This window comes from Thunnus thynnus, chromosome 6 (assembly GCF_963924715.1).
Source record: "Thunnus thynnus chromosome 6, fThuThy2.1, whole genome shotgun sequence".
In the NCBI taxonomy this organism is placed as follows: Eukaryota; Metazoa; Chordata; class Actinopteri; order Scombriformes; family Scombridae; genus Thunnus; species Thunnus thynnus.
In genome coordinates, this window is record NC_089522.1 from 21813707 (window position 1) to 22332700 (window position 518994).

The following is a 518994-nucleotide window of genomic DNA, read 5'->3' on the forward strand; positions in this document are numbered from 1 at the left end:
TAGTTCTTGAATTAGTTGAAAATTCTAATAATTGTCCCCATGTTCATTTGGCAGTTGATTGGGAAATAACCTATATATTTCAGTTTAATTAGGTTCCTGGTAATGACATAACTTGAAAACATTTCTTTAATTATAAAAATGCACATCATACAATGAGTGTAAGGGACAAAGAGGAATGTAATTTCTTCCAGAGTCAAAAGAACATAAAAAGTAAAATTAGTAACCATGACATTACCAGGGTCTTAACAACAATCAGCATATCAACCAAAATGTTACACAGTACCTTCTGGTTGCTTTTTTACTATTATGTTTATATACAGCAGTGCTGTAAAACTGTACAGTATATACTCACCAAGCACTGTATTAGACAAGAGAAAAAGAGAGATTGATATTGAATATGATGTTTGGTTTAGTTTTATAATATTGCTGCTTATAGCACCTTTCCTGTCAACAAGTTATGTAAATCAGTCCAAAAGGGAGCAAGTATACTGAAATAAGTGGTGGACATGCTTTCCTTGTCCAGTATAGAAAAATCACACCTTATAAATGTTAAATCTGGTATTTTCCACAGGATAAATTGGTATGATATTTAGTATCTCACTGAAGAGAGCAGACATGAAACACACTGATGGAGAATCAAAGCTTCTTAGTCCGTCTCTCATAGTCTGTCATTAAATTGTTTTCTTTTACAATGCTAATTATTTATAATAACACACAACTTGACAACAAAAGTCCCTCGACAGTCAGACATAATGACGTCAGCCCTGTCTGGCTCGCGCCGAGGGTGGGGGGGTGTTGGAGGCGCGCGGGGACGCGAGAGAGGAAGGAGACGGAAAAAAAAAAAAAAAAAAAAAAAACCTTCAACCATCATCATCAACGCGCTGGCGGTGCGGGGTCACGAACTATGACCTTTAACAGAAGAAAACCAAAACAAATATTTTATAAAATAGCAGAGACCCCCAAATGTGTGATGACCGTTGCTCGGAGGTAAGTCTCAGCCGCGGATTGAAAACCGTTGAAAGCTGTCTGACATACTGGATGATAAAACAGCACAGCTAATCTCCCGGCTAGCTTGTTAGCCGGTCGGCCGACTCCGGCAGCTCGAGATCCGGGCACAGACGGCGAAACGCTGAGCGCTGTTTTGTCTACCCTGATATGATTCACAGACAGTTAAACTAATTATTAATATGTGACACTACTGTTCACTTAACCCGAAACAATCCTTGCATGCTGAAGGAGGGGGAGTGAGAGACGGTTAACAGTCGGCTCGCTGCAGCTCTGGTTGCGTTTACTTGTGTCAAGCTAACATTTGAAAGCTATAGTTAGTACAGATGAACTCGACCCTTTTACCTTTGCCATCCCGGGGACAGGAGTGGCTGGAAATGACTTTTACTGTGACGTTATTTACCAAAGCTGCATTTTTACATTTACTACCAGCACGCCGACAGTAGTGCACCGCACTGTCTGGAAAGAAAAATGCTCAAATATATTTATCATAAGGATTCGTCTCCTGTGTTATTGGCTGATTGCCAGAGTCTCCATTTTGTTCTGTGTTGTGATCGGTGATGCGTTTTTGGGGGGGAAGTATTGATCGACATTCAGTTCGACCAATCAGTATATAATATGAAGCAGCATGCTCCTCCCTTTGGTCAGTGTGGCTATGGAGCTGCTGCTGCAGAGTGCTGTTGAAATGCAGTTTTTATTATAATCCCAAATCAACAAAGAGTCAAAACAAGTTAAGTGAAAGGAGGTAATTGATGGTAGGAGTAGGTGCTATCACTTAATTCTGCCAAGAAAGATGCTCAAATGTATTATGGTAACTCACAATTGATAATTGATGTAAAGTGCTGTGCAAATGTTTTAGGAACTATTGATGTTTAGATTCTTATCCAACACGCAGTACCATCAGGGAGGCATCTGATCAGTCCCAAATTTATTCTGCAGAATGAAAATAACCCCAAACATACAGCCAGAGTCATAACTAACTATCTTCATCGACAAGACGAACAAGGAGCTCTGCAACAGATTATATGCCATCATTGAGTCAGTCTGGGATTACATGAAGAGATGGAAGCCTAAATCCACAGAAGAACTGTGACAAGTCCTCCAAGACGCTTAAAACAACCTACCTGCCAAGTACCTTGAAAACTGTGTGGAGGTGTACAGAGAAGAACTGGTGCTGTTTTAAAGGCAAAGTGTGCTCACACCGAATATTAATTTAATTTCTTTGGTTAATGGACCTTTGTTTGAATTTAAAAAAAAGAATAAAAACTATTTATAGCATGTTTTTTGAAAGCATCTAGTGATTAGTTGAGTAGTCAATTGACAGAAAATTAGGCCTAATCAAGATGGAACAGCTTTTATTGTCACATGCACAGCAACACAGCAGATGGCAATAATGAAGGCAGTGAAATTTGGCTTCTTCAAGCTCTAATTTGATTTAGAGTGTGTAATAAAATAATATATACAAATATACATTATGTTGCACATTGGGGTACATAAGTGATAAATAGATTAATAATGTATTGCACATAAGTGGTGGCTGATAAATACTATAAATAGTGATATAAAAATATAAATATTGTAGGAGCAATATAGGGAAGAGAGTGTGTGTGTTTGGTGGGGGGGTGACTAAGTGTAGGAGAGCAAGAGGGAGAGAGAGACTCTGTAAGTGTGTGTGTGTGTGTGTGCGCGTGAGTGTGTGTGCATGTGTTACATATGTTCACAAAGTCCCAGAGTTCAACAATCTGGGGGTAGAAGCTGTCTCTGAGCCTGCTAGATCTGGCTCTGATGCTTCTATACCACTTACCTGATGGTAGCAGTGAAAAGAGTGTGTAGCTGGGGTGTTCGGAGTCCTCGTCCTCTTCTGGATGCAGAGGTCCTGCATGGATGGCAGTTCAGACCTGGTGATGCACTAACTATTGCCAACTATTTTGACAATCAATTAATCGTTTTGTGTAAGTTTTTAAGAAAGTAAAAACATAGTTAACAGCTTCTTAAGCAGCTGTTTACTATGGTAGTAAATTGAATATCTTTGGGTTTTTTACAGGACATTTGAGGTTGCATCTTGGGCTTTGGGAAACACTAATAAATATTTTTCACCATTTTCTGACATTTTATAGACCAAAAGACTAATCAATTAATTGAGAAAGTAATTGATTAATAGATAATGAAAACAATTGTTGCAGTTGCAGTCCTACTTTCTTACAGTTTTTCATGATGCAAATACACTGATGCAGTAATCACTATTTGTAAAATACTGATTCTTTTCATGCACTTCTCATTACTTTTCACACAACTATCACATACAATAGAAAACATGGTTTGCAGAACATTTCACAAAAGTGCAGACACTTGAGATATCTGCTCACAATAGTCTCAGTCTTGTTCTTTTTTTCTGTGGTGTCGGTTCATTCTGTGTGTGAATAAGCAGAAGTACAACACTTTTGACTTGATAATATGTATGAAGTCTCATATAAGGGGACAGAACATGTTAGTTACCCGTCATAAAGTGTAACTTTTTATTTCAGTGTCATAATAAATTTTCTCTGATGCACCAACAAATATTTATAAAAATGTTATTCTCTTTTGTGACAGTGTGCATCTTTTGTGGTTGATTAATAATGTCTGTGGCATTCTTCCACACAGACCTCACTAATGACCTTACATCATCATGACGGCCAACCTGAATCTGCTCTCTCAGCAGAAAGTGGACTCTGAGCACGAGGCAGAGGTGAGTGTGCATGATGTGCAGTTCTGTGTAATCTTTTTTTTTTTTTTTTTTAATACTGTGTAGCTGCTCTCTCTGGCTGGATGCTGCCTTTATTGTTGCCATAGTGACATAACTTCCTTCATGTGACATTCTTAAGACTGTCACCTCCTGCATTTATGTGAAAGTGTTTTATAATAACATTTTTATGCTTTGCACATGTGTTGCAGGCTTATTGATTAAGATCCTTAGCATAAGCGTGTTAAAATGTGTTTCATGTTTTAGGCGTCATCCTCTCCATCAGACTCAGTGATGAGTGAGTCACCACAGCGCTTTCAGGTCATTTCCACTGAGCCTGCCACAACACCACAGCGAATACAGGTAACTGTTATACTCTCAACATCAGTTGGCTTCAGAGAACATGGCACTGCTGCTACCTGTTGTTGCTGTTGTCCTCTTTTGATGCGTTAGCAGCAGCAAGGAACAGGTTGATGTTACAACACGTGACTTAGATCTTCCACCCTCAAAGTCAGTCTCTCTTCTTTTTGTTCAACTCCTTCGGTGCCTGTGCATTTATGTCCCCCTCTCTCTCTCTCTTTCTATCCATCCCTTCTATCTCTAACACCTCCAGATTGTAACTGACCAGCAGACAGGTCAGAAGATCCAGATAGTGACAGCGATGAACCCGTCCAGTGTGCCCAAACAGCAGTTCATTCTGACTACAGCTGACAGCTCAGGGGCAGGCAAGGTTATTCTGGCCTCTCCAGATAGCCACAACACTAAGCAGCTCATCTTTACCGCTGCAGACAATTTGATGCCAGGAAGGATACAGGTATAGTTTTCCCCATGATATCACCCCCTTGTACACAATATAATGATATTATTGGCAAAATCTTGGTCTTGATATTTGATATTGTTTTAACCATGATATTGGCATTATATTAAGGTGAAACACAAGATTAATAGCCTGTATTGTTTTTCAGATTGTCACAGATCCAGTATCAATGGAGCGGTTGCTAGGGCAGTCAGGGGATTTGAGCCGACCACAGCCGGTGGAGTACTGTTTGGTGTGTGGCGACAAGGCTTCAGGTACTTAAGTTTGTGATGCTTTATATGTGATATGACCGATGCATCCTAAAACCAAATCCGACAGTATGTTGTGCTGATGAATCTCACATACACCCACACACACAGTGACTCACGCTGATTGGCTCTCTCTGCGTTCAGGACGTCACTATGGAGCGGTCAGTTGTGAGGGATGTAAAGGCTTCTTCAAGCGGAGCGTGAGGAAGAACCTGACCTACAGTTGCCGCAGTAAACAGGACTGTGTCATCAACAAACACCACCGCAATCGCTGCCAGTTCTGCCGGTTGAGGAAATGCCTTAAGATGGGGATGAAGACTGAGTGTGAGTTTGCATCCCGATTCAGGACACCATTTGTAAACATGTAGACAAAAAACACAGTTCCACTCAGAAATAGAGCTGCAACAATTACACCGTGTCTACACAGAAAGCGTTTCGGCCATGTTTTTGAGTCGTCCGTCTCATGCGTGTCTGATGGAACAGTACGCTTCTATGTTAATCACTACAGCTGTTTACACGCATAACTACAGTTATTGTGTATTGGGCTCTGAGTGCTTCCAAAACCAGGTGACCTACACTCAACACTGTACCTGAACGCCTCCTGTGTAAACATACAGACAAAGCACTCACTGCTGCTGTTGCTCTACTTAACATGCTGCGCACTGTACTCTTTCTTTGTAGACACGGCGTTAGTCGATTAATTGACAATTGATTAATTGCTTGTTATCTTTCAAGTAAAAATGCAGGTTTTTAATATAAGAATTTGCTGCCTTTCTTGGTCTTACATTATAGTAAATAAAATATTTTGGGGTTTTGGACTATTTATTAGACAAAACAACACATTTAATGACATAACTTTTTGCTCTAGGATATTGTTATGGGCATTTTTCAAGGTTTTCTGATGTTTTAAAGAACGAGCGATTTATTGATCAATTTAAAACATAATCAATAATGAAAATAAGGTAGGAAAATGGGTTTGCATACTTCAACAAGGTGGAGAGTGGGGAGGTTTTCCTTTAACCAAAAAATGCAGGTTTAAACCCAGGGGTTCATCGTATTTCCTAAACAATCTGAAGAATTCTAACTTCACCCTAAAGCAACACTGAGGTTTTACTTCAGTAAGACACTGATTTTCTACTGAATACTATTCTGCGTTTGAGGGGGCAAGAAAAAAAGGACATTCCTCTGGGATCACTGTTTGGATCATAGTTTGTCTGCTGTTTGTCCTCAGCTGTACAGAGTGAGAGAAAGCCCATCGATGTAGTGCCCAGAGAGAAGCACGCCAACTGCGCTGCCTCCACCCAAAAGATCTACATTCGCAAGGACCTTAACAGCCCGCTCATCGCCACGCCAACCTTTATCTCTGATACAGAGACAGATGGCTCCAGGTTAGTGGAAATCTGACCTGCAGACAATCCTCAGGGCTGTCCCATCTCTAAACTGCCGATGTTGTGTTATGTGAACCGGTTTTTAATGATGCTCTGTGTCATGTGCAGATCCAGCCTGCTGGACCAGGGGATGCTGGTTAATATCCAGCAGCCTGTCATGCAGAGTGATGGAACTTTGCTGCTGGCTACTGACTCAAAGGTACAGCTGCTACTGCAGTTTTAGCAAACATAACATCTGCCTGCTCTGCTGCTGTCTGTCTCCTTCTGCTATTTGTAATAGAAGTACAATCATTCAGGCAGATGTCATTTTTGGTGCTTTGCTCCAGACCAAATTATGGAAAATAATCTGCATTGTTTCATTTTTTCCTCAGATGGAGTCTGGGCAGGGAGACTTGGGGACATTAGCCAATGTGGTGACATCACTGGCCAACCTGAGTGACTCACTGAAAGAGAACTTGAACAATGGCGATACCTCAGACAGCCAACATGAGGAGCAATCTGCCAGCGAGATAACACGGTCAGTCAGCAGGAATTCTCATATTGATTCGGTCAGACCATGTGTCACATTAGTGGCCTCCTTGGCAGGGTGCAATGACCAAAAAGATGGCCATTTTTGTTTTGAAATATAATATATTGTATATTCTCTAACTTAAATAAACCCCATTTTGCCTCAACTCCATAACATTAAATATTTTTTTTGTGTTTAATTGCAGAAGATGAAGTTGCTCAAAGAATGCTTGTAATTTAAAACACAAGGTTACACTTATCCAAACTCTAATTGGCTAATAATTCACTTTTCTTTTTTTCTATCTAGCAAATGTTTTGGATTGTAATATCTGCAATGACGTTACCTCAGTTATTTCCCACTCTAGGTACTTACATTGCTATTTTTTTTTGCTATATAAATAGTTATTATTTCAAGATAATGATTAGCTACGGCTAGGGCCGGGCAATATATCGATATATCAATATTGTGAAATGAGACTAGATATCATCTCACATTTTGTATATTGTAATATTGTGATATGGCATCAGTGTTGTCTTTTCCTGGTTTTAAAGGCTGCATTACAGTAAATTGATGTAATTTTCTGAACTTACCAGAATATTCTAACTGTTTTATTATTTGCCTTTACCCACTTAATTATATAAAAGTATATATCCACATTACTGATGATTATTTATCAAAAATCTCATAGTGTAAATATTAATCGAACTAACTATTAATCACCCAACTCTAGTTACAGCTTCATTCTTCTTGCCTACTCAGGTATACATAAAATGATATGTCTAAAAGGAGCTGTATTCCTATTCATGTTTTAAAGAGTTTTCTGTCAAATTAATGAATTTAAACGTGTGTGTGTGTGTGTGTGTGTGTGTGTGTGTTTTACTCACAGTGCCTTTGACACCCTGGCCAAAGTTTTCAACCCACCTGAAGTCGGGGTCGGGCAGAGTCTGGCCGATAAGTTGCAGTGTGTCAGTGGAACAACCATCCAGTTGATTGGTCGAGACCAGGAGACTCCAATCATCGAGGTGGAAGGACCACTGCTCACAGACAGCCATGTCAGCTTTAAGGTGAGCCGGGTCAACTCATACAGCTAACGACCCCAACAACAGACACACTTGACAAACATTATTAATAAGTGCTGTAAAATTAAAAAAAAAAGAAAAATGCCATATAAAACACTTCTTTGTCATAATATACTGAAAGTGTTTGTTCCACAAACCTAACAAACAAAAGCACACGAAACTTAGACATGCAGAAACACAAACACACATGACAATGACAAAGATTGTTGTGTGCCTGCTACGTTACTGACTGAAATTGTGACATGCAGACATAGTAGATACTTATTATACAAGTTGTACATTTTTACTAACATACTAAATACATTCACCAAATTCTCTTCTTTTTCCATTTTTATTAAATAAAAAGTTTTTACACCCTGTTTTTAAATATTTTTAATAGATTCAGAGGTTGTTCCAAATTTTAGCTCCCACACACTGAAAGGATTTAGATCCAAAAGTGCCATATATTTATATTTTGACTGAATTTTGACAATGTCTTGTACTACACCTACGCTGGTATCTAGTACACTCAAACACATGACATGAGTTGCTTGCTGTAATTCATGATCCTAAACCTTTCTCTGTCTCTGCCTCTTTGCTCTAGCTGACCATGCCCAGCCCCATGCCTGAGTATCTGAATGTACACTACATCTGTGAGTCAGCATCCAGACTTCTCTTCCTCTCCATGCACTGGGCACGCTCCATCCCTGCCTTCTCAGCTCTTGGGTGAGAATACTTTTGACAACAAAGACCGCTTAAAATACACTCTAATACTGGAGGCTCAGATCTACTTGTGTAACATTTCCAGGCTCACGCTTATTATCTTCCTCTCTCTTTATTTTTCGTCTCTGTCTTGTGTCTTCAGTCAGGAGGCTAACACCAGTTTGGTGCGAGCCTGCTGGAACGAGCTGTTCACTCTGGGTCTCGCTCAGTGTGCTCATGTGATGAACCTGTCGACCATCCTCGCTGCCATCATCAACCACCTTCAAAGCAGCATCCAGGATGGTATGGACCACAGACCTCGTCATCATTTCACAGTAGGACACACAGATATAAAAAGGAGTGAAAAAAATGTGATTTTTTAAAAACAGTTGTTACCATAAAAAACGTGAGAAGGGGAGGATTGAATGAACGTCCTCTCCCTTTGCTTCATTAATTTGTTAAGCACTTGTGGCATCTTATGCATTGTTAATTAGATTGTGATGAAAACAAATTATGAAAATTCTGGATTTTTCCACCCTATAGTTACATTTTCGGTATCACACACTGATCAGCTCAATGTGGTGCTAAATCATTTGTTTATTTGTCTATGTCATACATGACAAATCAAATTTTGACATTAATTTGAGAATTGATGCATCTCACCACTACAATCTTGTTGGCTTAATGAGGATAACTGCATGGGGGCAATTTTCCATCAACAGTGATGGGAATGACATGTTTGTTGTTGTTTCTGAAGAATTTACCCAGTTAGATAAAGCTGAAATAATTACTTTTGTAATATTTATGTTTTAAACTAGAAATTGGGCTTTTTCTTCTGTCTCAGACAAGCTGTCAGGGGAGCGGGTGAAGCAGGTGATGGAGCATATCTGGAAGTTTCAGGAGTTCTGCAACAGCATGACAAAGTTGGAGACTGACAGCTACGAATATGCCTACCTGAAGGCTATAGTGTTGTTTAGTCCTGGTGAGTCTGCTTTAATATAGAATATTATAGCTATTATTAGTCCAATTGAATTATCGATAAATCTGTTGATTATTATCTTGATTCATTGAGTAGTCGTTTATTCTTTAAAATACAGAAAATGGTATAAAATGTAGACGACCATTTCCCAAAACCCGCAATGCAACCTAAAATGTTTTTTATTTTGTCCCGACCAACAGTCCACAACCCAAAGTTTACTATCATAGAAGACTAAAGAAACCAAATAATATTCAATTTAAGAATCTAGAACCAGAGAATTTTAGCATTTTTTTCTTTAAAAATGATTCAAAACAATTAATTGATTATCAAAATAGTTAGAATTAATTTTCTGTTGATCGACTTGCAGCTCTAGATTATATAAATGTCCGGTATTTGCATTTTGGAGAATGACCGTTGTGTGTTTGACTCTTCAGATCATCCAGGTGTGGACAGCAGCGGGCAGATTGAGAAGTTTCAGGGGAAAGCGCTGATGGAGCTACAGGACTACGTGCAGAAAACATATCCGGATGACACCTACAGGTACATAAAAAAAAGAGATTTCATCTTCATAATAATATCTTTTACTTCAGTTTATTACTTAAATACTTCCTACTTTGCCAACAACTCCTCTGCTTAAGGAATAGAGGATTTAAATTTGCTCTAGAAGACTGTGGCACTGTGAACGGACAGTAAAAAAACATAAAATATCAAGATGACATCGCTGTAACCGTCGCATGTTTACTTCCCTAGGTTGACCCGCATCCTGACTCGTCTCCCAGCCCTGCGCCTCATGAACTCCAACATCACAGAGGAGCTCTTCTTCACCGGCTTAATAGGTAACGTGTCTATCGACAGCATCATTCCCTACATCCTCAAGATGGAGACGGCTGAGTATAACAGCCAGGACTCCGACCCTACAGAATGACACCCCGTCACTCCAGCACCCCCAGTACTGTCGATTTAAAGATTCTTGAGTCTCCCCAGAGGTACTCTCTTTTGTCTCTCGAATCGTTGAACCCAAATCCAGAATCCTGCAGCGTCTCCTTGTTTTCTAACGTTGCACGGTGCAGAGTCATTCAGGAATCCGTGGCAGATCAATCTGGCATCGGAAAGCCAGGATGACACTTGGAATGTTTTCTGGAGGTGAAGCAGAGGTCAACAGTTTCTGGCCTGAATTCAGCGGCTCTGAACTGAATAAAAAAGGTCTCCTTCTCTGTCTTTTATAGCATTACAAGCTAATTATACATGAACTTTACCTTTTGACCTAAGCCTTTCAAATAGTTTTAGTCTTATTAAAACTTTATCGTGCTTTCATCTTGATTACATACATAATTTAATGCTAGTTTTTGTTGCCAATATCAGATGGGATGAATTAAGAAACAGTCTGTAATCTAAAAATCACATAAACAGAAATATTACATCTAGAAGGGGAATTTCAGAAGTCTAATTTTAAGACTAAACAAAATCTATGTACTTAAATGTACGTAAATGTCCTTTAAAGCTGTAGCGTATTTGTTTATATTGTTATGTATAAACTGAAATGTTTAATGACTGTGCTGTTCATTTGAAAATTCAGACTAAGTATACTTTTCTGAATTTTACATAACAAAGAATTAAAACATGCTTTGTAATGCTTTTCTCTCTTTCCTAATATACATTTCTTTACTTTAAATAAATCTAAAATAATAGCGGGAAGGAGAACTTCAGTCAGGTACAAGAATGAACTCAGTTTAATGGCAACAAACCTCAATCCTTAATCTATAAAGTATTCACGGTGCATTTATAGATCATTACAACATGATCAGTGTCTGAATCCAATCTGTCTTTCAGTTTCACCTTTAACTTGCATTCACCGAATCAAGTAAGCCAAATTAGCCGGTTAGATTATCCATATGTTTTTTGTTTTTTTTTTTTTATACTGAATGACATCTCAGAGATTTTAGGTTTTGGTGTGTTTTTATGTTAAGGTACACTTATTTCTGTCTTATCTTGAATAAGTTGCTAATACAACCTGTGCAATCACCTCATCACTTTTCCCTTTATGACAATCAATTATATGTTATTTCCTTCTGTCCCATCAGTGTCATGACTGTTCTCAATCTGCATTTTGTACATGTATTTATCGATGGCAATTATTTCTTTTAAGGAGTTAGCTCTTAAACATTTTGGGTTGAGAAATATTACATATGTGTAGCTATGCTACTTTTTGTACTTGTGTTTGCATTTGTATTCTGCTAAGTGCACATCAATCAGCTTTTGTGGCGTTCCACTGCGTTCATGCTGACTAAAACTTTGTGTTTTGTATGTTTTCTAAAAACTTTTATTTGTTGTGAACAAATTTGCTTGTCACATACTAAGTGTACTTAAAGTACTTTTGGGCAGGTTTCCCTGATTTTAAAAAAAAAGAGACATTTTTTAGGAAGCCAGTCTCGAGTGCATTGATGTCTTTAAGACCATATGAAGATATGCATCGCTTACCCACTTATAAGGTATGAAGGTTGAGAAGAAGCATCTGCAGCAACATGAATGATAATGGGGATGTAAAGAAGTCAACAATGATTATGTATTGTGAAATAAATGTCAATTGTAATATTTGGGTTTAAAACCCATACAGACTGTTTGTAAAGACACTGGTGTGAAATGACCTTTGTACGTGAAATTTCATTAAAAATGAGTGCATGTTGTTTTTAAGCGGGGTTTTAAAATCCTGTCGCTGTCTGCCCTAAAAAGGAGCATTGTTCTAATTTTTATAGTGCATTGCAGTGCATGTTGCTTAAGTGCATTTTATGAAATGCTGTATGAAAAATATTGATTTAAATGTTGTGGCTTTAAAATATTTACCATGAGCAGCTCCAACATTAGAGGATATTAGATCAGAAAATATTTTATTTCATCTTTTTGGTTTGAGTATCCTATGGTTAAAATTTTGTACTATGTAAATGTTCTCTGTTTTTTTTTTGCCCATGTGAAATGTATTTCTTCAGACATTGAGATTGAGTAATTCAACAACAGTCATGTTTTTCTCAAGTTTGTCATCAACCTTACATTTCTACCTCACACCGATGAAGATGTAAAACAAATGTATTAACGACTGAGCTCCTGTATCAGCATTCCAGTCTCCGAGGCTGGCTTCTCTGAAGCCACACATTATAAAAGAAATAAACAATTATTCATCAAAGTTGAGTCTGAGTCTGTCGCACCACTTTTTACTCATTGAGTGAGTGAAAGAGGTTTTGTTTTACTGTTAGACGGAGATGCTGCCCCTGTAATGAAATCGTCTCCAAATACTATCCTGATGTCAGCAAAAATGTGGCTTTTGTAACGTATTTACTGAGGCTGTAAAGCATTTATTCATCAGCTGTTAGGATAGTGAGAAAGTTTGGAAAGATGTGGAAAATGACATGTCAGAGAAACTCAAATTCAATATATACTGTATATCGAAGATGTCAATATTTTATTCTACTGCTCTGAAAACTAATCCAACTTCTTTACATTACTGACAAATTCTGAATAGATGCCTCAAAAAAAAAAAAGAAGCCAGTCTTAAGATTCTTTTTCATGGATGTGGGCACTTTATCCTACCTCTAAATCAAGTCAAAAATCAGGAAAAAAATATAAAATTTATGAAAAAGTTATCTGAATGAGGTATTTAATTTAACATCGACATTATTAATTTAACATTGTCAAATAGAATGTTCCTCTAAACTGTATTTGATGTAAAAAAAAAAAAAAAAAAAACAAACAAACCCTACAATTTATTTATTTTGCCTATTGCTGCCTTGTTTTTTTCCTTGTTCAAAAATTAAATTTTCACTATTCATCATTTGTCTTTCTTCAACATACTTTGACAATGTTAGTGTTTAAATAATGTTTCTACATATAGAAGCACAATATACATACATATTATCACACATGATTATATGTTCTTGTTCCTGCACTAAATGCTAAAAAAGTAAATCTTCCATTAAAACTACAAGTACCACGCCGCTCAGGTGATAACGACTGCTAACGTCATCAAAAGCCGCCGTCCGTGTGCTGCTTGAGCGACTTCAGGCACAGGCAGGTTTCAAATGGTATTTTGTGGATAATAAAGGACTTTAAAATGCCTATGAAAGGAAGGTTTCCGATCAGGAGGACACTGGAATACCTCCAGAAAGGAGATATCATCTTTAAAAACAGAGTGAAGATCATGACGGTGAATTACAACACACACGGAGAGCTCAGCGACGGAGCAAGGTCAGAGCTAACGGAAGCTAACAGTGTATCTCCTCTTGGAAGATGTCAACTTTTAACACATCTGTCTTAATTGCTAAGACGCAGTTTTCAGCACCGACTTCATTATTTCAAGATAATTTCACACAGCTCTTTTTGCCCCAGTTTTACAGCTCATCTCATGCAGTAAGACACTGAAAACATGTCTCTTAAAGCACGTTGAGTACCACAGTTTTACCTCGGTGACATCATGTATCAGCAGTGCACATAATAATTCTGGTAATATCAGCATTACATTGTAATATGTCATAGACAGTATGGCCATGGCTAAAAGTGTCAGTCACTGTGATTATGCGCCTGCAATTTATTCCATTGTCAGCTGGCTAACTTTCTTGATTACTAAATTAAGCAAATAATTCTATAAAATGTAGGTTACAGTTTTCAGAATTCAAAGATGCTCAGGTTTCTATCATAGAAGATAAAAAAGCAGCAAAATATGTTACGTACATTATTTAAAAATGAATGGCCAATTACATTTCAGTCAATTAACTAATCGATTAATTATGTCTGTGTTTTTATCTTGTTGTATTTCTTAGTCTCAGTAAATCACTTTGGTCAACATGCGTTGTTTTAAAATGTGTTCTATAAATCAGTTGACCTGACTAATCATTTCAGTTTAGATTTGTCAGTGGGGTTTTACTCCAAGATTAAGACTATCACACAGTGCACAAAAACAACCAAAATACTGTAAACATTTCTCACATCTCACAGCACTTGTTTTTCCCAAGATAACAATTAATAAGCTTAAATGATACTTCAAGCTCTAACACATGAATCTAAAGATACTTAAAACAGGTAGCAGTAATGTGCAAGCATATTTCCGTGCATCTTTAAAGTATTAAATTAGTGTTTCACACTATAATAACTGTAAAATAGAATTTATGTATATAGCTTTAAATAAGAGATAAGGTTCAAAGATCATGACTCATGCGGATATATTTTTACAGTTTCATTGGTCATATCAAATAATTGCAGAAAATTGTATCACTAAATTTATTGCAGGCTTTAGGACCACAGCTATTACAATGATATATTTAACAATTAGAAAATAGTATGAATTGCTGTAGGCATGGTAAACTAAACCATATAAAGTAAGAACACCTGTTATGTGAAGCTGTTCTTAAACTGTCTTCTCTCCCTGCTTTGCAGAAAGTTCGTGTTCTTCAATATTCCTCAAATTCAGTACAAAAACCCGTGGGTCCAAATAATGATGTTCAAAAACATGACGCCATCACCGTTCTTGAAGTTCTACCTGGGTGCGTAGTCCTGCCTTGTTGTTTTACATGTAATATTATTACTAGTGTACTTTTATAAATACTGCACCAGGCCTGGGCTGATCTCCTGTGTCTCTTCTGCAGATGATGGGGAGCAAGTACTGGTTGATGTGGAGGGAAAAGACTACAAACAAATTTCACAACATGTGAAGAAGATTTTGGGCAAATCACAGTAAGACATTTCCAGACTTTTCTAAACATACACCATGCATCATTACATCTACAGGACTGTATTTGTTTGTGATATGGGTTTGGTGATTTTAACAAAATGAAATATTAGAGACTTTTAACTGTTTATGTTGATATTGATATGATAACAATGGCCACTGGTTCTTATTGAAGATATTGACACGAAACAGTGTTTAAAGAAGGTCAACTACCTTTAGAAAACTGTATCACATAACTGCTTTCAGCCTTTAAGACCAGCTAAAGATTACATGTAAACCATATCCCAATGATTGATTGAAGCAAAATGTCTTTGATGCATCTATTCTCTAATATATCTACAATATTCAGATGTTGGGAAACAGCACTTAAGTACTGCCAACCTTTACTGTACATTACCTTGAGCTTGTACTGTATGTGTTTAGTGGACTATTCCTGCAGTGACTGGACAATATGTTCATGCATTTATTCTGCTCTCTCTCTCTCTCTGCCCGCAGAGAAGTGTTACAGGCAGAAGCTCAAGCCAAGATGCAGGCCTCCAATCCTGCCAACTTTGGGCCAAAGAAGTACTGTCTGAGGGAGTGTATCTGTGAAGTGGAGGGACAGATGCCCTGTCCTGGCACCACGCCGCTGCCCAAAGAGATGACGGGCAAATATCGCACCCAGATGGCAGCGTCACAGGAGTGAGAGGCTTAGAAAGCGGACTGTTGTAGATTCACTGGACAATAATATTGCATTGTGACATCATGTTTGGTTTTGTATGACTATATGAAAGAAGCGGCACTCTACTCCATCCTAAAGCGGCAGAAACCTACCGACACATGATGTTGATGTTTGGGCAGTCGATACTACGGCCCCGGTTTGTGTTTGTACATGATATGAGCTGGTTGAAGAACCCAAACATTTGGATGTGATTTACATCTAACACAGTGTTGACCCTGGGCTGAACACTGCTACTAATTTAAATAAAAAAAACAACAACTTTGCATATCTGGTTGCAGTAACTTGCCTCCTCTATTCCATGTTTTTAAACAGTAGATAAACCACAATCCTAAACAATAACCACAATATTTTCATGAGAGGTGCAGAGGTGCAGGATCAAGTTTAGATGTATTAGACACATTTATGAAACAAAAAGAAGAGAGATACAAACATTTTACTGTAGACAACTTTTTTTTTTTATTGGTGCTGAGAAGAAATTTTCTAAAGTTAATAAACTGATGTATGTGTCCAAATTGTTTTGATGATTATTTTAAATGCAGCGATGTTACCCTAATGACTTCCAAAGCTAAAATCAACTGCTAACACATTAAGAAACTCCTCGAGTTATTCACACTGTCACAAAACGTTTAGTGTGTCACATGTTTTGCTTTGCCTGTGGACGTCACAGGTAAGCAGTAGAAGAGAGAAAGAGAGAGAAATATGGACATTCTGACAGAAAAGCACATTGACAAATTCATGTAAGGACAGACGTAGCAGCACTGAGTGATAATACTTGCTGGCATTCATGTAGTGTAATATATGTCTGACAGAAAATGTTTTGTGTTTAAAATGTTTTGACCTAAAGATCATTTCTGCATACATAGGGATTTCAGTGAATTCTTATTTGTTGAGTTAGAGTTGCCTACAAAGTGCCTGGGCAAGTAGTATTTAGTATGTACAAGGTGCGTAGTGGGTGAGCCGGCTGGATGGACGTCTTGGATGATAACATTGCACAGATTACATGCTTTACATACAGATCTTGGCTGACAGCATGAGAGATGTTATCAGTATGTTCAAATATATGAAAAAAAAAAAAGGGAAGACAAGCTTGATCACTAGCTTGACAACCAGCATCAGACAGATGCCAAAAACCAAAACAAAATGCAGACACATAAATCATGCAACCCAAGTGCTCAGTTGGATCAGTAGTGTCACTGTAAACGATAAGATCACAACCTGTAGGAGCTGCACAGAAAGATGTGGAAAACATTTTTGTTCTCTTGGCTCGCTGTCACATTTCAAAATGCAGTTTTGTTTTGTTTTTTTACAATAAAGATCTAAAATGCAACCATGCCAAGACCAACCATGATGCAGACAAGATGCAAAAAAAAAAAAAAAAAAAAGATAAATGCACTGATTCTGCTAAATCATCCAAACAATGATGTTCATTGAATTTACAGAAAAAGCTATCTTCATTGAAGCACAAAATAAACCACTGTTAGAACAAATATTCAATTTATATCACGGATATTTCAAATTTATCTGTAGTTATTAACAGTTCGATTAAAGATAAATGTTTTTCCTTATGATCATGCCATCATGGAGATACAGTCCATATGAGTGACGGTCACACGTCAGGAGCAAACAGCAATGACTTAATTCTGTGTATTGTGCCTTTAAGTAATTTCCCTCATAAATCAGTGTTACAAAGGGTCACAGGCTCTGCAACGACAAGAATAGCAAGCGGTGTGACTGAAACGGTAAGCTGAGCCTGTGATTAAAAATTAATATCTATCAATTAATTTAATGATTAGTTTCCTTCAAACAGTAAGCAGCCCAAATATGGTCAAAAAAGTACAATTTCACTTCTCATTAAGCGTCATGGTCCAGTTCAAACAGTTCTTTGGTAAGAAATTTTCAATCAAAAGGATTTGACTGGCGATGTTCTATATTTTTCAAATTGTGAAGAAATCTCATGCAGAGCCAAATCAACAATGAATTCATCCTACTTACAAATATTGTGTGTGTATCCAAAGCATGATATATAATATTCCTCTGTGCCGTAGACCTCCATTGTTGTCCAGAAATTATTAAAACACCTCAATGAGCCACACTGCTGCACTGGGTGACATGTTCCTTTGCCACGAAGAGTTCTGGCACGTTAGTTTCTTTAGAAACAGCTCCAAAGACTAATTACAGTGATCACGTCTTTGGTCTCCAGAGAGTAGTTCCGTGTAAGGCAGATGCCACTGTGCATGTTCAGTTTACAGAGCTTTGCTATCTTGTTGTGCTACATATCACAACCTCTTGACTTTGTTCTAAAGATATTTACAATGTAGAATGAAGTATAAAGTCAAGAGGTTGTGATGTGTAGCACAACAAGCTAATGAAGCTCTGTTAACAGAACATGTGCAGTGGTGTCTGCCTTACATGGAACAACTCTCCAGAGACTGAAAACATGATCGCTGGTAAACAAACTAACGTGCCCATACTCTTTGGGGTGAGGAAACATCACCATGTGCAGCAGTGTGACTCATTAACACATTTTATAATAGTTTTTGGACAACAACAGAGGTCTACTGCACAGACGAATAAAATGTATTCGGAGACATGTCCAATACTTGTAAATAAATCAATTTGTTGTTGGTTTGAATCTGCACATGAGATTCATTGACAGTAAGAAAGATTTTGAAAATTGGAGAGCCTTATCCTTTAACACAAATGTACTAAAGATCTGGCAACAAGAAGAGCCCTAGATTTTTAAACATGCATCAGTTGTTCCGTGGCTCCCATTTGTACCTAAGCTATGGTTACATTTTGACACTGTTTATAGCTTCTGCCAGAAATCAAATAATCTGATTTCCACAAGACGACACTCAATTGAAAAAAACATCTTTCTTATAAATGGCATTCTTCAGTCTTCCATCGTATAAATACACAACAGGGTCAGTACTGTACATGCCCTGTAAAAATGAATTTTTACTTGCAGTGCTTAAAAATTAACCTGTCCGGGCTGTATGCCGCCTTTCATCCAGTGTATGCTGGGATTAGCCCCAGCCCCTGCGACCCTGTACAACACAAGTGGTTAGAAAGATGTTAGGAAATTAAGGGAGTTACTCCAGATTACTGAGGTCTAGTACATGTTTAATTTTGGAAATAACCTAATCTTTCTGTGGTACCTCACCCAAACTAAAATGAGTGAGCTCAGAGTTAGTCTTCAATAACTTGGTAAGTAGCAGGTGATGAGAGGGATTTTGAGGGAAAGGTATCAGTGTTTCTTTTTCTTCTGTTCCTGCAGGGTGTGCTGTAGCTCTCTCAGGTTCTCTGACAGGAGCTCCATTTCATCGAGACGGCCGTTGAGCTTGGCGTCAAAAATGTAGGCCCTAATGTTGTCAATCTGCTGTAGCAGCAGTTCCTCCTCTATCATGTCCACATCTGGCAAAACCTCATCATCATCCTCCCCGTCAAAGGGATTGGTCGAGGCTCCGGGAGAATTCCCAGAGGCCTCCATGAAAGGGTTACCTGCGTCAGTATCGTCCTCCTCAAAGGGGTTGCCAGGTGCAGTCTCAGCCTGCTTGTCTTCCTCAACTTCCTCTTCATTATCGTCATCAAAGGGGTTGTATTCTTTCTTTCCATTGGTTACTTCTTTGTGTTCCTTTTTGATGTCCTCAGAGAAGGGATTAGATGGATCCTCCTCAACGGGAGTAGAGTCTTCTTCATCGAAAGGGTTAAGGGAGCTGCTGTTCTGTCCTTCGCCACCAGGAGGGGTTACATGCCCCCCTAAGCTCCTCAACCTGGGAGGTGACTCCTCTTGGCTTGTGAGAGCAGGGAACGCTCTTACAGATGAGGGGCTCCTCTCAGCTTTAGGAGTCAAGTCCTCTGCTGCTGTGTCTTCCTCTCCCTGAAAGCCCCCTGCTGGGCTGATATCCAGAGACTTCTCCCAGGTGAAAGAAGGTTGGATGGAGCCCACAGCAGGGCCCCTGTGCTCCCTCTCTTCCCTTTCCCAGGCCTCCAGGCGATTGAGCTCCCCCTGCTGCAGGCTCTCCTCCTCAGCCAGCTTCTGAGAGAGAGCGATGGCCAGGCTGGTCTGCTGCTGGTCATATTCGTCCTGCAGCTGACGCAAGTTCTCCTCAAGCATCGCTACCTCATCTGCCCTCTGGGCCTCCTGCGCCTGACGAAGGAATGATTGAATGTTCTTGATCTGCTGCAGGAGGGGGTCATCCAGCTCACTACGTGCATTGGCAGAGTCTGAGGAGGGCAACCAACCACCAGCTTTGGTCATGCGTGGCGCTCTAGGGGCCTGCGACAGCTCTCCATTGGTGCTGGCAGGTGGACGGTTTCTCTCAGACTCCTGCCTCCTCTTCAGGGCCTCCTGTGCTGCCTGTTGAGCAGGGAAACATAAAAAGTATACAAATTGTGTTCCCCCAACGAAAAAAATCAACAGAGAAGTATCTGTAAACCATCTCACCAGTCTCTCTTGTTGGAGTCGCTTCTCTTGTTCCTGTTTCCTCTTTTCTTTCAGCTCTTCATATTTCTCCTTAGTTGGTAAAGACATGAGACCTAACAGCTTCTCCTATGATGGAGACAAGATGTAGAGGTGAATTCAGGGACAGGAATAAAGAATTTATGTGGTAGAAATACAAATGACAGAGTAGGGATGGGTGTCATTAGGATTTTATCAACTGATATATATATACTTATCGATACTGATAATTACCAGTCCTCTTATTGATACTACTTTCCATAATTTGGTGCAAAAAATAAAGAAATGACATGAAAAGATTCAACAGTTATTTATTTATAAAGATAACAGTTAAACTAGAAGTGCTTAAAACCAATGCTGTGTCCAGAGTTAATAACTACAGACTTATTTTTATAACGATTAGAGCTGTAGTCAACCAAAGAAAATCTTGGTTGTCTGAAATTCTACCTACTCTTCAACCAATCAATGGTCGATGGGGGAAAAAGCAACCTTCACGTAATATAAACAAGCCAATTTAGCCCTCCAAGCTAATGCATGCTAACAACTTAGGGTGATATCATGGTGATATCTAGGGTCAGCAATAGTTTTTGCTGACACTGGATAACAAACAAAAGCTACTAAGCTACTAAGACTATATCGCATTAAGTTATTGTGAGCTGTAAATTCACCATTTCTAAAGAGGGAAAAGATAATGGTATCTTGAAGCTTGACAAGCCCAATTTAATACCGGTTCTCCGGTTTAGTACAGGTACCGGTTTAGTACAGGTACCAATTTAGTACCGGTTCTAAATACCTATGGAAGAGTGATGGAAAGATATATCTTTTTTCAGTCTGAACTTGGTCTCACCTGGACAAACAGCGTGGCTGTATAGCGGATCATCTTCTGAAGCTGGAGTGTCTTTGGATGCGGAGGTGGATCATCTTTCACTCCCAGTGTTAAAATCTTCTTACTGAGAAGAAAATAAAAACAACACAGAATTCAATTTGATATTTAAAAAACTATATATTAAAATATTTGACAAACATGACAGAGGCTCAATTCTGAAACAGTAATTTAGGACTGAGGGCCTACCTTAGGGCATCGATTAGCTCGTAGTATTTCTGTACTTCCAGTCTCAGTCCACCAGCCTTGTCAAGACTGTATGTGGTTTCTCCGGCACTGTGAAAAGCATAAGGCCATGACAGTAAGCAATAAAACTCTAATTAAACTCTAATTAAAAATGAAAAGTACAGCTGAAAGAACAGCTGAAACATTTTTTTTAATGATTCATTAATGGTTTATGTCATCTTTCAAGCAAAAATGGAAAAACAAATCTGGTTCTCAAATGTGAAAATTTGCTGCTTTTCTTGGTCTTACATGATAGAAAATGTAATATTTTGTTCAGACAAAAGAAGAAATTAGATGATTTCACTTGGTTTGTTTTTTAATGTTTTCTGAAGTTTTAGAGACGTAATGCTTAATCATGAAAATAACTGACAGATTAATCTACAGTATGATTAAAATAGTCAGTAGAAAATAATAAAAACATCATTTCTAACAATAGTAATGCTTTCTAAATGATTCTTTTAAATGTGGCTTACTTGAGAGACTCCGCCATTCTGATGTATTCTGGAGCCTTTTCATCCACTTTCTCCATGCACATCCTCAGCCTCTGACAGGAAGACAAGTTATGAGCAAGTGAACAACAGGAAGCCCCAAAAGAAAAACAGAATGACGGGAAGGATACAAAAGAGTAAACTCAAGACAGCATGAAAGGAAAACCAAGGACTGCACTACAACTGGGAACAGAACAGTGCAATGATCCTTTTCATGTTGTTTCAACACCAACCTCGTAAAGTTTCACTATGTCAGGCATGTGGTCTTTCTCTTCCAGTTTCTGTTGTCTCTTTAGCAGTGTGTCCATACAGTGGTGACAGCAGCGAATCTTCTCGTCGTCCTTTTCTTCTAGCATGGAGGTGACGCTGCTCAGGCTGCTGATGCTGCCTCTCCTAGAGCCCATCCCACTGCCACCGCCACCCCCTGTTGGGGGAGACTGGGACTGACTGGGGCTTCCAGGTACACACAGGGCCTCTCGTGTCCCACTAATGAGCTTTTCTGTGAATGCATAAAAGAATGAAAATTCACAGCACTGGGATACATGTTCACAAGTCTTATTTCAACTTGATATGTAATGATTTTTTTACAGTTTGCAAGATTTTTTTCATACGTACGGGCCAGAGGTAAGGGGACAAACTCCATGCACTTCCTACACATGATGGACCCACAGAGACGGCAGTGGTGCCGTCTGTTCCGGATGTTGAACTTGTTTCCGCAGTCAGGACAGAACGGGACATCTGAGTCGTTCACCCATGACACTACTGACTTCTCAATGGCTGTAAAGGAGGACGGAGCACTCGTTAATTTTCTTGATAAATCATACGTACAAACACTGAGAGGATTCAGAGTATACATGAAAACATGTGGACGAACCTCTGATTTTGGCGGCGTCCGAGTTCACCCTGTCAAAAGACGTCAACTGAAAGGAGAGTTTTCATTGTAAATGAGTTGGCACCTTTAAGACCATCTTAAGTCTCATTATAACAACAGCAGGAAGAAAATTATTGTTTGAATGAGTTGATGCAACCACACCTTTTCCAGTCTGATGATAAGTTTGTTGACCTCAATGACGTAGTGATCTATCCTGGCTGCCCGGTGTTTTTTAAAGAAGTCCAGGTGGCTTTTAGTTGCCCCTACAAAAGAGAAAAGCAACTTTAAGAGTTCTTGGTCATTCCTAGCGATAATTAGTTAATTTTATGCAAATGCTTTGAAAAGGAAGCCAACTGTATAAAGAAAAATGTGGAGAGTGGAGATTTATTTTCATGCAATTTACAGCTCAGTATTCCAGTCTCACCCAGCTCCTGAGGCTCCCACATGTAGGGGTCCACTCCACCATAGTAGAAGGACTCATAGCTGCCAGTGTCCGGTCTGTCTTCTCCATCCCTCTTCAACAGCTTATCTTTAGCTTTCTTTGCCTTCTGAACCAAACCTGAGCACAAAGAAATTGGGACACAATTTAACTCCTTGTGTGAAAAATGCAGAGAGGATATTATATAGACAAAAGCTGATGTATCTTCTATCATTTATGTATGCGTAGTCTTAGCCAATGTGAAAAAACAAAATGCTAATCAGAGAGCTAACCCCTGTCCAAAAGCAGTTTCCATCCACATTTCATTATTTTCCTATTTCATCTACTATCCCTCCCTGAGAAGCTGCAGCAACATGTGCTGCCAAGTCATCCTGGCGACAATTCCCCTTGGTCCAACACTGCAGAGTCATTTTGTCTATAGCAGAGTATACAATTAGACTACATGGGACTCACTTTTCAGCTGTCCTCTAACATGGCGGTCATCCCCAGAGTGCTCCTCTTCGTAGTGGTCTTGGAGCTGGTAGAATGACTGCAGGTCCTTGAGGCACAATGGGCAAAGAAAGCCCTCCTTCACTTCACCTGTGCCTTCAAAAGGGGGCGGGTAGCTGGAGGCCATGACAGCGATCGGCTGTGCTCTTGGAGAAGAGGTGCAAGGCGGCGGGATCCTGCGTCAGTCCTCATGTCACGGGGAGTGCAAACCACTCCATACTAGCTCCATCACGCCAGAGATAATCCTGGGACACAGATTGAAGCAACATGTAAAAACACAAAATCCATACATAAATCCCAATTGTTATATTACAACTTCTTGAAAACTAAAAGCAGATTTGTTTCATGCAGTCTGGTTGGAAGGTGAATTTCAACCACTCTTGGACATTTATGCAAACCTAATGAGTCAGTGTGACTTTTATGATTTTGAGCATGACAGGCAGGAGGAGTGTCACAGTAATAAACAGCTTCAGTGATAGACACACAGAGTTTGAGAGGTTATGGTTTCATAAAAAATGTGTTAAATTTCTTATTTCATTTGGTAGAATATCATTATTCGGGTTATTAAATCTGCACAATGTAGCTAATTACTGTATAATATTATTTCAAAGTGAGTTAAGTAAGTCTGAATGAAGTAACAAAGGTTCATGGGTGCAACCACAGTAGTCCACGTTGACATAAACTTACATTTTAAATGAAGTACCAGCTAACATTATCATTAGCTAAGAGTTTGCATTCAGTCAATCGTATAACCCACACGCAGTCACTAACATCAAGTATTTAACTGATTGCAAGCAGCCAGTATTTTATTTAGTGGGTCTGCGTATTAACTATCTGCCGTTATCTTGGTTAATATCTGGGTGAAGCTGACTGCCGTTAAACTGAACAGAGGATGTATCATAACGTTAGCTTGAGGTTGCTAACAGCAGGTCTCGCTTTCTTCAGCCATCGTTTTCCCACCCATGTTGTTCAAAAAACACGGGGATAAATGACTTCTAACATCCACAAAAACAAAAACCTGGAGGCTAATCATCTAGCGACGGATGACTTATACTTACAAATGAGTGCAACAGTAACTGTGTTGTTGACAGTTTGGATTGTCTTTGACAGCTCGACAGTAGCGACAGCGGCGGCAGCAGCCTGATCATGTGATTAGTGTTCGGTATGTAAGGGAAGAGAGGAGGGACAAACGGCACCAAACACACACGACGCTGTAGGAGCCAAAATCAAAACAGCAGGACTACAATGAAGGTTACTCATGTCATTATGTTTCATCTACTTCTTATTCGTTTGTTTCTCTTTTTTGGTTTCTGTATATGTTTATAAGTGTTGCTGCTTTTATGTAAATGATCCAAGATTTTTCACACAGACTCTTTGAAGCCTAAACATGAGCAGTTCATGCTGCATGTAAGTTTGTCGTGACTAACAGAGTGTACTTGCTACAGGCTTAAAGGAGGGGTTCACAAATATCAAGTCTGTCTTAAAACAACTGTCAGGTGCCAAAATGAACATTGAAATAGGTTTTTCTTGCCGTAATCATTCCTCCTGTTCATTCCTTCATAGTGCACTGACAATGTAAGTGATGGGGGGCAAAACCCATAAGCTTCCCTCTGTGCAAAAATGTATTTAAAAGTTTATTTGAAGTTTCAGCCATCCAAACTGGGCTTTTGTGACTTTTGTGTCAGGACAGACTTGAAAAATTGTGACCCTATCCTTTAATTACTGTCTATTTTTAAATAGAAGGCTGGATATGAGGAAGGCAGAAGGGCCCAGATCTTGAGGGGCCTGAAGGCCGCAGTGTCAGTTTGAGACAATTTATTCATATTTGTTTAGGAATATGCACTACAACATCACCTGAAATAATAGGAACCTTATGGTGGGTCCTACTTCCTTACTCAGGTCATCAACAGTAGTTTTTTTCAGATTCAGTTACACTCATTGTGCAGATTTCTACACAAACTTGTGCTTAGTCAAATTACTACAAAGTAATCAGTAAACCAGCCCACTTTTTGGGGCTCAAGGTAAAACATGATTAAGATGCCATGTGTGGAGGGCCTTGTGCACGGCAAGGCAAGTTTATTTGTATAGCACATTTCAACAACAAGGCAATTCAAAGTGCTTTACATAAAATTAAATAAAAGTATTTGAGGAACTATCTCAGTGGTTCCCCATCAAGGGTTCAGTACCATTAATCTGAGATGTCACAAAATGATTTAAGGTATGAGAAAGAAAAAAACATTTCTATAATGCAAAAATATGTTTTATGTGATTTTTTTTTTTTTTTTTTAATGAGTTTCTTGTTAAATCCAGGATACTTTTTAAGTCCCCCAAAACTCCTTCAAATGAAACAGTCTGAAAAGGAAAAACCAATCTTTGGTTGAACTGCTTATAGCTCATAACTCACCTGTGTTGAGTGAAAACAAGAAGACTTTGCTTCATTCATATTTTGTGAGCCATTTCACTGTCATACTGTCCACAGATGGGCTTGTGTATTTCTGACACAGATTTTCAATACAGTATCTAAACATAAAAAAAAAATAACCACAAACAATTTATCCAAATTATATATTGCTTTTTTCCCCCCTTCAGGTGTTTCAGGTAGCCTAAAATAACTCATGCATGAAATATAATTCATATGTTCATCCTTCATACTGGATAATCTCACATTTGCACTTTTTCCTGGTCTGTCAATCCACTGAGCCCTGAGCATTACTGCTGGAGCTGAAAGTTGTGTGTGTGTTTGAGCATCTCTACCATTAGGTCTCTATCTTCAACTCACATGTTTGATGAATAATTTGCATATTGATCAGACCTGTGGACAGCTGCTCCCAAGGCTCTGATGGAATGAGCCCAATTAGAGAGGAGGATACCTGACACTCTGTGCCTGCTATTGAATTGCATTAATCTAGACGAGGCTGAAGCAGGATTACAGCTTTTCGTTGGACCACACACTAATTAGACCTACTTGTGTTGAATCGACACCTTGATAGACACTAAGCTGACATGCATTTACCACAACTGATGCAAACCATACCATTTTACCAATGCTTTTATTTTCCAACAAAACACTGGTGGTTGGCTTTAAGGCAAAGGCAGCTTTCAATTTACAACATGAGGTTACATAAACTTAATCCATGCAATAATGTGTAGAAAAATAATCAATGACACATTATATTTGCTGTGGTATTCATTATATTTTACATAAGTAGAAAAGAATAAAACACAAATCAGTTAATGAAGGGATTTCCTATGCATAACTGTAAACGTAGTTTCACTTGTCATCATCTCCAGCACTGACAAGCGTGTGTTGCCTCAGAGGCAACATCGCTGAAGCCAGTGTTGTAATACTTTCATCTTTGGACACCATGTCAGCATAAGTAGCCTCATTAACTAAATAAATAATGATTACTGGAATAAGAATTCTTTAATGATAATAATAATAATATATCAGCACAGGGTACCCACTCTTATGAAAACCGTATTTACAGTCCAAATAAGTTTAGAGGACAATTACACACAAGCTCTCCAAAGAAACAAACAGCTGATATATATTTTTTTGTCAGTATGATACAGTGACTGTCTGCCAAAGAAAAACTGTGGCACAAAAGGTTAAATGATGTACATTATTTTTTCCATTTTTAATAATTCATTATGGTCAGTTAATTTACACATTTATTTGTTTACAATACAGCAGTACACGCACACCAGAGCTTCTTTTGTTTAATCTACTCTCCTTCCACTAAATCATCTTCAGATGCAAACCTTTTACCCGGGTGTTGTCTCTTCTCCTCGGCATGACTCTTGTTAATGTTGTCTAAAAAGTCGAGTAGCAGATTGGTCTTGCTGCAGCTCGTAGGGTCCAATACATCACACGGACTGGTAGTGCCTAAATCCGGACTCGAGTTATCCCAAAAACGTTTACCGGGGTGCTGGCGCTTTTCCAACTCTGAGAGGTCTTCTTCTTCATCCGCATCCCAGTCCCCATCGCCATCCTCATCCTCTTGATAGCGCTTACCTGGGTGCTGACGTTTGCTGTGCAGCACCAGGTAGCGCTTGCCTGGGTGCTGTCGTTTTGAAAGTTCACTCAGCAGTACTACAGGGTTTTCAGAAATGTGTCCCGTCGTGGTGCGCTTTCCCGGGTGCTGCCTTTTCTGGAGCTCCATGAACGAGTCCATTTCATCTTCGCGTTTGCCTGGGTGCTGTCTCCTTTGAACATCCAAGTACTGTTCATCCTCGTCCTCTTCTCTCCTCCCCGGATGCTGCCGCTTCTCCAAATCCTCGCTGTACCTCTTACCGGGATGCTGTCGTTTTGTCACCCATTCTGGCTGAGAAGAAAATCCATCTGGAAGGAAAAAATATTATTTAGATCACTTTAACAAGCTCGAACTCTCTGTACTGCATAAACGTGTTTCCCTTGTTCGCCTATGCCGTGCGTAAATTACGCACGAATTGGTGGTCCCAATCCCTTGACTCATTTTAAACTGGAGAAACATTTCTTGCCATTTACAAAAATACTTCCAAACACGATTTGTAAATCATCATTTATAATCATCTAACCAGAAACCATCTAAAAGTAGACGTGAAGTTGCTTAGAGCATCGATGTAACTTGTAAACATTTTTAGATAAAAACACGAGTTGTCGATATCAGGGAAGTAGAAAATATAATTTAATGACATGTTTAAAACTGAAAGTAAAACATTTTAAGAACTTTATGGCACTATACTGATAATACCGTTGTAATAGTTCCCGGGGTGCCTGTAAAAAATGATCCCAGACATATTTTACGCACCATTTCTGCCGTCTTCATCCTGAATCTTTTTGAGAATGGACCGTAACAGGAGACTCTCTGCTCTCTGTAGTATGATGTCGTCTATGGTCCTTCGGTCCGTCTCATCCTCAGCAGGGATACCCTGTCCTCTGGACACCGTCAAGATGCAGACCATGACAGAAGCCAAGATGAGCAGACATGTCGACTTCATGGTAGTTTAGTTGTTAGTCTGTTGAAGAAATAGATTATGGTCGGTGGGACACATATTACAGAAATAAAACTGATGTGGGGGCAAAGTGAACTATCTATAATCATATGGCTACACTTCAGTCTGTATTATTGATGTCGATAATTTTCGTCCAGTGCAAAATGCAACTTTTTATGCGCAATTTGATCTTTAAAAAATCTTAAAACAAGTGAAACTGCATCGGAAACAAATGGAATCACTTCACCGCACTGCCAGCATTAAAAATGTATTTTACGTAAAGAAAGCATGTACACTAAATGTCATAATAACTAAAATGTCATAAAAAAAAATCTCCGAAATAAATTAGAATAATGAATAATGATTTTGATTCATCCAGAAAGGATGAAGCAGGGCCACCAAAACAAAAAATAGACATATTCACATGCTATAAAGGTTTATTCTGAAGTGCGTCTCACTCACCTGAGAAGTATCCAAATTCTCTCTTCCCCGTTGAGCGCACAGCCGACAGTGATGATAGTTGCTCTCAGCCTCTCGCAGCGGTTGGTGACCCGTAAAGGCCAAGTCTAGAGGTATGAGCAGATAACTTGCCGTCTCAGCATTTATACTTGCCGTCACTGTCGTCACACCAACGCTGTAGTCATTTTTCAGGATCCCTCGTCCCCATTGATGTCACCAAGTCGTGCGCAACTGGATGGCAGTGAATGATCGCCCTATAGGGGCCGCTGCCCAATTTGTCATTTGAAAAAAACAAATAAGCGACAGCCTGAGATGGACAGCAGGCACTACGATGACTGGATAAGATAAATTCATTCATAAAAGTTGTGATTTTTACCCTGCGTAATGCGTGTACTGGTTTTTAGTAAGCTATAATCCTCCTTACAACTGGCTTCTATGTTTTGATTGCTGTTTACGAACAGTGTGCTCAGATTATGTTATAAATGGGCTGAGTATCTTAAAAAAAATCTGCCAGTCTCCTATGGGGCGCCAGTAAGGGCTGGTAAGAAAGATGCATTCATATTTTCTTAAATTCCCTGAGGTCACAGGACTCAAGAGGGAGAGCTGAACCCCATCTGTTTCTTCTGAGCATAAATAAATGCACTTTCTCCTCACGATGCAACACAGCTGAATGTATCAGAGGCGGATCAAGCAAGTTTTGCTTGGAGTGGGAGCAAAGGGATTTGGACTTGATATTTTATTAAGCAACCGGAAAAATCGAAATGCGGTGACTTTTGAAGCCCGCCGTAATGTTTATTAATGTAATTTGTAAGATTTACTTCCATTGGGTTGATGATCCGTGCAGCTATCTCTGCAGGTGAAGAAAGATGGTGCGATAACTGATTTTCTTTTTTACAAAAAATGTTTACTCTGACATTTGCTGAAGTTTTCCAATATCTGCAGTCTAAAAAAGATCTGTCTATTTCTGTAGAGAAGGAAGTTGATCAGCATGAGACCTCCACAAGAACACATGACGACATGGATGTAAACACACAGCCTTCTTCTCAGCTGGGCGTCAGGTCAGTGGTGCTTAGTGAGCCTGCGGTACCAGATGCTCATCTCCACTAGATGTGGTCCGAAACACATTCACTTGAGTGAGTGAGCTTATCTTGTTCATGAGTACTGGTGTACACTTCTCTTTGCAGACGGTTTGCAGGCAACTTACAAAGGAGCTCTATAGTAAATTGGTAACAATGACTGTCTAAATTCCTGGAGGGAGAGGAGCAAAACTACCTGTATGAAGTAGAGCTCTCCTTATCCATTATGCAGAGTCAAATCACTCCATTGTCTCGATGAAGTCCTGCATAGTCACGCTCAGTCAGTGGTGAATGTCTGGTGTGAATTGAATTGGCCGTGTAATGCTATAATTACTTGCTTTCAACGTGCTGTCACGTCCAATACTTCAAGCCGGTTTAGACTCCCACCGAGCATGCGGTTAAAAACATCAATATCATGGTGGAAATCATTAAATATGCTTTATGATTAAGTTCTATTGAAAAGTGTCACAGATCTGCAGCTCATCTATAGCTGATATGTCTTATTTTCTTTGACAGGAAGCTGCAGCAATCTCTGTTTGACATGATCTCTGTAGTGTTGAAGTGGGAATAAAACGAGATCAATATCCACTCAAAGGGTGACGTTAGTGAGAGTGTCACCACATCCATACATGTTCTGTGTATACTGCAGGAACATCTTAGTTACACCCTGCCAGCCAAACTAATGTGTCTCTTTTTAGTTAAACGTAGTTACAGTGTGACGAACAGAAGAGCGACAAAAGCACATTCTCAGTCTGGTAGAGTCTCTTCTTTGCACTGCATTGCCTGAGATGAACACATTAAGGACAGTGGGGAATGTATGGGAATCCACCTCCTTATGTCTGTCATGTATCACCCCCCTACCCCACCTCCCTCCCCCCACAAGTGTGCAATGACATGCCCAAAGGAACCAATTAATTGCCCAAGAGAATCTGTAAGTTGGATTTTAAGCAGTTCAAAAGGCCAGAAGGTGCTTCAACAAGTGAAAATCTTGTGAATCTGCTCGGAGAACGTGGTGCACAGATGCTGAAGATGTAGAACAATTAAAGCAGATTGCTGCAGGTGTTGCAGCATTTAGGTTGTCATTTTTTCCCCCTTTATCACTATAAGGCTGTGATTAAAATACATCCTCCTCTCTCTTGATTCACTCTCACTCATCCCACACAAAAAAATAAAAATAAAAAAGTTTGCTATTAGAGTCTTTCAGACTTGGGAAATCATAACAATTAGTATTCTGGTCAGCGTCATGTACCTCATGTACTGAGGAAGAGGACAGGTTTGGTATACACCCAGTGTGATGGGTGAAAATACGACTCATTAGCCTCTATCCTCTGTTTACTCTTGCTGTCGTTAATTATATATATATTTTTAAGTCGTGGTAAACTTCTTCAGTGTGTAACAGAAGTTTCTGCAAAGCAAGGCCGCACATAAATCCAAATTAAGGCTGCACAGATCAGATCCGGTTGTCTGTTTCTCCAGTGTGCAGCTCATATCCTTAGTGTTTAATGATCCCTGCATCCTTCAGTGTGATCCTCACTCTTTCAGCACTAGGAAGTCTTACCTGTGATGATTAAATGCTGATAAAGAAAAAAACAACACCACACACACACACACACACACACACACACACGCACACACACACACACACACACACACACACACACACACACACACACACCCAACAACTTTACTAGAGAAACAGACATTTGATTCTCATAATCTCAGCAAGGAAACTGGTTCTATGCAACACAAAAACTAGGATAGCGATAAAAAGATTTAAACATACAGAATATTAAACATAGCATCTTAGTAAATTCACTCTAAATTGCGTAAAATGCTATCTCTTGAGAAACTCAGGATTGTCACTGAGTCAAATATTACGTCGAAAGAAAGATCTCTAATCATCTCCAGTGACATCATTCACAGTCATTCCCAATAACAGACCATTATTAGTTTGGATTCATTCAGCAGCGTGTTTCATCGAATGTCAAATTGATCTGGATAGTATCTTGTCGGATGTGATCTGAATTTAGCTTATGATATGTATTTTTGTGACTCACTGAACAAGTATATGAGTAAAAATAATCTGCTATAGATGAGCTAAAACTTATAAAACAGATATGTTTGAAGCTGTTGAAACAGAGTAGCTATATGAGTGGTGATCTTCAGATACTGCAGTAATATTTAAACTGGTACGAATAGATTTTTTGGCCACTTGGGGGCAGTGCAACAAGTTGTAAACACAGCACTGACATATTATCATTATATGATATTGATAGCAAGCAGTCACCTATTTACACATCCAACCAATATTTAGTTACATTAATATTCATTAGGAGTTGTGGTTCCACCAACTCCTGAGGGAAATATCTGGCTCTTTAGCTGCTAAACACTCCACTATTTTCACCAACTACTTACTAACTTTGTCTGTCTACTGTTTGGTGCTGAACAGGTAGTGTACAGTGAGTTTTTAGAGCTTTTTCATTGAAAACAGTTGGAAATAACTCTGATGAGAGCTGTGAGAGTGAACCAAAACAGGAAGGAATCAAAACAATGAGCTTAAAGATGCAGAATCTGCAGAATCAGGTAATAATTATCAGTGGATCCATCACTAATAGTGACACCTTTTACATATACATAGCCGTTTGATCCATTGTTAATCAAAAAACAATGATGATAGCATCTTTAAAGCAGCTGAAATTGATATTTTTATAATAACAATGTGTCAAATGACAATGTGTAATGAGAGAGGCATCGTTCATAGTTTTGAACCTACAGAGAATTATCACCCGACTCTGCAGCTCCCCTCGGCTTCACAGAGCTTTATAGAAAATTTTAGCTCATTGTTTAGCTGTCCAGTTCGCAACTTTACTGTTTTGGTTCACTCTCACTGCTCTCATAGCGTCGTTTCTGGCTGCAGCAGGCAGCTGTTTTCAGAGAAAAAGCTCTAAAACTGACTTTCAACTACCTGCTCAGCACCAAAATGGCGAACATACACAGTTAGCAACTAGCTGGTGAACATAGTGGAGCATAATCAGCTAAAGAGCCAGATATTTCCTTCTGGAGTTGATAGAAACCAAAAACAGAGTTAAAGGGACAGTGAGTATTAGACTAACATTTGGCGGTGCAACATAGCGGGCTCCGTGGAGGATGACATGCTCTCTATGTAGATATAAAGTTCTCATTCTAAGGCAACGAAAACTCAACCATTCTTATTTTCAGGTGACTATACACTAATTAAAACATACTTATGAATATTATATTCCATTTCTGCCAAGTCCGTTGCACTAGATGCCACTAAATTCTACACACTGGTCCTTTAAAAGGTGAGGCTTTGTCAATGTTGTGTTCACAACTTGTTTCCACTGCCCCCAAGTGGTCGAAAAATCAGTTAATGCACGTTTAAGCTAACAGCAGGTGGGTTAAGCAACCATTAATTTTTTCTCATTGTTCGAGTAAGCTGCCATAAGCCAATATAAGTTCAACAATAACTCTTAGCAGTTCTAAAATCACATTGAGGCACAACCTCTCATAACTCACTGCTTAATATTTCTCCTGCATTTCCTTTCTTTGCTGAGAATGAAGGATGTTTCGGTTGTACAAAAACAGATGAGTTCAGAAAAGGAGAGTCAACCAAAAAATCTCCACAAAGTTCAGTGCAGGGTTAAGGGTGGATCTGTAGACAGGTGAAATTCAACACCTTCTGAGCAAAGCAGTCAGAGGTGGCAAGTTAAAAGACATCTGACTGTGACAGCAGAGGTGTGTAAGGAGCAGAGAGATGGACAGCGTGAAGGCAGACCAGAAAACAAAGCGACACAAACGAATAAATAAACAAATGGAAAAGGGAATGTGTGTGGTTGGCGTGATAGCCCTGTCCCCCAAAAGTGACACTGGCCTGACAGAGGTCACTGAAGTGGGGAATGACTGACGGCTTGCAGGGTGCGCTGGTGGAGAAGGCTGGCTGGTAGTGTGAGTGTATTTGTGGAAAGGGAGGGTGTCAGAGGTCAGCTTTAGTGGCCAGCTTGTTGTCTTTGTCTTGCATGTTAATATCATGCAGAAATTCAAAGGAAAGCTGCACAATAGTGATTTTCTCCAGTTGAAAACTTTTGGCATGCTCACTCAAATATATCAGTTCATGGTTGCACATGATATGTTTTGTATGAATGTTTCTTACTACTGTTTACTCTTCAATAGACATATTTTTGGACTCTTCTAAAGACGAATTGTACAGTGTTTCAAATTTAAACCCCTGAATATCAGTTTATAAATTCCTACACAAAAGAGTGTGAGCTCTCACCTGAGGTTATTGTTTACCTTTTATGCTCCATTAGAGAGCTGTGCCAGGTGCTTAGTGGGAGTCCAGATTCAAATCATGACAAAAGACGGAAGGAGGCACAGGGGCAATTTGCGTCAGAGAGTGTATGTTCACAGGCAATATACTAAACATATAAATATCAAATTGGTTCTTAAGGGGCTCACACAGTGGGTGATTTTACAGCAGCCCCCTGCAGCTGTTTATGAAATAAAAACATTGTCACGAGACCTTGATGATGCATCACAGTGAAGACAACCTTGCACACTGGAGCAGCAAAATGGCTGTAGAGGGGGCTGTGACGTCAAGTGAAACCATGTTTATCACACATAGGTAACGCTGTCATTTATGGCAGGGTGTCAACAATGTGATAAATCTAAAAATGAAAAGATTAAAGAAGACAACTTTTAATTAAGGATGCATTTGAGTATTCAAACAAAAGTGAAGCAAAGATTTTCCCACACTGGATATTCATGTTTAGACTTCATATGCATATTTACCAAAGTTATATTTTTTTATCTGGCAGTCCAGCAGTCACTAGTGTCAATGACTATGAGAAAATTCATTCTTTTACACACTTATTTCCTCTCATAGTGGTTTCTTCAAAATCTAAAATCAGCTCTCAAACTGTGAGAGCTAGGTTTCTTTCTTTTCCCATATTGACTAATGCCTTATTTCCTCATTTTTCATCACACTGAGCGGTTAGTTGGAGCCACAATCTACACAAACATAGGCACTAACACACACAGGCACTAACGCAGCAGGCGAGAAAGAGGATTTTGCATTATTTATTTTCAAATTTCATCTCTGTCTTTAGCTGTGTGTCTGTTGCCCTGAGAATCCCATTATCTCTCAATAACCTGTGAGGCGCCTGTGTGTTCCTTCAGCCGGAGACCATGATTAGTGCACTACTACCACATGCTACAGCTCACTTATCATCGCACTCTCTCTCTTTCCCTTCGTGTCTGTCCCCCCTCGACTTTGCACCCTTCCATCACAGTCAGGTAGTGTCTGGGACCAGCTGTAATCGTGGTAGATTGAGCTGATCTTTCAGTCTCACGGCCGCCTGAAATGGCAGATGTGAGGTTTTAAATATTTCATTCTTCAGGCATGATGAAAATGAAAATATTTCATGGGGGAAAAAAAATTCATAAAGAGTCCCTAATCAGAACTCTGCAGAAAAAAAATCTCCATCTTATCTGATCATTTTTGTCTATAATTACAGTAAGTCCAAACATAATGATGTGCCAGACAGGTGATAAAAAAACACCAGTTTGGTAAGATTATTTCAACCTGTCAGCCTGATAATCAGACTGCATTGTCATTTCATTTCACTTAATTATTCATTTGAATCACTATTTGAGTTTCTGAAAAAAAAAAATATCAGCGATGTGGACAATCAGAGGTGTGGAACCAGTCTATCAACCTGTTGCCAATACAGATCATCTTGCTTCAAGAATGTTCAACAATCGAGTCTCAATTTTCATGATACCAGCGCAGCGATTTATCAGTCTTGTTTCAAGATACTCATATTCTTGTTGAAACCAGTTGATTTGTATGGAAACAGGCCAAAACGCTGTTGTGACAATGACAGAGATTGTCACTTGTTTTAAAACTATGACTCAATAACAGACAAATGGCTTGTTAAGATTGGGGGTCTATTGTGCCGTAAGTTGTGGAAACAGTGGTTAAGTTCGGTTGAGCTTGATGACAAACATGATTTGTGTTGTGTATTTGAAGGGTGTACAATATATTCTGCATTTGCTTGGGGCTCTGTTGAATAAACAGACAAGATTTTTAAGACTCTAGATTATCTAAGAAAATGAAAACTAATATCAATAATGTTTAGTTTCTTGCTATTATAGCCTGACCAATAGATGGGCCGATATATCGGCCGATATTTACTTATTACAGATATATCAGTTCCGGTTTATACAACCCTGTGTCCTTGAAATTTTGTTTACATCCTACTAAATTGTTTTTCCATTTCCATTTGATGAGAAAGTCCTGTACATAGCAGCCCTTTGACACCAAAGTGCAGGGTTTGCATCCTGAGTCCTGCATGTGTGATGTAGGCTACAAAAGCACTTTTTTTAAATGAACAATGTTTCCTCATTATTTTAACAGAAAACATATACCAGGCATCATTACATTTTCATACAAAATGTATTTGCTGTTGAAAAACGGTAGTAGATAAATGTAAATTCAAGGAGGCTAGGTTGGCATATACAGTGCAGTATGTCGGCTGATAACTAACAAGACACTGTAGTCTTGAAATGACATTTCTGATTTATTTAGAAACAGTGTTGTCATTACATAGTTTGTCCACTTAAATGCACTGGAGTTAAAATTAATAATAATGTTGCTCTGTAACTGATGAATGTGTAAATAGGCAACTGTTTGCTAACAAGTTTGCTTTATCATCTTATGTCAGTGTTGTCTTCACAACTTGTTACTGCTGCCCCTAAGTGGCCAAAAAAATCAGTTACTATAGGCTTAAAAAACAAATTCAAGGGATCCTTATAAAAGTGTTATTGTTACAGGACATTCAGCTCCCAAATATTGATATCAGTATCATCCTGAAAACTCCAGTATTGGTGAGACTCTACTTGCAATCTTTTTTGTTTCTGTCATTTAAGTTTTAACAGCACTTTGTTAGTCCAGGTTTCCGTGCCTTCAGTCACTCTTCACACATTCTCTCAGTATCTAACTTCAGATACTCAGAATATTTCACATGCTTCTCAGAGAGATCTTGGGTCCTCAGTGGCTGTGTGGGAATGTGTAAGGATGTAATGGGATAGTGATGTGCTACTGGTGAATCACTCTCGGCACGTGTAGAAAGCTGTAGCTGCAAAGTGTTTCGCCTTCACATGCAAACCATCCATCTTGTGTAGGTAACCAGGGGGGATCACACACACACACAGAGTCCTTCTCCGGTATCCCACCCTGAATCCTTCAGCTTTGTTAATCTAATCGGAGGAAATGGTAGGCAGCTGCAAAGCATATTAAAAGTATATTTATCACCAAATGTAAATGCCACAACATGCAAATGCTGTTATCTTCCTTACTGTCCTCTTCCTCTGCATAGGCTTGAGCAGTTATGTCACATTTATTGCACAAACTCTGAGAAAAATACTTCCACTGTGTTTTCAGGATTGGCTCATCAGAAACACAATGGACCTTTTAAAAAAATCTGTTTGGAGAAATATAAGAAAGTATAATTGTCCAGGAACCACAGCTGTTAGTTGAAAGAGATTTTCCTCTTTCACTCTGTTTTCTATACATTGGTAAAAATGGGCTGGATGTTCAGGTAAATGGGACAATAAAATGGAAAGCAAAATAAAATCAATCTAGTAGACAAAAAAAATCAAATTTCCTTCAAAGTTAACAATCAGTTCACAGCTTCTGTGATGAAAGTGTTTTAGTAATGTAATTATTTAGATTTACAGCAACTGGCTGTCTTAAAAGTATTACCACTACATCTGGTACTTCTACTCCCACTATTGATGTTATTACTAGTAAGACTTCTACTTTCCACCCATTTTTCCATTTTCTGCCACTTATCCAGGTAAGTTTGCTGTGGTAAAAGGGTAAAAGGGCATAAGCAAGGTAACCCAGACATCCCTCTCTCCAGCCACACCCTCCCAGCTCTTCCTGTGAGATCCTAATGTGACATTTATAATCCCTCAAGTGTGTTCTGGGTCTACCCCAGCTTTTCCTCTTGTCCCTCGGAATTACATCCATATCGGATGATGTGCCCCCATTACCTCCACAGGGAGACATCCTAATCAAATGCACAAACCTAATAAGGCATTAGACAACAAAGTCTTCCAAATTAAATGATGAAATACGTTGTTTGGCATTGCTCACCAGAGCAGCACATATAAGCTTTTTCTTTTAATCTGATGCCCCTACCTGATGGACGACATCGTTTATCAGTGCCTTCAAAAACACTCCACCATTGAAAAATTAAAACCATTTTCTGATTTGACAGAGCTATGGTTAATGTTTGGTTAGATTTAGGCACAAAAATCACTTAGTTGGGGTTTGGGAGAGTTCATGGTTTGAGTTAAAAAACAAACATTGGCCGTCAGTAGGAAACGGGAGACAAACAGATCCCCCCCCAACTCCCAACCATGTGTCAAAGTCTGACGTTTTGTTGACCCATCCAACCAATCCGAGCTCCTACTTCTGTGGCTCTATAACAACTATTTCCTCTTTTGCTCCCAATGGACTAAGGTCATAACACCTTCATAGAAGTCTTTGTTGATTGAACATAAACATTTCATTTTGGGGCATTTTCTGAAAGCAAAACAAACAAAACACCACATCACAGATCTATTTTCTTCTTATTTATTGTGGACAAAAATCTTTGAGATCTGTGAGTGTTTTGTTTATTTTGATCCTTGCCACAACCATGCACTTGATACTTTGTTTAATATTTGGAGACGTGCACGCCGCTACTTTTTACTATGGCATTTTCTGAAAGAACTGATGCTGTCTTTTTTCTTGGGCTGACATGTCTTGACACACCCTCAATGGGTTCCTTTCAACCCAAAGAAGCAATTCGACCCTAGGCTCCTTCCCTCATTTTAGCCATTACATAATGCTGTTTGTCACTATAGAGCACATGACAATATGTGAGAGTTCAAATGCAAATTGACTGGTAAATCGAGAGGTTTGCCTTCAGATCCAGCTGTTGATCTCGCTGTTATATCACGTAGAGGTTCTGACTCTCATTCCAACCTCTTGACAATCGCGGCAAACCCTTCTAGTGTACAATGGAGCCCCTGGAAGTCAGTTTACCTCATATTATGGCACTATGACTTACAGTATTCTCAAATACTTTGACCCATCAGTCGCCAGCTATTATAGGTTTCTTATAAAACCCTTCATAGAGGCACTTTGCAAGACACTATTTTATGTAGCACTTCAGTTTTTCACCCCACGGCCTTAAAGGGAGAATTAAAGTTCTGGAGGGAGAGGGCTTATTGGTTTGGAAAAGAGGGCCAGTGTAATTCAAATCCAAACAATATGATATACTGGTGAGCAGAGGTGTGTTTGAGTTCATGGACAGCACAGTTTTGGGCATGCTGGAGCTTCCTGGCAGACTTTGCAGGGAGCTAGAGGAGAGAATTACACCAATCACTTTGTGTGTGTGTTATAAGAATAGATAGCAGTGTATAGTGCACAAGTCTGTGCTAGTTCTAACTGCAATAACAATAACGAAACAATATCACTCAGTACACTGAAATGTCTGACTGAATGAAATGGTACAAAGATTAATCCTCTTTTCAGGGAGCAAAGTTAAATGCTCGAGGTGACAAAAATAATGCTTTATAACAGCATTATAACAGCAGAGTTGTAGACTTTAGATCTATATATGGGGCAGACGTCATTTGGACTCGACTGCTGTAAGACTGGAATTACATGAGACCTCAAAGAAAAATCAGTTAAGTTTCAAATTTAGACCTGGTAAAATCCCAGCCTGTGTCCCTCAGAATAACATCCATTTTGGATGACATTTGCCCATTACAATTTATATCCAATGCCAACCTTCAGTGCCCATGCAGGAAGCAGTGTGCCCTTTATGTAGTGAGGTGTAATGCAAGTGTGTGGAGGTTGGGATGGTGAGCGGGTGTATAATGAGTCTGACTTTCATACAGTAGACCAGGGTTCACCTCTTGTCACAGACCCACAACAAACTGTTTGTTTTATTCACTGTAACCACGATCTTTCCCCAACCTTAAAGGATAGGTTCACAATTTTTCAAGTTTGCCTTAAAACAATAGTCAGGTGTCCACGTGAAAGAGGTTTTGCTCGCTGTAATCATTCCTCTTGTTCATACTGGCTATTAAAAAATCCCTTTGTAATGCATTTTTAGTGTAAGTGAGAGGGGACAAAATCCACAGTTCTTCCACTATGAAAAAATGTAAAGTTTATCTGAAGCTAATATGAGGCTTCACCGGTCTGAGTTAGTGACATCAGGTGGATATTTTCATATTTAAGCTGCAGGCTTTTTAGAATAAAATTCCCTCTTTTTGTTTCCCTGTTCAGCTGCAGTGGAAGGAGGAGGATAGTAACAAAAAGAGGGAAACTTGTACTAAAAGGTTGTAACTCTAACATTTTTTCACTAAACAAGGCCTGTGGATTTTGTCACCCATCACTTTCAACACTTTAGGAAAGGATCTTTCAATGGTCAGTATGAACAGACAGAATGATTACAGCAAACTTAATATGTTTCAATGACTCTTGACACCTGACTTGAAAAATTGTGAACCTATCCTTTAACCAATTGTGTTTGTTCCCTTAACAAAACCATAACCAAAACCAAAACCATACCGTAACCATATTTCATTGCCATAACCATTACCTTTCCCTTACCTTAACCATAGTTGCCATGTGCAGTCATTGTAGAAACGAGAATTGGCGCTGGATGTAAAAATGCATTGTCACTGAATGTAAACTGGGGTTGTGCAAGATCATCCAATATCGACATTCTTCTATTCTATTCTAGAATTGTAAAATTCTGGAACAGTAAAATATAAATAAGACAGCAACAGGCAGGTCTTGTTTAGCTGCATACCTTGAATATTTCAGAACCTTGTCAAAATGCTGTGTCATATTAATGGTTAGAATTCAGCAAACTCGAAGATTTACAACAGACTTGCAATTTGCTTATAAAGCCTTCTGACTTCTGCCCTCAAAGAGTTGTGACTCGACTTTGCTTTGACTTCACTTGTCTCAACTGACTTGACATTTGACTTGGACGTAACCCAAAAGACAAAGTGCAAAATTAAACAAAAACTTGACTGTCAGGGAAAGGAGCAAAGCAAGCACAAGATGCAAGAACTAATCAGACCTCTTCTACATAGTCCTCCAGGATGAAGCCCTTTTTTTGTCATGCTAAGGACTGCTTGATTGTGTCCTTGTAGAGCAGAGTGCAAGCAGCTATTTATGTCTGGCACAGTGATCAATGGGAGAAGCAGTGCGATTGATGAGCAACACATAGATCCAAGATCTGGTATCAGATCAGCAGCAACCTTTTCCAGCCCCTCACCTTGACAGGAATAGGTAAAAGATGTATCCCCAATTAATGTCACACATAGAGGACAAAGATAGCTTGGGCTGGGTGAGCTGAAGAACGACAGAAAGAGTAAGAGATAAGGACCTCTTGGGCTGGAAAGGCTCCCATGTGAAACCAATCCAAGTGGCAAAAATGAACCTGAAATAAGTTCTTCTTTGTCTCACGTGTCTTGGAGTCTTATTTCCCTTGATGAAAAAACACTGGGCCGCTGTTGTAGGGAAGCATTAATGAAGTCTTACTTTTTAGCATATACACATACAGAGGAAAATTTGCATCATCCTACTATCTTTTTTAGGGTGTCTCATGCTTGGAAAGACCACCTGGGTAGTCAATTGAATCACGTAGGAACCCCCCTTAGATATGTGACTGCAGCAGCAGGTGGTGATTCTCCCTATTGACCTATTCCCAGGAGACAGCAGAAGGGATGGTCCTGTCTGCTCGTCAGTTGTGGTGAAGCTGTGGCCGGAAAACAATACCCCACATCTTCATTTGCTGTCACTACCAAGAGAGATGCACCTGTATCAGTACTAATAACGTTGTTTTCATTACGTTAGGGTCAAATGAAAGCACAATCCATTAGGTCACAACTATTGTTCTCTAGCTCTATCTTTTCTAATGAGGTTGTATTCAGTTGAGGCTTGCTGCCATTTCCTGTAGCTATTGTAATTTCATCTGAATTTGGGCCATATTGTATCACTCCGACATCAGACAAGTCTGTGGTCTCCTGGGATGACAACACAACCGCTGTTTGCAGTACAGAGCAGCACTGACATGGTCGTCTATTCCACCAACCTAATTGTCCGCAGGAATGGATGAAGATACACTGTCTCTCTACGTTGCTTGGGGAGGTTGTAAAGGTCAGACTGCAAAGAGTTGATCGAAGGGGCAGACAGTCATGTTTTTTATGACCGAACTCTTGTCACAGCTCCGTAACATGCAGACACAGTTGTACAGCTTTGGAAGTCAGATGCAGGGCAGGCAAGTATTCATCACTGGTACCACGGTGCTTTAGCTGAAGCATTGTATTTTAAGTCTGAAGATATTAAATGTGTTGTTTTCCTGCCTATAGCAGCTTCATGGGGAGCCGTGATGCAGGAAAAATGTATTTATGCTCAAGCTTTTTATTGTCATTAGTGAGCAAGTCATTAGCTACAATTTCTTGAAACCTGATGCTAGACAAATGGAGTAAGATAATGGTCTTGAGGAGAGGCAATGTATATTGTTTGACTCATGTAATGGACAAGTGTTTGCAATAAGGACCACCACTCTCTACACCCTGATTTACAGTGTTTAAGGATGTTATATTCTTCTGATTGTCTACATACCATGAAAATACCAAAATCAGCAGTAGCCTACTTTACTGTTTCCCTACATCTCTGTGACACTGCCCCAAGCCCACAGGTTCCTACTAAAGACGTAAAACTTTAAACTTTAAACTTTAACAGCTGATGAATTATGTAGTTAAAGTTGGAATTTGGTACATATTCATGGTGCCCACATGAATCCTAACTTTGGTGATCCCCTGACATTTCATCCAGCAGCCCCCACCAGGTCAAAGTTTTCACTCATGCAGTGAAAATCTCAAAATCTATCAAATGGATTGGTACAAATTTTGGGGGGGCGTTTATGTTTCCCAAATGATGTATCCAAATGACTTTGGTGATTCTTGGATTTTTCCTCATGTGACATGACATTCACATCTGTGGTTTTGAGTGAAATGCACATTTGTTGGATGGATTGCCATGAAATTTGTCAAAGAAATTAATGTTCTCTTCAGGATGTATTGAACTGCTAACTTTTCACCGAGTGCCATCATCAGGTTAAATATGTAATTTGTCCTATACTTTGATTTATGACCAAATACCTGCAACACTCATGACATTCCCATCAGCTCAGCTGAACTTTGTGTTTAGTACTAATTAGCAAATGTTTGCATGCTTACATGCTAAACTAACACGGTGAATAAACTTGCTCAATATCTTAGCAATGTCATTGTGAGCTTGTTAGCATGCTGACATTAACATTTAGCTCAAAGCATTGCTGTGCCTAAGTAGGCTAACTTACTCATACAGTACCTGTCTGTTAAATATGAAGCTAGCCATGAGCCAATTAGCTTAGCTCATGAATTAACACATATCTCATTTGTTTTAATCCGTACAAAAACTAATGTGTAAAAATAATGAGTTGTTGTTTTCCAGGTTGACTGCCACTGGTTGCCTGGCAACTTTGCAGTGATAACAAGACTACAGGAAGGCACTGTGAAAGGCCAAGCAGACGAGTCCTGCACATAAACCCAAGTTGTCGTTTTTACACTTCAGTTTTGCGCAGACAAAACAGAAAACATTCAGTAGGTTAATTAGTGAGCTTTAGAGGCGCAAGTAAGTGAATTTTGTTACCTTTGGACTGGGCAATCTCTGTTCCTAGTCTTTATGCTAAGCTAAGCTAACTGTCTGCTAGCTGTAGTCTATATTTAACTGGCAGATATGAGTCCTCTCTCTCTCACTCTCAGCAAGAATGCCAATAAGTATTTCCCAAAATGATGAACCATTACTGTTGGATGGACTTTTCATGGGATTTTTCAACAATAAGAGAAGAACAGTATATGGCCAGCCTTACCCTTAAAGAACTGCTGCTTACTGCTTCCAGCTCTTTGAATTTTAACCAAACAGAACAATAGCAAATCACTCATTGAGTCTATTCACGTCTTAAGATAGCACTTTAATGTCTGAAAAAACATTATTTGAAGACGACTGCTCATAATAAAGACAGATTAATTCAGAGTCCTTGTATAGTTGAATGAGATGAGTATGTTTTTGTTAGGGACAGGAAGTTAAGACGGGGAAGACAAACAAAGGTGGGACAGATGGGATTTCATCACATGTGAGTCAACTGAATTACTAAATCACTTTACTTAGACCCTTTGTTGCTGCTGAAAAACCATTGAGAAGCACAGAAAGTAATCTGATTTCAGTAAAAAGGCCACTAAAGAAAACACAATGGCATGGTGATTGTGGTGTAGGTGGCTTCCTTTTTGTCCGTATCATGTGTTCATACGGTTTACTACTGCAGCAGCACACAGTTTTCTACAGCTTTTTACAAATAACCCTCACACACATGCGCATACACTTTCATAAGATTGATGCTATGAACGAGGTAGGATTTATTTTCTTTTTGTTCGCAATGCAGATTCTAAATAACACAGGAATCAATTTGTTGGCGCAAACTGATGCTCAAAATGAATTATGTCTGTGGTTTCTTGTTTGCTTGTAGCTGACCTATTCCCCTGTCTATGCGTGATGCAGTTATTCCCATGTGGAAAAAGTTCAAATGTCATGTTAAAAATAAATCCTGATTCTGTCAAAAAAGACCTCCATTAGTATTCCTACGCTGTTTTGCCTCCTTCACCATTTTTTCTTCCTACTTCCAAACTTTGGGATCTCAATTTATGTTGTTTAAATCAGTCAGTTTGATGCACTGAGGTGAATAAGGCCTTCAGCTGTATACTTAAGGACACACAGGGCAGGACAGTTGATTCCCTGCAGTTTATGTGACTTAACTTTCACAGATAATAGCTTTGTGATCAGGTCCAGTGCTCAAAGAGCAGAGACTTCCAGTCTTTCTTCAAGGCCACGCTCCGCACACGCCCACTGAGATTGATTCTCACTCTGCTGTCAAAACTCTGATAGACTTTTGTTAAGAGCTATCGGAGTGCAGAGTTAAGATGATAGTTTTTAAAAACCCACTAGGTCTGTTTCACTGTAATTGGTTTCTCAGAATGAGTGAAATGGAAAAATCACTCAAATAGAAATTGAACCTGCAATTATCTTGATACTTGACTCACTTACAGTCACTTTAAGAGTAAGTTGGGCTTAATTACATGACCATTTTACAATATGTGTATTGAAACATTGATATCTTACCCAGTTGTGCCCCTGACATACAATACACACAGTATCATCTCTTGTTTTCTGGATTAACAGAGACGAAAGGTCTAGATTTCATGCTGTTGTGTGACCAGTATCATGCCCCCCTGCTCCATCTTCTGCCTCCCCAACCTCCTGTCTGTGTTCCCTGTCAGATGCCCCTGTCACTGTCCTGCTGCCAGACGCCTGCCTACTGCCACACTGATGGAGCTGAGACACAGCGAGGCTGACAATCAGGGTGACTCACCAGCCCCAAATGGGAGCTTTAAAGACACCCTTAACCTCTAAAAGTACAGTATGTACACAACAACATCTCCCTTTATTTTATTACCAAAAATAGGAAAAATACCAAATTTAGAGACTAATGCTGCAGAAAGTTTGTCTTTTATACTCCTACTATGTGGTTATTTGTAAGATTTTATTTTAATTACATACACTTCAGATAAATAAAATAAGAAGAACAGAAACATAACAAAAAAGCCATATATTAACACCCAAAACAAACAAACTCAACCTAATTGTCTTGATATCTTGTTATCTCACTTGATATCCATAAAATAAAACATTTGTTTTCAAATTGTTTAGTTTATTCTTTTCTATAGCTATTATCTTTTCGTTATTCAAATCATTTCCCTTTTCCACTGTTAGTGTTGGAGGGCATGTAGAATTCCAAATCTTAAGTATAAGTTTCTTAAATAGAAAATATGAAAAAAAAAATTCAAGTTCTCCTGTGTCCCATAATATATACTGAAATATGCAAACTGAAGGATTAAGTTTCACGCCCAATATTTCAGATAATCAGTGTTAAAGGTCAGTCCAGTCTTCTGAATTTTACAACAATGCCAGACAGCATGGATCAGTGAATCCATAATTCCACTTTTTAGTCAGTTCCCTGATATAATGTGATATCTATGAATTTTATCTCTGGTAGAATATCTTCTCTACATTATCTTATATTGTAATAACCAAGTTTTGTTAAATTCCAACTTTCACATTTTGACTCCAGTTATTTATTCTAGAGTTTAACGATGTCTATATAAAGCAAGACTTTACCAGTTCAACCTACAATGACTGATTTTTTGGCCACCTTTTAATTTGATATGGCCAACTTATTAGCAAACAGTTGCCCTTTTACACATCCAACAGATGTATCAAAAACAGAGCAACATTAACATTAACTTGGAGTTTCTGGTTTACTAATAAATGAGTTCAATATTAACTCTCCTTTTAGCCCAGTTTTTGGTCTCCACCAACTCCTGAAGGAAATATTTGGCTCTTTAGCTGCTAAATGCTCCACTAATATGTCCATAAGGCAGTCATTAACTTTGTCTTTTTTTCACTAAAAAAGCTCCCTGCTACGTCTGGAAACAACAGAAGTCAGACTGAACCAAATAGTAAAGTTACAGGCCGAAAAAGCCTCAAAAATGAGTTAAAGGTCTATAAGGGGAACTACAGACACGGGTGAAAATTCTGTCTGGGTTTGTCACTATACGAGCAGCCACTTTTGCATACAATTACTCATGTGATCCATTGTCAATATAAAAATATTCATTATAGCTGCTTTAAGTCAATTTCTGAGTCATAAAAAAGTCATCCAGTTTGTTCTATTTTTTTATTGTCCGAATGAATGTAAATCAAAAGTTTGCATTACCCTTCTGAGTAACATACAGTATACTTGAAACATGTAGTGTGTTTTCATGGCCGCAGGGGAGCGTGTCAGGGACATCTGAGGTCGGCTTGATCAAACATACACAGGCAGGTCTGTCCACAGATCTCACAGCAGGCGCAGGTGTAACTGAGTGTTTTTATATGAGTACATGCGCATGTGTACAGCTGCCCTCAGCACAGATATGGCTCTAGATTCTTGTCATGAGAAACATAGGCTGAATAAAGAGATTTTGATTGTGTTGTATGCTGAAATATTTCATATAGATTCCCATAATAGATATTTGAAAGTGTTGATGCAAAGCAAACTTTTGAATCCACAGACCTGCTGGTCAGACGAATACTGCAGCCAGCAGAGGTTAAGCCTGTTTCATGCAATAAATTATCATCAATTGGAGATATTTAATCCTCTTGATGGTTTCAAGGATTAGTTTGATTCATTTTACATGTTTGTAAATAAAAATCCCAAGAATTTACATCAAATTAAAAGAATATATGATTATGAATTCTTATATATTGTGTATTTATGTATTTGTGCACATGTAGTGTGTGTGTTGCTGCTCTTCTGTATGTGTATATGTACATCAGTGATCTCTGATCTTCACTGTGGATGGAAATGTGCCTTTAATTAACTTTCTACCCTTTTGGTTTTATACAGGCTATGGGAGCAACTTGCATTTTGAAGCAGATGTAACATACTTTACACTCACACACAGCAATTAAGGGTCTTCACTGTTGGTGTTAATGTAAGATAGATTTACATGTAACTAATAATTAGCAAGGTTTCCTGACAGCAACTGCCACCCACGTATTGCTTTACATTAACTACAGAGAGAAAGAGAAAGGCCAAGCAGGATCTCGTATTGTTTGGAGGCAACAGTATGACATCTGCAGGAGAGAATTAAAGAGATAAAGATAGCAAGGGCTTGTTGTTCTCTCTCCCTCTCTCCCTCTCTCTCTCCCTCTCTCTCTCTGTGTGTGTTTGTGTGTGTGTGTGTGTGTGATGACCACAGTGCTGTGGGCTGTAATAGAGAAGAGAGAGCATTAGGCACACTCAACAGTGAGGCAGCAGGAACTTGCAGCAGAACTCCACAGAGCCCTCTCCATCTGTAATCAGCAGAGTGAGAGGGGAGTCACACCTTCTTTTTCCTCCACACAAACAATTGCTGATTCTCTCCAGCCTGCTTCCTTCTTTATCACCACTTTCCTTTCCTTTTTTTTCTCCTTTCACTTTATATTTTAATTTATTCATAACTTGTTATTCATATATAGTTTGGTACCCTTCTGTGATATTGTTGTTTGGAACAACATACTGCATTCAAGACCTTTTTATATAGCACAATGCATCACAATGCTGTGCTTTACATTAAAATACATACAACAACAGAATATATGAAAAAGCAGCAATAACTATCAGGAATGTGCAAGTAAATTCTTTATCGTAAGGCCAATTTAGGCAGAAAAAACACTTTGTCAAAGAAATAAACACCTGTTATCTAATTACAAACTGTCGCCTCTCCAGATGCACACACCTGCCTGTCACCTCATTCAAAAGTGACTCATGTGAGAAGCATCTCACTCCAACACGACGCCTCCCAAACTGTATACTTCACATTTAACAAAAAGCCTGCCACTTTAAACTCCTCTCTGTGCTTCCCATCCCACCTCTTCTTCTCATAACTGATCCCCACTCGCTGAGTCTTATATAACTAGAAATGGCCCTCAGTAATATTACCTGCTGTCTGTCCTCCTCTTCTCCCCCCATCTCTCTGCCCGTCTGCTGGTCTCAGCAGGGTTTTCTGTATTAGAGGATTCATCTCTGTGCCGATGGTCGTCCCCCAGCGCCCTTAAGGAGCCAATTCATGAATAAATGAATAGAACTGGCAAATGATAACAAGATTGCTCATTTCATTGCACTGCATTTCGTGAGTGTGTGTGTGTGTGTGTGTGTGTGTGTGTGTGTGTGTGTGTGTGTGTGTGTGTGTGTATGTGTGAGGGAGAGAGAAAGAGAGACTCCAATTTACTGACTCCAATTACCTGAACTCCACTTAACTACAACTACCTTCAAATTATGTTATCACAATTTCATGTCAAAGGAACATCTCAAACCTGCACTTTAATCAACTGATCAAACTGCTGATTTTCAAATAAGATGAGATGTGTAAATCCATATGTAATTATTTATTTGTGAGAATATTCTTTCCACTCTAACTGAATCTTATAAGCACTGCCAACAAATGGTTTGTGTCCCAGTGGCATACTACCCTTAATCTAGACCAGCTACCCCGGTCTCTAAAGGCAAACTAGGTGAATTTTTTAGTTTTGTTTATCTTTTACTAATCACCGCCCACTGTCTTTGGAGGACAATTGTTTTTGCGTTTATTACCCACGCAAAGCTGAGAGAGAGTTGCATGGCCAGTGTCTTAAAACCTAAGGCCACAAGGACACCTTACAACAACTTTATTTTATTACCCTTTGTAGTTTTCACTAATGCCTCATGGATGCATAAAATTAATATTAATTAATTAATGTTAATTAATGTAAAATTAAACAAGACTAAGAGGCTACAGCCACACAGCAGCACTGTGAAGCTCTACTTGGTTCTTTGAGCTAAATGCTAACATCATCATGCTAATATGCTGACACTGACAATGCTAACATGCTAAGATTAAGTAGGTATGATGTTTACTAGGTTCACTCACCAGTTCATTCAGGTATGATTGTCTGTACAATTTTTCATGGCAATCCATCCAAAAATACCTTAAAATGACCAGTTGTGTGCCAGTAAGGACTTTTATCTGTACCAGGAGAGGAAGATGGCTGAGGAAAGGCACCTAGAAGAGGAAACAGCTCTTCAATTCAATATCCATCCATCCAGCCATCAATCCACCTCTCAAAGATGTGGCCAAGCTAAGACAGGAGGAGAGGTGAGGCCTTAGGCAGAGAGCCAACTCCACACTGTGGTGATGGATGTATTCAGACTGATGTTCCCTAAAGTCCTCGACAAGATTCACAAAGTACACTAAGACTGCTAACTATGAGCAAAGTTCTGCATTTTCAGTTTCATGGGTGAATATACATTTTGAATGTAGTTTTAGTTAACGTAGTTATGTGCTCCTCTGGATTTGTTTATGTTGCCTGTTAGACATGTTGTCCACTTCTGGCAAACTCTCCTCTTTTATATGAATCCTAGGATTACAAGAGCAAACACATAACCATCTGCATTAGACATCTTAGCCAGGACTGTCAATGTTACTTCTGTGTAGGCAGATATTACAGAGACACTATGACTTTGTATATAAAAAAAAGGCCTTTTGGCGGTTCTGGAAATGTGTCTCAAGCAACTTTACAACTGTGAACTGTGTACTGTTGGAAGGTGCTATAGATCTGAATGCCATTAAACATACAAACACACGCACTACTTCAGACACAACACACACATGTAAACACACAATTGCTGATTGGTAGAGCGGGCTATTTTCTTCCCCTTTAATTGACCGGGTAATAAGCTGGGCTGTCGTCATTGGGAAGGTCAGAGCTGTCACATGCTAGCAGTGGTTTGTGTGTGAACAGACACATATAGGACTGCATGGATTTTTTTGTGATGTCTCTGAATCGCTGAGATTGATTAAGACTTTGCATATAAAGACCTGCATTTCAGAATGAACAATATTCTTAGAGAGGATCACTTCCCGTTAAGCTTCTTCCATTGAGACTGAGAGTGAATTAACACAAGCTATCTCATGCGGCAAGCCAGTTCAGATTTTTACTTTATTATTTTCTAGGTAAGAAATGATTAGTAACTGCGGATCACCTGTTTTTACACATAGACTGGTTGTTCTCTTAGCTAGCTAGCTAATAATATTAACTTACTAATTAGCTTACAAAACACAAACTTAACTTACTGAAAAAACTGCAAAGCTCCCTCGGATCCCTCAGAATATCAGTTAGTACCGCTTACTGCGGAATAACTTCTTTGGTCACTTTGAAACTGAAATTTATAGCTACCATCCCCTCGACGTACCTACGTACAATACTTTATTCAGAGCAACTGTAATTCAGACTCACACACACTCTTTTTATAGCATCAAATAACTAAAACAAACTTATCAGAAAAATGAACATTTGAATATACAATACATCAATGTGATAACAACAACTTAATATGAAAGAAACCATCTTTGGGAAAAAATGTTTTGATGTGTCATGTCGTCCATCTTTATATACAATCTGTATAAGTCACATTATACCATAATAATCTCTGTTTAAACGTATGAATTTCACATTTCTTAATGCTTTATCTGCAGACAACTTTGTATCATATTGTCGGTTCATTTACTCAGCTTGAAATAGTAGTAGTAGTAGAAGTACTAGTAGTTGTGGTAATCATCATGGTGAGTATCAGAAGATGCTAAAATACTGTCCCAGATGGCAAAATTGCTGTGGCCCAGATCAGGCCCACACCTGACACTTTCGGCACTTTCATCCAGCCCACATACGGCGTGGAATGATGGCACTTGGGTGGTCCACTCCTGTTTCCCAGATCTGGACCACAAGCAAGCCGTATGTCAACCAAGAACAAACCAGATAAACCAGAACTGGCCCACATCCAGAATACACATACCTGACAGCACCGCATCTTTACCAAAAAAGGCCCACATTTGATTTGGGCCATATTTGCTATTTTACATGTGGGCCAGTTCAGGCTCACATCCATTTTGTCCAGGCCAGAAGAAGGCCAGCAGTATCAATTCACTGTATGAAGTGGCCCACTTCTATATGCTATCTGGGGTTGGTATATCCACAGAAAGGCCTTCTCCTCCAACCGACTGTGAATGTGGCTTTTAATTGCTCTCACTATTATGTCCTGGAAGGACTTGCAAGACTTCTGCCGATAACTTTAATAAGCCAGAACCCAAAGTGGCATGTCCTATTAGCGCCACGTAAGGAGAAAGAGGAATCTCAGTGTGTCATTGGCAGAGACTTCTATTAGGTAACTCAGCCTGTCACCTGGGAAATCACTGAAAACTGTAAAGGGGACGTAGAAAAGATATTATCCTCCTTCTTGCTCATTTCCGCAGTGTTTGACTGATACATTTACATTTCATTTTATCAGTGGATTATTTAAATCAGCTTAATGACTAACAAGTTCACGCTAGCTTGACTTTACTTACTGAAAATGTTCGCCTGCTGGCAGGTTTTTGGGACATAAAAACAGAACAATGAAAAATTGGAAAGCTGAAATTAAGATGTAAAAGAGGATGGCGGTTTGTTTTTCTAGGAAGTTGAACCGTTTTTACAGGAATAGTTTAACATTTTGGGAAATAAGCTTATTCACTTTCTTGACAAGATTTAGATGAGAAGATTGATGCCACTGTTAGTTGTCCATTAAGTTAAATATGAAGCTAGCATATTAGCTTATCTTAACATAAAGACTGGAAATGGGGAAACAGCTAGCCTGGTTCAAAGGCAACAAATCTGCCTGCTCTTGCACTTGGTTTTTGTATGGCTTAAACAAACGAGATACAACGTGCTTATTCATGAGCTTTAGAAATGTTTGTAGGTTTAACAACTTTTAGACAGAGCCAGGCTAGCTGTTTCCCCCAGTTTCCACTCTTTATGCTAAGCTAAGATAATCAGCAACTGGCTATGGCTTCTGCAAAGAGAATCTCAGTTTCTTGTTTTAGCTATTATCAGCTATTATTATTTTTATTCATTATTATTAAGCCATGCTGGCATTCATATGTTCTAGTATATATGGCTAAATGTGTGTTCATAGGTGATCTGGTTGGAAATCTGTGCTCTATTACATCTTTGCTTCACATCACGCATTCAATAAAATCAGGTTATTCAAACAGGTATATCACATAGTTTAGAGAGAGGTGATATATCACAGAGAATTGAAAAATATGTGTTAAACTCAGTTTTACTGCAAAATTCTACCAATATAGATCCAGGCTGTAGATCCAGGCTATCATTATTTAAGTACTTGATCTTTTCAGCAGACTTTCAGATTACGCACATTTACTGCAGAAATCTAATGACAAAACTTCAGTTTTGTGTCTGTCCCCCCATGATACATTTAAATGTATAATCCCAGTGTGATCTGTGTTTTGATATGTGGTAATGAGGAACTCACACTGTGTTTGCTGTCAGATTAAACCATCAGGTGAAGTTTCAGCTTCAGCTGTCACTACCAACCCTCACTTTATTAAAAATAGAAGTTAAATCACCAACTGTGGTGTTCATCCATCGTCTATATTCATCTTTCTTTTTCTCTTTCTGCCTGCAACCCATCATCCCATCTTTCTTAGTTGAATACATTTTGTAACTAAGGAGTCAGATTACAAATAGTTCTAATCTAATATATACATTTATTTGCCTGTTGATTTTTTTCTGTCCACTTCTTTAGTTCTCTCCATTGATCAATTAATTGATACTAGTTGAATTTAGCTCTTCAATCCGATGTAGTGAGTGCACCGTGGTAACAAATAGGATTTGACTCAGCTTGGAATTGTCCATTTGCATTGACACAGAAGTTCATTATATTGGTTTTATGCCATATGGATTACTTCTGTTCTTCTACATTCTTTCTCATTAATTTATCTCAGATCAATAAGTCACGCTGCCACTCATTGTAACCCACACCAGTAACTTAAGTACTTGCTTTGCACTTAGGGGTTAAAGCCAGAAATTATCAATGAATATGTTTTTGTCATACAAAAAGAACAAATGAACATGTGCTGCCATTCAGAGATAAAACTCTCTAATCTCCACCTCAGGGTCAATCTCTTAACATCGGGGGACTATAGGAGTCTTATTAACGGAACTCCCTCTTGTCTAACCTGAAGTATTATATAACTCATAGCATGACTCACACTGTATCTTCAAGTATTTGTATCACAGCCCACCACTATTCCCTGATGAAGGACGCCCATAAGAGCCCGTGGCTGTAAACCAGGTTCAAAGGAAAGCAATTAGGCCTCATCTTCACAATATTTTTCAAAATATCTCACCAGTCTTCTCTTTTATTCTATGACTATCAATGACTTTACATCTACCCAGAGAATTTTTGGTGTCTTGTCAGAAACCTGGAATTGAAATTCACCATTTAGAAAATCTCCTGATGTCTCAGATGCCTGTCTAAAGCACTGCCCAGATAATTAATTTCATATCATTGAAATTTAAAGTTTTGTGTTGAATACTTACTTACTTTTCTCCAAATCTCAAGCACAGTCAGAAAGTTCCACAAGTGCAGACATACTCATTGCAATCTATCCAATAATGTTGGAGACATGTCACTCAAAACCACAAATGTCAACTTCATTGAGGCACTATAGGAAAAATCAGGGGATCGCCAAAGTCATTGGAATTCATACTCTGTACCAAATTTTGTGGCAATCCATCCAATAGTTGTTGATATTTTTCAATCAGGTCCAAAGTGGTGGACTAACCAACAGACAGAGAGACATTACCATCCATACAGCCACAGCGTGAACATGACAAATGAACATGCCAACGAAAATTACTTTGAAACAATTCACTTCAGAGTGATGAACCCAAGGTGTCCCGGGCAAAACTAGTAGCTGTTAAAATGTGACTGAAAGTCAGTCTGAATAGTTCTCTAATATCCACAGTGACAGGTCTTTCTGGAGGTAAATTTGGCTATAACCAAGCCCCAGCATTTAATATCTGGTGAAATGGGTCTGGCAGTGGCCATTATGGCCTGCTGTAGTTGGACGTGATGGTATCTAACGGAAATATTTGGAAGGTCTTCTCCAGCTTTAGCGTTAGCTGCAACAGCTGTTGGCACTGCTGGCTAGCCCTGCCCTCTGAATGCTAATCCAAAACTAGAAATGGCAGTTAGCCCTATTAGCATGCTGATCACCGTGGAGATGCAGAAACACTGAGGAGGAGGCAGAGGGTTCCTGACCTTATCAAAGACTGAGTGACAGTGGACATGTTCAGAATATAAAGTGTGTTTGTGTTTATTTTTTTTACAAAAAGTGAAAATTGTGCTCAGAAATGCAGATTTTTTTTTGCATTTAACAGTACCTGGTTTCCAGGTGCCTATAGACAGGTGCTAACAATGGATGCACTTACAGGATACGGCTTGTGTTTGCCCCCTGAGGCAAATTTGTCATTTGTGATATTGGGCTATACAAGTAAAAATGGACTATTCTAACTTTTTATTATTATCAACAAATCCCATGAAAACCAAACCCATTTTTTTCTCCTACAAACAAGTAGTGTTAGAACTCCATTGTCATCCTAGAACTGTCAAAAACATTAAAAAGTCACACTGTTGCAGTTTGGTGACATATTTTTTGCATTACTATGAACATAGCCACTCTACACTTGACTTTACTTGAGTTTATTTGTATAGCACCTTTCAACAACAACACAATTCAAAGTGCTTTACATAGAACATAAATAAGACAAAATGTAAAAGAAACACAGGACACTATAAAAAAGACACTTATAAAAGTTACATATAAAAGAAAAAAAGGGTGAAAATGCAGTTGCAAAGTCATTTCAGAGTAAACTACACTGACCATGTTTATTTTAATGAAGAAATATAGCACCCAAAGCAACAGTATAGCTCTTTAATGTGTATATGGATGACACCAGAGTGGTATGGGGACATAAGCAATATCAAGCTGTGTGATTTATTGCCAGTTGTGATCTCTTCGGGCGGATTGTTTTTAAAAATAAAAAGGATAAATAACACCAGCTTTATCCTTTAAGCTGCCCCCTGATACCACAGCCTCCCATGTACATGTATATGCTTAAAACTGACTCTGTTTACAGGATATGGAGAACCTGTCATTCACAGAATAGAGCTTATTAAGTTTCACAGTGAAAGGAGACGCATCTAAATCTGGATGAACAATTAGTGTTCTGGCAGGATTATTCTACAAAACATGAAGCTTGAAAAACTCACTTTCTCTGAAGCTTAGTTTGACATAAAAAAAAAAAGCTGGAGGCACACAAGACTTATAAAGAAACACACGAGCATCCTCCTCAGACTTTTCACTATTGATGCACATCAGACACAGGAGTTTGGACATCAAGAGGAGAACAATTTATAACACGTGAGAAGGAGTGAGTATAATGATGCTGAGAGGTCAAACAGGGGAACACAGACAAAGTTGGAGCCATATCTCCCTTAGGGCGACATCTGTATGATAGAGGAAGAAGATGCGGTCCCTCAGTCCCCAGGCTTTCCCATGCCGGCCCCCCAGCTGTGCCCTCACCAGGCTGGGGATCGATCCCTGCCTGCCCGCCTCCACTCCCATGCTCCGGACTCTTCATTAGGCCCGGCCCGCTAGTGTAGATGCTCTAATTGGCGAGGGCCACTGAGAGCCAGCATCCTCGTCTGCCGCACTCTCAGAGAAAGGGTCACCAGGCATCAGCCGCTCACACTAATCTTTCCCATTATCCTCTGCTCTACTGTGGGAGCAAGAAAAACAGCCTGCCTGCGGTTTGTGTGCGTAGTGTATGTTATATTTAAGCATGTTTCTGTTTGTGTGTGACTGTGTGTGAGCTTTATTTGAGTCCTTTGGCTAATAGGAGCACAGGATCATGTGAAAAACAGAACATCATAATGTACGACACTTGTTGACAGCTTACTCACTGAGAACATGGTTGTGAGAAAATACTCGAGCTATTTTTTTCTGTTCTGTGGGATGTTTTTCATGTGAACTTGCTTTGCTGCTTAGCACCACACTTCCTGTTGTGTGAACAACAAGTCTGACACGGTCATTAAGAGCTTTTAAAGCAGGGTGGCACACAAATACTACACATTCGATATATATATCCGCTATATCTGTCTCCCAATTGAACTTTCAATGGTGAAAGTAGACTCATTCATTTTCATTCAGTTCCTCTGGTGACTCATACTTCTCAGAGGTCTAATTTCATTCCTTAATCATTATGATTGAACATATTAATTTAGAAATTAAACCCATTTATACTGTGGCAATAATAATTTGCAGGGCCAGTTACAATCTTTGACGGCCTAATGAGAAATTATATTAAACTATTTTTACTTGCTCTGTCCAACAGTAGCAGGGCACAAGGGTCAGAGAGGGTCCAGACAGCACTCAAAGGAAGCAACGGGAGAGAGGGAGGGGGTATAAACAGTGTAAACAGTGACTAAAGTCGTTAACCTAACCTTTTTCATGTCTTGCAGATTTGGATTATCCATGACTGAGTCATTTAATTCCTCTTGGTCAGATCGGATAGCCATACGATCTCAAAAAGCTATGTGCAAATGCATCCAAAAAAATATTCACGACAGATTGAAATCCAAGAATTCTAAGCAGATGTTGAAAAGGTATAAATGCATCTGTCTCTCGACGCATATATTATCTTTACTCCTCTCAAGTGTAACCAAACGTCAATTTAATCAGCAGTCAAGCAAGAAGATCTCAATATATCCTCCACTATGATCAGCACACATTTGGCTCTTCCACTAAAACTGTATCCTTTATCATTATAATGTTTGTTTTTTTATGACTAAATGCTAAGTCACTCAGGTCAAAGACAGAGCTGTGCAGATGGCAGTTAGTTTCTTTCAATATAATACAGCTAGCATGGTCATGTTTCTCAAAGCCAGGATGAGTTTCTGTAACATGATTGTTTACATAGGCAAACACATAGATGAGATATTCCAAAACACCATCATAATTGTGATATGAATGTGCAAAAGTGTAAAAATTGTCATTGTAACAAAAGACATTCTCTTTAAAGTTAGATGGTCCTGATTTACCATTTACCATTTGACACTTAACAACCAAGATGATGATGATAATGATGATAATGATGATAAACCTTCTCTGCCTTTCACAACTGCATCTGTTCTGTGTGTTTCTATCATGACCTGTAAAAGAACCTCACAGATCCTCATGAAGGAAGTGAAGCATGAGTGTGTGAAATTTTTAGATGAATAAATTATTGCTCCGGACACAGTTTAATTTAAAGTGGAAGTACAGCTCATTTGTTAGTGAAATATGCTTCCAACACCAAAGACTAGAGTATAACTATACTGATATTTTTGTCATATAAGTAAATGTTGTCCTATTTTTTAAAGGTTATTTTCGGCTTCATTTAACAGTCAGTACAGAGAGAGAAAGGAAACACAGGGAGAGAGATGGATGACAGATACCACCAGGGCGCCCCAAATGTTGTCCTTTAGTTGGCAGATAACTGAACCCAAACGTATTGATTGGCCATGGCCATGAATACTTAATCATATACAATAGATGTAAATATATATTATGATAATATAAGCACAAAGAACTAGCTTCATTCTTTTTTTTTGGGGGGGGGGGGGGCATCTCATTAAGTGACTCATACACACACCTTTTCTAAATCTTTCTATTTATCATATATATGTAAACTTTATAAAATGACCATAAGAATAAAAGCCATGAAATGCAGAGCAGAGTCAGTATAGTTGATACATTGTTAAAAAGAAGTAGAATGAGTAATGTGTAAGAAATATATTTCCTCCTTCAGTGTGTCATCAATTTTACCTACAAAATGAATTAGTGAATAAAATCAAAACTCTACTTCTTCCCTTTTGTTCTCACTGGGTTTGAACCAATCAGTCACCAATCAGCAACAGGAATCCCGCAATGTGTTTAATCACACCAATAACACTGCAGCCAAGTCCAGTTGTTTAGCAACAGGTACAAAGAAATGTATGAACTTCTGGTACTGTGATGTGGGATTAAAATGGCTTATTAGATGTAGAGAATCCTTGACAACGATTTGTGGGAACAATGTATAAATTATTACAATGAAAAAACAAAACAAAAAAAATATGGAAAGAGTTCAAGTCAGAAGTAATATTTGTATCTTCATTCAGCTAAAAGTTCTTTTATATTTTAGGAACAAATGATAAATCTTGACAAATACCATCTCAGATATTAAAGCACTCTAAAAACAAAAGGAACTTTAAAATAGGAACATAAAACCACCACAGAGACAGAATAGTGGTGTATGGAAAACGTCTAGTAACCTACATGCAGTCACATACAGTATAGCTTTCTGACTCTCACATTCAGCTGCCACACAGTATATACGTACAAGTCAGACAGGTGTAAAATCACCTGCATCCATTCACAAGTCAGGACTATACAGTTTGATTACAGAGCACTCGGTGAAGTTTAAATTTTGTCTGAAAGAGCTGCACAGCCAGGAAATGTAGTGTCAATACACATAACTGCTCTCAACAGCGTGTCTTTGTCAATGTTGCCATCTAGTGGATAAAGATTAGTACAACAACAAATACCATCACACAGCAATATACGCAATTAATAGATGTGTTCCTTCATAAATTAACATTGTCTCATGTCTCCAACAACAGGAAAGATCTGTTGGATCACATTAATCTAGATGAATGGAACATGCAGGTGTACTTAATGCAGCTTCTGGATTTGAGGACTAACAAATCCATGGCCGAGATTTTAGAGTAGTTGTGTCAAACTTTTTATATAGCATACATTTTTACTGTTGGATCAAAAGAAGACTGAGGCAGAAAGGTAGACTTTGTCTGATGACTGTAAATCTAAAAAATAGACATTAAACATGATGAAAAGACAGAGTATATATCTTTAGATGTTAAAGAATAGGTTCACAATCTTTCAAGTCTGTCTGAAAACAACGGTCAGGTGTCCCCATGAACACTGAAAGAGGATTTCCTTGCTGTAATCATTCCTCCTGTTCATACTGGTTATTAAAAGATCCCCTTCAATGTGTTTTCAATGTAAGTGATGGGGGCCCAAATCCACAGTGTGTCCACACAATCATTGTGTGCAAAAATGCATTTAAAAGTTTATCTTAGGCTTATATGAGGCTTCAGCAGCCTGAGTTAGTCATGTCAAGTGGATACCTGCCACATTTACAGTCTTTTTAGCATCAAATTCCCTCTTTGTGTTTCCGTGTTGAGCTGTGGTGGAAGTATAGTAACAAAAAGAGGAACTTTGGCACCAAAAACACTGTCATGTTGAAAGATATCTACTAGATTTGACTAATCTGGATGGCTTAAGCTTCATATTAGCTTCAGATAAACTTTTAAATACATTTTTGCACAGAAGGAGGACTGTGGATTTTGCCCCCCATCACTTACATTGTAAGTGCATTATTGAGGGATCTTCTAATGGTCAGTATGAACAGGAGGAATGATTTATGGCAAGAGAAACCCATTTCAATGTTCATTTGGGCACCTGATTATTGTTTTAAGACAGACTTGAAAAATTGTGATCCCGCCCTTTAAACTTGAATCAGCATCAGCTCCAATATCACTGCTGTACCAATTACTGCTTCTCACTCTGTATGAGATCAGTTGTCTTTCAATATGATTTTCTTTTTGATGATCCAGCTACTGGATATCAGACTGTTGCAATGTTGCCACAGCCTGTTGATACTCAGAAAATATTTCATCTTCATATCATCAAAAAATGCATGCATTGCAAGCTGTGGTCTTTAATTCACTGTGTGTGCAGGTTTCACTTTACTAAACACAGAGTCAGCTTTCTGTTGGTTTATGTTTGAAAGATCTATTAAGCCTTAAGTCACAAAGGCACAAAGGAAAAGAATGATTCTCAGCACCGATACTGGAGGTACATTGTATGTTGCCATAGCTACCGAGGCGTAAGAAGGGGACCTTGCACTTATTATCCAGAAATGAAACGCTTCTACCAGCACATCATGCTATCCTCCGAGCAGGTGAGAAAATCGAAAGACTGAAGTCGTGTTAAAATAGGATTGATGTGGAATTGGTGGCTCTCTGGAATAAGACATGATGACATTTCATTTGTCAGATTTCAAGCATCAGTCTGCTTGCATACAGTTTATATAAATCCATGAATAAAGAGACCTATTGACCACTGTGTGAGAGGTATACTGAAGAAGAGATGCATGAATGATTAGAGAGGTCTTTGACAGATAATAGTCTGTATGAACATCCTCTGTGCTGCTTTACCTCATCTTTCTCTTTCATAAATAATCAGCCTGTACCTGAAGACTTTATTGGAGATTTTAAAAATATGAATCAATGAAGATGCATAATAGGTTTTGTTAACCAGAGCTTAAACTTGAGTGTTCTATACGAGAATTACAGAGAGAATATTACATGAATTTTTGATGGGATAAACCAATGATACGTGTAACAAAAATGTTTGTGTTACTATTTTCTTACTGGGTAGACAGCAGCAGGTTATATAATCATATCATCTGTTATGTTTTTTTATGCTCCTCTGTAGAGATGACCAAAAATATCTCGCTGAAGAGAGTGGTTTCACTCATTCTCCAATTTCACAGAAGCTCACTGAATTTAGAAAAACAGCACAATGTTTAAATATGTATTTATTTTACTCAAGAGTTTTTTAAAAAGTTGGCTTTCATCACTGGTGACCACGCATGGCACAATCTTACTGCCATACTAACCACAATGCTGCAGTGTGTCACCGACTTAAACACAATTCAAAGAGACCATTGTTTAGGCATTCAAAATCTTATTTTCAAAAATAAAATTACTTCAGCCATGTCATTATGTCTGACCAAATAAACAATCACAAATTTTGCTCTGAGTCAAGTTTTTATTAAAGGTATTCTACAATTTCTGTGCTGGATTAGCCAAGAGTAATAAAGTCAATAAAACCTACAGAAAGCATATTTTATGGCCTTCTTATTATCCCGACAAACCCTAAGAACATTTCAAAAGCCAAAAAGGCTGAAGAGAACATACTGTGCCTTCCCTCCTTTCAGTACAAAATATTTAAGGTATCAGATATCCAAGAAGGGTTGAATCGAGGGCAACTGGACTTGGTTGTAGATACTTGAAAGTGACTTCAAGTATCTACAGCTAAGTCCAGTTCCCTTTTATTTAACCCTCCTTGGATAACCATGAGCTTGATGACCTGGACCTGGATGTCCTCACAGACAAGATCAGATAGTCACTGCCTATTGAAAATTCTATGTCCATACCACACTAATGCCAAGATACTAGTTATCATACATGACTCAGTTTTATACCTTCTTTTTAAAGTTGCAAATAATGCTAATAATTTTCAGTTAACCTCTTTCACTGAAATACATTATATACATTTGTTTATTTACTGACATGTTTCCTACCTGCTTTTTTTGAACACTTTTTTTCAAGTCACAATGGCTCTTTCTCATCTCAGGTGCTTTATTTTTTAACTTTAAACTTGACTTATTAGTTTGTTGTATTACTGTACTATGACATGTCTGAATCTACTGAAAACTTCCAGGATTTTGCCAATTAGCTTTTTCCATTGTAAGTGTAATTGTACTTACTGTAAAGGACTTGCAGCAGCATAGCAAGTTTTTCAAAACTAAAGTTATTGATATAGTCCAAAATCACAAATCATAAATTTACTTTACAATTTGTACAACAGACGACATCCTCGTGCTATTTGCGTTATTGTGGTGTGCATAATTTTAAATGATGAGATTGGGTGACATTAAAGTCTGAATTGAAAAACAGTCAATTATCCTAAATAAACATAGATGTTAATTTAACAGATGAGTTCCTGACATATTTTTCCGTGCGGCCAACTGGACAACTCTATGTTGCATATAAACATTTTAAGAAAAATAGTTAGTTGTGATATTAATAGTTATATAATTATACACTGACTTTAATTTAGCTTGATGCTGAGCTAAAACACGTGTGTGGTTAGAAGTTACTAACAGGACTTTTTTTTCAGGCCTACACCAGAAATGCAGCGGAGTGGAACTTCTCCTTAATAGACAATCTTTGTTTCCTCCTCTCCGGTTACGTCGTACGTCTTGACGTCAGAGCGGGGTGGGAGGGCGGATCGCGGAGCGGACGGCACACGGAGGAGGGGTGCAGTTCACTGAACGTCTGTGTCAGCTCCAACAGTTTGCCATCCAGCCGTGTAAGTGTGAAATATGTTTTTAGTTTAGTTTTTTTGCGCAGATTTAGCGTAACATTGTGCGTGTGTGTGATGTGTGTTGCGTCTCTGTGCCGCGAGAAAGAGCTGTTAGAGAGTGTCGATGTTGATATTTCATCGTATTAGCAGTAACGGGACTGTCAACCTGAGTCCGTTAACACACTGCTGTTACTGATAACACTGACTGGTGCTGAAGTAACATTTAAACGATTTTAATGTGATTCCACAGCAAATACGAAGGCTTATCTGTTGAAATTACTTTACCTGTATAGAGGGCCACAAGTACGTTATACGTTACTCCACAGTGAATTTTTTTGGACTTATCTTTTCCTAACGGTCGCTATATGTCATCTCATGTGGTGTCATCGTACTGTGTCATTCATAGGCGGCTGTGTTGCTGACGGACCGTACTTCATTAACGTTTCATGACATTTTGTATGATAGCGTAGTTATATGTGCAACAGAGTTGTCTCATTTTCTACTTTGCTTGAAATAAACAGCAAAAAGACAAATAAACTTAGTAAATATGACAGTTTAGCTCTTACACTCTCTTTTAGCTTTATGATTTGCTAGCTTATTATGGACTCTGCAGCAAAACAAAAGTTGCATACAGGGGTTTATTTCCAGGTAATTCGTTTTATTATCTAAATGCTGTCACTGTCTGTGGCCAATGCAATAAGCCAGGATCCTGTTAGTTGCTTTCAACCTACACAAGTTTTAATAAACCTTCAGCAGGGTTTATTTTAGTCTCAACTTGCTAATGCAATCTGATGGGCTAAAGACATTTCATGGCCTAGAAAGGATGGACATCCGCAGCCTCATTCCATCTGATGCTTAGTATTCTTCACTGTTCATGCAGAGGAGCTTTTTTTTCTCCCCCTGCAGCCTATTATTATCAGTGTCTGGGAGACAGACAGAGATATACAGCACACACTCTCACACACTCAAACAAGCTGGCAAATGCAGAGTACAGTGTGCCAAGGAAGCATTTAAAGGATTACAGTTTCCATCTCACTTTCTTTCTCTTCTTTGTTGAAGACCTGTGGGCCTGATGTAGCAGGTTGTCATCTCCTCTACAATGAAGGAATGCCTCTCCAGCGTCTTGATCATGGATTGAAGGTTTGTTTTCGTCCACTTTCTTTACACATCCATTCATATAACTGCTCCCATCTTTCTTTTCTGATCATATTTATATCCTGATGGTTTTGGCACTGCACTGCATGGATAATAGATGCACATTTAGCGGATTGGAAGGATCTGGAGTGACATGATAAATACTGTATCGCACTATCTGTCCAGCATACTCTGCTAAGTGGCTGAGAGCTTGACTGCCCCTTCAGGGCACTGCTAACGCAGCCATTCTTGTCTCACTCCGACGGTCAGACCACCACGATGACGCTGCCCTCCTCCTCCTCCTCCTCCTCCTCCTCCTCCTCCTCCTCCTCCTCCTCCTGTTCACGCTGCACTCATGTTGTGCCTTCCCTTTTGGGAGCTGAGCTTAGAATTGAGTCTTTGTATGAAGGTAATGTGTTTGCATACATGCAGGTATGCGTGTTTGTGTGCGTGTTGCTTACAAAATAGATCTCAGTAATTTGTAAAGATGGAGTGGCCTCCTCCTCTGATTTGTGCTCAGCTGCATGTGGCGCTTCAGCTTCTGATGTGGCGAAGATGTACTTATTCTTGATCAGATCACAAGATTAACACAGCTTTCTGTATGCTTGGATGGCTGTCACAGGGGTGGCTGATTAATTGGCTGTGTGTACAGGAAGACTGCATTTCTCTCAACAGAGCTGCAGGCACTGGATTAGAGAGAGAAAGTTATACATTTGATGGTTTTATTTGTTTACCATATTGGTAAAAACTGCTGTAGTGAAGACTTTTCATGAAGATGGCAGATACGATATTGTTTTACTTTGGTGTGTCTCTCCTCTAGATTGGCTCTAATCTTTTGGTTGTTTACATGAACATAAAAAGTGGAGTATGTGTTCCTAATCTAATCTATGTACAATTTACTGTTGGGTCTTATTGATAACAGCGAAATCAATAAGTGGAATAACTTCATGTCATGTTCTGCATGCCAGTTATATAGACAAAAACATTGCTTTTGCTGATATTTGTTTGTAATACCAGCGTGAAACTCTCACGTAAATAAAGTTATGTATGATGTAGTAGTGTCTGTTTGAATAAATTACACTTACTCTGACTGCTCTAATTTCTTCCACTAGTCCAGAGACATGCAGGTTAGGTAAATCGGTCATTAATTGGCCTCTAAATCGCTCATAGGTCTGACCGTGAGTGTGACCGTGTTTGTCCATAGACAAACATTAAATGGATGCTTTATAAGGTGTTATGTTTTGCCCTAATTAATAACTTGATAATACTTTGTTGCTTTTGTTGCTCCCCACTGCTGCAGATGAAAACAGGATTTGTTGTATACTGTAGAGAACACAGAGACCTTGGTTCAATTCTCGGGAGTGGTACATTGTGCTTGGTTGTGTGTTCCAACTATTATACTGGTAATTGGCAGTGCGTGCCAGTGGGAAGCTGGTGAGGGAGTCTATGTCGTCCCACTTGTGATTCCTTCTGATTGGTGAGGGCACCTTGAAAGGAGACGGCCAAAGGAGACACATGACTGTGTAGCTAGTTAGTTAGTTTACTCACTTAAATATCATGATATAAAAATATATAAAATAAATTGTGTGTGCCTTTACACACTTGGCGAATATCAAATGAGAGATGGCCAGATTTTACTCGCACATTCTCTCTGTGTCAACAGTGGAGTTACCAGTGATGTGGACCACAGAACAGGACAACAGGCCATATGGGGCAGAAAAAGAGGAAAAAACTTGATCACCTCTAGAAATCTGGGTTACATTAAAGTAATAATGTAATCCACCCAATCTGTTTAATGTCTGATGTGACTCTGGAGGAGCTTTGTCAGAAAAGATTGCCTGATGATGTCATAGTGATGTCATCAGGTCACGTCAGCTTGAGTTGCTTGAGTCCGCAAATTCAAAACAGAAAGTCTGTGTTAAAAGGTAAGGGCGTGGAGGGTCTGGTTAAAGACACTATTTAGTTGCATTATGGGAAGTGTAGGATCCAGTGTTTTTGGAGCTGAACATAAAATCACTAGAGCTGCAATGATTAGTTAATTTGTTAATTAGTTGATGATATATGTGCTGAGTTTGACACTAGAAGACTGTTTTCACATTCATCACGCTGAAGGGGAAAGTTTCAATCTCAGTTTAACACGTCTACCTGCGAGCATAATTTGTGACATCACAACTAGTTTGGAGCCAGTCGTAGTCCAGTATACAACTTATACTAGCACGATGTGGAAACCTGAAGCCTCCAGTGCACAAACACTGAAAATTGACTTTTCAGTGAAGTAGGAGACATCTTGAAAGGAAACATATTTGCATGTCCATAGATTCTGGATTTGAGGGAGGAGTAGATGTAAATTTAAGAATCTTTAAGAAATGTAACTTTTTTGTGGAAAAAAACATTAGTCGCAAATTGTTATTCCAAGCGGAGAGTTTTTAGATGTCATAAAACACATCTGGAGGGGATCTTTAAGTCTTTTCTCACACACAAATGGTTTAAGGTTCTTAAATGTGAGAAGTATACTGGTTTTTGGCTTTAGCATTTCTCCAGTAAATTGAATATTTTGGGGTTTTGGGCTGTTGGTCGGACAACACAAACCATCTGTTGACATCACTTTGTGCTCCAGGATATTGTGAGGGGGATTTTTTTTTTCAGTTTTCTGATGTTTTATAGACCAAGCGATTAATGGATCAATCAATAATGAAGCAATTGTTAGTTCCCCAGCTTTATGAAAGTGTAATTGTAAATCACTGGAGTATCCCTTTAAATCACCATGATATGTATGGTGAAGTGTACTGAAGCATTAAAAATGTATCATTATTTATCAATATTGAAGATGCTCTGTGCTCTATTACTGAGGAATATTAATTGGGTTCATGTTACCTTGACCGGTGTAATTTTTACTGCATACCAACAACACTGAGGTGAATTAACTCAACATCATGACACAGTTATGTAGTGTTTTGTGAAGCGGTTTTAATTTTATGCATTCAATATTTAATTTCTTTGTCCCCCCCCCCCCCAAGCAAATAATATACTTCAGTAAGGGATTCAGATCATCCTTTTTGAGCTCAGTAGAGTCTAAAAAAATCTCAGCATCATTCAGGCAGGGATTTGGCTCCGTTCTCTCGACCAAAGATCCAGCCATGATTAAAGAGGAAGCATTGTATCTCAGAAAGGAAACACTCTTTTTCCTCTCTCTCTCTCTCTCTCTCTCTCTCTCTCTCTCTCTCTCTCTCTCTCTCTCTCTCACCCACCTTCATCCTATTCCAGCAGGGGTTTGCCCACAGGGTAGGAGAGGTGTCATAGTGCAGCTTAATTTAAATGCCACAGACTGAAAACATTCTTTATCTCTGCTGCAATCAGAGATTCATCAAAAAACCACATACACGTAAACAGATTGGCTGTACTGTGCTGCCTAAAAAAAAACTTTATTTCTCAGAATCGGAGGAGAAATGATTAAAGCTGATGACCTTAACATTGACCTTAACATTAACCATATTAATCATATTGTTGCGTTATCAAGAACGCTTTCATGTTTTTGTTTTAAGAAATGTTGAAGATGTCATTAAAAGAACATTAACACGTCCTCTGTTCCACCCACCAGACTGATGCAGACTGATAAAATTACAGTAAAGAAATAAAAACAAGGATAAAATCTTGTGATTAAATGTTGTATAATGTGGCGGTTACAGTTAAAAAAAACAACAAATAAGAAAAAAGCAATTCAGCTTCTGTGCTCCTGAGTCCCAACTGACAGAAAAAAAACATGGTGCAGGCCTTAAAAGATACACCAATTCAAATACATGAGTTTTAAAGTCGTGCTGAGTGTCATGAAAAAAAAAAGGAAAATTCGTGTCCATGTATACGAATCTATAGATTAAGTTTGGTGACTATTTCTCAAACTGCGCGAGACTGGGTTGGCCTTTACTGTAGCTGTATACAGACTGGGTTTATAGTCTCCAGTAGGACTGACTCCCACACTTTCAGAATGAAGGTGAAATTCCTTTATAAAGGCTGTGGTTTCTAGTGGCAACGAGCTGCCTGCTTCCCTCTGATCCCTTCCTGTTTGAAGACAGAGGCAGAAAGAAGAAGGGGTCACACGGCAAGAGCTTGCACTTTAAAACTGTCCACGGTCTGTGTTTTAGTATTAGAATCACTACCATGAAATGATATGAGATATAAATATTTAAGCCACTAGTGAGTAAGTAAGAAAACTTTATTTATATAGCACCTTTCACAGACACTAGACACAAAGTGCTTCACAGGCACACACACACACACACACAAAAACAATAAATACATCAAAGATGAACAACAAATAAAACACACAGGAGAGAAAAACAAGCATAAAACACAAGTTTAAACATAAAATACCACATGCTACCTAAATGCCTGTCTGAACAGATGGGTATTTAACTGCTTTTAAAAGATTCTGCAGAATCCAGACATCTCAGACTTTTAGGGAGACTATTACAAAGCTTAGGTGCTGCTGACTGCAATACACGATCTCCCCAAGTCTTCAAATGTGTCTGAGGGACACTTAGAAGACCCTGGCTGGAGGGCCTAAGAGCTCGGCTCATGGCGCGAGGGTGCAGAAGGTCCACGATATAATGTGGAGCCTGGTCATGTAGGGCTCTATAAGTGAGCACCAAGATTTTGAAATGAATTCTAAAATTAACAGGAAGCAAATGTAAAGAGGTTAAAATAGGTATAATGTGTGAACATCTGCTGGATCGTGTTAAAAGCCTCACAGCAGCAGCATTTTATCTAAGGAGGATTTATTTAGGTAGGTAAAAAGAAAATTGCAGTAGTGTAGCTTATATTCATCACAGCAGGTAGGATTTCATTCTTGAGTATCCATATCAGGCTCACTCAGCTATCAGGACAAGTATGATATTACAGTATATATGTATATGTATGTATATATGACATGCTCTCTGCACAGCACCGCAGCATTTTATCATCACTTTTCTTCAGTTTGTTCGTGTCTTCTGTTGAATATTCTTTGAATTGACTTATGAAGAGTGGATATCAAGGTTTGGAGGTCAGGAGGAATATCTTATTTAAATTTAAATTTAAATCTTCTCTCGATATTGCTGACCAGGCTACATGTTGAACCCGGTATCACACTTGTAATGAAACCTTCAAGGCCAGAGCTCAGATGTGCTGAGCCCCACTAACCCGGTGTCTGATTACCTGAGCTCCAAGATCAGACTGAAGAGTTATTTAAATAGGTGACGATGAAGATGATTTATATCTGACTGCGTAAAGTTGTTCTCACCTGCTGGCGATACAAAGAACCAGACGCCCTTTGGCCTGATAACCTGGCAGGTTGCTCTCTTTGGTCGCACAGTTGTGTGCTTTGACCCTGACACACATTCCCTTTCACATTACATATCGCCGTGCGCCTTTAACACAATCTGTGGTTTAAGATTTCAGCTGGTGTGTAGGTGGTTTCCCGCCTGTTGACAGTTGATGATGTCCTGCCAGCGCTAGTGGAATATGAGCTATGCTGGCCAAGTTGGAGGCCTGGCTACTGTTAAACACCTATCAGGTTAGTAAGTGAAGCCACTTTGCAGAGCTTGACATGTATTACGTGCTCTTCTAATTTCTTCTCTTGTCCACTGGAAAACCCCCTTTTAAGAACATCTGTCTTACTAAGTAAATAGCAACAGAATTAGGTGCCAACACCATCAGTCTTCATTGGGTCAGCCACATTAGGTCTGCACTGAGTGTTGTTGTAGTCGTTGTCAACGTGGACCAGTGTCAGTTCTATGCACGTGGTAAATTATTCATCAAGGCACTTACTGTGGTGTTGAGCACAGATGCAGAATGGTGACTTAAACAAGGCTTTACCAGTATATGCACAGCTCCTTCCTGCATAATGTTCAACATGCAGTCTGATGACTCAAAGCCAGTCATCAATTATGTTTCACATCAATGCACTGCTGTGCATTTGTTCACTGTTGGACACCTCTGCAAAATCTATACCACAGAAGGGAACGCTCATGAGATACATGTGACACTGCTCTGCACAACCATGACATCTCTTCTGTGGAAATTAAATTTAAATAATTTGTTTCTTTGTCACTTTGGCTTTGCAGCTTCCCACTCGCGATCTCTGTTAGGTAGTCTTTAATAACTCAGACTTGCTTCACACCCAATATACCACCTGTTGTTCCCTTTGTGTGAGTGTGTGTGTGAGTATATGTGTGCATATGAACATTTTAGGGGATTTTTTGTGATCTAGATTTTTGTTTCTTTTCATATTCAAAAATATTGGCAATGCAAAAACATTGTCACAGCAGTATGAGTGTGGGTGGTGATGGAAGATGGAAGTTACAGATAGTCTCCTGTTGCCCAAGAGATAAAAATGAATCAATATTAGGTAAGACAAACTTCCACATCCGCATTTTAAGGTTTTGCCCTCCATATTCAACCTCAAGATTTAACATATTTTGGAGTGTATACAGGTCAGTTTCCTACACATACCAGGTGTCAATCAGTTTTGGATATTAGCATTTGTGGCAGCTGTACAAGCAGACAACATTTTTAATTGTTTCACTTTTTTAAGTCTGTAGTGTTTATAAGCAAACACAATGTTTTTTAATTGTCTTCATGTGTAGGTGTAAGTGATTGTGTGTCTTCTGGTTTGTCCTTTCCCTGAAAAGCTGAGCATAACTTTGGCAACCGGTCCTCCCTGTGGGTTACATCTTGCACAATAGGGCGTTGTGCCTGCCTCTGTCAGTGAACTACCTGCCATTCACCTCTTCATTCAGACACACTCAGTGCTGAAGGCCCGGGCTGAACCCGACACGGCCAGGCGAAACACCCTGTGGACCGTCGGGTACCTTTGATCCACTCTAGCCTTTCTCACTCCCTCTGTAACCCTCTGTGTCTCTTCTCTCACTTACCCATTCTCCACGTCTGATATAAACAGTTGTGTCTCTTATCACACTTATTGCAGTATGCTGAAGTCATCTCCTGCACTGTCAGAACTGACACAACCATGCTATTATCTGCCTCCAAGCCACACACACACACACACACAAATACAATAACGATTGTTCCTGTTTCCTGCCTATGCTGTCATTATTCAGCTGCTGAATGAGATATGGTCCAGTTTCCATCGGTCAAAGACAACACACACTCATAAACACACATACGTTAGTACACATATGCACATTTCCACACAATATAATTCCCGCTATCTCTCTCTTTCTCTATCCTTTTCTATCTCTGTCTGATTCAAACACACACACACATGCGCGCACACACACAAGTTTGCGCATGCACTCACACACAAACATCACTGCCAGAACTCTCTGGCCTAATTCCCCTCTTATTGATGTGTGTCTGTCAGTGAAAGAGGCACAGCACAAAGAGCAGCGATGGGCCTGTGTGTGGCTCAGAGGGAACAAAGAGCGGTCTATTCCACGCCAGCTCTCAGACTCTTCTGGAACACTGCATGGGCTTGTTTAAGCTATGGCCATATTTTGAGTTAACTGAATGTATGTTCAGCAATGAACAACAACATGGCTGCTTCAGTGTCAAAGTCCATGGGCCAGATTGACCTTCACTTTGTGTTTATCATGCCCAGTTTGCAACTTTTTTATGTTAAAAAAAAAAAGTAGAATTTAAAAATGATTGTGTAGGTATTTGGTTTACAGTTACTGTATGGCAAAATTTTACATGCAGAGACTGTAATACATTGCACAGCGCTGATACATAATTTATCTCACAATCTGCTAAATTGCAGATTGTCGGCTTTATCACTTAGCTATTTGCTGACATCCTGACCACTGTAACTCTGAGGGCTTAACCTCTCTTTAAGTAATCATATTTGATAGTCCTCTTTGTTCAATAATGATAATGGATGTGATTATAACACTTGAGTGCTACATCTTCGTCAATATGACCTTCCTGGCAGAATGAGGCTGCAGCTGTTTTCTATCAGAGAGCCAAAGTGAATATTTACCGGAGGCTGTGATACTGTAATTCATTGTTAAACAAGCACTTGACAGAGCTTGATTAAATATAGCAAAGAAACTAGAAAGTTTAAGAAAGAAGATAATTGTTGTTAAGTATTTATCACGATTCATCTTTGATTCATTAAGCTGAATCTTAGATCATCATCGTTAACTCACACATGCATTTTTACTGTCTGCAAAATGATGAATTGTGAGTGTGATTTGGTTTTTTTCCAGTCTGCCAGTGCCAAAGCTCTGCTGCGCTTTCACCGTCTCTCCAGTATGGCTGGCCAAAGACAATGGCGGCAGGACTGGACGACTGGCAGCTCAGCTGAATGGAATGAGCTACAGAGTTAGGGACAAGGACGTGTGTGTGTGTGTGTGTGTTGGTGTGTGTATGTGAATTTATACCAGGCTATGAGTGAGGGTGACGCGGTTCCAGAGAGGCCATTGTCCATATGGTTGTTTGTCATTCACCTTTGACAGTATTGTGGTATTTCTGAGAAACATGCTGACTCACTGAGGCTGCTGACCCCGGCTGTCACTGACACCTGTTCATCACTGATAATCAGTGAACTGTTTCTGTGGTGGACAGGGTTCACATAGAGCAAAATACATCCATCAACTAGCATGTTTTTATGGTTGATCCGAGGAGCAAATGAAGCCTTTTAATCAGATACAGCTGCAGAAGTTTTTCCAAACTATTATAAATATTTTCTCTCATTACTAGATATTGTTCTAGGTGTGCATTCTTTTGCAGTAGTCTGTTCTCTGTCAAAATAGTATATTGCTGCAGTGAAAAGAAGTATTTGGGTCAGTCGTCATTCGGAGATTCATCTGGTGTTTTTGTTCTTTTTGCGTTATCACTTCATCAAGGTGGAGTGACAAGCCTTGCTCACATCGAACCTCTCACACATACACAAGTATGCACATCAAGTCTGACAATAAAGCTTTCTCCTCTAAAGGCTCCTGAAAGAGGATTTAGTTTGAATATAAAACTGTAGGCAATCAAGAAAACATCCAATCCAGCGTTGGGATCAGCCTGGGGATGAAGGAGGGGATTTACGGACACAGTGGGAGGGATGTGCACCGGTGTCGGGACGGGGCTTCAGGTTCAGCTTCAGGACAGGATTAACTTAGGTTTACCCCTCCACTCACTCGCTCTGAAACAGCAGCGAAACCCTCCTTCCTTCTAATCACCACACGGAACTGTGACTGCCAGAAAATGCCACTTGTCTCAGTGTGAAGATGCATGGATAATCTGGTATGCATTTAAATTTAAGTATGTTACGTATGTGTACATGACTGTTCACCTTGTATGAGGAACTGATCAATTGACGTGCTAGGTCACATTGGAAGTTCATGTAATGATTATTATATGAAATTATACAGAAACATCTTTGAGTCTAAGAGATTTTATTTATTTCGACAGGTAAAAAAAAAAAATCACATAGAACATGAATGATAAAAAAAAAAGGATTGTGCTGGTGAGATTACAAAATCCATATGGAGTTTTAAAAAAAGGACAGTCTGCTTTCTAAAGTCTTTATATAAATATTCAGAGACTGTAATATGGTATAATACTCTAATATAGATTTTCTTGCCCTGAGCCTGGATACAGCAAACTCATAAAAGAAAAAATGTGTTACAAATTTGGTGTGTGGAGTATGAAAGACCAGTCAGAGAGGATCAAATGAAAGTTGCTATTAAACGGCATGATGAGAAGTGCAGGATCCAGTGTTGTTGCAGTTTGACTCATTATGGACTAAAATTCAGGATATTTTGGCCTCTGTTTCATTGATTATAACCATTGTTTCTTTAATGGTTACTTGCAAGTAGCCCAACTTTATAGAAGTGCAATACTAAATCAATGGAGTACCCCCTTAAAGGGACCCCACAAAAAAGTGAAAATTAGTTTAAATTAATTAAGAAACATGTTGAACAATTAAATTCATTTTTGCATCACATTACATTGAACATATACTTTCAAATGATATTTACTTGACTTTTTTATTTTCAGTTACTATAAACGAGCTGAGTAACTTGAGTGCTACAAAAGTTTGTGTCACAGTATAATAGCTTGCTTATCTGTAATCAGTAAAAATACCAAGTTGGAGGTGTGTTATAATTAGTATGAAAGGCACTGCTTAATGCTTCACAGCACAATATACTAACAGCTACAGGCAGCAGCCTGCTAGCAGGTGACTATAGTGAACCTGTTCAACACCTGCTCTCTCTCTCTCTCTGGCAGGCAACAGTTACAGTTAACTGTTTGGCATTGCATATTAATACACAGCCTCTGAATTAAACACATCAGTAGAGAGCAGACGAAAGCAGAGTGAAGATCAGCTTGTGGAGAAAGTAAAAGCTGCTGTTAATGTGTTTATGTGCATGAACACGCTTGTTCTTGGCAGTGACAGTGTTGCGAGTGTGTATGCTACCTGCAATTAGCGTCATTCTCATGCCCCGTCTGTCTCTGGACCCAATATAAAACTGAACAGCTGATGATCCTCACAGCAACGTGACTCAAGCCTGTCACATCTTCATTTGCATAGATTACATTCTTGCGGTAGTGAGAAGTGTGTGAGTGTTTGCGCCGGTCTGTCCGACTTTGTGTTATTCTTCATGACCTGACAGTACAGCTGAAAGGAATATAGTTTGTAACTGTCCCTCCCCAGGGCTCTGAATGTTCCTGGCTCGCTTGTTTTGCTCCCCCGGCGGGAGCAGTTATTGATGCTGCAGGGAGGGTTGGGCTGACTTGACTGCCTCTCTGTGGCTCTATCTGTGAGGTGATCACTGCTCCACCAATAAGGTTCCTTCTCGAGGAAGACGGCTTGTATTTTATCAGGAATCTATCCTCTTGGTTTTGTCACTGACTTAGATGCAGCTTGGCGGTGTGCAAGGCTGCAGAAGGCGATCACACACACTGCGCACGCTTGTGTTTGTGACACTGCACTGTTGGTTGTTTCTAGTGCGGAAACCCTTGTCTCTTGACACCGCCACAGGATAAGGAAGGGATGCCTTTGGGTATACTAAATGAGCTCCTGAAGGCACACAAACACACATACTAAGCTGTGTCACACAGTGTCGCACATGTTCTGTATGCCTGGCTAATTCACAGCTCACAGGGAAAGTGATTATTGATTGCAGGCAGAAAGAGACGTCTGATTGTCTGACTATGAGGTCAGTGAGTGCATGGAAAATTAAATTTTGAATCTTAAAAATTATTCTCTGTTTTTCTTTCTTTGGTTTCCCTCCATCTATCCACCTCCCTCTCAGGTAATCCAGAAGACTGAGTCATACTAGGCTGACGGTTGGGCTGATGGTAGGTTGTTTTTTTTTCCTTCTGATGTGAGTCTTTATCTCTCTCCGTCTCTCTCGCCTTCCTTTTCTTCATTCCACCTGCCTCTTGTGCCTTTCTGACTATATCCCCCTCCAGGTGGTTGTTTATTTTCTTAGCCTGCATGTCCCTGCTTACATTTGAATTCATTTATGCTTTACTGTGTGATCTTTGTATCTTGCTAGCCTACTTGGATCCACCTTGTTATCCTTTATTACTTGTATTTGCTCTTGAAACATTGGCCCGTTTGAATGTTGAATGATTCAGAAGACCGGCACAGCTGTCACCGGTGCAGCTTTTCTGATAGCATCTTCAACCAAAGATACTGTATTCATCCTTGATTATTTTTAAATTATGGTTGCATAGTTGATTCTTCATATTGGTACTTGAATGCTGTCTGCCAACAGACTGTAAAACTACAGTCTGATTACTGTGCGTTCACACGTTCAGCCATTTGAATGAAATTTCAAACATGCAAATGGTTTTAAGTTAAAGTGAAAATGAGTAATTGCATTGTCTCTGGATCTAGGCAACATTGAAGCCTCTCATAATCCATCTCCTCTCTCTCTGTGCTAGACCAGCATGGCTACTCGTTCCTGAATCAAAGATGCATGCTCCCTTTTTGGACCCGTCCCTCTGACCACCACTGAGCTGATCCAACCCTCCATCAAACAGTCCCATCTCCACTTCTACTGTTCTCTACTATACTCTGCTGTATTCTAGTCTCTCCTTCATCCATTGTCATGTTCCAACTTCTGCATGTTTGACAGATAGAGAGAGAAGTCATATCAGACTGTTAATTACTCCTTAATATTCATGAGAGGTCAGCAGAAGCAAATGCAGCAGGGGGACAACAGTCAAAGGGAGCAAGAGGGGGTGGGCCCGAGTTCAGGTCCTGAAGCTAGAGGAGTGGCAGGGGGGTCACAGGGCCCAGTGTTGAAGAGGGCCTCATCCCAGTCAGAGCACCCCTCCTTCAGTAAGATGAGCCAAAACGCCAGGGAGAGTATGGGGGTTCTTGGCCAGGGACTGAAACAGCTGTTCCAGCAGCAGCGTAAACGCCTCATCCTCTCTCGCCCCACCATCACCTCTTCGTCTTCCTCCTCATCTTCCTCTGTAGTGTCAGCAGGTGGCACCTCCCCCTCTGCCTCTGAGGACGCCTCGGGGTCCTGCTGTCCTGACTCTGACCGCCTCTCTGCTCCTGTGGTTCCCTCCGCAGCTGGCCAGGGCTCAGCCGCTGCGGGCATGATGAGGCGTGGGACCAGCCTGCAGAGTCGGCGCAGTAAAGGGTCCGGGTCGGGATCTGGGAGCGGAGACCGTGATCCTCTCCTGAGAGGTAGCCCCCAGGCCCCGCACCGTCGCTATACCCACGATCCGCAGCAGCATACCAGCCGCCCACGCTCCTCTTCCACCACCGACACCACACCCAGCAGCCCCGCCCCTGGATACGCTGGCGGTGATGTGGTGCTGTCATCAGGGTACCAGTCCACGGAGGAGACAGACAGGGTAAGTGACAGTAGCCGTGAATTATATTATCACTGCACAGGCCGATTGATGTGTCTCCTCTCCCCTTTTACTGATGTCAGGCCTTGTTTATCAGTGAGCTGTCAATCAAAAGCTGTGGTTCAACTTGCTGCTGTGGAAACACTCTCTGCTGTCTCAGTTGTGACCACAGAGAAAGAGTCTTTACTGCCGTCTGATTTTGCTCAGTGCTGACTATTGATCGAGTGCAAAGATATTTTTTTATGGCCTTTTCTATAACAGCATTAATCCAAGCACAGTAAACACAGGACAGCTTTATGACAATTAAAACACTCACATGCACACACACATACAGTTGATACACACTGGTATATTACACAGCAGCCGGTGATAAAAGCAAATGACTTAATTTTTTTTTTTCCTACAGTAGCAACAGTAAATCCTGTAATAAACATCAAACGTGTTTATCCTTCCTTTTGTATTCTGCCTGGATAATCATCTATTAATGTCTATTTGAAATACATTTGTTTGCCAGCCAGTGTACTATTGTGTATAGTGTACTCCTGTGTTAAAACCCTGCAGCACTTTACAATTTCATCTTAATCTCAACCTCAAATCATGATTTTTAACCACTTCAAGTATTCCAGATTACAGTTTATTTCATCCACCACCAGAGGTCGCCGTCAGACCAGTTAACCTGCTGTGAGCAGCACTGGGCTTGGTTCATGTAAAGGTTGTGTTGGCATTATGAGCATGGTTTGTGGTAGAGTAGACTGATCCTTGGGTTAATGAAATCAGTTGTGCCAAGGACACAGTATCAGTGTGTCAGAGATAGAGTGAATCTATACAGCGATGGGCAGCAAGTCTAGACCAGCGGGCGTTGATGTCCACGTTAACTGACAGCTTTAATCTGTGAGCCGAACTTAATATAAATCTTCCCCCCTCTCTTCATCCGTAAAATCAAGCATCCTTCAGTTATCTGTGTGAATGACTTCACCTGGGATATTGGAGCAGGGATGAGAGCCAGGTCTGTTGCTCGCCCTTGGCAGAGATGATAACCTGTCTTACTCATCTCAAACCATCATTACAGCCACCCCCCCCCCCCCCAGCTACACAGCAATGTCATTCAGGTCATCCAAGCAGTAGCTGTGCTTACCCTGAAAAAGCTGCTGAGAACTACGCCCTGCTTGGGTTGCCATAGTAACAGCGTGGCCGACCTTGGAGGTGTGTGACATCCCGCTGTTAGTGGAGGTCGAGGGTTTCTTAGCTCGTCTGAATTTGTGGATTGATAAACGTTATGATAAATTCTTCTCTCATTGCTCTTTTTTCCTGACTTTTTTTTTCTGTTTTTCTTTCTTTTTCTCAACAATGTCCCCCATGCGCTCCCCTAGCCTTTTCCCCCTCTTTCTCTCTCTTTCCCTCCCTGTTCCCCTCCCTCTGTCCCTGGAGAGAGTTCGTATAGACAGTCAGCTGGTCCCTCCTCCTCCTCCTTCTCTTCTCCCATCTCCCCCCCCCCCTCCTCCCTCCCTCCCTCCCTCCTTCCTCCTCTCCCCACCCTTCGGGCTCACTGACAGGAAGCAGGAGGCAACCTTGCCTCGTCCTAGATGAGTGAGAGCTGAGCACTGGCTGTGTGTGTTTGTGTGTGTGTGTGTGTGTGTTGATGTGGTCTTGTTATCAGTTCTCTCTTAGTGTTTCACAAGAGGATGTGGCAGGGTGTGTACATGTGTGACTATAAGACCTCGTTTTTTTTTCCTGTCTTTCATATACTCTGCATGAGTGTGTGTACTGGAAATCATTTGTGTATTGACAACCATGTGGTGTGCGCATCTTGTGCGAGTGACTGTGTCTGTGAGAGGAGGAGACAGAGCTCAGGGGATCACTGTGAATATGAGTAGAGGGCAACACAACTGAGCTGTCTTTATCTCTGCTTGCTCTCCCTCTCCCTTTTTTTTCCATCTCCCTCTCCCTCTTTTTCTCACTCTCTCTCTCTCTCTCTCTTTCTCTCCTCACTTGTGTTTGCATAGTAGACGAAAGCAGTGTGGACTAGAAATGTGTGTGCACATGGATGTTTGGAGAGGAGGGTAGCCTGTGTGCCTTCAGTATGTGTGTGTGTATTGGTGTGTGTGACTGTGGAGTGTACTATGTGAGGCGGTGTGTACTTAGGAGGGATATCAGTGGAGAGGAGTAGAACAGGGGGTCCGGCTTTGGGTCCACCAGTCAGTCAGTGAGTCAGGATGGTGCAGCGCTTCAGTCTTCGTAGACAGTACTCCAAGGTAAGCTTAAAACACACAAGCTTGTTTAGTCATCAAAACAACCATTTCCATGCTGCTCCTTCAGTCATGGCTGAAGGCACATTTGTCTCTAATTTCTGCTTCCAGTGAAGCCTTTTGTTGTCTGAATAATGGTTGTGTGATGCTTTTGCACATCTTTTTCCACCTCTTTGTCTATCCTTTCTTTCTCTCTTCCAGCTATTTGTTCCATGTTTATGTTTTTTGGCTGCTTAGTCAATGCTTTCGTGCGGGACAGCGATCAAAATGGTAAACATGGATTCATGTGGGGAAACAGTGTATGGATCAGCCAGTTGAATCATATATTGCGAATCAGCTTTTTTTTGTTATACACATATTTATTCAACTTTTAGGTTGTTCGATCCGTACAGTAACTGAGTGGTCTGTCTTTGCACTTTATCTCAACTCTTGTTAAACAGTAACTCAAGCTACAGTAGTAAGAGTGGCAGCCTATGAGGTCGAGTCACCAAGGGATTTGATTATTGGTAAACATTACATTTAATTATTGCTGATTCGGGCAGTATTTATGACTCATCTGCACTCATAGGCCGGTCTGCTCTACAACTGTCCATGAGTTTAATATATCTATTCCCAGGTGGCAGTGCTGTTAAAGAGGGAAGAAGTGCTGTATTAAAACTCAGCATTAGGTCTGTTAAGAGCCTGCTGTTCTGCAGCTGGTGCTCAGCCTGTGGGATTAATTACAATTAGCTGCTGATTAATTGATTGACTACACCCTCCCCAGTCATGTTAAGCTCTCTGTAATGGTGCTAGTGGATGTTCATACTGTATGCCTGGGAGCATCAAAATGTACATGCAGCAATACGCACATGAGCAAACAGAATCAATCTCAGACTGTTTGACCTGCACCCAGACTGGTGGAGTCTTATCTAGTCTGATCTTTCTCTCTTCTCAGAGGAATGGAGTAAAAACAGATGAAGGAAGTGAAGGGCTGGAAGGTATAAATGTGTAGTGTCAGGATGGAAGACTTGTTTAGGACAGAGGATGGGGAGGAACAGGGGAGTAGGCACCAGTGGGATATTAGCTACTGAGTTGAGATGAAACAGAAGCCAAGCCTTGAGGCTAGCCCTCTCACAACATAGGATTGTTGTGTATGAATGTGAGAGAGACTGAGGCTGTGTTTGTCTTTGGAGAACATAACCTCCTCCAGGGCCTGTCTGCAAATGTTCACTAACCTTGTCCCCTCCAAAAATGGGATGTTGGGAAATATTGGAAGGGTGAGGCGGGTTGGGTGGATGACCCCGTCTCTTTCCCTCAGGCCACATCTCTTCATGCCTACCTGACTTACTGCTCATCCTTTGTCTTCTATTGTCTATCACCATACTTTGATTTTCATGTCAGATAACGTGCTATGTTCTCCTGCAGTATCCTCAACCACCACAAAACAAAATGCCTCAGATTTAAACTATTCAGAGGAGCAACCTCCAGCTGAGCTGGAATCTTGCAGCTGGATGCAGCCTAAAAATGAAAATACTCTCAGCAATGTGGTTTGACGAATGCCTTTGTTTTTTAAACTTGTATTTTATTTATTTGTGCTCAGTGTCTTACACATTGCATTACATTTTACTTTTAACATGTGAATGTTTCCTTAACTAGTATTCAGCTGCCCTCACATACAGTAAATGATAAATTCCTTAGTCACACATTTAAAAAAAACAAGGAACTGGAAACATTGAGTGACAATGATAAAGAAAAAAAATTAAGAAAACAAATCTCAGGATGAGGTTAGTCTATACATATTTCAGTTATCAGTACTAGAACTGAAAACTAATCAAATGTAAGATGGACTAAATAAACTCACTGCATTAATAGGACCATGAGAGGTTTTTTTGAGCCTTAACACATTTTTGGTTGTACGAGATTTGTTTTGTACCATCAGATGTAAACCACATCTTTGTATAAACCGCCACTAATCGGATTTGTAACAAACAGGGTTAATTTTTGTATTTTCTGACAAGCTTCACTTATAAAGGATTTGGTCCCCTTTCGTAATGCCACCAGTGCTGTCCTGTAAGAGAGCAGTAAGGAGAAGTGTCAGCGGGGAGGCGCCAAACATCACCTGGTATCCCGAGGCTTGTTCCGTCCCTGCTAGTTTAACATCCTCATCACTGCACTCCTATCGTCTCTCACCTCCCCAGGCTACTGGCTGTGTGCTGATGAAAGCGTTTGTGCCCTTTCCAGCAGGACACAACAGCTCGTCCTGGAACCGTTTTAGTGATATTGAGTTATTTGAAAAGCTGCAAAAAACAAACACGGGGTATTGCTCGGTCAAATTTACTTATATACAACTAAGGCTGCAGATGCATATGATATCTATCAAGTCTTGTTAAAGCACTGCTATAGTGGATTGCCCTCTAGTCACTGTAAACACAGTCACAGAAGCACGCAGTCAAACCTGTGTGTAATCAAACAACTGAGTTTCGATTGACTTTCAGAAGAGAGAGAGAGAGAGAGAGAGAGAGAGCCATGGGGATGATGAAGCATGTGCTTAGTCCACACTGGAGGTGATGTCATCCCAGTGCTGTGTTTGCCAACTACCAGCCCGTGGCAAATTGTTTTTTCAGGCAGCGTGTGTGTGGATGTGTGTGTGTGTGTTGCTGCTGTCAGTGCACCATCTTGCATCTCTGTGGTTCAAAGTTGTTGACATCAACTCTGAGACCTTATTACAGTGATACAGTCAGATGAGGAAGTAGCGTGAAGCCACTAAAGGGACAGGTCTGTGGCTTGTGGTTGCTACTGACTTTCAGAAAAAGACCAAAAAATTGTTCCTCTCAAATGTGTTAATCTCCCTTTTTTGCTCTCTAATATTTCCCCCTCTCTTGTTCTTGTCTTCTGATCTACCCTCTAGTCAATTTCCCTTCCCTTTTCTCACTGATCTATCTTCTATCTCTTCATCTTGGACAAACAAACACAGAGTGCTTTGTGTCTTTTTGTCTGACAACTGTGAATATGGCCTTGCCTACTTTTCTCGTACGGGGCAGTCAGTCCATCAAGTCTATAGTGGTGTGCTTGTTTGGTAGTCATGTGTATGCTATAACATACGTGGTGTATGTGTGGCAGGGTGACAGCTATTGATCAGCAAAGCAAACAGCAGCATTGATTGTGAATTAAACACAATGGTTCTCCTGTTCTTGCCCTTTATCCTGCCCTGCTCTGTGGTCTGTGTGTGTGTGTGCTTTACATGTTTGTTGGTATTCAAATGGGTGTCTTATCAAAGGAAAAACATGAAATATGTTTTTAAGGTGTTGAGCCACAAGCCTCTGGAACAACTTCAGTGCTCCTTGGCATAGATTCTTCAAGTCGCTGGAACTATACTGGGGGAATAACCATCATTCCTCCAAAATGATGTTAGTGGAGAGTAATGTCTAAAGGCCTTCAGTTGCCAAATCTTAAAATTGGCAATCGTTAAACATGTCTCTCCACCGTTTGTTTTTTTTAATATATTTTCTTTTTAGTTATTATACACATTTTTTTGAATATGCAATCATTAACAAAAGAGATACCTCAAACTAGATGCAATGAGAAAAGAAAAGTAGACAAAACGGTCAAGAGTCTGTACTTTGTGCCTTACAGATCCTTTATCCAACTTATTAGACTCGTTATAGTCAATTATGGTCACTCATAACTGATTATAGGGTCACCATTTTGACCAAAGATTTCACCACGACCAACACATCTGTTCAAAATCTAATGTAGGTGCTCGGTTGGGTTGAGATTTTGTGTCTGTGAAGGCCACAGTATATGATTGACAAAATGTAAATACTCATCAAACCATCCAGTGACCTTCATGTTCAATATGTAGAATCCTTATTTCCTCTACGCTCATTTATTTTGGTTTTTCCTTCAATTTGTCACCCAACTGTATGTATCAGTGTTTATACCATTGTGCATTTGTGAGAGAGCTCATACAGCTTTGTCCAGGGTCTATAATTAAACAAGAGTTTTCCTCAGTCAACAAGAAGCTAAATCTTCTACACTACTTGTTTTTCCCTTTAGCAGCTTCACTGCTTTGACCATCTTTTCTCCTTCTTTTTCTGTATCTCTACACCCTTTACCTCCTCACTCTTTATCCTTCTTCATGTCTTTGAGATTGTCTTTCTTCAGCTCTCAATCTCTCTTCATCTCTCTCCCTCTCATCTGCGTCCAGTGCTCAGACAGTGGAGCCGGTTGCCCATCTCCATGGTAACAGGGTGATGTTCAAAGAGGGCCGAAGCGGCTTTACCCAGCCGAATGCTCACAGGTTCATTGTCTGATCCCACAGCTACCTCGTCAGCTTGTCTGGTGGAATAACGGCTAAAATTAGGCTCCTACGCTGTTTTCCATATACGTCGACTTTGTGTTAAATACTGTTTGTTCTAAACCTCGTAATTAAGCTTTCTTTTTTGTCAAGTATTTAAAATGACAGAGCTATACAGAATACGCATTGGAATGGCACGCTATCGCTTAGATCTCAATGCTAGAGAGACACCGCTGTTTCCTGTTCCTGTGCTGACGTATATTTAAATGAAATTATCTGAATGATGTACAAAGAGGGTTGTGAAATGTGCGGAGGTGTCAGTAAAGAAAAGTTTGTGTTTGACAGTCAACCGACCGCAATGGGACTCCTGTATTCTACTTCAAAGAGAATGAACAATATGAAGTGATGAGAAGGACTGTAAATGATTTGTTGTACCATGTAAAATCCTTGAATTTGATATTCATCATTTGTGTGCAGTTGTGCATGTGTGTGCAACGTGTGTGTGTGTGTGTGTGTCTTTGTGTGTGCATGAACTCTCCACCCAACTGTTTGTGTTCCCTTTGAAGCGTACACCCAGCCTGTTTAATTAGGCTGTTGAATATTCATATGTGATAATACATATAGGCCAACGCCCTTATCCTGTGCTGGTTGCTATTAGCATTCACAACAGTGGGGACACATTAGGCTACTCCACACATATTATACAATACACATCACAGCTTCGTAGTTGATGCACAACAAGCAATTTTGTGTGTGAAACCATTGAGGCGGATGTGATGATGTGAAAGGAAGAAAATGACTCAAGGAGTGTTAAACAGATAAGTGTAGGTGTATGTACGTATGTGTGTGTAAGGGGTTGACCGAGCAGTAGGATGGATGTCATGGGGAAAGAGAGAGGAAGATGAAGCTGTGAGGTTGACGCTTTGCTCCCTTTTGAGACAGTTTTATAGGTTTCTAATCTGGGTCTGGATGAGGAAGGAGTCTGCTGCAGCTCTGCCTGTTTTTCTGCTGCTATTAATAGACAGATTTCTGAACCAGTGCTGGTTCAAGTTCACTTTTCAAGGACATTAAAATGTATTAATATATCCCGAGCAATGAAAAAGTCATGGGTTTCAGTCATCTAGACTAATATTCCACCACTTATTTTTACACATTTTCCTCTCTGCAGATGAATGGCAGTCATGTTTATGCTGGAACAATACAAGCTGATTGATTTTTATCAGGAAATAACTCATCTTTAACTGCTTGTTATCATTTTTGAAGGCAGCGTTTGTAATCTGAATTTATGCTTTAAAGCTTGTCGTCTGTGCATGAGGTCATGCGCATTTAAGTGTACATGTCAGCAGTGAGTCACTATGGGTCATCCTTTGTGTATTTATTTTTGGCCTGCAGCTGGTCCTTCCTCTTACGGCTGGTGTTTTTGTGTGAGTGTGAGAGAGAGCACAATAGTGTGGGCATGCACGTGTATCTATGATGTTTTCTCAGCCGTCGCAAGATTGCCACATATTTGGTCAGTCAGTCAGTTAGGATGTTTTAGTCAACCTTGACCCACATGTCTGCTCCTCGGACACAGTTTCATCATTTCTCGTTGGATTCATTTCTAGCTGTCTAGAATCCACATTGTTCTCTATGACTGAGCGAGCTGTCAGTATTATGTCTGAAAATTACTTCCTTGACCTGTGTTGTCACAATATACAACTGTGCACCTTTTTGAAAATATTTTCTTTTCCTTGCTCAGAGTGAGCGATGATTGTTTTCAAAGGGAAATTGCTCATTTGAGAGAAAGAGACTGGAAGAAACAGGCAGACAGACTCAGAGAGGGCAAGCTCTGCATCCCTGCCACTCCCTGCTCAGTCTATATCGTTTGAGTGACTCTGATGAATTATGGATGAGGCTATAGATCGCTGAGCTCAGCTCTGCTCCACTGACCCACTTAGAACACACATGCACACACAATTCAAATCTGATCACAACCTCCTGGGAAATATTGTCATATTTTCTCTCCACTAATAACTAGAACCATTCCTCTCATACTTATATATGTCAGTCAGTAGGAATCCTAGGAATCCTTCACTGATTCCATCTATCAGAAAGTCTCCTCTTCTCTCGGGGAGATTACCTCCACACCACTGAAACAATATTACAGCAGGCAAATAATGCAGTTGTTTGAAAATGTCCCATCGGAAATTAAATAGCATCACAGATAGGCTTAACACAGATAAAAACACACATCTTTCATTGTATGATATTATCTACCCTTAACTCCCACTTTTTCTAATCTCTTCTCATAATCTCTCGACATATCATATAACCATAAGGGTTACAACATTTGCCGCCCTCACTTGTGCCATTTCTGCTGTTCATCTTTGACACATCCTCCCTTCCTCCCTGTGTCAGCCCACGAGGCACCTGCGTGCCTTGCTTTGAGTTCCACATCAGGTCTGAATAAAGTTACATAAGGGGCTGCATGTCTGTCAGTGAAAGGAGTGATAATAGAAGAATGTAATAAAAAAAGAAGAGAGGTATTGACAGGAAACCTGTCAGGAAATGGTTGCAGACCAGTACCAGTCAATTGTCCATACAGCAGATGACAGACTGTGTGGCACCTTTTGTGCTTTAGCTCCCCCTAGTGGATTGAGACTGTAGTTGGTTATAATACTCCAGTAGACTTTAAGAGTTGTTGCAATATTGTTTCCTGTTTTTTTGTTTTGATGTGTTTACCCGCTGTATTCAATATGGCGGTTGATATTGCGCATTAGAAATGGAGCAGAATGAGAAAAGCACTCAACTTTCAAACAAAGCAGAGCAGAGTTTGATCATGTCTCAACTCTAACTTTCACTAGGGTCATAGGCCTTTCCCACAGCATGCATACAGGCATCTACTGGACACTTAAATTGAGCTGGGCCATCATTTATGCTATTTATTACACCTGTGCTTTTCATACTGTGACAGTAGAGTCAAAATGTACGCTGTCATAAAGGCCAGAGTGAACTCTAACCCATGTATTTCCTGAGTCACCATTTCAAAATGAAATGGAAATAACGGTATGATTGTGAGCATAGTTTTGGAGCCTCGGTGCACGAGATAGCCACCATTGTTTTGTTAGATAATCTGGACGGCCAGTGAGAGAATGCCCTCTAAGATTCTCATTAGATAATAGCTGTTGAGCGCTGATGAGAACTTCATATTAGCCAAATGCCATTCTTCATTATCTGTCCTCCTGTTATGAAATGTACTGCTTCCTACTGGCCTAATTCACACAATGGTGTCTCGCTAAATCTTCCCTAACTTTGCCCAGACTTCAGTAAGTCTGTTTTTAAAGTGGGCAGTGAGGTCAGTGTGGGGCTGTAATGTATGCTATGGGATTTGAGTGGAGAGGACAAGAAAAACTGAGAAGGGGCCAGACCGAAAAATCTGTCATGGCCAAAAAGCTTGGACTGATTGTTCTAGATCCATCATCTTCCTGCTTATGAATACGCTGGCAGTGTGTTTGGACCAGCATGCTGTCCCATGGTACTCTGGGTATTGTGTAGCATCCAGCCAGACGAACTCTGCATTTTGGGCTAGTGCCCTTTCTCTTTCCATGTTGCATAACCAGGATGGGTTGAGTATAAACAGACACAGAGCCAACAAATACCAACCACCACTAAACATTGTCTGTCTCCACGTACCCTCTCTGTTCTCTTTCATGTACACAGTCTGTTTTCCTTTACATTCCCATTCTGTTTCCCTTTATGTACACACTCACTGCTTCACTGTACATACACACTTTGTCTCACTCCATGGACCCACACTGTCTCTCACACATATCATATCATCACCTGCACATTGCCTCTCATACCTATAATGGAAAAAACAGAAGAGCAGCATAGTTGAGAGGTTGAAAAAATGTGATGATGACATATTGGCTGATTTTAACATAAACAAATAACATAAGTAAACAGAAATTTTTATTGAAAGAATTGTGACTACAATCATTTGTACGGAGCTGGACAGAAATTACTTCAGAATACCTCAAACCTATGTTTGGCATTTCTGCACCGCAATTCTTGTTACTTACTGGCCAACATATTTGCCAATATGGATATATTTGATATATGCTGAACAGCCCTGATGATTTTATCAGTCTAACTAGGTCAGTTGGTATGCTGTGTACATGTATTTTCCAATGTCTTCTCCCTACACTTTCAACATGCATAAACAATACACCAAACAGATGTGCTACATTCACTGTCAAAGGTTCAAATATTATACTGTACCTTAGCGAAGCCTTATATTGTACAAGTGCACCATATATTCATGAACACTTACTTGTATCTGGCTGTCCTAACCTTAGATCAGCTATAACAATTTGATGCTTCTTCTTTTATAGAAAGTAATTCCAATGGAAACAGTTGACAGTGAGGTCCGTGGATTGTCCAGAGTAACCGGGATTTTTTTTCTGGAAAGACATGTCACTGTTTAAGTTGTTCATATGTCATTCTGCAATGTCTTGAGGCCCAAAAACGAAATCCCAAGTCAAATATCTCAAAATTAAGTGATAAAATTAGGATCTTTTTTGTGTGATTTGGATGAATCAACATTTTAAACATACAGAGTACTGATCTAGATACTGCCTGAGGAAGAGCCCCAAGCTAGAAACACATTGCAATCCAGAGTAGCTGCAGATCCAAGCCTCCTCTGTGCTCTTTATGTCACTTAGTGCCTGCATTTGTGCACATATTGAGCATATTAAATTCTCTCACCTTTTTTGCATTTCACAGCTCCCCTCTGTTTTTCCTGTGCGAACATACAGTGTACCCAAATGCTACTAACATGACACCAACATGCTTGAACAGAGGTCTGATGTTATCACTGTTATCTGTTTCTAGACAGGGGACTGACAAACATGAGACTGAGAACACTTAATTGTTTGGGTTGTTGTTATTATTGTTTGTTTGTTTTCCTTCCTGCCTGCCTGTTGTAGATGCCAATATTGGAGTTGGCTACTAAGATTCTTCACGCCCTCTGACCTCACTAGTCATAATGGCCCCTGTGTTTAAAGTGCCCAGTGGTTTATGTAACTGCTAATAGAGCCATTGATTATACAGCAGCTTAGACTAGGGAGGAGGACTGGACAGCCAGGGTTGGACAGGGGGCTTCTTTTTATGGGGAAGGTATTGTTCAGAAAGGCCTGAGCCCCGAGTCACGGTTGTCTCTTCTCTCAGGCTTGAATTACCCCCAGTCCGTGCAGACAAAGCTCTCGCTCTTCTGCCTTTACGTAACCTCGCACACCCCTAAAACCATGCCACAGCACACCCCATCACAATTTACAATCACATAGAGTGGACTGTGGTGTTGTCACTGTAAAACAATGGTTAGGTTAGTTGGTTGGTCAGTTGGTTGTATTCTCCACCTTAAATCTGTGTATATTCTCACTCTCTTTCATTTTGTAACATTGCTTTCATGGATATAGTGGTTTGACTGGGTCCATATAAGGGATCAAGAGTGTGTTTGTACATTGTATATGAACTACCACCTAACACTACGCTAAATTTGACCACAAGTTTTGTTAAATCTAAACATAGATATAAATTTTTGGGGGAAAAAAAACAAAACAAAATAAGTCTTATAAAATCATATGGTGAATAGCTTTCACTTCTAATTTAATGCAGGTTTTATGTTTTACTCTCACTCTATATGTGGTCCAGTTACATCAGAGCCAGTCTCTTTGCTGTCTCTTCTGGATTCTCCCAGAACATTTTGGCTGTGTGGGCCGGCTGTGGTTCAGAGGTAGAGCGGGTCATCCATTAATTGGAAGATTGGCGGTTTGGTCCCCGGCTTCTCCAGTCCACATGTCAAAGTGTGCTTGGGCAAGATACTGAACCCCAAATTGCTCCAGAAGGCTGTGCCATCAGTGTGTGAATGAATAAGCATCTGAAACTCGTCTTGATGAGCAGGTTAGCACCTTGCATGGCATCTGTGTATGAATATGTGTTTGAATGGGTGAATGTTGGCATATAGTGTAAAGCACTTTAAGTGGTCGGAAGACTAGAAAGGCGCTATATAAATGCAGTCCATTTACCATCTGTGTGGCACTCGCCTGGCCTCAGTTCAGCACCAGGCTCTGTCCTCAGAATGACAATGAGTATTATGTATCATGAGAGTCCTGTTGCCTCTGTCCACTGGCTTAGGAAACATCTCCACACAAGTTGTTCTCTACGCCTTCGTGTATGAGCTCATCGGCCAGAGCATTGTCCATTCAAAATGTACAGTACCTCTGCTGTCAAACCAGAAAACCAGAAAAGTCATTTGAAGCCATAGTTTTATGTAAAACATGAGATTTTTCATACATTTTACTGGAGTAGTTTGATACAAAACGTTGGCAATACTGAGAGCTTCAAAACAGTCACATTTCACCTAAAACATTACAAAGGTAGAATTAGCAATAAATGACAAATGGCTCTCATTTGCATCCTAATCAAGTACAAAATGTTCTCTAAAATATGTAATTGCTGTATCTTAATTTCAACTGCTTGTCTCCTCATAATACTTGATTTCAACAATAATACCAGTGTTTGTCTTTCTTTTTGTTTTGCATGCAGCCCAGCCCACACATGAAATACATAGATACAGGTTACTACTGTATAATAGACACAATAGATCAGTACAATCACAAACTAAGATTGACAGTTTAGATCTGTCAATCTTAATTTATTTACTGGTTACTGTAACAACATCATTTACATAGGTCAATTATTTTTAGTGCTTGCAGTGTAAGAAAATATTCATGTTTAAAGTAAAACTCCAAAATGTGTAAAGTCAAATGCAGGCTAACAAGGCCTTAGAACTACTTTTTATTGAGAGAATGACTGAATAGTTCTCTAAAGCCATTTATCATAATATTCTTTGTCTTATAGTCCATATAGTTTGTTATTTATGTTTTATAGAAAAATTCAGTAAGATTGTAACAATTTCAAATCATTTAAATAAAATGCACTGAACAGTCATCAGCCTCAATGTATGCCCATAACATTTTTTGAATGCAATATTGCGCTACTGGTGCTTTTTAGACAATGAATTTTGGATAAATATCATTCTGTGTTCTTGTTCATTGTAATAGAAGTTCCTAAACTATGGATCATATGATACTATTGTAGCTTTAAGTGCAACTGTCATTGTGTCATATAATGAGATAAGCATGCCTGCTCTGGATTGGCTGTGTACATCGCCAGCTCAGCAGGTCATGTCCTCTTAACAAATGCATGAAATGCATGCGTGTATAAGTGAGTGAGAGAGAGAGAGAGATCTTGTAAATGTGATGTATTCATCAAATTGGGTCATTGTTTTGTCTGCAAGGAACATCTGTCTCAAACCCATTAAATGAGACTGAGACTGGAATTATAGCCATTTTTTTGCTGACCTTGTTTTCACATATATTCTTGATAGTCTTACACACTCACATATAGATTGATCCACTGTAAGCGCCATAAATAAATTTAATGCAACTTGTCTTGGCAGGTTGTAAAACTCAGATCCTACATGTGTCTCTGTAGCCTTGTCACCATTCAACTCTATATTTCAATGGAGAATAAAACAATAAAAAATGACATCTAATGAATGATATCTTTGGGCAGTCAGTAACAAGATGTGTAATTATTCTAAATCTTACCTGACAAATTGTACCAGTGTGTCTGAGATTTCATATTTAAGTTGAATATTTAATCCTAATTCATTTTATTTAATTATAGTGCCCCATTAGGCCTATTATTTTGTATTTTTCAAACTCTGAAGTGTATTGCAAAGATTTATCATCCTTCCAAGAATTCTATTACCATCTCAGTTAACACATAGCTACCATTCATTTCTGTCAATGTAAGTAATACCTAAGGCAAGTCACAGCTGTTCTCTCTATCCCTTAATTTTGACCAGCTAATGTGCCACGAATATGGTAAAACTGCCCTTGAGGCTTACATCTCCATTTTCTTTTTCTTTTTGGGCATCAGTCACTTGTCAGGACACGAGTATACACCCCTCTGTGAATTAGTCATTATGGAGCCACTCTGCTATTTGGGGTATGCTATTAAGGCATGCGACCAGAGAGTGTTTAAAGAAGTCCTGAGTCACCCTGAAAGATTGAGTATTCCTGGACTGACAGAAGCTGCTGGGGGGCCACATAGCTGACATAGGAGACTGTGACCTCAGGCTGGAATGACACTTAGATGTATGTCACACACTTATCTATGTAATGCATTCATCTCTGAAGGGAAGCTGTTAGTCAGAAGATCCGGTGTGGGATTCCCCTATTTGACTATTGATTGATAGTTAAGTCATCAGTAAAAAGAACACCTTATGATGTGTGTCTTCAAAAGGCTGAAAAAATATACAGTACCAGTCAAAAGTTTGGACACAATAAAGACCATTTCCAGTGAAGGGAAATAAAGGGAATATAGCTTTGGTGACGTGCAGCTTCAGAATAACTGACACTGTTTTGCAATGCTCTGGGCTCAGACTTAAAACCACTGACGCTGCCATGTGCCCCTTTCATTCAATACCGGGGTCAAACCTACACATCACACACTCACACTGCCCTCTGAGCAAGTTGGGTTTGTTCTTACATAAGCAGCCTTTTCCCTAAATCCTACCCTCTCTCTCTCTCCTGGTCCCCTAACTCCTCCCGCTTTCTCATTAAAGCCTGTATTCATGCCCCCCCCCCCCCCCCCCCCCCCCCCCCCCTCCCCGCCTCCTCTCGGCTCCTGCACAGAAGTCTTTAGCAGCCCTTGTCCTGCCTTACCCCCTACGCTCCCCGCTTTGCTTTTTCTCCCTAATTGGTTTGTACACTTTTGGAAGTGATGGCCTCACAAACACCAAGATTTTGTCATTAAAACCAATGAGGCTGAGCTCGTGAAATGGTGCTTGTGGCAGCATTTGAATGTGAATTTGCTTGTGTTTAAATGCAGCGAGGGTGACCACTGAAACTTTTTTATGATGACCCCAGTTCGAAATGAGAATAACCACAGGGTTGTAGCCGAAGTGTATAGTTTCATATTGAAGTGACATTTTACTAATGAACTGTTACATAATTTAGCGCTCACAAACGTGATAACCATGCTGTCGCTGTGAAATTGCAGTAGAATATTACAAAAGCTACGTCCAAGCGCTTTTTTCCACAGTGGATAAGTAACAGTGACGCGGTCATACTGTAGGCCGTTGTCATGTGTGCACACATGCAAAGTTTTGAATAGCAGCTTTGTGGTCATCATATGACTGCATAATCTGTGTAATCTGGGTTTTTTTCTTGGGTGCATGTTTTTTTTTTTCTTCCACCTTAAACTAAAAGTGTCCACTCCTTTTCATCTACGTGTTTCATGTTATACAACCCATGTGTGAAAAACACTCGAGACATTTCTGAATGCCACCTTAAGCACAGTTCAAGCGTTCAAGATGTGTTAATGGTCAGGAAGAACACTCGGTCCAGCCCTGTTTGTTAGCAGGCTCCAGAGGGTGATTCATTATAGCATGATCACTCAGGAAACTGATTGGCTGTGACAATCAAACTGTGTTATAATTGAAGCGAGGGAGTGGAAGATTTTTTTTCTCCTTTCTTTCTGCCTCAGCTAGCCACTGTTTTGGGGCTGAGCTGGCCCAGAAACTCCAACAGAAGAAAAGCCCCCCTTCTCCCCTCGTGAAGCTTTCTCACAACCCCTCTCTCCTTTGCTCCCTCTCTCGCTCCGTCTCCCTCTCACTGACAGCTCCTGGTGGGCTCTTTTTTCCCTGTCTGCTCCCTCGCTCCCCTCACATCCGTCCTCTGGGTCTCTGCCTCTCTTTTCTCCCTCTGAGGATTTTATGCCCGACGAACTCTTTGAACAGTTAACTTCACAGTAAACTCTTCCTTCTTTTAACCCTGCCTTCATCCAGCCCTGGAAGTTTTCATCCGATTAACTGCCTCAGCTCTGCCACCCCAAACTCGCATCAGACTGACCCTTTGCTCCAGAGGAGTCCTTGTTCTCCCGCTAATGCAAGCTGTCTGCGGGAGTCGTGCTCGTTGAAGCGCATGTGTGCGTGTTCCATAGGTTCTCTGGCGGGTGCTGTGTATTGCAGAGCGTGTGTTAGCACTGAAGCGTGGTCATGGGCTTTGAGGAGCGGCTGCTCTGTGAACCGGCAGCACAACACTCTGTAGACTCTGCGACTATCAATAGTCATGGTTCATTGCTGGAGGGACTGAGTGCTCTATGGATTCTGGATATCCAATCAAGCCAACAGTAATTCCTAAGAGTCTCTACTTTCTTGTTGTCAAGTGGAGTCTTTGTTCAGTGGACTTTGAGTCAAGTGGACTTTGTTTGGGAGAAATGTCCTGAGTGATGAGTGGTCTCCCAGGGCCACACTCTTCCCCACTCCCTCGGCTGTGTGGTTATCTCCCAAGGGACACACAAACAGAGCGACAGACCAAACAGAATTACAGTCCAAGCCGTTCACATGCGTCTCCCCACCATGGAGGTCATCCTCAACCTGGTAACTGCTGACACCCCCACCACCGTGAGTCTCTGCCTGTATATAGATTGTTTGCTCATTGCTGTCATTTTACATCATTTATGTTTTGGGGTTTTGACTCATTTTAATCACTTCCTCAATGATTCAACCCTATGCCGTCAATCCAGTACATTTGTGTGCATTGATATGATGTTAGATATCTCCTCACCTGTTGAAACGGTGTGTTACATAAAAACCTGTGTTTCGTAACTAAATATGGCAGCGTGTCAAACCCATAAAAGGCGTTTCAAAAATGTAGAAACCACAAAATCTGGTATGAGACCATTCTCTTAGTTTAAATAAGGTTTTGTTTTGAAATCTTTGGTATTGAAAGTCTTTGTTGTGATAGTGGGGGCCTAGAAAAGCGGCCTCAGTGTTTTTTTTTCTCTTTCTCCCCAGACCTGTACCCTCAGCGGCTGGTGTATGTTGCTTTCTTTTGGATGTGAAGACGAAGGGCTTTTCTCACACCCTCATTCTTTAGCAAATGTACTGGCAGGCTGTGTGTCTGTCTGTCTGTCTGTTTTGCATAATTATTAGTGCAACTTTGTGTTGTGTGCCAGTTCATGAGCGCATGTGTTGAGTAAACTGCCCCTTGTCCAGCATTACATGCAGTTATGTAATTTTCCATATCTGGTGAATGGGCTTCATTGTTGCCACATTGGATCCCCTTAAAGAAAACAAAAAGCGGATTTCCATTAAAAACATTGCTTTTGTGTCAATTTCAGCACTACGTAATTTGGCATGCCTGGATGGGAACTGAAACCATGTGGAAATGAGAAGGGGGGTAGCAGGAAAAAGATTTATGGTTAGATATGGCACAGATTTCTCACATACACTGATTTTTTAAAAAAACTAACTAAATAACAATAAACTAAGTGCAGCTGCACACTCCATGGACCCATACACACTGCGCTGCCTACCAACGTCATGTCTGCTCGACCACCAAAACCGCACACCATCAAGCACAAACTGATAGATAGATCTGTTTAATAAAAGACCTCGGGATCACTCAGTACTGTCATGTTGTTGCTATGACAACCATGTTCACTTTCTGATACCCAGACTGCAGGTCTAAAGATCAAACCAACTAATCAGGAGTGTGAAGTTCAGTCAGTCAGAGCTGATTGGCTTCGAAGGCCAGCAGAGGGTGAGTGATGAAGTCAGACTGATACAACCGGTATAAATGCAGAGGAGACATCCATAATGCAGAACAACTCTTCAAAAGGTGGACGGATCACGGACTTAGGCACAGCTCCGAGCGTTCACTTTAAAACCCTGTTTCCTATGTCCACCGTGGATCCGAGGTCTCGTTTCTCATGGATATTGGACTCTGTAGATAAGCAGGGTTGGAGAGCCAGCTAGCTCAGCCTACAGCTGCTAAAACCGTGATGTACCGTGACATATCAGCTCTGCACCTGAAGTTACAGTGTCCCTGTAGCATCATACTTGCATCTTGGTACGTTAGACCGCTGCTTTACCGTAAATGCAAGCTGACATCACAGGAAGCTCACAACCTTTCAGCAGGAATGCGAGGCATAACAACCAACAAGGTACTGTGCTTTTGCACTCACACGTAGAAATAGAGAAAACTTAACCTCGACCGTAGAAGACATAAAGGTTTTCTGTGTAAAAGATAATAGAAAGAGGGTGACAAAGCTTAGGCGTTTCAGACCAAAATGTTTATATCCAAAACAATCATAATCCACAGCTCAGTGCTGTGGTTTATGGTTGCCATGTTTACACTAAATACTCTTATTTAAAAAGTATAAAAGCTGTCATTTATTACAAATATTATTCATTTTTAATCATGCTGTAAAACTCCATACATCTTTAAACAATATGCAGCAGTCAGAGGGGAGGAAGCGGGGTTCAAATTCCACTCACCCTGACCTGGTCAGGGTGTAGATATCCATCAGTGTGTGACAAGAGGTTTAAGTCTGTTAGTCTGTTTCCACTCTTTGTCCATCAGAACATCTCGACATTAACTGAACCTTAATTCACCTGAGTCATCTGACAAAACAACAAACAAGACTTAGAGGAGAATAAAAGGCAGGGAATGCGTGTCTGAATCTAGAAAGCTGAGAGACCCACCCCCCCCCCCCTCTCTCCAAAAAAAGGAAATGTCTTATGACAGCATCAGTCCATTTTCTGTTCTATGACCTACATTGAATAGACAGACAGGAATTTGGGGCATATGTGTATTCAGTGTGGCTGAGAGGGATTGATATGGGGCAGTACAAGATGTCCTTGTTGCGTGTATCTAATTATGAGTGATGCATATCTAACAACATTAGCCTGGTAATGCTTTCTAAATGCCTTTTTGTGTGAGACGTATGGCCGTAGGTCTGAGTGTTTAGGTTTGGCTTGGCTTTTCTCAGGCCTCTTGTGGATCCAAGGTAAGTCAGGGTTGCCCTTTCATGGCTCTAACCAGCTTTGCTTGGATCAGGGGCTGTTGCACAACCAGGCCCACCAGCAGGCGGACCCAGTTTGGGACATAGGTGGGGAGCAAGAAAAGTGTCCTTCAAGAATGTATGTGTCTGTGTGTGTGCGTGCATGCAAGGAGCCATGGGGCAGGTGACAGGTCCAAGCAGGGCCTTTGTCTTTCCATCTAACTGATAAAGTCTAATCAAAGAGAGAGATTAAGCAGCCCCCCCCACCCTCGTTTACAAACACACACACAGATTCCCTCATTAGACTACACATTCTCCAGTGATGCAGTGCCTGTCGCTCCTTGCTTCAGTGGCTCAGCACATCAACATGTTTGGCTCTGTTAACCCTGGGAAATTAGCCTAATCCTTCAGCTCACCATCTTTAATTACATGCATGATTAGTCACAGAAAAACTGGGCCATTTGGGGATGACACTGATCGTACAGACAATTCCAATTTGTTCACTGTCGGTAACCGGAACTCTGTATCTGCATCAGAAAGCCAGAGATGAAAACATTGCTTTGCTATGTGTGGTATGAAAACGGTATCTATGGTGAGCCAGTATGAAAATGAGATCATAACTGAGCAGGGACCAGTCATAGAGAATATATGAGCTGTAAAAAAAGAGTCTTCCATGGTCATGGAAATCACCTGATCGACCAGCTGTGTGTGGTTCATTTACATAATTGAAGAACTCTGCTGACAGTGGATTTTAAGTGATCAATGAAAGGGTGTTGATTTGGTGCCAGTGTGTGCAAGTCACCAGGCCTTCTTATCACAGTTTATAAAACCTCTATCTGCTCTACATTACAGGGCACTTTAGTTCGTAAGGTTGAGTTGACTTGTCCTTTGCCCTCTTTATCTATAACTTTTAGTCACATATTTGATTATGCAGGTAACTTACTAATCTGTGAGACGAGAGCACAACTGGAAAGTCTTCAAGTTTACTCCAGGGAGTTCACATTTGAGTGTCATGAGCCCCTCATTCATTCTTGCCCACATGAAGCTATTAATAGTGTTTTGTTTATAACCGAGAGCAGACCAGGTGCTGCTCTGAAACGTCATCTTCTTAGTTCTCTACTGTGCCAGCCCAGCAGGCTATTCTAGTTCTCTTGATTCATTCGATCTCCTTGGCTGCCCATCAAGAGGATTTAATAATGATTCGACTTACTGTACATAACGTTTGTCAGCTAAATTGACCCAAGCAGTTGTGGGCCGTCTTCTGTTTAATGCTGTCAGTAGTCAACACACACACACACACCGCTTCGTTTTAAAGCTAAATTACCAATTTTTTTAGGTTTCCAAGTATTCAGAGGAACATGCCCTAGGTTAAGCGTGTATGTCTGGCAAAAGGATGTCAGACTGGTTTTTCTTGCCCTCCAGTATGCCTCGCTATTGGCTGGCACAAACACAGACTGGGAGTTGATGTAGTCTCACATTGCATCCCAGACTCCCAGTCTGCCCTTTTAGCCTCTTGTTCAACTTGATTATAGGATTTCGCTTCACACATTTAACTGTCTGATCGCAAATATTTGTTAGCCTCACCCCTGTAATCATTTTATTTTCCAACACATTGCGAAATATATCGGAAAGCGAGCGTTTGGGATGTTTGTTTTTGTGGTTTGCTGTGGGAGTTTGTGTTGTGTTCCTCCATGTAGTTCATTCAATTTTTATTTAGTTAAAAATGGCATAGATAAGATCGGTCATTATTAGTCATATGCACTTATGCATATATGCACAGGGAGTTGCACTACCTGTATCCAGAACATAGTAACAGTCTGACCAGTATAAGGATAGTTTGTCGTCCAACTCTTTCCTGTAATAACTATATGTTTGAGTTTGCTTGATACATTTGTTTACCTGTGTATTTGTATCTCCTTTGTGAGTATATTGAGGGCTACCTAGAACCAAAAACATTTCCTTGTATATGTCATTTTACTTGAACAATAAAGTTAATTATTAGCTTTATTATAGTGGTAGTATCAGTTATAAAGTGTTGCCACAGTATTATTATTTGTTTGTGAATTTTACTGGTCTCTCAGTGAACCTAATGCAGTAAAAAAAAAAAAAAAAAAAGTCCCTGACTGAGCAGCTATTTGTGCTCTCAGTGGGGATGATTGACGGCTGCCTGCCGTGCAGCTTAGAGGATGATGTCATTTTTTTAGCTGTGAGGGGAGGGAGGTGAAGGGGGCGGGGCTTCCCGCTCTGCCCAGTTGACTGAGTTTCAGGTGCGCTTCAACTTTCACAACAAGACCGGCGAGTTGTCCGGCGAAACTTGAAGGGATCGGCACGGAGATTACACAGACCAGGATTGAGCTGTTTAACTTCACCAGAGTGTCAGGACAGATGAAAATACACAGCTCGTCTTTACTTTGTGGAAAATGCACTGGGAACAATTTCTCCGTTTGACTAATGGAAAGGTGAGCGCCGCTTTTTGCGCACGTTGCGGTATAAAAACGCTTTTGTGGCAGAAAATGACTTATCAAAGAAAGCTGGTTTTAAGTAGTTTGTCTATACTTAAAATCACCTGGGAGAAATAAACTCTTAACAGGATTTGTGGTTTTGTCCCGGATGCGTTGTGGTCTGTGTTGTTGACTGTGGTACCTGTCATCAATTAGTCATGCCGTTGCTCACGCAAATGAACCTCTAGTGCTTTTTGTTTTTACCTGTCATGGTGTGGTAATACCGACAAGCCTAGTGCATAGGAAGTGATTATGTGTTGCCAGTAGATCTCAAGGTGAAAAACTGTAACTCTCTCCCTGGTCCCCTGCCTTTCTGTGTCCTGGCTTTGCTTCTGAGCCCCCATGGTGCGCTGTCAGGTTCAGCTGCTTATTTTGTGTGCATGCTCAGTGATGAGAAGAATATTTTGATCACAATCCCCCTTGAAGCATGATTAGCTCCAGCAGTAACACAGTGTTCTGTGTGTTCTTCCCTGAGGTGTTTGAGGAAATGAATCACATCTTCTGTCTGTGATTGCAGGTGCTAGGTTCATCATCCCCGCAGGGTGGGTTTATCTAGTTTTTATGAAAATACAGGAAAAACACAATTTAGATAGTGTCTTTGATTTGTACACAAATGCTTTGTGGCCTGTTGACAAAATCAGGTCACTATCTGAAAAGGAAACACAGACAAATAGTCGTAATCTGTGAAACTGATGTAAACAAAAATCTAATATCCTGTCAGTCTTGTCCTATACTACCTGAAAAGAAAAAGACAGAGATTTAACCAAAGAAAAAGAGACTTGTGATAGATGGATTTACATCTGGCTGTATTAAGTTTTGTATGGATGTGCTGTAGATTATGAAAGTCATTGTTTTCGTGTACTTTCTTTTCTTTGTAAATCCCGTATTGCAGAAATATTACTGCGCGTCTTCCTCTTCAGAGAAACTGACCGCAAGTGGCCTTGTCAACTGACTCAATTTGCCCTCTTTCCAGGCGACTGGCTGCAGAAATGCAGAAGCCTTAGTTTTCAGTGTGTGTCAGCAAAATGACTAAGAAACCTCAATATGCAACTCACACTTTTTCTTCCCTGTTTTTCCCCCCCTTTTATTTTCCTCCCGAATCCCTCATTTCCTCCTCTGACCCTTTACCTACTCCAATCTCCCTCTCTTTTCTTTTCCTGTCTCCTCTCTTCAGATCGACCGGCTGGAGGTGAGCGGATTGGGCCAAACACCCCTGGCTGTGTCATGTGGGGCAGACAGTTCATACTCGACGGGTGAGGATGGCACCCCAGACCCTCAGCGTACCAAGCAGGCAATCGCCCAGCTGCAACAGAAAATCCTCAAGCTCACAGAGCAGATTAAAATCGAGCAGACGGCCAGAGATGACAACGTCGCCGAGTACCTCAAACTGGCTAACAATGCCGACAAACAACAAAGCACACGCATCAAGCAGGTAAAATTAAGAGTTGTTGCACTGTTGATTTGGATATTTTGTTTACAAGAGTTATATAACCCGGGTAACTAATTAGCTCATATTTCCAGCAGGCTGTTAACATTATGTGGCAATCAGTGCATTAACATTAACCTGTTTGTTCAGTTTGTTTGTCCCTAGAGGAAGGGAGGGAGCTTGCTATCTATATTTAAGTGTTGTAGTCTAATGTTAATTTCCCCGACTTAATGAAAACCTGTTCTGTGACCATCAGGTTTTTGAGAAAAAGAACCAGAAGTCGGCACAGACCATCCAGCAACTACAAAGAAAACTTGAACACTACCACCGGAAGCTGCGGGAGGTGGAGCACAACGGTATCCCTCGGCAGCCCAAGGATGTTTTACGGGACATGCAGCAAGGCCTGAAGGATGTCGGAGCCAAAGTCACGGGCTTCAGTGAGGGTGTGGTGGACAGCGTCAAGGGAGGCCTCTCCAGCTTCTCCCAGGCCACCCACTCCGCTGCCGGGGCTGTCGTCTCCAAACCCAGGGAGATTGCCTCACTGATTCGCAACAAATTTGGCAGCGCTGACAACATCCCCTCACTCAAAGACTCTCTAGACGACCCCTCGGTGGAAGAAGGTGTGACAGGGACTGGCGGACGTTCACTGGGCAGTGCTGGGCATCACCTCCAGTCCAGTCCCAAGTACGGTAGTGAGGACGACTGCTCTAGTGCTACGTCGGGCTCAGCGGGGGCCAACAGCACTACTGGGGCTCCTGGAGGCCCCCCCAGTTCTAAGGGGAACACACTAGAGAGAAGTCAAAGCTCCAGCCTAGACATGCTGCTTCAGGAGGTGCAGGAGCTGAGGGAGGGCCAGGCAAGACTTGAGGAGAGCCTAGACGGCTTGAAGACCCACTATCAGAGAGACTACACAGTTGTTATGCAGGCACTACAAGAAGAACGCTTCAGGTACTGATCTCTTAAAGTAGAAATATGAGAATGTGTTTGTGGACTGAAATCATTCCAGTTTAGTAGAGGAAATCCCCTAAAAGTCCAACACTGTGTAATCAGGAAGCGCTTCTAAATTTAGAAAGATATTCCTGAACACATACTGATCGTTTATATTGTTATCTGGTTATGCATCACCATAGGCAACACTCGTTCTACATGCTCTAGAGAGATTTTTTATCAAAGCTAGCACACAAAAATTAAAAGCGAAACTTTGACCATGACCTTATCTACATGAACATGTACAGCTTACATACAGATAACTGCTAAATGCTCAGTCTCGGCAGTCTTTTTATTATTTTCCCTCATAAACAATGACTAATTTTGTTGCTTTAACAATTTTCTTAAGAATTTAGACTGAACTGTATATTAAAATGTTACTATCCTCAGCACTGCATGTAGCAGAATGTTAGTTCTGTTGTTTTGAGACAGCAGTTTACATTTAAACTGAGCTCTCCACAAAAGTGACAGACACACCTGCACAACTCACAAGTGTCCTCTAAGTACAAAGATCTTCAGTGTTATTTCAAACCTTTGCCCCGGCTCTGCGTATCTGGTTTTAAGTCTCAGACGTCTTTGTGAGGCTTCTATTTTTGTTTTGGTCTGTCTGTGGGCAGTTGGCCTTAAAAACACGCTGACATTCCTCCACAATGTTCTGACAAGAGGGTGCAAAGATTAAGGGGGGCATTTAAGAGGCCGGACAGTGGAAAGGCAGGGAGATAAAGTGAGCAGTAACACAGTAAAAGAAACATGAGCATTTTTCTCCCTAAAATGTCCAGAGCCCTCAGTGTTTGTCCTCTAAGACTAAAATAATAGCCAACAGAATGACCGCTTAGGAGCTCTTATCAGCCTGCCCACTGGGAATAATCATATAAACTGATCATGTTGCTAAATTGCTCCTCAGGGACTGAATTCAATTTTAACATAACCCAGAAATGCATGAAACATGACTGTCTTAAATAGGGCTGCGATAATTATTTTCACTGTTGAAGAATGTAGAGCTGAAATGATCAAGAAAAAAACTTATTTTGATAGTCGATTAATCGTAATTTAAGCAAAAATGCCAAAAATTAATTGATTCGAGCTCCTCACATGTGAATACTTGCTGATTTTTTTTTTTTTTTTTTTATCCTCTATGACAGTAAATTGAATATCTTGGTGTTTTGAAGATGTCACCTTGGGCTCTGGGAAATCCTCATTTTCTAGATATGTAGATTAATCAATAATGATCATAATAGGTAAATGCAGCCCTAGAAAATGTGTTTGTTGAGTTTAGTTTAATGTATAAAATGTAAAAAATAATGATAAATTACGTGATGTCTTCAAATTGTTCATTTTGACCAACAATTGTAAAACCCAAATATTAGATTTCTAAAGATCTAAGTTGTTAAAAAAAAAAAAAAAAAAACCCAAAGCAAAGCTTTTTAAATCAGCCCTCATCACATACTGTCTGTTGTTATTATCTACCTGAAATATTCTGTTAAATTCTGCGAAAGAGGAAACAAACTCAGACAAACATACACAGGTGTTCACTCCGGCTCTCGTCCTATGTTTTCCATCCAATTGTATCTGCCTGCCAAAATAAACAGCAGTATAGATCCGTCTTGTTCCTGCAGGATACATCCCATTGGTCAGTCTCATACTGCTGACTCTCCGTGATTGGCCAGTGAGATCAGCAGATGAGTAAGCATGTCCTAATCTTGTCAGGGCAAGTCATCAGTTCAGTCAGATGCCATGTGGTCAGATGCCTTTAGGGTCTGTTTCTACTAATGCCTGCGTATGTTTCTTTGTCTAAGCTAATTATGTCCCAGACCCTCACGTGTGTGTTTGTATGTTTTCTGTGTGTGTTCAGGTGTGAACGGCTGGAGGAGCAGTTGAACGACTTGACAGAACTCCACCAGAATGAAATCTTGAACCTCAAACAGGAGCTGGCCAGCATGGAGGAGAAGATCGCCTATCAGTCTTACGAAAGAGCCAGAGACATCCAGGTTTGTCTGTCAGGTCCACAAGCACCCTGTCCGAAAGAAATAAACTGAATAATATTATATTAGGATTATACTTTATAATTCTCCTTGTATTTAAACTTGTTTCCAAAATAGATACAAAAATTGCAGCTTTTTTTTTTTTTACAAATGGATTCATGAATAAGGATGATAAAAGAAGCTTAGAGTACCAAGTATTAAAATGACCTCTAACCAGTTGAGTCATGTTGAAGGCCATTGTGATGATGATGATAATCACACCTCATGACACATTACATTTCATATGGACACTGTAATACACAATCTTGAGTTTAGGATTCACTAATATAGATACTGAAAGCAATAAGCCGCTAAATGCAGAATTCTATGGTGATTTTCTAACTTAAGTCAACTTTTTTGCATATATAGCAATTTTTTGCATGCTTAGCAACTGCTAGTGAATTTAGCCAGGTAGATCCTGTTAGCTACAGCAACAACATCAAGATAATTCTGACTCACTGTAAGAACAATGGTGATAAAATTGAGTTTCTATCATTCGTATTATACACACAATTTACTGGTTTATTCAGACAGTTTTCTGGAATTATTATTATCATCATATCGTCATGTCTTACTTATTTACTGCTTTAAGTAGTAGTGAAGCTAATGTGGGCTGCTCAAACAATGTCAAGTTAAACTAAAAGTCTGAGGTGAAAGTCTGACCCACCATCTGTTAAAGACATTATGTCATTGTCCATGTTGACACTGTAAACAAGAGGATGAGACCAAGAATCCTGTCTGTCCATTGGCTGTTTGTTAATAACACAAGCATTTCCTTGTAGGTGACTCGCATTACACCTGCCAGTCCTATCCTGTTATCTATGAGGGCTTAGGTTTATGTGTGTGTGCGCCTGCATGAACTGTATTTACAGGCCAAGTTGCCCCTGACTGCATTTCCTTTCCCCAGCAGCAGGGGGTGGTAAAGGTCTATGAAATTTACAGTATGTTTGGGGCTTAGTTTATACTTGACAAAGGTGACTTTGCTGACTGATTTTTTTATTTATTTTTTTTTAATTTCTGTGTGTCCTCTGCAGGAGGCGTTGGAGGCATGTCAGACCAGGATCTCTAAGATGGAGCTCCAGCAGCAGCAACAGCAGGTCGTCCAGTTGGAGGGGCTGGAAAATGCCACGGCCAGAACCCTCCTGGGAAAACTTATCAATGTGCTGCTGGCCCTTATGGCTGTCCTTCTGGTCTTTGTTTCAACTGTGGCCAACTGTGTGGTCCCCCTGATGAAGACACGCTCACGCTCTCTGTCCACCCTCCTCCTCATCCTCCTGCTGGCCTTCTTGTGGAGAAACTGGGACGCTCTCTCGGGGTACACACATCGCGCCCTGCAGCCCCCAGGATGACTAGACTGAAGCCAGCACATGTTGCTTTTGGTGACACCAGGCGATTAAACTGTAGCTGCAGTCATGCAGGAAGGTTGAAGAACGTGATTGCCGTTAGGATGGCTGTGTGGCCGGCGCTGAAAATCCGGTTGAGCACATTCGGACACGGCTCGGAATCAAGATAAAGAGGAAGAAATCGAGTAAAGTTGAGAACACATGATTTTCACTTAGGAAGGAACGAGACTGTTTACATTTTGAAAATGAACTCTTGTGCTGATATCCCTCACAGAATGCAGCGTTGTACTGTTTTTATCCTTAGAGTTTAATCAATTATAATGTTATTATTTCTAATAATATTATTTTTATTTTCAACGTTATTTTATTCAATACCATGTAGCATTACCCTCCTCTCACTCTACATGTGAAGGGGAGATTAGTCAGGAAACCTGGGCTGGCGATTCACCCCAAAGGCCCAGTCCATTTGTAGAGACATGCAAATGTGATCATGTGGTTGATTGCCTTTAGGAAGATAACTCTTACCTAGCTGTGATTGGTAGATTTGAACCATGGCTGAAAACCTTCCTGGGAGTTGCTCCTTACTTGCTGTGATGACATTTGTTCAAGATGGAACATTTCAAAGGACTGACCGTGACCATTGAGGGTCATGATGACTAGAGACTTTTTGTGCTTCCTTACCATTTTCTAATAGCAAAGATCACATGCTTTTACTTATTTCCTTTTTAAGTAAAATAAGAAAAACGGTTTAATACGGGAGAGTATAAATGAAACCTAAAGTCAGAATGGGCCAGCTGTAGAAGGAGAAGATGCTCACCACAGAAACTGCACATAGACATACAGAGAACATCTGGTTATTCTCAAGTAACATGTATGTATACAAAACTGCATGTTTTCATGAAGAAAAAAATACATGGGAACCAGAATAGCTTTTAAAAGCAATGACAAAAGGCCGTTGTCCAAGTAAAACCAATTTGCTTGGATAATTGCCTCCCCCCCTCACCATATTTGATCTGATCAGGTTAGGAAAGAGAGACCACTGGTGCTTATCCAGCTCCATCTCAGTTGGAACACGAATGCTGCTGCTTCATATCTCTCCACTGCCATGCCAGTCAAATGCACACTGCCTGTATGTGACACTCTCCCTGTGTATTATTACTGTGGCCGTCCTTGTTTTTCTACAAGTACACTATCTTATAGTGTAATCACCCAGTGCCAAACCTTAGTCTACCCAGGGATGCCGGAGCACCAAAAGGGTCCACGCTAAGAGAAAAGAAAGGTCTTGTTTCTGTTCAGATCTGTCATGAATGTTTTTCCTGGATGTCAAAGATTTATCTTTTTGGGAGACACAACTTTTGCAAGGTACATTTTATTAGAAATTTCACAATCTGAACATGAACTTGACTCCTGATTCTTCAGCTGTATGTTTCTACACCTTGCTTCCTCGAGTACAGTTCCTTGGCTTGGCGTCCAGTCTTTCCAATACTCGTTCTCTCTCTCTCTTTCTCATCTAGTCAAGGACATGACCAGATGACCGAGCACATTAAATAGTCCACCCTGCATTACATGCTGAGAAGCTGATGAATTGTACAGCTGCACTTTAGCACACTGCTAGATAACACATAGGTCAGGCTGAGGCTTGAGAAATCTTTTGATAGACACTTCAAAGGTTGTCACTCTTATTACAGTCGTCTTCAGTGGGATAAGGAGTTGACTCAGGTCAGGATCACTGTCGTCCTTGTCTAAAGATAAAAAAACCCTCAGAGAGGACTTTAGCTCATTGCTTGTCTAAATGTTCATAAACTTGATTGCTCTGAAGTTGAGCATGCAGTTAAAATGGCCGTAGACTTATCGAGCTATTTCAATTTTGCCATCTTGATTGCGGCAGACAAGTAGAGAGTGAGCTGACCTTTGACCTTAGCTTGACCTTGCAGTAACTCCTATGATATAGGGTTGTGTGCTAAACCACTCCAGTGCCTTCTGATGTCCTTTTCTAAGTGTGGAATAAATAAAGTGCATTCCTGACTAACTTGTATGCTTTTCTACCTTTTTTTAAAAGTGACTGTTTGTTTGAGTGAATGGGCTGCCTCGTATGATCTGAATCACCTTTGAAAGAGTCACTCCCTGCAGGTTCGTCATATGACCACTAGATGGAGATCTTATGCCTTGTTTGTCATTAATGGGTTTTTTTCTGGCTGTGAAAGGCTGTGTGTAGTTTGTGTGAATGTGAGTGGTCTGTTAGGAGGAAGGTAGGGGTCCTTATCAGGAAGGAAACAGGTTGGGTGGAAGGCCCCTTTAACTGCAGTCTTACTGCCAAAAGTCAGATTGAACCACAAGGGACAATATTTTTATTATAAACACAGGGGAGACCACGTTTCCCCAACTTAATTCTAGCATTCTCCTGCTCTCTCTTTCTCTCCCTTTGTCCATCTCTCTCACTCACTCTCCTCTCTCACTCTCTCTCTCTCTCTCTCTCTCTCTCTCTCTCTCTCACACACACACACACACACACACACACACACACAGCTTCATTCCCCTGAATGTAGTGTTTGATTGAGCAGCACCAAACCGCAGCACTCAGTCACACCTCGCCAGTGATATCTGATGCTGACAGCTCTGACCCACACCGAGCCTTATCCCTGCAGGACCTCATACACTCCCCCACAAGGCCCACTGAGGCTCACGCTCACACACACATGCACGCGCGCGCACGCTGTTGAGGTTGTCCATGACTCAGTCATTGTGCTGTGCAGTTAGGGAGGTCAATATGTTGCACTTTATCAGAGCTCTTTCCTCCTTTTATACACTGCCAGATTTGATGCGCATGGCTGTGCGCCAAGGTAAACACGGGACGCACTTATCTGCCCTACTGAAAGCTTCAAGTGGTGGCGAGGGGGAGCCGGGAGAGTAAGTTTGTCCCCAGAGCAGTCCACAGTAAATAGGCACAAGCGATTGCGCACGATTTAGCATCAACTTTAATTATTGCATGTATTCATAGATAATACTTCTGGGCTCGCCTGCAAACTGATTTATGCAGTGTCTGACACATTCCTGGTCGTTCCCCTACTAGAGATCATTCATTTCTATTCAGAGATGTGAGCATATGCGCACTCCATCCATAGACAAAAAATGCTAACCATATTCGTGCATTTTAGAGTGGGGGCGCATGTGTTGTGTTTGAATATTTATGAGGTAAAGCGCGCAAGAAAGCTATGTTGAATGTCAAAAACCGGAAAGGTGTGCTGATGTGACCATCTGGTAGCACTTTCACGGTGCTTACCGTGCCGTATGTGCCCAAAACGGAACCCTCTGGATCTGCAGAACTAATCTGAGAGCAGAGGGACTGGGGTGCACAGGAGGTGGGACGGTGACCCGTCATTAACCCCGAGATGAGCGGAACCACGCAGGGCCGGAGATTCATCAAGTGGTCCGTCTTGAAAGGAAAAGTCGAGGGTCATTACAACTTCATATGGCAAGATGAGCTCACTATATATAGCTTAAATAAGTTAATATTTCAGGTTAAGTTAATATTTGACCTTGCTAAATTTTAAATCTGCTAGTCTATAGTCACTCAGAGAAAATGGGTTTCAAATGTACCTGGGTAAAATGGAAAAAAGGCATTTAGAAGCTCTAATAGTCACCTACATCTAATAACAGTGATCAATCACAGCAGAGTGGTCTGACATGGAGCGCTTTGATGGGACGTGACATTACAGGAAGGCAGTGCCCACGGACCCTTCAGGGTTAATGAGGTGACAAATGTGTTCCCTGTGAGATCAGCAGTTTACTTAAATGTGTCATTTATTCGTGATTTATTTATGAATAAATTCTTAAAGAAGCGGAACTAAAACATGACTCCAAATAAGTTTTTTTTTTTTTAAATCACCATTGTGTTTGACAATGTCCAGAAATTACGCATCAATAAATCCACTTTAATTATTATTTTTTGTTGTAGATAATTGTTTGAAGATCGTAAAAATCTCAACGAGGCATTGTGGCTCAGTATGACTCGGGAGAAAGGCTGCTGAGCTGCACAGTGGGCAGAGAGGGACAGAGGAGGCAGCCTGAAAAGGAAACACGACTCGCTTATCGCGTCATTCTGGGTTTAGGCGTTGAGCAGGAAACAGCCTTTCCTCTCGGATTGTCGCAGTAGGAACAAACACACAATTTTGTCTTTGCTCAATGCACCCCTCGGCACAGAACACGCGGAAGCCGGTCAGAAGGAAAAATGCCTCCTTCGATAGAGATAGCTGTTCTGCTCCTCGGCGTCCTGGCTTTGGAGACGCGCCGGTGTGCCAGCGCGCTGCACATCCAACAGGCATTCGCGTCTCCAAATCAGACCAATAACTTCGTGGTGGACCCGGTATCCAGAAAGATCTACCTGGCCACCGTCAACACAGTCTACCAGCTGAATGGGACCTTGAGCATCGAGGTGGAGAAGAGGACCGGTCCGGTGGAGGACAACCTGTTGTGCCATGCGCCACAGCTGCCCCAGGCTCCGTGTGAGCATCCCAAATCCCTCACTGATAACTACAATAAGCTCCTGGAGCTGGATCGAGAGCAAGGGGTCGTGGTGGTGTGTGGATCTGTGTACCAAGGCTTCTGTGAGCTCAGAAAAATGGAGAATATTTCGGAGATAGCGGTGGAGTTCCCACCTCAGGGCGAGAAGACCGTTTTCCCCAGCATGCTCAACATCGCCGCCAATCACCCGAACGCATCCACTGTCGGGCTCATCTTCAGGAGCCACGGGGGAAACACCCGGCTTCTCGTCGGGGCGACCTACACAGGGGCTGGTACCCAGTTTTTCCCCAAGAATCACAGCAAGGAGGATCTGCGCTTTGAAAACACCCCGGAGATCGCCATCCGCTCCTTGAACGTGAAGGATTTATCCCGACTTTTCACCTATGACATTAACCCTTCAGAGGATAATGTGTTCAAGATCAAACAAGAGGTGAAAACCAAAAACAAGCTGAACTTCGTCCACGCTTTCATCCAGAAGACTTACTCCTACATCGCCTTCAACAATGACGCGAAAATGGGCCACAAGGAGAGCCAGCCAAACAGCATCCTCGCCAGGATATGTCTGGATACCGAGAGCCCCCGCAAATCCACGGGCCCGGAGAGCAGGAAGCTCACGGAGTCCTACATCCAGATGCCCCTACAGTGTGGATTTAACGGGAACATTTACAACCGGCTGATGTCCGTGTACCCAGCGGAGATCCACACAGACGACGGGAAGAGCTCAGTGCCGTACCTGTTTGGAGTGTTCTCCAAGGCGGACAGAAAGTCTGCTCTGTGCGCCTTCAAGTTTGGAGACATCGAGGAGGAGATCCGACAAGGCCGCAGGAACTGCTCCAACTCTCCCAGCAGCGATGTTCAGGTGCTGGATAGCGTTATCCAGGGCTCCGGGGCAGCCTGTATTATGAAGGGAAACTTGGTGGTAAGGACTAACAGATCTCTTATTTTAGCCAAGACAACTATTAATTTAATTATCTTCATTTTATCTAATTTGATTTCATGACATGGTTAGACATGTTATGCAAAAAAAAAAGTAATTTAATTAGAACAGGTCATAATCAGTCCAAAAGTCTTATTTAACACAAAAATGGTTCAAGATAGTTCCAGTTTTCTAGAAACACGTGTCAGTATCTTGATGGGGCAGAATAAATGAGAATATCTGTGATAAGGGCACAATAGAGAAATTATCAACCTCACCATCAGATATTGCCAGCTTTTGACTAAAACGAAATGCTTTTTCATTTTTTTCTTTTTATTTACGTCTTTATTTCTTATTTATGTGTTATTTTGTAGACATTCATGAATATTTTCCCATGATAAAATGAAAATGGGTGCTTTGGTTATTATTATTATGACTGTAATACAGTGTATTCCTTGTGTGCCTAACCATACTTGGCCAATAAAGCTGCTTCCGATTCAGATTTATTAAACCTGACGTTCCCTAAAGTTGTTCTGGCTTTACAAAAAAAAAGACAAACTCACTCATGACTAGCTATATCTCTCTGACAGTTTCCATTCATTCTTGCAAGCAGTTATCCTCTTTAGCCCTGAGGCTCATGACTCGGAGAGAGGATCTCCCATGTCACGAGTAGAGGTCATGATAGCTGGAAAGATGCTCTAGAGCTACGCTGGAGGTTATGGGAAGGGTGAGACTCCCCTCACATCCAGCAGCTCCCTCTCTTATCAAATATGAAGACGGAAAGGGTTCAATAGTTGAGTGTTTCTCCGTAAAACCTCAGACATGTCCTTTTTTTTAATCAAGTGTCTGCTGCTAACTATAACCCAACCACAAATTTAGCAATGTCAGTGAATAAATAGCTGCTTTGTCATAAACACATGCTCAGATATGATCTTGTGTTTTTAACTACATGCTTTCCACTCGCATACCAAACTAAATATTTGCCCTTAAGGAAATTTAAACATTGCACACTACTGTATATTTACTCCCATTGTTTTCCCTCCATATTGATGGTGTGGAATAATACAAGCAGAGAAAGCGCTGCACAGTTTCATAGGAACGCAGTGAAATTCCAGCTTTTCATTGTGGTGGTTTTGACTGACAGAGAAGAGGTCGAAGGAGGATGTCCCGCAACCGCTGTGCTGTCAGGTCAGAAAGCTTGCCCTCCTCGCTGGCACTGTCTTGTCGGCTGTGGCCCCGGACACCCCCTCCCATGACCAGCTGTCTGAATACTATCTCAATTGGCCCACAGGCCTTCCTGAGATAGACAACTGCTCAGTTCAAAGTGGATTTTTTTTTCCTGCTGTAATACCACCTACTTTTCCCTCATATAGTAAAGTTAGTCTTTCTTTAGTTTAGCATTTATGCCGCCTGCTGAAATGTGATCTTTCTTGTTGTCGACAGTCTGAAGGCCAGCACTGAGGGAAAGCCAGACACAATTTATGATAAGAGAGATGAAGCCGGGAGCAGAAGGGCCCGTGGGAAACGACTCTACAAATATCCACTGTGCTTAATTCTTTTTTTTTTTTTTTTTTTTGCCTCTGCGTGCTCTAAAATATTCAGAGAATTCCCAATAGATCCTGGTGCTCATCCAAGCGTGGCACTAATGTTTTATCATTGCCCGCCGAGGATTTGACAAAAGCAGAGTCTTATGAGTGTTGAAGACCCTTGTAAGCCCTTTTCAAGTATTCACTGAGATGTCTAAAAAGTGATTTAGAAGAATGAGCAGCACCGTTGTGATAGCTACTATCAGCTCTTGTTTTCCATTTCACTTTCATCATTCGGAGCACTGTTCTCTCCTGTTTTCTAATCTGTACACTGCGCTTCCGTATGAAAGCTGATGGGAATTGATCTCTTTCATTTTGTCTGTCTTCCAGCTGCAACCCGAACAGCTGGACTGCGGTGCGGCCCACCTGCAGCACCCCCTGGCCCTACGGCGGCCCCTGAAGGCCATTCCTCTGTTTGAATACTCGGGTCTTAGTTCAGTCTCTGTGGACAATGTACACAATCACACTGTGGTTTTTCTGGGAACCAGTAATGGACGCCTTCGTAAGGTGAGACACACACACACACACACACACACACATACAAGCAGTGCTTTTAAGTGATCAAGCGAAGAACTAACATAACCTCAGGTCAAAGGACATGATGGTCACCACTAAATGGAGTTAATATTTTTAATGTGACCGAGCCCTCAAGCTTGGAAAAACTATAACAGTAACAGAGTTATGTAGTGTGGCTCTGATGTGGCTGCTGAGTCTTTCAATAAACCAAATGTAGGTGTGTAATGAAACACTCCGAGCCACGGCAGAACAAGCAGCAACGTCTGCTTTCATCTTGCAGGTTCTCAGCACTGTCACCACCCAGCCCCCTCATTCCATTCATCCATGACCCATCCTGGCCTATTAAGTAGTCCTAACCATGTGCACTAATGTTCCTCAGACCTGGTTATTGTCTGAGAGATCGCCAGAAAGCCGTTTAACAAGACTGTGTGACGACGTATGACTCAGCCCTGCCGTGAGTTGGCGATTTCAGTCGGCGGCCTGCGACCTCAGCTTTGGAACATCTGCAGCGGGTCCAGCTTGTGAAAACCTTTCCCGTCCAATTAATGGCATTCCTTAATTCTGTCTCAGCCACATTCCTAGTCACCCCTGACTGAGCTTGCTAAACAGCAGCCTGCCTGCGAGCGCCACAAGCTGCTTCTCAGCTGTCTGCGGAAAACAACATAAACTGGCTCTGAAAGCTTTCTGACCTTATTGTTTTGCATTAGGCTGGTACCTTTTACAACATTAAAACCATCCTGCTGTGGGCTGTTTCGTTTTGGGCCTTCTAAAAGAGCTCCTTGTTTTCCTCCCCAGATGAAGGCACTGTTTTAGCCTCGGCTGAGCATGCAGTAATTAGTTTTTGGATGGTTTATACCGGATGCACAACATCGGTTGGGATGTTGTAAGCAACCGCGTGTATGAGAGCGTTTGTGTACGTCTGTTTGCTTGATTGCAGGTTTGACTGCGTTTTTAGGTGTTTGACTTTGTCTGCAGGCCAGCGCGAGTGGTTTAGTGATTTCATGTGTTTACTCAGATGAATGCATTCCCTGTGATTACATGCTATATATGAGTTCTGCCAGGATGTGTGTCAACCTTGTTATACAGGGAGCATAGTATTTCTGCGACCTTGGGCAACAGGCTCTGTGCTTTTTAGCTTTATGTGTCTTTCATTGTTTGTAAATGTATCTCTGTGTGTGTGGCACTGTCTGTGTGTGTGTGTGTGTGTGTGTGCCCCCAGGATAGAGCTGTTACAGAGGTTAATGGTGCTGTTAGTGTGTGTAATATGATTCTGACTGTGAGTTTGGCTCAGACTAAACACAGGGGAGCAGTGGTTGAGATTAAGTTAGGCCTCTTTTACTGTCTTTGAGAGAGCCCTCAGTGAAGTAATTTGTAATTACATGCATGTTTTAATGAAGTCTCTCCCTCCCCATTACAGCTGACTTCCATTTTCTGCCTCACGCCGTGTCCACCTTTATCTCACTCACTCTCTTCCAATTTTACTCTCTCAGTCAGTCAGTCAGTTCAGTTCAGCCCTTCACTTCTCAGTTCATCGCTTCATTGTCCCCCCTCTCTCTCTGTTCCTCTTTTATTCCATCTCAAATATAAAAGGCCCTTTGATTCATTTTGCAAACAGACTTTATCTCCTTCTCTTTCTTGTTTTCTCTCTCCTGCCCCACCTCCATCTGTCTTTATTCTCTCTCCTTTACACTCAGGTATACACAGCCACACACACCTAGAGAGAGAGAGCACCCAGCAGCTGAGCACTCCTTAGTTGAATAGGGTCTTTCATCTGCAGGCAGATAGACAGAGAATAGAGTCAGAGCGACCTGCCAGAACAGCATGTGTTTTGTTAGTTGACCTGGTGGCACACTGTGCCACAGCTCTCCTCACCACTGCTCTCTCTGCTCCTATTCTGCTCCCTGTCCAGGTGTGTGGGCTGCTGTTTACTCACTCCTCGCCGTGTCACTCTGCGTATGTGTTTGTAGTCACTGGGGTGCGGGGTGAAGACATAGCACAGCTGCTTAGAATCTCCAAGCCAGAGGATCGTGTGTGTGTGTGTGTGAGTGTGTGTGTAGATGGGTGGGTGGTGTTATAAAAACGAAAGTGCTATTTGGAGGCTGAGATAATGCCTCTCATCACAGGTTAAGCCAATGGTTTACTAAGCTTCTGTCTGCTGCGGTTTAACATTAACCAGCAGTAGGTGGTAATGGTTTTGTCGAGTGTGTTTGTGTGTGTGTGTGTGTGGTCTGTCATAGGCTACCTGCGGACAAAAGCTGTGTCCCCAATTGCGAAAAAACTGATTTTTGGGTCAGTGGTTAAGGTTAGGGATATGCAAGTAGTGGTTGTGGTTAGGGTTAGGGTAAGTCTCAAGGAAATGATGTAAATCTATGTAATGTCCCCAAAAGTGACCATGATCTGATATGTGTGTGTGCATGTGAGAGGCTGTTTGTGTGTTCTGCAGATGGAGAAGTGACATGGCCCGTGCTTGTCACCAGATGTCGGTCACTTTGCCAGTTCCTCAGGATGGCAGGATGTCTCCAGTGAAGGGAAACCCGACAAATAGCAGAAATAAGAGCTTTCACTGTCTGCATGACAGGAAGTCTCACTCAGCACTGTTTGTTTTTCTACGCAGCTCTGTGCGTGTGTGCCAGTGTGTGCGTATGTTTGTGCATACGTGAGAACATGTCACCCGTTTTATTATCTCGAGCTGTAGGAAGGCCATCGTGTAGATAAATCGCCGCTCAGTGGAGCAAGATTAGGCACACCACTTGAACAAAGGGCCTCCTAAAATATATTTGAAAAGTTTGAACATATAAGAAATATTTTAGAAAAGGGACACGAACGTTCATGATAAGAAAAAGACACTTACACAAACTTGGAAGCTATTGTATATACATTCGTATGATAATGTCGTATGGTTTTTCGGGGAATGTTTTGTGCATTTCGGGTTTCCAGGTAAAAAGAATCTATGAATCTTGCTAAAACCTCACAGTGACCTCACAGTCAGAGGCAAGAGGTGTTGAAAAACAGGAAGTAAATACATATCTGCTACATGAGGTGTTGCTGAGTAAGACACTTGGCCTTTATTTTGCTCTAACTTTGTTGCTGGTAGAATGACATTACATTGAGCAACTCTGAATATTTGAGGAGTTCTTCTATGTGAATGTGAAGCAAGAAGTTGGCAAAACTGTTGCTCACTTTTCCTTGTGGGAAAGTATTTATTGCACCATTCTGCACTTGTTCCAACACTGTGATCCAACATGTGTCCTCTACTCTTTCTCCACCTTGATATCTCTTTTCACAGCTGACCCTCCAGGCGAACATGACCTTGGCTAACCAGTGGACACTGAAGCTGCCAGCCAGTGAACCCGTCCATCACATCATGACCTTTGACCCCAACGACAGGAACTTCCTTTATCTCATGACCTCTCACCATGTAAGAATGAGGCTGCAGGGGAAGCTTCAGTCTCAAGATGTCTGTTAAATCTCTCTACCTCTGTCAGTGCTTTATTCACGTCGGCATAAAGAGTCATATTAGCCGCAATCAGACCTCATCTCACATCCAGTGAATCCTCCTCACCTCAATTTAGCTGAACAGTCACATAATTGTGTTGAAGATAGCTATATTTACAGACCTCCAACAGGTTTCGGTGCTGCATCTCCAAACCAATATGTTTCATGTATATGACAGGATGTGGCTGCACCTACAGCAGTTCTGTCGTGCAGTGCAAATGCACCTAATGGTTAGTCAAGTGTGGTGAGATGAAATCACTGTACTTCCTGTCTTAGAAGTAAACAACTTATGATTTCAGATGCACACAGATAAGAAAAAGCTCTTATGAGAAAACTAAACTTGCATACATGATGAACTTTCTCTGTAAGGTTGCTTTTCCAATATCGAATAGTCATTTGACTATCTTTCATTCAATTAATTTTATATCAAAAGCCCAAGTTGACATATTTATGTTGCTTGTTTTCTCTAACCCACAATCCAAAACACAAATATATTCAATTCACAATAATAAAAAACAGAGACAAACAGCAAATTCTCATATGTGAGAAGCTGGAACCAGTGAATGTTTGACATTTTTGCTTGATAAATTACTCAAACCATCAGTCAGTTATAAAAATTGTTGTTCACTAATTCTCTGTTGCTTGTTTCTGCACTAGTTCTCTATTAAAGGCCTGCACTGATCTTGAAAAGTTGTTTTTATCTGACATATGTTTTGAAATGTGTTTGATTTATCCTCATGCTGTGTTGTGCAGATGCTGAGGGTGAAAGTGGCTGAATGTGACCAGTGGAGGAGCTGCAGTGACTGTTTGGGAGCAGGTGACGCCCACTGTGGCTGGTGTACTCTGGAGAATCGGTAAGAAACACTTGTTTTTGTTTTTCTGTGTCTCGCTCTGTCTCCATCCAGTTTAACATCCCCCCCCCCCCCCTTAGACTTGTTCTCTGTCTCTCTCAGCCTCTTTTCTCCTGCCAAGAAAAAAAAAAAAAAATTCAATCAAATTATCATATGCATTAGTGTCACGCACATGCCACATGCTTTTTGACGTAATCTGTTGAGAAAATGTGGAAATGTCTGTTGTCTCTTCAGTCTCACTGCTGCAGCTGTTTAAATGAGTTAAAATTGACTCATTTTCAAGCTATAAAAGATCAGATTGATGACATAATGAAATGATTTCTGCTTGTCATTTTGATACTTGTAGCGTTTAAATCAATAAAACCGCTGAGGCTCATTTGCTGGTTTTCATCATCTTCACTCTCCATTTCAAAATGTCGCCCAGCTGAATGGGTCTTGGCAGTGACAGAGTGTGTTTTTGGGCTAGAAGGCTGTTGTTGGATAGAGCAGAATTGATTTGCTTATTATTAGGCCTCAGACCGGGGAGCAACATCATTGTTTCGAGCGCTCCCCTGGTTCTTTGGTAGTTTGGGGAGGGGAGTGACAGGCTGGGAGCGCCCAGCGAGGACTGACTTGGCTGAAGTGTTTCTGTGAGCGAGTGAGAGTACACTGTGATTAATGTGGCTCTGTCAGGGCCGGCTTTCTGGCTGTGTGTTCATTGGCTTTCATGGAGAATATGTGTGGTGTCGAGCTGTGTTTGTTTGTGTGTTGTTTGACTGTCTGTCTGTCTGTGTGTGTGTGCGTGCGTGCGTGTGAGTCGGTTGGTTGCTTGGTGATTAAAGCAGATCAGACGAGATAGTGAATTTTGTGATGAGTTGTGCTGCAGCTCTGGAGGCTCTGGCATTGCCAGGGGCCATTCAGAGCTGGAAGAGTGGAACTGATGAGAGTTGCGTGTTTGTGTGTCTGCGTGTGTGTGTGTGTGTCTGTGTGTGTGTGTGTATGTGTGGTCAGGCTGTCTCGCTGTCATCTTCCTGTCTCCTCTCCTTATTTATCTATCTCTCGTCTCTTTATCCCAGTCCCTCTCTCGCTTCACTGCATTTTTCTTACCCTTGTGATTCTCTCTCTGTCTTCGGCTTCCTTTTTTTTTTTTTTTTTTTTTCCTCTCTTGCCCTCGTATTTTCCAGTAGCTTTGAGAATTTAGTTATACTCTCTCAACCTGCCTCTCTGTCCCCGTATTCCTCATCTCCTCCTCCACCCAGTGCCCTTGTCCTCCTCTCTATCCCTCTACAAAGGAGCGTTGATTGTGATGATGGTAGTGGGAGGGAGAGTGCACACTGGTTCTTTTGACAAGGAAATGTCAAAGTGTGTAATGCTGTGTGTAAGTGTCAGCGAGAGTGTGTGTCGCTGTCTGGCTCTTGGAGGCCAGGGAGCTGATGTCATGAGTGTGTGTGTGTGTGTGTGCGTTTGATGCACTGTTTGGCCAGTCATGCCGGCCGCAGGGCTGGCGCTGTGGCCTCAGAGCCCATGGGATCAGGGGGTTGATGTGTGGGGGTGGATGGTCTCCTCCATCACCTCGCTGTCTGATACAACTACAGACGCTGAATACAGAAAAAAAGGCCCACCAGAGAACTATCTCACAATCTGTGAAGCCACCACTGTGTCTGTGGGTGTCTATTTGATTTTATGCATGGTTCTGACGTCTTTCAGCACGTCGGCATGTAGAGCAAGCATGAAAACATGTCTGTTCACTCGCTGGAGTTGGCATTGTTGTCTGAGAAGAGAGAGCTAGTTTCTCCGCCAGAGATAAAGCTTAGTCCTTGATCACTCTTTTCATGCTGGATCTGGTTTAATCTGCCACATGTCACAAGAAGGCACTTTAATATCTTTATTTGAATCAAATTATGCATCATGTGCAGTCTTTGCTATTCACAAATTATCATGCTTATCTGCATGTGCTTGTCTCACAGCGGCTTTTTGTGTATCTGCGTGCGTTTCCGGGCCTGTGTGTGTGGTTAGAAGCTCATATGTTCTCCTGCTGTTTAACAGTCTTGCTGGCTTACCACCTTATCTGACATACAGACACTTAGGAGGTGATGAGTTTTCTCAGGTCATATTTTAGCTGCATATGGACCTTGTTTATTTTAAGGAGCTGTTTGAAAAGCTTTTAAAGTCAGCATTCTGTTGTGAGGCAGATGATGAGTATGTTTCTGTGTGTGTGTGTGTGTGTGTGTCTGCTGTATGTTTATTGTATGTTTATTAGTTGCTCCAGCCTTTTAGAGCGGAGAAAAGTGCCTTGAATTAATTTCTCCTCACTGCTGCACTTGATCAAATTGTTGTTTGAATGAATTAGCCGAAATGCATTCTAAGAAAACAAAGAAAAATAGAGAAAGGAAATATGTTATGATGTCTCAAATTCACCTCACTGGTTAGTAAGCGACTTAATTTGCTGTCCAGTTGTTACGAAAATCACGTGCCATTTGTTGATGTCCATCTGAGACAGCATGTCTTTTTCTTTTGAGATTGTAAGATGACGTTTCCTGGATTCCCGCTTCAGTTTATACCAAGCGGCATCTATGAGGTATTTAGAACTTAAAGATAAAATCTGGAGTTTACTTGATAATCTAAATATATTCTTCTAGATGGAAAACAAGGAGGGCACTTTTAACCCATTATAACCCGTAAAGTTGAAGTTTTACTTTAATCTTAGAACACATGCATAATTCATAGTTATTTGTCATAAACATTTATAATTATAATCTCAAAGATAGGGCTGGGTGTTGGATACTTTTTGAGGGCTGACTGAAATGTATAGCAGAGTATCAAAAACAAGGAGGTACAGAAAGTTAGCATCAAATGTTTTGTCAGGTCTTATTTCCTTGTTTGGTAACACTTTATAATAAGAGAATGAAACACAAGTAATGTTTAACTGATGATGATTTATTGCAAGAATTAATGAAGAATGTATAATGAATTCCTGTTGCTCACCCTTAGATAGTTAACATGTAACAGATGATCAAATTAATGAATGTTTATTTACATGTACTTCATACATTAATTGATATGCAACCTAATTAGCTGGATTCCAGATACACATTGTAATAAAGGGCATTTCAGAGCCATGCATTTGATCAGCCTCTGCAAAAACTGAAGCAGAACGGTATCTATTGTCATAGAAAATTGAATTTACATAGAAGCTTTTTTTTTTGTATGTGTGTGAGCGGGCTTTTATGATTATGATTATTTTGTTATATTTGTTTGTTATTATTGAAAAATAGTGGAGTGTAGCACGGAAGAGAACAGCGAAGCATAAAACCAAAAACAGTTGACTAATCAGGGCAGAATGGACAAATAGTTCAAGTAGTTGTCATGTTGAGTTATTCGTTTGCAAATGATTGCAACATTCAATAAAAGCAAATATTTTTTTAATTCTGAGTTCATTTCTTAAGAGCTCAAAAAAATATGTCCCTTCGTTTCATTTCAATTCAATTTCAAGCAATTCAAGCAAGTATTTCAAATGAAAATGCAGTGAACATCACCAACTAAACAAAATCTGTGTGAGCTGATGTTGCCTTTACATTTTCAGTGTTTATTTTTGAATCCGTTCTAGTGTGACAGTTGAGTTTGCTGAGACTGTGTTCAGAGTTTATGAGTTTTTGTCTGGGGGATTTTTGTGTTGCTTGCAGAGCCACTCAATTCTATTTTTAGTTCAGCAGCTGACCTCATGGCCCCTCTCAGTCCCTCAGTGCCAATGGGACAAAGAATCTGGACGTTCACTTTCCTCGGACACAAATACAGACACTCGCAGACACACGGACACACACTTTTAAAACAACTGTGAGAAGGAAGTGGGATGTGCCAAACTCATTATGTTGCATGTTAGGATGTAGCTAAATGGGGCTTCTTTGGTTTCTCTTTACTCTGAGGTCACTTTGTCCTACAATTCTGCACTGCAGATGAACTTAACTCTCTGCCAACTGCCAGCGAAGTTCATTAGTGAAGCAGAAGTCTGAATATGAGGCCACCTTGCTTGTTGAATGCCCTCTCACAATTCTTCTGTCCTAGAGATTCATTATACTCACAGATAGGAACACACGCAGACAGTGTATGCTCTATCTGTACCCACACAAACACACACATTCATGGATGCACAGGCTGTTGATCTACACGGATTCAGAATGAGTAGTTTTCTTTTATTCAACTATCGGTAACTGGCCCCTGGTCTTAGTGCCTGCGGGATGGGTTGCCATAGCAATGTGCGTGACCTAGAGTCAAGTAGTCTCTTGTGTTGAGCCAGACAAACTGACAGGCGAGGTCTGAATGTGACATTAGGAGACCAGAGCACCTCATAAATCTGTGGGAAGCAGACCATGAAACCCAATGGTGAGAATTCGTCAAGTCCTGGAATGAAATAGAAACATGAAACTTGGTCCTTTTCTTTACAAGGGATAAAATATTAATCTTAAAGTTCTGCATTCACGCACCAGTGTGTTAGTCCAGTAGCTGACTGGGTCTCGATTACCAGCTGCAGCAGTGACACGCAATTACTATATATGAGATGATCATTTTCTAAGATGGGACATGCTGATGGAAAAACTCTCCACAAATCCTACATCAACTTTTCAGTTGCAGCCAAGTTTTCTGTGCAGGCTAAAAAGGAAATGTGTTGATTAATTTCTGGATGTCAGTTTCTTGACTTTTTGGTGACATACTGACATATGACATATGACATATTGAGTACAGGAAACTCTCTAACCTAAAATATCCCCAACATAATCTAGATATGAAATGATAAACATGATTCACACTGCGCCCAAATTTAACTCAACAAGACTGTAAACTGTCAACCTGTCTCTCTCTTTCCAGATGCACCATCCAGAAGGAGTGCACTCAGGGGCTGTCAGCACGCTCCTGGATCAGCATGAGTGAAGGCCCCCAGCAGTGTCCGTCCATGACCCTGACACCCCCAGAGATCAGCATCTCTGCAGACATCAAGGTACCTAATTTAACTCCCTGCACGTTGCCCATCACACCGTATTCATAAATCAAACGAGACGTGACTGTTGTCACTCATCAAGTTATGCTTGTAACCGGAGCAGTGCATGTAAAGCTGATGAAACGGTATGTCCCAGGTCTCTTTTATAACCTGACACCTCTCGCTATTATTATACTTTCTTTTATTATTACTCTGCTTAGATGTTAATGCCAACAATGTTTGCTACAGCTGCTCCCCCCCCACTGCCCCATTAATTCACTGCTCATGTGCTAAATTTTAGTCATTGTTGACTTTACTAGCATTTAATGTTCAAGTAAGTTTATCAAAGGACAGAAATGTGATGCACATTATTATGCACAGTTATGGTATCTGGAATAGTAAGTCAATAGCAACATTAAAACCATGAAAAACCTTAATGAACCATCACCCTGGCTTAGTTTACAATTATGCTAGATTAGTGTGTTAGCAAAATTAGTGCAATTATTAAGGAGGAATAGGTTCTCCCTGCAAAGGTTCTGAACCTTTTCAGACAAATTTTCTATTAGTGGTAATAAAAGCAATGTCTCTGACTCAAACTCATGCATTGACCTGATAAAGTGGAATACTGCTCTCTCCTAAATTAATTCTACTTAGCAATTCTAACTTTGTTTTGTTTTGAGTATGTGACAGAAGTATTGTCAAGCATGTGACTATGCATACTAAATTTGCTTGATTTTTTTTTAAGGGTTTTTAGGCCTTTTTCACGGAAGACGTTCTGACATGTCGCAGTAGGACAAGCACAGGTGTAAATAATAAATGATTGATGGCTGAATTCCATTTAGCTGCTCCAGTTTCAGGGTTGTGGTGTTGTGCACGCTGCTTCACTGTCACACTGCAGTTATATCTATGGTCACACTGTCATGACTTACTGGGACGCTTGAACATAACGGAGCCATTGCTCATGTTATTAGTAACACCTGTGCTTTTCCTATTATGACTATTAAAAATGTTTCCTATGATGTGAAAAAGGCCCATTGTTCCACGGTTATGCGCAATAAAAAAGGAGGAGCTACTCACACTTGGAAAAAATTACAACGAATTGTTGACAATGGCAAGACAACTCCAAGAGCTCAATTTTTAAAAAAAAAAGAATTGAATCTTAAGAAAAACATTTTTTTGTTTTTTTTGTTTGTTTTTTTAATGTAATTGGCGGTGCGTTTCCAAAGTCGCAATTTGACTGATGTGTGTTGGTGCACATCTTCTATCATTTCCTATTGTGCAAAATGTTAAAGTGCAGATGTATGATCTAAAGATTAGTTTTTGGTGCATGATGTATTGCTCAACCCTCAACCACTAACAACACTCCGGAAATATATGGTAACAAAAAAATGAATATTATCAAGACATGAACTGCATGATACCATCACCTTAACATGAGTTTCTGCTGTGAGAATGTAACAGTCGTCCAAGCTGGAAACATATCTAGACACAAAAACACACAAGGCTCTCTTGCTACACTGAAAATGAGCCTGAGAGCAAAATAATCCTCATTGTAGTTTCTTGACTTTGATCATGAGCATCACCTGTCAAAATCTGTCTTATATACTCTTCACTTATATCCTGTGTCATATGGATTTGGGACACAGGGAGACTGTTAATATTGAGTGCTACATAACACCACCAGTCTGACTTTAATTAAACCCAGCAGGATGATACATCCTTTCAAAAAGAGCTTGCGTCATACGTTGGTTTATGACATGTATTCTGTTGTTTTCAATAACGTCTCGCAGTCAGTGTATCATGTAACAGAAGCATACTAAAAATGTGATAATTAGGTCACTGAATTTTGACACTTGGAATATATTTGACCTTTAATTACAGCTCATAATTAGACGAGGCTGAGAGACGACAGGTCATTAATTGGTTCATTAATTGCGGATATTTGCTTTTTATGTAGGTCAGTTTGGCTGGGCTGTAAGAGATCCACCAGCTGCCCGATTCAAAGAGAGAAAGGAAGCACAGCTCAAGGTTGTCTCCCCAAACAGGAAGCAGCAGGCAGGAAGTCAGGGCCGTAGCCAGGAAATGATCAGTTCCACTGAACAATAGAACAGATTTTTAAGACATGTTAGCACATGTTGCTGGCCACTTAAGTTGTATCTGCTGAACCACAGGATTTGTCATCATGCTCTTCCTCTCTGCTTAACAGTCTTCGCCTGCCTGCCCTACTCTGATTTTTTCTCACATTGAAATCATTTAGCTGAAATTCAGTCATGTCAGCGAGGTGTTATGTTTCTCATTATACGTCTGTCATACTTTATCACATAGCCAAATTTAGATGTGAATATAACGCTGTGCCATCTGTTTCTTCATTGCACATTAGTTTCTCTATTTCCTGAAGTCCTGAACAAACTTGAAGTAATCTGAGCACCGTTTGCCCTCTTTCCAAGACATACTGTACATACGCTAGGTTTGACTACACGTGTGTGGGCATGCAGAATTGAATTTCTAATTAATTTCTGTTAGGATGAGCAGTGTATATTTATAGTCTCGTGCCTGTTTCTGTCGTAGGATGTCGGCATTCTGATAAACGGCAGTGTTCCTGATCTGGTCGGCTCCCAGGTGGAGTGTGAATATGGGTCGGGGTTTTCTACAGCTGCCACAGTGCACCTGGACTCCGGTCCCGCTCAGATCCAGACCTGTCCCCTGCTCCCTCGGGACAACTACCAACCAATCCCACCTGGCACAGGTGAGACTGCAAACAGGCATCTATTTGGCTTCACGCCAGCCATATCTCTCCACACAATACAAGTACAGTATGTGATTCATTTTTCTTATGTACAAGATGTTGAGCTGCTTTAGAACAAATGTAATTTCCCCTTTCATCGTTCGAAAGGCAGCAAAGTCAGTGTGGCTGTAGGGAGAGGACGTCTCGCTGTCTAGTTTGGTGTTATGACTGCGATACCATCTCGAATACTTGGAACATGCAGCATTGTGTTTATGCCTTTGTTTTCTGCAGATCATGTGACTGTTTCTGTGGCGATAAAAGTGAATGGCACATCTGTGGTATCTGGGAGCTTCATCATCTATGACTGCGAGAGGACCGGAGAAATACACCCAAAGATGTCGTGAGTCACACATCTACTGTCACAGCTGTTTATCTCAAATTATTCAGGGTCAGTGAAGCTTTGATAATTTACAGCGTCATTCTGATCCCGTGCGTCCAAATTCACTTTTAGACAACAAAAGCAAAGATTAGGAAAAAAAAGTCAAAAAATTAATATAAGCTTATGTAGCAGAAATTTAGCAGTTTTTTTCTTCCTTCCTTTTTTCTTCCTTCCTTTTTTCTTCCTTCCCCTATCAATCATTTCACAACCCCACCAATTTATCTTGTGACCCTTTTCCACTGGTGTAAACTACACAACTGTATATAAAGTAGGTAAAAATAGCTCCACCTCGACCAGCTACAACAGTAAAATGCTGCTTACACATTGTTGCATCAGTATAAATAATCAACCTCTATTATATATAATGATATATTAGTCACAGGGGTAATTTTTTGCATAGTGAGTACTTTTGATGCTTGAAACACATTTTGCTGATAATACCTCTTGATTTTGAATGCAGGACTTGTAATTGAGCAATTTTACATTGCTGTATTGGTACTTCTACTTACACCACTGCACATATGCTTACATTCATCCACCGGGTATTTGATTCGCAGGTGATCCTTCAAAACAAACCTTCCTAAATGAGACCTAAATACCAATAAACTACAATTACAGTCACCCCTTAACAGAAGGGCTCTGTTGAGCTGCATCACTCAAATGTCGGCCAAATGTCAGCTTGAGTCTCTGTGGCATTGTAGTGCACATTTAGCTGGAAGCTGAAAGAACAGCAAAGCTTCTCTACTCTGTTTGTCTCTAAGGCCTTTCCGCTTTGTCCCTAGCTTCCTCTCATGTTTTTTTCCCCTGCTTACTATTTAGGCCTCAGCGGGTAAATATTGCCGACACATCCTCTTGGAGAGCTTATTGTATATTTGGCTTGCTCAAGGTTTCTCAGTGCAGGATCAAATGTGGGATTAATATGCTGTAAACGTTAAGCCAAAGGAAATTGGAGATGTATGTCTGGCTGCTCATGTTGATGTTTGTTTTTGGGAAGGACTGCGACTTGTATGGCCTGGTCACAAAGAGGGTTTTCTCATATCTGGAGGCAATCCATCTGGCTTCCTCCTGCATGTTGGACCATGTGAGAGGATCCACTTTATCTGATGGGCAGATCTTAAGCTCAGAGGGGCATCAGTCTCTGTGTGTGCGTATGCGTGTGTGACCGATTCTCTCGGATTGGAAGCGTTTGGGTGTGTCCCTTTTGTTCACTTTTTGCAAACGGTCTTAAGGTGTGAACACAGCAGTTGCGGGTACATTAGTGCAAGACTGCACCCAATATGTGCACACGGCCTTGGTGCGTGGCGAGGTCCAGGAGTGTGAAATTAGACGATGGTTTGTTGAAGGTGATAATGAGCAAAGTGCCACTCTCACAGGATGAGCATTGGGCTGCAAACTGCGGAGCTGCTATACTCTATCTGATTTTAATCACTTCAAGCTGTTTTTTTTAATAATCCCTAAAGAGAGTCTTATGAACCACTTCTCCTTAATGAAACCCGACAGTGCAGACTCTTTGTTTAATGCTTTATGGAAAAAAAGCCTTCTCTCAGGTTTTTACGTATGCTATAGCAACGACTTCCAAAAATTCCACAATTTTTTCATGTCATCTGTTTTTACATATTAATGCCAATAATGTTGGCACAAAGTTTTCACACAAGAAGTAGCATAAAAGTATCTGCAAACCTATTGTTACATTGCAAAATGTGTCATCCCAAGTTACTTTAGTGTGTGATTTAATTATTTAAGCAAAACCATATTTCTTTTTTTTTTTTTTAAGATGTCAGTTGAGGACATCTTCATTCAGCTACTTAGCTGTTAACAGTAAACACGACAGGGTGAGACAATGTGAGCAGTTCTGGATGTTCAGCTGAAACCGTATTTAAGGAATTATTGACAGTACAAATCTCTTTTCCAAGATAGATTTATTCAGATTGCAATTTGCAATAACATAATTGACAAAATCCAATATTATTAAACTGAGAATAGCTACAGCAGTCTATGCCAGTCAAGAGTAGTAGACCAGATGTGCAGGAACTTTAAAGGGGCATTCCACCAATTTTACATATGAATATCAATTGTTTTGTCATGAAGAATACTACTCAGCGTGTGAAAACAGTTGTGTGATGTCTCCTGTGACTCTGAAGGGAGCCTTTTAAAGTCTGAGAAAGTAATCCGGATGATATCATCGGGGTTATGTCAAACTGAGCTTGTGAATTAAATTCTTTTAACAGAAAGTATGTCTTGTGAACTTGGGGGAGGAGTGAGATGTGAGTAAGATGTGAGTGTTCACCAGTCAGTGAATGGCTAACGAAAGACGCTATTAAGTTGCATAATGGAAAATGTAGGATTCAATTTTGACCTTCATCGTTGTGTCTCTCAGGACCCTTCAGGATTAATCAGGATAAACATATTCAAAATGAGCCAACAAAAGAAAAGCAATATCATCCAAGGGTGTAAAAATAAAGATAATGCTATCTTTATCTTTATCAAGGTAAATATGGCAATTTATCATTATTTTTTTGTTGGCGTTTGAACATAACCTCACCACAGTGGAGGAAGGTTGCAGATTTTCAGCTTTAAGAGCTCTTCATTTATATTTTATGATGTGACAGTTGTGTGTTGCGTGTTTGTTAGGGAGCATGTGCACCTGTGTTTGCGTGCGTTTAGATAGTTCTTCCATGATGGTCTATTCAAAGTGGTCACTAGGCAAAGTATTAATGACAGCCAGAGGATAGCATTCCACTCTCACCAAACAGCCCAGTAGGACAACCACCTAACCTGCCCTCTTGCTCTGTTTCTCTTTATGTCTCTTAACCACACATACAAACACTCTCTCTCTCTCTCTCTCACGCACACACACACTCTCTCTGTTTTATTTGGTTTCTATTTCTCTCTCTGTGTCTCAGGTTTTGGCACCTCTTCTTTCTTTTTCCACCTTCCCTCGTATGTCTCTGTCGGTTTGCTCCTCTCTCTCTGTCCCTCTCTGTCGCTCCCCCTGAAACTGATCTTTTCTTCTGAACGTATTTCTCTTTGACAGAGACGTGATTGAGGATGTGTGTTTAACCGCTGTGTCCACTGAGAGGCCCTGAGAGTGTGAGCCCAACTGTGTATTTAGTGTGTGTGTGTGTGTTTGTATGTGTGTACGTGTGGTCATTATGACTAGGGGAGGGCAGTGTCACAGGGTATTTACTGTCGGTGTTAGCTCAAGCATAGAGAGTGAGTTTGTGAACAATCTGTATGTGTGTGTGTGTGTGTGTGTGTGTGTGTGCCTATGTGCGGGAACATGTGTGTGTGGGTGGTAGTGTATAGGTGTTTTAGTAGGACAAAAAGGGAGTCAGGGAAAACAGAAAAGCTGCAGCTGATAAGAGCCTTGAGGGGGCCGTCTGCTTCTAATCAGTGCACACACACACACGCACACACGCACTAACACACACACACGCACACACACACATACACACTCCATTCCTTCCTCAGAGTGCTGCTATCACTGGAGGCGCTATCATTCCTAGTGTGGGACATCTGTCTCTTCCCGTAGGCAATACAGTGACACACTCCACTCACACACACACACACACACACACATATACACATATTGTACAGTGGAGGTGCTCCACTTTAGATAGTTTATCTTGAAGACACACACAGGACTAATACAACCCATATCCCCAAACACTACCCTTAATCTTCTCAAGTCTGCCCTTAACAGCTACCCGATCTTAAAGGATAGATCCCAGAAATAACAAAAAAGCTAATTTTCATATATGTTCAAATTGAGGTGATGACAGAAATTTCAGAGATTAACATCTCAAAACATCTGGAAACAAACTAAAACTGTATGGCTATATACCACCAGGGATAAGTGATACAACCCTTTAGCCTAAACTTGGTTGTAAGCTTAAAGTATAAGGCTGGTAATAGTCTCTGTTTCTGTTATTTCTCAATACTGTCCAACTTCCCTACCCTATGTGTGGCACTGCGCCTCAGGTCCATCAGTGCCTACTGAAGACATAAATCTTTCAAACTGGTCACAGATGTTTCACTTTTTGGCTAAAAAATGTCTTAAATCAGCTGGATGATGTAGTTTTAAGCAAACATGACTCAAACAGGAGTATATAGTATTTATGTTGAGGACTGTTTTCAGCTGTAGATTTGGTGCTCTAGCAAGTATTCACATATCGGATCGACTCAAAATAAACTACAGTGGTCATGTTCTTAGTGATATTGGTAATAAATTTTTCTTCACTACAAAGAATTTGTGCACGTCAGTTTGTTTAGAAACGGCTCCAAAGAATCACGTTTTCAGTCTCAGGAGAGTAGTTCTGTTTAAGGCAGACACCATTGTGTGGGAATGCGGAAAATGTAAGCCAGTACAACCATGTGGCTCATTTTTAATAGTTTTTGGAAAACAGTGGAGTTCTACAGCACAGAGGAATAAGATATGTCAGCCCTTGGATGCTCACATAATACTTACTAAGTAGGATCAATTCATTGTTTGGCTCTGCACATAAGATTTTTTTTAGCAATAAGAAAAATATAGAAAATCACCAGCCATATCCCTCAAGCTATTTCAGGCTTTGACTACACAGACAATACTTGTTAGGTTCTCATAGAAGCTGTAGACAACAATGAACATATAGACTATCATCAGACTATCCTTTAACCTACAAACACCCCTTTGAGGAACTTAACGACTGTCGAGAAAGTCCTCACTTCACAAAAACACCGAACTGCAGCTCTCAGATTCATCACAAGTTACTCCCACCCACCAGTTTGTGAAGGGGGAATATTTTGGACAGATGAACATGAACTCTAGGGAGTCTACAAGCTATGTGCCAAAATTTCCCCACCAAGGCAATGTAAAACTAACAGAAAGATAGAAGTACATGAGACTCATACAAGCGTATCATCATTTACTCTGAATGTTTATAGAGAAGTGCTTTGTTTCATCTGGCCCGGTTTGACCTCCTGGCTGGCTGTGCTGTTGAATGAATGTGTCAGCTACTGTGACTAATCATTACTTCATTTTATTAAAGTTAAAGTTTTATGCCTGTAATCAGTTTGGCTTCTCAGTTTGTGTTGCGCTCCAAATGAATCAGCGTAAAAGACCGTATTTAATGCATGGGAACAGCAAAAAACAGAGCACATTGGGCAAGCTTTCATCCCTGTTTCTCAACTCTTTCCATATATGTGTTTCTCCATCTGTGTCAGATGTGTGAGCTGCCTGAGCACCAGGTGGAAGTGTTACTGGGACCAAGAGAAACACCTGTGTGTCTCCAGTAAAGATGAGCCAACGCACAACCTGCTAGAGGTGAGTAATTCTCTATTTTATAATTCATCAACAAAACAGACGCCCAGAGGATCTCATAATATTAACATCCCACCACTCACAGCCTGAGACGTAATCCAGACATTGCTGTCCAACATCTCCGTGTGTGCTGTAATGATCTGAGTCCAGACAGGTTAGGCAAGAGCAATCATGTGGTAATTCAGTTTGAGCTTGCAAGTGTTTCAACTACAGTATGTAGAAATGTTGAAACCTCAGGAGGTTCTGGTTTAACAGACTCATAACAAAATAATGTACCATTTTTATACTCCTCTGCCCTCCTGTAAAGTTTCTCTTTTTGGCAGTTTAGTTTGACATCTCAGCATGTGGAAGAGTGGATTCACTGTGTCCTTATTTCACCTTTAGATTTAAGCCTCCACTTTGAAACAGCCAGAAGGGCCCCGCCTGAGGATCTAAGGCTGCGAGCTGGCTCATACGGGGGCAACTTTTCTGTTATGTAGCTTGGGGCCAAAACTAGATGTTCTTTAAAAGTGATCAGAAAAACCTTAAAATCAATATCCCTTCATTTTAAGTGCAGTAGGTGACTGTACAAATGGATTATGCAGATATGTTTGTAGTATGTTTGGCAATGTAAAACCCTGTGAAGGTGTAAACTACTCTGAAAAACAAACAGTGTACAAGTGTTGGCACAAGCTCTTGAAAAAGCTGTGAAACGTGGAAATTTATCCAAAACTAGTGTAGCCTCAATGAAACCAATTAAAGTTCCCCAGACACCGCCTTCCTTTGTGCGTGTTTCTGACAACATCAAGACTTAATCAGCCATCTTATTATTCCTGTCCCCTCTGGAGTTTTATTGCCCTGCCAGGTCCCATGACCTGTGTGAGGAGGCATCTTCCATGCAGACTTTGACCTGAAGCCGCAGGGGTCTGACTGTGTCCCACTCACACTACTGGTCCCAGATAGAGGGGAGAGGATGTGACTCATAGTCGTCTGGTCAGCTGCTTTTCAATCGGTCTCAGTGTTTAAAATGCTTTATTACTATGTTTAACGCTAATCTTTATATCACAAGACCCTGTGAAAAGGGAAACAGCTCTTTTAGTTAAACAGTGGCATTTTTTTTCTAAGCAAACACAATAAATCCTCGTCAGGCGTGCTGTTTTAGATCCCAAGATACTGAAAAACAAACACATTAAAGAAAGCACAAGAGGCTTCTGCTTTTTAAATCACTTTCTATTTAAATTTTAGGTTCTTTTTCATCATTAAAAAAAACACTATTAGGTCTTTGTAATTTAGGTCATGAGCAGATGAGGAGGTAGGTTTTTCCTGCTCTGCTGAGCCCATCACAGTGTCCGGTGGGTCTGTTTTTCTAATCCCTCATCATCTCTCTATTTGAAGCTATTGTTGTTTCCCTCAGACCGAGACTTCACCCTCTCATTTCCTCCTTCTCCAGATAAACAGGACAGGTATTTTGGGTTGCGGATGTGTGCTGGGGAGCCATTGTTTTCTTTAACTCCTATATGTCACTTCCTGCCCCTACACCCTTCTTCACTGCAGAAGGCAGCTTCCTGTCCCAGCTTGGTTGCTTCAGAGGTTTCTCCATGGCCATCAGGGATGACCCAGGACTTCACCTTAGCCCTGAGCAACATCCAGGAGGTACGGCAGACAACTTCCGGCTAAGGAGCTGGACTTGGAATTTGTCCAAAATGCGTGTTGTGAAAATGATTGGAATAAAAGAGAAGCATATGGTGTGTTTGCTTCAAGCTGAGTTAAACACAGATGGATATTTGTGTGCTGTGATTTGGGTCAATGAATGAGCAAAAAACGTGATGTAGGGTGATCTCCATTTTGTGAGACGGAGATGAGAGTGAAGAGTGAGCGAGTATCTTTATGCTTATGTTGCTCACTGCTCAGCTGTCTGGGCCCACCATGGCTCTGGTATCTAACTGTGACTGGCTGAGTAGTGTCTTTGTCAGCACAGTGTACAATGAGCTAGTCGGTCTGAGGCAGCACACCCAGCAGGAGCTTTATTTTGCTTGTGTTCATTTTAAATACTGATAGTCCTTCCAGATCAGTTTTTTAAACGCCTATTCTCATCCTTAATCCACGCTGAGCGAGTCAGACGCTGATCCTGCATCACTGATAAGGATTTTTCCTCTAAAAATTCCAGTGCTGACTAGTTGCCAGGCGTGGACAGTCACACGCCTAACCCTGGCTGGCCTTTCGAGCCCTCTCCTGGTGTGTTGCTATGGTGACAGACATTGAGTCACATACGAACGCTCACGTACACACACGTCCTCAGGGCAGCCAGGATATGATTGGCCATTCATAAAACTCTTCGGTGTAGTTAGAAGTTTATACAAACGGACACTGTTTGAGTAATGTCTTCATCTTGTCAACAAGTCAGTTCAGCAGGAAATATGTGTCAGTCATTCGCTCTCTCTCTAAAAAAAAAAAAAAGCATTGCCATCACTCATCCTTTTGGAATTTGTGGTTAGTTTTGGTTTGGTTCCCACACTTTTACCAGCCGTGACCCTAAAAATAAATGATTAAGATTAAACTGTGATAAACAGTCTTACTTAAAGTTTGTCCTCCAGCATTTATTAGTTCTCAGACTGCTCACTAGTGAAGGGAACATTTCAAAATGTGGTATGTTGGAGTTCTTCTGGGGGGAAAAGTACATGCCAGATGCCAGAAAAATCAAACGTCTCTGGTGTCAAAAAGCACAGAAAAATAGCAACGTTCTAAGGAGGACCATCAAAGTAGACCAATTTAAGCTGGCTGGATTCACACACAAATGATTTCATCCACTTTAAGTACTTTACTGGCGTTACCTATCTCAGCTTCTTCGTGTTCTTACCTTTATATAGTTTGGCTCAGTTAGACTCAGGGCACTCATTTTATGAAGAATGAATTCATATTCATTACTCTGGCTCCCAGATGACTCGCCGAGGTGTGGGAGTCCAGATGTTTATGAATATGAATTTTGAATGGATTGCATCTTTTCCTGGCAGGGACAATTACTGTGGGTTATTTCAGTTTCCTGGTACTCTAAATCTTTCGGAGTTGTCAATTGTTACCAGACATGTTTGAAGGAGCATTTCTTTGCAGAAGCTTGCTCATTCTCTCCATTGGTGTGGCTCTGCGTGTTATAGAAGTGGTGATATCAATCTGAAAACAACATAATATCACAGTTTGCTTGCTTTTAAGTGTTTAAATACAGCATTTTGTTTAAATAAGTGTTTTGCATAACAGGGGGAAATGCTGGAGTGTGACTTTGGGACAGAGCAGCGATATGAGGCAACATGGCTGAACAGCTCTACTGTCAAGTGCAGTGGAGTGACAGTAAGTATAGACAATGACCTACCAGAAATAACGAGTCAGTCAATTTGCCTAAGAATCACTTAAGCTCTACCTCAATTACTGTGTATTTGCTAGTTCTGTGTGTGCATTATTATTAGGTTTAAGCCCAGTTTGTAAGTTGTTTTGATACACTTATTTTAAACCCTTGTTTATAAGTTGACTAAGAACCTATTATTATCTAGAGCAACAGCAAGAGGGATGTAAATGATATACAGTCACACCGAGAGGATGTCCATCATCCAATATTTTATTGTTTCTGTCCATGTAGCTGTCCACTAATCAGAGGAGTCAAGTTTACCACCTCAACCTGAGGAGGAAAGGATACTTTAATAGACCGGGGGCCATTTTCGTGGACAGCCCTCAACCCATGAAAGGTAAGACATTGCACTCATGGTTATGTAGACATGTAAAAAAAAAAATAAAAAAAAACTGATGAAAAACACAAAATTGCCATCTGCTTCACTTCAGCTGTTTGCTCAGTTCTCCTCTATTTGCAATATAATTATACAGTCGCAAAAACAAGACAGAATCTGACATCGCTGCCACTGTTGCTCCCAGAATGCATTTCACCTGTGCACAAATGTTTTCTGATGAGATTGTTGGATTTGATTAAACCTGGAGAAAAATAAAGACTCACTCGCAGGGACAAACAGTGTTAGACTGCCTGTCACTTGCGATAATAGTAGTTTGTGCATTAGAACACATAATTTGCCAACAACCAGTAATTTACCATAATATCATATTCTGCTACCGTCTAATTACACATAATGAGCATAGAACATAGCTGCAATTTAAGGTGTTATCAATGCCTCTTACAAGCGATGTCCGCATGTATTGTTGCAAATACAATTTGAGCTCCATGACAACAGTGAGATGATGAAAGGTGGCGTGTGTGTTGTTGAACTTGGCGCGTTGTCTATAGTGTAGCTACAAGCCAGACCTTGCCTTGCCCAGTCCCAGATGTGCTGTTCACAGAGCATGTGTCTACCATGTGAGCAACAGCACTGGGCCGCTGCCAGGCACTCCGCACTGTGAACGGACATGACGGTCGCATCATAACATGCAGACTCATCAAAATTTAAAAAGACACATACTTTAATCGCATACGTGCAGGCACATACACACTGTGGTGTGCCCACAAATGCATGCACAGATGCACATGCAGCGATACAAATGGGACTTCTCACTTGGAGGTACATTGGAACATGAACATAATCATCTGTTTCTCGCTGGCTTTGTTCTCCGCCACTCCACTAGCTCTCTGTTTTTTTTTTTGAGGGGGGGGTATTTTTATAGCTATGAATATATCACCCAGCAAATGCTTATGCTGTTTATTTAGAGCATGCAGCCCATATGGTTCATATACGCTATAAATAGACTTATGAGAACACAGTACCTTAAGTTACCCAGACACGGAAAATACTGTTCAGTAATGTTGTGTTACAATAATAATTGCCTCTCTGTCTCTCTCTTACCTCACATCTGCTTCTAGTGGAGGTGTACAACTGTGGAGTGGATAGTTCAGACTGTTCCCAGTGCTGGGGCCGGGAGGATCAGGGACACCTCTGTGGCTGGTGTGAAAACAGCTGTAGGCCAAGGGATGACTGCCAGCCAATCAGAGATCAATGTCCGGCTCCTGAGATCCACAAGGTAAGATCACACGTTAAACATGCATGAATGTGGATTATGAATGCTTGCATTCATCCTCCTTCAGCCTCCAGCTCCTTTCTGTTGCTTCCGAGCTGTATTTTCAAGCCATAAAATGGTGAATCATGGGGTCATCCGCATGATGCGGTGCCCCCATGGCCTGTCTGTCCAGTGTCAGCTGCTGAGGGAATGTTTGAATAGAGTCTCATTAAAGCAGTCCAGTCTGTAATAACACTAACACTCACTTAGCCACAGCCGTCAGGGGACAAAACCGAGTCGATCTGCAATCACTCAGGAGGGCATGGGAACACCTTCTGCCCTGTGTAACTACAGTATGTGTTTAAACTGTGTGGATAGGGTATGCGAGCTATATATGTAGGGCTCTTTGTGTAAAAAGCCACAGAGACTAAAAGAAAGCAAATAAGAAACATGAGGGATTTGGGATTTGTGACCACAATAAGAGCAAAACCACACTGGTAAAAGGAATTAAGCAGTGTTTATCTTACATAAGATCTGACTGTGGTCACGTCAAAACGGTCATCCCGATTACCGGCAGGGCTTTTCTCGAAACTGTTTATGGAGCTCATTTGCATGGTCATATTCATTTGTTTGTCCAACTGTAATGGGAGTATGTTTAGAGCTAACCTCCAAGCCTTTTCTGCCTCTACCGAACGTTGTATCAGCACAGCTACGATAGGCGGTCATGGGAAGCACGGCTCACATGAGACCCAGTCGGCCTGAACTTCCTGTAGATAAAACCTGGTCGGCCCAGGAGAATAAGCAAGCAGAACAAAGCAGGCAGACACACACACACACACACACTCTCTCTCACACGCACACACACAGACACACACACACGCAGAGGCCCGCAATCTGTCACACAAATAGGCCATATTGAAGCATTCGCGATTATCCCTCATTCTTTGTAGCTGTCAGCATACTGTGACTAACAGGATGCTCTGTGAGAGTCTAACTTATATGGACTTCTTACGTGACTGAAGTTAGCTGGGCTGGGATTCTTTATGCGTGGGTAGACTTTTGTTGCAATACTCTCCCTCTCTCTCTCTCTTTCTCTCTCCCTCTCTCTCTCACACACACACATACACTCTCCCACTGGCTCTCTCAGGAGAGCGGCGGGGTGCAGAAAGGATACTTGGGCTGTGGTTCTGTGGGGTGTGTGATGCAATGCTTTGGCAGCCACGTTTTCCCAGAGAATCCACAGGGGTTAGAACCCGAGTACTCCGGCTTACGGAGGAAAAAATCAGCTCTCCTTAAACATTCACACAGACATACAAAGGCAGCTCTTTATTATATAGTCCTGGTGACTATGTGTACAGCCTAGATAATGAAGCGTGTTTTTCTTGGTCTGCTTTGTCACATACAATCTCTGTCACAAGTTACTATCACTGAAATATCAATAATATGTAGGAGGATTTTATTATCCCTTAAACTTTGCCACATACCAGCTAATTGTGAAAAATGCTCCCTATTCAACGCATTGATGTAAGACAATGGAGACATTTGTTATCTCTGCAGGCCCTTTATTCTCATGTTATGTGTGGGCTTGTCCACTGTTTAAAAAAAACACTGATTAGAGGTACTTCGGCATCCAAAACAGGAACTACCAAACATAGTTTATCCACGGCATGAAAAGAAAAAGAGAACAGAGACATAAATGGAAGGGAGAGAGGATGGAGAGCTAGCTGGACAGAAAAAGGGCTGAGAAGGGTACAGTATAGTGAGAAGCTTTTTCCTGTTTTTGTCCTCACGTCCTCCTTGATTAGTGTGATGCAGAGGAACTGGAGTGAGGCAAGGAAGATGAAAGCTCTGACCTCAAAGCAATCTACTCAGAACAAAAAAAAAAATAGCAAAAAGCAAACATATGGATTATATCAGTTAGGTGCTTCATCTGGTACAGGTTGTATATAACTGTATGCGATATATGTTTGATTTGAACACAAGTATGTGGAATAATTTAGTCCTCAAATGCATCTAATAGCTTCACCGTTCTTAGTGGAGGTTTTCTCGCAGAGACACATTCACACCCTGTGATCTCCCCGGAGGCCTGGCAGAGTTTGTGCTGTAAATCAAGACTCACAGACTTGTAAGAGGTGTAAATGAACAGCATGCCAGCTGATGTTGATGTCAATGCTCAATGGCACCGCAGAGACACCCTAGGTGCTATAAGACGCATGATAATAAATAACTCTGCTTACTGCTGAGCTCTGTTGAAAGGGTGGGTGCTTTAGTGTGTCTGTCTGCCATGCTTTGTGTGTATACGTGTTCACACACGCATTTATGTGCTGTTTGTGCATTTCATGTGTATGAAAGAATGTGGATTTGTGTTTTTGTCTAAGGAAATGTATGCACTTACGTAGGCGCAGGGTGGTCACACTTAATATCCACAAGCTTAATATAACCACCACAAAAACATTTGCATCATTTCCTGTGGTGTAGCTCTCACAGAAATACTGTAAGTAATGGGTTGATTTCCAGCTGTTTGTTTTAACACGATATTAAAAGTAATACACTCTTTCTTTACTTAACCGCCTCCCCTCTTTTAGCTGGGAAATACATGGTTTATTTATCTGCGCTGTCACTCTTGCGGGCATCATATTATCAGAAGGCAGAGCCAAAACTTGTCCTCTCACCTAGACCAAACAGAAGTGCTGTTTTCATTCTTAAGCTAAGTTTCTGATAGAGCCGGAGCCAGGCTAATAACACAGAGGGGTCACAGCGACCTCAGCTCAGCTAGGGGTCATTCAGAAAAGCCTGCGCGCTGCTGGGCTAGCTATGCTACAGTGGCAAGATGATGGTAGATTGCTTCTGTCTGGGCGTCGCAGATGCTATCTCTAAAGCTGTGTTTCCGTGGTGATTGGAGAGGTGACGGTCATCTCCTTTCTTTCTGCGGCTCCTCAATGGAAAGTTAAGAGACCAAAGGCGAGTGCTGAAATGATGCGTGAGAGTATGCCTCTGAACAGCAGCAGAAATGGGACTAAGGAATTTGACATAGCAGACAGAGGAAAACAGATGAAAGAGAACAGCACTGTGTATTAATTCCCCTGTTGAGGCTTTGCTCTCTCACTACCACCATCAGCATTCACTCACCTCTCGACACTCGGTTCCCTAAATTGCCTCCCCACTCATCCACCTTTCTGCTGTGCTCTCCACCTCGCCTCTCCAGCCCTCACTCTCTCACTCTGTCTGTCTCTTGTGGGATGTGAAGGGGGCTCTTAGGCTGCTCTTTATTTGCATGTGCTGTAGAGGATTAGAGGCTGAAGAGTCTCAGACTGGCACAGTTAAGTGTCTGCTTTGTGTGTGTGTATATACCTAAACCACATGTCTATTCAATTAGATCTCAGTCTTCAGCAGAAGAACACTTACACGGGCCACTTGTCCTTATCTCTCTCTGTGCCACACTCCATGTCGGCATCAGAGACAACATCTCTATTCTCTTAATTCCCTGTTCATTATCGTACGTTATTAGCAGAACATTTTTAAGGAAGTAATCGACTTATATGCGCTAATTTATTGTACATATTACATGGTTTTCACAGGCTTTTATTTCCCCATGTTCATTACCTCACTCTGTCTTTTTCAGATCTTCCCCCTGAGGGGTCCGGTGGAAGGAGGCACCCTGCTGACAGTACAGGGCAGGAACCTGGGCCGCAGGGCTACAGCAGTAAAAGTCTCCATCGGAGATGTTCCATGTGTTCTCCTGCCTGAGCTCTACAATGTCTCTGTAGAGTAAGTATTACAACATACGGTTGAATTATGATTCACATATTTGCACATGTATTTGTCAGCTGTTGCCTAAGTGTTCAAGATAGTAGTGCAAACATGTTTTTCTTTTTTTGATTTCCATTTTTCCCTTGTACTCATTTAATCACATTGTAGAAATAAGAGATTGTCCTATACATTTATATAATTAAACAGTTCAGTGAGCCAATTTATTTAAATGTAGAATACAAACAGCATTAGTGTTTGGCGTCGCTCCCCACAAGGAAATATTGATCTTGCCCGGCTTGGAGCAGGGAGCGACTATGCTAACTTCCTCCCTAGGGGAAGATAGATTCAGAGCCTACAGGTGGATTCTGGGGTTGAGGTGGGGCTTTTGAAATGCTACATGAACAGCAGTGGCAGCCGTAGGAGCAAGCAAAGGCATAGCTTGTGTGAGCGTGGCAGCAGGGATGCAGCAGAAGTGTGAGCAGAGCACTGACGACTTAAGAATGCCGCCATGATTAAAAGGGCATGTTGGATATATGTTACAGTGAGGGGAGTATGATATGTGAGTGGAGCAGCAACTTGAGTTGGGCTGCCTGAACTAGCTTGCAGGCATCAATTCATTTAAAAAGCCTGCTAAAATGTGCAGTAATGCTGCAGGTGGGATTGGTGAGATGATACCTAACAATTACCTGTTGTCATGGTAACCTGAAATGCTTTCAGGCAAGTGAGTGGTCAGGCGGATGGAAGCAATGGAAGGATTTGTCACAGTTAATAAACCTAAAAGAAATCCTGGCATGTACATCTTATCCCCTGAACATTGTGTGAGACCAGACCTGAACCAGCCAAAAAAAAAAACTCAAGTCATGCAGTACGGTGAGAGCTTATTACTTTTAATGAATAGAGGAAGCTAGCTGTCCCACACTGGTACACCTTATCGGCTGGGTAAAGCATGAAAAATTAAAGGATGCCCTGCGATAAAAAAAAAAATCTGCAAAATCTAGAATACATGTAGTACAGTATTTACATATAACTGAGCATATGAAAATCTGAGATTTGCCGTTGGCATGTTATTATCCTGGCAATAAATAAATAAATGAGACACATTTGCAAACTTTACATTCTTGATCCTGGATCTGATCAACCTCAAACAAACACCCAGAAGTTAGACTGATAAACAAGCTGTTATAACCAGAAGGGGAAGGAAACAGAATAAGCAACTGAAAGCAGATCACATGAAATACATAAAATTTCCCCCATGATACATATCAGTTTCTAAATGACAATCTTTTATTTAAGAAAAGTCCAGAAGTTCCCGAAATTTCCGTCACAGGTCACCATCGTGACTTATGAGTAGAATCCGCCTCTTTCACGTCCACCAGCCTTGAAAACAGAATGTCAACCATCCCGGCGTGGTTTAGTTTTCATGTATTCATGAGGCTAATTTTCAGAAATATTATTATGCAGCACACTTCTCATTTTAAACGACTCCATCGCCATCCCTCCGTAACTCAGGGACCATCACATTGTCACCATGGAGACAGCAGGACCCTGTTTTGACACCGACATAACAGAGCTCGGTGGAAGTCAGTAACTCTACAATTACATCCAAACTCCCATTCAGTATCTGTAATGTTCCTTGAATGGAACTGTTTATCTGGTCTTGCTCCAGTGAAGCTAATCATTGTATTAAGACCAGTTCGAGGGTGACCCGCGGGTCTTACCTGTCACTCCAGCTGCCTGACACATTCCCCCGAACTGCACATGTCGAAAACAACGAATCACATTTCACTCCAGGGGTGAGCTCATCTTGTGTCGTCATTCCTCATTGGCTCCTGAAACTGGTTATGACAGCCGAGCATATCCTCTTTACTGGAAGTGGCACTGACAAATCATAACACGTCTGACAATGTCAGCACATTTGACTCACACACACGCAAACATATCATACTATTTCTATCCTTGTGTGGACCTCCTTTTGATGTAATTAGATTTGATCCTATTGCATCCCCTTAAATTAACCGTTTATTTTCAACCATAACATTTAACCTCACCTTAATATAATTTAGAGAAAAATATCCAAACCTAATTCTAACCTTAAAGACTAAGGAGTGGACAAAATAACCCTACTTCACAAATCACTTGGATGTTCTGAAATTCAAGCTGGCATTCACAGAAACACACACACTCACCAGCACACACACACACCTGCACATGGGAGCTCATTTACCAGCGCTGTTGAGACAGGTGTCTGCTCGTGTGCTGAGAGGTGAAAGTTCACATCTGTGTGCCAAAAAGGAAAATGTGCAGCTCGGGTGAGAGGGTGCTCCACTCACTCGCTGTCAACATTTTAATGAATGGCGCAGTCAGTCTAGGCACACCTCATTTACTGGAGTGCTTCTCTGGATATTTAGCTCTGGTTCTTCATGCTGCCCCCTCTTGTCATTTTCACATGAGCCTTGAGTGGCCTTCGCCCCGTCCATTCAGCGAGACCCAGACAACACTCACATCCAAACACACACATCACTTGATTGTTGATGATACTCATCATCCACTCGAGGGAAATGATTAGAGACATCTTCAAAACTAGCCAAAATATCACCCTCTGAAACCCATAATATCTCAGCAGTGGGGCGGTGCTGGAATGTGGAGCAGGGGGCAGTTCAGGCACTCTCTGCTCCTACAGGGAGCCTGCCTGTCCTTTGACTAGGATCACAGTGCATCAACATCACGCTCACACACACACACACACATCCACACACACATACAGAGTTTAAATGCTTCAGGCTGGCTTCGTCACAGCTTCTATCTGCTGCCTGTTTCTGTCCTCTTCAAGAAATATTGGTCTTATGTTTTCACACAGAATAATCCTTAACATGATGGCTCAAAAGCAGATATCAAATGTTTCAATACACCGTTTTGATAACAGTTTGATTCACAGCCTGAATCCAGTTAGGCCTGAAGCAGGTTTAGACAGATTCAGGCTCCAAATTCTCTTGTTGCCCTCAGGATTGAATCTGCGAATAGTTATGTTTCATTTTGTTTGGCCTATTTCTTCTTTCTTCCTAAATCAGAGCGTGTGAAATGATGCATTTTCTTCAAACAGGTGTGCGCCTGCCCTCATGGCACCTAACTGACAGGAGTGTAATTTGAGTGCAACGACATTCTTTACCTGATGCTCCTGTAATTAATGAGCAGAAATCTAGATCCGGCTATCAACAGATGGCGGTTACTGCAGGTTGTTTTAGAACATTTTTAACAGGCGTTCAAGCTTATAAAGAACATCCATATTTTAATTGCGCTCATTAAATGCTGCAGTGATTCAATTGATGCAGTTTTGGTTCAGTTAAAACAGAGTGCATATTGATTTGAGTAGGATAAGGCCTGACATTTAAGAACAGACTCAGACATAGCTTTTTTCCTGCTCTCAGCCCCGATAGCCTGACCCCAGCCAATCCCGAATCTGTCCGGCCAAGCCTCATCTTACCGCATATCCTGCCAGGTCCTCCTACATAAAACACAGCTCCTCCACATATGTAAATTCCCTGCAATTCCCCTGTCAATCATCCAATCACTAGTGGAGAATTTATAACCCGCCGTAGCACCAGACACCTGACTAAATAAACCGACAGGGTGTCAAGCTGGGTGGGGATCCTGTGAGGTGATAAAGGTTGTGTTGCCCCCCCAGTACATCTATCCCAGTGAGGCCCCAGAACAGTAGATCCCTGCGCCTCGGTACACCACAGTGTCATTAATATGAGACGTCCCTGTAGAGCATGCACTGATGACACAAGACTTAATCACAGCCAGGAGGCGAGAGAACAAGCTTCAGCAGCCCCCTTAATCTCCTCTGTGGTTAGACACATCTGGTCTGAGGAGCTTTGAACTTTACATCTCTTAATATCTGATATCTGAAGGCTTTATTGGATTCCATATGTAAATGCAATACAGTTTGATAAATTAGTTAATAACCACCATTCTCCAAGATTAATTATGTGTCTTTGTTGAGCAGTGATGATCAAGATCTCTTTCTACCTCTTTCTTTATTGGTTCCTCTCCCTCGCTGTAATTTGAGGCAGGCAACTCCCTTTTCAAAATTAGTTTACGAAATTAAAATTAGCTCCATTTTTGAGTGTTGTCCATGTTGTTTACTTTATTAGCTGATCTCTGATTGTGGTGTTTGAACAACCAAACAAAGAGATAACACTCTTTTTAAATTCCCCAGGCTGGTGTGTGTCACTGGGAGGTCTACGCACGATAGGACGGATATTGTCCGAGTGGATGTGGATCAGAGTGGCAGAGGGGAGTCAAAGGAGAGCTTCTCATACTTAGTGAGTATTCTCCCTATATCTACCCTCCTGCTGATCTTTGCGTTCTGCTCTGTCTGTCTGTCTCTCCCTCCACATTCTTCTTCTTCTTCTACTCTCTCTTGTTTCTTGTTTCCCACTGGGAAAGCCTTCCCAAGTGTGTCAGTTGAGTGTTAACAGATGCGTTTTATGATTCTGAGGAATGTGAGTGTGTGGGAATCTTCAAACATTTATCTGAGCTGCAACTAAGCACCATTGTCATTCTGCACTCTGCTGCCAGCAAAAACAAATATGGCGATTGTTGGAATGTCCCCTTGCTCCGAATTCATCACTGGTCGAAGTGAGCCAGCCAGCATTGTGTTAATTGACCTCGACCCACACAGTCTCCCATTGGATTAAGAACATTTAGCCTGTGGAAATACCCATGTAAGCCCTTTGTTTCTTTTTGTTTATGGACAAAGAGGTTTTCGTAATTCAGTGCTGGAACAGACCATCATTTCAGTGGCTTCTAAGAGCAGCTCTGCCTGTGAGTCATCCCTGGGAGAAATCACCCTGATCTTGAAGCCTTTCTTGATACATAAGGATGAAGGAAATCCAGAACAACAAACATAACGCAGAGCTGTTGTGGGAACCCCTCTCAGGCTTCCTTATCCAACTCTGAGATGCTCAGTGTGAGAGGGGTTTTTTACTGCAGGGTGTTGAGGGGAAGATGTGGGAGAAAGGGAAAACTGTTTTGGAGACAGGATATGTGCCTCTACTGCATCTCCTTCCTCGAACCTTGGGACGGAAACATCTGCCTCCTTACGCCCACTCTGACACAGAAACGCACAATAGGTCTCCTCCATCCATGCACACTGAGGAAGTGAATCCTGTCAGTGAGGATAAGAGGTTTCCCTGGAGGTGAGGTTCATAGAGGGGATAGTGGGTTCGGAAAGAGCAGGAATGCTGATGCTGGTAGCTGCAGAGCTCGATAGGGATATTCATCTTCGCCTGAGGAGCTTGTGTGTGTGTGTGTGTATGTGCTGTATATGAGTGTGTGTATATGTGTTAACACGTGCATATATATATGATGTGTGTGCATGCAGCTTTTCATGTGTATGCATGAAGATCAGTGCTTCTTTCCCGCGGTTGCTGTCCTGCAAGCTTGGGCCCAAAGGCCTGTTGGCTTCAGCAGCACTTTAACATACTGCAGCGTGGGCTGTCTTCACAGCTTTCTTCACTAATTTACTGTTATCATCAGCAGCTGTCTCGGCCAATCTGTAGAGACAAGATATTTGAACCTCAAAGGATGAGGAAAATTTTTATTTGGTGTCAAGAAAAGCATCATAGAGAGCAAAATACAGTCTGAGTAAGTCTGTCTTCTCCAGTGACAGAAGCTGTCAGATGTCTTGGGATAAATATGATGTTTTGTTAGTCATGTTTTGTGTCTTTCTTGTGTATCCAGTTCCCAAAGCTGACGTCCATTATGCCGAGGAAGGGCTCTCGTGCTGGAGGAACCAGAGTGACCATCGGAGGGGAACACCTGGACATTGGCTCTCAGGTCAGAGTCAAGGTCAACAACACGGAGGAATGCATCATCACTGAGTGAGTACAGCATATTTTAAATTGCATGTAGAGTCACTTTGAGATGAGTCAAGTCTCAAGACATTCAGAGCAAAGTGGCGCAAGTCTTCATGAACATATTGCAGGTCAAGATACAAGTCTTCATGTCTCCGAATGCTGACCATTAAAGGACAGAACATTTCCCCCCTTATTTACATAGCAGACACCAAGTGCTGCACAGAACTATTATAAAACATTCAGCTATGTGGCTATACAAAGCCTACTTGGACCCTTTTTTCGGGATTTTACCAGGTCAAAACTTGAGAGTTCACCTTAGTTGAACCTAAATCAAATCTCAAGTCCTCATTTTTGTAACTTAAGTCGGGTCCAAGTGTCACTTATAATGTCAGCAGCTCTACTTGTAACTACAGTGAAATCTATTCCAAAATAGTGTTTGTATGAAGCATTCTGCCAAGCTTCAATAAACATAACTCAGATTCTAAGTGGAAACATTTATGGGATTGATTGAAGATGTGGAGTTACGATGTTTTCCTCATTTTCTAGGAAAACAGATGAAACCATTGAGTGCACCATGCCTCCAGCCTTGCAGGCAAACACTGACTCAGTAACAGTGTGTGTGGAGTTTGAAAATCTTCCCTGTCAGAGTGCTGAACTTAGCACCACATACACTTATGAGAAGAACCCCACTATCAGCTTAATCCACCCCCAAAAGAGCTACCTCAGGTAAGTAGACTGGCACACACACCGCAAGCATTAAAACCAAAATGTCTTAAACATCTCAAGCTGAATGACTCTGCGGTTCCCCTCCCAGAGTCACTGACATAAGTCATTACTGTAATGTCGTCCTGATATGCTGCATCTTCTGCCTATTGTGTTCTAAATAGCACAGCATGTGTGTGACAGGGCAGCGGCATGTCTTTGATGACATGTACGCGGATTTTCACTGCAGTCGAGCTGTTTTGCATTACTATCTGTTTCCCTGTTTCACTCTCATATTGGTGCAGTCACTGCAGTGTCCCAAAGTATTTGCATTCCAGTGTGAATATGTCACATTTTTGTCATGGCTGAGATGTGACTCACTGTCTGTATGTGTTTGTGTGTGTCTGTGTGTGGGTATGTGTTTCACAGTGGTGGCAGGACCATCACAGTGACAGGCCATGGTTTTGATCTGGTGCAGAGTGTCACCATGCAGGTGCTGGGAATTGGGCAAACAGTGAGTAATCAGCTGAATTGTTCTCCTTTTTTGATGAGAAGGCTCTTTCAACCATATAATCAGACTCGTGGGAATTTTGAAAGTAAAACATAATAAAAATATGTGAAAAGTGTGTCATGTAGTCATAAATATAGATAACCTTCTTGTCTTCTCCGGTCCTTCTTCAGCATTGTTCAGTGCTCTCCCCCTCCATGATCACCTGCCCGTCCCCGTCGTCTAGCCAGTCCCAGCAGACCTCGGTGCAGTTCTTCCTGAACGGAGTCCTCTACACAGGAGACAGCCCCTCGTCCTCTGAAAATGAGGCAGAGGAAGAAGAGGTGGAGCCTCATAAAGGTCATTTCCCCTTGGAGTATGTGGAGGACCCTCAGTTCTTCACAGCCAACAAGGAGAAGCTGATTAAACACCACCCTGGAGAGCCACTGACACTCATCATCAACGTGAGTGAGACTGCTGAGACAGGAAGTGCAGATTAGTGCTTCACTGATATGTTGATAAGACAAGCAAACATTCACCTTCCTTTAGAAAACCGATGTTTTTCCGCAAGTGCCCAAAGTGATGAGTGCTGCTGTTTTACTGATATTTTTGTATTACTGATAAAAGCATCATTTATAGGAGGCCTTCAAACTATTTTAAACAACAAGGACCAAATTCAAAACACAAATAAGCAGCAATAGTTTAGCACTAAAGTTGGATTTTGAGAGCATTCTAAGAATAAAAAATTAATATTATAACTATAATATTTAAGAAGAAAACTGAAAAACTAACATTGTATATGATAGGCAGATATGTAGCAACCAGTTTGAACTAGGTTTTTCTACTGTCAAATTGTAACTACGACAGCATGAAATGTTTGCTGCATCCTGTTTACATGATGGTATAAAGACAGACACTGAACGTCTGTGCCAGAGAACAACCCGCAAAGCTGTTGTGTCCTTCTCTCTATGCTCCATGAAGTGAAAGAGATTCATCACGAGTCTTTGATTCTTTAGAGAACTAGCGGCTCTCAAACATAAAAGGAGAATTTCCGTAACATTACACATTTGCTGCTCATCTAAATGACTACCTCAGTATTTTGTGGATTGTGCTTTACTAAAAGAGAGAGAGAGAGAGAGAGAGAAAGAGAGAGAGAGAGAGAACATAAAGGATTTAGTAAGAGATTTGTTAAGAAACTGAGCTTAATAAACCAGATATTTGAAAATCTTGGAACCAGTTCTAAATAGCACAAATTAACAGCACTACCTTTTCCATCTTTACAAGAAAACAAATCTGCAGCCATCCTTTGTGCGAAATGCTGAGATGCTCACAATAACAATGCTAACATGCTGATGTTTAGGATATATTATTTATCATTTTAACCATCTCAGCTTTCTTCATGTGTTTAGCACACAAACACAAAGTAAACACAAAGTACAGTGGAGACTGATGGGAATGTCATTAGTTTTGCAAGTATTTGGCCATAAAGTCATACAGTATTGAAAGAATTTTAATTTTTTACCTGATGGTGATGCTAGATGAAAAGTTATTAAATTCTGAGAGAGAAATGTCAGACACTTTACTTTTGAACCAACTTTTACTCAGGCTCGACCTGAGCAGACATAACAACAATTAGCCAACATGAACCGGAAAAGAAAACCTCCAACTGGCGAGAGAAAACAAAGAACTGTGAAACTTAATCAGTGAGATATTTTCAAGTGGTTTGCGCAGACACATTTTAACATTTGGTTTATAACCTTCATAACATCTTTAACATACAGTTCAGTATGAATGTCTGTACCAAATTTCACGGCAATCCATCTAATAGTTTGTCACTGCGTGTTTCATTAAAAACCATAAAGGTCATCGTCACGGTGGCACAAAAGGAAAAGTCAGAGAATCACCAAAGTCATTAGGATTCATTCTCCGGGGACCAAGAACGCCTGTACAAAATTTCATTGTGATCTATCCAACAGTTGTTGAGATATGTCACTCTGGACCAACAGACCGACAGACCAACATTACCATCCATAGAGCCATGCCACTAGCATGACGAAAAATTTGCCTACATTTTTTTGTCAGACACTGACAAAGGCTATTGACAATCTTGACTTAAACAAACCACATCAGTCAAACCTCAGAACAAGTGATGGTGTTTTCTAAGGGTTGCTTGCACCACTGCTGTAAACATGACTGCCCCCACTGTGAGCAGCAGACAGGACTGAATGTTCCTTTATTCATATTCACATAAAACCAGAGGCACATAAAACACATCAAAGGCCCTGTCCTCTGAAACGTGTTGATATCTGTTGGGGGTCTGCGGGGGGGGAAGAGTGCAGTGGCAGCTCAGTGGGAGGTCTCATGTTCCTGCGCTCTGACTGATCCGAGCACCTGTCTGTATGGATTCATCACCCTAAAGAGCTGCCGGCTGTGACACCGTACGACATGCACATGCTAACGGCATAGACAGGGAAGTTTGAATGATGCAGCTTCCTCTTTATGTGTTTGTGTGTATGTCAGGATGAGGCCCCTGCAGGAATCGCTGCCTCAGCCTGTCTACATGGGTGACTCTTCTGTTGTTTCCTGTTTTCTTAAGGAAGGTGGATTCCACTGGTGGCGGACCTAAAGGGGGGAGAGAGGCTGGAGAGAGAATGTGTGTGTTTGTTTAATAGGAGCTTGTTAGTCAGCCAGATCCTATATTAAGGACCTGAGCTGGAATGTGGGTGGGTTTTGTTTGCTTTCATCCTGTTTTGGCCTTTAGATTTCATTGTTTTGGTCTGAAGACGGAGAGTGTGAAAATCCGTTACATGGGGATTATACAGTAAATTTTTCCAATATGCTCCAACCAATTTTGTATGAGAGTATGTGTATGTGTATGTGTATGTGTGTGCGTGTGTGTGTGCGTGTGTGTGCTTGTGTGCGTGTGTGTGTGTGTTAGGAAACATTTGTTGACAGAGACCCGGGGGGTGGCATCCTGCAGTAGGGACAGGACAGGGCCCTGAGGGTGTAATCAAAGCAAGGAAGCACACTGGGGGATAAACACACACACATACTTCCTCACTTGTCATTCTTATATTAAAGGAAAATTCAAATTGGTTCTTATTTTCGTAGTTTTGGCTGACATTCCTATTGGTAATGATAACATTGTACTCACCAAATTAATGGCAGAGATCAAGTAGTCAGGTGATCAGACAGGTTTTAAACAAACCCTCAGGTTAGCCACTTATTTGGAAGAGAAAACAAAGGCCAACAGTAAAATTATTACTTAAACTGTCTGTTGTAAACATCAGTCACAGTTTACTTCCTGATTTAGTTTTAGTTAGGGTTGCAACTAACAATTATTATTATTATTATTGTTATTATTATTATTATTCTATCAGTCATTTGGGCTTTCAGAAAATGGTGAAAATGTTTCCCAAACCCCAAGATACAACCTCAAATGTCTTGTTTTTGGTCCACAATCCAAATATATTCAATTTACTGTAATAGAGGACTAAAGAAACCTATTTACATTTAATAAGCTGTAACCAAAACATTTTAGCATTTTTTCTTTAAAAAGACTTAAAACGATTAAAGGGTTATCAAAGTAGTTGTCAATTATATAGTGCTTTATGTTTATACCCAAAGTGATTCACGGTGAAGGGGGAAAACTCACCTCAACCACCACCAATATGTAGCACCCACCTGGGTGATGCACGGCAGCCATTTTGCACCAGAACGCTAACAGATCAGCTCGAGGTGGAGAGGCAGGGAATCATTGAGCCAATTACACTGAGGGATGATTAGATGGCCAGATGGAGAGAGCCAGGTCGGGAATTTTGCCAGGACACCGGGGAACCCCCTACTCTTGGCGATAAGTGCCATGGGATTGTTAATGACCACAGTGAGTCAGGACCTCAGTTTAATGTCTCATCCAAAGGACGGCATCTCTTAACAGCACAGTGTCCCCGTTACTGCGCTGGGGCATTGGGATTTATTAGGACAAGAGGGAAGACTGCCCCCTACTGGTTCACCAAAACCACTTCCAGCAGCAACGTAGTTTTTCCCAGGTGGTCTCCCATCCAAGTACTAACCAAGCTAATGCCCGCTTAGCTTGAATCATTCAGCAGAAACAGGGAACATGTTGGTATGGCTGCTGATCAGCTAATTGATTAATGGACTAATGGTTGCGGCTCTAGTTTTACCTACAATAAAGTTTTATGCAGCAATCACTTTCAGGAGTACAATGTTATTATAGCTGATAGAAAACTATAAAAATAAGTTGTAATAAACCAAAATTAACCACAACAAAATGTTCCTATAAGACTAATGACAGGCTATTCCACTGATTTAGTATTGCACTTCCAGAAGGTTGCAAAAGACACCACATTAAAATCAAACAAACTCCAAAACTCTGGTTCCTACATTTCCCATAATGCAACTTTCACTAAACCCTCCCTGCTTGGTTAACACCCACGTCTTTTAAACTCCATGCTCTCCGTTTGTAACGCAGGCTTTCTGTTATAAATCTATACTTTCCAAGCCTGAGTTGAGATGACCTTGATGACATCAATATGACATCATCAGGGTCATTTTTTTGTAGTACCCCTTTAATTAAACTAGAATTTAGCAGTGAGAGGCAGGTCCTGGATAGACACAGGACAGAGGTTGAGTGATTGAGTGAAACGACCGTGCAGCTTATTCCAGAAGGCTCTTGTAAAGGCCCTGAGAAAGTTATTTTGGGCAGACGTATGGATGGCTGTCAGAGGGTTTGTTTGTAGAAACTTCTCTGGCCATGTGAGAGAGGCAGCGGGAATGTTTGCTGCTTTAAGCTGAACTCTAGCCCAAACTGATGAGTTTTCTACTGGCTTCCTCTGTGTGACAACTGTATGATGGTCCTGCCCCAGCTCGGTTTCTATGTGTCTGCTTGTGTGTGTGGGTAAAGCTTCTGTGGCCTTTATGAATGTTATCTGTGCCTGGTCGAAGCAGACCCCTCTGGTCTCTTACCACTGACTGACCAACGGCTGTTTTTGTTCATTTCTGGCACAGAAAGGGCCGAGCGATCTGGAACTGGTGCCGGAGGAATACTCGGTGATGATTGGCTCCTATCCCTGTAACATCAGCTTCCATAACGACCAGCTGTTTCACTGCACCATCAACGGACTGCTGAGCTCCAGCGAGGGAGAGCTGCCTGTCACTGTAAGTGTGGAAGCATGTAAAACATTACAATAAAATGCAAATACACTCACGGCCCCGTGTTAAAAATATTGCTCGATAGACCCTGATAATTTAAGGATATCACCCATCTGTCAAACCATCTGTGAGGTTCGTTGATCTGCATAGGTCCATGAACAGTCAATGATATGTGTGTGTCTCTCTCTATGCAATATGAATGGTTTGTAGTCTCTGAGCTTGTCACTATGAATCAGCAGTCAGTGGGGGTGGTGAGCTGTCACTTGGTGCCACAATGCCAAAGTAGAACAGTGAAATGTTTACCCCTTTATCTCCTAAATCCTTTATCAGCCTGTATGTCATCATCGACACAATCACCTATCACACAGATGCTGTCGGCTCACATGATCTCACTCCTCGCTTGTGTTTTTGTTTTGTCTCCAAGCTCTTTCAATTACAATTAAAGGTCTTAATCAAGACGTGCTGTAGTCGCGCCCTGTGCAGTCTTGATAAAACCAGACACTCTCATTCTTATGCCCATGTTTCCCATCTGTTGTTGTCCATTCTGGTCTGTTTTGATAGGGATTTATTAGGGGGGAAAGGCATTCATCTATATTTAAATATGGGCCAGACTGTGAGTGGTTTGCTGAAATAGCTCAGAAACATATGTTAGTCTCTCTGTCTGTCGGTTGAGTTGTACTGTAAGAACAGTTTCCCCACTTTGACACAGAAATAGAGGGAAAGATTACATTTCTCACTCTCCGTCTCTCTCTCTCTATCTCTTCTTGCGTACCTGTGGCTCACTCTAGCACCCACCGCTAACTGTCTCTCAGGATGTCTGAGAATAAACACAGGCAATTAGCAAAGACATAAAGGCAGAGCAAGGGTCAAATGAAATGTCATAACACAAATGGGTGGGCTGCCTGCATCTCCTTCCTGCACGTGAGCAGTGAGGATGATTTGTGTGCACGTTCGACAGGAGCATAAATACAGAGCGCACGTATATTTTCCTTTGTGTCGGCACATTTGAATAAATGCATACATGTCTGGCTGATGCATAGCTTATGGCCATTTGTTTCTTCACTTACTTTCGGTGGCAGATCTATTTTTACATGCCTGTGTTTTGCTTGGCTCTGACGTGGAGCTGAGCTGCAGAAGTGGATGTAGGGAAGCAGTGTTTTTGTGCCCCAAGCGAAACAGGAACATAGAACAATGGCTTTTTCCCCTCCATTACACCAGGCCTGGATGTTGAAGTCTCTAGAAGAAGGCCTTCTCTTGCTGGTCTGGGTAAATAAATGCCTGGACCTGAAAAAGAAAGATGGAAGGAGCCCAGTGAGCCAGTTTCCCTCTCAGAGTAACACCAGTGTAAGAGGGATTTGGTGGGAGGATTGGAGGCTTTTTATCTAAGGCTCTTTTTTATGAAATATGTTCGGATTGGGTGAGGAGAGGAAAGGATGTGAGGAGGGACCACAGAGACCCTGCTGACTAATCAGAACGCAGAAGTGAAAGTCCTTTTCTTGTCACATCTGGGTTACTCTGAACCGGGTGACTCCTCCAGCTCATTGCAGCGAGAGACCATTTTTCAAAATCTGCAGTGTGTAATTTTTTTTCTGTGTCTGCACCTGCGTCTGTAAAAATGCATGTGTGTGTGCATGTGTGTGGGCATCACGCAATTTTGTTCCTATTAATAATTGCCTATGTTGTAGTGCATGCATTTTTACATGATATTACAAGGAATACTTAATGCACTTAGTGTCTATCCTCATTACTGCTCTGTCCGTCTCTGTCTCAGCCTCTGTCTTTGTCTATCTCTCTCTCAAATTCAAATGTACTTAATTGGCACAATCATTATTAAGCACAGTGTTGACATAGCCATTGTACAAGGTTTACAGAAGATTTTTTAAGAAAAAGATACAACAAAGGGTCATATTTGACACCACCCTATCATTTATCATCCAAGTGTCCAGGGTGGTACAATCATGCTTCCTTTAGCTGAAGACTATTGCTAAAATTAAATAATTTATATCTTGAGAAGGAAGTCCGTGCCTTTATTTCCCCTCTGTCGGACTCCTATAATTCTTGCTTCAGCCTTAAGTCAGCTGCTCGCCATGAGCCCATCAAAAAATGCTGCCTCTCAGCTTTTAACAAACCCTAAGAAAACAAACATCACTCCCATTTCTGCAACTTTGCACAAACTCAGAGTAAACTTGTAACTTGCAGCTCACGAGAAAAATCTCATGACTAGTAAGATGACATCTTTGTTTTGTAATATTCACGAAAACACAAATAGCTCCTTATGTATAAGGAAACATCATCTGTTGGCATCTGGTACAAATCTAAATTACAAACATATAGAAAAATATAGTGTTTAGTTATATGAATGTACACAGTTCTGTTAGCTACAGGTAGGGTGCGTTCTATGGTCTCCCTGAAGAAGATAGGCCTTGTTATGTGATTTAGGAGAATTTTATTGCTCATTATGATGATTTGAGGGCTATATTAAGATGTCCTTAATTTCTTATGACTTCTTCTGGTTGGATGATTATACACATGAGTTGTGTTTCACAAGGGCACCATATTTGTGGCAAATTATATTTGTAGTGCTTAGAAGGAGAGACAAAGTTCTTTGTTAACAATGTAACATTTTATGTAAGAAATTATGTTTTTTTTCCTGACAAATGTTGTTTTCACAAAACGTTTATGTCGATAAATAAACTACTACTACTATGAAAAAAAGAAAAACAAATAATTGATAAAGAAACTGATTAAAAGAATATACATGAAAGGATGAGATATATTGTAGTTTAGTAGCTATAGGTAAATATAAATATATAGTATAAATATAAAGGAAAATAAAGAAAAAAGAGGAAGCAGATTTTAAAGGAGATCTGGACAGTTTCACATCTTTCTCTTGTCTTTCTCTTTCTAGGTACAAGTGGGGAACTTCCGTCACACCATTGCCAAAGTGCAGCTTGGCGGCAGCGAGCTGGCCATCGTGGTATCCATTGTAGTGTGCTGCGTACTGCTGCTGCTGTGTACTGTGGGTAGGTTGTGTACACATGCTTACCAGCAAATGATGGATGTGTGCCTGCTGTAGCGATGGATACTCCAGATGTGGAACAGATAAAAGGAATTTGGAGATCATAGTTTCCTGCACTTGCTTCATCCCTCTTCAGTACCCGGACCACAAAGACTCCACTGTTCCCTTCACTCTCTTCTCTGTCTGTGTACTTACAGCATGTGTGTCTCTGTGTGTGTGTGTGTACTGTACTCTTTAATCTTTGTGTGTGTGTGCAGGAGCAGGTGTACGGGTGAAAATTGGTGGAAGTGTGGATTTTCCACACACTTTCCTGCTTTGAATCTGTTCTCAGATATTCACAAATCTTATTTGACTTGTGTTTGACATAACTGTTGAAATGATCTGTGCACAGATTTTATTTACCCGTTCACAAACTTACATTACATTTTATCACATATACATGATATACAACAATTTCTGAACAGCATTTCATAACTTCATAATCTTTTAGACACATTTTTGATCTCATTGACGATGCTCTAATTTACTAGAAGATGTCAGTGTGTAATAACTGTTTTGGCTTTTAAACATACAATATATAAACATTTTGTCTCTTTCTCAGCTCTTGTGGTGTACTGCACGAAGAGCCGAAGGGCGGAACGCTACTGGCAGAAAACTCTACTCCAAATGGAGGAGATGGAGTCTCAGATCAGAGAAGAGATCCGTAAAGGTATGTTTGCACAAGAACGCACGCATGCACACACACACACACCCTCTACCATTGTACAAGCTCTGCAATCAAAGTTCTTCAGACCTCAAATGATGTTTTGTGTCGATTGACATGAAAAAGGAGCTTGTGGGAAGACAGAAATATCGACCACATATATTTGTGTGTTTGTGCATATCTGTGTGTGTGTGTTAGTTTGAGATTTTTTTCTAGATTGAAGTAGGAGGGAGATACAACTGTTGACAGATTTGTGCCTAGTAAGTGTGACTCATAAAACACAGTGTCTGACAAATGATCAGTCACACGCAGACACACTGAGCGGCCACATCGCCTCTGCTGTGTCTACCTTATAGGACTGTATGTGTATGTGTGTGTGTGTGTGCTCTGTGTCTGCCTGTGCATGTGTGTGCATGTGTGTCTAGGGCATTAGAGTAAAGCCGTGTGAAGGCCACTCCGCGTCTGAGCGCCCAGATTTATGGAGTAGAGATGGGGGGGATGGATAGAGAAAGAGAAATGGAGGGAGGAAGCGATAGGAGCGGGAGTCAGGGCCATGAGTCCGAGGAGCAGCAGAGGCGTGGGAGGGAGAGAAGGAGAGGAGAGGTTATTTAGTCAAAGGACGAGGATAGATTTGTGGCTGAGTTCAGGGTGAGTGTACACAAAGCAAGGGATAGTTCTGCTGAGACGAAAGACGTGATAAAAGCAGAGGAGAAGGGGGAGTCAAGGAAGATTGGGAATTGACATATTCCAGGTTACAGAAACAAGAGGGTTTTGGAATTTGTCTGAAAAGCGAGGTAGAGGGGAGGTTTGGTATTCAAGCCTCCTAATCAGGAGTTGACGGTGTGAACTGACTGGTGGTTTAAAGGACACTTTAGTGAGCAGGAAGATAAATAACCCGGAGGAGTGATGAAATATGTTTTATGCCTTACATCCCTCAGGTGTAGTATTCCCTCCGTTCAACACAAACACAGTCTGAAGAAACGGGCATTGTAACCCAAATATGTCTCTCATCCTGCGACAGGAAGAGCTTTTCCATAAAGGGATCTCCAGCGTCTTATTAGAGGAGAACATTATCCTTTCTTAGAACATGCTATCCAGTAAAGTGGCTACAATAAGCTCAATATTAGCATGCCGATTCAACTCCGTGTCTGGACACGCTGATACTGTTTCTGCAGCATGTAAACCTCAGCCTGCACACATGTTTTGGATGAGGGCCTCAGACTGGATTTGGCTGCTCTGATTGTCACTTGGTAAATATTTGCCTGCATGCCATGCTGGACTGCACAGTCTGGCAAAGGGAGAAAGAGAGAGGGAGGAAAACGATCAGAGGATCAGTTTTTGCTTGTAGCATTTGGAATATTTAGTATTTAACCAAAACATGGAACTAAATTTAGGGAAATAAATGATACAATTCTTTGTCCAATCTAAAATCTCCCCCCTTGAAATCAGGCAAGTTCTTGCGGATCCCACAGCAGCCAAGTGAATTTCATGGTTATTGCATTAGCCTGCGAATAGATTTCTGACTCATTTTGCACAGCAACAAATGAAGCTTGAGGAACCAGAGACTGAAAACAAATGTGGTTTTAAAGCAGTCCCAGTATTTAAGACCTTTTGGGTCTTTCTATTTGTTTTTTTTGTTCTTTCAGGCTTTGCAGAGCTGCAGACGGACATGACAGACCTGACCAAGGAGCTGAATCGCAGCCAGGGCATCCCCTTTTTGGAGTACAAACAGTTTGTCACACGCACGTTCTTCCCCAAGGTGAGAAACCCTATTTCTCTGCGCCGATCTGATCTCGACTGGCAGACTAACAATACCATTTTTCTCAATGGGGTTTTAATATATTTTCTTTCACATTTCCCACTGCTTGTAATATGCAGGATAAAAATTCACCTTGGAACTTTTAAACATACAGTAGACATCTAATGTAAAGCGTAGCACAGTGTGGGCACGCTGGAGGAGAGTTAATGTGTTTTCTATAGGTAAGCATTTTTCTGATGTATGATCCACCCTGAAGGTAGACTGTGGGTCTATCTGTGGGTGGGTGTTTTTCCACCAATACAGACAGACACAACTCAGCAGGCTTTGTCTTCCAACCACAGGCATGGTCTTTCAAGGAGACAGAACAATGACGGGCACTGAGACAGGGAAACTTTCCCCCTGATTTCTCAAAACACACTCTTCCCTCAGATCACACACCCGCGCAGTTTTGCAAGTATACAGGGTCTTGCGCAACGGCAGCCGTGTTGGTTTGTTGCAGTGGATACTGGACACTGTTTTCGGTTGTGAAGGAAGTGAGTGGGGAGTGTGTTGAAAAGCTGCATGGAGAGAAACATAAATTAAAGTGTTGCTGTTTCGGTAGCGTCTCTCTGTAGTTTTCTTAGACAGCAAATGGACAACTTGCAACCCTTCATGCTCTTGTTTTTTCACAAGAGCGTCTGGTTCTGTTAGATTACGCACACACACACAAAGCAGTTTTAAACACAGACTAAAACACAGTCAACACACAAGCCAAATGTAGCTGTCCTGACTTGACAGAATGAGTTGAAAGGCTGCCTCTTGGCTCTGGGTCAGTTTGTCTCTACAGCCATTAAGGCTCGTGATGATTCGTGTCATGGTGTCATGTTCCCTTTTCATGGTCAGTCAGGGCCTATTCAGGGCCTCAATAAGAAATTCTGCCCTTTGGTTCCAGTCTGCAAAGTCTCAAGGCCAGCTCTTTTTGTTTTCCCTGTCTATCTATTTTCCTGTGTTTATGACTAGAACTGACTTTGTATTACAGTTTCCTGTGTGTGTTTATGTCGGTTTCAGATGTGTTCGGATTATGAGAAGAGTCTGGTCCAGCCTGTCTACGAGAATGATGCTCTGGGCCCTCGAGCGCTGCCAGAGACCCACCCGCTACTGCAGGACTGGCAGGTGAGGGGTTAAGCCATTAGGATGTTTTCTTCTGCCAGAGTGCCTTGATTTAGGTTCTTTTTCACTTCCTTGCTTCCCAAATGGGTCACACTGAAGCTTATTAAGGTTCCACTGTGAGGTTGTTGTTGAGGAGTAAAGAAAAGCATACTGTGAATTTTTACCTTTGTGTGCTTGTTAGTATGTGTGTGTGGAACATGTTCGTATACTGTATGCTCTTGTGCATACACATGAATACTAATGCATGTCATTCATTGGTTTCCAGTGAGTGAGACACAAAAAAGGCTCAGCTTGCAATGCACTGCCCACCAAGTTGATGGCAGGTTGTTGACACACTTCCCACTGTCTCTTGGACAACCGAACAGTGTGCTTTTCATGGAAATCCATTTCTGCTTGTGTATGTGTGTGTGTGTGTCTGTATTGGAGGGGCGGGCGGTAGTGAGAGATTCAAAGGTAGTGAGAGAGAGAGCATGCACTTTCAAACACCTCCGTGCAAATGCGTGCTGGAAGTGAAAGGACGTGTACGTGTGTGTGTGCGCGCACGTTAGAAAGGGAGAAAGTAACGATTCCAGTGCTAGTTTTGGGTCGGCAGCCGGGGGAGTCTGTCTAACGGTGATGAAGTGCCTTGGATCCACATCGTCTTCCCAGGAAGTGTTTTCCAGGTCACAGCAAATAAATCTCACAGGCGGGCATTTATCTTAATGGACACCCCTGTTCTCCTTCTGTCAGGCTGCAAACCACACCATATGGCTGCAGTCCAGAGGGAAGACTTCATCACACTGCTGCTTAGTCGCACCCATAGATAGGCCATACTCATTAAGTCGACGCTGCACATTTAGAGACAATCACACGCAGTCAGGGACCGGAGCGGGAGATACAGATACTGTAGAGGAAACCAGAGAGGGAGGTGCCTGAAGAAGAAACAGAAGGAAGAGATGCGATAGAAAGATGAAGTGTTCACTAGATGGGTCACTCGAGACAAGAGGTGGTGAAATAGATTTGGGAGAGCACAGCAGGTGTGTAATGCAGTTTAGGTGAAGAGACCTAGAGAAATAATTGTTTCATTCCCTCGTCTGTCATCAGGCCACCAACACCACGAGGCCTAATGTAGAGGAGGGCATCACTCTGTTCTCCACTCTGCTCAATAACAAGCACTTCCTGATCACGTTCGTCCATGCCTTGGAACAGCAGAAGGACTTTGCTGTACGAGACAGGTAACTATTTCAAGTGATACATGTTTGGCAGTTAAAGGAGAAACAGAGAACACATCCATCCTGATTGAGTTAAGGCCAATAAATTGATAGAATTTAGAGATTTACAAGATTTAGTTTCACCATTTTACCATTACTGACAAGATGATGATGATGAAGATGTTGATTCAGCTCTGCGGCCATTTTTGAGGCTGTAGTCAGCAGTAGTGTTGTTGTATTTGACAGTCTTATTTTGCATGGAAATATTCCATTCATGCATATATGTAAATGAGGTGGACAAAATATCGGAAACACCTTTCAATACAACAGCAACACTCACAACCAAAGCAGTAGTTTCAACCAAAAGTAAAGTGAGGTTTTGTAAGCATGTTAATAATTATTTTACAGCTGTTGTATTGCACTGCATTGTGTATTTTTTCAGTGTTTACAACAGGAGATTCTTTACTCATCACGCTATCGCCTGTAGCTGCTGCGCACCGCACAACAACAGCTTAACTGTTCAGGAAAATGGTTGCTCCAGCCTTGTAAATACTTGGTCATCTCTCAGTGAAGCTGTTTTGGTCCCAGTGTCCTAAAACTAGCTATTCATTGTGGAGAATCAGAGAGAAATTCCAGAGGCAAGACCACATCCCTGGTACTGACTGATGTAGCCTCTTTCTCGTGGATTAAAGGGGCTTTGTTAGGGAAATCCCCAGCACTTCTGGACTTACTCACCCAGACACTCCCTGTATTAGATCAGGCCTTTATTTGACTCTGCAGTCTCAGGTGCTGTGGGGAGGAATACGCTTTGTTGTTGTCTCTGTAATGTTGTTATTTTTAAATCTCCACTGACCACACTCACACTGACAGGGCATGTTTGTAAGACCATGTTTTTGCTCATCTGTCTCCTCTGCTAATCTGTTTTCTCACCATCAAGATGCAGCCTGGCGTCCCTGCTCACCATTGCCCTCCATGGTAAACTTGAGTACTACACCAGTATCATGAAAGATCTGCTTGTGGACCTGATCGATGCTTCGGCTTCCAAGAATCCCAAACTGATGCTGCGTCGCACTGAGTCTGTTGTGGAGAAAATGCTGACCAACTGGATGTCCATTTGCATGTACAGCTACCTCAAGGTGATGATGGAAAAGAAGGAAGCTGACTAAAGTTATGAGATTGTTTTTCAGAAACTACTTATGATATCTCTTGGTTTGCTAATGTTTGACTCCACCACTCTTCCACATTCTTCAGGAAACAGTGGGTGAGCCTTTCTTTCTGCTGCTGTGTGCAATCAAGCAGCAGATCAACAAGGGCTCCATAGACGCCATCACAGGAAAGGCCCGCTACACCCTCAATGAGGAGTGGCTGCTCCGCGAGAATATTGAGGCCAAGCCACAGGTCTGATCTTTAACATCCTTAGTGTTGATTTTTAAAGCTCAGAGGGCCAGAAGATCTATGAATACAAAACTCATGCTGAAATTTAAAACTTTATGAGTCAAGCTGATATTTTCAAGTTTAAAATGTATTGATCTGTGTTTGTTTTCGCAGAACATCAACGTATCCTTCCAGGGCTGTGGCATGGACTCACTGTCTGTCAGGGTCATGAATACGGACACAATCTGCCAGGTGAAGGAAAAAATCATAGAAGCCTTTTATAAAAACCTGCCATTCTCCCAGTGGCCCCGAGCAGAGGATGTAGACCTGGGTAAGAGCACATTTTCTCTGATTATTTTCATCCTTTCCCCCCTCCCCAACCCCTCTGAGATATAGTAATCTCCTTTGCAAAAGGTCAGTTCCCCTCATGAAGCTCAACTAACCTGAGGCTGCAATATAATAAACGACAGAATACATTGAGGAGAGTGTACAGTAATAATCACAAAGAGTTATTGCTTTCAAAAGCTGTGGAGCCTGCAGAGCTGATTTGATTAATGGCCCAAGAATATTTCCACAGGTCGTGACACGGAGAGTTAGAGCACGGCTGCCCTATGTCTCACATATTCTTTTCCAAATTTAGGATGAAATTCTCTAATATCTCTTCTCCTCTCCTCTCTCCCACGTTTCTCTCTTTCAGAGTGGTTCGACTCTGGCAGCAATAGTAAGCTTCTGCAGGACCTGGATAACTCTTCAGTGATGGAGGATGGCCGAAAGAAACTCAACACAGTCTTCCATTATCAGGTAGGTGTGTGTGTGTTTGTGTGAGACCACTGTGGTGGGTGTTGTCCCACTGTACCTGTATATCCCTGATATTGTAACAGCAACAGCGGGGGTGTTGAAGGTGAGAACTCCATGTAAATGGTGTCACTGGCTATCCATGGGTGGGGGGATACTTTCCATACTCAGGGTAGCTGTACGTTGTAGGTGCATCCGTGTGTGTCTGTTGCTCTACCTCGTTTCTCTTTATGTACAGGTGATTTAATGCAGTATAGCTATAACAGAGCTTCTGCATTCACACTGTTGTTATGCAGATTCTGCATTTAGACATGCAATATGAATACAGTGTGCTTGTGTAATTATTGCAGTAGTTAGGTAAGATTTCATAAGAAATGATAATCAGTAAATATGTGATGTTTATCAACTGTGTTGATAAACATCAAATGTGGAAATGTTAATTGTGAATGATCACAACATGTTAATACTTCCAGACATTTTTAAGACATATGAAATATACTCTGCTTTGAATAACAACTTGGGACTGAAATTATTTGTCCATAAAAGGTTCTTTTATCTTTTATCTTGTCCAGAATCTATGAATATGCAAATATTGTTAATTTGAAGTTAGCTTGAAGTTTCCACATCACACACGTATAGGTTGCATACTGGACCATGACCGGCTCCAAACTAGTGATGTCACAAATCATGCTCGTACTATAGGTGCACAACTTCCCGCCTTCACCAGATTGATGTGAAAACAGCCTTCTAGTGTCAAACTCTGCACATCCATCAGTCCACACAGTGACACTCAAATATCCAAGTGAAGTAACAACAAGAAAAACATATTTTTTTGAATGGAAGAGGACTTTAATGACTTCATATGTTGCATTCATTGTTAAACACTAAGTTTTTGATAATGGTTTGATGGTATTTTAGATAATTAAGTAATGGATTTTATGTTATTTAAGAAGCAACTCTTTATGGCAGTAATTGCAAATTAATTGCGCAATAAATGATTAAAAATAATAACTAACATTATATGAGTCCTTTAAAAGTTGTATCTGATATTTACAATACTTGATTAATCATTAATTAATGCACACTGCAATAATTTATCATTGTGTACCACAGTTAACAAATAATCCCTTACATAACTAATAGATGTAGTTTAATAAACATTGCATTATAATAATATGCATACACACACATTCATTATTAGATATACATTAATTAAAGTACTCCACATGATTTACTTTTAATTACTCGACTCAATGATGCAATAAATTATACAACCATTAATTTCATATGCAATAAATATACCGTAAATATTTAGGAAATAGGAATATGTTATTTCTAATGCTCATTATGAAGTTTTATAGAAACAGAAACAAGTTTGTTTTTGCTTTTTACTTACTTACCTTAATGCTGTTATCCCATTAAGGGTGTCTTGGCGTGTATGTTTGCTTATGTCTACGTTCATTTGTGCGTAAGTAAACAGACATTCAGTGACCCTCGACCTTTGACCTGTTACCTGTACTTGTTAAGTGCTCTGTTTAGTTTTTGCTGAGCCATGGGGACAGAGCTGTGAAAGCAGTGAGCTGCAGCGTGTACTAACAGTCCGGGTTCACCGGCAAGGCTGTTCAATCCATTTCACTGCGGGTTGACTTTAATGAGCCCAGCCAGGCTCCCGCAGACTTGCCACCACTCTAGATGCACGCAAGACCAACACACACGCACACACACACACACACACACACAAACATACGCACCTCTCAACACCACACTCCCCTGGAGGGCATGCTTAATGACGCTGTTCTGGTGCACCCCCACTCACCTCTGACCCCGTGCCCTCTGTCCTCTCTCGTCTTTCCTCCATCCCTCCCCTCCTTCTTCTTCTCTCCCTTCCCAGATCCCAGAGGGGGCATCACTGGCCATGAGCATGAAAGACAAGAAAGAGAACACCCTGGGGAGAGGTACGTCACCTTCAAACACACCCACACCCCTGTCGCTTTGTCACACACACTTGGATAAATACATGCACTCACTCCGTCACAGGAAACAGCACATGCTTAGTAAATCACGGGAACACGATACGCTCATGTAAACACGCAAGAAACACACACACCCTCCTGTCCTCAAAAGACACAGCTGACATCTAAACACACTCGCACCTAATAAATCTCAACACATACTCTACCGCCTCTCGTAGAAGTTATGCTACTGCTTCATTCAGCGCTCTTTCTTCATATAATACACGTATTCCATTAACAAATGTCAGCTTGTGGGAAGAAATGCGGCATAAGTCGGCCCCCAACCCAGAATATAATGCCTGCTCTGCCTGTTGACAGACAAGTTTACATACAGTATTTAATGGGTTTGTCCATTCGTTGTCTGGGGTCTACCTTATATAATCAGTACCAGACCAGAGCTCAGTTCTGCTCAGTCTCTGTCCATCAAAGCCGCTCCTCTCATTCATACTTGGCCAAAAATAGGCTTATGGGGGCCAAACCTGGCTCAGGCTTCAAAGCATCAAGGGGGTGTTATGAGCCTGTAGTGCTCCCTGGCTAATATAAAACACTGTCCGGCCTGCCTGTGATCAGTGTTGAGGGTCTGGACTGAGGCCCGCTGGGTAGGAGCATCTCTGGCAGAGCTGAGTGTAATGAGAACACACTCACCAATACAGTTGTGTGTGTGTGTGTTTGTGTGTGAGTGTGTGTGTGGGTGCGTATCAGCACAAATGGCTATCTTTGTTTGTTTTTTTTTCTGTTGTGTGTGTACAATAATTTACTGTATTTGTTTGTCTTTGTGTCTGCACTCATGTTTGTGTTTGGATGTGCGACTACATGTATTCGTGTACGTGTTCATGCATGTGCATGAGTGTGTTTTGTTTATATCTATATATAAACCAGTAAGGTTTTTAATGCTCTTTCCCAGCGTTGGCCGAGCATTACCATCTCATTACGCCGGCTCCAGAACCAATCACAGACTCTGTGTGTCTGTCTCCCCTAATCTCTCTCTTTTCTTTCTCCTTTCACTCGTAATCTTTCTCTTTCATTCTCTCAGACAGCTCCCCTCCCCTTCCGGCCCACAGTCCACCTTAATCACTTTCTCCTCTCACATGTACTCTATCTCCCTTGCTCTCCTGTCAATCTCCTTCTTGTTTTTTCTCTCCTTCCTATCTGTCATACTCCTCTGTGCTCCCTCCTCCTGTCTCCTCTCATCCTCTCAGGTCTCCACCTTGCTGATTACACATTGTTTCACAGTGTATGTTTCTTTTTTTGTCTCTTTCTCTCTAGTCAAAGATCTGGATACCGAGAAGTATGTACACTTGGTGAGTTTCTCCTCATAGGTAATCAGAATGTTTCTATAAGTGGTCTCCGAGTTTATTACCAAAGCTTTTCCTGTGTGTGCCAGAGTTAGTCAGCACGGGGCAGGCCTGACGACAGAGAGAACGGGGGTGAATGGAGGTGAAAAGGAAAGCTGCTGAGAGGACATGACAGCACTAATGCCGCTTAAGCTCTTTTATAAACGTCAGCCAAGATATGGGCCCTTTGACTTTAGAATAATGAGTTCCTTGGAACACAATTTGCCGGGTGAATAGTTAGTTTTACAGACAGAGTTTTGTAGTCCTTTTTTTGACACAAGTAGGTGAATTTGAATTTAGACGTGTGTCAGCAAGTCAGATACATGATCCTGTACACAGCAACCAGAGACAATCTCGAGAATTTCCTAACTCCTGTCACTTCCCCAATTCTGCATGTTATTCACCGCTTCAAAATACCCTGATGTGGTTTCTGGATCATGTGTCTAATGCATGAAACAGAAAAATTCCCCTTTGCCAACTGAGACAGCAGAGACAGTAGAGCATTCATTTAGCTACTCATGAGGGGGTTTATTGCTTCAACCTGTGTGCAGCATGGTGACCTTTCACCTCTTGTGTTCCAGGTCCTACCTCATGACGAGCTGATGGAGACCAGGAAGTCGCACAGGCAGAGCCACCGAAAGAAGGTCCTACCTGAAATCTACCTGACACGCCTGCTGTCTACCAAGGTGAGCGGAAAGAAGAGACTGCTTCCGTTGTCAACGTCACAAACAGACACAGCTCGATATCTATGTCATCTTTCAATTTCATGCTTTTATGGCCTATATAAGCCTCTGGAGTCATCTAAAAATGTCCACATGCCATGAAACCATGTCTCTGTGTATGTAAGAGCTGCCTTTACGCTTTTCCTCCACAGGGAACTCTTCAGAAGTTCTTGGATGACCTCTTTCAGGCTATCCTCAGCATCCCTCCGGACCGCCCCCCTCTGGCTATCAAATACTTCTTTGACTTCCTGGAGGAGCAGGCTGACAAACGGGGCATCACGGACCCAGACACCCTGCACATCTGGAAAACCAACAGGTAGATGACTGAACTCTATGATTTAAGTCACTTTGCAGTGCAAGTACACGGCTGTAAAAGCTTATCTTCCCTTCCGTGTAGTTTACCTCTGCGTTTCTGGGTGAACATCCTGAAGAATCCTCAGTTTGTGTTTGACATCGATAAGACGGATCACATGGACGCCTGTCTGTCTGTCATCGCCCAGGCCTTCATAGATGCCTGCTCCATTTCTGACCTGCAGCTAGGAAAGGTGAGACTGTCTATCTATCTATCTATCTATCTATCTATCTATCTATCTATCTAGCACACACACACAAACACACATACCTCCAGAGCCCCCCTGTGAACCCTCATCCCTAAGCCTCTAGACTGTCAGCTCCATCTACCTCTCCTCATGTTATTTCAGCCCGGTCGACTGATCCAAGGTCATGAGCACCAGGGATCTCTTTTTGTGCTGTGCGTATGTGTGCGTGTGTGTGTGTGTGTGTGTGTGTGTGTGTGTGTGTTCAGGCATGCATATGTCTGTCTGTCTGTCTGTCTGTCTGTGTGTGTCTCTGTGTGTGTGCTTGCATGTCAATGTCCTCACTGCTCACAAATCCGTCTCATCCCTCAGACACCGTGACCCTGAGCATGCTCTGCTTCCTGTCTCTCTCTGACTGGCTTCCTCCCTGGAGGGAACCAAGGACTCATCAAATAATGCTCCTTTTTCACTGAGTAACAGTCTGATTTATATACTTCCAGTTCGGTTCCAAAGAGCCAATGCACTCATGGTAGCGATACTCACATTTACATGCAGGCAGATACATAAAAGCCCCAGCATAAAGTGCGTCTGCAGCTTCCTCATTAACATGTTGCATCTGGCTTCGCTTGTATTGTGGAGTCATGGGGTTCAAGGATGTGGCCATTTTTTCTCTTGTATGTCAAGGAGACTGGCATGACACACCTCTCCATTTTCCTCGAGTGTTTACAGTGGCTTATTTGTGCATGCGTATGAGTGTGTGTGATGGCCTCGGGACAGGGCAATGAAGGGTACGGGGTCTGGATTAGCAGGAGCGCAGCAGGGGTGAGAAAGAGAGGGGTAGGAAACTAAGCAACGCTCGCTGTTTCCACGGAAACCCTCTTATCTGGCGAGATGCAGACATGGCGGGCCACGGGGTCACAGGGGGGTTACCAGGCAGATGGGCGAACAGTAGGAAGTGACCTTGTGGACAGGAAGAGAGAGGGTTCCCTATCAGAAGGAGTGACTGTGACCATAGCGTTTTTGTCCCTCATCACCTTTAACACACACTCACACACACACGCAAACAAACACACATTAGGTGACACAAATAACTCATGACATATAGAAATATTAAGGTGCGCTGTAAGCACATTCACTGATGCTGAAAACTGAGGCTGCCCGTCTCTTTCTCCCTGTCCTACTTTCTCTCTTACACACACACACATACACACACACACACAAAGACCTACACACAGTTGCTCACAACAGTAGTCACCACTAAAACCTGAATATGCACACAACCTCTTAGCCCCGCTACTTTTCTTTCTGCTTGAATAAGCACCAGTGCGAGAGCTTGAAGTGACTGCGGAGACAGTGGCCGAGGTATGAAGGAGTATTGTTTAGACTGGAATGTTCCTTCTCCGGCTCTGACTTTTTGAGCCTCCTGTTGTGTCGAAAGGAAACCGTTCCCTCCCTCTATTGTCTAAGCTCAGGCTGGTTTAGATTTTAGATTTTAAATAATATCCAGTTTAAATGAACAGCTCCATATTAGGACATTAGCACCTCATTGCAGACTGCACAATAATGCACAAATCTCTTCATCAAACATGGTGGTCCGGTGCAAAATAATTAATTTTGCTTCGAAATCTACCCTCAGGATTTCAGTAAAGGTTGATGTTGTGCCATATATGGACCTTCGTGTGAAGCTGTTTTATAGTCACATGCTGCATACACACAACAGTGTATGCTGCATGTATGCTCACAACAAATCACAAAAGGCAGTCCATATAAAAATGTGGCGTTCATTTAGTCCGCATTCAACAACACTGATCTCATCCTCACTGTTCCACTGCCTATCAGAAATGTGACTCCCTTTACCTCCGCAGCCTCCTCTTGTATCAGGATTTAGCTGTAATTTTGAATGTTTCTTTTACTATGTGTCCAAGTTCATTAAATGTTGTGTGTCTCAGACTTTTTCCAGGAAGGTTTATGAGCTCAGGGGGTGTTAAAGCATGCTCAGATTTAAATGGTTAAAACATTTATGTGAATGTCCTGACTGAAATGTGTTATTTTATTTTATTTCAGGACTCCCCTACCAACAAGCTGCTGTATGCCAAGGAGATTCCTGAGTATAAGAAGAGAGTGCAGTGCTACTACCAGCAGATACAGGAAATGGCCCCTCTCAGCGAGCAGGAGATGAACGCTCACCTGGCTGAGGAGTCACGAGTGAGTAAAGCGTTCAGAAAGCCCTCCCTTGTCATCATCTGACTCCATAAAAGTCTGCAATTAGATGCACGTTTAGGTTTGGAATTTTAATCTAATACAACTCTCTGTTGTCTATCGTGTAGAAATACAGAAACGAATTCAACACCAACCTGGCCTTGACAGAAATCTACAAATATGCCAAGAGATACAGAAACCAGGTAAGAATCTCTTCGTGCTTTCATTTTTTGATTAGATATGTTATTCATGTTCAAACTGGCCCTTTCCAGCAGCTACAACGCTTCAGTCAACCCTGTGTGCTGTATTATATTTCACAGATGTGTATCAGAGCGTGACGTATCAGTGTAGGAGATCGTATGATTATCGTTGAGCGATGTGACACACTGTAAACAGCCTTACAATGTGTCACTCAACCAAACGTACTCAGATATCTGCATTAAATAGCTGTTTTCTTTAGTTTTCAAAAGAGAACCAATCATATGTGGACTATCTTCCCAGCTGCAGCCACTATATTCTACATGTCCAACCCTCCCTCTTCAGCCCACACATACCTTTCACTTCAAACAAATAACACAGTGTTTACCTTCTCCTCTTGCAACACTTTATCCACCACCCCTATCTGCTTAATGACAGTTTTAAGTTGTTGCTTCATATCCCACTTTTTCGCTTTGAACTAGCCGTCTTCATGCCCCTGCTTTATAAATAAAATTGACTTGACTTGACTTGACTTGCTGTCCTCCCCCATGTTTCCTAACTGCTGTGACTATTCTCAGGAGAGGCTTAGTCAGTGGTGACTGTGCCTTAATGGAGAGCACCCTCATGATAATACCATTTAGCTGCTTTCCTCTGATATTCTACTGTACTGACGTGGGCCAGGGGCTTAGATTTTGATTCACAGAGCTCTGTGAATGGCCTCTGATTGCCTATTCTCTCGCCCCAGCTCAGTTCGCTGTGCCTGGTAGCACACTGCCGCTAAGAGCCCATAAATCCCACTGACACGGTGACAACTATTGGGCATGAAAAACAGAGCAGATGTGGGTTTTGTAAATATGTGAAGAGCAAAAGGCTTTTGTGGTGTGGAGGCATGCGTGAAGGCAGGAGAAGAGGCTGAAGCACTTCACTTGTTCCTCTGCGCTCCCTTTCTCTCACTCAGCGTTCTGTGTCCAGGCAGGTGGCTGATTTCCTCCCTCTCCTTAGATGCATGAACGCTCAACAGCCGCTGAAAGTCATCTTTGTTGTGTTTTCTTTTCTATCTCCTTCGGTCAGGTGGTGAACGCGCTGGAGTCTAACCCCACCGCACGTCGCACTCAGCTGCACCACAAGTTCGAGCAGGTCATTGCCCTCGTGGAGGACAACATCTACGAGTGCTGCAGCGAAGCCTGAACCTGCCATCGTCTCGTCTACTAGCCATCTCTTTTTCTCCTGCTGCCAGCTGCCTTTCTCCTACCTACTTGGTTATGTGGGAATGTCGGCCACTGAGGAATTAGCCTTCATAAAAGTGTCATTATTATTCCCATTCTTCAAAGCAACAGACTGTAACAAGTGTGAAAAGTGGCAGAGCAAAGGACTCAAAAACTTGCCTTCCATGTTCCTCCTCTCATCTGGGAATATAATTGATTTTCCCAAATCTTTATCCATGATACGGACAGAATTCCAGTCTGGCTCAGCTACGCTTTAAAGGGAAAGTGTAGGAGCATGGAGATGAGGCTTACTCTGGATGTCTTTACAGTTACTGGGACCTAAAGCCCTGGTGGCAATCTTAACGCACTGAACCCTTTTCTTAAGGGAACGAGCCAATGATGCACTGTACTGTATTATAATGTCCATAGCAATATTTATAGATGTGTTATAATGCTTTCAAGTGGCCTGTTCATCAGGATGAGTAGAAAGGACCTTCGTGACAAACTCCTCCCATCTCCTAAAGCCTGCAACGTTCTCAGGTGTGACTGGTGAAGATGAGTGACTCATCCCCATTGGTGCTTTGAACAATACGTCCCAGTGTGCTTTGCAGGTTGATGATGGGTTGAGGAGGAGTGGAGGGAGGAGAGAGGAGTATAAATGACTGAAAATTTATGAAATCAAGTGTAATGTAGTTCACTGGGAAGAGCTGCATCAGTATAGAAGTGTTGATCAGTGTGCTTGTAAACGAATGAATATCATGTTGGAGTCTGACCAAACTACAAGAGGGAAATTTACATTTATGAAAAAAAAGTGAGCTCAATATAATCTGAAGACATGTGTCTGACATGACTGTATTTGTGATGCCAAATGACTTGTCAGAGTTTGTGAAATAAATTACAGTATTTAGGATTTTAATGTGTCTAATGATGACAACGTTCGTTGTACTAAGTGTCAGAGTGCTTCATTTCTAAATGCATTACAGCGTAGCGAATTTTAACAACATTTGAAAACCATTAAGATTTGGCCCGTCACCCACAAGCCCGCAAACTAGCATCTGGAACTTCTCATAATGCCTCGTAAATGTTCTCATGAAAAAGCGAGTAAGGGAAAAGCCAGGCAGACATTTAGCTTTGTTTTTTTTTTTTATTGCAGGACACAGAACAACTTCCACGAGATCCTAGCCTCTACGCAATGAACAAAATAATATCCCCGTATCTCTTTAAGACACACGCTGACATTCTGACATCCATTCAAACACATAAACATCCACCACACATGCATTCAGTCTCTTGCAGGAGGCGCCTTCTCCCTGCAGAGGCTCTTTTCAGGTCCATCTGTTTACACTCATGTCTCAGTTGATGCCAAGAGCAAACTCACCACTTCAGCATTGTCACCATAAAGACAGGAGGAAAGACAGAGAGACCAGAGGACAGCCCCATCTGATGCCTTAAAAACTCATCTGAGATATCTAAACAAATTCATGACTAATTTGCCATAAGTATTCATAAAATTGATTGTTCAAAGCGCATTTTGGGGGATATGTAGCTGCAACAATTACTTGAACAAGACATGATGTGGATGAAATCATGTTTTGTGGTTTTCTGAATAAAATTTTCACCTGTTATGTGTTTCTGTGGGTAGTGGGGAGCTTGGAATATATTCAGTTGGATCGTTGATGCTGGGTTAAACTCTGTGATGCCAGCTGAACACTTTCCATGATTAAATGGATTGAAAATACACATGCTGGCTCTTAAGTATGTCAGTCCCACCAAAGGTGCGGTTGTGCCGCTGCAGTGAAGACACATGGAGAGGTAAGTCAAGAGGATTGGCCAAAAGAACGTGGTGCTGCTTGGCGGTGGTGGGTCCCTAGGTGTGCAGGGACAGATGGGACGTTGAGGAAGGAGCGGGGTGGTGTGGGGTAAGGGGGGCACAGGTCAAGCGGGGGCCACCTGGCTGGAAGAGACAGATGAAGTCTGGGTTTTGGAGACAGCAGCGGCTCCGACCTCATCATCTCCAAATGGGTTCTTTCCACAGCACACTGTGGTGATCATGCAGTTTCTAAACTGAGGGCGATAATAATAAGAAGATTAAAAAAAACACACACTCATGATACACTTTCTCTAAAGCTCTCTCAAACCAGGATATTTGCTTCACATACCTGTCTGTTTAGCAGAATGTAGATAGCCGGGTTGTACAGAGCGGCACTCTTGGCGAAGAAGGCTGGTACGGTCATGAAAACCGGTCCAAACTCAGTTCCCTGATTGGCAAAGATGTACCAGGCCACGCTGGCGTAGGGCACCCAGCACACCAAGAAGGAGATCACCATGACGATGACAATACGTGTTACCTCTTTCTCGGCTCTCTGGGTGGTTTCAGACTCCTGCTGCTGGGCCGCAGCCTGAGCACAGACAGATACAGCTTAGTAACTTATTACTAATGTGTGATCCAAATGTCAACAAGGGGTCTGCCTATCACCAGAATGAATAAAACAACAATACAGGATTAGACTAAACTGATTTACAGGTCTTTAAATCAATTGACTAATTCAAGAGAACAGCTGAACCTACAGTAAGTCAGTCATGTTTTCTTTTTTTAAAGCCGTTGAAGGTTTGTTTACACCTGGTTTAAGATACAGCAGTAATTATTTTTCATCATTAAGTCAAACTCTCCAAATATATATGCAATTATTGTTGTAACTCGTGTGTAAAAAATTACAACTTGGGCCTTCAAGAAAAAAGAATAGAAAGGCCAGTAAAGAATCTACCTACTTTATCTAATTGAAACAATTTTGGCCTTTTTTTTTTTTTTTTTACTATTTATGATTGTTGATACATTTTTAATGTTGTTATACTATTATTAATGAGGGCATAAGGGTGACACAGCGAGAAAGCAGACTGTCCTTCAGCTGGAGGACGGGGGTATAAGCTGCCATATTGGCAAGGATCCGCCCTCCTGAAGTGTCCTTGAGCCATTAAATCCCTCACATCTCCAGAGACTGTGCTCTGTGATGCTCCCAACCTCCCTGTGGAGGGGGTGCAAGTTACAAAAAAAGAAAAGAAATTCCTCTGCAGGGATAAACAAGGTATCACATCCTTATTATTAATATTGCATCTGGCAGTGGTGATCCTACCGCTCGCACAGTGCAGAGCAGGCGACTGTAGCAGAAGAAAATGATGAAGAGCGGGATAGAGAAATGGAGGACAAACATATAGATGACAAATGAGGTGTTGTTGATCTCGGGCTTGGGAGTGTAGTAGTCAATGCCACAGGAACACTGCATTCCCTCTGGGATGTACCTGCATCCACACACATAATAATAATAATGTAAGAATTTCCATCAACACATAGTATGTGATATTAAATATCTGCTGCAAGTAAATAAAGAATCAATAAGGTGCTTTTTATAAAATTATATCATTTCATTTTCAGCAGCAGAATTTTAGTATGGTTTTAAAGCACAGTCAAGGCACTGAAACACACTGAGTACCTGGACCAGCCAAACAGAGGGGGTATAGCACAGGTCAGGGCCATGATCCATGTGAATCCCAGCCCAGCAATGGCATGTTTCTCCCCAAAGCGGAAGTTTGTCACTGGCTTACAGACCACAATGTAGCGCTCAATAGCCAAAACCACCAGAGACCAGAGAGCAATTTCTCCTGAGATATAAAATAAAGCATGTGTAAATTTAAATACTGAATACTTTTTACTTGATATTAAACACATGTAATTATAAAGACACAATATTTCAGATTTCAGGTATTCACACTAATGTTCTCAATTACGAAGGTGACACAGGAAGGAGAAACTTTAAGTGTAATTTGTTTTGATCAGAATCACAATTAAACTCATATGACACATGGACAATTTCACATATTCTCTGTGTCTTACCTCCTAAGGTGGCAAAGAATCCTTCAATGTTGCAGCCGGTGACCCCTAAGCTGAAGTATCCATGCAGGGCTGTGAAGAGAGTAACTGTGAAGCCACCGACAACCATGAAGAGGTCGGCCACAGCTAGGTTGAGCAAGACGTAGTTCAGAGGGGTCCTCAGTTTTTTGTGTTTGACGGTAACATAGAGGGTGAGGAAGTTGATGGGGAAGGCAGTTATGATGAGGAACAGCATGTACGCAGCCAAAAGAGAGTACTTCCAGGGCTCAGCCAGGTAGTACTGAGGGTACTCAAATGGGCTGCGGACCAACCCAGTCTTGTTAGACATGGGGATATAAAAGTTGGGTCCTTCTGTGCCATTCATGGCTGCTGTTAAAGGTGGTACTTCTTCCTCTAAGACCTTGACAGTGTGTAAAAATATGCCTCTTCTCAGAATAAAACACTGTGAGGGAGTCTTGTCATGTAGCTGACGTGGAAAAAGGGAAGAAAGGATGGATGGAGGGGTAGATCTTGTGGAAGTAAAATGTGCTCTGCAGCCCCCTGAGGAGGCGCGGCACCTTTTAACAGGCCGGTCGGATTAGGGCTCGTGCATGGAGCAAAGTGTTAGCAGAGATGGAATTAAGACACTCAATCTCAAATTTCTCTCTCTCTCTCTCTCACACACACACACACACACACCCTCACACATATAAAGCATTACAAGAGAGAACTCCAGAAATAGCTATGTTATGTCAAGCATTTTCAAGGTCAGAGGTTACAGCAATGGATGTCTGAAACCCATAATTACTGTCATGCGCATCAATGCATCATCAGCAAGAGATGAGAGAAGAGTAGGAGGGAAAGCAAAGAGGGAACCAGCCTAACTGTGATTCAAAGTGGACAAACTACAAATTAAATTTCTTGAGCAATTTCACTTATTTGCATCCGTGAAGCTTAATCCCTCACCACTGCATAATGCAGAGCTCAACTCATACCCTTAAGTGTAATCAGAATCACTGGGGCATGCCGCTCATAGCACGCACTCTCCCTCCAGCTCTCTCTTTCAAAGACACAAATCCCAAAGTTCAATCGTAAAGAGTAAGAAGTTATTACTCAAGTTGTTGTAACACCATTAAAAAAAACCCACACATAGTAATAAAAAATACCAAAATATTTTATTGAGTGAGACTTTTTTTCCCATTTGTAGCAATATAAAAAATACATTCTGACTACATGACTAAACAGATGACATCCTATACTGATATAAAACATACAGTACAGCTTCAATATATAAGCCTGTAGAATGCAAAACTCGTTGGCAGACAAACATGGTCTTTGTGAATAATAACATTCTCTACATAACATATAAATGTTTTCTATTAGGTCAAAATAGTGTTGTTTTTTTTAAATAAATTTGTTTTTATAGCAATATTTTTTTACACTCTACACTAATGTTCCCTTTAAAGTGATGATGTTGGGGCGCCCTGGTGGCCTAACGGTTAAGGCGAATACCACATAACTGCAACTTCCACGGTTCAACCGTCGGCCAGGAGACCCGCACTGCATGTCACACCTCTCTCTCTGGCTCCCTAGTTTCCTGTCTCTACACTGTCTGTCAAATAAAGGCAAAAAGCCAGAAAAAAAATAATCTTTAAAGTGATGATGTTATCAGTGAGCCCTAATAAGGTAATCTGATCTCAATAATCCAGCCGGGTGCATTGGCTGACGGTGCACTTTTCTTTCAGTCTATAATGACAAACACTACAGGTATTACTTCAGTCATTCATCCTTGGAGAACAAAGGGCTACTCTTGAGAGTAAGTAAGGAGTAAATTCACATGACAACAAACAGATGTCTATGTATGTTACAATGACAACTATAGTACAATACAAATAAAAGTATAGTGACAAAAAAAGGATTAAAATCAGTTTGGTTCATCGATGGGTCTGCGACAGTAAGGACAGCAGTTGTGCTGAAGCACCAGAAGCTCATAATCCTCACTGTGGAACATCTACGAAGAAATACAAGCACAGAAACGTTAGAACAGATAGGAAAAGACATGTTATTTATAGAAGAAAAGCAACACTACAGGAAAGAAAATCAACAACAAAGCAGGTTAGTGAAAGAAAGAAGAAAGACAGAGAGAAACTTTATCTGTGGTTCACATCAGGTTATACTGGCCGTGTGACTTATAAATGCTGTACCTTGAAGCAGGTGGGGCACATGGTGATGCTCACATCAGGCAGCAGGGAGCGGAAGTATTCCCATTTGAGCGGCCTGGGCCAGCGTTTGATCAGGACGTCCCTCCTGCTCATGGAGCGCAGCACCGAGCGACTCACCTTGACCGGGACAAAGTTCGAGCCCCCCTGCTGTTTGGACACACAGATGAACAAATCCACATTCTATTATGGACCTCGTACCTTTCACCTTCCCCAGCTGGTTTGCCCAGTTGGTGGTATATTAATTGCCTCTTTTCTTCTGTCCTTTCCCTCCTTACCTCAAAGCTCATTTTGGCTGTGAATGGGTCTTCCTCTGCATCATCAAAACCATCATCCACCCTTAAAGCCTGCAGCTCTGATTGGTGTTAGTTGAGAACAAACAGCCCAAACAATGCATACATTTCATACCTCTATACATTTCAATGCCGTATTTATTATTTGTCATAATTTTTCTCTAATTCTATATGTTCAAGACAGGAAAAACCCTGACAAAATTATCCCCAGAGTCTATTTCAAGAGCAGAGAGTGTTCAAAATGCCAATCAGTCGTGCCTGTCAGTCACAGCGTGGCTCTGCAAGAACAGAGCAGACCTCAGTGCCCTTGAGTGTCTGTCGGCTAATGCAGGTTAATCCCCGCACTAGGGCTGTGGCTACGGCTCTCGGAGGGTTAGTGTCATTAAGATGAGACAGGAGAGCCTCGCTAACCCTATTAGCTCAAGAGCTAAGATGACTTAGGTCTGACAGCTTACCCACCAACACAGAATCGAGGCCAACGCAGACTAAACAGCTTCTTAGAACTGTCACAAGGCGCAGGAGGGTCACGTGCTTAATTTCGAAGAGATGTGCGTTGTTGTTAGGGCAGGGATACAACCTCGCAAGACCAGCAGAGTGAGGAGTTAATAATTTCTACAAAGCATGTGAATTATTTTGTTACCGTGCAGTTACATAGATGATCAAAGGATACCACCATTGTCCATATCCTGCCAGCGTGCATCCCTCTGATCTGTGTGAGGAACTTCTAGGTCAATAAGAGACACGGCCTCCTCATCACCGATGCCCTCCTCCAGGTAGAACTGCACCAGAGGCAGCACCTCTGTACAGAAAGATATACGTTACATTAAAAATAGAAATGGAACAATTTGGGGCAGTGTGCACTTCATAATGTGTTTATGTGTCACTCACCGTATGATGAAGCTGAGTAGATGAAAGGCTGCCTGCAGTTGATGCACACACTGCCCTGGTTGTTCAGCAGGGGGTTGTTGGTGGAACAGCGGTAGCACATCATGCCCTCAATCAGGTCCTGCAGTAAACACATGAAAGTTTAACTCAAGAGCACAGGAAGGAGATGCTCTAATATATGCATCCCAGATACTATTACCAAGTCTTTAACACACCTCGCTGTCGTGGAAGGGTTTGGAGCGAATGGTGAGGCTGCCCAGTTCTATGGACTCCTGGAAGCGAGAAGGAATGTGCAGCTCCTGGAGCTTCTCGTAGGAATACCTGGCAAGCTTATATGCACCCAGTTTTCCACTCTGCTTAGCCAACGCATACAAGGTGTTACTTATCATCAGGTCAAGGAAAAGAAATGTACAGTAAGAGGAAAGAGTTGGCAGTCTAAACAGAGCTTCACTGGAGTATTGATTTCTAGATGTCTTACTCAAAATTTGGTATTTTTTATGTGGAAATGTGAACACTTGTGCACATTTATAGAGGTATAATGGTATATTCTCTCATTTCTCTTAACATGTAGAACAACAGTAGAGCCAGGAATATTTATCAAATGCCTTGAAAGTAATACCATCATTAGGTTGTTTGTGGTCTTGTGTGTGTACTCATACAAACTTGTGAGCCTGTTTGTGTTTGAGTTGAGGATATGGTTGCTTATTTGTATTGTTAAGTGAGCAGCTCTGAGAGCGGCAATGACATGTCAATGACTTGCAGCTGCAATAGCTCTCCATTGGCACTCCTCCATCAACTAAAACTTAACACTACTCCTCTCCTTTTCTCTCCACTCAGCCACTCTCCAGCTCCTCCTACACACCCAGTTCTGCTCCACGGCTGGAGCTGCTGATAAATGCGTGTCCTCCTATTGTGGAACTTGTTTAGTGCAGCTTTTCTGTGACATTGTGTGCAGTTGTTCAAACCAAGTCCAACGCAGCCCGGCTAAGTCTATAAATCTAAGTTCAAAGTTTTTGGAATGGCTCAGTTTGGCCACAGAGGATCCCAGCTGCTCAGCCTGATTTCCTCCTCAAAGGCCAGGCTTTCCTTCCTCATATCATGCCTCTGCTGTGTGTGACTACACGGGTTTGTCTGTGTGGCTGTGGGTGTGGGTGGCTTCATGTGTATTCAAATTAAAGCATATTGTTTAGTGTTTATGTATGTAAGCCTATGCCCAAAGTTCAGTAATCAAAGTGTTTGTTTACATAACAGAGAATGTGCCTATTTCTGGCATCCTCTCCTCCTCCCCATCATCACCACTTTTCTTTCTCTCAGCAGCAGCATGATTTCCGCAGTGGCGCCAACTCTTCCGTTTTCCCCCTACTTATATCTCTTTTCCACCACCCTATCGCCACTGTCTCTGGCAGTCTTGATTTCAGATAGGCATGTCTGTTCTTAAGAGATTTCCAGAGAGAGAAGACTCTACAAAGCTTTCTTCTCAAAAATATTTGTTTGATTTATTATGCCAATGTTAGGACTACTTTCTCATGTGGAAGGATACACTTTAGAAATGCCTGGAGGTATGTCTTTGGTGAGGTTGTTCAGTAGGAACCTGCAGATGTTGAACAGCGTCTCTGGCATGTGGGAACTGAAGGGTTCATCCTATGGACAAAAACAGTTAAAAAAATAAAGGATGTAAGTGGAAGGATATTAAGAAATTAGAGAAACCTCTGATAAGAATTCAGCGATTTTCATTTAAAGCTCTTTCTTAATTTTTCTATCTTTTAACCTGGTCCTTCCCTCATCCCTCCTCACAGTGGCCTAGCCTCCTTGCTGGGGTGAAAGGGAAGGGAGAATTTGCTACAGCACTCACTAGCAGCACTTTATCACAAAAGTTGATAGTTCAAATCTATAGTGGCTGTCCGGGAGAGTTAAAATGAGATATCGAGGTTTCCTGCTCTGGTCTGGATCACAAAGATGATTCTCTATTGCAGGGGTGTGACCACAGCAGAGCAGAAAGCTGTAACAACAAACTAAGGACACTGACACAGGCCAGATCACCCATAAAGTGCTCATAACCAGAAATTGCTTGTTTGTAAGTAGGTTAGGGCTAGGGGCTTGGGGAAGACCACTGATGAAGCAGTCATCATGACCAATCAAGCAGCTGGTTACCATGGTGATAGGGTTCAGAGATGTTGTAGGAAGTGAGCCTTTTTGACTCTGGTATAAAGGGTATATCTACCACTGCAAGCAGTGATGTGAAATATATCCATCTGATTTTTTTCTGTCAATCAACTTTTTTTTCCTGAGTAATTCAAGCTGATTAAATTTCCCTTGTGTGCCTTGAGTGCCTGAGCCTAACACCCTCAACTCTCTATTGTTCCTTTAACTAACAACCTCTACACATATCTTAATTTCTCCTTTACCCACAGTCTCTTTTTGTATTGACATAATCTTGCAGAAGCAGACCTCTGTCTTGTCAAACTCACAGAGTTCTGGAGAAATTTGACTGCAAAAGTTGATTGGAAAAGGACAGAAACGCAGTAGGCTGTCAGTAAACTTCAAGTTTAAAAAAAAAAAATGTAAAGGAAAAAAAAAAAATGTAAGGAAAATGAACTTGTTTGCACCCAAACAGACATCTAACCACACTGTAGGTACTGTTTCCAGGGCTAAGCAATTTCAATCTGACAGCCAATCAAACGGCTGCCTAGCGATTTCAAAGTGCCCCCCCAGTTTTGTCTGGTCTGGCTTTGCAAGATTAGGGTTGACAAAGTATCATGTTCTCACCGTGTAACGCTGAATGGAGCGATAGACGTGGTAGAGCTCAGCAAGATGCTGAAAACGTTCAAACTTCTTCAGCATTTCATCCCTCTGTTCTTCACTTTCTGGTTCGGACAAACACAGACACATCAAAGAGATTAGTAAAAAATAGTAAGTGCATTAAGCTTTATGGTAAAAACAAATCTTTGCAGTAGGTGCAGATTCTGCGTAAATGCAGCAAAGAAATGCCTCACCTCTAGCAATGTCCAGACACTGCATAGATAGCATCCAGTAATAGTACCCTGCATCGTTGAATCTGTTCTCCACCACTGCATTGTGGGTAAGCTGTTCCAGGACTTTCACAGCTTCGTTCTGTCGCCCGGCCTTGTGAAATGCTAAAGAGTGAAAGAAAGAAAGCAGACAGGTGGATTGTTTTTATGGTGCTCTAGAAAAACTGTCTCGTGGTACTGCTGGATTTAAAGTGGTAATCTAGAATATTGTGGTTTATTTCTTAATTTCTGGGTGACGTCTTTGGTGGGAAGTTGTCATTGTTGTGGTGTTTTTGCACGGTACTTGCCACAAATTCTTTCACAATCGAACAGTGGGCAAGTATTATGAGACGTATTATAACTTTTCTTTCTTTTAATGAAGCTTCAGTTTGAGTAAGTGTTCTTTGTTTTAGCTGTTCGGCAAAGGTGCCTCTTGTGTCCTGTTTAGCAAAGATGGAAAAGCTTTTTATGAAGTGGTTGAACTTCAGAGAGAGAACAGGAAGGAAAAAAAACATATGTCTGAAGCATTTAATTAACATATTATGTCACAGTCACGTGCATCTGTAAAGAATCACTGGGATTAGCAGGCTTTTCTGATAAAACTGCATTCTCAAACTACAGAGTTTTATTGTACTTAAAAAATTCATGTAAAAAAGACACACACACACACTCTCTCTCTCTAGCTAAATGCCAAGACCAATTTGTACATTAGACTTCCTAATTTTTCATGTTAAATAACTAACATAAGTCTTTTCTAAACAGGGAGACTGCTCTTGAATATCAAACACCAAAGTCCTAATAAACATAAGCGCTATTCTTCATGTTCCTATCAGAGGGTAATTAGAAGCAGCTTTAGGGAGTCGACCCCACCGGCGACCCTGGCCCCTGCAACCACAGTGGGGGTCAGGACATATTAGTGGCAAATATTTATCAGAATACCTAACTGGATAAAAACCACATTCAGCTGCTGTTGGTTAATGTTAGGAAGGAGCACAAATGCCTTCCCCTTCAGGGACCCATACAGAAACACAAAACACAAGCTAACAAACATGTGGAGTGTAGAAATGGTTCACAACATCTCCTGGTCAAAGCTCACAACCAACACACTTTTCCATGTGTTATAATGGTAAATAAATATTATAACGGCATACTTAATGTAAATGGTTATGTCAGCACCCAATATGTTTTTATATGTGTATAACAGAAATTAATTCAATCAAGTTTATAGCATGACATTGATGCAACTTAACTATCATTACATTTTATTTACAGTGGTGAATTGTCTTTATCAACCGTGAGACATTAGAAATGTCTACTATGCAGATTTGAATGAATGAAGCTGAGAAATATATTGTCAAAGTAAAGACATACTGTAAGAAATGTAAAAACTGAGTTGCACTCAAACTAATTCAGTGAAGTGACAACTACTTCTGTTATGGAGCAGTTCCAGCACAGGGGACAGGAGACAGGCCTGAAGCAATCACTAGTAACACAATACTGCATCACCGCCTGACTAAAATACACACAATCAGCAAAATGCATGACCATAAGCAAGCTCCAATACAATCAGGCCCGTTCAGTTATGTATTCCATCTCGAGACAGGCAGAGGAAGATTATGTAGAAGAGGAAATATGCCTGCTGAGATCATAATTATAAATCTATGAGCTGATTATAACTATGGTTACAGTTGGTAATCATCATCAGAGCTGCTTGTAGTACTGGTGATTAGAGGCATGCATGCATGTCATTCGGTTAACAGGCAGCGCAGCTCAGTACTGCTCTGCTCCAGCAAAGAGGATCATGTTTTACAGTGGATACAGAGAATCTTAAGGAAGTAGTGAAAAATGCCTAGAGCTGGCCAAGCTTTATCACTTCCATATGTAAACATTGGCAGTTGCTGTAGACTTTAATGTTCACTGCAACAGTCATGGAAACATAAATTTTAAAAGAAAATGTGAGTGTCTACGCAGGAACATTCGATATAAGCTGACTAAAAGTGAAGGTGCGGTGCCTGTTGGTGATGTAAACTCACCTTTTTGCGCCTCCTCGAAGCGGTCGTTCTCAGCCAACCACTGGGCATAAGGCACAAAGACGTCATTTTTGAACTGGGAATGCTTCTCCACCAGTGAGAAGGCCTGAGAAAATGACAGGTGAGAGGAAAGAAGAGATGTTAATACATTAATGTGACCAGTTGACATGAGAACTTATGTGTCCCATTGATTGTAATACATAGAGAACTGCGTCAGACTGCCCTGGATAATTACAGCTACACTGCAGCTGATTAAGGACTCAGGAGTTACCACATACTATTCAGAGAAACACACATTACTTCCAGTCAAAACATTGCTACAACATTATTAATTAGTTCAGAACAAAGAGAAGTATATGAGCTGAGTTGATTTCACACTCAATTAGAACTACAACTGCAGCTCTTGCGCTGTTTGAATGACAGGGTATAAAGAGCCGTTGTAGTGCCCTGCGGACACATATTTGCCTGTCATAGTGACTGATTAATCTCAATGTCCTGTAACAAAACCTTAGCCAAGAAACACACACTACTCATAGCATACGGTAAAAGGGAGAGTGTGTGTGTGTGTGTGTCCCAAGTTTATGAGGCCTAAGTCATTTAAAGAAATACTTTGTTTTAAAAAAGCGAGGGTGCAGTGAATAGCATCCATATGGCCCACGCTGTAACTCAGTCTGTACTCTGTCCTGTCTTGGTGTCCACCTCCCTCAGTGAAGCACATAAAGCCCAACAGTTCTCTCAGCCTCCGCCTCCGCCCCCCCCAACCCCCCCCCCCCCTCTTTTTCTTTTCTCTCAGAGGATCAAATAAATATCCGAGAAGACTTCCGCAGACACAACAGCATAAGCATGTGATCATGATTCGATGTTCTGTTTTTGGCTCTTGTGTTTCAGCATGCAAATCGCCAACGTGCGTCTCTGTAACGCCTTTAACTCGATTAAAGACTGTAGATGGATTAAAGAAATGCGATATTTTCTTCTTGTCTGAGCAGCATGATCTGCCCTGATGGAGGAATTTGATTGGAAGCAGAATAGAGCTTTAAGCCGATACTCTTTCAGTGCGGTAGAGTGTTTTGTGCTTCTCACTCTCTAATCATCATGTGGGCATGGATTCAGAGAAATCCAAAGCTGGATGATTAGCTCTGGAGTGTGTGCATGGTTTCAGTTTGTCAGTGTATAAGGAATTCAGGCAGATGTATTGTCTTATTGTTTGCATTCAGTTGTTGGTACTTTAACAAATACAATATACTTTTTGAGAAATCCCTGCAAAAAGTGACCAAGCCATGAACATAAAGTGGCTGATTTTGTGATTTATGTTTTTTATATGGGTTTCTGAATACCACAGAAGTTTATTTAGCACAGTCCTATGTGGTTCATATTATATTTATGTGATTGTCAAAGGACATTCTATATATAAGTCATGATGAGCTGAGCAGGTGTGCCTCCTGTGTGCATAAGTGTGTCAGACCTCGTCCCAGTGCCGTGTTTCCACATGCAGCTGCACCAGAGCCTGCAAGTCTCCCATCTTGGAATAGGTCTCTGAGGCGTAACCATGGTGCTTCAGCTTCTTGAAGTAGAACGCACACTTTGCCAGCGGTTCGCGTTCAGCCTTGTCCAGCTTACGAGCTATGTCAATCAGCCTGGATGAGAGAAGAGAGAAATTAGCTCGCACAGAGAGGGTAAGTGCAGATAAACCCTCGCATGGGGGACCGCTGTATCAAACTATGACTGCAAAAAGAATGTGAACCCATCAGGGTCACTAGCTGAATCTGATTCAGGTTAAAGAGCTCTGACTCTGTTCAGCTGCTGCCTTTGTAGTGCTGACCCACTGGTAGCACCACAGGAGGCTTACAGCATGCAGACAAAGGGTCAGCAGGGAGGTCTGATATGACCACCAGACACAGGCTTATCAAGTTGCCTGGTTTCCAATAACACACACTCACACCCCTCTTTCCTATGGCTATGCATGTATGAGTGAAAGCTTATGGACTTCATCAGCTATCATAGCTTTCACTCAGCATGTAAAAGCCACCTTTTAATACTGATCTTCTATGTGAGAGACACATGTTCGGGATGTTTACTATCGATGCCTTTGTGCAACCAAGTATGCAACACATACCACAGCTTGAACTTAAACGAGCCAAATTTGGAGACTTCGATAGTTGAAGCATGTTGAGGACTCAGTTGGACACAGTATGTATTTGCACCAGAGTGAACCTTGGATCAGGGTTTGAATCTACATCAGGGTTTAAATCTTTTCTCATATTTTTCCTCCCTCTCTATTCCAACTAGCTTGCCTCTTGTTCTGAAATAAAAATGAAAAATTATCATCATTCTTCCAATAGTATTCGGTCCATGTCTGTGAGCATACAGTACATCTGTCAAACCAAGAATGCCAAAGAACTGGGAGTTCCACCACTGACAGTAAAATTGAGACTGAGAGTGTAAAGTGTGAACAATTCTAACTATATCCAGGTGATAATACTCTCTTTTGTTCAGTTATCAACAGGAAATTGTGCCTATTATTAACTACTAGTAGATAATGGGGAAAATCATTTGGGGAAAATCGTGCACAAAAATCTGAGATCTGGGGTGTTTCATACAGTGACACCTACATGTCTGCCCAGCCATGCTCGCCTATAATATCTATGGCTTTGAGATGTTCTCCTGCAGACAGGTACATCTCCGCTGCTGCCCGGGGCTCCTTGCTGCTCTTAGCCCAGTCCGCCTGCTTGGTCATCAGGATCCGAGTGCTCTTAGGATCCGTCGCTCCGACAAACTCCTGCAAAGAGAAAGACACACCCATTCACAAACTTACTAACATATCAACAGATGAGCGAAAAATCCCCACTAACACTGATGACAAACGAGAGGAGTATGTAACATGGTTAATGTTACAAGTAGAATCCTGATGCAAAGTCATGTTCAGACAGACAGAACCATGAGGGTCAAGGCCGAGACAGCAGGAAGAGAGTCACACAAACAGCGGGCGGCTAGAAGGCCTTTCCCTCCGGTGTCCATCCTACCTAAAACAAACAGCCTGTGGGACCAGATGGCCACACAGCCACATAAATATACAGCAGCCACATCAAAACACATACAATCTGATACACACACACACACAAATACACATGAACGAGTCATGGCTGTGTCATCTGCTCCAGTAATGTGAATGTAATGCTGATGATCAAAGTGTCCCCCCACATGTAAACATAATAAAGCCTGAATTTGTCTCAACTCCAACTGACCTCCTCATCAAAGTATGCATGTAAGAGCAGACACTCGCCTTATTTCTCTCCGTTTGTGCTCCATTTCCAACTTTAACTGTGTGTGTAAGTTAGCTTTGTTTTACACACGGATACATGTGTAAAAGCCCGGTGCGTGTGTGTGTGTGTACTGATCAGATGATATATGTGGAGATTCCAGTGATATATGAGGAGATGAAAGACAGACGGTAAAGGGGGGCCGTTTGAATGCAGTGCAGGGCCCCAACTTGGCATAACTGCACATGATGAAGAAAAACATATGTTCTACACCCTTAAAACATGCAACGCTTCCCAGGTCTTTCTGTCTGTATCGATACAAAGGTATGTTGTACGTGTATGCCTGTGCTTTTGTCAATTGATGATTTAATCACCTTGGCGTACTCGAACATGCGCAGGTCAGTGTACATGCTCAGGGCTCTGGATTCTTGGCCTGTTCGTTTGTAGAGCTTGGCTGCCTCATGGAATTTCCCCTGGTAGGCATAGACGTCTGCCAGGAACAACTCATTGTCGTTCTCACCCCGCTTCTTCCTCTCCTGCAAATCAGTCAACACAAACAGTGGTATGTGTGCAGAGATAAACACTCACATGCATGTACACACACTCATACAAAACAGCTATGCACGTGTGTTCACACACACAAAAGGCACCAAAAAATTGGGTTGCTTGATGAAATCAACATTACTGTTAAACCTTTATTAAACTCTTATACCATCAGTCATAATAAATTTAGAGAACAAATACTGTTCTTTATGGAAACTATATCAACTCATACCAAAAGCATACTTTAAAAGATGGACATTTCCCCTTTTCAAAGGGGAATACTTCAGAAACATTTTCCTGGCACTAGCCATGTGAAAACCAGACTTTCCTCTGCTCTGCATACATGTTATCAAAGAATGTGCGTGAGCTTCGCTATGTCTATATGTTTTCTTGCATGTGCAGGTGGACAGGACCCAAGAAGGTCATCCAGGATACAGGTTCCTCTCTTGTTCAGGGCTTTGAAGTATAGTCCAAAGAAACGTCTAGCAATTAAATGTATGATAACAATAATAATTGTGATTGGCTCCCCTGAGCCTTGTCTAATTGTGATGTCAGCTCTGACCAGAGCAGAAACAGAAAATTGTGAACTTAGCTTTACACAATATTGCAGAATTTTCTTTTTTCTCTTTCTACAGAGTAGGTTTTACCTCGATGCTATTGATGAGCTCCAGGTAGCGCAGGTCTCTTATCCTAATAAAGGCCTGAAAATGGGAAAAGAAAACAAATAATTTAGAGGATGGACTCTCAGAATTTTGCAGTAAAATATGTAGGTTGGTGACACTGGTCTTTATCAGATTTGTGTGTGTCTGACTGGCCTTCTTGGCGGTGTCAAAGTCAAGTCCCTCCAGGGCCTCTGTTCCTAAATCCCTCCAGTCACTGTCTGTCACACCCAGACAGGCGATGTGGTAGGCCTCCTTAAACATCTTCCTCTCCAGGTACTGGTACATTGGCGCTGACTAGGCAGAGCAACAACATCATTGTCAAAAACTATTAGGAATTTATATTGCAAAAACAGCTGCAATAAATAAGAAGGGGACCACCAACAAAATTATGTCTTCACCATGTAATTTGCTGAATAGACAAAAAAGTAGCCTGTAAAAGTAATGTTTTATGTGGTATAACCAAATATCACAATATTTAAGATGCCCACCTGAGGCACTTCCACAGCAGACATGGAATAGACGTGGAGACAGAAGATCTTAGAGCCATTGTAGCCCACCATAAAGCCTTGCATCTTCTGCTGGTGTACAGGAAAGTTGCTAGCCTTGATATTAAGGTAGCCGTTGCCAGAAAAGCACAGCATGTCCTCACACTGGGTGTTCCAGGCCACGCTGTTAGCATTAGGCTCCTACAGGGAAAGCAAAAAAGAGGAGGCGGGTAAAAGAAGGTAGATGGGAAATAAAATCTAAAGGTGACTGTGGAACACAGACCAGCCAGGAGTACATGAGTAAGATATGTAACAGTATCTAATACAAATAATCATACATACCGTACATGCATTCCTTAGCCATAGCCTTCACGTGCTCCACTGCCTGCCTACCTGAAAGAGCAGTTCTTTACTGTTGATGTCATAGACCAGGAGAGTATTGTGCTCATCCACCACAGCCAGTTTATTGCGGGAGGCACTCATGTCCAGGCACCGCACTGATGTTGACAGCTTCAGCAGTGTGATGGGAAACGGGTTGTCAACAAATATCTTCAGGATCTACATCACAAAAACAATGGCCAGCAGGACAAAAATCAGAAAAGAACAATACTAATACAAATTGAATACAACTGTAATAAATAAAAACACTATCAGGAATGCCTTCTGTGACCACTAATAGAATCTCTTCTTCTTCAAGGAGCAAGCTGTTTCTTTTCTGGACCACTGGCTTACCCCTCAGTGAGCAGGAGTGCCTTTTCTAAGGTTACTTAATGAGGGAATGCATTTTCTCACAATACTCACAGCTCCATTCTTTAACCCCACTAGTAGGCCCTCTCTGCCTGGCGGGCCACCAATCACTTTGATGTAGCGAATTAGAGACTCCATCACCCATTCTTTTTCCCTGACACTGGTGAAGGACAGGCACTGGAGTCTCTTCTCCTGCACAAGAGCAGAGTGGGAAAGGGGAGACCACAATCACATGTAACACAGAGGCACTGACTGGTTCAGTATGAGCAAATAATTCTGCTTCTATAATTTCACAGTATGTTTACTTTTTTAAAACATACTCGTAAATGGCCGACAAATCTTAACACGTTGTTCTCTTTTCCTTTAAAACACAGCAAAAGGGTGGTTCAGCATAAGACAGCAACGCCATAAAGATAAACAATGATTTGATTTGACACAGACATACACAGCCCATATGTGCACAGCCCATTTATAAGGTCTAAAAGCTGTCTGAGGCATGAAACACAAGCATGCCTGTTAGAGAGAGATCTGAAGCACCTATGTCACACACAGACAGATTTAAAAGGAAATAACCTCTAGGTTATGGCTGCTCCTCCTCCCTACCAGCCTCTGTCAAACACAGAGACAAGAAGCAGAGAGAAACTCACAGAGACACCCACTGGTTCCTCACTCTGTGGTCCTTCCCCTTCATTCAACTGTCTTACTTTATCCAGTTTGAGGAGGGTTGAGAGAGGGAGAGAGACAGAGCCTGCAGAGCACATGCACAGCTGGAGCCTTTTGCAAACTAGGCAGAAACATCTGGTAAACCAGCAATTCCATGATATTATCTTTTTTTTTTTTTCTCTGGCCTGTTTGGGCTAGTAGTGAATGGCTAAACACTGATTCTCTCTGCTTCCATCATGTTAATAGCGCTCAAATGTTTCTACAGCCTCTTGCACAATCTGTCAAGCATGCATTAGTGTAATTTACAAGGAACAAGAATGTCACTGCAGGTCAGTAGAATTTTTGTCTACGAAGCATAACTGAAGGAAAACTGTTTGTCTCGGTATGGGAAGAAAGACGCCAAACACCAACAAGAAATTTTAAGTTAGCAAATTTAAGTGTTTTGTGTGCCTTGTGTTCGTGTAACTCTATCTCCTCTCCGCCTAACCTGGCATAGGATGATATGCTGGGAGCAGACCACTAGCAAGTTGCATTCAAACTTCCTGCAAATTTTCTCCTTGATGCGGTAGTGCATGTCCGAGGAGTCGTCCGAGTAAAGCTCATAGATGAGGATCTTCTCAGGCAGCTGGATAGCGAGGCGATTTCTGTAGATGGCAATCTTCTTCACCAGCTCACGACACTTGATCCTCACTGCGGTGAGAGAGGAAATCGGAGGGAGAGAGTGGACATTTGAGGACGGCAAGGAAAGTTTAAATATCTTCAAATAGCCAACACATCCTGTTGAGTGAGTCCTCTGAGGCCTGATGGTTACAAAAATGAAATACTTCATAAAATAGGCTGTCACCATTCCTTTTCATTCATTTGTGAGGTTCCCTCGAAATGAGATATATGCCATTTGAAAAACATCAGACTGCCAACCCTTACAAAAGAGTAATTGGATGACTGATATGGGTGACATCATGTTCCTGCTAAGTTTATTATTCATTTTTATAGTTTAGTTCACAAAACACACAGCCTCTGTATCCTCGCCCATGTCACTAACTGTGGTGTTTTAAGACACACACACAACCTATTATTTAGAGTGTCATCACAATAGGTATTCTATCATAAACTCAATATTTTGTTGTCAAAGCAAAAGTGCACCTTTTTGCTCAGTGATGAGGTGCTGGACAATGACATCAGTCATGCTGTCTCTATAAGCATAGCGATCCTTGTACAGGCCGTGAACTGTGCTGAAGATAAGTTGGTAGCAGGCGATGGTCCCATCCTGGCAGCCCAACACCTAGATAAGAGATAACAATGTAGCAGTGCATCCTATTAACACCTCTAAGAAAAGACTGTGAGAGTGGGAAAATGTTCCTGTTGTTAAAGCATCTACACAGTAGAACTGAGAGAATCTGCCAGCAACCAATTCTCCCTTGTATGCCTCATCACTTTCAGTTAAATATAGTGAAAGGAAAACTGCAAAGGTGTTACTGTAAAATAAAATGACTTGTGTATCTGTGTAGCATAAGAGGCACAGTGTTATTAGATTGAGAAAATGTATGAAATGCACTCTGCAGCTTTATCAGTGTTTTGCATTATATTCTTTAGCCTCTTCGCTCACTCTGACACACACTATTAATCAATGTTAGGATAAGTTCTTTGGACATATGGCTTCACAAGCTGTAGACCCACCACAAAGTTGGAGTCAGGCTTAACCCGGCACGTCCACACCCAGGAATTCTGCTCTCCAATGGTGCCTAGCCGCACACCATCTTTAGTGTATAGGGAGGCCTGTTTATCAGACCCACCCATGACTATATACTCGCCCTTGGAAAAGTAGCTGACGCAACATGGGTCATAGGTGAGAGTCCTGTCTTTTCCAATCTGAGTGAGACAAAGAGAGAAGTGGACATTAAACTAAGATTAAAACAAGTACTGCTCATATTTATTGCCCAGGGGCCGGGGCCAACACTTCCCACTGTCTGGGCCAACACACATCAAAGTCCACACTACATTCATTCAACTATCCCTTTGAGTGTTTGATGAAAAGATGGACAAAAAAGAGAGCGCTTCTCTGTTCAAAATAGCTCCTATTGTATTAGTGTTCAAAGTCCATTTGCGCAACATCATATCAGTCCTCCAACTCTGTGCATCTGTTTCTCCTCACTCTGGAAAAAAGCTGTCTGACAATCCATTGTTATTTTTCTTTCATTGCGAACAATTCCTGGTGTTGTAATCACAACAGAATGTTCACTTAAATAGATAAATAGGCCGATGACAATATATGAGCCTAAGGCATAATGGCAGAGTAATGAACAGTACATATTTGTCTATAATTACGGTATTGCCCACAGGGAATTTAGGAGGAAGGAGGGACAGTGAGGAGGCCATTAAAGCATAGCAGGATCACTTCCAATGTACTGTAATGGTTTCAATAGACCTTGACATTCTGATTACAACAGGAAACACAGGTCTTAAAGTCAGTAAAATGTTTCCAATACCGTTTATTTTGGACAGAGAGACAGACTCAAGTAGTGTTGTTTCCTATTGCTACATGTATAACAAACAACAGCACACAGAGTGGGCGGATAGTACTTCAAATTGCTATTATTCTTGTGGTGCTTTCCATGCAAGGTAATGAAACAGTCTATAATCAGTCACCTAAATGCCATTTTAAAGAGCTTGAAGTGAAAGGTTTGTTTTATTGGAACATATTACATTTTCTATGCACCAATGAGACTCACTACATATGCACACTGCCAAGTCACCATGTTGTCTGTACGTGGGCATACCATATCCAGAATGGAGTTCAGGATTTTTATGACATAGACTTGTGATATTCACCTGTTTTCCACTCAGCTGGTAGAAGGTCAGCTTCTGACCCCAGTCTGCCACAGCCAGAATGTCATTGTGCTCATCCCTGAGAAAATACAACAAAAATGACTTTAGGCGTGCTGTACTGTACTGTAAACATACTATAGTGTACTGATAGGGATTTGGCTGTTTTGGTGATGGTAAGAGTTAATGAAAGCAGAATAGAGACAACACTGAAGTGTAGTAAATAGAGAGGCCACTCTTCACAACCATGTCCTGTACTGTACTTTTTAACCTCAACCTCCCCAAAAATAAGTATCTGGTGCATATTGTCATTGTTTCTCATCACTGCAGTCTTCACGCTTCCCTCTGCAATTTTTCATCTTCATCTTCCTTTTCTCTCATATAACCTGTTCGGTAGTCCTCCGTTGTGGATAAAGCTGACATCCTGGCAAGGGGAATCAGAGAGCAGGGACCGCTGTTCCAAGCCATCATAATCCTCTCCCTTACAGTAACAGTTCCACCAGTCTCCAGTTAACTGCTGCCACCTGCTGTCCCTACGAGAGCTAGTCACTTACAAAGCAGTGTACTCTAGCACATTGTTACTTTTAAATCTAGGTGACATGGATGGATAGTGTAAATGTGTGCGTGGCAGTATGAGTCATTAAATAAAAAAAATAGTAAAGATAAGATATAAATCTATTTTTATGCAATCCTATTCTGTAATAAATAGGTTGGACTAACTTAGAGGGGTTCCAGGCTATGGACCAGATAGGAGAGGAGGAGCCCCCTGGACGTTCTATCTTGACCTTCTCCTCTCCGTTCTTGTTCCGAATGCTCACCACTCCATTCATCATGCCCAGGGCAAGGTACTGGCCATCGTTTGTCCACCTGCAATTAATCAAACCCTTCAAAGTAAACGTGTCACATGAAAGTGTACCAGTGTTGCAGACGGTGACAGCTATAGATTTCACTTACCCACAACATGTTATTTTGCTGCTCACTTTATGTTTGTTCACAGATTTTTGCTCTGGCGACCACAGACCTAAAAAAGTAAGAAGTACTCTGATGTTCAGTGCTCCACCGCGGCTTTCTCTTTTTTAAAATAGGTTTATTGTACATTATGTGCATGATTTAAAAGTCCTGTATAGTATCTTAAACTCATGGTGCACTCACCAAAGTCACCAGAAGAACAGGAGGCAAGTTGGTGGGTGACAGGGTTGTAGGCAACGCACTGGATGGAGTCATTGTGACTACAGAAAAACACATGAAAAAATAAAGAGCGATACAGGTACATAAACTGCAGGACATAATGTAATACTAAAGTGATGATTAAACGTGACACTTACGTGTATTTTAAAATACCCTCCAATTTAGATGTCCAGATGATGATGCTTTTGTCTGCTGACCCTGAGGCAAACCTTTTGCCTGCAGAAGAACACTGTAGTTAGTAAGATAAGATAAGACTGATGCAGGAGAGTGCAGCGTACAAATAGAAAGTAAATCCGTACCATCTTTGGCGTAGGCCACACAGTACACTATGTCTTTGTGTCCCTTTAAAAGCTGAACAACGGCTCCATCTGCTGTGTCAAAAACCTGCAACAAACATATAATAAATTGAATATAATAATAATAATAATAATAACGCTTGTGTTCTTCAGATGTGTGCCGTGGCAAAAGAAAAACACACAAGCCTTACCAGGACGCGAAGCCCTGCAGCAATAATGACTTGGCTGCCATCTGGCTTGAAGGCAAGGTCATAAACACTGCAAAAGATAATTATTGTCATGTGTTGAGATCATTATCTGTTTGATGAATCAATTTGTTAATAGACAGAGTTTTAATCAACAATTTTGATGATCCATTCACTGTTTAAGCAATTTATTAAGAAAAAGTAGCTAACATTATGGTTTCCAGCTTCTAAAATGGGAGACATTGCTGCATTTTACTTTTTTCTTTAAATGACTGTACATTGAATATCTTTGGGTTTTGGGCAGGTGATCGGAAAAAAAAAGACATTTGATGATGCTGAACTGGGGAATTTTTCAATATCATATGACAATTTGCAGACTAAATGGTTTATAGATTTGTTGGAATAAATAATTGACAGAATAATTAACAATGACAATGGGCTTGAAGGCTCGTTTTTGGCATGGAAATAGCAGTATGACAAAGGGGGGGAAAGACCAAGATGACCTTAATTCATAATAAAACCATTTTTGTCAAATAATGAAACGTTACAATAATCCTGAATATAAACAATTCATTAATAAAGCAAACATTGTATGGCTGTTCATTTAAAGGTCTGTTATCTTGATAGAGTTGATAGAGGTATACCGTTACTTTAGTACTTCTTAAATCAAAATGTACATTATGTAGTGTTAACGCCAGTTCACAGCAAACAATGTTGTGCAGCAATAACGAAAGCTAACGAGAGCTAGCTTAACATTAACGTTAGCCTCGACCTAACTTTATACCTTGACACACAAGGAAGCTGATATTCTACACTATTGAGAGGCCACATTTTTGCATGACAGCTTAGATACAAGACATATAAACCAGCGTTATATATTTGTCATTTGTGAACGACAATCGCATTGCCGTGGGGGCTAACGCGAGCTAGCTGGCTAACACTAGTTTACATAGCAACCGCCGTTGCTAACCACCCAGCATCAGGCCACGGTTGACAGCGTAAACATAAACCTCTAGACTCTCACCATTGATCACGAAATGCTTCTTTCCATGCTAGGACGGCTCTCATTTCCACGTTTTAACAGCAAATATGAGTGATGGATTTTTTATCAACAGGTTGTTGTGGCTTGTTCACTCGTTTTTTCATACTAAGCTCAGTTTTCATGATTCGCTCTTACTGCGCAGACTCAAATCTGCACGCTACTTCCTGGTCGCAAGGGAAACCTGAGTGTGTGTGTTTGAGAAAGAGAGGGAGATGTTGACAACAGAAAATAACCGGTAAAACAGTGCACGCATCAGTCTTCACTTTTGTCCTATAGTGTAAGAAAGGGAGGACGTCGAGGCTGACAGATATTCAGGTATGTCCACGTTCCAGACAGTCTGTTTTATTAACATTTATGTCGCTACTTTGCTGCTTATCGTCTAATTATCTAACTTACTGCACAGTTAGATCCATAATATGGTGCTTGCCTGCATTATGTGATATGGAGCAATTGGGTGATGTCATACATATGGTGTTGTAATATTGTTGTAATTATATAAATTCCAGGTAAAAGATGATATAGACCTCGAAAGGCTGCTGATGTGGAAGTGAGAAGTCAGCTGCTGGACAATGAGCTGAACACATCAGTCAGCTTCAACACAGACTTCACCGCCTCAGAATCCACAGCTGTCTCAACCAGACTCAGTATCAAAAACAACACACTTCTCAAAATGCATCCCACTAGCTGTGATATCCAGCTGGAGACCAGTGGAGACGCAAATAACCAAAGTCAAAGGGATATGGATGATTCGTGCCTCACTTCCAAAATGCCCCCTGGTTGGATCAGAGAGGTGAGGCAGCGGAAAGCAGGCAAGACAGCAGGCAAACTGGACGTGTACATTACAAGGTGACTCAATTTTCTTCTTAATCCTCTGTATGTACCGTAAATCACGATTAAGTGCTTTGCAGATGCTCTAATTAATCTTTCTGTTGTTTTAGTCCCGAAGGACAGAAGTTCCGGTCAAGAACATCCCTGCAAGCTTTCCTCCTAAAAAATGGAGATGGAAACATAGACATAAACCTCTTTGATTTCACTACAGTCAAAGGTGATGTCATCACCTCTCCACATTTTCTCCCCTCCCGAGAGAAAAAGAGAGGAAAGAAAAAACATGCAGATGGACAGCAGGACACAACAGAAAAAATACAAACAGAAATACTGGATTCACCTCCAAATAAATCTAAAAGAGCCTCTTCCCCCCTCAGAAATCAAGAAGAAAAAGTAAAGAATGCAGAAGATCCTAACTCTACTAATGGTGATATAGTAAAAGAAGAGTTCACACATGTACTAGAAGTGTGTAGTGACAAAAATGATGAGACTGTCGAGTATTTTGTGCAAGCTGCACCTTCAGCCACAGCGGATGATGTCAAACTGCGGAGCAGCCCTCAGAGGGTGGGGCTGCTGAGAGAGAAGCTTCTCAGACTGGCTCCTTCCAGTAAACAACAAAACACTTCCAACGTTGATGTGGACGCACAGGCAGACTCACAGCCTACTGTCCCGACTCTGAATGTTGAATCTGCCACTGAGAGCGAGAATGAAGATGTAAACGAGGATGAACAAGACAAAGATGAGATACAGCATCACAGCAAAGGTGACACCAAGCCTAATTCTGAACTGAAGATTGATGCTGACAGCCACCGGGATGTGGAAGATGAGGTGTTATTACCAGACATCACTGGTGGGAACTGTGCACCAGTAAGAGATTCCCAGAATAGTAAGTATAATTGTTGACTGTCTGACACCTTGACAAAGCAGCAGTTCAAGTTAGTTTTCTCTGGATCTACCCTTTTAGTTTTGTATTTTGTTTTGTTTTTAGCATGTGCAGCTGAAATCAGTGCAGTACAATTTCAATATTAAATTTTGACATTTTTATTATCCAGTTATCAATTTTTTCAGCTACAAATACATATAAACCACAATGAAACCAACTACTTTAAGCAACACAAAAAACCCATAAAAGAAAAAGAGTGGTTATATATCCATGTTATGTATGTATGTAGGTGTCTCATGAGGAAGGAGTGCCAGTTATTACAGAATATAGGCATGTAAAGGGGAGTATGGAATAGATTGAATAGCTTTATTGCATTAAAGGATAGGTTCACAGTTTCTCAAATCTGTCTTTTTAGTTTAAAACAAATCCCTTCTTTGTGTTACTGTCCCTATTCTGCAGCTCAGCACTTTAACTCTGCCCAGAGAAACACAAAGAAGTAATTCTGCATTAAAAAGACTGTCACCTCAGAAGACACTCACTTGATTTGGTGAACTCAGGCTCATATTAACTTAAGACAAACTTGGTAATATATTTTCATGTGTAAGGAAGTCTGTGGGTTTTATCCCCCATTTTTCTCCATTGGAAGTATGTTAGGAAGGGATCTTTTAATTTAAAGGTCACTGTGAACAAGAGGAATCATTACAGCAAACTGTTTCAGTCACAAGTTTGGACACACCTTCCCATTCCCCTGAATGAGAAACTGTGTCCAAACTTTTGACTGGTACTGTAAATGTAGGGCATGTGACTATTGTTAAAGACAGACTTGGAAAAAATGTGTGAAGCTGTCCTTTGACAGGGCCATTTTCAGACTCCATCTCTTTATAGGCTTTTAGAGCCTTAGTGCATATGTGATTTGCTCCATCTTGTAGAAATCCCATACTTTTTTAATCCATAATTTGTATGAGGCAGGATTAAGTTTTAACCACCTAATTGTAACACACTTGGTGGCAGCCGCTATTAGGATTTGTTAAAGCCATGTGGAATTACACCTTGAAGGACTACCTTGAGATCTTAGGGAAATTTAATAATTGAGCACTTCTTTAAGGGCATTGGACACATATGTCCAATAGTCACTTGACTTCAGACATGGAGAAGAAAATTGAGTATGATTTATCTATAGTGTCTGGTATTACTTTGTTATTACTTTCCATTTGAAGTCTCACCAACTATTCAGATTAGTCACCAACTGCACCTACCTACATTTCACCTTTATTTATACTGTAAGTTATTATTTGGTTTCATAGACAGAGATACTCAATGTAGAAGATTATTTTTTAGTCATAATTTACTGATCTACACTTTCTATATAAATGTTTCTTGTCTGTCTAGAGTCCAAAAGCTCAGAAGACAAACGGAAAACAAGCCCTTATTTCAGCAGGAAACCTCTCACAGATGGTAACGTTTCAACGGTTAATTTAATACAAGAATCAAAAAGAAAGCTTGTGTCGAAATGTAAAATATATACCTCAGCATTTATGAAATAAAGTCATGTGTACATAGGTCTTAGTCCACCCAGGAGAAAGGCCTTCAAGAAGTGGACACCGCCTCGTTCTCCCTTCAACCTCGTACAGGAAACCCTTTTCCATGACCCCTGGAAGCTCCTGGTTGCTACCATTTTTCTTAACAAGACAAGTGGTGAGATCCAATATACACACCTTGCAACACCAACCAGTACCAACCAGTTCTCAGATCGAGAATTTCATTTATATTTTCTTCAATACTCCAGGCAAGGTGGCCATTCCAGTTCTTTGGCAATTCTTTGAGCGTTACCCATCTGCAGAGGTGACCCGGGAGGTCGACTGGAAGCCCATGTCTGAACTCATGAAGCCACTGGGCCTGTATGAGCTCAGAGCCAAAATACTCATCCGCTTCTCAGGTGAATGTGCTTGTCCACTGTTGGTGATGGGCTATTTCTGTGCACAGTATTTACAATGTTAGTGCTGATTTGCATGATTTTAGTCAGCATAGTCTTCAACAGTGGCCAGAAAAACCTAAAAATCCCCTTTCTCCTGTGTAGATGAGTATCTAACTAAACAATGGCGCTACCCCATTGAGTTGCATGGTATTGGGAAGTACGGCAATGACTCCTATAGGATCTTCTGTGTGGGAGAATGGAGACAGGTGAGACTAATCCTAACTTTCTATCACTTCCAGTGGATTACTTATGTTATGTTCATTAATGCCAAATCTATTTTTATTTTATTGGGGTCTTTATGTCAAAGGTGACACCTGAAGATCACAAGTTAAACAAATACCACGCCTGGCTTTGGGAGAATCATGAGACACTTGGAATCTGAAACAACACAAAGTATGAAGAACTGCAAGGAAGATTTGTTGCAGCGCAGACAAGAGAATCAGATGTCACAGAAACTTTCAGTCTAACAATATTAGCATTATGTTAAACTTGCAATGTTAAACGTAAATCGTGTTAAAATTATATTTAGAACATATCAATGTTAACCTTCCTTAAAAAGTTATACTCAAGGTTTAATAAAATGTTTTAAGTAGTTTAAAAGATTAAATGATTCATGTGTGCATTATTTAGACATTCTTTTCTCTTGTCTTATCCCTGTGTCCAAATCCGGAGACATCTTCCCATAGTATCTGGTTGGTTCTTTGTCATAGGCTAATAATATTTCTTTGTGAGTGCACTGATGCATTGCTTTACACTCCACACTGCAGCTTTCTTTTGGTGGGAGGTAACCTGATTCCCAAGGCAACTGTTGCCACCGCAAAACACTCAGTGAATGCACAGGCATGTCACGGTTTAATCTCTAACTAGTACTAGTACAGTCATTTTCTATATTTACATTTGGAGTTGTGTAATGATTTACTACTAATAGAATTGCAACTTTAAGTAGAAAAATCAATTGTGCAGTAGTTGACATTTACATTCTGGAGAGTTTCATCCCACAAAGACTGGACTTTTCTGGTGGGAGAACAGAGGGAAAGAGCCTGAACTACAAAATGAAACTGCGTAAGAGAACAGCTTTTGTTTTTTTTTTTCTTTAACATTTGTTGTCTATTATTGTGTTTATGAGTAAATGTGTTAAACACGTGCTGTGATTCTTTTTATTTCAATCTTCATTACCACAGCAGCCATTTCTTTTGCTGCCACACCAGTGTGCATTCCTCACAACACACCTCCTGTCCGACAGAGTCCCTGCCTGGTGGTCACTCCCATGACGTTTCCCCTCATCTCAGAGTCTGCCCAGCTGTGGACAAGCAATCAGGTGAGCAGAGATTTACTGATAGTCCTGAATGACTGTTTGCTTTGAAGTAAACAAAAAGAGAAAAAAAACCTCCATAAATATGATTCCTAGAGCATTCCAAGACTGAACCCTTTACATCCACCAATGGTCCATAAGCGTACCATTAGTCTGGAGACGCCAGCTGTTCACCACCACAACCACCAGAGGACACTAATCATGCAGAGGAGAGAGCATTACAGGTTGGAGCAATCTACCAATTCCACATTTTAATAGATTTTTACTGAGAATTACTCAAGCCATTGACAGATTTGCTTTAAAAGTCAGTGACATGTTGGTTGATGCGTCAGGTATCATCAGGTGTGGCGAAAACCGTTTTATGGAACCAGCAGTGAGAGAGAAGAGTACAGGTACTGATGAGTCTTTTGCTTTTGTCCTCTAAATCCTGATTACATCACACACTGCATGAATACTTAAAGTTTATTGGTGACAAAAACGTCCCTCTCTTTGCTGTAGGAAGGAGTTACGTGAGCAGTTGAAGAGGCAAATAGAGGATAAATGTGTTGCACTGAAGCTGCAGCTGGCCAGTAAAGTGAAGGAAGCAGAGTATGCGTGTGAAGTGGACCGCCTCGCCCTGTCCAGTGAAAGAGAGCAAAGGATCCAACACAGCAAGGCAATGTTAGCGTACAGAGATGAAAACAAGAAGGTACAGTCCCACACATACATTATATATCCACTGCTATTGTAATGCTTTTGTGTTTATGGCCCTTTACAATAGTGCCTTGAAATTGTTCTCAGGTTACAACAATAGATACTGTAGGGAGTGTTTTAGGTTTTTCTCCATCTCTGCTGTGTGTAGCTAATGGAGCAGAGCTGGAGGGACAGAGCACTAACACGCTCCCAGGAGGCCATGAAGGAGAGAGAGCTGCTGCGCCTCAACCCCATCAACTGGAGTGGAACACTGAAATAGGTTGAACACCCAGAGTCAAGCCTCGCTGTAACTCATGGACATGCATGAGTGTCAGATGAAAATGGGATGCAACATGTGTAGTATATTTATTTAGTGCTGTGATAACTACTGAAGGAATTTTAGAGATATTTCTAGTGTTTTCTGAAGCTCTTCAGCATTTTGATGTATTTTCATTTTAATTGTACAAAAGTTCATTTATTCACAGCTGTGGATTCAAATTCGGTAGTGTTTCTCCCAGTCACTGACTTCCTGCGGGTCCTATAAATTATGATGCGACAAAATAATTATACACAAGCTAGAATCTTTTTCTGTTTCTGTAAAAAGCAGAGAAATCTTGAGAAAACTAAATGAAAAACTTTTTTAAAACAAAACATGGAGTGTCAGACATTTTTATTGTAAAGCAAACATCTATAATGAATGAGTCTGTGGACAACGTTCCACACTAGTAAAACCAAAGATAAATTAGATGGACGGGTAAGAAATGATGCTACTATATCTGCTAGAATTACAATTGAACAGATAAAAAAAAAATTTGCATTGAAAATGCACACCAAAATACACAGAGGAAATGTCAAGAGCAAATGTATGATGTATGATAACATTTTCCCAATAAATATTGCTGTAAAAATAAATTAAAGGCAACAGAAAATGGCTTGCATCATATAAATTGGAGCTGGTATTTACCGAAGCGCATTCCCTCGCACACTCAAAAGTGATTGATAGTGATGTTGGTGATCCAACAGCTCTTAAAAGTCAGTCTTCCATGCCAAAGTAAGACAATAAATAAATACATACAGTGTAGTACCTTTCATTTCAAATTCTATTCTCATGCATTATTACTAAAAAGAATCATTCAGTATGTAAGGAGGTAAAAAGTCATTCAGTGAACATAAATAACCAGTGGTTCATAATGGAAATATCCCAGAGTTTTAATGAGCTTTCTTTTTAGGGTGATTTGGGAAATTCTTAAAATTGCCTTATCTAACCCCATAACAGGAAGCTTAAGTGTTGCATCTTATGGGCAAACCGCTGCTTCACAGCATTGAGATAATGAAAAAACGATGGACATGATGACAAGAGGTTCTGATTGTGTGAAAGAAAATAACATAATTTCTTGAGCAACATCGAGGCCAGGTGAAACATACAAATGCATAATAGATTTTAACAATCAGTAGTGGTCTTCCTGTCACCCTTGTTCCCAACAGAGTTGAGGTAGGGGATTCAGTTCCTTTAAGTCAGTGCAGTGTAGCTTTGTCATTTCCTCTTCCAAGATTCATGGCTTCATAGCCTTCAAGTTCTCACTTTTTTCTTGCGTTATCCTTTTCATAAACATAAAATGAACCAAAGCCCTTTCAAGCAACTCCCCAATCCTAAATAAATCCCTGAAAGGCTAGCATTGTAGGGATGGTTTCCTGCCCCAGTTGAGTCTTATTCACCCTTACTGGCTGGTATCCCAAGGTCCTTCCTCAAATCGTGGCCCCAAACAGCCTAGCGTCCCTTCAGGAATCCATCCAGCATGTAGTCTCCCTTTTCTGTCAGCCAGTATCCAGCCATAGCAGCCACACCTCCAATAAAAATGGCAGTAAAAACCATGTCCCCTTTAGCGGCGAGCGTAGCTAGGGCACAGATTACAACGCCAAAGAACATCTGCTGCAGTACAAGGACTTCATCATCTGTCATATCATCAAACAGTCCCTTCTCTGGACCAGCTGAGGAGGTAAAGAAAACAAACTTAGCCAACAGATCTGAGGAGCAGTCAATATGTGAGTTTGCATATTTATTGCCACTGTTACTTACTAGGAGGCTTATTCTCAACACAAATACTGTCTCTTCTGATGAAGCCATCAGCACAGTCACAGTGGAAGGAGCCCACCTCATTGATACAGGCCTCATTGAGTCCTGGGCATGCTATTGCACGCTCACTACATTCATCTACATCTGTGGGAGCAAGGAAAGCAAAGCAGTTTCAGATACAGAGTTAATATGGTATAGAAATTTAGCAGATAGATTTTCCAGATAAGTATAATATCCTCACCAAGACACTTGGATCCTTTCAATCTGTAGCCACGTGCACATTTCTTACAGCGGGCAGGACCACTACCCATGCAGCCCACACATGCCTGGTCACAGCCTGCATACAACAAGAGCAGAGTGGTTAATATGACTTACTAAATTGCATTTAGTGCTATTCAGCATCATATAATGGAAAACCTAATATAATCATTCCCACAAAAACAATTACACAATTTACAAGAACCACCCAACCAACAACACACACAACCATTCATATTTAATGATGAGATACAGTTGATTTTTAGATGTCACCAATGTTGCAACTGTATTACAACCTTACTGAAAATAGATGGTAGTTTAAATGAAGTCAGATTAAATAAATGTATCTAAAAACCTGTCACTAAAAGAAGTTTTGATTTTTTTCTTCTTTTTTTTCTTTACACTTGCAGAAAAAACAAAACATGCATGCTTTCATTAGGTACAGTACAGTAAGCCGAAACCAGGAACTTAAACAGCAACCACATTAGAGAGCATACCTCTGCATTCATAGGATCCATCTGTGTTGTGACAGTAGGTGTTAGAGGGACAACGAGCCAGCTCTGTACCACATTCATCGATGTCTAAGAGACACACAAGGGCAGTCAAATAAAACACACATCCAGGAAATTGGCACAGAATCACTACAATGTTACCACATGACCTCTAAAGCCACACTCACCCACGCACTTGTCATGATGAAGGATCCAGCCAGGTTTGCAGTCAAGACATTTGTAATCCTGCGGCCCTGAGCATTTCTTACATGAGTGGTAGCAAGCTACAGAGAATGAGAGATGGGGACACAGACAGAAGGTCAATTTTAGATGACCTCAAACACAATTTAGCACATGTAGCCAGTTGAAACAGTTGTCTGAATCTGAAGGTACCTGCACAGGCTCCTGTGCTGTCATTGGAGCTTTTCTCTCTGTAGTAGCCATCAGCACAGCTCTGGCACAGATGGCCTGAGTATCCCGGATCACAGACACACTCTCCATCACCCAGGCGAGTCCCCTCCCCCTCACAACGGCCCAGACCTCCACACACACCACTGGGGCTGGATGGACACTCTGTATTGGATGAAGATGCAATTAATGATCGCCAGCAAAACTAAAGCTTTACAATTACAATCACTTGATTTTTATATCTTTATTAAATCTAAATCATTCTTCACATGAGACAATGAAATATAAATGTTGGAATGGTAAGGATTTCTAAACTAATAACAGGCAGCTTGTGTTTACGGCTTTATGTTTTCCACACCTTTACAGTCAGGTCCAAAGCGTCCAGGTGGACAGCAAAGTCTCAGCTCTTCTATGCACAACCACTCAAACAGGTCAGGTGCCTCCTGCTGCCTACAGGACACATACATCATGTCAGTGATGCAGTTAAAACAGGGCTGTGTTAATACATCTTGACAAAGGATGATTACACACACAAACGAGGCCAATACTGTCTGAATAACAAAAAATAAATGTGGGATTAAATCTAGTTTAATTACAGTTTATCCAAAGTTAAGACAGGCTACTAAAAAGATTAAAACACTAGGGACACTCTCTTACTTAAATGTCGAATGAGGATATTCCTATTTTTTGTTTCCCCATGAAAATACAGCTGATGTAGAATTAGCTTGTTTTTTCTGCTACATAATGCTATTTACCTGTGGAACCACCATGTCTCCACTTGGTCCTCTATCTGCTCCAGCAGCTGGTTACAATCAAAATCTGTTTTCTCACAAGCAGCTTCTACTATCTCAAGGAGCCGAGTCTCACTGAAACAATAAGCCAGCAAGAGAGAGATCGGAGATGTAAGACAAAAGTTGAATAACAGTGCAGATGCTTCCCAACACCCACCCTTCCAAAATGGTGTAACCCTTCCACTGGGATTTACTCCCCTCAGTGCACTGTAACATTTAAAATAGACTGTCTTGTGTAATCATTCACATATTGCAAAATATCACACAAATGTGCAGAGAAGACAAAACTGAATCAAAGTATTCAGAAGGGTTCCAGTGATACAAAGAAAAATGAAAGTTGGTTGGTTAGTTCTGTAACAATATGATACATAATTTGAGATAATTTGCGTTAGTTTTTTCTTTGTGGCATTAGTGATTTTAAGATTATTAGTGGCATTAAGATTTTTTTGGGGCATTTTATTAAATAGGAGATTGTGAAATGGCAGCCAGGAAACAAGATGATAGAGACAGGTACGAACATGCAACACAGGTCCTGGCTGGAATCAAACTGGGGGTGTTGCTGTTATGTGACATGCGCAGTAACCATTTGGCTGCCAGGGCACTCTGCATTCTTCTTAAATTAAGTAAATAAATAAAGTCTTGATTTTCAAGAAATTCAAAAAGTGCAGGTGTGATTAAAACTTGCTCTTACCTGCGTGCATACTTAGCCAGCTTCTCTTCCTCCCAGGCAGTGTTACCTCCTCCAAAGTTCTTGTTGGCTGTTTTCTCCAAGCCCTTAAAAAAAGGAGAAAAAAAAAGAGGGAATATTTTAGGGCCCAGGATATTACTACTACAAAAAAAAAAAAATCAGCTCAAAAATCACAAGCATGAACTGATGGTTCATAAAGTTGACTACTGTACCTTAATGAAACTCTCAGTGAGTTTTTGGCAGGTCTGGCATGGTGCCGTCTGGACTTTCACCACAGAGAGCTCTGAGAGAAGCACTAGAGCGGGCAGGAACGGCCAGGCCCACCACATGATCCTTCAGGGAGCATTCACATACACACACACACACACACAATCATCAAAGCAAGTGTCATCAAATAGACCTAGATATACTGTCAGAAAAGCTTGACTTATCATGTTCCTCTAGAGACCATGACCTACTTATTACTTACAGGGGATGGACTAAACAGCAACATCTGTACAATGCAGTGCAATCCAGCCAAAAGCTGTAACAGTTACAATGTACACTAGCTTTTGTTAAGCTTAAAATGTTGAGATTATGTTGAGGCTGTGTCATATTGACGACGATTTAAGTTTATGGCATTTCACTAACTTGTACAGGATTGTATTATATTGCTGTCCTGTTATTTAGGTCACTCTCTAACGCTAAAAAGGGACATCATTTACATAAAAATGTTATCAGCAAAATTTGGGTGAAATTTAAACTGCATTACTGCACAACTAAAAGCAGCCCTCAACTAGTCCTCACTCAGTGACGTCTAATTCAGTAAAAATATGATAAATTCAACCTGGTTTGAAACTCTAAATGTACACATTAGCTTCGCTTGGTTGGGATGCTCTTTCAGCGTTAGCTAGCTCAGCATCAGCTAGCTCAGCATCAGCACCATGCTAAATTAGCCAAGTAGCAGCTAAGGTCAATAGTTAGCTTGTAGCCGAGGCTAACGATGTCTATCTTCGCTCATTTGTTACGTGTGTCTATAAAGTCTAATGAACTCAGCGACAACGTCTCTCTAACGACACTGAAATGTGTGCCAAGTCATCTTTATTGCAGTTAAGTTACTCTGAAATTAGCTAGCTCAGCTGAACTGCTTTTCTTGGTTGTTCTGCTCTTTACCTTGTTGCAAAGCCACCACGTCCACTGCACCACTGATGGTTGTCTGATGATTTACCTCCTGGTTCACACAGCGCAGGCAGAGTTTCACATGTTGGACAGCCGGTTTTAATGCTTCAAGTGTGCCATTTTAGTTGGCAACTCACAGCAATGCCACAGCCAGCTGAATGACTAGCTAGCTAAACGCTGGTAGCGCTCATGTAGAGTATGCTGCGCCGGGAGGGTGAATGAATGAATGAACAGCTTCCAGTTGGTTCTGTTTTTCTCGCAGCTGAGCCACACAGGATAATATGGCACCGCCCAAACCCGCTGGGATTTAATTCATCAGCCAATCACACCCAGTTTCACACAGATTGACGCTGTGTGTCAGATAATACAGCCGGATCATGTTTACCAGGCAGTTAAACTCTCATCCTACCTACATATTTAAGAAACAAGGACCACTGAGGACCCCAAAAATAAAGTACTGTAAGAAATAACCATCATAGCAAAACATTAACTAATTTCTTCTCAAAACATTATCTATCTATCTATCTATCTATCTATCTATCTATCTATATGTATGAATGTGTGTGTGTATATGTGTGTGTATATATATATACATATACATGTGTTTTATACAACATGCAAATTTACTTAAATTTCCTAAAGTAATGTTTTTCACACATGTTTATCACATAACATATTATATATATATATATATATATATATATATATATATATATATATAGCATCTATTAAAACTGCATAGGTGGAATTGGGTAGTTTTGGATGCTTTTTTTTAACACATTGGTATTTTCAAAAAGCTCTATAAAGTTATTAGGAACAAATTGATTGACAAAGTCATGAAAAATTGGAATGATAGAATAAAGCACCTGTGAGATATGACAAAAAAGTATACCTCTGGGGTCTGTGAGTACCCCAGTCGGTAGGATTAAGGTTAAACAGACAAATGATGTTGCCACTCTTGCTTGACTACAAGTATTCAAAATATACTTTAACGAGTCACATATAGTCAGAGTGATATTTATTGGTAAAAACGTTGCTAGGCAAACATGCATCCTCTAATGCATACAGTAAGAAACACGTTTTACAGTCAGATGAGCAAATCATGACACATTCTTTATTCAATCCCACTTTAAAGACAAAATACGGTATAAAACAGACTCACTATCCATGACTGGGCAAATATACTCATGTAGTTGTACATATCAGAAAAGTAAAGAGTTTATTTTTGTCTTGTTTTTTCTCATGTGTAGTAGTGCAAATACTTGTGAATATGTAAAGTACACACACAATGGCTTGGTTTGAAACTGAAAAGTAGCTTTCATAAATAATGTAGTGTCAGGACCAGCACAATGGAGCGATTCACTTCATTAAGATTCTATTATTGCATTTTAGTGTAATGTCAGTAGCATATTAAGCCATGCTGTTTTTGAAATGTTCACACTTTGTGTACCCACCACTGACGTCATCTATTTCCTTGAATTTTCTTTTTTGAAGTAGTGTGAGGTTTTAATGTTGGGTGCTTTTATTTCTCTGGAGCCATGCTGGCTGTTGCTGTTCAAGCTATAACACACTACTGTTAACGCTGCCAGAAAAATAAAACACTTCACCTTCTAAAACACTTCAACAGCTACTAGACCCCAGATGAGCAATCACAAAAACCTGCAAACTGATTTATCTGAGCATCTTGAGTATCATTTCAGGTTGAAGCTCATGACGGCATCCCAAAATTAAAGCTTTGTCGTCTGTTATCCTGTCTTGCTGTCAGACCCACTCCATTTCACTGACCTTGGAGCTTGTATCAGGGCTGGAGGGTGGCGTAATAAGAAATGGTTGCAAGGGCATTGTCTCCCCAGAGTCTTCAACTCCTACCCCAACACAAGTCTGGGACATCCCTGCAAGGCGTAACACAGTTGTCCCTGCTGTGAACCCTGACAGCCCTTGTGCCAGAGCTCGGGATGCCATCCTGAGCCCCCCTGCCTTCTTCCGTCTAGCTGATGCAGTAGCCATTTGTCGAGCCCCAGCCAGTTCAGTCAGAAAACCCAGACTCTGGGAAGGCAGGCTGTAGACATGAAGGCCACGGAAAAGTTCTGGCAGCGGCCGGCAGCCACCTGGAGGCTCAGGTGGAAGTGATTCAAACTGCACCAACAAAAACCGCTCACCAGCGCGGCCCTGTAAATAGTCTGCTAGAATGCAGCTCAACGAAGCACTAAAAACATCTACACAAGGAGAAGATGCAGTGTTGCTTCTTCCTGCCTCCTCTTCCTCCATGTCTCTGTTTTTCTCCCTGTGTGTGTTTCTTTCCCAGCTGCCAGCTCCCCATTCTTCAGCCCTTATCCAGGCAGCCTGGGTTAGGACTAGCACTACTTTGCCCCCCTGCCTTTGCAGTTGGTCCAGTCTTGAGTGGAGCCAAGGCACAGGGCCCAGTGCGCTGAGCTCAGCCTGGCTCCATAGGTCCAGAGACACACTGAAGCCCAGAGCCTGCAGGGATGAGCCCAGGTGGCATATGAGCCCTGGCAAAGCTGGGTCATCATCAGGCGGGTACAGCAACACCACATGACAACCACCCACAGCACCTGAGAGAGTGAAGATGAGAAATTTTAGAAACTTGAGGAATATTAAAATATGAGATAGGATAGGAGTAGTTTAATTTTTTGGATCCCTGCATAGAAGAACGAGCCACAATAGCAGAAGATACAGAATATGAATGAAAATTAAGGAAGAAAGGGTAATGCATGCACATGAACATTTAAACACAAAAACATGACTATTCCTACATCTCTACAAATGTATGAATTACATTATGAAAATGTTATATTCAGAGGGATGTGGAAAATAACGGTTGCCCAGTATGATAACGGATATTTGGCTTTAACAAACCTTTAACATCATCTTCTTTCAGCCATCTCCACACGTAACCTGGATAGAAAACAGAATATATGTTCAGGTATTTTGACAAGGTGTAAAATTAATATTTGATGACCCATAAATTGAAAATAGACCTTTTAAAACCCCTTGAACAAAATAGGCTCCAAGAATGGCCAGAAACATCAGCAGTAATCCGATGAAGAGTGGCAGGCTCCATCTCCATCGAGAGGCTGGAAAAATACATTAATTATGAGCCACAGAAGTCTTTATAAAGCAAGTTAAAGAAGTTCCACAGATACTGCCACTGTTATAAAACAAAGGCAAAGTGTACAGTAAACTTACACTGTTTAATTTCTTATCAGACACATTCTAATGAAAGAATGTAGCTTGTGTTCACTGATAACATTTAAATATTAAACCCACTTAACCTAGGTCTGGACAATAATTAATAGTCTTACTTTCAAATGGACACTGGGGTTCCAGGGATGATTTCATCCCCTTTATCTTCATCTAATAAATGATCGAGGGAGAAAAGGTTGGTACAGTGTGTACTGCAGGATAGTTGTGATTAAAAAAACATTCGAGCTAAATAATTATGTGTAAGATTATATTTAATATTTTAGGAACTAAAACAAGAATCACCTGGACACAAAGCAGAGGGTGTGATGACACATTGAACTCTCCAATTTTCTGAAAAATCCATGAAGAAGAATATCAATTAATAAAAAAAATTGCAACAAAGAAAAAGAACATTAATTGTTAGTGATGCTGTGTCACAATTACGCTGGACAATTACAACAAGATCATATACTTCTTTTGGCTGAATTCATCAATTTGGAGCAAATTAACATGACGTGAACAAACTCAGAGCTTGTTAAATGTAATTGGTTTTTGTTACTTTCACTATGGTAAGAAAATCAACTTGTAAAACTTGCTTAAGTTAGATGACTCACCCCATATAATTTATTCTGCTTTATTTTGTTTTGTTTTTTTTCAAAGTTATGTTATACACTAGTTGCATAAAAAGCCAGTTATGGGCATTGTTTTACATTTTTCTCTGTTGGTACATTAAAAGATAATCCAACATCCAAGATTTCCAAGTTTTTTAATGCAAGAAACCAAATTTACGTCCTTTTCATAACATCTTTGTTCACCTCTTTGTCTCCTGGGTTTGATATTCTGAGAACTAAAAAACTAAAAAAAAAATTTCTGAATAAATAAAATATGAAAATGTTAAATAATTTGAAAAATCTAGAATCTAAAATTATCTAAAATAATATGGTCAAAATTGTCCTGGCAGATGATGGAGGGACTCATGACCTCAGTATTTCTAAAATCATAGTTACGACCCTGGATATGACACCATGCACAGGACGCAGGGTAGCCTGAGAGGAGGTGCTGCCTAAGACACTCAGCTCAGGAAACAAAAGTACAAAATTCAACCTTAGTTTTTTCCCCTTTTTTTTTTTTTTTTACCCAGTGTCCATTGCGTGTTGCAATCCAGCCTGCATCCACATTGTTGTGCAGGCTCTGTCTGGAGCCGGTAACCTCCTCACACTGGCCTCCGGCCACGTCTTTCTTGCATAGCCACACCTCTGCCTCCAGTCTGCAGGGGGCAGTCACATTCCAGCTCAGCCCTGTGCCACCCTCCAACAACGGGAACTCAACCACAGACACAGACACATTGCGCTGCATTCTTTCCAGTGCATCTGAAAAAACAAAACAAAACAAACACTGTTACTTTGTGTATTTATGAAATTATTTACTAAACAAATTTATCTGGGCCTGAGGTTGAACATAGTGAACTCCCTTTACCTTGTTGGTTTTTGAAAGGGCAGAATTCGCTTCGAAGTGACTTCCCCTTCTGCCATACCTGTAAGCAAACATTTAATTTATTCATTTTATTGGAGTTGGTTAGTTATACAGTTTGTAGCTTTTTATTCCTTGTCAATTACAATAAACATATCAGCTACCTGAAAGCACAGGCATGGTGCAACAAAGTTTGACGAGATGACCATTTTTCCCTCGCCTTTGGGCTGCAAAGGTTCAAAGAAAAGTTACACATATATACACATAATATTGACCTTGGTCTGACATAGCAGTCAGGGTAGTCTGGATAGTTTATCGTTGACTGACCCATGCAAGGACTTCTCCAGGCATTTCATTCCAAAACATCTGGCACATCAGCTCCTCTTGTCTGTTATCAGTGTTTTCCAGTTGCAGGACCACGTTTCTCTGCTCGTCAGTCTCAGCTCGAAGTCTGGGAGCTGAGGCAGAAACACGTCAATCAGCTATAATTGAGTTGTGTCACTCTTCCAAATAGGTGAAACTATTTTTGCTGACACTGACTTGTGCATGTTAACTAGCACATACAGTACACAATGCGTGCTACAGTAGATAAATAAGAGGCGGGACTAGAACACGCCTATTTTGTCACGTCTAATCTGAAAACATTTCCAAAGAAATATCATTTTTATAACATCTCTCACCATCACATGCCTTAACAGTCCATTTACGTTTCATGGAGCATACTGAAAGAAAAAGGGAGGAGTAGATGTTCAGTGATGGTGACAGTAAACAAATAAGCATGCCTTTGCTTACAATGGAGCAATTAATCTCACCGTCTTCTAAAGAAGGGATTGTGATATTTTGGTGATCATGTGAGTAGACGTGGACTACAACGGGACTGCCAAACATCACTTTCTCTGTCAACAGCAGCTGCATTTGTAGATACATATTGTAAAATAAGTAACAACAAAAACTAACACAAGACATTTTGCAAAATAGTCACCAAGCGATTCAATGAATAGGGGTGCAGGACTGTTGTTAAAGAGAGGCAAGTAAATCAAAGAGGAAATTCTTCCACATCTGCTCAGTGAAGTAGAAATATTAGCTACCTCATGTGTGGAATCTGGAGAGTAGCTTGGTTTAAACTGGAGTGTCTTGCAATAATCTACGGAGCCCGGGGAGCTGAGACACACTTTGACTGAAGTTGTAACACAGAGAGTAGAGAAGAAGAAGAAGGGTAAATTGTGTAATTAGTATTTAAAAAGTTGTCCTTAGAATTTGTGTGAATCATTTGTGTGACTCATTTGTTGTATATATGATTCCATACCTCTGGGCTCAGGAAGCACAAACCGACCACTTCCTTCTGCCACTGAATCATCATCATTGCGGTCACCAGACTCCTCAGAAACGTAATTTGCATAATCCACTTCTGCAACAAGATGTGTCCCACGCTCACAGTCAGTATATAAAACAACTGAGAACACTGTTTTAAGTCCACAACGGCTGACTGATTGACAAATCGAACAGCTACGATAAGAAAGCAGGGAACAGCTTTCTTATTACTCTAATTATTTTATTATTATATCTATTATTTTATCTAAATTATTTTAATAGCAGTAACATCAACGGGAACAAAAACATTTCATGCATAATATGTATGATGTGCTTTGGAGGAATTATGATTCATAAGATATTCAAGGCGTGTCACCCAATCATCTGACAGTATCAAAGACATAAGATGTAGGACAAAATTACCTTTGATTGTGATGATGATTCTCAGGCAAGGTTCACAGTCTTGTCTGGCTGAACAGCACAGAATAACTTTAAGCTCCACACGTGTCACATTTGGAGAAGGCAGGGCATCATCGTACTGAGAGGCTGTGGAAAGAGGAATATTCCTGCTTCAGACAAACTTCAACGTTAGTCTAATGCTGTGATATAAGACGTACTTGTGTTGATTGCGTTCATACCTTTGCTCACTTGGCAGTCAGTCAAATTCTGAAGAAAGAAAAGATTTGGATGAGAACTTAATCAACAAATCTACCCACCTATACCTTTTGCATACCATAGATGTTAACAGTGGTGACAGGCATTCAGATTATTTGCCTAAGTAGTACTACCACAAGTAAAAGTCTAAACTATTAAAAGTTTAAGTGCACAGTATGCAGGGTAAGGACTAATATAAATTTCAGTTAAAAGGAGTGACTTTATGAAACGGTTGCAGCACCCACCAGAAGTTTAGAAAATGTAGGTCACCCTGGCGGCCCAATGGTTAAGGTGCATACCACATAACTGCAATGGCCACAGTTTGACTCCAGCACCCCAACCCCCCACCCCAACACCGCCTGCCAAACAAAGGCAAAAGCCTGAAAAAAATGTAAAAAAAAAATAAAAATAATAATAATAATAATAATGAAATGAACATGGGTTAGGGTTAGGGATAAATATAATAGGGATATGGTACATTTTTGCCTAATTGCTTGCGTAATTATTTATGGGCCTTAAAAAAATCTATTTTAATTCACAAATCAATGCCCCTTTTATACATAGTTTTACACATGCAATAGCAATGGAAACTATAAACAAGTGACAAATTAAAGGAAGAATAACAAATGCAGATGTTTCCGTACGGGTGTACTGCATGATACAGTTAAGCAGTAAACATCCAATCATGTTCTTTGATATATTACAAGGCAATATGTGGTGTCAGAATAATCAGAAAATTAGTTCCCGACTGGGAAAATTCATGTAAATGCCCCCTCAAGACAGAAAAACTCGGAAAGTTGGTAAAAATTTAGTACTTGACTTGCGAAAAGTTGATGCCATATACACAGAAACACGGCGGATGAAAGTAAATGTTTGGTTGATGGCAAGAAACTTTTTACTTATTCACTTATTGCATATTAATTTTTTGCTCACATGTAATTTGAAATGTGTTATTAGGTTGTAACTGTTAGTTGGTGTCCACGTAGAGTGACCTTGATTAGTTAGAAAAGTTATTTATTAGCACCCTGATTAAAAGTTAGACAAAGCAGCAATATTTTAGTGGTTTTATGGAATGTACTGGTGCAGCAACAAGTCTGGGACAAAATACAACACATCCTCTTTGTAGCATCCATGTTGTTTCTACATTACGACTTAAAAGCTCATGAACACACCGGAGTCGGAAGAACGACTTCCCAACTTGAGAAATGGGACCGTTCGAGGAGTATGTGAATGCAGCATTATATAAAATACTGGCCAGTATTTCAAAAGACACAATGACTAATTTTTAGATATACTGCATGGGAGCAACATCAGTTTTGGACTGATGTGTTAGACAATGCTAAATAATAGGCCTTTTCCAAGGCAGGCATTTAGGAAAAGTGTTACTAATAACATTAACAATGGCTCTGTTCGATTCAAGCGTCCCAGTAAACCATGACAGTGTACCAGAATGCACAATACCAGGACGCTGAAACTGAAGCAGCTAAATGGAATTCAGCCATCATTTATTTCTTATTTACCCCTGTGAAAATGTCTTCTGTGAAGGTATATCATAACACTTGAGTGTTTAAGTTTTATGCTAGTTCATACTTATATCTCATCACATTTGAGAGTGAGATATTGTACTTTTTATGCCTATAGATTTGTTGCAGTTACGAGTTACTTTGTACATTAATATTTTACATACAAAACACACAATTATCGTAGAAAATATGATACATTGTTATACATTAAACTATCCAGCATGAAGTACAGTAGTTTTGTTCCTTGATCCACTATGACAAATGCTACTAACACAATGCATCAGTGATAATATCCCATAATGTAATATGATACTATAACACTTACTATACTAAAAGATATGTTTTTAATATTTTGCCCAATCCAGTTATATCAATAAGGGTAGACTACATTTAAGCAACATCTCTCTGAATACCAGAATAAACCATCCAACAGCATCACAAACTACAGCCTCTTCAGTTTTCCTTCAGTTAGGCTGTATCCTTCATCCTCTTTATCATGACATCAGCCTGCCAAGGGACTGCAGATGAAAATGATCTTTTTCAAGCTGAAATCTGACACATTTGCATCATATTAATGTAAATTGACATGTGTTGTCCCTAAAAAATAAATGAATAAAGTAAAATAAAGCAACCTTGATGAAAGTTTATTATAGGATTCTTTATGTACTACTGTCTACCAACTCTGTACTTTCTGAAGAAGTGATGAAGAAATGTAGTTTATGTATGACAGAATGATGAACTAATGAACTACAGTATAAACTTTTTTTTTTTATTTCTGCTTGTTTTTTATTTAGTCTTCTCTTTTCTTTAGGTTTTTGTGTCTTCATTTACTGTAGGAAAATATGAAAACCATACATATATTTACTGTTGTATTTGCCATCTTTAATCAATTATTTCTCTGGTTGATTTACTTATCTGATATAACATGTAGAGAAAATAAAATGCAACCGCCTTCCTTGGAAATGGAGGAGTGGAGTAAGATGTCACGCTCAGGCACAAGAGTAAATAAATAATGGGCATTAAACTCTGATCTACCTCTCTCTTTGTCTTGTGATACACAAATTTAGCAGAGCACCTACAGTTATAACAAATAAAACAATAAAGTCAGTAGATCATAAGCTATGATTAGTGAATTTGTATTCCCCCCCCCAAAAAAGGCACCTTTACGACATGAGAGAAGGTAGTTTGACAAATTATATATATACATATAAAACACAACAAGGCCTGAGCATGATCCAGTTTTACCTCGCTGCAGATGAGTTCAGGTGGGTCATCAATCATTTCCAGTGCGGTTGCCGGCATGAGCAGCCAGCAGCTCAGCACTGATAGAAGTAGGAGGGAAAAATGTGGCACCTCACGGACCGTGAGAGCCATTTCTTGGAGAACGCCTCTGCGCTTGGCACAGGAAGTTTCTCTCCGGCGCACGACTCCTGCTCCGCCGCTAGATCCCCTCATCCGGCACACAAATAGTACAGCCAGCGACCCTGGGATTCACCCAGCAGCGCAGCATGACAGTGGTATATTTTCTTCAGGAAAAAAAAGACGGTGAGTACGGTTTATCTCACAACAGCAAACTGTCAAGTGAAGCTCCGACAGGCTGGGATTTTGTTTCAGGTGATTGACAGTGCGGTAAATGGGTGTGTCCACAGCGTTTTACCTGCTCCGGTGTTAAGGTGAGACTTGTTTCTCATATGAACAACACGTTTCTGTTTGGTTGGTGAGTCATTCAACATAGGATCGTCCCAATAATACACGAGATATGGAGGCTGGAATGTTTTCAGTTGGAGTCCCACAGTTTAATCATTAACCTTTATCCAAGCGGATAGGAACATTAAGTTGACTGTTGTATATCATAATAAAGTAATCATGCCTATTTCCTGTACAGTACAGAGTCCTAACACCTGTGCTAACGGTGTGTCTGTGTTGCAATCAGAAAAAAATGCAAATTCATTGTGAATCTTAAATGCTGTATTTCCATGATAACCAGGTGCCTCTGTACGAACAAGTACTCATATGGTTCAATTCTATATTTTATGACATAAAGCTATTCTCCTGGGAGTAGACTAACCTACAGACAATGATCTTCATAGGTGATCACATATAATTCTGTATTTGCAAGGAAAAAAAACTATTCCCTTCCATTTCATGATGTTTTCTTGTTTATGTTAACCCAGTTTTATGACTAAGTATGATTTATTTATACCTTGACAGATGACATTATGATGTCTGTCTGGGTTCAGTGAAAATGTCATGTTAAGTTACTCTATAGACACGAGACTAATCCTTGAGTGCTAAACTTCATGTTTTGGCAGAAGTTCATTATTCCAGTGCTCCAGTGTAAGTTACGACGTACTTCCTGATTAATCCTCCCAAGCAGGTCTATCAATCATCAGAATAAATTAGTCTTGTCAATGTTGTGGTCATATGGCATACCGCAGTTTTAGAGACAGGTTTAAGAAAAAGCACAACGGTTTTATAAAATAGGGACCCTGAATTCAGAGAAACCAGACTTGTTAGAAAAGCACTTTTACCTCGGTTAGTTTCTTGTCAACACAATCAGTCATCAGGAATAATTTTCTTTATCAAAATTCATTCATTTATTATTTGCTTTAAGCACATATATCATAATGCCAACAGTGTTCTGCCAGTATTGCAATACTGTTCATTAACTAAAACATGAAACATCAAGTCTGGAGACAGTTCAGACACTTAACATATTCTTCAAAGTCGTCAAATTTGTGTCCGGCTCCAGTTTAAAGTTGCTTTGCATAACATCAACCGTTACATGGGATTCGTGCAATATAATAAGATAAGGGAAAGTACCCAATCATCATTTTCTTGCTTTTCGGCTCTGAGATTTTGAACCTCCATATTTGCCGTTGACAATATTTGAATAATACTGGCTCTCTTGTTCTCTGTCTTGTAAATACCTTCAGCTAAGACATATTTTTACTATGATACAGCTACCGCTCAGGTACATTTGCTAAATTAAGATGTGCAGTATGCCTGAGGGGGGAAAAAAATAACACTGATTGATTTATAAATTGCTTTTGAATATAAGAGGTAGTATATTTACTGATGGATGAACATGTGAAAAGCTGAGGTGAAATTATCATTCATAAATTAAACATTTCATTCATCAGTCATTTCATCATTTCACTTTAACACTGGAAATCCTTGGATGGCCTCAACTTTTGGCTCAACATCAAAATCCTATGCAAATTTGTGAGTTCCTGTAAACAACAGTCAGACAGCTTGTCCCCTGTGCTGTTACAACACTTTCCAACATTAAATGCTCTCATGAAGAAAGTGAGGCATCATTTGCAACTATATTTTCATGGCAGTTAGCATATTTACAGAGATAAGGCAGGTGTTCGCTGTGGCTTCAGTCACGAAAGCAGCATAAAGAGCCTCTGTTGGCAGATAAATGCAGCAGACAGGACGGAGTATTTACTTTATTAATATGCAAAATGAGCAGCGGCATTTTTGACGTGATCGTGTCAAGTAATGAATAGTTCTTACTGAGCTATTGGCTCTGAGGTGCTCACAGTAGAATACCAGTTCTCATGTCTCATGTATCGTGTTTCCAGGAGAACAAAAGTCTGTCCTCGTCAGACACGTGAAATTTGAGATTAAAGTTGTTCTTCTCTCCCTGGTGACCCGTGGAGAGGCTCATGCTCTTGTATAGTTTCTGGCTTTGCCAGTTTGGCTGCCAGAGGAAACTTGAGCCTGCACTGTGTGTTTTCTGACATCATTTTCTGTGACTGTATGACACTCAGCCCTTGCATTTTCTTTCCTTGCACCTGAGGCAGCAATGCCTGGAGTCTGTGGGCTAGCTGCCGTGCCAGCAATACTGACAGCACTTTCGACAGGAGTCTAGGCCAACAGTGCCACCTTAATTCACCAGTTTTTGTCTGTCTTCTCACCCCTCCCAGCTCTTGTAATAAACCCCTGAAATCCTGAGGTAAGCAGTACCGAGGGACACCTCTGAAGGCCTTCGGGATGTCCCTGCTGTGACCAAGGCCATGGAAGTAGACAAGGGCAACTCCTTGATCTTTGCACTCCTGAAGCGCCCCCTCCAGGCAGGCCAGAGCCGCTATAAACACTGGCGTTATCACTGTAGAGGGTTTGTTATGAGTGTACTGGTCTTCATCATCATCACATAATTGAACACAATCTTTTTTTCCTTTTTTGCATTTTCCCAGTCTTCTTCCATTCAGTTTCGAATCCTCTTCCACTTCTTCTCTTATTTTTGTTTTGCTGTCATCTTCCATCGTTCTCTCATTCTTATCCATGTTTGCCCTCTCCTCCCTCCACTTCTCATAGGTCTTCTTGGCTTCAGGACTCCAGATAATCAACACTTTTCCTTGTGCTTTACGCATGGCCTCCCACTGCCCATAAAGCCAGGGAAGTGGGCCCAGATCTGCCACTCCAGTCCTGGCTCCAGCCTGCCTTTGTGAGCTTTGGGCACAAAGCGCCATGTGCACTGTGGCACTGAGCTCTCCCTGCAGGATAGAGGCCAGTGCGCACACAGCAGAGACATGTTCCGACTGCTCTGATGAGCCCACCAGCAACACAGGCTTCTGGATATACAGCCAACCTAGAGATATGGGGGAGAGGGTTGCCATCAGGCTAACACCAATCAAAGAAGCTAATTGAGGCAATACAATAGTGGGATTAAAGTGAATTGAAAGCTGAAGATGGAATATATGCAGGCACTCAAAGAGACAAACAATGATTATTCAAAGAAAATGAAACAGTGCCTTGAACAAGAATTTAATGAGTCAACTGAACTAACCTGCAGTTCCATTCTTAGTAAGACGGTGGATGAAAATTCCAAGTAATGCAACAAAAACCACAAAGGTCAAAGCTGCAACTGCATATATGCCATATCTGTTGTGCTTGTCTGTGAAAACAAATAAAAGGCGGTGGCTCTGTTTACTTTGGAGGAGACATGTGTGCACTGATGCATGCCTGCATGAACTGATAAACAAAAGTGCATGTGTTGGTATAATTGTACTCGTGTGTGTATCGTGACTATACTCACAATCTGGGCACAGAATTCTTGCTCCATGACGTGCAGGATCTGACTGCCACACCTGCAGAAATTGTACAAATAAGAAGAGAGTAAAAACTAATGCACAGTGTCCAAAATACTTTCTCAACCTTGTATGATGTTATATTATGACATGAACCTTACCTGCACACATGGATTCTCTGGAGTAGAGTGAAGAGCTACATTTAGTCTTGTCTTGTCAGTAGTATTCCCTTCCTGTAAAAATGTACAAGAGTAACAAACTGTTGTAACATTCAAATTTAACAAATGACCAGTTCTTTCTGTCTCTCCAATTCATTGTGTCTCATATACTTACCATTCTTACTGAGTGGACCTGAGCTGTGGGTGTACATCCCCTGTCATTAAGAACACAGAGTTGAGCTGAGAATGTTGCTGGGACAGAAGATGTGAGATACACAAACACGCTCCACTGACCCAGTTTAATGTAAACCTCCCATGAAGACATATCTGTGAGGGAGAATGAGGGAGGGAAAGAGAGTGAGAGGTTCAGACTTATCACACCCGTAAGAAAAATAAACACAAAACCTGAAATTCTGTTTGACTCACCAGCCTCGAAGGGGCACTCGATGTGATGACTGCCTTTTAGAGAAAACTGTAAAGATGAAACAATGTAAGTCTCAGACTAAATGGTAGGCAATTGGACATATACATATTTCCATGCAGACACATCTGGCTTACTCTCACCTGCACGCACATCTGAGGGTGTTTGTCCACTGCAGATGTGTCATATGTCTGTTGGGGAGACACAAGGGATGTTTGATTATTTGTTCAAATTAGGAATCATATCACCAATACCACCAAAAGTCCTGCCAAACTTACCATGGTTGATACACCATTGTCCTTCCCCTCCAGTGTGGAGTTGAGTACAGGTGTGCAGAGGTGTTCGTATTGTTTCCAGCAGAGGGAGGCAGAGATATCCAGGTCGCTGGCTAGACACTTTGTGTCCCAAGTAAAACTTGACTCGTACTGTGTGATGGAAGAGGAGTTCCAAACATCTTGGACATCTGTTGAGGCATGGCAATGCAGATATTTACAATACTATGACTATAACATGCCTGACTTTGGTTTATCCAGGGATGCAGTTGCAGAAAACCTACCAAATATTAATATACCGACATAAATAATAGTATATTAATCTATCATAGCAAACAGTATAAAACTGATACACAATGCTACATGAAGATAAAGGTTTTTAAAATGTCATTTCCCTAAAAGTAGATGCAGATAGTTTTGGTTTATTTTGTTTATGTGTTTTGGGATATAAATCTCTGACACTTCACCCTACATTGCAGTACAATGAAGGTGAATGGAATTTAAAATTTGCACTTCAAAGCACTACAAAATACCCTGTGTTTGTTTGGTAGTAGTTCCAGTAAAAGGGAAAGGAAGTAGATCAATTGAGAACCATACACAATGAGGTCTGTGGATTATCCTAAGTAGCCATGATATGATTCTGACATGTTTCTGGAAAGACAAGTTGCTGTTGAATTTTTATTTTATTTTTTTTTACTGTTGTAAGCACCACAAAGTTCCCTTCACCTGTATATCTCACAACTTAGGGATGCATTAAAACCAAAACTATCTGTATTGTTAGATGCCACTGGCTGTGGATAAATATGCATTTTTGTAATTTGTGTGAACTGACCTTTTATGCAAATAAGAAGTGATTTTTAAAATGAAAGATTGTCGCAGAGAAATTGTCTCAAAAAAACTGATGGTGGCGTATTATTTAAATATTGGTGCTTTTTACCAATTCCACTATGCACTCTGTGGAGCTGTGTTCCTTATGCCTTTCTGGAAATGTAGCAATGTGAAAAGAGACTATAGTTTGTACACAATGTTATAGATTTTGTACAGTGTAAAACCTATAAGATTGTGCACTTCTACAAAAGCTGTTTATGTATAGTGAGCCCTGTGATCAGCAGAGCAGCTTTGAGGCATTACAATGTACCTCATTTTGGGGAAATTTCCTCCCAAAGTTGTTAAACCAGCTTAATGAGTCGCATCTAAAAAGCTCTTGATTCAAGGTTTGGGTCACTGCTAACTTACAAAGCCCTTAATGGTCAGGCACCATCATATCTTGAAGAGCTCATAGTACCGTATTATCCCACTAGAACACTGCGCTCCCAGTATGCAGGCTTACTGGTGGTTCCTACAGTCTTTAAAAGTAGATTGGGAGGCAGAGCCTTCAGCTTTCAGGCTCCTCTCTTGTGGAACCATCTTCCAGATTCGGTCCGGGGTGCAGACACCCTCTCTATGTTTAAGAGTAGGCTTAAAACTTCCCTTTTTGATAAAGCTTATAGTTAGGGCCGACCAGGCTCGCCTTGGATCAGCCCTTAGTTATGCTGCTATAGGCCCAGACTGCTGGGGGACTTCCCATGATGCACTGAGCTCCTCTCTCCTCCTCCTCCTCTCCATCTGTATGCATTCATGTAACATCAATGCATGTCACTAACTTTGCTTCTTCCCCTTTTTTTGTGCTTTCTCATCTCGCATGAAACCCTGGGTTCCAGGCCGAGCCTTCACGGTCCTTCGCAGTCCTGTTGGCATCCTTCCCTGGCAATTGCTACATATTGTTATCATTATGATTGTTGTTATTCTGTCTCCCACCCCCTCCTCCTCCTTTCCCTCTTTCTTTCTCTCTCTCAACCCAACCGGTCAAAGCAGATGGCCACCCGCCAAGAGCTGGGTTCTGCTTGACGTTTCTACCCTGCTCTATGTGAAAAGTGCCCTGAGATAACTTTTGTTGTGATTTGGCACTTTATAAATAAAAATTGATTGACTGCAATAAAAAGGTCAAAAATGTTTCCTGTAACGCCTCAAACACAACATCAGAGGATGTGGCCAGAATCGTCATCAGGCCTGTTGGGAGGATTGGAATAACATCCCTCACTGCCAAATCCTACATTAGATTAGATATACAAATACCTCTAGGTCACAGACTGCGACTGTATTTTGTGTTAGAAATGAAAACAGAAAGAAATTACATAGTATGATAACACCCAAGATGTACAATGTGATTTTTTAGTTTTCTGCTCTTGTCAGAGACTGTAAGATGCCACTCAGATGAAGGGGAACACCCCTGATTTGTATTTCTGAGTCATAACACAGATAAACTCAGTTGCCAATTACAAAGTGGCAAAATAACAAAAATTCCCTCTAAAATGAGCTGTTCCCCCAGAACATGTGTTCAATCTGACTCTGACATAAATCATCCGTCACGCTCACCTGTGAAGCTTCCATTTGTAAATGGGCACTTTGTACGTCGCCGGGCATCTGTGTGAGTGTAATATGACTGTGAATACAAAATAAGACATGTACAGGCATGAAAAATAGTCTGCTGCAACAAAATAAGCGATTTTATATCCAGTGTCTTTGGAACTGAATGTACCTGCACGCACAGACAGGGCAGAAGATGAGGGATGTTAAGAAGAGCTGATCGAGATTGAGTCGGATCAATCTGAAAAGAAATATACAAATACATCACAGAAAAATCTTACGTACTTTCTTTTTTTGCGTACAAACAAAAGCGGATATATGCAGATAAATAAATGTGCCATTGATACTTACAGTAATAAGTGCGCCATGCCCGATACATATATGTGTTTTGTAACACCATCTGGTGTACACTTTTTTGTCTCCAGGTTCCACAGTTACATTGATGGATTTAGACAACTGATTCACAGACAGTTGAAAGTCTGGCATGGGATCTAAGTCACAAACACAAAAAATATACATGATACATGATATGAGCACTGATGCTGACAAGCCCAATATACATACAGGTGACACATTTACGTAAAAACCTGAATGAGTGGGTTCAGAAACATTAAATGCAGATGCTTCCATACAGGTGGGAGGTGTTTTCCTGGCAAAGTTTGGGTCCACTTGTCTCCCTTAAAAGTCACTATAAATCTATATAAAGTTCATCTGAGGGATCGCATTTCTATCCATGTGGAAGTGGTTTATTCTAGGATAACAATGCCCATATTCACAGGGCACAAGAAGTCAGTGAATGTGAAAAATAATTTGATATGCTAGGGCCTTCACAGTCACCAAATCTGACCCTAAAAAGGACACATATGGAATATTTTGGACCGATTTGTTAGACGGGAATACCTTTTGGAAAAGCAGTGTTTGCTCCCTCCAGTAGAGTTCGGATACTTGTAGAATCTATGCAAAGGTGTATTACATTACTAAGTTACTATTCTTTTAATGTGTCACCCATTGAAGAACAGGATATATCACAGAGGACTCTTGCATAGAATGAGGGAGAATGTATGAAAAAGACAAAGGGCCAGCAGACAAAAGGAGGATCACATGTGACAGAAAGGAAAGATGAAACCAAAGAGGTAAGACATGAGGCCTGGTGCCAGAAATCCTAAATACACTACAGTACCTGGCACTGTGTAATTGACACTGTAGCTCTCGGATGTTGTGTTGTAAGACACAGTGACTGTACTTCTTGCAGAAGTGCTGATACAGTCGTGTACCAGCTCCCACTGAAAGAAGACAAAAAATACAGCATCATCATCATATTTATTTACATAAACCCATCAATCTTAAGAGTCTAAAAAAGGGAAATTAATCTTACCAGGGCAAAAGTAGTATTGCTATGTTGCAACAGCTTTGAGGCGTTCCCCTTACATCTGACTTGATTTTTGTTAGACTAAAAAAAGAGAGAGGATACCATTGTGTTAACATTATGAACTGTGACATTTTAAACATATATACAGTTTTAGAAAGGCGCAAAGAGAACAAGTCCAACCTTTTTTTCTCTTTTCCTTGTAGGCATTATAATCTCAATACTTTGTGACTGAATTTCAATCTTCGGGGTCTTATTGAAGTCTGGAAGAATATAAGACAGAAATGCAAAAATGACAGCTTCAGAAATGATGAAATGTATGAAAGACAGTGTTTACAAGACAGTGGTGGAAAGTAACTATAATGAGGTTATTGTATTCTGCAGTTTTATACCTCTGCTTCACTACATTTCAAAGGGAAATATACTTTTTACTCCATTAAATTTATTTAACATCTATAGTTACTAGTTACTTTTCAGATTAGGAATGTGCATTAAAAACATATGATAAAATACACTATATTGTTGAAGATTAAAACAGTGGTTTCCAACCTTTTTGGGTTGTGATCCTGTACAAAAAAACAAACAGTGTCTATTTGGGCCCCTTGTCACATCTCAGATGTTAGCAGTTCCACTAAAGAGACATTTTCCCTTTAATCTACACAAATCACAGAAAAGTCCAAATAATGAATACAAGTTTGTGTTGTAGAACTTTGTTTTTACTTTTTTCCTACTCCATCAATCATCTCACAACACCCCAGTTTTATTCTGTGACACTTTGAGGGGGGGCCGAGCCATAGGTTGAGAACCACTGGATAGAACCACCTAACTGTTCACAAACTGCTTATGGTAACTGTGTATAAAAACTAGCTCAACCTCAACCAACTACAGTAGTAAAATGATGCTCAAGCATTGATGCAGCATTAAAGATCCCATCTTCCAAACATGTTTGAAGGCATATAAAAACACTCTGCTTTGACTAAAAATTTGTGTCTGATATGTTTGTTTTTTTTCACACAAAAACATTCTCTTACTTCCTTAAAATGACTTCTCTCTCAATGAAACATCCAGAGTTTATGGATATGTAAATATTGTTCATTTCAGAAGTGTAACTGCTGGATACAAGATGTCTCCTTCTTCACTGAAAAGTCCATTTTCAGTGTCTGGAGGCTTCAAGTTTCCATTTCACACATATGAGTTTCATATTAAACCACAACTGATCCAAAAATTGTTATGAAGTCATAAATCGTGCCTGTAAGCACACGCCTTAAAGTCTGATTTTAGGTGAGCACAGAGAAACTTTCCACTTTCAGCAGATGAATGTGAAAACAGCCTTCTGTACAGTGAAACTCAAACATTAAACTACAGACACAAGAAGAATTTTTAGACATTAGCTTAAGGGTATAGGCACTTTTATTCAGGTAAAGGATCTGAATAATTCTTAACCACTGGTACAAGATGGCAAAAAAACACCTTGCAGGATATGGTTTGACTCCGTACCTTCAGCCTTTATCCAGACATGGACAGTGACACACTCAGAGTAAAACTCTCCTTGAAGCACCTTTGTGGTCAGTTTCACAGGGCTCTTCCCCTCTACATAATCTGTCCAGACAGAGATAGTCATTAGTAAAGCAAGGGGATACCACATGTAGTCACTGAAATGATGCAAGGACATTCAATTAGATACAGACACCTTGAGAAAACTTGAATCAATTAAAAACTTACCACTTTGATTTCTTATCTAAAGTGAGGTCAAGAGAAATAATAATAATGTCACCACAAATGTACACAAAAGCATTTGTAAAACAGCCTATGAATTAACCACCATATTTAAAAAGAAAAAAAAAATCAGTGTTTTTATTTTGGATATAATTTATCTAATCCCCCTCCCTCAACGCCAGTTAATACAACCGGACACCTCCCTCTATGCTCATACTTGTAGTAACAGCTGTCCTAAACTCACCTGACATGTTGTGTTAACGTCCAGCAGCTTTGGAGACACCACGACGGCAATAAATGCTAGTGCGGTGCCAAGACGCATCATAGCCATGAAAAACGTATTGAAATTAGGAAATGTTCGCATAATTAAAAAAAAAAACAACAACACATTTGTGTCCTCACGAAGACTTATTTCTTTCGCTGGTCCCCCGTGTTAAGATGCCGAGGTGCGGCGTCGGAGTACCGTGCAGTCCACGCTCCGCATGAAGACTGCTTGGGGGGGCCAGGGAGTGGGTTGCCATCACCTCAAGCAGCTTTCTTGCGTAAGTTCCCAAAGGTGTGGCTTAATGACCAAATATGAGGGCGTTTAAAAGAAAGACACTTGAATATGAATAATCTCTGCCACCTCAGCACCGCCTCTTAGCAGGCGGGAGAGACAAGACAAGATCGGCAGCTCTGATATCAAGATTATCTTTACATTAAGGTCACATTCGTTTCAAAGTCCATCCTAACAGGAAATAATACTCATAATACGCCCACTGGGAAGTGTGGAGTTCGTGTGCCATACTTATAAATAGGATTTACTCTAAATGGCATCTCTTCACCCACCTCTGTTTACATCAAACACACTGCTGCCAGGAAGTGATTGCAGGGCTCTAAAGGTCTTGGTCACACACACACATACACACACACACACACACACACACACACACCGTTGCAATTCCTGTAAAGTTGTAAAGTTATAAAAAGTGTTTCTGTTTTCATCTTTTATTGTTTGTAACATACAAAGTGGATTTTATGTGGCTTTTTTAGCACCAGTCAACAGACCTTTCAAATAAACGTGAAATCAGATCACTACAAAGTGATTTAAATTAGTTACAAATAAAAAAAATATGTTTGCATAAGTAGCCTATTACCCCCCCCCCCCCCCCCCCTTAACCATTACATACTGTACATATCAATTTGATCTGTTTTGACATTTTAAAGCAATACACCAATACCCTAAATGACATCATTTCATCCCTCATTTCCCCTAATTACCTACACAGGGTCACAAAGTGCTGACAGTGTCGCAGCATCTGCACCTGCACTCTCCCTGCTCTCCGAAAGATAAATGAAGGATTAATCACACGTTTGTTAACAACTGATAATGTATTTATGAATGCCAAATACATTTGTGGTTCAAAATTTGGTATAGAGACTAATTATGAGGGGGATACTTGACCTGGTCCATACTGTGAAGTGTCAGAATATGAACAGTATGTAAGACACAACTAAATCATCAGTCACATAATTAGCTAAAGGGAGATCATCTGTATGTAGACGAGAGGTTTCAGTGGCTTACAGTGTTTCTGTTTCCGGGACAGGTTCCAGCTTTGGTGAATATCATATCAAAACCTGTACCATATGGACAAAAGAACACTACAAGCAACTCTGAAGAAGGTAATTGAAAAGCACCATTCAGGGGATGGATCCAAGAAAATTTCCAAGAAAAGAAAATGTCCTGAATATCCCTTTAAGAAGAGTTAAATCAATTAGAGACTGTGAATACAACAGCAGTTGCCCAGATTACAGTTTTATGGGAGAGTAGTAAAGAGGGTCACATAGGAGGAACAGGAAACATATGGGAGACTCTGAAATTAGTTGGAAAAAGGTTTTCTGATCTGATGAGCCAGACATCAACATACAATCCCCATTGTGAAGCATGGCGGCGGCAGCATCGTGTTGTGGGGATACTTCTGTCCAGCAAAATACAAGGAAATCCTGGGGTAAAAATCGGATGCAGTCAGCAAGAAAATTAAGACTTAGCAGTAGTTTTGTTTTCCAACAAGGCCAACACGCCCAAGGAAAAAGCCATTGCTACCCAGGCATTGCTTAAAAATAGCAATATTAATGTCCTGGGGTGGTAATTCCAATAAAAACTGGCAGAGCTTGAGCTGTTTTCCAAAGAAGAATGAAGATATCACAATATCCAGATGCACAGAGCTGATAAGAGACCTGTGACATACTCAAGGCTGTAAGTGCTTCCAAAGGTGGATTTAGTAATATTTTGTATTCTATATTTTGAGTAACTTAGATTACTTTGTAGAGATCTGCTTTCTTTTTGACATTTGACACAGATAAAAATTATCTTTTTATCTGTTAGCCAGTGTCAAAAAGCCATAGTTAAGCTATTTTGATTTAAATGTTGTAAAAGAATAAAACATGAAAACTTCTAAGGGAAGTGAACACTTTATTATAGGCGCTCTACACTGAATTTACATTTCTTAATGTTATGAGTAAGTTGGGTAGTTCAAGTTTCAACTTTATACTCTGCTATGCATCTAAGGAACCTACTTTTGACTCTGTTACACTTATCTGACACAGATACATACTGAGTGAATACAAAAAGTACAACTCCTGCACATTTTTTAATCACACACATGCTTTTAGTCATAGACCTTCATAGACACCTAAATGTCTTTTTTATTTTGTTTGCCTTGAATGCTTTCATGTGTTTTTCATTATTGTTGTGTGTTACCACAATTTTCTGGTTTGTGGGTTATTTCATCCATTAAATAACAAGTTTATTGTAACTGCACTAAACTCACACTGATAGCCCTTGTGTTTGTTTGTGTAAGTGTATTTACAGATGTAGGTTACAGCAGATGCGGTTGTTAAAGTTACACCGGAAAGCTAATTGAAGTCTTCTGCAGAAAAAAACAGGTCTCCAAAACACCATAAAGTCACCCCATGTGTTAAATGTGTTCTGTCGAAACCGCTGGCTGATGCTTATCATATTTTTCCACTCACATTTCTGAGCACATCTCATGGCAGGAAACTAGGCGCCATTTGCTCAGAAGGGTGTGATTATGCTTGCAAATTTGAGGACACAGATGCTGTGGTAAGTGGGAGTTCCACTTGGGTGGGGAATCTTTACCATGTGTAGAAAGATTTATCAAAAAAACTCTAGTTTCTGGGGAGGAAATTCAAATGAGGTGTTAATTGATATCATCGTCATCATAGCCAAATGAGCTCAAATTATGACTGATCTTTTAAACAGTCAGTCAATTTATGGTAAATGTAGCTTTAAAGGAGTGTAAAATGTGATACAATGTAAGGTATTAAACTTGAAAAAGCACTGACATGGTTGGTGCCCTTTTTTTTAGGCCCTTGACCCTGTTTTGTATGACTTCTTTTATTTTACAAGGTTTTCAAATGAATTTCAAAATCAGTAGCAATCCATGGCCACATCTGGGCATTTAGAATCTGGACAAGGTATATTAATGAGACCTGGTACTCATGGTGTTTTTGAAAATGTTGACCAACCAGTGGAACCGGTGTACAGCGAGTATGCACTTTATGTACCTTAAAAAACTGCTCAGGGCGGAAAACCCGCAGGACCAGTGTAAGGAACTTGTGGTAAAGCCCCGACTGTAACTGTACATTAACTGCACCACCTTCACAGAGAAGTGATCCACTAACACAGGATAGTCTGTCTTAAAACAATAGTCAGATGCCCATATGGACATTCAAACATTTTTTTCTTGCTGTAATCATTCCTCCTGTTCATACTGACCATTAGACAATTTCCTCCAATGTTAGTTATGGAGGACAAAATCTACAGTCCTCGTTTTGATCACAAATGTATTTTAACGTTTATCTGAGTGGATATCTTTCACAGTTAGTCTCTAGACAGTGTTTTCATCTTCAGCTCCAAGTGGGAATTTAGTGTTAAAAAGACAATAACTTTAGAAGATATTAAATTTATTTGACTATTTTGGACGGCTTGGGCTTCATATTAGCTTCAAGTAAACTCACACAGAAGGAATCTATGGGGTTTGTCCCTCATCACATTAAATGTGCATTAGGAATGGACAGGAGGAATGAAGGCAGCAAGAAAAATGCGTCAATGTTAATTTGGACACCTGACTATTGTTTTAGGTCAGACTTGGAAATGAATGAGTGTTTTCAGCTTGGTAAACATCAGAACTGAGCACAAGCCAAGATATGATCAGTGTTCAAGCTGTCAGATGTTGGGTAACAGTGCTTGCTATGTTGTAAGAGGAAGTTTACTTAAGGATTTATGCAAATTTGGACCCTAAAGCCTAAACTTGTTTTTGCAGCATAGATAATCCTTCTAAGGAAACATGAAACCTGATTGGTTATGTTCATCGATGGCAATCTTGCACCTGAACTCAAGTGCTGTGATACCAGTCTAATCTGTTCCCGAAACACACAGCGTCATAAATCTTAAGAAGCACTTACTGTATGACTCTTTCCTTGGAAAGAGGTAATGGGAGGAGTACGGAATTTTTCAAATATTTTACACAATAGTCTCTAGCAAGCAATTGGGATGTCAGAAAGAACACTCAAAAGGGTGAACAAACACAATTCACTCTCACATGTAGATACACAAAGACCACAAACCACAAGTTTAAAAAACTCAATTCTTTTTATTAAACTTCTATCTTTATGCAATCTGTATATATAAAAGTTCTAAAGCCATCAGCCTGAGACTAAGACAGACAGTGAGGCGATCATGTGTTTCAGTTTAGTCCTCATTATTCATTGACCAGCGGCCTGTTTGACACAGACATACGTTAACAAAACCGTATAAAACAGGAGACATGATGAACACAGAGTGACAGACGAAAAGGACCACACAACGATTTCTTGTGCGGCCGGAGTGATAAGAAGTAGTCCGTGTTGAGACGAGCTTGTGGACCTTGTTGAGAAGGAGTAAGCAGAATAAATAACATTAAGTTGGTTTGCCCACAGTTTAGGCTGCAACAGTCTCTCTTTTTTTGTGCTCCACTGACAAATGACTGAACTTTAGCACCAGGCCTGTTGTTTTTTTTTTTTCTCTTTCTCTCTTTTTTTTTTGAGAGGTGGATGTGAAGAAGACGTGCTGGGGCAATGGCATTTGCAGCTGTTCCCACAGTGTGTGCATTTATTGTACACTGCATGCATTTCCCCGTTCAAGTGTAAAACTACATGTGTGAATGTGTGTGTAATACTATGTTCATTTTTTTTTTTTTTGAGTATGTAAACCATCATCTCATTTGTTAATAAACATTTATCAACCACATACGAGGAATATTTTGATTCATGATTCTGAACATAGAATCTTTTTCCATTATTATTATTATTATTATTACCTTTTTTTTTCAATTCTCTTAAATACAATATTTTACATGTCAGATTAAATACGGCTTAGTGTGCATGAGTGTGTGTGTGTGTGTGTGTGTGTGTCCTGGGGCCAATATAGTGGATCTTTTTTTCCACTCTGTGCTACTGGCACTGTTTTCTGTGTTCTGCGATGTAGGGCTGGGCTCTCTGCTGAGAAACGTATACTCCACAACACCTGCGAAGACCCACAGATAAGGTCTGTGCGCACGTGTGTGTTCAGTCACTGTCACTGGTCTCGCTGCTGGGGTCGCCTTGCACCTTGCTGCGGTGCTGCATGGCACGGTGGTATGCCACTTGCACTGACTTGCGTATGTTCGATTTCCTGCCCTCCAGCATCTTCTCCTTGTCCAGCTCCTGGTCCACCCCGAGTGGCACCAGCTTAGAGCGCGGCAGCCACTGCCTGCATGTGTACAAACACACATACACTGAAGTGTTAGTTCGGCTCCAATCAAACTTTGTTTTTCTGTGAGGTACAGTGAATTTAACCAAGTAAAACAACATGCATTAAAAGCAAAAATAAATGCACAGTGAAACTTAACATACACACACACCAGTCCTGATATAGATGATAGCTTTTTGAAGTGTATTGAAATTATTCTAAAAGGCATAGCAGGCCTTTGAAAGATAAACAGGAGGATTAAGTTCCTGGTTCTTCAAAAGACAGATCACCCATACTTCAGCAGGTATCAACTGAAAGCAGTTGAACTCTGTGTTTGTGTTTGACATGCTGCTGTCATTAAGTTTCTTAGAGATTTTTTTTCTTTGAAATTTGAATGCATGTGATTACACACAGTGACCTAAAATACAATGTGTTTTTTCCCCTCTTCTCTAAAACCACTCTTGCCCTATTTCTGCTTAACGTTCTGTCATCTGGCACTGCAGCACAAGGAGCGCAGCTTCCTTTGCACAATTGACACAGAGCTGTTTGTGTGCACGTATTCAGTAAAATGAGGCTTTCGCTTTGTCAAGCGTTTTGCATTGCTTCATAATTTTTGAAGAACACATTAGAGAGAGAACAATCAAAGACGATTATTGACAATATGATACAGTAGAACGATGCATGAACACAAAAAGATGAGACGAGATGAACCAGAGCACTGACCAGGTTCTCTTGTTGTCAAAGAAGAGGACCAGGAACAGGTGCTCCCTGGCCTCCTGGGTCATTTGCTCCCCTAGTTTTAGTACATCCAAAGGTGGGACAGGGATTGGGACACCCCGGTGGAACACCCCCTCCCTGGGCATCTTCGGGTCAATTATCTGCAGGCAAACAATGGCAAAAAGAGGGTTACACATACAGCTATGAACCTACACAATGTCCTTATGTGAACTTTGGTCTACGCCATTTGCAGCGTGCACTTGTGTCTCACCAGAGCAGGATATGAAGGATAGCCCCTGCACTTGGCCCAAACCAGGTCCAGAGCCTCCAGGGAAGAATAGTCATCAGAGGTCATCCAACACCCTGACCTGGCCCGACCACGCACCACTTAACGGTAAGACCACAGAAAAAGGAACATTCATCATTATGCAACCTCTTTTGTAGCTCAGAGGTTATGGCCATAATCACATTGAGATGTGTTTATATAAGGAACATCCCTTTTCGCTGAAACTTGCAAGAAACATTTCAACATTTTGTGAAATGACTTGATGAGAGATGGGTTGGGTGTCATGATTTAAGCATGGGAGTTCACATGATGAATACGGATCTTGGCATTTTGTTTTATGAGGCGTCATTTTCACTCCTTACAACAGGCAACAAGTCATGTTAAAGCAATGACAAGTAAGCAAAATTGTGAAATGTGACATTTATGTTTTATTTTCAGCTTTTTCCTTTGTTCTTTGTTTTACTGCAAACTATTGCAATATCAACCACAGACTCAAAAATAAGTGTCATGTCATCACGCTATTTTGATCTTAAAGGCCAATTTCCTGTTTATTAGTACTTATTAGTACTATCCATGGTGACAATGTTGAGATTGTTGACACATATAAGTATTTAGGAACTGTGTTCGACTCCAAACTGAAGTTTGATGTTAACACTGAGAGAGATTCACCTGCTAAGGAAGTTAAATTCTTTGAATGTGTGTAAGGACATCTTATGTATTTTCTATCAGTCTTTTATTGAAAGTATCTTAATATTTTCTTTTATTTGTTGGTTTGGGGGTCTCTCTGTCAAGGACAAGAACTGCCTCTACAATATTGTGAAAGTCTGTTCTAGGATAAGTGGTATCCGGCAAAGAGACTTGCGTTCTCTGTGGGAGAGGCATTGGGTCAAAAAAACATAGATAAGAAGAAAAAGAGAGTTTCCCAACCCGACCACATCCTGTCCTCTGACTTCATTTTAATGCCCTCAGGCCGTCGTTTTACAGCGCCACTTGTGAAGACAAATCGTCTCTCAAAATCCTTCATTCCTTCTGCCATCAGGCTGTTAAACCTTGATAGCAGTGTGTGGAAAGAATAATATTTCCATACTCGTTGAGTTTTATTGTCTTAACTAATCATTCTGGGGCTTGTTATTGCTGGGACTAGGATTTTACTTATTTCTTATGTATCTATTTATTGTTCATTTATTTACATGTCTGTGAGTACCTGTGTACTGACGGTCTCCGGCATAGATCTGTCTGTTATTTGTTTGTTTGTTTTTTGTTTCTTATGCATGGTCTGGGTACACTGCCAAACTGAATTAATTGCCCTTTCAGGATAAATAAAGTTGTCTGAGTCTGAGTCATGGTCAAATAAAAGGAGTTTTTCCTTTCTAGGAATGGATTTTGGCATGGATTGAGGAATATCATAAATGTAAGGGGAAGTCTCAAATATTACTCAGGATATGAACATCATTAGTAATCTTTCCCATGATCTTTAGAATTCTGAGTCAGATCAGATCACATGAGAGATGAATACAAACGTCTTGGTCTTCATGGTTACAGACTCAAAGATGCTGCAGCTTAACTGTACTGAAATACAAACTACATTAAAACTAATTGTGTATGCGCTGAAACAGGAGATGCATGCATATGTGTGTCTGAGCATGAGAAAATGTGCTTACAGTGTGAAACACTCCGTGATCCTCCCACAGAGTAGGAATCATTTTCTGTGCCAGACGTCTCCTCACTGCTGTCCTCCTGGAAGGCGGAGCGAGAGAACGACGCCTTTCCTCTGCCCTGTTTAGACGGCGTCGTACTGAGCGAGAAGAGAGAGAGGGCTTTAAAGATGCATATAACTTTTTTTTTTTTTTTAACTTTAACAAGAGGTTGCTGGTGATCTTGTTTTCTTGTGGTTTTATACTTGTTTAGGTACAACTAAAAACAATTAATACATATGTAATTAACCACTGTATAAAAGCCATAATACAGTTGAGAGGCTTCTTGTATAACAGTAAGCTCTTTAAAGCTACGTTAACTGATTTTTTTGCCACGTGGGGGAGGAAAAACTTGCTGCGACTATGATGACTCAACATTGCCTTCTGAATTTGACAAACACCTCCAAAAATGTGCTGAGGGAGGCTACTAAACCCACAGAGCTACAGAGCTCCGCAAGCGATCTCTTTCACTTTACATGTAGTCACTTTATTGTTGTTCAAAGAAAAACATTGAATTAGAAGAGCTTTCAATAACATTTTAAAGAATATCTACTCTGCCAAACTTGTGAACATACAGAATGTTTGTGCATTATTCACCTGGTCCTGTCAGAAGCTGCGCTGCTGCTGCTACTGGTTGTGGACTCAGAGTCTGAGCTGGAACGAGGAAGTCGTGGCTCATTTCTGTAGACACGGAAGCTTTCTGTCACTGGCTGGTTTCCTCCATCAAAACCGTTACTTGGCAAACCTGAGGAAAAGACAGAAAGGGGGAGAGGGAGAGGGAAGTGAGTGTGTGCAACTTAACAATTGTACATCTACTATGCATTTGTCTACAGTACCTGGCAGCAGGTCATCATTGTCACTGTCACTGTCAGAGCTGGAGCTGCTGTGTGGGCTGCGCGGCCTCTTCCTCTGCCTGGTTGGTGACAGCAGGGGCAGCTGAGGGGGACCGATAGGGCTGGGGCTCACCCCTGTCCCACCGTAGCCAGCATCCCGGTTCTTGGGAGGGCGTCCTGGCCTCTTGGGGGGTCCGGCCATTTTCGGGTTCTTCTTGGAGAAGAGAACAGACGTCCGACGGCCCACCTCTGGAGCCAAGGCAGATGAGGACACACTCAGATCTTGAGGGAGAGAGAAGTTTATATGTTAAAATGAAAGCAAATGTTAATTATGTACTTACCTTTTACATCATTGCATTATTTTTGGGGTTACTATTACTAATACATTCTCTTAGACGCACCCTTCTCCTGGCTGCTGCTCTCTCCCCCCTCGTCGTGGTGTCCTGCGGAGGATGGGTGATGGGGGAGGGAAGAGCCCCGATCTCCTACTCCAACAGACTCCCTGGAGCCCATACCGGAGCCTCCCTCCCGCTGGTGCGCGAGCTTCCTCTTGATGACACTGATCTCCTTTCTCAGAGCTTTGGCTCTACGAGATTGACCAATGCTGTGCTTCCCTGAGCTGACCTCATCCAGACGCACCTGCAAGTAATGCAGCTGCTCTTCCAGCGGTAGCCGCCGCCTGTTCTCTGGCAGGAGCAGGTCTGGTAGAGGCATGGAAAGAGAAAATGATTAAATGATTAAAAATGTGTGGAAACTACCAAATGTGTGGAAACTACCCAAAGGGTGGATGTGGGTGGTTTCCTGATGTCCTGATGAATATCAGTGCTACCATACAGATTATCACATTATGCTAATTTGTGTAATATTGGCACATGCTGTACCGAATACACCATGTCTGCAAGTTTCACCAAATTAAATCTGAGGCTGTTCAAAATTATTTTAATGGCAGTTAAAATATGTCAAGTCAGTTAATCAAGTAACAAAGGATACAGTTTGGTTTTAAATCAAAGAAGTAGTGACATAAGAAAGTTTACACAAACATGTTCTTAGCAACTAAGCAGCATGAATGACTTGTGCCACCTACTGGTCAAGAGGCTTTACTGCGCCAAAGATCTTTTTTTCTCTAGATTATACACCTGCTAGTTTATTTGGTACACCTCGATGAAACTAATGCAGTATAAAACAATAGGCCTGCAAGAAATCCTACTTTCATGAAGGTTATAAAGTTCAGGTTTTATTCAATCTGTTTCTAAGAGGAATTGATTTATTTCATGGCAATTTTGGGCTCTGATTCATATAAATGGGATGGTCAAATTTATTAAAAACACCTCTCAACCTAATACAATACAACAGCACTGCATATAAAATAAAAATACATAATAACATGTATGAATGTAGGATTTCTTGTAGGGCTGTATCATCCTGCATTGGTTTTTACAAAGATGTACTTATTAAGCTGGCAAGTGAGTGTATTTTTATTCAGCATCTGACCCCAGATACGTCTAATTCTGTTCCAGTGATCATCTTGTATTTCAATCACACTGGTGTGATACTGTGAAATAAAGCACAAGTGTAAAATTTCCTCTGGCTCTCAGCTATATAATGAAGGCCTGCCAATGTTCCTAAATTGTGAAAGTCTGTCATTTTAGAACATATTGTATTTTCTCTAAATCTATGGTATTAATTAGCCAGCAAAATGCAGTTGGACGACCTACTAGTTCTTTGTAGTTCTTTGAGCCAAAGATCAATTATTTGAAATATTTTGCCTCTCACCTATTTTTTTGGTGCTAAAGGGAAATGTTTTGGTTGCCAAAAACTTCCCAGCCAAAGTGAGAGAAGGTCACTTACCATCTTCATTAGAAGATAATGGCCGGTCTCTTTCTCTGTCCCTGTCCCTGTCTCTCTCCCGCTCTCGCTCCCTTTCCCTCTCCCTCTCTCTCTCTTGGTCACGCTGACTGTCTGGGCTCGGCTCTCTGGGGAGGTGCATGCCAGTCTCATAGTCGAAGCCTATCCGTTCAGCTTGGCGCCTGGCGGTTCTCATGACGGCCCCGCCCATCTCTCTGAGCCGCAGGGCAGCGCGGTAGAAGACGGTGTCCTTGGCATTGTACTTGAGGCAGTTGTTGACAATGAGACCAAAATCGGCCTCAAAGGCCTCAAAAGTGAGGTAGCGATGGGACTCCAGCAGGTTCCACATGGTCTGGAAGTCCATTGGAGTGTCAATGTGGTCCAGGTAGTCTGGCACCTGGATCGTAGGGGGTAGAGATCAGTGTCATATCTATCTATTGAACATCATAAGTCTTAATTGAAGACATCACTTTGGCCTCTCAGAAACTGTGAACGCCATTTTTAACATAACATTGACTAAACAATCAACTGATTAATTGAAAAAAGAATCGGCAGATTAATTAATTATAAAAGCAATAGTTAGTTGCAGCCCTATTATCTATTGCCAGACATGAAGTTATAGGTCAAGAGTACAGCCTGAACAATATTCAAGTTTCAGGCTAATACTTAAATGAAATAATATGAGATAATGGCCGACATAACGGCAAATGATTTTCACATAAAAACACAAATATTTTTGGCAAGGTTCCCTCAAAATGTGTCATTAAAGAGTTGTATGAAAGATTTTGAAGCAGCACATTTTACAAATAAATATAACAATATCCAAAGGTTCAATTTATTCATCCATTACAAGGGTATTATAGTACTGCCATCCTAATCAACCAAGGCTGATTACAAAAACGCAGGAAATAAATATCCACCTAGATAAACCATAGATAAAAACAACACATAACTATATATCAATAAAAACTGTTAAAAGCATCCAAACAACAACATAAAAGTAAAATATATTTTTTGTATTAACAATTTATAAATAATCATTGAAAATAAAAATGTAAATGTGATTTTTTTGTTTAGACACATATATAGTAATTCAAATAACTGGAGGAGATAAAAATAAATACACTAATGTGATCGGATATCAAAACTCACATTGATATGACAAGTGGACACATATCTTAAGTGAATATGAAAACCTCTTGAGTGTGTGTGGATGTGTGTATTTACCTCTGCCAGGGGTACAGGCTCAGTGAAAAAGTTGTTAGTGTCTCTTTCCTGCAATTGTTCCAACGTACTCCTCAAGAGCACCAGGAGGGGCGTCAGCTGGATCTCCAGCGCCATCTGCTGCACTTTAATCTGAACACAAAGGCGTTTTTAATAGATAATCTACACCTGCTGACTGAATAAATTAACATGGACTTCTATGTTGTGTTTGTGTTTTTACCCTCTACTGCAAATCACATTTCCCCCTGGAGGGACAATAAAATCTGGACTGAACTGAACGGTGTGAGGCTGAGAAGTGTGTGGAGTAAAAACTGTGTGTGTGTGTGTGTGTGTGTGTGTGTGTGTGTGTGTGTGTGCGCGTACACAAATCACATATGTGCCCACACACTCATATGTATAAGTATTAAGCAGTCTGTAGCTGCACCTGACCAGGAATGACGATAACAAATCAAGTCTCAACCTCTGAGACAAATTCAGATAATAAGAGACTACAGAGAGGTAGAAAAATAAAAAATATTAAATCAAAAATCAAACATTGCTTTTAGATTGTATGAAAAGTCTTTGGACCTAAATACTGAAATGGTGTTTCATTGTCTGCACGGAAGTAAATCTAATCCAAAGACACGAGTTGTGTACAAACTGCTGTCCTATACAGGGGTGTATTCCAGAGAGCAGGTTTAGTGAAAACCCTGAGTTTATTAACCCTGAGATGAGGGAAACTCTGAGTTTTCTGTTCCGGAAAGAGAGATCCCTTTAACTCTGAGTCAGTTACCACGGTAACTGACTTGGTGAACCTAACCTGCTCTCTGGCAGGTTTTCTTCAACAGATCCTGAGTTTGTCTCTGTCTGTTCCTGCAAAGCCTGAAGCAGCTGTCATTCATTCAAGCGATATCAAAGTATGTTACAGCGCATTCATTTGTAGAGGTTTATATCAGAATTAATCCCAGTTGTATATTAATTTGTTACACAAGGACTATGTACAGTTACCGCTTTCAATCAATAATAATCTCCTATTTCTCATGGTGTGATTGGTCGCTGCGATGGAACAGTCCTATCACAGTTTTCATGTCATGTTGGAGATTATATGTTAATATTTCTGAGGGAGCAGGATTGTGGTGCAGCTGCAGACTTTAAGATTTTAAAACTAAATGCAAATAAAAATGAGGTTTTTTTAGGCTGCATATAGTCTTAATGTGTTTTAACAGTAATTCAGTGACTGTGTTGATATAAAGTAACTGAATGCTGTTTAGCCAAGATCCAAAAAGATGTCTAAAAATTCATGCAAAGTTTTACCCTTAACGTCTTTTCACCTGCAAATCACTAAATTCATTATTACTGGATCAGACTGTGAAGTTCCAATATATTTTTCTATGTAAAATATGTCTTTATTTGTTTGATTTATATATATTTTTTAATCTTTTTTTTTTTTTTTTACGATATCTTAAGTATCTTTTTTCTACCTTTTTGTTGCTGCCCCCTGTGTTTTGTCCCTGTCACAGCTGAATATATTTAAAATATAATGTAAAGCCTAATAGGCTACACAGTAAGTTTCCATCACTTTATCAGCCATTAAGGAAATTCAGGTCTGGTAAATGATGAATTAACGGACTACGCTGAATAAAATATAGACACTTTTGCCCACTCAAACTCATTGCTCTGTCACTGCTGTTTTTTAAAGATGTTCACAGTCTGCATGCACACACATCAATGTTTCCACCTCCACTGGATTAAAATGGAGACTCTGCCTTTTATTTACCTGTTGCCATGGTGAATCGAAGTATTGGAGCTCCATTGATGATGGCTTTTTTCATTCGCTATGCGTGTGTTGAGAGTTAGGCTCAGAGTTTGTTCAACCTGCTTCCTGAAATAGACCCCAGTTCGCTAGGAGGATCACTGTGTGCTAGTGTGAGGGTTTTGATTTATGTTAGTGACAGAAATAAATCTAATTTGTGTCTCACCGTCTCCCTCTTGAGTTTTTCCCTCTTGCGGATGAGCTCCACCAGCAGCCTGGCTCTCTCCAAGTCGTGTCTCAGTCTCTGCCATGCCTTCAACTGCTCCTTTAAAGCGGTCTGTTTCTCCTCGCTGTCCCTCTGCAGTGAAAACATACGCAAAACCCACAGACACGTCAGACAGCTGAATTATGCCAGGAAACAATTACAGTAATACACACTAAAATGAGCTGCTACGTTTGCTTAACAATTACACAAGTTGCCGAAGGAAGTTGGGTCGACGGCTGCGGTGGGAGGGGATCGATGTGTCGTTGTGACTGCAGGTGGGTTTGGAGTCGTCGCAGCAGAGGTACGCCGTTGCGACTTTGCCTTTTCAGCGTCCAGTAGCTGTGAAGTCGTTGCATGAACTGGCTCTTCCTGGGTACCGTCAAGTTACTGGTGATTTTGCTCAGTCTGAAAAACACAACAAACACGACTTAACTTTTGTACTCTTATGTCTTGAACATAAAACGTATGTGCTTCTTAGAGCTGAGCAGCACATGCAATACAGGTGTAATATGTAGTGTGTACGTACCTGTGGGGAGGTATACATGGCACAGACACCACTGGCGCAGCAGCTCTCCTCTCAGCTAAGATCTTCCTCGCTCTCTTCATCTTCAGCCTGGACTTGGCCTTCGCCCTCTTGGCTCGCTCAGAGCTCCAGCCCTTGGAGTCATCGTCGTGGCCGATGCTGGGCTCATCGTCCTCCTCCAGCTCTCCCTCGCTGTGCGACGAACCCATACTGGCCCCGCCGACTCCTCCTAAAGGTCGGGCTGATCCCGGGGGCGTGTGGATGTCACAGTAAGCAGTCTTGCGGACGCTGAAAGAAGTGCCATTAGCTCCGGTCTCTCTGACAGGCTCCATTTTCATATAGAGGCCCGCCTGCTGGGCACAGGTGACGTGGAAGGCTGTGTAACAGTTGGCTTTGTGGCACTGAATGCAGGCACCTGAGCCACGCTGCTTGCAGATGTAGCAGGTAAGCTTCCAGCGTGCGGGAGGGATGTGCTCAATACTATCGATCGGCTCCAGGAAGACTGTGTTAGCGAAGCAGACCTGAGAAGAAGCAGCAAAATTAATTTTGTTACGAGACCGCAATCAAAGGGTTGGGAGAGTAACAAGGTAACAGACTGACTAGAACTGCTATACTGTACATTAACATTAATGATATTTTTGCATTCTATAATTCATGCATGTAGTGCTATTTATTGAAGCACTTGCAGTTAACATGCAGCTGAACAAGCTGAGAAACCACTGATGTTGGTGCACTACATAGTGTATATATATGTTCTGTAACCTCTATGTTGTATCTATGTATCATCTTCAAGGTCTGGACTGTGTAAACATCAATTATTAATGTTAAATGTTTATGCACAATGAAAAATTAAAGCGACTCTGAGGGAAGGCTGTGTGCAGCACAGATGAACACAGCATGATGCAGAGCACTTCAGTATCTGCATGTTATTTAGTTCTAATCAAGAATACATGTAGTGGTGCATGGCTTCACCTCTGGGATCCAGAGGGCACACACTACATGTGCCCAGCGTGCATCATCAGTCTGTTTAAAAGCTCCTCCCTTGTTGGGACAGAGAGCACAATCCACAGCTCTACTTGGCGACTGGAGGCAGCGACGACATAACCACTGGCCCTCTGGGATATAAGGCACACCATAGCACTCCTGGTGTACCGCCAGGTTACACATGTCGCAGAACAGGATCACATTGCTGTTCTGACACTCGCCGTCGTTACAGATGCAGCAGACAGCATCCTCATCGATTAGGGTACTGGGGTCCGCCTGGAAGAAAGGAAGATGAGATTAGATTTGGATGTTTCAGTGTTAAAATCTGATTTTTTTCCCACACAAGTTTCCAAATTCAGGTACCTTGTTGTGGCTCTCAAAGTAAGATTCCTTCTCTAAGCGGTCCATGAGGTACTCAAAGACCTCCTGAGGGATGGGTGTCACACCATCACGCCGCCGCTTGTCGTTCATGATGTCAAGCCAGATGTAGTCCTCCTCATCGATGTCATACTCTACCTCCTCATCCAGCTCCTCCACAGACTTATCAATGTACCTGAAGTCCAGATTTGAAAAAGAAGAATAAAGTGTGTGTATATGAATACAAACAGTACACAGAAATGAATTGAGAGTATAGGAGTGGCACCAACTTCCCCCTTCTGTACAGAGGGGAAATAATGACAAGAAATAATGTGTAGAACCTACAGTCAAAGTAATTTCCTGATATATGCACAACAATGAGCTGATGAACAGCAAATAAACTGGTGACTGATGGTGTAAATGTTTCAAATATTTATAATTAAGTGGCCTTTGCTCAAACCTATTTCTCATTAAACCTACTGTCTGCATAAAAAAAAGACATGCCTCCTTTATTCAGTCACACGACTACAAACCGCCACTTTTGTAGTCTGATATGTGTTTATTTATTTTCAGTGATGTGTTAGTGAACCACATTAAGGCTGTCTACAGTTATGCACATATACATACATAACTGCTGTGTACCTGTCAATAGTACTGCTTCTAATTCTCATATATGTATGTAATTATTAATGAACCGCTTTGTAATTCTCACCTGTAGTAAGATGACGGCCGAGGAGGGGCATCAGGTCTCTCTTGGTCCAGTTCTCTGAACACCGCCTCAGGAAGTTTGACTGCAGGCCCGGACTGAGCACTGTGATGATGGGATGAGCCATCCTTCTTCTTTTCTTTACTCTTATGCTTCCCAGACTTTGGGGTGGCTTTGCCCCCATTAGAAGACGGGATATCCGGCCGGTCCTTGCCGCTACCTCCTACCTCACTACCTCCAGCTCCACCGTCACTACCGTTACACACCCCTCCACCACCGCCACCAGTACCGGATGGTGGGGCATCCTCTGCGTCACTGTCTTCCTCTGACACTACATCAATGTTCTCAAAGATGCTAATGCGGTGAATGCGTCCTTGAATGTCCAGCTCCACCATGCGCTGTGCCTGGGCATAGGTCATCGTCTCCCTGCTCGGGGAGTGAGAGACCTCTGACCGGTTGGGGCTACCAGGTGTGTTTCCCCCATGCCCTGGCCCACCTCCGTTACCTCCACCATCGTCCGTATCCCCTGACCCTGCTAGTGAGGCGCGAGGAGGCCGCCCCTTCCTCTTCTTCTGTGGCATAGTCTGTGCAGGAGTTGGGTTGTCATGATCATAGTGGTAAAGGTGATACTCAATGCCACTGTAGCTCTTGTAGACCTTACGGCAAGTCTCCACGGGGCATTCGTAAGGGGGCTTGGTGGCCCTCAGATTGTGACAGAATGTCTTTACGTCAAAGTCCAGCCCCATTGTGCCAACAGCCACCGCTGGGACAGATGCTGTTCAGGTTTACATCTGAAACAGGGGAACACAAAAGGAGCACCATGGGAGGATCAAGTTCAGAGATTATCATTGAGATTGCTACTGTCTGACAGTTACAGTTACTGAGCTGTAGCTGCTGAAGACAACAGTCTAACTAGACAAGTCGTGCCTACACTTTGTGCACCTGTTATGGTGCAGTCACGTGACTAAACCTCACTCTCAGGAGACAAATGATGTGATGTTGTGTCACCCAATAACAGGTGCAATTTAGGTAAATATTTTTGCTACTGTTCCTGCCATTATATTCGGTTATCGTGCAACAAACGGCTGAACAGTTTCACAGCAAATTTCAAAGTAGTTTGCAGCCCATGGGTTTAAAAATAACAAACAGGCGAGAATAACAGCGCACAGGTCAACATTTAGCTTGTAACTCACAAAACTAACCACAGCAGTTACAGCATTATAATCCAGCTAACGTTAGCCTTAGCATCTTTCTACTGTTTCCTCCTCAAACAATGAAACATTGCAGCCTAACGCTGTTAGCTAACAGGCTAAGACACCAGCTAGAAAAACAACAACACCACTTTCCAAACAGCATAGCATGCAGAGAATATACATACTACCAGTCGAGTTAACGTTTCAAATCGACTATATGTAGCTTCCGTTCATTTTTCGCTCATTCAGCTGAGAAACGTTAGTTTAATTCGCGTGCTAAATATTAACGTTAGCTGCATTCACAGGGCATACGTTAGCTACAGAAACAGAGATGTCATTTTAACGTAACTGTGTATTTTTTTACGACTAACTAACAACAAATGGTTAAACAACGGAGTGTTTAATGTTGCACATACACTGAAGCCTGACTGCAGCTTAGCGTTAGTTTAGATGACCATTCAACCCGACGCTACAGTGTTTCCCTCCACAATGACCTCACCCTGTGAATCCCACATACTGAGCAACAAAATGACACCGTAACGTCTCATTTGACGAGGTTAACATACTAATGGAGCATTTATGATCCGGTCTATTAGCTATTTCATCAAATAGCCAAGATCTATTAACATTTTTGTTGTCCTCTGAAATGTGCGATTAGACATACATAGCTAGGCATGCTTATTTTGCATTAGGGTTTTAACCTACTACTTCGTGTTTTCACTGTATAGCGGGTTAAGGCGGACTAAGGAAATGCAATCACCCTTAATGTTAGCTTTTAGCACTCGAAATGTGACCCAGTTAGCCAGAAAACGAGCCTTCAGCCGTTTAACGCCACAGATCAGCACTAATAAACACTTACTACTCCACGTTCCTCAAGACTGCGTGCTTCGGGAAACCTCACACCAGACGGAAAAAGGCTTGCAGATCGATTTTAATTCATTAGATTAATCCCAGATGGAGATCGCAGGAAGCGTAGGTACAGTGAAATGTTTTATGAAACCATATAATATCCCGATCATGTCATTGTGTTGGGAATAATTCAGGAACTCGGTTGAACAAAAGGGGCAACCATTGCTGTAACGTTACGCCGTGAGCGCGCGTTGACACATTCGCCACACAAAGCGGGATCTATTTCTCGGCTTTGCCATTAAAATAGGGCTTGTATGCACATTTTAACCACGCCTCCGTGAAAACATACAATATATTTCGCTCGGGATGTATTTTAATGTATTTATTTTTCATTTCTACACAACCAATATTTTGGTGTTGAATGTCGCGAATCTGTGGCTTTGTTTTAAATATGGTGGCAGGATGAAGTGTCTCTGCCTGGCCTGAGTTCACATCAGACTTTCAAATAAGTCCACACACACACACTTGCACATCCTCTATAAACCACTCCTGATTGTGTATTTATTCTATTTATCCTCACTAATATACATAACCTCGTACCAAACGAGGATGTGCTTTTGATAAGATGATGTTCAACAATTTAAAGTGGAAATAAAAACAATGAGACAATACAATCAAGCACAAAATAATATTTATTTCTCTCTCAACATACAGTCTGTGATTAGAGTGCAGCAGGGTAGGGTGGGGTAATGCAGTGGGACATACAGCAGGCAGAAGCAATCCCACACATTTTTTTTTTTTTAATACAAGCTTTTGACAATCAGAGCATATTCACCAGGGGGCAATGTTGTCCAGAGAGAGAGAGGAGCGAGATGAGCAGAGTGGGAAGTGTCAGGGCCTCCTCTGTGCATTTCAGCTCCGTTTGATCACTGCATCCACATGAATATGCCAACAATAGTTATTCCCTCCTCTGCTCACCATCATGAGTTAGCAGCGGGGGAGGTGGAACAAAATATACCAGGTACAAGTGACAGAGAACAGAAATCTCTTACTACTGGAAGTATTTCACCAAAGCAGAAGAATCTGCATAATATCCTATAAAAGTCCAATTCAAACCGAATTGATGGGATAATATACATCAAAGCAACCCCTCCACCACCCCTACACAGTCAAACAAACAAAATGTACAAATATAAACTACAAGAAAACTGTACAATTCACAGCTTGGCAGGACTGGGGTGCTGAAATGTTTCAAATGTGTTGTGGAAATGTGAAATTTCTAACCGTAGCAGTTGTATTGTTTTATTTTTGTTTTGTGGAACACGAAAAGTTGGCCATGCTTGTCAGTGATAAAAAAGTACAGGCGATGAAACCCACTATATACAGTGTAGGAAACTCTTTACCATAAGTTAGAGTTTTGGGAGACTATAAGTTGTGCAAATCTCCCACATCAAGTATCATTTGAATTTTGCAATATATTACTGAAAAGAAAATGAAAAAAGAAAGGAGGCTGGGGAACAAACACATCAAAATTTCAACAAGGCAATAACACTGCTTTATGAGTGTCTCATTTGTTAATTTAATTTGAGGAGGTTTTTTTTATTATTATTTTTAAAGTACCATCTAACGTGAATATAATGCTTAACTGTACAGTGGAATCACCTCAGATAATAGCAGCATCAAAAACAAACAAGAAAAAAAAAAATCAAGCTTTAAACATCAAATAATTATCAATCGTCAGACTTAACTGGTGATTGCACAAAACATTTCACATACAGTGTACGCTGGGTACTAGGACAGCCAAGTTGAAAGAACATTTAGCAGTAGTGAATTCAGAGTTTGCTTGGTGCTGTGTAATGTTTATCCTTTGCTTATCTGTTGCTTGGTGATTTGTAACTTTGTTCAACTTTTCAGCTTGCTCCTGTTGCACACATCAGTGATAAGGCTTGTGGCAAGGCCACGATCAAAGCTTTGTGGAGGGGTTAAATTGCACTTTTAAGCCTCAAGCCTTCACATATTAATTGCTACATTCTGATCAGAACACTACCAGAGGAATATACTGTAGAAAGAAATATGTACAGTATATATGGCTCTGGACACCGCCTTTCCTAGCACACAAAGCTATAACACTGCCAACTCTTGTTGTGCTGTCAAACACATCTGTTGTCCTATGAAAAAGAGGCCGTGTCCAACTGAACCATTTGACCTGAAAGAGTGGATTTTGGCTGCTGGCGTTTTTTGTTTTTTTTTAAATCTTTTTTTTTTTTTCCCTTCTCTCATCAGTCGCACATTAATCATTTGTTTCTGCAAGGCAACGGTACATCTCACCACTATGGCATTCCATCTGTCACAGGGGTGGAAAGTAAACAAGGGTTAAAACATGATTTTATTATTTAAATAAGAGCATATACTGTGTTAATAGTGCAGTACTACAAGGGCATTCACATGTAAACCAAAAACAAAAGTGTTTGTAATGCATTAAAAAAAAAAAAAAAAGGAGACTGCACTCAAGCTACCATCAAATAAAATAACTTGGATGCAGACATGCTTTGTTTCACAGAAGAAAAAAAAAAAAAACAATATATAAATCAATGTTCAAGGCACTACATTCCTTCAAATACTTTCGTCATAAATACTGTCCTGTTACGGTTTCTCAAGCCACTGGTTTTTGGATTCCAATGTAGTGTTTGAAGTGTACATAACTGTAGAGAAAGGCAAAATAAATGCAGTAAATAAAGAATATGGTGAAATATGTTTTCGTGACCGCTGACAAAATGTCTTGTATGGCTGAATTTAGTCAAGACCAAAGCTAAAAAGCATTAGGTATTCAGACATACATAACATGTACTGTATAATATACACACATACATCCACACACGCGCACACACACACACACACACACACACACAAGTTACTACAGATATAGGTGTTGTATAAAGAATAACAACACTTGCGTCATGTTATTTACAAGATCAGATTATGTACATGTGTGGCTCCGGTGAACCAGAATAGAATGGAGTTGGACTTTCCGGCCCATATGCACTAACAATTTTTAGTTAGCAGAATAAGTAGTCCTAGTGGTTTTTGGACAGGGGCCATTCTCTGGGTTGTGCATGGCCAGAGGATAGGCTTGGATCCCTGGATTTGCCATTGTGGCGTAGGGCATCATTCTTGCAGCACCAAGCAGGCCTACAGGACCCACAGACCCTACAGGACTAGGCAAGCCAGGCCACTGCTGGGTGTAAAGAGGACTGGGAGTCATCCCGCCATAGGAACCTGCTGGCAAAAGGTACCCAGGAGGGAGCATTGCTGAGGAGTTGGGACCTAGGGTTGTGGGCATACCAGGGCCTAAAGCAGCAGTCAGGGGGCAGGAAAGAGGCAGCTGGAACTTGCTGGGACCAACATGGCATTTCATCTGGAACAGAAGGGAGTTGTTGTACAAAATAGTGCATAGACCTCCTCAAAATTGCATCCAATGTCACAGATCGAAGCACAACTCAAAAACTGATCCTACATCTTCTCACATCTCCATTCCAAATACCTCGTGTGTAGCTGCTCCCATTGGTGCAGCTCTGCCTTCCAGGTCCTGCTGGCGTTTCTGTTGTTTGATCTGGTTCAGGGAGGGGCGCGGCTGATGGGCTGCCGCTACGGTCTCCTTCGTCCAGTCGTCTACCAGTTTGTGAAGGTCATCGGTAAACGTGCCTCTCTTGTTGTTGCTGTTGTTGGTCTGGGCCTGAGCAAGTCTTGTGAGTGGCTGAGGAGATGGTGAGGGTGTGGCCGTGGTGAGAGACGGCTGTGTCTGACTGGAGGCTGTTTGAGCTGTGGTGGTGGTGGTGGTGCTGAGAGAGGACCCTGAAAAGACACAAAGGTCTTAAAAAATTGTCTAGTTCAAAAAATTCAGTCGATCAATTGGCTGCTGTATGGCGTAATTTAAGGCACTTTGGACACAATATACCTTCATGAAAGACAACTTTCAATACTTTAAGAATGGTCCTAATTGTTTTGTTACGGCCGGAGTACCTGAGAATATAACTCCAACTTATTTTAACGTGACACATATTTTGCCAACATAGCAGCCAAAGGATTACGACATAGATGACTTTCATGAGGAATTATAAACAAATGAAATGTTTGTTATGCAAGCGATGACAAAATTCAGCAATCAAGACATGTAGGCACACTGCCATGCAAAACAACGACAAAAAAACGTAAATTAAAGTAACAATCTGAAAGTACCCACAATTTCAACAAGAACTGCCACATTTTCAAGTGCCAACACAATAAAGAGAAAAAAAAACAACACAAGTGCACATACAAACATACGGACTAAAATAGTAGACAGAGTAAGAAAGACAGAGAGTAAGAAAGTAAATGAGATAGTTACTACTATTGCGCTCTTTGCCTAGACATAGTCGTTTCAGAGTGGACCCTATAAAAAGGTAAAACAGCACAAGACAGAAACAGTTAGGCCAGGACACACTGCACACCACAGGTATGTGGACAAGCTGCTTCAAAAGCACACTCAGCTATCAAAACAATTGGGGAGAGAGAAAGAGGAGAGGAGGACAAGGGGTTTCAAAATTTGTGAGGACTGGAGGAAAGAGCCTAGGTGTTCTTTTTAATATGGGCAATCATTGGAAAAGTGGACAATTACAAGTGTTTGGACAGAAATCTGGTAAAATGCGGTCACTGTCGTCTTAATCACCTTGACAAATAAATCTAATAATTTAGATTTGGTTGTAAAATTTAGTAAATTATGAATTATTAGTCCATTTGTTGTTAAGGAGAGACAGTAACAAGATAATGGTGTTTTCTAAGAAAGGAAGACTGGAGCCTGGATTAAAAAGAGATCCCTTTGTCGATGTGAGAATGCCTGTGAAACAAAATGTGAAACCAAAATAAATAAAACTTCAAAACTGAAAGAGCACACAGATACTAGCTGGAACTCATCAAAGTCAGCACTTGTCAGAAAACATGCAGGTAACTCAGGAGAAGTGGAAGGAGGGGAAAAAAAAAAAAAAAAAGTAGTAATATTGATGATACAGCCCTTCATATGGCGGAGCAAGTCTCCATCAGTGCACTGCCTGGCGCCTGCACCATGCACGTCTTCTCCGTCCAAACATGAGGGACAGAAAGAGCTCTCCTCTATCTCCTTGCCTATCAGGGAAGGGCTGCGGGGTTTTCTCTGTGTTAGTGTACAGAGGATTACTGACTCGGGCAAAGTGCCTTGACTTAGGAGATGTTATACGATCAAAATTAACAGTGAATGGAAACACACAACAAATAAAAAAAGGATATAAAGCCTTTGGCATTCTCACTCACATGTACACACACACACTTGTACAAACAGGCACACCGTCTTGTTTAAGGTATGACTTCAGGCCCATGTTTGGAGAGAACTAGCCCCCATGTGCTTGTGGGGTCTGTTTTTTTTTTTTAAAGCCAAAAGCACTGCACAAAGCATTTGTATGAGTGGGTGCGGGCATAACACCCACAAATGAATGGTTATGAATGTAACTGTGGTTCTGTGAATAGTGGATGATTGCCAGAGGACTGTGTACAGGTGGGAAATAATATCAAAGTCACTTGCAGCCTGGGTATCGGAGGCCACACACAGAGGCATGTACACCCTAGAAATGTTTCGTTCTGAATCTTCATGCTAAGATTCTGACTAGTGATTCCTAGTTACTTATTCTCTTTGCTCTACTTCATTCTTTCTGACCACCAGAGACACTGCTTACCACCTGGAGGACTAATAGTAACAAAAACGCCATGAGGAAGTCTTACTCACAGAACACTACGAGGACGCTAAGAAGATAGCTGCTACAGTATTACATGCTGTCACATTCATACTGTAGAAGTACGCAAATGTACGACAAAACAAATGTTGGGGTTGCACAACTATCTGACGGGGATTACACAGCAATGTAGTCCAGGATGTGGAAACATTCTTGGAAGCGCACTTGAAATCAAGCAGTACAGGAATTACTCTTAGCCTGTAACTATGAGCAATATTTTTTTAACAATCCATTTGGTTAAGTCACTGCTTTGATAAGGCATCATTTCTTATTTCAGCATGACATAAAAAAAAATATCAGACTATGAAAACCCAGCTGTCATTGCAACAAATGATTTCAATATCTGCACAAGACGCAGCTGGTCTGAAGTCACCCTGCAACTGTTCTGAAGAGATAAGGATTGATTGAAATATATAGCAGTTAGGATTATTTTTTCAAACGGATACCACTCTGGTTGAATTGGTGTTAAATGTACATGTCTATTTTTAAACATGTGTATATTGATGTCAGCCACAGTGTCTTTTTTGATGCTGCCACTAGAGGGCAACAAATTCCAAAAAAATTTAAATTCTGCACATTGTAGCTTTAATCAAATTGACATTACAGCTTTGGTGATTTACACCAGAGGAGTAGGGTGAATTTGTCATGCTGTCAGTATCTTTTCATTCCTGAAAGAAATGCTGTCAAATTAAAAGCCTGATTTCCCGTATATAAGGAGGGTTGGTCTTTTGGAATAGTCGTGGGGTCACAGATTTACTCCTGTCCCAGTAATATTCCAGTGTGAATACTCTTGACTCTTGGAAAATGGATGCTTAGGGCAAAGGCAAAAATCAGACGTCTAACAGCCATTTCAGGGTTTATATAAAGACTTATACAGAACTTCAAGACCCAAGAGTGCCCATATTTTATTAATGAACATCACATGTGTTGAGCTATTTTCAGGAAGCGACAAACAAGACTGTGGGTACCAACAGTACCACAATCTACCTTTAAGTGCCTGGAAAAAACACTTCTGCACCAATTACAATGTCTTAGAGACGTAAAAGGTTAAGGAGCTTCTAGCAAAGTCAGAAGCTAAAACAAAAGCTACACAGATATATGACCTGCTTCACTGATTGCTTGAAGATGAAAAGGAAACATTTCCAGGCTGCACAAGCCTTTCATTCTGGTGGCACGAGCCTATGTTCAGTTGAATTTGTAGGTATCAGTTTTGAATACCAGCATCACATGTGGATGTGATGGATATCCTCTGGTGGTCAGAAAAAAAGAAATCATACAGAATATAAGCTTTGAGGTTGCTGGGAGGGGGTGGGAGGGTGGGGGTGGGGGGGGGGTAAGGAATAGAAAATGGGTGATGTCAGGTGGGGAGGCCTGTGAGACAGAAGATCTACTATATAACATATAAATAAAATGAAACTTGGTGGATAGAAGAGAGAGGAAGGTTAAATAAAGAGAAGATGGAAATGAGCGAGGGGAAAATAGAAAAGAACAAATACAAACAGATGGACAGAGACACAGGTCCACTGAGGAATCTAGTGCGTGGTTTGCTACTAGATTTATAGGTGACTCTCTCTGACGTTTGGTGGTAAACCGTCCAGCCTGTAAAAATGAATATAAGAGGGAAGAAGAGAAGAAACAAGAGAGACACTTTGTAAAAGTGCACACAGACTGGGATGAGAAACCCCCACCATCAAAAGCAAAGGATACTAAGAAGGAGTGATGATAAATGGGAAATTTAATAATTATCGGTCTGATGATGGGATTTCAGCCAATAATTACATCTGATAATAGAGGTAAGGGTATTATGGGTGTGTGCTGAGGTTTTGTCCATGAAATTTGTTTTTCTTTTCGTTTATTATTAATCGCTTATTTGATAAGGACAAAATACACACTGGCAAACTGAAAACACAATTATGTATTGTACTGTGGTCTTAATAGCTTGGAGTAATCTGTCCCTAGAGGGGCTTTTGTTATAGCATACAAAGAGTAAATACACTAGATTTTAAGGATAAAATCTAGCAACAAATCCTAGTGTTATAAATCACGTCAGAATGACCCAATAACACAGGGTGAAGACATTGTTCCAATAAATATGATATGCTAATATTAGGAAAATACATTTACATCACCAAATTTGAAAGAAAGAAATCAGCCAGTTTTACACCATTTAAGGTTTTGTAACTGGTTTCAAAAATTACACTGAGTCTTACATTTAACAAAAAGATTTCAGATAGAAATCCAGTCATCAGCAGCACAAACCTGTTGATTTCTTGACATCTTAAGTAGTACTACCTTGTAGGTATTGTATAAATCAATTGCCCTTTTCAATCTATAAGGAACGGTCAGACATGCAAATAACTAGTTCCTAGTGGAAGATTTTAAAAAGGGAACAGTGACATTTCAATGTCAAAGTTTAGTTATGAGTGAAGAAATGGCCCCAAACTGCCCCCAAAAAACCCAACTGTACCAAGCAGTTACAGTGGTCTTTCTCATTGCTCACTTCATAACAGTGTTAAACTATAAACAGAGCCAGCAGATGTCATTGGTTGTTATAAACAGAAACAGAGTTTGCAGTTTTGCAAAAGTCATAGAGGTTAGAGTTGCTTAAAACTGCCTGTTAGTTTGTGCATCTGTCTAACTTGCAATAGAATAACTAACTAGAATAACAGCCTGGTTGCTGATTTGGTAACAAAATGGCTATGGAAAAACCATTAGACAAATTCTGATCCTCATTACACTCATACTGTGGATTATAGTAGGATTAGTGTGGATCATTTTCCACTGTTTTATAGTAATATTTTTGGATAATTGCATATCAAACAACTATTCTTTGGGACATGCAAATTGTGTATGAACATAATCAACAAATGAGCTGACTTTACTACATCATGTGAACTTGTTTCACAGTTAAATTACCAACCTCAACATCTCAGACAATTATCGGTTATCAATATCAGCTCACAAAGTCCCAATCGGTGCATCCTTACCACTTATGACACAGATGGTACGTACAAGGGAGGACACCATGCATATATTGATTACATGGATTTCTAATCACAGGTGCCACTGCTTTCCTCTGATAGATGCTAACCATCTGATAAGTACATTTTCAAATGTTTGCATCTAACTTTAATGTTAGTGAATAGATGCAGTAATTTAAGTGGTCCTACATAGCAAGTTTACAGTCGTTCAGTTAAAATGAGGTGATCCTGTTCATGTCTGAAATCCTTCAAGATGAGACTCTTTTGATCCTCTACTTGTAAAAAGTTGCCCATGTATGGACAACATTAACACTTGAGGCATTTACCTTAACCCTAATGGCTGTTCAGTAAATTGTATGCTTCATCTTTAAAAAGATGAAACATGCAATCTTCCTTACAGAGTGTTTGTAAAACCTATAATGTGTACCTTGGCCAGGACCTGCTTGGTTAGTCATCCCGTCACCGTGTAGCCCCCCAGAGTAGATGTTGTCTGAGGAGAAAGAGCCCTTCAAGGAACAGGGTTGCTGGGTGTGGACCTGCTCTGGGGCGGTGCAGGGCTGATTGCTGGAGCTGGAGCTGCCACTGGAGTAGGCAGAGCCATCTGACAGAACTGAACTTTTAGCAGGGGAGCCAGAAGAACTGGCAGCACTCTCGCCTTGTTGCAAAAAAAGAAAAAGAGGGAAAAAAAAAAAAAGTGTGAGTCAGTCAGAGTGAATCACTCTGTGAATCACACATTCCTATGGTTTTCTGAGCCTGACGCCATTCTTGTGTTTTCCACTTTGACAAAATGCGTGCTTCTAACTGAAAATGCTCTCTCATATACACGAACCATAATATAAACCACTTATCACCCCAGCATCCCAACCCACACACCTTTCCTCTCAGCAGCAGTGGTGTTGAGATTGTTTCTGAGCTGCTGCACCATCGGATTGAGCAGTTTTCCAGCCTTCAGCTTGTGTTTGCTGGCCCTGCGCCTGCGGCCACTTGGAGGTGCAGCATGAAGTAGTCCAACATTGGAGGGCAGTGTTTTGCCCAGCTCCTTGTACAGACGCTCAATCTCATTCCTCTGGAAAGCCTGCAGCTCAGAGATTTCCTTCATGTGTCTAGTGAGAAGTTATAGGGAGAGAAGAGACACAAATGAACTTTTCTGAAAGGTCATGATAGGCTGCTGGTCTATTTTATGGTTTTTTTGTTCAGCAGTTTGTTCTCCACATCTTTCCACTAAAGCCTCTATCATTATGCAAGCAGTCATTTGCTTGCAGCTATTAACATCTATCAAAAGACCTTCTCTCCTGATTGCATGTCTCCTTTTTATTACAAAGCAAAGTTTTGTCGACTTAGCTGTAGGCTGTAATGTCACTGAAAATATTTAGAGAAGATAACAGCATGCCATAAAGGTCCAAAGTATTCTGTCCGCATGGAGTTTGTGCAAAATTAATGCTTGAAAGTTCATGTTATAACTGCAACCACAATCGTTTTTACAGTATGAATGAGTTATCTCATAAGATCACTGTTTTTCAATTAAGCGACAAATATAAAGATATCTGTTTCATAATCAATCATTTTGGGGGATGATATGCCTCCTTTAACAGAGATGTCATGCCTTCCAGCCAGCCATGACTATTAAACATGATTAGTAATCAGTTAATCGCTATGATAATCCAATTTTTATGTCATATATTTATTGACTGTTAACATAATATTGTTTTCTGCCAAATGCTACAACCTCTGTTGACTATGCACAGGGCCATACCTGCACATATAGTATGCTACTGTGGATACAGTTGTAATATCGTGTAACATAAATTTAAGCCGTATCCACCAGGACTCTTTTTTCACCTAATAGTGGTTCTGGCTACCACTGTTGAAAACTGGAATAATGTGTGCCATCTTCACTAATTGAAAACCTTTTTGCAATATAAGCAGATTCATTTATAAATAAAGGCAGGAAGAACCAAGTACTGTAACGTGACCATTCATACTGCTGACGGACTTTGCAACACATTTGTGCCACTGTGGGTGAGTGTGTGTGTGTGTGTGTGTAGGTTGCTTTACTTTTCTCTCAGTTTCTGTAGTTCTTTCCTCATATCTGCATCCTCAAACTCGGAGTCATTGTCACTGCTGATGTAAGATGAGTAGGCATGTCCTGCAGAAGGCGAAGGAGCGTGACCATTCATTGCCACGGGCTGTCGGCTTGGTGAATCAGAGCTCTGCTCACTTTTGCTCCGACCAGAGCGCCGCAGGAAGGCCACTGCCCTCTTCATGAGGTCGCTTCCGCTGTGCTCAGACAGGGCATGAGGTGGGGGAGCAGGGTGGGCCGGAGGAAGGGCTATGCTGCTGCTGTCTTCGTCGCCTGAGTCAGAGCCGATGTTAGAGGAGTGGTGGAAGTGGTGATGAGTTGGAGTGTCAATGGTTTGGGCCCGTGGGATATGGCGTGGGGTGACATCAGGACTGGAAACGGAGGTGGTCTTGTAGAAGTTAGGTGGGGCAGAGTAGCGATTACTAATGTGGGGTTTGGATGTTCCTGCTTTCTCATCATCAGCTGTCAAAGAGGACCTGCCGGCAGCCACACAGCTCTTGTCTTTCCTGCCTGGGCCTTGAGTCTGGCTGCGAGTCCCTCCAGAACCACTAGAGGGTGCTGGGGAAGTGCAGGTGCTGCTACTTGTCTTGCTTTTCTCTAAGCGACAAATGACATCCGGTGGAGTGGGGACGATCTGGTAGGAAGAGAAGCCCATGTTCATAACAAAATTAGAGTCCATAAACATCATCAACTAATGCAATGTTCAAGCAACAAACTGGACACAGGACAAACTGGTATGACTCAAGACCTGTAATATAATTGAATTTGGTCAATGACATTTATATTGACCAGATCATCACCAGTTCTCAAAGTGGATTCTTACTTGAAAACGGCTTTTGGAGCTATATGAACTGGAGCTGGCGGTCAAATCTCTTCTGTTTAAAACCCTGTTGGTGGCTAAAGGAGAAGGAAGAAGAACGCTTTACTAAACATACTATTCTCAAACAATAATGCGGTCATAATGTGACATGAATATGAACGTCACATCAAAAATGTTACCTACCAGCCACTGCAGAGTCACTTAATGCGCCCACACTATCTGTGCGCTCTGGGATCTGAGGCTATAAGAGAAAGAGAGAAGGGTGTGTATGTGGGAGGTTGTAATCATTTGAATAGTGGCAAGTTGTGTTAGCAGTGTGCTATGCTAGCCATTATCCTCTACTGACCTCAGTTTAGCCTGAATGAGTCAGACCCTGATTCGTGTTTGGTAGCAGACACACACACACACACACACACACACACACACAAAAAAACCACACACAAAATGAAGCTGCCAGAGGAAGAGATTATAATGAATTACAGGGCTGACAGCAGTAATTTTGTTATCCTCCCCTCTTTCTAAGCACAGTATTAATCTTGCTCTTTACAGCCAATTGTCAAATCAATAGCAAAGTGCAGGACAACGATTCAGTGACGCTGCCATTACCTTAGAATGCTCACATTCACACACAGACACACAGTATATTTTACCAGTGGCTCCCCCTTCTTCTTCATAAGTGCTCCCTCAGTGCTTTGGCCATCTGAGACTGGTGGTGAGGTGACTCCCTCTGTACTGGAGGCATGGGGGTCAGACGTAGAGCTGGAGGGCTGAGAGGGAGCATGCTCCTGGTACAAGAGGTTTCTCAGCTTCTCATCCAAAGTCTTGATTGTGCGGTCAACAAACTCCACCCTGCGTGGTCCCTCACCGTCCGACTCCCCTGGCCCTCCGCTCGCTGGCTGCTGGTGGCTTGATGACTGGGAGTTCTGGGATGTCTGATGTGCTGGACTCTGGGGCTGAGAGGTGACTGTCCCAGGCTGCATGGATGTGGCGTAGGGCTGCTGCAGGACCACAGACTGATGGGAGGCCAGCTGAGGGGGTAGTTCTCCAGTAGGACTGGCCTTTTGATTGGGCTGATTAGTTTGTGAGGAGGCCAAACCACCAGCTGCTCCTCTTTCAGTGGTATTCACATCCAGAGAGACAGGTGGCACAATAGCGCAGCATGGCATGTCCTTTACCATAGAGACAGCAGAGATGCAAGGCTCTTCCACGGGAGGGGAGCTGTGATGGCTGACACCAGCAGCAGCAGCAAGGGCATTTTTAGTTACACAGGGCTCAGGCTGTTGGACATGGGCTTTGCCAATGTTTTGGTCTTTAGGTTGCGCTGAGGTCTGAGCTGCAGGGGGCAGAGAGGAGGAGGACGGGCTTTGGGAAGATAAAGATGCGACCGGGGTAGATACTGCAGTGGTGCTGCTATTGGGCCTGACTGATGATGAGGCAGACTTTTCGGATTCTAGAGAAATAAAAAGATCAGCGTAAATTAGGAGGCTAACAGATTGGGAGCAGCTAAGGCCATGAAGAAGAGAGGCTGCATCCTGTAGGTGCCAGAGTATTACATCATTGCTTGTCTTCCCCCATCAGGCTCTGTCAGCTGGAGTATAAATCCTGCCCTTCATTTCTGCCTAGAACCACTGCAGAAGCACTCTTATATAACTGACCGCAACAGCTAAACTGCACAGATGCACACTCTAATGCATGTGCAGCGTCTTCACTATCAACAGCAGCAAATAAAACACAAATGATTCAGTTTAATCTGTAAAAATATATTTACACTATATGAAAGCATTTTTGTTTTTTAGTAAGTATTAGATCTGAGGACATCAGGGAAGCATGAATGATAATATATATTTATGAGTGTGCGGCATACCCTGGGCTGTAGAGGTGTGAGATGTAGTCGGCTCTTTGTCTAGCATGGGCGTCTCAGCCACAGGGCAGATGATAAACCAGCGCTTGCCAGTGTGGAGGACTGTCAAGGACAGAGAAACATCTACTTTAAAAATCAATTCAGTAGAAGAGATAAAGAGGACTGACTGTCCACCTTAAAAGGAAAATAAGAAATAAACAGACTGAATTAATATGAATTTGTGAATACCGATACCAATAAGAATGCTAATATACAGGGAAGCAGTTGTGTCTGAGTTTAACTAGAACTGAAGACTGTGAGTGGATTTTGTTTGAGTTAATATACAATTTTCCAGGTGGTAAAAAGTCTTACCATTTTGCTGGTACACAAGCTGTGGGGTGCTGGGTGCAGAAGCCTTCAATCCCTAAAAAAAACAGAAGGGTTACTACACAGAGTGTGCATCAATTTAATAGATATTTAAAAGGTTTCCACAACCAGCCAAAGATCAGAAGCTTAGAAATAAATTTAGTTAGATCAAAATGCCACATCAGCAAGAATGGTATTTTTGGCAGCTCTTGTTGGCAGCGTTGCATGCAAAGTCATCTCGAGAGTGCTGTCAAGTTAAGTCAAGACAATTTTATTTATAGAGCTCCAAATCATAACCGAAGTTATCTTAGGGCACTTTTCATATAGAGGAGGTGTAGACGTACACTTTATGGTATTATTTACAGAGACGCAACATTGCCCCATGAGCAAGCACTTTGTAACACTGGCAAGGAAAAACTCCCTTTTAACGGGAAGAAACCTCGAGCAGAACCAGGGTCTGGGTAGGCGGCCATTTGCCTCGATAGTCAGGATGATTGTGGACAGATTACAACTATTAACTGTCAACCGGTGCTGCTACTGTTCCACGCTCCAGTCCAGTAGGTGGTGGTAACTCACCTATAAGTTAGTTTGCCAACCGCCATCAAAACTAAAAGAAGAAGAAGAAGAAGAAGGTCCTTTCTCACCTCTGTTCCTTCAGCGCCAGCTCCTTCACTCTGTTTGGGACTACCTCCCTGCTCAGAGGTCTTCTCACCCTCAGTGTCCTCACTGAGCATGTCCATAGCTTTGTCCACAATGTCCTTCAGCTGCTCAATGAACACTTCTTTCTCTAGAGGCAGGATGAAATCATTCTCCACCTGAGGGTAAGGATGGTGGAACAGGCAACAGAACGTTAAAGGGTTTTCTTACTTATCAATGCTTCAAATAAAACTGTGCTCATGGTCGGTGCCAGGAAGAAAAACAGATGTTCAAACATGTTTAGGAAGAATATAGATATATTTTGGGATTAGAGGAGCGATATGAAGTAGAGCCCAATCGATACTGGATTTTTGGGGCCGATATTAGGGAGTAAAAAAATTCTGATATTGATATATTGACCGATATGCTTCATATATGCTTAGACACATATTTTTTGCAATGATCCCTCAAATATCAAACACATACATATAATTAAACTTGAATTAAGAAAACGGATCAGATATACATACACATAACATTGGCACATAACAGACAACATATACGCCAATACCGATATATCTGGGATAGGCCAATATCGGCTGACTGATATATCGGTCGGGCTCTAATATGAAGTGAGAGAGAGAGACAAAGATTTTTTGCTGCATTGCAGCTGAGAACAGCAACACAGGGAGTTTCAGAGTTCTGAGCCATAGCAAAGCATCTGACAATGAACAGCTTACAGCACACTGCAAAAGCTTTTGCATCAATTGAATTTGAAGTATTTTCCTCCATACCATGTATGTAGCAATCTCTTCTGGTGCATCTCCATCCAGGTCAAACTTGAAAGTGACCATCTTATGGTTATGAGTTTCCAACTGACACTCTACCATCTTATCCCCTGTGTTACACACCTGCAGCGAGAAGGGACAGAATAAATACATCATCTACTATCACATTAGTTTTTAACATGGGCTGCAAGAGATTCTTGTTGGAAGATGGCTACACACATTTAGCATGCTGAGCTTTGGTCTGCTTATCTTCTCTTGCCGAGAGCGAGTGCGTGTTGACCTGCGGTGGTGTTTGCGGGCTTTCCCCTCGCCTTTACCTCCATGTGTCCCCTCATAACCATCACTCATCTCCTTCCCTGACGTGGCATCAGAGTTGACACTGCTATTGGGGAGGAAACGATTACAGAAATGAGCACAAGTATTGCTTTATTCATGAATACTTAAATACCCAATAAAAAGCTCTACATTTAGGGTATATGCGACCTAAGATTAAAATGTAACTGCAGTTGTAAATAGTGCCTATCATAAACTAAAAAAAACAACAACAAATATGTACACACGTGTTCACAACTGTCTATTCATGTCTATGCCCAAATAAAAAGGGTGAGATAGGTGTGTGAGATAGGTGTGAATAAGGTGTGTGATATATAAACAGGAATTCAAACCAAATTCAATTTGAAACGGTAGCTCTTGTGTCACACAATCATCTGGGTACAATAGACAGATTTTATACTGGAAATGGAAGGAGGTTAATGGTTTTTACCTCCTTCCTCAGTATGGAGCTTAGTGAGTTTAAGGTTTTGTTAAGTTTATTGCTTCTCTGGAATGCCTGCAGGATTTGGTAAAAGTCAGATTTATCAGCCATGGGTGACGCTTAACTCCCCACTAGCTTAAAGAGGATATAGATTCGTGGCAGATTAGCTATCTGCTACCCATTATGAAGGAACAACTGCAATTTCTGAAATTAAAAAGGAATCTCAGCTGCTGCTGGTCACGATGATACAAGAGATCAACAGATGCCATCAGAGTCCTCTCTGGTTTTATAGACATGTTTATGTCTAGTTGGAAAACTGTCCTTTGGTCAACATTCTGCCAGAGAAAATTATCAACTAAATCCACATCACGAAACGAATAACCATTTTACTTTATGAGGAACAGCTAGGTAGTTACAAGTTGTTTTATCATTTGTGAGATTGGTGGAATGTTTTGTAAAGGTTAACAATATTTTTGCCTTATGGAGTTTAAAACACAATAACAGAACAGACACACAGACATTGCCTATGATGGCGCTTAAAGCTTTTTTTTTTTTTTAAACTTTTCTTCGAAAGATGAGAGAGCAATGGATTGCAAGTTCTGCTACGCATCCTTTCAACGTGGCATTTTTCTACTGTAACAGTGTAAACAATAGAGCATCTAATTCTTTGAGTCTGAATTAAGTGAAAAGGGAAAACTGTTTAAGTACTTATGCAAATGTCAACATTCATGTCACTATATGTTGTTCTTGGGATTAATGTCAATTTGACAACACGAGAGAGCTATCTGAGATTACCCTAATCCAATATGCATTTATTAGAATCACAATCCCCAGCTTGTCACCTGCAAAGATGGCTGAGGGAAAATACTTGAAGGTAGTACCTGTCATAGCTCTGCCCTCCGCTTTGTTTCTCTGAAACTTGATCCTACAGAGAAAACAGAATCCACAAGCAAACAAGAGACAATTAATAATGGAGAATAAAGGTATTTCATTTTAGGTTACGTTCCTGACAGTGACTTGAGAGGAGGTTCTGTAATTCTGCGTATGAGTGCATTGGTATATTTACAAAGTAAAGTGGGCAGAGGAAGAAATACTCAGTGGGGACTAAAAAGTGTGAAAATGAGTCACGAGTCCATACCTCCATGTAAATCTCTGTTGGACCCTGACTTGCAGCTCCTGTGAGAGCACTGAGCTGTTTCTGCTGAGTCAGACTGGAACTGGCAGACCCAGACAATGCTCTCTGAGAGTCAGAGGGTTGCAGCACAGGAATCTGGCTCTGAACCTGACTCTGGACCTGCAGGGGCAGCTGGCATGGGTTCCTCTGATCCAGCTGGGCAGCAGCAGCAGCTGTGCCCAGGTCTAACCCATTCTGCAAAGGCAGGGAGAAGACTGCAGGTTGGGTCAGCTGAGCGGGTTGGACTGGCTGAGCAGCAGGGACAAGCTCAGGATGGCTGACCTGGGCCGGCTGAGGAACCTGCTATAAAAGACAAATTATAAATTATTATTATACATAATCATGTTATCTTGGAAGACTCTGAATCCTTTGTAGACACTTAAAAGATATTTCCAACATGTTTTAATCAATTTCTTTATAAGAATACCTCTAAAATAGAAATTATAAATATTCATTATCCTTCAGCCACAGAGTAGCACAGTTACTCTATAAACAAAGCTTGTTTGTGACACAAAAATATGAAATAACAACTTGACAGAGATTATCTTAATCAAACCACCCTTAACACACACAAAAACTCAATTTCCAGCTCACACCTTCTTGGTAAACATCTGCACTCCACTGCAGCCATCATAATTACCTGTATCAGAGGCTGAGTGCTGCCATTTGTGGGAGGGTGTGTGTTCTGGGATGAGGCAGTGTGTGCATGTATGGGGTGTGTGGGTAGAGCTGATAAAAATGCAGGTTGTGAGTAAGAAGCTTCAGATTTAATGCTCTGGGGCTGATGTTGTGGGGATGTGGGTCCCATTTTACCAAGCACAGATGAAGGGGAAGGTTTGAGGGACACTGGGATGGGTGAAACTAATGCATTTTCAATGTGCAGAGGGGAAAGGGGAGACACAGAAGGGGTTACTGGGACAGTCTGTCCAGGAGAAAGGAAAATGTGATTAAGAGAAGAGGAGGTTGAAGGGTCAGGGGCAGTGTAGGATTGAGGGTAGGAGGATTCACAGTCAGTCACAGCTGTCATCACCTGGACTGTGGGATACTGTGAAGGAAACGGAAGGGAAAAGGAAAAAAAAGGAAGAAAAGAGGAAAATCAAATAATCTAAACAACAAGGTTCAAACACCGGAGTCTATATTGTTACTGTTCTATTAATATAATCAAATCTAGAAAAAAATTGGTAAAAAAACACAACACGCAAGAACAGGTACCATCCGGATAAGATATTTTTGAAAGTCGTGACAACAGACTGACAATACCTGGGATGGGTGTGTTGGTGGTAGCGAGGTTGAAATCTGTGGAGGTTGCAGCTGCTGGTGGACAGCAGCCTGAGCCATTGACTGTTGAAGAGGTAGTGCCTGAGCGGGGACACCTGAAGCTGACTGGGTGAGATTTTGCACATGGCTCTGTCCATCTTGTCCAAGCTGTGAAATGCTCTGACCAGGAGGAATATTCTACAGGAGAACAACACACCAAGAAGGGGGGAAAAAAAAGGGGGAGGAAGTTCAATGATGGCAGGGATTCCAGTTTCAACTCTCATTTTGGAAGTCTGCATTTCCTGCTATTGACCCAGATCAGAATAGCTCACATTTTCCATCCTGCCCCTGAGCCTAGAATCAGTCTGAATCTGCTACACATACAGGAGTACTGTGTACCACAGGACAGAAACAGTGCAAGCCTGGGAGGGCTGGCGGATGCAGTGGCTAAAAACCACTGTTATTGTTTTCATTACTGTTTCCATTATCTCTCTGTTGGCTGGTGTCTGAGGAAACTCCTGTTTATTGGGCTATTCTTTTTTTTCATTCATCTACTGTCCACCAACACAGCTGCTTCCAATTCAGCTGCACCAAATCAAAACCAGGCACCACAATATGAGTGGTATCAAAACTAATAACAGCACCGCCCTAAATAACAATGTTAACTTGTTTAAGTGCATTATCTCCTGTCCCTCCCACATTGAGTCCCACAGTGACAAAGTGTGTTGAGACAAAGGTGTTATACCTGATTCAGGAAAGCAGCGATGCAAAGATAGGGTTGAAACTGATGAAAAATGAAAACAGGGCGAGTTCAGAGGAGGGGAAACAAACATAAAATTCAAAACTAGGGCACTGTGGCACCTTGATACCATCTGCTGTATTAGTTATCAACACTGTACACTCACCTGTTGGGTCATATGAGCAGCCTGGCTATGCTGGGAAGAAGCTGGAGCAGTGGTAGACTGTGCAGGCAGGTAATGGCTTTGAGCTGGAGCAGTCTGTTGCTGCAGCACATTGAGGGCAGAATGTGCGTAGCTCTGAGAGCTAGCATCAGGTAGACCTGCAGCAGGGTAATTCTGATGTGTGGCTGCAACTTGTGCAACCAGGGTTGCTGCGTGATGAGGCTGAGAGGCAGGGGTCTGAACCTGTAGAACTGCTGACTGGGATACATCCTGGCTCAGTTGTGGAACTGCTGTCTGCATGGCTTTCTGACTGTGCTGCTGTAGAGTTGGAGTGTGTACTTGTTGCTGACCAGAAGACTGAAGGGTAGGCTGTGTCATTTGTTGGTGTATGGTATGCACAGTTTCTTGGATATGCTGGAGTTGAGGCTGAATGTAAGCTTGCCCAGCATTTTGTGTCTGTTGTATACTGGATTGAGTACTTTGCGTTAAGGGTTGTTGGTGCTCTTGCTGAACGTGTATTTGTTGGCTGTAAAGTGCTGGTGTAGTGGAGCTCAGACCAGGCTGCTGACTCTGCAGTTTGACTGCGGTTTGGACCTGCTGCAGTGCACTGGGAGCTTGTGCAGGGTGACACTGGGCCATGGCTGCCATAGTTGGGGCTACAGATGCAAGAGGGTAGCTTTGTGCTGGCTGCTGTGCTGGCAGGGTGGTTGCTGCAGCTGCAGTCTGTAGCTGAATTGTAGTAGGATATTCTGATGCAGACTGAGATTGTTGAGCTGGAGCCACACAGTTCTGACATATTTGTTGGACTTGTAAGGGAAATATTGAAGAGCTTGCCTGCTGCTGTTGGTGACTTAGTGCTTGGTAGCTCTGTGCAACATGTTGTGGCACAGCTGATGCTGAAATACTTGCTGCGGCTTGGGTTTGTTGCACATTTGAAGGTGTGTAGTTGGCAGCGCTGACTGCATGCTGGATGTTGACTGAACACAGACTAGCTGGAGCTGGTGCTGCAGCACTGGGCTGGCCAGGATATGGAGCAGCAGGGTAGCTGTGTCCAGGCTGGAGGTACTGCAGAGGTGTGTGCACTGCTGTGCTGGAAGAAGGCAGGCCCTGGACAGATAGTTGATTCTGGTGACCTGCAGAACTGGCCTATGGACACAAATGAGAGAAATTCAAGTTAGACTCTTTTGGCAATGAATTTTACTGGACAAGGATAAAATCCCACAAAAACGAGAAACAAAAAAGTGTGCCAATTACAAATCATACCGGATGCAAGTACAATGAGAGGATGAGGGATAAAAATAAGTTAAACATATAACATCTGTTTCAACAATGAGCAGGCAGTGACAGGTGTGAGATAAAATAAGGCACAAGGGAAAGACCAAGAGGAGGGGGATCAGACAGCCACCCTTCCTCCTTCAATCAGAAGCCATATATCCAAGAGCTAAGGAGGAAGACAGCTGTAGCATCGGGCCAGTAAAGCAGAAAGGAAAATTGTTAAAATCTGAGTTCTAGAAGGGATTGGTAAAGGTTAATCAGCAGGGAAACGTGATCTGTTAAAGATTGCGCCATTGTCCTTCAACAGAAGCAAGCTTATGATTTTTAAGAAGACGGTCAGCTCTGGAGGCCTATGCAGGCAGCAAGACTCAGACAGTAGACAGGGAATCAGATCACCTCCATGCAGAATAATGCTGTCCCTCCTACGGGCTGGGAGAAATCAGTTAAGCAGGTGTTGGCCCCATATGAGATACTAAAGTGATTTGTCTGCTATTGTGACCTACCACTCCTACTGCACCAGTAACTTGCTGCTCTCTGGCACAGAATTTATCCTTGCAGTCCAGGAGGAGTTCTTGGTCTCCAACCGAACTGCCACTCAGTAGATGACTCTTCAGGTTGCCATCTCCAGCACTGCGTGCAGGCCTGTGGGTGGCTGAGGTGTGCAGTGGGGAGGCGTGGGAGGGTGTGGTCTGACAAGGGGCTGCTTTGCGGCAGATTATATTCAACAGGGACTTTTGCAGCAGTGAGAAATCTGAGCAATCACTCGAACCCTTTGGCCTTCCATAACCAGGGGCGGTCATTGTTCCACCAGGGGACGGCTGGTGTCTAAAGTCACATGGACAGTGGTGTGTTGGCACAACATTAGTAGGATGGCGGTGTCTCCCCTCTAGTGACTTCAGAAGAAGCAAAGAGAGGCAGGCCTGGCACACATGGCTTCTATGCATTGCAAGATGGTGGTTATGATGAGAGGTTAAACTTAGAAGACCACTGAGGTCAGAGTGTCTGCGTCCACTTGGCGCAGGCAGTGACAAGTTCTCTGCCTTTGATGAAGATTTGATGCTGGTGTCACTAAAGCGGCGGGATTCGGTGGGTGATAAGACAGGGGAGACCCGCAGCACCGGCAGAGCACTCTGGGAGGGGAACCCATCCTCAGCCTCAGAGTGAAGCTCAGAGGGGTTGAGCTCTGATTGGTACTCTGGTACTGTGGGGGTGGGACTGATTGATCTCTGAGATTGAATGAGAGCATGGAGTTGAGCGATGTTGTTTGCCCTTTGAGTGTCAATAACGGGGGCACTTCCTCTCCGGGATGCAGCTCCCAAACGAGTCCTGTGCTCTGGGCTCAGCGCTGCCCCCCATACGTCACCCTTTTCACAGGAGTGAGGTCGATCTGTCAGAGCAGGGCTACTTCTCTGGCACTAATCAAGGAGCAACCCAAAAGCAAAATACAAGTTAATCGAAATGAACAGATTATAACCCAAAAAAACCCAAAACATGAGATATATGATGAGATGAGGATGAACAAGTTTTCTTGCAAGAACACATGAATGTATGAGAGCTATGTAACGTGCATGTCTATGATAATTAAGGTTGATCTGCACATATTCAAAAATATATGTCTTGACCTTGTAAATGAACATTTTTTAGTGTGTGGCTACAGCCTGTGCTCTGGTCCCAGGACACGTGACGTTGACTGCTTTCTGTGTATTTTAATAAATCTAAATGTATATGTTGGGTGTGTATGCTTCTGATACAGACCTGCTGTGTTGCCATAGTGATGGGCTCCAGCAGGGACTGGTAGAGGACACTCTGCTGGCTGCTGTGGGAGTCCGAGTACACAGTGGAGCCCATGCCACTGTCGAGTGTGCTGTCTGCTGCAGAGACACACAAATCATGCAGTCATAAAAAAGTCAAAGAAGATTAAACACATGTCTCTCTGACTGGTGGAGAGCAGAGTCTCTTACATGTCACTGAGGTGGCACTGGCTGGTAGGTTACGCAGCCGGTTGTGCTGGTCTGCCTCTGGCTCTTCTGGTTCAAGTAGTGGGGCCTGTCCTACATGTGCTGCCCCAGCAGAGATGCCCTGAGATGGTATCATCTGGACCCTGTGCACCCCTTCACCTTGATCCACTGGAACTGCAGCAGACACTGTTCTCTCTCTTCTCCATTTGATCAGTGCCACACGGTCCCTGATCGACTTTCCCACAGTCTTAGCATCACTCTCATGGAAGAAGCCAGACTCCACCTGACAAATGAAAAGGAAGAGCATGACTTCCAAGATATTTTTAGCATTGAGCATGTGAGAGAAGAGAGGGTGCATTAAAAGGAGAGTATGTGAGGGAGAGAGAAAGAAAGCAAGAAAAGGAAGGAATAGAAAATCTATTTTAAGGGGATCAGAGCAGTGGGGGATTATTCCCTTTGTCAGCAGCTTGGTTCATTGTTCAAGACAAAACTGAATGAACTATTACATCTGCAAACAACAAATAATAAGATACTATGCACAGGGCACAATGAAGTCACAAAAAAGTGAAGCCATGTATTAAACTGGTTACTGAGCTTTACCTCTTTTAGTACTTATGATGGCCAAACAAGCAGTACACAATGAAAGTACTTTCAAAACAATACTAGCCTACTAGTTAACGATGTGCGTTATAAAATGTCATCATAAACAGTTAAGTAATTAATCATTATTAGCACAGCGGCAAGAAAGAATGATCAGAAAATGCAGGTCAAGGACCATCAGTGGAGAAAAATCTAATTTCTCATGTTGCCTGTCTGCAGAGAAATTACTCATTCAAGCAGATGAGGAGTGACTTGACATGGCAGTATGCTGGCCATACAATCTCATTGTGCTGCTGGTCCACATGTCTGCTCTCATCCACAAGTCAATTGTTACAGAGAGAGGCCTTAATTTGTTTCCCTAGCTTCACAGTCTGGTCAAGGCCAAAATGGCATAAACAAAAGGGAGGGAAAGAGAGCAGACAAGAAAGAGGAACAGAGATGTGTGAGAGTGAGAGAGAAGTGGAGAAAAGGAAGATATTAGTTACAACAAGAGAGAAAAAGAAGGCCAGGAAAGCAGGTTAACTAACGGCCAGTAGATCAGTTGACCAAGTATTAAAGAAATACTTTATATACTTTAATACTTTACTTAAACACAATGTACAAATATATACTGCAGACTTCTTTGTGCAATATCTGATAACACATTGCAAATGCTCCTCTGTCCTGATGCAATAGATTGGACTAAGATAAAGCTGTATTAAAGTAACTTTCATGGATTTGTTTTTTTGTTGAGTCATGTTTTTTTGGGGGCCATTTTGAATAGTCCTGTCAAAAGGACAAATGTGATTTTAAAAAAAAAATCTCCCTGTATCATAGATGTCTCACTGATGATTTGGTCTCTCCAGTTTATCTGATGATATGTACCAGTTTATTTTTTCTCCCACCAAAACCTCTTTAAGGCTTTTAAAGACCAGACCATGACAGTGACTATGTTTACATTCTCCAACTGAAGTCTAACTCATCTTAACCCCATGCCCAAATTAAGGAAATTTTCATGGTGCTGCAGAATGTTAGATGAGTAATATCCAGACTTGAGGCTGGTACGTCATGGCTTCGACAGTGAGAGAAATCTTCAGTTTTTCTGGACCAGGCTTGTATTGCTGGGTCTATGGGTACCTTATCTGATGATGTTCACTGGAGAAAACCATGTAAACAAAATGAAAAAAATAAAACCGCAATCACTGTATTCCTGGAAGAGCAGAGTAAGTTATCACCAGCAATCTGCATTTGAGTGCATTCCCTGCTGATGAGATAGCAGCTAGAGCACACTAAGCCTAGGAAGCATGCAAAGCATGACAAACGGTATACTTGCATGGGTTAAAACTAACATACAACTGGAATGAAAATAAAGCAAAGAGTTTTGCAAAGGTCCAACCATGTCTACATGACATTGAAATATTTTAGGGGTGGACAACACAATGTAATCAAAAAAAGTAGTAAAGACAACTTACAGGATTGTAAATCCAGATTTATCTCAAGATATATTTATGTATGAACAAATTATTCAAACTTTATCTTCAATTATTTACTCACCATCTCTTGTGCCACAATTTCAGGGACCTCCTTTTCGAGGTCAAACGTGAACTCGATGGCTCCAGTCTCCTTGTACTTCCCTTTTAACTTCTTGTGGTCCTCCACCCACAATTTCAGGGCTATTGAGGCCTTTTTCCCATCATCCTCCTCAGCTAGCTCCACCCTGACACCTGTGTCCTCAGCAAAGAATGCATGGTTCAACAGATCCTTGATGGTATACCTGAGAGAAGGAACACCGAAGCTCAGACTCTGGCACATATGTGTAATACACACACACTGCTGCCACTTAGCTGTAATGTATAGATACATTTTTATACATTTTGGCCGAGTCCAAACACAGTAATCATACATGGACATGGATTACCTGTGCTGCTGGAAGAAACTCACTCACTGAACCCAATCATGCTTCTATAAAACAAAGCCACTGGAAGCTAATTAAGGGTTATTTTCCCCCTGTATACAAACTCATTATGTAACAGATTTGAAAGACACCCTGCAGATATAGAGAGAGACTGCAGTGCTGCTGAGAGCCCAACTGTCAGCGCCACAGCAATGAAGCGGGGGAGGTGAGACAAGGCATGAAAGATGAGAGGGCACCTTGCAGGCCCTATTGGCTGGAGACTGGACATTGATGGGGACAGTCACTCACCGCTCCTCTTTCTTTTGGCAGATACACTCCCCAATAATCTCCTTGATTTCAGGATCCATGACCTTGTTGTAGCTGGCCGGCTTCACTCCCTGAGGAAAAGGAAACATAAACAAAATGCTGAGGACACGCCATGAGAGGATGCTGTGTTGATGAAAAATAATGACGAAGGAAAAACAAAGGAAAGAGGGTGCAGAAATGTTTATGAAACATCAGTTTAAGTAATACTCCACCCCAGATCTTATCTTTTGAGTATCACAAACTCACACCCCGTAGGCTTTGTCGACTAGAGCATGGCAGCTCTAGTCAGTTTGAATCCATGTCGAACGCAATGGATTCCAATAACGATTAGTTTTCATGGAGTGAAAAGAGTATAAAAACATCAATAGAAACCTCTCAAACAACCCCTGCAACCTAATCAACTTCCTTACATCTGTGTGCTCAGTATGTTCCAAATTCATAGTTTCACCAAAGTATAGCTTAACACACAGTCTCTATCTCAATTGCCAGATACAGTATGACCTTTGTGAGCTTGTTGGTAGGTGGGTGTGTTGATTTGCTCATGTTGGAGCACCTGTTTCCTGCTTTTCCACTGATCAGGAGAAGCAGCGGTCTGAGAATGCCCTGGTTCCTGAAGTAGTTTGTTTGTAAACTACAATTACAGTACAGCTGGTGTAGTAAATTCCCATTATATTTTGACTGTTCAGAATATCCCATGCACATGGATAAGTGCATTTTTCCACTGTGAAAAGTGAATATTTGATACTCAATAGATTTTGGTTGCAATATAACTTCTGAAATGGTGGAAGTGTTGGTAATATTACATTTTCTTCACTCAGCAGTCTGACCTTCTTTACTAAGCCTATTTTTTTTAAAAGGTACATTTTGCCTAGTTATTCTCTCCATGGTGCAGCACTTGTGAGATCATTAAATTAAATTAAATATATAAATGGAGACACTCTCTATCTAAGAGATAAACTATATGCATCCTCTGGACTAAAATTCCTACCAATTATGCAGTTGCATGTTGAATGTACTCAGGGAGTAGTATAAAGCTATCAAGGTTTCTCTTTGATCAATTTCCTATTAATATCCTGCAGTAGTCCCTGCAGGCACTCTGATATGCATATGGTAACAATGCAGAGAACAGTATCTAGAGACAGCTGCACCGATGCTGCCCAACCATTAATATGGGCGTAGAGGCCTTCTCTTCTTTAACAGCAGGTGAAAGAGTCATCCCTCAGTTTCCAACCCTGCCAAGTCTCAAGAGTGGAAAATCAATACTCTTCATCAAATCAGGAAGTCTATCATGACTTCAGAAACCTCAGAATCTAAAAACAGTTTGCAGTAAGCTTTGTTAGCAGCGAGACACCCTTTGAAATGGAATGGAATACAGCCTTTAGGCTTTATCTAAAAAACAAAGGAGATTTGGACTCCCTCTGTGGCTCCATATGGCTCACTGGATTCTTCACCCAAGAAATTCAAGGCTGAGGATCTATCGGGCTGAAAACAAGAGAGCGGATTTTGGGCTCTAAAAAGCTGCAATTAATAACTCCCTGGACCCATATGTGGTGAAGCAACTTAAAACCATCCTTGACCTTACTATGCCCCATTTTACAGGTTCACTAAGCATGATCCCGAATAATTACAAAATACATACAAGAGGACTGTAGCACAAAGAAGCTTTTTTGCTGAGTAACACCGTACTGCTAGGAGAATGAAGAGGATATCTGCAGAAGTTTTGTTATTGATACATAAATACCTCTGTTTATTAATTTGTTTAAATAATTTATAAATGTGACAGCTAATGCATAATTAGTGCCTGTCCCTTTTTGTCTGTACAATAATAGCACAATGTTATGACAAGGTTATTATTGTTTGCTAATCCTTGAGAATGTTTAGAGATGGTACATATTCCATTACATCAATTAATTACATCAATTGTGATTCAACATAATAAAAATAGAAATGACCCAATCTGTCATTTTGGGCTACTGAATTAATCTATTTGAAATTCGCAGTAAGTTCTGTATTTTCCCTAACTATCCCCTTTCTGAAACAAACTGGAAAATTGTACAGAAGCTGGACTCACACTTGTGACTTTGCGGTAAATCTGAGCAGCATTCTGACACTCGGAGTATGGGTACTCTGAGGTGGCCATCTCTAGCATACACATGCCAAACGCATAGACATCCACTGCCTCATCATAGTGCTCTTCATACATCTCTGGAGCCATGAACTCTGGGGTACCTGAAGAGAGAGAGAGAGTGAGAGAGAGTCCAAAGGATAGATCATTTACTTCTTGACTATAAGAACCATAAATCTGCCAAGCTATATTTTTAAGTCTCCTACCTATGACGCTCTTAGCAAAGGAAGCCGCCTTCAGTGTTGCCAGTCCTAAATCACCAATCTTGACTGACCCCGTAGGTCCAGTGATAAAGATGTTATCACATTTGAGGTCCCTATGGATTATAGGAGGGGTCCTGGTGTGGAGAAAGTGAAGGCCTTTCAGGATCTGTCTGCACCAGCTCCTTAGCACCTTGGGCTTCATTACCTTGAATCGCTTCAGATAGCTGTAGGAAGGAGAGGGAAACACATTACCTTACAGACATAGAAAGGCTGACATTTCTCTGACACACTGTAGACACAAGTTAAGCAGTAAATTCACTTTAACCATGGTAAAAAAATCTATCTATGGTACAAATTGTTATCTGAATGTGTTTTCTTTCCACTTATTTGTCAGGGGAGTTGTCCGTACAATATCTGCTATTTACAGTACTCACGTTTTTAGCGTTCCTGATGTCATGAGCTCTGTTACTAAAACAATGCACTTCTTCCCTTTGAGGGGTGACTCCCAAAAGTCATAGAAACGGACAATGTTGGGATGTTGGAGACCCTTCAACATCTCTGCCTCCTCCTTAAAGCGCTGACGTTCCACTTTTGACAGCTTACGATCCTAGATGAAAGAGCACAGATGCAGAGGAGAAAGAAATAGTAAATACACAGCTCTAATTATAGATAACATCACATATTTGCTTCACAAGAACTACCAGATGGAAGAGGCCTTCTCCTTGAAGGCACTACCCTGCACATTTCAAATTCATACATCCAGTATGTTTTAGCAAGTTGGAAAGGGAGACTGAGTGAGAAAGAGGTTAGTGTCAGTCTCTGAGCCATATACCAGTCTCTAATTGGACCATATGTACTGTATATCACAGCTGAGAGTCTGCAGTTTGTGTGTGAGAACACTACAGATCAGTGGCTTTCTCAAACAGCAAAAAATGAGTGCATGAGTGTGATATTTTAAGTATATTTAAAGTGTAATATCAGTGACCTCTCATGTGTTTGTTTTAATATATACAGAAACACTGAGTCTATGTAAAGAGACATAGAAGGGTGACCAACCACAGTGACTCCAGGTCGAGAACGAACCCAGATATCAACGTGGTCACACCCACCACACACTGCAGCTAAAGGCTACATGTCATCTCTTCCATCTTTCTCCATTTCCTTCACTTGCTTGCTCGCTCTCTCATCCTCTACCTTTTACTCTTTCCCCACCCTCCCCCCATATCTGCAATCCGTCTCCCTCTCTGCACCCCTCACACCAACCACTCCCTTCTCCATCACCAAACATCCCCCGCACACACAGAAACGCATCATCGGTAACTGCTCCCTCTCAATCCCATCCCTCTCCAATCCACTGTAGTGCTGACCCCACTGTGAGGAGAAATTTCTCTAGGTGGAGCCAAGGGTAGCTTTACTGCGATTTCCCTTTTTTTCCTGACTACAACAGCAAAGACTTACATAACAAACACACATGTGAACTCAGCACTGAGCATGGGCTAGAAGCACAACCCCACCCCTCGCAGCGACGGACGACACTGATGGTGGAATGTGATGAACACAACCTAGCGAGATGTAATCTATTTAATTATTCAACCACAGTGGACTCCCCGGGAGATGAAACAGCAAATACAGAAATCAAACTAAATAGCCTAAAAACTGAACAGTGAAGCAAGATGTGCGGTGATGCAATATGTTGAAGAGTGGACTGATAAGATGATAAAGCATGGTGGGTGTGAGTGTGTGTGTGTGTGTGTGAATGTGGCATATCAGGTTTTGTGTGCAAGTGTGTGGGGGGTGGGGATTGCACACTGCACTCTTCTGAAGCCCATGAATAATTCAGTTCTGCAGAGAACCCTTTCTACTGAGGCGAGCTGAGCAATGGAAGGCAGGGGCTGGGGCCGCCCAAGTTGGGCTGGGTTATCCCCGAGTGCTCTTTGCTGCACAGGAGCAGCACGTGGACTGAATTTTACCTGAGCCAAGGGTCTAAAAAAGACAGACAGAGAGAGGGTAGGGAGCCTAAGGCAAATTTTAACCCTTGTGCACTGCAGCTTTTCCTCCCTTTAGGCGACACTCCCTTCTTCTCCCCATATTACTTCTTTTTCTTTCTTCCTACCTCCTCCTCTTATCATCTCTGCTCTCATCTTTTCAGGAATCCCGCCCCTAACACCATCACCACCACCACCACCAGTGTTCCCCAAATCCCGATCACACTTCCCCACACACACACACACACACCTCCATTTGTTCTCCCACTTCAGTTTTTCCCTAAGCAGACACTGGGGCTTCTGCATAATTCAGAAGCCACATGTAGGCTCAGAGGTGTTGTGCACTGCATGGCGAGATACACAGACAGATACATATACACACTGAGGCACTAGAAGAATGTCACTTCCCAAGACACACAAATACCCACCCCCAAGACAAAGGATATCACAGAAGCATCAATATACAAGATTCTAGTTACTGTGAGGGATGTGAGCTTTTAACGAGTGTGACTCATCATTATATTACATTACGAATCCAAACGGTGCTGCAAACAGATCATCTAGTGTTTTGTGTGCATATATAAGAATCTTATCAAGTCTGTGGGGTATACTTGGCTTAAGAAAAGGCTCAGCTGGTCACAGCAGATTGTGGGGCGAGGTTAAACACACACACACAGAGAAAACCATACCGGGCAGCAGGGACAGAAAAATAGATTGTGACATTAGCAGGAAGCAATCTATAAAGCTGTGCTCCACTCGGCTGCCACCCACTAAATCTGTGTGCTGAACTCTATTAGTTCCACAGCCCCGGTGAGCTCATACAGCAAAAAAGACATATCAGAATAAGACACCAAAACAGTGGGCCTCAGGGTGCTGGAGGGACCAGGTAATAGATTAAAGTATTAGTCATGGGAACTGTGCAGGACACTATACCATGTAATGGCAAAACTATGTGTTCAAATCAAGTTGCTGGCCTAATGTCACATGCCATCTTAACTGCATACTGTCCATTTAAGAAGAAGGCACCCTTATAGTGGAGAGATGTCTATCAGCTCTGCTACTTTACCTGAGAATCTAGTGGTATATACACAACATAGCAGTAAAAATTGCAGTTGCCAGCTAGAGGAGCAAATTGGTTTTACATAAAAGGCTCTGGCTGTTCCCCTGTAAACTACTTAAATAATCAGCAATGTGTAATACAACTATGGGGAGAGCATGGAACAAATATTGCCTTAGTTTGGAGATTGAATTACATTGAGGCCCCCTATGCTGCAGAGTGTACAGTATGCACGTGTAGATGTTATCACTCCAGGTGCCTTACTGTGCCAGCAAAATGGATATTTTTTTAATCAGTACACTCCCTTGCCAAGTCTGCTTTTAAGTACCCACATTTATCTGGGTACTTTTTAAACAACACATTTTGAGCTTTTAAGTGCAACATACTGGATAAAGAAAAAACAACCCCAGAAGCTAGCCTGTGAAGTGCACTCAGCATCTCTAATCAAGCTTATTATCAGCCTATCATACTCACATAGAAGGTTGAGAAAACACACATAATGCAACATAAATCTGTCGAACAATGAGCATCCTTCATGTGAAATTGGTTCTGGAAGATCCTGCACCTCAACACACACAAGTACTAGGCTAACTGTAGAGACAACTGCAAGCATGTCAAATGATTTAGGCTACCATTGAATTGGAATTTCTGCCATAAAAAAGAAGCTAACCTGACGCATCAGATGGTTTGTTACATAGAACCATCTGATAAGTCGTCCTTGGAAAGTGTTTGGAAAAGTGTAGGCACTTTCAAAAAATACTTGGCAGGTGATTGGATGAACCATTTGTCTATCACCGTCTATCAACCATCTTGCCTTGTGAGGCAGCTGGATTTGCGAGATTGCAAGATTGCAAGATCACGCGATCATCCTCAAAGGACACCGATTGGTCCGAACCACTAGTTGTTCAGACTTCACTGTATTAATATACAGTTATATACAGTTAATGTACACACACACACAGTGCAGCACAACTGACATCAGAAGGATGCAGCCATTTTTTTCCCTGCAGTAAATGCACTTTTTACCTGATCAAAAAACGTAGACCACATGAATTGAGGGGTTACAGCAGGACGAGCGTCTACTATTGATTATCCACTAATAGAATCAGACTTCCCCTAGAAGGAGGGGAGTTGTGGGGCTGAAGAGTGCTGAGGCAGGCCACCTCTCTGGAGCATCAATCTAAGAGATATATCCCAAACAAGCTGACAGACACACACACACACACACACACACACGAGTGATAGAAGCTAATAGTGTTCTCACGCAGAGAAAACACACACAAAAAAGCTGAAAACTCATGGGAACTGTATTATTAACATTAACTCCCATCTTTCATTCTCTCTCTCACTCTCTCTCTCTCTCTCACACACACACAGTGGAATGTCTGTGGTATAAAACCACTAAATGACTAAATCAAAAGTCCCCTAAATTACAGAAATAACAGTCTCTTACTCTTGGCTTAATGTTTGCACACAACAGTGTTGCTGGGTCCATAAAAAGAAAAAAGGCCAGTAGGAAAGCACAGAGGCAAAGATAACAGGCTTTATTCCCTGGTGAGAAATCTTAGGAACATAATGTTTTTGGACACTGGCCTGAAAGGGTCGAAAAAATTACCAAGAAAAAGCTACAAAGAATGTGGAGGACAGACACCATCCAGTCTGTCTTATCTAGAGGTGCTCCTTATTCTCACAGTATGCCTGATGAGACCAGAAAAGTTTGCAGGTTTTTGCCTAATATTCAAATCTCTAACATCAGTGAGCTCCTCAGTGAGGGGAGCAGATTCATTAGGAGAGTAACAGGTTTCAGCAATAGTTCTAATTATGGCAGCTAAATTACACACTCAAAGTGGTCTTTCTCCATAGCTTTGTGTTCCTAATTACAATTTCCTCTTTCCTCCGTTAACTTGGCCTCGTCGTGATCCTTGGTTAACAAGGGGCAGATTAGCATCATTTAGGATTAGCAACAATAGTGTGACAAGGATTTGTATTCAAAGAACTTGTCAACAACCTCTACTACAGTATAAAATCTAGATAGCTAAACCCAACATACTCAATGTGTGTCACAACTGGCTAAGGAGATTTAGACAGAAAGTATTTCAAATCAGGATGTACTATTAAAACAAACTAAAAATGGACTCTGTTGAAATCAAATACATTTAAAGATAAACTGTACAAAATGCTCAACCTGCCAAGATATGTCTCATTCACACACATACACACACACACACAGTGGCCATGCTGAAACCACAGGGCAATCAGGACATAGTATAGCTTTTTAACACTGCAATGAATAGCTTAGATTCAGTCAAATTAACAATGTCATCATACTTTGGTCAATTCAGGACTTTTCTCTTTACTTAAGAGTGCTACAGAACACCAACCATATATCTGTGTCTTATTCACAGCTTCTTTAGACAGTTCAACAATGAGGATGCTTGGAACCATGGGACATGAACTCTGGTTGCCAGGTTGAAGAAGGTATGTTAAATTACTTGGCCACCTTCTGCACCCATCCACAATAGCAGATGATTATTGCAGTGCCTCTGCTGCTGTAACAAAAGCTGGTGCAGGGAGAGCCACGAGCCAGCAGACTGCCCACTGCTGAATTGTGTCCCATCAGTCATGGCTGCAGGAGGATTTGGCCAGCAGCTGCTGGTCACTCTGTTATCTCTATTTCAGTGTTACAGCCCTGCCATGAGGCCACTTTACACCCAAGCTCTGCTAATTGGCGCACTGGCACTCAAGAGTAGCATGGTAAAATATTTTAAACAAGGAGGAGCCGGTGATATTGCTGCAACGCCAAGGGGAGAGCAAAAATGTGTATGTGTCGCCTAGCCTTGTCAAGGAGGAGCTTGAAAGACAGGAACACCATTTGCTATGACAAGCCATTACTATTTAAATCAGCCTGTGACCAAATGACTACTCTGCTGTCTGGGTGTGTAAGGGTGTGAGCTAAGAAAAATGATGGAAAGAGATAAGGAGAAGCTATGAGGAAGAGGTGTATGAGAGACATCATCATGCCGTCAGCACCATCAGTAATCAGAAAAAAAAAAAGGACAAAAACAAAGCATTGTGTCACCGCTGTTCTGAAGAACTTTGAGTGAACCACACTGAAAGGCACTTATGTTTGTTACATGGGTTTACAAGTATATAAGTGTGTCTGACTGATTGTGACCAGGAGTTAGCCAATGTGGATTAGGGCATACAAACCTCCTCTAAACCTCTTTCCTGTCACAGACTAAATGCGTAGGCTGACAAACAAATTCTTTGACACAAAGAAACAAGAAATTCTGATTACATACTTGCCTCCTCGTAAGACTAATGCTGCTTATGCAATGAGCATGACAACTGCTGGGTGACGTTCGTATTGATCACATCTTTGTTTAGAACCCGAGTGTTCCTCGAGTTTCTGGAGGCCACTGATGTCAGTATTTGAGTTTTAAAAATCAGATAAGGACAAATATTTAAATCCTGGGATTTTTTTTAAAGATAACTATAAAGAAAAGGACTTAAAAAGGCTTTAAAACTAAATCAAGAGGAATCATGGCCTTTAGATGTTTAGATTCCATTATGAAATACCATCAGGGAGACGTCTAAACAGTCTCAATTGAGTCTGCAGCATCACAATGACCCCAGACTTAATGGCCCCCACAGAGCCCTGAGAATTGAAGAGACTGAAGTAACTGAGACAGCCAAAATCCACAAAAAACTTTGGCAAGTTCTCCAAGATACTTGTGTGGTATCAAGTGTTAACACCAAATATTTTGATTTAGGGTTTTTTCTGTTTACTGCGGTTTGTATGAGGTTAATTGATAAATAAACATGATTTATGGTATTATTTTTAAAGCATCCTCACTTTACTTTTAGTGCCTAAAACATCTGCACAGTACTGTACAAAAAATTTTTTTTTTTTGCATAAATGCTAATTTATGTACTGATCTCGCTACTTCTGTGATTTGGGCTGCAACTTGTGATTTTTTTTCATTATTGAATAATCTGTTCATCATTTCTTTGATTAATCAATCAAGAATTTAGGAGAAAATGCTCATTATAATTTCCTAGAACCCACAGACATTAAATTTTTATAAACATAATACAAAGACAAGTAGCAAATCCTCACATTGGAGAAGCTGGAACCACAGAGTGTTGCTTAAAAAATGATTAGTCAATTATTATAATAGTTGGCAATTCATTTTCTGTCGACAGACTGCTCATCAAAGCTGATGAAAAGCCGGAGTATTGGCTGGGCTCTAATCTCCTAAAACATGAGACATGGTGAAACAGACATTGAGGGAGGTCCTGAGGTGTTCTAATGATGAATGAAGAAATACAGCAAAGATAAGCCACACCCGCTGACATGAAAATTAATAAATTCATGAAACAAAACATTAACCTCCAGGCAAAAAAGCAGAGGCACCACTTCAAAAGAAAATTACATATTGCCACAAATGAGTGTGATAATTGTCTAGACCATCATATACTGTCTACAGTCGACTGATTCGCAGACAAGATGCCTCTCTAGTGATGCAGGGGCCGGAGAACAGACCCAAAGCGCTCTAATTAACACTGGACTCCAGGATACTCATCTTCAGAAGTGCTGAAACTATATGTTAACAAATAAGAGTCAATTGGCTATTAATACTGAATATTATTATTTGCTGACATTATTTACTCTTTATTGTGATTCTACAGTCAGCAGCAAGATCAAAATAGGCCATGTTCTTCTAAGCTTTTTAATTTCTAATCACAGAGGCTTCATAGTGAAGAAGCAGCATTAACCTGCGTATTCAGCAGAACCTGAGGCACGACAGCTGGTGATGACATCCTTTTCACACACACACACACACACACACACACACACACACACACACACACACACACACACACACACACACACACTCTCTCTCTCTCTCGCACACACACCAAACATCCATGCTTAATGGTAACACACAAGATACTCAGACCCATTGTAAAAACTGTAGAATAGCTAATACAGTTAGCTATGAATAGCTGTGGTGCTATGATACCCAGGGTGGCAATTTCACCCATCTGTTCTGAACTTGAGACAAATATTCACAAATGTGCTTGATGCCCATGTAAATGACTAAGGCCTAATGAAGCCAGCATGGACTGGTACAAGCCAGAAAGTGAGAGTAGAGAGGGTGGGCAGTCTCGCACATGTGCCCCTATTCCCAGATCACTGATGATGAGGGCTGGAGCTGAGACGAGGCAGAAAACAGCGGTGTGCTGGGTAGAGATGTCCTGAGCTGAACTGGGCGGCCAGGCCAACCCCTCCTTTGAGCATTTTATCAGCCGCTGCAGTGTGGGGGCACAGAGCCAGTGAGACAGCCTTGATGCAGCATAATACTCTGACCCAGACTAAACACCACACAGGCAAAATACAAGCAAGGGTTTTTTCCTATATTCCACGGCGCCTTTTCAAAAAATCTGACCAGGTCATCAATAATAAAACCAATTTCAAGAACATTGTGTTAAATTCATCACTGTCAATTTTAAGTGCAACTACTACTCTAGGGTTGTGGTAGCTACGCAAGTGTGGCAGCATGATATGCTGGCTAAACAGCACCGTAAATTTGTCAGATTTGACAGCAGACAGACTGCAGAACGACTGCTGCAGTGGGAAGGAATCAGAGATGGAGGGGAGATTCAGGATACTAGTGTTACAGACCAACTGGTTTTGTAACTTCCAACATGTTTTGTAACAAAAAGATAACATCTACACTATCTGTCCCTGCATGCCTTATTTTCTCAGTCAAATTTCAAAACATGGCCATCTGATTCTTTTTTGGTAGACATATTTAGGCTGTGCATATATGAGTTGTATAACCGCCTGAAGACAGCCGGATAAACAGATCAATTCAACAGATCACAATGTCATAAACACATTTTAGTCAGCTCACAGCAACACCACCAGAAATTTAAACCTCTAAAAATAACTACAGGTTTGAATCAGCAACTCTCTGATGATCATTAAGCTTCATGAAGTTATGATTTAACAGAAGGTTACTCAGTATTAATAATTTTCAGGTATTTTAAGTGTACATTCCTTGCAACATAGTGACAGCGTGTGTGAGCTAGATAGAGTCTTGTGCATAAATTAAATATTTCAATGTATTTTCTATAAAAACAGTAAGTTAAGGTTCAGTAGGTCACACCTTAACTTCATTAAAAGCACATATACTGTACACACTGAAAACCCTTAGATGGATGTGTGATTCAATTATTCAATAATCCAACAGTCCTTGAGCATGAATTGAATGTTAATTACAGTTTAAGGTTAGACTTAAGACACGAGTGCCACAGTGTAGCCATTTCTTTTTCCATTCAAGACCCAGAAGAAAAAAAGTTTTTGATATTTAGAATGTTTTTTATATAATTTAAGTGATGTGGTTGAAAGAAACATGTTAAAGCAAAAAAAAAAAAAGTAAAATGGTATTATTTGATATCTTTTTGATTTAACTGCATTCTGCACACTTGATAGTCACCTAAAGCCGGGTTGTTAGGTCACGACACACACGACACTAACGACAGATTATGCATGGTACAACAGGAGGCAGTTTTTTGTCTTTGAAGCTCACGAAAACATGTTACATTTAATACCCCTGACAAACGTTTTCCATTTGCATCCTTCTCTCCTGCACCGTGATGCATGTACTGCCTCCACCATTTTTGGCAAATGGAGCGCCCGATATTTTTTGACATCGTCATTGGGCTATGGTTCAACAGGCCTCTTCATCATTTTTGGAATGTACTTTTCATCATCAGTGCTCATCTCATCATCATCACTGGCCACCTTGTTAACCTGTTGACTTCGACCACCCTGTGCCTGAGAAATCATTTCTTCAGCCAGCAGCAGCTTGAAGTCAAAATAATGCAGCCTCTCCTCTGGTCTTCCAGGGACCTGGTGGTCTGACCTGTGCTTGATCCACCTGTTTGTGGCAGCCAGGTCAAAGAAATGCAGGACTGTTCAGATGATCCATTTTCTTGTGCTGCTAGACATCGGGTAAAAGCTGATTATGTGGTCGCACAAATCAACTCCACCCACGTTTCTGTTGTACTCAGCCACAACAGCAGGTCTAGGCACAGTAACATGGTGCTTCTCTTTCACTGACCATCTCATCCAGCACCAGACCACTGGGACTGGCAAGCACAAATGCTTTCAGTCCTGTGGGATTTGGTTTCCCTGGCACAAACTGCCGTACAGGACACCAGCCTGTGAAGGGAGTCATCTGCTCATCTACACAGGCCTACCCTGATCTCGGCAGATCGGAGCAGCCTTGTTGCACTCCGTTTAAGAGGTCTCACCTCCCAGAGGGCGTCATTCTTTTTCTCCTCATCAGAGACATCAAGATCAGTTGTGACTTTGATGGACTGCCTAATCTTGACAGGTCTGTCCTGACTCATTGAATTGACTATAACTGGGACCCTCGTCTTTACCGCCCAGTACATCCGGATCCTAGGGTATCTGAGACATGCCATGTACATAGATATGCCAAAGAAGGTTTTTAGCTCCTCTGGAGTGGTTTTCAGGCTGCCTCCAAAGATGAACACCTCCTGCTGGTTTGTATGCTCTGACATTTTTTCAAAAACTTGGTCATCTATGTACCGTTTGAAGTAATCAGAATCTCCTCAACTAAAAAGGCTCTCATTTCCCTTTCTAGACACTGTAATACCAATACACTTCAGAGCCCTAGCTTACACTTTGCCGTGCTATGTCGTCACTTTGTCCCTGCTCAGGCTCCTTGATGTCCTCCTTTGAGCTTTCAACTTCCTGCTCTACTGTCTGGCCCTCCTCCACCTCATCTCCTGACAGCTCTAAGTCGGGGAGTCAGACTTAGAGCTGTTCCACAATTCTGAGTAAAATCCTTTTTCTTTCACTCAGCCTTGTTTCCTGACGTATGGAAATTGGTTAAAAACAGGAATTAGTAAGTCCTGCTGTCCACTATAAAGGATATTGAATAAAAGTTGTGTTTTGAATGGGTTAAAATTACACAACATTTCGGAAATCCTACTAAAATTAAATTAAGACTCTCATATTGAAGAAACAATTATTAGCAAATGAAATATAATGTTTGCAAAAAATATATACATCATTTACCTCCCTTGTTGCCATAAAATGTGGAAGCTGGGATGCCCGCCATTTTGAAAAAAAAGTCCATGTGCCCTGTTAGCCACACCCCCACAACTGTAGCATCACTAGAAAGCCCAGGATGTCCCTTTGACAGTACAGTACGACTCAAATAGATTGCATAAATGGTGCTTGACTAAAAGGTCTCAGATTCATGTCCCCCACAGAGGACAAAAATGAATTGCAGAGTCTTATGAGGTTATTACATAAATAGATTAGTGATGTAGAGATCAACTGGAGTGTGTATTAAAAGTAACCCTTATACCACAGAGCCTAAGCAGGACGCCTTAACAGGATACAGAGGTGCTTCAGGTTCATTCATACAAATAACCTTCTTAAATTCCAAAAGGGATTACTAGTCCTAATGAGCTGTTGTGACACTTTCTGTTGTTTGGGGAGGGACTCGAGAGGTCAAAGGTCATTTAGATTTAATCTTCATCAGTTCAAGGTTTGATTGCAGGAGTGTATGTGTGCTAAAAAGGTGCATCTCTAGAGGTTGTTCACTGAATGCTGGTATGATCAGTGAAGACAATACTATAACAGTCAGATGCGAAGGCACAGTGAGCATAATTTCATATTTTGATCACTGACCACTGATGTAAACTGTTAGCTGTATGTGTCAACCTTAATAAAAGTCTGACCATGCCCGTTCTTTATACAGAGCTTTTAGGTCAAAACAAGGTGGCACACAGGGACAGATATCCACTGCTGGAATTGCTGGGGCATCAGTGGCGAACAATGTAATGCAATGTGGCAAGAAGAAAGGTCTCAAATGTGAAAGCACATGCCAAAGACAGACAAAAATGCACTGTCAAAGAAGAGCAGTAGGCACACATACATAGCCACCAAATCTAACTAAAATACATAACTGGAATTTGCTTCACAATACCACAAGCACATTTGACAAGCATTATGAGCTTCACCAACTGAACATGGGGCTAATGCATAGTATTCTAAGGTTTTTCTATAGTGTTGTCCACCTCTGAATATTAAAGCTCCTTCTGCCAAGCATATTAAACTTATACAAGTTTCTGAATTCTGGACATTTTCTTACAAACACTTATAACTCCTTTTATGAATAAATTAGGGAAAACCTTGCTTATGGGCTCTTCAGCTGTAGTAAATGAGGGGGAGAGCTTTCCCCTACTTGAAAACACTCCAATTCTTAAACCACTTAAACTACAAGTGGTGTGTGTGCCCTAACCCTTGTGTGCCTGTTCCCAATGGCCTTCGCTAAACATGACGATAGACAGAACTTGGTTGCATGAAGTTGGAATTGGCATGAGCAGTTGAAACTTGATATGAAACATTGATTTGACTAGTTATTCTTACTATATGCACCACCCCAGGGAGGGAGAGGTGGATGCGGAAACGGCAGAACCATTACCCTTCAGCAATAAGGAAGTCTCCAACTCCATTGTTTTGTCTTTTAACTTCCTGTCTATGTTGGAATTGATTGTGTTGTGTTGTGTTGTGTAGGTTGACATCTGCTGCTTGATATTACCCTGCACTTCTGTTGAAGTGAATATTGGACGAGTTTTCCAATATTAAGTCAATCAGTCATCAAGGACCGCCAGAGTTGGACGATAACTGTATACTTGCTTCCACAGCAGTCTGACAAACATCAACAGCTACTTACATAGCTGTACTAATAAGGTCAGTTCAGCACAGCATTGGGATTGGCTGGTGCCTGCAGATGTATAACAGAGGCTGACTGAGTGTCGCTGTTCAAAACATTTGCTAACACCATTATTTTCTTCATCCAAAACACAAACAGAAGTATTATTTGGTTTTAGTTACACTATTACGCGGTTCAAATTTCCATGACACAGCCTTATTACTAAGTAACAAGCTTATCGTTCAAAATGATATTATTAATATAATATACACTATTTATTACATAGTTAAGCAAAGATCAGCTGCTTCCCTGATCATTTGTAAAGAATGCAAATAATGATAATAACTTAATGGCATGCATCATTGTACGGATAAGTTAAGTATCAGTGTTGTTGAAAGATTTTCACTATAGAAACATGAAGCTGCTGCTGCAACAACAGCGACAGCCACAGGTCATATGACCTCTTTAAAAATGTGGACACATGTTCCCAACTTGAAATTCATAGAAGGCTGTGTGACTTTTCGTGGGCAGCATAATACTGTACACATTTCTTTGCCTGGACTTCTGAGATTGTGTTTGGGTCAGATTGTCAAATTAGTCTTAATTCTTATCTTGCCAAACAATATAAAACTGACAGCATGACACTGACAAGTAAGCTTTTTGAAATCTTTCATTTTTCTGACTATGTTAGTTTGTTGGCCACCGACTGTCTCTGATGTATAATATCTCAATTCCATTAACTAGCCTCAACAAGTTGGGGCCATACCACAGGCCACATTGCTGTGGCTTTGACAGGCTTGTTCTTCTCCCCTCAGGGTCCTCAGTTGGCTGAGTGACACAGGAGCTCAGGCATGCCTGAAGATGGGGCCACTGATAAGGCACTGTTAGCTACAGCCACTGGGTCTGACTGGCCTTGAATCCCTGGGCCTCTTAATGCCAAATGGGCTGTAACAAATGACCTACTTGGGCATCTCCAACTTTGTTTTCCTTTTTCCATATGAGCAGTCAAGGAGGGGTTATTGTTTCTAGCTCTATGTATGCTAATCCAAAGAGACAACCAGAGGTTATGCTCAAAAGCACATTACCATCCTATAACATTGGTCAATCTAATCTACTGCTACAGCACAACCCAGTGACTGGAACCAAGACATTGACCTTGTGACTCTTGGTGTCATTTGATAAGGGGTGTGCAATATGAAAATATTAGATCGTGAATGATCAAAATGTCTCCACGACCTGCCTTTATGGAGAGATTGTTAGTATGATGTTACAGTGCATATTGTACCAGTTCAGCTCCATGACAGTGCGCAGCCTGCTAGCTGGAGACTAACGGGTAACAGCGCAGACATGGCTAGCACCTCATACCATATCTCCAATCTGCTGGAGAAAATGACCTCCAGCGATAAGGATTTTGGTTAAAAACGAGCTCACAGCAGAACATCATGTGCTATCTGCACAGTTCACCTCAGGAGCCCAAACTGTTTGTTGTTAATGGTAAATGCTGAGCTTCGTCACATGGCCAGCTCACCAGTTAGCTCACGGATTTGATGCTTGGTAGCATGTTTGTGAAATCTATATAAGTTTCAATGTCCTGGAGGTTCACCTGCTGCAGAATATGTTGAACTAACAGCTGAGCTACAGGTAAACGCCACCGTTTAGCGGTTAGCTCACCTTCTAACTGGCAGCACTAACTTCTGTCATGCCACAAGCTAGTGTGATGCCAGCTTAGGTGTATTGTGTTGGTGCCTTTTTTGTTTTTGTTTTTTTATAAATGGTGCACATCCTGCTAGTTATCCGAAATGACATACCAACACTTCATCACAACATCAACTGTTTGCTTTTCAGCTGTGAAATTAGTTTGGTTGTACTGTTAGTTTGGTTTCCCACTGCAATATCCACTTTAAAACAAGGCCAAACAAACAAGTCACGACTTTTTAATGCAGTTTTGCACAACTGCTCTTATTTATTCATGGAAATTGTTTATGTTTTAATGTAACTGTATCTGAGCCTTTCACGGGTGTATGTATTTATAGTATTTGTGAGCCCCTAACCTGAGACAAATTTCTATCATGTGATAAACAATAAAGTTTTTTTAACCTTTAATCTCGAGTACTGTTCAGTAATTTGCAAAATAGTCTTAAAAACCAACATGAAAAAGAACTGTGATAAGATTGTTTATCATGATACTGCCTGAAAAAAATAGTGATGATATTTTTGCTATATCACCCACCCTTACATTTGCTATGTTTGCTTGGTTCAAGAATGTCTGAATCTACAGCAAACACTTAGAGACAGGCAGCCTCATATCACCGCCCTGGTATCATTGCCAGCTCTGCATTCACGAGCTGAGAACCAGATTTAATCTACAGCACAACAAGCTCACTGCCAAATACCACAGTGCAGTCTGCACAAAGTCAGAAGTAAACTGTGTGTGTGTGTGTGAGTGTGCACACAGCATTCAACGCTAAGATCAATATCTATACACAGAGCAACAATTGGCAGAAACAGGAACTTTCCAAAGTTTAAAAAAAATTCCAGTAAGCAATGACAAGGCAAACAGAAACACAAGAAGTGTTTCTTCTTGACAATGAAAAACTCACAACAGGCATCTTTCTTTCAGATTAACATCCTTGCCTGAGCCAGGGCCATCTGTGTTATGCCAGCAGCCTGGCACAGAAACTGAGATGTGGGGGAGATGGGCACAGGAGGAAGGGGACAAAGGAGTGAGAGAGAGAGAGAGAGAGAGAGAGAGGGGAGAAAGACAGACAGAAAGAATAAACACAGGGCCAGATTAAAATTTCTAGGCAAGAAAACCATGTGACCATTGCAAGAAGGGAAAACAGTGGAAAACCACGGCGTCATATCTTTGTCTCTCTGTCTTCCACAGAAAACTCCCCTGTCTTTCCCACCACAGTTCACTGAGCGAGGCAAAGCTGGCATCATCTACATGCAACACTGAACACTAAACATGCACAACACAGGCTTAAAATATTCACTATTTGGCTTCAATCTTAAAACCAGTTGATACCTGTACTTGTAGTATGCTATGAAATGTGACAGAGAAGGTATGGTATGATTGTGGGCAGTGTGGGTTCTTGGCTGAGACCACCAGTCTTTAAAGTGACATGACACACAATAACATTAAGCATGCTGATAAATCCCAGCAGAGCTATAAACCTCTGATTCTCTCTTTAAAAAAAGGCAATAAAATATCTCATTCACTGTACTAAGATAAAGAGTCTGCTCAACAAGCTTAGTACACCTACTCAGATTGATGTGTTCAGTTTACACAATCACACAATAAAGCAACTGTAAACCCTGTCCAAACGACTTGACGTTAAATTACTACTACAGTGGCTTCAATTTTACATTGCAATATCCAAAATGACTAGAGCTGAAATAGTTGGTCGATGAATCAACTGGCTATTTTTTTTAAGCAAAAATGCCAAATTTCATGAATTCCAGCCTCTAAAATAATATTTCAAATATTTCCTTTACTTTTGTTTATCTTGGTCTTTTATCCAGTAAACCGAATACTTTTGGGTTCTTGACTGTTGGTCATAAATCGTAATTTTGTGACATTTTATAGATCAAACAATTAATTGAGTAAATAATCGGCAGATTATTCAAATAATGCATATAATCATTCGTTGCAGCCCAAAAATGCAGTTTTGCAAAACTTCGTCCCAACTCAGCACCACACTAATGACAGTTTATAACTCACCTGCTTGTCATTAAAGCTAAGGTAGGTAATGTATTTTAGAAGCGTTTTTTGTTATATTGATTTTTGACATTTGTAAATCAATGCGAAAAGTCCACGTCCGTATTGAGATGCATCAAAGAAACCCCCCCCCCACTTCTATGCGCATGACACAAAGTTTGGAGGCCAGGCGAGCAGTGGGATACCGACGGATAGGAAGTGATGGGACTGCATGAATTTCTGAAGAAAAAGACGGGAATATCAACAGAAAGCAGAATGAAAAGCAATGTGCGATCATCAGACTATTGCTTGTAGTGCAGGGGAAACCGAACAGCGCATAATCTTAACAACATCGGAGCAAAAGACTTTCGGTGGAAGTGAACTCGGCTCCCAAAAGTGAAAAGTCTGCGCCCTGGTGCTGCTCGTCGCTCTGGGACTCGGTTTGGAGGTGCAGATCTGGCTCTCTGATGGACTGGTGACTGAGGAGGTTTTGGATAGAGATGCTCCGATACTGATATCGGATATCGGTCCGATACTGACTCAAATAGCTGGATCGGGTATCGGTGACAATGGGCCAACCTGGTATCGCATACAGTTATTTTAATAAATAACAATTCCGTACATTTATATCTACATATTTATTTGTTACATAGTTAGGAAAGCAGTTCTTATGTCAAGCCTGATGTTGCCTTACACGTAAAAGAATGACCCCAGTCTTTTCCTCACAGTGAGGCATACAGCTTATTAATTTAATATTAATTAAACACTAGTATGGGATCAGTACTCAGTATTGGCCGATACCCAAAGCCCCTGTATCGGTATCAAGACTGAAAAAGTCAGATCAGTGCATCTCTAGTTTTGGAGACAGACAATGAAAGAGACGTGGTATCACTTGATTTCAAGCAGGGAGATGGGACACTACGTTACTTTTGTGGCGGACTTCAAACAGGCGAGAGGTGGCGGTCCTATTTCCTGTCTACTGTTTACTAAAGGTTGTTGTGCCTTGAGAGGAAGTTGTGTGTGTGAGTGCAGTAGAAAGCTGTTAAACTTGTGTTGCGTGCATATGAAACACATGCATATGCCCGTGCTCGTCTGGTGGGAGGGGCTTAGGATAGAGAGCGGAGGGGGGAGAGCTGCAGGGGGAGGGCTTTATTTTCAAATTATGGCGCTTTTTTTTTTTTGCCTTTTCCAGAACCCTACCTACGCCAGCTTGAACTTCTCAGATGGTGCGACTCACTGGAAAGACATTTATAAAAAGGCAGGATTCATCAACATGAGATCACAAGCAGTTCTGATCAGCAGCAGAAGATCCCATGAGATCTTATTGACTCACACACAATAAGGTCTCAATCAATGGTTCTGATCCGCCCGGTAAGCTGATGAACCAGAGATCACTCTGATGAAACACATTGATCAGGTCAGCATTTTGTTTAACCAACAGTTTTTATGAAAGATAGCCAGCTCAAAGCTACAATATGTGAGAGCAACTGGATGAGGACATGACAGTAAGAAAGGACCAGTTGTATTGTGATTAATGTCAATAATTGATGTTAATTATTGACTGTCCACTAGAGGGAGTTTTAATATGTGTCACTAGGGATGAATAAAATACAGTAAATTGCTTCCTGTTCCACATCCTACCATCCGCTGAGTCCGATTGCAGCTCCATGCTGTCAAGTTGAGGGAGATGTTGAATTGCTCACCACTACTATAAGTCTGCATGACATCATCATCCAAATGAAGTCATCATGTGCTTTACTGTATCTTTACTAATTCCTAGCCATGGTATCTTCAAAGAACTACCCAGTGTTGAGATGTGTCACGGTGTCTTGTGATGCTACAGTCATACAAAACATGTTTAGTTATTTTCAATGCATCAAGCTGTCTGCAATGCATTATTGTTACGTCTCTCCGGTTACTGACGCAGCATGTTTTCAGTACCTTAGGTATAGTATTCATTGAGGCCACAGGACAGCCACACGGCTCCCAGCAGGCTACAGCACACTTCAGCTGCTTCCTGTCTGCCTACCTCCTGTTGCACAGAGGGTGGGAGGCAGCTCATAGCATGCAGACACACTGCTGGGACCTAGCACACGCAAGCATCTCCTGCACTGTCCACTCCGATAGCTGTGCTTACAGTCATTACATTATCAGCCGGGGCAAATGACTGCAGCAAAAATGAAGGATGCTTGAATGTAAACTGTTGGAGGGAAACCCTTAACAGTTTTAATCTGAATAGCGTAAGAATAAGAAATCACAGGAGAGGTTTTCTTTCTTTGAGGGGACCAGTCATGCTTACTGTAGTCCCCCTTAAGCCTCCTGGGAGAGAGAGGGAGAAGGAGAGAGAGATAATCCCTGCTGCAGTCTCCAAAGGACGGAAATAATTAGTTAATACCTTTGCACAGTCTAAGCTGGTGATTTTCCTGTGTCTGTGTAATGCAAGACAAGATACACTCTCCTTGTGCATTTGCAAAACTGCTGATCATTATATTTCAGTGCTGGTGCGTCTCTTTGTCAGTGGCAAATGCTTATCAATCACTTTCCCTGTGTGTAAACCATTTAAAATTTAGCGGTAACCCATTTGCAACTTAGCGGACTTCCTCATGAGACTCTGGCTGACTGACAGCTCCCTGAAGACTTCACCATTATACTGTAATGAGGTGCGAACCCACACCGACAGAGAGAGGGCCTCCTGTGAGAATCAGGCATTCCTCCATTAATATAAATCACTGATTGAGGAAAAAATGTGTATTTCTTGTAGGGAATTAAAAATGAAGGTTATTTGTTGAAATATGTAAAATAACTAATTCTGTCTATTTTTTTTTTTTTTTTTCTGACAATGTCTTCCACACCCATCTGCAGGTGTAGGAATTTTAAAAAAGCGTGGATGCTTTTTTAACCTATATGTGGATGCTGACTATACTTGGTTTATTCTTAAATGACACTACGTTTGGGTGTTTGAGAGATTGAAAATTTAGATGGACAATTTCAGTACTTTACCTGCAACTCGCACCATGCAACCTCCACCCAGGTGTCAGTATCCAGGCCCTTGTAGACCGTCTTGAAGGACCCTCTCCCCAGCTCGATGTCAAATTTGAGAAACCTCCCTCCCGGAGATGTGGAGACCGCCTTCATCTCTGCCTCCTCCTCGTTCTCCTCGCTGGCTGCCTTGATAGCGTTTCTGCCACCCTCGTTGCATGTAACATTTAATGCATCTCCACCTTTCTCCTTCTCGTCGGCACTGGCACTTTCTGTTGCACTCTCTTTTTGCCCACCTTGACTTTCAGTGCTGGAACCCTCCTGTATCCCACTACTACTAGTCCCCCGTGTCCCGTCGACTATTGTTCGCAGATTTATGTTTCGGATCTTACTCCTGTTATCACATTCAGGTGCTTCAAAGGCCTGCTCGTCTGTGTCCGAGAACCACAGACTTCTCCTGATGAATCTCTGACGCACATTCCTCTGATAACTGGAGGAAGCAGGGTCACTCCCACCTCTCACTACTGAGTCCATAAGATTGACATTTCCATCACCCATGGCCCCATACATATTGATGGCCAGTTCACACTGAGAGTTGAGCACAGATGGATATTTCAGTTTTTGGTGGGCCTCGGAGGTTGAATTGGCCTCCGGCTCCATGGTGATTTAAAAGTTCAGTCACTTTGGTTTCCAGGTCATTCGTGCCATGGCTAGACTTCCCAACACGCAGACTAGAGATGAATACCTGCAGTGCCCACTCGGTGACGCAGTTTGCCAGCAGAGGCCTCTAACAACACTGAGATGGATGTCATAGACGAGATTTCATCCGATAAAGAGCTGCAAAAGAAGTGCTGCCAGTTAGTGAATAAAAATGCAAAAATCCCCAATATGTAGGATGTAATAAAAGATGAAGCTATCTATTGTTTTTCTTTTTTTGCATAGCAGTCATAATAGAGTTGGAGTTAGTTGGTGTCAATAAAAGCAGGTGGATGAAAAGACAAGCCCATGAGTTAAAACAAAACGCCAAATTGTTAGCAGAGAGCCATCATCGGCCAGGTGAACTAGCGAGCGACACAAGTTAGCTTTAACGTTAAGTTTGACAATTCAGAACTAGCTTAACGTTTGTTGCTCTTCATTTTCAGTCACCATTCACATACATTAGCATTTTCACATATTCAACAGAGATGGGACACGACTCACCTGGTTCAAAAAGCGAAGAAAATCGACCAAACAAACCTGGGCTAAACTCACGCTAACGATACACAGCAGAAACAGACCTGCCCGGTCCAGTATTGGGAGAAACCTCGCTAACGTTAGCCGCTTGTCCACGACAAAAGGTGGACTTTAAAAACGCCCTATCTGCATATTATCCTCATTTTCACGGACAGGAGCTACCAAACGACCGCAAACAATTTCAGGTTCAACTCCGTCTTTGCTAACTGAACACGGACCCCATACTGACTGAGAATAAAATCACGAATACGTTGTATTTATCTCCTTTCAAGTGCCCGCATCCCTCTCTCCTCCCCGGTTGCAGATACAGCAGCTCGATGCTGAGTCGCTCCGCTGTTTCTTCGCGGCTGCTGCTGTATGCGGAGCGTGTAGTTGGCGACCACTCGAGTCGCTTTACGACACGGGGAAATTTTTTTAGTTTTCCTGTCGTCACCTCGCCAATTAATTTACGCGGACAACTGTTATCGCTCGTCACCGTCTCTCCCCATTAAGGTTAATACACCGGTGAGGCTCAGAAATGTGTTTCCCATTCAGCTCGCTTGGTTCCACGCCCCTGGTAACGACTGGAGCGACCGTCCAATCAAACAGCACGCTGGGACACAGTGAAGAGCCTACTCATACTGCTGTAGTGTTAAACAGCAAGAGTGACACTTATCTCACATCAAAAGACCAACAAAGACAGATTAGAATAAATGCAAGTGATTGAAAAATGGTCAGAATTATTCCTTGTATTTGTGATTGTCAGTAAACTGTATTTCACGCCCTTCTCAGACTCATCCAATCACTCAAACAGAGCTCAGCAGCCTGCCTTACAACAGGATCTTCTAAAAAAAAAAAAAAAAGTCATCACTGTTGCTGTGGTACCCTAATAGAGAAACTGCATGTATAACTACTCTGTCAAATAGGTTATATGCTTTCAGGTCCCATCCTCTCTTTACTCTTTCACTTTGCAGCTCAGTTTCTCCCTGCAGCCTGCAGCTGAGGTGCAGTGGCCTACGCATGGGGAAATGATGAACATCAGCAGCAGCAGCAACAGGGGAAGTGGGACTGAGGTAAGATATTGGATACCATTTTTATATGGGAAACAGGTTGATCCTGTATTGTGCCATACTAGGCTATATATGTGACCAATTTGTGAAGTAAAATAGATTGGTATTATAAGTTGTGGGTTGCACAATGTATAGAAACAAGAGAGACCTCAAGAGTTGCAGTCTATATGCTTTTTTTTCTTTTTTTGCCTAAAGTGGGGTTTTAATTCTGACTTTCTTGCAAACAATAGAGAGAGTGGAGAATGAATGTAAATTCTTACATAGGGGATAATCCAACCACTGAGAAATCCAACAAGTGTCAAATAAATGCCAGGAGATGGACACATGTCCCATTGCAACAAGAAAATATAATGGAATTCATTGCAGCAGCCATGCAGTAATACCAACATTGTTTAGCTGACAATGTAATTTTTTTGTTGGGATTTAGCCAAAGAGGTGTTGCTTCACCTGCATGCTAATTTCTAGAGCCATAGTTTCCAATGCTGTGGCAATTTAGTGTATGATGTCCATGTTAAAGTATCCACCCTGTATGTTTTCTGCATTTTCATACACCTATATCATCTATACGAGGGAAGGACACAAAAGAAACTCTATATAGATTGATAGATTGCATGTCCACACAGAAATTAATCAACAAAAGAAAGTGTTTTGAAATCCTCATGTCTGTTACAGGCATGCTGGGTCAGATGACAGTCTGGTTCAGTTGAGGAGCGAAGTACTGTTGGCACCTGAGTGACCTCATAGATAATGAATGCCCTCCTTTGTTTCCACTTCACCAGCCAAAATGCCCACACAAATACAAGCCTACACAGTTTTACTTAAGCATAATGTCAGCCTATGGCATGCCACAGCTAAATTAGGTTATATGTTTTCAGGTCCCATCCTCTCTTTACTCTTTCACTTTGCAGCTCAGTTTCTCCCTGCAGCCTGCAGCTGAGGTGCAGTAGCCTATGCATGGGGAAATGATGAACATCAGCAGCAGCAGCAACAGGGGAAGTGGGACTGAGGTAAGATATTGGAGACCATTTTTATATGGGAAACAGGTTGATCCTGTATTGTGCCATACTAGGCTATATATGTGACCAATTTGTGAAGTAAAATAGATTGGTATTATAAGTTGTGGGTTGCACAATGTATAGAAACAAGAGAGACCTCAAGAGTTGCAGTCTATATGCTTTTTTTTCTTAATAATGTTTTTTTTTCTAAATAATGAATGCCCTCCTTTGTTTCCACTTCACCGGCCAAAATGCCCACACAAATACAAGCCTACACAGTTTTACTTTAGCATAATGTCAGCCTATGTCATGCCACAGCTAAATTGTTGAGTATTAATTGTGTTTTATGTGGCGATTGAATTTGCCATTTGACAAGTAATTACAATATATGGTAGAGCTGCATCCAGTTTTACAAGGACAGGAAATGGGCTTCACTGTGTCATCACTATAGTCACTGTCTTGATAGCAGTGTTTAATATCAGATAGATGTGTGTGTTTGAGGAAGAAGGGAGGAGGAAGAGATAGAGAGAGAGAGAGAGACCCTGGCAGCCAGAGACACTTCCTTGTGACTGCCAGAGCTCAGCCAACAGATGCAAAATGTAATACCCTTACGCTCAATAAAATGAGCAATTGGTCTCATTTACAATGTGTCTCCCGACACTGTGAGTCAACAAGAGTGGAATCAAATCCGTGGTTGTTTTATGGAGTGGAGATCCTGCGTGCAGACTTTCCACAGGCTTTTAATATCTGTGCCTTTGTTGTGCTGAAATCCAAAACCAATCTGATTACCAGTCTGATTGCAGTACAGCACTAGCACATTCTTGAGCATGTCTTTTTGTCTTTCTTGATAATCAGCAGGCTTTACGCTGCAACTTTGTCTGGAATGAGAAAGAGTTTCATTTTCTGAGTGCCATAGCGGGACGGAGTGGGCTCTGAAACAGCCATGTTTGCTTTGCACCGTGTGAGGCTGTAAAACTAAAAGCCCTACAGAGAATCATGGAAATTAGATTTACAGTTGGGTCGATCCTCATCTGGAGGAGGGCCAGGGTTTGAGGTGAGTGAGAGAGAGAGGCTGCTGATTGGACATGATGGATGGAGAGCAAAGAAGTGCTGATGTATGAGAAAAAAAAAAACAAAAGGAAGGGAAACGCACACCCATGCAGTTACAGATCTGAGTTCATTTGCCTTTTTTGTCATGTTGCTGAACAGCAGCAAGTTCAATTAACTAAATAATAAATGCATCTCTCACTACGTCTTAAGTGGTGTCTTGCATTGTTGCTGCAAAGAGCTTTCTACATGTCAGATATAGAACTTAGTGGCAGCTTACAGTAACTGTCATGCAGGTACTTAGCTTAACTGTAATCAGTGAGTGTGACGATGTGGGAAAAAGAGAAAAATCTTAAGATGAGATGTGCAAGTTGAATGAGTTCATTTCTTTTGCTTGGAAGTCAGCCAAATCTTTACTTGGCCTTACAAAACTGCTCCCACTTCCAACTGCTGTTATGGTTCACATAAGTTTAAGGTTTGGGTTAAATCTCAGGAATTTAAAAATCACAGCCTGTAGCTTTGGCTTTCTTGATTTTATAAATTCAATATGATGTTGCACTCCAAGTAGCTTCAGGGCAGACATTTGGATAGTTACTTATGATGGGACACATCTTTATTCACTCATGAGTGAAAGGGTGGTGATGTAGCTGTGGATGAAAGTAAGCAGTGTTTTATTTGTTTTTTAAAGCACTGCATGAATTGGCATCAGTTTAAATGTATTTTTACCTCCAGGCCCCTTTGTTTTTCTGCACAATTACTCCTCATCATTCCACAGTCCAGGTAAAACTTAAAAGTTGAATGTTTCAAGACATCTGAATCAACTCTCACATCTCAGATTTTTGTCAAGGATCCAAAAAAGTCTGTGCAACATTGCATTTTACATTGTTACACCCATACTGGGGAGCAGAATCACACATCAGATTTTCTCTGCAATTACTTTTTAAAAGGCTCTTTCTTATTGTTCAGTCCACATAAAATGTGTTTATCATGGCTATGATCAGCCATTTCATCCATTTATTGTTCATTCACCAAGTCATTCAGATTGTTTAAACGGATCATAAAGATTCTCTTCAGACATGGATTATGATATATAGAAATACTCTGCCTGGAATAATAATTTGTATCTGATATGGTTTTTCAACAAACAAAAGTACATTTAATCCTTAAAATGACATCGACTCTTTCTCCCTCATTGAGAAATCCGGAAAAATCCAGAATCAGTGAATATTCTCAGTTTATGTCCACTGGAGACTTCAAGTTTCCACATCACACATGTGTAATTTGAATATTGGACCAGGATTAGTCTCCAAACTAGTTGTCATAAAATCTGCTCACAGGCCCACCCCTAGAAATCAGATTTACAAGGAGCAGAGAGAAACTTTCCACTTTCAGTTGATGGATGTAAAAACAGCCTTCCAGTGTCAAACACAGCACACACATACATCATTCTGCACAGTGAAGCTCAAACATCCAACTGAGGTAACAATAACCGAAACTCATTTTTGAGTGGAGGAGAACTTGAACTTCTCAGTTTAGCACTTTGGTCCACATTAATCATTTTTTTAAAAAGTCCTCTATTTATGAATTTCTTGACAATCTAATTTCCTTTGGATCATTTTCTCTCATCCACACACTGTATTATATTTTTGTAACACCTGATCTGGTTCTGCAGAAAGCAGGATATGTCAAATATTATTGCATGAATCTATCTGGTATTCCCCTCTGACACATATCTGAGAGTTAAAACAGATTCAGACAACTTTTTTTTTTTTTTATCTCTCACTGTCTTCCCTCCCCTCCACATCCTCCTCCCTTTCTCTCCCTTCGGTGTTCCCCCTGAGTCTGTTTCAGACAAGGAATGCAGTGTGAATAATTCATCACAAAAATAAGCATTAAAACTTAGAACCAGTACAGTACAGAGCCATCGACTTAATGAGAACCTTTCATTTCAGATTTTGCAAAATAACAATGGATCTGTAATGGCTGGGTGACTGACAAGCATTCTGTTTCTCAAACAAAAGTCAGTGCAAATACAGTATGCAAATTCGGGCTGTCTTCCGTGTTTTTCAGTTTGAAGTGATATTCAAATGAAAGCATGGATCAGATGCATCCGGTAGGTTGTTTTTTTGCACATGCAGCATGTTTTACATGTCCCCCCCCCCCCTTGCAATATTACCATGGCCTATATACACTATCTTTTTGTTCTACATGTCTCTTCAGCTGTTAGTTGTTATCTTATGTTCTCAGCCATATGATATGAGTAGACAGGAGGATTTATCCTAACAGAAAACTTCATTCTGGAGTAGGTGGCCTCTCGTCTTGTCCTTGTGTATACACAATACTAAAGTATAGTCAGTATGTAATAGGGGTTCTTGATGTTTGTGGGTGAATTGTGGAGAAATTCATCTGCTGTGTTTCTAGACATACTGACTACATGTTTCTAACCTGTGATCTCACAACAAGCATTATCTCACTGTGGTCTGTTGACTCGGGGATAAAGGGCTGTCTTTGAAAAGCCTGATGTGTCAGTGTGTGAGAGCAGAATGGCTGACCCTGACATGTCATGACAGTGTGCCGTTTGTGGCGTTTGGCATAAATCACAGTCACAAGGGCACTTCATTGCACCACATTGCTTTTCCCGTGGAGTTTAGGTAAACATGTTTTCAAGAACTGTTCTATTCGTTGTCATGAGTTGTACCACCGGGTATTATGGCTCAGAGTGAAAAGGATCTCGAGGAAGCCCACAGAGACGCTTTTCGAAGGATGTCTTCGGTGTTCACATGAAGCTATGCCATATTAAAAATCTAAACTGATAGGTACGCGGTTAGATGAAGAACTTGAGAATTAAACATGGCTTGTCGAGTAGCTATCACAGGACTGTAAAAAAAAAAAGAATAAGTACTACAACTAGAGAACTAGTTCTTCTGCAACCCCCACAACCACACCTACTACTCAGTTTGTACTTCCCCCTCATACATCAACTTTACCATACCAGCTGATTGTTGTGAATCTCCTAAAGACATTATAATTCAGCTGTATCCTACCCTGTAGCAAATTAGAGGGTTCAGCTTTTTCTTTTCCCTTGTCTCTATCCCCGGAGCAGAGGGAAGACAGCTTGTACCAGCTCTGTGGTTTGGTTAATCTCTGACAAACTATGCTCTCTGCAGCTGCAGGGGTGTGTTGTGTGAGAAAAAAGGGAAGGCTTCAGCTCTGAGGAAGAGACTCCTGATTATTTCATGTTCGCAGAGAGTACGAGTGTGCGGGTTTTGGCCTTGACAGTACTAAATCTTCAGCGATGGTGCTCAGGTGTTGCCAAGCATTGCTGAACAGTTAGATCCAAGCGGATGTTCATTCAGCAGCAGTGCTCTAAGGGAAGATGCATTTTCATCATTTTAAAAGAGAATGATTTCTTATTTGTCAGAAAACAGAGTGTTTATCCAGCACCTGCTGGCCCAGTACATGTTTTTCTCTTGACAGTACAGAGTCCACTGGGATGGAGTGGACATACACACAATCTAGCTAATCTTGTGTTGCATAATCATCACCTACACAAGAATCAATAGGACATATAAAATTGATATTAAACTTTTGGTTACCACCTGTTGATCATTGATATGGGATATAGCTTAAATTCATTTTCTCCTCCCTAAGACCTTGCTATACAGTGCATGTAATATAATAAATGCAAAACTGTGTTTAAGTGCTTTTTTTTTGCTGCTTGCTCGATATACATAGAAAAAAATATTGGTACTTAGAGGAAGAGCCTGTCTCAGAAAGCAGGATTAATGAAGTAAACTGCTTATGTAAAAAAGAGCTGCTCTGGGTTTTAGTCAGTGCAGTTATGCAGCTAACTCTGTAATCATACTCTGAGAGACAGCAGTACAGGCAGGACATGACTGATCGTCACAGTATTACTCACTACCAATGTGTTTACTAACACAAGACAGACAGTCAGACGCACTGCTTTGATTCAAACTTGTGAAACAGTGTGTTAAGAGTGCAGTTGAGTGAGCTTTGACATTGGCAAAGATAAAGGAGAAGTGCGTACTGAATGTGACCATTTGAAACCACACTGTATGTAATGGCAAGCCTTGACCACTGCGTATGCTGACTTCTTCATGTTCACTATGTTTTAATGGGTATATTACCAGTGTGTCAGTATAGCTTTGCTACTAATGGGTCTGTTCTCAAAGGTCACTCCTCTGTAATGGCTGCTTGTCGTGCTAATTAGGTCAGAATGATAACCAGATCCTCACCGTCAATGCACAGGAAGCACTAAAGCACTGCTAGCCTCATCAACATGCTGCTTTGTTGCTCTAGTGGGAAAACAAAATGCAGGCCAGAGCATGCCTTTCAGTTGATTTCCAAGCATTCCTCTTTTAGGCTTTATCTCAAAGCTATAAACATTATCTCTCTGCCAATTACTTTCCCCTTCCTCATGTATTCTTTCCCCCCTTAGGCCTCCCATCCAGATGCTCGGCCCAACAGCCCTGCTCCTCTAAATATGAACCGCTATGCCAACAAGAAGAGCGCAGCTGAGAGCATGCTGGATGTGGCTCTACTGATGGCTAACGCCACCTAACGCCACCCAGGCTGTGCTGGAGCAGGGGCCAAACATCTCCTTTTACACCCCCATCATCACCCTAATCAGCATCTCCCTCTGTCTGCAGGTCACAGTGGGTGTTCTGCTTATCTTCATAGGTGAGAAAATAAACAGATCCCTATCCCTTTTGGTATACTAGAGGTGTCTGTGTTGTCTCTCAACCTTCACTTGCCCTTTGTTTCATCCTCTCCATCCTGTCCCTCAGCATGATTGAAGCTTACCATATGCCACCTTTTGCCCTACAATGCATCCCACTCCCCCCACACCTCACATCACACCAATGTCATGTCCACTGGCTCCTGACAAACAACCCATTACCAGCTGGACTCTAGCTGTAACCATGGTAACCAGGCCTGACACCAGGTCAGAGTTCACTAAGGTTTTAGTGCTGCTGTCAGCACTTGTGGGAGCCGAGAGGTGGAGGTTAGTTCTTTTCTGTGGTTTGTATATGTGCGTAAATGTGTCTATGTGTCAATGTACATGCCCATGCATGTCTTGGAGTAAATAGACAAGAAGAAAAGAAGGCTTTACACACCCAGTGATTTTGAAGATGTCAGAATTTGACAGATACATCTGGAGATGGAAAAACAGGTCCATTGAGATGAGAAGATGTGTTAGGATGAGATGTAAAGGTGCAAATTAGTTGTTTTTTTTTTTATTTTTCTAACAGACTGAACAGCAGGTCAGTGAACTTTAGCCAGGACACACTGAACCATGTAAGCTCTAACATGAGTAAATAAAGGAAAGTTAGTCAGCATCACAAATACATAACTACCCTACTAATACTCCCACTACTAGTACTACTCCTACTACTAATAACAATAATAATCTAAAAATCATCAATTATGAATAAAATATTGTAGGGCACACCCCTATGAATACCTTTACTGGGTGTACCTATCAATCACCAAATTGTTTCTTAATTCATCACTGATGTATCACATGTTTTTCACATTGTTTCCACAGAATGGAAATTCTGCTATTTCATGGGTGATTTTATCATCAACATTATCAATTGCAAGGATAATAATCAAACCACAGATGTTATTGATACTTTATACTCATCCTTTGATTGAAGTCCCCACCAGAGTGACTGAAAAAAAACAGCTACACTGACTGATAACCTTTTTGCTAATGTTCTAAATAGAACTTTGAAATCTGGAGTCTTGTACACGGATATTGCTGATCATTGTCCGATTTTTCTGGTAGCCTCACAACAATGTCAAAATTCTAAACATACAGTACAACTCCCAAGTATAAAATAATTTTTAACGAAACAAATACATCAAATTTCCAACATATGATCTTTCAAACATCAGTGGACAGATATCCTTTAATTGGGTGATCTTCAGAGGGCTTTCACCTCTTTTTTCTGATATTACCCCCATCATATTATCAAATGATATAAGAAACAATACTTTAACACCATATTGTCCAAATATAAAGATAATATGGCTTATTGTTGTCAAACTATTAACTCTATTATTAACAACAACAAAATATCCACACAACTACCATAAGAGTTTAAGAATTTAAGTTCATTGTCTCATTAGTGAGCCTCAAGAAATTGCCCATAAATTCAATAGTTTCTATTCTGAAACAGGAGACAACTTGGCTTCTAAGATCCCACCTGGTAAAAATGATCCTTTAATGTTAATGAATTCTCCTGTTATAAAAGATTTTCAATTTTCTTTGGTTACAGAGGCTGAGGTCCAGAAGGTCCAGTTTAATCTAAAAGATTCATCTCCTGGTTTTGATATTATCCCTGGTAGTCTATTGAAATTGGTTCAGGATCTGATACTAAAGCCTTAACTCACATTCTCAATCTTTCCTTACAAAAAGGTCCCTGTGTGTTGTCCCTGTAATAGCAATTACAGGGACAACACTTTTACCTGTAATAGCAAAGTGTTGGAAAAAGATTCTTGAATCATCTGGATAGGTATAATATTTTATATACGCATCAATATGGGTTTAGAAAGAACTACTTTACTTCTATGTCTGTCTCTTATCTTTTTAATGAAATCTATAAAGCTCAAGAGAGAGAGAAAGGGGAGTACTACCGCAATCTTCTTAGACTTATCTAAAGCTTTCAAATCATCCCATCCTTCTTCATAAACTTTCCCATCTTGGAGTCACCAGAACTTACAAAAAACAGCTTGTCTCTTACAATGATATTAATTATTCTACACTACTCTTCATCGGTTCGAAATTATTCCACTTGTATGATTCAGCACATTTTAAGGAAGCTGTAAAAGGTTTGTTTCTCTCTTTGCAACGTTATCCTTCCATCACATTTTTCTGTTGTTGCTGTATATATCAATTTGTATCTTTTGCATATGTGTAAATAAATAAAAATCAAAAGCCAAGGGTCACGTGTCTGAAAGAAGGTCAGTCAGCATGTGATAGTCATCACATATTCATAAACGCCTGCCCCCCCCATCCACCACATCGTCTGACTCCACCAGCCCCCCCCAACAGCGCCCCTTGTCTCCACCAGAATATCAAACACATCTCATTCTCGTCGCTCTTTTCATTCTTCTTCCTCCTTCATTTTCTTTGAATATTCCGAACCCCTCTGCCCTCTCTCCCCCCGTCCCCACCTCCCACTCCCGTGGATCCAGCTCTGTCTAATGGAGCCAGTGGTGCATGATGTAAGTGGCCTACATACCACCCCCCCCCAACACACACACACACAACCCCACTCCACCCATGCAGATCAGACACACACACAGTCAGGCGGGGTCCTTACACCGTTTAACCTTTGGTAATCTCTCACAAATACACACATACATGCACGTACACATAACATGTGCATGTGGAGTCACAGCTACTGTATACTCCCTCCTACACACACACACACACACACACTTCCTCAATTATTAATAGACCTGTCTTTGCGATGATGCTGATAAAAATGCTGATTAATTGTTTTTGCATCATATTGCACAACTGGAATGATGAGGAATGACAAACTTCCACTGACCAGTTTTCACTCTTCCCTGTATTGTGTTTGACGTAGATGATTGAATCACAATGATAGGTAAATTCCTAAAAATAGTAAAGTGCTTGGATGTTTAGTGGAAAATAAACACTGTTTTGTCTGTTTTTACTGACACCGCAGGTGAAAAGGTGATGAACTTTTACTTTCTTTCATTAATGATATCAAAACAGTCAACAGATGTTTTGTCGATTCATCAATGCCACGCATATTTCTGAAAATTATATTCTCCTTGTTTGACAGCTATATATTGGAGGCACTGAATTCTACATGAGGTTAATAACCCAAAATCAAATAATTAACCAAAATTTCCCTTTAAATGTTTTTCTCTTTTCTTCTGACCTCATTAAAATTCCAAATGCACAAAAGTATCGAAGTGGTATCCCTTAATTTTCCAACTCATTCATTTCATGAATATGCCAAAAAATCATACACAGACAAAGATATATACAGTACAGTATCTTAGTTGGTGTCATTACTTATGTTTGGGGTCAATCACACCTCAGAGAACTTTCTGTTTGACCTCCTGCACCTCATGAACACACTCATATAAAACTCCAATAACAGACATTCAAAGAGATTTATTTGGGATTTGAAAGGGGTAGTGCTGTATAAACAGTACTGTCAACACCAATTAGAGCATATGAAAATCCATTGTATTTAACCACGTTTTACAGCTGGGCTCTCTAATTAAACAGGTCATCGGTTCAAAATCACGTTTAGAAGCAATTCCCATTAATTAAAACATGTCACACAACTCTTCTCCAGTACAGGATGCTTTAGTCACCAAATGCTTTCACCTACCCCGCCTTGATCAGGGTGGTCACCATGATGAAACAGCTAAAAGTGTTTTGTGAATAAAGCATGCTGTACTGGAAAGTTGTGCAACGTGTTTTAATTTTGATGGACTTGCATTGAAGCTCACACTGGTTTGCACCTCGCTGTGTGTGCGTTCTCAAAGCAGAAAGTTATAAGGAATTCTCAAAAAATTCAGAAAAGTCATTAAGTATCAAGGTGATAACACAATGTTAAGTATGTTTTTTGGGCTGTAAATGTAAATTGTTTCCAATTTACAATTGTTAAGGACAAAATATTTCATAATTCATCATTTGCTGTCATTTCTGTCATTAATCATGACAAGTTTCAATAAGATAGAATGAAAGCTTGATTTGGTTTGGTTCCACTAACTAATTGTTCTGTGAAAAACTGAATCATATTACTCCTTTATCCTCATATACCCTTGTCAAAGTGAAATATTTGATACGTTTTTATTGGATCACTCATTTTCAGCTCTCCAGAATAGAGCTCTAGAATTATGTGTATATGGATTTATAGTTGACGGCAAATCTGTGTCATCATGACTTGGCTTGAGTCCCAGAATAAAGTAGATTGCTTATGTTTGATTAGACATTCACTGAGTGTGTGTTTGTGTGTTGTCAAATTGTATTTCCTGGTTTTGTCCACACAGTTCGATGGAACTTGAATGATGAGCAAAAGCATCGGAGGCTGGACATCATGGAAAACTTGGCCACAGGCCTGGTTTTTATCATTGTGGTTGTCAACGTCCTCATCACCGCGTTTGGAGTCCAACTGCCAAAACGCATTGACTGACTAAGAACACACTCTTTCTATTTTTGCAAGTCACATACACTCTTTATTTCCACCCTCTTTCTCTGCTCCCTCTCTCTTTACAAACAGGTATTTTCTATCCTGTCTTATTGTGCAGTTTGCCCCTATAGACATCCATGTAGTCAGCATGTTTTTGGTCCTCTCACCTACTGACCTGACCTTCACATTCCCCAACCTGACCTACAAACACACTGACCTCTCCAGGCTCTCAGAGAAATTTCCTCCAGAAAAACAACTGGTACAAAATCCAACCACTGTTCGTTTACTAGAAAATCATTGTCTTGCACTGCTGCAGGCACAGAGAAAACAGGGAACTAGAGAGAAACAGTGAAAAAGTAGTGACAAAGAGGTCTGGTGCCTAAACAACACAACATTTGTTCCTAGTGGACAAACAGGAAAGTTTAGACAACAGCAGTCAGTCACATGTGACCTCGCACTGTCTACTCTCTCTGCCCGAGAGTGACCCCACACACTGGCCAGACAGAAATGCTCAACCACAGTCACACACACACACACACAAATGCTGACAGCTGAACATGCTTCAATTTTTAATTGCATTGATGACGTTCGAGCCCGATGTCATGGTTCTTTTCCAGACAGCTCGGACCAGGAGGTTTGGCGGGTCTGCTGAGCACATGTATGCACAGCAGGGTGTGCCTCATCTGACTCAAAGCTCCGACCCACCTCAACAGCTTTAACCTTGCCGACACATCTGTCTCCAACCACAGGCGTCACGCCTAACATTCAATTATAACAATGTTTGGTTGTGCCATGACTTTCTTTGCTATGAGCAAAGCTAAAGTGTGTCTGTGGTTCTCTGGACCAGCAGATGGTGAGTCAGAGTCAACACAGCACAGACCCCAGCAGAACTGCTTGTTAAAATGGAAGCCTTAATTAGACTGTGTTTCAGCAATGTCACTGAAACCCCAATTAGAGCCCAAGCAAATGCTCATTTTATACACTTCAGTGGCTTAACACAAGAATATGAAAGCTGTTTGAGAACATCTGTTTTGCATAATTATCTGCTAAATACCTGAAGAATATTTGTGTCCGAAACTATTAATTTCTTCAACATTATTGTGACAAAGCACCTTTCAGAGGACAAACCAACATCACAATTCTATCCTTTTCCTCCTCCACAACTATCATTGGTAACCGTGGAAACAGCCAGACGAGCAGAGAACCAGATTGATGACACACACAGCTCCACTCAGGGCAGATCTGTAGACTGATATATATATGTATCTGTACACTGATATATATATGTATATACATAATGTAGCCTATGTCTGTGGCTCCTACAGTTCTAGCTCCATCTCAGTCCTTAAGTTTAACAAACAAGCTATGCAGGGGTGTAACATGAGAGGACGCTGATGATCAGCGAGGAGTTTTGAGGTCCTCTGAAGCAGAACTATTAATAGCCCTCTCGTGGGAATGTGGATGCCATTCTTCCAACTGAACAATCACCCTGGTGACACTTGCAACCCCCTTTAGCGCCTCCCCATCCCTCCTCTCTCTGATCTGTTGCTCTCTCTTTGCAGAGAAGACAGAGGCAGAAAAGTGCTGCAAATCTCCTGAGATCAGACACCTGAACTCTCCTCCACAGCTATACGGTATATGTCATCTTTGATGTGGCCATATTTCTTCTGATTCATTATTATATGAAGAACTTGAAATGGCCTCAAGTGAGTAAGAAATGCATCCACCATTGCACTCAAGTCTTTCATGAGCAGTCAAGTAAACAGCATTTAATTTAGCATTTGATTAACTGACTTTCTTCATTCAACCAGTTTGATTGTCATTATTAATTAATGAGGGTTGTCTGTTGCTCCTCATTGTCATTGTTATACCACACCAGAAGATTTTCCATCATCCTTGTTTCCTACTTTGGTGCACTGAATGAGGGAGCAGTGCCCTCTAGTGCATTTATTGATGTTGTTCAATCAATGAGATAAATGTTTTATCGTCATCTCCATTTCATGTTTAACTTGCTCTGGTTGCACACTAAACAGTGTTCGACACAAACACTCTGCTAATCACCTGTCTGGTCATTACTGTGAATTTTTCTGCTAATTTAAAAATACAATACCATACAGTATGTTTGATTAATTGTATGCATATTTCTATGTGTATCTTTGTCATACTAGATTAGAAAAAACCAGGTACAACTCCAGGTGATGTTAATTTGTGCTTTATTTGAGCAAAAGTTGTTATAGTGCACTTTAGTCAGTAGATGTTCAAGTATCTTCATCACAGTATTTGAAGGCACTTAGAGTGGATGAGCATGCAAATATGAGGGTAGGGTGGTTCATACAATACACTGACAAACTCAAGTTTTTTTGTTAAAGCCACTGCAAACCAGTAGTCTACTCATACAGGTGTACCCAACTTCAACCTGAGCAGAGGTCTAATCAGCCTGAGTTATTGATCACACCTGTGTGGGTGAACAAAGCCTTTAAATGTCATTCAAAGTGAGATTCATTTCATCACTCTGTTAATATTACGGTTCATTTTAGCAGAAAATGTGGCTGAAATTTTCTCTGTATACAAAATAAATCCAGGCAAGACTCATACAGTACATAAAAGTACTATGAGAGAACATTATGTTTTTTCCTCATATAAAGAGATGTTAGCTATGGGAATTATGGGATTAACAAAACAAGTCAATTAGTGCTTACAAATACATGCAATTTCAGGAAAAACAACTTTATAGCTCTCAAAGTATGTATGAGTTTGGCACCGCAAAATGGCAAATTTCATGGCTTGTTCTTCTCACAGATGATAGATAGATAGATAGAAACTTTAGTGATCCCGAGGGAAGTTTAGGCAGGGCTACTTCATGAGCGTTTTAGCACCTTTATGGCCTCAATTATTCTGCTTTCCAACCTCAGCATAGGAAATTAAAACATCTTTAGCACCTTTACTAAGTCTTGCTGCAGAGCAGTGAAGAAACGGGCCAGTACATCTCAATGTCTCACCCTCTGTGGGCAGAAAAAGTGGCAAAAAAATAAGAGTTTTAAGCCATATAGAGGGAGTGGTTTAGAAACAAACAGAGAAGAAAGTTAGTTTTAAATATGGAATAATTGGCTTTGGATGCTTTCAAACTTGCAATGCCTTTGTACACTGTAAAATTGTTGACATTCAAAATGCCCAAGGACATACAAGTCTAAAGACCTGTCTATCATTCTGTATGACTCACCTCCGTAATAGTAGAGCATTGCAATACCAAGTGCAAAACTGAAACAGCTCAGGAAGAACATTGGTCCTGCAGAAAAGGTAAGAAGAATGAAAGTTATCATCAGCTACTATTAGGCCAACAAACCTGATGTGAATATTGGGTCTGTGTCTTTCTAATAAATGATGTGAAATATCTTTCCACTGGTATGTAGATGAGTCAAAAGCTCATCTGTGAAAACACAATGGTCTTGTTTACAGTAAAACCACCCATTATTTCTTTGTATGACTAATGATTATGAATCCGTGTTTCACTACATCACTGATGACCCATTTCCCTGCTGACATACCTTTGACCCACTAGATGCACCCCTGACTGTTCAAAGGAATGCAGGACAGAGGAAGCCGTTCTGGACGGGGGCTACACGTGAGCTTAACTGACCCACAAAGCCAGAGCCCTGGATGTAATGGGATGATGAATGGTGAAGCGGTGCGGGACAGTGGGGCCCACATTCTGATGCTAGGGGTTAAAAGGTTCAGCAGACAACTACGTTTGCTGAAGAACAAAGCTTAGTTGGGCTTAAGGGGCTTATCTGAGGATCAGTGAGGGGTACAGAGACTGCCTGACACACACTCACATAAACTGTAAGATCAACACATTTAAAAAAACACCATGGTAGCCAAATTAAACTCCCACAACTGCAGATTACAGTCACACTTTAGCCCATTAAAGGCAAATTATTATAACATTACCCTACTTCCCACTGTTTTCTGAACTAACAACTGCTTCGAGAATTACTTCCTATTTGCCATCTCAGTACATGCTGCTATTGGAATAGAGGTCGACATTATTAAAAAGGAAATTTTGGTCTACTTTTCATTTTCAAAGTTGTGCTACTATGTTAATGCAGCTTTGGGCAGGGACTGTTGTGGAAACAATTCCTTAAGGATGCGCTTGACAGAACTTCAACATTCGAGATGTGAGTGTTGGGTACTAAAATTCATGAGGTCTTTTATCATGGAATCGAATCAAATATTTATCAGTCGAGCCAAATATAAAAATCATCAAATCGTTTGATCATCAAATCTCAGATGTCAAAGTTTTCTTGAACGCACCACCGAGGAAGTGTTTTCGATTAGTTCCAGTGACTGCATCTGTACATTTTGATAACATAAACTTGATAAGAACTGACTGATTGCCTAATGTGATGGATTCCTTATCTCAAGGAAGCTTCGGATATCTGCATGTTAATTTTAATTTCTAAAGTAAAAAAAATCTAATCTATCAATCTAAACATTTATGGTGAGCTTTGGAAAGTTGTTGACAGTATTGTAAAGTATACAAGGATTGTAGTTACTGGGCTAAAATTTTCAAAACCACCTGCAAAAAAAAATCTTGAACAGGGGGGAAAAAAATGGAAGAAACCTCAAAAAAGAGCAACAGAAGATCAGGATGCACAGACATGAAACAGGTGAGGAGTAAGTATGGAAAATATTTTATATGGTCCACATGGTTTATATGTTACACAAGGTAGCAGATTTGCAAATTGACTTGAAAAAAAACAACAACAACCCAGAAAGCACATTCTGGGTTGTTGTTGTTGTAGACAGTGGTCTACTGGAATCAGCAGTAGCATGAGATGTTGATTAGATTTACCTCTGTCATTGAGCACATGTTTCTCTGGGTGGGCTGCCACATTGTTAGTCAATTTTGGGTCCGTCATCTCTAAAACAGAGAATGAAAATAGTTAACATCAACACTTTAAATAACCGCCTGTATGTCAGATCCACTATGTGAGCTGCTGCCTGGTCAGCACATTGGCTTCTCGCTTTCCTAAATGTTTCTTAAATGGGATAAGCCTACATAAGGCCAGACTGGGCAATAACAAAGCAGGGGATCTACCATTATAAGTGATTTGCCTAACTGTCCAACTTTTAAAAAGAAGCTTTTCAGGTCAAAACCAGCTGATAATGTGTCAGAGTGATTACTTTAATATCATTATGCACAGGAATTTTAGAAAATGATGAACAGACAGTTTCTGAAACCCACAAGATGATGTATTTGAACACTGGCACATGACTATGCGACATACATATGTCGATGAACACAATACAGTTATAGTACAGTAGTGCATACAATCTTTGTCTTTTACTACCAACTATTACCATGTAATTCTGAATTAAATGACAACTCAAAAATACTTTCAGATGTGAGTCTGTGGGATCTTTTGAGTAGCGAGCGTCCTCACCTGACTGCAGTGTTTTTAATCTTCAGCCACTAAAACGTCTGCAAAGCCCTGCTCATGTTTTACCTCTTTGTCTGACTCTGGAGGGCAGGCTGGAGTAGACGTGCTCAGCGTGGATGTGAAGTCCTCTGTAGAATTCATGACATGCCTCGTCGCCCTTCCCGTGCAGGTGATTCAGCAGCTCAGCTAATCGCACCTCGGTGGGTACGCTCAGGTTCCTGAACTGCAGGGAGACATATGCTGCATTGAGTCATTGCACATATTTGTACACCTGTGCAGTCTAAATTCAGTTTAGCAGATTCAACTGTAAAGACTTGATGAATGAACGTTAACACATAGTATCTGTAGTGACCCTGTGGGCTTCCTTGTCACTGAGTATCTGGGGGTAGATCCTGTTGAGCTGCAGCACCAGTCTGTCAACCAGCTCAGTGTCCATCCTCTGGTCTGAGCACAGGAACTGGGAGTCCCTCTGGAGCTGCTCATGGTAACCGCCAATGTCTAGCCACAGAAAATAGAAATTAAAACATTATAGAGGAGACGAGCGAGGGATAGTCTTTTATAAAAATAGCTCTACACTACACACACGGCTTAATTCCTAATCGTAGTGTGAAGACCAGGTCAGACACAGGTTATGACCCTGCACAATTAGAGCACGCTACAAAGGCCTAGAGATTTTATGTCTAGTCGTAAGTCGTTTCTTGATAAGCTGGTTTTGGCATCAGTCCTGCTCTGAAAATAAATGACTAAGAGGTTTATTCTCCCTCCTAGAGATGAGGTGAATACAGTTGCTGCAAAATATAACGTATGAGTAACATGCCTACTGAGTTAAAGCATGCACAAAATCACAAAAAAAGATGTTATAATACAAAGCCTGTGAGGCCAGAATACCAGTATGGTGAAGCTCTGAGTCTGTGTTAACACTTTACAGGTGCTAATTCAACTCAATGGTCATTTTTGGGGCCGTGTTTATAGAAACTTTAAGATATGATTCCTGATTATGTCATAATGCGTATTAGCAATAGCAAATCATATCTTCCTCTCATCTCACAGTGATGTTTCAAAACTAGATTTTCAATACTGAAGTAAGAAAACAGTGAGCCCACCAAGCAGAAAGGAAACTGGGGGCATTACAGGAAGTTATGACAAAAACATGGTCTACGGAAGCAAATATTCTATATCTTGCTTGAGCCACATAACACCTGCAACTATGCAAGTGATACCTTTTGCATACCTTGATACCTGAGTTAGTTAAGCATCAGCTATTATCAAAATCAAGAGAGTAAGAATTTGGTGAAATGATAGTTTGCCCAGTGTTTCATGATCATCCAGTTAAAAACACTTGTTTAGTTTTTCTTTATTCAAGCTGGACACATCTGCAAACAAGGTGAGGCAGAATACCCTGCTCTATGTTAAAACTATTTCAGCAGGATTAAAAAATGAATGTTTAAATTACCTGACAGAGTCCATAATGAAAAAATGTGTAAGGGGCTCTGGAGCGCACTTCAGATATGGATGTGACTGACAAATGAAGGAGCTTCATCATGCATATTTTTCATAAAGAGCTGGCTAGCTCTGACGAAAATGGAAACAGCTGCCCGCAATGTATTAAATAACAGAGTGTAAATAGACCTGTCTATCAAACTGTTACTGTTTTATTTATAGGCAACAGATTTGGACAGAAAAAACAGGCTATTTCAACTGGTGTTGAATAACATCCAAATACGTCTTCGCGTGAAGCCAATATTATTGTAACAAAACTGCTATAGCAACGGCTAAACTTAAAACTGTAATGTTGAGGGAAGCTTTGCAACAAGTGGCGCACCCACACAGCACTGTGGGCGATTAGCGATCATATCCTCCGAGTCAGCGCGCGGGGATTACAGTAAAATGATCCTAAACAAGACAAAACATCTTACCCTCGATTCACAAACCTGGCATACTGTCAAACAAACGACCTCTGGGACTTTCCGACCGACAGCCTCCCGGTAAAAAACTTCCTGTTGTCCCCGGTGTGACGGTCACCGTTGTCCCGTTGCATCAGCAGGAGCGGACAGTGCGCCGCCCGGAGCCACATGACTGACCTCCGGGGCACATGATGATTATCGGCCCGCAGACAACGCTGACAGGCAGCTTATCAAGAGCAGCGAACTGAACCACAACAGTGTGATTTATCACTTTATTTTATTCCCTTCTTTAATTTATAATGAGGACTGAGCCTGATCATTTAGGCCTGTCAATAATAATAATAATAGTAATAATAGCAATGATAACAATAGTTGTTGCCTTTGTGTTTTCATTAATACATTCTTCACCATGCCACTTGAAATAAATGTGTATAAGCTACACCATTACACAGGACAGTAAAAATCACTGCACGTTACTGGTTTGGCTTGACATTTGCATTCATTGTACACCGTCTTCCCATTGCAATACAGTCTCAGTCGTTATCAGTACTCTTTTATTTATTTACATTCCTTAAAAATTATAGTTACACACTCGCCGGTGCTTTCCAGCTTCTCTCCTTGTCCAAACAAAGTAGACTTTCCTGCCCAGAGATGAGTTTCTCACCCAACTTCCTCAGCTGCCTACAATGTGTTGTGACCTATGCCCCTGATAAACATTTTAATCGTTAACCTCAACTTAACTATCTAATTAGTTTATGAGAAGCTCAATTAAGGGCAAGAAAGTCCCTTGACCTGCTAACTACAGAGGAGTGCCATCCAACAAGGCTGTCATCCTCAAAGTGCAATAGCTCCTCTTTTCAGACAGAGGGCAGTGTGCCATCACAGTTTACAAAAGGCACATCAGTAAGCCTTTAGAGCCTTCATACTGTACAGTACTGCAGACATAACAATTTCAACAAGACAAGGAATGCTCAGTTTTAACTTCCTGTAGTCCTTATTGATGAAGTTGACACCGTTGTACAGATTTGGTCTGTAAACAACTTCTTGACTGATGGTATTCACATCATTCACAATGTGTCCTCACACTGATATAATCCGTATGGAAAATTCTTTGGCAGAGTTTATGTTCCTTGTGTTGGACTCATCTGCGGTTGATGGACCGCTCTGCTGTCCCCCGTACTGCCACACCAAACCAGGTCCTGAGATCTGGACCACGCCTGGACTCGGAGTTTGAAAGGAGGACGGAGGAGGTCCGTGGTATTGAGGTGGACCAGAAATCTGTGCAGATTCTGGGTTTCGGGGTAAGAGAGGTTGGTCGTAGTCGACGCCGGGCAGAGGAGCGTGTGGAGGAGGTGGATCGTAGGTGCAGACAGGACCATAGGCGTAATGCTGATGACATCTGTGGAGGAAAAGACAGGAAGACTTTAATGTTTGTGCTGGTCTTCATGTCTTTGAGGACATTTTGATTGTTTCCCTTTTTTGAGCATTTAAGCTTAAATTAGCCCACGTCTCACCTGTAGGCTTGCATGTTGTCATACGGGGCTGGGCTGTTGGTGTCCCACAGTGAAAGCGCCTTCTCCTGGGCGTTGTTGTTGTTGTTGTTCCTGCCTTTATGGCTGTAGCGAGACCTGTTGTCCCCCTGCTGCTGGGTCTGCTCCTCCCACTGCCACAACTCTGTCTCCCTGGCAAAAAAGTATTTAGCATTTCAGTTTTCTAATACATCACAGCACACTGACTGATAACCCCTCTTTGTTTTTCTCCAACCTTTGCCTCCCACTCACCTCTCCTGCTTTTTCCTTTCGTCCTCTTTGATGCAGTCGAGCAAACAGCAGGTGATGAAGGCCATGGACATGAAGAAGATTATGGCTGAGCTTACAATGGATGCCAGCACAGCCACACGGAAACCATAGTCCTCATAGGGAGACAGAGCTGGAGTGTGAGAGAGGAAAACGGTTCACTGATTCATCGACTTCCATGTCGTGCACTCAACGTATCAAATCCTCACAGGCTTACGAGACAACTCTATTTATCATGCTGGGATCAATAAAGTTTCTATCTATCTATCTATCTATCTATCTATCTTTCTATCTATCTATCTATCTATCTATCTATCTATCTATCTATCTATCTATCTATCTATCTATCTATCTACCTATCTATCTATCTATCTACACCACACAAAGTACACTGCCACTCAAATATATCACAAGTTTTTCATTATCATTTAACCAGAAGAGGTTGGCAGAAATAAATATCATTTTTGCAACAAATTACACTTACCAGCTTATCAAAGAAAGGATAATAAAACATAAATTACATTTTTAATTTCTTTCCGTTTCACATCAGACAGTTTTCTCTCTCCCACGGTGATTCATCTTGAAGTATAATTAAGATCCTACCCTGGCTTTTTCCACTCACTAACCAAAAGAATGACTAACTGGGCACCTGCTTGAAATTATTCCTCTTCACCTGCATTAGCATTAATATTCTCCTTTAATGAGCTTTATCCCCAAGCAACAAATTATTTTCTCTCTAATGTGTTCTCACATAGTCTAGAGCATTAATTATTGCGAGCCAAATAATACCTTAAGTCTAAATATAAAATCGCCGGTAGCCTCTATGCCCATCACATAATGTTTAATATATATTCCATCTCTTCAGAATAATAAGCAGACAGACAGTCCAGGGGAAGTTTTGCAACCTCTGCAATTCTCTCAGTAAAAGCATTTGAAACATTTAATCTTCACACACATTTTGGTTATTAAGTGCATGAACAATAGCTTCATAATATGTACCTGACTTAACAGCAGAATCTATCTATCTGTCTTTCTATGTTGACAGTTTCAAGCTCTTAGTTTCTGTTCTCCATTTCTACTTACGTTTACAGTAAGTCTCCCCCACCCAGTGGGTGCTGTTGATGTCCCTGACACACATCAGCTCTTTTCCTATCAGTTTGTGATTGGCTGGGCACTGCAGGGATATGACTGTGCCCACATTAGTACCATTGCCCTGGATGATCCTCTGGGTGCCCAGGGCTGGCAGGGGCATGGGTGTGCACTGAGCCTGGGAATGACCTAAAAGAAAGAGCCGATGGTCAGTTGGTGATGAACCAGACTGTGTACAACAAAAACACCGGTTTTGACTTAATTATGCAGAGGATGTTGGATGTGCATTAATCACCAAAAGTTCACCCAAAGTTTGAACACATGTATAATTCATATATTCTCACAAGAAATTAGTTTTGAATTTGTTTTGAATGGAGCACTGCAGATGAGATTCAGTGTGGGATGGGAGAGTTCATTCCACAGCTATCAGCACTGAACCCCTGTAGGGCTGCACAACACTGCGTGACAAACCCCCCCCCCCCCCCCGCATCGAATTCTAACAGTATCGAAGCAGGAAATGTGATAAATCATTAAACAAAAGGCCTACGAGGCTGGTGGAAATACACAGGCCATCTGGAGCCACGCTAAACAACCAGTTATCATACAGCACAGCACGGCACAGTGCTCAGCATATTACAGGAGGGGAAGTCTCTCACTATGTCAACTCAGTACGCCAGCAGTCTGGCTCAGTAAACCCACAACATAGGAGTATCACTTCATCGTGACAAAAGCTGTTGGAATGCAAATAAACACTGACATCAATTCGGTGATTTCCAAAAGAAATTGGGAGGCAAATATGATCCGGTCCAGGAAAAGTCTTAACCAAGTTGTTTATTCAGGGAAACCTTCTTCTGGTTGTCACTAAAACAATTTTGACTGAGGAGATATTTTGTTCCTCTTTGTAACTATTAAATGAAAGAAAACATCCAAGAACGTGAGAGGGGCTGTGCACTCTGCAGGAGAAACATGTGGAACACTTTTATCACCAAAAGGGGCATCAAAGCACACCAAAAGTTCCTGGTTTCATTTGAAAGAACGGAAAGAAAGAAGATATGAGTATACATACTTTCTGCCATCTCAAAAACATCTCTAGACTCCACCCCTCTTGAAGTCTGTCAGATGCAGAGAAACTTGTCCATGCCTTTTATGTACTCAAGACTGGACTACTGCAATGCGCTCTTCACAGGGATTCCTGGCAAGAGCATCCAGAAGCTCCAGTACATTCAGAACAGCACTGCCAGGATCCTGATGAGAGTGCGAAAACACCAACATACAACACAAATTCTGTTTTCATTGCGCTGGCGCCCTGTCTCCTTCAGGATTGACTACAAAGTCCTGCTGCTCACATACAAATCCATCAATGGACATGTGCCTCCCTACCTAGAGGAACTGATCATACCACAAACCTCCACCTGCACCCTCAGATCTTCCAGCAGCTTGCTCCTCCAGGCCCCCAGTACTAAGTTCTGCACCATGGGGGATCGAGCCTTCTGCTCTGCTGCACCACGCTTGTGGAACAGCCTTCCTCACCATCTGAGGGTGGCACAGACCCTAGACTTTTTTAAAAACCTTTCAATTCAGGAAGGCGTTTACATCTTAACTCATCATTATTTTCTTTATGTTGTGTGTTCTATGTTATTAAAACTGTGGCACTTTGAGTTCCGCTATGAATGAAAAGTGTGGTACAAATTAAATGTATTATAATAATAATAATAATTATTATTATTTATATGCATTTTTTTTCCCTCTACAGAATTTGACAGGCTTCTGATCAAGTTTCAGTGACACTGGGCCAGGCACAGCTGGGATAAATACTCCCCTGAAGGCCATTAGCATTAGCTCAACATATTCAAGTTTATGTAACACAAGGACATACTTCATTGTCGATAAGCAGAGAGCATCACTTTTATGTAACGTGTCTGTGTGTGTTTGTGTGTGTACGTGTGTGTGTGTACGTGTGTGTGGCCAGCTGTGCATTTAACTAGATACTGTTGAAGCCACTGGTGTTTGCGCCTCTGTTTCACTTCCTCTGTTCCCTCTGTTTTATCTTTTTTTTTTTAAGTAAGTAAATGTGCATGACGCTCATTCAATTTTTTCACTCAACAATCCTCAGCTCTTACACCAATCCAGAAGAAATTTCGTGCAGCTACGGGCTTGCTTGTTGTAAAGTGTGTTTATTGATTGGATTTGTATTTCTTAGAAATCAGCCTAAACACATTTATAGAATCTGCTAATGTGCATCACATTATATAGCTTACCTCTAATCCCATAACATGTTAAGGAAACTGCCACCACAGCGAATATAGTGTGTCCCTATAACACACATGAAATATCTATACATGTTTTAATGCTTTTGAGGGGGGTAAATGTTTAACTTTAAGCCTAGGTGACCTTCTCCCAAAATATGTTGATGTAAAAGCCAACAAATTTGCAACAAAGTGCCAAGAACAAATCCTCGTGCTGCCACACATCCTACGCGTTCAACTCGGGAATGAATTAGACACTATTTGTTTTTTGTAATTTAATCTTTCTTACCTGAGTTATTCCGGTTGTCATTTTTGTTAGTAAAATCCGTTCTGGCCACATCTGTTATTGAAGCTGTTGCCGCTGGCATGATGGTGACAGACAAGACGCCCCCCAGTCCGCTCTTCTGACTGTGCGTAAAGACTGCGCTCCTCCGTGCCCGGTGCAGGGTAAACAAATCGGGATTCGTGCGTAAGCTTCTCCGTGCGATTTTATTCGCCTCTCTACCTCCCAGTGATCAGCCTGTCTTCCTCAGAGTCCTCCCCCGATGCCTTCGATCTACTTCTTCTAATGCCCGGTTTGGACAGCGCGCTGTGGCGACTGTCGCTCAAGCGGATGAGCGCTCGAGAGGACGAAGAGAGATGAAGTGATCGGCTGAGACCTTGTCGGGCGAAGCAAAAATGACTTTGTGGATTACACCAGGTCAGGTCAAGCTGGATATCAGAGCTGCGCTTTGTGAACAAGACCGTGATGAGGAACAGCAAAAAAAGAAGAAGAAAAAAGAGAAACGCTCTTTGTAGGCAGGATGTCGCACCGCTGCTCTGTTTCAGCCTATCAGGATGTGGTGCTTCAAGCAGAGTTGAAAATGTGCAAAACGCAAATTATCAGTGACGTAGAGCTGTTCTTTAAGCAACCAGATGCCATTAAAGAGTCTCTGAATGGCTCTGTTTACCACAGCACAGTTTACAATCTTATCAAGAGTATTTTTGCAGTTTACTTTCGCACACACAACTCAGGTTTCCAGACAAAGTGGGTTAGTGAGTGAGTTCAAAATCAAAGAGTTGCCTGAAGAGACTGATTGCTTGATTATGCCCAAACTGGCTTTTGATAGCTTCTACAGCCAGTTAGGTCTTCAACATTTTACTTTAATCATGCAGTAGAAAGCTTTAAAGCTCACTGACCATTACTGAGGAGTTTACACTTGAGAAATGCTCAAGACCAGCTTCAAAGTAGGAGATACAAGACATTTAAATAATGCTGACAAGTTGCAACAGAGGGAAGAAAAGTCAGACTGATAATGTAACCTAAGAGAGAATGGCCTTATAAAATGTGTAAAAGAGAAAGATCTTTCAGTTGAGCCCTGTCAGTGCTGTTTGGAAAAAACTTATAAGGCGTTATCAGATCTGAAGAGATTTAACAAGGGTGTTACACAACACATTTCAGTGAAATTTAGTGTGCAAGGGATATATTTGACTGTGTCATTTCAAAACTTCCGGTTTTCTTTATGTAACCACACTACTAGCTGATAATATTAGTTTGTGCAGGAATTAATGTGACTTTACCTTTCACAGATAAAACGTCAGACAGAATTTTTTCACTTCTCCTTTTGTGCCTCACTACGTCACAATGCAGTTAGGCTCGTGGTGAACATACTAACTGGAAACAGATGAATAATTGTGTTTTACTGCTCTGTTTTACTGACAGATCTCTTAAGAGAATGCAGTCAGGCAACATCAACATGTTCACTGCATAAAGAAAGAGAAAACAGCTCTAAGTGGGTCTTCATTACAGAATAAGTACCCATGCATAGTTGCTACATTGAAATGTAGGGATGATAATAAACAGTTATAAATGAAACAAAAACAGTTTAAAAATTGAATGAGTAAAAGAAAATACCCGATGCACCACTTAAACATGGAGAAAACACATTGAGTTTGGCAAGCACATCTATACAAACAATGTGATGATCTCTGCGTTCACATGCGATGGTCTCTTGTTCAAACTGCATGTCGGTCAGATGTCATTGAGAATTCTGGGCATGCGTGAGACTGTTTCTGCTGAGGGTGATAAGTGTCTCCACAGGCGCAGCCCTGCTCACCTGAGCAAACCACCGCACACCACCTCAGACGCACTGGGAGCCTCCGCTCAGACAGCAGTGTGCCTCATCATGCATGAATATATTAGCATAGTTGATTAAAAGTGTTTATACTCAAGAATTAAGGACTATGTAAATGCTCAAGTGTTGCATTCATAACTGTCCCACAATACGCTGTTTATTGTATCCTCCATGTTATGGAGTTACATGGTTCTTTAATCCTAAAATTATTAACTTAAAATGATTATGTTAGGAAGCAGAGGTATGTATTATGGTTGCCTGAACAAATGTTAAGAAGCCTTTTTCACAGCAGACATTTTGACTTGTCATAAAAAGCACATGTGTTACTATCATGATTAACGATGGCTCTGTTCTTCATCTGAAGAAGACCCAGTTGTTGATATTGTCATAGTTGTCGTGCCCATGTAGAATTAAAGAAGATTTGGGAACAATTTAACAGCGTGTGGGTACTCTTGTTCTTTTGTGTATTTTTTGTTTCCCAGCACCTGCAGAAATGTATGTATGTGTGTGCCCACTGATACTTGCATGTCAAAATGTCTTGAATTCATTTCCACTAAACTATTCTTCAGTCTGTAGGCACAAAACTTAAATTTCCAGTGCAACTCTGAAGAGAGGTTGGAGTTTGGCTGCCAGTGCGACTAATGGTCATAGCATTGGACTGTAAGACATGCACTTATATGGTTCAACATTTGTTTTTTCTAAGTACTGTTTTAAATTTTAATGAGTTTCCACAGTTGTAACATTTTTTTTGTTGTTGCAGTGTTCAAGAATAGTTTACTCAAGCTTCAAAGCTTGACAAGGATGAAGAAGATTGAGAAAGAGACACAGTGCATGAGGACATTTTGAGAAATTTGCCTATTTAAAGTGTTCGAGTTTTGTTCTGATTTGGAGACGGTTGCTACAGCAACTGTTAATGTGTTCTGGCATAGTCCCAGCAGGTACAGTTTGGACTCTCAGTGCCTTCCACTTTATTCTCTGCCCAGGCCAATGTGCTTTGTACTTGAGCAATCCAATATAGGCAACCAGGAAGCACAAGACAGTCAATAATGCCTCTTGTGCTGTATTAAAAAGGAGTGAAGCTGATATTGAGCACCTTGCTTACCAAGTGGCATCACCTAGTAGGTCCATACAAATAAGTGGAGCACAGAAGCTTGAAATGAAGAGTATGAAGCAAAAAAAAAGACATGAAAATAGACAAAGATTCACTTGATCAAAAGGAACACTCCCCGGCTGTTGCTATGATATTATTCACCTGATTTGACAAGGGAAACAGAGAAAGGGGAGACAGGTGAGACTGGTCAGCTCAGTGTGTCCGCCCTGCCCCTGACACAGCGTGACACAGTGGCTCTGCTGGGGGGGAGCCACTCCATCACACAGGTAATTAAGTAGAGCAGGAGGGGCCCCACCTCACGCTGCCAACAGCCCCATCAACACTGCTGTTCCAACTAGGCCACATATGGCTGGAGGTCTGGGTGTAGGAGACTGAAGGTGCCCTCTCTGAAATGTCCTTGGTTAGTTCCTAAAGTGATAAAACAAAGATCCAGTGAGATGTTAATGTTACTTGCTTGACTGCCCAGCACCAGCCATGATGCAATTATTCTGTTGAAAGCCTACTACATAGGTGATGAAGGGCTTGGTTGTGTGATTGCGCATATGGAAATCAGCCCACTGCAGGTCACTGTTACAAGTATGAGTCATCATAAACCTGCAAAACAAGCTCTACCGTTGGATGAAACATAAGGTTTCATTTCAAGTAGAGTACTTTGGAATGAAATACTTCTCAGAAACCATTCAGTGTTAACGTCATTAAGGATTCACTGGATGTGGTTGACTAAACTTGTCAAATAAAGTAGAGGCCACAAAAATTGACACCCACACCCTCTCTCTTTTTTCTTTCCGTTCTTTCTTTCTCTCTCTCTCTCTCTCTCTCTTACACACACACCTGGAGATCTGTGCATAACACCGTTAATGCTTTTCCATCTGTCTTCTGCGTCTATAATCAGCTGAGCACAGTCACTGAGTACAACATTATCACCATCCTCCGAGACATGCCCATCCACACTGACAGAGAGATGAAAGTCAAGGACAGGAAGGAAAAGAGGTGCCTCTCAATAAATAATAATAATAATAATAATAACAACAACTTGATTTGTATAGCGCTTTTCAAAACAATAGTTAAAAATAGTTAAAAAGCATTGGAACACTGAAAGCTTATATAAAATGTAGAATAAAATAAAAACAAAGCAAACAAACAAACAAAACCACTCAAAATCCAAGCACAATAAATATAAAATAAGCTAACAGCAGACTATAGACTGGGAACAGGAAAAAGCCTGTCTGTACAAGTGTGTTTTAAGAATGGACTTGAAGGTTGAAACTGAGGTGGAGAGCCTAGGTTTCTCTGGTTAGGCGTTCCAGAGTCGGGGGGCTTGACAGCAAAGGCTTTGTCACCTCTAGTTACCAACCTTGATCTAACAACAGCCAAGAGATCATTGCTAGAGGACCTCAGACTTCAGTTCATAAGGGTTGAGAAGTTCAGAGATGTATTTTGGAGAAAACCTTGAATGTGGTAAAAATTTTAAAACGATTCTAAAATGAACAGGTAGCCAGTTAACAGAGGCCAAGATAGGGGTGATGTGATCACATTTTCTTGTGGTAATTAAAATCCTCACTGCTAAATTCTGGACCAGCTGCAGACAGGAAAGAGAATTTTGGCTCAAGCAAGGGTACATGGAATTACAGTAGTCCAACCGTGACAAGATAAAACCGTGGATGACATTCTCCAGGACAGCAAAGGAAGACCATATTTTTCTGATATTTCTTAAATGAAGAAAGCTGCACTGTACTGTTTTCGTGACTTGGGTGTCAAAGCTAAGGTCAGAGTGAATATAGATAGATAGTCAAATAGAAGGAAGGAAATGGGAAACGGGTGGCAGGTAAGAAGAATGAGACTTTAAGAGAAAATTGAATTGATCAAGCATTTCTTTGCCACAGTGCCACCTCAGACGTGCACAGCGTGCAAGGCGTGGGTTACAGATGCACGGCATTTCTCAGACGCCACAGAGGATGAAGTACAGCATTACTGTGATGGTGCTGGGAGCAGGTAGAAAAGCACCTTTACTTTAATATCCAGAAGCTTATATTGTACAGTGTTTCCTATTCAGCTGATGGTTGGTTTTCATCACACGACTGCATAATACTGCATAATACTACTGCATAGTATGTAAGAGGCACTATAAGAAATAGGCTTTTGAGATTAGTAAGTGAACACTGATTGTGCAATTAAAACTAAATACTTAAACTGAATTTGGCTTTTGGTATTGAGACACAAAGAAAACAGGACTATAGTCTACAGCCAGGATTTTGGCCCTGTGAGGCTACAGGGCTTTAAGCTGAATGCTAATGTCAGCATGTGAACATGCTCACAAAAATAATGCTAAAATGCTGGTGTTTAGCAGGAAATGATGACCATGCTTACCATTTTAGTGTTAGCATGCCAACATTTGCTAATTAGTACAAAACACAAAGTACAACCGAGGCTGATGGGAATGTCATTAGTTTGGTCAAAACCCAACATGATGATGACACAATATGAAAAGTCAGAAGATCCTAAAAGTTATTTCACTTCATCCTGACAGGAACATCCTGGTATTTTGTGACAATTCATCCAATAGTTGTTGAGACATTTCACTTAAAACCACAGATGTCGACTTCTCGGTGGCGCAAGACAAAAAAAAAGTCAAGCAGATAAACCTCTGGGAACCATGAATGTTACAAAAATGTATAAAATTCAAGGCCATTCCATCTAGTCGATGTGGAGATATTTCACAGGATAAGTGAAAACTTTGACCTTCTGGTGGCATTTGATGAACAGTCAGGGGGATCACTAAAGTAATTAGGATTCATCATCTAGGGACCATGAATGTCTGTGCCAAATATAATGGAAACCCATCCATTAGTTGTTGAGATATTACAGTCTGGACCAAAGTGGTGGATGACAAACCATCATCCTTAGAGCTAAATATGTAAATATTAATGTATTGCTTTATTGATCACTGCGGAGAAATTATCATTTTTTGCCATCTTTCATAGGGAGTGACCAGTCAACTTTTATATCACATTGCTGCAGTATGTCCAGTTAAATACATCTTCCTACAGCCCTCAGGCCTGCTGTAAGATCCTTTCATCACCCCTGTCACCCCTGAGAGGAAGAGAAATAGATGAAGAAAAAAAGAGACATGAGCAAAGAGGGAGAAAGTGGAGGAAAGCATGAAAACACGGCAAGGTAATATAGCATCAGTTTCATTATGTCACAGTTATCTTGAAGGTTCCTCAAGCGCTTGAACATCCATGTGTGCCAAGCAGTGTTAATACGACTGGTGCAACAGGGGATGATTCCCACTGAGGTACTGACAGAGAGCTAACAGCAGGGTGGCCCAGCGGTGCTGAAGACACAAAATGAAAGATGAGAGAGAGTCTCGGGCGGCAGGAATAGATGTGTACTGAAAGAAACAGGGGAGAAATAAAGGCATAAGGTAACTTAGTGTAAACATAAAGTAGAGGGTGAGAAAACAGGCAACCAGGGGAAGACAGATAATGGGAAAGTCTGTAAGGTTAAGTGAGGAGTCAGAGTACTGAATTGTTTATTTCAGGCAAATATAGAGGTTTGTAAAGGGTAGACACACCAGAATGAAAACAATGAGTTTGATAACAGAGAAAAAAGAAGAAATCTGCCCTTCATATCAAGGCTGCCACGGTCAGATGGCTTCACTAATTCATCCACCGCCTATCTCTGCGTACGTTCATCTTCCTCCATTCACAGGACAAAATATGAAAGCTACTCCTTGTTGTTGAGGACATTCAAAGAACATAACCTTAGCAAACCTTTTATTACAGTACAAGATGTCCAAGAAGATTCCTGAACTGAACATTGAACATTGTTTCTGGGTCCAGCGAGAGCTTTTACTAAAACCTTTTAATACCATGTGTCCATTCCAGATGGAGTAATTGCTCAAGTAGTGACTGGATGCAGTCCTATTATAAACATTTTTGTGCATCTTCCTAGATTATGTTTGTGTACTGTGTGTCCACAGTGTGATTTTTGTTTGGCTGTATCTCACTTGACTTTTTCTTTATACCCTTCTGCCAAATGAGTCATTTTGAGAAGACTGCCGTTATGCCAAATGACTCCTTGTTTCTTTCAATGAGTTTTAAATGCTGCCATGTTGCTTCATGTCATTTCACAATGTTCCATACAAGCTGATGAGATGTTTGATGTTCTGTATAATAAGATATTCAGGTCTGGTGTTTTACATCATTTGTGCAATGGCCCAGAGTAGACAGTGTTCAGATGTGGATGGTGTTTTCATTAGGTGTGCTCATTTAGGCTGCGGTATAATTTAATTTAGTGTAAGTGCCATGTCTGTCAGAATAAAAACAGGTGTGTCACTAAGAGTCATTCATTAGATATTAGGTTTACTTAAGCATGAACTGAAAAATGCTCTTGTTCCATGAAATAGTGCTGTTTTGTCTTTACTAGAAGGATTTGGGAAAGAAGCAAAGTCACTGAGCTCATTGTGGCGATTCGGTTAAATAGGCCCCAAATCATCATCATCAAATCCAGTTTAACGATTTTTAATTAACATATAATGGTAAAATGACCAACCCTCTCCAGTGGCTGTGAATCTGAATGAGATTTTCTTTTTTTCCCCCCGATTCCGCTCAGGCTGTGAATGAGATGAAGCTGGGAATGATGTTGTCTCTGGTGATGTATTGTTCTATTACAGCAATTCATCATCATCTCTTAAATCTCTGATTTATATTGGACCCACACATTCTGTGATTAAATGCAGGACATTTCCCCAGGCTGTCTGTTGGATTTTTGTTTCAGGGAGGAGGTCACATGTTCAGATTCTACCATCATCAAAAAAAAAATTCAAGAACAGTAGTTATGAAATTCTACTTTAACTGTGTCTGAGTTGTGAAACAAAAAGTCTATAATGGATCAACCTCCTTGTGCCAGTGTTCATTTCCTGCCGCAGACATTGACAATGGGGGAACAAACACTCATCTCGTTTACTAACAGCACAAAAGATGTAAGTCAGAGGAAACAGTCACAACCACTTCCTTTACAGAAATGAAGAACTCTGCTTGCTTCACTAGCGAATGCAAAGGACAGGTTTTAGCATTTGCATTTGTGTGTGGGTGTTGCTGCAGATACGATAGCTGGAGGCAGTGTGATGCAACACTTCCTGACTTTATTTTATGAAGGACCCTTGCTTATACAGTGCATTGAGTTTTAACTAAGGGTGCCAAGTGGAAAATGAACCCAAACAAAAATACTAAACTAAAACAAAATTGTTGGACGGATGAAAAATTGAGGGAAAAGTCATTATTAGATCCTTACCACCAATGATGCAAAAATTCTTGTTTGGCCCGAGGATGATACAAGAAGAGCCTAAATAACTTAAACCAAAAGTGTTTGTGCACCATATAGTGGGCATGTTAGGACATTGCTGGCCAGGCTCAGCTGTACAACCAGACTTGGCTCATTTTTCATCAGTCTAAACTGTACCTCGACAACCCCAGATGTCCTCAGGCCAGAGGTTCCAACCCGTTTAAAGCGATACAACGTCCTCTCATGTCCCTTCCTCACTGGTCAACTACTGTATGTCTATGGGTAGGGAGCTTTTCAACCAAGACTATGTTCTCTTTTCATATTGTTTCATTTGAATCGTTTCCATAGGCCTGTAAGTCTGGTATCCAGTATTTCACAAAAACTGATTAGAGAAGATTGTGACTGAATAGGCATCATTTGTATAATTTCACAAAATAATCAAAGTCTGGAACCTTCTCAACCACATCTCACAGTCTCTCAGTCTTTATCAGCAGTAATGATTGAGCAGTTGAAAGCTAGAAAATGCTACTAAGTGGATCTTAAGTTGAGATGATTTTGTGAAACTATTTCCAAGGTCAATAATGAACTTTCATGCTCAGTAATTTGTGTAGCAGAAATATGCCCCCCCCCTTTTCTCTTTAATCACCCCTCAGATTGATCACATGAACCCTTGGGGGTGTCCTGACCCACAGGTTGGGAACTGCTGCCCTGGGCTGGGCTGAGCTTAATGCTTAATTGCCAGTGTTAGCATGCTAGCCAAACTGCTACTGTTAGGATGTTAGCATTAATCTCAGAGTGGAATTAAGTGGAAATTTTGACCTGGTGTTGGAATCACATAAAAAGTCAGGATTAGCCTACATTAATGCCTGTACCAAATGTCATGTCATGTCATGTCCATCAATGGTTATTGTGATAAGTCACTCTGGGTTTAAATGTAGGACAGAAAGGCTCTGATCAACCAACATCGCCATCCGAAGATGTTGCGAGAAGAGAAGAGAAGAGAAGAGAAGAGAAGAGAAAGAGAAGAGAAAGAAAAGAGAAAGAAAAGAGAAAGAGAAAAGGAAAAGGGAAGAGAAGAGAAATTTGAGGTATTTTATGTGAAAGGCAGGTGGTAATTTGTTCTTACCACTTTCCTCCAATAGCTCAGCAGGGGTGTGTATTCAGAGGTTTGGGAATACAAAATGCAAATGTTTCTGGGCCACACAGATGCATGTACACACACATGCATACACACACAGATACACACAAACAGCTGGTAAGAGGCTTAAGCCTCAGTGCATATGACAGCTTCCCCATTAAAACCATTCTCATCAGCTGTTGTGGGAGAGGAACAAACCTCACAGAATTGTAGCTACAACCTGAAACCCTGAACAAATATCTTAATTTGAAATTTCTGCTGTGCTTTCGCCAGCAACTGTCCTCTATTACATTTCTGGCAACAATAATGGCTCAGTACAACCTTGCCTTTTGTGTTCATTCAAAGGTCTGTGCCCTTGATGAATAGAGCTATTAAGGCAAGCCTTGAGGCCTTGGATAGAGGGCCAGCCGCATGTTACAGTTCCACTGCAACCTCGGTAGAGTCAGCTGTTACTGGAAAAACGCACACCAACACGCATTACAATCCGAAAGCAAGAAACAGAGGTGTGAGACGGAGGTGCTCTCACAAACAATCACAAAGAGGCAAAACTTCCTGCCACAAACTTGGCATGCCAGCCAACTAAACCCCCTTTTTCTACTGCTGAGAAAAGGGCTGCCCGGATATATTTTCAAAGAAAAAAAAAGTCAAAGACTGGCTGGAAAGAAAAATAACAACACAGAGACTTGAGTTTTCTAGGAGGACTCTGGAGAGATGATGAGGGCTTATCTCAGCATGGTCTCTGTCCTGCAGTAGACACAGTACCCACCCTGCTCCACTCTGTTCTAGATGTACAGCATGTAAAACTATGACAGAAGGAGGCAGTCAGCAGTTTGCTCTCTATCTCTGCACCACAGCTCACAGCTCTACAGAGACACCAGCCTTCCAATTCATCATTTTGACACTTAGTGTTGACTTGCTAAATAAAGAAGTTATGGTTCATACCACCTATCAATAGCTGTCCTCTCTGTTTTTTTTTTTGTTTTTTTTTTTTGGGGGGGGGGGCAAATACACATCAATAAGTTTATGCCCACAAGAACTGCAAAAACAGGCATTATGACTGCAAAGTTAAGACAAAACAGAGGGAGGGAGAGAAGAGGAAACTGAATTAAATCAAGATGCAGAAAAATTGACCCAAGTCAGCCGCAAACACCCATTCCACACCTTCTTTTATATACATATTTGAGAGTTGAAATCATCCATAGTTTAAGTCCCAACCCTTTCATTGTCATATTTTCCAACAATTTGTGTATCCATATCTTTCCTTATAACATGTGCAAGTTTAAGAATAAAGTACCCAACCACTACATACTTGCATACATGCAAAAACACACACAGACAGATCACTAGCATAAACCAAAGCTTGTGTTTTAAGACATTTGTTTTGTATTGTTTAGACTGCTTGAGCATCACATTTCTTACTATGGAACGGATCACTTTGTAATGCATATAAGCGGAAGATATACTGTACAACTGTGGCTCTCTGGGATCATTATCTTCTGGCACCAGATTGAGCAAACAGTAATGAGATGACCATAAAGTGCTTTGCCTGTATTGCTTTCCATGTTTGAGAAGCTTGTATTAAGTCGCCACAGCACAGGGAGTTTCAGTGCAGTTCTCATGGTGACAGCTGGCTATATTACTGCACACAGCAGGCAATGTGTTTTTTAAAAAGTCACAGTGTGCTTGACTTCATGTCGATAAAAGGTTTTTGTTCCCACAGTTGCTATAGATCTATCTTGTTCAGCAGTTTCAATCCATATCAAAACACTCACAAAACACACACTCACATGCCAACAAGAAAATCCACCGAGCTGAAGCGACCGAATCACAGCTGACAAGCATGAAATACAGTAAACTGGTGGTAAGCCAGAAGCTATTGTTTTGTTTTTTATACTGTTACAAGTGTACATTGTTTAAATTGTTTAGGTTTTTTTTCTAAAAACTGTTACGGATTATCCAAACTGAAGTAAAAACTGGAAGTGAACATGAAATAAACAGAAATGGAACTACAGTACAGTAACCCCAGACATCATACACAAGCACAAGCAAATATAACATCTGTACTCTGTGTTTGATGTGGACAGAGAGGAAAACACAAAGAGAGACAGATATTTGCAAACAGAAACTCAAGACACTTGAAGATCTTCTTGGACAGCATGGTACTGAATGAACCACATCGCCTGTTTATTGATGATATGCTTGACTGCTTTTCCACTGTGCACAATCCATGTTCAAAACACTCAATGCTGACTCTGCTCACTTACAGTACGACAAGAATGAATTCTGGAGCATAAAAAAGTTGGGGACAGGGGACTTGGCAAGATTTTTATAGCACGGTACATAAATATGAGTGAGTTTACATGCACATAAGAGATCCAATGACGAGTTTTTTTTTTTTTTTTGCTACTTTTGCTTAAAGGCTGGTGCTGATAGGAGAAGGCTACAGAGGGCAAGGCAGAATAAACAGTTTTACAGTACAGTACTTGGTTTTCATCACATCACCAAAGGGAGAGAAGCAGGCAAATGGTCGCTATGCTGAGCGAGAGAGAGAGGGAGAGAGAGAGGGAGAGAGAGAGAGAGAGAGAGAGAGAGAGACAGAGAGAGAGAGAGAGAGAAATACATGGAAAGGATTTATTTAGTATGTGTACAAGTGGAGATATTGTGGGACTGAACCTGCAGCACAGGGTCAGAATTGAGGCCACGTGATCCCATTCTGGCTATGTACTCTTATCTGGATAAATCACAATAATAAAAGGGTAGAAATGTGGTGGATCAGAGGTCTCGGGTTTGAGACAGGAGGGAATTAATACCGATATCAGAGACAGAAGTATGAAGATAGGGTCTGTAAGTTGGGAGCTGACAGTGGGAGCATCAGGTGGCCAGCCACAAGTGTACACATCTCTGTGTATTTTTAAGTTAAAATGTCTTGTTTTTTTTTTTTAACTTTTCCTTACATCACACTATAGTTTACATACTGTACAATACCCACTCAACTGCCACTGTCCCCAGCGGGGGTTAAGACAACAGAGAGGTGGCGCAGGTTTCTTACACTAACATTCAATACTTAATAAACACGGAAGGTGGCTCACGCTCACACTCACGCAGACACACACACACACACATACACACTTTCGCACGAATGGAGAGACAAACACACGAGAGTTAATGCTTCACAACACAGTCGCATAATATACAAGGAAGTTCATATTTAAAAAAAAGAAAAATCATACAGAAACCTTCTTCAGCTATATTACAAATAAAACATGAGTTCTTCTCAACACTTCTCTCCAGCTGTGGAAAACACTGAGAGAAAATGAATATCCTAACTCCACATACAGTGGCCGTGGTGCCATAGTCCTTCTTGTTTTTGCATGTGTTCGAGAGAGACAGAGACGAAGAAGTAGCTGTGTGGTCTTGAGGATAAGACTGAAGTGGCATAGGAAGGATTGAGTGGTCCTATCAAAGATTAAAAAAAAAAACAAACAAACAAAAAGTGCCAAGGTAAAGTGAATTCAAGTAATGTGTGCTCTATACACAGGAGAGGGAAAGACGAGGGAGGGATGGGGAGTGAGTCCTGTGGCTCCAACAAGGCCACTACTGGCTCTTCCTGTGTTCAGTCAGGCTCATCGATGCATCTGTGGGTGTTTCTCCACGGGCAGCTTTGGAGAGGATGTCCATCCACTTGGCCTGAAGTTCTGCATCTTGGGCACTTAGGAGCAAAGTTTGCTGGGTGTTACTGAGCCGGAGTGCGTGTTTGACCTCTGACTTCTCGCCTGCCGGTGGCGGTACTGCATTCACCTCGAAACCAGGGATCGGCACCACCCGTGCCCCCTTGGAGTCCTACAGTAATGAGCAAAACAGAATCAGTCAGAACAAATCAGTATTTCATGAGCATTTCATCATGTTTCTCTTGAATAAGCATTATTTTTGAGGAAAGTGGAAACACAGTCTAAATACAGCAAGTGACAGCTTGTCTCCTCTGTTGCAGGAGAATACATCCCACCAGGAAAGTATAGTAAACCCTGTCCTCCACTCTCCCTTCCCCCTCTTTCTTTCTGCATAATCAGAAAATGCTCTTGCTGCTCCCATTAATCCTAATCTTTGGAATGGCAGCTTTCTGCACTGGGATTGGGATATTAGTCTTGGAAATGAAACCCGGGGAGGTTTTAACAGGCTGACTTCCCTTCTGTGCCATCCGCTATGAATGAGTCTCTGATGAAAAGCTTTCCAAACATGATTGCTTTGGGAATCTTTTTTTTTTAAGCAGTCATTTAAACCACCTGTCACACATATATATATATATACTTGGGACTTTCTGAGCAGATTTATTGCTACATACAGAGCCAATATTTCAAGGAACTACTGTAAATCCAAAGAGGTGCTTCATCTGGTCGGTGCAAACTAAAACCCGGTCGCACAGAGGAGCAGCGTCACCGACAGCAGCAGCTATACCTGACGTCAGATTCAGGACAACCAAATCCTCCTGGCCCAAATCTACAGAGCACAGACAGTGCACAGACAACCTGGCACAGACAGGATTGGATAGATCTGACTTACTCACTCATGTGCCCAGGCACAGGCTACACTGATGTCCTGCTTAAAAAGGAGGAAGCAGGCAGACGTATAGGAAAGCGAGACGGGTATAGCAAGAGGATCAGTAACTGTGCAAGAGGTTACAGAAGCACGCTGGTCATGTAGGGAAACATGTGTATGTGCTGAGTTTTGTGGGTCAAAGAAATACATTGTGGAGTAAAAAAAAAAAAAGTGACTAAAATATATAATCCCTAAAACTAATGGGAAGGTGGTGTCCAGAGTGTGTGTGTTTAACTCTTACCTGTCCACTGCTCTGTAAGTACAACACTAGTGGCTCAGCCTTGGTGACAGCCACCCACATCTTGGTCCAACTCTTCCCTTTCTCCTGCACTTGCAGGTGGCTGCACAGCACGCAGTTCTCTCCCGATAAAGATGCTTGTCTCTAAAGAGATCCAATAATATATGGTGAGCACAACCACTGTTATATATAAAACACTAGTGTAAAGATGAGACAACAGGTATAAATTTAAAAAAAAATCACTGTAAGACTACCTGGGAGACCAATGGCCAATGATTTACACACTGCATGACTGACTAAGACGTGAATGTTGAACTGAATATCAATCAATCAAACTTTATTTGTATGGCGCCTCTCATACAGGGTAGTGTAATTCAAAGTGCTTTACAGATGACTGACAAGCCAATTACATCTCGATTCTTCCTTGTAAATCACTTTGTGCTGTATAAATAAAGTTTATTATTATTACTGTTACAGATTTGAATTAACTTGTCATGGAAACCCATCTGTATCATATGCTGGAGGTTTAAATTTGATGAGCAAATGACAACGGAGATCTTACGCTTTTCTCCATTACATAACAACAATGTAGGACACTGTGAGATTTGTGCATGGACAGGTGCTCAAGCTCTTGCTGCCCCTTGTATAGTATATAAACCTTGTATGGCCTACGGCTCCCCCATGTGGCTACTAATCTCACCACAGATGAGTTTTTTTCTCTTGTTGAGACACTGATCTGAAGCTGAATCGGAATCCTATGACAATTTCAACAGCATTACATCTGGACGGTATGGTTTTCAGCTTTTCAGTGTAACCAGAGTAGACTGTACATCCAACCACAATGTCCCAGACAGACAGACAGACAGGCAGGCAGGCACACAGACACCTGAGGCAAACTGTTGAGTCAGCGGACACGGCTGGTCCTCCTTAAGCTGAGATCTCATTATTATATAAGTCATCAAAGAGGGATTAGCTGATCTTTCAATATGAATGTGTGCGCGCGTGCGTATGAACGTACAGTATGCATGTGTATAATGTGTGTTTGTGTGCACAAGTAATTAGAGTACCAGTCAAAAGTTTAGACGCACTTTCTCATTCAAGAGAAAGGGAAGGAGAGTCTAAACTTTTTGGTACTGTATTTTTCATAACACAGTGACAGAGATAGTGAACTGGACTTCATAAGTACACCACTGTGTCTTTCAGCTTTTGTTGCCAGCATTGCAGTCTGGCTACTGAACTCTGGTTGACATTGACCACTGGTACACTGGAAGACATGAATCTCATTGGACCAGGGCATAGCAAGGCAGAAACATAAACTATAAACTGTTACACGCATACACTCTGTCTTTCTCGGTGTATGTCTGTTTTTGTTTGTCTCCAAGTGTGTGTCTCACCTCAGGCGCCGCTTTCTTTTTCTGTTCACCAGTAGAGAAATTCTCCAGGCTGACGCTGGCCTCAAAACACTCCGGGCATACTCGACTCGTTTTGTTGTCCAAAGTCTTTGAACACTTTGCACAGATGGCCTGCAGAAGAACAGGGAGAGAAAGAGAGACGGCATTGAGGAGTCACTCAGTCGTCCGCAGTTAACTGTCCGAAAGAAATTTTCCATTTGTTCCCTGACTTCTCTCTCCATCCCTTCATTTCTACATCCCAGCAAACAGAGCCCAAATGTCTCTTGTTCCATCTGTGCTCACCGCTCCGCAGGACTTGCAGTGATGTTTGCGCTTGGTGAAATTGAAGCTCTCGTTGCAGCCTTTACACGTCTGCTTTTCTTTGTCCTTTTTCTTGGAACTTTTCTGAAAAAAACAAAACAAAACACATAGAAGTCACGTGTCAAGGTCTTCAGCCTGTTCAGCTGCAGCACAACTGAACCAAAAGGAATGTCTGAGGGCTCGTCCTGCTTCATCCTTTGTTTGTCTGACAGCCTGCCTTCCATTTCTTCTTTCCATTAACAAAGACACAGACAGACACCCACACAGACACACTATCCTTCTCTTAAAAAAAAACCCCAACATTTAAATGGAGATGAGACACATTGTGGGATGATGTGTGAAATTCATCTCTTTTTTTATAGAAATAACACGAGAGCTTTTTTATCCTTGTGCAGCAGGATGGTCGATGAGGACAAAACAATCTTTTTCCTATTTACAGATGTGAGAAGCAGATGGATCCATTGCCATTGTCAACCCAGCATCATTATAATCACCACAATCATCCAGTCTGAGTCCATTGTACCTTTCAGGATAACCATGAAAACCTCTTTCACAGCACAAGCACCAAACACATACAGGATACCGAACATTCTTTGTTTTTCATAGATTTCTTTTAAAAAAATATATCAGGATTTTTTAAAAGATGCATTCAAACTTTAATTTTAATTAATTGTCTCACTCATTAATTTATGTCCCCCATGCACCCAAAAGTTAATGTTTTCCTCCTGCAAGATGCAAGTTCAGTTATAGAAAATTAAGCAGAAAATGAAGAGAAAAATGAAAATAAGCTGGTGATCATGCGCTAGGGGCTCTCTGAATAAGTTAAAATTGTTAATATACAGAGTGCTTACATTGTAAATAGTTGTTTTCACACAGCCTTTTTAATGTAATATTTAAATTAAACACAAACAGTTTTCTGTTTATTAAATAAAACCCTAAAGCAATGAGCCTTAAGGGAAAAAAACTGGATTAGCAATCAGGCAAAGCAGGCAACTGCTTCGAGGGCCCAGACCCTTCAGGCTTCAGTGTCAACTTATGACAATTAGTTTGTGGTAATTTGAGTAATTACAAATTAGTTTGTTAATACTGTGTGCAATATTAAATCATACTTAAGGTGACACCTGCATCATCACATAACCTTGAGGACTCATTTCATAAATGGGCCCTAAATTATAATCAAGTTTTAAGAAAGTCATTATTTCAGTTTATATTGCAATTACATGGTGCACATCCCTATGTAAATGTGTGCTTAATTAAGTTACAAACTAATTACTAATAATTAACTAATAGATACACAATGCACAGACAGTGGGGCAAACTAGGGAGTCATTACAGCTGATTCAGGTTAATCGAGCTCTGCTTAAGGACACCAAACTTCTGACATGAGATGTCCAGACAGTGCTCACACCCTCTAAACCAATACTCCTTCACATATCACCAGCATGCCGGATGGCACAAAGTATTTATTTTTTGTATGACAGAATCTCACCCTTTCATGCAGTCTTTCACCATCTGAGTCAATGGATGTGTTGCACCAGGGACCCTGAGGATAGAAGAAAACAATCATTGAGCTTCCGTCTGCAGTCAGATATCTCTACCACTAGGTGTCAGACTGGACCTGCTGAATCTGGTTCTCTGGCTTGTGTCAAGTTACGTTTGGCCGAGGTCCAGCTCCAGCAAGCCCAAAGTGGGTCAAAGCAGATCCATAAGAGTTTTGTATACACTTTGACTTGGGCTTTCCCTATTAGGTCATGAGAGAGTTCTGGGAGAAGAGACTCACAGACGCTACGTGTGTGACTGTCATGGTTGGAAAGAAAGAGCTTCTTTATGTGTGTGTTTTGTGTGTAAGACACTGCCACATCCATACATGGAGAGCTATTTAGGCAGACAAAGACCAGACTATGATGAACTTATTTGGTGTACCACTAGCTTCCCATGATTCATAGCATAGGATGACCTGATAATTGACTGATCAATGAACTGATTGATTGAGATTGAGGATGAGGGTGACTGACCGGTGACTCAGGGATATGGTCATCTTCCCGGGAGAAAGAGCTGTTGAAAGCTTTATTGAATGTTTCGCTGTTTTGTTTGTGCCGTTCGATGGTGGCCAGGATCACCTGAGAGTCAGAAGAGATTCAGAGGCGAGAGGAGGACAAAGAAACAAAAGACATGGATTATTGATCAGACACATCAGCATTTGAATGCATTTTTTCTTCTTGTTCTTGTCATGACACCAGAGTACGCTAAAGTGCAGAATTACAGCATGATGTGAAAATGTCTGGTCTTATTTTATGTGTCCTACAGAGTGAGCTGCTTAGCTTGAAAGGATTAAATTGAACAAAGTGATAAAAGATAAAGGGAGGTGGAAAGCAGCCTTTACTTTCCCTGCTTGAATGGGAAACAACAAAGAGAGTGGCCTGCTGTGTGGCCTAACCAAACGAATGACAACAGCAATGACATCACAGCTCCAGAGCTAAGGGTCCAGAAACCTGCACAGCTAGTAATGCATTAAAACCTTATCTTCTCTCTCCAAAATCTTTTGATTGATCTTTATACATTCCACTGTCTGTCAGCTTTCTGGATGCTTCCTCTATTCATTTCAGGCCCTCTCTTACTGTATGCTTACATAGAGAACACAGAAAAGCTCCCAAACCCTCTCTGTAATACGCCCACCCCCTATTCCAGCCTGTGAAAATGTTTTAATCAGCTTTACTCTGCTGTAATGGGCTAAATGAGCAATAATGAGGGGCTTTATTAGAGAATATAATTCCCAAACACACTGAATGAGTGTGGAGAGGAAATCTTTTCTAATTCCATTCTCTAATAAAGCAGAACTACCAAAGGCACAGGCCAAAAATGCTGCATGACAGACTAGAGACTGTGTGTGCATATGTGTGTGGGTGTACTGCTATACGCATGTGAGCATGTGTGTGATCCTTGCCTGAATCCAGTCTTCTTTCTCTTCAGCTGTCCTGTAAAGCAAATAAAGAATCATGAAATTTATACTATCTTGACAAAAAATACAGCCCATCACAATTAAATGGTTTGAACTATTCAAATATTAACCTACAATAGTGCGATTAGACCATGAACCAATACTGAAAGTGGAATGTACGGAGGCCCAAAGTGTTCAATATTAACTAAATAAGCAAATAAGTAAATGATAAGTAAATAAGACATGACATAAATAATCATAACCTGAGTTCACAAAACAGCTAGATGGCTAGGTAGCATGTAGAGCCTTGTGAAGATAAGTGAAAAGAGAGGTTAGGTGCTCTATTTGTGTTTATTTACAGCAGTAGCTAGCTGGTTATTTAAGGATTACTTTGGCATTGATGCTAATAGGAGCTAACTAGCTATACAGTATATTTTAACAGTTTAGCTTGGTTGTTGGTAGCATGGTTTGTGAGCTCGGGTTATTACTCTGCATCATAGTAAAGAGTAAGCAAAGTACTTTAGAGTTACTTCTACAGTGTTTTGATTTTAAAGATGTTTCTTTAAACATGATTCTCTGGTTTCTGTAGCCAACAGGCGCTGTCCACTGTCACAAAAAGTGACATTACGAAACACAACAACACACACACAAAAAAGGGACATAACATAAAAGTGTCACTGATAAAAATGCCATTTGCTATAAATAAAAACAAGCCTTTAGAAAAAGGAAGTTTTAAAATAAAAATGCCCATCATTCAATTAATATTAAATATATGCCTAGATAATATTAACTCTGTTAATATTATAAGACCAACAATAAAATATAATTTCATAATAATAAACTGAGTTTCTGAAATGATTTCACAATCTAGTGTTTATATATTTTACTTTTATTTATTCATTCATTTATTATTGAAGACTTTTAGGTTCCAAAGAAATAAACTGCATTTTATATAGTAATGCAAATTCCAGCATTTCAAATTCCAGTTCAGGTTCAAGCTAGCTTTGCTCTGGGGCTTATTCAAATGTTTTTACCTGGCTTGCAGCTCCAGTGAACGCTGCTTGCCGATAATGGCGAACGAGTGAGGAAGGTTCTGCTTCACATTCTCCTGCACCTGAGGACAAGAAGCAGAGGAAATTTGATTTGCACCTCCAAGAATAAATAAAAAGCTTTGAAAAAAAGACATCAAATAGGATGAGAAGCAGCACTGCACCTCCATGCCAGCAATGTCAATCCTCTCTCTGACGCTGAACTTCTGTCCCATCAGTCTGAGTTTAGGCACGCAGTATAGCACCATATTGTTGAACTAGATGGGAGACAAACATACTAGTGATGATGAACAGTACAGATTATAAGGATCTTATGTACACACATCCTCCAGCAGTCTCACCAAGTAGAGGTATCGGTCTTGTGCTGTTCCGTTTTTGGCTGACATCTTCTTGATATGTCCTTCTTTGATGAGCTCATTGGCTGGGTTAACTATATCCTCTTCCCCTCCAAGCCTCTCATAAACCTCCAGCAGTTTGTGCATCTTCTCCTAAAAACATATGGAAACAGGAGGATGGGTAAAGCAGAAGCAGAGAGGACTAAAAAACACTTCTAAAGTGAGGAGACAGATGGAGCTATAAACCAAACTCCACCAGAGGGGGTTATTTTGTTATGAGCTAAGCCTCTCATTCATGGGTTTCCCAGCAAGGCACAAAGCAGGTATTATATTTCTTTATTGATTTATAGACACATTTGCCTGCTTAAGTTATTTCAAGGATGCGAGAAATACAAGTATCTGTCAGACAGAGGAAAGAGATGAGGAAGATGAGTGTTACAAAGAGAGTCAGTCAGGCTTCCGCAAGCTGTGAAACGAAAAGGCAGGAAACTGCAACTTCCTGTCTGTACTACTCAACTTGTTCACTCCCTCAGATGAACACTTGCAATGTTGCTGACTGACAGTACAGCATCAGCAACTCTTTGATTGGGCAACAAATTAGCTAGTTATTATGAAGTTAGACGAGACAGTGTTTACCTAAGGAGGACATGACATGATGATAAAAAGAAAAAAAAAACAGAGAAGTGTGAAGAAGTGTAGTTTTGAACAAAGTCTCACCATTTTCCTGATTGCTGCATTGGAGTGATTAGCTGCAGTAGAGATTAACTCCAGTGCCTCTGTAATACACATACACAAATACAAATATAAGCATGTTAGCATCCAGAATAAAGCATAAAAAACACAAGATCATGTCTGATTAAAACTGGCTTTCATTATACTCAAACAGCAGACTGCCATAAACCAATATCTGTCTCATTTACACACTCATATGTAATATGTTGGTTACTCACTGGAAAATAAGAATTGTCAGGGGTCTCACGCAAACCATGTTAAACTAATTTAACAGGATCAAACGTCAAACATTCACAATCTTAACATTAAACACACAGTGTGCATTAGGCTGGCTTTTGGCCAGTAGACAGCCCAGTACTAATGCCTTTGAGCACCTGAGTCAGCCATCTTAATCATGGCCTACATAAACAGAAGAGACACACAGCCGGGGGGGAAATGAGGCCAAAACCAGTGTGATAAACTGCTGTTCAAATGAAGTGGATGAGAGAAACCCTCCCATGGATTCAAAACAACACAGAGGGAAGAGAACATACAGAGCACTAAGACCAGTTTGACGCATTAGGGTGAAAATTACTCATCTTACAAGCATCATACTAACAACTGTACAACAAAAGCCACTGGAGCTGCTGAACGTCCTGCCATCATCTCCACGACATTAAATTATTCCATTTAGGTCATTAATGATGCTATGGTATGGTTGTCTTCATACAACACAAGAGCTGTATATCTTTTAGCATTCGGATGTTGCAGTAGTGTCAGAGAGTCAGTTCTTGTAGCAAGGTTCTCTAAAATCTAATCATAGTATCATGTAGGCTAAATTTCATCAACTGCCTCCCAAACCAGGCTTTAGCTGGTTCCGACTTGCAGCCTCCAAGTATTGCGTCACTTTTAGCTGAATGGCAGCTTTCACAACATTTGCTCATACATTTAGACCATTGCTTTTTATCTTAGTGAGGTCATTGCCATTTTGACACTTTTCATGCTAATGATCTACTTATTTAACAAGACAAACCGCATTTTGCAACAAAATCTTTGAGTAAATGCAAATGGTGAGACATGAAAAGAATAATGTTGCACATTTCATGGTGGAGGAATGAATAGTTTTACTTTCAGTGCTTATTTCAGTCACACGCAACAGTTTTGAGTCACAAAAACCATGAACTCTGTATCATGCAACGTACAGCACTGTGAGCGGACTGTTTTCTTACACCTCTCGTTTATTTGGGTGGACTCACACCCATAATTATCCACGCTGTACCACATGCTTGTCTGTGTGTGTATGTGTGTGTGTGCATTAAAAACAGTGGGTTATGTGTCTCACTCTCAGTATCTTTTCGGTCGAGAGCGTCATCAGGCAGTTTCTTCAGGTAGTCTTTGAGCAAAAGCTCATAGCGAGGAATCCTTTGGACTGGCTCCAGCATGTGGTGCTGCAACGTGAGGTTTCCACACACATCCTGTTTCTGTTGGTTTTGAAAAACAAAAACAAACATTTAAATTGACTAATTGTAAAAACAGTTGCACACTGTGGAGCAAAATAAAATAATCATTTTGAGCATTTTTTTGCCTCAGTTTGATAGCCGGCAGTGGAGAGGTGACAGGAAATGAAGGGAGAGAGAAGTGGTGTATGACATGCAACAAGGGTTCACAGCTGGACACAAACCAGAGATGTTGCAGTTCATGGTTAGTGTCTTAACCCCTAGACCACCATGGCGACCCAAAGAAGATTTTAATCTGCATCTGAAACCAGATCTGCACCCAGGTCACACAAGTATCATGTCATACATGTGACTGTTATTTTCCAGTGCATGCAGCTGTGCACAAGGACATAGCCAAAATGGACAAAAACATCTTATCTTGGAATGTTAAGAAATTCTTCTTCTTCACTTGTTCTGTGGGCTGAGTTTTTGTCAAGTTTAACTGGAATTTGACATGTAATTTTTAAAATATCCTGCAAACTAAAATACAAACAGACAACCAAACTAACTGAAACTGAAAGGACTGAAAATATAACTGCAGTGTAGGAGGGAACCAAGCAGGAGACACCAACATAAATAAACCTACCTGTATATTCTGGACGACACTTTTGAACTGTGAAGACCGCTGCGTCCAGGTGTTCACCAAGTCCATGGCACGGTCAAAGTTCTTCACATATTCCCCATACATCTTCATGAATGGAGCCAGTTTCTGGAGGATGTCTCCAATACGAGGGTTGGAGTCCCTACAGCAAACACAACAGACAAACAGAAGGTTTTCTGAGTTCATCCTTGCACTCATCTAAGGGCCAAAAATCTGAAGTGCTTCTTTCTTCCAGAACTTCACTCCAATTTAACAAATTATTATGAGAGTGTTGTTTTAGTGTGTGGTGTTTCTTATGTCATGTACAGTATTTTGTTTTATTTTATATTATAGTATTTCTTAATTTTCAGGTAATATTTTTTATAAGTATTTATTTCAGATTATTGTTGCTTTTACTTGCTGTAAGGCTATTTTAAATAAATTTCATAGGCAAGTCCAGCTTGTCAGTGTTTTTATTTTGTCTCATGGCAAGAAGCTAGATATTTAGAAAGTACATCTTACAAGCTTTTATTGATATCTGAATACACCTTTCCCTTTCCATTAAGTCACTTGGTTAAGTAAAAACATAGTCAGTTTTATAGATGCAATACTATTTTGGGGTTTCAGCTTAGGTAGAAAATCCCAAAAGCCTGCTGGGAGAATAGATCTCCTTAAATTTTCCAATTTAGACAGTGAGGTTGGTAATTAATTCTTTAGTTGATACAATTACATCTTTTCAACTGATACTTCACAAACACGGATTTACATTTTAAAACCAACAAAGACTATATTACCATAGATACAAGACAGGAAGCATTGAAGTCATTCTTCATAAGTTAGAAACAAGTGGAGGCTGATAGAAGACGAGACTTATCTCAAGAATATTCATGGGGGATTGCACAAATTAATCCTCCTTATGAACTTTCTTTGTTAGACGCACTTGTCTGACTCTCTGTGTGGAAGTCCCTTGGTTGTGTGTAACAGTTTTTAAGTCTTTTATCTGAGCCAGAAAATAATTACACAGAAAATAATGTGAGGGGAACCATTATGTGACAGATGATTTCCCTGAATTCGGCTCTCTAGAGGAGTCATTATCTACCGAGGGTGGCTGACGTTGGCACTATTACACACACAGTGGAGATAAATTTCCTGCTTACTGTGAAAAAAAAGACTTAAATGCCCTCATTCTGTAACCCTGACACACATACGCATAACCTAGCAACACTGAAAACCTGACAATAACGCACCCCATTGCCACCCAGCTGGCTGAGTTCAACAGCCAACACCAACGGCCTAACTGACCACAACTGAGCCAAACCATGTCTACAATAACGTCACACTAATGCTTTAGGAAAGTCATTGAACTGCTGAATGTTTATTCCTCACCATTCTCCAGTAATGCGTGTCTTGAGTTCAGGGAGCAGGAACTTATCATGGAAGCAGTAGATAGAGGAGATGTTGGAGAAGATCCCAGTAATGACTTCCTGAGGGATTCCAGCCTCTGTGAGCTTAGTGCAAAATACCTGCAGAGAAAACACGCGACATATATACAAAAACTGATGCAACTGTTTTTTCAAAAAAAACCCCCTAAAATATGGCTTCTATTCAAGGAGCAGGTGTGTAAACATAAAAAGAAACATTTCTATGTTGTTTATCTTCACAAAAATATTGATTTATCTCCAGATTTGGCATCTTAAGTGTGACCAGCAGCTAGATGTGAGTCAACTAAATGAATTAACAAATTAAAACATACAATGTGTCATAACTCCTGTTATAAATGGCTTCACCCATCACTGCCATAACCCTTTGCTTCCCTTCCAGCCACAACAATGGATGGGCACGACTATTTCTATGGAAACCGGTGTCGTGTGAAAGTAGAGTAACAAAAACAGGAAGTTGACTGAGAAGGTTCTCTGCCCTCAGTAGCACATAAACCATAGCTGTTCTGTAATAGGGCAGACGTGCATCTCTGATACCACATGAGCGAAAGAGGAAGAAGACTCAACCACTAGGAGTAAATTCTTCTCACAAACATGCATGAAAATAATATATTAGGAGATGAAAAAAAAAACAACACCACCTCACACACTTAACACCTCTAAAAACAAAACAAAAAAACAACCCAGCAGAATAAAGGAGGAGGTCACCACTTCTGACAGTAAAGGAAATGTGAATCAGATTCTTAAGCATAGTAAGGGGAGTTTTAAACTGATGTTGCATGGGTGTAACTTTAAACTTTCATCTCAACTCAACTCAATACAACTTTATCAATCTCTGTAAAGGCACTCGTATGCAGCAGCTTGTCACCCAGATCAACAGATAGAGTACACGTGCAGTTGATACACATGGTTGATAGAAAAGAAAGGAAAAAACAGTGTTAATCAAAGCTAAAAACAAGGGAAAGGCTATAAACTTAGAAAGAAACTATGTGGAATTGTTAAAAAAAATACTTCAATAAATAACTAATACCTAAACAGCAATCTAAAAGATACACACAGTAATGTCTCCCAAGGTTCCTCATTCCAGTCCACCAGAGCTAAACTGTTCCAGTAAAGTGGAGCCTACACCCATCAGCTTAACTTACTTAAATGGCACAATGTGATCCTTTTGTTAGTAGGTTTTAATACAAAAATGTAACATGATATAACCTGATGAAGTGCTAAAACTTTACTGCGTATCATTTATCTTAACAATGATGTTTGTGGATTGTTCATGTGACATTTGTGGTCCTACTGACCCCCCCCCCCCCCCCCCAAGCACCACAAGATTCACAACGATCGGATGGACTGACATGAAATTTGGTCCCGACATTCATGTCTCCCTCAAGATGAATTATAATAATAACAACTTTGATGAACTCTTACTGTTCATCTAGCGCCATCATCAGGTCAAAATTTAAAATCTTCCAAGACTTTTTATGACTGAATACTTGCAAATCTAACAACATTCCCATCTGCCTCAGCTCTAACTAGAATGTTAACATGCTAACATGCTAAACTAAGATGGTGAACAGGGCAAATATTGTAATTACTTATCATCAGCATGTTAACATTGTCATTGTGAGCATGTTTGCATGTTAGCATTTAGCTCAAATGCTAACATGCAAAGGTGGTGCTTAAGTACAGCCTCACAGAGCCACTAGTGTGGCTGTTGACTCTTTTAGTAATAATCTTGTATTTGGATTGTAAAAAAACAGTAGACTTAATTTAAACAGATGACGGTGGGCAGCATCATCAAGCCCAAACAGTTTTTTTTAAGTGCTTTCTAATTATAAACCCAGCTAAGAGTCAGGAGACACACATCCTTAATCCATAGGATTTACACACAAGTAGTAATAGAGCATTGTGAGGGCATGACACACTGCAACACACACACACACACACCAATATGTGCCTCTTTATAGAGTTAAAGTTACAGTTATGCTCAAATTTATGGTGACCACACTGTATTTGCTGCAGATGTATGAATACAAAACGCATGGACACACACACACACACACACACATACACACACACATAGTTTCTCACATGACCGTGCTTACACTGCTGAGTAATCCAGTCAACAGAGGAGAGGTTGTTGTCCAGTGGATCACAGTGCCAGTTTTAATCCAGCTCAGCCCTGATCTCAATCTCTAAAACCACTGGCACACTTTGGATATTGAAATTTGGACCAGAGGCATCCAAACACACAGTTACACTCACAAACCCGCTGACAGAGAAAGAGACGCATACTGAGGGCCAGTGTTACCTGGTCAAGGAGGTTGAGTCTTTTGACGTAGGCCTCTTCAGTTTGGAGAAGCTCTTTGGCGATGTTCAGGAGCTTCTGAGCCTCTGAGCACTGAAGGAAACAGACAGACACCAGAGATTACGACTGAGGCAGGAAAAAAAAAAGAGAAACACATGAACACACTCCATCATATTGAGAAGGAGTTCAAGGCAGATAGTGCCTTTTGTTTTAACAACCATATAGCCCTGAATGATTATATGAAACAAGGATGATATAATATAGATATCACAAGGCATTTATAAGAGTAGTTTTATGTCACTAACTTAGACAGCGAAAAGTGGGAGAGTCCATAGTCCACAGTACTGTAAAACAAGCTCCATGGCAACAGTACACACAAAACTAAATGATCTTCCCTTTTTGAATTTTATCAGTACTCCTTGTCTTTGAAATGAAATTGTCAGGATTGTTTTGCCTAATATTTAACTACTAGTACATCAACATACAGTAAAAGAAGAATAATTTAGGTTGTTGTTATACTATGAATTCAAATTTACAGTAAATGTGATCATCAGCTTGTTTACAGCTAAAATATATTTGTTCAGTTGTGCGTCCGGTATGCTGTGTTCTGTTTAAAGCTGTTGCCCCAAATCCATTTATGACAATATTTGGTGTACCTTCAACCTTCACATCAGTTGAATGCAACAACATTTTTTCCACTGTTAGCTCAAAGATTAATCCTCATTATGCGGACGGCTGCCGGCTCTCTCTCTTTTACACAATGGATTAAGGAGGTCATGATGTGTCTGAACTGAGGTTTGCTTAAAAAACATAATAGAATCTGGTTTCCCTTCATCGATTGAGAGGAGAATCTATCATCAGCTAATTTAATTCATGAGCAGACACTGACCTCTTTCTGTTCTGAGTGCCAACAACTTATACATTTCTTAAAATATATTCTTATTATTCAATGTATTTATTTTCGCTTCTTGGTATTGATTTCGTTTTAAGTTGCCTTGTTCCTTGTGCAGTGTATTGCTAAACCTTTGTACTCATGCTATACATGGCCTTCTGCAATATGATGATGGTCTTGTTCTGTCATTGAAATGCAAACAAACATGGAGTCTACCATTGTGTAACTGTGATATATATTCATATTTTTCTTTTCTACGCCGTTGTCTATACAGTTAATGATGGTTTAAATATGTTCAAATCAAAAAGCCAGACACATCAGACACAATGGATTATAACGATTGTAAGCTGCACAAAGGAGTCAATATTAGTGAACATAGAGTTTAAAATGTGCATGTACTAGCATGATTGTGTGACAACTACTTGGAGGCCTAATTATGGCTCCAAGTTACACAAGTGTGATGTGGAAACCTGAAGCCTTTAGTCATCAGTGACTCTTCAGTAGGAAACATCTTGTGTCCAGCAATTTTACTTTTTAAATGAACAGCATATTAATAGATTCATGATTTATCAATGAGGGAGAAAGAGTAAATTACATTTTATCATGTTAAACTTTTTTTTGTTGGAAAAACTGTGTTAGAAACAAATTATTATTCTCAGCAGAGTATTTTTTTTATGTCTTAAAACATGCCTGGAGGGAATCTTAGTTTCAGAAAGGCCAAACCTACAAAATGTTATAGCGTGTGGCTGAGGCAACAGTCAGCAGCTTTCGCGTCAGATAAAACTCAAATTCACAAAGCTCTATTTTAGTCACTGGTGTTGCTCAGGGGTGGTTACCTACAGTATGAAACTAATTCAAAAGCTTATTGGCTGATGTAGTGAAACTGAATAGAGGACTCTCTATATGACTACATAAACAATTGTATGATTAATTAGAAATGATGTTGTTGATACAATTCATCCTAACTGCCTATTGTGACAATGTGGGTTTCACAACAGCTGCCTCCAACATACATACACAGACACGCACGCACTTACATACAGCATAGATAAGAGGGGGAACCTTCACCAGAGAATATGTGCTGTATCACATTTAGCTTTAGCAGTTCTAACTATTGCAAATAAAAGAGAAAGTCAAACTTCTCATTGTCTGCAAAGAGGATGGGACATAAAGTCAGCAAAACATACACACCACTGAAACAAACCACATCCTCTGTAACAAGACTGTCATTTTATAGCTATTAACATGTCAGCTGTAGTGTCACAGACATTCATGCAGACACACACACAGAATGACCAACAAATACACACAAACACACACATAACACACCCTTCCTCTGCACAGCAGGGTTGGGATCAGGAAGCACTGGAGAGCAGTGATACCTTTCCCCAGAAGACTGTGGGTGTGGGGAGTCAGCAGAGGCCGTACGTTTGTGTATTCAGTGTGACATTCGTGTGAGGTTTTGGGTGTGATTTACAGAAATTAAAAGGCGCGGAGAACTTCTGCTGACAAATGTAATAGTGATGCCATGCAGCTGCACATGACTGAAACTTTGTGAGTTTCTGCTGTCAACATTTTTCGTGTTGGTCTGCACTTTGTCTTAAAATCTCTTTTAAAATCTTTCCATTGCCACCTCCAGAGTATCTTTTTTTTTTGGTATTCCGGTATATTATAAGACTTTACCCTGATGCTTCTATTTCACAAACTGTGGGCCTCAAATAACGGGAATATTGACCTCACATATAGGCCATCAGGAAGAGTATGTGCACTGTTCGAGGTATCAGTGTTGTTTACAATCAATAGTCAGGCTGAAGGACAAGAGAAAACTGAAACTTTAGCTCATCTGTGGGGAGATCTCTGTCTCTGGACTCTTTCATCTAGCAGCCATCACAAGCTCCTGTTTCAGCTTTTGGACAGGTATTCATCCTTTTATGCAACAGCAGAGCTGCTTTTAGATACAAGCCAAACTGAGACTGTAATAGCATATAATGTTTCATGCTGAAGTATTCTTTGAAAACGTTCACCCAGGCTGAGATAATAATAGAGACAGGCTACTTTTTCCACTACATGAAAGGCAGTCTGAATGTCTGAAATGAAGTATTTAAACTGGCAGGATGTGCTTAGTTTAAATGTGCTATGAAAATTATGATGCAACATGAAATATAAATTAAAAAGTGGGGGGCATAGAGGCAACACTAATGACCACCTCAGAAGTGTGTGTGTGTGTGTGTGTGTGGGGGGGGGGGGGGTTTAATCAGACTTTAAATTATGGTCGTTCAGGTTTATGGTTATGACTTGATGAGGCTTAAGCATGCGAGGTACTCACTTTGTGCGCCTCTGAGTGCGTATCTGTCAGATACCCAGTCTGTGTGTCTGTCAGAGAGTGCATCTCTCCACCGCTCCCCTCATCCAAGTCACTGTCCTCATCCTGCGTTGAATCTCGCTTGTTGCCCAGGGTAACGCAGGACACACTCTCCGTTTCAGTGACACTGTCGTAATGATCCTCCTCATCGATGGCGTCCTCGTTGGGGAACACCTCCCCTTCTACGGCGCACGACGGGCTGTCGATGCCACTGTCCCGGTTAGGAATCTTCCCGTTCTGCTCCGAGGAGTCCGGATTGTCCAGGAGCTCGTGGGAGGAGCCTTCCTCCCGCTCCACATCGTCAAGGCAACCAACGTTGTGTGTGATGTTGACCTCCGTGCAGTCATCCAGCGGGGCATCATCTGAGCCGTCGATGTGCACAGAAGCCAGACGGGAAAGTTCAGACACCTCGTCAGTCCGCTCCGAGGTGCCAAGTGCAAGTTTGTCTACAGGGGAAGAGTCTCCTGCAACCTTCGCCGTGGTGTCCTGGCCGCAGGAGGAAGTGATGTCAGATGCAGTGTCCATTTTCAGACACAGGTGAAGCTGGGAGTGTGGGAGCAGCCCCAGGATGGGGACCCTGGGAAAAAACAGCAACAAAAAAGCCAAATGAGCAATCAACACACGGTGCTGCACACTGGAAAGAAGAAAATACATTTTAAAGTTTTCTTTGCTTCCACTCTTAAACCACAAAACTCGAGCAACTGGTAAACATCATGAAACTTCTCTGAGTGTGTACACCATCTACAGTACATATATACGCATATCTGACCACTACACAACAAAATATGAATCCAACAGTTTAGCCAAGCAAGATTTCTGATTAAATTTCCAGCTGCTGCCCTTACTTTGAATTCTCGAACCTCTCGATGAGCAGCCCCACTTTCTGGGCCTCTCTCTGTGGCTGTGTTCCCAGGCCAGGAGGGGTTAGACTGGGCTTTGGTTTAGGCGGAGGAGGGGGTGCTGGCAGAGGCCTCGAGGGCGCAGGGGGGATCCTCTTAGGTTTCTTGTCTTGCCCAAGGGCGAGCAGGTGCGCAGGTTTAGGGGGCACTACGGATGCAGACGTCCAGACAAGAGAAGAACAGCAGAGCAAGAGAGAAGCATGAGGCTGCAGACATTAACAAAAGCAATCAGGTAACACGTATAAATCCAAGTGAGAAAACCTCCATAGCTATGTCCATGTGTTAAGCCTGCTTCTTTCCCAGTAAAAAGATAAAACTCCAAAAGGAAAAAAAACACACAGTCCGAGACCGAAACATATAGCAACGGTGCAGAGCGAGACCAACTCTAAGCTTCAACTATCTGCCAACTTCCTTATTTCAGAACAGGATGCTGAGATGAGCGCGGCTTACGCATACAGCCACGGTTCCAGTTAAATAAAAAAAAAAAAAAAAACACAGACAGAGAAATGAGAAAGCTGTTTTAAAAGCACTCAGGCATACCTGCAGACTATGGGTTTATGATTTCACTGTCGAGTCTGCATTTGCATGTTTTTGGAAACATATGTCTGAAAGCAGGAAATGTGATGATATGTTACTGTTGTTAATTCGAGCACTTCCTCTGTGTCTGTGTTTGTCACAGTCTGATAAAACAACCAGACTTGTCTGAAGAGAAATTTACTGATAGACTGCGTGTGTGCAAATGACGTTGTGGAAGTGAGGACATTTTAGTTTCAAAGTTTTTTCACCTGTCATTCAGAGAATTCAGCTGACTCTTGAAACCAAGATGATAAGAAATGAGGTTATGCTTATTTATTTAAATATATCTTTTTACATGTTGTACTGCACAGAAAATACATACAGAGTACCACTCTATCTTTCTTAATAAATACATTTTTAGTTAATCATTAAAACAAGACTTACTGTATATCTGTGGCTACGTTGACAACAACATGTTGAGGCCCACTGTGTAGCAAATGCTCATATAGAAGAAGCTGTGATCACCACTCTTTTTTTCCCCCTTGAATAATGTTTCAAGCGATTCATTGACCATCAAATAAAGATACATTTTCTGTCCATCAACTAACTGATGAGTCTTTTACCTTTATTATTAATGGAATCGGGAGTAGGTGTGTGTCTGAAGAGCTGTGGTGTGATCACATGCAAACACAATTTTTAAAAAATTGCATAAAAAGGAACTTGAAAACAAAGTCTTGGTCAGTAAAATGTTTCAACATTTGGGGCTTTTAGACCACAAGAGCCTTTCAAGTGACTCAGGAACTTGCATCACAATACCTGCGTTTTTACCAGAGGAACTAAGATCCAAATTTAAATCCAAAATGTCACTGCTCCTGAGTTACTGCCCTACTTTCCTGCTGCTGCTCTGATTTAACGGCTCTCTCAGGATGAGCTACAAGTGGAATAAAAACACTTTAGTGAGGAAGTTCATCCTGTAAGGTGGGAAATACTGTATGTGTTAAAAAACATTACTAATTTTGCGTGAACATTGTGCTTATTCTGTCTAGTGGAAAAAAGACATGATACAATTAGTTTCTTTCTTTCTAAGCACCTTATTATTACTGGTAGTCAATTTTGATGGGGGGTATTTCCTACCTGGCAGAAATACCTACTTTCATTTTTACAGGCTTTTTATTTCATTTTGATAGATGTTTTAAGATGTTTTTATTCCACTGGTTTGTCATCCTGAGAGTATAATGATAGTAGTAATAATGATAGAAAGTATCTGGAGTTTGGAGTAGTGAACGTTGCATTGAAACTACAGAAGGGTGACAAAGCAGAGAAAAAAAAACCTAATTAATGACTGGAGAAACATGAAGAATGGAAATGCTTGGATACAGAACACAAGCGATCACTGATTAGTTTGAATAACATTAAAGTTATATGAATTATTTGTTATGGCTACAGCTGTAATAATCGCCAACCTTTTTGATAACTGATTCATTGTTTCATTAACCTTTCCAGCAAAAACAAAAACCTGCTTTTCTATGTTTTAAATCATTGTTAACTGAAAAATTTTCCATTTGGGTTGTTGCTTGAATAAAAATAGCAGCTTTAGTATGTCATCTTGGGCTCTGGGAAATTTTCATGAGCATTTTTCACAATTTTCTGACATTTTATGGACAAAACAATAATCAAGAAAAATAATCTGCAGATAAATCGATTCTGAAAAGAATTGTTAGTGCAGGCCTAGTTATGGTTTTTGCAGTCACCAAATCTCAACCCAGCTGAACACCTATGGGAGATTTTGTACCGACGTGTTCCACAATGCTTTCACCATCATCAAAACAGTATGATCAAATAGTCCTTATTAACAGCACAGATATTATATAGTGAAATAATAAAAAAAGGATGATCATTCTCACCATTTTCCTCCAGCAAACCTTAAATAATTATGAACCACTTGAATATTGGGGTCAAGTTAAGGGTGTAATGTCCCAGTACGTTTCTATTTCTATACACGTTGTTTATATGTAGCATTCCACAAATAATGCCAAAACATAAACACTTGGGAGCCACTGACCTCCTTTAAACCGACTGCTCTTGCAGAGGTGACCTACTGAGCTGTGTGAGTGACAGAGTGAGGCCAGACGGCCGACACACACCGTGCTATGGAGGAGTGTTTGTCAGCGCAGAATAAATGACAGCTCAATAGCAAGGGTCTGATCTTGCTGCACCTTTCAATTATAATGACCGCGCCAATGTCAACACCGGCCTTGAAGGGGGCCGCACTCTGTCTCAGTAATTTACCTTGAGGTTTCTGTGCAGTTGGCGGTCTGGGTGAGGTGGAGGGCTGGGGCCGGGGTTTGATGGCAGGCCTGTCGTGACATGGTCTGGGGGTCGGACCTTTCTTTACCAGCCGTGGAGAACACAGGTAGTCCACTGATCCACACTGGTACTGCAGGGAGGAGGCAGGGAGATCTGGAGAGATGAAAAGACATTATCAGGTATTGATCAATATAATGAGATTCATCTAAAACGCAACATGCACAACCCAGAGTAATCCTGCAACAGCGGTGCAGTGACAGGACTGTGGATGAATGACCTTGAGCTCAGTGTGTGTGTGTCAGGACGTTGCCCTTGGACAGAGAGCAGGGGAACCAGAGAGGAGAAGAGAAGCTGTGCAGCATCGATCCTGACACCAAGCCCGAGGCAGCAGACAGCGAGCTGTAGAGGCTGCATATTGGTTTCTCTCACACTCTCTGATAGGCCCGTATCTGATTGACTACATCTAATCTTCTCTGGACACTGACTATACATAGATTTTGTGTGTGTGTGTGTGTGTATGTGTGTGCGAGAAAGTAGTAGTAGTAGTATTTAGTAATCTAAAATTATATCCTTGGGAAGCTGTGATTTTGGTTTGCTCAATCTGACCTTTACTGTCTTTAGAAGATACTGCGCTGTATTATATGACATCTACGGTACAAACTACAGTTAAAGCTGACATTTATTGCTTTTTTTTTCTGAATTACACATAAAAATTCGCATAAGAAGCGGATTTGTTTAAGCTGATTTTCACCAGGCTTTCAAAGGTTGTTCTGTTTCCTGGAACAAGAATATAAGGTCCTCCTCTTGTGAGGAAAGTGGTGAGAAAATAGAAATGAGGTGCTAATTATGCACCAAAATTTATCTTCAACGCAAACAAACAAGCCGCTATTTACTGATTTTCATCCTTTTTTTGATGTTGAAAATAAACACTGATACATTCCATGACTTTGGGGAAAAAATATAAACTGAATACACAGCTTGACACCCAGACAGAGAGACAAAAAGCAGAATAGAAGTCCCCTCAGAGTTATAATGGAAATGTGGTGGTGACCTTACAGTCAACTGTGAATAGAAGATCTTTGTAGATCAGTCAAGGGAAGAGAAATCCAGCTTTAGCAACAACAACAACAACGCTTTGTGTGCATGTGTGTGTGTCTATTTCTGAGTGAACTGCAGATGCTGCAGAACCACTTTTTGTGGTGTGTTTTTGGCATTGTTGTCATCTGCTGCATGTGTCCAATGCAACAAAGAGATGTCCCTCTGTAGATTATGATAATAACTATGCAAAATACAACCGCACAGCTCTGTTCCTTCAGGCTCATGGATTGAATCTAGTCATCCCAACTCTTTCTCAACTGGATTACAGCCTGAAATTGCACCAAGCCTCCACAAGATCCCTGGCACATCTAATTTGGTGTTTTTCAGCCGTGCTCCAGGCAGTGGAAGGAGAGAATTCTCTCAGTAATGAGTCCTGTTACGCTGTCTGCCCCATGTGGCACACTCCAGGCTTTCCCACCATCTCTGCACCACAGCCGAATAAGAGCAGGCAGGAGGAAAAGATGAGACTTGTAAACAGCTTTATAAACTCCACAGAATACAGAGATGAAAAAAAAATGAAATTGTGTCTTCCTCACAGAGGATCACAAATCTTGGGTAGGCTTTCTATTCACTCTGACTATCCTTTCATTTGGTCCCTAGCAACAGAAATATTATGAGCCTCTTGCCATGGTTTCTACTATCTCTAAATCAGAGATGACTAGTGGGTTGAGTCAGAGGAAAAGCTTGACCTATGATCAAGTGAGCAAGCACGTCCCTCAGTCAAATGGCTAGCCTAGTGAAGAACTCTTTGACCCAAGACTGGCTGGGGTCGTTCCTGGGAAAAACAAACAGCCATGGAAGACGGCGGCATAGGGGCTGGTACCTATGGAAACTCAGTGTAGCCATGGTTACCTGAGAGAAAAACCTGGCCCTCATATCAAACTGTCTCACAACAAACAGGAACTTGACGACACAGCGGAGAGAGGAGCTGACACTCACAGTTTTTACTAATTAAAATCTCTAAAACCAAGGAAAAAAAACAACTTGACACATCATCCTTCACCCCAGAAATGTACAGTGAACTAAATAAATGAAGTAAATTACACCTCTAACTTATAATTCATATCACAGTGAAGGTATCTTGACACAGTAACTATTATTAAAGTTTATATAAGCCTAGAATACATAGAGAAGATTACATAAGTAGTCAGTTGTAAAATACATTCAGAGAAATGAGCTGGTTAACGAACATTACCTTGCCTCCAACTGTTCAGTTTCACATATCCAAAGTCCAAAGACCAAGTGAATGGAAAAATCTCCCACACAACCCCGTCAATATCTAAACAAATCCTGCCCTCCCAGTCTGCCAAAGTGCGCGTGTGCAACCGAGACTAGTCTTTGTGCCAAACAAACACAGACACACACCCTAAAGAACTCCTTCAAAGCTCAGTCCTGAATTACGCCCAGACACACACACACACACACACACACACACTCACACTCACACTCACACTCACACTCACACTCACACTCACACTCACACATTCACCTCTCCTTTCCCAGGTGTGTATGAGGAGCTGCACCTGTCTGATCACCTGCCAAACCTGATCCAGGTTCCTCCTCCCGCGGTCAAAGTGACGTGCATGTGTGTCACTGTGCAGCCGAGTGATCCAAGCATGAAAGCTTTACTAAAAACACACACACACACACACACAACACAACGGACTCCAATGCTGTTCTTGCAAAAAACTGACAGTAACTGAAACAGTGTTTAACGTTACAAGTCACTCACATAATTCATTTTGGACTCAGAGGGAGATTAATCTCATCCAGGAGATGAGATTAATATTGTAATTGTGTCGTTTTAAGAGGGATTTTCTAAAAAAAAAAAAAAAAAAAAACACACAGGAGAACGCGGATCTGAGCTCATTAATTTCCTCTGCTCACTTCCAGTTACTGAGAGACGGATGAATAGGACAATTACACAGGAATTAAATGTCCGAGGACATTATCACCACCCTGTAGGCTCCCCATTACCATGACAACCTGCTCAAACAATTTCAGCCACTTTCTGTCACTGTACATCCGTTTAATTGGGTGATCCAAGTAACCTGACATCTTATTGTACCTGTTCATTCATGGCTGTCATATAAACACACGCTTCAGTCACTCAGAAGAGAACAGAAGCATCCAGAGAGCCAAGCGAATATTTTGAGTTGGAACCTGAAAGACGACATTACAGTATATTTCTGAACAGAAATATTCAAACACCTTCAGGTATTTGACATATTGGAAACGTAAAGAAACTCTCGCCCTCTGAGGGAAAAGCATGTGGCTCCGCCAAATCTCTGGTGACACTGTGATGCTGTCACAAGAGAAAAACCTCTGGAATGTCACTGTTAGGTCATTACATAGTCTGTGTTACAGCGCTTTCACCTTTTTGCAGTGAGAGTCACTCTCTAAACCCACATTTAAGACATGCCATGATAAAAAAAAAACCCTTTTCAGCTACCCAATCAAATTATGGGTTAGTAAAATTGGAGCATCCAAGTTGTTTGATACTTGAGTTCTGGTACAGATACCATAACAATACTTTTTCAATGGTTTACTTTGAGGAATATAAATGTTTTTCTGCAAAACTCTAAGTGACATTTAACAAAAAAGTCCAAAGCTCTAAAACTAACCAAACGCAGCTGCGCATGAAATTTGTCTAGATAAAACACAATCTAAAATGATGCTTTAAATCATGAACTATCTGATCAAAGGATAATTAAACAAGATTATGAATCAGACTAGACATTCAATACCAGCTTCTGGTACTTGGCGGGTTACTCGGTGCTACTGACACATTTCTGTCAGTGTCAATTAAAAGGGTTTTGGGTTTGATACCCAGCCCTACTAAATATAAGTCATGAATAGCTTTAAAATAATTAAAATAATAGCTTTAGAAAAAAATGAATACATAGCATTGTGTCATTCCAAAATTATACTTATTTGGGGAACAAACTGCTACCTGAGTATAAAAAACAACCCATTTCATTAACAAATAGTCTTCAGTGCTAACCCATAATTTGCTTAGCTATCATGACTGTAGCCAGTGTGTCATGGCTGCTGTTTTTAACCAAAAAAAAAAAAAAAAAAAAGGTGAATGCTTCATTTTGGAACAAACTCTTCACTTTTCCACTCTCCCTTCCTCAAACTCCCAGGAGACACACAAACTGAAAACACACATACACAAGGATATGCACAAACCTCGCTGGCTGTCAGTCACTGTCAGCCTTTAGGCGACCCCCTCAGAGTCATTTATTACCCATCATCCCTTGAGTACAGTCTTCTCGCCCCAGTGCTGTCTGGGAGACAGATCACTCAGATTCAGCATTGTCTCCAAAGTCAGGCAGCCAGTCAATCAGGTCTCCTCCCCGCAAACCAACCCCTGGTGAGGCTGAGCTGACAACCCCACTCCCATCACTTCAACCACCCCCCGATTCCTCACCAAGACGTAGCTGAACCCCAATGACATTCTTTCTGTGTATGGCACCTCATTATTCCCATATCACTATCAAATATCCCAGCGTCTCTGCATTGCTGTATTATTGCTGCTCTGCTCCTCTCATTCTGTCTGTGTCCATGTGTTTGCTCCCTTCCTCTGCCCAGAAACATATTGATCTGGTTTCTCAATCCTGTTACTATGAAAGACTCAAAGAGTCAAAGAGAGGCAGTCTCTCATTTAATGGGTCTTAGATTTTTAATGGCTATCGAGCCACAGACCCACTTAACTTCTAAACTCTCACATGCTGTGCTCAATGCTGGTGCTCTACAAGAGGAAGAAAACATAGCAATACAGGGTGAAAAAGTGAGGAAGCAAAAAGAAAGCAGAGAAAGCAAAAGCAGTGGAGTTGACAGAGAGGTCGACCGCCACCATTAGTTTTAATACCATGTCATTTACCACTCCATATCCCCACATATCTCCTCTCGCCTCACCCCGTCTCTCCACTCCCTGTGCAGCAGCAGACAGTAATGAGTGCTCTGACCTTGATCTACTTTTCAGTTATAACCCCGCCAATAGTTGAAACCTTGAGTGAGACTTCCACAGAGGGAAACAAATGCTTTAATACATACATTTAAGGAAAGCACAAGGGGGAAAGTGAAAACAGTAAATACAAAAGCTGACAGGTTCCCTTATCCCAGACAAGAGGATGAAATCTAAGTATGTAGTAAGACGGCGTTCAGACTGAAAGTCGCCCTGTTGCTTCAGTGCGTCATGTACTGGTGAGACAGTGAAATACAATCAAGGAAGTTCAGCTGGAGGATGAATAGAGTCATGAGTTTGAAAGCCAAAATATTGCACAGTAGCTTTGTATATTATGAGGACAGATTTGAATGCTCTAGAAAGTTATCATGGCGGAACAATGATTGCAAGGTAAACAGTAGAACTAGACATTTCCATGTTACAAAGGAAGGTGCGCTTACATGTATTTATTAGCCACCAAAGTGCCTTGGCCTCAGCTAATGATGGCCTCAGGTGCATAAAACAACCTAAGTACCTATGAACATTTATGAAACATTTAGTTTTATTTTACCAAAAATATGACTGCTTGGAACACACTGAGCATACAGATATTAAGTTGAGAAGTTGCTCATTCTGCAGCAGGGGTTTTAGAGGTTTCTGTTGATGTTTTGGTATCTTTGGTACCCGTTGAAAGGTGTCAGTATTAGATTTCATTGCAACCAACAAGAATCAAAGCTGACCATAGCTGCCGAGCTCAGCAAAGGACAAATCCACAAACATTAAACAACCACCTTTCAAGCCAACAGAAGGTGAGAGATCAATGCTTAAATAGTTGTTTGGAGTATCACTTTAAGAGGATCTATCCCACACATACACACACCCTGAGAGAGGAAATATTGGTGTCGGTAAAACAACAGCTCCTCCAGGACTTACAACATCCTCAATCTCTGACAATCAGCAGATTTCTCTCATAAAGTAATAACACTCCAAACTCCCTGTTCACCACAAGGTTTATTAAAACACACACACACACACACACGTGCATGCAATCATGCACACACAAATACAGAAGGCTCAACAGCTATCCAATCACATACAGTAGCATCTGGTCCCAGATTACAAATCTAGTTTCATCCATTTCTCATCACGCTCTGTGATCATAACCACACACATTCTCTTTTATCAAACCCTCCATCAGTGTGGAGATTTCTGTGTTCTTTATGAATAAGCGGCTCCTGAAGTTTCACTGCTTTCATGGCTTTCCAGGGGCTGTGGGCAAAGGAGGAGGGGAGGGAGGTAAGTCATCTTGTTAGTGCTGTCCTCTCCCCCTAAATCAGGTCAGCGGGCACAGCGGGCACACTGACATGTCTCCCTCACTAAGTGGGAGGATTTCATCAGCTCCCACAGATTAGGACCATGCGATTTCGGGGGGGATAAGACGAGGAGGCACCAGATGGCTGAAAAGTGTTGAAGAAAGTCATAGCCTACTCTTGTGGAAACACAGAACAAATGGAGAATGCAAATGAGTAATAATAGAGGGATAGGATAAAGTACAATTGGGCAGTTTTGCTAGAAACTCTGAAGCACGACAGAGGCAACAGTGTGAAAATGCACAACAGCAATGAGCTCTGTTCGTCTTCAGCAGATATACAGTACTGTAGAGACTAAGTGCAACAGGAAAAAAATAGGCTCATCTGCTTTCAGTTCTGGTAATGATACACTGTAACTGTCAACAAGTAGAGAGAGCTAAACACAAACAAAGACTGACGAGTTAATATCACAGCGGCAACATCCTTGTGGAGTCCCAGGCTAAATCAAGCCACCCATAAAAGAGCTCTCCTTCACTATGCCCTGAAAACCAAAGAAGAGGCTATTGCCATGGCAACAACGCTGATCTATATTGCTAATATAGTAGGTAGGTCACGGTGAACTATAAGCAATATTTTTGCTGTTAGTAGAAGCACAGTTCTGACAAAAGTGGGCTTATATAATGTCCTAAGAAATGAATAAATCAGAAAGCATCCTGGCTGTTGTCCTTTAGAGCTACAGACGGGAGCAGAGGAGAAAGGAAACACCACCCAACACTCAATGGTAGCTGGTAAGTATAATACTTTGGTCAAATGACTGGCTTTATTCCCCAGACACTGCTGTGTCCTTTGTGGCTGGAGAGAAGAGAAGCAGGGGGTGAGGTATGACACAGTCACTGACCTGAGACATTTTTTCCAATAGCATGAATCAAGGCCATTACAATTCAGCTGACAACTTCACAGATACAGTACCGGTCACAAGGAACAGTCAGAGTTTACAGTAAGAAGCACAATGATGTTACAACATGACGATGGGGTGATTAAAATTTCATATTTATCATCAAACACGTGACTGGATGCACCCTGGCCTCTCTAATTCACAGCCTCCCTCCACAACCACAAGCGCTACAAGAGGCTTTTATGAGGCAGGGTGCAGAGAAGTGAGCCTCTGTTTGTCTGGATGCAGTGCGGTGCAGTAGCCCAGAGCGCTACTGTAAAGGAAGCAGACACAGATTGGCAATTAGGGCAACAACACGCACACACAAGAGAACAAGAGGGTTTACAAACCTGCCCCTGGAGATGACTGCCCAACTGTCCCACAAACAACTGAAGCCTACTGTAGCTGTGTGATGTTAAAAACCAACTGGCTGTTTCGCATGACAATCAGAGTAAAGCTGCGCCTCTCAGTCCATTTTACTAAACATTAACACACCTTCACCAACAAGGGAAATTTCTAGCTACTGATGCTGGAAAAAATACTCCAGCTCTTTCCATTCCCACTGGGGATGGGAAAGGTCTTAACAAACACAGGTCCGATCCATGAGTCATCAGCACCCAAAGCCCGAAATAGCATTTTCAAAACAAATTTCAATCATCACCCTTTCCTGTGGAGGCCATATTGTAATGTGGATTTATGCAGTTTAATCTTCTGGATCTCTTCATACTGACTAAGGGTCTCTGAAGTGTGAATGCATTGATTATTTTACCATATATTGATTGATGGGATTAACCAATCACTGTGTTGGACAGAACCAGTTAAAAACTGGTCATGTGGTTGACTGCATGATTGATAAATTGCTGACTGATTGATGACTTACACGTTAAAGGATGTTGAGTACAGTGTCTCCAAGAGCTAACCACACACCAATCTCCATATGCATGCATCCACACTAACACATGTGCATGCACACACACATAAACATGCACATGCATACATCGTTCTGTTGTAAAGCCTGGTGGCTTCACTTTATAGAAACCCATATGCAGTACAGACCGCAGAATTACTTTGACACTTAACTTATGTCAACATTGCTACTATTACACTGTGATCTGCGAACGTTTTACAGCGCGGTGCAAAGTGTTACACTGCCACCGCAGAAAAACATTCAGCGGCTACCAAAAACTCTGCCGGCCAAATCATTCCCTTTCCCAAATAAAACGCAAACCCACACTGAGAGAACATTTCATCGACGACCAAAACACACCTCTTGCAGCCACAGAATTACACCTCTGGTAAGGCCAGTCTCCCCCGACACAAAAACAGAAGGAAGTGGTGTATGTAGAGCGTGTCCATTCAATCCAGCTTTTCCAGCACACATATGCACGTGTTTGTAGGAAAAGAGGCGTTTTTACTATGAGAGGAAATGGGGAAATTAGAGGGAGGAGAGGTTTCCAGTAGAAAGTTCTACAATGTTTATATTTATACATACATGTTTGTGTATAAGGCTATAACTAATGAGTATTTGAATTATCTAGTAATTCATGGATAATGTGATTAAACAGTTGAGAGAAAAACAGAAAAGTGTCAAATTTGTGAGACTCGAACTACACGTTTGTGTTGAACTAAACGCTCAATCAAGTTATTGTTTCTGTACTATTTCATCACCACTTCCTTCCACATCCTGCCACACCATGCATTCTCCTTTTACAAACTTTGTCAAAGTATAAAACTATCAAATTTTGTCTTTTGATCCCTGACTTGGCCTCCATTCTCATAACTGTGGTAGTACTAGGTGTGGTGGAAGGGTACCCACTGCACCACCCTGCATCTGTTCCAGGCAGGATGGATGTCAGCATGAGGAGGGGAGTGTCTATGAGCCTGCTGACAGTCAAAGTGTCCCAGAGCGGGGCAGCCCTGCCCAGTACAGGTCAATGTGTTGTCCACTCCAGTCCAGTTCAGTCCAGTCTGGTCGGTCTAAAAAGGTGTGTAAATGTTAAGGGTTGGGTTGATGAAAAAAGGGTGAGGAACCGAGGGCAACTCAGAGTATCTGCCCCTGTCGCTGATCATCTGTGCTGATACACACTGGACTCTTACCAACATACACTCACACAGAGACAAAAAGGTCACTGTGCACTCAACACCAACGTGCCTCCTTTGACGTCAGAATCATTTTCAATGTGTCACTTGGCTCCTGAAAGGCAGCGTCAGCAATGGGAGCTCTCCAGCAAGGAGCTCCCGTCAGTCTGTCTCAACTTATGAACAAAGTGTTTGACACCAGTTCACTTGGATGCAATTTCTTAGATGAGTCACTCATCTTTGAAAACTGAGAACACATTTAAATGCCAATGAGAAAGAAACCTAAATTAACATTCTGTGTAGGAATGAATGGAAATTTAAACTGCCGAAACCTTTTTAAACTGAGGTTTGTGGAAGGCAGAATTAGCTAAGACATGAGAGCAAGAAGCCAAGACATACCAGGAACCATGAACACACACTCACACACAAATCACTGTACAAGGAGAGGCCTGTTATAGAAGCCAGGTGTACACTAGACAGACTAATAAAGGCTCCAATTTCCTCTCTAATGGCTCCAGTATTTCCCCTTACAGCAGCGCCACACTGTAGTGCTCTGAGACATGTTAGTGAACCCGGAGACAGTGGGACTAGTAGGGCAAGCATCATATACACTCAAATTTATAATGCTGGTCTCACTGCTTAAACCCAAAATAGGGATGCTGACCCACTGCTGCATGCAAATAGACTTCAGAGCTACAGTATATGTGCTAAAGAGATTAGATCAAACAGTTTATCGGGACTGTGCGATAATCCAGCTGACCCCCTTCAGCTGACATTAATTTAAAGATAACAGATTTTCTCCTTTGGGAATAAATCTGCTGTCATTACATTAATAATTTACTCTTTAACACGTCAAGTCATGCACAAACAAGAATTCAATGGGTCCTTTTGTAACCTTTGTGTATATAAAATATGTATCCAAGCATACCTTACACCAAAGTAAAAGTAACTATCCTATTTTCCTGAAATTCTGATGTGCTGTCCTGATTATTAACACAAAGCAAAGGTGCATTGTGATTGATGTCATCTTCTGAGCTGAGTCTGACAGAAACTGACCCATATAGTCTCAAGATCTATTTATATGATAGTCTTTGTTGTGTGATATAGCGCCGTATATTGTTAATTTTATTTGATAAAATAAAATAAAATTTCTTCTGGCACTGGCTGAGGTGATCTTCAAGTGAGGTGGCACACCTCTGTCATGGAAACTTGTTCTAGCATCTACTGTATGTTGTTTATAACCAGCTGTTATATCATCTTTTATGTGACCATTGTAGGATTTCTATAGAATGGGCTGCAGAGAACTATAATGGCCTGCAGCAGGCAGCTCTGCCCACCTGTCATCTGTCACCTGTATTACCTGCAACAGCTTGTCTCTGAAGGGGGTCTGAAAGGTGAGGAACTACCGAAGAGAGCCCAATTAGAGGCTTGCTGTTATTGCTGCTATTTGGTGTCTGTTGGTCAACATTGAGGATCCACCAGGGATGTATAAAAACAGCAACAGAGATGTTTCTATAGTGAATAGAACCGCAATGATTAGTCAATTAGTCAACTGACAGAAAATTAATCAGCAGCCATTTTGATAATTTATCAGTCATTTTAGTCATTTTTCAAGCAAAAATGCCAAGAATTTACTGCTTTCAGCTTCTCAAATGTGAAGAATTGATGGTTTGTCATATATGATAGTAAACTGAATATATTTGGGTTTTGGACTGTTGTTGTTGTTGATTGGACAAAAGAAGACATTTAAAGATGTCACCTTTGACTATGGGAAATTATTACGGAAAATAGTAATTGATAATGAAAATAATGTTTACAGCCCTGATAGTGATGTGATAGGACACACTATTGCTGCATGAAACAATTCATACATTTTCTAGAGTGTTGGTTGATCTTAGTAAATATAAGCCAAACATATATGCTACAAAATATTCACTTTTTTTTACTTTCCCATTCTCACATTTTTGCTGCCAAGAAACATCCATCAAGCTCTGTGAAGTACAAAAGTGAGAGATCACTGAGAACTGCTTACTGTCCTGAAATTTACCATTTATGGTAGTTCCCCAGCTACTGCTAGCAGCTTAATGTGTGCACAGGTACTGATTTTCCACTTTACGAGAAGACATTAAAGCCCCCCCCCCGATGTGAATATGGCAGGAAAGGATTCTCAAGTCAAAGACCCCTAAAGGAAAATATATTTTCAAAAGCTGTCTGGTAGCTCACAGGCACGAATGCATGCAAACAAGGATGTACAAATACTGTACACACGTGCACATGCACTCACACTATGCCCTGCAGCAGAAATTCATTAAATATCTTGTTACTGGCCTCTGGAAGCCATCCCTCACCCTTCTCCAGAGCAGTAGGACACAACTACAAAGACAGTTCCAGCGTTAACACTGAGACCTCATAAGCTTTTGAAGTGAGCAGCGGTTTGAAAATGGGAGACGACAATTAAGAGAAGAGTGGCCTCTCCTCCTGAAGGAGGTCAGATTAAAAGATGTTAAATATTACTCCTGATTGAGTTTGGCAGGAGAGGAGTGCTGTTTGTGAATGTGTTTCTTGCGTGTGATTTTTCTTTTCCTGCTGTCTGATGCCAAAGTCTCACAAAAAAACAACACACATGCTTCAATGGAGACAAGAGAGCTCCTAACACTTTCCGACTGGCTGCCCAGACCAAATGGAGAAGTAAAGGACACACGCACGCAGGCATATGCACGCAAAGACACAAGGACACACATGATATCTGAAAATAAAACACTTATATACGCATGTATGTGAAAGTTCAAACTGAAAGTGCAGTATCACACAGGAACTGTGTTGTATTTAGTCTCGTGTAAGATAAGACAGATAAAACACACACTGTCTCTTCCGGTTGAGAAAGTGGCAGCAGCGTCTGCTGATCCATTATCATCTAATCACATGACATTTCTTTTTTTTTTTTGCTGATTCCTATAATTATCATACCAACACTACAGGAAATGCCATCACCAACTTTAAGTGGAGGAAGACCCCAGGTGCTCTGGATAAAGAGGAAGTTGTGGTTATAATTACCAGGGTGATGACGTACACTAATCATGGTGACTGTTAAACATGGTATCTACACGTTGGTGTGTTTTTCTGCCTGTGTGAGTTTTGGTCAGCATCACCACAAGTTCTCCAGAATCTCTGACCAACATGGAGCATTTCCTTCCTCCTAATTCAACCGAGGAATGCGGAGAAAACCACAAAAATGGCTTTGATGAGTTTATATGTACAGGAAATGGACAAAATATTAAAAACACTTTCAGAATTGCTTCATCCCATTAGGGAAAAGACTTTAGTTTTTAAGGAAGCACACAGATGCAGATGTACAGATGAACACTTCCATACAGAGCAATCATCAAAACGAATGGCTCCCACAGAATGGCTGCCCTCACCGCTACAGACCCACCCCTGTATTAAATAGTTGTGGACACTGTGGGTTAAAGACATCCTTTCCTTTGGCTTTCTCTAAAAGTAAACCTGTCCAGAGTTACTGTAGGAAAAAGGGTGAAACATGACTCACTACTTTTTCCACTGCCCAGGGATTCTAGGATTTTGCTTTCCACACAAGCTTACTTGTGTGTTAGTCTTTGTGCATTGGCCTTGAGTACAAGCAGTTTCTACATGGCAGCCTTATCATAAATACCAGTTTATGGTGTTTATAGCTCGAATGACAAATCATGACGAAGTGTTTTTGTTGAGACTTGGTGCACAGAGGTGATGATTCACTTCATTTTTATACTTTGGAGGTGGACTTTGAGTTCTTCTTTGCTGACATAGTTGTCTGTGTTTCATGAGTGTTTCCTTTAGCCAATTAAAGGTTTTTGCACTTGCTGTAAGCAATGAATCCGTAATGTGGGCACCGCCAATTAGACAAATTTGGAAACTCATAAAAATAATGAGGGTAAGACAGTTAAAGCTAATCCATGTTGTTAACAGGCGTTCAACCTAATATAATTTGGATGTGTAGCTTTCTTCCTCCATACTGTGGTTTTGTTTTTCATGTGGTGTTTCTGTGATTTCGTCCATTCATTGCACATGTAAGTTTACCCCACTTCAAGGACAGCAAGATTAGGAAACCCAGTGCCAGCAGAGACTTGGATATTCAAAGGTCACACTTTAATTACACTTAAAATAAATCCACCTAATGGACATGATTATGCTGATATATGAGAGGCCTGTTTCTACACTAATACCACCACCAATCTAAGAGGATCAGACCGCTCTGACACCAGCGAAGCCTGCGAGGATCCAGGAAATGTAAGCAGCCACAGCTGTACAGCTGTACAACACCGGCGTCATACTATGGAATATATGTCAGCCAGACTCTGTGGCTGCTTGGCTCAGCACCATCCCATTGATCTGGGTCAAAAGGTCGTTGATTAGACTGAGTCTCGTAGTCTCTAGGCAATGCCACAGTGTCTGCCACACACTCAGCCTCAGCTCAGCTCACACAGCTGCTGCCGGTCGTCATGGAAACACTCTGACTCCCCGCTCCTTAAGACAACTCCCTAGTCAGCTAAATTATAGTGTGCCAAAAAAAAAAAAGAAAACCTAAGAGACTGAATACAAACACTAACATACCAGCGGTGAGTAACTGACAAAATACACAAGTAGTGACTGTGCAAACGGTTAAGCTTTAAATCACTTTTGAAGTTAATGTCACGCAGTCGTGTAATGACATCATGCTAGTAACGGTCATCACTATATCACTGTTGTTCAATGTAACCTCAGATGCTCTTTTAGTGAGCTTGCGTCGACTGGAAGTTGTAAAATTGTCAGAGAAGAACAGCCTGAGTGCTATCGGAGAGAGAGCACAAGGGTCAATGAACTGAAAAAACATTGGCACTGTTCGCATGCTCTCTGCATTACTCACCACACATCACTTGTTCAAGGAGCCAGAGGGTTCAGCTCTCACTCCTAATTACCCACTGTAGTATAGATGAAAGCCAAACAAACTAGAACCCAAACACGCTCTACGCTGTCCCACTCAGAAATTCCCTGAAAAAACACTGCGGGGGAGAATCAAAGCGGCAGAAAATCGCCCCAAATGTACGTTCTTAATAAAACATGATCGCAGACTGCCATGTATATTTCAGAAGGGCAGCGAGAATTAGCCCACATTCAGCAGACAGCTTCAAGCCCACACACCCAAACATAACCCAGACAGAGGTTTGATATCTAGGAAAACATATGCATTTTGTAAAACAGCAGCACCTGCTACTTACACTCATTCGCAAAGTAAAACACACATAAAGCAAAGGCAGATTTATGCACGGCTCAAGTGTCCACATCTTCATTCCCACATAAATATACCTTCAAATCTACTGCAGCGAGAAGGTGAAGCCATTAGAAACTCACCAGCTAAACTCAGTTTGCCATCTGCCTTCGATGTGTTCTCTGTTTTCACTCTCGGTCTGAAATCTCTGTAGATCCTGTCGTCTCCTGCTGTGCATAAACACAAAAAAAAACAGAATCCAATCTAGTCCAGCACGGTGCCACGAGGAGGTTGTCTGAGGAGCCTGGATGCTTCACGAGTGCTCACAGGGAGACGGCATGAGTCGGGTACTGCTACTACTCCTGTTCCCTCATCGACTCTCTGTAACCACGCTTCCTCTCTCTCTCTCTCTCTCTCTCACGCTCTCTCTCTCTCTATCTCCCCTCCTCCTCTCTCCTCCCCTCCTCCTACTCCTTCTCTTTCTCCTCCTCCTCCTCCTCCTCCCCTCACCCTCTACAAACGCAGCCCCCCAAAAAATTCGCTCCTGTCCTGCGCTCTCTCTCCCCGTCCTGATCCCCGCACCATTCAGAGCAGCGGACTAAACAATGCCTCCGCTGCCGCTGCTCTGAAAGGAACCCAGGAGCAGTTCTCAGCCGGCAATAATGCCTCCCAACTGTCGCCATGGAAACTAATGACGGCCCGGGCTGGCAAGAGGAAGGAGGGAGGGAGGGAGGGAGGGAGGGAGCGATGGTTGAAAAACGGGGGGGATGGAGAGGGAGGGGAGAATTAAGTGAGAGAGAGAGAGAGGAGTGTAGGAGGGAGAGAGGGAAAAGATGTGGGTGAATGAAAGATGGGGGAAGTGTGTGTGAGTATCAGTGGGTGTGCCTGTGCATTTGTTGCATGAGTGTGTGTGTGTGTGTGTGTGTGAGGATATCAGGAAAGGAGGGACAGTTTTGGTGGAAATTCTCCAGGTATTCATTGGAAATATAGTTCACTACAGAGGTAGAAGAGGAGGCACTACAGTGTTCTTTCTAAGACTGAAACTAATGACGGTTCTCATTATCAATTAATATTTTAGTCTAAAAAATGTTAGAAAATAGTGAAGAATATTCATCAGATTTTACTTCAAATTGCTGTTTTTGTCTGGAAAACAGTTCAAAATCCAAAGATATCCCAAATTTACGATAATATAAACAGGGAAGCAGCCAACTGTCACACATAAGAAGCTGAAACCAGCAAATGTTTGGCATTTTTTCTTGTTAAATGTCTCAAAAAATCTATTAGCAAAATTTTAGCTGATTACTTTTCTGTCAATAGACCAACTGATTAATCGAGGAACTGTTTCAGCAGCTTTTTCTTGAAGAAAATCAACAAATCCTCACATTTGAAAACCTGGAACTGGGGGAATTTCTGGCATTTTTGCTAGATAAATGAACAAAATTGTTGTCGAATAATTTTTGTGTCTGATCCTTTCAGCGCTACTTCTTTCCTAAAAATAATTTGTATGTCTGATGTGTAAATAATGAATGTTGTTGTATCCCTTGGGGAGACACTTTACCACAAGTCTATGGGGAGTACATCCGTGTCTCTGTGCGACTTCCCCCCACAGACATGGTGATCACAAAAGCTGCCAGGATGACGCGCCCAAGCTGCTCCAACCCTCTTCATATGCACATATAATTACAACAAGTCCCCCCCCCCATATCTCTCGGTGTTCCCCCCTCTTTCCACTCTATAGTTGGGGTGACATCGGCCTGAAAGACAGGGTGACATTGCTTGAAACCGACTCTGAACCCACAGACGAATGCCACCGATAACCATGGAAACACTGCTGGAATATCCCCAGTTTTGAAAACGATAACAGGGCTTTAAATCTGGGTGTGAGGAGAGGAGCGGAAGAGAGGGAGAATGTAAAGAGGGGGATGGGTGGCTGTGTTCGATTTAGATTCAGGAAACGGAGAAGCTTAAAAATTGGAGGCGAGCTGAGAGTGGCTGAGAGTGGGTTAAAATGGGGCCCGATTGATCCTCTTGTCCTAGTGTTGAAGCAGCGACAGAGACGACATCCTCCTGCGTAAACCCCCTCATCTCCAGCCACTTATTCTAGGCCACCTTTTGCTGAACTGATTGAAATTCTCACCACAGTGAATTATGCATCGTGCTGGATGGGGGAACAGGTGCTGCTCTCCACGGCAATAAAGCCGGCTGGTCAACCCAGCAGACCTGCTGAGGTGAAATATTCTCACATGAGGGAAAGACAAGATAGAGAGTCGGGTGCTGCAGCTGCCCTGAAGGGCAATCCAAATAAGGGGGAAAAACCCATTTCAAATAAGAATAGACCCTTGCCTTTGTGGGTTATCTAATGAGGCATGGTGCTTGTGCCCCCTCTTTACACCAAAGAGAGGAATGTGAGCTGTGGGTTAGGGAGGAATGTCGAATCTCTCGCCATCTTGTTAGCTCTTTTGGCTTATGTAAGGCAGAGATCGCTGCTCCAAGTTGAATTTGGCTTTAAAAAAGGGGCAACTGGGTTGACTTTGATTTACATTTTATTGCCTGGAATAAGCCCACAGAGATAGAGATGTAGATTCACTGACAGGGAGTACAGGATAGAGGAAATGCACCAAGCTGGCACAGTTCTTTCTTAACAACAAACTGCCCTTCTGTCACCCTTCAGCACTCTCACTAATTACAACAATGATCTCTTTCCATCTGTCCACAAAGAAGAAACTTGGTGTGATTATTTGCAGTCTCTGTCACACACAAACCCACTGGAATACTGAAAGCTAGTCTAAATCTTCTTTGATGCACCCATCCGCTCCACTGACCTGAGGATGGCATCTGTCACACATCTGCCCAACGGGATCATCAACCACACACACACACATACAACATATGCAGTTACACACTGTAGCAGACAGTAACTACTCAACAACTGGTTTTTAACACAAGAAAAGACATTTTGTTTTCGATATTTAATGCAAAAAATAGTTTGTTTATGGATACCACTGTCCAGAAATTGAGGCATACAGTACAGTATGATGCCACTGCTCATCACCCATCAAGACTCTGCAACAAACACAGAGACACACACAACAATGCTGTCAACTATATGCAAAACACTGCATCAACCCTGTTTGAACGCCTGCCAAAGTTCTGTCAACTGGTTTTCAAAGGACTGTACTGAACACACACACACATACACACACACATTTTCAACCACGGGGACGCTGAGGACTTAGCCCACTTAGAGTCCGAGGGGACTTAATACAGAAATCTGCATAGTTGAATAAGTGTTTTTTATATAGCTCAGATCAATCAGCGGGTTGATGCCATGGCATGCATGGCACTTGGTCTGGCCGCCTCGGCACGCACCGTGCAGATGAAAGCTGAAGGAGGACACTGGGCTGTTGTCATGGAGACAATTCACATTCCACAGCATGTTAGCCCAACTCGAGGATTTTTCCAAAAAGCCCTCACACAGAAAGACAACACAGGCGCGCATGCATATAAATTAATCTACACACTACTGCTATGGCTAACACACACTCACTAGACACAAACACATAAGCTTCAGCTGGGAAAATAAATAACTTTCACATTCACACGTCTCCGAAGGTCCCGGAGTGCCAGCAAGACACAACATCCAGACAAACCTCAGCCAAAGACGGAGGTCGAGGAAGGACACAGTTATCCCAGCTGGAGACTTCCACTGTTACTGACACACATTCATGTCGACTCGCTAAGCCCTTGGATGTGGATCGGCTTTCTCAGAGGGGAATCACACTCTCAGACGTTCAATATCAGGATCAATTAGAGCTTTCGGAAGGAAATACGGTTAGATTATAGTTATGAATGAAGACATGTGATCTTATGTGTCAGGTAATAGGTATGCCTCTCTTGTCCTTGAATAAAAGTATCTTTAAGGTTTATTCCTAAATATCCGCCTGCTTAAATATTAACCCTGACAGCCACCTAACCCTTTACCTTAACTCCTCAAACATTCAGCAGCTAAAAATCAAAGAGATGTTTTAAATTACTCTAACAAGCACATTGCCACCCTCCCTTAGGAGCCAAAGCTTCTCTTTAAAGAAGAAGTCATTAATATTTCACCCAGAGGAGAATTCTTTAATTCATTATTAATATTTAAACCTATCTGCTGGAGTAGACGGGTCTTATCTGAATTACAAAGAGGCTGGATCCTAGCATAATCCATGTATCTATGTTAGGCCTGACAGAAAAATGATGTGTTAGAGCAGCTGTCCCACTCTGTCGAAGCAGCGCTGAGTGCTGGTGGTGAGATCTGGAGAATGTATTTCTACACTGGCCCCATACTGTCTGAGGGTGCCTGGCTCTGGGGCAAAGTGGAAATGGTGGGTGCAGAGCCGGAAACCAAAAAAAAAAAAAGAAAAAAAGAAAAAAAAAAAAGAGAGAGAGAGAGAACACAGTTGGGGAGGAGGAAGGTGAAAATGAGAGAATATGTCGTAAAGAATAACAGCAAAACAAATTCAACAAAGCTCAAGAAAGAGATCCTGACAGGAATATACACCCAACTAAAATTCAAATTGATGTAAGGGGTACAACTTAAAATTATTTTCATTATCATGTCATCTGGTGATTTTCTTGATTAATTGGTTTGTTTTTTAATGACTGAAATGATTAATTAATCAATAAAATAGTTCAGCTAATCGTTTCAGCTCTAATTGTTGCTATAAAAAGGGAGTTGAGACTCAAATATGTGACTTACAGCAAAATACTCTCCTGAAGAGAACCACTGCAACAACATAACATCAACATGGGGATTTATGAAAGAATTACTCTGCATTAGTTGGGAAACGTGATGACAGGCAGTATAATCTGAGATGACAGAAAGTTTGTCAACTGGATATATGTTGTCTAGATTGAGATATTAATGCAAATCAGTAAGGTTTAGCTAAAAACATCTGTAAAAATGAGTATCATAATATCTCTATTGTGATATAAAATGATAAAAATCATGATCCATTGATCCATAGTCTAGTCTTTCAACCACTCAAAGCGCTTTTACACTACAAGCCACATTCACCTATTCACACATTCATATGCTGATGGCAGGGGCTGCCATGCCAAGCACAATTTGGAGCAATTTGGGGTTCAGTATCTTGCCCAAGGACACTTCGATATGTGAACTGGAGGAGCCAGGAATCAAACCACTAATCTTACGATTAGTAGATGACCCGCGCTACCTCCTGAGCGACAGACGCCCTAACAGATGCTACTACTCTGACTATGTCACCTCCAAGTCCAGTGGGTCTTTTAATAATTAACTATAAAACATCTTACTGGATGTAGCTACCAAAACAGGAGATATTGACTGATGTCAAAGAAGAATAAAGTAATATATTCTTCATATGCCTTTCCTCCATTAGTCCAACACTCAAAACAAGGCATGTGGACATTTATATACAGCAGGTAATTACTTGTACCACTGTTTATCGACCAACACCTTTGACACTGTGACTTCCTGGTATTTATCAAGATATAACGGTTATAATCTATTTGGTTTAATGCATCATATCCTCACTGGGAGGTGCTTGGCTGATATGCTCCAATTTGAAACCATTTGTCACTACAGGATCTGAGTCAACCAGGGATGAGTCGCGCAGCTAAGTACAGCAACACTACTTGGACAAACTACATGTTGTTACAGGATTAGAGTCTGTAACTACACGATCTGAGTGTCAACCGTGGATTTTACGCGCATTTTTCACAGCATGAGTTATTACACAAAAATGTTTGGTTCATTTTCAAATTATTTGGCAAAATGCAAAACTGTGCTCATTCAGTAATGTACTTGAATGTGTTTATCTGAGCTCTGTCTTTTGTTTCTTCCATCTTTGACATTAATTTGATAAAACACTGGGACCATTTCTTTTTACTTAGACCCTATAGTTGTTTTTATATTGTTTATTTTGGTAAAACTACTTGGTTCATGTTCAATATATAATTCTTAGGCCCTGAAAGTTATAAAAGTCGTGTTAAAAAATAAATGCACTAATGGTTACTGAGTAAATTACTCTGTTCCTACATGAACCAAACATTTTATGAAATAACTCATATGGCAGACCTGCTCGCACATGTGTGACTCACTCCTTCGGTTGACTCAGATCCTGTATTGACACCATTGACTGTATATTAATATGGACGTCATGACAACTCCCAAGAAGTAAAGCCAAAACATCTCATCGCCCCCTGGTGGCTGGCTGTAGTATAGGTCGTAAGTCCCGCCCCCTCCATGTTAGCGAATGGGACATGAGCCCAACTAAAAAAATCAAAGTACACGTCAAATAAATTTTTCCCAAAGATGGTTTCTGTGATTTTAGGTAGTTCTTATCAATAATTTTATTAGTTATTTAACAATATAAAAAGGGGGTGTGATACCATGATTGACAGCTGTGACAGCCACTGTCAAACCTCCGTCAGACAGCGGGGTGGCTGAGGGGGCATGTCCTGCGAGCCATTATCCTACTGCCCGACTCTACTGCATAGACTCCAATTGATGTCACACAAGCAAGATGGCAGCTCCCAGAAATGAGATATTTTGGCTTCACTTTTGCATAGTGGTAGGAAGTGGAGATGTGTCGTCCATCTTTATATAGTCAGTGTTTAAAACATAAAACCCAGTGGATTAATTTAGAGTCTAAACCGTCTGACTATGTGTTTTTCATGTTCCTGAATATACTCAAGGTTTTAGAATCATCCAGCAGTCAGCATTTCAATAATGATCTCTATGAGCTCTTGTGCAGCCCGTCAGACAAGCTGAGCAGGGAGTCCATGAATATTAGAAACAGCAGAATATAAATACAATGGAGAGGATATATTATTTGGATTGGATCCCTGTCTGGAAGTAAGATTATTGCACTCTGTGTAAATTAAAGACTGAGTGCATGATGCAAAATGGTGAAACACTCACATTTCCATACATTTTATTTGTTGGTTTTGGAGACACATTTAATTAAAACTGTTTTATCACCAGCTCCATAATGCAACATTGTGCTTTTGGGACATAATTATATCGCATTGAAATAAGTGTGATTTGCTTTAAATATTTCCACTGTGGTCCTTTGTTTGGACGGTGTGTACGTCCTTGAGTTCAGTCTAGAAAGGTGTGATGGAAGTGAACATTCCTGTGAAGGTTTGTAACTATTAAAAGGTGTGACTGTGTATATACGGGAGTATGTGTGAGCGCGTGCACGTGAGTGTGTGTCCACCCACGTTGGTTTTGGTCATCTGATGAGCTGCAGGCTCATCTCTCCCTACAGCGCCCAGATGGCCTGTGATTATGCACGGCTCAGTAGAGATTACTGTGCAGCACAGAGAGAGATAGAGGTAGATAGAAACAGAGAGAGTAAAAATGAGGGTTCAAATGAGGAAAAAAGTTGGAACAAAATGAAATGAAAATAAAAGATATGCGGGGTCAAAGAAATAGAGCGAGGATGATGATCCAACATCAACAGAAGGTGAACATGCACACAAAACCCAACAAATGCCTCCATCTGCACGGAAACATAAAACCTTTCAATTACTGTATAGTTTTGTTTAGTTTTTAGCTTCACTGCAGAACACCTGCATCCAAAATTATAGGCTAAGGTTTCATGTGTTGCATCATGTTTAGGGGGAAAAGGCACGTAGGGGGTAGCAGGTGGTAGATTGCGTCAGTCTGCGTCCATGTGTGTATCCGTGTGTGTGTGTGTGTGTCTGATGGAAATGTCTCTAGCAAAGAATACATATGAGGGCATTTGTCACCAGCAGCGATGTGACATGATGGATCACACACTGGAAAGTAAAGCACACCCAAAAGAGCAGTATGAAAAATGACCAACGCTCTGCTGAACCAACACCATTTAACTCTTGATGTGTTTACAGAATAGGGGCTTCCTCAGGAGGAAAATCTATAGAAAGTTTGAATTATATATTCCAAGTACTGATTAGAAATTAATATACATAATTTACTATCTTAACATTGACTAGGGGCCGTTGCAGAGGCATGCGTGTGATTTGAACACAAAAAACTGGAAAAACAGTAAGAGTGATGGCAGAAAATGTGAAACATCCAAAGCCTCCAGTTGTGAAACCAAGAGAAGCACTCCGGTCATATTTCCTCCACTGGATAAGATACAACAACGATGCAATCCTTCGCTAAGTGTCATTTAGAGGAACAAGTCCACAAGCTACTTATTGTAATAGGGTTGAAGCCTGATGTGGTTATGAGTGCTTTACCTATAAAGTGTATTGTTGGCACACTCTCTAAGCTGTCAAATAGATTAGAGGAAGATGACGTGCATCTAGCTGCTTTGTTTTTGTTTATTACTCACTGAATTCAATGAGACATAGCAGAGGAGTCGTCATGCTGCAGAAGGCCAGCATATGTGCCTGCGTGAGTGTGTGTGTGTGTGTGTGTGTGTCCTAACGTAATGAGACTCATCATTCAGCTTTAAAGAGCAGCACAGTGATAGATGGCACTTTAACAACCTAAAGTACATGCACTTCATATTTCAAGAATGTTTTTGGAAGAAATTAATTACAACAATTTAGCTTCAGGCATGTAAAGGAGCAGACAGAGAGTGAGCTTTTCAGGGAATCAGCTGACCCGCATGCATGCTCATAAACACACACACACAAACATGCATGCACTAAAACACAGATGCCCGGCAGCCTTAGGCAGTTTGTTGTTTTATTACATTTTGACCTTTCAGGATCGTTGTAAATCTAATGAAGTGCTTGTTAGTGAATTAGGCCCTCAACGAGGAAAAATGCTGAAAGCCTGAAATAACTGTTTGAGGAAAATGATCCACAGCGGGCCAGAGGAACAGGATCCATCTGCATGGATGTAGCTCTCATCTCCTCATTAGGCGCAGGGTGTTATGACTGTCCTGTGATGAGAGCTGTTGCTGGTTGCAAAGCTTGCTGGAAGAGGGCGGCATGGTGCAACGGCGAAGGAAGCTCACAGGTTCAAATCCCAAGGTGACGGTTTAAAACAAAGAGAGGATCTTTCTTAACACGAGGAGCGGGAAATTCACAACTACAGGCGAAAATGCAAGTCATCTTACTGTGTTGTTTTCCCTGAGGCCATTTAAGTGGTAAGGCGGATCACACTCCCATAAAACGGTGCTATCTTGTTTCACAAAGTCATTACAGTGGCAGTAGCAGTATAGCATGATACATGACTGAGGGGCAGCACAGACTATAATAGGAAAGGAGACAGTGGAGAGTCAGTCTGCTGTTGCCACGGTGACCTTCAGTGTGAAACACCTCGATGTCACCCAGAATGAGTGCAGCTCGGCGGAGATAGAGAGAGGGAGAGACAGTAAAGCCAGCACAGAGAACGGTAATGATGACCTGAGCCCACAAAACATCACAAAATACATTATTCTTCAGCAGCTGCTTTCAAAGACCCTCACAAGTATCCATGGTTATGGAAAAAAAATTGAATTAAATTCTTTAAACTGCAATCCTACTGTAAGAAATCATATTAATTATTGTTAACATCCATATTACAGAGAATAGGGTCCCCTGTCTGTTATTTTAACAACTGCTGAGTGAGAATAAGAACAGGAATTACATAACATTGCCATCTAGTGGTGTAATAACAGTTGCACACTCAGTTATTTTGGAAAGCTAGTATGCAATAAGATGACAGTAAAAAGAGCCGAGATTTAGAGTGTCAAGATGACTCTCGAACCACTAATTTAGTGAGGACAAAAAAATATACAGTCATAATAAATTAGAGGCTTTTCCTCTAAGAGAGCATTTCCGCTCATCAAAACACCAATACCAAGAGCTAACTCAGGCTATACTGGTTTAATGTCTGCAAAAACACACTCCTAGCAGTTAGAAGTTGCTGAATGGTGAGCATAAAATGCATGCATCCTATACAGAAAAGCTGCAAACAAATACAACTTTTACTCTGGCGGTGCCCTGCAGTACACTAAATGAGAGCCCTGTTCCAACAGTCATGCCATTTAAAAAGGAGCAAATCTGTGACAGGCTGGTGGTGTTGGGGAAGAGGACCGAGGAGAATAGAGCAAGGAAAAGTATTTGAGTTTTCTGCTGAGTGACAGGGCCTGAGGCTGTGTGTGTGTAGCCCGCCATAAAGTGTTAAGCGTTAAGTTGAAAAAGAAAAAAGAAAAAAAAAAAGAATGTGAAAAATGTTAAGCAGGACATATTCGTGCTGGTTGCGAAATCTATAGGGCTCTGCCCACTTTATTCAGCGGCTTAAAGGAAGGAAGAGGAAAGAGAGCGAGAGACAATGGTTAATGACAACAGAAGGGTAAAGCAGAGGGGGGGCGGGGGGGTAGAGGGTGGGAGGGCACCCAGGGGAGAGAGCATGGAGAATTTAACACAGACTGCCTTTGTTGGCTGCAATCAGCCAGACTAGGAAGACATTTACAGCATGGTTTATGGCTACATCAGGTGAGTGAATGTGAATGGTGGCGTGTGTGTTGTGATTAGGAGAGAGAGGAGGGGGTTGGGCTAAACTTAGCTTGAAGAGCAAGGGTGAAAAGAAGATACACCATTTTGCATATATAGCTCACATTACTGCTGACATTTTCTGATTTCCTACCTCCCAGGCAGCCCCTGATTTCATTTCACTGCGGTATGAAAAACAACTTCCGGACACTTGAGACGAGTATTGGATGATCATTTCGTTGTCAGAGTTAGATCATCAGCATGTGGAAATGCATCTGTAAGCAGGGACTGCTTTAAAAAACTGTCCTTGGATGCTCCAACAATTCAACGCTGCAAGGAATAACTAGTCTCACACTATCATTTTAACAATGTCCATGTTTGGTTATTGATCGGCTTGCCCAGCAGCTGAGTGTCCTTGAAAGCACCACCATGGGGAGGTATTGCAAAAACACTCCCTGCTTGCAAACAGATTTGACAATAAAGTAACTTTGTTTCTGCCTCACACAGACAAATCTATGAATGAATGAATCTATGAAAAGCAATCGCTGCTTGAAATGAATAATGAAATGAATAATAAATCCAAAAAGGGAGTAAATAGTGCAGTTTTTGGGGACTATTTTATACTGTGGATTAATATGCACTGACGAGTATTGATGGCAGCGGGACGTGTGTGTGGTATCAACTCAAAATAAACAGCAGTGCCCATATTCATCCCAAAAAGGAAAAATTGCAACATTGTGGCTCACTGATGTGTTGTTAATAGTTTTTAGACAACAATGGAGCTCTATGACAAAGAGGAATAATATATATCAGGCTTCATCTACACAGACAATACTTGTAGGATTGATTCTTTCATTGTTTCGTTCTTTACATGAGATTTGTTGACAAGAAGAAAAATATAGAATCCTTTAAATTAGGTTATAAGAGAATTGTGACCAAGACACATTATAGGAGGACATTTTACAAACTCAAACTGTCTTGCCATGAAAACTATGAACCAGAATGCTGTTGCTCACCATCTCCAACCTAGAGGTGACCTCCACCTCTGTCTATCTTCCTCTTTCTTCCCTCCCTGCCCCCTCTCCAGATCCCCCTGCCTCACCCCAGTGTGTACAGGAAACCCTGAATCGAGAGAGAGAGCCTGCTCTTCTGATGATCAGAGAGGAAAAACACAATGCCTTCAGTGTGCTAAAAAGGAGCTCAACTCATAAAATGCACACACACACACACACACACACACACACACACACACACACAAAGGAAGAGAAATAGAATGGAACATGCTTTTACTATTAAGGCCGTTTTTTTTTTTTCCTTTCCATATGACTTTCCCAGGAAAATCCCCCTCATCAGGGTAGGTCCAATCCAGACAGACAGCAGACTGGAGAAGAGACACAGATACAGACAGACACAGAGGGCTGTGGAGCAATTGACCTTCCAGTCCTGTGACCGAGATACAAAGAAAGACTTTTAAGGGTGTGAAAGGCTACTGAACGAAGCCTTCTCTCTGCTTTGTTTATCAGATCTCGGAGCAAAATTGCTGATTTCAGATGATTTTTTTTCCCATTTTTAGACCGGCCGTAGAGAGTCAGCCAATGATCCTTAATACACACTCCCACTCTCAGAAGCTTAAAAGTATTCCAGACCAGCATCTGGCTTACATACAACTTGATCTATCTGGACGACCAGGATGAAATTAATTTGGTCTCTGGGGTAATGCTCAACATCTAACATGTCAGTCCTTTATTGGGCGACACCGAGTAACTCTGTCCATTTCTAGAAGGCCTCAACAGTTGGTACCATTTAGGAAAACTAGGTCACTTCCGCCTTCTGTGTGTGAGAGAGTGTGTCAGTGCATGCGTGCGTGCATGTGTGTGTGTCAGCCAGACCCTACTATAAGCCAAGAGACCTCCAGTATAAACATATTGTGCAGGAAGGAGTGCTACTCTGAACAGAAACATCCTAATACCAAACAGTGTTTGACTTTCTGCTGGTGCAATCTTTGCTGTCACACTTCAGTTCACTCTTATTGATCTGTAAAAACATTCTCTGAGTACTAGAGAGAGTCAGTGTGATCCTCTGATGCAACATTTTTTATGGTATCCATTTTAAAAATTAAACTATACTATTTTATGGCACTTAATTGTTATTACATACTTCAGCTTCAGCTCCAAAGAAGAAAAAGAGACTGTTTTGCCACAGGCGCCAAAGCAGACTTCTGTTGAAAGACGAGGCAGGAGCTTTTAAAAACAAACTTTTTTTGTTGCATCACAGGGATTTAACACTATTACTACTACATAGTCACCCAACTATATGGCTAAGATTATAATACAGACTATTAGAGCTGCAACTATGATTATTTTCATTATCTATTCATCTGTTGATTATTTACTCGATTAATCGATTAGCCATTTGATCTTTAGACCATTTCAGAAAATGGTGGAAAAGGTCAATCACCCAAAGCCCAAGATGCAAGCTAGAATGTCTTGCTTTGTCCCAACCAGCAGTCCACATTTCAGAAGCTGGAACAAGAGAATTTGGGGATTTTTTTCTTTTAAAAAAATGACTTAAAGCAATTAATCAATTATCAAAATAGGCGATTAGTTTTCTGGCAATTTTATTCAATTAATCAACTGTGATCACGACTATTACTATTTTGAGTTTTGGGAATCGGAGAGAAAAAAGAATATCGAATCATCTTGTTGCAGTAGTTTCCAACCTGGGTATCAGGAGGGCCCCAAGACAACTCTAAAAAGGATTAAAAAAAACATGTCTGTTACTAAAAATTCTATTAATCTCTTTATTTGCCTCTTTAAACCTCTAAAATTCTTCAAATTCAATCTGAGAGGGACAAATACTATAATTCTTTGGTTGGGGAACCGCTGTCTTTCCGACTAAAGAGAACAGTTAGGTGTGTTGAAAAGCTATCATTACTCCCAGTGTCACAATATCCTTTTTCTAATTACTAATAGTAGACAAACAATGCTGTATAATTGCATGTAGTTGTAACTGTGCAACACCAAAACACACCTCTGGAAGCAGCGTGCCCTCAAATGACTCAAGAACCTGTTCAACAGGAGCGTCCGTATAACGCCACAAGCTACTCACTGTCCGTACAACGCCACAATCTAGTCACTGTGCCAATAGGAAGCAGGCACTACATCAAAACAAACCAGCTTCTAATCCCACACAGTCAAGTGTTAATTCCTCCAATTCGGTGTACAGTCATTACATCACCTACTTGTACACGTGTTTTATTTAGTGTGCCCTGTGGGTCACACCGGTCTAAAGTTAAATCTGATAACCGAATAAAGCACTATCGTATCTAGTGCAAAGGTGGATTCATTTAACACAAACTCTGTCACAACTTGACAAGATAACAGACATTTACAGTTTATTAGCAAAGCTCAGGCAAGGACTTTAGATAGGATTCCTTCAGGTCATGCAGTGCAGAAAAAAAAAAAAATCTAAAAATGGCCTGTCAGAAGAGAGGTCAATCACATCACAGGGCCCTTTTCTACACATGCACACAAACACAAACTGCATTGCCGTCTTGGCTGAAGCCTTTGCAACAGCAGGACCCGCACATGACCACCATTAGGAAAATCAATGTGACACTCAGGCAGGCAGCAAAAGAGCCTGAAGCTTGTGAATGGCCCTGGAACTGAGTCATGCTGTCTCACACACATAAACTGAATGATGGAGAGATGGAGGAGTAAAGAAATGTAGGGGATGTCTGAGATTGATGCTTACAGGAATACGCTGCGTTTTTGGGTGACTGGTCTGTTGGTCTCCCGCTTGAGAACGTAAACACCAAAATCACCCATTTTGCACAAAAGTACGTTGTTTGCTTCAGCGTATGTTCATTATCTTAAATATTAAGACAGATTCTGCAGTGATTTGCAGTAGTAGAGCGAGGGAAAGGTGTCAGCGGCCACAAAGTTACCAACTTATGTGCTTATTTGCTTTCTTTCTCAGAGAGATAAGAAGATTGCAATCAATGTCATGTCTGTGCATTGAGTACAGAGCTGGAGTCAGGGCGCATTTTTAGCTTTGCAAAAGAAAATACCATAAAGCGCACCGATTATTACGGTATCTCAAACTGAAATGCAAAACATTTAGTGAAAAACTGTTTATCTGTATACCCAGTTCTTCTGCTCAGTCTCCAGCTATAGTGCAAGTAGTCAGATATGGTCTGTGAGCATAGGTTTTGGTCTCAGTCAAAGACTGCAAATAAAGATTGATTGATTGATTAATCGATTTGTCGAACAACAGAAAATGAATCACCAACTATTTTGATCGATTAAAGTCTTTTTTTAAGAAAAAAATCTCCAAATTCTCTGATTACAGCTTCTCAAATGTGAATAACATCGGGTTTATTTAGTCTTTTGTGGTCGTTATCTGAATAGCTTTGGGTTGTGGACTGTTGGTCGGTATGAAAGAAGACTTTTGAGGACGTTGCCTTGGACTTTGGGGAAACAGTGATCAACATTATTCACCATTTTCTTGAGAAAATAATCGATAATGAAAATAACTGTTAGTTGCAGCCCTACAGTCTATGGCCTCTGTTACACACGATGGTACCAAACCATTGCAACCTGACTGTGATGACAATACTTTGTGTTGCTGCAGACAATCACTGTGTCCAGCAAGTAAAGCTGAGGTGCAGCACCTTCGCTGATTTACTGAGCCCCTCAGCTAATGTCTGAAACCTCAACATACATTCCAAAACTGCTTACACTGGTAATATTAGAGGGAACGTAGCCTATAGAAAGTGGAAAAACTAGAAATAAGAAATGCAAAGCAAAAACCTGTTATGAGGAAAGTGAAAGTAGTCTCTTGTAGCTCAGTTCAACAACTGCTACAAGCAAGGCCATATTAATTAATGCTAACTGTTTTGAATCAAAACTCCAGTCCAGTGATTTGGTTTCAGACATGGTACCACCTGGATGACATCAGGGGTCTGCACAACATGGATAATTTTGGTGTCTCTGTCCTCGTAACTTAACAGGTAAACCGAGGCCAATCTTGAGTCTGCGAAAGCTGGAGAGAGCAACAACGGGGGGGCATCTGAGCTGAAAAAAGAGGGAATGAGGGGAAGCTAGGGCAGATAATATTCTCACCATCCTCCCCTCCGACTCCCGTGCTCTGTGTTTATCTAACACAGAGGGGAGATGTTTACATTGGCTTGGTTAAACACAGACAAGCCCGATAGCTTTTGTTAATAATAAATAATCTAAACAGCCAGCCAGGACATCTATGCTGGAGCATCTATAGCTGCCACCCATGGACCACCATTGTCCTGCATCGGAAGCCTTCAAACAGGAGAAGACGCGTTCTCCTACTTCTCGTCGTGGGAGAACGCTGAGAGTGTGAGATCGAGTGTGAGGTCTGTGTGACGACTGTCTGCAAAGTTCACTGGAACTGGAAACAAGTTTAAAGACTGAGGAGGATTTCAAACTGAGAGGCGTGCTATCTATCCCGCCGCAGTTTATTTGTGATGTGGTTTGTTTTAATAGATTCTCCAATGATTTGATGCGAGGAGCCTTGCAACCCTTTTGACCCTCCCATCATAAACATAAAAATAAGCATTAGAGAGTGCACAGGCTGGTTGGGTTCCCATGTGGAAGGAATAAGAGTTGAGGGAACTTCAGAAAAGGAAAAAAAAAAAATAGATACAGTAGATTTCATCTGATGGCGGTTGCAGTGAGCATTAGAGTCATGTGTGTGTGTGTTAGAAAGGGGGGTTTAGTTTAATGCAGGCAGGGAGGAGAGGGGGCAGAGATTGATTTGGGACAGTGTGGGAGAGAGAGAGGGAAATGCAAAAAAAAAAAAAAAAAAGAAAAGCAAGGCCTTGGAAATGTGTGTGTGGGAGAGAAACGATACACTGCTGGACTGCCGGAAAAAGAAAGTCAGCCAGGAGGACGGCAGATCGATTCCTCCCCTGAGTCTCACAACAAACACGCTCTCTTTCTCTCTGCATAGCTCACCTCTGCTGCAGCCTGATATCGTCCATCAGCACTTCATCTCTATCACTCACTCCCCCCTTCTTTGTCTGCATGCTAGCACTTTATCCTCAGTGTGTCTGTGGCCTCTGTGAAAAATCTGAAGATTTATAGCCAAATTTTCTATGGAGTTTGGTGTCTCACGGTAACTCATTGTGGTTAGTTGTTAGGAATAAAGCGCCAAATGCTCCAGATCTGTCATCTAAAGACCATGCAAGAGTCCATGCTAAACACACTCACACATAAAACACCACGTAAGAAAGAACCAACGACACGAAGTGCCTCTTCGTTGTGGTTGTGGTGGAATAGAAATAGCCATGCATGTATCTCATCATCACAAATATGGCTGTAGATAATATGAAAGGAAACCACACACACACACACACTTCCTCTAACACCAAGCAGCCCTCCTACCATCCTACCAGACAGACAGACAGACAGACAGACTCGCAAACACTTTCAACACATCTCTAATCTCATGAACTGTGCATCACACACACACACACACACACTCTCCTCCACTCAAATCACATTCCTCACAGGGACACTGTAGCTGTTATGGCCACACACACACACACACACACACACACACACACACACACACACAGATATTGAATATGATGAACCCTGCATTATCAGAACAAACATCCTCAATGTGGTTACTGTTTGATTCCTAGTCATCCAGTACAGTTGCTCTGTAAGTGTGTGTGTGTGTGTGTGTGTGTGTGTGTGTGTGTAAGCGGGGGCCTGCGTCAGATTGGGGCAATGGTGAGGTCAGAGCTCCTTCTCTCAGGGTTTGGCACCGCTTTGCTCCTATTCTTGCCGTGTCAGCTCACTTCCCAATAGACCATTAATACTCCTCTCAGAGTGTTTGTGGAGCAGCCTGACGAGCAAAACAACTCTTTACGTTGTTTTGGAGTTGATGCAGGCCCGCGCAGCTGCCCCGTTGACAGCTGGCAAAAGCATTTTGGAATTCAAATCCTGTGCGCAACACAAGCTGTAACCATTTGGAAACAAGAAAGCCGCAGAGTTTTGTTTTGTTTTTTTTAAAAAAAATACAAGACAAAGAAGCAGATCCGCCTTCATCAGAGCGATTCACTCACCAGTAGCCGAAACCCCCTGCATCTTGCACAAAAGTTGTTCTCCGGTTTTTCTCTGCTCAGCCCGTCCTTGTCTCGGATAAACTGGAAACAGTGGCTCCAGCAGCGTACGGTGGAATAAACTCGGAGGAGCGCCTCCACTTCAGAGCCCCCTTTTCCTGTTCGCCGGGGGAAAACACACACACACACACATATACACACACTAAGGACACTTCATGGTTTCCTAACGGACGCGAGAGAGTTTACCCGGGTCATTTTTTTTGTGCAGAATAAGAGCACTGTAGTCCTCCATGTACTCCTTTCTCCTCCCTCCCCAGAAACAGAACTCTCTCCTCTGTGCCGCTGGAAAAAAGAAAATGCGCGCTCCCGGTGCGAAGCGCGAGCACCCCATTCATTGAGTGTAAATGTTAGAATGAAAGCTTCGCATTGGGGAAACCAATACCAACCATATTTTTTTTTATTCAGAAACACACTTTAAAAACGATTAGCCCATATTTAATGCATTATTTCAGCGTCTTTACTAAAACTGCACTTTTGTATCTTTAAATAATATTTCATTTCAGCTATGATATGCCCATCGGCACAGAGGCATGACATGGGTTGTCACGTGAAGTCATGAAAAGGATGAGGCCTATTTCAAGAGATAGCTCTGCTTTGAAAACTCCACAGCTGCCTATTAGTGTGGAAAAAGGGACCCCGGAACAAGAACACTAACTGGCACCGCATTTCCATGTCACTGCTCAGGCTTTCTCCTGATCTTTTAATTGATTATCTTGAGTTTCCAGCCTGCTGAATGGATGCTGACGGCTGCTGCCTCTTTGAGTCATTGTGCAGACTAATAAGGAACTGGCAGACGGAAAAAACAAAGAATGGATAATAGTCATAAATTGTAGTTTCAATTGTTTGTGTCCTGTTTATCCAAAGTTCAAAGTCTGATAGTATTCATCCTATTTTATATTCAGGAAGTAATATGTACTCAATTAGCCTACTGTACTTAAGTACAGTTTTGAGGTACTTGTACTTTACTTGCGTCTTTCCATTTTATGCTACTTTATACTTCCACTCCACTACATTTCAGATTGAAATATTGTATTTTATACTCCACTACATTTATTTGACAGCTTTAGTTACTTTTCAGATCAAGACACAATGGATAATATAACAAGCTTTTGAAATACAACACATCGTTAAAGATGAAACCAGTGTTTTCCAACCTTTCTGGCTTTTGACATCTTACAAAGTACAAGCAGTGTGTAGTCCGGGGCACATTTCAGATGTCTATGAGTTAATAACAGCTCCACCAAATAGTGATTTTTCCCTCTAAACTTCTCACATGGTTTCATTTCAATAAATGTTCAAATGATCCAATATTTCACCAAAAATCAAGGAGTAGAGAAAAAGTCCAAAAAACTGAAAACAGATTTGTGTATCAGAACTTTGTTTTTTCTTCTTTCCTCTCCCATTAATCATCTCACGACCCCTCAGATTTATCTGGTGACCCTTTGGCGGGTCATAGACTCCTAGACTAAGCCACTTGTATATAAAATAGTTCAGACTAGCTTCACCTCCAGCAGCTACAACAGTAACATGCTGCTTACACACTGATACTTTAGTATTAATAATCTAATGATGTCATATATAATAATATATGAGTCACAGGGACAAAACAAGTACTTTTACTGCAATACCTTAAGTACATTTTGCTGCTAATACTTATGTACTTTGACTTAAGTAGGATTTTTTTTGTAATGGAGTATTTTTACATTGCTGTATTGGTACTTTTTCTTAAGTAAAGGATCTCAATACTTCCACCACTGTATATTACTTGCTTCACTTGCTGTAGCCAGTGTATAAAGGTCAACAATGTGGCATCGGTACTTTCTTACTTTTTGTATTTCTTCAATTATATGACTATTTTCAAACCAGCTGTGTGGCTGCCAACCCTCCTGACCCCTCCCTGTGTCAGCCTATCTATCTATCCCCCCATCTTTTTGAAACCCGTGTCGACTCGCTACGCATCATTAATCCCTTTTGTGGCCGGTGCTGTTGCACGCTTCTCATCTGCCTCCAATCAACACAGACAACAGCAGGGTCTCTGATGGTAACGCCTCATTGTCTGGCTGCTTGCCAGGTCACTTTATTAACCAGACCCCCCCTCTCTAATAAGCTCTATATATACTGTATATATCACATCATCCCACATGTACACAAACTCACTGACAGCACTCTAATCACATAATGAGACCCAAGCAAACACAAGCATAGAAAACACACCCTTTGCTTTAACCTTTTTCCTTCTTCCTTCTTTGCTTTAGAGAATAATTCTGAACATGTCCATGCAGAGTCTGAAAGGCCAAGTGTTTTTGTGGATGACTGAACTTGTGTTTAAAATAGAGCAGGGGCCCGGTGCCCCTGTTAGTGCCTCCGAGTGCATGGAGCTGCTTGTCAGTCCGTCTGGGGGCATGCTGGTCCACAGAAAGCAGAACACCAAACAGCCCTCTGGGATACATCCTCTCCTCCGCTCCCCTGGGGCTGCTCCACTCATAACCACAGAACACAGTGAAAAAACAGCATTCAAAGAGAGGGAAGAATGGAGGAAGAGAGGGGAAGGGAATGAGGAAGAGGTGCGAGACAGAGGAAGATATTTTTTTTTAAAGAAGACAATTATAGAGAGGGAAGATTGTGGCGGATGAGCATCCAAGCTGATGGATAGGTGTGAAAGTCGACAGAGATAAGTGTGAGATGAGCTACCTAGTGCTTTTTACACTTATCTGAAATCCTCTCAGTGTAAATACCCCAATCATACGGCTAATCACACTCCAGACTGGGGTGTCAAGTCTTTATTCATTCACTCTTTTTCAGGTGCAAATTAAAGCCTCATACTGATTGAATCAACATTTCATCTGTTATTTGACACAGATGATACCGCTGTAGAGGCACCAACCTGCCATTAAGAGACCATGCCAACCTTTTTGCAGAGATAATACATGAGTCACAGAGGACACTCACACTCCACGTCCAGTGTCAGGACTAAGGAATGTTTTTAATGCATCATGAGGCTTAGCTCACACTCCCCAGGTCATAAATTTGTTAACATCCTCTGTGGTATTATTTCTGCTCCAGTGGAGCCGTACAGAAAATGTGTGCATCTGTGTGTGTGTGTGTGTGCTTGAAGGAGATTCATGTGAGGCCGGGATGGTGGAGTGGTGTTGTTGATTGGTGCTGCTCCTCCAGACCAGCTGATCATGACTCTCTGCTCCTTCAGGCTCCACATGGATTTATCACATGACAGCGCTGACTGATACACATAAAGAAGACTCTTTGTAAGCACGAAAACACACACGGTCTGTCTTTTAAGGGCAACGCTAGACCTTGAAGTAACTGTGCAAGAGTCAAGCTACAAATACAGTATAGCAACAACTGTAGTACAGGGACCCCAAGTGGTGAATTTTAGTAATGCATCAGTTGAAATATGAAACAGCTGCTCTGCTTTATGAATCCCCTCTCCATCCACAGTATAATCACAACACCTGCATAGTCTATTAATAGAGCAGGACTGATGCCATGGAATGAATCCCACTGACCCATATTTCCTCTGCCAGTTGAGCTATGGTTGGGAGGATATAAGAGGAGACTGGCACCAACAAAGGCTCCAGTGTTGCGACAGTGATGTCATTGGTTGTCAGTGAATTGACCTCTCCCTTTGGCTCTCATTAATACTCTGCCATTCAAATTCAATCAGTAGGGCATATGATAAATGGTGGAAACTAGTTTCGCTGCACTAAATCGCAGCGGTGTGGGGAATTCAGGATTATTAATGTAATAGATTTCAAGTTTGAATCCTGAGAGGACTATCAGCTGTTAATATTGTAGATGTAACGGTTTCAATTTACTGTAACTGAAATGCTTTTTTTTAAATGTTTGTGAGAACATTCAAAAATCAGTAGCTGTACTTTCTTTTAAGTACATTTTGGTTGAACTACCTTTCAAAAGGTCTTTCATCTGGCTCAGTCAAGTCCATCTTTGAACTTAATTTCTCAAGTCAAATCTCTGAGAAACATTTCTTATAAATAAAAGATGGTTGCCATTTTGGAAAGTGTGGCTGAACTGGACAGGGATTGTCTGTTTGGATGTTTCCCCTATTCATATTCAGGATGACACACTCACCCTTTTATGTTATGGAACTGCATCAGAGTAGTGCATAGTTTTCAGCAAGTAAGTTCACTTTTATTTGAGTAACATTTAAATGAGCGATTCCCAACCAGGAGTATGTGTACAAAAGGAAGACCTTCTCCAGGAGATATGTGAAAAATTTGCTGAGCAGCTCAGCTAAGTTGAAAAAAAATTGAAATTATGATTTGGTAAAAAAAAAAAATCCTCATATCTGTATAGGAGGAAAAAACACACACAAACTGGTGTGAGTCTGATCTTTGGTCTATTTATTGTCACAAAGCCCTATAAACTACCAGCTACAATAAGTTGCCTGCACAGAAGACACCAACAACCAACCCAAGTCAGTTGTGACATCTTGACACCATGTGCTGTGATTGAGAACATGTGAAAACAAGTTAACAAGCAAGCAGAGAATTCAAAATAGCTTGCTGAAAGTGAAGGATAAAAGGGTGAAACATTCAGCTTCTGCCACTCAAAGAGAAATAATACAGATTTGACCAAACCCACTGAAAAAAAAGTGAAACCAGGCCTAACAGAAACTTCAAGGGATCCCTATGTTCATTAAAAAATGAAACAATATCAACTTTTATACAATCAATACTGTTGATTAACATCTAGTTTAAGATCCATTCAAAAGGACACATTAGGAGCATACCAACTGGTGTCTTTGAAGGGGTTCTTGATATTATACAATAGGCCAAAAAAAAGTTAAAAAAGGTTGAGAACCACAGATTTAAATCATGTAACAATATCTGTACTTAAGTGTGCTATTCTAATATTTCCATCTTTGTTACAAAAGGCCAAACCTTTTGCTTTTCATTGATATTTTCATGAAGAGTGATCCACGAATTCTTTTTTTTTTACATTTCCATCCAATGATACTCATAAATGTTAAAATAATTTATTTGATCTCATGTGTATCGTTATGAATCACTTTGGGGTGTGAGCAAACAGCAACCAAAATTTATGTGTTTTCATCTGACTTCAAGTAAGTTGAAGTTCTGAAAGAGCCCAACAGCATTTCTCCATTTTAAATCACTGCAAAGAAAAATGCAGTATTAATTGGGCAGAGTGCTGGGCCTCTAGAGCCTGGACAGGAAGCGCTGGGTGTAGCAAAAGGTCAAAAGAAACTGGCTCCGATCAGCGTGTGGGCGTATCTCCAGAAGGAAAGGAAAAGAAATGGGAAATGGAGAAAGGCAAGGAGGGAGAAGGAGGTTTGAGCATAACAGCAGAGAAAAGACAGAGAAAGAGAAGGGAAAGGTTTGAGGGGGGGGGGGGGGAGTAGGTGGTGGAAGTGTTTTTGTGCATTGTGTGAAATGTGATCATGTCCTGGAGCCGCTCAGACAGCTGGGAAGTTCCCCTGCCCCTGGCTTCCAGCTGGGAACACTCTGAAGAGACACCAGGGCTGACCACATACTTCCCTGGTTAACCCTTCACCTGCTGATACTGCGGAGAAGCTATAAATAACAACACTCAAACAGCTTGGAACTTAAGTCACATTTATTGATTTTAGCCAGTATGACTACCTTTACACAGATAGACCACCTCTCTACTGGAAAACAAACAAAACACTTTCATAGGATTAGTTCAGCAGTAATACATCAGACTAAACTCTTGTCTTTTAATTCCCCCCCCACCATTTTTTTTTAAACACCCTGACAAAAGTTTACATGTTTGTTTTCAATTCTGTGTAAAGGTCCCATGACCGAGAAACATGCATATGACATTTAGCTGTAATCAATATGCCACTAATCATAATGCACATTATTGATAAGAATACAGTACTGCATGACCATTCAAATAAATACCAACATACAGGTGAAGTCGTTATTTCATATAAAGATATCAAACTCTCATTATGGATCAATACTGAAACACAATATGACAATATAAAGTTTGCACAGCTAATTTTATTATCACAATGCTATCGCTTCCAGCAAACAGAAAACTTTCTCTTTTTTTTAAATGTAAAACGGTATCTGAATTGCACTTTTTTTTTTTAGCTTCTTGTCCGTATTGGTAACTTTAACGCCTCAACAAACAAGCATTGGCTATAATGGCACTATTCAAGCTTGTTGATGCTAGTTTAGTTTTCTGTTTCCTGAAAACATAATGCTCAAAGATGATGTAAAAAAAGATTTAAGAATAAAAATTAAAAAAAAGAAAAAAAAAGAAAAACAACAAACAAAACTCAAATTGGACAAAAAGAAAGATCAAATGCGCTCTCTGCACATTTTGTTTTTTTCAACAATACTATTGATATCACATTACCTTCACCAAACAAAGCTAGAGATACGTAGATGTTTCCAATAGTACACTGATCTACCCCAACACATTACAGATGCTTGGAGCATTTTGTTCAATAACAGGAGGCCAAAGGGATTTCTTTTGGTTCCCAAAGTTTGATAAAAAAAAAAAAACCTTTTCTTTAATACCCCTGAATTTATTGAGCGGATCACTGACCTGCAGAATTCAATACAATTTTTGTTTTATTGAGCTAATTTCAAAACTATCGTCTCACTCAGAAAGGGGAAAATTCCCTTTGCATTTATTGCTGCTCACAGTCATTTTGAACCCAAAGTCCTCACCTATATAAAAAAAAAAAAAAAAATGAAAACATAAAATACTAGTCTAACATTCTCCCTTGAAACAATGAAAGGCACTACTGGTCAGAAACAAAGAATTAAACAAACCAAAAACAAAACCCCGGCACTCGCATGGAGAGCCATGGCCCAAACGACACCTTTTCTCAGCGACGGTTTGTCTTCTTTCAGAGTCTTGATTCTTTTTCAAACCTAAACGGTGTACCAAGATTTGGCACGATAAACGAAGAGAGAATGAAACAATTCCAATTTGGAATTTAATTGTTGCATTTGCAGAGAATTCTGAAAGTCAGTGATCCCGTTTCAGTGGAACGCCCTCGGTAAGAAGCTAGGAAAAGCATATATCATATCACTCAATTTTTCCCAAAACACAACTTACCTATTTGAGTCAGAGCGTTGTCAAGTTTCATTGTGTTATTTTGAACTATTCCTAGGAATAATAAATACATGAAAAAACCCCAGAATTTGATCACCCTGGATTTTCGTATAGAACATGGCAGTAGAACAAACATATAAGAAAACCAACAGCATAAAATATGATGTAACAAAACAATTTAAGAATGATTATTTGATGGATAAAATCTTGAGGATTAAGTCAAAATAGTAGGTCTGTGGTTTGTGGAGCCTTTACTTGAGTAAATAGTTGCAGACAATTCAGTAGGATGTATAATCCTATAGTTTTATAACCTATACTGAATAACTCACAAACCATAGTACTACCACGCTTTCCTAGAGGTTAATAATAGTTTGTTATAATCCTATATAATGAAAGTGCACAGATTAAAAACAATAAACTAAAACAAAAAAAAAAAAAAAAGGATGAAACCAGACAAAACAGCTTGTTGATTTACATTGAGAAACAACCCCATGTCCCCCCACTTCTCATTGGAGGGTTAGATAAGCCAATCACAAACTCTGGTCAGTTTCAATCAGTTCATTGGACTTGTGAGAAATTGGCTTCTAAGTAGCAGCACGCAAAAATGAGACCAAGTGTATTTCCAATAGACATCACATCAAGGAATAAGAAGGAAGTAGAACAGCCGACTGGAAATCAGTGTTTTCTTTTAGCATTTTTGTTTTTTTTTTGTCTTCAGGTCCAAATGGACTATAGTGAGCACTAGCTCTTTTTCGGTGAACTCAATCAGCAGTGAGAATGGACCTTGTGTTGGTACTTCGTCATCCGCGCAGAACTACTGTAATTACTGCAAAATGGAGAGACAGACAAACAAATGATCAGCAATAGCATTATTTGTCAATTTAGAGCGACTATTAACATGGTCAGCAGCTGGAGTCCACACAGACAGAGCAGACGGCGGCCGTAGTTAGTCAAAGCGACAGAAGCCGATGTTAGGAGCCCAGAGGCAGCCGATGTTATGTAAGAGCGTTCCGTTCCTGTCATATCGACATTGTCGATATGCTCCTGAAGAGCTGATGTGAAAGCACATTCACCACCAATTACCTTGCGGGTGCAGTTAGGAAGCCAATGACTCACAAGTACCGTGACCTTTCATTCATAGGACAGAGTTGAAGCCATATCCCACCACCCAGGTCAGAGGAGATGGGTCTTTTCTCATATGCCATGCAAGTTAATGAAAAATGGGTTATGTTTTTGACATGCAGGCTTACAACAAATCAGAATCTGGATGCATCATGTGTAGTAAAACTTAAAGGTGAGGTGGGAGGAGCCTGCAGGCAGAGGTAGGAGGAGCTTTTTAGGTGGCATGCTGTTATGACACCATATAAGCCAGACATTGATTTCAAAGTAGATGGAGCAAAGCTGGGATTTGTCCGTCCAGGGAGAAGTTTTTCTAATCACAATCACATCCTGGGGTCTATCTACTGCTCAGTGGCTCCACTGAGTCTATACAAGGGGAAGGGTTAGGGGCTCAACTAATTTGAATCAATGTCCGCTGGTCGATTGAAACAACCAATCTTGTTGTGTTTTTTGTTTTTTGTTTTTTCCTCCAAAAATTACCAGGAGTTTCTCCCGCAGGAAACCCCGAGACTCATTTCTCTGCTGGACATCTGAGTCAGTTCTCAGCTGGACATCTGGCTTTCTTCACCAGCATGTCTAGCTTTCTTATCTCCTCTCTCAGGAGCTGGTTTACAACATGAGTAGTTCTCCCTTCTCTACTCCCCAAACCTTTTCTCCGTCAGCGCTAACTGATAGAAACAGAATATATCGCACTTGTAAGTGAAATCTCAAACGTAAGAGTGATTGACCTCTACGGAGGTTGCTTTTTTTTTTCTTCTTCTTCTTTTTCCCTAATGTGTACGATAACTTTGTCTCCATGCTGTGTGCTGTGGCTTATGGATGCACACTCAAGCAGGGTTGACCGCTGACGTTGTTCCTTTTTCTGGAGGAACAAATAAGCTCCCTCTCTTCATATTTGAGAGGAATCAATACTGTAAGTCGGATCCTGCAAGATTTTAACCTGAACATGATCATATTAAGAATATAGAATTTCATATATAGCTTAGTAGTAGTAGAAAACGCATAATTTGTTAAATCTTGCAGGAATCCCTCACATCAACCCTGCTTTTAGCATCATAAAGCTAATGTGTCTATGATCCACAAGCGGTACATGGATTATTAAACACAAGCCCCACTTATATTTTTTCCTATTTGCGTAATGCTAGCTTGCAAGTGGTTAAAGCTATTTTGGATACTAAAACAGTGCGTTGCTTTGTCCTCACACACCAAACACAAATAAAAAGAAGTGAACGACCCTCCATTTGCAAAGTTCAAAAAACATAATACACACATGAGGGCCCTTCACTTTAAAACGCTGAGATATACACACAGGCGAGTATCGAGAACACAACGTACGTGAGGACTTTACCTGACAAAAATATTCAGAGGGCAATTTTCCCCACAAGTCCTCATTCTAGTTAAAGGGTGAGTGGTGATGCTGGGGGAGCAAGCTGCTGACAATCTAAAAGAGAGAAGGTCGTTGTGGCGACCGAGCGACAAGAAACAGATTAGAGACATGAGGAAAAGGGTTTTTCAGCCACATAACCACACAGAAATGATTGGAGATCTCCGAGCGATCTTCCAAAAATAGAGAGGGGAGACAGAAGATTGGGGGGAGAGAAGGAAGAGAACAGCGTTAGCTCAAGTTGAGACACAAGGACAGGGCTTTACATCAACAGATAGATAAATATATCATGGGTTTGGGTTGCCAGGCACTTTTTGCCAAGTGGTTGATTGGTTTTGTTTGTAGATCTATTATCCAGATGCGGGTGTCTTTTTTTTTTTTTTAAATTGTGCTCTTCTGGGATTTGCTCCATATTTAAAAAATCATCTTTGATCAAAACTATATTGTATCTCTGTTCACAGTAATCATTATATCCATTTTAACAGAAGCAGGAACCTGAGGCACCTATGCTGAAGTGCACTTAATTTGGGTGTGGAGATTGATTTTTCAAACTTCCTTTCTCTCTTATAACATGGCTCTGAAAGAATCCATTGTGACATAATGAGTCACACTGAATAGCCCTCCTGTATTTCACCTGACACCAAAAAACTCTTTTACAATGTAGAGCCCTGTAGTACATGAGTCCGTCTTGTACCACACACCTGACAACAGAAAAACAGTTAAAAAGCTCATAAGCGTTTCAGCTGCAAAGCCATGCGATTCTACAGACCCTACTGTATTGGTGTGCTAGCATCACAGCTTTAAAATGATCCTGAAATAAACACCTTGTGGTCACAGGTGCTCCTTTTCTGCCCAAACAATTCCATCATGAAACCATCAGCCAACCCAATTATGAGTTTTTGAATTTCTGTGTAGAATCATTCTTTGCTCCCCTAGCAAAAAAGCAGAGGGAGATTGCATATTTAGTTCCATTTTTCTTCTTGTAAACATTTAAGTGCGACCTGATTAGACAGTGGGCTGCTGGACACAGGTCAGTCCTGGAGGGGGGGGGGGTACCAGGACGGAGAGGCAGAGGAGAGAAGGGGGCTTTTTTTTTTTTTTCCAAAAGGAGCACCAATGCCGACAGACGAGCCGAGGAGCAGAGGATGTTGTGTTTAGTCATAAGACTGTCAGATCAACATCCTCTTTACAAGTCCCCACCCCCACAATGTGTTACTGTTACCAGGCAATACACTCAGGGGGCCAGAACAAACGAGCACAAAAGCTGCCACCTTTTACATCATACGTACAGCACCATGACAGCGGAAAGAATAGACACTCCATAATATCCACAAAACCCCCCAATATAACCGGGGCCCTATAATCCACATGCCATATATGTCTACTACAGTCCAAACGTCTAGTGCACACTGTACATACATCTGCATTCCCCTAAGCGTTTACACTAGCACACACGAGCAGCCGGTTAGTCACACAGCAGTCCCTAGAGGAGCGCAGGCTGGCCAGGGAGCTAAGCGAGCGAGTGGGGCTCTTAACACTAAGGCGGGGAGGGTTTGGCCCGTAGGCCCCCTCCCCTCTGTACACAGCAGTCCCTTGCAGACTTCTCCTCAGTCGCAGTAGATCTTGTACTTCTCGCTGCAGAAGACCCCGGGGCCTCCAAGAATGCCATTGGGCATAGCATTGATGTGCTCTGGTCGGCCAGAGCCAGAGCAGGTGAGACTCTGACTTACGTGGGGGTTGTTGGTGGTGCTGCTGGCGGCCTTGCTGCGGGTCTTGGCCCGGCCGCCGGTACCTCCTCGGCGTGTCTGCTCGTGGTCGAACTCCAGGTCCTCTAGGCGCTGTGTTAGGGCCAGCTTCTGCTGGATAGCCATCCGCAGCAGGGAGTTGAGGGTCTTCTTCTCATCCTCTGCTGCAGCCAGCTGCCTCTGCATCTCATCCAGCTGAGTGACGTATTCATCACAACTATACGGGAGACAGAGAGAGAGAACAATGTAGAGTCAGGTATGCTTTTGAACACTATAAATTGGAGCTGAAGAAAATCAACAAGATTTTTTAACACTATCAGTAAGATCTTATGTTAGACCACCAGGGGGCACTGGCAGACCAAATAATACCAAAGAAGCCTTTGACTGAATGGGAAAAAACATTTGACTTTTTGTTATATTTGCATTACCGACCAAACTGCATAAAACACTTGCATATATATGCTGCATGTTTGAGATGCTGACACCAATGATCATAAAGACTAAAACCACTGAAAGTGAAGCACTTTCATCATGACATTTCCCCTGGTTACACAGTAGTGTTTACCACCACCAGGTGGAGCCATTGAGCCATATAGTGCAGACCTGATAAGAGAGAGCTCTTGAATTATTAACCTCTGATTTCATCATCCATTTCTGTCCTCTCCACCACACTTCACAAATTGACATGTTTTCTACAGTCATGTGAACAGATATTGAACAGCAACAAACTCTCTGCGCGCAGCGGCCATCAGTTGATAATAGATGTCTTAACTTAGTATTGCAACATAGAAAACTTGTCAGCTTTCCATCCCACAGAAATGAGAAAATCCACATCTCACGACCAGCTTCAACACATGATTCACTTTCTAACTGTGACATTTCTCAACAATTCTTCATATATTTTCAAAAATTATATGCAAATGCATGGTTTTGGGTTTATACGGCTGCTGCTGCTGCTGCTGCAGGGTACGATTGAGATTCATGAACAGGTGAGACATACAGTATGAGCGAAGCTTATAGCTCCTTCGAATTTTATGAGTGGATGTGTGTTGGAAGTTAAGAATAGATCACATACACAAAGGATGAAAGCATTAGCCTAAGGGGTCAATGAGAAGATCCTTTTTGCGTCACCTGAGGAACACGCTGAGAAGGGGGATTGGAGAGAGGAGAAATATGAAAATGGGGAAGAGAAGAATGTAGCCGATCACACCTAATCTTCACTTTTCCAGTAGAAGTGAGACAGTATCACTTCTATCCATCCCCTTCATCTCCCATCTGTGTGCAAAATAGCACAATATATGACAGCTGCCTACCAACCGCTCAATATCACTTCGGTGCTGCACTGCGGCATTCTCACCTGTCTCCCTGTGCCCTTGCAAGTGTGTGTGTGTGTGTGTGTGTGTGTGTGTGTGTGTGTGTGTGTGTGTGTGTGTGTCTATGGCTGGACAGGTATTAAAACTAGGTCATCTGAAGGGATTGAGGTGGGGGATTCATATCTTCACCCTCCATCTGCTGTCTCTGCACTCACCTTTCATGCTTTTCTCTTCTTCCGACCCTTCCTTTGCCCCCCCCCCCTCCTTTCACCACCTTCCTCCCTCATTCATCTCTCTTTCAATCATGTCCTCTTTCCTAGCTCTTATCTTGCCTCCCAAGCCTTTTTTCCCTCCATTGCATCCTTGCTGCCGTCTCCATCTGTCTGCCTGCATCAGTCACTTTCTCTATCCCCATCTTACTCATCCCTACTTTCTGTGTTGCTGACAAAGCAATCTGAGTGGAATTCTTCTGTAATGACTGACACACCTCTGTGGAGGGAGGGGTTGGCTACAGTAGTCTGTATCGCCTTATCCTCCAATGATGCTATGCTAAAACCTTTCAGACTTAATTTAACTGGTAGGTAGCCTCACCCTGCACCCTCTTCTCTGCCTGGTATTAAGATGCTTTTTTAAAAAATTTGGGAACGCCTCGACCTGTTGTGACAGTACACAAACTCTTTTAACCCATGAAAATCCATAAGAATGCAGAAATCTATTTTATGTCATTATGTTATTCAATCATTGTTTTCCAATGTCTGTAAGCTATAACTGTCATTTTCCCAGAAGGCATGAGAGATGTTTGGTCAGTGGTCAGTGGCTGCTTGAACTGTTGCACTGTAAAACAAACAATCCCCAACTTAGATATAATTTTATCACTGAGTCATTGACTTGTTCTCAACCAAAATAAACTTGTTCCAAATATTTTGTACATTCTATAATATTACAAATTCCTTTCTTGTTTTAAGAAAAACAAGTCTTGAAGGCAGAATCTCGGACCAAAGATATCAATATACACAGATGTTTTTGCTGTGTGTGGCGCTGCACGTGGTTGTGCTCCATGTGAACTTTGGCCTTGCCAGACCACCATACAAACATAAACCATGCCCTCCCCTCTTGTGTATGCAGTTTGATTCCCAGTGGGCCACACACCCAGACAATAGGGATCAGTGCTGCTTCATTAAACCCAGTATGAGATGGGGGGATGACCCGGGAAAGGGGGGGTGGTTCAGTCACTCTTGCATGGGGGGTGAGAGAGGGCGTGCGTTTTTTCCCGGGAAAAAAACAGAGGAGTCTATTCTAGGGACTGGAGGGATACAATAGGAGCCCTTTTGGCCTGCTGATGGGGTGTGGTGGGCACAATGGCTGAGGGGGGGGGGGGGGCGGGAGGCGGCGGCGGCTGGCCTTTTGAGGATAAACAGTCACAATATTCACAACTTTGACAAGCAGGCACTTTATCTGCATCTTGCTGTGGTGATTTACAGTCACCACAGGCCACATAAGGATATCTCAAGTGTGGAAACATTCATGTAGACATGCTTCAGGATCAATAATGGCTCCACAGCAGCAAACAAACACACAAACACCACCTCCTCAGCTGTCGTGTTGTCTGGAGCCTGATTGGTCATGGTCTGATAGATATCATAGCAAGTGCAGGGAGGAGGAGGAGGAGGAGGTAAGAATGAATGATGGAGAGAGAATACAACTAACAACAGAACAGCAGGATGATTGAGGGTGTATATTTGAGGAGAAAATGTGACTTGGGCTAATGGTATGACTGTTAATCAGTAGGGTCTGGTGCTGAGAGCATGTCGAGGCATGTCTTAGGAATGTCAGAGGCAGGACCTTACTGTTAACATGACACCAGAGACTGCAGCTGGAGAGGCACACACACACAGAAACAGGTCTTGAAAAACACTCAGCCCTGTGTCTCTCATGAAATTCTCACACTTTGAAAATCTCAAGTAACTCTAATTTATATGAGAGGCACAGACTGCATGAGATCACACAAAGGCTCACACACAAAAAAAAACATACACATTCTTTAAGCTCCACTCACATCTTTCTAACCCTTTTGTCAAAGACCACACATGTGTATCTGAGAGTTTTCAACATCTCAAAAATCTACCTTTACGGACTTTGAGTGGTGATTACCATGGGAAAAAAACCCAAAAAAACAGAGACTGTCAAATTAGGCTCCTGTAGTGGGCTTTAACTGAAAGCCTGCCCCCTTCCTCCCTTTCTTTTCCAGATGACTAGGGAACCGGGTGTTTTGGCTGTGAGGAAGGATGGAAGGGGGGACTGGGGGATACAAAGGGAGGGAGTGTGGGAAACCTCAGTCGGGCGAGTCCCTCAGCCTCTCAAAGAGTCCCCTGACCCAACTTCGCGCCGTATAGGACAGAATTTACATACCAATACGTGAATCCCATAAACAGAAAGTAATTCATGCATAGGCACCAGAATACTGACAGACTACTGGGATTGGAACCTCAAGAACATCATCATCAGGGGGAGGGGCTTTGTGCACGAGGAGAAAAACACATGCGTCGATGCTGAGAGTATACAGCAAGCTGTAAGGTGTTTGCAATATCTTAAGCTTCTCCAGCAAAAGAGGCTTAGGGAAACAGACACTTGACAATGGCTCCGCTTTTTCACAATAAATATGATCTCACATCTTCCCTGCACTGTTGTAACAAGTAGTGCAAGTCATGAGCCCCTGGGGAGCAAAAAAAAAATGTCCTTAATAGGAGCAAGATCTGGTTCTCTATCAGCCTTGGTTGCTTTTGGTCCAAATAGTTTAGCATTACACCAACGTCCTCTGGCCATCTGGCTCTGCAGTGCACCAAACAGCGACTCTCTTATTTGCAGACAGGAGTTTTCCTCCTGTTACTAATTGATTAGACACTGCAGGTATATGGAGTTACTTCAGCAAGCGCACTTCACTTCAAGGATAGGTATTGAATTACTGTATGGGTAAGATGAGGGGTGCTGAGTTGCCCACACATTCCCTGCAGCCTCTGTAACCTTCGTTCTATAATACTGTCTCTCCCCACCCTCCTCCTCCTCCTCCTCTTTCCCCTTTGCACAGCTTGAGCTTTGCTGCGGATTGTGGAGGAGTCTTAAATGCAGAAGGAAAGACTGTCTCAGCATCTCAGCACAACCATCTGGGTCAGAGCTGATATTTACAGGACGAGTGGGCATCAACGTCTTAAAAAAATAGAGAAGAAAACAACTAAAAAATGGAGTTTTCTGAGGAATCACTAAAATCTCACCTAAAAAAGTGCACTATCACTCATCTTCTTACCCTTTTCAAACAAATATATGCATGCACACACATATACACACACACAGACACACATATATATATATATATATATATAAACAAACAAGAAGTGTGTGAGCACTTAGTCTACTACTGTATGTGTGGAGGGGTGAATGTGTAATCCAAAGCAAGCTGAGGTGGGATTATGCAGAGAAACCTTTGACCGGCTTCTCTTTGGAATCAGAAAAGATTAGCAAGTGTGTCGGCCCATCTGATCCATACACACACACACACACACACACACACTGTCACTGGTCGAAAACACTACTTAAGTGACATATTTAAATGATACCCAGATTATATACCTTCTGTTCTCCATAGTCAGCATCAATGATAGTAGTACCCCTACCTCGCTATGAATCTCAGAAAAACAAACGACATCCTCCTTAAGCCAACAGACACAGCCAACATGGTAAATATGGATTATATTACAATGATCGTCTTATCTTTAGCTTACCTGATATTATTGTGGAGGGTCTTTGTATGTTGCATGTGCAGTAGTTTTAAGAATAACACAAAGTCTGCTGTGTTACTGCTGTGTCTTTATCTACAGTAGCACAGCATACCTGCATGTTCAGGATACATGCTAAACCATGTGGGCAAACAAAGATTTCTCATTTTGTGAGGTTAGAATGGTATGTCAGATAAATGCTTGTGTGTTTGTCTTGTAAGGCAGGATGAAGGAAACTTATTTTTCAGGGATGTCCACTGAGCAGACGGTGTTATGTTCCTTACCGTGTGGCAAACATAGCTCTGAGTGAGGAAAAGGTGGCGGCATCTTCCTTCAGGGCTTTCAGCTCATTCCTCAGTTTCATCATGGTCTCGGTCACCATGGCCTTCTCGTTCTCATACTTGCTCTTCAGATTGGCCAAAGCAACTTCAGCTGTCTGTGGGTGGACAAGAAGAACAAAAGGGTCAGAGCAGCTGGAAGGCGTCGGGGGGTGTATTTCCTGTCGCAAGAAGTCTACCTCTGCTAATAAGGACCATATGACCTATTTTTTCAGTCACGTTTAAGTCATTAAGGTAGCCCAGTTGCCTATAGAAAACCTTTTTAGCTTCTATTGTTTGTTGCTGGTTTAAAAACCATAGGTGTGTGGTTTATGAGGGGCTTTCATGTCTGTCTTCTAATGTTCACTGAGGAACCACACACATACTTTAAAGGGCTACCAGAGCAACTGCATACACACTGTGGGTTATGGTTCTCTGTGCTCTGCAGGGCTGTTCTCCTGTCCTAACCACACAAACACTCTGGGCAGCTGACACCATAAGGCTGCTGTCTCCACCATAGTGTTAGTTATAGATCTTGTCTGCAATGCATTTGCTCCAACAGCTGAATAGACTTGAAATAGCTGACACCCTCATCTTCTGCTTCTGTCTTTCAAGTAAAACTGACAAATGTTTGGGGCTGATATCAAGTCAATTAAATGGATATTCTGACTGTATAAAAGACAAAATAGATCTACGGACCTGCTTGTTGGCCTTGAGGACGGTCCTCAGAGTTGCAATCTGTTCCCTCTTGGTGCTGAGGAGGGATTTTAGTTTGAGGATCTCCTCCATGCAGGCTTCCTTGTCCTTGTCGGCCACAGTGCCGAGCTCCAGAGAGGCCACCCTCTGGCGCGACAGCTCTGTGGTGCGGTCCACAGCCAGCTGCAGGTGCTTGATCTGGTCTCGGATGATGGCCACCAGATTGTAGATGTTCATGGGCTCGCGGCGGTGGTCAGACACAGGAGAAGGCAGGGAGGAGACTGGTGATGGGGCTCCGTCGCTTAGGTCGGTCTTACCAGGCTCAGGGAAGAGGCCCTTGCTGAGCAAGATGGGGGAGCGGCGGCCGCGGCCCTCTGGGCTGCTGCGACCACCCTTACCCTCCTTGTAGAAGTCGAGCATGACACGGTTGGGCGTCTCGTTGTTGCACATGCAGACGTGGTTGTAGAGGGTGGCCAGTTCTTCACTGAAGGTGACAAGCTCATCCTGCGCCACACTCAGACTACCCTGCGACTCGCCAGCCACGTCGCTCAACTGAGGACATAGAGAGAAATGCATTAACTAACCATGTTTTGTATTGTCAAGAGAAGGTTTATAAAAACAGAATAGTAGAATATCAATATGAAGAACAACACTTCACCTTGCGCAGCTCCTTCTCTAGCTTAGCCTTCTCTTCTCTCTCTGTCTGACTTGTCTTCTCCAGAGTGGCCAGCTTCACCCCCAGCGTTGTGACATCGTTCTGCAGACGGGTGCGCTCCTCTTCATAACGTGACTGACAGGCCTGGTATTCTGTTTTTATGGTCTTCAGTTCCTCCTTCAGCTCTCCTGCCTCAGACACAGCAACCTTGCAAAGCAAAAACAATGGTTGAGAATACACAAAATCTGAGTTTGTATGTAGTGAAAGACATTCCTGATTGAACTTGACTTAATGGAAATTACATGCCGATTTAAAGATGAATCTAACATTTTGTCCTGTCTAACCTCTGCTACCAGAAGACATGTACCTTGTACTTGCACTCCAGGATCTCAGGTCCGTTGATGTCCACCTCGTAGTAGTCTCCGTCTTCATGACTATCGCGTTCTTTCTCGTTGTCCAGGGCAGACTGGCGCTCCTTGCTGGCCTGGAGCTTGCGGATGGCATTGAGGTTCTCGGTGAGGCGGTTGACCTTCTCCTGGTGCTCTGACAGAGCGCCGTTAGCCTGCTCCAGCTGTTTCTGGGAGTCCTGCAAGGTGGACAGCAGGTTGACCTTCTCACGCTCCATCTGAGGAGAGATGAAGGAGCACAAAGAGCAATGAGACGTGAGGTCATCATATTGTATGTCCCTAATGAAAGTACAGCACTCTCAGCTTGACTTATTGCACACATGCAATGTTATATCTGCATTCCTTGGTAACTTGATGATGTGCATGATTCCTGCTTTGAAAGCAGATCATATTAAATCAGTGGATTATCTGTCATGTGGTAACCTTAGCCACTATCAAGCATGCTTTGCCAAGGTATGTGAGGCTCATTGCTCAGTAGTCCAGCATCAGAGTCAGGATGACCTTGACAATTTGCTGGACTCTGTTCAGCTCAGTGCTGGCAGAGACCCTGGGGTGGGTCGTCTTACACACACATGCACACAGTTGTGCTGATATAAGCACTGAGGTATTTCAGAAGCTGATCTGTAAATAATGAAAAAGTATCACAGTCATGCCCATCTGCATGTATTATTTATTAATGCAGAATAAATAATGACGATCAAATTAAAAAAGAGAGCTTAATCAATATACCAGAGATTATAAAAGGAATGAAACTGTATTTCTCATGACTCTACTGTAAGACTTCGCACATTTAAAATATGTCTATGATTTAAATAAGTCACTGCTGAAACTAATGCTTTCACATATTTACAAGTGAGTATTATTTGTCACACCCTAATGCAGAATGACCTTACTTCAATTTGGAAGAGGCAGCCAAAACACATCACTGCCTATCCTATTCCTCCAGCATCCATCTTGGATGTCGTTACAGATTACCAGGGACTGATAGGAAGGGTATGTGAGGAGCGGACGTCTGGCATTGACCAGTGAGTACCCAATCAATAGTATGAGATAAGGTTGGAGAGCAACATGGCTTAACAAGTAAAAGCAGCTTTTGTTTCCTCTGCTCTGATTCCTGCCTGGAATCTATGGAATGACCCAGCAGGAGGCTTCAGTAGGCAGTATGACATGCTGCTGGGTCATATCAAACACAAGGCTTTGTCAAAGACCGCCAGGTTCACAACCACCGCAGTCAGGTTGAGAATCAGAGCAGTGCCCATAGCAGGGTAGCACTGAGGTAGCTTCAAATTCACACATTAATCTGGCAACCGTGCTTATGTTTGATGAAAGGAGAGGGAGAAAAAAATCCCTAATCCTTCAGTCCTCAAAACAATCATTATCCACAGGTTTCCAGTCCTTTCTGGTAACCATGGTACCCAATCACGCGTGGCCTTGGACTCATGGGGTGATGAGCAAGCAGATGGCAGGTCTACCGGTGCCACCACCCGCTGCCTCACTACCCAGCGGAGCCTGAAGGGTGTGTGCGTCTCCCTGGATTAACTTCGCTATAAGGGGATTTAGATCCCTGCAGCAGCCTGGGTCAGGATATAGCCTAAACACACAACTGACTCACTACTTCACACTCATCTCCAACCTACTCAAATACATTGTCCCACTGTCATGACTTATTTGGTGGTAAATTTTTGTAAATGTAGTTTGGTTTGAAGACAATGCTGTAAATTCAAGGTCTGATAAATCATATTTGCATGCGAAAATAAGCAAAAACATCTCACAAATATATTCCAATATTTGTTTCCTTTGACTCTCATTAGCCTGCTATTGATACTATCTTGGCTGAATACAACCAAAATTGAACACAAGTACTGCTGAATCAAGTTATTAAAGGCACACTTTGCAGGATTTTACTAAAAAACAATGTATTGACTCATACAAAAGTAATCCCTCTCAATCACAACTTATGACCAACTAGAAGCGTGTGGCGGTATATTTACCTGCAGAGGCCCTGCCCTCTGCCTGTATTTTCTTATTATTATGCTGTGTTTGGGATGTTTCTGCAACCTTTGGGCAGAGGTGTGTAGGCCCCAGCCAATAACAGCACATAAGACGTGAGGTTGGAAATCATAGCATAGCGACAAGGTTATATCGCTGTGTTTTTATGTGCTTCAGTGTTTCCCCTGCTTCTCTGTCTCTCTCCTTTGCTGTGTGCTGCTCCTCTGCTCTATATGTGTCTGTTTGACCTGCAGGGTTGCGCGGAGGAGTGGGTGTGTTTATTTGTGCTTTAGAACGTAACCACCATGAAACAATCAGAAAATGTTATTTCTCTGAGTCATGCTTTGTTCTTGCCAGCGCCACTTGCTCTCTAGCTCACTTGACCACTGCTGCTCTCTCTCTCTCTCATTGAGCCAGGGAGGAGGGGCCTTTGAATGCTGTGTGTTTACAAACACCAACTGACAAATCTTGCATAGTGTGCCTTTAACATTACAATCTACTCTGCTGCAACCAATTTATTGATTCATAATTGTCTGTAGAATGGACATCAATGATATCTTCTACTGTTAACAAACAAACAGTCTGCTCAGTCCATGGTGGTTAAAACACAAACCTGCATCAGCTGCTGTTTGAGCTTCTGGATCTCAGAGATGTTAAGTTCGCTCAGCAGGTCGTCCACAAGGCTGGGGGCCGGATGGAACAGCTCCTCCTTCTTGGGCATGGAGATGCGGTTGTCGTCAGTGATGGTATTGGCCAGTTTGGTGAAGCCATTCTCATATCCGTGGAGAGCCTCGTCGTTATTGGGTTCGGTGGCGGCATCGTCGCTGAACTTAAGACCATCCAGGGAGATGCTAAGAGGGCTGAGGGGGAAAAAAGGTGTGAAGAGTGTCATTTCATGTTTATTACAGCGGATGCTGAGGCACGGACCCTCTTTGTGTTTTATTTACCTGTGGTACAGAGTGTCTCCGATGTTCATGTAGTGGGAGAGCTCTTTCCTCAGGGATGCTTTTAGCTCACGCTCAGTCTTGATGGTCTCCAGGGCCTCCCCTAGCTGACGCTCAGCGATCTCTTTCAGGCGGATGGCATCCTCCAGCTGGCTGTTAAGGAACTGAGTATCCTCCTCCAGACGACGGATTTCATGCTTCAAACCCTCAAACTCCACCTGGGGAGACAAAGGAACCGCTTCAATGAGTTTAGGATTCACAGAGAAATATCTAAAAATAAACGAAACTTCAATTAAAAAATGAGCTGTCAGGCTCATTCATATGTGGCAAGATAATCTAGAACATGCCCATTGAATTTCTCTTTTCTAATTAGTGTTAAGTTAATTGGATTTGGGAATCCTTTTTATTTTGCTAGACTAAAAGGTAGGAGGCGCTTTTGTTTGTTTCATGCCCTCCATGATGAATACAGATATATAATCCAAGACGACATACGGAGAGAATTAACAGCTCAAGCATAAAAGTGAACGTCAAAATGGAAATATCTCACTTGGAAATTCAGCTCTGTTTCATGTTTTTCACATGTGTAATGGGGATTTTTTTTCCTTTTCACTCATTTGAATAAAGTGTTTTGTGTTTGAATCCCTGGTCTGAAGACAGAGAGCTGTTAAAAAGTCTGTTGAACACTTCCTCAGACTGCAGCTCAGTTAGCAGACATTGGTAAAAACAAAGGCAGTTGCTTATCTCTACTGTATCAGAGGATGTTTTTAATATCATAATTAAATCTGAATATTAAAGCGCTCATGCTTCTTTTGACAGTCTAATCTGTACAAGAAGGAAGCATCTGGGAGCTTGTGTGTGGGAGGTGGAGGGCCTGTAGGGCTCCTAAGATTCTGTAAGATAGTATACAGTGAAGCTGCTAGTTTAATTAGATCTAATTGACCAAAGGCTGAGAAAACTGTGCAGAAGCTGAATGAGCTGCATTATGATGACCCAAATAGAGCATAAAATTACCAAAAACTGGATGTTCTGGACTGTGTGGCAATATATTTACCTGCAGAGACCCTGCCCTCTGCCTGTATTTTCTTATTTTCTTATTATTTTGTTGTGTTTGGGACGTTTCTGGGTGTCAACCTTTGGGCAGGGGTGTGTAGGCTGCTAGTTTAATTAGGTCTAATTGACCAAAGGCTGAGAAAACTGTGCAGAAGCTGAATGAGCTGCATTATGATGACCAGTACGGAGCATAAAATTACCAAAGACTGTGTATTTACCTGCTCTCATTTTTGAGACTATAACCTCACTATTCTCATAATTTACATGAGATTTTCCACATGTAGAGCTTCAGCACTGCTTCATCCTCACCTGGCTTTGTTTGAGCACGGACACTTGCTTCTGCAGAGAGATGTTCTCCTCCTCCAGCTCGGTGTAGTCCTGCAGCAGACGAGCCTCCCGGAACTTGTACTCCTTGATGTCATCACGCAGCTGGTTCCTCTGGAGCTCCATCGTCTGGCTGTTCTGTAAGGTCAAATGAGGTAGACAGAGGGAGAAGAGGAAAAGAGGAAGAGCTATCAGTGACCGCTATTTCAATCTTGTTACAATCAAGTGTGAAAGAGACAGCGATTGATTGGATATTGCTGCTTTAGTATAACTGTTTGTGTCAGGTTGGGCTCTTTAACACCCTAAATCTCACTAGATAAGAAAGGGCTCCCATCTGGCCGAACCCAGGGTGTGTGCGTTTGGTGTGCGTGCCCGTTTGTGTTTGAGAGGAAAGTGCCAGGTGTCTCTCCCGGCAGTGGGCCACAAGTGTGCTCGCCTGCCAGCTCTGGTGGCACCAAAGAGACTGAAGCCTACTTATCTCTCTCATGGTGACGGGCATTCAGTTGTCGGGGAGCACTGTAATGGTCTAATTTTCTAAAGAGGAGTCACATTAGATTTGATTCTCTGTACAAAAGAATACAAGAACCAATCAGGAAATTGTTGGATTTTCATTTAAATCAATCTGAAATTTTGACCATTTTCACAAGCTAAATGATGTTTAATTATGTTAACTTGGTGTTCGCTTAGCAGTTATTACAAGCTAGCAAAATTGTTCATAATGTAAGTGCAGCTGGCTCTCTCTTGCTGCTCAGGAAAGACATCATAAATTATATAGATGCTAAGAGAGGCAAGAAACATGCCCCTCCCCCACTTGTAAAGACACTGCCACAAACTGGAAGCCACAAGGATCCGATCTGCCCTACTGAGCCACCTGTGTCCTTACTACCCCGTCTATCGCCCTGTTTAACCCTCCATCCTCTTTTTCAAGGTTCGTCAACGCCCTCCCGCCCCTGCTGGCTCATCCCAAAACATGAAAAAAAACCCCATCCCCCACGGGATATTTGGAGAAATAGCAGATAAAAGCTGAGAAGTAAGGGGATACTCGCTGAAGAAGGGTGGGCCTCTCCCTTTTGGAGCTGAATAAAGGAACATGCATGTGTGTGTAATGTGAGAGAGAGAGAGAGAGAGGGGAAAGCACATGAAATCTCTGTAACTGTGTATTCAGCAGTGTCTGAAGTGACCTTGAATGTTCGTGTGTGTGTGTAGGTGAGCATGTAACTTCTGGAGCGTGTGTGCAGGTGTGTCTCTGACGGCAGAGCTTCCATCCACACACTCACCAGCTTGTGTTATTGTCAGCTGAACAGGTACAGAATGTGTGTATATTTACGAGACAGAAGAATGGTAGTCTGTGTATGTGTGGCTACAGTACGGTTAGGATTTGCATGTGTGTGTCTGCGGTCGTGTATGTGTCTGATGCATGTCTCTCTCTCTCTCTCTCTCTCTCTCTCTCAGGAGAGCTGGCAGAGATAACCTAACACCAGAGGGACAATTAGCCTCTCAATCCCTTGCCAGGTGGCCCCCTCCTCTCATGATGTCACCCATGTGGCCGCGTCACAATCCCTGCTCTTCGGATCATTTCAACAACCACGGGAAGTCAATCCTGAGAGGCTTTCCCTTAGCGGACCTTCTCATATCAGCACTGCCTTGAGACTGAATGCACATCAGTAATGTTATTGAAAAGGACTGGGTAATAAGCTGGTGGTGACAGGATGACGGTTAGAGACACCTTTCAATAAGTAGAAGGTCAGTGGCTCCGTGCTCAGACAACATTTAAATCGATGCCCTAGTCACGCACCATTCATTCAACTGAGTATAGTATTACATGGTAACACAGTTTAGTAATGAACAACAATAATTCAAAATATCTCACTAATGTGACTCAGGAGAATTTTACGCAACAAAAAAAACAATTTGTTTCTGTAATTGGAATTTCCCTGCTTATTATTTGACTTACTGAGAAAGAAATGCCCTCACAAACATTATGTTGCTAAATCCCCTCTGATGAAGAGTACACGCTATTCGTTTGCTCTTTGTAATAATTAATCACTATGTGCGGAGCTGAGTTAAGGCTGACGTTTGAAGGTGCATTAATATTCATCAGGGGTTTTTTTTTTTGCACATGTCTAATGAGCGTGGGTGTTTGCTGTGCGAAAGCCCTGATGTTGGTGCATTAATGAATAATACATAAGCTTACAATACAGATCAGTCTTACCACTAAGCTTCTATATAGTGGTACTGACTTCTAAGAAAGAGCTGAAATAAAGCAAAAAGAAGGAAAAAAAAGAGCTGAAATCAGTCAAACCCTCAATAGATTCAGATACTCTAGTTGTAAGCTTGGGAGTATCAAACATCATGGATTCATAAAGATCTTGAGAATAATCCTTACATAGAGTAATCTCTTGTTTTTAACTAGGCGATGCTGTGCCAGCTGGTTGCTCAAGTCTCTTCCGGGTCAGGGTTATGAGTCTCAGCTGGAGGGTGAGTGCTGTTTAGTCTCAGTGAATACAGGCCACCGCTGAACCTGATTAAGATCCTCCTCCAATCTGATTACAATGCATACCAGGACTTCGACCTTTCACCTTTGCTTCCGTATCCTCTGCCACACTGAGTCCCTGAGAGACCGGGGGCGGGATTACACTGCCCTGACTGCCTAACAGAAGTAAATTCACCGAGGGTTGCGGCTGCCATGTGTGTTTTCGCTATCAAGTGTGAATAACATTTAATCAGGCGAAGGACACACGCCTCTCCTGGGAATGTTTGTGAGAATTTTTGACAATGTGTGTGTGTGTGTGAGATATATGAAGGCCATCTGAGGTGCCACCAACAGAGTGCTTGTGAGTGAGAAACCTTTCATGACCATAAGCCTGAGTGTGCTTAGTGAGGGCCCCCTGCCTGCTGTCACTACAGGTGACGTCGGGACAGCTGCTTGAACACGTCCACACACACACACACTTACAGACAAATTGTGTGACTTCCATTCTAAGTGGGTGGCAGTAAAAATACCAAGGTTTACTGCAGCTCTACCATAAATTTGCAAGATAGGCAAATGCAATCACGCAATGTTTATTTAGAAGCACAGTGAGGACTAGTGTGTGCATGTGTGTATACGTGATAAAAGATGGGTAATTTTTATGCTTTGGTGAACCTCTCTAGGCCACGCAGTGCTGCAAAATGTCACCGGAGCACATTTCTGTGCATCAGAGCTTCTTCCAACTGTACTGTATGAACTCTCCCTTTCAACTCTAAAGCTGTCTTTGTACCATTAAAGTGCTTTTGACAGCATAGTGGTGCTGAGCCTGCTTAAATCTCACCAAAGCTCTGAGTAATTTCTCAATGTGTTTGAGCCGTTAGAACCGCTACTTCTATAGGAAATAGCTCCATCAGTTTGTAAGCCACGGTGGCAAAGTTTCAGGCTTAACACAAGTGTAGATTAGCAATGTTTTTAATGCTTTGTTGAAGGCTCTGCTGTGTTCTTAATAACTCGAGAGAATCCAGCTTGCAAATTCAGCTAAATCCATATTTACTAGCCTCTTTCTCTGGGTTCGATTCCCTAGAAAGTGCTGCCCAGACACCCATATGGCAAAAGACTGTATTATTGATATAATAGCACAGACAGGCTCGATATAAATTAATATATTTTTTATCCTCTTCCTGCCTTTCTCTCTTACACTCACTCAGCTGACCTCCATTTCACTGCCCATCCTGCTCCCTTTGCACTTTCAGTAAAATGCACATGTACTAGATTTTTTTTTTCCAAATTAGTCCCACCACAAAGTGCAGAGGGGCTCTCAAATGGCATGACACCGAGTGCAGACCAGCTCAATACTGTTTTTTTTTTTTTTATCCCCTTTCCCAGCTTCTCTTTCTCATACCACTGGCTTCCATTTTACTTCAACACTGCTGCTCTCATTTTACAACCCCCACCTCCGTCTTCTCCTTGGAATGTGTCTGTGCTTTTAGAGGCCATGTATCAGTCACAGCTGAATTACTTCCTCATAGTGAGTGTTAGTTCCATCATATCTATCTATCATCTACAGTAAAAACAAAAAATGACAGCCACAGCCTTCCGTATCTACTTGTAGGTCTCTGGTGATACATCGCTCTAGAGAGGACTTTTGGACTTCAATGAGCTGATGGAGGATAAAACTGTGACCTGTAGGCTCTGCAGCATGTCAAGGTCATGTCAGCCCGAGTTAAATCTAACTCTACCGAGCTGAGCCCATCCCGGGATTACTTTCAGGAGAGATGAGAAATGAATCACAGATGCAGCGCAGCTCAACCCCCACCAAGTATAGCTTTAGACAGAGCAAAGGCATAATGAAGCTCAGGGGCCCTCTTGCTACTGTCAGAGTAGAGACTGCGGGTGAAAGCAGATCTGCTTTTATCCTCCTCTCTGCTGCAAGCAATTGTCATTCTATTCAGTCTAGCCAGACTCCATTAGGGGGGAGAAAATACACTCAAGGTCACATGTTTCAATGAGACAATTAAAAACAAAAAGTGAAAGGAACCTTGTGAGTGCGTTGGTGATGGTTGTTTGCCCAGTGTGTGACTGCTGGTTGACAAGCCCACAGGGTGAAAGTATGCCTGCACGCACACACTTAACAGTGATATTGAGGTCATTTGGAAGATAGTGGAGAAATGTGCACGAGAGCACATTCACACCCATTAGTTGAAGTGAATGTGTAGGCCTGTTGGTGTTGTTGATTTACTGGGATCCATTGATCCGGCATGGAAAACCTCTTTGGTGCTATGAGCCTGGGGCTTTAATCAAAAACGACACACTTTCAGAGCTCCCTTAAAACTGATGCCAAAAGACTAAACATTATTAGGGATCGATGGCAAATCTTTTCAAGTTATTTTATAGATGCTGCCTCTGCTTTAAGGGCTAAAATAGACACGTGGGTCATAAGGCAACTAGCTGAAGTGGGATCAAGATTACGACATGTTGGGTTCTGTGGCCAGATGACCCACATGCCATCTGGAGGGTTTAGACTAAGTTGTGGGCAATTCATGCAGCAGTAGGAGCAGTGGACGGTCGTTACCTCTACTCATTATATTCCTCTGTCGTTTCACTCAGTATTTATCTTTCTAGATCAATTTCAAGCTTTTCCCTGTTTGTCTTCCTATACTGCCCTCATTCTCCCTAACAGGACAGGAGGTGATCTGTCTCAGCATAAATGTCACAAGAAATAATAAGGCAGCGTTCTAGGAGTCCCGTTACTCTTGACAGATGCTAATAAGAGGGAACAAAGAGCAACCATCCTCGTATCCCTTTACCACTCAACTTTGACCTTTCAATGATTAAGGTTAAGCTTCAGCCCTGCCATGACAACTGAGATTCTGCTATTGTGTCTGTCTGCTCCACTATTCCACCACTGGAGCCCTGCACTCTTAATTTCTTCTGATTGTAATAACCTTCCTTCCTTGTGATGAGTTTAAACCTCTGCCCTCTTTGTGACCCTTTAAACTCATCCCATCAATGCAGATACCTTCCCTCTCTCAATCCCCCACTTCTCTGTCAGGTGTTTAATCCAGCCAGTTGAAACGACACTTAAATTAAAGCGGAAGCCCAGCGTCCGACGGCTCTGTCCACTGTGTCAAAGAAGTGTTTAACATTTCAATGGCTTACTCATTATGGTGATCGACAAAAAGCACAACACCATAATTTATGAGTCTGTGAGGGAAAAAAATGGTCAGAGCCTGAATTATTTCAGGATGACAGTTGCTCTTAAGTGGACAGCAGGGAACTGTTACTGTGTCAACGCTGCATCCTGTAGAAAGGAAGTAATGTAGTCATGTGGTGATGCTAAAGTGGAGACATATTACATTTCCTGTGAATGTGAATAGAGACTAAAGGTAGACTGAACTACGCTGATAATATTTCTCAGCATTTTTATCTTCGGCTGTGCTTGACGATTTCTTGAGAGGCAGGCGATGGGAATCCCCATTCTGTGAGGATAATGGAAGCCATCACTATAGGCACATTCCTCTCAAGACATGAGATTGAATTTAATGAAGTCATGCCTATTAGAGTGCTCCGCCTTACAATGTTACTGGCTCTTTCAGAGGGTTTAATCCTGTAGACTGCACCGTAGCGGTGAAATATGTCTTATCGGTGCTTGGGGGGGCGAACATTCAAGTCTTTGGTGTGAGAGACTGCCTGGGAGGTTTAAATGTGAGGTATGTAACCAGCTGAAATGCTGTAACAAAACGGTTGTGAATGAACTAGTCTGTACAGAGACAAAAGCCGTTTCATACTGAGTGAAGCTTCCATGTCTTGTGTAATGGTGGAATGATGATATTATCTAGAGATTAAACAGTGAAGCCTTCTTTTAGCCATGCTGATGCCATAAAAGCGTCTTCACTTTACAGATTTACTGTATGTGTGAGAGCAAAAAAACTCACTTTCAACCAAACACCAAAGGCGACAGTTATGGCCCAACTGTCAGTTGCATTCCATGACGAAACTGAATCATTCAGTCAGCTCCTGACTCAATATGATTAGCAAAGCCGTTAGAGAAAAGCAGCATGGTCCACCATTGGTGTTGAGTTTACTCTCATTAAGCCTTTCTCTTCCTCTAACGGATTTTAGGCCTCATTCTCTTTCTTCCGTACCATTCTTGTCGTCTCCTCATGCCCCCTCCTCCCTTTTCTCTCCCTGCCTGAGCTTTTGAGCTAATTTGAAACCCAGGAGACAAAGGCCTCTTTCAGTCCCGTCGGTCTGGTCACAGTGCCAGCCTCAGTGCCCAAGCTCCCTCCATTTGCCTGCCACACACACTCCGCCTAGCACCCACAGAAGTACCATGAGAAGGGTGTCATTATCTCCTATACATGGGGCGATTTACACTCCAGCCCTTTTTATACAGCCAATTAGAGCTGGCTGGGCCCCATGGTGCTTCATCGGGATGTTTGTAATGGGAATGGCACCTGCAGAAAGGCCATCATGCAGGCCACCAGTAGAAGACCAGTTACACCGGAGCTGTAGCTCAGATATGCAGGAACCACTCAAGAATAGTGGATCAGGACTACAGTATTCCCTTTTCTCTCTAATTTATTTAAGATATTATAAGTTAATAACGTCAGGTGGGAGATTTATGAGGCTTTGTCTTTGTAGAAAGTAATCATGTTCAAGTAGAATCTCGAATGACTGTAGGCAGTAAAATCTTATACAAGGGAACTCATGTTTCTTGTTTCAAAAACAGAGCCTGGCTCATAAGTGAAACATGTCTGATGAGGGACATCTGGCTTCCATAATGCCCAACTTATAATTACTTAGATGCAGAGCTGAGCAGCAGCTGACCTAATTATACTGGAATTGGGAGCCTACTGGAACTTAAGTTGTTGTGAAGGACATGCCATTTTTTAAGTCTTTCTTGCTAATCTCCATAAGAAATGCTGCTGACATCTGTCTCAAGCAGTGTCTCACAGAAAACAGCAGTGATTCTGGCAGTTCTAGACTCACTCGTGACTGGAAGAGAGGCCCATTTTACTCTTCCCCCTCCCAATTACGCTAGATTTATCAACTTGACCTGCAAAACAGTGGACTCGGCCAAATCTGTTGTGCACAAACATGGAAGATTTGGGATACTGATGGGTTTAAGTACCACATAGCAAGAGCATTATAAAGAAAGACCAGAAAAAGAAGATATGCTGAATGTCAATACTGCAGAAAGGGAAGCCCAGCCCTATTCTTGATTCTTTAAATAAAACAATTGTACTAGTGTTTTCTTGGTGCTTGGGTGGAGAGGTATGCTTCAGACGAGTGTAAAAATACTGATCTTGCAGCTGTAATAAAGGTTGTTGGAAGAATTCCTGCACAAAATACTGATATAATACAACAAGTTCATGGCTGTTATGTGATGTACCATGCATCCACCTAGACCTGTGAGTAGGGATGGGCAATATATTGATATTATATCGATATTGTGAGACCTGATATTGTCTTAGATTTTGGATACTGTAATATCGTTATATGACATAAGTGTTGTCTTTTCCTGGTTTTAAAGGCTGCGTTACAGTAAAGTGATGTAATTTTCTGAACTTGCCAGACTGTTCTAGCTGTTCTGTTATTTGCCTTTAGTCATTATATCCACATTACTGCTGACTATTTATTAAAATTCTCATTGAGTAAATATTTTGTGAAAGCACCAATGGTCATCTTTACAATATTGTCGCTATATCAACATCGAGGTATTTGGTCAAAAATATTGTGATATTTGATTTTGTCCATATCGCCCAGTCCTACCTATGAGTGTCAAATACATCAAGTTTGATCAAGCATGAGTAGTTGGTCCCCCCCCCCCCTTCTTTTATTATTCCAGCCTTTACTTGGCTGTCAAGGGAACATGGACCTTTGCATCAAAGAAACACATCTAAAGACGAGAGGCTCCCTCTGCCCTCCTGTCAGACTCTGTTCATCTCTTTTTATCCCTTTATGTCTCCCTGTCTTTGTGTCAAACAGGTTTCCTTAAAGCTTTGTACATCTCTCAGTCAGTGTGATTTCAACCTGCACCGCTCTCCTGGTAATTCAATGTCCTCATCACCAGCTCCATCACACAACATCACACATGCATGGCCATAGGCAAAGACACACACAGCCCGCGTTCTGCCTCTGCACTGTGCTCTTGTCTCCTCTAATGAGGTCAATTAATTGCAAGTATGTAAATGGAAGCAGTGAGGAGGTCAGACATTGTCCAAAGTGGGGCGCAGACAATAAAGGTTTGCATTATGAAGTTTGGGGAAGCTTAAGAGAGAATTAAATGAATATGTTTGCTGGAATGTGCGAAGGGTAAGCTGCGATTTAGAGAAATGGGTTGGTCATGCCTCAGCCAAACTTCCTTTCACTCAGCTGGTGAGGGGCTTGTCTAAGATGAAGTTTTATATAATAATAAATGTCACTCATACCACAGCTGGGCCAACAGGTTAAACAATACTGTCATGCAACAGTTCACACAAATAGAAGATAATAACTGATTTTATTATTCATGTAGGATCATGTCGTCTTTTGCAAAACAGGACATTCCTCATGGCCTCAGTGTTTTTCTTCTCATCTGTTCATCTGTAATTATAATTCCACCCTGAACTCTAATGAGGGTGGAGGACATCACATGAAGGCTTGAAGGCAAGGTGTTCCTTCATTAAGTCTGGTGTGTGTCTTGTCTTAACACGTGAGAAACAGACAAGTTCATGGCTCTGCAATCACACCCTACATAATACGGGCTTGGACGATAACACTGAAGTGATCACAGGTGAATGAATGTCGGTGCAGTAATCACGCAGCACTGTATCTTGCATTAGAGCCTTAAGAACAGTGCTCTAAGAGGACGACTTTTTTGCATCTTCATTTGAAACTGCATTCCTTGCACATAAAAATTAATAAAAAAGTGCCCCGATTTCCTCATGAGCTTATCAATCAGTGATGAATATGTCTTGTGTTTTCTGCAGCTTCAGACAGATAAAAAGCATCAGACTAACATCAACAAATGCACCAGCTGTTCTCAATAGCTGCAGGCAAACAAGAGTTGACACAAACCTCTGCTTCAACTCACAAGTGAGTTCACTCTCAAAGTATTGACACAGGAAACAAACCAATACAGTGTCTTCTGATAAACAGTCATAATCTATTGAGTAACTTTACCCATTCCTCTTCAAACATAATATCTACAGTGTGCATTAATAGCATCCTATGATACATGGAACTGATAAGCACTGTGATATGATTCTGGTTCTGGGTGTCCCCTCTCTTACCTCTCTCATCTCTTGTGAGATGGTGTTCAGGCGTTCATTCTCAGACTGGGTGTTGGTGAGGATGTTGCGTGCCTGGCGGAGCTCGGTCTGCAGCTCCAGCACCCTCTGCTCGTAGTAGGCCTCCTTACAGGCCGACTCCTGGATAAGAGACTCCTCACGGCTCTCCCCATCCGCTGCCACCTTCCTGTGGTTGGAGTAGGCTTGTCCAAAGGCCTGGAGATAGAGAGGGATGGAGGAAAAGAGCTGTTGGTTAGAGGCTATGGTGTTGGGATATATGGGAGGATTTGTAATATTTAGTTGCCAAGTAAGAGATATATTGGCATATGAAATGTTAACTGGCTAATTTTGTATATTAGGATTCTAATTGACAAAAATTTGTTTTGTGATTCAGCCATTTTAAAGTGACACTGATCTCTGCTACTGTGGTTTAGCTGGGGACTGGGGCTAAAAAACCTCCCAAAATACTGTCACCGCCCAGTAGAGATAATCAGTTAGGCTCCATCTGGGCTGCATCATCCCCGTCTCCCCCCCCACCCCACCCCGCTCCTCCATATCTCCCTCCCTTACCCGCAGGACATTGGCCTCCCTTGCACGTGCTCTGCAGTGACTCCACAGATGGAAAAACCAAACAGGAAAAGTAGAGCAAATGGACTAATGTCTGTGCGATCACGAGAGGCCTGTATTCTCATGCTCTTAATACCTTAGGAGATCATGGCAGAGTAAGAGAAGGTCACCAGATATTATTTGATTTTTATGGATTGCCTGAAGGGGATGAAGTTTATGAAGATTAAATAACTACACGCTAAGGCCTCTACCTTCTGTAGGGGGGGATATTCTCTATTGAGAGGCTGTAAATAGTCATTTGCTGTTTCACTATTATTAGTACTGCCTTAATTTTTTACCCTCATTTGTTAATGCCTGGAAGGCAGTGACGAAAACTGTGTGGAGAGAGACAAACAGAGAAAACCAGGGGGAGACAGAGAGAGAAAATAGACCTTCTTTGAAGCGGAATCTAGTTTAGACTACTCTCTCTCCCTTCTCAAAATAATCATCCCCCTGATTACAGATTTCATTTCCAATCCTGTAACCAGCAGTGATTCGATGGAAATTCTGATTCTCATCTCGCCTCACAGCTCGAGTGCAAGCCGTAATCTGAAGTCACCTGAGGCACATAAATCTGACCTTGTTTGCAGCTGCACTGCACTCTCTCTTGTCTCTGACCTGCTACCCCCCCTCACATCTGCACGTGACTGGCTGCTGCAGGATTTTCTCTGTTTGACTGCTGCGTATTGTATTAATCCCAGTAATTCCTTTAGAGAAAGGAAAATGTGGAAATTTGTATTAAGTCGAACTGACCTACTTGCAGGACTTGCAAATACGGGAAATGTGTAAAACGAGTTTAATGGGTTACAGCGGCGCGTGACATAATGTCTCGTGCATGGTGGCTCACATTCCAGGAAAGATGATGGTCCTAACAGGGAGATAGCGACGATGAAAAGATAAACTCTCACATGTGAGACTTTCTATGGGCTAACCTCTATGAAAAAAAACATTATTGCACATAACTGATTGTGCTAATGTAATAAAGAACATCAAAATTGACATAATTGACTCGAAAACTCCTTTACAGATGAACTGATAACTGCCAACATTTTTCCCCAGTTAGACCGAACAGCAACTGAGCGGACACAGTAGAGCTGAAACTGGTGGATGAATCGATTAGTCCAGGGACAGAAAATTAATCGGCGAATATTATGAGGATTGACTAATCATTTAAGTAATTTTTCAAGCAAAAATGCCAAATCTATGCTTAACTATGAGCATTTGCTGCTGTTCTTTGCCTTAGGAGATGGTAAACTGTATTTCTCATGGTCTTGGATGGTTGATTGAAAAAAATTGAAAACATGACCTTATGTTTTAGGAAATTGTGATGGACATTTTTCACTATTATCCAACATTTCATGCACCAACTGACTGAAAAAATAACACTGAAAACGAAAATGATAGTTAGTTGCTGCTGATTAGTTTGAATTAGTTTAAAACAGCTCTGAACACAAGATATGCTTTTATGATATTCAACTAAGATAAAAGGAAGTAATCAAGGTGTTCTACCCACTGTGAGGTGCTTCCAGTAATCATATAACCAAGGTTCACATGACTGTTTGACAGCCAATACGTTTGTCAATGACCAACTAATGTCAGCCACTACAAATAAAGAGTGCTGCTTAAAAACTATCCTCATACTTTCCCCACTACCTCCCTCCCCTCCAAACATCACACAATCAATCAGCAGGAGACTATTTGATTAGAGAGTCATTATTATAGACAGGATTAACCCAATCACAAATCAGGGGAATCCCATCATTATAATCTTTATGCGTGGTGGATATTGAAGGGCGACACCAATCAATCCAATCTAAGAGGCCTGTCCTTCAAACATGCAAGTCCCTAGCCAAAAACCCCACTGACCCAAGACCTTTAATCTCAGCTCCCCAAGCGTGGGTTTAGGCTACTTTGAAGGGAGGGTAAATTGGGGACGCACGCGACCAAGCCTATAATCTCACAGCGAGCAGCCCGCCCAATTTATAATTCATCTTTAGCTTGCCATATGTTGCGGTTTTTACATTGGACATGTGAGCGTGGATTATTAATCTCTTGTAAAGCTAATCAAAGACAGGTCCTTAGTCATTAGCACGCTGTCTGGTCTGGATTTCCTGACAGATTTTTCCTCACAGAAGACTATGCCTAACATTATGACGCTACATGAGAAAAAGTCAAAAATATGAGATTTATCCCATTAGAGAACCCAACATCTGATTCCAGATGAGTGCATACATTACGGGCTGAGGTTAGACACCCTGCCGCGCTGGTCTTTATACTGTAGGCTGCCATGCAGAGATCAAAGTACATAATCACTGTGATCAAAAGCACCATGTGATTGAGGAGTTAATGAAATGAGACAGTCACCTCCGATTTTGCTTCTTTTTTTTCTCTCAGCCATATCGGTCTCAATTATTTTCATTACTTCCCCATGCGTTCCTCACACCATTACAGAGGCTCTGACTACCCTGGTCATAAGATTAACTCATGGAAACTTTGAAGGTATAAATAAACGCGTGGGTGCATGAAGGCAGACTAATTTAAGGAAGTTGCTAAGTCTGTATTATTTGTCTTAGGTGAAGTCTATATCAAAACATTGGTTTCTCTGGTAATGAGGTTTAATTTTACACCCAGGATGTTAAACTCAAACACCCGCTATTAGTAGGTTTATCTCGCAGCAGAACAAATGTTGCTACAACACATTGTGCTTTGACGGTAAAGTTTAATGACTGCTTGTGTTCGAAACATGTTGGAACATGATGTGAACGTTGCTTTGTCTTCTAATCTGACCACAAAGACAGCCTTCAAAAGGCAAAGTCCACTGATTTGAAGGTAAGTCGAATCAGGACTCTGCGGTCAATCACACCGTTCTGCAATCAGATCCCAGCTCAGTAATAGAGGGAAAATGCTTAACACTGAGTTCTGAAGGCTACAGCCCTACTGCTAATGTTCAAAACTTGAATAATATAGGAAATCATAGCAGAAAGAATACAGGTCGCGGAGTTCACTCTGGTTTTCCCCGCTCAGAGTCTTCCTGCGCATGCTTCTCTAATCCGGTGAGTCAAGAGCACAAGGGAAATGGGCTTTGGGCTTCTGACAGGTAACAAACAGATCAATACTGCTGGTCTGAGAGGCCCTGTGGAGCTAAAGTAAACTAAATCTAAAATTCTATTTTCAGTTCCTGTTCTGCTAGCAGAGAACAGCGTTTCTGTGGCATGAAGTGAAAATAATGAGTGGGTAGAGATGTCTCCAGATATATAGTTACTGCAGACCATTAGGAGATAAAGAGTAAAACCAATGGGTATGTTCAAGTTAATACACACACACACGAACTGTACATAGGGCTGGATTTAAGGTTTTTTCAATCAATATGGGTGAGTCCCTTTGAAAACCCCTGCCTTAGGAGCAAAACCCAGTTAGAAAACTCTGGATTTGGATCTTATTCTCCAATCTCTGGTCTAGCTTTAATCATCTCATTGTAAGTTTCCATTTGGCCCACTGTGGTCTCACAGTCTGGCTCTCATAGGAAAGTAAAGCTTGCTGCACAAAGGCCAGGAGGAGAGGCAGACAGAAATGGAGGATTGGAAACACGATAAGCAATAAATATATTGTTAAAGACAGAGAGGAGTCAGACAGCTTCATTGTTGCTGAGCCAAACTGAAAAAAGCTGCAACTTCTATTCATGTAATTATATGAACACAACATAATGAAGAAGTTACCCCATTCTTTGTTTTGCTGTCTCAGGGACCCAGTGAACATGGTATTTTCTATGAGTTGCTAAACATCCTCAAGAAAAGATAGAAATTAAATGAAAAGACATGTGCAAACACAAACCTAGAGACAGAAACCAGAATTCAGACCGGCAGTGAGAGTTAAAATAAGAGAGAAAATAGGAACAGAAAGAAAAGGAGCCAACAAAAGTCTCATACACTGAGAATTTATTTGGAACAGAAAACAAACCCAACTCCAGAACAAGACAGCTTCCCCTATCCTAACATTGTTTTGAGGCAAAATGCTGACATGCTAATCTCACTAGATGATGCCAGATAGGGCACACCAGGGCACGCCTACAGAGCAATACCAAACAACACATCCTTCAGATGCAGATGTGAGATATGAGAATGCATTTTGGCAAGACTTGTGTACCGGAGTGGGCTTGTGATGAGCTAAGATTTCCAGTCTCTTCAGCAGCATTCTTCCTCTATGACAAAGACAGCCTGTGACAAATGCTGAACAATGCAACGCTATGTCATTTATATCAGTTCAATTACTCATACAGATGGGTCCAAGTCTTGTGGTTGACCCCTGGATTCCAAAGCGGTGTTTCAGCAGCAACTGAAGGCTGGTCAGTGTTAAGGGCTGTCACTGTATGCTGCTGCGGAGGAAGAGAGTTGGAGCAGGAAGGGGGGGGAAAAAAACAAAAAAACCAACACTGACTGGTTTCTCCGGCCTCGTGAATCGCAGCTCACGTGGAGTCACAGTTTGTGATGATAAACAGACTCTCCCTCTTTCTGTCTGTGTCACCATCGTCATTCACAGGCCACTGCACAAGCAGCGACTTCGAAGGGGACAGATTGCTTGGAGATGTGTGTTGATTCTATATTTAGCTGCCCGCTATCAACTGTTCATAATACAGATCTCTTCGGGGCGGGAGGTTAAAATGCATCCGGCGAACCTAGCACTGCAGGATGACCCACTATTCCACACTGAATAGGGTCACCACACTATACTACCCTTATTTATTTCTCTGTCGCATAATAGCTCATTGTGTTATTTCTGCATCAACAGGCTGTGTAACATGGTTCTGTTCTGTGAGGAATGTACACCTCGTCACGTGCCAGCGTGCGCTTGTTTTAGTTTACTCAATTTACTGAGAGCGCTGTTGCTGATTAGTGCATGTTATGCCAAAGCCAATGACTTTTGTTATAATGAGTAACAGAGAAGCTAATGATTACTGCAGACTTTCAGACTACTTTTCCTTTGGGGGATGGGATGGAAATAAAAAAAGGTTCATGTTCATCACTTGACAAATCTGGAGGTTATGATGATTTCGGTTTTTGTCACCACATCAGCGACTCTAAATTTAAGAGCTTTCAAGAATTGATTTTCTACAAGCGACTGGGCAAATTTATGAGGAGTAATTAGAGTATATATGTATAACAAACAAAAAAACTGTCATATTTAACAGTAAGATGTATGCCAGGTGTTTTATGTGCCAAGCAGACAGAGAAAGCAGGAGAGGAAAAACAAGAGGGTGCGAATGAGGAGAGGCAGATATATTAGTGGTTGCCTGGCACAGAGCCACATTGATTCACTGCATATCACAGAGCTGTCAGGCTATTATTCACACAACAGGCCTGGACAATTTCACACACACACACACACACACACACACACACACACACACACACACACACGCACACACACACATGTCCCATTTCCAATTTTCCCTATGTGCCCTGCAGTCAGCCATACTGCAGCACCTGGTACTCAAGCCATGTAGGGGCTTGCTCACCCTTATGATATATAGGAGAAAGAGGCGAGTGTTCAAAGCCTCGTAGGGGCTCAGACAACACTGCATGCAACTCTTGTTGGCAACACATTTTAGGCGATGCGCTGCATGCCACAGGCAAGGAATACACCACAGAGAATATGAGAGAGCAGAGGTTAGAGAAACATACCCGCGTGTGAGTTTACAAGACACATATTTCCTTGAAAATAAACTCTTTTGCCTCAAGTAGACTGCTTGTGAATGTTATACTCTCATCAAGAGAATTGAAAGGCCATGAACCTCCTAAAAACAACCACAAAGCTGTGCCCCCAGATTGTGGATCTCCTGAGTTGCGGGGCAGGACGGAGAAGGAGAGAACGCCAGAGGGGATGGAGCCATCGGGAGAAGGTAGACTCGTGCAATTAAAGCACACACATACACACACATGGATCTCAGCGTACGAGGGATGTACTAATCAGACTCATGAGGCCCTTTACACGCCTGACTGAAAAAGTTGTCCTGAAACATGAAAAAATATCAGAGTAGCCTAATTGGGCTGCAGAGGCTCAGTGATACAAAATCTCTACAAAATCCTCCCTGCTAACATCAGGCTGTAATGATTAAGTGCTAGTTAGGGCTTTCATCATATTTAATTCTAACTACACGTTAGGCTACTAATCTCAAGTCAGCATTAGAGATTCTGTGTGAAGTCAGTCTTTAGTTAGATCAGTCCTGATGTTCAAACATGCTGCTGATCTATATTCATCATACGTCCACAAAAACAGGAGCTTGGGGAAAATATATCTCCTTTATAAAAAAAAGGTGGAACACCTGCGAAAGGAGGACAACCGAGATCTTCACTGCCATTATAGTGTCTGAATCAGCCTGAAGGATCTATACTGTGGGTGTTCACAGACTGGGTCCTGTGTTATTACAGGGTAAAAACAGTCATTAAACCCCCAAAGCTAAAGAGACGGGGTCTGAGCACAGTTTATCTAGCCATCGCACTATATGATATATAAGAGGAGGGTAGTATTTACATGATGTGGAATCTGTAGTATAATGAGAAAAGGTCATTTCCATGCCGGTCACGAGTGAAATACAAGATAATCCTAAAAACAAACCACATTCCACTATCAACATTTAGAGAAAAAGCACATTTCTGTGGGGTTAGTGTTTCCTGAGTAGGTTTGTTTTGACTTGGGTTGCTGTTTTTGTTTCCCTCTTCTATGCCATGATGGAAAATTGTCTTGTGCAACAGGAGCAATGAACCGCGAGGTTTTAAACTCTATGTTTGTCTTCAGTATTTAATCTTAGCAGTCAATTAATGACAAGAAAGCATCTATATGTTCCTGGCTGTTTACTGCATCTTTTGTTCAGCTGCTAAATCTGCCACATAATGGAGGAAAAAGCCAGAGTCTCGAGGGAGACCGCAGACTCAATAGGTCTGATATATTGCACCGCCGTATCGGTGTCTGGGGCTCTTTATCATCGTTCATATCACTGCAGTGTTCCATACCGGCTCCAGTTCTGGGCACACACACACACAACCTCAGTCATTTGCAATGCAAAGGCAGCCTTATCTATGGTTGCCTGTAGTCAGTCTGTCGGTTCCCCTTTCTGCCCGACGCTCGGTGCCTGGATGAAATCTCCCAGGTCCACGTGCCGGCACCCCAGGGGAACAGCCGTCGTTATGGTTACTATGCCAATTACAGTGACAGAGCGAGAGGCGGTCAGTAGAGGCAGGGCAGAGGGTGCCACTGACACAGATGGCTGTTTCAGGGCTCAGCCTAGCACAGCTTGCTCTCCTCCCTTTTTCTCTGGCAGCAGTCATCACCCATGTCCTATGCCTCCGCGAACCGAGATTTGCTTGAACAAAGAGCTTGCTGGTCTGAGGTTGCTTTGAAGTATTTTTGTTTTTTGCTATCCGGCCAAGCCTACATCACAGTAAACAAGCAGTGAAACGGGCTCGGTCTCTATTTAGTGTGTGTTTCACCATATTTCCCAAAAGACACTGCTCCCTGTGGAACTTTCACATATGACTTCCACAGCTGAACAGCCTCTTGTTGTTACTGGCATAAATGACAGAGTGTGTGTGGGGGGGGCAGCTGGGACTGCAGCTGGGACCAGGCGCACACACATAATCACGCACACATACAAATATGCATACACTCGTGAACTCAGACATGCACACGCCCACACACGTGATCACATTTTCTTCCCGAGTCCAAGGTCAGGTTTGCAGGAAGGCAGGGAAGGGGACACTGAATCTATAGTGTTTGTTTGTTGTTCAGTGGTGAGATTTTCTTATCAAGCTAGCCTCCCTTTAACCTTACAAATAATCATTTATTAGATTAATGTTGTATATGAGAGCCTAATGCATTTCCCCTCATCATGCTGGACACATCCATTAGTGGCGAGACATGTCTAATCAATCAGGTTGAAGCATTGACAGGATGGGGGAGGGATTGCAGTAGCTAGATTCGACTTCTTCCTGAGGTTTTCAATCTAAGGTACCTCATTTGTTGCCACTTAAATGCAACTATTCATCACTCCTGATCTACTTTGTCAATTTTTCCACCACTCCACTCATGAACAAGGCTACTATAAAGTTATCTCTCAATCTCATCCAAGCGCTGTCCCTAACTCCCCCTCTCCTTATCTTCCCATTCACCCTCCCAGACCTAGAAGACGGTCTCTTGGGCAGGACCTGCCCTTGCTCCCGGCCAGACAAAGACTAATCACCTCAGTTCCTCCTTTGCAGTAATTAAATTCTATATGTGACTGTTTGTGTGCACATACTCTCTACCAGTGAGGTCAAATCTTGGGTCAGGGTGGCAAACCTTCCATATGAGGCCCTGTCAGCTTGTAAAGAATGAGGTACGGGCTCTGTAAACTCAGCACCAGTGTGTGCATAATAGATCGTATCTGTGTGCAAATAATGTACTCTGTTATATACAATACAGTATCTGAATACGCCGGACAAATGATTGTTTCTGGTTTGCATTTGACAATAAGTCCTTTCAATCCATGTTCAAACAATACTTGGTCAACTTTACAATACCCAAACCTTTCTCTAACAACAGAGCATTCAAGTAAAATAATGAAAAAAAGATGAAAGATAAACCAGAACACAATGCCCTAAAGTGAAAGCTGCACAAACGCTGGAAAACAGCCTACCTCTCTTTCATCAGACACATATTTATTAAGCTACGTTTAGTACAAAAACATTAGCTGCTTATTTTCTATTTAAAGTCCCAGCACTTTAAACCCATCGAGCCAGCTGATGGAGGAACCCCTATTCTTCTTGCATCTAAAAAGAGAGGTAGCTGGTTCCCACAGGAAACCCACTCGTTGACTGGTGCCCCTCCCATTCCAAACCTCTCTCCCTTTTCCATCCGCTATCCCCCTTTTTCAAGGACCCCTGAGAGACTGGCACACATCCAATTAAAACCCCTCCCTCTCTTTTGCCTCTGCAAACCCAAACTCTAATGTTGTTACTGCTGTACAACCAGCCCCCTGCCTGACTTTTTTTTTTTTTCCTACTTCCAATTCCTCCCTCTCTGCCATGCCTGAGGGTTTCAAAGCGTGGGCTACATGAGTCTTGGGTGTGACACACCTCGATAGGGGGACCCAGACCCACTAGCCTATTTACAATAAGAGCCTGGGGAATGAGAAGGAGGAGGAGAGGAGGAGGACGTGGCGGGGAGTGGGTGTGGAGCGTGGAGAGAATGTAGACATACTGCTGTTCTCTGATTGCACTGTGGTGTTAAACTTAAAAGGACCCCCCAGGGCAAAGGGACAACCCTTTGAAATTGGGTTAATGTCTGAATAGATAAGCTATTAAAACGAGGAGATGTTTTTCAGACTCTGCCCTGTGGTTTAATTAATTTAGCTGAGATGAGAGATACTAGCCTTCCAGTCAGGGGATAATTGAGATGAGTGGACCATGTAGAATTTCAGAGGAACCAGAGAGGAGGAGTATGCCAAAATGCAGTTGTATAAACAGAGGACGCTATCTGTTTACATCCCAACCCCTGATCTCTTCATCTACTGCACCAAACCACAGAAGGCCCGGGGACAAACTGCAGAGAAGGCACTGCACACACAAAACTCAACTCCTCAGTAGCAGGAGGATTTGGGTGGAGCAAGTCACACCCTTTGGATGCATGTGCATGTGTGAGTGTATAATTCTATTGGCAGGGTTGGGGCACCGACCATCTGTCCACTTATAGCTATCACAAGTTTATTGCTGCTTGTCATATATGCTAATAAGTGTGGGGGTGTTGCACGCCCATGTTGGATCTTTTGTTTCTTTGGGGAATGTTCCCCTCAACTCAAAGGGTACAAAAAAAAAAATATATACGCCTCAAAGCCCAGGAGAGTAAAACATCTATCAATGTGGAGATTTGAGATTTTAAAGGGGTCACTGAAAAGGACATTAAAATTTGCATGCCTCTGATTGCTTGCTGTCTGTGTTAGTTGTTGTTACATGGACAGCTGCGGACAGCACGGATGCTTAGTAGTTCTGTTATACTGTAGTGTCAGTTCCTGTCACTGTTGTCCTGGTAAAGTCCAGAACATTGTACGGAAACTCAGCATAATGAGTGCTGATGTTAACACACCAGGGAAGGCAAGCACATTTCAAAAAAAAAAAAACTGTATTGTTAAGACTTGCTCCTTGTTGTTCCTTGTTAAACAGAGGTGAGAGAAGCGTGTTGTCTGATGACCCTCATGTGGTCATTTCCTCTGATCCACTAAAAGATATCCGGACTCATACAGAGTTATAATTCATATGCTTCCCCATCCGCTATAAAAAAAAAGACTCCTCACAAGTAAACAGGATGCGGAGTAGGGGGCAGGGTAGGCAAGTTCTGGCTTCATTTCAATAGAAGGAAGAAGAAAGATTTGATGGAGTAGAGCTTTGCTTAGACAGTAAGCTTCCTTATGGTCATAATTATAAAAACACAAAGCCATAAATAAGAATTCAGTTGAAGCGTTAGACATGTTCTTTATGAGGTTGTCATTCTGTGGCACAAAAGGAAAGTTTGTTGGCAACGTGATGCAGCCCACAGACTTAATTTACAGACTCTATTAAAGGAATGATGCAGGCGGGAATACAAAAACAAACACAAACCTGTGCTCTACCCACATTCCTAGCTGATTCATATGTTTACATAAGAGGGCAGAGTCTCAACACAAATAAATATGACCCTGCTGTCAGCGCGTTACATTGACCATAACTAAACTGAATAGTAGTTAGGCCTAGGGCTAACGAGACCATGTGCTTGAACAGGAAACATAATGCCACATTGTATCTCTAGTATACAGCAAGGTAGGATTACTGTGGAGCTAACTTACCTAACACAGACAGGCTATTGGTTTTATTTTGGTCAATACAGACGATGGCCATAAAAAAAGCACAAACGTAATTCTGATCTACTTGATTCAAAAAGAACACAACAAAACCAAAAATAGGTTATATGTGGGGTTAAAAATAAGGAGCTGGTTTAGGTTTAATCAGATAATTGGTAAATCTGAGATTCAGGGAATGCAATGAAACTACACAATAAAGACAACTCGACATGAAGGACACAAAGGATAAGTAGCCCTTGTGTTTCTTACGCGCGCACACACAAATCTAGCTCAGTCACGTGCTTGCACACTGGCTTCTTTGTTGAACAGATTTCTAATAGTTTGTAGGCGTTATGTGATGCGGGAGAAGGGAAATGTTGTATTGTCAGAGGCACACAGCCATTACTATGACATCATCCTCTGCTTTTAGCCTGGAATAGTCTTCAGTAATTGGATTACACTGGTCGAATCATGACCCAGCTGGGCTGCCATACCGCTTCTCTGCATGCACTTTTGACTTCTGCAAATGTTTTAAAGAAATATTTCATTACTAGAGTACTTACAATAGTATAAATGTAACTATGTATAGTAAGTGTAACTGTAGGCTTTACGGTGTGAGGGATCAAGTACAGTAAATACTCAAATTACTCATATTACTGCTCAGCTTCGTTTGGGTTCAGTTTTATGGGCACACTTCATTTAGATTAGCTAATAACTTCATTTATATTTATTGTAGCCAGAGGGAAGTGGGTTAGAGTGTGACCTGATGACGCACACAAAATTAGATCATACAATATACCCATGAATGGTCACAATGCTATGCTCCTGTCAGTGGGCCACAACAACCTTAGAAAGGCTTGGGGAGAAACTTGATGTTGGTTTCATTGGGAACCTTAAATCATATTTAAACAGCCAACAAACTGCTACATACCAGAAATATCTAAAACACTATTTCTACCCTCCCGGGTTGCTAATGCAGGTCTTCACAAACGTGCAATTCTTTTCATTTAAACAGACTACACAAACACTCCACTCTTTAAACATGAAACCCAAAAACATTTGAGGAATCCCAAACAATTCACCCACTGAGACGTGGAGCACTCCAACAGCCATCCAGGGTAAATGTGGCCTCAACTTAAACCGTAGATGGGTGCTGATGGTATTTTATTTAGCAGAATTAAAGACAAAAGCTCTTAAATCATTACGGATTAGCAGCGGGCCATTTTACCTAAAACTGGGCAGAATGATTCATTACTTTGCGATACCATATGGTCATCCTTCTGTGACACAGAAGGCAACATGAGTCCATGTAAGTGGTTCTTTGGATTGACCCACAAGTCTGGATGCTAAATAAGATTTTTCAGTGGACATTTCTTTTCATGATATATGTGTGGGTGGTATTAATAATTTGCACATCCTTTTTATGACTTAAATTCATATAGAACAGGCTGCTATAGGCTTGGCAAGCACTGGAGTAGGCTACTGGGCCAGGATAGGAAGAACAGGGTAGTTTCTTAAGAGCACCTGCCTGTCTCAGTGCAGCATTAACCCAAAATGCACCTACCTGTCCCTGGCTATGGAGGCTGCTGAGTGTGGCAGGGCCTGGCAGACTCCCAGACCTCCGTAAGCCCTGTGCATAGCGGCTGGGATTCATCCTCTTAGGCCCAGAGGGTAGGGGATTTGGGACTTTATTTAGTGCCATTTAGAAAAGATTACCCCTTAACTGCAGACTTGCCGTCCAGCAAAAGACATTATGGATAAAAGGCCTGATCAGAATACCCCAAACAATGCTGAAAGGTTTAGCACATCCTAGGTCACAGATGGATGCAAAAGCATACTGAACACAGATGGAAAGCCCGGTGAAATAAGACAATGATTGAGTAGGGTGTCTTGAATGAGCTTTTAGGAAGGGCTGGGAGCTTGTGATAAGCCATAATAATGACTGAAATAAGAAGTAAGAAAAGAGAAAATAAGAAACACTATGAGAGTGAGAGATGAGCAGCTGTTGATGAAATGTAACCCAGTGTGGCAATCCAATAATATGACTCTGACTATTTATGACTCTTCATATAAGCGACCAGATGGGTTTTGTGTTCTACTCGTATTTTCTACTGACGTCCAATCAGCATCCAACCCATTTAACACCATAGAAAGGGCTTATAGTCACACCAGATATCTTTGTTTAAGGACACTGGGATATATCCTTTAGTAATCAGCCATTTCAAAAGGGACAAAAGTGACCAATCCTTTCAAATGTAACCACAATGGGACGCCTCTCTCAATTCTCTCCTTTGTCATACGCTGTGTTCCGCTGGCATTTAACTCTCTCTTCGTCTATGACATCCAAGACCTGTTAACCCCAGCGGGCTCAAACGCACAAAGGGCCAGCGAGCCAAGCACAGAGCACCCAGGTTTTACTGAGCTTAACAATATTTAGGGTTTTGATTGTGTGGTTGAATTCCACAACGCAGTACACAGCTGCCGCTACACCGATAGCATAGATAGAGTTGCATGGGAGGAACGAGGTCTGTGCGTAACTGAATGACTTCAGTGTGGTCACTGATGCTCGTCGCAGTGCATCAAGGACCAGAGGAGCTCCAGGCCTTTGTTAAAGTGCCATTGTCTAAGTAGTCTGAAGTGGTGGTAGTATGAAAAAAAGAAAGGACCTCTATCAGAAAAAATTAAATCAAAAGTGAGAACTCTGGGATGTTCTGTGGCTCTGTTGTCTTCGGATAGATGATGGCGTCATTGTGGCCGCGGCGTTCTAACTTAGAAGAGCCGAGAGGCTAAACATCAAGCCCGGCACACCACAGACTCTCCAGTTCTCCCTACAGGTACAGTCCCTCAGAGGTGCATTAACAGTTGGAGGTGTGGCACATGATGTGGTCTGTGAGTGGCTTAACTTAAGAATAACAACAACAGCTGAGGCAACACCATCTTGTGCTCTTACACCGCTACAATGTGGTATAATGTCATTAGCTACTTTACCTTGTGACTGAAAGTGTACTCTGCAATCTGTGTGATAACTGGGTAAAAGTCCACACAGCTGAATCATATCTTCATCAGCGGCCTGGTATGCAGGGGTGACTTTATCAGAGCATTGTTTGAGGAGTGACCAACAAAAGTAAATCAGCTGTCGACTTTTGATATGATATCCTGTGTGTCTAATAAAAATTTCTTGATAAAAAAAAAAAAAAAAAGTTGAATCATCACAACGCAATTTATGATCAGACAAGTGGAAATATAAAGTCTTCACAGTATTACCGTCCAGGAGGTAGCATAGGAACAGTGGACCAAGTGACTCACATTCAGTATAATGTGCCAGCAGATGGATATCTCTGTCAGTCTAGTGCACTGCAAACTCTGCCAGTGGGCTATGAGAAAATAATCACTGTCTAGTGTCTTTCCTCCTTTTCATTGAAGTGAAAGGGGGAGAAGAGGACATCAACATATACATGGCAGTGTATCCCCAGTGACAGAGGCCAATGCATGAGCAAATAACGGGCAGGAGTATAATTTTGTGGTTGGAGAGCTATGAAGTGAATGAGCCGGGGGGCTGACACTGTCCCAGATGGAGGAGTATGCCAACGACAGACCATAATGTTATACATACGAATAGGATAGTTGCATCAGGGAACAGATAGGAACATCCTATGAAAACCTCCAGCCAATCGTCATGTGTATAACTAGTATTCTAGCTAGCTGTGAGATAATGCCTCAACAGACACCCACCAACACACTCAAAAGCAGCACCTGCTGAGGAAGCAGCACGGATGCTCAAATTAAGGCACAGAGCTGTGCCGTTACTAAGCAACAGCAGCACAGAATTCCTCCATCTTCCTGCCTCGAGAGTAGTGCGAGTGTGTGGGTGTGAATATTAGTAGCCTGCCCAAACGTGGGTGAGGATGTGAGGATTGGCTAAATGTCAGTGGAAGTTTGCCCACTGTCATGATGATTACTGATTGACTATTTCTGTCCAAATGGAGACAAAAAAGTGGTGTCTGGGCATTTAAATCACTATGAATACACATAAATCTGAGCTTTTTTTTCTATTGTGTTGTATTTGTGCATGCCAGCAACTGAGGAGAGTCATTGAAGACGATCCCATGTTGAGCTACTCTGTAAATCTCCAAGACAATCTACTCTAGTCTGTCTGAGACCTTGGAAAAAAAGAAAGGACATCCAAACATTGCTGACATCAGTGTAAATAGTGCACTTAAGACAACATGGCATTTATAAGAAATGACTTTCTCATGAGCTTTCAGAGCAGTAGCAGACAAAGCCAAACTTGTCAGTTTGCCCTGCCTACTTCAAAACACCACAAAGCACAGAGCAAGAGGTTGTTTCACATGACATCTGTCTTTTTACAATTACAATGATATTTTGAGTTATGAGTTTGGATTGAAAGCGGAAGCCGACTGCTGAGATAAGCTTTAATTTTAGCCCCTGTTGTGACAATAGCCTATCTTGTGTTTGCTCTCCTCTGCCTACTGTCTGTCTCCAACAGACAATAAAGAGGAAGTCAAGAGGGATATCAGAGGAATGTGCTTGTATTTCTCTTGTGATAGCATCACTGCCCCTCATACAGAGGCTAGGCTGGGCTGGGGTGGAGGGGGGTTTGGGTAAAGCGATAAAAAGAACATGGCCATGGACTTTCAAAGGTTACCATCTGACCAGTGATCTACAACCAGCATAACCCAACCCTGAGGCAAAAGAAAGAACCTCTGCTACAGCTTGAAGCAAACAATTGAATTTATTACCCACACAGATGGATGTTTGTATCCTATTATGAGACAAGAAGAAAGACCCAATCTAAGAGTCCAAGCAGACTCACAATGTGAATTTCTTTTTTTAAAACAAAGACTTCAACTGGCGTACTTCGAAAAAAAATCTCCACAAACGTCCCAGCTCCTTTTCTTCTTGTTTGCTGCTATGGTTACTCTTTTAGACCGTTTCCAGTCTGTTTCTTCTATTCAAAGCTTTTTGCTGTCATCCCTCAGTGACAGAGCTAGGCCCCCTTGCCAAAGGAGTGCATGGGAAAACTTCTCTAAGCATAAGAGGACCACAGACAGAGAGAAGGAGGAAAAGCAGAGAGCTGAAAACCTCTCTCTATGTGTCTCTCCACTGAAAAACCCAAAAACCCAAGGGAGTGATGAGCAGATTTCTGGCATGGAATAAAGGGGTTTACCATGAAGTCAGCTTTCTCAGCTATTGGTTGTCTGGCCTAGTGGGAGGACACAGGAAGAACCCCTCATCTCAAAGGAGGATGTGAGCAACCCTGAGCAAGCCTGTGTCAACGCGGGAATCTGCCTTTTTTTTCTCCATGACTACTTGGTGAGCGCAGAAACAGTCGATGGCCCTTGACTGTCTAACATCACTCTAAAGTCACACTTCTCTCAATCTAAATCACAAGACGGTAACAAACTGCTGCTCTAGTGAGAGGGAAAAGAGTGGGGAATAAGTCAGGCCACTGTTGAGAAACAACAGACATGTCCTTTATCTAACTCTCTAGCCCAGCTTGAACCGTCACTCTCAACATTCTTTCCATTCCCAAACGGCCGTAACAAGTCTGGTTTCCTCTGAAAGTTGTTCATCCCTCTCTCTGCTGAGCGGGAAGGTTCAAAATTCAAACCTACTCCCGCCCCTTTCAATTTAACTAGTAATTCTCCTTTGCAGAAGAGAGGCCCATCTGAGCTGAGAGACACGTTGACAAGATACCTACTGCCCATTAAACCTGTAAAAGTGTTGGTTTTGAAAGTTACAAATGAATAATAATTTATCTGAAATATGAGCTGGCCACACAGATCACTTTATAGTCCCCTGTCAAACATTCACAGCAGAGTATAGCATATGGAGTTCACTGCCTGTGATAATGGTCATATCAGTATAGTCTGCAGATCCACTCATGATTAACACATCATAAAAGTGGGGGAGGAAACAAACAAGGCCTTGAAAGCCTTGAGTCAGATAGGAATGTCTTGCGGAAGGGGCATAAATAAATAAAGGTGGCAGTGCAATGGGGTACACCCTGAGTAAAGAGGGGGTGGGGTGAGGAGCATGATGAAGCATCCCCTCCTCATCTTGCAGTTTTGACCTTGTAGGATGAGAATCAGATTGCTTTTTTATGTCTTTCAAAATGTTAGGTCCCTATATATAATATTGTAATGACGAGCGCATACAAATACCATTCAAAAAATTACAAGGTCATTGGAAACTCAATATTTAGTGTCACAAATGGGTATACGCCCCAAATTGAGCATTAGGTTTAATTGAAGGGTTGGTGCGTAGCGCTTGTAAATCCTAAAGGATATAGATAATATTGGTGTTATTTCTTAGTCATTTTCTGTGATTTCTCATACACAGCCTACCTCTTTCAGCTGGTCGAGCTCCTGTCGGACGGCCTCGTACTCAATCTCCATGTCATCGTATTGCTGTTTGAGCTGCTGCTTCTCCTCCAGAACCGCCAGCCCGTACTCCGCCGCCTGGATCTTCTCGTTCGTGGTCTCACTCAGCTCCCGGGAGAGACGCTCGATCTCGGCCCGCATCCACTCCGGCTCGGCTTCCAGCAACAGCATAGCGTCGGTGTAGCCCTGCTCTTCTACGGACATGGTCGGTACCGGTGACGATCAACCAACGTACGCCAGCTGATCTGCGACAAGGGGGGATGTGGGGCGTCTTCAAGCGATGTAACCTTGAAGAACAAGCGGTTGCTTAAATTCGTCTATATTTAAATTGCATGATTGTTACGCTTGCGTTTCTCGTTGCAGGTCTTGTGTCTTTGGTCATGTAGATGACTCTGTTCAATTATCTCCGACGGGGGAGCTCGCCGTTATCTTCTAGAAATGCTCCATCGCTGTGGTCCTGCGTTTCCTTCAGCTCTCCCCCGGCTTGTCGGAGCTGTTGAGCCGGAGCAGGAGTACCAACTGCCAAGACACGAGACAGGATATACAACTTCTGGTTTGTGCTTTCAAAATAAAACACTTGCCCACAAAACAGGCTTCAGATCATGCGTGGTTGCACGTTTATTTTCACTTGTTTACTAACTGAAGTCATAATAAAACATAATTTTAGGAAAAAAACGTGTACAGTGTGAAAATTCATTGATATTATCCCAAAATGTCAGAAATATTCAACTTTATTTTGAAGGTAAATCGATTATTTTCCGGTAATTTCATATAGTTAACACCGTCTCCTTTGAAACAGCTGAACGGGTCCTGTCTAGATTGGTAACCCTAGATTTGCGGAGCTCTCGCGAGATTTATTTCTCCATTCATTGGGCGCGTTTTTTGTCATTGTACAAAATAATTATGTTTTATGACGTGGCAACGCTGGAGTTAAGGTTTGGTTAGGTTAAGGCACAAAAAGAACACTTAGTTAGGGTTACGGAAAGATCATGGTTTAGATTAAAATGATTAATCTCGCGAGATCTTTCGCAAATCAAGGGTTACCATTTAGACACCAGACCAGTTGCACGTCCAGTTTACTCCAATGTGATGCACCTACGCAGCCAGCTAGGGCAGCTCCTACAATGCAGCAGTGCTCATCGGGAAACGTAGTACTTGTAGTACGTAAAGTGAGCGTAAGGGGTCGACCGGCGCCAAGAAATGAACTCATTTCCCATTAGGCTTTGTTTGTTTGCCTATGTGGAACACGGAAATCTCTATCCGAGCCGTTTGTTGCCATAGAAATAGAAGCAACAGACAGGCTAACGGCTGTTCTGAAGTGAATGCCATATGCATATCTGCTGCCATCTGCCGGATGCCGCATTTTATTCATCTTTTCAGGTAAATGTAGTGCATATTCATATTCACACATTTTGTCATTGGGAAATTAATTAGGACGGGTTCGCAATTATTCGAAGCCTTCTTAAAACAATAGGCCCTAATGAACATTGAAATAGGTTTTTTTCTTGCCATAATTATTCCTCCTGTTCATACTGGACATTAGATCTCTTTATAATGCACTTACAATGTAAGTGATGGGGGCCAAAATCCACAAGCCTCCTTCTGTGCAAAAATGTATTTAAATGTATTTAAATGAAGTCTTTTTAGTGCCAAAGTCCCTCTTTTTGTTACTATATTTCCACTGCAGCTCAACAGGAAAAACTGTCCGAGGAAACAGAGAGAGGGAATTTTATGCTAAAAAGAATGTAAATGTGGCAGATATCCACTTGATATGATTATCTCAGACTGGCGAAGCCTCATATAAGCTTCAGATCAACTTTTAAATGCAGTTTTTGCAAGGAATGACTGTGGATTTTGGCCCCCATCACTTACATCGAAAGCACATTTGAAGAGGATCTTATAACGGCCAGTATGAAAAGGAAGAATGATTACATTAAGGAAAACTTCTTTCAACGTTCATATGGGGGCACCTGACCGTTGTTTTAAGACAGACTTGAAAAATTGTGAACCCCTCCTTTAATTTGCCTCATTGTGTGATTGCTGGCACTGTGGATACACAACATATGTTCGATTCCACCTGCAGGCAATGTTAGTCTTGGTTGAATTTCAATACTAATCAGCTTCCAGCAATGCAATCAATTTCAGCTTTCAGCAGTTTCTTCAGAAATTGCATTTTCTAGTTATTCCACAACTTCTTCTTATTCCGCATTCTGTACATTTTTTTGACCTCTTCAACTGCTGCATACTGTGCTAGAAAAACCATTCAAATGTCAAACTGTGGCGAAACTATTACATTTCTGTTTTCTAACATATTCCAGCGATTTTATATTCATTTTTAAACATCAAAATATATGATGGCAGTTTATGGGAGAATTGGATCCAACTTGGTTGGAACCTCTGTCACTTTGAAACTCAACTGTTTGGACATCCCTCATCCTGCAGGGCCCCATTCAAACTTTAAAACATTCACAAAACTTTGATTTTTGAAGTTGTATTCTGTGTTGTGATATCATTTGTACTTTTGGAGAAATTAAGTCCAAATTGAGGGCTTTTACAACAGTTTTCAGATCTCCCCAGTGTGTGACATCATCAGTCACAGTGCAGAGCAGAGATTTTTTTAGACCAGTAAAAAATCCTAAACATGTCTCACTCCCACAGTTTTAACTTTTAAAGCACATATCATGCCTTAAAATGTTGCTACAAGTATCCTTTCTCTTAAAATGTAAATATATTTCCCATATAAGTTATAGTTTTTGAGATCTAAACCTTAATTGATAGGGAGTCACTGTCTCACTCTCATTGACTGCATTGAAATCTGTAGGCTCTCAGTCTCCTCTCTCTTCCATTTCTTAAATTTACAGATTCTCTCTTCCTTCTAACACTTTGTACACATGTTGTACTTCCTCATTCTCAACTAGTCCTGCTGCAACTAATAATGTTCAAATCTCTGAGCTACAAGCTTCATTTTTGGAAAATCAATTCTTACTAAACAAAATGGATTTGTGCTCCATGTTTCGGGAATCCCCTGCTGGCGCTGTGGTAAAGCCCATTACCAGAGCTTAACCTCGTAATGGTTATGTTGTAAGGTTCTGGATTTGATACCTGCCCAGGGCAGTGCTCCTGATAACTCTGTTCTTATAAATAAAGTTGCTTAACATGGTTATTATGTACCATTACGCAATGCGACTACAAAGCCCTTCACTATTATAAGAATGTCAGATCTAAAAAGAGAGATCTTTTTATGCAATTAAAAGTATAAATATGAAAATCTGATCTTGCTTACTGTTTTCTGTCACAAGTTAGCTCAATGTATTGCATTGCTGTCTTACAAACTTGAGGTCATAGGTTTGATCCCACCTCCAGGCAATTTTGGTCTCGGTTGAATTTCAATACTATTGAGCTTTCAACAATGTAACGCAATAAATTTCAGCTTTCAGCAATCACACAAAATTTCTTCAGAAATAACATTTTCTAGTTTACACTAAAATCTAGCTGCATCAGTGGGTCTATGGCATGTTTAAAACATTTTAATCATATGTGTTGCTCAGGTAGCGTTATACCAACAAGTCTTTCATTGCCTTTTCTTTATTATCACTACAGTTTTTTGTAAAAGCCTTTTTTTTCCCGGCAGACATTTTGACATGTCATAGCAGGAGAATTGCAGGTGAAACGCTAGTTAAATAACAAAATAAATGATGTGTGAAATCCGTTCAGCTTGCTAGCTGCCCTGGCTTCAGGGTCCTTCTATTGTGCATGCTGGCTCACTGTCACACAGTCATGGGTTACTGTGACACTAAAATGCAATGGAGCCATCATTAGTGTTACGAATAGCACCTGGTGTTTTTCCTCCAATTACAAGTCAAAATGTCTGCAGTGAAAAAGGCCTATTATGAAGTAATTAAAAATTCAAATTCATGCAGTCATGTTTGTTCTTAAATTTATGCTGTTGTAAAATCCACGTTTTCATGAATGGTATAGTGTACATGTACACTCCATGTTTTCTTCTTTGACAGTATATCTTGACATGTAGTTATAGAGACTTCCAGCGGAATTGATGTATATATATGAGAAAAGAATTCTGCCTTCAAGGCTACACCTGGAGTTTCCCTATAGCTGTCTGGCTGCAGCATGCTCTAGTAAGTGAGCTTTACTAATAAGGATGGACTGAGGGCTAAAAGATAACTATTATGTTTACAGTCACAGTATTCTTACCTTACAGATGAAATCTAAAGCATCACATGCCTGTTTGAAGGCATCACAAGACATGTTTCGTGCAAGGATAATTGTTTTGTCCCTTCTGACCTGAGGCAATATTTTCCTTTGGTCTGAACACATTTTACTACACATTTTATTCTTTTAGGTGCAAAAAATGTCATGAAATGTGCCATACAAAAACAGAATTGTCTGTGTTTAGCATTTGCTTTAGCTCTTGTATCCTATTATTTACAGCAATCATTTTAACTGTCAAAATGATTAGGCTGCAGTGAATAGCTTACTTTTCTGTTTTACTGAATCACATTATACACTACTGCTACTGACCATCTATTCTATAATAAATTGTTTCTGAACTGTCTTTGCTTAAATGTCCTTTTCCCCCTCCATCATTATGTCTACAGCACACTATCTTTGTTGTATAGTGGCTCTGAGGTGCAAAACACATTTCACAAAACAAATTAAGACAACATAAAGCACAACAACATTTCACAAAACAGAAAGGGTGTGAATAGAGTATCTTTAATTAAATGTAGCCATATGTGCATTACCATAACCTCATTAGAACAAGAGTTGGATGTAAACATGCTGTTGTGTTTTCTGTTTTCTGTGTCCCAGTCTTCACCATTTGTCATGGTAAAGACTGATGAGATATGTCTGAAAATCACAGTCACTGTCACTCCCACATCATGTTGCTGGTTGGTACTTTCCTTGTCATGACCAAACTGAGCTGCACAATCAATTTTTTTAATAGATGATTTTAGATAACAGACAATGTGTAACTTCAAGGAAAATTATTGGACAAATTATATAAATATATTTGAATAGTTATTGATTGTTAGATTTCTGGATTTGTAAAGAACAATCAGAGAACTGAGCGTTTATGCATCATTCATAAGTTTTAAGCTAATCAAAAAGTTACAGTTTTTTCATATCACATCAACTCAAATTAGATAATAGGATTTTTATGATTAATTAAACACACACACACACACACACACACACACACATATATATATATATATTTATAGAGAACATGTATGGTACTCAATTGCTATACAGCTATGAATAAAAAGCAGTATAAAGCAGCATATAAAAAACTAAGTGAGGATGAAAGGGCCTAATTGTGTGAAAGAAACCACAAATCTAGATGGAATCAAAGCTGAAATCCATCAAAAACAGGCACTGAAAAAATGATGCTTCTGTAAGCAAAACAATCTATACCAGAACAGATATGAATAAATCCAGACAAGGTTTCTGTTTTTACCATAACATAACACAGGGACAACATTTTAGCATTGCACTGTGATAATTGGCTTTGAGGGCTCTCCAAATGTACATCATAAACGGATCTCTCCTCACCAAACTAAACCTAACCAGCTTTAGCAGGGGTACAAGGTAAGCCAATAAGATTTTATCTACTTGCTATGTCACTAAGGTCCCACTATTTGTAGCCGCAGGAGAAAAGCTTAACTGTAATGATATCAGAAATCTTCTGAATCCTATCATGACAAAAATCCAAAATCTATTTGTCTTATTCACAACAGACACGCATTTCATTGAGCAAATACTTAGTTAACATGTTGAGAATCTGGTCGGCTGGTCATGTGTTTACTTTCACAATATGTGTATTAACAAACAGAATATATACTAGATTATTGTATCTCATAACAGTCCAACAGAAGGCTATAGTGATGTGGCCATAGTATGAGTTTTTGTTGAGGAGTGGGTGCTCTATTTTATACCTGTACAGTAATAAGATTAGTTGTCTAATCCAGGAGGAGTCAAGAATAGCCCTACACTCCCCCAAGAGACACAGAGTGAGAGGAGGAACCTATACAGAGAATTATTTACAAGTGGCACAATCCCTGCTGCTTTTCAACACATTCTTGAGCTTTAAAAAAATATTCCCATACTTTGTCTGTCATTCTCGTGAGGTAGATGGCTTTCCACAAAGGAGAGCCCAGGATCTTGTGGATGCTTGTGTTGCTCCACCCCGACACACAGAGATAATCTGAGGCGAATCAAATCAAGCGGGATTGACTTTACACAGAGCTGGAGAGTGAAAGGCGACGTCAGAGCTGTGGAGGTTAATGTCAGAAATGTTGGCGACTGCAGCTGTTGAACATTTGTGTTCAGAGGTGGTGGTCACAAACTCCTTGTCTCATGTACTACAGGTAAATTTGTTTTGTTTTTTTTATTCTATCTTAATTTCTTTTTTATTTATTGTTAGATTGGTTGCATTGGTTTCCTTGTTAGCTAATTCAAGGTTGATTATTTTACATATTTGTCTTGAAGAGTGATCAAGAATTTTGTACAGTGATTAGGATGCTAAGACAAAACTACCAGCTAAGAATAGCAGCTTGCCAGTCCTTTGAAATTGATTTTGTCTGCTTTGTATTTGACTGAATATGATGATGTTGATCTTTTATCACTGTATATGTGTAAGTGGTTCTCTCTAACTTGCCTTGTCATGTATAGTCTCAAACTAAGGCTTTTTAATAAAATGCAGAGCACTGGTCATCTATAAGAGGCCCTCTCCAAGAAACGGGTTATGTATTTCAGACTTAAGGTTAGGCCTACAGCACCAGTTGTTAGGGTTTGACAGAGTGTATATAACAAGGTAGATATATGTGTGTCCAGGCTCTGCTATGACTGTAGATGTCAGCCTAAGTGACGGTTCATATGGCACTCCATGCAAAGACAAGCGGTGGAACTCTGATGGAATACAGTAAGTAAGGATGGCGGGATGTTAGGCATTAATAAAATGTATCTGTTAATAACTGTAGGTCAATTAGTTGGTCAGGTTTTTATTGTACCATAATACTACATTAAAATGCTTTTCAAATGTACCAGATGACTGTCTATTTTTACTGTAATTCCCTGATGTCAGACTCGCAACACCAGATAAGGATTAGACACCTCTAAGTGAGCACTCACCACTGATGATCTTAACCATTTAGGAGTTACAGAACAACCTACATTTGATGGTGTACCACTGCTTCTGAGGATTTGAAACTTCTCATAGCATTTTAATATCTGTTTACTCTGCTGAGAAACCTCTGGTCTCATAGCTTCAATTAAAATATCATAACGGATTATGTACAATAAACAGATCAATTATATTATACTAAACAATTTCTGTAATATTATATTTTTCGTCTCTTTCCTTCTCCTATAAAACCTCCAGTCAGAGCCCCGAGGGCAAAATACACAATGGTAGGAGAAGCTATACGTCATGTCATCCCTGGACATATGCAATGCTCAATCGGCTGTGGAGGTCAAACTTGCAAGTATGACAACCCAAGTTACTGGAGTGAAGACCAACAGGCTATAAAAGGCCTCTATTCATCCTGGTACACATGCTTGTTCTACCTATTTCTACCCAGTAGTAGTAGTAGTGATAGTGCAACAAAACATAACAGTTTGCCAAATTGTCTATTTCAGTCATATGTTTTATTCATATTTTATTCATATTTTCTCTGTAGCCATGTTAGCTGAACTGAAAAACATGGATCTTGATGTACTAAACATCCCACTAACATTTTTTCTACTATTTCAGGATTACTGATCATCTTCTTGCTATGTCCAGACCCTCAACAGAAATCATTGAGAAATATAACATTATTGATCAGTTCAGAAGGTACACACAACTGTATTTCTCAGCAGCTTCTTGACTACGAGTACAGCTTCTGGGGAAATGATTATAATGAAGTGTAAATGTCTCTGTTTGTGTGTTTGTGTTTGTGTCAAGGAATGGAATTAAAACAGTGATCAACCTACAGATACCTGGTGAACATGCCAGCTGTGGAAACCCTCTTGAGCCAGAGAGCGGCTTCTCATACCACCCAGAGGTTTTCATGGAAAACAACAGTAAGTACTTTATGCAGTTCTTGGTAAGTAGTGGTCTGTTATGTTGCTCAAGTGTGACTGAAAGCATCTTTCCATTTCAGTTTATTTCTACAATTTTGGCTGGACTGATTATGGGGTGGCAAACCTCACCACTGTGCTGGACATGATGAAGGTCATGGCCTTCGCAATGCAGGAGGGAAAAATAGCAGTCCACTGTCACGCAGGTCTTGGCAGAACAGGTAGATTTATAAGGAATATTTAAGGATAGGTTCACATTTCTTTTGTTTTAAAAAGTAGAAAGTAAAAGTATTCAGGTGCCCAAATGAGCATTGAAACAAGTTTTCTTTCTGTGATCATTCCTGCTGTTGGCCATTAAGAGATCCCTGCATAATGCACTTTTAATGTAAGTGGTCTACAGTCCTCCATCCCATATTAGCTTCAGATACACTTTTAAATACATTTGGATTTTGTTCCCTGCCACTCACATTATAAGCGCATATGGAGAGGATATTTTAATGGCTGGTATGTACAGGAGGAATGATTACAGCAAGCAAAACCTCTTTCAATGTTCATTTGGGCACCTGACTTGTTTTAAGACAGACTTGAAAAATTGTGAACCCCTTCTGTAAGTGTTTTGACAATTTAGTACAGTCTGATCTTTCATCTGCACAATCTGACAGTGTTTCTCCTTTTATCCCTCCAGGTGTGCTGTTAGCATGTTTCTTGGCCTTTGCCACCAGGATGACTGCTAACCAGGCTATTTTACACGTGCGTGCCAAACGCCCTGGCTCCATCCAGACCCGAGGTCAGCTACGTTGTGTCAGACAGTTCGTCCAGTTCCTTGCCCCTTTGAGGAGTGTATTTTCCTGTGCTGAACCTCGATCCAACCCAGTCACCCTGTCCCAGTATCTAAACCGCCAGAGACACATACTGCACGGCTATGAGAGGAAGGAGCTGAGGTACCTACCAAAGATTGTCCAACTAGTGTCCAGACTGCTCTTGGACATTGCAGAGAATCGAGAGGTGATTGAGGAGGACATTCTGGAGGCACCTGATATTGATGACATAGAGATGACTCTCAGCGTCATTGAGAAGATGGGCCCTGAGTTATATGCAAAGGAACCCCGCTTACCAGGTACTCCCACCTTACCCAGACATTTTAACGAGCCACCAATTTTCTACCATCGAAAAAGCCTGAGCTACAGTGAGTCAGACTTGACACGACTGGGCTCGAAGCTCAACCTCCTCACACAACCTCTCAGCTCCCTCTCGCAGAGTAATACTCTCGTGGACATTTCCTCATCTGAGACTGTTCTCCCTGCAAAGAAGTGTCAAAGTTTTAACAGTAACGCGTCTGAAATCTCAAACAGTTCGACAAGCTCACTCTGGCAAGTCAAGAATGTTGAAAAACAAAAAGATGTATCCATTCTGATAAAGAAAGTGAAGCAGAAAACCATCCAACGCAGTGAGTCTGTGGGAAACAATGAACCAACCAAAGAGGGTAGCATGCTGGCCAGGTGGAAGGCAGAACAGAGGGAGTTAGAAACGAATGGGAAGCGGTCGCAAGTCAGAGAGGAGGAACAGTCAGAGGTGCCCTTTATCACCCTGCAGTCAGAGTTGTCCCTGGATGCCAGGAGGTTGCTAGTGGCACAAGCTCTGGCAGTGAACCTTTTTGTCGATGGGGAAGAAGAGCACAAGAGCAAAGTCTTAGCCTGGCAGGTAACTGATCCATACCAGCGGTATAGTAGTAAGGCTAATGTTGGGCTAAAATGCCAATTATTAAATTAAATCATGTTCTAATTTTGGTAACTCCAAAAGGTAGTATCAAAAAGACCTTCCATGTCCAGAATAATTTCAAAGATGCTAATAAAGCTATAACAGAAAAATGTGTCTGAGTGAGCCGTGTCACACAGGTCAGTCACAGGGTCTAACATGACCTCCTGAATGTGTGCAGGCAGAGCTGAACCAAGGCGGTGCGTGGGAAAGGCTGTGTATGGAGCGGGATCCCTTCATCCTCACTGGGCTGATGTGGGCATGGTTGGAGCAGCTTAAAGAGCCGGTCATCTGCCTCCAGGATGCTCAAGCCCTGAAACCCTACAACAGTAATGCTCAAACTGTCCTCAACACACTTGACCAGGTCAGATATTCTCTTCCTGGACAATGAAGCTCCTAAGTTTATGTACATATATTTTTTTAGATTTACCCTTCTTGTCATGTCCTCCCAGGCCCCTAAAGAAACGTTAACATGCATACTAGATTGTATGGCTCATATGCTGGTGATACCAGAAGAGGTTGAAAACGCATTCCTGGAGCGTACTATCAAGGCTTTCACCTGGGTAAGAAAAGTGATTATTTTCACCTTTTAAATTCATTTCATCATTGTTTTGTTTCAGCCACTTAATAATCTTGTTTGCCTTTAAACAGATGGAAAATAACTCAGAGGATAGATGCAATGTGTACGAGTCCATGACTGCAGTCCTGAGGTGCGTCCTTGAGGACATGAGATGTATGGCCATCGAAGCAGAGGAGAACCTTCTCTTTACAGACAGACCATGACACTACCTGTCATGAGTATGTGCTGCACTGCCTATACCTCCATGTGGAGGCATGAAAGAGAAAAAAATGCTTTTGTGCCTTGTCAGGAAAATATTGAATATGTAGTAACTGATTTTGTGGGATAAAAATAAACATTTATGGAACATAGTTTATTGTCACCAATACACAACTTACAGGCCTGAGTATTATTTACCTCAGTAATGAGTGGTGGTATCATATTAAAGAACAGGTGGCCAGAATATTTTTTGCGATATGCCTTAAGACTGGTCACAATCAACACTGATATGCCTCGGCTCCAAAAGCATAGTTAAAAACATTCTTATACCTGCACAGATTTCTAATTTATTAACAAGCATGTTGTATCACACAGTATATCAATGCCTTTCCCATAACAGTGTTTATTATCTTTAATACATTCTCTTTTTTGTAAACATAGATAAAGACATAATGTAAGCACATATGATGAACACTTCATAATAAAAGCAAATGTTCCTCCTTACAACGGGTGGTGCAAACTGCATGCAGACACTTTTTCTTGTGGGGTGGCGATGCTCAGGAGGTGAAAGAATAAGCTTTCAAGACGTCTTTCCCATCTTTCCCTTCTGCTGAGGCCACGATGCTTGAGTAGTCACAGGAGACATGAGTGAACCCTCTAGAACACAGAAGCATAAAGTAACAAGATTAGGAAATGACAGCCAAGGGAAGGTGAAAATACCTGTAATTCAGTTACTCCCTGCCAGTGTGGATAAGGCACCGACAGATGGCTGTCCTCTACCTCTGACCTAGGTATCGAACATAGTTCCCAAAATCTACACACATGACCATACAAGCCTTGCTTAGGGAACCAAATTCAGCCTGGCTTCTATAATCACCAGCTGTCGTTGAACCACTACCAACGGGCCTATTTAGTCAGGAATCCTAACAGCCAGGGTCACAACGAAGGGTATTGGTGCAAAAAGGTGTTGGAGGTTTGAAAGTACTCCAAGATGGCCTTCTAACGGGTCATCTCTGGAGGAGGCCCACTCTGACGGTTGAAGGAACTCACCCAGTTTTATAGGGCAGCTTCAGAGTCCTGGCCCTAACTGTTTAGCCAATTTAGTCCCTTATTATAAATCTCTTCACCTAATTGTATTCTGAAATCATACATCTATTACATGTAAAGATCTCAGTCTTTAAATCTGAACCATTACCTTCCTGTTATTCAATAAACATTAAAAGTTTATCCTTAATAAATTTCATCATAATTTTTAATCTAAATGAATTTAAAACTAATGTCATCCTATCCCAAAGGAGGCGTCTTTGCCTACCTGGGAGAAACCAGAAGACCTCAGAGATGAGCACAAGTCAGGAACTTTGGTTGGAGTGTATAAAAATACAAACCAGTTTTATTTGGTTTTTACAAAATAAGCAATCGAAGAATGCAAAAAGCAAAATACAAAACCTTAAGAAAAAAATTAAAAAGCAAAAAGCTAAAAGACTAAAGAGAGTCTCAAAGAGATCTCTCAAAAAGCCCTAAGGAAGAAGGGGGTCCCGCAAAAAGAAAAAAGGAACCTTGAGCCTCTCTTGGCTTTTCTTTTTATAACTCTACAACTTCCTCTAATTTGTATTACCACGTATAATCTATCTCCGGGACATCTCTCAGTTACATGTTGATGTTATATGACTTTTCTTGACAACCGTCAGGTTATCTGACGGTTGTCTAGGTTTTTGATGTTTGTTTGTGTTTGTTTAGTCATTCTTGACGGTTCAGATCTAGTTCAGTACATGTTGCACAAGTTGTGTAAATCCCCCACAAATAGTGCAAGACATTAAACTATGTTTAATTTGTCACCAATTAAAATTACATAAAATAGTCAGAAGTAGGCTTGAGTAGAGTATGTCTCAGCCACATATAGTGGAACTTTCAACACTGTTAATAATGAGATGCATTAGGAGTAACTATTAATGTTGGTAACCTGGCTGCTGTTGATACAGATGAGATACTAAAATGTCATAGTATACCTGGACATTGTGTGAGAGCCTCCCAGTAAGTGGTACTGGCTCTCCAGTGTCAACCCATCGCTTCTGTCCTTTCTCCATGTCAGCACTCGCAAGGAGAGATCCCGAGAGGCTGTCACCACACGAAAGCTATCCTGTGAATGTCAAGAAAACTCAGTCAAGAAAAGTCTTTTTTAATACTTATACTTTTCTCATTTTCAAACAGTGAGAAGAGTGTGCTGTATTTTTCTTTAAAAAGCACTCGCAATGTAGCTCTCTAACATGCTTTTAGCTTTTTATTTGGAGGGGTCGCATATTGCTTTTTTTTATGACATCTAGCTCTTGTCCCATTTGAATGGGAATGCACTTATTCTAAGTCACTTTGGGCAAAAACATCTGCCAAATGAATGTAATGTAATATATAGAATCAGTACAGATGGATATTTCTTTGAATTCCAAATCAGAAAACATCTTACCACACATATAGCGGAAATAGGCATAGCATGATCTTTGAAGCTTGCAAGCAGGGCACCTTTCAGAGAGTAAACCCAGAGCTGCTGGTCAGCTGCCAACACTATGCAGTTGCTGTCTTTGGCCTCTAGAAGGATGTGTGAGGACATGCTGTCCATTGTCAGGGGGAAGGACTCCACCTGCTGGACTAAAATAAGAAGAGATTCAAAATTACACCAGCATGAGCTGACTATTTTGGAAAAATCTACCTTTTATTACCCCTAAATTCTGAGATCAGTTTATCATTTTAATGCATTCCAGGTTTTATTTTGTGATGAAAAGTTGTAATTTACTTTTTTTCACTCTGTCACTGAAACTGCTTAACTAATATCTATTTTGATTGACATTTCCCAGAATGACCTTTGACAACACAGAAAACAAGAGTGAACTTCTTGGATTCAACTATGGGTTTAACTTGTCTGTCAAAATCAAAATAATTACACTAGTAGTTTTCCAGTTGAGAAAATTTCTCCCAGTAAGTCTTTTGAACATCACTACATAATAATGAGTCTGGAGAAAAGCCCTTGCTATCTAATTCAGAGTAGCTGACACTAAAACTGATCTTTAAGATACACCAGGTGAACATTTTTCCATGATTAAACTTCATTGTAGCTGTATTAGAAATGTCTTGAAGTGGTGCCATGCTAGTCATCCACAGGAATAAGCAATAAAAACACAATGACAAATGGATCCAACTAGGCAGTTTCCATAAAAGCAGCTGTTCTTAAAAGTATGTGTGGTCAATGGTAGATTTTTTTAAAGATGCCTCACAAATTGACTCCAATTTTCTAATGGCCAATATGATACTCTATGACACATCTAGGGCATGTTACCAGTCAATAAGCACATAGCTCAGTACTCACCCTGGATCTCTGACTTGTACTTAGCCTTTTTAATGCTGACATCAAAGACAGTGAGGGCTTTGTTGTTTGGGCGCCCGTTGCAATGAATGATGGCCAGTCTGGCAGGCTGAGTGGGTATGAAGACAGCAGCCTGGCATCCAGTGACTGGTACTGACTGGCACAGAGGATCTTCGTCCTCAGAGGGAGAGGTCAAACTCTCTGTGAAAATCACCTGTCAACAAACCAAACTACAGAAATCTACTAAATGTGTTTTTACTGTTTCCCACTGTGCTTATCTATGAACATTGTGTCATTTGCGCAGAGGTAATGTGGTAAAAGAAAACACATGAGCAGGAAATGCAAACATTAAGTCAGGCTGTCAAAGACAACAAGACATACCTTTGGACTTAAATCATCATTGTTCTTGGTTCCAGCTGTGATCCATTTCTTGTCAGGTGAAACTATGAGTACGTTGACGTTAAAGCTGTCACACACCATTATGCTGGACTTTTTAGTCAAAGCTGAGCCAGCTAGTGTACACACAGATCCCTGACTGGTTCCTACCTGGAAGACATAAGTGCTACTTTGTAGATTTTTAAAAAATTTGTATATAAATTCAGATTTAAACCAATAAATCCCAAAATTACTTACAGAAAGAAACCAGTCATTGCTGATATTGTACTGTAGTAAGGTACAATATGGAGATGCAGTAGAAAAGGAGGCCACCTCCTGGCCAGTCTGACACTGCCAGATCTTGATGAGGCCTGTGGAGTCTGCTGTGATCACAACTTCACGCTTTTCATCACTTACAAGCCCTGTCAAAGGACTTTGCACAGGACTGCACCACAGGAGCTGACCCTGAAAGAATAAAAGTACATCAAGTAAGTGTCTTGACCAGGGGCATTTATACCAGTGGATTTGAGGGAGGAGTAACAAGAGGAGAAAGTTAGAGTCTCTGAGGCTTATCTGGAATGACACCTGCATGCACATGACTTGCAGTGGCACATGATTGTAGCACGCGCCATTGGATTAGTGTAGATAAAAGTTTTGAATGCAGTATGATGCCTGCTTTCAAACACTGTCACTTTCACTTCTGGCTTTACTTTGTAGCATCTCCGATCTAAGCCAAAAAAAAAAAACACTACTCGGAAAGGTATTGTCTAAGTTTTCGATATGGACTGATAAGAACTGGCAACATGTGACACTTGACACACATCTAAACATTGCTTGAAAGTCATATGATTATCAGCTGGTTGTGAGACTGTTATGCAAAAGACAAATGAAAAATGATCTAAATCTGAAACATACATATGTAAATATACTGTACACTCAGTTTGGATTAGGTAGATAAATGAATCAATAGCATCTTAAATTAAGCTCTATAGGTGAAAACATTTTGCATTGTTACAACAACTTTTGACATGACTTTACTGAGCATGCATGATGATATGCTGAAGCTGTCGCACTGACATTTTGGATATTCCATGCTCGGACTGTACCATCAGTTGAAGCACTGCAGACTATGGCACTGCTGTTCCAGAGGTCAGGAAGTTGAGCTGAATTCCCCTGCAGGTACACCAAGCCTACCACGCTGCCTGATGGACAACATATCAGGCACAAAAATTAGATGATGCAGGAGGATGTCATGTAGGAGACTCAAGAGAAAGAGAGAGAAAGGGATTAAGAGACAGCATACCTGTGTGACCTCTGAGGCTTTTGCAGATGTAACCTCCTGTTGTGCCTTTTGTCATCTTCATCTCTAAATGGCAACGTCGCAAAAAGTAACTCTTCCATGAGTGACTCACCTGTTCACTCCCCAACACTGCAAGGTTACAGAAACTCCAGCGCTGCAGACACATCCTCCTGAAAGGAGCACAGAATTACAAGTATAGTTATTATGTCATACACATACAAGTGCCCAGCCCAGATGGACTTACAAGACACCAAAATACAGTTGTAGCAGTGAAACATTTGTCAAACATAGACAAGAGCAAAACTTCTTTCATTACATTGCAAATAACTTTGTCTTCTGTACAGAACTCTACAAATAAAATCAGCCACACAAAATGTTCCTTCCTGAAACACAGCTTCATTCATCCAGAAGCACTCATCAGTAGCCCTTAAATCATCATATAATGAGCAATAAAACATTAATCACATAGTTAACAGAGTATTTTCTCCTCAGGGAGACCAGTAAACCTGCCTGGTTCTACAGCTAGCTAACGAATTAAGGTTTAAACCAAACATCAGCAGACCATCTTTCTTCAGTTTCATGAAGCTGTAATATGTAATCACCGTAATCTCAGATTACAGTGGATCTGAGAGATGCTGCAACTGCTGCATTGTGGGATTTATTATTGAAAAAAGAGCAGCATAAACATTCTCTACTTGAAGAAAATGAAAATGATAATGAAAGTACAAACAAAGCTCACCTCCATAACCACGGAGTCTCTGCAGCTTCATGCCAAGCCTGAAAACAAATATCAATATCACATCAAGCACAATAAGTCACTTTTAGGAATTATTCCAATAAACTCGCTGTTATTGCATGGGCTACTTCCGCAAGTTGGACACTCCTTACCTTACACACACTTGAGGCACTGATTAAATCTTCCTCGGTCAGGAATGTAAAAATATGAATAAGGCAATCACCGATCAAGTACGGATGATGCAGATCCATACTGAACGATCGATGATTTTACAGCCCCTCACCAATTATCTATATGTCAAAGCAACAACAGTAGCGAGTTCGGGCAACGGAAAGACTGCAGGGACAAGAAGGAATAGTTTGTTTTTTATTTAACCTGCACAGTCTTCAATAAGCCGCCAGATGTCGCCATAATAAAAGGTAGGCGATCCGGAGAAACGTCCAGGACGGAGGCGCACTACAAGTAGCGCGCACCATGCCCCATATTAAATGAGAATATGTTTTGACTTGTACTTTTGAATATAAAAAAAATGACATGAATGAATGTCATAAATGCGTTTGCCACGTGTTATCTAATAGATTGGACAGAGTATTACTCAGTCTAAGCATATTTTTGAGGTCATGAATCATGTACTTTTTAAAAAATCAATAAGACTTACTTATCTTTGTTCTAATAATTTTTATTTGCAGCTTTTTATGGAGCTTCTTTTGGCAGGTGTGGAAAATTATATAGTTTTTTCAGTTAAACAAACGAACTGGCTGCATCTGGGGGACAAAAAGCCTGTTATGGCCACATTAAACCGAGCCATGACCCACTTAATAACCAGATTAATAGCCATCCCTAATCAGTCAAGGTGAATTCACAGAATAATGTGTGTAGCCTATGTGTGTGTGTGTGTGTGTGTGTGTATGTGTGTGTGTGTTGAGATTCAGCCCTGGCGGGATTCTTCAGCAGGGGCCCATGTCTTCTGTGAACACGCCCCAGATAGATGAGCCAGATATATAGCCAAGACCTGCGGGTAGCAGAGGAACTGTGAGAAAGAGATAATCGCACTTGCTCACCCCAAGGGTTACCTGTGACACCCTCGCAATGACAACAGGGCCCAGCGAAAGGGGGCCACGTAAAGGGAGTTTGGATGATACCCTAGCCGGCAATTTGTAAAAGTTCCCGAGAGTGTACTACTGTTTTTTTTAATGCTTTCCGTGGTTTTGGAGTTCCTTTGGAGTTACCTGGGCTGTGATCGATCGGAGAATAAGCGAAGCGAGTTACTCATCAGCTCTACAAATCGTTGCATGAAACAGAGAGCGGGGCCGCAATGAGTCGGAGAACACGACGCTGGATTTTAAGAGTTTTACTTTGTCTAGGAATTGTTTATTTGAAAATTGGGTGAGCTGCGTTTTGTTTGTATCTACGTTAGATTGTTGTAGGTTATTCTCAAACACAAAAGACTTAACTGACGAGTGACATTTAAGTCTTTTATCTGTTGTTGGTACTTCAAAAACGACCTTTAGTTCCATAAAGGGTAAACAAATATGTATATGTTAATAAAATGTGTTTGTTGATTTTTTATAAACGATGAATAATACATTTAGGAAGTCCGTAAACTTATCTCAGTCAGACTCGTGGCCGCTGCGCGCTTATCACTTAATGACATTTCCTTCACCTTTAAAGGTTGGAAGGAATCATACTGCCATAATAATAAGAGGTATTTGCAACTTTAATGTAGCCTATATGAAATGTAATTTATGGTGCACCTTAGAAGAGTGCGTACATCCAGGCAAATTATTCAGGTGCAACACAAATAATGAGTAGAAAGGAGTGAGGTCCGCACACTGTAAAGCTCCTAATAAATAATGTAACTTTCATTTTTTCATCTCAAAATAGAGAATAAAATTATTTATTGGAAGCTTAACAGCGTGACCTCACTCTTTTGTACTCTGCCATGGTACACCTTAGGGCACACATTTTTATAAAATATCGTCTGAAGTGAAACTTTTGGTGATTAATTTTAGTGTTGGAATGCACTTATCCCTGTGATACTATCTATTCTCCACGGGGACTTTTTCTTTTTTGAATTTCTCGATTATTATCAGCTACTATTAAATAAACCAAACAGCGGAAATGCATCTGATTGAAATTATTAGGGGTGAAAAATAAACTTACAACCAATATTATTAGGCTGGAAAAACAAAACTTTGACGGCCACTTTTTTCTAAGTCCTATCCATCTTCTATTCACAGTGGTTTCTCGTCGGTGGTGGCCCTAGGTGCGAGTATAATCTGTAACAAGATCCCCGGTTTGGCCCCCAGACAACGGATTATCTGCCAGAGTCGCCCCGATGCCATTATCGTCATCGGAGAGGGAGCCCAAATGGGCATCAACGAGTGTCAGTTTCAGTTCAAAAACGGGCGGTGGAACTGCTCTGCGCTTGGAGAGAGGACAGTCTTCGGAAAAGAGTTGAAAGTGGGTATGTTGCTGTCTGTTAAAGTTTGTTTTCAATTTGAAACCCTTATTTCAAAAATGAACACCTTTCTCACATCGGTGCGTAACGGTGCGCGTTAAACTTTTTCCTTTAAAAAAATATACGTTTTTTAATAAATCAGTGCCATCGTGAATTGCAATATTTATGTTTATATTAACAAATAGTTAAATTATGACCTGCTGCCTTGTTGAAAAATAAAAAATACATCTATTTGTGAAGTAATGACCTTGACATGCATAATTTTCCATATACCTCACTAGATATGATCTACTAGCTGGTGCACTTGATTTCCAGTCAAAAACTGCACTAGACAAACTTATTCTGCAGGATAATTTACTGATAATTATTGCATCCGTAGTATAAGGAGCGTCACATAAGGAGCTAGTGTCATTTACACCAGGCCTAGTTTTATTCCAGACTTTTCATTGAGTGGAGCTTTTTGAGCATGTATAAAAGTTATCTGAAGCCAGCACTGTAACAAAGCTCTTGTGAAAGTTGGCAGCCTTTCTTTTCAGCTCAGCAGAATCTCTGGAGACACATTTTCACTGGTCTTTATCCTGTCTAGTGATGGGTGCTGTGGCTCTAACTGTAAGGACGTAGATCTTACCACGGGTATAAGTTACAGTGGGGGGAAAGCCAAAAGGAAAAGCAAGACTTGAAAGCACTAAATTAAAGAAACAAATTAGCTCAAATCAGTTTCCCCACTGCTGAGATAGAGGTCTCTGCTACAGAATGGATGAAGCTCAGAGGATGCTGAAATTATGGCTGAGAGTTTTGAGGACAATTTGTTGATGAACTGATCAGGTAGACTGTTTGATGTTGAGAATACAAATACCAGGTAGACATAATGTACAAAAAAAGACATTAGGTCTAGTGATGCCTATGGCTACAGTCAGTACAAGGAGTTTGATAGCTGCAGAGTTGGTACTGTAAAATCATTTCAATAAAAATCTAAAAAGCATTTTGATATATTTTATTTTGCCCCAGCCTCTTTGCCCCAGAAATAATACAAAAACACCAAATACCCTTTTACACAATGGTCAGCAGCTTGGACCAGCTGTTTGAGGCCATCTTGCCTGCTGCTGTTGGAGAGAAAGGATTATCTCTTCATGCTGTTGAAATGAAAACAGCGGTGTTTGACAGTCTGTTCCTTTATGAATGAGTGGTTTTAGCCCCTCAAGAGTCTTGGTCTGTGTTTCCAAGAGAAGCGGTTTACTTCTATGGCTTGGACAGCCATACCAAATAGATTGGTTTCACTGATCAGATTAGCGTAGAAGCCAAATGGTTGTAAATGAATGCCATTGTTGATGCCCAGGCTGAGTGGAGCGGTGAAGCTTGCAATTGTTCTTAAAGAAAAAAGGGAATGACCGGTGAACTGACATAATGCTTTTGGATAATGCAAGGTGCATCAGCATCAAGCCGTTCGGTATGTTAGGCCTCAGCTATGTTTGCACTTGAACTTTGTAGTTACACTAAGCTGTAAGAGATGAGGTCCACGTAAAGAAGGTGCATGACACTGAAAAGATGAAAGAGAAACACACATAGCAGACTAATAATTATCTGGCCTAAACAAGCTTTTTGAGAATTAGATTTTTTAGTCTACTATTTTTTAATATCTTCCACCTCTCATTACATGTTGTGAAGAATTCATACCATCTCTTGTGGTGAACCCATGCACTCAGAACTGCAGGGGAAAAATTAACAACTGACTGACTGCACCGACACACCTTCTTTTTTGGCTCAGAGCCCATCCAGTCTATAAAAACGTCCACATAATTGATGCCTCAATATGAGGTTTTTTTTTTTCAATGGCAAGGGCACACATCCAAGATGTTTATCAAAAACATGCCAGCTTTACCCAGTGAACCGAGTGGCAGGAGGAAGAAATGATGTTTGTTTTGAACAAACAGAGACAAGAGGAGTTTACTTACGCATAGATATGATGGATATTATAATAAGCAGTTTCCTGTTTGCATGAATATGAATCACAGAGCTGAAAATTCAAATATGTCAGCTGTTGATCAAATTGATGAATTATGCAGGTTAATTATACTCTAGACTCTTTTCATGCTGTATGCCCAATATTAGGTTTCAAAGAAGATATATTACACTTTTTCTTTTTAGTGTTTTTTCTTGGCTTATTATTTGACCGAAGAACTTTCAGGATCCGTCCACGATACCTTGCAGGTTAACCTTTAGTTATTTGTCGATATTTCCGTGTCTGTGTAAATGATTTGTTAGCTGGACTTGGGGGGAGATAACGCCGGGATGAAGATTCTGATGTCAGTGCCTTATGAGTTTACACAGAATGTGACAGTTTCTGAGCGGATCAATAGCCCTTCCTTCTCGACAACCCTCTTATTCATACTGCTTTGTTGACTATACCACCGGCAGCCATTTTGGTTCACGGGCAGGACAGTTTCCAGGTCAGGTTTCAAAACACTGCAGCCCTTGAGTTATATGTCAGTAAGACTGTGATGTAAGCACACATACTGTTAATAATTAATCTCTTTTTCCTATTTAAAAATCCTGGTGCGTACTTATTGTATCCCCCTTACACTTGAGAGACATCATGACATTCTCTATTCTACACAATAAAAAAACACCAAAACACCTGCTACATTTTTTCAACACCTCTTTTTCCTGCTCCCCTAGGCAGTAAGGAGGCTGCGTTCACCTACGCCATCATCGCAGCAGGGGTGGCCCATGCCATTACTGCCGCCTGTACACAGGGTAACCTGAGTGACTGTAGCTGTGACAAAGAGAAGCAGGGTTTCTACAGTAAAGACCAAGGCTGGAAGTGGGGAGGCTGCTCTGCAGACATCAGCTACGGCCTGGGCTTCTCCAAAGTATTTATCGACGCCCGGGAAGTCAAACAAAATGCAAGAACGCTCATGAACCTCCATAATAACGAGGTGGGACGTAAGGTAAGTGATCACAGAAAATGCTGCAAAAGATGTCCATCCATATCCAAACTCAGTAGGGTTCTTTTAAGGCACTGAGGATATATAAATCAAGACTTAAACATGCTAGTTAACAAGTCTAAGAATGGTCCCAGTAACTGTGGCGACATAACATTCTCTGCCATGCTGTGGTGTGGGTGAATCTTGCCAAGGATCTGGGCAACAGGGCCAAGATTAAACAAGCAGCGGAATAAAGGGCTGCTTTTAGGGAAAGAGCTGTCTAAGTGGCAGGGTTTGATTACAGCCCAGATCACTGTGCTGAAAACAGATTGACACTGTACAAAAAGGCATTAGCCCAGTCCTCCCCCCATGCTCTGCACCACTGGGACAGTATACAGTTTCCTTTATCACAATCCTCTTCCAAAATTTCTCTAATATCATAAACCCACATCAGGAGCAATGTGCTTGTACATGCACCACAGGGGTGTTTACTGTTAGTTACTGCGTTTGATCGTCATTGAGTAATATGTGCTTCTGTTGCTGTATAGAAGTATAGTTATATGCACTTGACACCTGCATGCCAACTTCAATCCACTGTTTTTATTCAGACATTAGGCATTTAAGTGTTTCAATCCAAAGTAGATTTTTATCAAGTATAAATCAAAGTTTATACACCATGCAGCTGGCCATGCTTACTGCCAAACAATAGTGAAACAGTAATAAAATACATTTATTTACAACAAAAACCAAACAGAGTTTTGGCATTACAACATGAAAATGGAAAGAGAGACAAAAATACGAAAAGAAAGAGAAGACAAATTTACTGCTCACTTGCTCATTTAATGGCTTTTCTGCATCCGTTGCTGCAGAACAGTGCAGGGTGACAAAGAGACTCCAGTAAGTCTAGAGGTTAAAGATTGAGTGGAATAATGTGCCAAACAGCTAAAGTGAGGTTAGAGTTAGTGAAGAATAAAAAAAAAGAAAAAAACAGCTTTGCCCAAGTTAACTCATATCCTTTCTCTCTCTCTCTCTCTCGCTCTCTCTCACTGTGCCAGAAAAGCCTGATTCACACAACCAACACGTCCATCCCTACACTGGCTGAAAAGCACACACAATTGTACCACACAGATCATTTTCTACGTGCGTTTTAGGAACATGAATTCAAATTGGCTTATCTGGACAGCTAAATTGCCTCTCAAGGAAAAGGACTGTACTTGTGGATTCAAACTTTGGGCAGTTTTCCTTCTTTCCTGTTCTCTCCGCTAATAAATGGGCTCTCTGTTTTGATAGTTATCCCCCTCTACCTCCTTTATTTATGCTAATCAAAAGCAGTGACACTGAGCAGGAGCGCCATTCACAGCTCCCTGGTCGAAGACGTCCAGACAAAGGCTGTCACAAGTGTTGGTCACAGAACAACTGATGGATTAGGGAGTTGAAGCCAAGGGTTTTATGAAGTGGTTTGCTCAGGGAAAAGTTGTTTTTTTCAGTTCTTGTTCACACGTCTGTATTTGGGTTTTATTGTTACAGTTTACTTGCCAAGAACACACAGGCATAAATAACTCGTCAATGGCTCTAGGAGACCATATTGCATACCAAACTCCTGGCATTTTAGAAAAAAGGAAATGCAATTGACCTTGTTGCTAAAGAAAATTCCAGTTTCAGTCAATGGCACTTCTCATTGTCATCAGTTCAGGGTTTAGCAGTAATCCTAGTCACTCGGCGCCTTGTACAGTCACTCTTGACATTTGTGTGTTGTGTGTGGTAGCTACACATACAGAGCCTGAAATTTAATACATTATTTTGGCTTCTGTGTATACTGTATCATGCAGCAACGTGGTGGGGCTGTATTTAATCCACAAGTATAGTGTATTTAATCCCAAAGTGTAGTGTATTTGTCAGTCACATTGTCATTAAGTTGCACATTTGTCACTTGCCTTAAAGTGAAACAGCTGAAATGTTAATTGAGACAGTTTAAACCAGGTTTTTAGAATATGTAGACATTGCATGAGTTGTAAACAACTCTGAAACGCAATCATAACTCTTCAACAAATGAAACTTTGAAGTTATTATTATAGTAAACTGCATGATGATAATTGATTAAATAATCTGTTATTAACCTATTGAGAGAGTGTTACTATCACTCATCACTGGAGTGTTTTTCCAGTTGCCGGTTGTTACTATGTTACTAAGTTGTTTTTGTGTGTCTAGGTCCTGGAGAAGAACATGCGACTGGAATGCAAGTGTCATGGTGTCTCGGGCTCCTGCACCACCAAAACCTGCTGGACTACACTTCCCAAGTTCCGCGAGCTCGGCTACATTCTCAAGGAGAAGTATGCCCATGCGGTGCACGTGGAACCAGTCAAAGCCAGCCGCAACAAGCGCCCTAAATTCCTCAAGATCAAGAAGCCTTACTCTTACCGGAAGCCCATGGATACAGACCTGGTGTACATAGACAAGTCGCCTAACTACTGTGAGGCGGACCCTGTGACGGGGAGCTTGGGGACACAGGGCAGGGTGTGTAACAAGACTATGATGCAGCACATCAGCGGCTGCGACTTGATGTGCTGCGGCCGGGGATACAACACACACCAGTACTCCCGCGTCTGGCAGTGCAACTGCAAGTTCCTGTGGTGCTGCTATGTCAAATGCAACACCTGCAGCGAGAGGACAGAGGTGTACACATGCAAATGAGAATATTTATTGGATGGTGCGTGAATGTGTGTGTGCGTGTGTGTGTGTGTGTGTGTGTGTGTTTGTGTGATCTATGTGAGTGTTCATGTCTTTATGTTTTCACGGACAAACTGGAACTGTTAAATTTTACAAAAAAAAGAGGCTGTTATTGCAGTCTGTTCATACATAATGAGGAACTACTGTACTGGGTATACAGTGAGCTGAAGATTCGGCGTCATGATTCTTTTGCACACAAAGCTCTTCAACCCTCTTCGTCGGACTTTTGTGTTTGTTGGGGTGCAGCATCGAAGCAATGTGACAAAACACTGTTAAGGGAAAAAGCAGCACCCTGACAAATGAGACCGGGTGACCACAGTGTGAGTCACTGAAGCAAAATGTCAAGACTTTAAGCTATATTGGACACGTACTGACATTTTGACTGTTTAGGAAATGGACTTTGCCAATGCAAATTAATTATGGTGGATGTGATTGCTGGGCAGTGCGCGCTGCTGTAGTTCTCACTCCTGGTGCACAGATGAAATGACACAGCCATTTGGAATATTTAACATACTGTATTTAGAGAATGAAAATAATTAATATTAATTTATTCTATAAAAAAAAACTACTGATTTTGTCCATTATGGGTCAAAAATAACTAAATGTTGGGAGGTTTTAGTTTATTAAAGCAATCAAAAACTTGTACACTGCTAACACACTGGATTTGAATCTGCCTGGAATAATGTCTTGTGTTGTAGAATAATATTGTTCCAGATGAAACTGGTGTAGGCTACTCACATTGACCTTCTGACCCTCTCATGAGTTTGTCTTCCCTCTGTTTGCTGCTAGTCTAGAGAATCCCATTTGTTGAGGTAGAAGGCTGTACGCTCTACTGACTGTCTTCAGTGGTATTGCTCACTTCAAGCTGATTTAGCTTAACTGGACTTATTCACCGATCAAAAACACGGGCACATTTTCCACTTTTGGTAAATATTGGTTAATAGAGTATATTTTGTAAAAGCCTATTTTTATATGAATGTCTTATTTATATCTTTTGCATATTCAATGTTCAAGTTCCCGACCCTGACACCTGTTTTTAAAAGCTGATATATGTAAGTTGGCCCCTGCTGTCACTGCCATAGTTGTATATTGTAAGTGATAGAAACTGTTTATACATGTCTGTGTTCAAATGTCTGTGTTTACTGCATTTCATGACTACTACTGATGGAATACAGGAACAGAATAACACTAACAAGACATGATTTCATTATTGCTTCCTCATACATCAAGTCTCACTCTGATGAAAAGACAAAAGAACAATTGAGAATGGTACACCGTACAGAAATAAGCTATGGAGAATGTTTAGTCTTGCGAAGGTACTTGAGCAGTTGTAAATGTGCTGTAAATGTCTAGATGACAGTCAAAAAATACATAGTGTTTAAAAATGATTGAAAATTCAACAAATGTTCTTGCCATAAATTAGAGAAGCAGTGGAGTGGTTGAACGTTTATGACATAAATTACCTTAATTGCTCATTAAATAGGAATCAATGAACCATTAGAGTCATTACTTTCGAATGAACATGAAAGCACATCTTTATTAATAGTTTCTGTATTGTGATTTACATCATCATCAAGCTCTCGTAAAGTTTCATATAGTAAGGATAGATATTCTCAAATATCATATAGTCACTGTGGAGATAGATCAGCTCTCAAAGGGCTCATATTACAACTACAATGTATGAGGCGCTCAGCAGGAGAAAGAGAGACGTTCTTTGAGAAGGGAAAGTTATTCAGGCTTAATTGAGGGCCCATCTTGCAGACTGGGAAGCAGTTGAATGTGTCGGAGGAGAAAAGTGTTTGTGCTCTAATAGTAGGGTACCAATGTAATTGATGAGACTGGTTGGGCAGACTGTCACGGTGATGGCTTGCTCAGTCGGGGGAGTGGGAGCTGTCAGGTGATAGATGACTCGCACATCTGCTTCATTCACTCCTGGGCCACTAGTTGCTACAACAACTCCAGCGCGGCTGAGAAAATGCAAGGCAGTCTTCAAGAGAGGCAGGCCCGACGTGTCAGGGAAATGTTAACGATGCTAAAGCCCACAGTCGTTACGGATTCCACTCTCATCGGCCTGGAAGTTGAGTGAGGCGACGGGCCTGAGGTGTTGACGGAAAACCTGCTCCCAATAATCTCTTGGGATTGACAAATGCTGCCTGTAAAGTTTTCACCTGTGCTGTATCTCAGAGCAGTTCCACACGGGCATTTTCCTAGTAAAAACTCTTCTTCTTCCCCCTCCCTATTGAAAAAGTTGAGACACATGAGAATTCAGGTTTAATTTACAGTATATTAGCCGTATCATGTGTCATTGACAGTGATAATCTGCCCAGAATAAAAGAGAAGGGCGTGAAGCGGATAATAGCAGAGGCTTGCCTCTGTCTGACAAAAGCTTTTCATAATATTGATACAAAAGACTCACGCATAAGAATAGGCAGCTGCTCAAAAAGCTCTGGTTAAACCTAAACTAGGCTTTCTTGTGTGTGAGATCCACATCACATTATCTCATGAACAAAACAATTAGATCTCAGAGTCCTTCATATGTGTCACTTATTTACTTTCACTTGCAGTAATCTTAACATTTGAATGACAAGGACAAAATCCCAGGTTTGTGTAGATACTTTGAATATGATGCTTTACAATTAAATTCAATTAATCCAAATTAATAGTGATGATTTACTCCATCAAAGCTTTGATGCTATAAAAAACTTACAACAAACACTGTAGGTTAGCTACTGTTCAAGATAATCCACCTGCAGTGTTTTCCAGTCAGGTGTAAAGCACCACTACACAAAAGGCCGCAGTCACTTCATCGCCATTGAGTCACAAGCACAAAATACCACCTTCTTTGATATCGCAGCCTAAGTCAGACACCCTGCAGGATCACTGAATTGCTAATTATACTCTTAGCTGTGTTTCTCCATAAACAGGACCAGGCCCATGCCAAGATGTACAGGGGTGTAATATCCATGTCGCTCTGAAGTGGGGTTGTGATACCCTTTGGAGTTTTGTTTATAAAAACACACACACACACATGCATCGACACACACAAACACATGCACTCACCCATCACCTGCGGTAGTTGGAAATTGGTGGTAGCTGCAGATTTATGGTTGGTAGTCTGGCTCACTCCCTGTGTTATTGCTGGAGGTCTGCCACGGCTTCCCTCACTGCTCCCATGACCTGTTACATCAGGGCAGCCCAGCCGTGTGCTCCAGCCAGCAATTACCGTCAAAGCCAACAAGGAGTCTTTTAAAACACATTTAAGCAAGACCCATCCTGCTATCTGTTTTATCATTAGATCAGTCTTGACTGCACCAGATATCAGATTTATGGCTGAGATTAAAATTGGACTTACGATGCAGATGTTTGTTGGAAGCGGTGATAGAATTTGTTTCCTATTCGTATATTAGCGATTGGATTTCTTTATACCTGTTCTGTTCTCTTTTGTGTCTGCATGGCTGAAACTCATAGAATTAAAGTTACACATGAAGCAAAGATAGCGTCTTTTGTTTACTTTTCCAAAGAAAACTGAGGATGACTCAAAACATGCCACCAATGAGTAAGGATGTGACTCATAATTTCGCTTTAAAAGAGTTGTTAAGGCTCGCTGTGTGTGAACTACTATGTTTCAACAGCTTCCAATGTTTCACTCAGACAAGTGGACAGCGCTAAAGACAATAATTTGAAGGAGAAGGAGGAGGAGCGGGAAAATGTGCTCTCCAGTTTTTCTCTCCCCTTCGCTCTCTCTGACCATAAATCTTCTGACACATGATTATGTCAGTCATACTTTTGTTTTTCCTCTGGTTGAGACATGCACAAGCACCTGAGCACTGCACAGTAAATTGCAGAGCACAAGGTTGTCTTTATGTGATTCCAGAGATACTGTATGGGCACAGAGCTCATTCATGCACTCTCTTAACAGCGAGGCTGTTTGAGACTGTGCGATGGAAGCCAGAGATAGCAGACAATATCCACTCCCCACAAGAGAGATCCACAACTGTTTGGCCCTCACATGGTCTATCTGACTTCCCATGGTCTATCTGATTTTACAGGTAAACACAGTGGTCAAATAGCTGCAAGGTATTGTCAGTGGCATTAAGGTAATCTCAGAGAACACCGGCTGGATCAGCTCTTTGGGAGGGATTTTGAAGGAGCCATTTACAATGATTTGAATGAACATACCAGCCCGCTTAACCGGCCTTTGAAAGCTCTTGAAATATGCAATCATGGAACAGTAATGCATCTGAGAAGTGGGGTAATGAGAACTTTGAGTGAGTGTGTTAAAAGCTGCCTTTGATGGTGTGTTGTGTTGTATCTTCAAATGATCTGAGCACCCCATATGATACTTTTCCTTGTTACTGGTGTGGTTTGGAACAGGGTTATGGAGGGCCCTCATACCTGCCCCCCGCCAGAAGACGTCACCTGAGCTAAGCTTACAGTAATCCTCCAGAGTCTCAGGCGTCCTGACACGGGATGTTTTGAATAAAAACACCAAACTCACTACAACCCCATAAGACTCAGAGACGCTTTGGAAATATCACTGATCTTCATCCAGCGTCATGACAGTCAGCCAACCAGATTCTTAGTCTGACAGCCCTTTCTTGCCCTTAGAATGAAGAACGTGGCATCCTCTCTTCTCTGATTTGATTGTTTCTTGTTGGTGTGACAAGATCGCAACTTCATTATGAACCACAGTCTCAACGTTTCACTGAAGAAACAGCTTTTAAAGGAGAATAGAGACAATATCAAAACGAAACTGGGAACAGACAAATCTGATCCCTTCCATCTGTGTATTAGGCAATTAATTAATGTAATTCAATAATGCCGGTGTTTCAGTTTCAAATTTCTTAGACTGTCAATAAAGAAAGGGTGCACAAACTAGTTGCTGGGAAGTAAACATTCTGCGTGTACTTTAGTGATGGTGTCATAGCTTCCAAACTCCTGTCTCTTGGCTCAATAGTTCAGAGGGAGTTGCAATGAATTCTCTCTTCTAGCATCTTGTAACCTGTCCAGACACGCTCCTAAATGTATCATTGCAGAAAGCCATGAAACAATTTGAGCTGATGCTGCCAGTTTAAATAACTAAACCGTGTGGTCAGAGCTATTATATCATTAATCTTCTCTCACTCTCCACTCATGCTTTGCCAAGATATGGAAACACCCTCACTTTAACCCCAAAAGAAGTAAAGAGATACCTGAAAGTACTTCTTTTGATATAGATCCCACCATGCTGGTGACAAAAGTGTTTTGAAGTCAGTGCCACAGACCTTTTCAATCATGTTATCTTCATTTCAGTCCTTGAAATGCATATCACAGAAAAGGCTTTGAAAGGAAAAGATTTGGCTGTAACAACACGCAGAAAACATGTTCTGCGCAATTACAATTTGTGTATATGGGTCATTGGCCTTTGCATGTGGTTAATTGCGACACCACCGATGTCATGAACTGTAATAACCACTTGTATGAAGTTTTATGTCTCTGTCTCTCCCTGTAAATAATAGCCAGTGTTGGCTGTAAACAAGGTAAAGGCCTCCATGGAGATGTCTGACAGGTGGTATCTCAGGTCAGTCTGTTCACAAAAGGAAATTCCTCTAAACATAATTTTTTCCACTCTTAGCTTATACTCCTACAATGCATGCAAAATCACTATTAAGTTCTAATATGCTTTTTTTAAAAAACTGAATTGAAACAAGTAGGCAATGTGCACCAGATGACCTCAGAGTTGTGGAGGTCATTCTGTGACAGTTGTAGATGAGGCTGTGACAGTGGTAGATGATCCTACAGTTCAGCACAGGGTCAAAGGTTTGTCTGTGGGGAGGGGAACACAGCTGGATGCTCTGCTCTGAGGTCAGCTTCAGTGATGGTAATGAGATAAAGAATAGGACAAAAGGGAAAACGGATAAAGAGAGCGACGAAGGGGAGAGAATCTCACTTTAACTCGCCTTTAATGATTTTACAGAAGCTTTATACTTACAGTATGTTGATTTATGGTTATTGTAATGTTATAATGCTGTTGTTGTCTTTACAATACTGAGCGTGGGCAATAGAAGTGGCATTTTTTTGGCTGGCCATTCATTAGTGAGTGTCTCCTCTTGGCCTAGTTAAATCCAGAATGAAAGCCTGATGGGCAGCGACTCCTGATTCTGTGCCAGACAGTGACAAACACCCTAAAGGGTTTCTGGCAGGGAACCTTTAGAACCAAAGAAACGACCCTGTTGTGCACTGACAGTGACATTAGTTGAACATGTAGAGAGAAAACTGCACTATGAGGATCACAGCTATAAAGTAGTAGTGTATGTCCTACGGTTGCCACAAGGGGAAGAGGATAAACATGATCCAGACTATGATCTGATGTCACCAGTGACTTTCGATGACAGAACAAAAGCAGTTGGAGCATTGTCAGCTGGCACAGATACCACAGTGATCACTTCCTTCATAAATCACTGCTCTTCAAAAGGATAGGTGTCTGGTGACAGGACGAGTAGGCCGAACAAAGCGGTGTCTGCTGTGACAGAAACTCACATGAAGTGGAAGCGGTTCTTCGTAGCGCCTGAGCTGATGGTTTCTGCTGAGAGGAAACCTGCAAAGCAGACTGGGAGGATGAGGTTGCATTCCAATAAGGGCGTTCTTCGAAAACTGTGTCAAAGTTGTCCTCATCTTAAGGCTTGTTCATAGTATCAGTGGCTGAAAAGGAAATGTATAAAATGGTGAAACCGGGAGTGATCATTTTCTCTCATCATTTTCTAAATATCAAGATAAGATTCTGATTTGCTTTTGTATTGTAAGTGTGAGAAAATTTTGACCACAATAATATTTATATATAATAATATATGAATGTTGGTACAAAATTCACTAAGTAGACTGAATAGATTTTAGAAGGTTACTGGATTCTTATTTTTTCCCCACTTAGATCAATTTTGTCCAACATAAAAGGAGATTATCCTCATAGCCTAGAGGTGTAAGATGCATACCAAATAACGGCAAAATGCCAGGATTAATAATATTAAAGAAACCATAAACAAAAGACTTGTGATGCTTATGCTGACGCAAACAAATTGGCAAGAGAGCTAAAAGATGAAGCTTGACAGGTGATAGCAGGAGACGTCCACACCAGTGTAGCCTATAACAGGTGGAAGCTTGCTGCAGGTGGCAGGCCTTCAAAGCCAACAGCGGGAGACACGTTAAGACATCAAATGACTGTGCTTCAGCATAAAGGGAGGCTGCGTGCTGCTATTGTAAGGTCATTGACCCACAGGGTTAGTAAGGTCCACACAGATGAACAGCAGAGTAATAATGTCATAGTTTTACATATATGTATATATAAATCTGTGACATTGAGAAGTATTATAACTTTTAAAGGTAATGAGCAGACAGCCTGGGGGCACACATGCTAAAAGATATATGACTCAGTAATTTAGAAAGGCAGAGGAGAGTGTTTCCTCATGATAAAACCTGAAAAAAGTCTGTTTTTATTCTTCAATCAACTGATGTGACTATACTAATCTGAACGTACTGATGAAGGTCATCGGAGAAGAGAGGAATGGTCATATGTTTTACAGCAGAGAATCCAAAGTAACAGTCGCCCCCTACAGTCAGGGACCAGTATGAAAAAGACTTCCTCTGCTGCTCCTGATGAGTGTAACATCGGACAAGAGTCTGAATTCTCATCAAGTTTGGCACTATTTCTTTGATGGGCTGCCTGACTGATTTAGAAATTTAAAAAAAAAAAGGAAAACAGAGTCAGAATGTGACAAGTTCGTCAGCACTCTAATGACAGGTTTATCTTGAAGAGAGACAGAGACAAACATTACCTCAGAGCTGCCTCCTCTAGCCCTGCTGCAGACTTGCCGTACACCCCAAAGACAGTGTCAGTTCACCGAGTCTGTACTGATCTGTCCTGGGGGAAATTCCTTTCTACTAATGTCCCTCTCTGAGCAGACTGTAGTTGTCAGTGTTGGGTCATATGATGATATATTTGTGTGTTTCGATAATGGAAAAATTCCACTATCGTTAACACATGCATAAGCAGAGAGAGCTCAAACTGAAGACACGTGCAGGATTAAGATGGGGACCAGACAAGGTGTGTTGGGTAGAGAACAAAAAGCTCAGGGGAGCTGCTTGGCGCATCGTTAAAAAATCAAACAAACAAATAGGGACTATGCCAATGAAACCTATGGCAGCTGTTCAACTCCAGCCCTTGCCAAAGAACACATTTTAGAGCATGAAGTATGCTTTACGTAAGACAGTGGCATCAACAGGTGATGGATATTGGCAGTTCATTTTCACACTTGTGCTGTTCAACCAGCCAGTTTACTGTCTGTGACACACCTAAGAGGTCTTAGATGTGCCGACAAAATTGGACCAATGGCTGAAAGTGAAACAAGTAAAATTACCATTTGCTAATAGTAACTGGTTAGATGTACTGTACAATGTAAGAAAGACTCTGTCCCTCCTTTCACAACCTCTCTCAAAGCCAGTCAGGCAGGTTTTCTGTAATTACATGAAAAATGGCTTTGGTCCCTCAGGGGTTTTTGGCCACATCTGAGAGATAGAAGAAGTGTCTTTGCATGCTTATATCTGTGTGTGTGTGTGTGTGTGTGTGTGTGTGTGTGTGCGCGTGCGTGTGTGTAACTGAGAAAGGAGAACCACAGACATACAGAAGAAACAGTAAGGTGTTCATACAGTATGTGAATGTTTTGGTGGGTAATAAATGAATAGTTCGGTATTTCTCAACCTGGACCTTATTTTCCCACAGCAATTTTTGAAATTGGTCCAGTATTGAGTGAGAGCGCTGCAGCCGGCAGCTGCGAAACGGGTTGTAATGTAATCCCATGTGGCAATAGCACACCATCGATGTACGTCCAATAAAAATGCTTGTTTTTGCCACTGACAAGCTCAGATTGTTATTATAAGTGTCTGACAACATTATGGAAATAAAACTTTTTTCTTTATCTTTCACCTAATGCAGTCTGTTTGTTATTGCTCCAAGTCTCGCTCAAAGAGAAGTCTTGTTATGAAATCTCGTGAGAGTTGGTGTCGAAATCAGTTAATATTCAGCCATGACTTTGAAAATCTTTAAGATAACACTAAGCTACGCTTTCTGTACTCCCAACACAACAAACTCTTCCCCGCACTCCTCTCCAACTCTGTCATGGTTGAACAGCTGACTTCGACAACAACTCAATTCTTGCGAGATTTCAGAATGAGAAACTTGGTTAGACACAATAACAAATACACCGGATTAAGCGAAAGGTAAAGAAAAACATTATATTTCTCTGTATGGTCCTTTCCATAATGTTGTCAGACACTTATAATAATGTGAGCCTGTCAGTGGTAAAAACATGTACTTTTAGAGGATGTACATTGACAGGGTGCTATTGCCCTATTGGATTACATTGCAGCCTGTTTTGTGGCTGCTGGCTGAAGCGCTCTCACTCAATACTGGACCAATTTCAAAAACTGTCCCCATTAGTCACTTAGACACAAAAAGATGGAAAATGGGTCAAGGTTGAAAAATACCGAAGTTTCCCTTTAACATTCATTTTCTAACCTGTCCATTTGATGCCAGTGCTTGAAAGCTGTTAAATTTAATCTGATTTGCCTGCCAGCCTTTTTTTGATAGAAATTACACAACAGTCGGTAAAGTTTATAAACCGACATCAGTCAAATCCCAATTAACAAATCTGTCAACATCCTGAATAAGACCAGACGTACTGTTACAGTCTGCTTCAAACTGTGTAAAACTCTAAATGCCACTGGCATCGAGCATCTTTGCGGTTTATTTTCAGAGTCTTTCATGATTTGTGTTAAATTGTGTGAGATTCCTCCCTAAATCCTGGTGATCAATCAAAACCTTTCGAAAACAAGCCTTGGGCAACATATTCAGGAAAAACCCTGCTGTTTGAGAGCTGTGGAGGAGATGTATGTTGAAGATAGGTGAGTGTGAACCCTGCTGTCCTCTGTGAATTTATGATTAATCTAATTCATGTCCACAACATCAATATTTTGTTCTGCACACGCAACAAGCTCATTGAAAGTCACAATATCAGCTAACTAGGCTAATCTACGGTCCAAACAGATGTTGTCTGTGGTTTGATAGATTTGGGTGAGAGCAGAATCTGTCTGGAGCTCAGAAGCCTGCCAGATGCTTCTGTATCATCACCTCTTTTATCACCTGAAGAGAGTCATCCTGCCAACTATGACAGTAATTCCCTTTGAGAGAGCCACACTGACAGAGGTACAGTATCATCCCAGCATGGATGAGTGGGATTGACTGAGTGCTCACATTTACATTTGGTAACATGCTTTCTGAGAATTCTCGCTGGTAGTGAACGCTGTCGGCCAATGTTTGGACTTCCTGAATTTATGCATTCAATAAAAAGACGTGCAGCACATTCCTCCAGAGTTCTGTGCCAACCTGCATAACTGTATTTGCACATGGAAGCCTTGTTTCATGTGGAGGAGAACAGCAATAAATGGCCTGCCATGATGGCAGGTTAATCCTCCTACATTAACACCCAAGAACACAATGATATAATATCAAAACTCCAGATGCTTGCTGCTGGTAAAAAGCAAAGGAAAGAGTCAACACACTACCTGATGACTTTCTGGCTTAGGTAAACACTGTGTCTCATGGTAAGTAAAACACATGTTGTTTTACACTTGTCTGATTATACAAAGAGCAATGAAGTATGTCTCATGCTATAATCAACTAATCTAATGGCAACAATCAACAGGCACATTGCACAGGGAACGTGCCAAAATGCAGTAGTGTGCTTTAAATAGCCCCAGGTGTTTAGATACGTTGACTTGTGCTCTGTTTTATGGGAAGGATAAGTACCCCTGCACACTGTGGGAGACTAAAAGATGTGGGGGCTGGATTTGACAGCTGTTCATTACATTCAAACCTCCCAATTAAAATGTGGTAAACACTTTTGTTTATTTATCGTTGTTTATCCTGTTCTCACTCATGAAAAACAGCAGAGTTAGCAGGTTTGTTTAAGGCATACCTGTCGTCATGTACATGTCATAACTTCGCTACATGTGGTGATTCCTGCCTCTTCTTGTGTGTTGGAACATCTTAATTTTAAAGAGTCCATATTTTGGAGCAAGAAATGCATCCAATTCAGACAGTTAAAGTCTATTGCAAAGGTGAGTGCATCAAACAGATTAAGGAGTTTTAAAAGCCAGAACTGCCAAACTTTATTTAAGTTATTTGTTGTAAGCAATGATGGCTAGAAAACTACAGATAGTCATTGCATGGCTTATTTTATTACTAGTCATTACTTTCGAGGAATATGAACAATTGCCTAAACTGTCAACTTCATCTCCTTGAGGTGAGATTTTTATGTAAGGCCCTAAATAAGTAAATATCTTGACAATCTGAAGCAAATCTCTTAAATCTTATGATGTTCTACCTTCATATCTAGTCATACTATTTTTGGATTCTGGCCCTTTTCACAGGCTGGCAGCATTTTGGGAATACCAAAAACAAATCCCTCTCTGCGTTCTCTTTTGAGAACAACATGCCACAGCACAGTCCACAACTTGCATGACGATTGCACCTTGAAGAGGAAAAATGTCTTTTGAAATAACAAACACTTGAAGCCAGCTCATTACTCGGGTGACATTGTTTCTTCCAAGGCAAGCCTCAACTCTTCATCATTATACAACTCTGCCCATTGCTCACCCACAGAAAATTTATTACCCTCACTCAAATCCACTTAGAGCAGACAGTATGCATTCCATAACTGGTTGGCTGTGAGAGCCAGGCAGTGTGTAGGGAATGCATTGCACCAGCTGAGCGGATGTCAGGTATGAAGTCACACCTCTAGTACTTATGACCACAAATACTGCAGATTAATTAGTGGAATCTCTGCAGGACACAAAATGATCATCTATGTGTAGGTATGAATGTGAACAAGACAAGGCGTCTACAACCATGCTAGCAGCTTTGTGAGGTGGTTCTTAGGTACATCTGTGCTTTGAGCTAAATGTTAACATCATAATGACAAAGCTAACATGCTGAGGAGTAATAATTACAATTTGCACCATCTCATTTTAATGTGTTGGCATGCTAACATTTGCTAATTAACACTAGACACAAAGTACAGCTGAGGCTGATGGAAATTTTGATAGTTTTCAAAGTACTGGATTTTTTTTTTTTCATGATTATCACCAGTTATTACAATGCATCCTGTGGGAATGTCTGCACATAATTTCATGGCAATCAGTCCAATACCAAGACAGTTCACTTAACTACAAATGTCAACCTCATGGTGGCAAGAGAGGAAAGGTCAGGGGGTCATCATAGTCATCTGAATACATCTTCTGGGTACCATGAATGTCTATACAAAATTTCATAGCAATCCATCCAATAGAGAGATGTTTAAGTCTGGAGCAGAGTGGTGGACCAACCAACATTGGCGCTAGCGTGTCAAAAAACAGTATTACTTAATGTACATATGACAATATATATTTCGACACTGTAAGCTTTGGAGCCTTGTGTTAATGCAGCATCACAGTGTGGACAATCCATCTTTTGCTGATATTGCTATTTTTGCTGTGGAGTCACTCTCATTTTAATCTGCATACTAATTCAGCTATGTTCAGAGGCTCGTGTTGTTTGCATAACCTATCTGATGGGGAGGGAACATGACTGGGTGTGGACTGGGGAGCACACTCGCCTCAGGACCCTAGGGCTTCTAATCAAACCGAAGTGCAGATGAGAGAAACAAAGCTGCCCTTCCAATTTCTGTAGACCTCTATTTTCCATGTTTGCCACATTTAGAGGTGTTTGAAGTTTGATTAGGGTCTGTAAGGATAAATCACAACAAATACAGTTGTTTCAGACCACAAAGATTTGCATTCTCATCATGCATCTTTGAAATCACTTTGAGTCATCTGCTCCTGTGGGAACAAGTCTGAAGATAACCCATTCAGGAAGCCCATATTAGAGTCAATGAGGCAGAGTAGAACAAAAACACAGAAAACACAGCCCTGCAGGTAAAAATACTCATGTACATGTAAAGAGGAAGCTTAAGACTGGTTGAATAGACTGCCGTGCAAAAAGGAAAGGCCATGTCGTTAAATATCTACAGAACAGGAAGAAAGGTGTAATTTTATGCGAGCAGAAATCATTGCACCTGGAACACAACTCACAATGAGCTTTCTAAGATGAAAGATAGACAGAGATATTTCGTCATTTAAACCAAGCTGAACGTCTTCTGTCAGGCGTGATATATATGATATATCTCACCGAGCTGTTGGGGGGATGAAAGATCCATTACCATCATGACTTTACGTCATACACAACAGTCATTTGATTTGAATAGCAAGGACTAACACAAGATAATAAACAAATGTCGCTTGCAACATCAAAGCCTGACAGAGATTGACATAAAGTAGATAGTCACAGTTGTATATCCAGGTTTTGACTCTCAGGAACCTTTTGGGGCCACCCAGAACTGTGCGTTTCATCAAACAAATGTCATCAAAGATAAGCACTAAGCCAAAGTAAATAAGACTGCGTCACTGCCTGACGATCTAAAAAAAAAAAATCTAACTCACAAACCCTCTCATTCACATTTATCAGGCTGCTGATTCTACACAAAGAGGAGCTGTTTGGTCATCAGTAGGATGACCTAAAGGAAAGGAAAATGATATCAACAGCAGTTCAGTCTGCAGATGTAGACATGTAATGTTAAATAAAGGATACCTCTTTTTATTCAAATTATACATTATATTTAAATTATATATTACCTTTAAAGCTCACTAAATAACATCTTGTTTGTTTAATCTGTACAAAAATGTGTAAAAAGCATTAAAACGACATGTTGGTTTTACCAGTGGGATATATACTGGATTATTTCTTAGGTAGGGACAGTCACTTCCTGGAGTCTGCACTGGTTGCCTGGCAACCTCACAATGACTACAAGACTACAGGAAGTGACTGTATCAGGCCAAAAAATATAAATTGTCTCATTTAACTCTCAGCAAGAAAGCAAATACATGTATATCCCAACTATTCCTTTCATTACTGTTGTAATTTAAACACTTACACTCAAAGCAGGAGTTTTTTTCCTTTTATTACATGTGTTATTATGATGATGATGATGATGATGATAATTATATTATTATATGTGTCTGTGGGAGGTTTGACATTTAACAGTTGTACTACCTGATAGCTAAAAATAAAAATAAAATCATCACTAAATTAAAAACAGAGCACAAGGATATTACAGTAAATTTTAAAATAGAAATTACAGTTTGTGGCTGACACACAAAACATAAAATGATATCAATTTTTAAATTTAATTCATAATTTATACTTAAAATACAACATATAATTTTCTTTGGTTAACATCAAATTAGGCAGAAATTAAGCTTTTTTTCAGGCATGTGAATATCAGACAAGTGGCTGTAAGTGTTAATTTATAAAACATTTTCACCTAACAACAAACAACAGGTACATTTGAAAAAATAAATAATTTCATTAATTGAAGCTTATCTAGCAAAGTTTCAGGAGCAGGACCACACCTCAAACCGCACCTCTTCTGGCATTCCTATAAATACCAACCTAACCCTCTGCACCCCTCCTCCCCACCATATCCTTTCTTCCTGTTTCTCCTCTCCTTCCTCCCCTCGTAGGGTCCTGAGGGGGTTTGCCGTCGCCCTGGTGCTGTGGCGGATTCCCCACGAAGCCTCCCCACATCGCATCCAAATAAGCAAGCGGAAGAACAACCCTCATCAATCTTTTTCTTTAATAAATGATTCAAACACATCTTGTTGATGGTGTGGTCCTTGCTAGTGAATGCCTAAGTTCATACAAATGCTTTTGTTTGATGAAATAACCTCTGGCTAGGATTTCTCTAACTAGGACAAAAGACATTTATATTCAGATCAGTGTGACCTCTTCCCAGTGTTAGGCTGAAAATAATTTCCAGTCAACCAAGATTTACATTTTTCAGGTTTTAAATATAAACCACACAGTCACACACAGACAGCAATATGCAATACATATACATTTACAATACAATTACATGTAAACAAAAAGGAAATCGCAGCTGTAACACTCATTGCCTGCAGGTGGCAGAAGATTCAAAATTGCAAAAACTATTACTCTCTCTACCTGTAGGTGGTGGACGTTGGGACAGCTGCATCTGCAGGTGTAAACTGCTGCTGCTGTTACTTTTCTTATCTAAGTAGGCCCAGGTTTGAGCAGAACTGCAAGTCCAGAACTGCAGGTCTGAAACTGCTGGCACTGCAGTTCTGCAACTGGATGATACTGGCTGAGCCTGCTTGTTTCAGGTACTCAGGTGAAACTATATCCCTTTTTTAAGGCACTATTGTGAGTCAAAACAACTGCACAAACTCATGTAATATGTGTAATGATTCCCAAGGAGTTTTGAACTCCTGACCAACCGTAATACTGTAGCTGTACTTGATAATGCAACTTATTTCAGGTTTCTTGAGCAAGTGAAAACATTCCTGTGTGTTTTTCCTTGTGCAGCCCATCTGTTGTCTGGTCAATTACAATGTTCAGTGTTTGAATCTGAGTACAATCAGGTGTTTTGAGGAGTCTGAATAGATATGCATCTGTAGGCTCTGGCCGGGGTGCAGGGCTTCATTTCGACTGAATTGTTGGCTCAGAGCTGCCCTCTGTGTGCATACCTGTGCTTTTGCATGAGTTTCTGCATGAGTGTGTGCTTCTTTGTGTGTTTTTGGCTCGCACCTTGCCTGCACCATAACTTCTGAGTCACAGAGCTTAAGAAGTGCACCATGCAAACAGGGAAGTGGCGGTACATGAACATTTAGTGCCAGGATCTTTTGTACTACTGCAAAATGTTCTGCTATATGCAAACATGTCATGCATAAGATACAAAACACACAGCTGCCAATAAAATGTTCCAGTCTTCTGCACTGAACAGGGGTCTTAAACTACATCTGCTCTAAGAGAAATCAGCATTAAAGGTAAATTTCCAGAATGGTCACATGACCGCTACATTTTGTAGTCATGGTTCTGATCAAGGAATGCCTCCTGCTCTTCTCTGATCAGCTAAGTGCATAAAAAAAGATGAGACTTTTTGATTAGACTCTTTTAAATCAGGCAGAAAGGAATGCACATTTACTCTCAGCTTGCCTTGGGGCCTTTGCCTGCACTAAACATGTTTTTGGAGCAGAGAAAAGAAGAATAGCACCCACTGGGGGTAGGTGTATCATAAACTGCTATTATGGCACATATCCAAGTTCTCGCATAAGAATGAATTTATATTTTTATGGCATCATATATAAATGATTAACATATTGTAAATGCCTTACATGTGCTAATAAATGTAAGGCATTAAAAAAAAGATGATAACAGGCTAGATTGAGTTAAATGTACCGTAATCAGATTATTTTTATCTGCTTTTAGGCCACTTTATCTCACATCTATAAATGTGTAGAAAATGAGGTTAAATGGACAGTATATTTTTGTAGTTATATGAAGATTTGCTAGTAATCTCACAGAATGCTGATTCTCTTTTACCCGAGCTGACTTTTTAATCCTATAATGAATCTCCCCTTTAATTTTAAAGTGAAAAGAAGTACTGTCGTTCCCTTGTTGTGTGTGTGTGTGTGTGTGAGGGAGAACACATGCATGCAAGTGGAGGCATGAGTGTGTCTGTGCACTTTCACCAACTCTGTGAACATGCTGCTGTGCTTTGCCTGCTTTTTCTGTGTGAATTTCTTTCCGAGTAACCTGCAAAATCTCGACCTTTTCAGAGGATGCTACTTTACACACTAAATAAAACATACATAATTCAATTGATCTTCGTGTAAAAGCTGTAAGTAAGATAAAGGAGGCATGCAATGTTCCCGGCGCTGTCACAGATTTAATGAGCCTTCACACTTTAAGCTTTCCAGAGAAAAAAAATCAAATGAAAGACTATCTAAATGAAACAATAACTCAGGTTTTTAAATTGGGAATTCCCTCTCTCATTAAAGACTCAAAACCAAGATCCATTTCCCAAGCCGACCGAATCATCAGCTACTAAATTATGCCAAAACAAAGAGGATTTCACAATATCACACACATAGTCAATTAAAAACACTGTTTCCATGGGGATAATTGGAATATTGACAATAACAGGGATACAGCTTCATATCTTGTGGGTTTTCTTGTGTTCTTAGAGTCGGATCAATGATACAAACCCTAAATGAGCAAAAGCCCTGATGACAAAGGTTGAAAAGCTTCTTCAGCTTAGCCTTAACCTTAATAGTGGCACTGTGGGGACACCTAACATAGAATTAAATGCAATTATGAAAAAATGTTTCCAACCCAAGAGGTGCATGTAAGAGGGAGACCAGAGAAGCTGTATTCATTTCACACAGCCCCAGGTGCTGAGAGGATATGGCAGTCCTTTTCATATTGGCAGCTGTTTGATCAGACTAACAGCGCTCCTTAGCCGTACCGTAGCTGCAGGTCTGATCTAAACTCCTCATCAGATTCAAAGGAGACACCGCGTCTCCAATGCACTCCAGGCTCTTTCCATAAACACAGCTGAATTATTCCTTTGAGCACCTTCGCTTGATACTGGCCTCCATTTTTCCTTTCAGAAGGCAGTTAACAATCATCATTTGATCCTAACAAACCCCACAGTGCTAAACAATGTTGCCTACAGCCTGTTTCATGGTTGTCACTGTTTGTATCTTCCAGCAAGGGTGCGAAACTTTACCGTGAGGCCATCTGAAAGCTTGTAGCTCGATTGTGACTGATAGCGTTCTCTGTGCATTGTGGGATATAACAGGGAGACTAAGAGAGCAGCAGCAGTGAGAGGGAAAGAATTCACCACAGACACTGACATTGAAAGGAGGTATACGTAGCTTGCATTGCTCTGTGTTGTGTGTTGATCATGGTTATCAGAGCCATAGTAGATGACTGATAACTGAGGTGTGGTGTTGTGTGTGTGTGTGTGTGTGTGTGTGTGTGTGTGTGTGTGTGTGTGTGTGTGTGTGTGTGTGTATGTATGTGCCTATGCGATCTGAATGACTGCACAACAAAGGAGTCTGAATGGATTTAGTCAAAGCTCAAACGCTGATGCAGCTGCATTCCGGGAGGTTTATGATGTGAAACACCAAAGGGAAGGAAACAATGATCACATTCATAGGATGTCATTTTCTTCCACTTTTATCTGAGGAATTTGTTGGGTTTTTTTCATAACGTAATGTGTCCACCTTATCCAAAGTGGGCCTTTGTTAAAAAGGCAGCGCTCGGAAGCTTGACCTCATTCTCACTAATAAGGTGCAGGTCAGTTACCTCTACAGTACAATCCTTCCTTACCTGTACATTGGCTTACAGTGTTTCACATATGTTGATTTGAGTGTGAGAGGCTCATAGATAAATAGAGAATCATGTGATGCAGTGAATAACCTGTCTTGTGTAGTTAATAACAGAAAAACCACATAACTGGTCACATGTTCAAACAGTTTAAAATGACACATCTCTACATTAAGGGCCAAAGCAAGTGGTAATGTGACATTGCAGGAAAAAGTAGAGGTGCAGAGGTGGGAAACTGTCCAGATAAACAATAGCACTGGTTATTTCCTTTAAGTATAAAGACTTGTTGGAGGCTTGCTCTCACATTCACAAGTCACTTTTTGATAATGAATTATTATGGAACCATCATTTCAAAAAGTTTCAGTTTGTTTGTGTCAGGGACCAAGCAGTAAGGCTCAAGAACACCAGGTGTGAAAGCAAAAAAAATGATTTATTTACAACTTAATTGGAGCCCATGAAAAAGAGTAAAGGTTAAACATGATTTAAGGCAAATAAGAACAAGTATGTTAACCAGAATGCATGCACTCAAATGAGCAAACAAACTGTCAAACAATAAAGTGTGTGCTTTATGAAAACAAAAGGCTTTGTGTTATGTCATTACTTGAAATGTTTGTATGTTAACTGTACTAAAACAAGAACACCAACACTGTTTGGTGTCGGCCAGTGGTGCTGCTGCTGTTTTCTGCATTATGCTCAACAGGAGCAGTGAGTTTACACAGATTTTTATCATAGTTTCAATGCATGAAATACATTCCCCTTAGTACACAAGCATCCTCTGAGACACATGGGTTTACAATGTACATTTAAGCATAATTCATTCAATGACCATTTCACCCTATTGTAGCCTCCCTTTAATGGCTGTACCAGTTAATTTAGAGCTTAATTTTTTTTTAATTGATTACATTCAAGGATAAATCAGCTCAGCTTGTTGCTTCAGTGTAACCCTTTAAGTGTCTTCTTAAAACTAATTTTCACAGACAGATGTACTTAATCTGTATGTTTATGTGTAATTATGTCATTTTTGTATCATTTGCTTTTTTGGATGTGTTGGAATTATTACAAAAGGGAGAGAAAGACAAGTCGGTGAATGATTTTTACTAGTTTTGAGATATGAAATCATCTGTTTATCTTCATAAACCTTGATTTATGTTACACAAAAATGAAACAAATATTGACTTTTTGTTGTTCATATTAGGACACTTGGACCCTGCATGTAGGTCTCATGTTTGCAGTTGTAATAACTTATAAAGGAAAGAGCAGAAAGCCAGTAAAGGTTGTTCTGTGGTACTGGTCATCCCAAACTAATCCAGATACTTTAACTGAAACAACATCTCCCACTTCTAACTGTAACATTACACCATTGGATACATTATCTTCAGGATCTTTGGATGGGGGGTTGCTGTCACCTGAGGAAACTATGAGATGTCCATTCTTGATGAGTGACATCCTCAAATGATAATCAGAGCGTGCTATATGGCCAGTAAATCTGAAGTAATACGCTCCTCTTACTGGTGCAGTGAAGTAACCTAAAACACAGAGAGAAAAGCACAGTCACAGCTAATAAAAATGAAATGATTGAAATCATAATTCTCAAAAAGAAGAAGAGTCCTATATAGACTACCTTTGTGTGGGTTGTAGCGGTTTCCAATGTTGCTAATAACATTTCTGAAGATAAGATGAACATTTTCACCGTAGTCTGTGTTACCTCCACCAGATGCCAGAAGGGAGGCAGAAAAAGCCACCTGTCTCACTGTGTTAAAGAACACACAATGAATTCTGAATTACTTCCTGTGCTTCCTAGACACATATACTCACAAATGCACAAAACTCATCAACAGAGGGAAAAATGATTTACCTCTGTTGGTATTTTGTAGCTCCTGCACTGCTTCCTTTTGTCCTGAGATCATGAGACACACATGTGAAACCGTATACACACAATTTATTACAAAGATTATAAAACCTTAGCCTTTACCTTCCTGCTGTTTCTCCAGCTCCTCCACACGGTGTTCACTGACTGTCATCCTTTGCTGCAGAGTGCTGAGCGTCTCCTGAGCAACTGCAAGCTCAGTAGCTTGAGCTGAAAGTGACAGAAAATGTGAGGGAAAGTCGGAAACATTATGAAAATGTTTATAAAGCAGGTTAGAGTATTTACCATCATTCTCCATCTGCAGTTCCTCTGCCAAGCTCTCAGCAGCAGTCATCCTTGCCTCCATGGCTGTAACAAGAGTACTCATGTGAGCTCAGATACATCTATTTGGTTGTCAACTGAGTCCTTCATTACAATTTACCTGTATTCTCCTTCTGCAAGGCCTCCACCTGGCTCTCAGCAGCTGTTACTCTGGCCGTCAGGTGCCTCAGCTCTACTTTCTGCTCCACCACCAGGTCTCTCAGATCCCTCAGCTCAGCCCAGATGTCTGCCTGAACTTCAGCCTCCGTCCTGGGCTCCTGTGTCTCAGCCACCCCTTCCTTGCTGTCTACATTAGGAGCTTGAAGCAGGACATTGCTGCCACTGCTGTCTTTCTGTGCTCTGCACAGACAGCAGAGTAACAGTAAGGCCAAGAAAGTCTTCATCTCCACATGGAAATTATCAGTGTGCTGTGTGCTGTTTGCTGTCTGTGGCACATTTATTTGTCAATTCAAGGTCAGATGTGTCAGGTGGATGGTGGTTTGCCAAGGCTGTGAGAAAGCACACCTGTAACTTAGAGTTAGTGTGCCAGGGGGTGGAGATCGAAGGAGGGTCAGGACATGACCAGAGAGAGAAGTTACTGTGACTCGGTGGTTTGAAACACAGATGGTGGAGTTGTATCTTGGAGTCCTGCCATTTTTCCAAAGGTTGAAATAGATAAGATGATATGAAGAGTCAGCCATCCAATTAGTCAAATTAAGTAAATATTTTTAAGTTACTGTCTTTCTAGTAACAAATTCCCTCTTTTTGTTATGATCCTTTTGCTGATGCTGAACAGGAAAACACTGTCCGTCGAAACACTAACTGTAACTGTGGAAGATATCCATTTTATTTGACTAACTCAGACATCTGAAGCCTCATATTATCTTCAGATAATCTTGCTCAAAATGATTTTGTCTCCACATTGAAAGTGCATTTGGAAGGGATCTTCTAATGGTCAGTCAAGATAGAAATCAGGAGGAATGATTACGGTGAGCAAAACCTGTTTCAATGTTCATTTGGGCACCTGACTATTGTTTTAAGACAGACTTGAAAAACTGTGAACCTGTCCTTTAAACATAGTTCAATGTGCTCACTCAAATTACAAAGAAACATTTTCTCCCTCACCTCAAGTGGTATCTAGTTCATGCCAATAGTTTTGGTTTTATTTGCAAAGGTTTTAAGATATCAGTCAGTAAGATTTCTCCTGCATTTGCGATACAATGGAGATGAATGAGATTTTGTTTGTGGTGCTCAAAATTTTGAGACATTGCACTTTTAAATAATCAGCATCTGTTTCCAGAAATAATGCAAGTGTTTCTCTGGAAAGACTCACTGCAAACACTTTTCGTTGGAACTACTTTCTACTGAGGAAAAGTTCTATACGAAAACTGAGAAATATATTGCTAGATACCACTAAACATAGATGAAAAAACAAAAGTTTGTGTTATTTGGCTATTCTGAAGGTTCATTCATTTTCTTTACTGCTGAACTGAAGCCAATCTCAGCTGACATTTGGGCAAGAGGCGGGGTACACCCTGGCCAGTCAATCACAGAGCTAACATAAAGTATAGAGACAGACATCCATTCTCACTCACACCTACAGGCAATTTAGAGTCACCAATTAACCTGAGCCGCATGTTTTTGGTCTGTGGGAGGAAGTCGACATACTTGGAGGGATCCCATGCAGGCATGAGGAGAACATGCAAACTCCACACAGAAAGGCCTCAGCAGGTTCAAACCCAGAGCCCTCTTGCTGTGAGGCGACAGTAACCACTGCACCACCCTATACTGAAGGTGTTATGTTTAATTTAGTCAACATCAGTCATGACCTATTTTCGATGGCACACACACATCGTCTGATGTTATTGTCCACTCCGTGTCTGAGGAAAATAGATCTGACAGGACTCTGAACTCATTCTCTGTCAAACTTTTGTAGTGACACTGTTTCAACATGATGAGAATTTCCACTGCGGCTTTTTTTTTTCTTCTTCTGTCAGCCAGAGAAACGGCTACATGTCAGGTGAAGCTGTTTTCCAGAAATGTTCTAGAAATGGAAATATCTTAAACACCGTGAATGCAAACGGGCATCCATACACATGCATCCCAGGGCTAGCTGCAAGTTATAGTGAAGAGTTAGGGAAATTTCCCACTGCAATAAGACCATTATCTGGGCGTGTTGCTTGTGAGTAATAAGCGTGTGCATCAGTGACAAGTTAGACAATTAGACAGAAATAACAACAAATCAACCTGTCGTTAAAAAAATATTTCTTGAAGCGTATAAAGTGCTGTGAATGACATGATTTATGCTGATTGCTGCTTGTGTTTATGAATAAGAATACTGAGCAGCTGTCAGTCGGAATGAACCTGCTTACTGCCTCATACAACAGGATTTACTCCAGATAAACACACAGGCATCAATCTTTTAAAGAAAACACTACCAGCGTTCAGGTGGTGGGCAAGACAACACAACTGAGTGAGAATGTTGTCTTTAGTACAACAGCAGATAGACTGTATGGAGAAGAATAGGCAGGTTTGTCTCAATACCATTTGTCAGAATCCGATAGTCACCTCACTAACTTTACTTTTTATAAATGAAAGACCTGTCATAAAAGAGACTTTGCTGTAGGGGTAAACACAAACAAATGTACTGTACGTATACCACTGAAGATTTAAAGAAGAGTTTTTTTGGAGAGAGAACACAGGGTTTTCTAACCTGGTGCCGGAGGGGGCAGAGATAAAGAGAGTAATAGTTAGACTGCGGTCACATTGGTATGCAGACAGTCATGAAAGCAGTGCAGTGCCTGTTGCATCTTGCAAATTCATTTGCTGAATATTGTGAAATTTCACCGCTTAAATTGGGGAGGCCCTTTTTTTTAACATCACAACTCAAGGGATTGCTGGTACGGTTAGATAAACATGATATGATTTGGATTACAGATGATCTGCTGATATACACTGCTTTACTGCTGCATCATCATCCTCTTTATCAGTATCATCATCTTCAAAGAGGCAAAACAGACATTTAATGATAATGATGTTTGAATCTGTAAAATGGCACCAATATTTTTTCCAGTGGAATCTGGTAAATATAAGTTTGAACAAAAGTATACACACTAACTCTAGAATGCTTTCTTTCTATTTCTATTAGTGTCAATAAGATATTTTCAGATTTTACTTGATTTTAACCCTGATCACATATCTGCAAATTAACAAACACTCCTCTGGTTGTTAAAGAATTCACACAAATTAGAAGCAAGATGCTAAGCTAGTGGTCTGTGAGACTGTACTGCTCATATTCAACTAGAACATCTTCATTTATGTTCCAGTAATGTAGCAAACTTTTCATTTAGACACAGAGTTGCTGTTTTGTGGAGTCCAAACTTGCATATTGTCCATCAGTCATCATCTTTGTTTACTTTTTAAAAAACACATCTTAAACAAACACAGATAACCTCCCAAGTACAGTATTGACTGAGACTGAGAAATAATTGTGTTTTTCTTATATGTGAAGGTCGCTGTGAATGTCGGTGTACAAATCAAATCATATTTTTTCTAAAATAAAAAAATTATAAGCTATAAACAAATACTGCACAGCGGTGCTAACTAATGCTAACATCACCATACTAATATATTCATGCTGTAATGCTAACATGGTGTTTAGGAGGTAATGTTTACCATGTTCACCGTGGACAAATGGAAATTTGACCGGATGATAGCACTAGATGAAAAGTCAGAGGATCACTGAAGTGATTACAATTGATCCCGAGGGGGACATGAACGGCATCCCATCCAATAGTTGTTGAGACATCTCACTTAAAACCAAAAATCCAAATCCATTAAAGGTACAGTGTGTAGGATTTAGAAGAACCTACAGTGGCTGTGAAACTCGTGAAACATGAGAAAGGCCCCTCTAGAGCTAGTGTTTGGTTTGTCTGTTCTAGGCTACCGTAGAAACAAACAACAACATGCAACAAGCAGAACCCGCCAAACAACATGGCGGGTTTTGTGGAAGAGGATCCACTCCCTATGTAGATATAAAGGGCTCATTCTAAGGTAACGAAAACATGATTCTCATTTTCATGTGATTATACACTAATTAAAACATACTTATGAATATTATATTCCATTTCTGCTAAGTCTGTTCCACTAGATGCCACTAAATTCTACACACTGCACCTTTAAGTAAAAGTTGAGATATCCATCTAATAACTTCAGTCTGGACCAAAGTGGTGGAGCAACTGACGGACAGCCCTATAGAGTAAAGCCACCAGTGTGGCTCCCACTTACCTCTATTAAGGTTAATCCATACAGATAGCTTTGTTTCTATTTACCCAGCTTTTGAGATATTGCATTGAAACATCTAAAAGTTAAGTTGAGTTCAAAAATTCATACTTGGCTTTGGAAATGATAATTTTAAGTCAGGTTCCACTTCCAAGCTTTTTTTGTCTGAGCTTTGATTTTAAAAATTACATTTAAAAAAACAGCAAAATCTCTGTTACTCAAAATCAAATCAAAAGAACACGACAAAAGAGCACACTGTCAACTGTGTTCATAGGGACTTTTTCTTTGGTAGAAAAAAAAGTTAACAAGGATGTTATTGTGGAATTTTGTAATGTAATTTATTCAGTGCTGAGAGCAAAAAAACCTAAATTTAGCTAACTACCATTTTATTGAAGTGGAGATAGAAATCCCAGAAAAAAATACCCCTCAAGAACAACAACAACTAACAAAACCATATGTAGCCATCTGAATGGCCACATACTATTAGGAGTAAGTGAGAAAATATGTTCCTGTAATTTGGGTGAACTGACCCTTTAGTTGACACATATCATATTATACAGTCTTACAAATGCAACCCTGATTTTGAGTGACTCAGTACAGTACATCCATAAAGTAGAAAACATAGTTTGTGGTGTCAAAGTTCACACATGCCAAAGATGTCTGGCATTACATTCTGTCAAAATGGCAGTTAACAAGGCAACGCATCATCTGTGGCTCCTCTCCTATTGGTCACAGAACCTGTTGCCAAGGTGTCGACCTGTGATTAAGGCTCCAGTAAATCTTCCCACCCAGGGAGCATTGGAGAGGAGTATCCCCCCTCTGGTCAATCCACTCCTGCAGGGATGAGCCTTGCTTTCCTCTCTTTTAGCCCTCGGGGATAAATCTCATACTCTAACCTGGATCTCCTCCTTCTGGCCATCCCACAGGTCAGACTGGAGGCAAAATGATAGTTTTGAGGGTGTGGTTCGGTTTATCTCTGCATGCAGTATGATCAATTCCATTCCCAAACGTGGAATATTAGGGATATGGTGCAATATCTGCTGAAATGTGATAAGATGACACCCAGGCTGAGCTATCAGGCGCCTCAAAGTGACAGGCAACCTTACATACCTTCCTTCATTCTCCTCTCAGGCAAATTCCTCTCTCGCTGTCTCTCTTTCTGTGTTTCAACTCTTCTCTCTTTTTTTCTTCTCTTTTTCCTTTTCCATCTGAGTTAAAACAAACATAGTATCTTGATCTGTACTTTTCCCTCCTGCGTTTTTATTTTATTTTATTTTATTTAAACCCAATGATGTTTAACCTTACTGACAAGTTCTCTGTGCTCACCCTGTGTCTTTTCATGCCTAGTCAGTCCCCAGGCCACATAATTGTGTCCCACCCATAGATTTATTATTTTTTTTAACCTTTTAATAAACTCTTTGTTTTGGAGGCTTTTGTGGTAATGACAGCAGAGGACATCACACACTGAACTCTCAGACATTTCTATTGTCTGCAAATATAATTAAGGTACTCTGTCAATGATCAATCATCATACCCTATTGTCAATATAATTGCTTATAATAGAAATGTTGACACATAACATAATCTACAATAATAACTCTTTCTGTGGCTCAGGTAATCACTCCACAAACTGACCAATCACACTGCAGTCCTTCAAGACCCACATCTGGCCCAACCAATGATACTGAGTGGTGGGAGGCGGGAAGCTGAGTGTATGCACTCTGCACACTGCTAGCTACTGTATGAAGCGGGCTTGACTGCAGGTAGTTAGCCTCAGCCTAATCTAATGATGCATACTTCCCACTGTTTATGGCAGCCAGGGAAGAGGCAGCGCTAGCCTGTGCTTGTCTGCTGCTGAGAATGCCCATTAACGCTCTTTTCCCCCTCAGGTGATGACCACCTGAGCTATCAAAGACAAGTGTGTCTGCAACACCACCCTCCCCTATCCCCCCTCATCACACTCCATCCACACCCCGCCTTGCTCCGACCTCCACCCAGACACATGCTGTACAGTCAGTTGCACAGTGCATCGCACTTGTTTTTCCCCTCAAAAGTGGAATTTTAAGAATAGTTAAACATTTTGTGGGTCATCATCATCATCATCATCATCATTTTAAAAACTTTTTTTTTATCCATGGCAGATTGACAGTAGTCGTACACTTGCAGAAGTGCTGTTAAATTCCATGTCAGTGCGCTCTGAGATTTAAACGATCAGTTCATTCAAATTACAAAGGAAGAATTTTTCACACACAAATGCTGCTCAGCACATACTGGATTGTACTGAGCAGCACCCAGTTTGGGTCTGATGCAGTACTGGGTTAACTTTCCCCCTATACCAAAGGGTTGTTTTGACCCAGCATTGGTGTTATTTTTTATATTACTTTTGGATTATTTACCAGAATTGTGGCTATTTTGACATCAACATGTTCAATATTTGCCTTGAAACTGTCAAAAATGTTAGTTGTACAAAATAATATGCATATGACATTCGAAACTGCAAAGGGTACACATACTATTAACAATCAGTAACAATCAGTGTTGCTTCAGTTGAATGTGTGAGCTTCATGGTGCAGAATGATGTATGTGCAGAGTTTGAAACTAGAAGGCTGTTTTCACATTCATCTGCTATGCAACTTACACAGGTGTGATGAGGAAACTTGAAATCTCCAGTGCACATACACTGGAAATTTGACTTTTCAGTAGAGTAGAAGACATCTTGTGTCCAGCACCTAAACTTTTGAAATGAACAATATTCACATATTCATTGATTCTGAATTTTTCAACGAGGCAGGAGGAATAGATAGAATTTTAAAGTTTTTCTAGTGGTAATTGTAGGAAAAAAGATATTAGACACATATTATTATTCTAAGCAGAGTATTGTTTATATAGCTTACCACATGTCTGGAGGGGATCTTTAAATAGGAATAGAGTATTACAACTGTTTGCAGCCACACTTTTATCATATTTTAGTTTAGGCAAATAAACCAAAAGTAAAAAAAATATATACACTGGGTGAAAAACAAGCTTTAGTCTTCTGTGGTTTTCTACCCAACTGGGGATAAAGATTACTCATCCTTGTGTTGGTGCTTTATTGACCCAGATTTCACCAGACAGTCCCTTATATCCCCTGAAACCAAAAGACGAATACATTTAATGCCAAAATTCTGCAGCATCACATTATTAAAGGTCCACATGTAATTTACCTTACTCAAGATTTATTTAATAAGAGTTGATATCAGTAGATATTCTGATAGTTTGCACCAATGATATTTGGGATTACTCTGAGGCTACATGACGGGCTTACTCTCCTTTAGTACAGTGACCTTGCAGTCTATCTGTCTCTTCTATGACTGGCCAGTCCTATAAGTCTCTAACAGCCCTTCTTCCTTTCAACAGGACATTTCAAAACTTCCTGTCAGTGTCACTAAACCCATAATAGATGTGTGTATCTTCCCCTGTCTGGGATGCGTGATTCACTGTCCCTGAAACACAGCACCACCTAATCTTGAAGAGCAGATAAAGCTAATTAGGGGAAAGAGACATCAATCACAGCTCTAGGGCTTGTTCTGTATTGTACATACCAACAGTGGCATCCCAGTCATTGGGTGTGTTTGAAAGCTTGAGCCAGTCATACACACATAGCTATTATTATGAGTTATGTCAAGGAGGAACATCTCAGACTTCGAGAGCTGTATTGATTGTTTCCTTGATACTTTTGGGACTAAACAGCTGTTACCCATTTACACAATGCAAGGAGTAAAGGACTAAAATTAGTGCAGAAATCGGAGAAATCAGTCTCTTTTGTTGAAATGACCTTCGACAGTATAACTCATCTGAGATAACAGAAAACTGGCAGGCAGCTCTGTTTGGATGTGCAGCATACATTAATACTTCTGTCATGAAGACAAACACACCCTTTCCGATGATTACAGCAGGTCTGGGAGGTTCACTGAACTCATCCCCTTTGTACATAAAGTTTCTATATTTAAATTGGTTTAATGTTCTTCTAAATTAATGAGACATTTGTGCACCTTTCCCTTTTGAGACTGTTCTGTTGTGTAAGACACTAATGTTGTCTTGTAAGAAAGGCAAAAAATAAGGGTGTAGGGCATCATTCATCCTGTAGGTGGGAGTGTAACTCTTTCTATATAACTAGAACAGATGGAGTTATGCTATATAGTGCCCACAACATGTTACACATGAATATAAGATTATATATTAATAATCTAATTTATTTCAGAACACTCAATGCCATATTAGCTGCCATAAAACGTGTGTGCGTCAAACTGGCGTGTGTTGATGGATGACGCTCATGTTGAGTTCACTAGAAAGGTGTGAACAGGTATGTAAATAAGCATGTATATTTACTGTGTGACATGCCCTAACAAGAATGGATTATATACTTTAACAACTTCACTGAAGAATAATGTTCACTACATTAAGTGCATCAGCAACTATCCGACATGTACGGTGCATAATCAAACAAGTTAGTCAAGTGAAAATGACGATGATGAAAACGATGATTATAAAACAAAAACACACACCACACTCCTCAACAAATAATGTTCCTCTTCATAAACATAATCAGTCAATACTCACCAAACCACATTGGTGTGTTTTAATATTTTACTAAAATACTTTGCGGCTTATGAATCTAGCATAAAAAATATGATACATCCATCCATAATGTGTCTGATTACAGGGATACAAAAAATCACTATATAGAGTAATATTAAATTAGTTATAAAAAATACTTCAAAGACAAAACAAAAACAGCAGCGCAGGGTAAAAGAAAAGAGACATGGAAACTCTTACAATACAATTTCATGTGCTTTCACCACAGTGTTATCAAATCACACATCGCCATCTGATAACTGGATGATATGAGCAGGAAACCAGGATATTAGAAAAAGAGCTGGGCAGAGGATAGAGGTCGCCTGTTATCATTTTTATGTTTTACTCACATATAGTTAAGATAATTAATACAATGGCAAAATGCTTCATTCTGGTGGTATCTTTATATTTTGAAAGTTTATATTTTAGCCTTAGATTTGAATGGACTTTTGAATGAATGTGTTTTGTGAGCCATGGAAATGAATAGCATTACAAGAACTGGCACAAAGCAGACAGTTTCTTTCTGAATATTCTACTACTATTACAGCAGTCTTTTGATATTCGTTTCAATTGGACATAAGCAAAATTAACTACTCAACTCCATCATAACAGACAGTGGTATATTTATGAAATTGTTAAATAGTGATACGAAAAGTCCTCCTGAACTGGTCCATAGCGGCCACAGATGAGCCAACTGTTAGAGCGAGTTGGCCGTGATGAAGACGTAAATCCTGGCCTGGAAAGTGGTAAACGTCCCCTGTCTCCAAAGCTTCATATCTACGTTAATCAGGAAATCCCTTGGACCCTCAACCTGCCGGTGTAAGTACACAGCACCCGTGTATGCATTCAGCTTGCGGGTGCTGAAGTAGTTCTCCTCATTTCCCTGGGTGATGCTGACAATAACGTTGTCCCCAGAGTAGGCAGGGGAGGGTCCGATGCGGAAGATCTGAGCGGGGATGACGATGTTGGACTGGAAGCTGAGGTAGTAGTAGGTGATTCTCAGAGGTGAGTTTTGACACTCCAGGTAGTTGGGACAGCTGATCCGCTCACAGCGACTACAAAGGACGCAGGGAAGGTCAGAGATGTTAAAAGATAATCATTCAAAACACTCAAACATTCAAACACTTAAGGCTACAGTATGAAATGCTGTGAAAAATGATGAAATATTAAATAATCAAATCTTCAAAAACAGAGACAAAGCAAACAAAAGCTATATTAAGCAGATTCCAACAGTTAAACTGATGATTTAAACAGATTTTTTTTTATTCTTTTGCTCTCACTTCTTGTTTTAAAAGGAAAAAAATATATATCTTAGATACAACATAATTATCCAATCTCAAATCTATTACAAAAACATAACAGAATGTCAACCTCTTGAAAGATCAATGAAGCATCATATTGAACACCGGTGTGGTTTTCAAACTGATTTTATCACTTACGTGTCGGACACTTTGCGGTAGTTTGGTGGACAGCTGAGAGAAAGGCAGCGGTAACCTCCTTGGATGTTGTAGCAGGTCTCAGCTAGAGAGCAGTTATGGGCCCTTGTGGCACACTCATCGATATCTAAAACACACAGTTAATGCACACATGCTGGTTTTACTGCCTGGAGAGGAGGATATGTGTTCGTCACAGGATAATTGAACTTTGGGGAAAAGCCTCATTGCTGAAACATGAAAGACAAAAACTTGTCCTTGTGGGGGAAATTGCTCAAGTACAAAATTCAAATTAGCATGACAAGATTTTTAGGCCAATAAAGTTTTATAGACTGTGTAATTATTGAGCCACTGTAAAAGTACCAATTATATTTATCAGAGCATAACCATTAATGTACACTGTGTGAAGAGTTAAATGGGTGCAGAGACATTTTTAAAATCTATTTCAAAGCAGAACTCAATGAGGCAAACTTGAAGTCTAGCAACTACAGGACAGTATACATTTATATGCTTTCACCTCTGCAGGAGCGTCCATTTGGCGACATTGTGTATCCATATTCAGGACAAGAACACTGGTAACTGCCAGGAACGTTCACACACTTATAGGTACACAGATGGCCAATGCTCTGGGAGCATTCGTCAATGTCTGGTTGACAAGAAGGAGGTAAATCATGTGAAACTGATTCATTAACTTGTCTGAACATAAGCATGGTATAAACATGGTATTCCTGATGTGTAATAGAGCGTGCCCCACCTTCACAGGTGTGCCCATCCTCCCTGAGGTAGTAGCCCTGTCTGCAGTAGCACTGGTAGGAACCGTAGATGTTGGCACACTCCTGACTACAAGGGCTGGCCAAACACTCATTCACATCTGGAGATTAGAGGTTAGAGCTCATTACTGTCACCATTCACTTGAGCAAAGGATTTTCAATGTTTTTATCCTAACATATAAAGAAGGTGTTGTTATTAAGCCAATTATGTTTTTACTGGTTTGTGCTTGAAGGCATTGCATGATATACAGTACAATACACTAATACCACTAACTGCCAGCCCTCTTCAGCAATATTCTGTATAGTGTCCAGCTTTAATGTCAGCTCAGTCAAGGAAATCTGCACTGTTCATGCAAACACACACACACAGGCCTGGTCCACCCACAAACACATACTGTACATAGACACAGGCATATTTTCACGCACAAATTCACAAAAACATACAACGACAAGCACCAACACGCACACATGGATGCACAAACACCCACTTAAGCAGACATTTACACACACACACCTTCACAGTTCTTGCCATCGCCGGATAAGCGGAAGCCAGAGGTACACGAGCATTCATAGGAGCCTGGGGTGTTCTCACAGGTCTGGGCACACAGGCGTCCTGGGTAGCGCCAGCACTCATTTACATCTGAGAGGAAGAAGCAGTGTCATCATACCTCTATAAATGTGTATTGCATTTGTGTGTTTGCACCCATGTGTGCAAGCGCGCGTGTGCAACCAAGCATGTGCGGGTTTGATGACCTACACGAACGGGTACGTGCGCATGCCTGTGCGTGTTTGTGTGTATGTCAACGACAGTGTGATGTGAGGGGACCAGCTGCTTGCTGATAGTCTAAACACTTGAGCAGAGGCCATTATTATGAGAGTCACAACACAGTGAATCACAAACAGAGGGAGCAGCAGCAGGGGCAGAACGGAGTACTCTGCAGCAGGAGATGTGATCAGTAGCTAGGCCAGTGGCTACTGCAGGATCCAGCAGCGGAGCCGAGGATACAGCAGCAGCAGCTCTTCCACCACAGAATAATAAACAGGAGCAGCAGAGGAGGAAGACAAAGAGAGGTGGCTGTACAGTAGTAGAATGAAAAAGCAATGAACGGTGGAAGGAAGGGAAGGAGAGAGCAGGAAACAGTGACAGAGTAGGGAAAAGACAAAATATAAAAAGCTCTAAAACCTCTGATGATGATGCGTATGACGTCCAACATACCTACACACATCCTCCTGAATGAGTCATACTGATAGCCTGTCTGGCATTCACAACGATAGGAACCAGGCAGATTGTGGCACCGCTGGCCCTCTCCACATCGATGCAGACTGTTCTGACACTCATCCACATCTACAAGATGCACAGGAATGGTGAAGAGATAAAGGAATTAATAAAATGACGATCATAACATTCAGCTGCAAATGGTGTTTGCAAACAACTCAAATAACATCAATTATTATATAATTTATTATTTTTTGATTCTTTACAGGTACATGAGCAAATATCTTGGTCTGAAACTCTGTATCATTGTGTAACCTCTCTTGCCTGCATGCATCACATCCTCTGCTGACAGTGTCCTTAAGTTTGTTTGTTCATCAAATCTGATGACATGTTCTTCATGTGTAACAGCTAGAAATCTTACCGATGCATCTGCTTCCATCGGGACTGGCGTTGTAGCCACGGCTACATATTATCCTCCTCTGGCACATGTAGGATCCCACTGTGTTGATGCAGTTAAACCCTGAACTACATGGCTGGGCCACAGCGCCACACTCATCAATGTCTGGTACAGAGACAAAGAAAGAAAGATGGAGAGAGATACAGGAAGAAAAAGGAGAAGAGGGAAGACCCAAAGGCACAAAGGCAAGGCATGGGAGACCAGAGGGCAGCTCTTTAGCCACGCTGCAATATCAAAGCAAACACACATCACACAGTTGCATCCCCGTGGATAACTTTGTTGTGTGTGTGTCTGACATTTTCTCATTTCTCAGAGCATTTCTTTTACACTCCTTTTACAGTGGTGTCGGCTGCCTCGACATGCCCCAGTTCCTGCCCCTGGGGGCTAATTCCACAGCATCAGTTTGTACTGGAGGAGGACAGAGGATTGGCTTTTATCCACCCCTCTGCAGCCCCTAACAGCAACTGCTCTGATCTCCTGTCTGTGTGGCATTTAACCCCTCTGTCACTGCAGCCCTGCTGATTCACCTGCGCGACGCACAACCCTGTGTCTAAAGAGACTGTGATTCACCTGTGGGGAAATTTTCTACCTGGGCTGGTTCACTCACCTGTGTTTGGGAACAAGACAAAACTACGTCTGACTGTTATATAAAACAAGGCTAAAGACCCTTGTTTGCTGGTTATATAACATTGAACCTTTACACGGGTTTAATGGGACATATTTTTGCAATATAATCCATGAGGGCTTTCTATTCCAAACAAACACTTTATCACTTTATTCCCTCTAGTAGCACAATTCAACCAGAAAACAAGTAATCATTGAATTAACACCTCCATACATTTGGCCTTCAATCTTTGAACCCTTGCAAACAGCACTGGAATGGACATTAAAGGATAGGTTCATATTCTCCAAGTTTTTTTTGAATAATCACATGCCCATATGTACTTTAATATAGCTTTTGGTCACTGAAATCATACCTCCTTACTAAACAGGCCATAAAGAGATCCCTGCCTAATGTGCCTCCAAAATCCACAGTCCTTCTTCTGTGTAAAAAATGCACCCCAAAGTTCAGTTGAGGCTAATATGAGTTTGTCAAATCAAATGGGTATTTTCCAAAGTTGCTTTCATTATATTCCTCAGAATAGAAGGGGGGGTATCTCTTCATAGCCAGTATGGACAGGAGGAATGACTACAGTCATGACTACAGTGACTAATAACTCTTGAAATATTCATGTGGGCATGTGAGTATTGCTTTAAGACAGACTTGAAAAAATGTGAACCTATTTTTTAACAATTATATCAGTAAGAAAGGAGGTATCCTACCTATACAGTTGCCCTGTGTGCCCTGGGTAAAGCCCACAGGACAGCGGGGTTTAGGGTTGCACCTGAAAGAGCCCTCGGTATTCACACACTCAAAGCCAAGCCCACAATTATGGCTCCCCTGCTCACACTCGTTGATATCTGTGGAAGAGGATGAATAAGTGAGCTAATGAGGACTGAGGAAACGATTAATTGCTAATAACACACAAATCAAACATCATTAGTTTCAGTCTAATAGTCCACTGGATGTGTTAACTACAGTGCATGCCATGTACATGTAATGCCATATTTCACCACTGGATGGCACTGTGGTGCAATGGCAGATTGTAAGACTCACTTCTACTACTGTTCGCCCATTAAGAGTCTCTTGCTGCCAATGATTTAACGGTTACTCAAAAGCAAAAGAATTGTATTACAATTTAGTAATATTATCTTAACTAATCACTAATCACTACGACAGTTTATTATTTCAACTAGAAGAATGCCTCTAATGAGTAAAACCAGCAGAAATTACATACAGAGGTCTTACTGTGCAGTGTGTGAGGGAGTATCTACCCCCCAGAGTCCTCTAACACCTGTCTACACAGAGATTTACCTCCCGTCAATCAGCCCTCCACATCTGTTGCCATAGTATGAACCAATGCTGGTGGGAAATCACAATCTCAAAAGAGCACAAATTGTGGTGCATACTGTATGTATGAGAGTGCATAATGCATGAGTGTCTCATGTTTTCTAACAGGCCAGCAGCACTGTAATTGCTGTATAGGGGCCTAAACCAGCTCTGGCAGGCAGCCCTGTGTATATATGGTAGGTCTCTAAACAGCAGATAGTGATTGAGCATCTTGCTCCTGACACAAGCCTAGCAAAGTCTGCAAGGGCTGAGTATACCTGACAGAGATGGAGACACAGAGAGAAAAGCCAGGAAGCAGGATAAATGTGTGTGAGATTGGCGGTGACCTCCCTCACAATGAAGGCAAAGGACTCAAGGAACCTAAATAGGTCAAAGAGTTCACTTGCTGCACAGTATGTGAGAATTTTACAATACAGTCCTCCTCAACCTCTTAGATGCCTAGATGCCGTGTATGTCCTCACCTCCATTCAACAAGGAACTGCAGGGAAATGTAGTCACCTAACATAAGAGAAGAAGGGGGTCCACATTGTACAGAATTTGTTTGTAGACCCTTTAAGTGTGTGTTTATTTTTTTCCAACTTTATGCAATTTAAAACGGCTGTAATCCAAAGAGCATGAAAAGGAGTTGCCGGGAATTTCCATCTAAACAAGATTAGTCGTCTCGCCAACACAGTGACAAAGGCAATTACACCCTATTCATTCTGGTCAGTTGTAGTGTGGGTGAGGAAACCCCAGATAATGCAATAAAAGGGTCTGGTTTGATGCGTGTGCCGCTTATTTCTGAGCGTGTGTTAAAGATGTCTTTCCAGAAACCAACAAGAGATGGACAACACCAAAACATGTGTATATGATTTGCAGGAGACTGGTTATACAATTAGGGTTCACATTCTTGTAAATTTTGGATTGTTTAGCTTTGGTCCAATGAGCCCTATGAATGAGTTTACATTGAACGAGACCATGCCAAGCGCATATATAAGAGGTATGTACCCTTTTAAGTACCCCTTCCCATAGCCCATCAGATATATTCTCACCCAGTTCCTCCTCCCATGAGGATTTAAGTCATTTAATGAGGTGGTTTGTAAAGAACAAATTTCTCTATAGATTATTGTCATGGTATCTCTCAGAGTGGGAAATGGGGTAAGAAAAGTGTCTAACTGTGTTTCACCAGGAAGGGTGGGGAATCAGGGATCTATGCTGCGGACGTAACTCTGGATCTGTAAGACCCTGAAAAAATTATGTCTGGGTAGACCAAATTTAACATGTAATTGCTCAAACGTAATAAATGTATTGTTAATATAGAGATCTCTACATCTTTTAATACTGAGACTAGACCACGTTGAGAAAACATAGGGGGAAATCTGGGTTTGAGGCTACCGGAGCAGAAAAAGAGGTTGTCTGAAACCCAAAATGGCATCTAAATTGATTCCAGATCTTCAATGTTGTTTTGATACATATTTTTGGTGGAGGAGGAGTAAGGGCCTGTAATGGAGGAGTGAGCAAGGGAGGACAGTGATGCTGGTATGGATGGGGTGGCCTCCATCTCTAGCCCAATCAGGGATGGAAATAATTTTGACTATGTGAGTGTCACTATATATGTATAATCACACTTTTTATGAGTAAAAATTGTTTGGAGAAAACAAACATTTTGTCACTAATGTTTTTTTAATGACTTTTTGTGATAATTTTTTGAACCTTACTCTTAGCACCCAATTGGTTGATGTTAACAGAAAGTGCATGGAGTCAGTGAGTGAGTTTTGGTAATATGTGCATGACGTCTGTCAATATGACACTGAGAAGAAGGGGTGCGATTTTTGACACAAAATGCATCAATCTGGTGCTAAGAGTCATTCTGCTCTCAACCCAACCGGTCAAGGCCGCCTATCTAGAGCCTGGTTCTGATCAAGGTTTCTACCCATTAAAGGGGAGTTTTTCCTTGCTGCTGTCACCAAGTGATTGCTCATGAGGGAATGTTGGGTCTCTGTAAAGCAAAGAGTGCAGTCTAGACCTGCTCTATGTGAAAAGTGCCCTGAGATAACTTCTGTTGTGATTTGGCACTATGTAAATAAAATCGACTTGACTTGACTTGACTCTGTTTAGAAGGGAAAGGAACACAATTCAGTTTCTCCCTATGTGGTGAATTTTTGAGAAGAGGCAAAAGGCGAATTTCATTACAGTCTCTTAGTGAGCCACGAATAGGGAATAGGTAGCACAGCACAAAAAAGGTTTTTTCACTCCTCGCTTATGCCTGAAGTGGCAGCTGTTGGAGGCTCACCGTTAAACACACTTTCTTGTTAAATGCTCATTTTGCATGATTGAACATTCTTTATGTTCATAAGGAGCTGCAGATTAGTTGGGTCTCTTTACCTAAGCCCACAGAAACCCATCTGCAGTGGCAAACAGCACTTAGAGCACATCTAATACTCATCTTAGGGGTTCTTCTTCCTGAACACTGCTGCTGCAGGCCCAATTTATGGTGCATGGAAATAATGAGACGTATTGGGAGGTTTACTACTGCAAGTTGGGCGCCGCCTACAGAAAGAAAAGCTAGGCAGTTCTTCATACAAGCAAATATTTCGGAAATAGCTCTCTGAGTAATATTTGTTATTATTCCCTCTTGTGTGTGTGCTCACATGTGAAATTACATAATCACTGGACGTGAAGAATTAAAAAAAATCTAATTTTCAATACTTACTCTCAAGGGTGGAAAAAGTGATTGTTTGTCTGAACAATGTCCTTTCCTTAGATTGTGAACATGCAGTAGTACAAATGCTCTCTTGGTGCTATTTACAACATATTCACTGTGGGTGGAAGGGAGTACTTTGATGCTGCTTAACGCTGATAAGGTGTAGTGTACCTTCACAAATGTCATTGTTGATCTGGTATCCCGCGGGACAGGTGATCAGTCTCTGACAGATATAACTCCCTGCAGAATTTACACAGCGCTCATTCAACTGGCAGGCGTGCGCGGACAAACACTCATTTATGTCTGGATGTCGAAAAAAACAAAAGAATAAAAGAGAAATGTGTCAGTGTGAAGAAAGATAATGAATAATGAAAAGTGCACAGTAGAAGATGGTGAATAAAAAGGGAGAGATGTACAAAAATACCATCATCTGAGCCCTGACATGTGTCTTACACTCAGCAGTTACAGGCAGGGGTCAGACCCTCTTCTGGGAGACAGATTAGGGGGGAAAGGCCACTGGGTATAACATCCACACAATGAGAAATTTGTCACCACACTGAACTGCTCTCTGTGTCACTGCCACAGTTGGCTGCTGTCAAGCTGGAGACAGACTGGTGGTTATGGCTTATTTAAAGATTTATCCCCAGAGACACAGACATATAGAGCAGTAGCTGATTGGTCTCATGATAAAACGCACAGTCCACCACCATTCTGAGTGGAAATAAAGGGTAAAGGGCATGCAGTCAGAAAGATGTATCGTGATAATGCATGGATTGTTGGGATAATCCCTCTGGTAGAAAAAATCTCCAATTCTGGCTTTTTTTTTTTGGTCTGCATCACAGTGTGTTGCTGAGAGTGAAGGGGATTAGGGCTGTATCTCCTCTGCAAATCTAGAGGCGCTGATGAGAGAAAGAGACAAATCAGTGGCAGACATTCTTGCCAAGAAACTCTCCTCAACTGGAACCAAACTCCTCTGAAAACGAGGGCTAAAATTAGGAGCCATTTTTCACTTCTGTGATTGCACAAAATTTCCACATGCTACCCTGACGTGATGTAAGAAAATGTTTTCAGCATTATATGTAAGTTTTAGTGCCTTACCCTCACAGGAGCGTCCATCAGACATCAGAGAGAATCCTGGGAAACAGGAGCATTGTGGCCTTTCGCCCACTGGGGTGCACTGTTGCTCACAGGGGCTGTTTCCTGCAAACATTAGTTAGTTTAAATGAAATATACTGTACTGCTACTCCACACAACAGTATTTAGGGTGAAACAGAGGCGAGCTTTGTGGGCCTGTGTGGGAGGCAGAGCAGTATTTATTTTTTTTGTGTATTTCCATTTGTTCATTTCCTTTTTCCAGGTTGATCCCTGACCTGGTCATATTGTATTTCCTAATTTTGGTCCAACAGTGTTGTGGACCTCCACCCTGGTGTCATGGAAACCAAACAAGAGAAACAAAATGTGACCCTGCACAAATTATGATATGGAGAACTCATGAGAATGAGTGGTTGATGTTGAACACAAACTAACCTTTGATACCATCTCACCGCTTGTGTTTGACATTTGCAGTGCAATAACATTTCATGGAAATGGTGAGTTTGAAATAATAACATGTCAGTCTATGGCAACCTGCGCAGGCTTCTCTTCTAAACATATTCGACTGCATCAAGATGCATGTTCCAGTCACTGATTTAGCGGTAATGATGAATGAAAGTGCTCATTGTGAGCTGTCAGGCCTGTAGCTCCCGCTCCCCTCATTAAGCTGTACATGTCTAACCTTCACAGGGGTTGAGTGGGACAGAGTGTTGGGTGGGGGATGGAGGGAGTGAGGTGGGTTCCACCGCCGCTCTGTCATCCTCCTTCAGTCTGTTCTCCTCTTCCACCGTCTCTGCAGAAACACGAATAATCTCATCACAGGAGCGTGCCATTACACTGTAATCAAGAATTCTACCTCTGCCATCTACTGCGGCCTTAGTTAGAGGCTTAAACTGTGTGCAATTCCTGCGTTTTCATCTAACGATATGAAGCTAGCAGCTAGATGAAAGTTGTAATGGCAGTGAAGGTGAGACAGGAAAAAACATAGCCTGCAGACAAACATTTGGGTTTATTAGTGAGCCCCATCCCTCACTGTAATTTGCTGAGAGCTCTGGCATTAGTATCCTGTTGAGACAGGCTTGTGTTGGTGAAAGCCACTGTTAATTAAAGTCTGGTACACTGCACTAAAGTCACACAGCATTACCAGAAAATATGTCTCATACTGTACATCTGAGCAGACCTCCTGCTTTCAGGTTGTGCAAAGACTGTTTTTCAAACAGTGAAAATGTTAAACTGGAAAAGCTTTTCGACAGCAGTGTAAGTGTGATTAGTTGAGCATCGCTGTCAGTCCAGGAAAGGGATGTTAGTGTGTGATTTGAATAACTATTATTAGGCAGTATCAGGGCTTGCAGACAGGAAGGAACTCAAAGACAGCAGGAAAATAATACACTATGAATGTGTAGACAAGCTGCAATAAATGGGGTCTTCCTGACGGGAATGTGGACTGTAAATCATATTTCAGAAGAGCAAATGGCAGAGAGAGTCTCTTCCATGTATGCTGGCATCATTGGAAATGTCTGCCAGCACTGTATGACACTACTAATGACAATAAAATTGGTGGTCTTTGCTTTACCTTGTGCACAACTGAAAGCGTCCTCTTGCAGCACATATCCAGGGAAGCACTCACACCGGTAAGAGCCTGGTGTGTTGACACATCTGTGGTGGCAGATGTCTTCATATATCAGGCACTCATCCATGTCCTCCACCTCAACAGGACCCTCCACCGCATTCTCCCCGTCCCGCTCCCCACCGATGGAGAAGGCCTCTTTAGGGTACAGGCTGTCAGACACTACAGCACATGGAGAGAGTGGCTGTTGTTCTCACGGGTAATAAAACTGTATAATGATATGAATAACTGCATAACAAGTTTAAAATAGTTACATACATTCCCCTAAAGGAGAACACCTTTTGAATATAATAATACAGTCCACAATGATAAGGAGCATTTCTTTTTTTGGTTGTTTCTATTGTAATGTGTTTTTTTATAGAGATAAATATAAGGCATCAACCACTCCCACATACCACATCATTCATATCCTAAACAAGTTGCAACGCCCTTCCCTAGATGGGCTCTTATAAAAATCAACATGAATTTAAAATGAGCCAAGTTTTCCAACTCATAGCAGTCAAATCAAATCTTGTATAACAATACATCTAACAAGAGAGTGGTTTGCTGAAACAGAAGTGAGAGCGATGCCAGGCAGGCAGGTACTACATCTCTTAGAATTATAGTAGAGTGGGGTGGACTGGGCTATTATACTTTGCCCTGGGAGGTGACTGAGGAGCATCATTTTTTCTGCAGGGCTGGGGGCCTTACTACAATGCTTCTTTTAACAGCAACCATAAAGAAAATGGATTGTCTTCGGTTTAAATCTGTACTTTTTCCTGGCAGTGCATCAGTTACATGCCGCGCCCAACGCTACCCCTTCCCTTAACATGAAGCGTGCAATGCATTTCAAGGTTTGTGTATTTGTGTGTGAATTTGTTGACAATACCTTTTTCTGGAGGTGAAGTTGAATCGAGAGCGGGCCTCTCTCTGACAGTGTGCCAGCCGTCTCGATTCCCATCCCCCCTGTCCTCTCCCTCGCAGCAAGTGAGGAAGACGTGTCTGCAATGGAAGCCCAGGTGCTGGTGGGCTTCGCAGCGGTGCCCCTCGCTGCGGAATTGCAGCCCAAGAGAGCAGCAGCCACAGCACTCCTGCAGGTCACACAGTCAGTCTTTACACACATGTGCTCATGGATCATGTAGCTGTTTAGAGTAGCTGTTACATGTAGGAGTAAAAAATCAAAATTCTCTTTGACCAGAAAGTCTGCACTCACTAGTCCAAACTGTATGCAATGTTTGTTTTTAGGTAATCCAGCGTTGTGGCTCTGGGTGGTCAGTTGGTGCCCCACTTTGGTCCAGACTAAAATATCTCAACACCATTGGATGGGTAGCCATGAAATTTTGTATAGACGTTCATGTTGCCCAGAGGAAGAATCCTACTGACTTTGATCATCAAAAAATGTCCTCTAGCACCACCATGGGGTTGACATTTGTGTTTCAGTGAAATGTCTTGACAACTATTTGATGGATTGTCATGAAATTCGGTACACACTTTCATAGTCACCACAGGATGAATTGTAATAACATCGGTAATCTCTAAATTTTCGTCTAGTGCCATCATCTGGGCAAATTTTTAAATTAATCTTTATAAATACCTGCAAAAATAATGACATTCCAATCAGCCTCGGCTGTACTTTGAATTGAGTGCTATTTGGAAAATGTGAGCATGCTAAGCTGGGATGGTGAACATGGTTAACACTTGCTAAACATCAGCATATTAGTGATGCCATTGGGAACATATCAGAGTGCTTACGTTAGCATTCATCTCAAAGCTCTGCTGTGTCTAAATAGCCTCAAAGAGCCTCTAGCGTGGCTGCAGACTCTTAGTCTCTCTTAGTCTTGAGCAGTTGAACTTTGATAGTTACAAGTATGAATTTGGGGCAACTCTCCCCTTGCTTGCAGACTCTCACTCTGTTTCCCTGTAGCTCTCAGCAAGATCACCACTGAGAGTGCACAGGGGCATGGCGAAACATAAAACTGAAGTAATGACCTCTGTGATGTAGCGTGGTTGTAGAGGGCATAATATTACTATATCTACAGGGGTCCTAAGAACGGTGGTGAAAGCCAATATTTAACAGCTGTACTGCAGCAGAGAGTCGATAATGGCCCCATGCGGCTCAAGGGCTTCTGAGTAGGTGAGTAAGTTTCCTTCAACACACAGGTCAGATGGCAAATGATTCGCTTTGGGAATCTGGACAAACACAATACAGTTACACCATGACTAGAACCTCACGGAGTGCCTAATAGCCTAATATCTACCACTGCTACTGTTTTACCACATCAATTATCAGAATGTGTTTCCACAATTTCAGAGAGGTCAAAACAATTGACGTCTGACATTTCCAATTGCTGAGATCTTCTCTGAAGATGTCAAAGCTTGTAGCACAGTGGGAATCTTCAGTTTTAACTGGCTCTAAATCATTTGTCTAAATTAAATAAGGTAATTGAATGACCAGGAATTGGCACCAAAGCAGTAGTCCTCAGAGGAGATATGGAGAATAAAGTTGTTCAGACACTGCACAAAGACTTTTCCTGACTGCAGACAAGTGCCATCTACACATGTTTTCAATTCCACTGTGACTAATGCAGGCTTAATTTGAAATTTACAGTGTCATTAAGTTTGACTGTGAACCCAGTGAACTGTGTTTGCCCTTTCCCGTGGTATCTGGTCATAGATACTTGCCTTGTAGGAATCGATCCCACATTTATCGCTGGCTTCCTCTTCACACATATTTCCCCCTCTGGCTGCATTCATTCCAGCCAAACACCGACTTTCTCTCAGGGAACCGAAACAGCACTGTTGTTGGGTAGTCCTGGCAGAGAAAAGCACACAGGAGAATGGACTGCAGAAGTGTTTGGACTGCAACTGTGGCCCTACAGCAACGAGTGGGCTGGCTATTCTTCCCACAAGTGCTGCTACAGAGCTGACTGTGTTTTTGAGTTTCTTCTTTTCTAAATTTGATTTAAAAAAAGAAAGTGTGTCTTCTGTGGAAACTTAAATCTTAATCATTTAACAGTCAAAGCCCTGAAGACATTCAGTAATTCCAAAGAAAAAAATAACTTTTGTGATTCATCTTGAAAGAAAACACATCATAATTTCAAAATATGAACATTTCCTTGTCATTATGTCTTTTGTACATTTCAGTAATGTCCCCTTCAAATTCACCTTGGCGATAAATCCAATAAAGAAGATAAACAGGGAACTACTTGCCATAGAGGACTATTTAAGATGATTTACAGTGTGTTGGATTTAATTATAAGAATTAAGTTAAATGATGTGAATGGGCGTTTAATAATGGTCCTACCAGCAGATGGATTGCCTATCTTTAGTGGGTGGCTCCATGTTGTTGCAGTGACCATTAGCTGAAGCCCATTTCTCCCCTGTCTCACAGCAGGTCTTCATCAGCTCCTTGGCAGACACTGTAATGAAACACAAACATGCAGGTCCAGATTTATCCCACTGAGTGCAGCCAGGGTTTCACATGAAATAACGGTTACAATGTGAATTCAGCTGGAATAGGAGGGTTAACATGTACCATCATAGAGATGCTTAAAGTGTATTTGAAGTGGAACTGAATTTCATCTTTCGTGGAACGTTCGTCTCATAGAAATAGACTTAGAGTTGGCTTTGGTGACGACACACTGAGAATAGCAAGTAAGTTCTTTGTTTTCTTTTCAGACTCCTTGACTCTGCTCTCACTTTCATTGGCAGAGAGAAGCACGAAACCCAAGACTCCATAAAAAACTTACCTTCAGAGTAAAATTGTCTTTTTTTTGTTACATCCTGGCTAATCAGAGCTGAAGCAGGGGAAAGAGTCACACATTAGCACTTCATTTCAAACTGGGTCATGGCGCAGACAGAGCAAAAACACATTATCCAGTTTACAGGGAAAATATATATGTGTTACTTCAATAACAGGGCAGCGCATTCCAGCTTTGATTTGTGGCTCCTGTGCTACTGTAGAAGACTCAACTCATGACATTTATGTTCTCCCAGTTAGTCACACCATACAGGACAAAATATTTGTTAAAATGGATTTACACAAAACACAATCATTTAGAGTTTTAGGTGAGCATTTTGTGTTTTTACTTTTACTACTGTTTTAACTTATACAGTGTAATCAGACCATAATTAACCTTAAATTTAATGTAGCATGTTTGTTTTATTCTGTTTTATGTGATTACACTGGCACACACTGGATTTATGATTATAGTACATGATCATAATATAATTAAGTTTACTGTTGGATTTGGACCACTGCTTTATCAATCTAGAGTGATAGTAGGCCCATAGATAAAACAGTGTATATTGTGTAGCTGTGAACAGGCTGAGATATATGTAAGTGTGTGAGGTCAACCCAGAGATGGAAACTGATTATAACAGGACTAAAAGAGTTTACAGCCATGCTAGCAGCTGTGTGAAACAGTGCTGTCTTAAACTCAGCTGTGCTTTGAGCTAAACGCAAATGTCAGAATGCTAACATGTTCACAATGTAGCACTAAACCCAAAGTGCAGCTGAGGCTGATGGGAATGTCATTAACCAAAGTATTGGGAAAATAAAAATTTTGACCTGATTATGACACTAGTTTAAAAGTTAGGGGATCACCAAAGTTATTGCAATGCATCCTGAGGGGGTCATGAATACTGAACCAAATTTCATGGAAATCCATCTAATAGTTCCCAAGATGTTTCAGTAAAAACCAAAAAATGTCAACCTAAGGAAAAGTGCTTTGGATCACCAAAGTCAGAATGATTCATCCTCTGGGAACCATGAATGTCTTTATACTCCATCCAGTAATAGTTAAGACATGACAGTCTGGACGAAAGTAGTGGACCAAGAAACCAACACAGCTAGCACGGCTTAAAATTATATGAAAAACCATCTAAACTTTAATTAAGAATTTCTCATAGGATGGTCAGTTTAAGCCTTAAATGAGGGTGGAAGTCAGACTGTCAGCACAGTTGTCTGAAAGTGCCCAAGGCCATTTTAGCATTTAAACTTCCACATCCACTTTATTTTGGTTGAAATACCTCTCCTTACTTACCCATACATAATAAGACTGAGGCAATTACTCAGAACAGAGCAAGTGACGGCTGCAGTGTGCATAATTTAAAGGTTAAGAAATGAGAAAATCTAAACCTTGAAAGGCACAATGACTCTTTGATACAAAACTACAGTATCTGTGCCAGCCGTGCATTTAAACAAGTCTCTTTGAACCTGAGTAGATGTATATTAAAAGACAGAGAACATAATTATTCATCCTCCTTCCTTCTGCCACCTATTCATTTTCTCCAGGTATAATCAGTTCACTCATCATGAATGTCACTCAAATTTGCTCCATATGTCCACTCAGACTGTGGGATGTATGCACAGTTAAAATACATACAGTTCATGACCATGTTTACAAAGGATTAAGTGGATGAACCAGTGAGGACTTTGGAGGGATACTACATTTCACCAAAATAGCTGCTGAGCTATATCTGATCTCTAACCAGGTCTCTTCCTGTCTCTTTGACAGACCTTCTAATCAAGCCCTCATAGCAATTTGTGCAATTCAGCTGTGCAGTATTTAGCTAAGTTGATTTATTGTGCTGACACAATGGAGATCTCAGATGCAGGCTTGAAAGGTGGCTGAGGACCATCTCTCTGTCCCAGGCCTGTCATTATATCTGTCCATTAGACTAGCATTAACACCAGATGCTTTACTCTTGTCCAAATCCAAAACTGGTGACATCACACCCTCTGAAAATATGGAGCTAGAATAACAACCAAAAAGGGCAACTCTCAACATGTCTGGAGGTGTCATAAAGCAGTGCGCTGCCACTAATCAAAGCTCATGTGTCTTTTCTTTTGTGGACTTGGCGGTGATTTACAATACAGGTGGGCTGGCGAGAGCAGGACCAACAATGTGAATAACAGCACATGCCAAGGGTCCATGACATACAAAACTCAGGTGGTTGAACATGTCAGATGATTGATGCTGAAAGCCTAAAAGCATATTCGCGTTTGAGTGTGTATGTATGGTAGTGTGTGTGTGTGTGTGTGTGTGTGTGTGTGTGTGTGTGTTTGCGCAGGCCTGTGTTAAGCTCGAGAGGGAGTGACACAATGTTCTTCTCACCTTCAACATGAGTACTTGCAGAGATATCTTGTCTTTTGAAACACATAATCGCTGTCCAAGAACAGCTGTCTGTGACATAACAGGGAGGACTCTCCTGCTGTCACCATGACTTCATTTCTAGAAAGGCCAATTCAGGTTTCAATTATCGACGACTTTTGTCTTAATCTCCCTGAGACTGTGAGCCAACAGTCGTTTAATCCATCTTTTTGTAGTCTTAACTGGGGTTAAAGTTAGTTGATGTGAGCCCTAAGGGCTTGCCTCAGTCTTTGATGGTTTCACACAGTAACTTCCAATCCAATTACACCTCCTTGTGGTTAGATAACCTGAATGAAACACTAAAATACACAGTCAGAACTTGTTGCTATTGGTGCACTGAATTATTGAGACATCCTGTATAGCTTGTGTTTTCTACAGGTGTCACATGTGTTCCTGACACACCCAAACATGCACATACCCACACTGTTCTGTAAATTATTTACAATATAACATTGGCATTACAGACTCTTTTTGCATATTAAATTGTTGAGCATATTAAGCTGCATGCCTCTGACCAAATGTTAACCACAGTCCTGTAATTTGAACCTGTTTCTTATTGCCTTATTATTCCTTATATATTCCAAGGTGTGTTCAAAAATCAGAATACAGGAAATTCGCTCATTTCTTGCCAGAGGAAATCTGTCCAAATCCAGAATTGGGATCTGATAGATAAAAATAACACTGAGCCCAAAGAAATAATATTACCTAGTTGACAGTCTGGTTAGGAGTAACTATTTTTATTCTATCAGTGATGGATAAACATAAATGAATGTAAGATTACAATATAAAAATAATATAAAACATATAATGTATAATTATAATATTTGTATGTCTGAAAGCATCTGTATACAGCTGCACTTTGCCTGTATGTTAATGACAGAAGTACAGATGGGTACCAGAGACAGATCTGTTAATGTGTAACAATTTATCACCAATCTTTACATATACAGCAGGTCTTTTTTATGAGTGGTTTCCTGCATCTGGAGCAGATGTTTTCAAGCTGAGTTCTGAGCAGCATCGGTGACATGTGAATCGGGCGGTTTTTCAGTAAGGATGTGTTTGCGGATGCAAGATTTGCCAAGATTCATGGCCAGCTCTGGTATTCACCCTGCTTTTCATGCTAAAGGAAAATTATACATCTGTTCAGCCCACTCCCATATGCAGCATGTTGTGACAGTGCCGTTGATAAAAACAAGTGCCGCTCCAGTTTTTTCCTCCTCAATCCAGATGATTTTTATGCTTCAGCCAAGTATTTTATCAACTTATCCATGTCTAACATTCTTCTACTTTGGTTCAACATTATGGTTGGTAGGGAAGGAGCGCGTGAGTAGAGGTGTGCTTTAGATGAGGTGATTACTGGGAAGACTGGGAAACCAGTAGCCTCACGGGAGACGGGTAATCACACTGGCTCATGAGGGAGCAGTGAGTAGCGTCTGGCAATCAAGCCACAACAGTGGTCTCATTCATCACATGGGCATTATGCCGCTCACAGGTACAACCCCCAAGAAATCCTATACCAGGTCCAGCCAAGCATTAGAAAGCCTAAACAATCCCATCCCCCTTCTGAGCACACATTGCCTCTGGTTGGGAAGGGAGAGGGCAAGTAAGGAGGAGTTATTGACTGAAAGTAAAAAAAAACATTTATTTTGGGATTTGTTCCACAGAAAAGACAGACCATTAATGTTAATGTGAAAAATGGTTGTGTTCTTGTTATGCTGGCTCTTTCCCTCTCCAAATAACTTTGGCATCCTTTGCTAATGGCATTGATAACAGGCATTAGTCAAGGCCTTTATCAGCTGGGTTTTTCCTGTCTAGGCTTTAACATGTCACCACTCTGGAAATCTTCCCTTAGTCCAATGACCTTCACCAGAGAAGCTTTAGTCAGTGTCATTCCACAAACTGAGTAGCCAGACCGGCTACATCAAGCTCAAAGAAGAAAAAAAAAAAATCCTACCTCAGCTCAAACTCTCTTCCATGAAGCTATAATTTACAGTTGAGTAGCTGGACTCCATCCTAATGCGCTTACACTCAGTGTTGAGGACATCAGTCAAAGTACATCTCACAAACATTTTACCCGGACTTGACCTGGTCCTGTAGCATTCCTTAACAAAATTGTGAATGGCAAACAACAACAACAAACAGTCAATTTCAAACATAAATTCTCCAACTTTAGGCCGATGAATGAACTTGACAGGTACCTCTGAAGTTCACCTCACAGATGCGTTCAGCATATATTATACATACCTACGGAGGCCAGGTGCTGAAAGGAAAGAAAAGTCCTGACAGGTCTCAACAAAAATAATAGTGTTGTAAAGTAGGTTAACTACACACCTCTGGACTGCTGTTTGCTGGAAAAAAATAAGAAAGAACTCTCAGAATGCTAAACCAATTTCTTAATTTTATCAATGAACCAGTCATAAGCATGATAATTTAATCTACTCATTTTAGGGAATGTTATATATAGACTACCTTGTGTCATAAAGCTATAAAATACGGAGAAAATTATGATCAAATCATGTTTTCTTGTCAGGATGTTTATTAATCATTATTATTTTAGGGACCTGCATAAAATCACATTCCTCTAAATAAATGTGGATTATTATATGGGACTATATGGGATTAGATTTACTATATGAGAGTCAATATTCTAAAAATTCTGTACAGTGTGTAATCTAACTTCATATTTTAGAATAATCCTTGGTGCTTTTCTTCTATTTTCCCATGCAGTGTAAATCATCTTCTAGACATTGTTGTAATCACTTCATCATTTACTTTCCATCCCAGTGCCTGCAGTCGATTGGCCTTTGTGCCCTGAAGGAGGCTGATCTGTTTGAGAACATGTTCATAATGACATGAAGGATACAGGCAGGAGGTACAACCTCAGGACTCTCACCGGAGCAAAGTAGGGAGAGAAATTGCAATTTCAGCTGCTCTTATAGGATATATCAGATATATTAGAAGCATAATAATGTAAATATGGCACCAGGCTTAATATTACTCGCTATTTGCAAATCTCTAGAGGAATAAATAAACCATTCTCTCAACATGAACTGAAAATGAGTACATAGTAAGTATAGGGCTTTTCTCTTCTGAGCAAGGTAGATAAATGCTATCTAGGGAAAACAGCCTTTCCATGGACAATTGTTTTTCCTGGACCACTGCCAGCTTGAATAGAGTGATTATGAATTCCTCCTCAAAAGACAGGATGTGAGAGGAGGAGGAGGAAGATGTCTCGTGAACAAGTAACAACCTAACATGGGCTATAAATCATCGTTTTATATTCTGATGTCGGCACTGAACTCATCAGAACATTTTATGTTAATGTTACTGACCTCTTGATGACCAATAAGTCCCTTTGCTTGCTGTAATCACTCCTCCTGTTCGTTCATACTGGCCATTAAGAGATCCCGTCATAATTCATTTTCATTGTAAGTGATGGGGGACAAATTCCACAGCCATCCTTCTATGCTAAAATGTATTTAAAAGTTTACTTAAAGCTGTCCAAATTCCCTATTTCTGTTATGATCCTTCCTCTGCAATTGAACAGGAAAACACTGTCTGTCAAGACACAATGAGGGATTTTTTTTTACTAAGAAGACTATCTGTGGAAGATTTCCACATCATTTGAATAACACAGATGGCAGAAGCTCCACATTATTTTCTATATATATTTTTGCTCAAAACAAGGAGAGTGGATTTTGTCCCGCATCACTTACATTGTTAGCACATTTAGAGGGGATCTTCTAACTGTCAGTATGAACAGGAGGAATGATTAGAGCAAGAAAAACCTGTTTCAATGTTCATAAGGGCACTTGATGATTGTTTTAAGACTTGAAATATATAACTTACCTTCTGCATCTCCTTCTTCATCCTGAGACTGGTAGTTGTGGAGGGTTTGAGCTTGTCTGTCAGGCTGCTCTCCGTCCTCCCTCATCCTGACTGGAGCTCTGCTGGTGGGGCTGAACTGGATAGTGGGGTATGAACTCTGTTCTCCACCATGAGGCCCTCTGGGCTCCATTGAGACTTTTTCTTGTCCCCTATGGCTTACAGAGTGGGAGCTGCCCTGACTATGTTTGTGATGACCAGACTGCCTGCCCACCTTGTTGACACGGGTCGTGTGTGCTGTGTCTCTTAAAGAAGTGTCCTGCACCACTCTGTTTCTGTTGCTGTTGTGTCTATTGGTCCTTTCTCCAATTTCCTGTTGCGGCTTGTGGTTTTCTGTGGTCACTTTCTGTGCAGTTGTAGTTGTTAGCAATGTTGATGTTTCTTTCCAAGCCCCAGTAGTGGTTGGATCCATGTTATGTGTGATCTCATCCTTGCTGTTCCGCTCTGGATCAGAGCTTTTTTGTGTGTCTCGCAGCTCATGTTTTCTGTCATCATGCGAGCTGAAGGATGCGGAGCTTGACTCTGGGTAAGCTGGTAGTACTGTAGTAGATTCCAGTGGTCGGGCCAGATCTTGAATAGTGGAAGACGTTGGCTCTGCCAGTGTATAGTCATAATCCTTTGTGCCAAAACTGGGTGTGTCCGGCTTATACAGTGGTAGAGTGCTTCCCAATGCCAGCTTGGAAAATGGTCCAGGACTCGTTTGTCGGCTGTCATGATGTCTGCTAATGTCTCTCAAAGGGTTGTTGTTCTCAGTGGTCGTAACCAACACAGGCTTATTAACACTACGTGGGTCACAGCCGGGAATGGGCGAACACATTAAGTTTCCACCTTCATTTGGACAATGGCAAACCTGGCACTGGTCTATCTGAAAGGAGTGTCCCGCCTCATACTTCTTGTTGCCATGGGAGCAGCCAATTCGTGCACACTCCTGACATCCATCTTCAGGTTGTAAAATATCGATGCAGTTGGGGGGAATTTCAGGGCACGGAATAAAATTACAGCTTATCTTCCCTCCTCCCTGGGGACAGGAGCATTCTGTACTTCCGAAATCCACAAAGTAGGATTCCCCTTGTGGGACTTTCCCTTTCCGGAAGCCTGCTTGGACACAGTCGTAGTACTGGTAACCCTCACAGATGCAGCCCCTTTGTGTACAGGTGGGACAGCAGGCACCTTTTTCCAAAATCGTTTCGATGCAGTTCTGCAGAGCAGGACAATCCACACCTGTGCAGTCTTTCTGGCTTACACAGATGTCCAGGCACAGCATCATCCAAAACAAAAACAATGTTGCCCTCTGAATGTTCATTTTGTATAAAAAAGTACAAAAAAATTGAAACATTTCAAGTCTTCAAAGTAAGCTTCTCTTCAGGCTAGATTTGATTCCAGATGAGAAAGAATTTGTGTCTTTTAGCCTGTGAAAGTAAACACTGGTTAATAATATATTTATAGCACACAAGTTGTCTGTCATTCAGCTTGATACCAATCAGTGTCTTATTATTTTTGGATTTTTTTTTTTTCACAGTTATGATCAAAAACACATGTTTTGACTTAATAACCTGTCTGCTTTTATTTGACCGCCTGCCAAATATACGTTTTTCCATACCTACTCTTTTGGCACCACAGGGGATGTAGGCTGTGGTTTATATTTGATTGCACATGGAAATTTGGCCAAAGGTAAAGTTGACTGAGGGAAATATGTACAATTATAACCCAACAAAAATTGTCAGTTGTTGAAAAAACCATGTTGAAATAATAAAACCTCCCTTCTATGACACTGTAATAATTTTCCATGCAAAAACAGTGTGTTGATTGTGTTGCATGGAGAACTGCTTATCTAAGTTATGAATTGTACACTCATAAAATTGTCTGCTTCTGCGGAATACGGTGGGAATGTTGTGAAAGTCATTTGAGTCCATTGCTAACTTCTCCCAATAACTGGTGGAGCATAAACTGTCTCAGTAAACAGTGCTCTTGTAAGAATAACACACAACTAATTCTGTATAAACTAGCAGAAATACTTTTATAAGAAAATAGCATAGTTTGTAATTTATCAAGTAATATAAATAATAGAAATGAATGCATTTTATGAGATTTCTGAGCTTTTCATTACATGTCATACTGTACAGAGGCAGACTGGCAGCTCAAAGTCAGAATGTGACAGGCTTGATCCTGGTAGTAAGTGATCTGACTTCAAATCAGAGAGCATTTTGAAAACCAGGTGTTTTCTATTTTACTTTTCCTGTTTTTGCTTCACTGCTTGCTTTTGTGCCAATCGCAGGAGACTTATGTGACATTTCATGCTAAAAATCTGGCTCAAAATTGGAGATTAACTCAAAATCGTTCTGCATGACAAACTTGTTTGTAGACATTTCCTCCTGAAATGTTTCTAGCCAGCTTCAGTCACTTTCCACAGCCTGTTTTGCTATCGCATTTTTCCCAAACTGCATGTCCTTGGAATAGATTCCCACCAAAAGAGGAGCTGTTACGGAAGGCAAAGGATGGCAGATGTTTACATATTACTTTTCTTTCAATAGAAACAGCAAATTCTTGAGGGCTTGAGAGTCTGGAGATATTGCTGTAAAACACAGCATCTATAAGTATTGATATACAACTTACAGTATAACTTGTCATCTTTTTGGAAAATAAAACAACCTGTTGGAAGACGGTGCATCTGCCTGACCGTGTGCTGATATTGGGAAATCTATTTCCAGTCTATGCAAAACATGCAATGCATGAATTTAGTAAGTAATAACAATAAAATCTAGAGGTCATCAAAATAAATGTAACATCTGTAGCCCTGTCTTCCTTCATAACTCAGGCAAAGCCACAAAAGAACTAAGTGCACTGCAGCTCCATTTAGAGAATCAATGATGTCTTTGTGTTCTGTGGGTACAAAATCATTTTACCAGATCTTGCAGTCTTTAAACTGGCACATGGCCCACTGCTATGGTGACTTACAGTGTTGAACTCAGCCCAAAAAGCACCAAAACCAAAACTCTGTGTTTTTCTACAACATTCGTAGCAAGTGAGAGGGAAAATGTAATACAGAGAGGCCAGTGGATGATAAATAAATCAGGTGGACTGAGCATGAAACTCATCTGGTTGTAGCTTTGAATGCTTTGATAGGGTTGTTTTCTGTCAATGAAAAATAGTCTGTCGGGTTGTTTGTTCAGCTATCAGTTCGAGGAATGTCTCACAAAGCATTACAAACAACGGCTGTGTGCCTTGTCATCTCAGTAGCCAAAAATTGACCTTTATCCTTTTGCTCACTGACACACACACACACACACACACACACACACACACGTGCAAACATTGTTTTTCAGCATCTACTAATTCCTAAACCTACAAGCAAACACGCTGAGACGTGAATCCTCGCAAACTTCAATGATGGGAAATGAATTAAAGAATGAGTCGCTTATTTCAGGGAGATTTTTTAAAAAAGTTTTCTGAAATGCATAAATTGATAACTTCATTAATTGTTGTGATCAGACCAATCATTTTTTCCCCTGCGTGTTGAACAAGACTCAGTCTTAGATGTGACTTAAACATTTGAACCTTACAGTCGTATAGGCACACATATAATAGCATATAGGTTACTTATTTAATTCTTTTTGTCAGTTTTAACCAGGAATAGCACTCCTATTCGACAAATCACCAAATATCATACAAGATTTCACATATAATTTCACTGATAACAGAGCGTGTAATTTAAATATTTGTCCCAGTGCTTCTGTGTTATCCGTCAGGGGGAAAGCAAACCGCTCCACGTATAAAATCATACAATGATATCGAGTGATTTATTTCTAAAAAAAAAAAAAAAAAAAGAAAGAAAAAGAAAAGAAAAAAACACATTGCTTACCTTGCGTCCCTGATCTTGCAGTGCTGGTGTGCTCCTGAAGAAAACTTGTGCGTAAAGTTTAGTTTATGCCCTGAGACCTACTTGGGAGGCTGGGAGCGCCCTCTCTCTCTCTCTCTCTCTCTCTCTCTCTATTTCTCTCTCCTCTCTCTCTCTCTCTCTCTCTCTCTTTTGAGGGCGGGACAAACTGGAAATATTTCCACTATTTTAAACGCTTTCGAAATAATTTCAGTTCCTTCTTCTCATCCAAAAAATGACTGAACATGTCGCGACTTTAGTGGGAAATGTGTGATAATCCTGAGATTAATCAGAACACTGCGAAAAAGAATATGATGAAGACAGCATCACGAGGCCGTTTAAAAATATTTAAGTGACACGAAAATCACAGATATGCTTATTTTCATACATATCACGTCTTTACAATTATCACTGTTTAGCCTCAGTATATTTACAAATACACAGATTCAAATTAGGTGTCAAATTATTGACTGGTACGCTGTTTACTCCCTCAGATGCCAACAAGCCACACTGATAAATCAAGCTCATGCAAGCATTATTAGGTATCACATGATGACTGTGATTTTGTCAAAACACCGTTGTGAATAGGTTAATCGTGTTACAGCTGTAATCACTGACATTTAATAAACTGCAATAGGTTCAAGTGTCTGTTCTAAAGAGACTATAGTGAATTTTATCTTTTAAATATCTCTGTTTTTTCTTGTTCGATCTGCAGGGTCATTGAGTCACTACTGGGAATAAATATAGACAAAAGCTACCTCAGTGGATGAATAGACTGGTCAGACAAGCAAAGGGGCAGTGGGGCCATTTGGCTCTTTGTTTCAGGGGTCTCCCTTGACTAATCAATGACAGAGATGAGTCAGTGGCCCCATTATTTTTTTTCTCTTTTCATTATAATCAAATGCACTCAAGTCACAGAATACAAGGACCTCCCAGGTTCTCTTGAATGTCTGTCCTGAAGGAATGAAATATTTATCTCTAATCTAATTCACAATTCAGGAAAAAAAACTCTGTTTAGTATATTTGTGTGTAATATTTACATTGAATCCATTCAAAAAAGGACATGTAGTATCTAACAACCCTCTATATTAAATGTTATCCCAGTCTAACCTATGTCTGGTATTCAGGCTGTATTATAACTCTACAGGAGACAAATGTATGACGCAGGTCTTCCGAACACAAGTTCAACTTGCAATTGACCCACTCATATCATCATAAATAACAAGAGCTAAGTGACCTTGGAGCTGGCTAATCCCCAGAGAAGCTGTTGTCACTCCTTTGTGTAGTCCTAACACACAACCAAGCAACACCCATATAAGCTGCTAACCCTCAGAGTGGTAGGCAAGTAAAAACACCACCAAAAAAAAAAAAAAAAAAATTATATGAAATCTTCCACAGATGTTGTACAGATGACAAAGATTACATAACACACATAGCCCATGACCACCTGCAGTGACATGTCTGTCGCAATACACTGCACTATTCTGGTAATCGCCAGTTCAGAAGTGAATTATCTCTTGTGTTATTTCGACAACTATTCATGCTGCTTTCAGTTCTGAACTGTACACGTTCAATAGCATAAAACATAAATCACCTCTGTGACTAAAAATCAGTGACTGAACAGAAATGATTCTCTAAACTTCATGCCTTGTAGTTTTAGCACATTTGGGGCCTCTCCTGAGAGATGTCCTCACGTTGCAGGCAGAGACCAAATGGCCTGTTCCCCCACAGTAGTTGACCTCTCTTTTCTCCCTCTGGGGCTAGAAACCCTCAGTGCAGTAATGGCTCTCAGCCTGCGAGATAATGTCATCTGACACGCACTGATTTGGGAGAAGTAATTTCACCCCACACTGTTGTAATTTCTCATTCATGCATGTTTGAATGGTGACTTATGCCACTACTAATTGCCCAGGCCCACTGACTGCAACCCTGCCTCGCAATAATCTACCTAATGGGCACTTTCTCCATTTCACACTAGCAATATTGAATTAAAGTTTAAAGTTGAATACATTCTGTTTATTATTTGTTCTCAGAGCAGAGTGAAGTCATTCTTGCCTCAGTTCTTTTGACGAAAGCGTAGACTTAATATTCTGCGGGGTGTTCATTAAAGCTGATGCCAGTGATAGTGACATCATTGTCTACTTGGGCCCCCCTAATGCTGGAGGCGTTAATGTTATCTGTCCATTGTGTGATACATTGTCCCGATCTTCTGCCTTTGTTTAAACAGGTGGATTGAGTCTCGTAGTGTTTGTTGGGACCTTTATTAGGTCACAGAGGTATGTTTGAGGTGGTCTGAACTGATATATTGGATGCCTCAGTCCATTACTTGTTCATTTCATGAGTAATTTCACAAGGACTTAGTAGACAATATGAAATCATCCTATCACAGCATTATGTAATACAGTATATCAGCAAGAAACCCAGCAAAAAGTACATACAAATACAATGTACCAGATAATTATTTTCAGTCTTCTAATAATAGTGTTTTAGCAGTAACATACCTCACATGTGGCTAATGACCAATAAATGTTGTTGAGCTTCTCTAAATGATTTTTTTTTACTCAAATATGTTTTCTATCACCACACTGCTGCAGGTCCACAACATATAGTGAAGAGAGGAAGTCTTTAAAGTAAACCAGTAAAGGCAGGGTGCTGTGGCTCTGTGGGGGGCTACATGTTTGCGACCCAAACGCAATGTGGGTAAAGTGACTCCCCACCTGTGTCTTGTAAAGTCTTTCCAGGGTGTAGTTAAATGGTATGTCTGCTGAATGCTTGCAGCCCTACAGTACAACAGTTTTTGGCTTATGGCTATGAAACTGCAAAATGTTAAATTCTGCAAGACTCCTGCATTGAATATTTAATACATTTAATTCAGGTGCAATTTCAGTAAATATAGCCAGTCTTCACCTAATGCCACAAACCATTATAAAATGGGTTATTTTTTATATCATTTTCATAATGTGAATTTAAATAAGATGTTATGTTATGAATAAAGAGTAGTAAGTATACAGTACATTAAATGTGGGACATGTGGAAGCATTTTGGCAAGATTACATCTCCACTGTCCATGATCATGAATGCATAGAGCTGTAAATACAAATCTACTCAGCTCTATCCACCTAATCCCTATGCCATGGAAATGGCAAGGGAATTTAAAGTATGTAGTTAAGATTGTGTAAAGCAATTTAACACTTACAGCACAACTCTGTAGACTTACCCTGTTCTCCCTGTTTTACTTGATGTAAATCAAGTTCATCTGAAAGTGAAAATGTATATTACCTCTTAAGGGAAAAGCTGATATTTAAGGAAATCATTTTTTTTTTTTTTTTACCTTTCATCATCATTTATAGAAAGAAAAAAAATCATGAAATTCATAATGAAATTCTCCTGATTGCTGAGAAAAGTACAGAGTCAAGACCCTCTGGACATCCACCGTATTATCACAGAGTTGTACCGTGGTAATCATTTGAGCCAGTCCCACCTCCTTGTCATTTCTTACATTTCTTGGAACACACAAGATAGCTCCCAGAGGCAAAGGCCGATTGTAACATCTTTTATTATGCCTATACAGCAGTTTTTACTGTGCCTCACACCTAGGGACCTTTAAGCTGTGTACTTCCCAAACTATTTGAAACAGTGACCCTTCTAAAGCCTATTACATCCCTGGTGGAAGCTGAGCCACTAGTTGAGAACATAGCCATTGAGTAAGCATTTAAGAAACTGCTATGGCCTTCTGCACCCACTTGTTTGGATCAAGCCAAGCATGGTGGCCAAGAAAAGTTCCCGTCTTCACACCAGGAAGGATGTGACTGCTGATGCATGCCAGATGAGGAGACATTAGGCAGAGCTGCGAAGCAGCTGCAGCCATTTGTGATATAGGAAAATATTTTATGCACAACATGTGGGTGTTAATAGTCTATGGTGAAATACCTTTCATTAATCTATGAAGATTAATCATACAAGTAATTTTTTCAACCAAAAAACCCCCGAAATTATTTTCCACAGCTTCTCAAATATTAAGATTTCCTGCTTTTCTTTGTCTTATAAGATTGCCCAATATAAAAGTGGGTGGCAGTTTTATACAACACGTAGGAATCTGAAAAGACAACCTTGAAAAAACAATAGATGATTAACTGGACTGCAGTCAGTAACTTTGAAAGTCTAGGACCATTTAAAGTCAGCCAATCTAAAGAAGAAAAAAAACCATTTCCAACCATTCGAGAAATTCCCCTTTTTTGTCCTTGGATATTGTTAATGGTTGCTGAGCTCCAACACTACCAGATTCGGGCTGAGGAAATCACATAGAGATCTATCCAAGACCCAGAAACAACTAACATTACAAGCAGTTTTCCCTTTGAACGAGTTCAATCTGGTGCTGCACTTCGTGTTGTCTAGACTTCATGTGCCTCCATGTGAAGTGCTAACAGACACAAAGCGTAACATTCAGGTATTGTTTTCCAAACTCTCAGACATTACATCATTCACTCCTAACATCAATTGTACATGAACTGCTTGTGGATAGGGTACAAAGATGAAACTAAGTGTAGGAGTGACGCCCACACAGAGCGGCCTTGTCAAAATAAATGAAAGTTGTACTGTCTTCTCAGGTTTCATTTTCCACTGTCATCATTGAACTAAAGAAAGATATGTCATTTTATTTCAACCCAAAATAGCTTCAAAAAGTCGAACTAAGGTGGAGCAGCATCACTTCAGTCTATGTTACCTCTACTGCAATTATATGGTTGTCATTAAAGTCACCCTATTGAAACACAGCGCCTGTCAGTGATGGGCTTTCATTGCTAATGTACTTTGACTCAGACAATATGTCACCTTTGGCACAAAGCATATGTAAAACACTTCAAAACCACAGTGTATCTGCTAATCAAGCCATGCATCTCTCTGTGTCTAGAAAACCAGAGGCACAATCCAGGAGGAGCACTGCTGTAATAGCTTCAAAGCAGATGAGAGTTCAGAAATAATACAGCCAACTGAACTCAGAATATCATGCTGTTACCAATTCATGTTTTATCCCAGGACAAATTTTAGTGCCAGAAAATGATCTCAGACATAAACAAAAGAAGGGGAAATTTTGGATTTTCACTCTTTCAAACATGTTGCCTTTTAGCAAATTTGCAGCGATTGTCTTTACTATATCTGTTCTTTGTTAAGCACAGCATTGTTTAAAGGGCACTGATGACATTTCCCTTTTTCACCAAGTCATAAAATGAACTTGTCTCCTACACATTGTCATTATCCATGCCTGGGTAAGAATAATATACAGGTAGCTGTCAGTGACATCTAGGGGTGAAAATTTGTGCACTGCATGTATTTGATTGAATGCTGTCAACCTAGCCAAACTCAGCAAACCTATAAAGACCGTCAGCCTTTTCTTCAAGGCTTGCTGTCTCACAATTCTGGTTATTTTATAGATTCAAATAAAAGAAAAAAAAAAATCAATTTGTACTGTACAAATTTTCTTCAGTTACTTGTGTCATATTCAGGGACCTGTTTGTTAGAGCAGCAATTTCTTGTGTAGAATGGCAGGCTAATGTTTAATTTGCATCCTAATGGCTTTCACTTAGCACACGAGCACAAGACCTGTCAAGGATTAGTCAAACACTTAGAGGTGACCACAAGAGCAAGAATACACAAAGTTATCAAACTGTAGTAATCCACTGATTGCTCAGCATTGTGGATGAACAAATAGTTTTTACTGATACCATACCATAACGCAGGAGCCTTGACATTTCAATTGATTTTGTGATTTAGTGGTGCATATTCACAAAGAAATTTGCAAATTGTTATAGTATTTATATATATTAGAGCCTGACTGGTATATTGGTCAGCCGATATTGGCCTATCACAGATATATTGGTATCGGCGTATATATTGTCTGTTGACTGTTTTTTAAAAAATTTATAATCATTTATGATTATGAAATTCCCATTGAAGTTTACTGTTTCAGTGCACTGATGTCATTTTATACAATAAAGTTTATTGTTAAACTGCAAAATATCCTGCCTCCATTACATATCTTTGTCACAAGTGTAACCACATTTGAGGGATCATTGCAAAAAAAAGTGCATTTATGTATATATTCTGTATATATAAGATTATCGGCCAATATATCGATATTGGAAATTTTTTACTCCTAATAATGGTATAGGCATCAGCCCCAAATATCCAGTATTGGTATATATATATATATATATATATATATATATATACACACACACACACACACACACACACATATATATATATATATATATATATATATATATACACATATATATAGGTATCTGGTGTGTGTATATATATATATGTGTGTGTGTGTGTGTGTGTGTGTGTGTGTGTATGTATATGAGTATGTATATATATGTATATATATATATATATGTGTGTGTGAGTGTGTGTGTGTGTATGTATGTATGTATGTGTATATGTATACATACATACATACATACATACATACATACATACATGTGTGTGTGTGTGTATATGTATATATGTATATGTATTACATATACATACACACACACACACACATACATATTCTCCTCTTTCTCTTTTTTTAAAAATATTATCGTAAATATTTATTATACTCTTAAATTTGAGCTTGAGCTCAAATAAGCCAAATTTCACTGCCTT

The 518994-nt window shown here is 41.1% G+C and overlaps 24 protein-coding genes, 2 long non-coding RNA genes and 1 pseudogene across 61 annotated transcripts; 11 read left to right on the forward strand and 16 right to left on the reverse strand.

The window, feature by feature from the left end:
- The first annotated feature begins 352 nt into the window (after positions 1-352).
- On the forward strand, positions 353-12610 carry nr2c2 (nuclear receptor subfamily 2, group C, member 2). Of its 3 annotated transcripts, none has more exons than XM_067592614.1 (15): positions 355-987; positions 3649-3733; positions 3995-4090; positions 4341-4541; positions 4693-4798; positions 4937-5116; positions 6024-6180; positions 6289-6379; positions 6552-6697; positions 7575-7752; positions 8351-8472; positions 8612-8751; positions 9293-9430; positions 9862-9967; positions 10178-12610. In XM_067592614.1, exons 2-15 carry the CDS (start codon positions 3674-3676, stop codon positions 10350-10352), a joined length of 1896 nt encoding a protein of 631 aa, XP_067448715.1. In that variant the 5' UTR covers positions 355-987; positions 3649-3673; the 3' UTR covers positions 10353-12610. The 3 variants fall into 3 exon arrangements, 2 of the variants coding, with proteins under 2 accessions (XP_067448715.1, XP_067448716.1); XM_067592615.1 differs by lacking the exon at positions 355-987 and adding an exon at positions 999-2895; XR_010928705.1 differs by lacking the exon at positions 10178-12610 and having other exon boundaries at positions 353-987; positions 8612-8783.
- An 821-nt stretch (positions 12611-13431) lies between these two features.
- On the forward strand, positions 13432-16128 carry mrps25 (mitochondrial ribosomal protein S25). Its single transcript, XM_067592618.1, has 4 exons — positions 13432-13663; positions 14849-14955; positions 15058-15145; positions 15636-16128. The coding sequence occupies exons 1-4, from the start codon at positions 13530-13532 to the stop codon at positions 15823-15825; spliced, it is 519 nt and encodes a 172-aa protein (XP_067448719.1). The 5' UTR covers positions 13432-13529; the 3' UTR covers positions 15826-16128.
- Positions 16129-16292: 164 nt separating this feature from the next.
- LOC137184701 (rabenosyn-5) lies at positions 16293-24881 on the reverse strand. The gene is made up of 12 exons (XM_067592616.1): positions 24777-24881; positions 23683-23963; positions 23215-23349; positions 22953-23053; positions 22794-22839; positions 22535-22696; positions 22153-22418; positions 21905-21975; positions 21396-21482; positions 21171-21273; positions 20309-20413; positions 16293-20221 (listed from the first exon to the last, which is right to left on the reverse strand). The coding sequence occupies exons 2-12, from the start codon at positions 23843-23845 to the stop codon at positions 19109-19111; spliced, it is 2352 nt and encodes a 783-aa protein (XP_067448717.1). The 5' UTR covers positions 23846-23963; positions 24777-24881; the 3' UTR covers positions 16293-19108.
- Positions 24882-24885: 4 nt separating this feature from the next.
- LOC137184703 (uncharacterized) lies at positions 24886-46123 on the forward strand. Of its 3 annotated transcripts, XR_010928707.1 has the most exons (5): positions 24905-24969; positions 30122-30209; positions 43822-44001; positions 44444-44503; positions 45702-46123. It is a non-coding gene; the product is annotated as an uncharacterized lncRNA (long non-coding RNA). The 3 variants fall into 3 exon arrangements; XR_010928706.1 differs by having other exon boundaries at positions 43822-44503; XR_010928708.1 differs by lacking the exons at positions 43822-44001; positions 44444-44503 and having other exon boundaries at positions 24886-24969.
- On the reverse strand, positions 26541-29430 carry trh (thyrotropin-releasing hormone). The gene is made up of 3 exons (XM_067593691.1): positions 29155-29430; positions 28509-28716; positions 26541-28060 (listed from the first exon to the last, which is right to left on the reverse strand). The coding sequence occupies exons 2-3, from the start codon at positions 28696-28698 to the stop codon at positions 27444-27446; spliced, it is 807 nt and encodes a 268-aa protein (XP_067449792.1). The 5' UTR covers positions 28699-28716; positions 29155-29430; the 3' UTR covers positions 26541-27443.
- Positions 46124-63065: 16942 nt separating the features above from the next.
- On the forward strand, positions 63066-106807 carry tmcc1a (transmembrane and coiled-coil domain family 1a). Of its 8 annotated transcripts, none has more exons than XM_067592619.1 (8): positions 63093-63146; positions 64200-64280; positions 75518-75563; positions 76155-77081; positions 100176-100433; positions 100684-101375; positions 103267-103402; positions 104470-106807. In XM_067592619.1, the coding sequence occupies exons 4-8, from the start codon at positions 76395-76397 to the stop codon at positions 104782-104784; spliced, it is 2088 nt and encodes a 695-aa protein (XP_067448720.1). In that variant the 5' UTR covers positions 63093-63146; positions 64200-64280; positions 75518-75563; positions 76155-76394; the 3' UTR covers positions 104785-106807. The 8 variants fall into 8 exon arrangements, with proteins under 8 accessions (XP_067448728.1, XP_067448720.1, XP_067448721.1 ...); XM_067592620.1 differs by having other exon boundaries at positions 76160-77081; XM_067592621.1 differs by having other exon boundaries at positions 76696-77081.
- Positions 106808-108830: 2023 nt separating this feature from the next.
- On the forward strand, positions 108831-170128 carry plxnd1 (plexin D1). The gene is made up of 36 exons (XM_067592628.1): positions 108831-110218; positions 112132-112308; positions 115604-115735; positions 116566-116666; positions 121506-121635; positions 124183-124360; positions 124631-124739; positions 129984-130083; positions 131614-131712; positions 133312-133401; positions 133688-133793; positions 134912-135069; positions 138668-138813; positions 143015-143120; positions 144541-144680; positions 145203-145382; positions 145788-145872; positions 146040-146309; positions 150874-151023; positions 153926-154040; positions 154638-154745; positions 156386-156498; positions 157546-157650; positions 158731-158861; positions 159775-159973; positions 160089-160235; positions 160386-160542; positions 160909-161012; positions 162898-162961; positions 164285-164319; positions 164934-165038; positions 165227-165390; positions 165472-165619; positions 167675-167815; positions 167938-168012; positions 169079-170128. The coding sequence occupies exons 1-36, from the start codon at positions 109007-109009 to the stop codon at positions 169193-169195; spliced, it is 5697 nt and encodes a 1898-aa protein (XP_067448729.1). The 5' UTR covers positions 108831-109006; the 3' UTR covers positions 169196-170128.
- A 707-nt stretch (positions 170129-170835) lies between these two features.
- LOC137184710 (rhodopsin-like) lies at positions 170836-173621 on the reverse strand. The gene is made up of 5 exons (XM_067592636.1): positions 173102-173621; positions 172701-172869; positions 172344-172509; positions 171372-171611; positions 170836-171276 (listed from the first exon to the last, which is right to left on the reverse strand). Exons 1-5 carry the CDS (start codon positions 173460-173462, stop codon positions 171148-171150), a joined length of 1065 nt encoding a protein of 354 aa, XP_067448737.1. The 5' UTR covers positions 173463-173621; the 3' UTR covers positions 170836-171147.
- A 612-nt stretch (positions 173622-174233) lies between these two features.
- Positions 174234-193535, reverse strand: ift122 (intraflagellar transport 122 homolog (Chlamydomonas)). 2 transcript variants are annotated; one of them, XM_067592629.1, is made up of 30 exons: positions 193386-193535; positions 192368-192434; positions 192180-192264; positions 192018-192096; positions 191845-191921; positions 191647-191713; positions 191413-191559; positions 191079-191225; positions 190699-190774; positions 189547-189738; positions 189013-189151; positions 188357-188559; positions 187261-187398; positions 186853-187017; positions 186463-186660; positions 186128-186268; positions 185960-186013; positions 185144-185305; positions 184122-184288; positions 182975-183146; positions 181516-181618; positions 179468-179608; positions 179241-179338; positions 178015-178115; positions 176690-176855; positions 176478-176595; positions 176260-176388; positions 175575-175651; positions 175282-175446; positions 174234-175088 (listed from the first exon to the last, which is right to left on the reverse strand). In XM_067592629.1, exons 1-30 carry the CDS (start codon positions 193427-193429, stop codon positions 175002-175004), a joined length of 3705 nt encoding a protein of 1234 aa, XP_067448730.1. In that variant the 5' UTR covers positions 193430-193535; the 3' UTR covers positions 174234-175001. The 2 variants fall into 2 exon arrangements, with proteins under 2 accessions (XP_067448730.1, XP_067448731.1); XM_067592630.1 differs by lacking the exon at positions 191079-191225 and having other exon boundaries at positions 193386-193534.
- A 20-nt stretch (positions 193536-193555) lies between these two features.
- mbd4 (methyl-CpG binding domain protein 4) lies at positions 193556-197693 on the forward strand. Of its 2 annotated transcripts, none has more exons than XM_067592632.1 (8): positions 193556-193638; positions 193910-194249; positions 194342-195114; positions 196501-196566; positions 196672-196806; positions 196898-197047; positions 197189-197292; positions 197394-197693. In XM_067592632.1, the coding sequence occupies exons 2-8, from the start codon at positions 194074-194076 to the stop codon at positions 197466-197468; spliced, it is 1479 nt and encodes a 492-aa protein (XP_067448733.1). In that variant the 5' UTR covers positions 193556-193638; positions 193910-194073; the 3' UTR covers positions 197469-197693. The 2 variants fall into 2 exon arrangements, with proteins under 2 accessions (XP_067448733.1, XP_067448732.1); XM_067592631.1 differs by having other exon boundaries at positions 193559-193718.
- A 121-nt stretch (positions 197694-197814) lies between these two features.
- LOC137184709 (uncharacterized) lies at positions 197815-199748 on the forward strand. The gene is made up of 6 exons (XM_067592635.1): positions 197815-198148; positions 198268-198404; positions 198495-198622; positions 198731-198790; positions 198897-199086; positions 199240-199748. The coding sequence occupies exons 1-6, from the start codon at positions 198139-198141 to the stop codon at positions 199348-199350; spliced, it is 636 nt and encodes a 211-aa protein (XP_067448736.1). The 5' UTR covers positions 197815-198138; the 3' UTR covers positions 199351-199748.
- Positions 199724-205292, reverse strand: LOC137184708 (protein disulfide isomerase Creld1). The gene is made up of 11 exons (XM_067592633.1): positions 204933-205292; positions 203993-204113; positions 203784-203866; positions 203057-203167; positions 202660-202751; positions 202287-202466; positions 202082-202177; positions 201900-201983; positions 201386-201481; positions 201148-201288; positions 199724-201059 (listed from the first exon to the last, which is right to left on the reverse strand). The coding sequence occupies exons 2-11, from the start codon at positions 204107-204109 to the stop codon at positions 200839-200841; spliced, it is 1221 nt and encodes a 406-aa protein (XP_067448734.1). The 5' UTR covers positions 204110-204113; positions 204933-205292; the 3' UTR covers positions 199724-200838.
- Positions 205293-205945: 653 nt separating this feature from the next.
- On the reverse strand, positions 205946-214555 carry wu:fl23c11 (interleukin-17 receptor C). Its single transcript, XM_067592641.1, has 16 exons — positions 214346-214555; positions 211562-211589; positions 211347-211469; positions 210919-211020; positions 210701-210789; positions 210425-210521; positions 210293-210334; positions 209940-210070; positions 209777-209839; positions 209619-209676; positions 209280-209512; positions 208446-208493; positions 208262-208313; positions 207938-208033; positions 207816-207854; positions 205946-207511 (listed from the first exon to the last, which is right to left on the reverse strand). The coding sequence occupies exons 1-16, from the start codon at positions 214553-214555 to the stop codon at positions 206700-206702; spliced, it is 2223 nt and encodes a 740-aa protein (XP_067448742.1). The 3' UTR covers positions 205946-206699.
- Positions 214556-214559: 4 nt separating this feature from the next.
- LOC137184713 (uncharacterized) lies at positions 214560-217515 on the forward strand. Its single transcript, XR_010928709.1, has 3 exons — positions 214560-214645; positions 217036-217226; positions 217427-217515. It is a non-coding gene; the product is annotated as an uncharacterized lncRNA (long non-coding RNA).
- Positions 216305-225272, reverse strand: LOC137184711 (interleukin-17 receptor C). Of its 4 annotated transcripts, XM_067592639.1 has the most exons (18): positions 224723-225268; positions 224485-224500; positions 224260-224361; positions 222946-223025; positions 222772-222846; positions 222577-222679; positions 222297-222350; positions 221748-221887; positions 221569-221637; positions 221406-221472; positions 218997-219181; positions 218862-218909; positions 218724-218769; positions 218473-218624; positions 218301-218372; positions 218148-218199; positions 217899-218006; positions 216305-217700 (listed from the first exon to the last, which is right to left on the reverse strand). In XM_067592639.1, the coding sequence occupies exons 1-18, from the start codon at positions 224840-224842 to the stop codon at positions 216733-216735; spliced, it is 2457 nt and encodes an 818-aa protein (XP_067448740.1). In that variant the 5' UTR covers positions 224843-225268; the 3' UTR covers positions 216305-216732. The 4 variants fall into 4 exon arrangements, with proteins under 4 accessions (XP_067448740.1, XP_067448738.1, XP_067448741.1 ...); XM_067592637.1 differs by having other exon boundaries at positions 217899-218199; positions 224723-225272; XM_067592640.1 differs by lacking the exon at positions 222297-222350 and having other exon boundaries at positions 224723-225265.
- A 3841-nt stretch (positions 225273-229113) lies between these two features.
- brpf1 (bromodomain and PHD finger containing, 1) lies at positions 229114-243705 on the reverse strand. 3 transcript variants are annotated; one of them, XM_067592652.1, is made up of 16 exons: positions 243467-243705; positions 241421-242205; positions 240715-240904; positions 240340-240627; positions 239371-239888; positions 239051-239249; positions 238806-238937; positions 236851-236979; positions 235627-236020; positions 234180-234479; positions 233782-234060; positions 233543-233690; positions 232913-233046; positions 231237-231352; positions 230972-231126; positions 229114-230269 (listed from the first exon to the last, which is right to left on the reverse strand). In XM_067592652.1, the coding sequence occupies exons 2-16, from the start codon at positions 242158-242160 to the stop codon at positions 230086-230088; spliced, it is 3906 nt and encodes a 1301-aa protein (XP_067448753.1). In that variant the 5' UTR covers positions 242161-242205; positions 243467-243705; the 3' UTR covers positions 229114-230085. The 3 variants fall into 3 exon arrangements, with proteins under 3 accessions (XP_067448753.1, XP_067448754.1, XP_067448755.1); XM_067592653.1 differs by lacking the exon at positions 243467-243705 and adding an exon at positions 243024-243436; XM_067592654.1 differs by lacking the exon at positions 243467-243705 and adding an exon at positions 242793-243000.
- A 425-nt stretch (positions 243706-244130) lies between these two features.
- LOC137184714 (serine/threonine-protein kinase WNK2-like) lies at positions 244131-292432 on the reverse strand. 9 transcript variants are annotated; one of them, XM_067592643.1, is made up of 31 exons: positions 291902-292432; positions 290723-291538; positions 271648-271820; positions 271217-271437; positions 270957-271114; positions 268868-268956; positions 268219-268438; positions 266089-266368; positions 265883-265995; positions 264631-265542; positions 262856-263998; positions 262696-262734; positions 261954-262148; positions 261724-261738; positions 260658-260996; positions 260401-260444; positions 258985-259147; positions 258772-258888; positions 257986-258156; positions 257348-257399; positions 257000-257098; positions 255786-256585; positions 255319-255376; positions 255139-255212; positions 254291-254949; positions 253109-253338; positions 252663-252890; positions 250755-250853; positions 247841-247885; positions 246998-247308; positions 244131-246871 (listed from the first exon to the last, which is right to left on the reverse strand). In XM_067592643.1, exons 2-31 carry the CDS (start codon positions 291359-291361, stop codon positions 246509-246511), a joined length of 8049 nt encoding a protein of 2682 aa, XP_067448744.1. In that variant the 5' UTR covers positions 291362-291538; positions 291902-292432; the 3' UTR covers positions 244131-246508. The 9 variants fall into 9 exon arrangements, with proteins under 9 accessions (XP_067448744.1, XP_067448743.1, XP_067448747.1 ...); XM_067592642.1 differs by having other exon boundaries at positions 265883-265998; XM_067592646.1 differs by lacking the exon at positions 262696-262734 and having other exon boundaries at positions 265883-265998.
- Positions 292365-306304, forward strand: LOC137184719 (ninjurin-1-like; annotated as a pseudogene).
- Positions 306305-306430: 126 nt separating this feature from the next.
- Positions 306431-311759, reverse strand: LOC137184718 (caspase recruitment domain-containing protein 19-like). Of its 4 annotated transcripts, none has more exons than XM_067592659.1 (6): positions 311607-311759; positions 310028-310173; positions 309742-309893; positions 309087-309155; positions 307455-307520; positions 306431-307236 (listed from the first exon to the last, which is right to left on the reverse strand). In XM_067592659.1, exons 2-6 carry the CDS (start codon positions 310156-310158, stop codon positions 307121-307123), a joined length of 534 nt encoding a protein of 177 aa, XP_067448760.1. In that variant the 5' UTR covers positions 310159-310173; positions 311607-311759; the 3' UTR covers positions 306431-307120. The 4 variants fall into 4 exon arrangements, with proteins under 4 accessions (XP_067448760.1, XP_067448757.1, XP_067448761.1 ...); XM_067592656.1 differs by having other exon boundaries at positions 309742-309898; positions 311607-311757; XM_067592660.1 differs by having other exon boundaries at positions 311592-311738.
- A 78-nt stretch (positions 311760-311837) lies between these two features.
- Positions 311838-317543, reverse strand: LOC137184717 (uncharacterized). The gene is made up of 5 exons (XM_067592655.1): positions 317000-317543; positions 314459-314653; positions 313361-313508; positions 313094-313261; positions 311838-312978 (listed from the first exon to the last, which is right to left on the reverse strand). Exons 1-5 carry the CDS (start codon positions 317076-317078, stop codon positions 312660-312662), a joined length of 909 nt encoding a protein of 302 aa, XP_067448756.1. The 5' UTR covers positions 317079-317543; the 3' UTR covers positions 311838-312659.
- Positions 317544-328499: 10956 nt separating this feature from the next.
- Positions 328500-383226, reverse strand: fgd (faciogenital dysplasia). Its single transcript, XM_067592662.1, has 19 exons — positions 382895-383226; positions 350714-350884; positions 347855-348056; positions 346974-347586; positions 343759-343848; positions 341398-341534; positions 340018-340174; positions 339278-339416; positions 337942-338000; positions 337231-337377; positions 337054-337146; positions 336875-336954; positions 335847-335877; positions 334918-335022; positions 334392-334445; positions 332885-332986; positions 332585-332713; positions 331194-331334; positions 328500-330199 (listed from the first exon to the last, which is right to left on the reverse strand). The coding sequence occupies exons 1-19, from the start codon at positions 382914-382916 to the stop codon at positions 329954-329956; spliced, it is 2718 nt and encodes a 905-aa protein (XP_067448763.1). The 5' UTR covers positions 382917-383226; the 3' UTR covers positions 328500-329953.
- Positions 383227-388546: 5320 nt separating this feature from the next.
- Positions 388547-433886, reverse strand: LOC137184721 (protein bicaudal D homolog 2-like). 2 transcript variants are annotated; one of them, XM_067592664.1, is made up of 11 exons: positions 433318-433886; positions 415504-415716; positions 405742-405894; positions 404386-404600; positions 404052-404298; positions 401410-401667; positions 401046-401249; positions 400391-400939; positions 399659-399810; positions 394277-394508; positions 388547-390869 (listed from the first exon to the last, which is right to left on the reverse strand). In XM_067592664.1, exons 1-11 carry the CDS (start codon positions 433555-433557, stop codon positions 390867-390869), a joined length of 2466 nt encoding a protein of 821 aa, XP_067448765.1. In that variant the 5' UTR covers positions 433558-433886; the 3' UTR covers positions 388547-390866. The 2 variants fall into 2 exon arrangements, with proteins under 2 accessions (XP_067448765.1, XP_067448764.1); XM_067592663.1 differs by having other exon boundaries at positions 388547-394508; positions 433318-433885.
- Positions 433887-434426: 540 nt separating this feature from the next.
- ptpdc1b (protein tyrosine phosphatase domain containing 1b) lies at positions 434427-444120 on the forward strand. 3 transcript variants are annotated; one of them, XM_067592665.1, is made up of 12 exons: positions 434427-434733; positions 437367-437489; positions 439503-439742; positions 440209-440296; positions 440756-440921; positions 441128-441208; positions 441320-441438; positions 441519-441656; positions 442121-443136; positions 443372-443554; positions 443643-443753; positions 443842-444120. In XM_067592665.1, the coding sequence occupies exons 4-12, from the start codon at positions 440251-440253 to the stop codon at positions 443971-443973; spliced, it is 1992 nt and encodes a 663-aa protein (XP_067448766.1). In that variant the 5' UTR covers positions 434427-434733; positions 437367-437489; positions 439503-439742; positions 440209-440250; the 3' UTR covers positions 443974-444120. The 3 variants fall into 3 exon arrangements, with proteins under 3 accessions (XP_067448766.1, XP_067448767.1, XP_067448768.1); XM_067592666.1 differs by lacking the exon at positions 439503-439742; XM_067592667.1 differs by lacking the exons at positions 437367-437489; positions 439503-439742.
- fbxw12 (F-box and WD repeat domain containing 12) lies at positions 444102-450081 on the reverse strand. 2 transcript variants are annotated; one of them, XM_067592668.1, is made up of 10 exons: positions 449884-450080; positions 449735-449772; positions 448999-449165; positions 448773-448897; positions 447954-448160; positions 447702-447866; positions 447324-447534; positions 446427-446608; positions 445975-446105; positions 444102-444625 (listed from the first exon to the last, which is right to left on the reverse strand). In XM_067592668.1, exons 1-10 carry the CDS (start codon positions 449980-449982, stop codon positions 444526-444528), a joined length of 1425 nt encoding a protein of 474 aa, XP_067448769.1. In that variant the 5' UTR covers positions 449983-450080; the 3' UTR covers positions 444102-444525. The 2 variants fall into 2 exon arrangements, with proteins under 2 accessions (XP_067448769.1, XP_067448770.1); XM_067592669.1 differs by lacking the exon at positions 444102-444625 and having other exon boundaries at positions 446483-446608; positions 449884-450081.
- Positions 450082-450158: 77 nt separating this feature from the next.
- LOC137184725 (protein Wnt-7a) lies at positions 450159-459260 on the forward strand. Its single transcript, XM_067592671.1, has 4 exons — positions 450159-451117; positions 451972-452198; positions 454869-455140; positions 457325-459260. The coding sequence occupies exons 1-4, from the start codon at positions 451047-451049 to the stop codon at positions 457805-457807; spliced, it is 1053 nt and encodes a 350-aa protein (XP_067448772.1). The 5' UTR covers positions 450159-451046; the 3' UTR covers positions 457808-459260.
- A 17310-nt stretch (positions 459261-476570) lies between these two features.
- Positions 476571-478782, reverse strand: LOC137185360 (uncharacterized). The gene is made up of 7 exons (XM_067593692.1): positions 478448-478782; positions 478312-478374; positions 478132-478236; positions 478015-478056; positions 477781-477909; positions 477125-477685; positions 476571-477083 (listed from the first exon to the last, which is right to left on the reverse strand). The coding sequence occupies exons 1-6, from the start codon at positions 478728-478730 to the stop codon at positions 477402-477404; spliced, it is 906 nt and encodes a 301-aa protein (XP_067449793.1). The 5' UTR covers positions 478731-478782; the 3' UTR covers positions 476571-477083; positions 477125-477401.
- An 8417-nt stretch (positions 478783-487199) lies between these two features.
- Positions 487200-512446, reverse strand: LOC137184726 (fibulin-2-like). Of its 3 annotated transcripts, XM_067592672.1 has the most exons (17): positions 512329-512446; positions 508434-509878; positions 501734-501848; positions 501112-501241; positions 499319-499520; positions 498397-498612; positions 497506-497616; positions 496830-496931; positions 495903-496034; positions 492421-492558; positions 491062-491202; positions 490641-490769; positions 489939-490064; positions 489409-489525; positions 489172-489300; positions 488661-488784; positions 487200-488276 (listed from the first exon to the last, which is right to left on the reverse strand). In XM_067592672.1, exons 2-17 carry the CDS (start codon positions 509803-509805, stop codon positions 487919-487921), a joined length of 3642 nt encoding a protein of 1213 aa, XP_067448773.1. In that variant the 5' UTR covers positions 509806-509878; positions 512329-512446; the 3' UTR covers positions 487200-487918. The 3 variants fall into 3 exon arrangements, with proteins under 3 accessions (XP_067448773.1, XP_067448775.1, XP_067448774.1); XM_067592674.1 differs by lacking the exon at positions 495903-496034; XM_067592673.1 differs by lacking the exon at positions 489939-490064.
- Between the last annotated feature and the right edge of the window lie 6548 nt (positions 512447-518994).

Bases quoted from the DNA above. Each gene is read 5' to 3' on its own strand.
- nr2c2 (XM_067592614.1), top strand. From the start codon at position 3,674: ATGACGGCCAACCTGAATCTGCTCTCTCAGCAGAAAGTGGACTCTGAG. The intron at 5,117-6,023 runs GTGAGTTTGCAT...GTTTGTCCTCAG, and splicing joins GATGGGGATGAAGACTGAGT to CTGTACAGAGTGAGAGAAAG. The intron at 9,431-9,861 runs GTGAGTCTGCTT...TTGACTCTTCAG, and splicing joins TATAGTGTTGTTTAGTCCTG to ATCATCCAGGTGTGGACAGC.
- mrps25 (XM_067592618.1), top strand. From the start codon at position 13,530: ATGCCTATGAAAGGAAGGTTTCCGATCAGGAGGACACTGGAATACCTC. The intron at 13,664-14,848 runs GTCAGAGCTAAC...CCTGCTTTGCAG, and splicing joins GAGCTCAGCGACGGAGCAAG to AAAGTTCGTGTTCTTCAATA. The intron at 14,956-15,057 runs GTGCGTAGTCCT...TCTCTTCTGCAG, and splicing joins GTTCTTGAAGTTCTACCTGG to ATGATGGGGAGCAAGTACTG.
- LOC137184701 (XM_067592616.1), bottom strand. From the start codon at position 23,845: ATGGCCTCCAGCTACCCGCCCCCTTTTGAAGGCACAGGTGAAGTGAAG. The intron at 22,840-22,952 runs GTGTGGTTGCAT...CTCTCCTTTCAG, and splicing joins TTATCATCAGACTGGAAAAG to TTGACGTCTTTTGACAGGGT. The intron at 20,414-21,170 runs GTGAGACCAAGT...TCTCCATCATAG, and splicing joins CAGCCACGCTGTTTGTCCAG to GAGAAGCTGTTAGGTCTCAT.
- trh (XM_067593691.1), bottom strand. From the start codon at position 28,698: ATGAAGTCGACATGTCTGCTCATCTTGGCTTCTGTCATGGTCTGCATC. The intron at 28,061-28,508 runs GTGCGTAAAATA...TTTTCCTTCCAG, and splicing joins GGATGAAGACGGCAGAAATG to ATGGATTTTCTTCTCAGCCA.
- tmcc1a (XM_067592619.1), top strand. From the start codon at position 76,395: ATGAGAGGTCAGCAGAAGCAAATGCAGCAGGGGGACAACAGTCAAAGG. The intron at 100,434-100,683 runs GTAAAATTAAGA...TGTGACCATCAG, and splicing joins AAAGCACACGCATCAAGCAG to GTTTTTGAGAAAAAGAACCA. The intron at 103,403-104,469 runs GTTTGTCTGTCA...TGTCCTCTGCAG, and splicing joins AAAGAGCCAGAGACATCCAG to GAGGCGTTGGAGGCATGTCA.
- plxnd1 (XM_067592628.1), top strand. From the start codon at position 109,007: ATGCCTCCTTCGATAGAGATAGCTGTTCTGCTCCTCGGCGTCCTGGCT. The intron at 110,219-112,131 runs GTAAGGACTAAC...TCTGTCTTCCAG, and splicing joins TTATGAAGGGAAACTTGGTG to CTGCAACCCGAACAGCTGGA. The intron at 135,070-138,667 runs GTAAGATCACAC...TGTCTTTTTCAG, and splicing joins CGGCTCCTGAGATCCACAAG to ATCTTCCCCCTGAGGGGTCC.
- LOC137184710 (XM_067592636.1), bottom strand. From the start codon at position 173,462: ATGAATGGCACAGAAGGACCCAACTTTTATATCCCCATGTCTAACAAG. The intron at 172,510-172,700 runs GTACTCAGTGTG...GTGTGGATGCAG, and splicing joins CCTCTGTTTGGCTGGTCCAG to GTACATCCCAGAGGGAATGC. The intron at 171,612-172,343 runs GTAGGATCACCA...GTCTGTGCTCAG, and splicing joins TGCTCTGCACTGTGCGAGCG to GCTGCGGCCCAGCAGCAGGA.
- ift122 (XM_067592629.1), bottom strand. From the start codon at position 193,429: ATGAGAGCCGTCCTAGCATGGAAAGAAGCATTTCGTGATCAATG. The intron at 191,714-191,844 runs GTGAGTGCACCA...TTACTTTTTTAG, and splicing joins CTGTTCTTCTGGTGACTTTG to GTCTGTGGTCGCCAGAGCAA. The intron at 176,596-176,689 runs GTGTGTTAAAGA...TGTTTACTGCAG, and splicing joins AACCCTTCCACGACAGCGAG to GACCTGATTGAGGGCATGAT.
- mbd4 (XM_067592632.1), top strand. From the start codon at position 194,074: ATGCATCCCACTAGCTGTGATATCCAGCTGGAGACCAGTGGAGACGCA. The intron at 195,115-196,500 runs GTAAGTATAATT...TTGTCTGTCTAG, and splicing joins AGTAAGAGATTCCCAGAATA to AGTCCAAAAGCTCAGAAGAC. The intron at 197,048-197,188 runs GTGAATGTGCTT...TCTCCTGTGTAG, and splicing joins AATACTCATCCGCTTCTCAG to ATGAGTATCTAACTAAACAA.
- LOC137184709 (XM_067592635.1), top strand. The intron at 198,791-198,896 runs GTACTGATGAGT...TCTTTGCTGTAG, and splicing joins AGTGAGAGAGAAGAGTACAG to GAAGGAGTTACGTGAGCAGT. The intron at 199,087-199,239 runs GTACAGTCCCAC...TGCTGTGTGTAG, and splicing joins ACAGAGATGAAAACAAGAAG to CTAATGGAGCAGAGCTGGAG.
- LOC137184708 (XM_067592633.1), bottom strand. From the start codon at position 204,109: ATGTGGTGGGCCTGGCCGTTCCTGCCCGCTCTAGTGCTTCTCTCAGAG. The intron at 202,178-202,286 runs GTACCTTCAGAT...CATTCTCTGTAG, and splicing joins CAGCACAGGAGCCTGTGCAG to CTTGCTACCACTCATGTAAG. The intron at 201,482-201,899 runs GTATGCTCTCTA...TGTTGTATGCAG, and splicing joins TGGATCCTATGAATGCAGAG to GCTGTGACCAGGCATGTGTG.
- wu:fl23c11 (XM_067592641.1), bottom strand. From the start codon at position 214,555: ATGAGGGGATCTAGCGGCGGAGCAGGAGTCGTGCGCCGGAGAGAAACT. The intron at 210,071-210,292 runs GTGAGAGATGTT...TTTCTGCCTCAG, and splicing joins GACTGTTAAGGCATGTGATG to CTCCCAGACTTCGAGCTGAG. The intron at 209,840-209,939 runs GTCAGTCAACGA...GAACCTTTGCAG, and splicing joins CTGGAGAAGTCCTTGCATGG to CCCAAAGGCGAGGGAAAAAT.
- LOC137184711 (XM_067592637.1), bottom strand. From the start codon at position 224,842: ATGCGAACATTTCCTAATTTCAATACGTTTTTCATGGCTATGATGCGT. The intron at 222,680-222,771 runs GTAAGATTAATT...GTCTTCTTTCAG, and splicing joins GCAATACTACTTTTGCCCTG to TGGGAGCTGGTACACGACTG. The intron at 219,182-221,405 runs GTGAGCGTGACG...ATGCCTCAACAG, and splicing joins TACAAATGGAAGCTTCACAG to ATGTCCAAGATGTTTGGAAC.
- brpf1 (XM_067592652.1), bottom strand. From the start codon at position 242,160: ATGGGGCTGGACTTTGACGTAAAGACATTCTGTCACAATCTGAGGGCC. The intron at 238,938-239,050 runs GTAATTGTTAAG...TTTTCACTGCAG, and splicing joins AACTTCCTTCGGCAACTTGT to AGGGACAGCGAGGAGAAACA. The intron at 233,691-233,781 runs GTACTGTAGACA...TCTTTTCCTCAG, and splicing joins CAATGATGACCTGCTGCCAG to GTTTGCCAAGTAACGGTTTT.
- LOC137184714 (XM_067592642.1), bottom strand. From the start codon at position 291,361: ATGGAGCCGGAGGCCAATTCAACCTCCGAGGCCCACCAAAAACTGAAA. The intron at 268,957-270,956 runs GTGAGTCCAGCT...CCTTTTCCTCAG, and splicing joins TTTACCGCAAAGTCACAAGT to GGAGTGAAGCCGGCCAGCTA. The intron at 257,099-257,347 runs GTAAGACTTTTT...TGTCCTTGACAG, and splicing joins GCTTGTGTACCAGCAAAATG to TCCTCCACACTGGCAAGCGC.
- LOC137184718 (XM_067592656.1), bottom strand. The intron at 309,899-310,027 runs GTCACTACAGAT...GTCTCCCTGCAG, and splicing joins GTGACAAGGAAGCCCACAGG to TTCAGGAACCTGAGCGTACC. The intron at 307,521-309,086 runs GTAAATCTAATC...CCTTTTCTGCAG, and splicing joins ACATGTGCTCAATGACAGAG to GACCAATGTTCTTCCTGAGC.
- LOC137184717 (XM_067592655.1), bottom strand. From the start codon at position 317,078: ATGCCAGCGGCAACAGCTTCAATAACAGATGTGGCCAGAACGGATTTT. The intron at 313,509-314,458 runs GTAAGTAGAAAT...CTCACACTCCAG, and splicing joins GGGGGAGACTTACTGTAAAC to CTCTGTCTCCCTATGAGGAC. The intron at 313,262-313,360 runs GTGAGTGGGAGG...CTTTTTTGCCAG, and splicing joins GAAAGGAAAAAGCAGGAGAG to GGAGACAGAGTTGTGGCAGT.
- fgd (XM_067592662.1), bottom strand. From the start codon at position 382,916: ATGCAGGGGGTTTCGGCTACTG. The intron at 343,849-346,973 runs GTGAGTACCTCG...TGTTTCCTTCAG, and splicing joins CGCACTCAGAGGCGCACAAA to TGCTCAGAGGCTCAGAAGCT. The intron at 337,378-337,941 runs GTGAGACTTTGT...ATATGTTTTTAG, and splicing joins ATGCAGCAATCAGGAAAATG to GAGAAGATGCACAAACTGCT.
- LOC137184721 (XM_067592663.1), bottom strand. From the start codon at position 433,557: ATGTCCGTAGAAGAGCAGGGCTACACCGACGCTATGCTGTTGCTGGAA. The intron at 415,717-433,317 runs GTAGGCTGTGTA...CTCTATCTCCAG, and splicing joins AGCTCGACCAGCTGAAAGAG to GCCTTTGGACAAGCCTACTC. The intron at 394,509-399,658 runs GTAAGGAACATA...TCTCCCGTATAG, and splicing joins AGAGCTATGTTTGCCACACG to TTGTGATGAATACGTCACTC.
- ptpdc1b (XM_067592665.1), top strand. From the start codon at position 440,251: ATGGCACTCCATGCAAAGACAAGCGGTGGAACTCTGATGGAATACA. The intron at 441,439-441,518 runs GTAAGTACTTTA...TTTCCATTTCAG, and splicing joins GGTTTTCATGGAAAACAACA to TTTATTTCTACAATTTTGGC. The intron at 443,754-443,841 runs GTAAGAAAAGTG...GCCTTTAAACAG, and splicing joins CTATCAAGGCTTTCACCTGG to ATGGAAAATAACTCAGAGGA.
- fbxw12 (XM_067592668.1), bottom strand. From the start codon at position 449,982: ATGGATCTGCATCATCCGTACTTGATCGGTGATTGCCTTATTCATATT. The intron at 449,773-449,883 runs GTAAGGAGTGTC...ATTTGTTTTCAG, and splicing joins GTGCCTCAAGTGTGTGTAAG to GCTTGGCATGAAGCTGCAGA. The intron at 444,626-445,974 runs GTATACTATGAC...TCTGTGTTCTAG, and splicing joins GGCTCTCACACAATGTCCAG to AGGGTTCACTCATGTCTCCT.
- LOC137184725 (XM_067592671.1), top strand. From the start codon at position 451,047: ATGAGTCGGAGAACACGACGCTGGATTTTAAGAGTTTTACTTTGTCTA. The intron at 451,118-451,971 runs GTGAGCTGCGTT...TTCTATTCACAG, and splicing joins ATTGTTTATTTGAAAATTGG to TGGTTTCTCGTCGGTGGTGG. The intron at 452,199-454,868 runs GTATGTTGCTGT...CTGCTCCCCTAG, and splicing joins CGGAAAAGAGTTGAAAGTGG to GCAGTAAGGAGGCTGCGTTC.
- LOC137185360 (XM_067593692.1), bottom strand. From the start codon at position 478,730: ATGAAGACTTTCTTGGCCTTACTGTTACTCTGCTGTCTGTGCAGAGCA. The intron at 478,375-478,447 runs GTAAATTGTAAT...CTCTTGTTACAG, and splicing joins CTTGCAGAAGGAGAATACAG to CCATGGAGGCAAGGATGACT. The intron at 477,686-477,780 runs GTAGTCTATATA...TCTGTGTTTTAG, and splicing joins CCGCTACAACCCACACAAAG to GTTACTTCACTGCACCAGTA.
- LOC137184726 (XM_067592672.1), bottom strand. From the start codon at position 509,805: ATGTTTCAATTTTTTTGTACTTTTTTATACAAAATGAACATTCAGAGG. The intron at 489,301-489,408 runs GTGGGGCACGCT...CTTGTCAACCAG, and splicing joins GGATGGGCACACCTGTGAAG to ACATTGACGAATGCTCCCAG. The intron at 488,785-489,171 runs GTGAAAGCATAT...TGTGTGTTTTAG, and splicing joins AAATGGACGCTCCTGCAGAG to ATATCGATGAGTGTGCCACA.